At 35.1% G+C, this 576,716-nt stretch overlaps 43 protein-coding genes and 1 long non-coding RNA gene across 74 annotated transcripts; 22 read left to right on the forward strand and 22 right to left on the reverse strand.

Moving 5' to 3' along the window:
* The first annotated feature begins 754 nt into the window (after positions 1–754).
* Positions 755–18,562, forward strand: LOC106136682 (acyl-CoA Delta-9 desaturase). The gene is made up of 8 exons (XM_060947795.1): positions 755–950; positions 13,293–13,421; positions 13,794–13,906; positions 14,026–14,188; positions 15,155–15,328; positions 15,583–15,768; positions 16,172–16,332; positions 17,112–18,562. The coding sequence occupies exons 2-8, from the start codon at positions 13,306–13,308 to the stop codon at positions 17,321–17,323; spliced, it is 1,125 nt and encodes a 374-aa protein (XP_060803778.1). The 5' UTR covers positions 755–950; positions 13,293–13,305; the 3' UTR covers positions 17,324–18,562.
* Positions 18,563–22,182: 3,620 nt separating this feature from the next.
* Positions 22,183–23,588, reverse strand: LOC106141942 (uncharacterized). The gene is made up of 2 exons (XM_060947758.1): positions 23,165–23,588; positions 22,183–22,640 (listed from the first exon to the last, which is right to left on the reverse strand). Exons 1-2 carry the CDS (start codon positions 23,586–23,588, stop codon positions 22,183–22,185), a joined length of 882 nt encoding a protein of 293 aa, XP_060803741.1.
* A 4,171-nt stretch (positions 23,589–27,759) lies between these two features.
* LOC106136681 (protein apnoia) lies at positions 27,760–30,986 on the forward strand. The gene is made up of 3 exons (XM_013337305.2): positions 27,760–27,878; positions 29,736–29,908; positions 30,822–30,986. The coding sequence occupies exons 1-3, from the start codon at positions 27,770–27,772 to the stop codon at positions 30,984–30,986; spliced, it is 447 nt and encodes a 148-aa protein (XP_013192759.1). The 5' UTR covers positions 27,760–27,769.
* Positions 30,987–34,425: 3,439 nt separating this feature from the next.
* On the forward strand, positions 34,426–37,984 carry LOC106136678 (uncharacterized). The gene is made up of 2 exons (XM_013337303.2): positions 34,426–34,753; positions 36,932–37,984. The coding sequence occupies exons 1-2, from the start codon at positions 34,504–34,506 to the stop codon at positions 37,204–37,206; spliced, it is 525 nt and encodes a 174-aa protein (XP_013192757.2). The 5' UTR covers positions 34,426–34,503; the 3' UTR covers positions 37,207–37,984.
* Positions 37,985–42,377: 4,393 nt separating this feature from the next.
* LOC106136675 (glutamyl aminopeptidase) lies at positions 42,378–51,279 on the forward strand. Of its 2 annotated transcripts, XM_060947834.1 has the most exons (16): positions 42,378–42,910; positions 43,083–43,218; positions 43,731–44,007; positions 44,649–44,819; positions 45,003–45,100; positions 45,410–45,544; positions 45,900–46,066; positions 46,274–46,417; positions 46,653–46,738; positions 47,133–47,266; positions 48,105–48,305; positions 48,721–48,797; positions 49,132–49,286; positions 49,683–49,812; positions 50,281–50,503; positions 50,855–51,279. In XM_060947834.1, the coding sequence occupies exons 1-16, from the start codon at positions 42,456–42,458 to the stop codon at positions 50,999–51,001; spliced, it is 2,736 nt and encodes a 911-aa protein (XP_060803817.1). In that variant the 5' UTR covers positions 42,378–42,455; the 3' UTR covers positions 51,002–51,279. The 2 variants fall into 2 exon arrangements, with proteins under 2 accessions (XP_060803817.1, XP_060803818.1); XM_060947835.1 differs by lacking the exon at positions 42,378–42,910 and having other exon boundaries at positions 43,095–43,235.
* Positions 51,280–51,375: 96 nt separating this feature from the next.
* On the reverse strand, positions 51,376–54,790 carry LOC106136674 (uncharacterized). The gene is made up of 6 exons (XM_060947759.1): positions 54,749–54,790; positions 53,510–54,321; positions 53,011–53,110; positions 52,748–52,796; positions 51,736–51,894; positions 51,376–51,510 (listed from the first exon to the last, which is right to left on the reverse strand). Exons 1-6 carry the CDS (start codon positions 54,788–54,790, stop codon positions 51,458–51,460), a joined length of 1,215 nt encoding a protein of 404 aa, XP_060803742.1. The 3' UTR covers positions 51,376–51,457.
* A 1,779-nt stretch (positions 54,791–56,569) lies between these two features.
* LOC106136680 (ATP-dependent RNA helicase A) lies at positions 56,570–57,524 on the reverse strand. The gene is made up of 3 exons (XM_013337304.2): positions 57,445–57,524; positions 57,253–57,328; positions 56,570–57,050 (listed from the first exon to the last, which is right to left on the reverse strand). The coding sequence occupies exons 1-3, from the start codon at positions 57,448–57,450 to the stop codon at positions 56,713–56,715; spliced, it is 420 nt and encodes a 139-aa protein (XP_013192758.2). The 5' UTR covers positions 57,451–57,524; the 3' UTR covers positions 56,570–56,712.
* Positions 57,525–58,741: 1,217 nt separating this feature from the next.
* LOC106141106 (U4/U6.U5 tri-snRNP-associated protein 1) lies at positions 58,742–68,859 on the forward strand. The gene is made up of 16 exons (XM_060947837.1): positions 58,742–59,018; positions 60,877–61,006; positions 61,664–61,818; positions 62,164–62,296; positions 62,552–62,657; positions 63,071–63,205; positions 63,556–63,669; positions 63,861–64,064; positions 64,533–64,661; positions 64,927–65,014; positions 65,405–65,529; positions 65,897–66,058; positions 66,551–66,727; positions 67,222–67,319; positions 67,587–67,815; positions 68,304–68,859. The coding sequence occupies exons 1-16, from the start codon at positions 58,880–58,882 to the stop codon at positions 68,427–68,429; spliced, it is 2,250 nt and encodes a 749-aa protein (XP_060803820.1). The 5' UTR covers positions 58,742–58,879; the 3' UTR covers positions 68,430–68,859.
* Positions 68,860–69,234: 375 nt separating this feature from the next.
* LOC106136672 (WD repeat-containing protein on Y chromosome) lies at positions 69,235–79,876 on the reverse strand. Its single transcript, XM_060947817.1, has 18 exons — positions 79,530–79,876; positions 78,855–79,046; positions 78,415–78,526; positions 77,895–78,052; positions 77,415–77,591; positions 76,900–77,079; positions 75,214–75,447; positions 74,704–74,956; positions 74,132–74,268; positions 73,796–73,884; positions 73,221–73,415; positions 72,575–72,706; positions 71,871–72,031; positions 71,308–71,519; positions 70,977–71,155; positions 70,620–70,761; positions 70,041–70,238; positions 69,235–69,750 (listed from the first exon to the last, which is right to left on the reverse strand). The coding sequence occupies exons 1-18, from the start codon at positions 79,788–79,790 to the stop codon at positions 69,601–69,603; spliced, it is 3,162 nt and encodes a 1,053-aa protein (XP_060803800.1). The 5' UTR covers positions 79,791–79,876; the 3' UTR covers positions 69,235–69,600.
* A 293-nt stretch (positions 79,877–80,169) lies between these two features.
* On the forward strand, positions 80,170–80,950 carry LOC106141107 (small ribosomal subunit protein bS21m). Its single transcript, XM_013342761.2, has 2 exons — positions 80,170–80,439; positions 80,787–80,950. The coding sequence occupies exons 1-2, from the start codon at positions 80,266–80,268 to the stop codon at positions 80,901–80,903; spliced, it is 291 nt and encodes a 96-aa protein (XP_013198215.1). The 5' UTR covers positions 80,170–80,265; the 3' UTR covers positions 80,904–80,950.
* A 901-nt stretch (positions 80,951–81,851) lies between these two features.
* On the reverse strand, positions 81,852–85,775 carry LOC106136676 (out at first protein). The gene is made up of 6 exons (XM_013337300.2): positions 85,444–85,775; positions 85,255–85,368; positions 83,795–83,929; positions 83,361–83,541; positions 83,100–83,242; positions 81,852–82,926 (listed from the first exon to the last, which is right to left on the reverse strand). The coding sequence occupies exons 1-6, from the start codon at positions 85,528–85,530 to the stop codon at positions 82,774–82,776; spliced, it is 813 nt and encodes a 270-aa protein (XP_013192754.1). The 5' UTR covers positions 85,531–85,775; the 3' UTR covers positions 81,852–82,773.
* Positions 85,776–86,904: 1,129 nt separating this feature from the next.
* Positions 86,905–99,203, forward strand: LOC106136671 (WD repeat-containing protein 26). Its single transcript, XM_060947672.1, has 11 exons — positions 86,905–87,566; positions 90,117–90,288; positions 90,772–91,005; positions 91,349–91,549; positions 92,050–92,183; positions 92,447–92,564; positions 93,115–93,243; positions 93,581–93,714; positions 94,208–94,308; positions 94,821–94,936; positions 95,123–99,203. Exons 1-11 carry the CDS (start codon positions 87,409–87,411, stop codon positions 95,285–95,287), a joined length of 1,662 nt encoding a protein of 553 aa, XP_060803655.1. The 5' UTR covers positions 86,905–87,408; the 3' UTR covers positions 95,288–99,203.
* Positions 99,204–99,835: 632 nt separating this feature from the next.
* Positions 99,836–101,868, reverse strand: LOC106139952 (trafficking protein particle complex subunit 4). Its single transcript, XM_013341462.2, has 4 exons — positions 101,501–101,868; positions 101,136–101,227; positions 100,663–100,849; positions 99,836–100,290 (listed from the first exon to the last, which is right to left on the reverse strand). The coding sequence occupies exons 1-4, from the start codon at positions 101,673–101,675 to the stop codon at positions 100,091–100,093; spliced, it is 654 nt and encodes a 217-aa protein (XP_013196916.1). The 5' UTR covers positions 101,676–101,868; the 3' UTR covers positions 99,836–100,090.
* Positions 101,869–106,628: 4,760 nt separating this feature from the next.
* Positions 106,629–131,621, forward strand: LOC106139951 (DNA-binding protein D-ETS-6). Of its 2 annotated transcripts, XR_009657156.1 has the most exons (7): positions 106,629–106,747; positions 110,709–110,851; positions 111,919–112,069; positions 128,612–128,721; positions 128,934–129,080; positions 129,616–129,988; positions 130,421–131,621. XR_009657156.1 is itself a non-coding variant. In XM_013341460.2 (6 exons), the coding sequence occupies exons 1-6, from the start codon at positions 106,675–106,677 to the stop codon at positions 129,796–129,798; spliced, it is 807 nt and encodes a 268-aa protein (XP_013196914.1). In that variant the 5' UTR covers positions 106,629–106,674; the 3' UTR covers positions 129,799–131,621. The 2 variants fall into 2 exon arrangements, 1 of the variants encoding a protein (XP_013196914.1); XM_013341460.2 differs by having other exon boundaries at positions 129,616–131,621.
* Positions 131,622–133,037: 1,416 nt separating this feature from the next.
* On the forward strand, positions 133,038–140,042 carry LOC106139947 (acetylcholine receptor subunit beta-type acr-2). The gene is made up of 7 exons (XM_060947796.1): positions 133,038–133,085; positions 133,587–133,777; positions 134,006–134,132; positions 135,264–135,451; positions 138,255–138,511; positions 138,584–138,791; positions 139,208–140,042. Exons 1-7 carry the CDS (start codon positions 133,061–133,063, stop codon positions 139,349–139,351), a joined length of 1,140 nt encoding a protein of 379 aa, XP_060803779.1. The 5' UTR covers positions 133,038–133,060; the 3' UTR covers positions 139,352–140,042.
* Positions 140,022–144,620, reverse strand: LOC106139950 (solute carrier family 52, riboflavin transporter, member 3). The gene is made up of 2 exons (XM_013341459.2): positions 143,374–144,620; positions 140,022–140,776 (listed from the first exon to the last, which is right to left on the reverse strand). The coding sequence occupies exons 1-2, from the start codon at positions 144,409–144,411 to the stop codon at positions 140,567–140,569; spliced, it is 1,248 nt and encodes a 415-aa protein (XP_013196913.2). The 5' UTR covers positions 144,412–144,620; the 3' UTR covers positions 140,022–140,566.
* Positions 144,621–145,108: 488 nt separating this feature from the next.
* On the reverse strand, positions 145,109–151,755 carry LOC106139953 (solute carrier family 52, riboflavin transporter, member 3-B). 4 transcript variants are annotated; one of them, XM_013341463.2, is made up of 5 exons: positions 151,473–151,754; positions 150,859–150,915; positions 149,408–149,538; positions 146,481–147,573; positions 145,109–145,375 (listed from the first exon to the last, which is right to left on the reverse strand). In XM_013341463.2, the coding sequence occupies exons 3-5, from the start codon at positions 149,416–149,418 to the stop codon at positions 145,163–145,165; spliced, it is 1,317 nt and encodes a 438-aa protein (XP_013196917.2). In that variant the 5' UTR covers positions 149,419–149,538; positions 150,859–150,915; positions 151,473–151,754; the 3' UTR covers positions 145,109–145,162. The 4 variants fall into 4 exon arrangements, with proteins under 4 accessions (XP_013196917.2, XP_060803776.1, XP_013196918.2 ...); XM_060947793.1 differs by lacking the exon at positions 149,408–149,538 and having other exon boundaries at positions 151,473–151,755; XM_013341464.2 differs by lacking the exon at positions 150,859–150,915.
* A 2,209-nt stretch (positions 151,756–153,964) lies between these two features.
* LOC106132386 (reticulon-3-B) lies at positions 153,965–176,552 on the reverse strand. 7 transcript variants are annotated; one of them, XM_013331782.2, is made up of 7 exons: positions 175,401–176,552; positions 166,351–166,386; positions 158,038–158,245; positions 156,851–156,952; positions 156,323–156,429; positions 155,608–155,713; positions 153,965–154,273 (listed from the first exon to the last, which is right to left on the reverse strand). In XM_013331782.2, the coding sequence occupies exons 1-7, from the start codon at positions 176,086–176,088 to the stop codon at positions 154,219–154,221; spliced, it is 1,302 nt and encodes a 433-aa protein (XP_013187236.1). In that variant the 5' UTR covers positions 176,089–176,552; the 3' UTR covers positions 153,965–154,218. The 7 variants fall into 7 exon arrangements, with proteins under 7 accessions (XP_013187236.1, XP_060803643.1, XP_013187230.1 ...); XM_060947660.1 differs by lacking the exon at positions 175,401–176,552 and adding an exon at positions 173,105–173,314; XM_013331776.2 differs by lacking the exon at positions 175,401–176,552 and adding an exon at positions 166,471–166,628.
* Positions 176,553–178,924: 2,372 nt separating this feature from the next.
* On the forward strand, positions 178,925–190,985 carry LOC106132300 (serine palmitoyltransferase 3). The gene is made up of 9 exons (XM_060947856.1): positions 178,925–179,157; positions 179,607–179,807; positions 185,526–185,680; positions 187,195–187,387; positions 188,328–188,555; positions 188,831–189,062; positions 189,402–189,576; positions 190,255–190,425; positions 190,815–190,985. The coding sequence occupies exons 1-9, from the start codon at positions 179,023–179,025 to the stop codon at positions 190,915–190,917; spliced, it is 1,593 nt and encodes a 530-aa protein (XP_060803839.1). The 5' UTR covers positions 178,925–179,022; the 3' UTR covers positions 190,918–190,985.
* Positions 190,986–191,778: 793 nt separating this feature from the next.
* On the forward strand, positions 191,779–204,939 carry LOC106132371 (SID1 transmembrane family member 1). The gene is made up of 19 exons (XM_060947639.1): positions 191,779–191,999; positions 192,401–192,470; positions 192,863–192,959; positions 193,244–193,354; positions 194,081–194,232; positions 194,660–194,767; positions 195,049–195,132; positions 195,551–195,724; positions 196,428–196,578; positions 196,931–196,996; positions 199,225–199,457; positions 200,105–200,272; positions 200,603–200,785; positions 201,080–201,197; positions 201,276–201,398; positions 202,764–202,880; positions 203,506–203,620; positions 204,123–204,242; positions 204,638–204,939. Exons 1-19 carry the CDS (start codon positions 191,914–191,916, stop codon positions 204,897–204,899), a joined length of 2,538 nt encoding a protein of 845 aa, XP_060803622.1. The 5' UTR covers positions 191,779–191,913; the 3' UTR covers positions 204,900–204,939.
* A 111-nt stretch (positions 204,940–205,050) lies between these two features.
* Positions 205,051–208,673, reverse strand: LOC106132372 (uncharacterized). Its single transcript, XM_060947640.1, has one exon. It carries the CDS (start codon positions 208,580–208,582, stop codon positions 208,022–208,024), a length of 561 nt encoding a protein of 186 aa, XP_060803623.1. The 5' UTR covers positions 208,583–208,673; the 3' UTR covers positions 205,051–208,021.
* A 2,874-nt stretch (positions 208,674–211,547) lies between these two features.
* LOC106140438 (chitinase-3-like protein 2) lies at positions 211,548–213,126 on the reverse strand. The gene has a single exon (XM_013342029.2). The coding sequence runs from the start codon at positions 213,012–213,014 to the stop codon at positions 211,581–211,583; it is 1,434 nt and encodes a 477-aa protein (XP_013197483.2). The 5' UTR covers positions 213,015–213,126; the 3' UTR covers positions 211,548–211,580.
* A 285-nt stretch (positions 213,127–213,411) lies between these two features.
* LOC106132287 (blastoderm-specific protein 25D) lies at positions 213,412–225,032 on the forward strand. 2 transcript variants are annotated; one of them, XM_060947651.1, is made up of 7 exons: positions 213,412–215,333; positions 215,969–216,085; positions 216,319–216,623; positions 217,186–217,384; positions 219,119–219,257; positions 220,024–220,403; positions 220,980–225,032. In XM_060947651.1, the coding sequence occupies exons 1-6, from the start codon at positions 213,594–213,596 to the stop codon at positions 220,227–220,229; spliced, it is 2,706 nt and encodes a 901-aa protein (XP_060803634.1). In that variant the 5' UTR covers positions 213,412–213,593; the 3' UTR covers positions 220,230–220,403; positions 220,980–225,032. The 2 variants fall into 2 exon arrangements, with proteins under 2 accessions (XP_060803634.1, XP_060803633.1); XM_060947650.1 differs by having other exon boundaries at positions 213,413–215,333; positions 215,966–216,085.
* A 285-nt stretch (positions 225,033–225,317) lies between these two features.
* On the reverse strand, positions 225,318–233,486 carry LOC106132418 (uncharacterized). 2 transcript variants are annotated; one of them, XM_013331826.2, is made up of 10 exons: positions 233,250–233,486; positions 232,749–232,909; positions 232,361–232,443; positions 230,388–230,620; positions 229,986–230,091; positions 229,438–229,572; positions 229,011–229,129; positions 228,283–228,486; positions 227,560–227,698; positions 225,318–227,247 (listed from the first exon to the last, which is right to left on the reverse strand). In XM_013331826.2, exons 1-10 carry the CDS (start codon positions 233,484–233,486, stop codon positions 227,117–227,119), a joined length of 1,548 nt encoding a protein of 515 aa, XP_013187280.1. In that variant the 3' UTR covers positions 225,318–227,116. The 2 variants fall into 2 exon arrangements, with proteins under 2 accessions (XP_013187280.1, XP_060803929.1); XM_060947946.1 differs by having other exon boundaries at positions 230,388–230,623.
* Positions 233,487–233,896: 410 nt separating this feature from the next.
* LOC106132419 (protein phosphatase 1 regulatory subunit 14B) lies at positions 233,897–245,923 on the forward strand. Of its 5 annotated transcripts, none has more exons than XM_013331827.2 (6): positions 233,897–234,024; positions 240,696–240,875; positions 241,537–241,662; positions 242,601–242,708; positions 243,170–243,211; positions 243,523–245,923. In XM_013331827.2, exons 1-6 carry the CDS (start codon positions 233,917–233,919, stop codon positions 243,562–243,564), a joined length of 606 nt encoding a protein of 201 aa, XP_013187281.1. In that variant the 5' UTR covers positions 233,897–233,916; the 3' UTR covers positions 243,565–245,923. The 5 variants fall into 5 exon arrangements, with proteins under 5 accessions (XP_013187281.1, XP_060803935.1, XP_013187282.1 ...); XM_060947952.1 differs by lacking the exon at positions 233,897–234,024 and adding an exon at positions 234,807–235,136; XM_013331828.2 differs by lacking the exon at positions 233,897–234,024 and adding an exon at positions 234,807–235,127.
* Positions 245,924–246,609: 686 nt separating this feature from the next.
* Positions 246,610–255,459, reverse strand: LOC106132430 (serine/threonine-protein kinase grp). Of its 7 annotated transcripts, none has more exons than XM_060947948.1 (10): positions 255,386–255,449; positions 254,851–254,939; positions 253,777–253,945; positions 251,917–252,122; positions 251,465–251,642; positions 251,062–251,213; positions 249,561–249,755; positions 247,780–247,943; positions 247,277–247,408; positions 246,610–247,023 (listed from the first exon to the last, which is right to left on the reverse strand). In XM_060947948.1, exons 3-10 carry the CDS (start codon positions 253,788–253,790, stop codon positions 246,838–246,840), a joined length of 1,227 nt encoding a protein of 408 aa, XP_060803931.1. In that variant the 5' UTR covers positions 253,791–253,945; positions 254,851–254,939; positions 255,386–255,449; the 3' UTR covers positions 246,610–246,837. The 7 variants fall into 7 exon arrangements, with proteins under 7 accessions (XP_060803931.1, XP_060803932.1, XP_060803934.1 ...); XM_060947949.1 differs by having other exon boundaries at positions 253,777–253,960; XM_060947951.1 differs by lacking the exon at positions 255,386–255,449 and adding an exon at positions 255,164–255,218.
* A 1,230-nt stretch (positions 255,460–256,689) lies between these two features.
* LOC106132292 (myosin-2 essential light chain) lies at positions 256,690–259,641 on the forward strand. 2 transcript variants are annotated; one of them, XM_013331656.2, is made up of 5 exons: positions 256,690–256,845; positions 256,920–256,947; positions 257,403–257,584; positions 258,382–258,528; positions 258,893–259,641. In XM_013331656.2, the coding sequence occupies exons 1-5, from the start codon at positions 256,843–256,845 to the stop codon at positions 258,974–258,976; spliced, it is 444 nt and encodes a 147-aa protein (XP_013187110.1). In that variant the 5' UTR covers positions 256,690–256,842; the 3' UTR covers positions 258,977–259,641. The 2 variants fall into 2 exon arrangements, with proteins under 2 accessions (XP_013187110.1, XP_013187109.1); XM_013331655.2 differs by lacking the exons at positions 256,690–256,845; positions 256,920–256,947 and adding an exon at positions 257,076–257,317.
* Positions 259,642–259,991: 350 nt separating this feature from the next.
* LOC106132392 (protein borderless) lies at positions 259,992–280,347 on the forward strand. Of its 3 annotated transcripts, none has more exons than XM_013331788.2 (11): positions 259,992–260,184; positions 274,794–275,031; positions 275,793–275,895; positions 276,197–276,375; positions 276,945–277,135; positions 277,237–277,455; positions 277,740–277,968; positions 278,312–278,518; positions 278,763–278,875; positions 279,150–279,303; positions 279,669–280,347. In XM_013331788.2, exons 1-11 carry the CDS (start codon positions 260,014–260,016, stop codon positions 279,896–279,898), a joined length of 2,034 nt encoding a protein of 677 aa, XP_013187242.2. In that variant the 5' UTR covers positions 259,992–260,013; the 3' UTR covers positions 279,899–280,347. The 3 variants fall into 3 exon arrangements, with proteins under 3 accessions (XP_013187242.2, XP_060803737.1, XP_060803738.1); XM_060947754.1 differs by lacking the exon at positions 259,992–260,184 and adding an exon at positions 271,953–272,005; XM_060947755.1 differs by lacking the exon at positions 259,992–260,184 and adding an exon at positions 272,525–272,715.
* On the reverse strand, positions 267,513–271,669 carry LOC132902499 (uncharacterized). Its single transcript, XM_060947756.1, has 2 exons — positions 271,286–271,669; positions 267,513–268,333 (listed from the first exon to the last, which is right to left on the reverse strand). Exons 1-2 carry the CDS (start codon positions 271,667–271,669, stop codon positions 267,845–267,847), a joined length of 873 nt encoding a protein of 290 aa, XP_060803739.1. The 3' UTR covers positions 267,513–267,844.
* Positions 280,348–281,372: 1,025 nt separating the features above from the next.
* LOC106132382 (protein YIPF6) lies at positions 281,373–284,769 on the forward strand. Its single transcript, XM_013331768.2, has 6 exons — positions 281,373–281,512; positions 281,744–281,863; positions 282,157–282,235; positions 283,053–283,227; positions 283,480–283,637; positions 283,998–284,769. Exons 1-6 carry the CDS (start codon positions 281,486–281,488, stop codon positions 284,114–284,116), a joined length of 678 nt encoding a protein of 225 aa, XP_013187222.1. The 5' UTR covers positions 281,373–281,485; the 3' UTR covers positions 284,117–284,769.
* LOC106132381 (uncharacterized) lies at positions 284,765–302,154 on the reverse strand. Of its 2 annotated transcripts, none has more exons than XM_013331766.2 (12): positions 301,727–302,154; positions 296,406–296,562; positions 294,389–294,664; positions 293,884–294,001; positions 293,029–293,476; positions 292,695–292,937; positions 292,166–292,360; positions 290,725–290,914; positions 287,199–287,336; positions 286,668–286,854; positions 286,157–286,263; positions 284,765–285,980 (listed from the first exon to the last, which is right to left on the reverse strand). In XM_013331766.2, the coding sequence occupies exons 1-12, from the start codon at positions 301,858–301,860 to the stop codon at positions 285,690–285,692; spliced, it is 2,484 nt and encodes an 827-aa protein (XP_013187220.1). In that variant the 5' UTR covers positions 301,861–302,154; the 3' UTR covers positions 284,765–285,689. The 2 variants fall into 2 exon arrangements, with proteins under 2 accessions (XP_013187220.1, XP_013187221.1); XM_013331767.2 differs by having other exon boundaries at positions 294,389–294,626; positions 301,727–301,868.
* Positions 302,155–308,224: 6,070 nt separating this feature from the next.
* On the reverse strand, positions 308,225–328,642 carry LOC106132375 (ATP-binding cassette sub-family G member 1). Its single transcript, XM_060947945.1, has 11 exons — positions 328,315–328,642; positions 315,563–315,733; positions 314,496–314,632; positions 314,114–314,259; positions 313,561–313,799; positions 313,136–313,386; positions 312,289–312,457; positions 311,891–311,991; positions 310,990–311,145; positions 310,254–310,459; positions 308,225–310,123 (listed from the first exon to the last, which is right to left on the reverse strand). The coding sequence occupies exons 1-11, from the start codon at positions 328,511–328,513 to the stop codon at positions 309,982–309,984; spliced, it is 1,917 nt and encodes a 638-aa protein (XP_060803928.1). The 5' UTR covers positions 328,514–328,642; the 3' UTR covers positions 308,225–309,981.
* A 4,653-nt stretch (positions 328,643–333,295) lies between these two features.
* LOC106132374 (dnaJ homolog subfamily C member 10) lies at positions 333,296–380,362 on the forward strand. Its single transcript, XM_013331759.2, has 26 exons — positions 333,296–333,665; positions 351,656–351,770; positions 352,885–353,104; positions 353,918–354,063; positions 354,697–354,820; positions 359,434–359,548; positions 359,841–360,055; positions 360,364–360,532; positions 361,085–361,185; positions 361,572–361,727; positions 362,059–362,267; positions 366,381–366,537; positions 367,617–367,827; positions 368,223–368,335; positions 368,483–368,578; positions 369,275–369,472; positions 369,895–370,089; positions 370,212–370,332; positions 370,959–371,159; positions 371,526–371,635; positions 371,878–372,043; positions 372,187–372,329; positions 376,221–376,345; positions 376,599–376,733; positions 377,681–377,768; positions 379,419–380,362. Exons 1-26 carry the CDS (start codon positions 333,503–333,505, stop codon positions 379,692–379,694), a joined length of 4,068 nt encoding a protein of 1,355 aa, XP_013187213.1. The 5' UTR covers positions 333,296–333,502; the 3' UTR covers positions 379,695–380,362.
* A 1,623-nt stretch (positions 380,363–381,985) lies between these two features.
* On the reverse strand, positions 381,986–384,549 carry LOC132902513 (PIH1 domain-containing protein 1-like). Its single transcript, XM_060947892.1, has 3 exons — positions 383,987–384,549; positions 382,870–383,010; positions 381,986–382,080 (listed from the first exon to the last, which is right to left on the reverse strand). The coding sequence occupies exons 1-3, from the start codon at positions 384,545–384,547 to the stop codon at positions 382,048–382,050; spliced, it is 735 nt and encodes a 244-aa protein (XP_060803875.1). The 5' UTR covers positions 384,548–384,549; the 3' UTR covers positions 381,986–382,047.
* Positions 384,550–385,483: 934 nt separating this feature from the next.
* LOC132902522 (uncharacterized) lies at positions 385,484–387,646 on the reverse strand. The gene is made up of 3 exons (XR_009657155.1): positions 387,563–387,646; positions 387,042–387,147; positions 385,484–386,143 (listed from the first exon to the last, which is right to left on the reverse strand). It is a non-coding gene; the product is annotated as an uncharacterized LOC132902522 (long non-coding RNA).
* A 3,391-nt stretch (positions 387,647–391,037) lies between these two features.
* Positions 391,038–396,824, reverse strand: LOC106132306 (PIH1 domain-containing protein 1). Its single transcript, XM_013331672.2, has 5 exons — positions 396,392–396,824; positions 395,997–396,078; positions 393,040–393,602; positions 391,922–392,062; positions 391,038–391,132 (listed from the first exon to the last, which is right to left on the reverse strand). The coding sequence occupies exons 1-5, from the start codon at positions 396,458–396,460 to the stop codon at positions 391,100–391,102; spliced, it is 888 nt and encodes a 295-aa protein (XP_013187126.1). The 5' UTR covers positions 396,461–396,824; the 3' UTR covers positions 391,038–391,099.
* Positions 396,825–397,457: 633 nt separating this feature from the next.
* Positions 397,458–403,216, forward strand: LOC106132420 (ell-associated factor Eaf). The gene is made up of 9 exons (XM_013331831.2): positions 397,458–397,692; positions 398,528–398,655; positions 399,047–399,139; positions 399,358–399,496; positions 400,171–400,292; positions 400,621–400,732; positions 401,168–401,372; positions 401,862–401,988; positions 402,489–403,216. Exons 2-9 carry the CDS (start codon positions 398,559–398,561, stop codon positions 402,566–402,568), a joined length of 975 nt encoding a protein of 324 aa, XP_013187285.1. The 5' UTR covers positions 397,458–397,692; positions 398,528–398,558; the 3' UTR covers positions 402,569–403,216.
* Positions 403,217–408,185: 4,969 nt separating this feature from the next.
* LOC106132334 (uncharacterized) lies at positions 408,186–411,229 on the forward strand. 3 transcript variants are annotated; one of them, XM_013331702.2, is made up of 3 exons: positions 408,186–408,370; positions 408,905–409,037; positions 409,613–411,229. In XM_013331702.2, the coding sequence occupies exons 1-3, from the start codon at positions 408,350–408,352 to the stop codon at positions 410,899–410,901; spliced, it is 1,443 nt and encodes a 480-aa protein (XP_013187156.1). In that variant the 5' UTR covers positions 408,186–408,349; the 3' UTR covers positions 410,902–411,229. The 3 variants fall into 3 exon arrangements, with proteins under 3 accessions (XP_013187156.1, XP_013187155.1, XP_060803791.1); XM_013331701.2 differs by lacking the exon at positions 408,186–408,370 and adding an exon at positions 408,501–408,609; XM_060947808.1 differs by lacking the exon at positions 408,186–408,370 and adding an exon at positions 408,501–408,609 and having other exon boundaries at positions 409,634–411,229.
* A 967-nt stretch (positions 411,230–412,196) lies between these two features.
* LOC106132327 (uncharacterized) lies at positions 412,197–416,543 on the forward strand. Its single transcript, XM_013331694.2, has 9 exons — positions 412,197–412,514; positions 412,647–412,793; positions 413,043–413,195; positions 413,503–413,662; positions 414,192–414,427; positions 414,816–414,933; positions 415,084–415,277; positions 415,713–415,842; positions 416,156–416,543. The coding sequence occupies exons 1-9, from the start codon at positions 412,386–412,388 to the stop codon at positions 416,518–416,520; spliced, it is 1,632 nt and encodes a 543-aa protein (XP_013187148.1). The 5' UTR covers positions 412,197–412,385; the 3' UTR covers positions 416,521–416,543.
* Positions 416,544–417,704: 1,161 nt separating this feature from the next.
* On the reverse strand, positions 417,705–420,257 carry LOC106132311 (uncharacterized). Its single transcript, XM_013331676.2, has 2 exons — positions 420,060–420,257; positions 417,705–419,829 (listed from the first exon to the last, which is right to left on the reverse strand). The coding sequence occupies exon 2, from the start codon at positions 419,826–419,828 to the stop codon at positions 417,891–417,893; it is 1,938 nt and encodes a 645-aa protein (XP_013187130.2). The 5' UTR covers position 419,829; positions 420,060–420,257; the 3' UTR covers positions 417,705–417,890.
* Positions 420,258–441,696: 21,439 nt separating this feature from the next.
* LOC106132340 (gremlin-2) lies at positions 441,697–444,127 on the forward strand. Its single transcript, XM_013331709.2, has 2 exons — positions 441,697–441,813; positions 441,921–444,127. Exons 1-2 carry the CDS (start codon positions 441,784–441,786, stop codon positions 442,575–442,577), a joined length of 687 nt encoding a protein of 228 aa, XP_013187163.1. The 5' UTR covers positions 441,697–441,783; the 3' UTR covers positions 442,578–444,127.
* A 746-nt stretch (positions 444,128–444,873) lies between these two features.
* Positions 444,874–461,930, reverse strand: LOC106132333 (neuroendocrine protein 7B2). 2 transcript variants are annotated; one of them, XM_013331700.2, is made up of 6 exons: positions 461,918–461,930; positions 457,385–457,475; positions 456,929–457,149; positions 456,646–456,803; positions 455,841–456,025; positions 444,874–455,571 (listed from the first exon to the last, which is right to left on the reverse strand). In XM_013331700.2, exons 2-6 carry the CDS (start codon positions 457,466–457,468, stop codon positions 455,503–455,505), a joined length of 717 nt encoding a protein of 238 aa, XP_013187154.1. In that variant the 5' UTR covers positions 457,469–457,475; positions 461,918–461,930; the 3' UTR covers positions 444,874–455,502. The 2 variants fall into 2 exon arrangements, with proteins under 2 accessions (XP_013187154.1, XP_060803746.1); XM_060947763.1 differs by lacking the exon at positions 461,918–461,930 and adding an exon at positions 461,762–461,901.
* A 37,226-nt stretch (positions 461,931–499,156) lies between these two features.
* LOC106132286 (uncharacterized) lies at positions 499,157–522,327 on the reverse strand. The gene is made up of 8 exons (XM_060947761.1): positions 522,242–522,327; positions 518,301–518,455; positions 506,331–506,443; positions 504,046–504,141; positions 502,308–502,443; positions 501,248–501,381; positions 499,961–500,177; positions 499,157–499,296 (listed from the first exon to the last, which is right to left on the reverse strand). The coding sequence occupies exons 2-8, from the start codon at positions 518,368–518,370 to the stop codon at positions 499,157–499,159; spliced, it is 906 nt and encodes a 301-aa protein (XP_060803744.1). The 5' UTR covers positions 518,371–518,455; positions 522,242–522,327.
* Positions 522,328–535,680: 13,353 nt separating this feature from the next.
* On the forward strand, positions 535,681–561,144 carry LOC106132285 (uncharacterized). The gene is made up of 8 exons (XM_013331645.2): positions 535,681–535,869; positions 547,678–547,888; positions 554,831–555,042; positions 556,326–556,461; positions 557,156–557,289; positions 559,408–559,641; positions 560,047–560,218; positions 560,571–561,144. The coding sequence occupies exons 2-8, from the start codon at positions 547,822–547,824 to the stop codon at positions 560,714–560,716; spliced, it is 1,101 nt and encodes a 366-aa protein (XP_013187099.1). The 5' UTR covers positions 535,681–535,869; positions 547,678–547,821; the 3' UTR covers positions 560,717–561,144.
* Positions 561,145–576,716: the final 15,572 nt, after the last annotated feature.

A 576,716-nucleotide genomic window follows, 5' to 3' on the forward strand; every position in this document is an offset into this window, starting at 1 on the left:
TCTATTTGCGTTATATTAATCTTAAATACATACCTACAATTCACTTCATTATCCCTATTGGGGTAGGGTACAGAATAAATATCTCTTGACATGAGGGATTCATATTAAATAAAATTTGCAACTAAATCGAACAACAGATCGGTCAAACTAATTCTTAATGAAAGTTGATGATACAAAACCTGATTTTTCAAAAATGACGTACGCGTTCCAGATTTAGTGGTTAGCTCTAAAAGGCAACCACTTTCAAATTAGTTCTCATATTTATATTTTCAATCGCAATGCCAGACTAGTAATCCGAAGATAACATAAAAAGTGTCAAAACTTAGTTGTTTGTAAATGAACACAACAGTCATAGCCGGGGAAGGGGTGTGAGGAGTATATATCTCTTCATATAAAAATTCATGAAGTTTGTAAAATGGAACGTACCTTGTTAATGGGCAAGGCCCAATTTGATTTCGGACGAGATCTTGGATCAGTAAGCAAAACAAGTAGGTACATTTTATGTTGGATTAGTATACTTATGCTATTTTTAGTCAAGATTTCCAGCAAAATAATGATTGATTTAGACAAGTGCTGTACAATCCATATCAAGTAGCATGAAAGTTTATCAAGCTGACATAGAAATGAATTTGACACACATAACATTAGAGTAAGTACTCAAATGTTCAACTTGACTCTGTGCTCATTTGAGGTACAAGTTTTTGGAGCCTAAAGAAGAAATTGTTATCAACGATGAGATGAAGACAGGTGGGGAAAGTGTTACGCGGCTGAAACTATAAGTAAGTCGCGGTGGTGTGCGCGCCACTACGTTGCACACTGCGCGCGCGCGCCGTCTCAGACACTCGCTGCAGCACGATCTTACCGGCGTTATAAATTTTACCGGTGTTCTCACTGTGCGTGTTATCATTAGTGGATTTACCATTCGGGGGTCAGCCGGCATCACCAGCGAGGTAAGACGATTTCAAATAATTTAAATGAATCATAAACAGCCGGTTTCATTGCCCCTGAAGCTGTTGAAGAAAAATTGCAAACGTGGATTTTTTTTATGAAATACTGCGAAGCTTAGAAAACGTAAAGGTACGGTGCCATTAAAATATGCAGTGTAAGAACTTGCACAAGCATTAAAGTAAATAGCTCTTAGTTCTCTTGAGAGCAACGTGAGGAGCGATGTTGACTTGGACTATTTGCTTGCTAATTCGTAAGACAGATACATCACAGAACTCATATTATCCATCTACTACTGTTTAAAAACCATCATGGTAATATCAACATTTTTAGAAGGCCTAGGTGATTGTTAAAAATGTTTTATTAAAATTAATAACCTTTGTATAGTATAAGAATTTAATTTATAAATTATACACTCGTCTCTCTTGAGGCTTATTAGCTTTATCGAAAGCTATTAGCATAAAAGTAACGCCTCTTTCCCGGAGGGCTATGCAGAGACTACTTCTTACGCTTCATCCACATTCATAATTCTATTTATGCAAGATTTGCGGTTTAGGGTACTCTTGACATGACCTTTCGCAAGGATGTCCCTAATTTGATACGTTAGTCTAAGCCTTCCGCCTCCAATTAAGTAATTAAATTACTTACATTAAACTATTTGTCAAAAAGCTAACTCCAAGCTATAGGTAAGTACAGTGGCTCAGAATGCTAGCAAGAGCATACAATGACGCAGGGTTACCTACTGGTTAGATGGAAATAAAATAAACCTGGAGAAATTAAAAGTAATAAATGTCAGCTTTTATGTTGACTTGTAAGTGTCTGTGTATGTTGTAAATTTAGCTTCAGTCGATACTTCTTTATCTTAAGTCGATTCTTCTTCATCCTGGTATTTAACCCGATTACATCTTCATCTTTCTGGTGAGGAACTCTCCTTTGACAATGATTGTAGATTGGGTAAATGAGACTTTACGCGAGCGTTTCCCATCTGATCTCCACAACCATTGCAGAGGTAGCTAACCCTTATTTAATCAAGGCTACACAAGCTAGCACCTCAATGACCAATACACAGGTATATTGTCTTACGGACGTACTTTGACTTCCGGATTGTAAAAGTCAGGACTCAACGCTTAATGCAATATGTTACTGAAGAAATTGGAAATGAAATTATATCTCAAAAACCTGCTGTAGGTAGATAGTACATCAACAATCAATTAATAGTTAAAATTACAACAACAAATCGAACATTATTAAACCTATTATCATAACTATTGTCATAATTATTTTCAATTTTTGTTTTTATGTCGATGCGCACATTCTTTTAGTTTTGGTCCTATTGTTTGTGAAAATGTGGATACCAGGGTTTAATGAACTAGAATAATTAACTTTTGATCTTAAATCCAATGGTAATTAGAGTCATCCGCAGTTTCGCAACTTTGATGATGAATTTTTCTTTTCGAACTTTGATAGGACAACTTTGATGTCGCGAAAAAATAGAAAATGTAACAACTCTGTAAAAAGTTTTGACTATCTACGTATTATTATTACGTATTATATTTTAGTGGTTGAAAGTTAATAAATGAATATGACTGGGAGTGATAAAATTGCCACACCACATTACTCACACTGTTACAGTTCTACCGAAAATTCTGTAATTAGAAATTAGTTTGATTAAAACAGTTATTATAAGTATCTCGTATAAGTTACACGGTTTATTTTAGGCAGGCAGTTAGGATAATTCCCACCACACAAAATCATGTAATAGAAGGATTTCTTATCGAGCAAGCAAGACGGAGAACCTAGATACTAAAACATTTTCAAGGTAAAGATGCAGCAACTATCAATGAAACACGTAACCGCAAACCTGCAATGCTTGGAGCACGAACGGTTTGTACACAGCGACGAGCAACCCACTTTGTGCATGTTGACTTCTTAATATTTTAACTTTCATATGCAAAATTTACAAAAAAATTATTAACAATAAATTAACAAAAGAAGGAATATTCGATTAAATCAGTCGTTGAAATAACAAATTTACCTAAAGAGAAGCACGATGATTCGCTTGTGAAATATTTTTTTAAATAAGATCAGATAAACTAGAGAAATTCGAAAAAATTGTTCTAATTTCTTTGATCGTTCTTCCGACATAGAGCTGACTGAACTATCACTGAGTCTCAATTCGACAATTAAACCATTCCAACCAACCATTTAAACTTAGCTTTGAAGTGTTATCACTAGTAAAATTTTTACCATACAACTCTGAAATGTCGTCGAAAGCAACTGGCTTTATTCATTAAAAATAAAATAATAAATTTTAAAATTTACTCTCCTTTAGATACATAGTTTCAATACAATCGCCGTAAAGTCCCCAACTTTTGGAACGCACTTGTCGCATATGAACTTTACCTATCCAATGAGACTATTGATATTTTTTTATATTGTAAGGTATCAAAATTGAGTTTTTTGTGACACAATGTTTAAATTTTGCTGTATATAAATTTTTTGGTCAAAATCTGGCTCTAAACATTATGTCCTTTACAATTTTTGATAATCAGGCATTTTTTACGTATTCTGTTGTTTAAACCTAATTACATAAATAAATGAAACTGCTCATTTAGATTTATGTAGGATCCAAACAAAAAATATTCTCAGTGGCACATTGCAATGTACAATATATGACATTCGCGTGATTAATTATGTTACTCAGCGGGACTTTGATACTGAATAACTTTCCTCATTAATCGTAGCCGAAATGTAAAGAGAAATCCACCTCTCTTTGAAATGAGATATCCGCTTATCGAATTTTGGGTAGGAAGCTGATTGTAGTTTAGGTGTTGTCTTACATACTATATGGGGTTTTCTGTGGTAATTTGTCCTATAATGTTTTGCTTTAAAGATCCTAGAGTTCCCATGATCTAATTCCTCCAGCGCCTGAAGTAGCCTTTTGAAAATTACTCTTGCAACAAAATTACTTTGACAAAAAAAGAATTCGAAGTAATGAAAAATGGAATTAAGTAGACGATTCGAAAATAAACAACATGTAATGTTATTTGTGTGGATAAGCAAGTATTACCATAAGTGACGAAAGTAGGGTGAAGTCCTTCCGTAGCCGATGCCTTGTCATTAAAACGACGTGCCATCGCACCAGTTGCTAATGATGGCGGTCTCCGGTGCGTGACAAATTGACAATGTTTACCAGTTCCCCTATTTCTGCAAACATATGACACTTGTATTTGCTTAAAACGAATTTGCTATAAAAAACTATGTTTATCAACCTTTGGCACTAATAGACTACCTAAATTAAACTTAACAACTCAGAAGTTAGCCATATTAACATTTACACATTTTAATTGGTAGCTATCTAAAGATTTCCTTGAAATGCGAATAAAACAATAATGATTTCTACACAAATACTCCGCTTACAGCCGAACTTCCTGATGAGTTATCGTGATATTACAGACATATAATTACCTTACCTACGTGTAATATACGTAGGTACACTCTAAACTGCATCCAACAGAGTGCTTACTCGTGGCTAAGACTGGATTTTTGTTGGGATTTAAATATCCTGAGCAATTCTAGGCTTTAATATTTAAATATACTAAAAGTTAAGGTACTGAGTATACTTAAATTTAAAGAAAGTTATAAGCACTGACTTTTGAGTAGGTGGAGTTATATGTTTTATAAAGGAAATGCCATTTTTAAATACGGATCTTCAAAAACCAAAAAAAAATATATCAAATAAATTGCTGACAAGGCACCATGATCATCTCAGTCAATTTGTCTGACATAGGCGTTCCCCAAAGGCACCCTTAAAAAAGATAAATTATCGCCTAGTAGCTACGTTGTTAGGAAAAATTAATAAGTAGATGGAATTACCGCATCTATTTATTCTCAATTCACTATGGATATTGGTATTATTCGGTCAGTTATAAATTAAACATGTTCTTTCTTAACTATATAGTAATTTCATGTTCCATTTAATAGGTATGTAAGATTAAAATTGACAGACCGAGTTCCTTTTACAGGATTTCTACTAATATGAAAAACCTTCTCTTAGGAGAAAATTTTCAAATGTCAACTCGCTCGTCATACATCAGAAACCTTAAAAGAAATCTACATAATACTGGATGCTTGGGGACATAATCACAATAACGTTGCCACATCTCTGTACCAACCTCTTTGCTTGGATGAATTTTACGACCGTGTGGTTTCTAGGACGAGCCAGTTGTAAACTGTTCGAAAACAAAGTTGGATCTACACTTGGGGACTAAACACAATCGGCACTTATTCGAAATGACAGATTTCTTCAGATGGCCATTCAATTTTCCTAGTAAGACTAATTTCACTAATGGAGCAGCATATGGCACAGGTACCTTACTTTATAAATTATTTAGAATTATTTTTAGGTTCTTGATGGAATGCCTTAATGTTTAATTTAATCCATTTTTAAACGTTACGACTCTCAGAAGCTATGGCAAAATGTGTGAATTTTTGTCATTTCTAATTGGTGTTCTCAAGGCTTTGTGTCTTACAATGTCTTTGATCTCTAAATGGGATTATAGTGCTAGAAATGAGATGACTCTCCACTTTTTTAAGACTAGTGTGTGATTATCCATAAATTAGAAAGGTCTTATTATTGTAAAAATTGTAATAAATACAACATTTATGATTTTGTATTTGTATGGTAAATTGTTAAAAAAATAGATAGAAATATAAAAACGACGCTAAAGTTTTTGTTTCTGTTGTAAGATAATATTACATATATCTTTTCCTTGTGACTTGGTTAGAAGTGTCGGCGCAACACATTTTTACAAGCCTTTGATTTAATCGGATGAAACTATCACACCCCTGAGACACTACTAAAAGAAAATAAGATAAATCGCTTGTTTTTAATTTCCGGTCTAAAGAGAATAAAAATATTTTGTGCTGTAGCATGTCTTCTTGAAATACTTGAATATAAAGTTTAAGGCAATGGGCTCACAATCGGTCACTATTTCTCTGAATTCAATTCTATCGGTAATCAAAGCATTCTAAGACTTATATGTGTGTGTTTATTTGAAGAATGCATAAAATACTCTAAAATTATAGCAATCGTTATCCACCTGTTAATAATTAAAAATTATATATTTTTAATTGTAAACATATTCAGATTTTGGTGGAAATAAATATTCAAACAGGCACGCAAAGCCCCTTTATTGTTCTTACAATATCAGTCTGCCTCACAAATACGAGTATTTAGTTTTAGAAATTCCTTAAAGCATGAAAATGTCGTGTGTCATATTTGGCGAGACAAACAATGGTCACTTTTACTTCCTCTGAATGTAAATAATGGGAACGAGGCTGTCTGACCTCGACAGTGAACCGAGAGTAAGATGCGAGAGTACCACTTTCACCGGCACTGGCTGTGCAGCCGTGATATTGAAACTGGTTTACCTACTATACAACCTTCACTCAATGGCGAATCAACGATTTATCGAAATTTTTCTTAATTTGGAAATGTTTCAGCTATTTTATGTGTTGTATTGATGATATTATAATATACATGGAAACTTTGTAATAATAATAAGCATGTTGTGCTGTCAAAATGACAATTAGTTTACAATTTAAAATTGACCATTGCCCATAAGAAGAATCCTAAGTTTATTAGCCTACCCCTTAGTCGCCTTTTACGACATCCATGGGAAAGAGATGGAGTGGTCCTATTCTTTTTGTATTGGTGCCGGGAACCATTCGGCACTATCTTTAAATGGTTGTCGTAAAAGGCGACTAAGGGAAAGGCTAATAAACTTAGGATTCTTCTTATGGGCAATGGGCTAGGAATAACAACCTTTCCCTATTTAAATCTCAATCACATCATTAAGCCATACAGCTGAAAATTATTTTTCATTCTTTGCAAGACTGTGGATCTGTTTACCCTGCAAGGGAAGTAGACGTGATTAAATGTATGTGTATTGGAATATGTACATGGAAAAACAAATATAAGGTGCATAAATTGTAGGAATACATTTATCACTAAGTACGCATTCAACTAGCAGATATGGAGAGATTTATTTTCATGTTTGCAAAACCAAATATCGAAAGAAATATTTAAAAGTATTCTAACGTTTATAATTTTTTTTACTAGTATGTCAAACTTGACCTACATCGCAACTTTAACTTGTTAAAACTGACCGAAATGAATGCGTTAGAATAGAAACTGTTTAATTTTTCTATCAGCGATGCCCTGCGAGCTCTCGGCGGGCAGCTAGAAAACCTTTCACCACGAAGAAAGCGTTAGACAACATGAACAAAAAAAATACATTACTATTGTGATTTTGACACACATATTATTTGAGCGATGTTATTAAATGTAGTAACTGATGTCATTTCATATACTTTGCATTGTTTATTTTGTTCAACAGGTACTTTAAGTTGCTATTTCCTGGCAAACTTACACAAAGCTGTTATCGGTACAAGTCAGATACTGTGGATATTTACAAATTTATTTTTGTAGTTGTACCTACCTGGGTTTATAGTAGAGTTAGAGTATTATTTTTATCCACTAACTAACTGAATAACTCTCTCCCACGTATGCGTGTCCCCAGTTGTCCCCTTCGCCGCCACAATGGCTGGGGCTTAAGCTCTGCTTTCTTACTGTCCTTTGTTTCCACTTTTTCTGGCTCGCATATTATCTTTGCCTTATTATAAATGTTCTCCTTATAATCAAAGATTCATAGCTACTACCTATTCCATTTTCAGTAATTGATTTTGGAATTCGATATTTTGTGGCCATCCGGCATTCGCGCATCGCAAATTTTTTAATGCATTATTTTTTACAGCCTTTCCGTCTTTCTTTTTGTCGCCTCATGCGACATCCATAAAACAGACATCAGTGTTCTTTTTTATTCTTTTAGATAATTTAGTGGCGAATTTGTTGAGTAATATTTTCTTTATTTAATAGTTTATTTAATCTACTCATATAAGTATATCGAAAATTACTATACGTCGGTGGAGACTGCAGCAACATCAACTCTAGAAAGTATTGTCAACTTTCCAATCTATTAGAAGATGCAGTTCGCAATAATTTTATATGCAACCCATGATGACGAGCCATGAGGAGACATATAGTAATGACATGAAAGTTAGTCTTTTACACCTATGTGCTATATCCATCACTATAATAAAGAGTTCTTTGTTAAAAATGACCATACTTTAACTTAATGGCTTGCAAGCAAAGAGTTTCCTATAGCGCTCCTTCTAGCTGGCAACCAATGGTGGATAAGTTTGATAGACGACTAAAAATAACTAGTCTTTCGCCGCAAAAGTATACCTCGAGAATTCTTATAATTTTAATAAAATAACACTTATAATTTATAGAACACCAAAAAATTGCTCTATCAATCCCTTATCCTTTCTTTAATTGACTATGCAGATGTACTCGTATGTTACTGTGACTTGAACCAATCACTTGTCTTAAAGCCGGATAGACTAGCCAATAATTGCATTCGTTTCATATTTGGTTTACGAAAATATGACCATGTCTCCTCTTTTCGTTTTCAGTTTGCTTGGCTGCCTATTCCTCTTCGTCGCAAAGCTAGAATCCTATCCATGTTGTATACTATTCTCAACGAATCTTTCGCTCCAGATTATCTTAAATCGAAGTTCCCACTTTTAAGCGCTACCCACGCTCGAACTCTTCACTCACGCTCTTCTGATAACATTCTTCTGGCCACTCCTGCCCACCGCCTGGGATTCATGTGGAATTCATTCCAAGTGCAAGTCATCAGATTGTGGAATTCTCTTCCTGAATCTATTCGGAAGGCGCCAAATAGATTTGCATTCAGGGAGCAAGTCCATGATCTTCTTTTTGACCAATAGATTTTCTTAAACTTTACACAATTATCCAACTTATGTAGTATATGTATGTGTATTTTATATGTATAGTCATACTTATATTTGTAACTAGCTGACCCGACAGACTTCGTTCTGTCAAAAACATTTTTAATATGACAGTTTTTTGTTCCTATCTATTAGACCTACATTGCTTAGACAACAGTGAAATTTATACATTAGCATTAGCAATAAAGCTCAAATTGACTGTACGTGTTAGTTAGAAAACGATTGTATGGGATAAAGAAAAGGACTGTTTTTAAGGTTTTTCAGGCAATTATTTGGTATTTTTCCGCCGTAAAAACCATCCTTGAGCTTCGACGAATATTAAAAAAAAGAATTGGCCAAATTGGTCCAGGCGTTCTTGAGTTATGCGCTTACCAACACATTTAGCGATTCATTTTTATATTATAGATAGAGATATATTATAATCAAGTGTATTAAGTAACCTATTATTATTTATATTTTTTTTTTCTTTAACAGCTCCACCCGAACATCCTTCTCAGTTTGGTCCAAAGGCAGATATTGCCTTGTGGCATTAAGTACACCTGTTGTACATTTTACTTAAATTTTAAATAAATAAATAAAATTGTGAAAACAACTCGACCGATTTTGATTTCATCAAAATCAAACAAACGGTTCGAAAGTAAAAGTTACAAACATACATAAATACGAAAAATATCTATTCGCCCCAAGTTGATTGGTAGTAAACATATTTAAAACCCCTTTGTTTGATATGAGATTAAAGTATTCAAATTTACTAAATTGTTCACGATATTTTAGTATAATAATTTTCTTGCGTCAACTTGGGGGTGTGGCTGTACACCTACTCATTTTTTAGAAGTCAGGCTTTCCGTCACATTGATTCAATAGCAAATATCTGAATAATTTTATGGCTTCAATCAATCAATCAAAATAAATTTGAAAATTGATTGGCGGACAATAATGTTTTTCTTATAATAATATTTACATATTTCCGTTACTGAGTGACTGATAGGTAGACAACCTGCGGATTTGGGAAATCACTAGCAGGACAAAAGCTAGATAACTATTGGAAGCCACTTTTCAAACTGATATTACAAATTTAAATTTTCACATCGCTTTACACATACACACACCTATTTATATTAGACTTATTAAGGTTATGCAACCTCATCCATAGGATATACGCTGTATGAATCCTCCGAATGAAGGATATTGGTGATTTCATTCCACAAAATATATTTGTAAAAGCATATAATTAAAAGAAACAAATAGTTCCTAAGAAGTGAAAGGATGTAAACCCAACTATGCAGTAGGAGTTTCAATGAATTTTAGCAACAAAAGTCAGGAGTACCTATGACATAATATGATTGTAATAATATTTGTTTGGCACTAGCGACGGCTTCGCGCGGGTAGCATTTATAGATATAAATATTCCTCAGAAAACGCTTTATCCAATATTTCAAACAGGAACAAAAACCGCGTACTCAACTTTCCGAGATTAACACATTCATACAGATAATAGATAATAAAGAAAATACGGGGATTTTACTTTATAATATGTAGTGATACCTACTCCTGACTTTTGTGCCGGTTGCAAATAATTCTTTACTTCATTTCAAAAATCACTTGCGCTTTATTTCAATACATCAACTTTGAGCAACATCCGATTTTGCTATGAGTCTGTATTTATATAAGTACTATAAGTAAAACATATTTACTGAATTGTAAAAGGAAATGTTTTATTTTTATTATTCTTTTTTGTACAAAAAGTAATCAAAACATACAAATCATGCATGTCGTGCATAATTTCTTACGGGGTAAACAGAGCCAACTAAAAAGACTCGAGAGCCATCATAATTAAATGTAACATAATAATTAAATTTACTTAATTGAAAATCAGTCAATAACAGGTTACAAGAAAATCTAAAAGAAGAATCTCAGTTTAAAACCTTTGCCATCAATTTAAAAATAAATCAACCAAATCATGTGTTTTTATATCAAAATCTTGCGTAAATACCTATATCTTCTTAATTAGTTTAGGTATTATGTCATTCAAAATTACCATTCCCAACTTACCTATGTACTAAATGGGTAAAAGTTAGCAAACTTATTTTATTACCCATCCTACATATGATTGCCAATTGACAATGAATCATTAACTCAGAAACTAGGATGTGGGAAAATTAAGAAAAAATATCTATTTATGCACGCATAAGATGCACCTCACATTTGAAGGTTATTATTGATATACCTACTGCATAATTACTTAATGTGAATTATTCATTCATTGTCAGCTTTAATTTTACTCGTCTACTATAAATATACGGTGTTTTTTTTTTTCACCTTGGTATTGGCATATTGATGCCTGTTCTATTAAAAAAATCATAATAGGTAATAATCAAGTAAGTAGGTAGGTAATGAAGATCTCACATTTTATAACACTTCACCTAAATAATACATCCATTCAGCGCACGTTTCGAAAATCCTTTGAAAAAAACTGGCATAACCATAGAACTCGGAATAATACAGACTATAACAAACCCGAAATCAGAACAAACGCCGCACATAACGCCGGCTGCTCTACAGTTAGGTATTTTGTCCAGCTCTACATTCATTTACTTTTAAAAGGATTATACCCTAATGCTCTTACATTTGACCCATAAAGCTTTTCTTCGGAAAATATTTTTTCATTCTAGTTCATCTACTTTGTCACACGACGATCACCTTTGTGTACAAAGGTGATCGTCGTGTGACAAGGTGACGAATTAAAATTACCATACCAAATTATACGCACGATATAAATTTAATTCTTGTTAAACCCTAGTGCATGCACAATTAGAAACCTTATGCACAGGCGACACCACCATTATTATGAGTACGTTTTGAAGTCTATGTATGTAATATGAGCATATTTTCATAACCCAGCTAAGAAAGCAGCAATAGTAATCCGTATTTTTTAATAAATGTACCTTCACTGCTAATTAAGCTTGCTAAAATTAGTTGTTAAATACATAAACCAAATATTGCGGGGCGGTGCTTTGTAGAATTCGTACAAATATAATAAATAAATAAATCGTTTATTATTCTCTCCACTTAATACTAAATGGTACTTCGTACAAATATGGATAGTTGAAGAACTCGTTCATTAAATCCAGTGTTAAGGTGGGTTCTTTTATTTATTTTTTCTCCTTTTAATGTAACATTGGTAGCCAATGAACAAAGCAAGCAAAACTATTGCTAAGTAGTATTATTAATCAGTACACGAAACTTAGCAACAAATAGACAACCGCCGAGGTGCAGAGCGAAATAATTAGCACGCTAATCGACGACTCCGCTGGTTCTGTTTTATTTATCGTAGATTGTTGGCAAATAAGACTTGTTTTTTTAAATAATTTTCTGCGAAACGGAAATAACATATCTATGTTGAAGTAGACAAAGCCTTAGTATGATGGTAATCCCCAAGAAATGTTACGATTTTTCGGCAGACAACTACAGGAAATTATCCTGTGGATACGAAACTATATGTACGAGACTGGGTGTATACGAAACCTCTAATGACAATATCAGTAGTATGAACACCCAATTTCGGGGCATTGCACTTCGGGGCATGGGTCCTAGTTTTCAATATAAACTCGCACCTTAGATACTAAAATTTATGTTTATTTTACATAATGCACATCCATAAACTTAAATCTCAATAGAAATAGGTTTCATTTTCCCTGTAAAATGGTCACTATTTAAAGCGTACCTATATGACTACCCATCTAAAAAATTAGAAATCTTATAAAATAAAGTAAATTGAGATATTATCAACATGCCTTTATGAGCAGACAGGAACTATCCAAAAAGGCTCGACTGGCTGTGCATAGGGCCGTGTTGGTCCCGACATTAATGTACGGGAGTGAAAGTTGGGTATGGCAAAAAAACACGAAAGCAGAATAAATTCAGTAGAAATTGGAGAGCGTTAAGGAGTATGATGGGTGTGAAATTGAGTGACTGGATAAGGAACAGCGTGATAAGGGAATGTTGTAATGTGAAAGAAGAGTGTGGAGGGAAAGGTCGGAGTGGGAAGACCTAGACGAACGTATCTTGATCAAATTAAGGACGTCCTGGTAAAGGGTCAGGTCAAGAGTACCCGAAACGAAGGAAGTATGCAGAGATCGTGGCAAGTGGAAAGAGCTAGTCTCTGCCTACCCCTCCGGGAAAGAGGCGTGATTTTTTTTATGTTATCAACATGCCATGGTAGTCTTTACATCAATGCCAGGTTATACATAAATGTTATGAATTTGTTGATTAGGTTAAAAACAATCTGGGCGGTTGTTGGTGTTCTCTATCTATCTCAATATTTATTCAAAGCCTTTTGTTAAAAGCTCTCGTCTATATCCCTTGCGGGGTGAACAGAAACAATATGAACGCTAACGAGAATCCCAAGTATTATCTAATGAACTTTATATATAAAATATTATAAAAATTGAAGTTCTGTTTTGTTCCAGGTCTCCAGTGACAATGCCGGGCTCGCCATTATCCGACGTGTATCTAAAAAACAAGATGACATCAATGCAAGAAGACGACATTCCGATATTATCACCTAACTACGCAAAGCTGAAGAACAGAACTCACGAGTAAGTATTTCTCTCTTTTATCGGATCTTATTTACAGCACGGATGAATCGTGATCACTTGATAAAATTATGCAAATGCGCCACAAACAGGACCACTGCGTCCGTTTCCCATTGATGCTGAAATATTGCACTTACAGCCAATGCAATACCTAGTATTCTCAAGAAGAGTAATGTTTCACCAAAAAAAAAAAGAAAGCACAGCGAACCCGCACCCCGGCGGGTGCAATCTAGAACGCGAACAAATATGAGAGAAAGGTCAATTATATTTTGAAATCAGATGCGTTTACATAAAATAATCGTATGTTATACCTATCTTGTTTTAAATCGCTACGTGTCTTTAGCCACTAAGATTAGCGCTATTATTTAATTTCAGATGGCAAATAGTGTGGAGAAACGTGTTCGCATTTGTCTACCTGCATGTGGCGGCCACGTATGGATTTTACCTAATGTTTACTGGTCGAGTTAGGATTTGGACAATACTCTTTGGTAAGTTAGTCTTTTAAAAGGATTTGCAGGCAATTTAAACCTTACAATTTATGCTTATTAAAGTTTTACGCAATCCAACCAAGTAAATCAACCAATTTGTATATATCATATATTTCCAGCGATCAGCTTTGCCGTAATATCTGCTATGGGAGTTACAGCGGGCGCGCACCGTCTGTGGGCACACCGAGCATACAAAGCCAAGTGGCCTCTCCGGCTGTTCCTTGCCATACTTCAGACCATGGCCTTCCAAAACCACATCTACGAATGGGTGCGCGACCACAGGTACGAATCGCGGTCACCAGTAAAATCACTCGAGAATGCTGTTTTGATGACACTGTGAACCAACTTGGTGTCATTTGATTTTAAACGGTAGTTTCTGTATATGAGAAACGAAACTTACCTGATTATTTCTGGTTCATGGAAAGTCACATTACTATACATTTGATATTCTTCCAAATAGAATTACTAAAAGTACCATTTCCAGCACTCTCTTTAAATTTAAACATGAAAAATTCAAACGGTCGTTTAATTCGGGTAGCGGGTCGCTAGTTTGTAATATACCTTATTACAAACTAGCGACTCGCCCCGGCTTCGCACGGGTGTAATGCTGATACTAAATACACTACAGAAAATCTGTGACTACCTATTTATTTTATTTTTACATCATTTATTACATTGCAGAATGTCTTTATATATATTTTTCCACTATTTAATGGATGTTATTATTATATTATACATGTAACCTTTCTCTTGAATCACTCTATCTGAAAATAACCGCATCAAAATTCGGTGCGTAGTTTTAAAGATTTAAGCATACAAATGGATATAGGGACAGAGAAAGTGACTTTGTCTTATACTATGTAGTGATGATTAATAGATTTACTTACTAGTCAAACTTCTTTCCGTTGCCTTGTAATATTCTAGAAAAACAAACCAAGTTTGATCTCCGAAAATTTACTTTATTCATACAATTAAATAATTTAGAGGTTTACCTAAGAAAGTCCAACAGGGTAATCTTAAATTAATACATACTTACTTCCTATTTACTTTTATTTTTTGCGTTTAGAAAAATACACCATAGACCGATAATTTTGAAGTCAAGTGAACGTACATAGTATAGTTACATCTATATCCCTTGCGGGGTGAACAGAGCCAACAGTTTTGAAGAGACTGAAAGGCCACGTGCAGCTGTTTTGATTAAGATGGAACTGAGATTCAAATAGTGACAGATTTGTTTTGGTCGTTCAGGGTACACCACAAATTTACGGAAACCGATGCCGACCCACACAACGCTAAGCGAGGCTTCTTCTTCTCCCACATCGGCTGGCTGATGGTACGCAAACACAAGGAAGTGTTTGAGAAGGGCGCCACAGTCGACATGTCCGACCTGGAGAAGGATCCCATCGTCATGTTCCAAAAAAAGTAAGAATTGTTATCTTTACGACCTGATACGAGTTGAAAGGTTTGAGATTCGAATCCTGAACAGGTCCAAGGTCTTTGTTTTTTTTTATTAAACAGTAGCCTACACATTTTGAGACAGCCCCAAAGAAAGAGACGAAACTTGTGTAAATAAAGTATTGTTCGTACGTATAAACTTATAATTTTCCTTTTGTATAATGTTCTCACGTATAATTTTCCTTTTAGACACACAGATTATGGCCAATATTACTTTTCAGAACTTACCTATTTGTGATGCCAATCGTTTGTTTCGTCATCCCCGCGTGGTTACCAGTCTATTTCTGGGGGGAGGACCCCTGGACCTCGTGGTACGCAGCTTCCATCGCGAGGTACACCCTCACTCTCCACTTCACCTGGCTAGTAAACTCAGCCGCACACATTTGGGGCAATAGGCCTTATGACAAGTAAGTTCATTGGAATTTTTGTTGGTGAAAGTTTGTAACTATGTATATGGTGTTACAGTTTAGAAAGTTGTGATTGTATCTGACCAGATTCAGTTGTGCCGTTGCATAGAGTCGGTCATGAGCGAGATTTTTTAAATAATGAATTATTAACATGTTGTTGTTGAATTTAACAAACCTTAGATGACTCATGATGATTCCCGCAAGAAAGCATGAAAGCGTTATCTGCTACCACTAACACGTTTTAATGCCTTACACAAGAAAAATAGTGCCAGCTCCTCTCCTCTTAGCCTGTGTCATAGTCATGTCAAAGTTTAACCAAAGAAAATGTTTCTGATTTTTTTTAATAAATCCTAAATATATAATATATAAATTGTTACTATGTTAGTCGTCATATGTGTTTCAGATACATAGGAGCTACTGACAACAAGACAGTGGCAATCTGTGCTTTCGGTGAAGGTTGGCACAACTACCACCACGTGTTCCCCTGGGACTACAAGGCGGCCGAGCTGGGCAACTACAGTACCAATATGTCCACAGCCCTTATTGACATTGCTGCCAAATACGGTAACTTCATAATTATGATAAGAAACTATTGCAAATACATAAACAAGCTTAATTAATATATTGTAGTTAATTAACTAATGATAAATTGGTTTTAATTAAAATACCTTAAACTGTTAATACGAGTATGTCTACCATAAGAGGTAAATACTTGATTATATATACATATGTATGCAATTATTTTATTTCATAGATTATTTACTATTCTTAACATGAATAAAACAAGTAAGGATGTAATATCAGTTATCAGAAAAAAATATTGGAGTTTCTTGCAGAAATTGTATTAACAAGAGTAAATATGTATATCAATGAGATTCTTGTTCACCCGTGTGCTTTGTGTGTCTTGCTCGCAAGTAAGTTTATGAGCAAAAAATGTTGATGAAACTCCCGGAGCTAGATTCCATAAATCTTATTACAAAAAAGAGGTCACCTTTATTCTTGCAGAACTTAACTTGCATCGATAAAATTTAAAAAAAATACAATTAAATATTTGACGGCCTCTGTGGCGCAGCGGTAATATGCTTGTCTGTGACACCGGATGTCCAGGGTTCGAATCCCGGCCAGGGCATGATAAGTAAAGATCTTTTTCTGATTGGCCTGGGTCTTGGATGTTTATCTATATAAGAATTTATTATAAAATATAGTATCGTTGAGTTAATATCTTGTAACACAAGTCTGGAACTTACTTCGAGGCTTACTCAATCTGTGTAATTTGTCCCGTATATATTTATTTATATTTTATATTTATTTCTCCAAAAAATATAATTTCTCCTTTGTTTCAGGCCTAGCCTACGATTTAAAAACTGTGTCAGCCGATATGATCAGGAAAAGGGTGGCCAGAACTGGGGACGGCAGCCACCCATCAGCTAAAGAAGTTGATTCAGCCCATGAAGATCACCACCACCCAGAAAACCCAGTGTGGGGGTGGGAGGATCAGGATATGACGGAAGAAGACCGACAACTTGCAGAAATCGCTCATAGAAAAACCGAGTAACTTTTACTGACTGATTTAAGTGAATAAGTTAGGCGGCATATTATGAATCTGGTCTATAAAAATGTAATGATACGTAATTACTTAATGACTACAATTATACACGAATATTTATCAAAAATTAACCTTGTATATAATAGAAATTATAAACATGTATACAGGGTGAAATCTATATAAGTCAATAAAAATTATCAAATCTCAGATACTAATTGAATCTAGCCGATCTGAATTCTACATTAATAAACAAACATACATAAACATATGCTTTTTGTCTAAAGCTCTAATTCCACGGAAGTATCAAAAATTCTACCATGGTGGACTTAACGACATACAGCTACCTGATTGGTAAATCGTATCGAAACCGGTTCGGGCTGTGCTTTGATAGAAATAACTTATTCTTTTTTTATAAACTTTTGTTTTAAAACAATCTCAACACCTGTATGAAACAGGCATTCCTGAAAAATACACTGTGTTAAACTATATTATTCCATCAATCCGCCTAGATTAAGCAGGTCCAGAATATCTATCAATACGCCAGGATACAACTTACCTACTACCTAGAAAAAATCCAGGGCAATTCCATCAGTTTTCAATTCTGTTTTCAAATGCTTATAAGAATGGTTTGGGTAGTGTAGGTATGTAAATGTTAATACTTAAATTTATATAAAAATACCCGAGTGAGCAAACAGAACGTTACAAACAAAAAGAACGTTTATACTAGATTCTAGATATGTTTTATAAAGCTGTGAATGAACGAATATTTTTTTATAATTGTACAAAATTAATGTACTTATCTAGTTGGCGAAACAAGGAGTTGCAAAGGAATGGTGTAATCCTTTTCGCTACTAGGTATATTGTATTACATTATAGTTAAGATATTGTTACATATAATTGCCATGTGACTATGAACAAAACCTATGAAAACTGCGGTTGTTTGCAGCATTTTGTAGTTTAACGTATGTATTTTGTTATGTGATATTGGTTCTATGGATATTTACTGGTGACTGTTAGTTTTAAAAATTAACTTATTTAGTTGAGAAAATAAATGTTATTAAGGGCTCATTCATTTTTAAATTATAAGTAAACATGTTAAGTAGAGCAAAAAAATATTAAATTAAAAATATATTTTTTTATTAATCAATTGAAGTGCTAATGGGCCCTAATAATCGTACTTACCTAATTTAATTCGTATTTAGGTAAGGTTAATTTATTTTTATACCATGAAACAAAATATAAAATGTTTTTAAATTTATCATTTCTTATTTTGCACATGCTTGTATTTTTCGTCTAAATAGCCAATAAACGTTGTTTTAATAGAAGTTTTTTAGTAAAAACTACAAGATAAAATCTCTTGATGAAAAGCGTCGGTTGTCTAATCGGTAGGTTAAAATGCGTGTGGCAAAAAAAGGCACAGGGTCGAATCTCACTTCGGCCATGTACCATTAACTATTCTCTAAGACACATTAGTTTGAATACTAACCGATGCTCTTACGGTGAGGGAAAACATCGTGAGGAAACCAGTATACTGACAACTGGATGTGTAACCATGACCAATCTAATACGGGTTAGGTTCCCCTGCAAAGGTTGTGGAGGTCACACGGGAGGCGCTTCGTGTAAAAACCTGACTGAGGCACATCCCGGGCTCCTTTCCCGAGTGGTGAGAATGCAACCCGGAGTAAGGCCAGGAGAAAGAGAAGACGAGATAAATTCTCTAAAATTTTGTGCAACACAATGGGGTTTTCCAGGTATGAACAAAACAATGTTTCATACCTGGAAAACCCCATTTGGGGCATATATGGTATTCCGGGGACACAGACATGCCCCCACCGAGCGTGTCAAGCGAAGTTCAAGGGCACTGCCTAATTTTCTCGAGAGGTTTCACCGTTTTTTTTTTTACTTGTATGTATTTTGTAAGTGCTCTTGTTCTTTAGTCAATCTCCGGTGACATCTAGTAAAAATTACATAGGCACTTTTCTTCTCTGCGTAAAAACACAAATATAATAAATCCAGAGAGGAATATAATTACATTTGTAGAGTCTACACCTTTCCACTTTCCACGTTCCCTGCACACTTCATTCGCTTCATCCATATTCACCCACATTAGCTATTACAGTGATAGATACGAGTTTAGACTTGGAGTGGCTTTATTTAAAAAAAAGAAGAGCAATCCAGTGTTGTGCGCACAGCCTTAACTGTCGTGAGCCTAGTGGAAGAAATTTCTTAAAAATAAGAAGTGCCCTTGTACTAAATTTATCTTTAGTTTAAGTTTTACTTTTAGAAACCTTGGTGCACATAAAAATATAAATTAAATTAATAAAGAATTGAAAAATAATAGAACAATTGAAAGGGACCGCGTAGTAAAAAATATATTTAAATTCCTTTTATGATCTAAGGGTGGACTAAGAATTTCTGCCGATACGGGAATTTTCGGGATTCAACAAAATCAAATCAAACATTGCCACACAGGCGTTTCAATTTTTCAATAAACTTCTAGTTTTCTAATATAAATTAAATTATTATAAATTATTTTACATTTAATAATTTTAATTAGTTTGCAATTGTCCTTAATTTATATAAAAAAAAATATTCTTTATTATTATTATAGGATACTTCATATCGCTTAATAATTGTCAAAACGTTTGGTTTCACAACATTGGTTGACGTCAAATAAATTACTTAAAACTACTTTACTGCCGCTTCCAAGGCGTCAGTGTAGAAGAAGCGGTAACAAACTGCACTGCAGCATTTTCTTCAACAACGGCAACTTTACAAATATCCAAACTTAGAATCGAATGTGGACGAGAGAATACATTGTTCAGATTAATATATTTATACATTACGAGTATAAGATCAAAAATGTACTGGGACGCTACTGTAGGTATGTTTATTTCATTAAAGAGCTTTTGAAGCCTATCAGTCAAATAGGATGCCATTAGTTCAGTTGATTTGTGGTCAAACCCATATTGACGAAGTTTGCGCAAAAGTGTCAGATGATCTACGCAATCAAATGCTTTAGAGAGATCGCAAAAGACTCCAACTGAATCCTGTGAACTCTCCCACGCGCACAACAAGTGCTACTCCCGCATCAGTGGTGGACTTCCCGGCAGTAAACCCATATTGTTGGGTATGGAAAATGTTATTGATTTTAAAATACTGTTGCATTTGATTGAGCATCATCTTCTCAAACACCTTGCTCAAAACTGGCAATATAGAAATAGGTCTATAATTGCCAAGGACTGTTTTCTCCCCTTTTTGAATTAAGGTATTAATTTGCTACATTTAATTAAATTTGGAAAAATACCTTCATCAATACATTCATTTAGTATAACAGCTAGATCAGATGCAATAATGTCTATAATTTGACTTATCATACTAACATACATACCCCAATGGTCTTCAGACTTTTTCTAATTAATTTGTTTGAACGCCTTTAATATATTATCAGAGTTAACATTTTTAAATTTAAAGACAGATTAGTTTGGAATTGTGTTATTATTAAGGAGGGTTTCAGCGCGCAACAACAAGAATCAACGTCAGAAGTAAGCTCCACAGGGATTTTTGTTACCGGATGCTATTTGGTTAATACTGTCTCTATCTTTGATTTTGCCAGATCTATACTAATATTATAAAGCTGAAGAGTTTGTTTTGTTTGTTTGTTTGTTTGTTTGTTTAAACGCGCTAATCTCAGAAACTACTGAACCGATTTGAATAATTCTTTCACTGTTGGATAGTCTATTTATCGAGGAAGGCTATAGGCTACATTTTATCCCGGATTTCCTACGGGAAACGTCAACAATGCAGGTGAAAGTTGAATGAGTCGGCCATCTGCGAGCTTTCCACCCGAACGCTGCGCAAACCAACAAAGATATAGTAAAACAATGTACTAAAGATGTGAAGTACTCATTTTTTGCCTCAAAAAAGTCCGCGAGAGCATATATCTATCTCTTAAGGTTTACTTACAATAACCACTTTTATGTTCATTTTTTAAAATAATTTTTAATTATAAACATAAGTTATTTTGAAACCAATTTTCTTTAATTCAGTATTAATCCTTATCCAAATAAATATGTTTATTACTTTCGGCTTTTCATGTAGACTAAAATTGCCATTTACAGTATATAAATCAGACGAATAGGTTTTGAGATATAGTCGTTATAAGCAATATGCAGCGAAACATTTAATACGGCGAACCAGCGTTCTTTCTAATACACGTGACCGCCTGCTGCAAAAATAAATATGATGCCCAAAATAACTATTCCACGCGGACGAAGTCGCGGGCACAGCTAGTTCTTTAATAATAACGTTCCATGTTTCTTTAATTTTATTTGTTGTATTGTTTATTTTACTATAATGTAAAAAGACTTGGCTTGCCTGCAAACATTTTTAAATAATTTTCAATAATTTTTGACATATTCTACAAAAGTGGGGTCAAAATTGTATTGTTTCTGGGCATATAAGTCATATAATTTTTTCCTACTCTCTCCTCTGTGTACCTAATGTAGCCCATTCACTGAACTGTAACATTACGAATTTTGACTTGTTTCTGCTTGAACCTTTTTGAGTATTCAGCATAAATCATATTAAATAAATTGTTATAATGTCCATCAGGATTATTTTCAGTATATGTTAATGTATTTAATTTTTTTAAATTTTTAATGATTGAATTGAAATTCAAGAAGTAAATAAAAGTAAAAATTTGGTTTATTGGGAAACCTAAATTTCTCAGGGTAGTATAATTTATCCTTTACTTAAAGGCGTGAGACTACATTAATAAATTTTAACAATAAATAGAATAAATAGTAATATCATCAGGCAAGACTAGCACCAAATAGATGAAATGAGCATTAGAGTTAAGTTTCTCATTATCCTCGTCTTTTATGAGGATCGTATTGTATATTTAATTCGACACCATCTTTTAGCCAATTTTTCGAAAATGTGTGCTGAACTTGAGGATATTCTTCTAAAACCTTGACGTCATGGTCATGATCTACCGCTTCAATATGGCCACCACTGTATGCTTCATGGTCACTCAATCCATGATTTTCATGGATGTGATATAACTCTTCTTCATTTTTCCACCCAGCATTTATATATTTGACTTTAGGTCGAGAATGGTCGTTGAAGGCGTTATCTCTGAGAAGCGTGAAGACGGCGCCAGTCAACGCCATGTTGTTCAGCATGATGCTGGCAACGGTGGCAAGCTTCATGGCAGGCAGAACAAACGGCAGGATGGCAGACATTATGAGCCCTGGTATGAGAAGAAGAGGCACAATGTTGTAAAACTGCTTTTTCAATTTCCCTCGGGCTGTAGTGACTTCACCTGGAAAATGCAAAGTGCTTAATTAATACCTATCTGATTTTATTTGATGATTGAAAATATTGTTAATCGAAACAAAAATGTAACTGCTTATTCATAAAGCACAAAATGATGAATGGTTAAAAATACCTTTACAGCTCATTCAAATTGATATGTAATGATCCAAAGTAGGTTAGTTCTCTTGTTAACAGTGTCATCGAGATTGAACAGAAGTCTGAACGTATAATTTAGTGTACACCGTCTACTCCCTAGGTATGAGTTTATATAAATTCCTTATATAAACTCATAACTCATACTAACCTTATTATCCTTATTCTACTTATCCAAATACCGAGAGGTATTTCTCACTGTCAACGCAAAAATATCAATAAAATAATTTTAAACCCCGAAACTTAGGTATTGGTATAAAAAGTAATTGAAGACTTTAGACAATAAAACTAAAAATAAAAACTATAAATGTCGTAAAAAGTTTTTTATATAAAAAAATGCAAGTTATTAATTAAAGTAGGTATAGATTAAGCACTTACTTTTATAGAAATCAACACTAATTTTTCCATCCTGTTTCGATTTTAGTTCCAATTTATAGCCTGGGATTATAGTAAAATTTAATGTCCGATATTGTAGCAATTTTTCAGTTCCTTCACATAACTGAGAAAAAATTTCTTCATTTGAGGTGTTGTTGTATTCTTCCCAGGGAAAATTTTCAGCTTCCGTTGTACTATTCAGTGGATATCCCTGGGAAAATGATTCAATTGCTCTTTTTGCGCGCCAAACGCTAAGAGCGGTCAGGCATTTTGTAGGTCCAAGTGTTTGAGAACACGTTAGCAAGCGGTTTATAGGTTCTTTTATAAAGATGTTTGATTGTATGCTGGGATGTGGTCCGTCGCGTGATTGGGGATGCGCGTGCGCAACACACGCAGCAAGCGTGGCTAACGCAGCCAGCGCACGCATGGCTGGGTGCAGACTGAACGGCCCGCTCCCCCCACGCTGCTACTCGAAAGGCATGCAGACTCGCTGAATGAAAGCGAACTCCGGCAACTTCTACAGATTATTAAAATAACTATATATAGAAACGAAACGGTTTCATAACATTCATAATCGCGAAAATGTGATGTAAAATGAAAGCGATTTTTATATTATTAAAGTTGCCTTGATTTTTGCGATGATGCGGATAGCAACCGATAGAAGAAACCTGGTTTATACAAATTATATGCCGAAGAGCATGTAATATTCTTCAAAACATAAGCCTGCTTTGTACTTAGTTTGAACAGAAATTTCAAGTCGGTTGATTGATGTTAGGTAGCAATTCGTCAATGATGATTTATATGATTTATATGCAATCTTTAGCAGCCCCCAATGTTTAAACATATAGCTTCATGCAATCAGAAACACGATGATGAGAGAGAGAAAGTTTAATGATTTGTGTGATTGGGTCCCTTTTTTACGTTATAAATTATCGGACCGGCAATATTTCGACACTCGCCTAACTCACGTACGTTATGGTCAATTTGTTCGTGATTATAGAAAATCTATTTTTAACTTAAGCCTACATCGAAATTGAATAAAACATCGTAATTAATAACTTTTATATCTTTTCTAGTGAGTATAAAAAGTAAAGTGTGTACTAAAACTAAGAAGGATACGTAACCTTGTATAGGTACTATAAGTAGTAACAACTTACAAATTTATTGAAAACTAGCTCTTGCCCGAAACTCCGTTTGCGTGTTATTGGAAATACGAAGGTTAAGGTTATTAAATTTATTCAAATTCACTAATGTGAATTTCAACGAAATTTGGCATTACAAAAGATATAATTTGGATTTACAATAAATACTTTTTATCCCGAAATTCTCACGGCAACAAAGCCCCAGGGCACATAGTTGACAGCAAATATTTAATAATCCGTACAAATATTATCTATATAGAGAAAAAATATTCGTATTATTGTTTGTAACGAATAAACTCAAAAACAAATGGACCGATATATCATCAGGAAGAAAAACTTTTATTACAGAGTAGTACATTATAGTACATATTACAGAGTAGCTGGTCCTTTTGGCTTCCACATCACATGATCAAGATCTTCCGTAATCCGAATTATTTAGCTGGCCTATATTGGTTCTGCATCAAGTTCGATTTTTATACGCCAACAGAAAATGCTCATCAGGTCGAACAACTTTTGTTAAGACGTCTTTCGCATAACTCGGATGATTTAGCTGGTCTACAATGGTTCTGCATCAGGCGTTCCAGATCTTCGATTTTTATACGCTATCAGAAAATGCACATCAGGCTGAACAACTTTTGATAAGACGTCTTTTCGATATTTCTTATATTTTAGCTGAGTTGTTATGGTTCGTTCGACATCGGAATGTTCTAGATTCCAAAATAAATTATACCCTATATGTTGGCCAGACATAAGAGCTACACAACAAAAAAATTCATCCAAATCTGTTCAGTAGTTCCGGAGGTTAGCGTGTACAAACAAACATACAAACGCCTTTTTTTTCAAATTCATTCTCGGTTACTATTTCTTACATATAAAATCACGTCTAAATCCCTTACGGGGTAGACAGAGCCAACAGTCTTGTAAAGACTGATAGGCCACATTGAGCTATTTGGCTTAATGATAGAATTGAGATTTAAATAGTGACAGATTGCTAGCTCGTCGCCTAAAAGAATAATCCCAAGTTTATAAGTCTATCCCTTAGTCGCCTTTTACAACATCCACGGGAACGAGATGGATTTCTTCATCGTAAGAAATTGTTTTTTTTTTAAATATACACAATGTACAGACAATTTTTTTTTAAATTTTTATTATATGTATTGATGAAGGGTACCTTCACATCTGAAAGAAAGATAAATGCGCGCGCACATACAGTAAGTAAACTTTAAAAGAATAAAATTATAAAACCAATGTCCGCTCCCGGCTTCATCCACGTAATACTTACGAAAAATCCCGGTAATATCCGTCCCCGCGTGCATATCGGGAAATCGTCTCTTAGTTCAACCCTTGACCACATTCGTGTACATGCTAAATTTTATATATACATATCTACTAGGTCGCGTTGTCTGTCAGTCATTCAGTAAAGGAAAAGTTTTATGTATTAAAATAAATATTTCGCATTTCGAAACGAGTAAGGCATAAAGGATAACGGGCTCCAGTCATATGTCAGTCAGAATCAAGTGTAAGATTTGTGGTTTATTTTGGTATAAGTACGTAGGTACATTACATACATTTTCAGAATACACTAGATAAGATTGAGTATTTCAGATTCATTATAAAAGAGTTCATTTTCTAAGGATATGTAATATTTGATATTTTAAAACTTGCCAATGAGATAAAAGTACAAAGCAAGTTCACAATAAAATCGTAAGATCGTGTTGAAATTTGAGATTGAAAAGAAAGTTGAAATTGTGGGTGATACGGTTTTTTCCATCGATCGTGATTTTGTTTCATTGTCCGCAGGAAATGGCCCATATTGCCGAATAAAGAGAGTGATTAGCATACGCACTGTCACGGCCGACGGGCGTCGCGCGTCATGCACCCGGGTTTCTCTGCATTGAACGTGTGGAGATTACTGATAGCATGGCTAATTAAAATAATTGTTACCACTTTATTATGTGTAACATCTAATCATGTGTCTTTTGAAAATATTATTTTTTTCAATTTTCATGAAATCGATTCATAAAAGGTTTAGTTTTTCTTATTTGTCTTTATTTTAAAAGCTAACCTACTAAGCACAGACCAGTTACTCAATTTGAAATACACATCCAAAACGTAATATTGGTAACGAAACAAACGTAGTAATTAAGGCATTTAATAATTTCATCGGATTCCAATCAATCTTTCGAAATAAATAAATATATGAAATATGCACGCAAACATCGTAATTGTATGAAGATTTGAATAAAAGTTGTTGGGACAAATAAATCGTGCTATAAGTGATAAGCAGTCCAACTAATTTTGAAAGCTCAATAGAGTGGGAAAATACTAATGCGCTTCGAGCCTTTAGGTAATTTTTAACCTATGTGGTTAAAATGACGTAAACACCAAAGCCAAAGGCACAGAGGAGCCACAATCCCCAACCCCACTTTTATATAATACTTAAATGCGAAAGTTTGTTTGTCTGTTACCTCTTTACGCGTTTTCTACTGAACCAATCTACTTAAAATATGAATAAGAGTCCGCAGAAAAGCGAAGGGAACCTTTCATCCCGGTAAAAAATAAAGTTCTCATGGGATTTGCAAAAACCTGTAAGTATTCTTCTTTTGTAGATGGCTCATAAATTCGCATGGGGAGAGAAGCTGCGGGTGAAAGTTTATTATTTAATCTCCCTGTCTCTAGTTTTTGTTGATTTATATAGCTTCAGAAGCTGACAATTATTTCAAATCAAAAAGATCAAGTCTATTTTATTTTATTTTATTTTATTTATTATACACATAACGGAATACAACTAAGTACATATAATAAGATAAAAAAAGAAATAATAGAAACAGATCTGGGTCGTATTCCACAGGATGTGCTTATGCAAAAAACAAACGGGGAAAGAGTTCCATGCGTTAAAATACATTATATTACATTTCAATTAAATCAAATCTTACAAGCCTTGCCACAATTACCACAGCAAAAAAAGAAAAAGAAACAAAAACAAACAAAACAAACAGACACAATTGGAAAAATTTCAATTAGAAGGAATTTTTAGAATTTTTCTATGTTCAGTACTATGAAGGGAGGTATTTTTTTTAAGTATGAAAAGTTATTGTGTCTTTCATTTTGGCGTATTTTTCAAAGTTTCTTTGATTTCTAAGCTTGCGGTTATCTTAAGGCAGAATAATAATACATTTCTCTTCAGAAAAATCGCACTTAAACGCATGTATGGTTTAAAAATGTGTTTCTTGTCGCTATAACTAATTAATAACTTCCCTTTTCCTCATAGAGTTTGAGCAACACTGTCCATGGATCGAGGGCGACATTTCTACCACACGGTCACGTTGTCCTGCACTTTCTTTTGTCGCATTGTTTGGTTTCAGTGGCCATTGTCTTCCGCAGGACTCTTTATATCCTGGGATCGATTAAAAAAACCATCAGTCATATTCTGACGGGCAGAGCAATCACCTCGGGTTTAATCAAAATGTGCAACAAAATTACTGTGCTGACCCTTGCCTATATTGTTATATTCATATCAGTGGTGAAATGTGAAGATGATATGCAGCCAACCCTATTGGACTTCTTGAGCAAAGGTAAAATTTTATATCTTACATATTTTATTGCGATAACTTCAATATTATCATTATCAATATCATCTTTTACCTTCTTATTATACCTACCTGTACCTAAGTCTTATAAAAGGTAAAAATATCATGTAATATTCTTGGATAATTCATTCAGAATCAAAGACTCTCTATCTGTAATTCTGTAAACGAAAAACTGCTTATGTTAGGATGGTATATTTATATTCTTCGAAAAATCCGATTATTTATGTCCATTGTTACGAGTACAGAACAGGACACTCTCCCGACAAAATATGGTTCATTCACTATTTTTGCGATTTTTTCTTTTATATTTTTCCACAAGCCTTGGATACTTTAATGGACATTGTCGTATAGTGAAGTAAAAAACAGCATCTCCTGCATTTAATTGCTTGACGTGAATGTTATGAGAGCTTAACCTTGTGTTATGTCATACTCCAGAGCAACTAATGCGGTCATCCCGTGAGTTTGAAGCATTATTATATTTATTATATATTATTTAGTGTAAAGGATGTCAGATCATACATTAAAAAAGTAGTTATACAAATAGAGTACATTTTCAAGATTATTTTTAAGAAAAACAGTGACTGTTACCTTACTACCTTTAAGCCCATACAATACAAACATGACCTCTGTTTCAAAGCTACTAATCCTACTTGTGATACATAAAGTCACACCTCTTTCCTGTAGGGATAGGCAGAGACTACATATTTTCACATGTCACGATCTCTGGATACTTCTTTCACCTTATCTACTTATATTAATAACTCTCTTCATGCATGCTCGTCGCTCGTCAGACTCTTCGATTGACGTTCATCTAGGCCTTCTTACTCCAACGTTTCCATTTACAGTACCCTTATAATACCAATAATGTTTATGTTGATTACAGTATGGTTGAAAACAAAACTTTATTGTGAGTTAACATCCCGTTTAACTCATGATGCGATAAATCAAGGGATAATGTAAGTCTAAAAGGATTTGCGTCGATTTTGCTTACCTTACTCACAATGTGTCACGATAGAGATTTATTTCCCCTTTTTGGAAAACTATCAATTATCTATTATCCCTTCATTGTTAGTGAAAATAGTTTTCAAAGATCATTAGACAATAAAAAAAGCCAAATTACTGCAAATTAATAGATCTAATGGACCTAACAGCACTCTTACATGCTGTTAAAAATAACACAAACCAATATCATTCTGGCGTCTGAACCGGATGAATCTTCCCGGGAAGAACTCGGTTTCATACATACTTACTTATTACATAAATAAATCACGCCTCTTTCCCGGAGGGGTAGATAGAGAATACATCTTTCCACTTGCCACGACCCCTGCACATTTCTTTCGCTTCATCCACATTCATATCTCTCTTCATGCAAGGTCGTCAGTTTTGGATACTCCTGACCAGACCTTTTGCTAGAACGTCTAACGTTACTTATTAGGTTATAGGTTTCATACACCCACACCACAATACAGGCGGAAAAAAGTAAAGTGACTTATAAATTTTTATTTTATTTATTTATTTGTACACCTAAAATGGCCGCCATCGTCGATTCAATATTTTAACCACTCGTCTACAAACTATGTAAATGTAAACCAATGTAGTACATTTATATGACAAACATAAACAAAAATTGCTTGCGTGCCTTAACAGTTTTCAATGCACATTCAAGCTTGAGTAACTTCAGTACATTGATCCGCCTTTTCTTTTTGCTTGCCAGGTTATTTACATTAATCTCACAATCGAAAGCATTCTGTGAGATTAAAATACCCAGTAGTTTATTGATCTGACAGGACTGGATCTTAAACGTTTCTGTTTCCTATATCGCTTGCTTCTTTTACATTTCAGATGCGAGCGTCGGCCGTACGTTTGGACACAATGCCCTCAAGCGACTCTCCTTTATCTTCTTACCTGTGATGTTCACCTTAGGTGTCATCTCCACGCTGCTCATGGCTCTTGCTGTCATCTCCGTCAAGAATCTCGCCATTGGAGTTATCCTTCTCATCGTCGCCATCAGTCAAGTAAGTGGCACTATTTTATCATCTTTACGCTATTGGCGTCTCTTAGAATTAAAGAGTATCTAAAAAACTGGCCAGCGGAGTATATAGATACTTTACCTTTTTATTGTCGCTATTAATTAGATTCTTTCTTGCCTATCTGACATAAAAAAATATATTTGTTCTGTTATAAAATATCTTGTTTTTGTTGGGGCTCGAACTTGCGCGCCAACCACTAGACCATCGAGGACGCTGCGGTGGTGCCGAAATTAAAGTTGACTAACAAACCAAAACTTTTACGTGAGAATTACGCATGTTATGAACTGCAAAACGAGGACATTATCAAACTGATTTTCACTTTTATTTATATGTTATAGGTATAATGCTCGTCGTGCATCGTACAATGATAAATGACTTTGAATTTTAAATTTCATAACTTATTTGCAGGCAAACTCATACCTTGAGCTCATATCAGAGTTAAATGTTTTTCTGAGTTAAACATACATACATACATATGGTCACGTCTATACCCCTTGCAGGGTAGACAGAGCCAATAGTCTTGAAAATACTGAATGGCCACATTCAGCTATTTGGCTTAATGATAGAATTGAGATTCAAATAGTGACAGGTTGCTAGACCATCGCCTAAAAAAGAACCCCAAGTTTGTAAGCCTATCCCTTAGTCGCCTTTTACGACATCCGTGGGAAAGAGATGGAGTGGTCCTATTCTTTTTTGTATTGGTGCCGGGAACCACACGGCACAAAGCAATTGGTAAAAGTTTTAAGTAAATCGGTTCAGTACTTTCGAAGATAAGCGTGATCATACATACTGACAGACAGAAAAAAAAATAACAAAAATTTTTTTGCTTTCTATTAAGTATTCATTCTTAGTGTCCCTCTATCCATTTTATTCTCTATTTTTCTATCTGTTCTTTTAGGCGGTGTCTCGACTGCTGTTCGCGGCGTCTTCTCCTGCGCCTCTAGTGCACCTTCACCCCCGAGCTGAGCTTCTGCCTGCCCCTGTCGCCGCCCCCTGGCCAGCGCCAGCCCCCGTCTTCTCCCCATGGGCCAGATCCGACAATGACGCAACTATATCCGATTAGAACCGGTCAGAAAATCGAACGAAACCCCACCTCAATGCGAAAACTACCTCAGATGTGGTACCACAAATTAAAAGCATTTTTATAGGTTTATGATGACACTTTTATAAGTAATATTTTGCAATTTCACTGCCACTTTACAGACTAGTAAATGAATATGCGCAAAAATAGACAAAATAAAACTAATTATCGTGGAAAGCTTCGTCTGTCTCTCGCGAATCGAAATGGTATATTCGTGAAAGATAGACGACGAATCATATTTATTCTAGTTTAAGTATTTATTGTAATTTAATGTTAAAATAAAAATATTACACAATAAATTTTTGTTTCTTAAAGAAAAAATACCAATAAAAATATTGAATAAAATAATCATCAAGAAATATGCGACACTTCAATAAATATACTACTTCGATTAGTATAAAGAATGGAGTAGGTACGTAGTTATACTTAATAAATATTATTCATTAGGATAAGTATATACTTGATTTGATAACGCACCATAAACATAACATACACGTACGACATAGAACAAAAATACTCGTTGTATATTCATTCGTACACATAATTGTCATCGTGCGTGCAAGACATACCTCCTCTCTACTAAATGCTCGCTTTTATATGAGACTAATGCATTTAGTGTAGTATAGCGTGATTCATCGCAATGTCTGTAACAGTAGATAAGTAGTATTTGATCAGGCATTGAACTCATCATGACCATACAAGTAAGTTGAATATGAAACGCACCTGATGCGATGACAGATATAAATAAACGTAGGCTTTATTCATATCTGTGATCACCATTCATTTTTATGTGCCATTGTGGTTTGCTTGAACTACCAAATTCATTTCAGAAAGACCATAATCAGATAATTTTGTTGAACTAGGTTCAAATGAAACACACTTATTTCAAAAGTATTTTTACGTTTCCAACTGATAATTCTGTAAACGTACCTGTCAATTGTTCTTTAGATATAACACTTAACTAAAGTCCATTGTATGTATATATAACTGCAAAAAAATTGCCAAAGTAAGCGATAGTGAGGCTAATGTTTGTTACATGAGAAGTCCTGACAATGGGTACTCACACTTGTTTTATATCATTTGCACAATAGTTTTCACATAGCATAACTGGTGACATTTTCTCCGTAATAAAACCATTACGGCGGTTATTCTCTGGGAACGGAGGACAATAATTACTTTGTTTTTTGTAACTATACGGTATGGTCGAGAGTGGGCTTATGGAAAATTTCACCAAGAATGAAAGCAGAAACACTATTTATCGAGTGGGTACAGCATTGGGGTAATTTAAAAACAAGTTTTTATGAATTAGAATAAGTTTGTAACGGAATTTGGATAGTTTGCATATGATTAACATAAACTTATTAATTATCGTGATGAAAATTTGAATACTTTGTGAAAAAAAAAATTATTATTAAAAATAAGTAAAAGATATTAGCTCTTCTGAATTGTATCATGGCCCAAATTCCATTCATTCATTCATAAAATCACGTCTATATCCCTTGCTAGGTAGGTAGAGCCAGCAGTCTTGAAAGACTGATAGGCCACGTTCACGTTAGGCTTAGTGATAGAATTGAAATTCAAAACGACCTAGACCATCGCCCATCGTCAAAAAAAATTCCAAGTTTATAAGCTTTTCCCTTAGTCGCGGTCCTATTCTTTTTTATCTTGGTGCCGGGAAACACAGGGCACATCCATTTTCAGACAACTTTAAAAAGGGAAGAGGTTCTCAATTAAATCATATATTGTTAATAAATCTGGTTCCTTGGCAATTTTTAAATCGGTTTTAATGATTATTTTTACAAAGGATACTCATACCTACTCGAATCGTAAGGAGCCATCCATATTGATCAGATCAATATCTGGTGGGTTTGGTGGCATACCTACATGTTTAAGTGTTCAAAATCTTTGGTATTTTAAATAGTTACAATAAATTTAGAATCAATATTGCGTTCTTTAAATAAATTTCCAGTTTTAACAAAAGGTCAAGACTTTTTTTCATTCGGCTTAGAAGCAAATTTTATTAACTACTTTTTATCTTAATATGAATACATATTCATGGGTTGTACATACTTAATGTACTATGATTTTTCGCAAACCTACAAAATTACTCGCCGTGGTCATATTTGATATGCTTTTTAGACTCACTTTCCAATTAACTGTTACAATAGAATACGCGTGAAACAATTATAGACTGGTGTCGATGGACAGAAAAGAAAGCCATTTTGTTCGTATAGTTCTAAGCGTATAAAAAAAAATTACCTGTGTAGTTTTTATAATAAGATACCTACATAATATTATCTTTATTATATAGGTCAGATGGGAGTATGTAGCTTCGTGTAAAAACCCATCCAAGATCATGGTCAAAAGGCGCGCCCAGAGCTCCTCTCTAGAGATGGGAGAATACTCGACCGTAACCGGAATAAATGTCAGGAAGAAGAGGGTTCTCGAGGCTGGTCATTATTTAGATTAAAATGTAAGCATTGTCATTCAACGAGGCTAAGCTGCCAGCCTTCTGCGCACTTTGGCTCAGGACATGGATCTGCCGGGCCTTGCATTTTTGTAAAAAAGTGTTAGTTTTAAATTTAAGTGTATTTGTAGGTTTAAATTTAGCTAGAGTTATTTATGTTTTGTTTTTTTTATAACTTTTATATAGGTTTATATTTTTAATTATTAAATTACATAATTATATGAAGCAATATGAAAATAAACCGATCTTTTTAACGCTCCAAGACCTAAGATTCAACCATAAATAAATTTCAAAATTACATACTAATTTGCTACATTAAATATATGTATGTTGTCATTATTATAAAAAGAGAAATCTTATCGAGTTAAGGCGAATATAGAGACTAATAAAGATGGTGTCTATAACCAGTTTCAGATGACTTTCTACATTATCTGAAACTGATGAAGAACGATTTTATTAGATCGGTACTTGTAATTAAAACTTTTTATAGATGTTTCTCATTATATTTGGCAAAACGACTGGTAAGGCAATGGAAAAACATTGCTTTTATTGTCTTTTATGACACGTTGCTATAACCAACTGTAAATCCTGGCACGACGTTCCGAGAAACGATATCCAAAGAGACAATGCACTAAAAACTGAAGATGTCGAAGACCAGAAAAAGTGAAGACAAACTTCGGAGAGTACAGATCCGGACCCCGAAGCAGTGGAAAGTAAAACGGGAACACTCAAAGATAAAGCAAGAAAGGTACTGTATATCTGTAAATACCTGCCTAAGTAACAAGTATTTTAAAAGTTAACCACAATTGGAGAAATTAAACTACATCACAACCAAGATTTAGTTCAATTTCACCTTATCTTACATAATCGAATTAAAAAATTACGAAAGGTTACAAACTGGTGTTTGGACAAGTTTTGACTTGCGAATCGGTAAGGTCGTTTTGAGCGGCAACAATCCAGTCCAGCTGCCGTGGTCAGGTGCTGGGTGGGGCTTCAAACGCGCATGGTTGCATACTTGAAGAAGCCGGCACGATGAACGCAACGTCTTTGCCTTCCGCGAGCGCGCGAACCGTAATATTTTTTATCTATATCTTCATATTCGTGTCGGTGGTGTGTTCTACTGAAGTGCAAGACAGTTATCCGGCTAATAAGAATGATGAACTGATAAAAAATGTTGAGTTATACGATGGAGTGTATCTTCAGATACCGGAACGAACCAACGACACACAGAAATTATTCAGCATTGAAATGGACACCGGGAGCGGGAGCGCTGTTGTGGAAGGTTAGTTCAAAGTAATTGATAATCAAACAAAAAAAAACTATAACAATGGAATTTACGGTATTAAGAAGTGGTCAAGTTAAATTATGACACCTACCTACTTATAAACATCACTTACCAGATCTAAACATTACACATAAAGTAATCAGTTTCTATGAAGACCCAAGCTTAAAACTCTACACACGAACTCTACAGCTCCTAACTTTACGTACTTTTAGTTAAAATATGTGGCTTTGCTGTTTCGTTACTCCAAGAAGTATCGTCAAACAGATAACTATGTAAATAAGTCTTTCACATTGTACGCCCATGTGACTGTAAGTGACCAATTCTTCTTTACGGTCAGACACCTTGACTAAGTTTAACTACTTGAAATATTGGAAAGAGGATTTTCTGATAAAGGTTTATATCTATAAAAGCTACCCGTGCGTAATCGAGGCGGGGGGCCAGTATTATATAAATAAAATTCCAAACTTATAAATATTAAATATAACAAACGATGAAACATGAGTTGCAAAACTTTTTAGATTTACCCAAAAAATACTTACATGTTCTCGAGTTGTCCTCAGCACAGTGCAGAGTTTTATAACAAAAGACAACATTGCTGTTCAATGAACAATGATTAATTTGAGGTTTCCTGTACTTTAGAATAGAACCACTCCATATCTTTCCCATGAATGACGTAAAAGACGACGTAAGCAACCTGTCACATCATTTGAATTTCAATTTCATCACAAAGCCATTCAGTTTTTTTCAGACTGTTGGCTCTGTCTACCCCGCAAGGGATATAGACGTGACTATTTATATGTCTGAATGTATTTTTAACTGAACAATAATACCTTAAAATATCACATGCCACCGTACACAGTACACTTTAGAAGTCGTTTAAATAGATAATGTGGTATCAGTGTTCGGAAGTTACTGTGAAAATTCCGCAAAGCATGTCCTAATGTAGAACATTACAAGTCTAACACAGAAGTGAATAAAGATAATCACAGTATGTTTATAAAAACGATTTCGCAGCAACCGCCGAACCTGTTAATTTATTAAATTGGTCTCTCTAACAAAACTTATTTTACTTTTATGTAAGAATTCGCATTATATGCAAATTAAGTTTGTTTGTTTTCATACATATAGGTAGTAAGTATGGAAAAGGATATCAGGACACGCGTTTTCACGCCTGAGGAGCCTTGCGCGAAAGGTTGTTTGGAATTCCAAGTATCTTGAGCAAATGGCATTACATGTAAAACATATATGTCGTAACAACTTTACCTAGGTACCTACCTCCCTGTTATGTAGGTTATTTATCCGTTTCCAACTCCGTATAAAAACTATTTGCAGAAAGCTGGAATTTTGTATCAAACTGTTGATCGATATTCCTATGGTGTTTATAGGACCGGTTATACCATTCACTTTCCCGTAATACAGTTGGTTAGTCGGTTTAATAGTCGAGGCCGGCTTGGTAGTGTCTGCTCTGATTATATTTCCGAGTGGCCAATTTCTCCACTTTCACGTGCGTGAAAAAAAAATCTGAGACACTCATTATATTGCGAATACAGGTATAAATAAAACAAATCGCAAACCTTGATGTAACGCTCGCTTGCTTTGTTATTTTCGCCGTTTTTGCCTACTATGCAGTAATTTGTTCTTAGTTTTTATAAGTACATACTTACAAATATAATAATAATAACCATTTAAATATGTGACAGCTATGTAGGTAATGATTCTTATAACACTATACTTGTTATAATGATATCTATGTCCATTACACTTGGTAACCTTAATTAGTAATAACAAAAATATTCAATTTTGTATAAAAAATAAGAAAAGGCTTTCAATATTAATAAAGAAATGTTATATAACAATGTGAATACATACTAGATATAGGTATGATATTAATTACAAAACAACAACACATTAGGAGGTACATAGTATGACTATGTACCACGTGTTGGACATGATACCTACGTGTTTATATAGATTTTGTTCGTGTAAGAAAATGTTAAAATAACTCCTATATAATAGTTAATTACATAAACGCATTACCTATTTAGATATTGAGGGTACGTGTGATATCTCATAGATCTACTTAAAATAGTAAATTATATTATTTTATATGTAACACAATTTGATATATTATTACTTACTAACATTTATTTGTATAGTGTATGATTTTGGTTTCAGGTCGCAAGAAGCAGAAGAAATTAATGGAGCGAATTCTACCGTTATTCATCATGCCGTTTCTGATCCAATCGGCCATAGTTCCAATGTTTCTCAGCATGCTAAAGTTCATGCTGTTCAAGGCCATGATGATCGGAAAGCTGGCCTTAGGCTTCGTTATCCTGAACGCCTTCAGGAACCACAACGTGCCAAAGGGCAGGGACTCTGAAATGGCAGAAGTTGTTTACGGCTACCAGGGAAACGATATATATGAATATGGTGCCTACATGCCCCATTAGCATCAATCGCAACTTAATTTATTTGAATTGAAACCTCATTTACTTATTAATTAAGTTTACTTAGCTGAAATTGTAACAAACTTTGCGAAGGCAGACATACTTAACTAATAAGATCTCGAGTGAAGCATTTTGAATGTATTAAAATAAGCTGTACTACAAGCTATAATAACTGTAATTTTTATCGATATAATAGTTTTATGCTAGATTTATGATTTAATCTATCTCGGGATAACGTAAGATAGATAAAATCATGAGTCTTACCATTGGCCATGCTTTACTATTTGCCAAAGTGCTCAAGCGGATGAGTTTAATTTATTTTTAAAAAAATAGTAAAAAAATAAAAAAAAAAACGTAAATAGAAAAGTTTAAATATTTAAGTGCTATTTAAATTGAAAATTTGCGGTATGTAAATCTATCATGACTCCAAATATAGATACACTTCTTTAATGATTTCACTCCATAGAAACCGAAATTATGTAAAATACCTACGTCATTATTAAATAATATCCTGATTATAATAATATATTACGATTATTCAAATAATAGTGACATAAAAATATTCGATTTATTTTACTTTCCTTGCAAGAAAAGAAAGGCAAATAAAATTAAAAAGAAATAATCTAAGTCATTCTAAGTATTATTTTCAATGCTCAACTTTAAAAATATTATTAGATATAAAAGTAGGTACTCAAGTAAAATTAAGACTAAGCCTTCATGTTAGTATTTATTTTTTTCCCTTTTTGTTAAGTTTTATTTTTTTCTACCAAAATTTTTTTTCAATGTTTACAACAGAAATATTATCATATAAAATGATACTGCTTTTATTGATTTCCAATAAGTTATACAAATAAATACTGTGCTTAGGTACTAAGAAATTTTATTTCATTCCTTTTCGCGAAATTACACATACATTACACACCATAGATATAATATGGGGCTATATTCCGGTTTGTATAATATGTATTAATAATTTAGAATAATGTTTACTTTTAGGCAATGTTAAGGATACATATTCTATTCAGGTTTCCGGTGAAATGGAATAGGACTTCTTATTATATTACTTTCTTTTCATCGCAAGAAGTGCAAAAACTTGGACACATCATATTAAAAAAAAATTATTAAAAATAAAAAATATTCTGAAAATTTCTGAATCATAACACAAAGAAGTTACATCATCACCTCTCCAGGGTGCACCATTTGACCACGATCTTTGGTAAGTCAGGTTCCTACCTACATGAAGCGAGTCCCATTGACGTCAAAATTATAGGTACCTGTTGGATCATGAGCGTTGTGCAACTTTTGCAGACGTCAAAATTATAGGTACCTGTTGGATCATGAGTATTCAGTAAATTTATTATTTAGGTAATGCTATTTTAAAATGATAAGACTAAACGTTTACTTACTTGATTAGGTACAGTGCTTATTAACTACTTATAACAAAATACGCTTCACAGTGCATGAATATGGTCATTTTAATTAAACAAGAGTGACGAAATAAAACTAGGAAAATTAAATAAAACTACAGTATCACCGCGTTTATTAACTTGTATGAAAACGTTGATGAGTGTGCGTGCATAACCAACCAAAGTATGTATGCAGGGGTTGAGGCGCAGCGTCTATCTATTGTATCTCTTTTACAATAGTTTTCTTAGATGGACTCTAATTCACTACCTCTTTCGCATCAGTGAATTCTCTTAGAATGACGGTTGGATGATATCTAAGTATAATAATTTAGTTTGGCTCTGATACTATATGCTTATTGATTTATGCAAAGATAGGCATACCCACAGGACACAGAGAGTTCTGTGGGAATACCTATATGTTGCATTCCAAGTAATCTCTGGCTATTGTTATGCTACTGTTCTTCTAACCAAACTTGTTCCAATTATTGTCAAATTGTCGACGAAATGACAATAGGGACCGATAAATTAGGAATAAGTTACCCAAGAACAGAATATACTCTGAGAACATCACAAGAGCAAGTGACGGAAGCTTTATGGCTTTCGCAAGAAAATATTCAAAATACGTGTGCCATGTGAAACCGTTGGCAACTGTTCGTACTGTAGTGAACTCGAGTAGGTATACGACCTATAACACATATCTAACTACGGTATCTAATGAATTTAATTAAGTAAACAATACAAACGTCCCAGCTGCATTATCCAACCACAGAATAATAAATAGTATTTCAACAACAGACAACACGCCTTTATATTGTTTCTCTCTTACTATAGAAACAAATTATTTAGATATAAATCTCAAGTCTCAATTAAAATTAAAACCATCTGTTTTTAAACTACTTAGTATATAATTTTTAATTTCTATTAATACAATTTTACAAAAACCATAAATAACTCTCTCTAGATCTGTAGACTGATCGAAAATGACCTAGCATTTATCCACCTTTCTAAAGTTCGCCTTTAACATTTATTAATCAACAAAACACTTAAACCACAAACAAAGTTGAAACCTTTACCTATTTTTTCATGACAACTACAAACAAATGTCAAGAAAAAATCATTTGGTGTCCAAGATTTCTCCCACCTTGTGGTCACTGTCGCATGCAGTGGCACTATGTCGTAACATCTAGTACAGCGTAGATTCAGCATGCCTTCAGTCTAAATTCTGACTTCAGACGAATCAACTGTTTACTTCTCTGTGTAGTTCCACGATGTTTTAAATGATAACGTGTTTTAAAGTGAAAGGATAAGTGCAAAGGTCAGTGAAACCGTTTAATTTTCCCATTAGATTTCCACATCACGTCGTTTTAAGGCACTCAGTAAAGTGAAGCTACCGCTGCTTGCTAATCTACTGATCAGTGTTTAAAGTTGAAAACGAAAAATCAATTAGTTGCATATATTCATCTAAACTATTTTAAAATTATAGTCTATTCAAACGGGCCAAACTTCTGGCAAATAATAACATTCATAAAAAAATATCATCTAAATCGGTCAAACGGTTTAGACGTGAAAGTGTGACAAACATAAAGACTTTACATTTATAGTATTTGTACGAGTAGTATGGATGGAAATATGTATTAATACCTACATCGGAACATTGCCAAAGTTAGGTACTACTACATAGTAGTACCTAACTTTGGCTATGTAGTAGTACCTAACTTTGGCAATGTTCCGTAACTACAAAAGTAAACAGGTTTAATCACTACCATTTTTAATCAAACCGTGTGCAATGTGCTTCTTTGAATGCTCGATGGGCCTGCGCGGTGGGAGTCATTCTGGGTAGTCTCATCAAAGTAGACTCTGATCTCTGACCCTTTACAATATCGATTTCACTCGGACTTACTTTGACTATAGATGTGCATATACATATTACATCGGCATATGCCCATATGGCGGAAACCATTTTTGCCACTCCCTTAGCCCTTAATTATTAGGGGTGATTCCCTAGTGCAAATCTTAGACATAGACGCGCGACAACTATCTTACTCGACTAAGTAAATATAAGTGTGTGGCAACAACACGGAAAGATCCCTTCAAGCTTGATAAGGTACCTGAGGGTATTAAGGCCTAGCTAAGATTTTTTTTAATATAATGAAAAATAACCAACATATTCAACGAGGTTTATTATCAATCAGCCATGTACTTAAATGACTACAAAATTTTAACAAAACGTAGCATCACCTGCTTCAAACTATACCTATAATTAATTGGGTAAGGTAAAAAGGAAAATACTTTAAACTGTCCAAAAACAAGTTATAGTATGCCTTTTTTATTTATTGAAACTTTATTGAACAAAATACAAATGTATAGCACAATTAAATACATAAAATCACGCCTCTTTCCCGGAGGGGTAGGCAGAGACTACCTCTTTCCACTTGCCACGATTTTGGCGAACTTAATGTTAGAAACATTATCTACAAGCAACCATTGGGTCTGATAGAGAACTTTATTTAAGGTCTAACTAACTATTTTTAATAAATATTATACTTTTTTTTCAATGTGTGGTGAATCATCCTTTTTCTCTGAACTAGAACTTAAATTTTGCTTTCTTGATATTTATACTATTGTCGATGCTATAGCAGAAGATTTTGTCTTAAATTGTAATGGGGTAGCTGGTCAAAAAAAATAAACCTGACGATACACAATATTATCTCGATAGCGTTACAACAATAACAATTCTTCTTTTTTTAGATGAAAAACCTCAATCGGATTTTCAGTAACAAGCTAGTCCTTTTATTAGGTTTATTATGTATATGTCTTTTAATATCGACTATCACAGTCGCTGCTAGCCGTAACAGTTGTACAAAAGATGAAGAAATCAGTATGGTAAGTTCTACAATTTCTGACTGTAAGAACACTCAGCTACGTACGAAAACAGTTGTTCAACTTATATGACAATGACTTCGAAGTTATGTACATTGGTTTGAATACCAACCGATGCGGTGAGGAAAAACATCGTGAGGAAATCTACACTCACCCAATCTAGGATGTATGGTCAAAGACATACCCCGTGATCCAGTGATAAGGATGCAACCGAGACTAAAGCCAGGAGGAATAATTTGATAAATTTTTTCTAATTACATTTTCTGAATCATTCACCGTTATCAATCTGTCTATTTTTTTTTTTATTATTTTCAATGTAATGTAAAATTTTTACTTATATTTTTTTTAACATTAATTTTTCAGTGTGTAACCAAATATAGGCTTCCACGAAATGTTATTCCCACCAATTACAAACTAGACCTTCGACCTAATCTGGCAAATAAAACATTTGATGGCAAAATTGAGATCTCTATAAAAATAATAGAGTCAACTGATGTTTTAACGTTACACTCAAATAAAATGAAAATAAATTCAATTTCTTTGAAGGATCAATCTCATCAAGATTTTGTACTAAAATCAAATGTAACCAAAGATAACAGAGAATTTTTAAATATTTACCTTAAAACTAAACTGCCGACGAATACTTTTGTATTGAATATATCCTTTTCTGGAAGTCTGGATGGATTGGTTGGATTCTACGCGAGCACGTTAAAAAAATCAAAGTAAGTTTTACGTACATAGGTACAATGCAACAGTGGTAGATATGTAATGGACATACAACTATTGCATTGTGTTTTAATTATACGCGAGTAAAGAATAAACTCAAAAAAAGATATTCCCGCCAAAATTGTCTTAAATTTGTATTGTCACTGCCACAACTAGGAAGTCACTTTACGTCACAATCATCTGTTTGTTTTTTGAGGTTACAAATATTGAGAAGCTCTTTGTTTTGATTGTGTTTGTTTAATGATTTTTTATCGCCTAAGAGTACTAGATTTCATCAAATGCGAATTAATACAGAAATTAAATAAATTTTATTCAGTTAAAATGGCAAATTCTGTAGAAATTATCCCGGAAAGATTGTCTCCTTTAGTTCGGCCGGTTCACTACACCCTCGCTCTGAAGCCTGATCTCCGCACTGGATTATTCAAAGGAAACGTGAAAATAGATGTAGTAGTTAAACATGAAAAGAACTTTCTTAACCTTCATACAAAATTCTTAAACATAGGTGATGTTAAGGTTGTACAAGGTGATGTAGAAATTCCCATAACCAAGATTTCTGAAGTGAAACAAACAGAGCAGCTAGTGATTAATTTTAACAACCTGCTCAGTCCTGGAAATTATCAAGTTGATATTAATTTTGATGGTGATTTAACTCGCAATATTGTTGGTTTTTACTTATCATACTTAAAAGATAACAGGTAAGTGAATACTCTTTAATGCAAGCAATTCACTTTTCTGTTAACAATGTTATTAGAATTGGCACATAATACATCATTGTTTCGATCAACAGCAGTTCTAATTAAATCAGGACAACTGTGATATTCAATTTAATACCTTAAAGTTTTTTTATCAAATAATTTTATATTTTAGGACTATGGTCGCCAGTAAGTTCCAACCAACATATGCACGTCAAGCATTCCCATGCTTTGATGAACCGGATTTCAAAGCTACATTTGATATAACACTGACAAAACCCATATCATATGTGGCACTCTCTAATATGAATGTAAGATCTCTTTTAAGGTAAACTTTGCAATTACATTTCAAATAAAATCAAAGTAACAATTCTGTGTAGTTCTTGGCCCTTCAGAGTAAAACCACTCCATATCTTTCCCATAGATGAGGTAAAAGGCGACTAAACTTGGGATGCTACTTGTAGGCAATGGGCTAACAACTTGGTACAATCTTAATTTTATTATTAAGCCATACAGCTGAACATGGCCTTTTAGTGTTATCAAGACTGTTGTCTCTATCTACCCTGCTAGGGATATAGACATGATTATATGTATGTATGTAATTGAAACATTCATTAACTCTTAATCCTTAGCAGGCATGGTCGTCATCAATGTCTAAAACTATTCTGTTTATATTATCCTGTTTTGTAATCATAAAATCATGATTAAGTATTATTAGACATAGGAAATCATTAACACATACAATAACCATTCAGCATAAAGCAGTTCATATGCTTTGTTTATCTGGCTGCTTAGTGTTAACAAATATTCTTTTTTATTTTAGGAAGTATCCAGGGTAAGAGATGAAGTTTCCAACACAGAGTCAGTAACATTCGCAAGAAGTGTTCCGATGTCAACTTACCTCGCTTGTTTTGTGGTTTGTGATTTTGCCTTCAAAGAAACTGAGGTTGATTCTAACGGGATTGGTAAAAATTTCACACTACGCTCTTTTGCTCAAAAAGGCCAAACAAACAAGATAGACTTTGCCCAAGACATTGGAAAGAGAGTAACAGAATTTTACATTAAATACTATGAAGTGCCATTTCCACTGCCCAAATTAGGTATGTTGTTTTATAATTCTCACAATAATTATTTTGAAATACAGGTACTGGTTGATCGTTGTTAAAAGTAATCCTAAGTATAAGGTAGGTGTATGTTGTTTATCCTAAACTACAATGATTGATACATATAAAATGGATAATGATACTTTTGCATTAATATTTATTATTTTCTAAAATATGTGCCGTGTGGTTCCCGGCACCATTACAAAAAAGAATAGGACCACTCCATCTCTTTCCCATGGATGTCGTAAAAGGCGACTAAGGGATAGGCTTATAAACTTGGGATTCCTCTTTTAGGCGATGGGCCAGCAACCTGTCACTATTTGAATCTCAATTCTATCGTTAAGCCAAATAGCTGAACGTGGCCATTCAGTCTTTTCAAGACTGTTGGCTCTGTCTACCCCGCAAGGGATATAGACGTGACCATATGTATGTATGTATTTTCTAAAACAAACTTCATATTTCAGTTTGTACATTCTAAAGTTCTCAACTCACTTTAAGAACCCTATTTAAAAAGTAATAATACTTATATAAACTGTTATAGGTGACTACAATTTGTAAAAGTACAATAAATGAAAGAATGAAACAATTTTGAGGTGATACTTCATAATTATCCAAATTTTTGTCACTTTTTCTTACAGATATGATAGCGATTCCAGACTACCAATCTGGTGCAACAGAGCATTGGGGTCTAATAACATATAGGGAGACATCTTTTCTCGTAGACGAGGCCACAGCGTCTTCAAAAAATAAAATTAGTGTTGCAAATACGATTGCCCATGAGTTGGCGCATATGTGGTTTGGAAACTTGGGTTGGTATTTTACTTTATTCCTCAAATTCAAATAAATCAGTCACTTTTCAGTGAAATTTACTTAACCCGACAAATCACGTTTAGCCACACCAGCAGTGGAATACAAAACCAATTAAAAAATTATCATAAGCCTTAGATTTAAAATATGGTTCCTTATAGTTTAAGTATATTTTTATTTTTTAGTGACCATGAAATGGTGGGATGAAGTTTGGTTGAATGAAGGATTTGCTTCTTACATGCAAGTGAAATCTCTTAATGCTATCGAACCGTCTTGGACAATGGTATGATGATGTTTTTAGTAATAATTGTTACATAGTTTGGAATGTTTTTATCATTTTTCTTAACTATAACAAAACATTTAGAGACAGACTTATTTACTACATAAGAACTACTGATGTATCGAAAGTCAAAAGTGCCGTGTAGGCCGACCGTAAAAAAAAAACCCTATACATAAAATACGTAACATATGCTATGCGTATGCATTGCTTTAGGTTTTGAACTTGACCAAATGACCATGAGGTAAGTTAAGCATAAACCAAATATTACTAGACTATGCAAGACTGCACGCAAAACTTATTTTTTATTTTCAGCTAGACCAATTTCTAACCAAGACACTTCATTCGGTACTGGTGACAGACGCGAAGCTTTCCAGCCACCCGATCGTGCAGACTGTGGACACGCCTGACCAAATCACCGCCATTTTTGATGCTATATCCTATAACAAGGTAAATTTCATTTACACGTATTTTTATAAAAATCGGAATAATATAGGGACGTGATCAAATGTACATTTGATCACGTCCCTATCCCTTACGGGATAGGCAGAGCCAACAGTCTTGAAAAGACTAAAAGGTCAAAAGCAGTGAAACAATTTGACAATTCACATACATTTGAAATGCAGTCATTAAAAGAGTAGGTATTCGGATATCACAGGACGGTCTATTGATAATGTATGCAGAAACCAGAAAATCAAAGCTCTTAACAAAAAGAAACAAGTGTAGGCCGGAAATAAATGAAGACATTGCCAAAGAAAAAGAAAGAATTCATTCAAAAATTTAACAATTAAATATTCTATTTAAGGGCTCATCAGTGCTACGAATGTTGGAAGGTTTCATCGGCGAAGAGAACTTCCGCCGCGGCGTATCAGACTACTTGAAGAAATTCATGTTTGGAAACACCGTCACGCAAGACTTACTGACCTCTTTGGAACCCTATTTCAAAATGGAAAATCCTGAACTGGACCTAAAGTAAATAATTTAAACTATCCTAGCTTTGGCCCAATACATCTACTTAAACCCCTTGCGATTTTTCCCCCTTGTTATCGGAAAACCTTTTAACATCTACTCTATCGACATTTTATCTACGCACACGGTTATACACTCTTAAAATATAAGTGTAAAAATCACATAACAGCTTCGAAAAAAAAAAGCTTTTACATTTTACATTGTTTTCAGATATATAATGGACACGTGGACTCGCCAAATGGGATACCCTCTTCTTACTGTGTCTAAGGGCAAGGAACCTAACACCTACGTCATCAAACAGTCACGATTTTTACTAAATCCTAATGCTGTGTACCAAAACGATTCAGAGTTTCAGTAAGTATTTCAATTACTTTCCAAATATTTCTTAATGTGACTGAAGCATTTATCTATCATTAAGCCATAATGAACGAGGCCTTTCAAACAGAGACTGTTAGCTTTGTCTGCTTCGTAAGGGATGGAGATGTGATGATTTGTATGCTGAAGCTCTATTTCAAATAATAAATAATAAAGAAATACTCGTATTTTCAGGTGATTTTTTTTGTAAATTAATAGTGGAGATCATTTTCAGTTACCGTTGGTTTGTGCCAATAACTTACAAGACAAACAAGGGTTCAAGTTCAAAAATCATCTGGTTCTCAGACAAAGCCAATGAAGGTAAATTCAATTTATTAATATTACGACCTTCGTAGAACTCACTATTAGAATCGAAGCTTGTGACACATAATAATGCTCAGCGGGGCTAGCATGCCAAGCGCGGCGCCAGCGGTTTTATCGCGCGGTCTGATCGTCGACTGATCTCACTCGACACAATTTATGACATTTGAGTACTGATCAGTTAATTTATTTGATCTTACAAATTTTAAGGCGCAAAGTTAGTTAACTTTACGCCTTAAAATTTGTAGTACTATAAGATAGTTATCTTATCTATTGAACGCACAGGAATTCCAGCATGGCATTCCATGATAGAAATCGATTTTTAGATATTTTCATTAGTGAGAAATGTTAGTTGAAACTTAAGGGATGTTATTGTTTTATGTACCTATTACAGTGTCACTTAAATTGGATACCGAGGAGAATTGGTTGAAAATAAATAACAACCAAGTGGGCTATTATCGCGTGAACTACACAGAGGATATGTGGCAGAATTTGATAAAGCAGTTGAAGGAGAAGACTAACAGACAGGTATGTTACAATATTATCTTACGAGTTAGTCCATACATATTATTTCCATTATTTCGTCGTTCCTTGCAGCGTGATGTTATAAAGCCTAAAGACTTCCTCAATAAATGGTCTATTCAACAGAAAAAGAATTTTTCAGTTCAAATCAGAAGTTATTGAGATTAGCGCGTTCAAACAAACTGTTCAGCTTTACAATATTATTATAGATTTCAAACATCTTTTTCGGTTGATCATGCGAAATGAAGAAAGTTTAGAAAATGAGTATCACCCTATTATCATGCATGCAAAGTGCATTCACTTGTGATATGTAGGTAGATCTTCAATGGACATACATACATACACATAATCACGTCTATATCCCTTGCGGGGGAGACAGAGCTGACAGTCTTAAAAAGACTAGTAGGCCACGTTCGGCTGCTTGGATTAATGATAGAATTGAAATTCAAATAGTGACAGGTTGCTAGCCTGTCGCCTAGAAAAGAATCCCACGTTTATAAGCCTATCCCTTAGTCGCCTTTTACGACATCCACGGGAAAGAGATGGAGTGGTCCTATTCTTTTTCCTATTAGTGCCGGGAACCACACGGCACCATTCAATGGAATATCTTAATTCCACACATCGGTACAGTGTTTTTTTTACTTGTTAAGAAACATTAAGTCATTTATTTATATCACACATGTCAGAATACAACGTAGTACATAAAATAAGATAAAAAGAAATGATAGAATCAGATGTGGGTCCTATCTCACAGGATGTGTGTACACAAAGAACAAACGAGAAAGAGTTCACATTAGTTCCATTAATCTTATCAGGTAACTACAAAAAATATTCTTATTTTCAGCTTACAATATCCGACCGCGCGCATTTATTAAACGAAGTATTCGCCCTGGCCGAAGCGCGGGTCGTTCCTTATAACTTAGCCTTGGACCTAACCACGTATCTATCTGAAGAAAGAGACTACGTCCCCTGGGATACAGCTACCAATATCTTCTCAGATCTCTCCAAGAAACTCCGCAATACAACGGCTTACGACGATCTAATGGTATGTAAATATATTAGGTAACACTACTAAATGTATACTCACTCACACGCTACATTTTCTAATAAATATATACATATGTTTTGACAGGTATGACGTTATTGAAATATCTTTTAATATTATCTTTTATTCATTATCGGTAGTTTCGATACCAAATGATTATTGTAGAATTTAAAGAAAAGTTATGCATTTTTTTACAGTGTAAAACAAAGTACTTACTTCTAATCTTTCTTGAATGATTTAAATCAATTAAAATAAATTATTTGCCTCATAAAATGGGCACTGGATTTTATATACAAAATCTAGTTTCAATCAAAATTTTCGTGACTGAAATGAATCAATTAACAAAATTTATTTGCGTCTAGACATAGGTACTGTCACATAAATGGTACATAAATAAAGTATATTTTCATTGCAGATATATGTCCAGATATTAATAACACCGCTCTATGAATCACAAACCTGGGAAAGGATCTCAGGAAGTGTCATTCAAGGGTGAGTTTATCTTTCTTTGCTAACCATATTGAATGATGGTTACACACGCGTTTAGCTAGCATTTATATCTTAGCTTAAAAGTTTCTGAACGTTGTATTTCTCACTGGGAAACCTTGGGTTTTAAACGTCGCCCGCGTTTTACTCTGCCAATAGTGAACTATCGATAAAGAACGTAAGCGGGACATTGCGTGATTTTCGAACCACTCGTCCACCAAATGCTATAAATACCTACATTAACTTTTACTTACATACAACACTGAGGCATCCTACAGATAGAAGCTAAACTTTACTCACCTCATTATGCCACAATTTTATAAGGATTGAGTTGTTTTAGGTTACTTCGGTCTTTAGTACTGCGCACAGCGACATGGTGTGAACTGCCGGCCGCAGTGTCTCGTGTAAGCTCCCTGCTGCACGAGTGGCTACGACACCCGGATTCTCTTGATGCTCGCATAGAGCCCGATCTGAGAGACTTCGTCTATTACGAAGGTAAGTAAAGGCTTTATTTGAAGTGTTGAGTGTGACACTCTGGCAATCCACTAGACTTAAGAAATAGACTTTCACCTCTAACCAGCCGAAGTAAAGTCATAAAATGAAGCGGTCTCCGATTTTTTTTTCAAATTTGCATTGGTAAAGGTGATACATACTTATAATCTTTGTAAGCTATGTTACTAGCTTTGTTTTTGTAAATAATACCGCCGATTAAAGCAATGTCACAATCGTTTTAAAATTTGTTTTCTAAGTTTAATCCTGAACCTTAGTTGAAACATTTTTTTTATATTAATAGGAGTCATCGTATAGTAATAGAAATAATATTCTGATTTTTATTCTCGTTTTTAACTTTTCTACCCCATAAGGTGCTTACTATATCGTTTCTATGTGTAGGCATGAAGTCGGCTAGCCAATCTGAATGGGACACAATGTGGGAGATCTACCAGCGCGAGGAGGATGCGCAGGAGCAAGCGAAATTACGGGCCGCGCTCGCCGCGCCCAGGAATTCTGATATACTACTGAAGTCAGTATTGAATATTCAAATTTATGTACCTTAAAAACCTGACTCACTGAATCCAGGATCCAAGGTCAAAGACAAATCCCCGGGGTCCGCTCCAGAGAGGTGAAGATGCAAGTAGGACTAAAAAGCCAGGCGGAAGAAGAATGTTACTCGTACCTATAAAGTATATTTAATATATGCTATGTTAATAAATCTCCCTAAGTAATGTTTTTTCTTTTAAAATGATAATACATGATGACACTAGTCATTATTTTCGGATACCCTTCGTGTGTTCCAAATGTCAAATATGACTACAATTTTTTTGCTGGGTTTCCTGTCAGCCTCGACTCTTAAGGCTGAAAATAACTGTTAACTTATATAATATTTCCATGGATGTTATGACTTTCCTTACTAGGCAGTAAGTTAAAATACTAACTTTTAATAAAAAATATCAATTAAGAGTACTTAAATTTAAAACAGTTAAACTTACAGGTACTTAAACCTAAGTTGGGACGAGAAGAACATCCGGAGTCAGGACTATCTGATCGTATTGCAGTACATCGCGAGCAACCCCGCGGGCACCGCACTAGTCTGGAACGAGGTCCGGTCTAATTGGCGTCGGCTCGTCGACAGGTTTACGTTGAACAGTCGGTATCTGGGAGCACTTATACCGGGAATTACTAATAGCTTCAACACGAATGACCGGCTTAAAGAGGTTAGTCAATTAAATAAAGTAAGAAATATTAATTCGATACCCACCGGATGATAAACCTCCCTCACTTCCGTTTTGGGTAGTAAGGCACATCAAAATAAGCAACTTTGTAAAAAACTGATAGTACCTACTCGTTTAATTGATTGATGAGAAGATCATTTATTGGTAATAATCGTGAAGAAGGCTAATCCACCATAGGACAGCCTTACCTGCTAACCAATCTTTTATGGGGAAAGACTAACTAAACAATAGTTTTTAGGGTTAGTATTCACTTGTAAATCTTTAATTTTATGAAATTTTCAGTCCTCTACCGATAAACTTTAGTGTAATTGTAAATGTTTTTACGCTTAACAGATGGAAGATTTCTTCGCGCAGTACCCGCAGGCGGGTGCGGGCGAAACATCTCGTGCGCGTGCGCTGGAAACTGTTCGCTACAACGTGCAATGGCGCGACACGCAGCTACAATCTGTGCAAGATTGGCTGCGGGCAAGAGCCACATGATCGGCTGTTTGAGTTGATATATTAGCGCGATTGTCTGATCTTTGTATTTTGTATAATGATCCCAAATTTTGACGAATGGGTTGCAGATTGACCTAATCTTAATGTGTGTTATTAAAATAATTAACACAGATAAATTTTCTTAACAAATGGTGGTGATTTACTCACTTGTTTGACAATAAGTATTTCCTGTTAATCTGTACAAAAAAATATGTATATTTCTTTTATAAAACAAATAATAAAACCTTAATCGACTCGAAATAAAACTCCTTTGTTGATCATTCGTATGTTATTACTATTTACGACGTAACATTTGAACCTTATCTATTTAACCATAAAATTGTAAAGGTTAGTAATTATCTACCAGTGAGCTTTCCATTTCATCTACCATTTATTGTGATTGACGTGCAAAACTTTTCACAATTTATTATTATTCTGAAGGTTATATCATCATATATTTCAAATTAAGCCTTGCCTAAGACTGCATAATAGCTGTAAGCGGCACGTACTATCTGCAAAATGATAAGAAAGATTTATTGTCTCCTATTCTTAAAGAAAAGCTTGTTCGCATGTCATAAACCGTGAATTAGTAAATGTTTTAAAAATAAATGATACCCGCAGTTCTGCCCACGTATATAAAAAAATCTCGTTAGGAATTTCGGGAAATCCTGTCTTAGTGCAACCCTAGACCACATAAAGAACCTACATACGTATAAAATATAAGTATAATGAGTTACCATAGTAAATGACGGTAGGTCTAGGAAGTGGAACGGGCCCGCTCTTAGTCGATGAGACCGCACCAAACCTACAGAAAGTATTGCCAATTTTTTGCGACTCCGTGGATTGATGCACCAGTACGAGGCGCCTGTAGGTCCTTGCCCGAGCCACACCGTACTCTGAAATGCGATGGTAAAATCTATGGTCTTTGTTTGTATGTACTAGTGATTTTCCGGATATCCGTATCCGTATCCGCGGATATCCGAGGGACAATAAAGATCCGTTTCTGTATCCGTTACTTTTCTCATGAATTTCTTACGGATCTTTTACATTATTAATCTTATTTTGTAATTGTACATAGGGATTAAGTAGAATTAAAAACTATGAAATTCCATAAACCATTAAAATTATAATAGCATCACTTTAATAACTATGAGATGATGAGAAAACTAAAAATTAATTCTAATTGAATGACTATTCTAATTCTTTAATTAGATAGATAGATAGCAGTATTAATTTACTTTAATTATAAATAATACTTTTATTATTTATAATACTTTTATTATTTATAATTAAAGTAAATTAATACTGCTTACTATATAAGGTGTAAATATTAGACGACACAAGTGAACACAAGAAAATTACAGGAACTTGAAAAAATTATTAATCATAATTGAAATTAAGTAATGGTAGTTAAATGATTTTTCAAAGACAGTAACTTGGCAGCTTTGTCCCCCAAAAGTTTGTTAAGATGAGGATCGTAAACACTTCCGTGTGCCGACACTGATTTAGTAAAAAATAAAGATCCGTATCCGCGGATCTTGACACTAAATATCCGTATTCGCGGATATACATTTTTAACCATCCGGCACATCACTAGTATGTACAGAGGGTCCCTGCAGGCAACTAAAAACAAATAAGTCTAAGTTTAATAAAAGGCCAATATTTATATATATAAAGGTCGTTAGCTACGTACGGCTTCGCACACAGCATCTCCGTAGTAACAGAATAAAAAAAGTTGAGTTAGTGTACCTCCCAAGTATTGCAAAAGCGAAAGAAGTTGAGCGGGGCTAAGCACTTCCTGAAACACATCATGAGAACATCTGAACAATTTAATTAAAGAATGGTCGATAGAGATTTCAAATTAATACAAAAATAAGCCAGATAACATAGTTTTTTACATTATGTACGCACAAAGTCCATTAGACCACGGTTACATCTTTTCGATTAAATAAATCTCACTTGTTGTTTTGAAAGTGCGATATAAAAATTGATAATAACAAATGTTTACTTACCGTCTTCAAGCGCATTGCGACTGAACACAGTGTTAGAGTGACTACGGAATAGTATATTCCCATGATGTTCTTTAGTAAGTTTTCAAACTCTTTTACAATGCTGTAGAATGATAAAAAATATTGGTTAAGCTCACAACTATGTATAAATCACGTAAACACACCCTATTATAATAATTGTGGAATAATAATTGGGTGAAGTATTCCACGGTCTCTGCATATATGTTACTTAATTTTTTTTTAAATTTCAACTTTAATCAAGTGAGTGCGTTTGATCTGAATCTCTATAATGGAAAGCAAGATGAGGTCTATGGTGGTTGTGCTCGTAAACTTTCCCCAATATGTATTTAAGTTCGCTTAAAAAAAATATTTGGAGAATCGAGACGTGTGTTGGGTTGGGTGGAGTGGACTATATTATAAGTGGAATCCCTTAAATTGTGCTCAATTCTTTGACAGCCTGCCAAAGAAATAAGTAGTAGAGTACCCTTTTTTACTTACTTACTTTTTTAATAATATTGATGTTTGATGGCTGTATTTGATGCGATAATTTGCGCGCTTGTCTCTTTTCTCGATAATATCGCATTTTTTTCCTTTACCCGCTATGTTTTCGGTATATTTACGTAATAATAGAAACTGGCCTTTTACAAAAATCATTACTCCTGCTGAAGAACAATCGAATGCTAGATGTACAACCACGCAGTAAATAGCAGCTATACATTCGAAAATAATTGTCACTAAATATCCTACAATATGCATCTTGTCTAGCGGAGCCCAGCAAGGAAGAATATGAGGGTATTCAGAAGAACCGCCAGTCAAGTTGAGGTATATGTATTCTATGAACGGCGATAGTATAAAAACTACTGCCGTAGACCTGTATACCCGGGACAATAAACTTGAAGTTTCATCAAATTGTGCCGTGTAATCTTGAACAAAAGTTGTCATATCAAGAGACTCATTGTCAGATTCGTACTCTCCATCAGGTATTTCGAGATGAATATGGTTATTTTCTAGTTTTTTCATTTGAGCCAATAAATGCAGCCATCTTTTTCGGTACATCCGCAAAGAAAATAGTTTTATTATTCCCATCATACAGAAGCTTAAAACACTGAAGCATTCGAATAGTCGTTTGCTGTCTTGTGCTGTCACGAGCGCTACGGTTTGTAGGCAGCAGTAAACCACAAAACTCGCTGTTGCCATGTTCGCCCACCAAGTTACTTTATTGATTTTTGAATTTGTGCTCAGACCTATATTTTTGATGATATCAGCGAGCTGACTTGCCAAACATTTTTCAAAATCTTCTTTCTTCCTTTTAATCTAAAAATTAAATAAATTGCAATAAAATAATACTTTTACGTTAAAACGCCTAATAAGTTCAAATGGTTATTGTTACGATGATACAAAACCATTGTAAGTCGTAATCGGGTCGCTCAGAGTCTGCTCATTGTATACGACTAGTATATATTAAAGACATAGAAGTTATATTTCATCACTCACTACTTTTAGAGCACAACAACGTGGTACAACCTAAATGTGACTTGAGTTTATCTACTTTACTACTTCTGAAGGTGTTGTAAATTATGTGTATTATACAAGGCATATTATATAAGGTGTAGTATAGTCACGTCTATATCCCTTGCGGAATGGACAAAGTTGAAAAGACTGAAAGGCCACGTTCAGCTGTAGATATGGCTTTATGATGAATCCGGGATTTAGACAAATATTCTCACAGAATTTCTTTTACCTGCAAGTTCGTATGAGCGAAATTTCTCCTAGAGTTCCACATAAGATGTTTCAGAAAATTTTTGATACAACAAGAAATATTGAACAACTTTTGCTAAGGGGATTTATAACATGTTTCTTACATGTTATAAATCTTAGTGATCTTAAAAACACTGTACTTAATATTATTTTTATTTCATAGGATTCCTCGGCCCCATTCTCGTATTTATGTGAATATCTTACTGGAATTAGAATTACTTATTTATTAAACAAACATATATTTTTTTTAATGTATAATATCTTTTGCACCTTTCAAAACTTTACAACAGCGTTCACCTTAACTACCTTCTTGAAACGGAATCATAATTACAACTACTAAAAAAGAAATTAACCAATTAAAAAATACCTAATTTTACCTTAATCAACTCATTATTGTCATCTACCGAAAATTAACTTTAATTATTTCATTTAATATCTTTTGTGAACAATTTACCTGGTCTTATTATGACTAGGTAGGTATTCCAAATAATTTTTCCATGTATATTTGCCTTAATTACAATGGAAAATATTCTAATTCATCCAATGCTTTTGGAAGGTAGCATGTCTATTAGTTTATAAAAGGAAAAGGTTTTATTATTATATCCCTATTTCACCATCATCCTAATTTTTAATTATAAGTATTAGAAACTATATTATTTAATTCAGTGGTACGTTCAGTTGTTTTTGAATTTTTATCAAGTTTTTGATTGAATAGTAAAGTATGTAAATACAAACTTTGGCAAGCATTTTTCCTTCTTTCTGCCCGTCTATCTTCATTGAACTGAAATTGAACATTAACTTTGTTCAAACCTCGGTTTGATTGGAGCGATGGGTTCATTAATTTTGTAGACAGCTTCACCTGCCTAGTTAGGTACATTTGTTGCTGCTACTCTGTGATTTTCAGACTAATAATGAAGCGACTAGACGCGTGTGTAGAATTTTATTATTGATTCCATACTGGTCTAGTGGCGGAGATAAAACAGGGTTTGGCAGCTGCTTCTCTTCCCATGCAGATTGCAAAAATCAATCAAAGGCGTTGGTTGGGTTGTAAACTTGGGAGTCTTCTCTTAGGCGATGGACTTGATGAGCTTGTCCCTATCTGCGTCTTAAATAGTTGACTCTGTCTACACCGTAAGACTAAAAGATATATTCAGGGAAAAATATGTAGATATTATTATATAGGTACCTACATTATAAAAGGCTTTTCCTATCATGTTCCCTTCTTTACATATATCTAGTCTTTTAAGCCCTAAGTGTGAAACAAATGCGTTAGTCACCTCCTCTTTCTACTTACATGAAGAGATCGAGTGGCCCGTATCATCATCTGTTATCACGACGATCCTAACTAAGTATAATGTATAACACTCAAACATTTATATTGCATAGTTAATATTTCTCTATTGATCTATGCATGATTAGAAAATGTTAGTTTTCTTATTTATTTTTGAGACTGCTACTCTTAAGCATACAATAATCATGATAGATTCAATTAAATCAATGGGGGTGCGATAATACCGGTTCCACCCTTTCTGTGTTGCATATGCAAACAAAGAATTTTTAAGTAGGTAGGTATCTTCTAGGTAACTTGGTAAGTTAATAAGTTCTTAGCACATTTGACAAGCGCATTGCATCAAAAAATATTCATTCGGTTGATTCCCTGTTATAGGGTTACATAGGGTCATACAGTAGGATCGTGGTCAGGCGGACTCAAGGCCTCGCCTTAAATACACTACCGAGACAGACTACAGCAGAATTTACTAAAATAAAAATAAACTTTAAAGGAACTTGCTTTATTAAACTTTTGATGAACATTTTATGAGTAGAGAAAAAGGTTAAATAAATACATATAACTTAGTGGGTACCTAGATATTTAGCTACCTACCTTTTTAAATTTAATTTTTTCTTTGATTCAAGTCGTGGTCTTTCATTCACATAAGTAGTCTTTGATTACCACGACGACTTCCAGCATTTCGAAGTAACGTCATTGTCCAACCCATTGGACCCCAAGTCCCATCCGGAATTACCTCTCAATCCTCCATTGGAACGGTAATTATTAGAGTTTATTCCATTTGAAGCCCAAGAATTGCTTCCGGATAACCTTCTGTCGCCAGCACTTCTACCCGCGTTGCTACTCGAAAACCCGCCCCAGATTCCTCCATAGCCGTAACCAATTGATCGTCCCAGGCCCGCATCCCACCCTCCTTGGGATCGGGAATGAGCCGCGGTGCCGGTATTGGAAAAGTCTCCACCATTATAAGCGCCACTGGCATGCCAGCCATTGCTGCCTGTAAATGCATAAGTAGATAATTAAGGTATCTCTTGCATATGCAGTGAACAGTAGTTTAAAATCGTTTAACTTGTGTTAATTAAGTTGTATCCAATATCAAAAACTCAAATCAAACTCAGAATGTGTAAAAGCTAATACTGTCAAATTTTGTTTGGCGTAAGAATATATACATATATAATACTACCACATTAGTTACTAACCTTGAGATCGAATGTCTCTACTTGCGAACACGATAGAAACTGGAATCCAGATTGCAACAATAAGCAGCGTAGATCGCTGATGGAAAACAAAAGATAATATTGATATGAGTAATATATTAAGACTAAATATAAAATTCGGAAAAAATCTCATACACAAGCTATTGCTCCTCGGGAATGTTGGTAAATACTCACCATCATTTTGAAGAATGATCTAAATTGAACTCAAGCCCGGGATTTATATAGGTAAGCACGATATGAAGAATACATATACCTAGATACTTATAAATTGCATTGGTTAATTTGGTTTTTATACGTATTTTTTACATGAGCACGAAATATTTACAGCCATAGAAAAATATCACAATTGAAATAACAATAATACAAACGGATACTTACTTATCCTCATGTCACGCTTAGCTCATTATTAGTTAAATGTAAAACCTACCTATTTATAGTTTAAGGACAGTGTCTGCAAGTAATTTACTTTTTGTAGGTGCGTACAATACAGAGATCGTTAATCATATGTAATCTTCCGAGAAATCCTTAAAAATATATAGGCGTGTGGTTTCCGGCAGTTTAGATTATGACCACTCCATCTCTGTCCCATGGATGTCGTAAAAAAGTTTCATACTGGTCCGGTAGGCAAGAAAAAAATAATTTGTACCTAACAACTGCTTCGCCTTCTGTCCAGTTAGTTTACCTAAGTCTTTAATAGTTTTCGACACTGTTGGCTCTATCCCTACAACGCGAATATCATCACGCTTTATGCGCGTAATTTATGAGTGATAAAGAGATGATATGCATAGTTTAATAGAGAAACAGGGATTAAAAGGAGGTTGTCCATCTCAGTTTTACTAAAGTACCTACTTCTTCAGCAGTTCCGATAGCCGAAAACGCTAAAGCACAACCCTAATAATAGATAACCCAAGGGTGTCTCCATCTCCACCGCGGTTCTGGATAGATCCGCTTCAGAGACTTGGCTGTAGTTATAGACGAGGGATGCATCGAAGGACGAATACCGTTACCGACACTTTCCATACCAACTCAATTCAACCAGCGGTTGTGTGGTTGCAGGAGAAGCGGTGTATCATCGGTTTTGCTACAATAACTCTGCGGCAAATAACTCTGGTTTCTATTTCCGGAAGAGTAACGTCTAAAGTGGTAACCCTCAGACTAAGTATCTATTCGTCCGTGTGACAGTCATTGCCCTTTGGCACTTTCTTTCACACTTGGCACCTTATTCGTATAGTTTTGGCCGACCAGCACTACACCGTGCCAATGTTAACTGAAATTGAACTGATTCAATAAATATCCCTATGCTTGGGCAGACAGATGAGGTTTTTCTTATTCTTTGTTGTTTTATAAAGCCTCTAACTAAAATTCATAACGTAGGGCTAAAAAGGATGATAATCTTCACCTAGATTTTTGTAAAAAAAATATTTACTAATGTCATTGTCACGACAAGTAAAAAAAAAACAAATCAACAAAACAAGATGGCGAAATAAACTTGGATCTGAAACGTGAAGATTTTTGTTTTCGCTCAATTTAACAAGAATTATAGTTTTTATCAGTATAACGTATCGTTTCGATAACTCAAACAGTAAACAGCATTACATTTTACTAAAATATGGGGTCAAAGAAACACAAGAAGGAATCTAAAAAGAAGAAGCATCGTAGTCGCTCAAGATCGCCTTTGGAAGGTGAAGAGCGTGAAAGAAAAAAGCATAGGAAACACAAGGACCGCAAAAAGGATCGTTCTCCTGACGGTTAGTATTGGTTTTATCTTTTTTACACCGTGCACTTATCATGGTTCAGATATCCATGTTTTAAAGAATCTTAAGTTACAAAATTATAACGAAACGAGACAGTGTTGATACAAACATGTGATAAACTGAAATCATCATGAGTGCTGGTGATAATTATATTTGACATGATAATGGCAAAGTTTGCTCATTATTTCAGAGTAAGGTGGCATCTGAGTGGACCACATACGCTCAGCACTGAAGTAATAAGGTGGGTATGGTAGAATGCCTCAATAGTAAATGATAGTATATTATATAAATGTACCTACTTTTCAAGTAATCAAATTAAAACCAGTCAGTAAAATGAAATAAATAATGAGGTATCAATTACTTTTATTTCTCATTTTTTGTGTATAGATATTGAAATAAATTTCTTCTTACTGAAAACAATGAAAAATAAGTTTGAAGTGCCGTGTGGTTCCCGGCACTTTCGAATTAAGAATACCCCATAGATTTCCTATGGATATTGTAACACCGACTAGAGAAAAGGCTCATTAGCTTGAGATTCTTCTTGTAGGCAATGGACTTGCAACCGCTGTTACAATTCGATCTCAGTTCCATCATTAGGCCATGTAGCTGAACATGGCCTTTCATTCTTTTCAAGATTGTTAGCTCTGTCTACATTGCAAGGAATAAATACATGATTACAATGTATGAGCAAGTTTTAACTTAAAATAATTACCATGTACAGTCCTTTTTTGTGCCCTAGCCATCTGTTCATACTAACCAAATCCATACCGGGGTCATGTTAATCTGCTATTTACTGGACCTATTAAAAATATCCAAAATTACAAAGATCACCATTGTAAATTTTAGTATTTTATTGTGTATGACATAAAAAACAGTTAATGTTTCTGAATCTGATAATTTTTTTTTTTTTTTATATTGCTGATTCATTTACCTTTCTTTTGTTTTTCCTTTTATAATATTGCAATACATCATCCTCCTTCTGGTTTCCTCCTCTCTAGAGAGTAGCCTAAAGATTGTAATTCCATAAATACTAGTTGTTACCACAAACAGACCATTCAATATACTACATTCATAATTTCAAACTATTTTGATGCCTAACAACTTGCAAATTCTTATACCTATCGTATTTACCAAATTTCATCAAAATCAGACTGCAAATTTAAAAGTTATTGAGTTCAAACATACATACACATCATAAAATGTATTTTTGGTTTTTAGACTTTACATAATTTTCAGAAGATTGACTAGCAGGGAATGAATTTACATAGTATTAAAATTACCTGATAGTTTTGAACATCAATAAACTTTTAAATAGATGATAACATCCTATCCGAAATTTAAGAAAAAAAAAGATATATAATTTCCTGAAATTAGAATTTGAATCTGAAAAAAGCTTTCCTAGTCTACTCTCTAATACCAATGCTCAATTTCAGTTCTGTGGACAGTTTCCACTGTGTACTGTCAGTCAGTAATGAAGGGAAGGGTTTTATATCATAGAAATAGAATGAGTTGAATGTATGTTGTATCATATGGTTCCTGGAACTTTAGAATAGGTCCACTCCATCTATATCTCATGGTTGTTTTAAAAACTAAGGGATAAGCTTATAAACTTGGGATTCTTGGCTAGCAATCTATCACTAATTGAATCTTAAATCCATTATTAAGCCAAACATCTGAATGTCACCTTCCAATCTTTGCACTGTCTCAACCCCCTTAGTAAGAGATAAAAATGTAAATATTATAGCTTAATAAAGGAATCCCAAGTCGCCTTTTACGACATCTATGGGAAAGAGATGGTCAACACATTTTTAAACAATATAAATTTGAACGACATATCTCCCTGTTGTTGCAGTGGAGGAAGTGCCGGTGGACTCGCACTTGTTCTACGAAGATGGCGCTAAACACTCGCGCAGTCGTAGTCCAGCCAGCGAGCGAGATCGCCGCGCTCGCGAACTACGCGTTCGGGATGAACCGGCACACAGGTTAACTTGTTTTAAGTATTTAACATACACAAAATAATGTGGTTAGATGGGACATAGTGTAAAAAATTGACTTAAGCAATCCAGGATTATGGTCAAAAGGCACATCCAGGGTACACACAAGAACTTGCAAATCACAATGTATGGCCCCTATAAAAGCGCGCGCACGCGTCCCGGGTCTTCACCTTTGGACTATCAGCGTTCCCCAAGTAGTTGGTTATCCTCTGGCAGCGTCTAGCTGGATCTCGTGTCTATAGCTAAATCCACGACTCCTTTTAATTTGTAAAAGAAGTCCAAATAAAGAATGCCTTTATTCTATCATTTTTTTTTAATTATCTCTCATTTCTCTTTTCTGCAACGTTTTACTAAAACCAACCACAAATGTTACAGTTATGGAGTCTTGTCCCTAAAAAAGGTTGAGCAACTTTAACACATGTTTTACATTCAGACAACTTATGTCTCCAGCTAAATTACCTTTCTGTATTTCGGTACTATATTATTCCACTGCCACACATGGCTCTTACCAACCTTCTGATAATAAGAGCCGAATCATTGGAGACTGCTCTTGTGTCTGATTTTCTTAAAAGTGTCTCTTTACTTCAATTAAAACTGTAAGAATGAACTAGGTATTTGTATATATAATAAAGTATGAAATTACAGTGAAAAAAGCAAACGCACGCGCGATCGCTCCCCATCGCCCGCTACGAGCGAAAACGCAGGCGGCGCGGCGCAAGAGAGCCTCTCCATAGAGGAGACCAACCGACTGCGAGTCAAACTCGGCCTCAAGCCGCTAGAGGTCGCTGAGAAACCAGCCGGTAAGTTCAACATTATTTTAAGGTAGTGAAACCTAGCCAGCTATTGAGGCACAAACAAAAGGTGAAACACATCACAAAACATGAAAAAATTTCACTCAAGTAATTTTAATTTTAATAATATCCCGCATTGTATTACATCTACAACAGCTACCGATGACCTCATCTTCATACAAACCAAAAAAATGGACAACATGCAAAGATGTGTCGGTACTTTCTATATTGAATTTGCAGCAGTGTACTTTATCTTCTTACTAATTCTTTAGAGAATTTGAATGATTTATGAATTAATCAGAGCAAGCAAATGCTGATATAGGTAAGTAGCTACTGATACCTTTCATATTTCAGACGATGGCAAGTTCAAGGATGATCTTGGCGAGTTCTACCACAAGCCAGCTGCCAATATCTCGGAACAGAAAAAGTCGGAAAAATTACGTGAAAAACTTGAGCAGCGCAAAGAGAAACGTAAAATGGAACAGAAGTGAGTCATTTATAAATCAGTCTCACCCATGTTTATCATGTTTAATAAAGTACTATAATACGCGTCATATTTATTACTGTTTGACCTTGATTTACACCAAATTGCTTAAAAAAATTATTCTGAAATTTTGCCAAAAAAGCGTATGATAATTTCATTCATCCTTTTCACTGATAACAGCGTGATATTCCTAGTTTTTTTTTGTTAATAAATGTTAGTTTTAATGGGAAGGTGGTTAATATATTTTTTCTTTGTCAGATTACAAACTACTCTATTAGCGGACGAGCCAGAAGAGGATGACGCGCTGGCTTGGGTGAAGAAGTCGAGGGAAATCGAGCGGCAGAAGAGAGAGGCTGCTAAGAGAGTGAGTTCATTTTTTATTAGTACAATCAACCGCATATTAAGTTACTCTCCACGGAACTTATAACGCGGTAATAGAGGCGAATTGCAGTGAATTTGGGTAGGTTGGTATGCGTTTACTGTGCATAGATGAGAGTATTATCACAAGATATTAATGTGCTTCCTATCATTATTTAACTACACTTAAAATATGTTAAAAATATAGATATTAAAAAATAGTAAGTTTGGTCATACCCACATTTACACTTAACGTAAACATAATGTTCCTTACGCAATCATTATATCCTCCTGGGGTTTGTCCCTGTTTGCAACATCCACGGGTAAAAGATGGGAAGGTCCTACTCCAAAGAGTCAAAAATATGTTATATTACAGCCTCAATCTTCTATAGTCATATTGATTAATTCATTTTTAACCAGGCGGCGATGTTGGACGAACTGGACGCGGAGTTTGGCGTCTCGGCGTTAGTCGCTGAAGAGGAGAAACAGGATCGCGCGCAAAGTTACGTGTCACAACATCTGCGAGGGCTCCGAGTGGCGCACGATATCAATGCGGTAATTATTGCAATCAAACTAGCTAGTACCCGTGACTCTGACGTAGTCTGTGTGGACAGAACTTTAGAACAAAATATACGCTTATCGGTGTTTGTTTTCGAGGTTTATCTCAACCCTTAAAAATAAGGTTTTGCCGTTTTTGAACAAACATACTTTTTTTAATGGTTTATCTTAATATAACACAAGTACTGAATATTACTGTTGTTGTACTTTACATCTCGCATTACAGCTAAAAGAGGGATATAATACATAAATTAACAAAGAAATCTTCATTTCGTATTCCTCCAAGTTTAATAATAAATTGAACAAAACCTTGTTATGTGATAACAATAGATATTTTTAAATTCCAGCTGGGTGACGAACGTGAAGTGGTCCTGACTTTGGCAGATAAAGACGTGCTTGCTGAAGACAGCGAAGACGTGTTAGTAAACGTCAATATTGTGGACGACGAAAAGTACAAAAAGGTTAGTCAAAAAACAGATATATTGACGAAAAATTTGTGAATTTGAATAGAATATTAGTAAAATGTCTTAATAAATATTGGAGTTTCCAAATAAAGTACAAGATTAAACAATGTATTAGCTCAAATCTAAAAAGTCAATCATAAAATAAAAAAATCATATTCGACATTTCAACTCTTATTTCCTTTGACCAGAACATAGAAGACCGCAAGAAGGCCAAAGCTGGTTACCAAGCGTACGATGATGAAGCGGACCTCGAGGCCGCTGCCCTGGGCTACTCGCGGCCCGTGCTGGCCAAGTATGACGAAGAAATCCAGCCCGGAGACGCCAGCAAGAAGAAAGGCTTCCGTATTGGAGACGAAGACGCGCTTGAGGCTGAGCGTTTCAAGGAAATGCTGGTGAGATGCTCATTGAAATAGCAGTTTTGTCATAGATTGGTTTTGGTCACCACGAAGAAGGGATTAGTTTACGATTCGAAAGAAGGAGTGTTTTGATGTGTGATACTCATTTCCATCAAATTTTCTTCTAGGATTATGAGTGAAATTTCGTCTTAATGTTCTCAGTAGCATTAATGATTTATCACTTATTGAATAGACCAGGTAACCATGATTGATAGAGCCAGATTCAATGTATGAGTTGTGTGAGGCTGCTGTTGCGATCTGTATGAAAATATTTTTAAATAGCTTCAAATAGAAAAGTGGAGTGTTGTAAGTTTATCGTGTATGTCAGTCTGTGTTTCTATCTGTGGCATCATATCACAAAACAAACGGATGAAGCAATTTCAATTAAGTTTTTTTACTACGCTTTTTTTAGTCTTAATAAACCTGTTTAATGTTGATATTAAGAAAAGAAACGTATGTTGTTAGCGCCGCGAGCGAATGCAGGGCGGCATAGAGAAAAGGCTGGAGTCTCTACAAATGCCCGAGCTGAGACTGGCTTCAGACTACATGAACGAGGCAGAAATTCAAGCCAAGTTCAAGAAACCCAAGAGAAAGGTGAGTAGCTTTTGGTTATACATATTTTAATTAATTACAACGTTTCAATTGAGTTGCTAGCTTGCTGCCCAACTAGCGAATACTACTCTATAGGAATAAATGACGCTAATTTTGCTTTGTGAAATTATCTGATTTCGAAACTTATATTTTATTCCTACTGCGGGTGATACTATAATATGTATACTTATTTGCTGTCAGGTCAAAGATCAAAAATAATTGTGATTTTGTTGTGAGATCAATTGGTAAACGTTTTTAATCGTCGCAGGGCAAGTTACGGAAGAAAGCCAAAGAGGAACCTATAGATGTCGACGACTATGACGCGGGCATGGCGCCTCTTGAAACCGACGACACAGGTAATAACTTTGATTTGGTTATACATACATCAACATAATATATCAAAGATGGCGTAAAATGAGCCAGATGCTTTTTGCAATTAATTTGGTGAAATGGATGTGCAAAATGGTTGCTGCACATGATCTTCTTCCTGGCGTTAATCCCGATTACATCTTCACCTGGCTGACAAGGAGCCCGGGGTCAATAATAACCATGATCCCAGATTGTACCCAATGATGATCATCGATAATTGGTAAAACAATTTCCCAAATAGCTATGATATATAAAAATGAATGCTGTTATTAAACGCGCATGTAACATACCTTTATTTTATGTCAGACGTTTCGAATTATTTTACAATGATCCATGGTCACAGAGCGAGTACAATCAGTTTAATGCGGTTGTTTCAGAGGTGAAGCCCGAGCAGCTGGGGCTACCGGTGGACGAGCACGAGACCGAGCCCGACACCGAGCTGCAGGCGGCGCTGGCGCGCGCGCGCCGGCTGCGGCAGGAGGCTGCCACGGCACAGCCCAGGGTAAGCCCGAAAATTATGTTATCAGATAAGTCGAAAAGTTGTTAAAATATTGATAGTTTTATTGTGAGATAAAAAAAATCTTTTTTGAACATAAATTGAAAGAAAATCTTATTTCTTTATTAATGTTATATGTACTATTGAGCTTTGCACACGAAGAAGCCTTTAAAAAAGTAATTTTATACAAAAAACATTGATTTAAGATAAAATGAAAATTTCCCATCTAAGATTAAATTTAATTAGGTATTCATGTAAGATTAATTTTACATGAATACCTAAGTATGAAACCCAGGATCTAGTGAATTATACTACTACGTCAGGCTATCAAATCCGATTGAATATATTTACTCAATCATATATATTTGCGCAGGTGGAAGAAATCTTAGAGCGTGTAAAGGAAGAGCCGACGTTTCCCGAGCAGGAACCAGAGTCGTCCATGGTACTCGACGCTACGGCAGAATTCTGTCGAACACTGGGTGATATCCCCACGTACGGACTCGCTGGGAACCGAGACCACGCCGAGCAGATCATGGTAAGAGTAACATGTACTTTCTTTAGTATTATGTTCGCACCAAAAACGTTCTTCGTTTTGTGGTGCAACACTCAATAGCAAATGGTCGTCCACATTGTTGGTTGAAATTTGTTGGATGCTGGACAATATCCTCATGAAATCGCTTGGAACCGAGATCACGTTAAGCAAATCATGACGAGTGGATCATCAAGAGTAATTTGAGACTTTCTTTCAGTGTAGTGTGAAAGTAGTGATCGTTTTGATATGATCCATACCAAGAAGTAGTAAGTTTTTTAAAAAAAAACAAGTAAAACAACCAATACGTTAAGCCAGGACAAATTCTTGGTTGAAATCTGTCATGCGACACCCTATTAAATAGATTGGATGCAGCGTCACGTCGAGTAGAAGATAAAAATTTAAAAAAAAATCGGCGATATTATTCGTTGACGCAACTGGGACAAACGCTACAAATGTGATATGTCAGAGGTTTTCAACGTTCGTGCTCGTTTCCAGGACTTCGAGCGCGCGGAGGCCGAGCCCGAGCCCGAGGCGGAGGCGGGCGGGCGCGCGGGCGCGTGGAGCCGCGTGCAGCCGGCCGCGGAGCGCGCGCCGCCGCCCGCCGCGCCGCTGGGCGCCGAGCCCGCGCTGGGCGCCGGGGTGGCCGGCGCGCTGCGGCTGGCGCTCAGCAAGGTCGGTGCCCAACACAACCCTAGTATCTACTCCCGAGGAATAGTGCCGATGACAACATATTTTATGGCTATTGATATTCGTCATTTTCGCGCTGATTACAAAAATAATGGAAAAACCACAGGCCTTTTTTCACTTCATCTACATTCATAAGTTTAAATGCAAACTCGTCGGCCTTTATTTCGGTTCGGAAAACCCTTTACTGTAAGGATACTGTTTCACAATTCGTAAAAAATGTGAAAGATAAATGAAATATAAAATAAAAATATTTTTAATAATTATAAACCCAGGTCGCTCCGGGAACCGCTTCAAATGAAGACTATAACTTTTAATTTATAAATAGATATAAATATTTCGTGTTAGTTTTAGTTTGCCTGTGGGCAAACCACGGACAAACTACTTAGCAACTGCTTGCCGAAGTACTTCGCACGCATTGCTAGGCTAAGCAAGTTTACTTGCTCTATGTAGACTTGGCTTTACAAATTTTACAATTTCAGGGCTACCTCGAACGTAGCGGACAGATGCCAGCACCGCGGCCCGCCAACCACCATCTGTTAGCCGCAAGACATTACTCTATTGAAGACAAGACGGCCGGGTTAGTATTAGTACTTTACGACAGTTTAATTTTCAAAGAAAATAATGCCTGAAGTCAAGTTGATTGTCAATCTCATCAGAATAATACCAGATTGCATTCTTGACTGTTGAATTTAGTTCTATAAATGTATTTCATGGAATCTTTGTAGCCCATTATACGAGTTCTCGGTTCTCATCTCAGTTCTCATACTCTCCTTATAAAGTACCCCATTGGGACAATTGCCAAAGAATGCGAACTTTATTCATTATATAACAATGATTTCTACAGTGAGGACGACAAATACGGTCGTCGTGAACGCGGTGGCTACTCGGGCCCCCTTCAAGACTTCCGCGAGAAACCCGGCTTCAGGCCCAACATCAAGTTGGAGTATGTGGACGACGACGGCAGGCCGCTCTGTCCCAAGGAGGCATTCCGCTACCTTTCCCACAAGTTCCATGGTAAAGGACCTGGCAAGAATAAACAAGAGAAACGCATCAAGAAGGTCGTGCAAGAAGGGGTAAGCATTTTAATGTCTTAATCGTGTGAACATGCTGCACCCGGCAATACAAACAAGAATAGGACCACTCCATCTCGTTCCCAGGGATGTCGTTTAAGGTGACTAAGGGATAGGCTAATAGGCTTGGGATTCTTTTAGGCGATGGACTAGCAACCTGTAAAAAACTAAACGTGGCTTATCAGTCCCACAAGTGTCCCCCACAAGGGATATAGACGTGATCATATCATTGTATGAACACTTCTATTCTGGCGTCTTCATGCCTAACATCAAGTAGGAAACTGATCAAGAAGGTCGTGCAGAAGTGGGTTAGCAGAGTTCATTTCTTACGCCCCTGTGTGATTTTGTATGGCCAAAAAAAGTAAAAATCTCATTTTAAAGCCCAATCGTCGGCGTGGAGGTTTGTTTCACAAAAAGCAAAACAAAAATAGTTTTATATATCAAAATTTCTATAATTTGCAATAATAATAGAGATTTTTTTTATTTTTCAGCTGATGAAAAAGATGAGCTCCACAGATACTCCATTGGGTACACTGCAAATGTTGCAAGAAAAACAACGCGAGACAAAATCAGCTTACGTCGTGTTGAGCGGTACTAAGCGCGAAAACAACAACTGAACACCACAACAAGTTAACCCTTTCCCGCGGTAGTAACAACTGATGCCTTTGACAAGAACAATTGAAAAGCGCTAAATCATTGATGGGCATGACAGCAGCAATTTTTGCACGCAACAGTAAAACAATGCATACAAGAAATGATGCACAAATTAGCGTTGCGCGTAGAAACTCATTGAACGCACGACTAACATGTTAGACGTAGCAACAACTAATGCATATTTCGAAACTCGCTATCAACAAAGTTTAAGCGGCTATTGTCTTCTATTGTTTTTAAAACTGTTCAGGTTTTGACCTCCTTATCATACTTTTTCATTTATCATGTTTTTAACAAACATAAAGTCATAATATACTTCACTGATGAATTAATTTAGTGTTTTATGTATATTCTGTTAGTGTCAGATTGCTCTGTAGTTTGCAAATAAAAATGATAATCACATAAAAACGGTTTCCTTTATCAAATACTAGCTGACCCGGCAAACGCTGTTTTGCCAATTATTTTTATATATTATTACGGAACCCTATTTTTTTCCAAAATAAAACATAGTCTATGTTACTCGTGGATAATGTAGCTTTCAAATGGTGAAAGAATTTTTAAAATCGGTCCAGTAGTTTTTGAGCCTATTCATTACAACCAAACAAACAAAGTTTTCCTCTTTATAATATTAGTGTAGATAAGTTTGAAAAATACATAATACGTCTAATATCCTCTTAAAAACGTAAGGGCAAGCTGGATGGCCTAATCATAGAAAAAACGCGAGATACTCCCATTTGAAATATAGTACAACTATGGTGAAGTTTAATTTATTTCTCAATAAATAACGCTCATAAATAAAATTATCTACATAATTCATAGGTAAAGTGAAGTGATAAATTAAAAAAGAAGTTAAAAAGATATAAGCGTTTGAAAATTGATGTCCATTTGCTATACATTGTTGGCCTTAGAAAGTGCAATACATTTGGACTTATTCCGCGTTCAAACACTTAATAGGCAAATCACCCTCAAAAAGTAAGGCCCAACAATGGGTGGACGTAAACGCTTGCTACTAGACCGATATGAAAGGTGTGATTGCTACTATACAGTATTGGATGAATTCGGGCTAAAAAAAGGCGGTTTTTACGAAGACAATGTCCATCAGTAGGCTGAAAATGCGTTTTCAGTTGCATTGCTTCATTACGGGGTGGTGTTGTGTTTAGAACCGCTTTCGAAATGCGTCTTCTTTCCGCGACTCTTGCGCAGGCGCGTGTCCCGCACGAGCTCGGGCGTGGGCGGGCGCTTCACCGGCTGCGTCGACGCCATGCGCAGGTGCGCATACAGGGGGATCTAAACAAAAGTTAACTTATTACTGCCGCTCGCCAAAACGCTAGTGCCAATATTATTTTATGTTCGGGGAAATACCTCGTGGAGACCCTTTTTATGCCATGAATGTTGACATGTTTTCTTGATTTAACCGGCGAGTTAGAGAAAGTGGAAAAGACAAGAATTGATTTTTCAACTTGTTTGTTTGTTTGTTTGTTGAATTGTCTGATCAACGTTCTTGAATCAACCCTGATGTCTTGAAAAACCTTGGTTTTTTGATAATTTTCCCATTCTATTCTCTGGAGGAAACTTACGGTCTGCAACGAGTCATCCAGTTTGATATCGTCTTGTCGCTCCGGCCTCTGCGGCAGCTGGAAGTAGCGGCCCAGCAGTGGCTCAGGCGCGGGCTCTCCAAACGTCTTGTGCTTTAGTTCCGCCTCCGTGATGTCCCGCAATTTGTCCACCTCCACCTGGCCCGGGACGTAGCGGGACACGTAACCGGAGCGCCACACCTATGGAGGACATACGAGCATCACCAAAATTAGTGAGACATTGATTAGTCTATCAATTATCATGGTCAGTTGTACTGACATAACACCTAGCGATTTGAAAATCACGGCCTCATTGGCCTAGAATTTTACGGGTTATAAATCAAAGGTATACTTATAAATTTTGAAACGACACTGATAATGTGATAATACTCAAATTGCTGACCCCGCGCCCGAAGTATAGTGGCGAAAGATTAACTAGGAACACGCAGAAATGAGAGAGATACTAATAATACTCAAATATCAACATAATAGGTTGGAGATAGGCATGGTTAGTTGTGCACTTCATATTTAGTTTTAGTCGTGTAATGTACTTAGTTTTAAAAGTTGTGTAGAAAAATTTACCTTGAACGTAGTAAAACTAGCCACTTTTTTCACGTCGGGTGGGAAGCGCGTGACCTCCAAACTCCATGGTACGAAGCTGCCCAAGGTCTGCAGGTATTCGCCTGACAATTTCCACACTCGCACACTATAGTCCGAACTGCCACTGCAGAATAGTTATTAACTCTTAATTCAAAAAGGGTAACGAAGGACAACCTAAGCGAGCTTTTTTACTAACGATTTTGTACTAACTGAATGGCAATTAAGTCAAAACAACGGTGTGACTTCCGCCTAAATTCAGTGATCATGTTAAGAAGATCCTACTCCAGCTTTGATAATGATTTTTCTACTAACTGAAAATGCTACTATTACTTTACATACCTGAGCAGCAACTTCATACTATCGATGTAGGCGATGGTGGTTACACAACGTAAATGTCCGCGGTAGCTGTTCAATAGCAGCGGAAGCTGGCCACGAGCGCTGCGCTTCGCGCGGCCTTCGATGCGGTCCCGCCAGAGAAACGGGAACATAAAGCGGAGACGCGGCATATTAATGTGCTCCTATACATATTTTATATTTCAGTACTATAAAATGGCATACAGTTATGTATACTCATTATCACGCCACTTGCCGGAGGGAGAAAGAAATTTATTTTGCTTTCAACGCTCGATACAAATGAAAATTGCCACATACCTAACACAATAAAAGTTACCTTTTTCTGTACAAGATAATTAGTCATGAGCCAAGTCTTGATGTATCCCATGGTGGTGCCTCCAAAGAGGAACTCGTTGTCCTGGTCAGTGGCCAGCGACGACACATAGTCCCCGGCGGTGTGCACCCCCTGGAAGGAGCCCTGGTAGCCGCCCGCCGGGTGCTCCGACCAGCCCTGCACCTGCCCGTTCTCCAGCGACACCATGAGAGATGCTGCATTTGTTCAAGAATACTAATGTTAGCAACATTAAGCCTGGCAACACCGATTATCGCCCCTTCTTTGCAGAAAGAGGCGATCTATCATTGAGTAAAGTCCACCTTCCATTCTCCGTTTCAAATCCCATACTAATACTTATTATAAATGCGAAAGTGTGTTTGTCTGTTCCGCTTTCACAGCTAAACCGCTGGACCGATTTTAAATGAAATTCGTCCCACTCTAGTATTTAAGGGGCGCAAGAAGCAACTAATACCTACGGGAGCGGAGTCGCGGGCAACAGAGCTAGTAGACTGATATAATGAAGACGAAGTGCGTCATCACTTGAAATTTAGAAAGAGTTAACCAACCGTCTTTCATAGCGCAGGGCCTCGTCTCCAAGAAGATCATAGCGTGCACGGCGAGTTGCCTCATCTTCTGCGCAAGTTGCGGTAGAGAGATGGTCGACACTCGTCGCGCACGCGCCTTTCTCATTGCACTTGATGAGTCCAAAGTCTCTCGCTGCACACAGCTGACAATTTCAATATTTATTAAAATAGATTCTGAAACTATTCTGACAGTCGTTTGGCCTACGAAGTATTATATTAAAGTAGGTAACTTACTAGCTGATGCTTAAATAGCGTTGCTGGACGACCTCAGTTATGGTATAATATAATATACGGGACAAATTACACTGATTGAGTTAGCCTCGAAGTAAGTTCGAAACTTGTGTTACGAGATACTAACTCAACGATACTATATTTTATAATAAATACTTATATAGATAAACATCCAAGACCCAGGACAATCAGAAAAAGTTCTTTTCTCATCATGCCTTGACCGGGATTCGAACCCGGGACCTCCGGTGTCACAGACAAGCGTACTACCGCTGAGCCACAGAGGCCGTCAAATTATATCATTTCTATATTTCCTTTAGTTAGAGCCTAACTAAAGGAGGGAGCCTTTGTATAAAACCTTTACAGGATCGTGGTCGTACGTGCGCCTCGAGCTTCACAGAGAGCGAGTGATGCTCTTCCGGAACCTTCCACCAAAGTCTGAGTGAACATCGACTGACCTCGGCCTGCGGATGCTGGAGGCGCGCCGCATGCTGCTGCCGAGGCCGGAGGCGCCGCTGGTGGACGCGCGGGATTCTCTCTTGTTGTAGCTCATCTTGATTCGCAACATCGGGTCCGTGCACGAAAACCGCCTGCAAATTTACCACCCATTATCATTCGAAACTTTTGGTTTTGGATAAAATAGTTTTTATATAGTTAAGATGAAGTAGTTTATAGTTAGTATTAGTTACATACTTACATACTCGTATAAACTGATTTCTTTGAAGGTCTATGATGGAAATTAATCTGGACTTATCTACAATTATCAAAGGCATTACAAACAGGTATGTAGGCAGTAGGCACGATGCGCCAGCGTACAACAGAATCTATGCCGGGCTTAGGAAGCTGAAATTTGGCATACATTACCTTGGGAAGTGTAGTGCTAGAAGAGTTTGAAAAGAGGGTTTTCCGTAATTTCCAAGGGAACACGATATAAATGAGCAAAAGCTGATTTCGAGCCTTGTAAGACCTTTGTAAGAGATAGATACAAAGAGAGAAAGCTTAAATGCTGCATTTGTCCAAGAATACTAATGTTAGCAACACTAAGTATAGCCTGGCAACATGTTCAGAACTTGTCTCAAATGAATTTTAAATAAAATAACGTGCCTGAAAGGCTGTCCAGTTTCAAGTTTCCACAGAATCAGCTCGGAGTTGTAGGACGACGTAGCGAGCGTGTATGGCGAATGAGCCGCGGCCGCCAGGACGTCGTCCGTGTGCCGCGTTTCCCAACTCTTGCCGGTGCTGGTGGTTCCTGTGTCTTCGAACTCTATTACGTGCCGGTTCCAACCCACTGCCATTATTCTAGAACATCCCATTAAGGGTATCTAATCTTGAAAGTGTAACTTCTGACATCTAGGCCTAAAAATTTACGTACACGAATTTTTGAGCGCTACAATGAGCTTGCTATCGTGACGCTTCAGGGACCTGGTAAAATTCTGCACTAATGCCTACCAAGGGCCTCGATCATAGAGTTAAATATTTCCGTTGCCTGATTAATGCCCATTTAAAGGTCACGTTGGAAGCTAGGAGGCGCTGCCGCCACGCTTCGCCTTGGAAGCGGCCATTACACCTATTGTCAAATAAGAAAAGCACATAGACTCAGCAATAAGTTTAAGTAGATTTAAGCCCAACAAAAATGCCTATTATATTGATCTAGATATACCTTGAATGCAACATCATACCTTCCTTCAACCCAAAAACAATTAGTTACTTCGCACATATGTTCGATTTCCAAATTTCTAAGAGCAACGCCAGTGTTGAAATTCCACACCTGAATAACAGAACATTGTTAGATAAAAATATAGTTATAATCAAGATCATGCCAGAAAATGTTCGGGATTTTTTTAATTCCGTCATCGAATCTGAAGATTATTTTCTCGAAACTTGCGTATTCATGTAGATACCTAAACTGACAAGTTGACGGAGTATGAAGGCCGCCGCCTTGAGGAAATTACCTCGACTTCCCACTTGAACGCCTGAGTATTTATGACGACGAAGGAGAGACTTAGGAATCAAACCTTGAGCGTGCCGTTCCGTGCCCCGGTCAGCAATAGTTGATACCCGGGGTCGAAGCAGGCGGCCGTGATCTCCACGGGCTGCCGCTCGCCGTGCAGCAACCTGCTGTGGGCTTCCCGCACCATAGCGTTGCGCTTCCCTGCACCATTCCAGTTTTGAGGACTCTTATATTAGTTAATATTAGTGGAATATGAATACAGAATCTCAATGGTCAAGTAGTTGTAAAATCACAGAATCAAAAGGGTAATCAAGCCGTTTCAAGAGAAACAGAGAAATATTGTAAAGAAAATTCCATTATGGCAACTCTGTGTAACGATGATCCAAGCTGGGTTGGTTCCCATGCACAACAGAAACACGGAGGGGAAAGACGAGTCGGTCCTACCTGTGATGTGATTTATTCTGTTTTAATCGCGCGACAAACTATCGCTACGAAAAAAATAACACAAGAAGTTAAGGATTGAGGAATAAATACATGAATAGATACTACTCTAGCCGTAAGAAATTAAAAAAAATATTGCCACATCATCAAGGGTTTATGTTAGTTATAACAATTAAAAAACACATAGGTACTTACCCGTCACAGGATCCCAGTTGATAATAATGCTGTCCATGCCACATGTGATGACGACTTTAAACAGCGGGTTGTACAGGATCTTGGCGACAGCCCGGGAATGCGTGAACCCGTCCGTGTGTTCGGGATTGAGCTGCTCGTCCAGAACTAGGATAGCTATCTTGATGGCCGCCAGGATGAACTCGCGGGTCACCTTGTTGTACACCGAGGAGATCGGCGTGTGCTCGCCCACTTGAGGCGGGACGTCGATGTAAGTCTGTCAAAATTTCATTGCTGAGTTGGATTTCAAGAGTTATCAAAAATATATATCTTAAGATGCGAAGGGGTATATCTTTGGAAGACATGATTATATGTTTATTCTACTTAGTACTTCTCAACGTATCCAAGATCAAAGAGCAGATCCCGTTTAAATTATGTCAATCGAAATTATATGACTGTGTGGTTCGACTTATATTCTGGGTGTTGTTAGACTGATAGCTACTTCCTTAACCTGAAAAAAATCCCGATAATAACCTGTATGCACACTTGTCCCTGAACGTCCCAAACTTTAATGACGCGATCCCTCGAAAGCGAGTATATAGTCTGTCCGTGATTTTGAAGAACCAGGGCTAGAACCGCAGCCCTATGCCCCGAGAAAGTGGCAGCGGCTCTCGCAGTCACGAAGGGATTCCACACGCGAACTATGCAATCGGGCCCGCCCGTCACTAGCACGTGCGCTTCCTCGTCGAACGCGAAGCATTGAATGCCCTGGCAGTTGACAAAGAAAAATAAAGCCAATGCTTTCGAAATTCAACTCACAAAAATGTGTTTCTGAAAAAACCAACGTTTTCAACTATTAGGCTTAGAACTTAGATCGATTACAAGGCCAGTCACCGGCACAATGTTCTGACCAAGTGATATGAGATAAATAGTGCCTATTAAGATAGATATATAGTATGAGGGATCTCGGAGGGGAGGTTTTCTCCTAAAATATGTTAATGAGTTCCAGCCACCATGATGTTCAACAATATGATTCTTCGTTAATGTCAGAAGCAGTGTAATTATTTAAAAACATCTGAAGTCGGGCAGCATTAACGTCAAGTATACCAGCAACATTTTAAGTTTCGCAGATAAATTTTTGTACTTGGTTAAAAATATCTTGTTGCAAGTTTTAATAAAAAAAATCATTCTTTTTGAAAGGCTATTGCTACAAAAAAAAATCATTTTCCCCTATTTATATGCAATATATTATATTATTTTAAAAATGATTAATTATTATTTTAATTATAAATTTCATCGTATTTGAATAGATATGCAAAAATATGAAATTGAAGACAGTAAGTACTTTTCAAATATTAGAATTTTACTCTGACGCGCATGCGCATTGTGCTATCGCGCTCATACTCGAGGCTGAGTAATTCTTGTGTCTAAGGGGTGTTTGGTCATTACAAACTGTCTGACTGATTTAATACAACTTTGTATTATATATAAAAATCAGTCATATAAATTTAAGTTAAGTAACTGTGATTTTTAGTAACCTTTCTCGCCTGGTACCTGCGCAGGTGTCACCGGGCAAGTCTCACAAACATGCAGGTATTAAAAGTGCATGAAAGACTACTGAGAATCGAAAGATCCATTCTTTAGAAAATAAGTTGTGTCTTACGGCTCTGGGATCTTACTCTAATAGTAAGTAATATAGAACTGCTTAAACCTATTAAACTGTTGCTGTCACGTTTATCTTTATAATGAAAAGCGAAACAGCTGCCAAAATACTGGAGCTAGTCTTCTATGGTGCATCACAGTGTCAGTGACTGACCATAAAAGCTAAAGCTTAATTTAGTGAACCCCGATAAGCTAAATAAAAGAGAGTTATGATTTTGGCTAATTTATGTAGCCATTGAATGATGTTACACAACAGAGCTTTCCATTAATAATATTATTAATTCATATAATCACGTCTATATCCCTTGCGGGGTAGACAGACCTAGCAGTCCTAAAAGACTGACAGGTCACGATCAGCTTTTTCGCTTAATGACAGAATTGAGATTCAAATAGTAGCAGGTTGCTAGCCTATCGCCTTTAAGAAGAATCCCAAGTTTATAAGCCTATCCCTTAGTCGCCTTTTACAACATCCGTGGGAAAGAGATAGGGCGGTATTATTTTTTTTTTATATTGGTGCCGGGAACCACACGGTACATAAAAATATGTCAAATATAATACCTTATCGACATGAAACATGTTATGAGTCCTAGAGCCAGCAAGGTCACATATAAGTAGCGAGTCGTAGCAGGTTGCGCAGGAGACCACGCAATGTAGCGAAGAGTAGAATCCGACCTGACGGACCCACTCAGAGTGTATGCGCGGGAGTTCCACCAGACGTAACTCGGGCAGCAACCGCGGCTAAAATGGAATCGATAATTATTATATATTATGAGGAAGACCAACAGCTATTATAGTTATAATAGTTACAATATATAATAGAAAAAACATACATACATAAATATAGTCACGTCTATATCCACCGCGGGGCACACAGAGCCAACAGTCATAAAAAAACTGAAGGTCCACGTTCATACAGCTGTATGGGTTTAGGATGGACTTAACCTCTTCCCAAATTTATAACTAGGTACCCCTACGCCGTATTTTACAGCATCCACGAAAAAAATGCAGTAGTTCTATAACAAAGTGCCGGCAACCACAATGTAATTATTAAAGACACCAATTAGTTATGTCACCTTTCTCTGCAGATCAATATGACGTAGTTGTATCAACGCCCGCCCCGCCTCGTTGCGGAATGGCCCGCGGTCCACCGGCGAGAACAATAACACCCGTAGATTGCCGCCCACGTCTCCGCACACTAAGATGCAGTTCTCCTTTATATCTTGTTGGAAGTAGTAGTACATCGTACAGATCTGTGCGATGAAGAGAGATTTAGTATTTTTTTTATGGACCATCCGTTGAAAAGCAGAATAGAGAGAATCTAACAAATGTATTACCTACTAAGCAGAAAAAGTAGAGATTTCGAGTATCTCTTTATTCTGTGGGTTGGGTAGCTGTCGCGATTTAACTTTCGACGCCGCTGCTCGATACAAGGAGTTTGGCACTCCGGCCGAATCTGACGAGCAGGTTGATTACTTTTTCATATGCTTCTTTTTCCAAAACTATTCCTCGTATAGTTGTTGCAAATGTATACCTATATCCCGGTGTTTACTCGCCATATACTCCCAACTGTAGATGACGATCTTCAGAGTGAAAGTCTTGGCTGTGCAGTCGTAGAAGCGGAGGTCGCGCTCCGTGGAGCTGGTCACTATGATGTTCACGTCGGGCATGCACACCATGTCTGTCACCCACGTGGTGCGCACCTTCAGGTGAGCTGTGGATGTGTGTTATTGTTGGCAAAGACCAGAGTTACAATAAGTATAATTTTAATTCCTAATTAACTTTATAGTGATAACATAATAAAAACTGATTGTGCCGGTGGATTTGTATAATAGGTACACGGCGGATATCGTAAGACGACTAAGGGAATAAGCATCAAGTTGTGCAACAAATCCAAGCTCAATTAAATTTTCATACATCATACCCCAAGAGGAACCGAAGGAAACGAAGAAAAGACTAACTATTTCATAAACCAATACATATAAGACTTATATTGCATTCCGAATAAGTAAATTGTTGCACGACTAATTTTAAAGGAACTTGCGCAAGAAACTTTAGAGAAACGTGAACGCTCACGACTTGATGAGAAGGCAGTTCTCAGCAGCGTCATGTCCAGAGACCACCAGTTGATCATCCCGTCGCGGCTCGCCGTCATGTAGGAGCCCTGCATTGGGTCCGTGCTGCGATCCTGTAAAACATTTCAGATTTATAAAAATTAATCATCCAAAATTTTTAATGGCGTAGGTATCCAATGCACCACTAGAAAATAATATTTTTTTTGGTCTTTACTCGTAAACGTTATAAAATGGGCCCTTTGTCGCGGATAATATCTAGACATTATTTACACCCCTAAGTTACACCCTGAGTAGGTATAGTATATAACTAGCCTATTTATTTTAGTACTGAAATAAAATGGATGAAGTAAAAGAAATAGGGACCGTGGCAAGTGTAAAAATAATAGTCTCTGCCTACCCCTTTCGTATGAAAAAAAATGTTAATGTATGATAATATGATACCTTGTGCACATCCGGACAGAAGCAAATTCTAGATATGGGGTGTCTATGTTGCGAGCGCATGACTGTGGGCAGGCCCAGGATGGGCGGCTGCAGCGACTCCCGCTGGTTCTCCGCGTCGTTGCCGAAGTAGCCCAGTAGTAGGTGCGATACCAGCTCGTCCCAATCGATTTCGCCATTACGGTTAGTATTTATCTTGTGCAAAAATAACTTTGTTAACAACTGAACGAAACAGCATATTAAGGTAGATACTTATAAAATGGCGCCATTTGGTCTTAGAGGAAATACCAAAACTATGAACCAAGCTGGGTTAATACAGAGCACAGACAAACGAAGCTCAGATTTTGGACTGTTTTAGACTGAGTCTGACACACAGACATTGCTACCGGAACAAACGCCTAGTGTGTTGATGAAGCCGCCCAATGTCCGACTAAATTTCGTACGGCAAACACTCCTCGTTCTTTTTCTTCCTCCTGGCTGTAGTCCTGGTAACATTGTCACCACTCTGAAGAGCCCGGGATACGCCTCACCATGGATCTTGGATTGGGTGAGTCAGGTTTTTACACGAAACGACTTCTATCTGATCTTCGCAACCTGGTAAAGATCCTCGTTGTTCAGAAATAAAAATCTACATCTTCCACCCTACGTCGACCGTCTTCCATTCTTAAATCAAAGTACCTTCAAAAATAGGATTTTGAATTGCTCATCATCGTACTCCACATTGAGTAAATTGCGAAGCATATCCCTAAATTCATTGGGGAGTAATTTATTCCTGTAAGCGGCTTGGAAAACTTCTTGGATGTTGAGCATGTCTGCCATGGTGCACCGGTCATGCAATGGGGCATTCCGCCACCGGGCACGCCCAGCCGGTGTACTCATCTCAGACTTAGAAGAAATACTCAGCAACGACCGTGCGTCGCTATCAGGTAAATTCGTCATTATTGCTACAAATTAAGAACTATGTATAACGTAGAAATAATATTTAAATAAGCTAGCAAAGTGAAATATTGGAATAGAATATATGATCAACTTAATTCAATGTGAGATGACAATATGACAATATTTGAAAAAAATCAACAACAACAAAAAATAGGCTTCAATTCAAATCTCATACGGAATAATAAACATTTCATTTCTTTTAAGTAGGTATAATATGTTTATATTTGCTCCGAAAGCCATGCAAATAAGAGCTAAGTATGTTTCTAATTTGCATTTATGATAGTCGGATAAAACACTGGAAGGGTCAGTCAATGGCATCAATACACTCTAAAAAAATTTAAACGTAAGACGGCTGTCAAAGTAAAATTGACTTGACAAGTTAATGACAGTCAAAAAAGTAACCTAACTTTGTGACAGACTAAATTTGTTCACAGTTTTAAAGAAATTTTACTGTATTGTTCTGTGAACATTTAAAATGTTTTTGACACTTAAATTGCTGTCTAATAAACATCCCGCTTTTATAGCGCGTACAGTGTTTGTAAAAAATAACGACGTAGACAATGCCTGCAGACTGGTAAACAGAATACTTGGCAAAGAAGGAATCTTAGAACAATTCAGGCTTACCAGATATTATGAGAAACCTTTCCAGGTGAGTAAACCCAGAAGTATTTTCTTAAGTATATAAAACTTTTATAAGTACAAGCAGTTTATTACATAAATAAGACAAACATACTGATGATACTATTTGAATCTCAATTCTATCATTAAGCCAAATAGCTGAACGTGGCCATTCAGCCTTTTTAAGACTGTTGGCTCTGTCTACCCCGCAAGGGATATAGACGTGACCATATGTATGTATGTATACTGATGTCCATGCTTGTAATATTGTTTCTTGTGTTGCTAAAGTAAAATAATTTAATATGTGTAATAATACAAATATGCAGTTACAGAATAATAGTAATTTCATAATAATAAACAGGATCAATGTATTTACAGACACGACGCCGAATCAACCATGAGAGATGCAAAGCGATTTACAATGAGGACATGGAACGCAAGATAAAATTTGTACTAAGGAAGAATCGCCATGAACCATTCCCAGGCTGTCATTAGTTAATTTATTAAAATAGATCAATAAATGTATCATAGTGTTTTTTAAATTGTTTTTCTATTTGATCCAAAATGAGTTTAAAATATTTTAAACAAATTGTATTGATATTTTTCCCAATAACACAAATGACAAGGCTATTAATTTGCTCTTTAATAAATGGAAAAGGTGACATGATGATCACTTCAAAATGTTTCTGAATAATTAGAGAGAATAAAATCAATTTCTATAAGTTTTCATATAATCAATTTTAGTTCAGTAATTTGACATATTCTTGGAAAACTCTTAAATCCATATCCATACCTACAGCACATTTATGAAATACTGTATACTGGTATAGAAACAAATATATAACTAAATACTACTGTATATACTGAACTAAATACTATTGTTATAAATAAATACCGATACTGTAATAAAAGGTAAAGCAACCGTTTTGCCTAAAAAAGGACAATAAAAATTAAACTTACCAATGTCTGTACTTGAAAGATATTGCCTAAAATTCAGAGATCTATTAAGACTAATAGAAGCCAAAAATTATATTTTTTTACAATTACTGTCTGTATGCTGGTCCTCGAATCACACAAAAACTTGCTCCCATTTGGATGAAATCTTCTCCAGTGTATTTGACTTGTCCAACTTAAAAACTAGTAACTGTTTTATTTTAATAAGGAGAATCACAGAGAACAGAATACAGCATATAAAATTTTCTACCCCCACCCCTATTAGGGGACAAACATTAATTGAGATTGTCAGTGAACTATTATAACATAAATTTCGTTAATTTGATTAAAAAAAATTACAGAAAGGAGTTGGACCATGCCAATAAAGGAGATGGTTAAGGATGGCAGAGGCTTTTTACCGGAAGTAAAATCACACAATACCATGATTTGAAGACAGTATTGTTTTTATAATTGCTATTTTTAAAGGCAGTTAAGATGACACTATCAAGAAACAAACATTAAAATAAATTTCATTTTAATAAGACAAAAATAAATACATAGCAAAATATTTACATGAATAGATAAGTATTGTCATAGCTTACAAAGTAGTGTTAAAGTCTTGTTTTTTTACAAATACATATAGAAAGCATTACAACCACAGAATGCCATTTATCAGCCAGACTAGAAATTATTTTGGCTTAATATACCTAAATACATGATAATACAACAATTGTTTTATTAAATAACAAATAATATGTGAAGAAATATCACTGCACATCTAAAAGAGTTATTTTGTTCTGGTCTCAAATTGGAATATAAAAAAGCTTTGTAGAATCCCAATCATATTCATAATACATATATGAACTTAAGGATTTAGTAAAGATAAATTATCTTTCAAGCTTATAGATGGCAATATGCTATCTTAGTAGGCGCTAGGGCTTTGCATCTGGAATTTGTGGTAATATTTTACCTACCTTTAACATCAAGTTCATTTCTATTAAAATTGTCTTCGTTTTTGTCATTGTGTATTTTTATGCTCCAGGTTTACTAAATTGAATACACTTACACCAGCTTAAAATCTTGTCCATGGTACACAAGCCAGTATATAGCATAGCTGTTAATCAAAAGATACCATTTACATCACACATTTAGTAAAACTGTTTTACTATTTTTTATACATTAACATGATTCAAGTCATCCATGAAAATTAATTGAAAATCAAGTACCGTCTAAATATTTTATGATTTATATCAATCCAATCAAATCATTTCTTACATTTAGCAAAAATAATCATCAACTAATCTGCTCTGGTGGATCATATGTGAGCAGACCAGAATAACACCTGGTCATCATATAACCCCTTTAGTGTGCAGGCCGTATAAGAAAGATTATTTATCGAGCGGGGTCCCGCGTCGGTCCCGCGTCGTCGCCGTCACGTGTGGCTGTAGCAAGCGTCACGTCGCCTCACGTAGTACTGGTGCCTGTGGCAGCGACGACAAGTCTTGATGCCGCAGCGGTAGCTCAGCCCGCCTTGAGGCTTGCCTTTGCAGTATTTCAGCCCGCAAGGGTACCAGTTCACGCATAACTGAAAGATTACTAAGGTCATCCTGAATCTAATGATTTAGTTTGTTGGAAAAATGTTTTTTTTTTAATATGGGAAAATTTGTTGAAATTGAACACACAACAGGTAATCGCAGTAATATAAAAGTATAGTATTAGTATATATAAATAAGTATAGTATAAAAATAAGTACAACACCTCCAAATGACAAATGCATTCCTTAGTGTTATCAGACTCGTTCAGGCAAGGAGGCACGGCAGGTTTGCCATCAGAGGTGTCAGTGATCAACGCATGTTCAGGGAATGGCGTCACTGCAGAGCTGGGAGACGATGGATCCAAACCTGAGTAAAAGATAATATTTATTTTGGAAAATTCATTTAAAACAATTTTTAACAAGATCAAAAATTTGTTACACACTACAGTTAGGGTTAGGCTAATTTAACAACTCGTGGTAATTACCAGGTCTTGGCGCCCACCGAGTGAGGTCTGCCGCGCGTAAGTATACTCTCTCTTTGGCAGGCGCACAGTGTCTAGTGGCGGCGGGAGACAGCAGCCGAGTGGCGCGGCCCGCCCACGCAGTCGCCGTGCTCTGCCGCCAGCCCTTGTCCTCTTCTGCCACACGCACCGTGCCAGGGTTTTTCTGATTAACAGTTATGTTACTAGTTTTCTAATTTATATCTAATAATACGTACCTAATTGATGACATGCATACATATAGGTAATCACGTCTGTCATGCTGGCTACCAATATAGCAGTCTTAAGAAGATTATTCATTATAAGGGTGCAATTAAATACAATATCTAGCAAACTTGTACTATAATAATTGAAATATGAAATTGTTATTTAGGTATAATTGAAGATGTCTTTCAAAAGTGAGAAAACACAAAGAATACCTGTCTCAACTTGGCCATGGCATCAGGGGCAATAAAATCTGCCTGTGCAGCATGAGACAAAAAACAGAGTGTCTGGTATCCTGATTGACCCAACTCCTCTTCACCAGGTATTATGACTTTCATTGCTTCCACTTCCTGTAACAAAAGTAAGAGCAAATAAAGTAGATACAACTGCTTCAATTGAACTACAATATACTTAATTGTTCTACATATACAAGAATTGCATTTTTGCTTGAAAAGCAAAAAAAATAAATTAATGGAAATGGTTTGGGTACATATAATTCATTAGCAATATTTTGATTAATATGGTCTATTTTCAACATGGTTTAAATTATATCCTGTAAATCCAAAATAATAGTTAATTAATAATACTTAATTGAAGCAACAAAAACCTATAAAGAGGCGTTCGCTCCATTTCAAACTTACATTCTGAATGATAACAGACAGACATAAATATCATCCTTAAAGAGAATGCAACAAGAACAAGAGCAAAAGAAGGATAATGCATTTATTTATTTATTCTTTATTGTTACAATTACAATTTGTAAAGTACAATAGGCGGACTTAATGCTAATAGCATTATCTAACAGTCTACCATTGGGTTAAGCGGAGAACCTTTGTGTGGGTGATAATAATAATGTACAATAAACATACTTACCTACTATATGATATATACTAAAATCCTATACATAATATATACCTATATACCACAGTAAACATACATATACATAAATACATATATATATATATATTTGCAGCAGATCACATACAGAGATTACTTTCTCATGACTGAGTCAGAAACAACTGGACCACATGCGACTTAAAACTGGCGCGGCTTAGAGAAGCTTGAATGGAATCGGGAAGTGCATTCCAAAGTCTAACAGCTGTAGCAGCGAAAGAATAAAAACCTGTACGGTGAAAAGGTGTTGCAAGGGTCAACCTGTTAGAGGAACGCAGGATTCTTTCATGAGTGGAACTTAAAAGTTGAAATTCGGATCTAAGATAATCTGGAGCTAGGCGATTATTTTGGCAAAGAATATGAAGATTCCTATGTTGTCGGATGGGCAGCCACTTAAGCTGAGAATGGAATTCAGAGACATGGTCATACTTACGAAGACAGAAAATAAATCTGATACAATTATTGAGAAGACGTTCAAGCTTATTAAGTTGTTCTTCAGTTAGATCCAGACAACACACATCAGCATAATCAATAATGGGTATAACAAGTGCTTGAGCCAACATTACTTTAGTTTTGATAAGAAGAAAATGTTTCAGACGTTGCAGGTAATGTAGAGACCCGTAGACCTTTCGACTGAGCTCAACGACATGTGGGTTCCAGCAAAGGTTTGAATCGATGAGAAGACCGAGGTCTTTGACAGTAGAATTGCATTTATATGATTAAGTATAATGATTAGCCCATATTCACTGATGTGGAAGTATAATATACTATTTATTCTTACATTAGTAAAATCCACCAATTGAGACACGTAAACACCATCAAGTCTCAAGAATTCCAGGGTGACTGTGTCCTCACTCACATTCGCCGTTATGTTCTCCTGCATAACGTCACCTCCCTGCATCACAAATTAACAAAAGTAATAAAACCATTTACAAAAGGAAACTAACTTTGATGTCTTTCAATTAACTACCTGGTTTTTGACGTTGATAAGAAGTTGAAGTCTTGTAGGTTCAATAAAAAAATAAAGAAAAAATATATTTATATGCTTTACTTCCATTTTGCATAAAAACAAATTTAAGTAACTTAAATTTGCACACTATAATATTCATTAACAATAATTTGTTCCATCACTACTCTTAAATCAGATATTTTTATTTCTTTCACAAATAAATCGTATCAGCTTTTCATAGAGTAAGAAATATTGGCAATATTCGTAAGATTAGAATGTATGAAGTATATATTTCAAATATATAAAAATACACTACACATCCAACACAACAAAGTTCATCACGTTTTAAGACATTTGATTTGTTTTGAAAATGAAATGATTTTGACGTTGATGTATATCTCTTAGTGTTACTGACCTTTGCTACAATTTATACCGTTTTTTTTTATTGCTCCCTAAATAATAACCAAATAGACTTATATTATATATATATATTATATATTATATATAAATGACAGTAATAAACTACATAAACATACCAATATATATATATATATATATATATATATTGGTATGTTTATGTAGTTTATTACTGTCATTTATTTAATTGTTCCATGTTTAATTAAATAAGTAGCACCTTTGTACTAGAATTACTGTAATAAATGCTTCTGTATATAATTTTTGTGTACATAAATAAATAATAAAGGAAGGAATAGGTAACAAACTGCATACGAACTTTGACAAAGCCTTGTGGCCTTGTCTTAGTTTTCCTCTCTCTCTAATGGTAAACTACAGAGTAGAGAAAAAGGGTAGGATATATCTTATCATTGTACATTGATAGATTTAATCCTACCCTCTTTCTCTACCTTTCTCTTTCTTAATACTATAAACTTACATAACTATAATTATATAAGTAATACCAAGAAAATATATTTTTTAAATAAGACAAATTTAAACCTAGGAATTAATGGCAATGGAAGATGAGATGTATGATGACCTAATTATAAATTTTAGCCAGTGTCGAGTTTTAGTCTATCCTCGATATAAATATTTATATGTATGCTTTCATTCTTTCATTCGTTCTTTCTTGGAACTTTATGAGACAACATCAAAAGAAGTAGGACATAATTATGCCTTGTCATTATTTGTGAAGAGGGCAGAAAATATTCCGTGGGTTTTCAGGTAGAATTTTACTTATAAAACTACCTCGGGGTTGGTAATACTGGGTTGTTGTGATTGGATTGGAGAAGCGTGAGTGCGTAGGCTACGTTCCTTTCTTAATAATCGATTCCATGCTAATTTTTTTTGCCCAACGAAAATTTGTATGTAACTGTGAAATATTTCATGAATTAAATTTCATCTGAATAAATTTGTTAAATGATATACATGTTCAATTGCTAAGGTATATTACCTTCATGATATTTTGTTTTAGTCATTGTAATAAAAAATTGCCGTAACAAAATTATGATACGTTACGTGAAAAGAATTGTAGATGCAGAGAAGAAAGAAGGGCGAGTGTTGGGAAAGAAAAGATAGACAGCTGTCGTTTCATTTTCAGCTGATTTTTGTGTACGCTAGTGTCGTCGCTAGTGCAATCTGTTTATAGATCAACCATTATAGCGTTTCGTAACGGTACGGTGCTCCTTAATCATAACTTCGGAAGGTATAGAAAACTGCGACAGAACAAGGTGCATTTGGGAAACGATTGGCACATCATACCGAACAAAGGAAGATGGTTCATTGAGCGCGGGTGGTGCGTAGCAGGCTGCCGTGACGTCACGCGGCCGCGACGACGAGGCCGATGCGGCGGGCGCGCTCGTGATCTCAGCGCTCCGGGCTGCACGGACGCGAGAGACACGGGCGGCGCGAGCTGCGCGGAAGGCTCGGGGAGGCAGTCTGGCCTCCAGTGACTCGGGCGACGAGGGCGCCGGGCATCGGCCTCCGCGCAAGCGGACTCGCAGGCTGTCGCCTCCGGCCCGGCCCGCAGCCATGCACCAGCCCTGCTCCAACGGGGCTCCGCCCCTCCACCTCAATGGTGATGCCCCCGCGCGCAACGGAGACCTACAGCCGCTCGGCCTTCGCATGAACCAAACAGATCAGGAGATTGTGCGCCTCATTGGGCAGCATCTGGTCTCCATTGGACTTGAGTAAGTCTATTGTACATATACATATTTATGCATTTTTTTTTAAATTACTCAATTTTAGTGATCATGGGTTTCTGTGGAATATTGTATTGAAGGGCAACAAATGTAGTTTGTCAACCTGTGTTGGTCTTGATTGGACTTGTTGGTGATAGCCAATGCTTATATTCAAGAGCCAACAAAAATGCATGCCCATATTTGTTTATTTATTTTGTGAAACTTTATGCATTTTATGTACTTATTGCCACAAGGCATTATCTGCCAGTCCAACCTTTGGACCAAACTGAGATTGCGGATGATGGTGGATATGATGATGAAGGATCTGTTGGCCTTTGTTTGTTTTGTTTGTTGTTGTTGTGTATGACAGCTCGTTCCTCTTTGATTGGGTAAGTTTGATGTATTCGATTGTGTGATAAGAAGTAAAATTAATACCACTGATAGATTTTTAGTTAAATAAGACACCTGTTGGTTTTCTTTATGTATATTTCCCAAGTATCAAAACCTTGCTTATATGTAGAAGTCTCAAGCCTACAATTTTTGTATAAAATCTCATCCTATACTTACTCTGTGTGTCTGTCTGTTACCAGCATCATTTTGTCTATGAATGAACATGCAACGTGGTATGTATCGACCGCATTCTATTTCTACCAATTTGCACTTGATGGCATTGTTATAAAATTGCATGGCTTTTTTTTTTGTTTTTTCATCCATTTCAATAAACAGGTAGAAGTGAATATAAAAAATTAATTTATATTTAAGTCTACTATATTAGCTGTTGCCTGGGACTTTAAAATGAAATCTATCTAATAAAGTAAAAAAAACAAACTCCCTATTTTATTACTCCTTGGAGGGGTAGAGACAAACACATCTGTCAAAACCGCATTAAAATCACAGCCATAGTTTTTACTTGATGCAAGTACAAACACACAGACAGGCAGACAGAAATGATGAAGATCATGCTAAATTCCTCCTATTTTCTGTCTGTATGTACAGGCTTATTTCTGTACCCGCAAGAATTTCGTGATATCCCCTCATAGTGAGAGACCTAGTGTGTTCTTAAGCTGTATGTTGTCTGTCAGTCAGTCAAACCAAGATTCTATTGATCATGGGTTAGAATAGAATTTGTTTTTAAATTGGAAACATGGTATCACTTATTGATGTCATATCACTTAAATCTTATAACTACTACCGCTTCCAAAGCGCATGTGTAGAAGAAGCGGCGGAACAAACTACCCTACTTCCTAAATCTTTATTGTGGACGAATGCACATTGTCTACATTGAAAAACATGAATGAATGTAAAACTAATGATTTCAATATGAATCTTTCTCAAATATAGAATTCATTAACTAGCTGCAATTTTGATGCAGATGCAAAAGCTGATAGTGAAGTACCTAACAGTTGAATAAAAAGTACAATAGCCTGTATAAGAATCTATAGAAGTGGTCTGCTTAACTATTACATGTTACCTAATAAAATAAAAAAAAACATTATTGCTTCATTTTATTTTGTTAATAAGGACCCTCAGCACTAAAGTATTCTTTATTATTCTATTGTTTTCTAGGTCATCGTGATATCAGTAATAGCACTAGTAAACTAATAATTTACTTAGTCACTTATAAACAAAGTACCTAATTAGCATTTTTAACACTGTACTGATGATACTGCAATTATTGAATACAAATAATAATAATCTATGTTATATTTTATTTACCATTCGGAATTTAATAACCTCAATAAACAGGTCACAGTTATATCTTATTAAATATCATTTTTTTGTATCTTTTTGTTAATAAATGATTGTTTTTGATGTGAATTGTAATAGTGATTCTTATTTGAAAGTCAAAATTTTACATAAAAATCTTCTGCCATAGATCATGACAACTGCCACAGGCTTAGCTGGATCATACTAGATTATTATTTTACGGTTTAATACCACTGAAATGGTGATTTTATTCTGAACTATATAAATATGTAGAATTATTTATTCAGTTTTCTGTGATATAGAGTCAGTGCTCCCATAAGTAGTCACAGTTTATTTATGGAACAGAAAAAACAAATACTATTTCAATTTCTCCGTGCGTAAATAATTATTATTACAAGTCACAATCACAAAGTACCTTTGTTCATTTGTGACCTGACTTCACTGAGTTGATATGAAAACCAAGCACGTCGGATGACTTTGAGTGAACCCAACAGGCCACAGTGACCTTACAGGATACAGCTACACAAATGAAACTTTTTATGAAAGTCTGTACTGTATAAATTAATGCCCTTTATCCTTGCCTTATAGTTTTTAGCAATTTAATGATGTCAATAAAATATATGTATAAGTTATTTACATGTTTTACTTACTTATTGCTACATATTCTGTTTAATTGTTAGAAACGATTGTTCTTGTTTGTGTCTTTTTTATAATGCCATTGACAGTTTACGATGAGATGTACAAGATCGTTTTGTTTGGTAGGTAGAAAAGATCGGAAAGAGTGATTCATTTTAAAATTATGTTCTGCAAAGCATACAGAACTTTGAAATTCAATTTACGCGTTTTCTACAGACGGAGCGCCGCGCTTCTCATGGAGGAGTCGGGGCTGCATTTGGAGCACCCAGCGGCGGCCACGTTCCGGCAGCACGTGTTGGCTGGCGATTGGACGAAGGCCGACCACGATCTGCGGGCGCTACACGATCTGCTCAGAGACTCGCCACATGTCAACGCACAGAGCAGAGCTGTGAGTATTAAACGTTACGTTTATAAAAATGGACCACACAAAAAGTTAAAGATCTATTTGTTGCATTTTCCTATATCCAAAAAACAGAAATCTATGTTAATCACAAATATTGGTCTTGTCTTCCCCCTTTGTTGGGTGCAGTAGCTGGGTTAACCAGCATAAAGAGAAAAAGAGAAGATAAAACATGATTTGTCAATGCTCATGAATAGTTGAACAGAAGTTCCATTTATATTGGCATCATATCAATTTTAAGATAATTGGAATTCTATTAATTAAATTGTTCAATTATCTCATAATTAATCAGAGTAAATATATCTCTCGCTTAAAGTTCCGAAGTATAATAACACGTTAGCCCCTAAGTTTGTGTGATTAACGAGATAATAATTGAACACTACCAGGAATTAATATTTTTGTAGGTACTATTATCTCTTATCTAAATGGGCCGCCAAATAAATGAACGTAATAAGTACTTATCGATTCCAGGAGATGAAGTTCGTGGTGCTAGAGCAGAAATACCTGGAGCACCTGGAAGCCGGGCGCGTGCTGGACGCGCTGCACGTGCTGCGCAACGAGCTGACGCCGCTGCAGCACGACACGCCGCGCGTGCACCGCCTCTCCGCGCTCATGATGTGCGCCGACGCGGACGAGCTGCACGCGCGCGCGCAGTGGCCCGGCGGCGGGCCCTGCTCCAGGGCCAACGTGCTGGCGCGCGTGCAGGTAACCTTGCGCGCAATTATTGCTTAAACGGCAACTTCCAAAGATTACAGTACTTACAATAAAACCATTGCAGTTGCAGACCTGAATCATTTGTCTGGTATATGAGCAATATTCTGTGGACTACTTTGATCATTCCTTGAGTAATCTGTTACGGAAAGATTGCCATTGTAATTATATTATAAGAGATAGTAAAAAAAACAACATGACACGCTTATCGTATATATTTCTCATTCTAACTTTTTGATGAACCTCCGAGTTAGAGAGAATTGGAAGATAAAACATATGGAAATATGTATGATCATAAATATCCCCGCTTGTAACCAATTACTCCTGTGTTATCCAGGCGGTGCTGCCCCCCGCCCTGATGATGTCCCCCGGGCGGCTGCGAGCGCTGCTGTCCCAGGCGGCGCAGCAGCAGACGTCCCGCTGCCGCTTCCACGCCGCGCCGCGGGACCCGCCCGCCGCCAACCCCGACCACATCCCCTTCTCCTTGCTGTCCGACCACCAGTGCAGCGCCGACCAGTTCCCCATACACTCTCTGCAGGTCGGTAATATTGAGGTTTCCTACTGCCTACTACGGGGGAGCCAGTCCGCCTTTAAGCAGGATCCAGGGATGGTCCCGCCTTTGTACTGTACTACTGTTCTATATTAAAATGCCCTCTTTTATTCAAAAATAAAGCAATTACGTACTTAAGTCTATCAGATAAGTACTTCCGTCTGCTCCGACTCTGTCTTTGACGTAAACTTTACTCGGAGAACCTAACTTACCTTAGATTATGAATATTCAGTTCTGTGGGCCTTATTCTGTGCTTCGGTGAGCTCCCAAAATTATTAGGAAATGAGTTGCCATGATATAAAAATGTGTCACAAAAAAATTTCTCATCATAAGAGCATAAATAGCATCATAGCATGGCATTCTTTTAATTTTATTACACATTACCCTAAAACGATTATGCTTTTGTTTATCTTAACTATTCAACCACCAACTCTTCTGCATTTACGCCGCACTGAATTTAAATAAAACAATACATTTCTATAATACAGGTGCTGAACGAGCATTGCGACGAGGTATGGTACTGCAAGTGGTCTCCTGACGGGTCCAAGTTAGCTTCAGGCTCTAAAGACAACACCGTCATGATATGGGATTTTGACCCTGTCGCCAAGCGGCTTTCTTTCAGGTAATATTACTACTTTACTCTCTCTCTACTCACATTACTCACATTTCGATTGCTCCTGCACTTGGTTTACCTTTATGTTATCTGGACTCCAAAAGGTGGTCTAGAATTTTGCCCATGACTGAGAATGATTGGCACATACATATTTTTTTTAAGATTACAGCTGTCACGTTTCGAAATACCAGTTAGTCTCAAACGATAGCACGAACGCGTAAAAGGTTTTCATTTGTTAATGAGGGTTTAATGAATGCCTGGTTTTTGTACAGGAAATCCCTGGAAGGGCACTCGTACGGCGTGTCGTTTCTGTCGTGGAGCCCCGACGGCCGCTACCTCATCGCCGCGGGGCCCGAGGACTGTCCCGACCTCTGGATTTGGAATATGGAGGTAAATTGACTCCTGAGAACCAGTCTTTATCATATTATCATTATTTTAGCGTTATTTACTTTTTGTTTGTTTGCGTCTTCACCTCTTTGAACCAATGGTTACACGTAAAATCAAGAAATATTTATTTATATATTTATGTACATCAAGGAAACATACAACTAGACTAAGGAGAAACTTGGTACAAGGGCCCTACCTACATATTTCTATGGAAAATTTCTTCCAAAAGACCCATATGTCTTGTTTAGTTGCGATATCCGGGAATTTTGAAATATTTTTTTTACTGCTTAATTGCTTCCGCCCGCGTGAAAAGTACCTTATGCCCTTTGCCGTACTTCATACTGCATGTATGAAGAATTTCAAAGAGATCAATTCAAATTAGCGGTGAAGAGTTAACAAACATTCTTTCGCATTTATCACATTAGTTTTCTCTGGATAATGGATTGTTTTATTATTATTTTAGTATTATCAGTAATATTTGTTGTATTTGTTATTTAATATTCATTTTTTCATATCACTTTAATGTCATTAATAAATGAATGTGGTTCCGCAGACGGAGCAGCTGCACCAGAAGATGACGCACTCGCAGGAGGACTCGCTGACGGCGGTGGCGTGGCACGCGCACGGGGACAAGTTCGTGTGCGGCGGCGCCAGGGGACAGTTCTATCACTGCGGCCTCGACGTATGTACACACACACACACACACACACACGTTTCTACAATTTGAATTTATTTAAAAATTTTGATTTTGATTTTATTTCGTGAATGGAACCAACACACAAATACTGAAAGTTTTTTGAAAATTTACGTTTGATTACTAATTAATAATAGAGTAATAATTCCTGGTGTTAGTTAACAATATAAAGTTATTTTTCCTCCTGTTGCTAAAGCCAAAGGACCAAGACAAATTTTGATACACATTATGTTCCTCTCTCACTACTTAATTTTGGGTAAAACATTATTTTACTATTGAGTGATTCACGCTTACGTGCAAATGTGAATAATACGGTCCTGGGCAGGGCGTGGTGATCAACAGCTGGGACGGCGTGCGCGTGAACGCGCTGGCGTGCCGCGCCGACGGGCGCGTGCTGGCGGCCGACACGCACCACCGCGTGCGCGCCTACGACTTCGCCGACCTCTCCGACCGCAACGTGTGCGTACTTCTACATCGCTTGTGCTTAGCTTAACGGCAGAGTTCAGTTTCAAGTAGTGAAAGGTTGCTAGCCCCGTCGTCCAAAAAAAGAATCACAAGAAGTGTATAAGCCTATCCTTTAGTCGCCTTTAACGATATACATGAGAAAGAGATGGAGTAGTCCTTTTTTGTATTGGCGCCGGGAACCACACAAAAACAGTATGTGTATGCACATTGCATGCAAATAATTATATTGCCAAAGATTGAAAAATGTAAATTCTTTTTCAAATTATTTCATTTGATATTGTATATGAAATCCAACAGTATAATGTTGTGTTGGTGCTAATTAACCGATAAAGGCCGTAAAATTTCTTCGTTTAAAGTATCCTATTCTCACGCATGTGTAATTATATCAGTCGCTTTTTTTATGAGTGATTAGCTAGTTTCTGCAAAAATTTGCTCGTCGTAACAGTGTCTTTTTAATTTTTATATAATGATATATACTTTTATTCAGTATTCAAGAAGAGCATGCAGTAATGGCGATGACCCTGAACGCGGCCGACACGCTGCTGCTTCTCAACGTGGCCAACCAGGGCGTGCATTTGTGGGACATTCGTGAGTTATATCATATATTTTTTTAATATTTGTAGCAATACCGGACTCGCGTAAACTTCAAGTGTAACTTTTGATATTTGATATAAAATCTTTAAATAAAAGTGAAAACTGCATCAAATCAATGCATAGAAATAGATGGAGGCGGCGGGCGACTTTTTTACAACAATAAAAAAGTGGTTCTTGGTTTGACCTGAATATATACCTATATATGTATGTCCGCAATTATTTCGCGTTTCGCTGAATCGATTTGATGCGATTTCAGGATGCGATTACACGGAGCTTAAGGTTTTAGAAATATAACCGACTTAAAAAAGAATCAATCAAGAACATCACCTCAGGGGTTAAAATTTACAGTTCCTCCGCAGGGCCAAACTAAGTTGTCAAATTAATTTGCTAGTATATACTAATAAAATAGATGTTATTTTCACAATTTAGAAAATTTAAGTTAGCTTTTTAAAAAGTTGCCAAAATTCAAACATTGCATATCTTAAATGGATGATATTTTTGTGTAGGAGCCCGCGCGCTGGTTCGTCGATTCCGTGGATTGAGTCAGGGCCATTTCACCATCCATGCTACTTTTGGCGGCGCGCACCAAGACTTCGTGGCCTCTGGTAGTGAGGATAACAAGGTGAGCAATCTTTATAAAGTGCACATATTGTTTACAGAGATTTTCTATAGAGTGGAATACGACGCTCTGTTCCTGTTGGTAACCTAATAACAAATGATCATTACCGAAATCGAACACACCAAGGTCGGAAACGGAACGTAATATATTTCGGAGCTCGCTCTCACAAATGTGACCGTGTCATTCCAGGTTTACATCTGGCATATCAGCGGCGAGGAGCCGATCGCCGTGGTGGCGGGCCACACGCGCTGCGTGAACGCGGTGGCGTGGAACCCCGCGCACCACGACGTGCTGGTGTCCGCGTCCGACGACTACTCGCTGCGGCTGTGGGGCCCGCGCGACCACCAGTGCTAGTGTGAAAGAGGTTCTGGTGTGAGTCACGCATGGAGATAAAAAAAAATTACGCGCGGTTTTCGAACGACTTTTAAACGCTCGGTTCTTCTTCGTAAATAGCGCTCGGTAATACGAATCAATTGGTACTCGGAACGGTCGTAGTGGGTTGACAACGATAATCAGTCGATGTTTTATTTTAAACTATTACTTTCGATGTGTTTTCACTACCTAGTCTTTATTATGCTCTCTTTTTCAAAGACGCATAATTGAAAAACAATAGACTATATGGAAATAATTACAACATCAGAATTTTTCCTGAATATCTTATCTTTTAATTTAAAACGTTACATAGTTAGAGGTCCTGTGTTTCGACGTGTCTTCATTTCGCACGATTCTCATATTTACGAGACCCATAAAGTCGCATAGTTGGCGTTAAAGATTAGTGATTATAGTTGTCAACTAGACTACCAATTTTTATTTGTGTGACAAATGTATATCTACATACAGGAGATTTTTTTGAACATTTAAAGGCGATATCTACACGATATACGATACATGAAAATACTATTTCATATTATATGTACACGATATAGTCTCCGTTAAGTGTAATATCTTATTACCTGTATTATTTGGCTTAGGATAAAATCCCGAAGTGTAAAGCGTTGATCGAATCGAGTAGCTATTAAAGTATGGAGTACCTACGAAAAGTCGAGTAGTGTGACATGTTGCGCTAAATATAACAAATGCTGAGAAAAAGACTTATTCTTAACGATTCTCTATAATGTAGTCTATCTGTACTAATGTATAAAGATCTCTTATGAACGAATTTCTGAAAAATAATTATGGGAATGACGCGAGCAGTCAATTTAAAATGCTGCTATATATAAACATGATGCACAGCGGTACTTTGAAGCTGTAACTAAATAAATGCCAATGAATACACATGGTTGTCCTCAAATTTTCCAATATCAATGGGATTGGTTGGATTGTTCGTATGTACTTGAAGTCCTATTGGTGTGCATTAATATTTTAACATAGTAAATTTCGGATTACTACTGAGTCTTGTTCTAAGTAGTTGTACCAATTATCTGCTACCTCTAATCGAGATTTAAATCTCTACTCTCTAATTGTGTATTGAAATTAAAACGTAGAGTTATTAAGTCTATTTAACAACTTTGGAATTAAATTAGAGTGTGAACGTTAATGATTAGCCGATATTGTTGATATTTACGGTGAGACGATCGTTTGGGGCGCTTGCGTCTGACGAAAGCTATAATGCTGTCTAGCATGAAGTATAGGACGCAAAAAATTATCTTACTTTATATTTTCATCGCGTCCACATTTAACACAAACAAATCAGTAAGGTATACCAATAATGCGGATGATGTGTGATTCACAATAAAAGAAACGGATTATCAGTTCACACTCTTCGTAATATTTGCACAATGGCAACGAGGTAGCAAAATAAGATAAAGGCCATATGACGAAATACTAGCCCTGAAGTGATTTACAGGCAGCCAGGACACACATTAAGAGAGTACAGTATTCTGAGACCAACCAGGCCAGTAAAGAAAGTTAAACCAGCGATGTTACCTTAAAACTTGCTGCTTTTTGGCTGCCGACGACTGCATTATAAGGGCTGAATAATCTGTTATTTAAAGTAACTATTTATAAAAACTCGTTTCGTCGATCGATCAATTTTATCGAAAGATATTCGTAGGATCGCTAATTTAATGCGAACTTGTTGGTTGAGGTTTTTGGCGTAGAATTCATGTTTGAGATGTGAATCATCGATCCCTTAATCAAAAATACTATGCCTGCCGCGAGCTCTTATAGGCCAAGTCTTTGTAAACACTATATATATATAAATATGTTTGTGTATATATGTATATATATATAAGTTACTGGGCGACTCATCATTACTTTAGTTATATATAACTAGTGGGTGAAGCACAGCTTAAGGGTTGTCTTATTTGCTGTGCTTCACCCACTTGTTAATAACTAAATTCCGACTATAAGAGCTCATAGTAGGGAAACAGAGTGTGGCGGGCGCCGCAGGGTAGGTTGTAAGGCTGATTGTAGCTGTAGGGATAAGGAATTCTTGTAATAATATCACATTTTTAAACAATGAGTTAAGACTTACCATTCAATATTCGACTGCTCTCAATGTGCAATGTCATATTTGTTTAGATGTTATATGATTTATAGAAATAATTTCAATTTATATCTAAATTATTTAAGTATTCAATCATTAATTGCGGGTAAAATGTTGCATAGGGTTTAATATTAAAAAAAAAAGGATGTGACGGTGAAGAGATTTTAGTAGGTATATTAAACTCTAGTTTTATTGTTGATAGAGATTCTTTTGTCGTTTAATGGTGATACAATTCGAGCTTCAGCATTTATTGAAATACGAGAAACACTGAATTTACTTATAAGATTTATTTTTAAATAAATATTTAAATATTATGACAATAACAGAAATTTTCACGTGCAGGTCTTGTGGAATTATTACTATCCTTGCTTTATTTCTCCTAAACTAATCTTAGTCGATTGGATAACCAAAGAAATTAATTAGTTGTTTATTTAGCATTACAGCACTATAATAGGTTCAATTTAACAAACCATTGCAGTAATTTTTTTATGATAAGTTATCAATTGGTTGTTCTAATATTACATCAGCTTTTGCTATTTTTATACTTCTAACGAACGTTAATTATTTAGTAACTACTGTTTATTTTAGACATATTTCTTGAAAGTAAGTTATTGCTTTAACATTAAATTTTGGACAAGAATTTTGATAGTTCGAATTGGATCACTCTTTAATTTAACAGTACCTAGGAGTGGAAGAGTATATGTTGGGGACGCGGCGCCCGCGCATAATTAGTGTTAAAGTAGCTCCTTAACTTAATTAAGACTTAATATAGCGAGCTCAAGATGTAGCAATGCTCGCAGCTCTATTTTTGTACCAACACTGAATCTCGCACGAGGTTATCCACATGTATTTAAGTACTGTAGTATTCAGCTCAATAAGTGTGTTTGGTGTGGCTTATTCAAACACTCCACTTACAAATTGATAAAATAATTATTGGTCTATCAATATCAAGACTGCGCGACGCTTAGGCACTTTAAAACGCCGTGATAAACTTTTGTTAAATTTTATACATTCGGCCAATTGCACAATCTTATACCATCAAAGCGGCTGCGAGCGCACGACAGTCCCGCAACCTAAAATGCTATCTCGCGAGCAATATATGTATTTGTTTAATATTTTTTTCTCAAATATTTTTATCAACAGAGAATGGCAGATTGTACTATATTAAGGATAAATTACAATGAATTTTTATTCTATTGTTTGGCATATTTTAGATACTTTTTATATTGATTGAACTTCATATTGCTTTACTAAAAATATGGGAAATATGAAGTAGAAATGTCAACTTCCTAATATAAATGGAGTAAATTTCTCAAAAAAGGACTAATATAAACATACGTCTTGTAATATATGCGAGCGAGAAAGCAGTCATACTTCATAATCTGTCCAGAGAGGCCGCACAAACACATTTCGTCGAAAGGGACACTAAGCCCATTTGGTTGCTAGTGCAGCCCGTTTAATCATATTATCACGCCATCAATTAATTATGTGCAGATAAATGATATTTTGGATAATTTTAATTTTTGATCATTTATATTTTTTTTGAAGTACTTACTGGTTAATTTGTAGGCGCACCCCGACTCGCCCGGCGGCCTCCATACCAATGTCTAGCAATAATGTCGTGTGTCTGACGTGTGTGCGTGTAGCAAGTACAAATGAGCATTCGATAATACTAAAGTAATGTACCAATAACTATAGTGTAACGGTGGAGAGGGGATAATAAACCCCGGTTTAAAATTGTTAATAATAAATAATATTATATCAATAAATTTTTTATTGTAACATGAGTTTTGATTCTTTCACCTACCCCAAATAATATTCCTCACTTTAATTTTTTTGACTGCATTATTGATTATTACACTTTCAACTTAAATTTCCTTAAATTTCAGTGTTCAGGCAATGGGTTATGTAAAATTGAAAAGTCACTGTTATCTTTTATACTTATCAATAATTTATGCAATTACAGGGTAGACTTTGAGTATCTTATTTATTATAGCATGCCTGTCACTGAACTAGACACATTGAACATGAAGCTATATATATATAATATATTGTATAGAGCAGAAATAGTTTTAAAACTAATATATTTACCTACTCTATAAATAATGCTTAATACTCATAATAATAGCTATCTCAATCAACTATCAATTTTTATCTGGCTTGTTTTATTAAGAACTAGAGGCCGGCCGCGACTTCGTCCGCATGGAAATCCTATTAATGTTCAAACTCTGGAAATAAAAAGTAGCCTTTGTGTTACTCAGCTACCCACATACCAGATTTCATTGTAATCCGTTCAGTAGTTTTTGCGTGAAAGAGTAACAAACATTTATAATATTAGTAGGATTTAGGTATATAAAACTACATATATAATTAAATTAAATACACATACACATATATAATAAAAATGAAGACTAAATTTTAGTCTTCATTCCTTATGCGGAAGACAGAGCCAACAGTCTTGCAAAGAATGAAAAGCCACATTCAGCTGGCCTAATGATTAAACTTTAAATTCCAATAAAGGTTGCTAGCCCATCAAAAAGACTTATTTATTTTATTTAATTTAATTAATAACAACTTAATAAACTTACATCTATATTTACATAAAATTTATATATTACCAATACTTTATCAATGAAAGGAAAAAGATTCATATTTTTTTACAAAGCAAGCTATAAGTTTGTAGTGCCAGATTTCTCTACCAGCTCCAACAGTGTGTGTAGGGATGTGTCAAAAAGCTCACATCGAATGGGCATCTCCAGGGAATAAAATGGATTCTTCAGTGCATAATCAGAGTACAACTCATATATTCTCTTGAGTACAACTTCTGAACCTTGCATGTTGGGGTCTGTCACCACAATAAACTTTACTCCTAAAATAAAAAAAAAAAAAAACAAAAATACACTGATTGCAGAAAATACCTTCAACAATGTAAGTTCATATATATTATTATTAGAATTAGAAACATAGTTAGGCACATTTTATGAATAATCAAATAAAAAATGTGAAAATCATGAGATCATTTGAAACTGAAATAATTAATAATTATATTATCAAAACTAAAGTGCTTTAAGAAAACTGCAGAGAAACTTGACCTACCTTGTTTTATATAAATAAATACAGTCATGTTTCTCTATCACTCATAACAAGCTATGAGCTACCAAGCAGTGGACTTTTTGTGGCTCAGAAATGGGTATAATAATGATGTATGATAAATAATTTAATATTTAAAACACTGAAATACCTGTTAATGTTTGAAAACAGGATAACTTGAAAGTGTCTGCAGTTAGTGTTTCTATCCCTGAACATTTGGGCACGGGGCTGAGTTGGCTGGCTAGGGCATACAGTGGATAGAACATACTGGCCAGGACTATCTTCTCATTGGTTGTGGCTCGCGCTCGTCCAAACTTCAAACTTAGTGGGTAGTTCACCTAAAATAATTTACAATTAGTGTTTCCCAATAAATATTGAGCAACCAATAAATATTAATATACATATATATTAATAGCTGATGATCAACTTGTTTTGATCATAATATAGTCTCAATCAGGAGTCCCAAAGATTGTTGTAAGCACTGTACTGCATGTCAACTATTAATATCTTTAAGGCTAAATTCAGCAAGATAATTATTTTTTTTTTAAAGTACCTGTTTACTTGAAACTTAAGTATTGGCCTAGTGGAAATTATAGTAGTAGACTGTATTTGTAGATCTTGTACCTTAGCTTCAATGACATCAAAAACATCTCTGCCATCTTCAGTAGTGCGCCCGTTGACTGGAGAACCATTGACAGAAAGCAGTACATGGCCAACTGAAAAAGAAAAATATCTGGTTAGTTATATCAGCAAGACTGGACAACAACAAAAAACTTTTGTACCAAGCATTAGATACACTCTTTCCTATAGTTAAGGATCCATACAATATAGTTGTAACAGGACAAAAATTGGGGTCATCTCTTACGTATAGAGATTGTCGGCGAACTAAGTCGCGGGCAACGGCTATTGTGTATAGGAAGTGTGAATAGATAGCCCAAAGTATGTTCGACATTTGTGTAAAACTACTTTGGATAGTTAATTATACTTACCATTGATTCCATCCCTCTGGCCAAAAGCGACGACAATTTTTTTGTTTTCGTATTGTAACTTTATGTCTAAAGGAAAGCCAAATGTCTTTTCAGTTTCCACGCGCGGAATAACATGATCATAGTTGTATATGAGACCACCAGATTTGCTTACTATGTAAATGCCGTATATTACCATTTTATCACTTGCGTTTTAAGGTCTATAAAAGTACAATTAGACAAAACACCCCTCAACAAAATCAAATTGAAATAATATATAAATCTCTCAATCAGATTCTGATTTCTGTTGATCTCTCTCTTCTCACTCACTTCTCTGATCTCTCCTTTATTATATATCTCGATTAGACGGTCCTGTCATCCATCAAAATCAACTGAAACAAAAAAAAACATTTACCTATCTATTTCAATCAATGAAGAACTATCATATGGAAATTCCGTAATTGTTCAACTTGACTCAGAAATAACAATGATATATCTGACTCTTTCTCACAACATTGGTTTTACGGGAGATAGAACATTTACACTCTTTTATCAGCACCCTCTTCATTGGCTTGATGTACTTTTGTTTCCGCTGACGCCATCGAACTTAATCGCTTTGTTAACATGTGGGAATTTGTCATCGTGATGTTTTTACGTTTTCCCGTGTTTTTCGACTCTGTACGAAGCTGTGTTGTGTGTGAATATAAATCGAAAATAAACTATAAGATGAAGTGTTCTATAGCATATTGTGGCCCATGCAAAGCAAAAATAGGCCGTATCTTACCTTTCACCGGTAAGTGGTTAATATTTCGTTAAATTATTGTCTATCATAAAGTGTATTTATAAAAAATTGTTTTAAAACGTTTAATCTTCTTAGCTTTAGAAACTTGTAATATTATCAATGTTTCATTCACATCAAAAACATAAACACGGGTGCTAGTGTCGAACATCATTGAACATAGCATCCTATCGATAAATTAGGGTCGGTCTCAGTTATGTTAAAATATTTTTCTCGTTTTAGTTCACCAAAAACGAATCTTAGCGAAGGGAATGGCTATAAATGATTGGCATAGAAAATATCCGGCCAGGAAAAAAACATATCCATGTGTGCCGCAGTTCTCCAGGCATACCATCTTGCCTGGCGGAAGATCTTCTCTTTGGTGGCGGTCGAGCCCGAATCATCGCTCTCCTCTTCAAGGGCCACGAAAGAGCAATCAACTTTATAGCAATAATCTTTTAGCAATCGCTTATCATAAAGTTTATAAAATTTTGTCAAAACGAAATCTCGAGAATTCAAAAGACATTTATCATTAACAATTGTTATTATTTATCTTTTAGTTATTGATATCATTTATCTCTTAACTCTTTAAACGTAAATTTCGGAGTCATCCGACTAACAATTAGACAGACATTATAATTATTTTCAGACAGACAATAAACATAATGAATTATTTTTAATTTCAGTATCAAGGCGCACATGAACATATGTGAATACAATATATTTAACTTAATTTAGTAGAATAATTCATCAATATTCCCAGTAAAATCCTATTTTGGGAACGTTGCCGGCAGCGAGTCCAGCAAAATTTCCAGTCCCTGGCAATGTACATCACTACCAGGCACAGTACATCACTAATTACAGCCCTTTGGGGGATTGATTTATTTCCAAAAAAGTAACCTTAAATTTGAACTCGGGTATTTAACTACATCCACACCAAATTTCATAACAAACGGTCTAGCGGTTTAGCTATAATCTGAATCATGGGGCATTAATTATATTCGATTTCCACATATAATTAATATCCTATGATTTTTATCAGAATGACATAGGTGATAGATAAAATTTTGTTGGACCTTAGATTATAGCAAAGATAGGTAGGATTCCCGATGTAGAACCAAATCACACGTGTTAAACTTAATGGTTACAACTGTGATCGGAAATAAACAATCTTAACTCACTCATCCATCGATAAAATATTATCGACTAAATGAAGAAGTGGACATCTCTAGTCCGCCATGTTTGTACCCGGAATTGTTTATTTAGGTAGGCAGGAAAAGTACATGCATAGGGCACTTCCATAAGATAGTTCTTCAGAGTTCAGAGATCTATTTGAGATTAGTGTCAATGTCAGGTGACAGTCAATGTTTTTTTCCTTTGGGTTTTCGCACAGACATTGTTATTTAATCTATGGGTTTTGGCTAGCGTTGAAAATTCCGAAAGAAACAAATTGTTTTATCCGGTGAAAGAAACGTTTTCTTGATTTTTACAGTTTTCTTGGTTTGTTACATTGAAATATATCAGAATAAAACCTTGGGGAAAAAACAGTTTTATTGAGATTTTCGTCGTTTTTTTCGAAAAATAAAAAAAACGATTGGAAAAAAACACGTTTAGTTACCAATTAAAAAAAAAATATATTTTTTTAAAACAATGATGCATATTGTAAGGAAATCAATACTTTTCCTATCGTATTTTTCCGTTTCTTTCATATTTTTCCGTTTTATTAATAAAAAGCATGAAATATTTCATTCTTATTTTTCTTGAAATTTTCGTAAAAAACTTGTATAAATACGAGGGAATTTGAAAAAAAACAGGAAAATTTCCCGCTTTTTTCATCCCTAGTTTTGGTACTTTTATAAATATAAGTAAGTAGTCTGAGTAATATATTGATATTAATAAAATGTTGGTGTGTTCAACATTTTATTAATATCAATATATTACCATGACCGGTAGGCATTGTCTACCTACATTTTCTACTTACCACGATCCTTGAGCAGTAAGTGGAGAGGCTTGTCAACAAGCTTACATCGCACAGCCTCTATCTCGACTCACTGAAAGACAACCTGGCACTTGCATGCTACAACTGAACTGGAACATATGCTGCACAATCACAGCGCGTATGCTAAATCGCGCAAGCAAAGATTTCAACATTGTCAGAGTAGTTCCCCAGGTATTATACTATATAGCCTAACGTAAGATCTTCCGTTTGGTAGCGATCGAGCCTGAATCAGCACGATCACGATATACTCTCTTCATGCAATAAGCTTCTCGGTTTAGGGGTACTCTTGGCCGGACCTTTCACCAGAACGTTTCTGGTTGGTTCAATGCACGTTCGTGTAGGGTTCCCCATTAGAATTTTCAAAGAATCAATAATACATTTTCTTCCAACAAAGGCGAAGATGATGCTTTCCTAAGTACTTCTTGTGCTTATATGTGTATCTGGATTTAATTGAAGAGCATCACAACAAATAAAAATGTCTTCTTAACAAATGTATCAGGTTTATATTCTGCCTTCAGAAGACCGATCATATTTCTAAATACCGGTCTCAGCTAAAATGGCTCTTCATCCGTATAAATCTTCACATTTTATGTCAGCTCCTATAACATTCTTAATAATTAGCTTGCCCCAGACTATGTTAAAAAATACTTCCAACAATTAAGTTCTACTCACGAATAGATACCTATATCCTGTCACTATTTGATTTTCAATTTCATCATTAAGCCATACAGCTCAATGTGGCCTTTTAATCTTGCCGAGACGGTTGGCTCTGTCTACCCCGTAAAAGATAGGACACGATTGTATGTATGTGTTCTTATCCAGACCCAGCAACCCAATGGAACCCAATTATTATTCGGGTAGAAGATTATTATGGGAAAATCTAAACCAATTAACAAACAAAATTGGTGAAATGGTACCTACATATGTGATTGTCTAACAAGTAAGTAAGAGTCACAGCACCCTGCGCTTGTGTCGCATTTAAGCGGAGAGAAGAAAATGCTGCAGTGCAGTTTGTTACCGCTTCTTCTACACTGACGCCTTGGAAGGGGCAATAAACCTAGTTTTAAGTAATTAAATTGACGTCAACCAATGTTGTGACACCAAAAGATTTGACAATTATTAAGCGATATGAATTATCCAACTTATTTCTAATAATGAATAAAAATTTTGAATTTAAATTTCGGTTTAGTTCAGATTAGAGGTTCGGTTTAGAGATGGTCCTATTCTTTTTTTTATTGGTGCCGGGAACCACACGGCTACACGTGATTAAAATAATTATTTTAGTGGTGACCAAAATTGAAAAGAGTATGTTGAGATGGTTTGGACATGTTGAGAGAATGGATGAGGACAGACTAACAAAAGTAATTTATAAGGCATAGCTGACTGTAAATGTGGGACAGGGCCGGCCAAGTCGAACTTTCAAGGACCAAATTTCGAATGTCTTGAAAAAGGGAGTTGTTAGGAGTACCCATAATCGCCGAATATGCATGAAAAAAGTGTAGGGGAGCGATGATTAAAACCGACCGCCACCAAAGGGAAGACCTTCCGCCAGGCTTGGTGTTATGCCTGGGGAACCGCGGCTCCGACGATGTTGTGTAGGAGGTTGTACCTATTTATGCTCCAATCTATGAAATCGCGATTTAGATTCTTCGCTGCTATTGGTTGAGCGCGTCAATTTCTTCGCGATGATTGACAGTAGTTGTTTTGATTGGATGTTGTGACGAGTGGCGTAGAGATGTTGCCACAAGAGTAATAAGTGTGGAAGAAGCGGGAGAGGTCGGTGAGGATGGAAGCAAGTCGAAATCCATAGTCTCTGCCTACCCCAATCGGAAACAGGTGTGGATGGATGCATGGTTGCTTTACAAAAAATAAGCACATGTTTTTTAGGGTTTCGTAACTAAAAGGTAAAACGGGACCCTATTACTAGCCTCTGCAGTCTGTCCGCCTGTTTGTCATTATAATATGTATGTCATAAACCGTGATAGCTAGAAATCGGAAATTTATCAAATTTTGTATTTCCGTTGCCGCTTTATATTTAAAATTAAGAAAAATTAAATATAAAGTGAGGGTACAATAAACGTTTCTTTCTCTTATTACAGAGAACAGTGCCAATGGCTCACTTATGTTATTAGTATGGATGCCTGATAGATGTTCATCTCAAATGGTGCGACCAAACAAATGCAAGTGTTTTGCTACAGGCTATGAGGCAACGAGCGCAGGCGGTAGCGCGCAGCTTCTCGGAAGGCGTTTTCCTCGTCACACCGCCTGCGCCCGCGCTGACGAATCTATACGTCACACAGCCGGTGCGCCGGTGACGCATCTCGCGCAGATAAAAGTTGTGTCGAGATCGCCGCGCAAGCCCTAGTGGTGTCGTCGCCGCCTCAGCATCACCACAGCAAACTGGCGCCCCGCAATGACTGCATGGAGCCCGAACTGGCGACCGCCTCGGCGGAGACCGATCCTGACGACTCCTCCGACGAGTGTGTCCCCACTGGTAATCCATGTGATCCTACTTTACCTTTCAATTCGATCGTATTACTACCTATGTATATAGTGCAATTTTGGACTATTTCCTCACCGATAGTAAGTAACTCCACGGTGTTTAGTGTTTACCTTTTTATAATCATAAACATGAATGGAAAAAGTGCAGCTGAAGTTGAGAATGTGGCTTCAGTGTTAACATCAAAGTAGTGTTTAAGTGTCATATTTATTTATATGCATAATTTAGTGTGTGTTGGAACAAGTGAATTAGTGTAGGTATTTAAATGCGGCGTTATGCGCCGGGCGCCGGTGGCGTCATGGCTTAAAGGTAAAAACAGAAAGGGGAAAGAAATAAATTATTACACAGATTGAGTTAGCCTCGAAGTAAGTTCGAGACTTGTGTTACGAGATACTAACTCAACGATACTATATTTTATGATAAATACTTATATAGATAAACATCCAAGACCCAGGCCAATCAGAAAAAGTTCTTTTCTCATCATGCCCTGCAGCTTCGATATCACAGACAAGCGTAGGTATTACCGCTGCGCCACAGACGCCGTCAAAATTTATGAAAAGATTTATTTTATAAATATTAATTAAAAGGTTTTTTTTCTTATATAATACTAGCGACATAGCCCCGCTTCGCGTTGTAAAATTTATAATTTCAAAATTTATAAAAAGGTAAACACTAAACACCGTGGATAGGTACCTATAAACCTTCCTCAGAAAACTTTTCAACATTTCCACCTGGTCCACCACCATCACAAAATCCGTAGAACACTTTCTTAGTTTAGCGCATAGCATACAAACAGACTGAAGAAATAGGTGGACTTCATTGTGTAGTGATAGTGATGTGATGATGATATAATTTTTTTTGCTTATGGTGCTTAGTAAACGCTGTGCAATTGTTCTATAAAAGTTGTCTAATTTGACTATACCTACATAGGTATGAGGGTCCTATACTCAATATCATTGAAAGCATATTCTACGTGGGCCAAACAAATAAGTACCTACATATTTCAAAATAAGTAGTGTGAAACTGTGGTCGATTGGTATACCTACTAATACTCGATTGTCCAGCGGACAGGACATTTCATCAAAGTAACAGTACCTAATATTTAAGAAATGCTTCTTCGAACACTATAAAGTACCTAGTAACCAACTACTAAACACTCAACTGTATTCTTGCGGAAGACATATATCGTGCATCGAAATAAGATCAAGATTGAAAAAATAAATACTTATAGGTAAATATGTTTGCAGGCTAAGATAAAAAATTAATAAATTTGATACCAACTTGACAGTTTTTCATTGTAGTTAGTGAATTCGTTTACAAAAAAGTATTTTCGCGTTAGAATTTTGATCAATATCAATCATAGGTATATCAAAATAAAATCGAAACAAGTTCACCGTAACTAAATAATTGCGAGTGGCGCTAAATGAAGTTGAACAAATATATTTGTCTGTCACACAGCTAATGTCACTTTGTGGGAATCGTTCTGATGCCTTGCCTACGAAAAGTCTACGACTATGTATAGCCTTCATATTGAATTCTGTGTCAGTACTTACCGCATGTCTCGAAGTTATTAAAATTACAGTGTCGCCGAAGGCAGTGTACCTATTTACCTAATTAGATAGATATATAAATAAAATGTTTATTCGACAGTGCTACAGCCACAAAACAAATATAACAATAACAAATCCTTAAAACTAACGCTGGTGCTGTAGCAAGTCGAAATGGGTATAACTCAGCGATCATTTTGCACTGAAAGTGTACCTACAAAAACGCTGATTTTCAGTTAGAAGACCTCCATTTGAAGTAGATGCGGGTACTTAAAGAGTTTAAGTTAGCTAAGTTCCGATCTTAAAATTTCCTAATTGAAGCGGATTGAAAAAAGAATTTAACTTTAAGTTACTTTTTACTCTTAAAGGTATTAATAATTAGATAGGAATATTTAACTCAGCTGCCATAAGCTTAACTAATAGGCCTATTCGAATGCGTGAATATGGTGCGAAAACCTGTACTTAGAACATATATATTTTACCTCATTTTTTGTTTACGGCACACCCTCTGATTTTCACCCAGGTTAGTGTGGGACTCCCTGGCACATATAGTGCCAGCCTACCCATTTTAACCCCCCCAAAGCGCATCTTGTCATCATGGGATCGCATGGCATTCCATTACGATGCGCCCTACATTTTACATTTTTATTTTTTCATAGTTTTATATAAGTCGGATAAGTATAGGGTCACAATCAGTGTTATATAGGCTACCAGCAACCCGCCCCACCCCCGCACGGCTTGTTTATACATATAAACTTTCCTCCTGAAACACTATCTATTAAAAACTGCATCATATTCCGTTGTGTAATTTTAAAGATCTATGTAAACATATGTACATACAGACAAAGGGACGCGGGAAGCAACTTTGCTATATACTACATATGTAGTAATGTATGCAGGTTTACCATGCGCGAAGCTCGAAATAAGAAGCTAGACCTAGCAATTTACACATTGTTTTAGTAAGTGCTTACTCGTACAGTAAGGTCTTTAGGGGGAAGTCCCGTAACGCCGGACGGCACCTAGCGCCGGACACTCGTACTATTCAAGCGAGTACAAATCAGTTCGTTTCAAAATACAAGTGAAAGGGGTGCTGGGGCATACAGGTACAAGATCACGCGCCGTGCCTCGCCAGCGACGCACGCGGCCGCGGCAGGAGTAACAATTTGCTGTTTTAGGCTCGAAACCACGGCGTCACCTAAATATCAATGTAAGTAATTCTAGTATATTTATGCATTTACATTTGAGTGGTATTCAAAGATAAAATCAGTACTCGATTGTTATCCGTAAAATGGTAGAATATTATTACATCTTTTAAACAATTTAAGTAGGTACCATCTAATGAACGAAAATGTGTGTCCCTTAGCACCGGACACTAAGTCGTCTCTTAGTGCCGGACAGTAAACATATTGATATTTCTTGTAAGAAATTACGTATTTTATTCTAATTATTTAATTTTGTTTTAGAGTATAGAAGAAAGAAGATAGTTAAAATGGAAGAGAAAGAAAAGAAAGGATCCTGGGATCCACAGAGCTTACAAACTGCTATTGATAAGGTTATGTCAAAAGAACTGAGTGTAAGACAAGCTGCAATGCGATACAATATTCCTAAAAGCAGTATACATTAAATAAAGGTCCTAAATCGAGAAGAAGTAACAATGAAATCAAAGTTAGGTAGATTCACTAACACCTTCTCAGCAGAGTATGAAGAAGTCTTGGTGGACCACATTAAAGATTTATCGAATAGATGCATGCCGCTCATGAAAAAGAAGTTTCTTAAATTAGCATACGACTTAGCTGAAGTCATGAAGATTCCTCATCGATTTAATAAAGAAAAAGGCAGAGCTGATAAATAAAAAATAAAAGTCGCAATAAAAAATTACGACTTCATGAAAAGGCATTCTGACATTTCGTTGAGAATACCGGAATCGACAAGCATGATGCGCCCCGTAGGATTTAACAAACCACGAGTGGATCTCTTCTACGACAACCTTGAAAAGCTGATGAAACAGCACAACATTCACACCCTCACGAATTTATAACTGTGATGAAACTGGTGTCAGTTGCGTGCACAAATATTCGTCCGGTACTAGGTACTTTTTAAAATTATGTTTTTTGTTACCAAAGTTTGTTTGATAGTATTAATTATTTTTTAGCAGAGGTTGCATTTTTGTTAAATTAATTTGATTTCTAACTTTGTTATCTAATATAAGTCATAATTTTATAAACATTCCTTAAATATTTTATGTTTTATTTTAAAATAACCTTAGGTGTCCGCCACTGGGGGACTTCCCCCTATATCTACGGGCATTTAAGTACTTATTATGAATGATAAAATGAAAAAGGAGGAAGATCGTGACAAGTCTGAAATATATGTTAAGCAATTATTTAATGTTCATAAATTTATTTCAGACCCAGAGAAATGGCAGCACAGCGACGTGCGCCGCTGGCTGCGCTGGATGTCCTCTACGTTCGGCGTGCGAGCTGCGCGGGCGCATCTCCTGCCTCCCACTGGATGTCAGCTGTTACTTCTTACACATCAACAGTGGCTCGAGGTATTTGATGAGCCTGTCCCGAGCGGATCAAGCTAATGACCTTTGCCCGCATTACAATCAGGATATCTCGGAAATTAGCCTTTGTTACTCCTGAAGACCTAGCTAAACTTTCAATAATAAAATTACGGATTAGAGTAGCGTGACTGAAGCAAAATTAGATTATTCTTAACTAAGATTTTAAACTTTATAGATTTTTTTATCCTCCTTTATTTTTTGTTACATTTCTTCTCATGTGCATTAAGGAGTCTACAAAATAACAAACAAACATTAGCTTGTAAAGCAAGCTTATTAGCATTTCCCTGACTTTAACAATTTGCACGGATGGTATGAGGAGTAGCTAGTACATGCTACGTTTATTCATCGCTACCGCAGACCAGCATGGAAGCTTGCACCAAATTAATGTGCGTGTCCCTATTTTACCAGTTAAAAATTCATATATCTAAAATTCAAATTTTACATTTTTATTCATTATTAAATTTTACATAATTTTTTTAAAATTTAATGTAGACAATGTTTTGTTTTTTAATGTAGACAATGTGCATTCGTCCATGATTTAGATTTAAGAGATCTATATTTGTATATTGACGTCCGATGAAAATGCTAGATTGTAGTTTGAACCGCCGCTTTTTCTATAGGTACATGCGCTTTGGAAGAGGTAGTAGTTATATTTAGATTTAAGTGATGTGACGTCAATAAGTGATACCTTGTATTCAATTTTGAAAATAAATATATTCTATTCTATCACTTAATAATTGTCACTTACTAGTTTTACAACATTGGTTGACGTCAAATAAATTACTTAAAACTTAGTTAACTACCGCTTTCAAAGTGCAGAAGAAGCTGTAACAATTTTATTTAATAACGAAAACTTTACAATTATCCAAACTTAGAATTTATTTAATTGAAATTTAAAATTAAATGGAATGCCAAATTTGAAAAAAAAAATATGTACAGAGAGTTCTGAATTTTTATTTGAACTACAAATTTTTGACCTACAAATCTTTTCAAGTTTCTTGCGCCGAGCTCTAGCCAGATGAGATATTTAATATCGATGATAATTGTGTCAGGTCTGCGAGGGCGAGGAGAAGGCAGCGCGCACATTCAGCACATTCCTGGAGCACGAGCACGCGCGCACGCGCGGTCGCCCGCCGCCGCCCCCCTTGCCCGAGCACCAGAGCGAGGCCCGTCCAGCTACGGCCGCCTCGACCCCTGACTTTAGTAAGATTCGTTATAGTTATATACTTATTTCTCCATGGTACCTAACCTACCAACATATTTCTCATACGTATTTCAACTGTTTCACTCAGTAGTGGAGACCGAAAAAAAAGTTCTCCGTAGCTTAAAGGCCCTTCTTTTTCGTGTCCAATGCCCAAAGTCCAATCAGAACAAGTTCAGCCGTTTTGTTCTGATTACAATAGAATAGAGGTTAGTAGTTAGATATATTATTATTCTGTTAAGTCCATAAAGTAAAAATACTAGTCGTAGCTTCACCCGCGCGAATTTAGCGCCGCCTACAAAAAATACAAGTTGTGGTTGTGGGTTCAGAGGTTACAAACAAACAAACTCACTTTCGCATTTTTAATATTAATATGGATTATAACAAAATCAAATAAAATAACAAAGCCCAGCAGTCAATAAAAAAATTGTAAAACGCGTCTTCAAATTTATCGATTAAGCGCCATCTCGTAACGTAGTAGTAAAACGCAGCATCGTAAACTATGAATGGAGCACGAACTACGATGAATCAGCGTCGTGGTAGCCGCGGGCACACGAACTCAATTCATTCATCTCGCGGTATCACCTTCTGACTCACGGTCACGGTTTCTCGGAAATCGTCTTGATTGCCACATTTCGTTGACTATTTCTCTTTCCAAACCTCGTTTCGGCAAAGCAAACACTTAAAACTATATTTAAATGAGCAATTTCATCGTAAATTATTGGTTCCAAAATTTCATTACAATATTAGATATTTATAGTTCTTTTATCTAAGTTTTCTCAATTATCACTGTGCAGATAAAATTGGTAATATAAATGGGGGTCATAAAATTAAGGCAATGGTGTTCTTTATCTAGGGGTCATCATGAGAATCACTGTTTCCAGGAGGGCGAGAGATCGAAGAAAATTACCCCTAAATTGTCGTTTGGTACAAGAATGAACAGGTCCTCTGTACACGTCACGTACACGTCGTCCGATAAATAGGGTTAGAATTAGAACCGCACTTGGTTCTAGTCTCGGGTGAATCTCACTATTTCCATGGAAATACAAAATGGAAATAGTAAAACTACTTTTTAAAAATTATATGCAAATGTTTCTTTTGCGACAAAAAAACGCAGTTGTGTTGATTCTATTTAAATTTAAATCAACACACATGTGACATTTGACATACTGTGAAATCAGCCGGCAAAGATTTTGCTGATCCAAAAGTTAATTTGACCCGAATATTTTGGATGCCCTGATATCTACTTCTATACCATTCGAAACTGAATTTAATTCGAAAAATTTAACAGTCATCGGTTTTTTTTTTACAATATTTACCATAGATACTTTGCCATAGATGTTAGTAACAAAGTAAGGTAGAGATACTCTGTTAAATATCTTTTCTATAATAATCATATTAAGTAAAAAAAAAATAATAAGAAAAATTACAAATATTAAGAAAAGTTATTCTTCGCACTACGTTGGTACGTTTTTATTTATTTGTGAAATTCCAGAATCCGGATCTGTGCACCTCCGCAACTCGCAGGCACATTGCCATGGAATGTCAAAAATTCTTACAAATATTACGCGCGTTTGTCATTTGGTATAAATAAAGGTCAGCCCAAATTACATAGGTAAATAAACAAATGTTTTATTATGAACAGACACATAGTTAAACTACTTACAGCTATAATAATTTTAAAGCAACAATACTCTATGTTTAAGCTTTTATGATGATCTCATAGATATCTATCGAATGCGTCGAAGAACTTCCTAAATGGCCAAAGGCTGTGTTTTCAGTTTTTGAAAAAAAAAAATATAACAGCTGTACCTAAAAATAAAGGAAGGTTTAAACTTTTATTTATCGGGGTGTATGGGTCAGAAAGATTATTAACTCGGATGACACATTTAAATTTTATCCCATGTGTTTATTGACCAATTATCCAAAGGTTTAATCAAGAAAGTATAGGCAGTGATGAATCAACTAGGAAGAACTGCATGCATGAAAATGATGTAGAAGAAAGACTAGTCATAACTACATAATTATGACTAGTCTTGGTGTTGTGTTTGTATGTAAACAATAGCGAGGACACTACTTCGTAGGTACGGCACGAGCCTGATTATCTAAAACCTAGTAAGTACCTACTTATTAATTTTAATTAACACTTTCATTCCAATAGTTAGTAAACACTGTCACTAGCTTTCATTGCCGCAACTAAAACCGGCATTACGTACCCGCTATCAATAATAATGTGCCCATCGTCAAATCAGGTGCTGGTGAACCTATAATATGTTTATGTCTAGTCTAAACCTAGTTATCCAGTATATAGTTTCCTATATACCAATAGGAATAACGGGTTATAGGCAGATCCCCGACCCCCGACTATATTTTTAATAATGCGAGTCCTAGGTACATGAAAGTATGTGAAAAATAGTTTTTCGAAAATAACGAATATATCTCGATTAACTACATTACTATATATAAACATATAGTAATGTGGTTCATCGAGACAAATTATTTACCGAAAATAAAAAAATACTTAAAATTTAGCCCGCAGTTTCGTATCTGTTGCCCCTAGATGTTCGGAAATTGGTATAAGCAGTCAACCTTAAAATTCATGGCTCATATTACTCTGGCGGGATTTCCACAAGCGTCACAATGTTAGTTTTCCGAACAATGGTCTGAATAATTTATTTTGGAGTAATAATAATTCCTAAATCTTAGGTCTCCTTTGAATTATGTTCATACATACATATAATCACATCTTTATCTAATACGGGAAAGACCGAGCCAACAATCTCGAAAAGACTGATACCTAAGCCCCGTTCAGCTGTTTGGCTTGATGACGGAATTGAGATTCAAAGGTGCCATGTAGTTTCCGGCACTTTAGAATAGAACCACGCCATATCTTTCCCATGGATGTTGCAAAAGGCGACTTAGGAATAGGCTTACAAACTTGGGATTCGTCCTGTAGGCAATGGGCAAGAAACTATTTAAATCTCACTTTTATCATAAAGCCATACCTCTTCTAAACGTCTTCTGATACATTTCAGTCTTTTTAAGTCTGGTGACTCTGCCTACCCATCAAAGATGTGACTATATCTATGTACGAGTATGTATGAGATTCAAACAATGATAGCATAAAAGAGGAATCCCAAAATTTATTAGACTTTAAAATGTTAAGTGGACAGGATACAAGAAACGATTTGGAGATCAAGACAACTCACTTATTCATATTTTCTCCGTATACAAATAAACGGCAACTTTTATCTATTCTATACATATAATAAATCTGTAGAAAGGTCAATTCTGTACATTGAAAATATTGAAAAAATAAATAGCAGGGGGTGTTACTGGATCGATACCAAACACAAAAATGTGATTAAAAAAATTTTTGTCTGTCTGTCTGTATGTTCAGGCATCACGTGAAAACTAACGGTTCGATTTTGATGAAACTTGGTATAATTATACCTTACTATCCTGGGCGTAAAATAGGATACTTTTTATCCCGAAAAAATAAGAAGAAAAAAAAATCTTAATTTTTCAGTTTATCCATAGACGTTGTTCTGTAGAACCGCGAACACACGTTGCGTTACCCGCAGTGGATTTAGCGCCGTAACATGTAGCGCCTAAAGTCGGCTTTGGCTTGAACCGTTTGCTGCACAAGCGGGCCGCTACTAATTACTATGAAAAAAATACTACATAGCTACATTAATTCCCATCAAGCTGAAAATGAGTAGACTTTAAAATGTTAAGTGGACAGGATACAAGAAACGATTTGGAGATCAAGACAACTCACTTATTCATATTTTCTCCGTATACAAATAAACGGCAACTTTTATCTATTCTATACATATAATAAATCTGTAGAAAGGTCAATTCTGTACATTGAAAATATTGAAAAAATAAATAGCAGGGGGTGTTACTGGATCGATACCAAACACAAAAATGTGATTAAAAAAATTTTTGTCTGTCTGTCTGTATGTTCAGGCATCACGTGAAAACTAACGGTTCGATTTTGATGAAACTTGGTATAATTATACCTTACTATCCTGGGCGTAAAATAGGATACTTTTTATCCCGAAAAAATAAGAAGAAAAAAAAATCTTAATTTTTCAGTTTATCCATAGACGTTGTTCTGTAGAACCGCGAACACACGTTGCGTTACCCGCAGTGGATTTAGCGCCGTAACATGTAGCGCCTAAAGTCGGCTTTGGCTTGAACCGTTTGCTGCACAAGCGGGCCGCTACTAATTACTATGAAAAAAATACTACATAGCTACATTAATTCCCATCAAGCTGAAAATGAGTATAATTATTTAAAACACAATCAAAAGCATTATTTCAAAATTCCCCATGATTCCGGTTTAAAGAAAAAAATTTACTCACGGTCAAAGGTAAAAAATGGGTGTATCGCAATTTTCTTTAAAACGGTAAGTTTTTCAAATCGAAAAATTACCTCAGACATAAATTGTAGATCATAAAGTTATCTATAAAAAAGGTATCAATAATTTTTTTCAACAAAGCTACCGTTTCTGTGATATAACGATGCAAAAAGTTGCAAGCGTCATAATATGCATCCGTTTCCTTGCCACCTCTGAGGTAGTGTACTATTCGCGCGTTTTTTTTAACATTTTTATTATTAAACTTGAAAAAGTCTGAAATAGGTTAGAATAAACACGTGTTTTCACTACGCAGTGGCACTCAAGACTAACTTTCGCATTTATTATTTAAAAAAATAGAATAACCCTAAGTGAAGAAAATCATCTCAGGACAATAAAAGAGATTACAATTATCAAATTCAATGCAATAATCAAATTAAAACTAAAACTACTTATAAAAAGAAAGAAAAAAGATGACTACAAACTAAAATTTAATTTATAAATTGTACAGTCCTTGCATAGCATCAACATGCGGGAATGTGCCCAGAAGGCTGGCAGCATTGCCAATTCGAATGGCAAAGCTGATTCTCAGAGCCAGATAATTTCCAGCCCTCCGGTCAAGAGATACCTCAATTAGCTTTTTCGACAATTGTCGGAAAAGCTGATGGGCAGATAGGCCCCCCGGTCCCAGAGTTTCTACCCCAAAAGGTTCAAAAGTATAGATATTACCGATAACTACATACAAACATACATACATAAAATCACGCCTCTTTCCCGGAGGGGTAGGCAGAGACTACCTCTTTCCACTTGCCACGATCCCTGCATACTTCCTTTGCTTTATCTACATTCATAACTCTCTTCATGCAAGCTCGGCGGTTTCGGGTACTTTTGACCTGACCCTTTACCAGGACGTCCTTAATTTGATCAAGATATGTTCGTCTAGGTCTTCCCACCCCGACCTTTCCCTCCACACTCTCCATGTATATCTGCTTAGTCAACCTGTTTTCATTCATCCTCTCCACATGACCGAACCATCTCAACATACCCTTTTCTATTCCTGTAACTACATCTTCTTTCACATCACAACATTCCCTTATCACGCTGTTCCTTATCCGGTCACTCAATTTCACACCCAACATACTCCTTAACGCTCTCATTTCCACTGCATTTATTCTGCTTTCGTGCTTCTTTTGCCATACCCAACTTTCACTCCCATACATTAATGTCGGGACCAACACGCCCCTGTGCACACAAAGACTGCTCATAAAGGCATGCAAAGCTCCATTCACCATGTTCCCCGCGTTCACTCTCCTTTCAATATCACTATCACACACTTGCCATCTGATGTAAACTTTGATCCCGATAACTACATATTTGTGCCTTTTGAGGTTTTTTGCCTCATTTGAAGCAGAACGGCCTTAGATTTAGTAACCTGAAGATGAGACGGCGCAAGTGTGTCGACACAAGTAGCATCCCACACCAAAGGCCGCCCCAATCTCCAGGGTACCAAAGTCATACCATCCGGTCTCTTGGCATCATCCCGAGCCAGACCGTTTGGTTCTAGAACGGCTGGAACATGGATGGTGGCAAGAGCACGGAGGATTATATCATTTAGGGCGGCATGGCGCCCTAAATGGCCGGCACTCCTAGGGCATAAGAGGCCGTGGTGTCCATAGCCGACAACGGAATCCCCGCAAGGACAACTATTATTAAAGACTAACGGTATTTCATGTGTTGAGCATTCTGAGATAAAGCAGCTATACGAGCCTAGCCACGTACACAATTAAACAGAGAGACAGATGTTGTCTCAAGGTTTCACTACAGTATAAATGAAGGGACTGGGTTTCATTATACTTATGTATATTTTATATTTTGAATCAAGTGAAAATTACCGACAGAACAATATTTTTACTTATATTACTGCTACATAGAGTATATACGAGACGTGCTTATGCATAATATGACGCTTGCAACTTTTTGCATCGTAATATCTCAGAAACGGTAGCTTTATTGAAAAAAAATATTGATTCCTTTTTATAGATATCTTTATGATCTACAATCTATGTCTGAGGTAATTTTCCTATAAAACTTACCGTTTTGAAGAAAATCGTGAATATCCCATTTTCTTACCTTTGACCTTGGGTAATTTTTTTCCTTAAACCGGAATCATGGGGAATTTTGAAATAATGCTTTTGATTGTGTTTTAAACAATTATACTCATTTTCAGCTTGATGGGAATTAATGTAGCTTCATTCCTATTTTTTGGTCTAAATTGACCGAACTGACAATAAAATGGAGAAATAAACCATCTACGCGAAGACCGACATCCGCGCGGACGGAGTCGCGGGGGAAAGCTAGTTGTTAATAAACAAGTAGATAAGTTTAAAAAGACTTCCTTTTCTAGAAGATATGTATGTATTTGTCGTTTATCTTCGTTCTTAATTCAACTTCCTAAACACACAACGAAAATCGATAAAGTTTACTACCGATCATCTTAATACATAACATCATTGACAGGTGATTTAACATTGCTAGTTAGATTAGATATTCATTGGAGTACACAGTCGTGAGTACTCGTAATGACTCACATAATTTGGGATATATATAAAGTGGGTTAAGACAACGGAAGTGATTCAATATTTATCGGAATCGGAACTACTTATGCGTCATCATGGTCATAGGTTCCGATTCAGCTGGGCTCTTTGCCAGCATCTTGAAGCTCCAGTCATAGAGTAGATATTCGCAATACCGCAAAAACTAATTTGGAGCGAATGTGAGTAACTCGCGGATTTGGCGCCGCGTTCACAATGCGACATGCGGTAACGGCATGCTACGACAGTGCCATTAACTAATGCTAAGAATACATGAGCTGAGAAACTTCTCCCATGAACACATGCGTTTAGAGAACAATGTTTTAAATAATAATCATTATGTATTGTTTATGTATGAACGGGACAAATTACACAGAAGAGTGACGAAACAAGTTCGAGACTTGTGTAACGAGATTAATAACTTAACGATATAACATTTTATAATAAATAATCATATAGATAAATATCCAAGACTACATCTACAATCAGAAAAAGTTCGTTTCTCATCATAACTTGGCCTGGTTTCGAAACCGGGACCTACTGTGACACAGACAAGGGCAAAACCGTTGCGCCACAGGGGCAGTTAATAGGGTGTACATACATACATATAGTCACGTCTATATCCCACGTTCAGCTGTATCGATATATAATATGTAGATACATATATTATCATATCATTATATATATGTATTTATATACATATTCACTCTACTATAAATGTTTATTCGTTATGCATTAGGAAAATGTTATTACACCACTTGTTTTCTTTTATAAATACTTAGTTACTGAGTCATAGGTACACAAAATGAAGTCACGTAATTTGAAAAATTAAAAGGTCTAGGAATATTTCAATACTTATATTATTCAAAAGTTTTAAATAAACATAACAAAATGCTAGTACAAAATTAGATCGTTTAATATAATTATAGAAATTATGGCACTTTTATTATTTAAGGTGTCCACAGAAGTGACAGGTACCACAGAAAACATATACGTTTTAAATAATCAGTCTTATCATAATTGCTTGTAATAACAAATAAAATTTCTTGTTACTATGCATTATTTGCTATCCTTAGTAAGTAAGCTCAAACAATATACTGTCTTCTTCTACCATCTATACGAGTATGTACCTACGTATTAACCACTTACAATTGAACTTAACAATATTAATAAAGTTTAATAATATCTTGTTTTTACTCTGATAACTATGATTTAGTTCAACTTTAAAAATCATTCGATATAAAAATTCTAACAAAAATAATTACATTTATCCATAAAAAACACTAAAAACAACAAATTTAAACAACAATTCCACAGGAAAGTTGTCCACAGAAAAGATAAATTGAATATAAAATTATCAAAAATCATATATTTTTAGGTTAAAATACAAGACCAAGTTAATACGAAATATACACCTCGTATCGCGTTAAGGCAGAATGTTTTTACAAATTATAACTAAAAACTTACTAAATTACACCAGGAACAGGAAAGATGCAGTGATCTCTCACAAAATTATAAAAAAAAAGATATTTCTTTCACTAAATATGATTTTTAGGACGTAATCACCACAGAACGACGCCGGCAAATGGCAGCCGTGCAGTATTATCATTGCTATAAAAAATAATCATTGGTACGATTTTTTTGAAATTATAGAAGATTTAAAATTTAGGTCCACAGATGGGTCGCTAAATCGTGTAACTGAAAGTTTTTTTGAAATTTCGATGTGTTATTGTGATAATTAATTTAAATACTTAAAATATCAATTACGTTACGACTATTCACTGTTTTTAAATACATTTCCGCTAAAGATCCGCCTTTATAAACCAAGTTGTCTGCCCTTAAATATAGGGACAATACATCTGAACAGTTCACAGGAGGGTACGATAGTATTATTTTAGTTTTTTTAAAATTTAAAATACAAATAAAAAAGTTTTCTTTTTGTGTTTATTATAAAAATGAAGATGAATTGAGATCAAATTATTAAGTATGTTATTCTATAAATTATTTTTCTAAATTAATCTTAAAGAGAACCCGTATTTATGTTTGACCCAACTATCTAATATCGAATTCTCCTCAACGCTCATTGCGTTTTTAAAGTGTGCAAGCAGAATACCAATTACTTAAAAAGTGAAAAAAAATAATTTGGCTCTCTTCGGCAACTTGTTTTTCTTCTGTCTTTACTGACGGTTTCAAGGCCTGATTCTACTTGTTTTAAAAAAGCAGTTTAGTTACCATCTGATACGACACCCAAATGGGTTCTAGTTCTTACTACAAACTAAGCTAGTGGAAACTTGTGACGGCAAGTTCTGTATGACGATACAGAATATAAATCGTGGGAGAGTTCGCTGATCAAACTCATTATAATAATAATAATTTGTTACTTTGTCATTCTGTTGTTACTGAGAATAGATACCTATCTAGTACCTACTTATTTACTGAATTCTTGGCAGATTTGATACTAATACGAGTAGGTAGTGTTAGTGTTTCGTGACGATCGAAATGTATTGAAAATAAAATGGCCAAATATATTGCAACTGTTTGGCAATTTCAGGATATTATAATTTTGATTAAAAATAATATATTAGTCACCGTTGTACCCACATACTAGCACGTATTAAAAAGCTCTTTGATCTTTTATAGTAAGTACCTTTTGTTACTTGGGTATCTTCGATAAAAAACAAGGATAGCATTCTTTTTGTTGCTTTCTCAACTTAACACAAAATTTTAGTTATTGGCCGGACATTTGGGTAGAAAGGCCGGACACCCTACATTATTAATAGGTAAAACGAATTTTATGAAAAATCAAGCAATCAAATAATTTGAATCACGTGGTTTTTTAACGTAGCCTGCACTAGGCCAAGTTCGAAAAAAGCTCGTTTGCGAAATGCGATTCCTAACAATAGTCCGACAGGCCGGATACCGGTGTTTTTTTGGCAAAAACTCTGCTGGAAACAACTCAAGATAGACGACTGCCCGAAGATTTAACTATCCTATTCTCTTGAGTAGGTATATAAACGAACGTCAATCGGATAAGTAACCTTTTGTGAGAAATATGAAGTGAACGTAGAGTGGCAATAAATGAAGCAAGCGGCTCAAATCCCGGCGTCAGTGTTATGACACCTTGATCCCAGTTAAGGGATGGCCCACAGCTTCCCTGTGGCGCTCACCCCTCGCCTCATTGAATTGCTAATGCCTGCGCCCCGGCGTGCCCTGTCTTAAATTGGAAATAAAGAGTAATATAGAAGATGCATGTTTGAGATACGAAGAATTGTTGGAATCATTGCTTATTCCACGATTTTTTAATTTTTCTTTTGGGTGAAAGACTAGCAATCTTCGTCATAAGAATCTGAGTCCCATCTTAATGCTATGCAGCTGAACGTGGCCTGGCTGAACTATTTTGAGACTAGCCCGTAAGGTAAAGAGATATACTTATATATAATATTGGATCATAGTAACACATCCAGTAGCCCGAATGTATAGGTTTCCTTATGCTGTTTTCCTTCACCATAGGAGCATCGGTTACGAACACTTAAACTCAAGTACACAACTCAGAAGAATCATTCATTATTTGTGACGCATTTCAACCTTAACCATTCGACCACAAACGTTAAATTGCTAACTAGATAGAGTATAATAACAAAATTCCGCTTCATCACTAGTGGTCTAGATAAATTTAATTCGTGTTTAATGCGAGTGTGACTAAATGTAAATTTTGGTAGGTAGTTGAAAAAATATCAAACAGCCTTATTGATCGTGGGACGAAATTCCATGAACCGCTAAAAATAACATTTGAGTTGAGTGGTTGTGCGGCGGCGCCGGCGCCGACTGCGTCTGTAGGCGGGCAACAACCAATCGCGAAGATCCAGACTGCCCCAAACGAAGCCACCTCCTTCTACAAAGAAAATAAGAAACACGTTTTTATATTGTCACACAATAAAATCGACAGTAAAATATTTAAAAGAGGGTACACAAAAAATCCTTTCACATCTTTAGGTATTAGATGATAACAAGAAAGAAAATTATACTGCATGTATAGAGTTGTATGAGTTATAGTTCTAACTTTCTAAGCATAGTTACTACACAGCGTAAATGTTGTCCAATAAGTTTACCTTCGATAAGCTGGAGCAGAAATACAGAAGTTTCGATAAGAGTTCAGGGAAAATTGAATGCACAAAATTTCCTAACTATACCTACATACATACATATAATCACGTCTATATCCCTTGCGGGGTAGACAGAGCCGACAGTCTTGTAAAGACTGATAGGCCACGTTCAGCTATTTGGTTTTAAGATAGAATTGAGATTCAAACAGTGACAGGTTGCTAGTCCATCGCCTAAAAAGAATCCCAAGTTTGTAAGCCTATCCCTTAGTCGCCTTTTACGACATCTAGGGGAAAGAGATGGAGTGGTCCTATTCTTTTTTAACTAACTGTCTTTCCCATTAAATACTTATTTTCGAAATCGATACAGACCTTTAGGGATGTACTTATAAGTTATCTGTAAAAGCAAAAGGGCAGAACACAATGGCATGTGTAAAAATCTAAAGAATTAAAAATCTAAATATGTACCTACACGAAACTCACACGGAATCAACAACAGAGAACGTGAACGTTAAACATATTATTGTTTTAAATAAACTAAGATGTAGATTAAATAATGAAGTATAAGTAGTAGTAAAGAATGAAATGATAAGAAACAAAATTAAGGCCCGTATTTTAATTTAATAAACACGACGCGGTCTTAGCTTTACATCGTAGCAGGTTGTACACTTGTAACATAGCAAGGTGGTCCTCGCATGAATGAGCCGGTTCCCTCGCTTTCACATTCACACGGGCCCGCATAGTGAACCACTGAATCATAGGTGGGATTGGAATCCCTGGCATGCGACCCGCGGACACTGATCTCGCGACTTTCAGGATGTTCGTTTTGCAATGAATTGAGAGAATGACGTAATAACGGTAATGACGTACAAATGTAATATTGAGTAGCTTGTACTTAGGTAAGTGTTATGAAATATTTTTGTTGTAATTCACTTGCTTGTCTACTTGTTGCATAATAAAAAAAAATTGGCGATATTATTGTACATATATAATAATAATTTATATATTTTTGTATTAAATATGGATTGTTCCCCATAGCACTCTAAGTTTACCTGTAATTGGTCGAGCAATAAGAATTCATTTATTTATATAACATACGTATGTGCATGTCATATTGTATCGACTGTTGATAAGTTAAATAAATAAATAAATGGGTAGGTAGTTGAAAACTGAATGTACCATAGACCGTATTAGCTTCATGCAGGTTTTTGTTTGTCTCGCAGGCCTTGTATTCTAATTCCAAGTATGGGTTTCTCCTACGTACCCATTTGATAACAAATGTCAGTCTCTATCTCTAACCATGCACTTTCATTGCAACAAGGTTTAATACTGTTTTATTAGTGTTATGTATATAGGTGGTACTTTAGAAATAATATTGGATTATATACATAGTACGTATAAAAGGTTCGTATGCAAGAAAACATTACAGCAAACATGTTTTCATGTGAGGCTTCAATATTTACTTCAACTCTTAAAAATATTTTAGAGGTACGATTCTCCACTAGTATTCTAGCGTGAAGAGACTATAACTTGTATCAATTTGCGACATTACCTAAGTGAGATCATCGTCAATTTATCGAGTTGTACAAAACATATTAGATGAGACGTAGAGCCGTATTAAAATAACTCTATTATACGATTGTTATGTTCTACAAAATAAATTGCTGCCACCCTTGAAATATATTTAGCCAAACAGCAATAAATTTTGAACTTGAAATTTGTTATTTCCATACTGGATTATGAGTTCTCGGTAAGTGTTTGAAGTGTCGGCCACCGGGCGGCTCCGGCCTCAGCTCCTCCTCACGGAGGCCCCGCCTCGGCCCTCCTACGACTTAGACTCGAACGGTGGTGCCCAGGGCAAGCTGAGGCGATAATTTTATAATAGCAAAACATATTATATATAACTAACTAGTCCTTTATAATTTCATACAGAGGAATAGTTTGTATTTTTTCCCGGTAACGAATGAATTCAAAAATCGAATAAAAGATTTCCAATTAAGTTCAGCACAGAAATTAAAAAACATACGATTTTTTTGATTCCTAAGTAAGCGAAATATAAAGTTCAAACGTTGGTCACTGAGAGGCAACGCAACCCTGGAAAATATTGGTCTCTCTAAATTGTAAGCAAAGTAAACAATCTGTCGCCCATAAAAATATCAGAAATTTTTAAACATCCATTCGAAAAATCTTTCATGCGTCAGTGCGTCCGCGCCCCTCAATGTAGATACCTAAATAATTTAAGACTTCTTGGGCGTTACAACAATAATTGAAAGAAGCCATCTGCAATGTCTAGGCCAGAAATTTAGCGGAGCCCCTTTGTAGTACTATATCTAGGCCAGAAAATTTAGCAGAGCCCCTCTGTAGTACTACAATTGGAAAAAGTAAATAATATAGACACATACGCACGTAATACATAAGTATAACGTCTTTATGCCTTACAGAGTACAGACAGAGTCAATGCACAAAATAGGTCACGTCAACTGGATAGTTTAATAACGGAAGTAAGATTCAAAGATACTTTCTTAGTTACTAACCTACAGATTGGTGGGTAACTTTTACGTTGATTATCTTTTACAATCTTAATTAAATTTTAGATAGGTGATTACATTGTCTACTTGTGGCACTTTATTTTATTTCACTACCACGCCGTCAACATAAATTTTTGCACATTGTGTCCCTCTATTAAATTGTAGAGCCTTATTTTTAAAAACTGGTAGGTACTGCTCCAATCAAGTGTAGGTATTTATGTATATTTATTTTATAACAAAGAATTCTCTAAGGTCGCTCGCTACCGCTATCAACTTAAAGCACACACTACTTTTCCAAGAAACTGTGTCTAGCTGAGTGGCGGTCGTCGAGGTACATTAATTTACTTCGCCTTGACAGAGGTTAACTGGGTTTTCCCGCGCCACGAAATATGGCTTCAATCGTGGAGATGCAATTACTGATCTATTTTAGCAAACTCTTTTTGTTTGCCCGACTACTAGATATTTAAAAGAAACACTTTTTAGACCGTAACTGTGACTAATTACTAACTCTACATAAATTGGGAATTCCAGCGTTTTCTGTAAGCGTGTACCACCTGTAGATTTTGTAGGCACAATACAAATCAAGATTTTGTAGCCACAATACTTACAAATTAAGATTTTGTAGCACGTAGGTGTAGGCAGCTTTTCAGGCCAAAAAAATATTGTAGTGATACCTACCCACTGCAGTTTCGTCATTTTAAGGAAGTTCATTATATTAGAACGACATCAGGAAGAAATTTCTCCCACTTGGGAAATTAAACATAAATGCAGTCTATATCCTTTACGGATAAGATAGAGCCAACAGACTTGAAAAGTATGAAAGCCCACGTTCAGCCGTGTGGCTTAATGATGTTATTGAGAATTAAATAGTGACAGGTTGCTAGCCCATTGCCCACAAGAAGAATCTCAAGTTTATAAACCTTTCCCTTAGTCGCCTTTTACGACATTCATGGGAAATATATGGAGTGGTCCTATTCTAAATGACGGGAACCACACAGCACGAAATTAAACCCCATGCTAAATATTACCCGACGGACTACAACGATGTAGGAAAGAAAATATTAGACGGGCACATGTTACCTGCAGTGGATAAGTTCCCAATCGCTATTTATCCGACTGTTTTGCCTATCGTCAATCGCTTACTAGAGACAAATTATTGGGAATGGACGTTAGGTTACGGTTACCATTTACCGTCGGTCGGCCTATGGCTGTTTATTTTCTTAGGTTTATCAAAGTAAACCTTCTAAAAATAAAGTAAAAAGTTACAGTTGAAAATATATGAATGTAATATGTACGTAATGGATGTTAGGTTACCGCAACCGTCGATTGGCCTAAAGCTGTTTATTTTTCTTAGGTATAACACAATAAAATAATATGAAATAATGTCGGAATTTAATATGTGCGTTTGCAATAAAATAGATCTGGCCGTTGACCGGTGGGTTAAGCTCCCAGCGGGCGGCGGCTATCGCGGCTCCCACGGGATCAACGCTAAGGCACCCTCCACTCTTTATTACATTCGTCTAAGTGATATATGATTCATAACCATTATCTGTGAATCACTGAAATTAATAATATCTAGGGCTTAAACTACTCTACTAAATATATATTATATTATCTTTTGAGACAAGAATTTCAGATGTTTAATATTTACAAAATTTGTCCTTACTCCAGTTTACTACTTTTACCATCTTATCAAAATGATTAATGCGTTGGTCATGTCATCATTATTATTTTGTCTCTTATGTCATTTCTATACTTACATATCTACCAAGGAGAGAAGGTCTATTCTTCTATATAAAAAGATTTGTTTTATTAATTTTCTTACTTCAATTTTCAAAATGATTGTTTCGATTTATAAACAAATTGTCCAAAAAATAATCGTTTCGTTTAAATAAATAAGAATGGGCCTATCTAGATTGTATCGTATATCCCCAAAAGTCGGGCGCCGCCCCTCTTCGGTGGCTCATTTCCGGCACACTCTCGGCTTCCGGTGCCGCATCCGCCCGTACATCCGGACTCAGTTGTAAACAATTATTCCAAAAAATAAGATTTTACATGCGCTAAAATACAATCAAACAATAAAAAAAGCAATTTTTTAATTCATTTAGTGAATGCAACTAACAATCTGAATGAATAAAATTTCGTGGGCTTTAAAATAATTTATTTTATAATGAAAATAAATGATTAACATTCAATTTATCCCTTAGGATTTTATTAATAGTATTTACTAAATTTTTATTCAGTGTATTGAGTGGTAAAACATTTTTTGAACTCCCAAATAACAGGTAACAGGACTATTTATATCTAGTGAGATTGAGGTAGTCAGGTGTCCCAGTAGTGTTGTGGTATCATATATATATATACTCGTATATACATACATTCATAGTGGTGGTATATATCATGGTGCGACAGTGGTGCGACCGAGGAACAATGCTGTGGCTGGGGCCACTCGACCATCGGCGGTTGCAACAGTTCTACCATGGTCAGTTTCTTCTTAGTTTTGTATCACAAGTATTTTATATTAGGTGATATAGTTAAGTGTTTCGGTGTAGTGTTGTGATGTTATGGTGTGACAGCCCATTAATTCGCCCCATTCTTTGGTAGAATTATAATAAGAGGCCCAAAATGTAAAATAAATTATATATTAAGTCTATTAGTATGTGGACTTAACCTACATACTAATCACGTCTCATCGTAGACGTTATGTTCCTTTCCATTTCTTCTTCATAACCCACGTCACACACCTACAGAAAAGCCAAAGTTAATAATTACAGGACTCGAAGGCAACGTTTTACTAGAAAGAATAGAATAAAATAAGAGTCCCAAGTTGATCGCTTTTCCTTGCTTGAATTTTATATTCTGTAAAGGAAGCACATACTATGTTGTTTCTTTGCTACCATACCATTATGAAAGAACATTCATCTTTGGCATATACTAAGATTTATTTTTCTGCTTTCTGCAGAATCATACGCGGGCGTGAGTGTGAGTGCGCGAGGCGGCGGTGGACAGGTGCAGCTGTGGCAGTTCCTGCTGGACGAACTGGACAGCGGAGCCCCCGGCATCTGTTGGGAGGTAAGGCACCTTATCCCATATTACAGACATTATCAGAATACCAATAACAATCTTATTTAAATCAATACATTCCAAATTCTGTTTGAATGTGTAATGTAGTATTGAAACCTTTTCTTTGTCTACCCCGTAAGGGATAAAGAAGTGATTAAGTATATGTACGTATGTTATATACCAATATTCTAGACATTTAAAATGTTCGTACTTTCTGGCAGGGTCCGTCCGCAGACGGCGAGTTCCGGCTGACAGACCCGGACGAGGTGGCGCGCCGCTGGGGCCGTCGCAAGCAGAAGCCGAACATGAACTACGACAAGTTGTCGCGCGCACTGCGGTACTATTACGACAAAAATATTATGAGCAAGGTCAGCGTAACAGCGTCATGATGTCGAATATACATATAGTACATATTTAGGTAATTAGGAGGTATCTTTCAGGCTGTTTGGGGAATAAATGATTGCCTGTGCTTCTTTCGGCCGTGCTCGTTTAGAAGGAACAGTCCGAAAAAATCCTCGCTTGATCCTAAACTCCGTAGCAGCAGGGGGGGTACAAATGGGAACACTTGAACTTGAACGGAAAATAGGTCATCATCATCGTATCATACATACATAGATACGAACACGCCTATTTCCCATGTAGAAAGGTACAACTGCATACAATATATTTTTAATAAGCTAAAATTCTGAAGGCGGCTTTGTGTCAGCCGTGCACTTTCTCGAATAATCTCTCCCACATTTTTTATGCTAGAAAACGGGGACCGTGTTACGTTTTTTATTAGCAATTATTTCAAATAACGAGATTTTTATAATGAGGCAATTTAAAAGATTTAGTCATCACAATGTTTTTTTTTGTCAGAAAGATTTCAAGCGAACCCATCAAAAATGTCATATTATTCACCAGGTTCAGGGCAAACGCTACGCATACCGTTTCAGCTGGGCGGGCCTACGTGCGGCGTGCCAGGCTCAGACGGAGGCGCCGCCCTACGCGCCCTACCCCGCCCCGGTGTCGTTCCCCTCCCTCCCGCCGTCGCAGTCATCCTCGCAACTTCAACCTTCAACCAGTGCGCAGCCTGGACACCAATAAACATACAACTACTGAAAAGACATGTCACTTTGGAAAGTTGAACGGCGAACGCCACGCGTCGTCCCCTTTTTGTGAGTGCAATAGAACTAAGAAGAATCGTATAGCATACCGTGCTAAATATATCCTGAGATAGATTGTTTGTTATCACCAACGTGTTTTGTGAGTGAAAAGTAAAATGTGCTTACTCCAGGTATGTTGTCTTGTAACATAATAAATTCTAGCTTTGCGTGGGGAACCTTTGGGGAAAAAGTAGCCTTTGTCACTCCCGAAGAACTATGTTATATCTGTGCCAAAGTTTCGTACAATCAGTCTAGTAGTTTCTGATGTTTTTCGTGACAAACATACAAAACTACAAATCTTATCATTTTACTAATAGTTCTATATGAATGGACCTCTCCATTTCCTTGATGGCCAAACAGGCAGTTACTTAAATAAAAACCACAAGTAACAGTAGTAATAGAAATGTATGTTCATTGAAAAGATTATTTCTGAATATTTTTGAATTACTATTAATGGGTATTTCTATGTTAGCTTGTAACGTTGTTCCTATCTTTAGCGCAACTCTAGATTTGAATTAAACAGCTGACTTGATGATGCAACTGATATAATATTCTTATTTCAGAAAGAGAGATAGAAAAAAGTGAGTGTATTGTATAAACAAAGTACAAATATATTCTAAAAATTAAAACTTGCATAATAATAAAAAATAATAGACAAAGTTACTTAAAGTAACTATGGTTTACATAAACAGAATGTTAATTTTTTGTAGAAATATTTATTCTTTATTTTCCTATAAGGTAAATCAATTAATATTTATTGTGTAATGTAAGTATTATTTTTTAAACGGACAGCGATGCTGTTGTTTTATTACTTTTTTATTTATTTATAGAAAATTATTTTATGCTTTTAACTTGGATTGATAATTTAGTTGTAAAACAACGGGAGTAAAATACGCCATGCGGTCCTAGTTACCAGTGAAGAAATATGTGTAAATTACAATGCAATCGTATGTTAATGTAGGTGAACATTGATATAAATATCTTGAACTTTAATTTGTAGTTTAGTTAAGTATTTTGTTGCCTCTTTTATTAAATCAATATTCTTTTTAGGTTCTTTAGTAGTGTAAGCGAAAGAGAATCAATACCTAAAAAGATTAAGAAAATTACTTAAGAACTACACAAAAACGACGTGTATTTTAAAGAACGTTACTTTATATTAGTAGCCAGCCAAAACAATAACAGTTCAACATTTCCGAGAGGTTATTTCATACGTTTAATAAAAGCATACTTAGAACAAGTTGATAAAATCATACTTTAAAACTCGGTGAATAATTACAAATTGAATATTTTTTGAAAATGCTTCGTAGCGCGGCTACGAACAGGTGCTACTCCCGTACAGGTGACATCAACGATCACATTTGCTACGAAGCTACGACAGTGCCACGAAGCTAATCTGTAGAAATGTTAATATGTAAGGAAAACGGACTTATATTTTGTATGCAAACATTTTTATTTTAACTGTAGATATTTTTGCTTGTTAGATTAATTACCGAACATTTAAATTTGGTAAACAAACAGTAATATTATATTTAACTTGATATATTACTGTTGGGTTATCTATGGCAATAAGTAATGCCTCCGGCAAGTCTTTAATGCTAAAACTCTATGACTGTTTAAATATTTTATAAGCTTAATAGTAATTAAGATAAAATAAGCCGTGACTTTTCCAATAAAACAAATGGCGAAGCGCAAGGGCATTCAACCTATACTTCGTCAAAGCGATTCGTCGCCAATTTATCCCTCATGACTTGGCCTACACATTTGAATAACCATATTATCAGTTATGAAGAAGAATGTCATGACCTGTTCATGACATTCTTCTTCATAACTGATGAATGTGGATGAGTAAAAAAAGTATACAGGAAAAATGGCTAGTGGAAAGATAGGTATGTATTGTCAGTTTCTGCCTTAACAGTAACTAAAAAAATTGTAAAGATTCGTATCAGCACTTTTGTATCATGCGCCATGCATTTCCAGAAGTGGTGCTTTTTTATTAAGTTTAGCGCAGTATTATTTGTTATTGTTTTTAGTGTAACGAGTTTTAATTACAAGTATTGTTTTCGTTATTAAAGATGACCTACTTACTTTTCAATGGTAGTTTTATTATTCCTTTCCTTTAGTATTATTATTTAATAAGTGGAAATAAAATAGATAAGTACACAAATTAAGTCCGAATAGTAATTTTCTTGGTATTGTGCCTAAATACAGGACCTGTTTTCATTAAAACAATAGTTGCCATCTGTGGTTGCCAATTTCCCTTGAATAGGTATATCCTACTACTATTATAAAGGCGAAAGTTTGTATGGATGTTTGTTACTCTTTCACGCAAAAACTACTGAACCGATGAAATTTGGTATGTAGGTTGCTGAAGACCCAGAATAACACATAGGCTACTTTTTATCCCAGAGTTCCCGCGGGATTGATAGGGTTTCCATGCGGACGAAGTCGCGGGCGGCCTCTAGTCGAAATATAAAATGAAGTGGGAACCTTAACATATTTAATACATTTCAAACCGCGATACCTTTTGACTTTAAGTTATCCTAGGTACAGCAGACTCAATACCTATACCTAAAGTGGTATTTGACCTGAGTTTAATTGTTACAGTAACGTCACAGAGCTAGATTGTTTTAGAAATATTTTATTAATTTGTAAATAATTGTTAATCATAATTTTTAACTAAAAGAGAACGAATTACAAAATCGTGACTGCAAAAGAGGGACAAGTTTGTTAACACAATTACATGTATATCATAAACATTTTATGCACCGTGGCCTTGTGGCGCCGGAAATGGCCACAGATAGTGCGCCCACGCTTCAGGAGTAACCAGCAGTCGTAAACAGTTTCAGAACAATCCTTTCCACCACGAAAACCTACAAGCCACATTTTTTATTAGAAGGCTAAAGTCATCATTTCACCAAGCTAGGGGTTGTCACTTCTCATGCCTTTTCCGTTAGGGGTGACTCAAACCAACGCGATAAGATACCAACAACCAAGATTGGTAAGGAAATCTAAGAAACACATGACGACAAGACGGGCATACTCCAACATGTATTCAGTCAGATTGAGCATTTGCCTTAGATAGAGGGTTTTAGGATACCAACTAGGTTTACACAAAATGTTGTCAAGAGCTGGTTGATAGCCATGAGCTACCCGAAGCCCTCCACTCCAGTTTAAGCAAAATGGCGACGCATGCAGCTTTTTTGATGCTCTGCTTAGTCTCATTACATGGTAAATTAACAAATAACGATTTTTAGAATCAATCAGAGTGTTCATTGATTGTGAAAGAATAGTTAAAGTTTATAAATCTTGAACCAATTAAAACATTATTTTATTAGATTGCCTTCATGTGACTTTCTTATGGTTCCAATTTTCAAAAGGAAGTTTCGTGTATTGTATAGGTTTCTACGAAAGTGCGTGACGAACATGCACGTTGCTCTTTATAATAAGACTTCACTAATGTGATAAGCTGTACTATACTCATCACTCATTTTGTATTAATTATTTATGTTGAGTAAATTGTTTGGAATATGTAATACTTCCCAATCTTTATCTCCATAGTCCTACTGGAAATACAACATATAAATAAAACTGGATATTACATATTATTCACACTTCAGTTTAAAAATTTAATATATAGTTGACTGTTTTGGTATACCAATAACCACCACCAGCAGTTCGTTAAAAAAAATGAGTTCAGCGGCTCACGACCTTGGGTTGTTCACGGCGCAGGCTTGCAACATTGCCATGGGCAGTGCAGCAACGTCACGCAGTTGTCGTTGGCGCTAGACACGCTGCTGGCGACGTACGACCGCGAGCGTGCGCCTGCGACGCCGCTTGTGGTGGACGCCGTGTTAGAGGTGCGCCATGCCAGCGTCGATGACCGCACCTCTTCTGTCAGGATGCTCGCCGATCTTAGGATGGTGAGTTTCACTTTGTATTGGTGCAGCAATGAACATTTTCAACATTGCCGTGGGCTGGTGCATGTGCAGTGCTGCAACGTCACGCAGTTGTCGTTGACGGCTAAACTTTTCCTGGGTATGCCTTAAGCGTCATCATTAGGAAAGGAAAGCTATTCCTTCAATACTTATTAGGAAAAGATAGTCGCTATTAGGGGGAAACCGATCAGATACAAGTCATCTTTGTTGCAGTTTTGGCAGGACGAGCGTGTCAAGTGGAATGATTCCGAATGGGGGTGCGACAATGCGCTTGTGGCGGCGGAGCTACTGTGGCTGCCTGACGTGGCTTTGCTGAATGCTGCGGCGAGCGGCTACACAGGTGCTTGTTGTAACATTTTTTACTACACATATATATATTTTCGTCCTTATCCCTGACGAGGTAGACAGAGCCCCACATTTTACTGCATACTGCCACTAATCTCTTCATACAAACTTCTAGTAGGTTCCTAGATGTTGTTTCGAATAGTTATGGGTAACGAATAAACATAGGTAATTTTATGGTATCTACTAAGATAGGTACCATAAATTTCTTTTTAGGAGGTATTTGAAAGAAAAGTTTAAGAAAAATCTTAAGTTATTATAAAGAGATGGCAGGTATTTTGTAACTCGTTGTATACTCGGACCAAGCTAGGATTCAGAAAGTCAGACAAACCTGAGTCGCGTTTGTCAATGAAAATGACGTACCTACTGCCTTTGCTGAGTGCACTTATTATGCAAAAAATATGTCTAGGTAATTTATTCTTACTACACCTAAAATAGGTTGCACGCAGTGCTGCGTAAGACAAAAATATATTAAAAAAAATGTAAAGATGTTCTGCTTTGTCCGTAAAATGAGTTTTTAAGAAACTTTGTAAGTTTCATTTTAACAAAATTTTTTCATCTAAAATCCGTTCCGCCCACTCCAAACAAATACCTGTTAGTTCCCATCCCCGTAGGAATTTCGGGAAATGCTCTCCAAGTGGTGCACTTGCGTGCTAGACTATAACAACCTATACACAAAGTTTCATAAATCTTTATACTCGTACCTTGTACGTGGTTTGACTTGTGCGTTGATATATTAATCAGTTATAGTATCCTCTTCTTATTTTTTGTATTTAGATTTACAAAGATACTAAAGCCAGTGCCGTGTGATTCCCGGCACCAATACAAACAAGAATAGAACCACTCCATCTCTTTCCCATGGATGTCGTAAAAGGCGACTAAGGGATAGCCTAATAAACTAGGGATTCTTTTTTAGGCTATGGGCTAGCAACCTGTCACTATTTGAATCTCAATTCTTTCATTAAGCCAAATAGCTGAACGTGGCCATTCAGTCTTTTCAAGACTGTTGGCTCTGTCTACCCCGCAATGGATATAGACGTGACCATATGTATGTATGTACTACAGCCAGGTGAATCTTGAATCAAATCAACTCTTTACCCTGTTTATCTCCTTTAATATCTACTCGTAGGTGACGCGTCAATGCGTGCACGCCTAAACTCATCAGGCGCCGTGGAGTGGGTGCTGCGCCTCGATGCTAGCGCTCCGCTGGACATGCTACTGGAACGCTGGCCTACGGACGAGCAAACCGTCACCTTTATGTTCTGCTCCAAGGTGCACACGTTGGATGAACTCGACCTCGCTCTCAAGCCATTACCGGTAACTTTCCTTACTTTTTAAACACCTTTTTTCTCATACAATATTTAGGTAAAATTCGAATCAGAGCACAGTTTAAAGTTACACCTTTTAAATGAACAGATATATAGATACTAATAACTAGTTGACGCCCGCAACTCCGTTTGCGTGTTATTGGAAATACGAAGGTTAAGGTTATTAAATTTATTCAAATTTCGGTACATATTACAGAGTAGCTAGTTCCTTTGGCTTCTACATTACATGATCCAGATCTTTGACTTTTATACGCTAACAGAAAATGCTTATCAGGTTGAACAACTTTTGTAAGGACGTCTTTTCCATAATTCAGTTGATTTAGCTGGTATATAATGATTGTGCATACGGTGTTCCAGATCTTCGATTTTTATACGCCAACAGAAAATGCTCCTCAGATTGAACAACTTTTGTTAAGACTTCATCGATATTTCCTATAGTTTAGCTGAGTAATTCAAATCCGTTCAGTAGTTCCGAAGATTAGCGTGTACCAACAAAAATACAAAGAGAGTTTTTTTTTCAAATTCATGCACGGTTACTTTTTCTTACATACATACATACATATGATCACGTCTATATCCCTTGCGGGGTAGACAGAGCCAACAGTCTTGAAAAGACTGAATGGCCACGTTCAGCTATTTGGCTTAATGATAGAACCGAGATTCAAATAGTGACAGGTTGCTAGCCCATCGCCTAAAAGAGGAATCCTAAGTTTATAAGCCTATCCCTTAGTCGCCTTTTACGACATCCATGGGAAAGAGATGGAGTGGTCCTATTCTTTTTTGTAATAGTGCCGGGAACCACACGGCACACTGCTACTGTTTCATATAGGAAGGAATTTATGATTGTTTAGGATATTAAATAAAACACATTCGAGCTTCGCTTGCATGATGACGCAATGCCCAACTGATTTATTGTCTTGTATGCCCGTTACAAACTGTTAGTCTCTCTTGACAATGACATTGACACTAATATGACACAGCTACTGCTGCTACTTTTTCTTCATCGTTATAAATTATTATTTTTTAAATATACTCAATGTTCAGACAAATATTTTTACTGTTTTATTATATGTAGAGGAGAAGGTGGTATTGTGGCCCCCTACTTTGTTTTTGAGGCTTTATAAAAAAAGTAAAGTACCTAAAAACTTGAAACATACTTTATAGGGTTCTTTAATCATTTGTTTATGCATATTTAACTATGGAATAAATAAAACTCGTACCGGATAATCAGAAATAATATTTATTCTTAAGTAATCGAATTTGGTATAATGAGATCAAGTGATGGTTATGTGGCACCCTGGGGGGTCATATTAAATGTATTGCACAATTGAAACCTAACGGCAAAAATCACAAATATAATAGTCGCCTTCTGGACCTGCACAGGCTGTATGAGCCCATAATTCGCAACTCTGACACTGTATCCATTGCTCTCCAGGTCTGTCATTTGAATAGTTGGTTTCGCAGAACACGCAGAGAACATCTGTATTTTCAGGAACTCTATTCAAATGTGAGCTGTCATCACCGGAATCGGTATTTTCTGCTTCACTGTCAGAGCTACTGCTGGATGTAACATCTCTCTGGCGCCGACCTGCTTGGCTAGTACCTCCTCTACCGCGATCACGCTGACACCATCTCCACGAGAACGTCCTCGTCCTCGCCCACGCGCTCGTCCTCGAGTCTCTGCTAAGCGCAAAGATTCAGTCAGTTGATTTTTGTAAGGTGATGATGTGGTAATTACTTTTGCTGTTGTCGTCTTTCTACCACGATGAGAAGTCCAGCGAACATTTTAACAGCTATTTTATATCGCATGAGCTTATTCCTCACCGCATCAACTGCTTTTTCATTTCTTCTGGGTCCCACGTTTTTTGTTTCTTCCTCGAAGATGGAGATAAAACGCTTTGTCTAGGCATCTTAAAGAGAAAACAGAAATAAGAAATTGATAAATTGGACTTACATGTAATGTGACCCCCGGGACCACAATACAACCAATGTGAGGGGGTCGCATTACAAATATTGATATTATCAAAACAAACATACCTAATATATTTATAAAATGCTTAAATTTCATAATTACCTTTGAAATCCCGCAAAAGAATGTTTAATGAATATAACGTGCAAACACAAAAATACAAATTCGATAGTTTTCAATTTTTACGCAATTAAAATCACAGCAGTTAAAAAGTTTTCTCACAAACGTGTTTCGACTGATTCAAATGACGGATGAACGAAGCGAAATCTGACGGATTTGATGGGTGCTAAATATTGCAGTCACAACTAGCATTTAGTTCCACGAAAAATATGCGAGATAGCGTTATTAGAAAGTATTAATATCAATGGGGGCCAAAATACATGCGGGGGCCACAATTGCACCTTTTCCTCTATTGATTATACATTCTTTTATTATATGGCGACTCAGAGAATATTATTACATATAATTCTCCGAGTCGTCTTTAACAACATTTATGGGAAAGAGATGGACTGATGATAGGCGACTAAGGGATAGGCTTATAAACTTGGGATTCTTCTTTTAGGCGATGGCTTCTAAACCTTCATCATTAAGCCAAACAGCAGTGGCCTTCCAGTATTTTCAAGACTGTTGGCCCTGTCTTCCCTACTTCCCTTCAAGGGATATAGGCGTTATTATATGTATGTGGATGGATTAATCATATTCCGAAGTGCTAGCACAGTGAGTGTAAGTAAATCTAAATGTGTAAGTTATTTATTTAATTATATAAACGCAATGCTTACAAATATAATGATATTATCGACTTAATTCTCTGTTATTTGAAAAGTTAACAGCCGTGTACCAAACGGGCGCTTGGGAGTTATTGTCGGTGGCGCGATCTTCCGCCGTGTGGCAGGACGCAGTGGGGGTGCGCCGCCGCGTGCTAACATGGCAGTTGCTGCTGCGGCGACGAGCTGCCGGCGCCGCGCACGCATCTGCCGCAGTGCTTTGTGCCGCCGCCCTAATGCTGCTCACTGCTGGGTTGCTACCACCTAAAGAACGAACAGTGATTGCCATAGCGGCTGCATTGACAGCCGCATTCTCGTACGTATTTTCCTATCTTACAATGTAAATGACCTAAAATTCACATTGGCTAATAATTATTTTTCCGACCAGATTGGTAACTTGGACATTGCGACTACCGCCTTCCTCGTCGTGTCCATTGGTGTTGCGGGCTGCGGCAGCGGTTTGTACGTGCGCTGCTATTGCGTGCGTCGGCGCAGCTATCGTACAACGAGTGTCGGTGCGCACGGCACCGCCGCCTAGGTGGCTTTGCACGTTACTCTCCAAAGTCTCCACGTTGTGTAGACTTACTTCCCACCAGGTAAACATTTTCACAAACTATTTGGACAGATTATTCCTGCTTCTGCTTCTTCCTGCACCTATTGTAAAAGTCAATTAAGGAAAAGGGATTGTTCTGTTAGGCATTTTAGCTATTAAGCCAATTTAGACGCAGCCTTGAAGTCTTTTCGAGAATGTCTAGCGCCTACCCTTAAATGATTTAAACATTATATGTATTGGCAGATAGACGAAATAACCTCTAAACTCTAAACCAAAAACATTTCCGTAGATACTTTCACTTAGGTATCTGAAATTACTTTATGGTAGGTATCTAAGAGAGCTTATTACGACGAATCTTCTGGGTTCTAAGTATACTTATATCAATATGTAGAGAAGCGTAAAATATTAATTTAAATTAAGATAGGTACTTAGATTAATACAATTTGTATATTTGTGCAGGAGAGCGAATCAGTAGCCGGTGGTGGCGGAGCGGGCAGCGGGGCGTGGCGCGCCGCAGCCCTGTTACTGGACCGAACTCTGCTAGTTGTGCTGTTCCTTGTTTTACTAGTCGTGCTAGCTTGCGCACTCGCAATTTTAATCTAGTCAGGTTTAATCTATTTTCGTGAATTATCATCAGAACCACCAAAGGTGTATTGTGAAGACTTAGGGCCAGACTCAATCTATAAGATTTGTACGTACATTGGCTCCCATTAATATCAGTCGGCAAAGCGCAGCGACATAAAATATAAGTTCCGTGCACAACAATTCTTGATCGTTTTCATAGCAGAATTCTCTAGATTCATATGTTCCAGGCCTCACCTAATCATACTACGCTAAATGTACGCTTATTAAAGAAAATTGTACTTACCTACCTATTATTAGAAAATTTTTACAACTCGAATGTTGCATGTTATTAAATTTTATAGTTACTTAGGTAAAAATTAAATATATATATAGAATGAACTTCAATAAATAAAAACTAATTTATTTTAAATACAATACAATCCATCGATTTATTGCAGCCTTTATTGTTTTCCAATGTTGTCTCTACCTCACCATTTACATCCACTAAGAGCAATTAATACAGGTAGGTATGTACTGGAAATACCACCACTGTACATACTATTTTTTTCTCTACTTTTTAATTATTCCGAGATGATGAGGACGGACTTAAACTTGATATGCTCTTGATGAGATGAGGATCGCCAAGCGACAGAAGAAAATCTCCTTAAGTACGTATCTAGTTGATTATGGGAATTAAAAAAGTAAAAAATATTTTCGTCACATTATTTTATTCAGGATTTTATTTGTTGAAGTAAGTTACTTATTTAATTGTATTTGCTTGTAAACCCACCAAGTACATAACTAATAATGTTAGACTTGCTTAGTTCTCACTAGTTTTGTAGGTCAATCTATACCTACCGAATCCGTACATCTTATATTTTTTTAGAATGAGTACCTAAAATAATTAAAAAATTTACTGACACGGGCTTTTGTGCAATTCTGATATCTCTTTAAATGGTAGCGAGTAAATAACAAACATGAAAACAAACACACTCTTTGATTAAATTATTGCTATGTGTATATTAAGCGGTTGAAACTGGATACAAAATAAATAATAGAAAGGTACTTGGAACTATGTGAAGATGTGTGTCGTCGTCTAGTGAAGCATGTAATCATCATAACTATGATAGTGGTGATTGCGATCAGTTTCCATGACACATTTAATTAAGTACCTGTAATAAATCATTCCTAGTCTTATACCATTCCAAATCCTATGACTAAACTTAGTAACATAGAATTAAGCAAATATGTACTTTAATTAGAGGGTGTAGGACAAACTGGGGGTTCAATAAAGGTGTTAGTGTAGTTGACGATGGCGTACATGGTGAGCGAGGCTATCACCGAGCCGAGCTGTCCGAACGCGCCGAGCGAGCGCATCACGGCCACACCGCCTCGCCGCCCGAGAGACAGCGTCCACATGCGCGAGTACGAGATCACGGCGGTTAGCGCTACCCAGGACACCACCTGTTTTAAATATGTATATTATATTCGCCTGTTTAATAAATAACAGATTAAAATCATGTCATCATCAATCATCATACCAATGAATTTGATACCGGGACCTTGGGTCACAAGGGGTCACAGCGCGGCGGTTTTGCCGCGCTGTGCGCAGTGTAGTGATGTTTTTTGTGTATAGCTGTGGTGGTTACTCACGCTACTGCTGCGCCACAGTTGCTGCTTGTTTCGCAGTTTAGCCAGTGAAAAACGTGAACTTGGAATAGTTATGTACCGTGTGGTTCCCGGCACCAAAACAAAAAAGAATAGGACCACTCCATCTCTTTCCCATGGATGTCGTAAAAGGCGACTAAGAGATAGGCTTACATACTTGGGATTATTTTTTAGGCGATGGGCTAGCAACCTGTCATTATTTGAAACTCAATGCTATCTTAAAGCCAAATAGCTGAACGTGGCCTATCAGTATTTACAAGACTGTTGGCTCTGTCTACCCCGCAAGGGATATAGACGTGATTATATGTATGTATGGAATAGTTATTTGTATGTAGGTGATAAAAAACCTTTAATTAAAAAATAAGTAAATACCTACATGCCCATTTTCTGAACTCCTGACAGTATGTAGGTACCGTATTTTATAAATAAAGTTGTGTAGCTTAGTTTTATATTTAAAAGGAGCATCATTGGAAATTTTAATGGCCTGGTAACCAAACGACTTAATTACATCAATTCAACCTTGGAAGCATTATCGTTTTGTCCGCATTACACGGTATAAGAGTCGTCTTGTTTATCAATTACAATAAAACACTAATTTGAAAACATACATACATACATAAAATCACGCCTCTTTCCCGGAGGGGTAGGCAGAGACTACCTCTTTCCACTTGCCACGATCTCTGCATACTTCTTTCGCTTCGTCCACATTCATAACTCTCTTCATACAAGCTCGGCGGTTTCGGGTACTTTTGACCTGACCCTTTACCAGGACGTCCTTAATTTGATCAAGATACGTTCGTCTAGGTCTTCCCACTCCGACCTTTCCCTCCACACTCTCCTTGTATATCTGCTTAGTCAACCTGCTTTCATTCATCCTCTCCACATGACCGAACCATCTTAACATACCCTTTTCTATTCCTGTAACTACATCTTCTTTCACATCACAACATTCCCTTATCACGCTGTTCCTTATCCTGTCACTAAATTTCACACCCATCATACTCCTTAACGCTCTCATTTCCACTGCATTTATTCTGCTTTCATGCTTCTTTTGCCATACCCAACTTTCACTCCCATACATTAATGTCGGGACCAACACGCCCCTGTGCACAGCCAGTCGAGCCTTTTTGGATAGTTTCTGACTGCTCATAAAGGCATGCAAAGCTCCATTCACCATGTTCCCCGCGTTCACTCTCCTTTCAATATCACTATCATACTTGCCATCTGATGTAAACTTTGATCCTAGATATACAAACTCTTTCACTTGCTCCACTTTTTCTCCTCCAATCAAAATATTACATGCTGTCATTTCTTTCTCCATTTCAAAAACCAGTGTTTTAGTTTTACTTACGTTCACTTTCATTCCTTTCTCTTTTAAAGCTTCATGCATACAGTTTACCATCTCCTGTAACTCCTCCGCTGATGACGCCAGTATAACCTGATCGTCGGCATAGAGCAGACATTTGACGAGTAACTCATTCATCCTTAATCCACTTTTAGACTCTTTCAAATCTGTCAAACAGCTATCCATAAATAGGTTGAACAGCCACGGTGACGCAACACATCCTTGCCTAACGCCTTTCTCAATCTTAAACCACTCAGTGTGCGCTCCGTTTATCCTGACACAAGCACTCGAATCCTCATATAAGGATTTCAGTGCTCGTATTAAGAGACTGCTCACCCCATGCATAGAAAGTGCTGACCACAATTCATTCCTCTCAACTCTGTCATAGGCCTTTTCCAGATCTACGAATGTGCAATAGACTTTTTGACTCTTGGCCAAAAACTTTTCGGCTATGCACCGCAAGGAAAAGACCTGATCAGTACATCCCATTCCCTTTCGAAATCCCGCTTGAGCATCCCATATTTTGTCATCAGTTTCATTCCTGACTCTATTAATCAATACCTTAGCATACAATTTGCCGACGACGCTAAGCAGGCTTATACCACGATAATTTTTGCAGTCCAGCTGTGACCCTTTTCCTTTGTAAAGTGGCACGATAACAGCCTTACGCCAATCTTTTGGTACTCGGCCGCTTCTCCAACACAAATTGAAAAGGCAGTACAACTGACTAGCTACTACGCCTTTTCCTGCTTTAAGCATCTCGACCGACACTCTATCACACCCAGCAGCCTTTCCCGCTTTCATACTCTTAAGTGCTTCCACAATTTCGAACATTTCAATTTCGCCTTCCATCTCATTCTCTTTTTCTTCGCTATAGCAGAAATCTTTCTTATTTCCTTCCTTTTTTTCAAATAAACTTTCAAAATAGTCCTTCCATATCTTTAGTACACATTCTTCTCCTTTCACAACGCTACCATCCATTGAAAACGATTAAAATTATATCAATTTATAATTGAAATCTACTTTGTTTGTAATTAATACTACGTACCACCAAAGCTTCCCCGCTAATTTTCTCATGAAGAGGTGGTGTAGGACTCCTCAAGGCTGTCGTGAGGATATATCCGAAGGGCAGTGCAGCGAACACCAGCATTGTCATCAACAGCTTGACAGGTGCCAGCAACCAAATTCCTGCCAGACAAGCCATCGGGTTTGCCATGGTACTCAACGTTACTGCTAGGTGATACACTTTGTTTCCGTATGGCATACATGAGTACGACTGAATTGAAGGCATCACACCATTTGCTAGACCGTTCAAAATAACTACCAATATTGTGACAGGAATCCAACGCGGGTGACGCCAGGAGTCCGACTCAAGCTTTTTCGACTCATCATTTGATTCCTGCTTTGCAACAGTAGAAACTTTTTCTGATGTGAATATCTCAGTTTTGTCTATAAAGACAAAACTTATAACACTGATAATAGCGAGACCACTCAGTACTAACATGAACACCATTGGCTCGAAGCGTGGCGGCGGATAGATCGCCTCGATAGTCGAATTGTCAGCCGAAGGTACACACTCAGGAGCTCCACTCGCGCCTTGTATCAGTGCCAAAATACTGGGTAGGAAACCGCTCAATCCTTCTCCCACTAAATAAGTAGCTAAGTAAATGTCCCTAAAGTGTCTTAGGTACGGATAAAACAACACTGAACTTGTACATCCGACTAATGCTACGAAAAATGTTATTGTGAGGAACGCTACAGAGCGCTCAGTGGTACCGATTACTGCAGTTTTAGAGTAAACAAAAGAATTGATGAAGAGAGCTAAAGTTATCATCACAAGTAGCCCCAAAATGTGGTGGGAATCTGACACGCGTGGAAGCAGCCGACGCAGAGCCGCGTACAGAAACAAGCCAACATTGGCGGCGGCTATCGCCACGGTCATGGAAGAGGGCAGCGCCCAGCCCTCGGGCAGCTCCTGTACCAGCAGCGGCAGTTGCACGTACATGCCGTTCACACCCAGCCAAGTGCTTAGACCCCAGCCCGCCATTAGCACATCCAAAAGTATCATCCTTTTAAATTTATTCATTGCAATTCGTTCAATCAAAAACTGTCACTACACTAAATTACTCGGTACTATGAGTATAATTCACACTGGTAGTATCACTTTACACGTTTTTTCCTTAAAAAAGCTAAACACTTGTTTAAATTATTCCAAATGAATAGCATTATTGTGTAACATTCATGAACTAAGAAAACTGTGGAGGTTTGGTGTTTCGAAAGGAAAAGATATGATTATCTCACGCTCGTAATTATCACTTGATATCAAGTTTGATAGCCTACCCAAATAAATCCAGTTTCACTGAGGTTGACATTCTTGCGTTGGTTTATTCCACTATGTTCGCCTGGATGAAAAAAAAATATTGTTTCATTTCATATACATAAGTATACATACTATGTAACTAGCTTTTGCGCGGGGCTTCGCAGGTGTTTCAAGTCGATCACCTAAAAGAAGAATCTAAAGTATTAAATAATGAAAATAAAAAAATCTCAATTCTATCATTAAGCCAAATAGCTGAACGTGGCCATTCAGACTTTTCAAGACTGTTGGTTCTGTCTACCCCGCAAGGGATATCGACGTGTTTATATGTATGTATGTAAAAAATATTATATAGGTAGGTATTATAATTTTTTATTCAAATCTTCTGAGATATTTAAACTGTAAACTCTGTTACATTTAAAGTGTAGAGCCTGTAATATATTTTGGTGAAAAATAAAACGAGTACTGAAATCAACAATAAATATATTTTGATTTCTAACAACTAATCTAGTATCGCAGTTTACAAGGCCAACGGCCGAGGGCAGACTGGGGCCTGTCTGAAGAGGTTTGTGTAGCTGATGAGCAGGAACATGGTGAGGGACCCGCCCGCGGAGCCGACCTGAGAGGCCACTCCGCAGGCCCGCATGCCGCGCGCCCCTCCACGCCGCCCGCGCTCCAGGGTCCACATGCGGGCGTACGAAAAAAGTGCAGTCACCATCACCCAACACAGGACCTGTTAACGCAATTATTAACATTATTTTTCGTTTGGCGGTTGTCCTGATTTAGTCCTTTATGGAGATGAGGACAACGTTTATACCTCAATAGAAGGCCAAATTCTCAGGTCTGCTTAGGTTAGGTATATGGCTACGTGGCAACCCTACTTGTGCGTAACCTAGTTTTTATTCGGGCACCTACCGTTAGATTACAGTAGCTCAAAAATTCAATCATGAACACATTAAATTAATGCGATGTATCTTTCGATTGTGGTCCAGTTCAGACCTCGGGTTTAAAGGCAAAAAGCAAATGCGAGAATTAGGGCGTCATTTTCTTATTTCAAAATACAACATACTATGGTTTAACAATCGCAATGTATAGGTAAGATGTACTTATAAAATTATGTAAAACTAGGCATGTTAATATTTGCAATAACTACCAAACAATGGGAACACTATCTACCAATTCAAAGACGTAACTAATAAACTAATAGGTAATAAACATCCTACCTACGTATTAAGTTAATGTATAAATTAATTAGTCACGTCGATAAGTATACTTAAAATTTCTTTGATGCTTTGTTAATAAAGTGAACAGTCAGTTATGTTTTTGATATCACCAAAATCGTTCAATTTTATATACTAATATACCTATACAGCTATGAAAGTGGTAGAGTTTGAATATTCAAAAATAATTAATATTATCTCCCACGTAGCCGTTGGTAGCCAATACCCGTACTTGTTCCCTTTCAATTCTGTACCAAAATTAGAAAAATACCTAAAGATATTTGAAACCGTTCTCAATATATAGACATGACGTCAACGTTTTAGTAATGTACCTACTGATTGTTTTTAGACAGTTAGTTGTCGGTTGCAAAAATATCTTTAGCGAGTGCATCAGATAGGTATAACTATTTTATATTTTCATTTAATACACATTTGTGCTAAAATATGCCAAGAATCTTATATGTATATAAAGATTATCCTAAAAATACTATGTTACATAACAAGGGAGAGACTACATCTTTCCATGACCCCTGCATATTTTAATATGGATTATAATAATAAAAGTGGACATGCAAAAATGAGGGAGACAGTATAAATGAAAGGAAACAATATACTAACCACTAAAACTTCCCCACTGGAGTTGTTCAGAAGTGGAGGCGCTGGACTAAGTAACGCTGTAGCGAGAATGTAGAAGAAAGGCAATGCGGTAAAGGCTAGTCCCGCGGCCAACACCCGGGGCTGCGCTGGCGCCAACCACACGCCCGCCAAGCACGCCAGCGGATTAGCCATCGTGCTCAGCGCCGTCGACAAATGGTACGCGCGCACGCCGTAAGGCCTGCACGAGTACGACTGGATGGATGGCAGCACACCGATAGCCACCGCGTTGAGACACGTTGCTAGGGTCAGCAGCGCAACCCAGCGAGGCGCCATCAACGAAAGTGGCCGCACGGCTTCATCATTCTTGCTGCGCGCCAATGTTGACACGCGTTCGGACGCGAACAGACGTTTACTGTCGATGAGCAGGAAACTCAGCACGCTAGTGATCGCTAAACCTCCAAGTACCAACATGTAAGTGGTGGGCCCAAAAAATGGGGCCGGATGGTGCGCTATCATTGTGGTATTATCCGCTGATGGTATGCACACCGGCTCGCCTCCCACGCCCTGAACGAGCGAAAGCACGCTTGGGATGAAGCCGCTCAAGCCTTCACCCACTAAGTACGTAGTCAAGTAAATATCTCTATAATGTCTTAAGTATGGATAAAAGAGCACTGAACTTGTACATCCCACTAGTCCGGAGAAAAATGTCATTGTAAGAAATGCTGCCGAACGTTCGGAGCCGCCGATCACTATCGTATGGTTGTAGGCGAACGCATTGACGAAAATTGAAAGTGCAGCTGTGAACAGCAACGCCAGGATACACAAGGAGTCGGAAAGTTTAGGAAACAGGCGATGAAGCGCGGCATACAGCAGCAGGCCAACATTGGCAGTCTGCACGGCCACCGTCATAGCAGACGGTAACGCCCACTGTTCCGGCAGTTGTTCCACCAGCAGCGGCAATTGCACGAAGAAGCCGTTGATGCCGAGCCACGGGCTCAGTCCCCAGCACACCATCAACACGTCCAAGAGTATCCGTCTCTTTGTGTTCAGCATTTTGTCAGACACACCGTCGCCTTCTCCCAAACAAGGCGATAGCTCGCTAGGGTCGCTTATTCTGCAGCACAAAAAAAAACCGTAAAATAGGTCACATTTAATACCATTATTAATCTTTAATATATAGATATATTAATTAATACCAAACCGTAAAATTTAAGTCAGTTTAAGGATGATGAAATTGATTTCATATACTCATGATGAATGGTTAAAATTAGTATTTCCCCTTATATATATATAATATATAAATATATACGGGACAAATTACACATTATTATATTTAAAAAAAACAGAATTTACCTAAGTATATTTTATTTAAATATAATGCCTGATCAGGTACATCTACCCACAACCTCCGTCCTATTTCCAGCAAGAATTTTCTATATTTTAAAATTGCTTTTGTACTAATGTCTGTGTTCTCAATTTGACATGTATGTATGTGTGTATGATTATCTCGGATTTCACTGGACCGATTTTGATGCCGTTTTGGAAAAGTGGTTTCACTTAATGTTTTGGAAAGGGTTTTATAAATTTAATTATTAAAGCAGCAGTTTGTTACCGCTTCTTCTGCACTGACGCCTTGGAAGCGGCAGTAAACTTAGTTTTTAAGTAATATATTTGACGTCAACCAAGTTGTTAAACCATACGACAATTATTAAGCGATATAATAATATCCTATAATAATGAATAAAAAATTTTGAATTTTGAATTTTTTTTGAATTTTAATCGACTTCTCAAAAGAAGGCGGTTCTCTTTTTTACAAAAGTTATTTCTTCGTTTGAATGAAAGCTCTAAGCAGGATGATATCCTTCAATTTATAAAAAAAAATATTTGATATGTATATCTAAAAATTTCATATTTTTATTTTTAACATTATCTTTATTTACATCGACGATGTAGTACGCCCCATGAGTATACATGTTTATATGTAGCTTCGTTATGAAATAAATTCTCCCATATGTTTCCAAGACTAGATAAGCTATGGCTGACCTTAGCTAAGCCCCAGCCTGGTTTCAAACAAATTCTCGCTCTTTGTCTTGCTATTCTAAACGGTTTTTATGCAATATTGAGTCGGCAGAAAATTTCCAAATGACACAAGAGCTAGTATTATATGTATGTGAAGGTGTAGATATATCCACTGTAGATTATAAGCAATTGTGTGCATTGGTAAGCATCTATCTACCTATGTACAAGGGGTACGACATCTACAACAAACTTTTAAACGAGATGAATTTAGAGTTTATTTGTCTATGTTCCTAAATTTATTAAACATTTTGAATTGGCTATTAAGTATGAACCACAGGTTTGATGACAGAGAACAGAGATGAAAGAGAACAGAGAACCACAGAGTCTGTGGTTCACTGTCAATGCGGATAAATAACATTACTCGTATTGTATGTAGAGAAGCCACAGAAACTGATCCTAACCTAGCTTGATATAGGTACTAGAAACAATACCATTAAGTAGTTGTTTTCTTATAAAATTTAATCATTTTATAAAAAGTATAAATATATAGGTATATCATTAAATTCGCGAATATATAAGTTTTATATAAAAAAGTTAGGTAAACACAGATATCGAAATAAAAAAGAGAAAACAATCTATGTTAGTAACTAAGAGCCTAGATAAAAGTGTTCCAAGGTCGGCTACATCAATCTTAGCAATTTTACTGCATGGCCACAGGGCGGGCGAATGAGAACTGCTATGCATTTACCAGTTCATGAACATGATCTAACATACAAACATATATGCTGGATAACAGATTATGCTTAGTTTCATAGATTTATAGACACGTCTTCCAGTTTTGTCTTTGTGGTGAATCACTATAATAATTTAAATATCCAGCATATTTATATTACAACAAGAACCTAATCAAAGTTCCTGAGTTAACCTACCTGTCAAGCATAGTGTAGTGAAGGTGGCAGCGTAGCGTGCGAGTGCGCAGCCCAGGTCATCAGAAACCTTGCTGCAGCCGGCAGTAGCTGGGGTGACCAACTGTTTGATGATCACCCACAGTCCGAAGTTACTGCATAGTCAAAGCAAAACCAACCCCTCACAACACAGAACATTTAGACATTAAATTATTTGCGTGTAGCAAAGTTTAAGTTTTTTGAATGAGAAACTTCAATATCATAAAAAGAACTTCTTATGAAGCCCAGAGAAAATTTTATAGGGAATGCAATATAATAAGACCAGAATGAACCAGTATAAAAAAATAACTTGCAACTCATTGCATTTTTGTTATTTGAACTATTTGGCTGTTATTGATACTGTAACCAACAAAAAAAAGTTGAGTGTGTACATGCACAATCGCAAAGGTTTTCATAAGGTGATCAAGGTTGTTTCATGCAATTTGTTGAAGTATTTATCTCTGAATTAATATAATGAAGAAATTAATTTTACATTAAATAATGTTTTTAAACAATTCATTGTTAATCAAGTGATGCTGGTTTGTGGTATTGCCCTGTTGCATCAGACTGTCGGTCACATAAGAACAAAATAAAGCAAGCACAAATATATTAGCAAATCAACCTTCAATTAAGACTATTAATATCAATACCAACCAGTGACGTACATAGACATTTTTCACACTGTGGGCAAATTTTGACTGATTATTTATAACTCAACTTGTAACACAAACTTATCATGTATATTATATTGTACTTATATTTTATTTTTAGTGTCACAATGGAAGTTTTTTAAAAGCAAAATTTGTATTTTTTCTTATCTTATGATGAATGAACTCAAAAACTTCTATTCTCAAAAATTTTTATGATATTTTGTATAGAAGTTTAATATAATTTACAAATTAACATGATAATTTAATCTTAATAAAATGCATGTCACTGATAGATCATCAATTAAACTATTATTCATCCCTTGCATGCAAAATATGAAACTCAATAATGCTAGTAAAAAAAATATAGTTTTTCATAAAATGCCTCAATCATATCAGTATTTAATCATGACAAGACAATAAATAGGGAGCAATAGGGAGGATTAAATTGAGTAAGATCTATATTGCAATACAAAAATCACCCAGTTTTATTTATTTGACACAGTTTTTCCGACATCAAACTTATGTTTTTGGGTATGTAGCTGGAAAGTGTATGGGTTATAGAAGCAAAACCATATGATCTTTATTATTGCAATGGGCTTCTCAGAAAAGGGAAGGATAGCTTTGTAAATATAAATATAATAGAAAGATTAAAAAAATATATATTTTTGTTATTTTGTTTATCAGATAAATAAATAGTTACATACAACCAATTACAAATAGATATTTAATAATAACATATACTTAACCTTAAAATTAATATGAATAATAAATAAAAAAATACTCTACCGCTATTATGTGAAAGAAGTAATTCCAACTGATAAGTGGCATGTGCAGAATTATAACCTGAAACCACAAAACTGGTTTCATTGTGGGGTGTAAAATAAAGAGTGGCAAATTTAAAGGAGACGACGCAAACACAATTTTACATACATATAAGCAAGACAAACACCTGCCTATGGACTGACAATGCAATTTACCATAAGTCCATAGTATAATGTGCTTTGGTCCTAATGTGAAAAGATTCCTAAGAAATAGTAATAACATAGACATGCAGTGATGATTGGGATAAGGATGTCCAATAAGGTACATGAAAAGTGAATATTTAAAATAAAAAATAGTCTTGAAGCCTGCAGGTCTGTAAGAGTGAGCAGTGACATTCCATCATAAAGTCTCAGAAGTTTAAAAATATTTTTTTGTTTGAATATTTAAGTTTGTTTCATGATAGCTAAAAGAGATTTTGAAATGAGAAATGAATAAACTAGGTTGGTACCAGCTTATAACATACATTTATCTAACTTTGAGTTTAAACATGCAGAACTTAACAAAACTTAAGAACTTTTAAAAATAAAAAAAGGAAAAATTTGTATTGTGAAAGTGCCTACTAAAATTAAGTGACTTACTTTGTGTCCATTCTTCTAATTTTAATTGATTCGTATCTTCAGACTTTGAGACGTAACAAAAAACAAACTTACATCACCATAATTTAATAATATCATAAAGTGACAACTAAATAATATAGTAATTAAATAGAAAACATTTCAACCCAAATTAAACCACTTTCAGATATCAATACAATGTTTATAAATACAATAAAATTTTAAAACTCCGACTAGTCAAGAACATCAATGATAACGAAATCCACATCGGAAAAGAACGAAAACTAAGAAAGATTATGGCAATTTGACACTGTGTTTGACACTTTCAAGAACTATCTTATGGAATAACCCTATACGTGTACTTTTCCTGCATACCAATATAAACAAACCAGGATACTAACATGGCGGACTAGAGATGTTCACTTGTTCATTTAGTCGATGTCGATTATATAGTGAGTTAAGATTGTTCATTTCCGATCACAGTTGTAACTATATAATTTTAATATGTTTGTGATTTGGTTCTACATCGGGAATTCTATCTTGGCTATAATCTAAGGTCCAACAATATTTAATCTATCACTGATGAAAAGTGATTCTGATTTCACATTCTGATAAAAAGTGTTCGAAAATCAAATATAATTATTCATACATCAATACAATCAAATATAATAATACGCTATTATTCAGATTATGGCCAAACCGCTGGACCGTTTGTGATAACATTTGGTGTGGATATAGTTAAATACCCGAGTTCAAATTAAGGTTACTTTTTATGTAAATAAATCAATCCCCCAAAGGACTGCAATTAGTGATGTACCGTGCTCGGAAACATTTCCAGGGACTAGAAATTTTGCTGGAATCGCTGCCGGCAACGTTCTCAAAATAGGATTTTACTGATAATATTGATTGATTATTCAAAAAAGTCAAATATAATGTATTCACATATGATTTGTGTGCCAAGGCACATTTTGCTTTGGCATAGGCCACAATATGCTAAAGGACACTTCATCTGACAGTTTATTTTCAATTAATATTAGCACAGCTTCACACAAAGTCACAAAACCACGGAAAAATGTAAAAACACTGTTGTGAGAAAGAGTCAGACATATCATTGTTATTTCTGAGTAAAGTTGAACAATTACGGCATTTTGGCTTATGATAGTTCTTCATTGGTTTGATACAACATTGACAATAACTATTTATGACATTGAAGTTGACGTTTGAAAATAAAAACATAAATGCAAGCACGGACCACCCAGTTCGTAGTCCATACAATTTCAGTGTATGGATTGGATACCCATTTTTTATTCAATGCTAGTGAGAATACACTATAACTCGACACGTCCTAACCCATTAGTAAATCCAAAATTTCAAGAAGATTGGTAAAGTTCAGTGTTACTTTCGCATTCATAATTTTAGTTGGGTTGAGTTGACTATGTAGATGTTACCCGCGAGTTAATCGGTCTTAAAACTCCATTAATTTTAACTTTTAAGTTTCACTAACTTAGCTAAATTTCTCGTTTCATGAAAAGCCCCTTCGAAAGCTATAAATGGATTCTGGTAAATCGCGTTTCATATTGAAAGACTATCTCACTCTCATTTCAACTATCGAAAGTAACTGATTCTCGTTTCAAATAATAATAAAAAACGGGTCAAAATTTTACCTAATTATCCAACAAAAACAATTAGTGAGTTAGATCTAAGGCGGCGCGATTTCAAATAAGAATTGACAGCGCGACTGTTCCCGCGCTGAACCGTCTCGCTGGATGCGCGTAGGTAACGAGCGGACGATGTCCAAACATTCTGGGACTCTGTGCACTGTTTTTATTATACATATGATCACGACTTGACATCCTACGAGGTAGACCGAGCCAACAATCTTGGAGATTTATTTAAATAGTGATTAGTATATATAGTCAATTGCCTAAAATAAGCATCCCGCCTAAATTAACCTATCCCTTAGTCGCCTTTCACAGAAAGAGATGGAGTAGTAGTAGAGTAGACGGAAACCACATCAAAAAGCAGTGTTGTGATTATTTGTTGGTTACATATTTTTATAAAATTCAACATGTTCATGATTTACTGTGTCCTTAAATATAAAACGCAAGTTACCGTACACCCACTTAACGTAGATACTTCGTGATCGTAGAAGTGAATCCTGGCTAGTGTTGAATAAAAAGTGACACAAAGACTTCCTTAGAAAGGATTTTCTACTTGTGGACCCACCCATTTTGTAGCCCTTTTCACATGATATTACTATCTTTGTGACCCCAACTTTAAAACTGACCCTCGGTCTTATAAAGGGAACCTAACATAGGGGTAGATTTTATATAATCATAATTTTCTATCTCATCTTTCTCATTTATATTATAAAACATATCTTTATTATATTAAGAATTCAAAAGCCTTAAATCTCAAAACTGACCGAAGAGTGAAATAGTAAACCTTTCGTAACAATTCTACTTTTTCAAAGATAACCCAGAAAACCGAGGATGAGAAATTAAAAATAGAAAAAATATTTCCGACAGGTATTTTAATTTAAAATTTCAAAAAGCAAATACAATCTCCGCATGACTCGTCTCATAAAGCTTTACACGTAAAGTAATTATCTTTATTTAATATTACAATAATAATAAATATAACAAACAGTGATTGAAGTACTCCGGCGCTAATTAAAGAACTGTGTTCGGGCGCGGGCGGGTGTCGCGTGGTGCGCGTCGGTGCCGCGTCGTGCTGAGTCGCTGTCGCGTCGAAGTCGCGTCGCCGCCGCTTACTTATCTTTTTCGCTCTCTGACTTCCTGCCTAGCGGCACCGCTGCCCGCACTCTGTAACACGGATATTAGTTAAAAATTGGTTAAGTGCCGTGTGGTTCCCGGCACCAAAAGAAAAAAGAATAAGGACTACTCTTTTTTTTTTGTTGCCACTACTCCATTTATTTCCCATGAATGTCGTAAAGGCGACTACGCGATAGACTGGTAAACTTGGGATTCTTCTTTTGAGCGACGGGCTAGCAACCTGTCACTATTTGAATCTCACTTTTATCACTAAGCCAAACAGGTGACCTGCCCATTTAGTCTTTTCAAGCTTGTTGTTGAGTGTACATGATTATATGGTAGGTACGGAAAAACCAATTAGTGTATGTAATTTGTTCAAAGGTGAGTTGCGATTGAGTGAAAGTTTACAGTCTGTGTAATATGTATTTAGAAAAGAAATATGTCTAACAATCAAGTGTGTATGCGTATTTTATTTACAACAAATAAACACAGACATATAAGTTGTTCATAATCGTGCTCGGGCCCCGAAACATAGCATCAGAAGATGTAACTGAGAATACGCAAAGTCGAGAGAGAATTCCAGACAGACATTTATACAAAGATTATCATACGTATTAATGATGACTATTTTATAAAAAAACACGAAAAAATTTATGTACAACTTGTTCTTTTGTTTCTTCTTGTCCTACACCTACATTAGTGACAAATAATTCCGTCAACCTCAACAAACTGTACCTTTATGAAGTGAGTTGTACGCACCTGCGGATTACATAACTTTTGGTACATGAAACTTTTTTAATCAATTCTGTATTGCATTTTAATTATTAAACCAGGTAGAAGTAGTACTTATACCCTATTAATGTAACTCTCCTCTTAGTTATTCAAGGGTTGATTGGTAGAGATCCCTAAATCCGCCTTTGTATATTTTGTCTTACAAATTTACTGTATTTTTGTGTTCTTTCGTATGTATGTACAATAAAGATATTACAAACAAACAAACACGTATATAATAAAAACACCGCAAAGTGCCAATGGGACTTGCGCACGACTTCTTTGTCGACTTTGTCTAAACCGATTTCGTAAAATACAGCTAAGAGAAGGCACTTTCATCTAGAACAGTTTATAATTCATGATGGATTGGGTTCCCCCCAAGGTTGCGGATAAAACGTAGTGTTTATTATACTATTTGGTTGCAGAAGTCTGTCGGAAATGGCTTTATGTTAAAACCCGACCAAACCAATTTAGGATGATGGTCAAAACGCCCTAGGTTCCTCTCCAGAACGTTTAGGATGTTACCAAAATTAACGCCAAGAGAAAAAGATGTGTTTTAACGACAAATAATGAATGAGTGTAGTTTGGTGGTAATGTTCTAGAAATGTACTTACTTAGCAGAGATCTCGTTGATCTTGGCACGCGCCAGCTCGAGGTTGGCGTCAACTTGCTGTTTGTTCATCTCGTATGCCTTGGGCAATGTGAATAACGCTATCCAACCTGGAAACGAAAGATACATTTTAAAGTCAATCGAGATACTTTACAACGAGGCATTGTAGGTAACACTTTTGTAATTCACAAACGTTGATAACGGATATGTGTTATCTTCCCTCTCTTCTTTTACCAAAAATATAAGGATAGGTATTTCTTATAGTATATATACTCCGGTATAGTAGTCGTAACAATTTACGAATATCAGATAAGTGATAATATTATAAGCGTTTAAAGGAAAACAGGAAAGTACACTTTGGAAAAGAATATTTTCATGGGTAAATATAATCACAGCCAGGTTCTCTGTCTCTTTCTCATTTTTTCGTGTTTTCTGTCTCCGATGTAATGCTTCTGACCCAAGAGTATGCAGGCATTGTAGCAAAGAAAAGAGGAAATTGACTAACATATAAGGAAGCTATCCTTGGTCCTTGTCCAAACTCTGGCAGACTCGGAGGTTCGGACAGCTCAATTTCAACCATTTGTTTTTAAGTCTATAGAAATTTGAAATTAGGTGGTATATATGTTCCATAAGCGGCCCGGCCGGCACGGGAACTGAAATCAACGGATCTTTTTCTTACGCTGGTAAGTATTCTAGTGGGTTATAAAGAACCGACTTACCAAGGATGATGAGCGTGATGCCGTTGAAGCAAGCCCCGACGTACGTCAAACACCATAACAGCACGCCAAACTTGAGCGAGTCCACCAAATCTTCCACCAGGAAAAGCCTGAGAAAGACCAACACTCAATTCGTAAGTTCACAAATCTAAAACTCTTCATTAAATTACTCACCGAATGTCTCAATTTGGATTCAGATTAATATTTATTTATAATAGAAATAAGATGTTATTTTTTTTATTTCAAACAAGCAATCTTAATTGAAACAATAACAAAGAGTAACAAAACACACATCCACATCTCCATAAACTGTCGCATTGATTAAATTATTAGAATTGGATAGTATGTATACAAAATAAACTAGGTTACACTCAGTTTCGGAGGCTACGTGTGGCGATGTGCTGCGTCAGTAGTTAGCCGTCATAAATTTATTTTTTATAGAAACGTCTGAAGTTGTTCAATTGGGATACGACGACTTGATGGTAACAAACACATGTTTTTAGCACTATGTTTTTGAATGAGAGAGGTTACCTGCGAAGTTCGCTAGCGCCAGCGTTGAGGTGTGCGGTGGCGGCGGCGGCCAGTGACTGCGCGCGCTCGGCGGGCACGCTGATGTCCTTCTCCAATAGCCATCTGTAAGTCATAGCATTACCATTACATCAATAAACTCAGACAAGTATAGTTAATCTTTTTTTTTTCTAAAAGTCTCAAGTTTCATGAGTCCTGTAAATATATATGTGATAAATATATAGGTAGGTATGTGAGTGTCAGCGTATTTTGCATATCAAGGCATGAAACGCTTGCGTTAGTGCAGCCTTCTTCTGTGGATAAAAGTTTTCTACCTTGTACTGTGGGTTTTTGTGTTACACTGGTATAACTTGAAAAGCTGATCGTGGGTACTATGATGATAAAGCGTGAATAAATGATAAACTTTGCCTATCTCTGACGCGAAAAACAAGAGTTTAAGGGATATAAGGGCAACTTTTTTCTTATACCTATAGGATAACCAAATACATCAAATTGCTATTAATATAGAAAATAAATTTAAAATAGTCTTAAAGGAATGATTGTTAGGTAATATAATTTATACGGTTGAGGAGTTTTTTTAATGGTAAATGACATTAATTAATTGGTGCATAAATTGAAAATATTATTTTATTATCAAAGATTGATATTTGCACGCTAAAAATTTGCTAATTAGACTTAAGATCTGTATAATTATAACTATAAAGACCATATTGTAAATCCTATTAACCGCATATAAAATTAAATAGTACCAAATAAGAAGTTAAAATTAATACAACTGTCCATGTTTAAAATAATCAACGGTAGTGAAATAGTCTTAAAAATGATGTTTTGATATGTGTTATTACATTATATACTCGTATAAATTAAAACTTTGCCCTGCTTACACCACTCATAGTCACCTCTCACCTGAATAAACAGGCAAAGTTGACACTACAAGTTGAAATTTCAAAAAAAAGGACCGATGATTATGGAACACTGGTTTTCTAAAAACTGATATTACCGGTTTGTCATTCAGCAGGCAAAGCAGACGATTAATTTTACTCTGTAAGTATGTATATTTTAAGTGCAGTAGTCTGATATAATGCCAAATATTAATAATTAAATAACTATTTTGGTTTTTATATTACATTTGCAGATATAATAACTAAAATACCACCACCACCAACACCACTTAGATTTATAATACTTACTTGAAGGGATGTCCTTCATTAGTCTTTTGTACGGCTTGGAGCACGTTTTTGTATATGCGGAAGGATACCGCTGCTGAAAGGGCTAGGAGCGAAGCGTAGGCCAGCACCGACACCACGGAACAGCAGGCCAGAGCAATGAGGAGGACCAGGCCAGCGCCCAGGGCCGCGCCAGAACGCGCCGCGTTGCGCCAGTAGATCAGGGACTCCACTGTAACGCAAACATAAAACAATTAGGTATTGGTACAAAATCAAACGATTATGGTTTTAGTTTTGACTAATTGTTAACTACAAACTTCGCTTCACACCACAGATGCTTCGCTTACGGTAATCTAAATTAAGAAGCGTTTATCAAAACTATCACACACGGTAAAAACTATTGAAAAGTAGAACACCGTTGCCGTTAAAGTCTGTTTTTTTTATATATTTCAATCAATTTTGCCAAATAGAGCTGGTAAACTTACTTAAGAATCACGTAAGTAGTAAGTAAGGTGTACATAATAATCTTATGGTAATTTTTAGTGAACAAATATTACTATACGATTTGTATGTCACATATGTCGTGCATGTGTTAAATGATGATAACTAACAGGATAATCTAAAAAATATGTAATATATGAATTGGGTAATAAATCTAGGACTAATGTTATAAGTGTCATAAAATATTTCTAAAATTATCTCTTTATCACGCTACGTTTTTTCCGCATAATCAAATAAATTCTACAGTGCTAACTAAGTGATGACGATGCAATGGAACTGTTTATGTAATTAAATAAATTAAATAAGTTCAATCCTAAAACTAAAAACGATGTGTTAAAACGTTGGTATTATGTGTTGATATATATTTTATTTCTACACTTTAAAATTACAATTATAAGAAAAATAGTTAATTTCTTGAAAAAAAAAAAGACAACTAAGACTACATCAACGAAATCTGGGTACATCGAACTTGCAGGATTCTCAGTCTACATAACTTTATGTCAACACAATAGTTTATTAACATATTTTATTCACACAAAAACGTCTCATCAGAACTTGCTTATTTCCCAGTTCCACGTCTGCAGTCTTAGTCAGCTTCGAACCGATGTAGAATACAATCTGTGATTCGAAGCCTACTGCACTCCTATTTGCCGTTAGGCGTGTTGGTCACAGGATGTTCGCGGAATAACCGGTTACGTCGCACGGTATGTCCCTAATGAATAACAAGGACTATACCTGGACCACGGGGCGGAAGGTCTTGGATTTGAGCTGCGTGGCGGGGCGACTGCTTTGGACGCGCCATGGCGGCGGAGTGAGAGAGCGGGACGAGGTGGCCGCGCACGTGGACAGGCTGCCACGCGGGCCCACCTTTCTACACACGTCACCGACTGCTGCTGACACCATCACCTTTTGCCACCGCGAATAAATGCCGTAAACACAAAGCGACATCTGTCTGACTAGTCCGCACTAAATCAATCTGCTTTGTCGGTCATTTATGATGGAAATCTTTGAAAGTTAAAAGCCCTATTTAAAAATATCAGCGCGCGTTGGCTGTTATTTTCATTAAACTTATTGGCAGTTTATTGATAAACTCAAGTGTACCGCCATGTGGTAGATTGATAAGTGATGGATTCCTCCAAGGATGAAATGAATCACTTAATTCAGAAGGCCGAAGCGTAAAGTTCAATGACTTCAATTACGATCAATCGGATGGGATTATATTTGCTAACTATGGACTCTTGAGTGATCACTATGACTCCTCGATAAATAAATGGGCATTGTAAAAATAACCCTGACATCCATTAAACACATGACATGATTAATATTACTGAAAATACTTCTGCATAGCCTACTTCAGGTTTGCTAAGATACCCGTTATTAATTTTACACGGAGAAGTTCTTATGAGACTGCAGGTATAAATCACCACAATCAAAGTTTATTCAAAACATTGAGCTGCGCCTACGCTCCATCAATTTCTGATCGATATAGCGACCACGCGTATCGTTGCCAAAATAACCGCGCAGGCGCCAAAGCGCGCGTAACGGCAAAACGAGTTGAAGCATGTTCTTTATGCTACACTTGCTATACAAATTATTTTAGTAGGTATTCCAATCCTCTAAATATCAAGTACAGAGGATTTTGCCATGAATAGTCGGTGTCAGGGAGGCGAGTTGTCAAAGCATAATTATAATTATTCGAGCAAGTTATCGCCAGTATCATTACTTTTAGACGTAACGTTACGAACTATAGTTCTGGGTGTTTTATTACTACTATTTGGCTTTCGCAATCCCTTAGGATTGACCAGAACCAAGTCAAGATAATATATACACCCCCATCAATAGGCTTTATTGTTATTTAGCTTTGGTTAATGTATGTTTGAGTGGTTTCTGACCGAGTTTTGAGCTGAACGTGAACTAGAGATCAGATTCGGCAGAGTAGACTCTGCCGAAACCACAGGGTTCAGATATTTCACTGTATGTATCAATTTTGAAACTCAAAGTCAAAAATATTTCAGTATAATATTTCGATAACATATCTACTGTCGCCTGCGGACCTTGAGTCGAGAATGCAATCGGGGGTGTTTCTCATGAAGACCAAAAGGCCTCAGATAGCTGTATGGCTTAATACGCAATTGAGATTAGTGACAGGTTGCCCATTGCCCAAAAGAAAATCCCAAGTTGGTTAACAGAAGCAACTGGCACACACTTTGTTTTTTTACACTTTTTACACTATTTTCGTATACTGAACAAATACCTTTCCTTCCATATTTGGTTTATTTAGTCAGAGGCAATAATTTTGTGGTTGGAAAATAATAATTCTTTCCTCTAAGATAATTTATAGTGTCCGACCGAAGCTTCGGCTTCGGCTTCGGCCACCTTCGGCCAAAAAATCCACCTTCGGCGAAACATTCGGCTTCGGCCCAAAATTCGACCGAAGCCGAAGGTTTCGCCGAAGGTCCGAGCGACCGTCGAGATTGAACGAACTGTTACGAAAGTCATGAGGCGGCGGGGAGTCACTGTCAAAATAGCACATTGCTGATTGCATGCATCAAAACAAGTCCGTACGTGTATTTAAACGAGTGTTTTTGTAAGAAATCAAATCATTATTTTTTACCAGTAGGTAAATCACAAACTTTTATCTATACATATAATAAAACAGTAAAAATATTTTGTCTGTACATTTAGTATTTTCGACTGAAATGGATAGAGGGACACTTAGAATGAATAATAGAAAGCAAAAATATTTTTTTTTAATTTCTTGTCTGTCTGTCTGTATGTATGATCACGATTATCTCCGAAAGTACTAAACCGATTTACTTCAAACTTTGTTTTAACTCAGAATAACATTTAAAGTTTGTTTCATCAAAATCGGTTCACAAAAAAAAGTTATCCACATTTGAATGAACTCAAGGCTTCAGTATGCCTGCAAATAAGTTACGAAATTAAAAATTCAAAGTCATTTATCATTATACGACGGCATTATACCTATAACATATAAATATAAGTGAAAGGCGACTAAGGGATGGGCTTACAAACTTGGGATTCTTTTTTAGGCGATGGGCGAGCAACCTATCACTTTTTGAATCTCAATTCTATCATTAAGTCAAATAGCTGAACGTGGCCATTCAGTCTTTTCAAGTCTGTAGGCTCTGTCTACCCCTAAAGGATAAAGACGTGACCATATGTATGTAGTCTACTTTAATTTCGACACCAACGCAACGGCTTCGATGGTCCAGTGGTTAGCCCGTGAGACTGTGAAGTTGGCGGTCCAAGTTCGAATCCCAACAATTATATAATATTTTTTTTTTGTATTGTTTGAGTATTTTATGTAAAAAAACTGAAAAATCAAAATACTACATATAATAAAACGGTAAAAATATTTTTTCTGTACATTTAATATTTTGACTGAAACGGATAGAGAAATTTTTTTTTTTACATTTTTTGTCTGTCTGTATCTGACTGTATGATTAAAATTCAACTCGAAATTTACGCGGACGAAGTCGCGGGCAACAGCTAGTTTATCTCTAAACCAACCACCTCTATGATATATCATCAACTTCTATATGAGACAGTCAATATATAAACCTTCAATATTGAGGTTTTGAAATGATTTTAATATTAATTGTAGCTTGTAGACAATATTGAACAAAATTAATTACTGAGTGCTGAGAGAATATAAACCGTCGGCTTCGGCTTCGGCTTCGGCCGAAGGTTGTGGCGATAGCCGATTAATCGGCTTCGGCTTCGGCTTCGGCCAAAAATAGACCTTCGGTCGGACACTAATAATTTATAATAAACTTGTCTTGTGATAACACACTGCTGTTGCGCAGATATCCAGAGTTGGCATAAGAAATTTCATTTTTACTGTCTACATTAGATATTTGAGTGTGCGTATATTACGTATTTTTGTTTGGCAAACTCTTAACCTTTATGGCTGAAGTACGCCTAAGTTTTCATACAACGTACTTCATCGTTTATATGTTCAAGTTTTTTTACACTAGGTACAAAGATCCTTAGTAATGAGGGGGCGACTACAGAGTTTCTTGTGAAGCCTTTTCGAAATTTTACAATGTGAATTCCGAAAAATAGCACTGCACAGTTGATTCCATCCGTATAATTATATATGTATTTTGAACAAGTGAAAATACATTTACTTGGAATAATGACAAGTTGTAGGCATCATAAAGTTACCTACGTTACCGTCAGAAATTTTTTTTTCAAGGCTGCTTGAGATTCTCTTGTCAAAGTTTACGTCATTTGCAAATTTAATCATGTTTCAGTGTTTTTACAAACCTGAAAATCTAAAATTCGAGAGATAAGTAAACAATCCTAAATGTAATTAATCGTACATGAAACTAGGAACTACCCCGAAATTTTAATTGGCATTTGGAGGAGATTTTTGCCCATAAGATTATGTTTACTTTGACGAGAACGAGAATATATTTTGCGTCGATGTCGGGGTCCATATCTAGTCATCATCAAAATTTGAGTGTCTTTGTTTCAGACCCGGGGATCACTAATTCCTAGTTTATTGGTATTTAAGTATTTATACGTGAAAGATTAAATTGACATTGGTCCAAGAACCGATTTCATAAGTAATATGTGTCGTAACAATAAGCCGCACAAATAAGGTCGTTTAAGATAGTAGAGTAGTCGCAAAAGTATGTTGCAAAAGAGGTCTATCGATTGGAGAGGAAAACTATCAAAGGCTAAGCTTCAGTTACTTTAAATAAGAGTTGAACACGTTCCAGAAGACTCGACAACTCAGGGAACAGAAAATAATAAGGTCAAAATGTTCTATTTACATATAATGTATCACAGAATTCATACCATCACACTCTTTTATAATATAGAGACAAAACCAATCTCTCAGTTTACTTTGCTACCTTAAATTCCCGAAACAAGAGATGATTTGGAAAGGTTTTTTGATCAGCTGCTTGATATTCATGTTTGTTGTTCATTCATGATACCTTTGGAAATTATTAATGCATCAGTAGTTAAATAAAATTAAAAATTAAAGAAAATATGGAGTGGTTCTGTTGTACTCTACGACATGAATGACCTTGATGACGGCAAACCAACATGATGGGGATTTTAAATGTTCTTTAAAAATATGTATAACATTTTCACAAACAACTTTTTATAGTACAACATTATACTGAACACAAGAAAGTGAAAATCTCGCAAATATCAATGAACTCTGCTAAAATAAGTCCACTGAAAATGCGGAGTTGCCTGATTAAATTCCGGGTAGAAACAAAAAAAAATTGTTGAAACACACGACAATAGTTTGACTACTCTGTAGGATTAAAAATAACGCAACGTGGATATGAACTAGTCTGGCAAAACGAAACGCACAGGGCAGACTCTAAAAATTTATTTTATTTGGATAACGCTTACTATGATAGTAGTATCTTTTAAGTTTTAATTGAGACTTATAGTGTCCTAAAGAAACAATGTAACGTACATTGTCTTGAAAAGCGTAAAATGTTATTGTTTATTGTGTTTCAATTGTTAAGCATATATTTATTATTGTGCTTACGTGGCCACTTTTATTTGTTTGCTTTCGATATAGATACCTAGTTATACATACATACAAAATACTCTATCTTATTCTTATTGTCTACTAATCTGAGCCTAACTGAGCTACAAACTTATTTTTATTGTCCATCACAGACAAGTTTATTTCTAGTCGCTATAAATCGTCTCTTTCGATGCTGATTGCAATGTTGGAACAGAAAAGTAAAAGGACAAACAAGACGACAAAATAATGATACCAAATAAATAATACGATGCAACTAGACGTAAGAATAATAAATAAGTAGTTTGTATTCTTAACACTGCCCATAAAACAAGATAAAAGTTTAAATGACAAATATCGTCGAACACGATGAACAAATATCATATGTGAAAAGATAATACTTATGAAATAGCTCTTTGATAAGGATGAAGTCTTCTCTAATAAAGATATTCTGAACAGACAAAATATTCCTATCATTACATAGTACGAAGCGTAGGCAAAAATTTATTGATAAAAGAAGTCTGAATTACCTACTTATAGAAAATTCGATATCATGTCGAACTCAAAAAAAATCTATTTTCGATGAGTGTATCTGAAAATAAGACAATCACACGTAGACAAAGTATAATGGAAAGCAATTAAGGTTCACGAGTAATGATGTGACATTGCATTGCCGTCAATAGAAAATAATGAGTATTATACTGTTTTTCTTATTTAAGAGAATTATAAACAAACAGTGGTGGTGTCTGTTGGTTTTTAATACATATTAGGTGTTAACAGAAAATAAATAATTTTAAATAGGAAACATTGAAGTTTAAGTAGTTACGATACAGAATACAGAAACCAAGTTTATAGTACGGCCTCGAGTGTCCGATTGAATTTCTTACGCGGATAGAAACAAGAGAAGCAGCAGTGGCATTGTATTGCCATTAGAACCTTACAGTTATAGGTACAATGGTTATAATGGTTCGGGCGTTAGCTTACTCAGTGACTACATCTAACTAATTGAATTAGGATCACCGAGTGTTGGGAAGTCAAAATTACTCAAAGGGGAGCCAAAGAATGCGGTTTCAAATTTGAATTACATTCATAGACAAAATTACTATTGATATGGAAAATGATAAAATTATATGAAACATCTCTTGTGAATATTTGTTTTATTCTGCCAGATATACACAAAATTGTCCAAACCCATTTCTGGTTTCCATGTTAGTAGATGATGGGGTCATCTAGGTAACAGGTGACCCAAGTCAAAAACAATGGAGTAATTAGGAATGGTAAATCAATTCGCCAGAGACTTCAATGTCAGATAAAATCGGTCTAATTTCATCTTGGCAAGGGTGATGTTTCGTTTGTGGCAGACAATGAGAGAGGAGCGCATGCGTATGAAGCACAGGTGCTAGGCCTAGGTACCAATCTGAGTAACAATTCAATTAATATCATCACTTCGTTTTCATTATTTATTGAAGGACCTAACTGGACCACAGAAAAATGATTCGGTTGCCATAACTTTGTAAACATTCAAATGATAAGTATAGCAAAGTTAATAGTAAAATTAAAATAGAGTAAAAAGTTGTTTATGAAAATGTGGAAAATGGTTATGAGTCAAAAGATTCTCAACATTAATTATAATTGTCATGACTTCAATTTAGTAAAGTATATTTTGTTAATAATTATTATATAGGTTATTACGAGTTTGCTAGCGAGCAACTATGGTTAATTATCAGCAAATAATATTTGTTAGCTACTCCGGATCAATTGTGCTTTATCAATAACAAAGAGACACAAGAGATACTCTAGATTTATAATTTTATAAACCTACTTATTTTTTTATGAAGGGGCCTGTAAAAGTTAAGTATTGATACCTAAAAGTGATGTGAAAATAAGTTGATGATCTATCTTGTTTAGGTTTATAGGAAGGAAGGTACCTATGTAGGTATATGAAAACTAGATTATTCTAAAGCCACTTGATTGACATTCGCGTGTGGTCATACAAATAGTATATTCATGCATGTCAGGCCTTGACTCAGAATAATAGATAAATTTGTTTTGTTTCCAACTAACGAGTGGAAGTCGTTCAATCAATCACACTTTGTGGCTCGATAGCCGCGGAAAGTGATGGTACAAAGTAACATTCATATCACACATACGGTGTAAACACTGAGGTCAAACAACACTGATGCGCCTCTATAAACAGCGGTCACTGGGTCACAGTGCAGGGCCGCAGGGCCGACGCGCGCTTGCCCGGGCGGCCTGTTTGGCGGCGCGCCGACCTAAGCGTATTTTCTGCCATCCGCCCCTCGACGACCACTCACCTTCAGGATGCAGCCTTTGCGGGTCGAACCAGGCATCTGCAATAGAAGGCTGTGCGTTAGCGGGTTAGTCGCGACAGGATAGGAAAGCGGGTCAAGCGAAGCCGCAGTGTGGGAACTTACTCGGGTTGAGGACGCTGCATAGGGAGGGCCCAGAGGCGGCCATGGTGACAATTTACGTAACACAAAGCGTGCGACGGTAAATACCGGCGTACGGACGCGCACCGCGCCCGACTCTCGCGTCGATACTAGCTGCGCAGCCCCGCACACCGCCCCACACCCCGATATCACGCATGCGCACTGCCTATGCTTCTACCAAAACCTCCAACAACCACTATAGGTTTAGTGGCACTCGCAACATCGCAGCCCTCCAAATTATGCAGCGCCTCTCTGTACCATCACCATGAAACCAACACAACAAATTTCAAGCCCACTACATTTTAGATTAAATAGGTTATTATAAGATATGTTAAGGTTACACATAAAACATTGTCATAAGCCAGAAGATATTATGTATATATCTATCAATTCCATGATTTATACATTCATGATATATCCATGCCCAACCATTAAAAGAAATAAATACAGGTCTAGGTAGGTATCGTATCGTATCGTAATAGATAAGGACACAGTGTGAGTCTGACACTGTTGGACGTTCGTTTTGTCTAAGAACGGTTTGACGGCATAATTTCGTTCTTAGGCGATCGGCCTACAGGCCTTTTTTTCAAGAATCTTCCAACTATTCGTCGAGAGACTCCTACATTTCTATCTACAAATTTATCAAAGATTCGAAAAATTTTTCGTAGACAAACGAATATCGGAGAACAAATCCACAGTCACACAGTGAACTAAATTTTAAATACTGCTCAGCTCATTAATATCGATATAGAATTTAGCGATTTAGTTAATTCAATTTATTTATCTTACAGCTTTGTAATCTATTAATGACAAACATTATTAAAGGTAATTTCTATCTGTGGAGCCGTGACTATTACAGCGACATTTTGATTATAGACTCAACGTACGTTTCTCGACTTAAGTAACTCATTTTAAGTAAAAAACAGAAACGTCGAAATGTTAATACCTATACGTATAAATTTATGCGATTAACTTCTATGCATAATATCAAGATTCCATTGGTAAAGAAAGTGAAATCAGTAAAACCGGCCAGGCGAAGTAAACGCACAATAACACGCGCGCAGAAAAATTCTAGCGACAACTATGTTACGTGTAGGATAGATAAATACTATAATATTAAACGAACAATATTTTAATATATAATTAGAAAACGGCTCCAACGATTTCGTTGAAATTTTAAATGTAGGCGCACACGGGGGTAAAAATTGGGTCCCACGTCCAGGAAAATTCGTCTTTCCCATATTTTACCCAAAAACATTTTCCCATATAAAAGATTCGCTAGAGATCGATAATCGGCACGGCGACCGCTCCACTGACGGCTCAGTTGGCGAGCGATTCTTTAAGTCTATGTATGACTAGGTTCGATCCATGGCAACGGACTGTTTTATTTTTTGCCTTCACCATTTTCTTGATGGATTTTTCTTTTTTGTGTTTTTTTAAACCTACACCGATTTTTGTTTTACCAATTTAAAGTTTATACTATATTTATTTTTAGTACATACTTTTTTTATTTTACTAATTTTTATGGTTATATTGAGGTCCACCGAGCACCGGTACTTGTTCGGTCACCCAGTACATAAATCAATATAAACCCCAAAATCACATATTATACATGTCCATGTTGCCATAGGTCCGTTTCTGTTTGTTTTTCGTTGTTGTAACCATTTCTGCATAGATTCTGATTTTGGGACAGTTCCGACCATGGCGATGATCGATTGACAATAACCAAACCACGATGTTACCGCAGCAAGTCAGCAGGAATTTCATTGACAGCCTAGGCGTGGAGAACATGCGAGTTTAGGTTTTGTTTGAGTTGGTCGTGCACACAATATAGTGATAAGGCATAGAAAATGGGTGTCAGTGCGTTGCATGCAACACTAAAAAGTTCTAATCCTCTCCATATAACTTAAAATGAAGAATATTCGTTTAATTGATATTAATGGATAATTTTTGTTGTTTATTTAAAGATGACGATCAGGCCAACCTATCATCACAATGTATTGTTAATCAGAAATTTTAGTCAGAATTAGCATTGGTTCATGATATACCCAAAATTCGAAGTGACTCCAGTGTATCACAAACAACAAAATAAATATTTAAGACGCAGTTATAAATATGAGCGTTATCTACAGCGCACACTGAGCGTTATCTGCAGAAGCATCCTGAAAGAAATTTTATCGGTATGATTGGGATCAGACAAAAAGAAACGCTGGACTGGAGCAAATATAAATGATATAGGAAAACTGAAATGATCATGGAACGTTCATGGCACTGGTAGTAATGCGTGATGAGCACATTATGACTCATATGCCGTGCCATAACGATGTAATCACGTACAGCGTAGCGCTCCTTCTACAGTAACAAATAAAAACTATAGAGCCACCTACATTGTTTTCAATAAATAACAAATTTGTTAAAAGAATTTGTCTTAATGTATTTCGAATGGAAATCTACTATCGTCGTGACCGAGGCATGAGTGCGAGTGTTATCGCTAACATTATATGTGATGCATTCGTTCCGTAGTGCACCGCTGCGGTGATTTGATTGATAGGATAGGAATGACGGGCCAGACAGACCGAGGCGACACCAAGCCGTGATAAAAATAGCCATCGAGGTCGCTAATGATGACGTCACCACACCTGTAATAAGCATTTCTCGATTTGGAATTATACCATGACTGGTCAATCCACTTTCGGTTTTATCAGAGCTTATGTATTCCAAAATCCAGAATGTATGTTATTTCTGGTAATCAGCTAATAGGTATTTAACTTCTGTAACAGGTAGACCTGCGGGTGCTTGTACTGTGCCTCACATATCATACTGATATTGTGAGGGTATACTGGTAGGTTGTTGTATTTGTAAATTTGAAGTTATTGTAAACTGAGCTAATTGCGATTGTAGGCGTGCTTAATCGACCGTTTTAATTGAATTTGGTACAGATTTAACTTTCTTTATTCATAACTTTCATTTCTAGTAATTTTCTGGATAGTAAAGCGTCGGAAAAATGTACATAGTAAATAAAGAGGCAAGTAATGAAGAAGGAAATAAGCATTTTAAGGTAAATCGTACAACTTTTGAATGTCTTTTACTTACTGGATACTATTATAGACACTTATACTTATACTTGGATTTACACAAATAAAGGATAATCTCTCATGAACTTAATCAGCGTTTCATATTATCATATGTCTTTAACTAATGAAATGGGTTTATTAATAGCTACAATTAAATAAAAACTAAGCGATAAAAAGATAATTAATGCGTAATGGACCCTACACGATTGGGTGTGTAGTTGTGAAACAGGCTAAGGGTTTCCCCCATGTTTCCCCAATGACTCATAACTTAGCTCACATACTTAGCCCTCCGCATTTGTTCCAACTTATGGCGATACAAAGAAATAGGTAAAGGCTAGTATTTTGAATGAATTCTAACCAACATGGGAATCGCTGCAGACGCAAAAGTATAATATCAAAAGTTTTAGTTTTCGACATTCCAAAAGACTGTTAAACAGGTCACGGCGGTAACCTACTTTTGCGAGAACAAACAAATGTGTAGATTTGTAATTGCGAATGACTAACAGTTTGCAAATACAAATGCACGATATTGCTGGAACACTGACTGCTGACAGAAATGAAAAATATTTTATCTCTTATATAGATAATGTCTTCTTTCACCGCTCTGAAGAGGAGCCTGGGGTATGCGTTTGACCATGGATCTAGATTAGGTAAGTAAGGTTTTTCAAAGAAGCGACTCCCATCTGACCTCTGCAATCGTTGCAGATAAAATTAACTTTGAAAATAGTCATTGTTACGTGAACCTTTGCGTTTATGCGCATTAGGTACGTATTTTAACCGGGCACCTTGCCGATTCAACCACCAACGCTGACTATACATAATCTTATTATGTTTTAAAATTATTATACTTGTAATAAAATGACTACCCGGTAGTAAGTCGAAAATTATGATCTAGGTACAGTATGTTACTATGTTGGGTCATACAAAGCCTTGTTCCTTGTAAGCTATATGTCAATGACAGACAAAATACCCTGCATGCAATCCGGCAGCTAATAACCAATTGAAGGCGAGGCATCCGTGTATGCGTCGACGGGAGGCGCACGTATTGATCCCGCCACCCCCTGCCGCACGGAGCCCTAACTTTTAATGCGTCTAGTCTGGACTGAATGGATTAGGTACGTAATGATTCCTCGATCGCCAAAAATAATAGCTATAGTAGATATCACTTCCCGATTAATTTAGATGTTTGATCCTCACGGTGTCTCATTTTATATATTAAACTAATTTTTAATAAATTTAAAATAAGTTTTACGTTTATGTGAAGTTTGGAGAACTAGTATGGGGTTGTTCTAGTTCGTTTTAAAATATTTAACTTCGAAAGTAGCCGAATCCTTGCTATACCCTGGCATTAATTTTTAATAAACTGATTATACAAAGAACAAAATGCGATGGGACAGTGAAACATTAGCAAAATGCTGGGTTAATTTAATTTATAGATTATTTATACCAACAAAGCATTTTCTTTTGTTTCGACACGGCGACACGATATCGATCAAGATATGATTTGATAGAGGATAACGTTGTTGCGCTTGCTGATTTCTAGTAGTAAAGTCAGTGAACAAATCAACTGTTGTAATGTGGTCCTTTCGAACAAAATTAATCTTTTCTTTAGTTAGATTTGAAAGTTCAATCTGTATTATTTCTAGATAGATACCGACACCTCGACCAAGCAACCCTCCACACACACACTCTTTGTGGGTCAACCTTAAACCTATGTAGGTTAAAAATTTTAATACTAGTTTGATGCACATGCAACAAAATCAACTAAGTAGGATTATATACATATAGTTCAAGTTGGCTTTGTGTAATGTTACTGCGCTGTGACTGTGCTTACAATGTAAAGTAGCGGTAAAGATAGCATTGTGTTACAGGTCGAGGACCTGTGAACCAACAGGGCGAAGATGGCCCGGTCCGATGGGCGGACCACAATTATGTTTCATTTTAATCTAAAACTTATCCATAGGATGGCTGACGCGTATGAAGAAAATTACGTATCACGATGTAAAGAAATGTATGCTTATTTAGATATTGATAAGCTAGAACAGATATCTACCTAAATAAAAAACTAAACGAATTAAAATACTTAATGAGTACCCAATAATTGAAATCTTTAGCAAAATTGATGATTAAGTGACAAGCGCGAGCTATCCAACAACATCCCGAACAAAGAAATTGACCCGGGCGTGTGCCAAAGGGATTATAAGTAGGTCAAGAGAGTTCAAAAAGAGGGGAAAATGAAGTCATCACTTTAGACAAGTGCGCAAAAAAATTTTTTACCATGTTTTACAATATTTCAAGAAATGTTTGTAAGGAAATCTTACTTTTTAGTTTTGAACCTATTTGCATCCATAAAGCGTTCTAGTTCTGTGATCAGGTTCAACTCCTTACCTTTCCTGTATTCAACTATTTGAGATGACATTTTAACGTATTATTGCAATCATACAGGTTGGTGAAGATAATATTAAAAAAAACTTATATTTATCCCAAATAATATTATAAATGCAAAAGTAAGTTTGTTTGTTACCTCAAATTTTGCGTATTAAATAGTCTGGAGAAGGACATACATTACTTTTCATCCCTGTAAAAACTAAAATTCCCGTGGCATTTGCGAAAAACCTGTATTATTTTGTAGGTGGGGACTAAAAAATAATCAAATTCGAGTCGAAGATGCAGGAAAAGTATTTGATGTTTCAAAGTTAGATTTGATTTCATATTTTGATAGATTATAAAGTCTTAGCCACACAAAATAAGATAATATCATAATATAATTTTACGATAATATCATAGTAAACTCGGAAAATTCTTCAGTCTTATACATATGTTTAGAACTTTATTTGTTTGTTTCCAAATTATTTATAATTTTTGGTAAAAAATTATAACCAAAAAATTATCAAGTATTTTAGAAATGAATAAAAATACAGATATTTCTTACACTGAAGTCTGAAAACAACGATGTTAAGCAAGCCCCAGAGTCGCGGATGCGATATCACGAATAGTGATTTTGGTATTTGCAGGCGCTCGCGACAATATGAAATGCATCGAACAATTTTTCATTCTAAAAATGTTAGGCGTTTGCAGAATATTGGAATGAGTTTCATTGATGTCACTCCGGTCATAAATCTTTTTAAGATCAAATTTTTTAATCACAAGAGTCTAACATATCCTCCGTTTTGGTAAGTTGGTGTAAACTCCAATTATTAGAAAGTTTCACATAACATCAGAATTCAAATGAAACTCAAAAAATACCGAAGAATAACGCATCAGAATTCAAATGAAAATCAAAAAATACCTAAGAATAACGATCTGACGTAAGTTTCGGGCCAATAATGTCACGGATGTAGTAGTATTATTAGTACCTACCTATTTTCATTACAGATTTTTCTCAATAAGAACATGAAAACGAATTTTCTAAGTGGCAAATTACCTTTCCAATCTTTGCAACATCATGGAAACGATTGATTGATTACAATCAATGACAATTCAAAGGCATAATTTAGAGATTGGATACCGGCTATGAATGTGTAATGTGGATCCTAGGTACTCACTCGTGACAGCGTCATCGCTTCCTGATCCCATGTTTATGTTCTGAATAAAATCCACACAACGAGGCGGCAATATTGGAAACCGTGAGTCACAACAGAGCTTCAATCAACCACATAAGAAAAATTGCCACAGTTTGTAAAAACGTGGAACGCCGAGCCAATAACGACGTGAGCGCAGGGCCGAGGAATCTTTGCTTGTGCCGAGCAACGCGGCGCCGCGGTGTGGTTGCACTGTTTCTAAAATTAGCAATGGTGCCGACGCCGACGACCATTCTGATTCCTGTAGGTCGGACGGAATGCCACCATGATAAGAAATATGAGGAAATGCCTAAAGCTAATAAACTAGTGCTATTTTGTACAGTTGTTGGTAAAGTACATAAATATGGTTAATTGTACATCTTTGCGCTCTCAACGAAACAATGTTTTAGGCCAATTAGCTAGAGGTTCTTCTAAAAATCTAAGATTCAAGATTTAGAAACAGTAATGTTAATATTAAAACGTATATAAGATTACATTGTTTGTTTGGTGAAAACTGAACCATTTCGCACGAGATAACCATTGCATTCTTATCACATGAGATAACGTGACGGGTTTTAGATTACCTACTTAGCCTGTATAAAACGTCATAATAACAAACAGGTTAGGTCATATACAAACCAAGAAAATTTGCACCGATGACTCATCAGGCAGTTTGTTCATGGAAATTCATCGATTGCCTAAGTAGACTAACACAAATAAATATAACATGATTTTATACTGCCGTGATAGGACCACTCCATCTCTTTCCCATGGATGTCGTAAAAGGCGACTAAGGGATAGGTTTACAAACTTGAGATTCTTTTTTTAGGCGATAGGCTAGCAACTTGTCACTATTCGAATCTCAAGTCTATCTTAAAGCCAAATAGCTGAACGTGGCCTATCAGTCCGCTCAGGACTGTTAGCTCTGTCTACCCCGCAAGGGATATAGACGTGATTATATGTATGTATGTATGATTTTATACGTTTGATTTATCCACAGATATCGTTGATTCTTTGAGTTTGAATTTACTTCGCCACCTAAGAACCTATGTAAGAAGAAGCAATGTTATTTTAGGACCATTATTGCCATTTGATTCAGTAATCTGTGGGTTCAGTTAATATTCATATATTATATCTCTTCAAAACGAACACTTTTACGTATTATACTATACATACCTACCAACCTACTTTGGTTCAGAAATAGGTGGCAGTGAATTCAACCGCGTAAGTATTTATGTATGCGGAAAAAATTGTGCATAAGGCAGATTGTAAATCTGCCTTATGGGTTATGGCCTCAGGAACGGTTTGAAATAAGATTCCGTGCCGTGACCGAAAAATCGGGAGATAGAGTTTGTTTTTGTTGAACTGTTTGATAAAAGAATGTTTAACACAATAAAAATAGGAAAAGCGCACAATAAGGTTCGTATTTTCTGTGCTCTGCATTGCATTAATTTAATTGTTCTAGCTCTGTTGTTCTGTTTCCGGGTGAGTCACATATGGATCGTAGTTCTTTCCTTTCTCCCAAATGCAGCTTCGCGACGATGACGTGGGTTTCAGTGGGTGCCGTTACCTTGTCCCGGCGATGCGGTCAACGATCTAGCCGATACCGTTTCGCAACCTTTTGTTCCTAAAGTAAATTTATGATGGAAAGTCGGTGATGCACGCAGGGTAGCTGTTTAATTTGACTTATTATTTGCTTTATTAGATTGCGATTCTTACATTGACGATATATTTATTATTAGACGAGGTTATACCAAATTATTAAAATTCATCGTATGCTTATGTATAGAATTGATTCTTCACGGTCTGCAGCATTTGAATTGCCTTGGAAGTAGCACCAATTTTTGGACTCTTTAAGCACAAAAAACAAAGCAGCCGCTACGCCACATCGACTTGCCGCGCACTTCGTAGATGACGAAATCACCCAGAAAAAAATATGAGCAAGAAATATGGATTGATATCATGATCTTATGACACATAATCGACCATTTAAGAAAGTTTATTATGCTGGAATTATAGATATAATAATTTTAGGATAAGCTTAAAGAGAACTAGAAAAATGCGCAAGTACTTTGTAGGTAACTACAAACTACCTATAACTTTGATTATTCACAATAGCTAAGTAGCAAATCAGATAGTTTCTTCCTTCAAAAAGGTGAGGACGTAACCGGGCATAAATGGCTAATTAGAACGAATTAAGTACCTACATATATATGTTACATCACCTTCGTCATGATAAATTAAATTATTACAAAGGTCATTATGTACTAACGAAACTTACCAAGTCCCATCTGACAGAAGATTACTTCTGCTTCGATGACGTGCGCGACAGGAACGCGGGCGGGCTCGTTCGGAACGGAGGCTGGTTGAGAAGCTGGGTCCATCTTCACAGGTGCGGGAGCAGGAGCAGGTTTTGGAGTCTCTTGGACTTGGACCGCAGGCTTAGGCTCGGGATGAATCTGCACCGGTGGTTCCGGCAGAGGCTTCACAATTGGCGCGGGTGCAGGAGTAGAAACAGGTGCAGGAGTAGGTGGAGGTGCAGAAGTAGGCGCGAGTACAGGAGTAGGATCAAACGCCACAATAGTTGGCTCAGGTGTGGGTTCTTTAGGTTTAGGCAGTGGCGGCTCGGGACGATGCAGTGGCGATTCGCCCGCTGTATCGGCGTCGGATTCACTGTCGGTGAATTTGTCTGCAAGTTGGTCAGCTAGTTTATCCGCCGCAGAAGGAGCGCGAGGCATGTCCACAAATGGATCGTCACGTTCCATGTCAATGAAATTCTGACTAGCAATGCGCGGTTGGTGGAGAGGCGATTCGTTGGCATCCTGCTTGCTCTCGCGGTCTAAATGCTCAAAGTCGTCCGTTGAATCCTGGTCGCGCTTCAGAGTTTGTTCGGGGTGCGATGCACCTGCAGGCACAGGCACAGTGTCTCCGCCCGCGAGGCCACCAAGAAGCGAATCGGCGCTTTCCATAATTGACACGTTTTTAAGAATGAGAGTACGAGAAACAAATTTAGTCCCAACCGGTCCAGGAGATCAATAGGGTGCGGTAACAGCGTAAGTGCAAGTTAGGGTGTGAGGGCGCAGAGGGCGGGTCTTATCGTAACTCTACACTGTATCAGACTGATGTTCGAACCCGTGCCGCTGCACGACGTCACTCAGCACGAGAAACGGTATTACTCATAGTCGACCCTCCGAGTGGCCGCACAATGCAATGCAGTACTGCGGGGGCGCGGTAAGCCTTCCGCCGGTATTTGAAATTTAGAAAACTAATAACTTGTCCAAAGTAAGATATAGGTTGTAATAAGGAAGCAGATCTCTACTAAGAAGATGAGAATGACAAATCTTTTTCAAAACTGTTCGAATGAAATTAAACAGAAACCGTAGAGTGACCGTAAAAATATGACAAAATTATATTGACTTTCTGAAATACGTAGACTGTGCTGTTTTACCGACAACCAGAGTTACCAACTCTCAAAAATATATATCCCTAAACCTAAGTCAAAACCTCCTAAAATTGCCTCAATTATTTGAAAATCCCCCTAAAACTTGTTAAAAAAAAATAATATATAAATAAATGTAGTAATATTAAATTTTATCTATCTTTATTTATTAATTATCTCATACGTTATGAATTATATCAATTGTTTCTAAGAAAAATCGTATTTATAATTTTTTAATCTATACTAATATTATAAAGCTGAAGAGTTTGTTTGTTTGAACGCGTTAATCTCAGGAACTACTGGTTCAAATTGAAAAATTATTTTTGTGTTGAATAGACCATTTATCGAGGAAGGTTTTAGACTATATAACATCACGCTGCTACTATTAGGAGCGAAGAAATTATGGAAAATGTGAAAAAGCGGGGAAAATTATTAATTCTTGAGGGCTTCAATGATGCCCAAAATAACTATTCCACACGGAGGAAGTCGCGGGCACAGCTAGTCAGCTATATTGACATTACATGAACTTAACATTTTTGAAGATGGATTAAATGTAGAGCATGATCCACCATTCCGTTAGGAAGCGATACTAGTCATTAGAGAGTGGTTAAATATTATTACACTAGATATCATTCAGTCCGAAGTCATTCGTTGGTAAAAAAAAATATTTAAATGATTATTATTTGATTGAATAGTTTATAACCCTAAAAAAATCCCATCCCACTTGTTTACCCCTAAATTTTGCGGGAAAACCCCTAAGTTGGAAACTGTGCCGACAACAACCACCAACAAGGGGACGGGTCGTTTCGATGTGACAGGACAGGTGTCAGCTGTGATGACAGGACAGCTGATTTACGTCATATTTTTTTTATTGAAGTAGGTTTCGCTCTCGTTAACCAAGAGACCATGCCAACGAGAATTTTGTTATACGTTCACTGGCCTGTCTGAGAAAAAATAATTTGATTTTTCTATTACGTAAATGGCAAAGTAAAAGCTCTGATGAACTATCCTATGTAAGTGCCCTATGCATGTACTTTTCCTGCATACCTAAATAAACAAACCCGGATACAAAAATGGCAGACTAGAGATGTTCACTTGTTCATTTACTCGATAATATTTTATCGATGGATGAGTGAGATACGATTATTAGCTGCAATATTAGGTGTAAATTTAATAAAAAAATAATAAAACTGATCGCTTGGAATTCAGATAATAATGAGGTGAATAATTGCTGAGGCCTGCGACTACTTATTATAAGATATTATGTGAGTACCTACTATAACGAAATGTGTTTCCATTTGGTGGGCTATATGCCTGCTTATGATACAAAGTACTTAGTATAAAAATACATTTCAGTCAAAATTAAAATAAGTAACAGAAAAAAAAATTCAGAAAAAAGACTTATTCATAGTATGTTTTCTATGAGTTTTTTGACAAAAGTACATGAAGTCAATCACCTATTCCAGTCACTACACAACATGCTATCAACATATCAGTCAAAATAGAAATTGTGAATAATGTCGTAATCGGAATAACCAGTCAACATATAGAGGGTAAAATTTAAATAAATTCATTGGATCTAAAATAAATAGATTGAGACATTATTTACCTTTGCAAATACTGTTGGGATAGCATCATCTCTAAATGTAACTATATTTAAAGTATTATTGAATGCACTCTCTTTAAAGTGCATTAAGCACACATAGATGTCTTTTGTTCCCGGCCGGATATTTTCTATGCCAATCATTTGTAGCCATTCCCTTCACCGAGATTCGTTCCTTGGCAAACTAAAACGAGAAAAAAATGCAATAACATAACTTATTAATATCTCGAATAACGTAACTCGAATAAATAACCTAATTATCGATAAGATTCTATGTTCGATGTTGTTCGACACTAGCACCCGTGTTTATGTTTTCCATGTGAATGAAATATTGAGAATATTACAATTTTCTAAACCACACAACAAAGAAGATTAAAAGTGATAGGTTTTTAAACACATTTAAATAAATACACTTTATGACAATAATTTAACCAAATATTAACCACTTGCCGGTGAAAGGTTAAATTCGGCTTATTTTTGCTTTGGCATAAGCCACAATATGCTATTGAACACTTTATTTTATAGTTTATTAACGATTAATATTAGCACAGCTTGGTAGAAGTCGAAAAACACGGGATTTCCTCGGAAAAACGTAAAAACTCACGTTGACAATTTCACAAAGAGGGTGCTGATAAAAGAGTGTAAACGTTTTTCGTCCGTAAAACCACTGTTGTGAGAAAGAGACAGATATATTATTGTTTATTTCTGAGTCAAGTTGAACAATTACGGCATTTTCATAGGATATTTCTTTATTGCTCTTCCCCTATACCTATTTATTTAGTTTGTGGTCGTTGCATAGCCGGAGTGGAGTATGCACGAATTTCTTATTGGCACATAGTGGTTATATTCTCTTCGGGCACAATGAGTCTTCATGTTGATTCAAGTAGTACCGGGAGTATTAAATGCGTCGATAAAGGAATACCAAAATTAAATGGAAAAACGCAGTTGCACAAAAATGGCTATTCAAATGGTTCACTGTTAGGCCATGGAACCGGTGTAAGTAATTTTTATTACAATAGAAGTACATGGGTATGTAAACAATTAAGGAGCGAATAACATTATGATGGGCATTTTCCGCCTACTACCAAAGAGACGACCTGACACACCTACTTTTGTTATTAGTTTATTGCAGTCCTTGTTACCTGAAAGCACGGAAATCAGCCCATTGATCGACTGACCCACTCCCACTACGTTATGGTGTAGCATTGTCGACGACATTAGCAAAGCTAAAAGTCTATATTTTACTGTTTAGCAACAAACATTATATATATATTATTAATGTTATATTATTAATGTTAACTTCTATTCCAAAATCTGTTACAAAAAAATTTTGTTCCTGTATAGTATTTTTGCTATCTATATTTATTAGAATTAGAAGAAAAATCTTTTTAAAAACATCTTGAAGGACTGTTATTTTTTATTCTTTTACATTTCTCTTATTTCAGAAAATGGTTAACAAGAATGAGGAGTCAAAACCACCACCTCCCATGGACTGGTCAAAGTATGACACATTTCCGGGCACATTTGAGAAGTGTTCACTGATGACTTTGGTACTGACTCACATTGGCCTCTACATTCTTATGTTCCTGGGCTTTATTAACCAGCTGTTATTCAAACCTAAGGTTGCCACTGAAAAAAATAGGGAGGTATGTCCTACCATAATCATAAATGGAAGTATATGTATATATATTTGATGGCCTCTGTGGCTCAGCGGTAGTACGCTTGTCTGTGACACCGGAGGTCCCGGGTTCAAATCCCGGTCAAGGCATGATGAGAAAAGAACTTTTTCTGATTGTCCTGGGTCTTGGATGTTTATCTTTATAAGTATTTATTATAAAATATAGTATCATTGAGTTAGTATCTCGTAACACAAGTTTCGAACTTACTGTGAGGCTAACTCAATCAGTGTAATTTGCCCCGTATATATATATTTATATCTTAGCCGAGTATTCCACTGCTGCACTAAAGTTATCCAAAAACCTGGTTTGGTGGAAAGCTATGTACTTGGTTAGAGCATCATCCTTTTTTTTTCTCCTAAGGTGAAATCCTTTTTATGGAATGCCGCCTGGGTCTTCACCCCGGGAGAGTGTGCGTCTCCTGGCATCTAATGTGCCAGCCTACCCACTGAAACCCCTCTGGTGTGCCCTTTTCGCCATTTTTAGGACATCATGGGATTGCATGGCCTTTCACCATGATGCCCTCTGGCTCCCTGGTGTGACTTGCCAGGGACTCTTACCATTTAGGCGACCAATAAGTTGCTGACTGCCCTTTTTACTTCAGGGTCAAAATTTGCCTCTAATGAGGCAGTAAGCGTGCACGATATCGCCCACGCCTTCTGCCTCGCTGTCCCTAGAGAATCATCCTGGGTAATTTCTAGTCTTATCTAATGTTTTATAGCATTTTTAACGTCTGACAGAAGAAGAGGGGTGTTTATTAGTTTGATGTGTCTGTCATCATAGCTCACAAACAGATGAAGAAATTTTAATTAAGTTCTTTATTTATTAATGGTGATCACGTGGTAATGTTCTTAGAAAGTTGTGGGAGTTGAATTTGAAACTATGGTAAGGGAAGACAGAATGTCGGCGAATATAGTTGAAATTCAGTCATTTCAATTAAAATTTAATAATATTTTAATACTTTTTGTGCCAGTAGTTCTTGTGTTTTGGTAATAGATGTGCATGACAAAACAATACCTTCGTAGTATTGCGATGTCCATCTGTTGACTACAGAACCGTTAAAAACAATTATAAAGTATCCTTTTCATAGCTGCGCATATTTAATTAGCTTAGAGTATTCTCTATTTAGCACCATTGATTAGGCTAATTAGATTTTCATTTGCGCATTTTTCGAGGCAAGGTATTAATTGTAAAATCACGTTAGTAAGTACGTAAGTAGTCTTTTTCTTGTACCTACATTAAAGACTTGTTATATTAATGTTTTGGCGTTTGTCGCAGGTCGCCTTGGGTTACCCCTGGGTCCACATTAATTGCGTAATGTCCTTTTTGGTTATTTATTACCCATAGCTATTTCCATGGTCAACTGATTAATTTTTACCTCTCAAATTCTAACTAAAATATTGTCTAACTAGCTGCATCCCGGGGCTTCGCTCTCGTAGAACTTGTATACTAAATCTAAATCTGTCCAATAGATTTTGTGTGAAAGAGTAACAAACACATACATCCTTACAAACTTTCGTATTTATAATATTAGTAGATATCTTATTTTATGGGCCGGTGGCTGACCTTCAACGCATCTTCCGTCATTATTGACCAGTTTGACGACATAACATCCATTTATTTTATTAGTAGGACGGACCTCAACTAAATAGTAGGTAGTTACTTAGTTGGTTTGTAAACACAATAGAAATAGTATAGGTTTATTGAAATAATGATTAAATTTTTTATTGTCATTGGATATTGTCCTTACATTATACCATTCCACAGAATTATATTATTATGTAAAATATTGTCAATGAGTAATCTTATTCGTACTACATTTTGACGGAGAATCGCCGTCATATCAGATTTTATCTTCCATTATCTCGTCCTCGTACTTTTGTTTCAAATTGGGGAATTGTCTTTAGACATACATAGTGAATATTTGAGTTTGTGTTTGAAATTAGTTATGCTTTGGTTAGTATGGCTCTGTAAGCCTCTTTGTTGAAATTTACTTCTGCACCGACACTAGAAATTATTTCCATCGAATCTATCATTCATTATTGTACCTACAATCATGGACGATATCGAATACAAGACTTCACACGATAGAAGGACAATAATTATAAGCGCGTGGTCGCATGATGTTGCTACTGTGCGAACAGTATCAATCCAAAAACAAATCAGGTTTTTGCCGAATGGAAGTAGGTACCTACTTTGAAGGTGTTATCGTCTATGGTCTAGTGAGCCTATTCTTGTGTTTTAGTTCAAGGTGACTTGTTTGCTACAGATTCCTAATCTGCCCGAAGGTCGAAACCATTACAGTTGGTTTGGTGAATGAAAACAATCGCATTCTTGTTACAAATTACGCTAACGTTTTACAGTAATCGTGTAATAACCGACATATATAAAAGAAGTAACAAGGAGCAATCCTATTTTTCTTGCTTCGCTGCACTGCCCCCATATAGGTACACTACTATTAGCGAGCTTTCAGTATTGCGCGAGCACTGTTTAATAAAGAGGTCGCTAATATTGCACCATTCTCTATTGCCCAACTATTAGTGTACCCCGATTCATCCATAGTCATTCAATCTAGGCTAATGATTTGTTCCTTCATTTAAATTATGGAATGGAGTACGACTCTTGCCAGCGACAAACCGAAAGGATCTATGCGTATTCTTTCATCTATTACACTAGTTTACAGTATATCTGTAGCCAAAATAATTTTAGCTGTTGCTAACTTTATATGGTATGCATATTTCAAATATGTAAATATATTTTTTTTATCAGCTCTAGTTTTTGAGTTTCAGCTATGATGTAAAAACAAAAAAAAAAACATACATGTATTTAATTAGAAATTATTTATTAAAAAATTAAATTATTCATTGGCTTCTACAAAACTTCGTTTCAAAGCTTTTCTCTGATGTGTAGATTTAGAAAAATGGCGTATCAGAGACCAACAATAGTCAGACATCATATCTTCTCCATAGTGAGCTGAGGAAATTTTTGGCACATGTATGAAAAGCAATTCCCTTTTTTATCTAGTGATTTAACAAACTGTTTCATGATTCCCAGCTTAATGTGTAATGGTGGAAGTATAATTTTGTCACGAGCTACTAATTCTGGATTTTATTGTGCTTTCCAGGCATCATATTTGTTCTTAAAGGCCAAACCCTTCTCACCCAATGCTCTCGTTTAGCTCTACTGTCCCAAAGGCAAATAAAACAGGGAAACTTAGTGTAACCACTTTGTTGACCGAGAAGAATGTTCACCATTTTTAAATCAACACAAATTTGCCACTGATAGTCATTGTATTTTATTTTATCCAAGACTAACGAGATGTTACAATATTCTTCCTTTAACTTTGTACTGTGGGCAATAGGTACTCCAGCATATTTATTTCCGTTATGTAACAGAATACACTTTAGACTACGTTTTGAGCTGTCAATGAATAAACGCCAATCGTCTGGTTTGTAATGTTTCAAGCCCATTTTCATCAACAAGTTCGTAATATCTGAACAAAAGGAAATATCTTTTTCGTCGGAAAAATAACACCGTAACTCTTTTTCTCTTTCACGATAAAAAGTTATTTTAGTTCCCGAGGTAAGTAAATTTCTTTCTTTCAGTCTTGATGCCAATAATTCTGAAGCTTATTTAGAAAGATTCAAGTCTCTTACAAGATCATCTAACTCATATTGAGAAAAGCATTTTGGCTCTTTTGATATATCTTCAAAATCAGGATCATTTTGTGATGTACAAGGTGTTCCAATGTCTTGTTTTAAGGGTTGAGATCCATGTTCAGGTACTGAAACGTTAGGTGAATGCGGTACCGGACCCTGAACACAAGTAGTACTTGGGTACTGCCATTTAAACCGTTTACATTCACACTACAAAAGTAACAGTCTTTGTGATGATTTTGTGGTTCTCGCGAAATCGTTGGTGTTCCAAATTTAAAGGCACTTCTTTTACCACTTTTCCATAATCTTAAATATTCCACGCACGATTTACACACACAATTGGGAGTCCAAGACTTGTCATTTTTATCCAAGAGCTTCCCAAAGTACTCAAAATAGGTATTTTCACTAACTCTGATATAACTTATCTACTGTCTTTAAACACATATTGTCCGCATATATAGCAACAATGATTTGGATTATTTAAGCAACGTCATTTTGAACTACTCATGTTGCAAAAACTTTAGATATTATTTACAATACAATAAAAAACGTACTTTATCGGTAAACAAATAAGCACAAATGATAAAATTCATAAAAAAAGTAACTCGAGCTGCACGAAAAATTTTAAGGGTAGATTTGACATAAACGAGTCATAAGTAAACACTATCAACCATCTAAATCACGGCAACTGACAAAAAGTGGAATTTTGTAAACTAGTGTTATAGATACTTCAGGCCTGGGTCCGGTGGTTGAGAACCAACGTCTATAATTAGATAAGCGATAAATATGAATCAGTTATATTTGTTGTAGTATTATCCTCTGTCCAGTATGCCTATATCATTTAACACTCACTGGCAATGATTGTGTAATGGTGTAATGATTCCCTCGTTAAAAAAGATAAAGTTTCAAGGCTGATTAATCCAGAGATAATTACTAAAAAAATACATGCTCATCGCGTATTTACTTAGTTACTAACTATTACTAATTGCATAATTAAAGTGTATGACATTATCATATCAACAACAAGGTCTATAGTTCCTAAACTGACGAATAGTTTTTGTTCTTCTTCAGCATAATTATGTATATTCGCCCACTGCTGTACATACGCCTTTCCAATATCTTTCCACCTAGCTCTATCAAAGGTTTTTCTGGCCCAAATTATCCCGGCATGGTTTTTTAAAGTCGTCGGACCAACGAGCAAAGGATCTGCTAGTAGCCCTCTTTCCAGCTCTTGGTCACCATTCCAGAACAGATTTGCTCCATTGACCGTATCTACGTCGCGTCCATGTGATGGTGTCGCTACGTAATTTTTCCCTTGTCCATGTTCATTTTCAGACCTACTTTAATTGACGCATATTATAAATCTGTAAGAGACTTTCGATTTCCGACTTGTAATTATTTTGTAAATAGCTTTTGCGCGGGGCCTCGTCGCCACCAAAGGTCTATTCTATATCTGTGCCAAATAACATAAATAAATAAACAAAATAAATAAATAAATTTCGTGAAAATTAATTCGGTAGTTTTTTAATTTATTCATTGCAAACATAAAAAAATACAAATAATTTCTCTATTATTAGTGTGGATGAGTCATAACATTAAATAAATACAGTAGAACTCCAATTATCCGAATTAATGGGGACCGGGACCCATTCGGATAATCAAATATTCGGATAATCGGATTTAAAAAAAAAATTGCCATTGGAGAGAATAAAAGCTACGTTTTGATATTGCACTATTTTTTTATTGAATTAAATGAAAGAAACATGAAATTTTCACATGTTTTAAATACATATAAATAAAATGTACTTATGTACAAGTTTAGAAATAAAAATCATTGTTTTTTAAACATCTCCGTCAATGTAAGCTGTTTTGCGGTCTTCAACCGTTTTCGGATTGATTGATTTGATTCGGATAGTCGGAGTTCGGATAATTGGAGTTTTACTGTACGAGTAAAATGAAACCTAGATTTTACTCCCATCGTCGAAAATAACTTTGCAGATTACTGATATTGATAATGTTATTTTTATTGCAGGGTTATGCGCCACTGTACAACCCGTTTGAACAGTTTTACTCGCGGTATGTGTATCGCAGAGTCAGGCATTGTTTCAACAGGCCCATCTGCTCAGCGCCCGCCGACGTCCTCTCGCTCATGGAACGGCAGTCTGACGATTACAACTGGTCTTTTAAGTAAGTTCAATGTAAATATGAATATGGCGCAGCATCGCCACATGTATTGGTTGAACTTGGCACGTGTCTAGATCCTCAATTATATTTACATGCGAAAGAAACTTTATTTTACTGTTATTCTTTATCGGCGATACTTCTAGGCCGATGTTGTAAGTTTTTATGAGGATTGAATTTATAACAGTTTATTATTCTTTTGTAACTTAGGTACACCCTGGCGAAGCCTTGATCTGTAATCGAATTATATGATAGAAAAATATACCTACCTATGTCGAGGGTCCAAAATTCACAGACAGAGACAATGTTAAGAATTTATAGTTCAAAGAAATTCCTTTAAGTATATATATATTCCGTCCGATTGACATTTATCTTTTTTAAATTGCCTTAGTATCCTGAGCTGATTCGAACGGAATTTATAATAGTTAATTTAAGTAGACGTGACGTTCAGACTTTAGATCTGATAACGAATGATAAAATTATCGAACAATTTTACTTTTGAATGACTCACTAAGCTCAATAATATTTTTCATGATGTATTGTGCCTATTATGATAATATTAGTCACTTTTTCTAGGATGAGTGTTAAGTTGAAGAATAAGCATAGGTTTCCTCAGATAGATTTTTTTCCTATGATACCTAAGATTGACGTCAGTAAGTTATGACTTATTGGATACTTATTGGATTTCAGACAAAAGCGTTGTTTACTACAAAAATAGCGTGATATCTTAATGATCGAAAATACGTGCACGAAATAATATACTAATGCCTTGGGCGTCCATAAGGTTATTAATGTTCGGCTGTATTTGACAACTTGTCTTTTTTAAAGAGGTAGGCTCTCGCATCTATACTAATATTATAAAGCTGAAGAGTTTGTTTTGTTTGTTTGTTTGTTTAAACGCGCTAAGCTTATCGAGGAAGGCTATAGGCTACATTTTATCCCAGATTTCCTACGGGAAACGTCAACAATGCAGGTGATAGTTGAATGAGTCGGCCATCTGCGAGCTTTCCACGCGAACGCTGCGCAAACCAACAAAGATATAGTAAAACAATGTACTAAAGATGTGAAGTACTAATTTTTTACCACAAAAAAGTCCGCGAGAGCATATATCTATCTCTTAAGGTTTACTTACAATAACCACTTTTATGTTCATTTTTTAAGATTATTTTTTCATTATAAATATAAGTTATTTTGAAACCAATTTTCTTTAATTCAGTATTAATCCTTATCCAAATAAATATGTTTATTACTTTCGGCTTTTCATGTAGACTAAAATTGCCATTTACAGTATATAAATCAGACGAATAGGTTTTGAGATATAGTCGTTATAAGCAATTTGCAGCGAAACATTTAAAACGGCGAACCAATGTTCTTTCTAATACGCGTGACCGCCTGACCGGAGGATGTTTGCAAAAATAAATATGATGCCCAAAATAACTATTCCACGCGGACGAAGTCGCGGGCACAGCTAGTTCTAAGTATAAAATTACTGATTTAAATTATAATTTATAAAATTGCAGATTTACCGGAAGGGTCTTACGGTGCATCAACTTAGGTTCATACAACTACTTGGGATTGAGTGGCGAGCGGGAGCCAGTGGCCGAGGCAGTGCGGCAATATGGCCTGACGCTCAGTTCGTCCCGGGCCGAGCTCGGGGAGTGCAAACTTCACAAGGAACTTGAGGCCGAGACGGCATCCTTTTTGGGCGTTGAGGTGAGTCTATAAAGATCTAACAAAATAGATAAAATATTACAGTTTATAAATCTAGTTAAGTACTTGGAATTATGTGGAAACGCGATACTGGTACTTTGACTAAAGCGGTAGAGCAATAGTATCACTATCTTTCGGCCTTGTAAAATATATAAAACATACATACATATAATCACATCTGTATCCCTTGTGGAGTAGACAGAGCATACAGTCCTAAAACGACTGAAAGGTCATTATAATAACTATAAATATGTATCTCGTAGTTTATTCCTTTTATAACCACATAGGAGAAAGAGATCCATGTGTTATACAATCATATGTAAGAAGTATAAGCAGAGATGTGGCAAATGGAAAGATGTAGTCTCTGCCTACCCCTTCGAGAATGAGACGTGATTTTTATGTATGTAATACATCTTATTTTAGGACGATGTTTCTGAGTGTTGTGCGTATTAAATTTTATTTTTATGCGCATTTTATTGTGTAAATATGCTTATTCTTTCTTGGCACATGCGGAGACCGCTGCGCTTTGGAGCTGCCTGAATATCACAGCATTTGCTGGCATTTATTTCTTGACATGAAAATCGGACTCCGCCATGGATCCTTGCCACAAAAAAATAGGTTTATACATTTCTATTTATTTATTCAGGGTATGGATTATCTAAATACTAAATGTAATTGCAATCTGCTGTTTCAAAATATTCATGCAAAATCCCGTTTCCCCATTCCTAGAGGAGGAACACTAAATCCTAATTTAGTGTTCCTCCTCTAGGTTGGCATTCGCTGTGCGTTGATCAGTCAGTGAAGTTTTTTTTAGAGATGTAGAAGTGGAATATTTAATTTTGTCCCTGCAATCGGCTGGCAAAAGTAGTATGAACTTTTAAAAAAAACATGTAATTTAGTTGCAGTATCTAGTATATTAAAAGCGTTAAATTTTTTGTTCCAGTCAGCGATAGTATTCGGCATGGGTTTTGCTACGAACACGTTGTCTTTGCCCGGGTTGCTCGGCCCGGATGTCCTGGCGATATCGGACGAGAACAACCACGCTTCAGTCATTCTTGGACTGCGATTGTCTCGAGTTACCGTAAGGGTGTTTCGACACAACGACGTCAGACATCTTGAGAAGATCGCGCGACAGGCTATTGCTGAGAATAAGTGGAAAAAAATTATCATCGTAAGTATACCTACAAAATAAAGGACGAATAGTGGCAATCGATAAAAGCCATTTAGAATTCTACGAAGATCGAAGCCATAGATTAAGCAAAGAAGATTTTTATAACAACAACGGAATAGCGGAACCCAGGCCCCGGCCAACGCCGAGTTGACAGAGAGATTACATAACAAAAACAACAGTACATACAATTATTAATTCTCCCTATTTCCCAAAAAAGATAAGCAAACGTCTAAGGGTTAAATGTGGTAGTAAAATTATTAAAAATAACATTGCAGGTTGTGGAAGGAGTATACAGCATGGAAGGTTCAATAGTGCCGCTGCGCGCTCTAGTGGCTTTGAAAAAGCAACTGGGGCTTTATTTGTACGTAGATGAGGCACACTCCATTGGCGCCCTAGGTCCGCACGGCCGCGGAGTCACGGATTACTGGGGAGTACCGCCTAGTGATGTGGACGTATTAATGGGAACCTTCACGAAGAGCTTCGGCGCCGCCGGGGGATATATTGCTGGTGAGTTAGTTGTCTTTACTCGAAAATTAGTCACTTTGTGGGCACAATCTTTTAGAGTTAGACATAGTGAATTCATAATTTGAAAAATTTGCATACTCATCAAGCATTCCTTAAGCATCATACTGTAAAAATCTGAAGAAGAATATTCAACTCACTCTTAGTGTTCTCGTTTTCTCATACAGAAACATTCCGTTTTTGCAGCGTCGACTGCGTACACGTTTCTTGAAAATACGCTAGTGTGAAGCCGCTCTATAAAGATAATGTTGCCAGTCTATGCTGAATTACTTTTGATCGCAACCGATTTTTAGTGAATCATCTCCACAATAATGCTGTTGGCAGGCCCGGCCCGCCTCATCAACTGCATCCGCGCGGCGGGCCACGCGTCGGCGTACGCGCACAGCATGGCGCCGCCCGTGGCCGCGCAGGTGCTGGCGGCCATGCGGCTCATACGCGGCCCGCGCGGGCAGCGCCGCGTGCGCGCGCTGCGGGACAACACCCGCTACTTCCGGGAGAGGCGAGTACATACGCCTTGATCCCTTACGCGGAAGTTCTCAGGGAAACACAGAGCCTACAGCCTCAAAAAGGCTGAAAGGTCACATTCAGCTGAATGGCTTAATGACAGAACTGAAATTTAAATAGCGACAAGTTGCTAGCCCATCGCCTAAAATAAGAATCCCAAGTTTATTGGCTCTCCCTTGATTGTCTTCTACAATCTGCATGGAAGCCTGCACTAGATGAGTGTGTGTCTATTCCATTAGTTGCCTTTTACGTCGTCCATAGAAAAAATATGGACTGGTTCTATTGCGGTTATTGTAAGTGACGGGAATCACACCGCACTTTATGAAGCTTATCTCGATATTACGAAGAACATTATCACTATCCTCCTAGCGTTTGTTCCGATTGCGTCAACCCTGGCATACCGGAGACGCCTAAAAACACGATTCAGGAATGATTAATTCGAATTTTTACACGTAGCGACTCCCATTTGACCTCTGAAAACCTTGCAGCAGGATGTATTCCCTTTTGTGTCATGGTAAAAGCTGCATTAGATGATGTGCTCATTCCCTTAATCGGATTTGATGATATCCATAGGAAAAAGATGGAGTGGATAAATTCTAAAGTGCCGGGTACCACACGGCACATTCATCTTAATCGTAACGGACTCTTTATAACGTAAATCAAATGATTGTAGATTACGTGAGATGGGAGTAGTAACGTTCGGTCACCCGGACTCGCCTGTGGTGCCGATGATGGTGTACACGTTCAGCAAGATGGCGGCCACAGTAGAACGACTCACCGACAAAGGGCTGGCCGTTGTCGGCGTCGGATTCCCCGCCACGCCGCTCTCCAAAGCTAGGATAAGGTGAGTTTTAAACCGGAAATTATGGAATACCTCTTCTGGATACCAACAATTAATTAAATTCTTTTATTAGGTTGGTGTAATAATGAAAAAATGCAAAATTAATTTTAAGATTCGGTTTTAAAATAAAGAAATATGATTTAAAAAGAATAATTTTTAACTATTTCAAGAAAGGATTATTTAATAAACGTGTTGTGAATTAAGTTGTCCAAAATATTTTTACTGTTGTACTGGCTACTAAGCAAAAATAAAGTAAAATAAGAAAAAAGTAGTGTCCTGAATTTCTCTTTAGTTCTATTTTTATTTTTATCCTTGATGTACATACATATATAAATAACTAAATAAAGATATGAAGAAAGAAAGTAAAAGAAATTATTTCGACAATTCAACAGGTTCTGCTTAAGTGCGGCGCATTCCCGCGAGCAATTGGACGAATGTCTGCGCGCAATAGAGGAGGTTGTCCACGAACTGGGCCTGCGGTACTCCCGCCAATAGCACTGCACTCCACTAGTATTACATATGGTATTCACTATACACATTTAATAAATTATTTTGTTTTATTATTTAGACTTTCATTTACATAATCATATATCATTATCATCGCTAACTTACTTGGTAATACAGTTTTTCCAAATCCTATCACTGGCACAATGCTTTTACAAAGTCATGTTTTAAGTGTCCATCCACCCAGTCTAACGTCCTTTTAAGAAGTGATGTTCAAAAGAAACCTATCATTCTATGACGCCAATAGATTTAAAACTGTTATACCAAAGACATGGACAAAGTGCAAAGAAATGTCGAAAAGCGGACTCTAAGCAAAGGTGCAGTCGGGAACATGCAAAAATTTGAGAGAAACTTATACCATTACGCAGTTATTGCAACCTCTTTGAATACCCATTTTGAACCCATAAAGTTCTGTGACCTGTGATAGACATGCCCTCAAAAGATATTATGTCCATCTTGGTATGATGAGAACATGATCCAGGTCGGTTGGTATTGGTATCGGAACGAAAGTTTAAGTTCGAATTCGTCCAAATAGTCTTAATTTTATTATCCACCCAAACCATAAGTTTCAAATATGGCCTTATTAGAAAAACAACAGTGTGATGGTAGTTATATAGATCACCGTATATTACTAAGAATAAAAAATATTGTTAAGATTTTGATAAATGAAAAAACAACCTACAAAACTAATAATAGAAAAAATCGCTTCCGGCAAACCACGCGATAGTCGATAATGGAAGCTTTTTTCATATCAGTCATTCAGTATTACCAATGAGATAGCAAATATTTTTCATCACCTACATGTGTCGCTTCCCAATATCGATGACACATATCGTTATCGACAAAGATTACAGGAATGATAAGGTTCTACAATAGCCGCTCAAACCGTACCGGTCACCAACGCAAATGTACACACATATATAGAAAATTTAAAAATAATTTCGTGAGTGGTAGATAGGCACAATGCATGATTGAATTCACTGAAGGATGTATCGAGTGTGGTTGTTCTTTTTGGCGGCAGTGGGAGGCAGCTGCGTGTATGCAGAGCAAAACATCACTGTTATACGTATGCGGTGAGTTAAATATTATTGTTATTACTGTAAGCATCGCCTTACACTGTTACTTGTTGAAAGTACCCGTCGTAGGTGTTTTGAATTTGTAGCATAAATAAAAGAGTTATTCCTCGCTTTAGATGCATAAAGTAGAATACAGGAAACAAATGATAGATAATGTAAGCATTTCCTTGAAACCGATTAGGAGTGGACAGCTTAGCAAACAAATCTTGCCCGGACCGTACATTCTTGTTTGCTTGTAATAAATTGTAACAATAGTTGCTAGTCAAGTACTTAGTGTAAGAAGAAAAGCAGTTGGCACATTAACTTTACTGTTTTCAAACAATAAATTTCTTAATGACTTAACAAATTTACTTGATTACAAATTGTACCGGAATGTTTAATCAGTTTCATAATTCCAGATTAGACTTCGAACAAGAACACCGGCTGACTGTAGACCACACGGTCGAGTATATCCTGCAGTTCAGGCCAGTAAGTTACGTCGTATTTTTATTCTTATAAAAGAGGGTAGGTTCTCAATACGAGTGTATGGTTAAGAAATGCGAAACTGGCTTTTAGACTTGTGCATGCATTTTTTACATTCCATTATCATGGTCCAGCGCGCCTATGGCCTTTCTTTTTCCGCGCAATTTTGAATAGCAGTATCGTTTATTGTTTTCCTTGCAAACTGGAATTTATTTTTAAATATGTAAGATGTTCTCGCTTATTAAAATATTATTATTTTCTTAGTGATTTTCCCGATTGCGTCGTTCTCCGGGCCCGGGTTAGCCTATGACCGCATTATCTAGGAGTTGTCCTTATCTTATCCGAATAATGCCGGGAAACACACTTGAGTGTAATTATGTATGGAATGTGAATTTCAGAGTCAATCAGATGCAGAGTTTCCGAGTAGAGTGTGGGTGAGCAGCCTCGCCGGCGACTTGAGCAGACCGGTGCTCATTACTTACCGACAAAGAGCAGGTACAGATCATAAATGTTTTTCAAAGAGAACATATAGACCATTTTACCATAGTACTTACTTATTAGCATGTTCCACGCTAGTTTGTTAATCTTTTTGAATGTTGATGGAAGTATAAAAACGTATGATCCGCTATTCCAGAAATATGTTAAGTTATGCTTGAGTCCTAGTTTATTATGCCCTACGATACCTATCTATTTATATTTAACACAGACCAAGAAAAATTGTTTTGTTATAAAGTTTTTCTACAACAGTAATCGTATTTATATTTTTTAATGAAACATAGGAGCGGGCACATGGCAACTGCCGTACGAGTCGGGGGACACGCTACAACACGAGTTCGAGAGGACGCTGTGTCCCGACGACGCAGCCAGCTACAACCAGTCTAGCTACTGCGGTAATTTGATTGTAGTGTGTTGACAACGTACGTTCGTAGCTCTGACGGCCTCTGTGGCGTAGCGGTAGCGCGCTTGTCTGTGTCACCGGAGGTCGAATCTCGGTCAGGGCATGATGAGAAACGAACTTTCTCTGATTGGTGTGGGTATTGGATGTTTATCTATATAAGTATTTATCATAAAATATAGTATCGTTGAGTACGAGTACGATGGAAGCTCATCGCGATGAGATTGGGCCCTAATGATGCAGTTAGGTATGGCTAACTTCTTTTCCAAATCACACCTCCGAATCATGGTAACAATAAAACCGTTACGTTAAAACTTAGTGTAGGTACGGTTGTACGGTTGATACATATGGTAAAATTATGGTGATATAGACGGCGTGATTACGTCGAGGTCCGAAAAATAATACGCACGTACATTAATCACGCTTTTTCTCGGAGGTGTAGGCAGAGACTACATCTTTCCACTTGCCAAGTTCCCTGCATACTTCTTTCTCTTCATCCACATTTTATAACTCTATTCATGCAAGCTCGTCGGTTTGGGTTACTCTTGACCTGACCCTTACAAACTTAATAAAATCAAGTCTATTTCCTGGAGGAGTAGGCAGAGACTAGGGACTACGTCTATCCACGTCAACACGGAATCTTGATGAGTTTATCCTACTGTGTTATATTAAATTGATACATTAATGCAGATTTTGTATGCTTGCTGTTTCGCATGCGCAGAAGATGCGGAGGTACAGCAAGAGGCGCGCGGCGAGTTCTCGCTGCACGTGGTGTCGGCGTGCGCGCGCGGCGCGGCGCTGCGCCTGCGCGTGTCGGCCGCCCGCGACTGGCGGCTCCACTACGAGAGGGCGCAACATGTTTTTATTACATTGGTAGGTTTGTAACTAATATTATATTATTATATTTGGACTACCGAGTTTTTACGAGTAATAAGTTGTTATATTGTTGTACTTTACCATAAAGCGCTGTTATCATTTTTCTTAGCTTATTGTGGCGGTAGCGTTCATCGTATAGAGGCGGAGGAAGAGGCGTATAGACGTGATTATATGTTTGTATGTTATATACTGAATATGTTGGTTTCCTCTCGATTTTATATGAAACTAACTTTTTAGAAAAAGAAGCCCTAATAAAAGATATAATGACTTCAGCGAAATTAGCACCCGGTACCTACCTTGATACGGCTACCTTCACCACTTTCCACCAACCAATATTGTATCCAATTACTTCTTCCTCCTGCCTTTAGTCCCGAGGTTTGACGTTGACCAACATTATTGAACATTAAATGAAGTCTTTCACCAGACGGCGCCCCGGGTGCATCACTACCGGTTCGCGGACGAGAAGAATGTGCGGCTTGTAATATCGTCTACAGACGACGTGTGTGCCATTATTGCCGTCCAGAACATTACTGTAAGTTTCCAACAATAACATTTATCATAACCATACACTAACTTAAAAATTGTTTATATTTGTTGAGCGTCAAAGTGTAACTTGTTGTTTTATAGAACATGCTTAGGCCAATTTACTAGATTCTTATGAGTTTCAAGTGATTGATAAAGCCTTTTAGAAATTTTATTGGAATTAACTTTGGTATTTTCAAATATATCTCAAAGACATTTATATACTCACTGACACACTTTTGTGAATAAGCTCAGAAATATTGAAATAAAGAAAGTGTTCTTTAATTGCAGTGCCCTATCGGCGACATGTTGAATGACGTGCAGAGTTGGTCACAACGGATGACGGTGCAGCGTTCGGGCGCAGTCCAACTTTCGGTAAGAGAAAACGTTATAATTGTCCTTAACAGGTTACTTATGGTCGTATAAAAAACTTATATTCAGATTAATAAATTACTTCTTTACAAACTTGATGGTTTCAAACATTTGTGAAAAATTAATATAGAGACATTAAATGCTAGATAGCATATGAAGATTCATGCATGTGAAGATTCACATGCGGGTAAAAGAATGATTTTGAATGGTGGGAGTTTTTTATGATGAGATCCTGCGAGAGAATATGCGATTCTGCGACAAGCATTATTGTTGCTCCCGTTCGCATTTGGATGTCGATTGGTTAACCAAATCAAAGGTTTACGTTTAATATTAGAAACTTCGACATCGTGAAGGAGTACCTAACTGTTGTTGTAAAAAATGATAAATTTCCTCGCTCTTATAAAATTAATCTGATTTCCAGCGCGCCAACTACCCACATGGATTTTACATTGTGGCGTTGGTTCAAAATACTGACTCGCCGTGCACTGGTGAGACCGAAGAGTCACAGGATTGGCTGTGGCAGGAGATACTCGGGGATTTCCATGTAGCTCGTAATCCACTTCCCAGGATTAAGGCACTAGACCTAGAGATCAAGGTATGTTTTAAATTGTTCAATCTTCTTCCTCTTGGCATTCGTCCCGTTTGCGTCGTCATAACTCTGGAGAGGAGCCCGGGTATGATTTTCACTATGGATCTCAATCAAAGGATTGGGTGAGTCAAGTTTTTACACGAAGCGACTGTTATTTGATCTCAACAACCTTTGCACGGGAACCCAAACCGTATTGGCTCGATCATGGTTTACATGCATTGCCTGAAACTATAGGTTCCCCTCACTGTAAGAGTATCGATTTGTAAGTATTCAAACTTAAACACAACTTTGTCCCGTAAGTCATTGTTACATTGTTGAGATGGGATCCGAACCATATTTTACATTGAGTGCCTCACACTCAATGTAAAATATCGAAAAAGTATAGCATATCTGCTTATAGTGTACATACAGACTTGACTAAAAGTAAATTACGCCAATCAAATCATCAAACTGTGATGTTGAAAGCAACAAAGTAGTTTGAGGAAACGTTCAAATTCTTCTGCCCATTTCTGCTGTCGGTTAGGGCAATTCTGACTTAACTGATGAATTGTGTATTCAAATATAAACAGGTGACTGATACCCTAAATAAGGGAGTCTTAGGTCTGACTCTTCCCTTCAAAGCAAAGTATGCTCACGATACACGCCAAGTGCTAAATATGTTTACGCAATAATATATTGGATTTCCTTCCAAAATATCGTTTGGTTGCAGCCATCACTGACAATATCGCAGTACGTGCTAGCCACAGCGGTAACTACGGCACTGTTCCTGGGTTTCTACGTGGCGTTCTTCTTGCTGGTGCTGGCGCAGCGCTGGTCGCCCTTCGCCAAGATGGTGCGCCCTCGCGCTGTACTCGCGTCAGGTGAATTTACCATATTAATAAAGACTGCTGATTCTGTCTACCCTGCAAGATAGACGTGATTATATGAATGAATGAATATAATAAAATTAAAACCGACTTCAGAGAACTAATAATAATTGAAAATTAAAATAACAATACGTCTTAGGTACCTAGGCGATTACTGTGTTGCCTAACCTACCTACATCAATTACTTTTTCAAGTTAATTTGGCCTACTTATTGTCGGAATTTAAATTAACCCCCTTTTTCTTAACAATAGCTTTTAATCATTATATATTATTGTCGTGAGTGTTCACACATATTGCTGTAAAAAGATACTCGTATATTGATGTTTATATATGTTTTCTTCTTCAGATATTCAGAACGGGGGTCAGACTGAAGTGGACGGCGGGCCACGGCAACGACAACGGCGTGACTCTAGTGCGTATGAGATATAATTACTACGCTTTTATTAGCTTGGGTTGTATGTATGTATGTATGTATGTATGTATGTATGTAACGGAATCTTTGAGCTTAATTTTCACTGATTTCTAAACGTCTGATCAACTTGAAACTTTGCACACGTATCAAGGACCGATGACAATGCAATATTTTGATAAGAGTTTCTCATTATCCTTATTAAAACTGCCAGGATTAATAAATTCATTTTTAGATCCTTCGTATGAGAGTAAGAGAGACAGAGATAGCACCAGTGCCAGTAATCTCCATACAAGAAACCAAGAAGTTCTGACGTATAATGAGTCAAAAAGAGATGTAATATATTTCCATATAATGTTACTATTAACCTGAGGCTTCTTTATTTCATCGCATTGCTCCATTTAGAATTACCATTAGAAACCATAGTAGAATTAGTAGAATATTTTAAAACAATAAAAAATATATAAGTAATAAAACAAAAGTAATAAATGAAAATTGAACAACTAAATTTACAAAAATACAAGAATAAAGTTACTACCTACAGAACTTTGCGATATTTAATACGTATTTAACATATTAATGCAATTCTTGAATTAACATTAGGTATCTTTTGCCTATTTATAATAGCAACACTGTAATACTCGTTTGGAAAATGAGTGACAGTTTTTATGTCAAATAAGTTTTGCAGTAAGTTTTGATTGAATTCGATTCGAACACCTGTAAACTTTCTTTCTGTTGTTTTTTACCGGTGCCTGTGTATTTACCTATTTGCACTTTGTTTTGTGCTGATAACTTGTCGTTATTTGGAGTTTGGAATCTTCCGTTGAGTCGAGCTTTGTTCTTCCGGATATTCGTGTAATTTTATCATCTGAGATTGGACTCTTGACTGTGTTTACTGTGTTGTGCAGATATTTTGAGATAGGACTCCTGTAAAAAGTACCTTATTATTTGAGATAGGAGTCCCAAGTTTGTGTTTGTTTTTGTGAAAGACAGATTTTACAACAAAAGTGCCACGATGTCTTCAGATAAACTTTGTTGCGTTCCTGGTTGTAAAGGCAGTGGAGGTATGTTTGAAATATTTTTGTTCCTGTATCAATCTGCCTCTTAATCTTATGGTTTGATTCCTGGCAAGGCCACAATCGAAAATTATTACGTTTGCTGGATAGTCAAAAATATTATTAACAGTGATTTATCACTATAAAATTCTTTTCAACTGGGTTTAACAATCATCATACATACATATAATCACGTCTATATCCCTTGCGGGGTAGACAGAGCCAACAGTCTTGTAAAGACTGATAGGCCACGTTCAGCTATTTGGCTTTAAGATAGAATTGAGATTCAAATAGTGACAGGTTGCAAGCCCATCGCCTTAAAAAGAATCATGATGATGAGAATATTATGAGATTTAATCCAATCAGGCCACATATAACTTTAAGAAAGTTAGTTGTGAAAACCTCCGGCGATGGGCGCATGGTTGGGAAAGTCTTTTCTAGTAAGATAGTTATACCAGAAGTGTTAACTTCCAAAAAATAATTGTATAAAAAAACTAAAAAACTACCCGTTTTATTGCAAATCGAACTAAAAAATAGAAAATAAATAATAGTTTAAAAAAAACTAAAAAACTACGCTTTTATTGCTAATCAAACTAAAAAATAGAAAATAAAAATTAATGACAAAGGAATTCAGTAGTAGCAAGTCGAACAATCAGTTATAGTCAGTTGTAGTAGTAATTACCTCGGATTAAAATTATAACAAAATTAAATTTATAAACAAAACAATTTAAATCAGAGTAAAAAGCGTGGGGTGCATTTTACTTCATTTTCATAACTCTCTTGTCATAAATATATGCTAATAGAATGATTTTAATATTTACTACACCAGGCACCCCACGCTTTTTACTCTGATTTAAATTGTTTTGTTTATAAATTTAATTTTGTTATAATTTTAATCCGAGGTAATTACTACTACAACTGACTGTAACTGATTGTTCGACTTGCTACTACTGAATTCCTTTGTCATTAATTTTTATTTTCTATTTTTTAGTTTGATTAGCAATAAAAGCGTAGTTTTTTAGTTTTTTTTAAACTATTATTTTAAAAGAACTTTATTATAGTTACTAAGAAAATTTTACATAGCATAGACATAGCTACATTTTATTATATCAATAAATTGTCCGAATAATATTTTACGTATTTTGATACAAACATAAATGCTGTATTAATTTCTAGCCGCAACATTTGACAGCAGTGATATGAGCGACTCTGATGAAGAACCGACTCCAGTTACGAGAACCACAAATGCGTCCCCCACCACGCCCGCGTCTCCTGCTTCTCCCACGGCAGCTGTCCCCCCCTCCATTACCCCCGCGTCTCCCGGCACCCCTGAATCGCGCGATACCGTTGACGGCCCCGCGTTGAATGGGGCAACGACACAGGAGAATGGAAGAGAAACTCAAGCAGAGGTATTGTTTTCGTCATAAGTCTAGAGCTTCATTTCAACATAATAAATGTTTAATATTAAGTAGACTGGTTAATTAGATAACATATTGCCTGGCGGCAGCGACACGGTGGTGGCGCGATCCGACCGATATCTGCACACCTCCTACACTAAGGCCTCAAACATACATTCGTAACAAAAGCGACTGACACACTTAAAGTAGGCAAGTTATTGTTGGTGCAGAAAAATGCTCGTCGGTCAACTGACTTTAGTCTGGTGAGATTGTTTCGTGGACACGGCTGCGTGGTTGCGGCGAGTTCGTACCTCTATTTTCACACTATTCTGAGGCCACATACTTACATGTAACAATTAAGGCACTCACTTCGTTTTCTCGATCAATGAATTGGAGTAGGACAATGCCCGTTTGTTCGGTCTGCCAGCTCAGCTCCAGCAGCGGCGCTGTCTCGTCGTCGCGTTCCGACGGTTATCTCCACACGCTATACACTTATCCTTATAAATGTAAATAAATATTACCAGAATGAGTTAGCGTCGAAGTAAGTTGAAGACTTGTGTCGCGAAACACTAACTCAACGATCCTATTTTTTATAATTAATACTTATACATATATATCATTATACATTCGGCTATTAAGTAGACTTTTAATTGCTGAAGGAACCAGTTCGTCCGTTCGGCCTGCCAGCTCGGCTGCGACTGGCGGCGCTGGCCCGCCGCCGCGGCCGCGTGGTGGCGGCGCGGTCGGACCGCTACCTCCACACGCTCTACACTGTGGCGGTGTTCTACGCGCTGCCTGTCATACAGTTCGTCACCGCATTTCAAGTCGTCAGTATATTTCAACATTTTTTTTTTACTCCAACTAAGTCATATGGATCTTTATGCTTTTTTTAGGCCAGACTGTTAAAGTTTTTTTCAACTCATTTTGCATGAAAATGTTCCAACATTCTGGATCAGATCAAGAATCGGTACTTTTAACCGACGACCTTGCTTGAAAGAGTTTTGAATGTGGATAAAGCTGAAGAAGTTACCTAGTCTCTGCCTACTCCTCCGGGAAAAAGGCGTGATTCGATGTTTATATTATCTCAAGTACTTTGATATTTGTACAAACTTACAACATAGAAACTTTCGCCAAAACTATAAAGTAAATCTTTGCAGTTCCTTAACGTATCCGGCTCATTGGACACATGTTACTACAACTTCTTATGCGCGCACCCCGCCGGGGACCTCAGCGACTTTAACCACGTCTTTAGTAATACTGGCTATCTTCTACTTGGGGCACTGTTCCTGCTGCAAGTGAGAAGGAGAAGGAACACACGGAAACTGCAGCCCAGGCATGAGGTGAATATGTTGTGATTCGTTAAGAGATCGCGCAGTTAATACGTAATTAGTTCTCAAGCGGCTCCAATAACGTAGCAATATTGCCAACTTACTGCTTGGTACACCGTTCCTGCTGCAATTAAGAAGAAGGTTGACGTCCATAAAACCGAATTTCAGAATAAACGAGGTGGATGTGTTGTGATTCAATATGGATGGCGCTGTTAATAATTTGTTTCTGAGAGTCTTTAACAACGATTCTAGGAACGATGATTGTATTGGGTGGATTAAAGACATGATGTTTAATTTGTTTTCTAGGATTACGGCATCCCGGCCCACTATGGGCTGTTAGAGGCGCTAGGTGTCGGCATGATGGTGGTCGCGTTACTCTCCGCCAGCTACCACGTGTGTCCCAACAGACTCAACTTTCAGTTCGGTAAGTACCTAAGGCTATATTTAGGGTATTAATTATTTGGACATGTGAATTAGCTATAGAATTTGACTTTGGTTTCAGACACGGCATTCATGTACGTGCTGGCAGTACTGAGCATGGTGAAGATCTACCAGTCGCGGCATCCGGACGTCAACGCGCGCGCGCACGCCACCTTCGGAGTGCTCGCCGTGCTCATCGCGCTGGGTACGTGAACTCACGAGCATGAGCACGAACTTACGATTCATCTTCGCTACGTTTCACACGCAGGTTTAATTCATAACGCGGTAGAGCCAATACTGCAACTTGCTAGCCTATCGTCTAAAAGAAGAATCGGAAATTTATTTTCCTTTTTCTTGATTAAACTAGCACAATTTTTTTCCCCCGATACGAGCACGGATGAATATTTCACAGGATAGTCACGGTTAATGTATAAAGAGCCTGTGTTTCTTTTTAATATTTTGAAATTATAATGTCGATATATTTGACTCTGCTTTTGTAATAGATTCATATAGGGATATATTGAAAATTATTGCTAAATCATCGGGCAAAAACTTTAGGTACCTACATTTTAGTTGACTCCTGTTTGAAATTTTTGGAACAGCGCATGTCGGCCTATCGATTAACCTCTCAGCTGCTGTGGCGCATATATGCGCCACTACCCTAATCAGCTGTGGCGCACATGTGCGCCAACTGTCCGAGACAACTTAAAACTCGATTTTAAGCTTAAAATACATATCGTTATGGTTTAAAATTGTTTAATTTACATTCCAAACATACTCAGCAACCACAGACAACAGAAATTAATCTGTTACTTTAAAATAAAAATTGTTGAAAATCAGTTCAAAACAGACCCTGTTTCAAAAGTGCGTGACCTTGAAAGATTTCTTTTGAAAAATATTGGATTTTTTAAAGAAATAATATGATTCAATTGCAAAAAGTGTGTTATTTATTAAAAATAAGATAAATATGAAGTTCATCTTGATCATATAATACCTAAAAACTAATTTTATGTGGTTATAATGTGGAAATAAAGACAACTATAGATCACGCAAGTGTTTTTGTTGAATGTTGTAACTAAAGGTCTAATAAAGTAAAATGAAATGAATTTATTTGCTATAATATGGTGTTATAATATTCAATACATATCTAGCTTTGACTGTACAATAGTATTTTATTAACTTCAAAGAATAGAATAGAATAGAAGAATAGAATAGATTTATTTTCAAAATTGGATACAAGGTATCACTTATTGACGTCACATAACTTAAATCTAATTATAACTACTACCGCTTCCAAAGCGCATGTGTAGAAGAAGCGGCGGAACAAACTACACTGCAAAGCAAATATTACTATATTTTAGCAAATATTAAAACAAGTCGCGCGCTTCATTTTTCGTTCAAATCTGCCGCAGTTCTAGTGTCTCGGTAGTACGGGCGCTTAGCATCTGAGAGGTTAAGGTATGAGAGACCTTTTGGGAAAAGCCTTTGGCCAGTTTTGTGGCCGAGATAATGATGATGCGAAAATCAGTTATCTGCCCGGGGTATTACAAACTGATTCATTTTGTTTCAGTGGTGTGGGGCGTGCTAGGCGGCGGCCCGCTGTTCTGGGGGCTATTTACGGTTCTACATATCTTCGGCTTCTTGTTGCTCTCATTACGTATCTACTATCTGGGACAATTTCGCTTTGGTAAATTAAATAATTTTAATACTAACTATCGCCAGCGTGATAGTTCATAATGCCCATTTCCGTACTCCACAATATATGTATGTATGCAATTTCATGATTATCAGCACAATTTTACTTTGAAGCGGTACTTAACAGATTAACAACTTATTACCGCTACAAGGTTCAACTTCTTCAACAACACCTACAAAAAGAAACGGATTGAACGTCACCTACAAAAAGCGACTAATTTAGCGCATTTTTCGCAAATCCCACGCGGAACTATAGTTTTTACTGGTGTTAAAGGTAAAGGCCCTATGTCCTTCTCCTTTCTTCAATTGTATATACATGGTATTTCAAGAAGATTCATTCAGTAGTTAACTCGTGAAGAGGTAACAAACAAATAAACTCACTTTCGCGTTTATAATATTATGGAATAAGAACCTCTCTTTTTTATTTAACGTGCGTTTAGGCTCTAGGCTAATAGAGTTTGTGCCAAGAGGGTTCAAAGATCCTTTGACCTCCAAATCATGTGATTCCAATGGCAGCTTAGCATAATAAAAGTTTGAAAAAGTTAACATGCCACGACTGAGTAACTTCCCACGGCACAATAGAAATTAAAACAAAACTTTTGATAATTATGTTGCAGAGAAGCAGAGTTTGCAGACGGCAGCGCTACAGTTATCGCGGCCTCCGCTGTATACGCCGCGCCTCGTGGCTCTGCTTGTAGCCAATGCTCTCAACTGGGCCTTCGCACTTTATGGGCAAGCACTTATTTCCCCTACTTCTTACCTTGACTTCATATTATCAAAATTTTAGACATGGCTTCAGTCTGCTTTTATGACGGAAAACTAGGAGAGCTTAGAAAGCAAGGTTAAAATTTAGTGAATTTTCGTGCTGAAAAGTGTAAGTGTGTGTAAGTTTAAAGCCACAAAATAAACTTTTTATAACATCTCTCCACTTTATCTACTGACTGATCTAGATAGAGATGTTTTGTATCTGTTAAATATAGTGCAAGTAATTTGCTTAGCCAAATATGAATACCGTTATTTGCCGGAGAAATAGGCAACTAAATTACTCTATGGCATGGAGTATCCGGGGTGACATCATCTAAGCTCCTTAAAAAGTCCACCACCTCTATACGCAATCTTGGCCTGTATGTATCCAATATTCTTCTACAATCGATAAGGTGTAATAACTATGTCACAATGAATTAGTAAAAAATAGCATCCGGGCGAAGTAGACTAATATCATGGTTGTCCACAGGTTATTCACACAAGACGGGGACTTCGCGGGCCACCTGTTGACTTTGCTGCTAGGGAACACGCTGCTACATCTCATGTATTACTTGGCCATGAAACTCTTCAACGGTGAACGTCCAAGATGGTCAGTTACAAATATTAGTTTTTCAGTGTTTTTAAGTTATAAAGATTTATTTACCTGTTTCTTTATTATATCACACAAACGCCTTCAGTTAAACTTATCACCTTACTTTAATGCACTTTACAGTACAGAAATATGGCGCCCTCAAATTTCTGTACTGCAAGACTGGACATAAACATTTTTGTTGCCAATTAGCATGTAGGCAATATTTGTCTGTACGAAATAAACGTTCTTAGTAAGCATCGAAGAGGACAGCGTTGGGTACATTTTCATCTCAGAGAAAAGTAGGCACTGTTCCTTGGGATTTGCGATACTAACTTAAGTTATAGTAAGAAATAAATTCTTAAAATGGGATATGACTTTTTGTACAGAGTATACGTCACTGTTGGTTTTTGTAGGTACGCGTGGTGCTACGTAGCTGGCGCGTCAGCGGCGTGGGCGCCGGCGCTGTACTTCTTCCTGGCGGGAAGCACCGACTGGTCGGCCACTCCTGCGCAAAGCAGACATCTCAACCACGAGTGCCGCGTCCTCAGATTCTACGACTCCCATGATCTATGGCACTTCCTCTCCGCGATAGCTCTCTATCTAACATTCAACGTGTTCCTCACGTGGGACGATGGACTGACGGCTGTCAAGCGAACCGACATAGCTGTATTTTAACTTAGTTTGTTTACAATAAAAATTTATATTATTTTTTAAATTACTTTCTTATCTACTTCGAAATTTCCTTTTGAAACATTAATGAACTTTATGAAAATAGCTATATACGTCGATAAAAATATTTTGAGAAAAATATTTTTATCGACGTATATATAAAATTTTACTCAATACGAAAGTTCAATTCAAGGGGCATTTAGAATAAAATATTGATTAAAAATAGTCAGGAAGCTCTTTAATATGGCACTACCTTACAGTACCTAAGCGTTAAATTACATTACAACACTACACTTGAAGGCATCGCAGGTCAAGTAGGAGAATATTCTTAGTAATAAGAAACCTCAAAAGACTTGGATCAATTATACAGAGATAAATAAGCAAACTTAACTGTTGCTGATAAATTTCAGAATACTCCCCCACTTGCTAACAATTTGTCAATATAATAATCATTCAGTAAGACCAACACAACCAGCGTACGTGCAAGAAAATTACTGGTATCACCAATTTAAAACGACATATCTAATAAATTATTGTCTATTACATTGATTTTGAGAAAATGTTTGATGTAATTGTTCCGCATTTATGCGGTGTCTAGCTAAAAGCACATTTACATATCTCGAGCTTTATTATAATACCTATATTATAAATATAATAGGAATTTTGTTCTAGCCCTAATTGTTTTAGCATTTCTTTAATCAAACCAAAAAAATTAAATCTTTCTTAAAGCAGTATTGCTAGTGCTTTATTAACCCTAGATCTAAACGGTCATCAATTGTAACAAATGAAAATAATTAGAAGAAGCACCAGTCTACAATAGTATTTACTTAGCACAACTACTGGTAAACCCAATTTGTGTTTATTGGCCTTAAATCTACGACATAAGTATACTTACTAAAAATATGGCAGCAGTTAACCAATCGCACAGCATACCAGATCAATATGGTAATTTTTCAAAACATTTTCCACTAAAACGAAATGATTTGCAGTTTTCATTTTTTGCATAAAGTTTAGAATACTATTCAACAATTGTGTGGTGTGACTTAAAGGATATAATCAAATCTGTGAGATCTCAACAATTGCTTTAACAAAAAACTACCTTGACAAGATTCTGGCACAAGAATATACATTATATATATTAGAGAAGATTAGTTATAAATTAAATAATATCAATACTTAAATTTTTTCATAATAAGGATATGAAATGTTAATTCTGAAGACCACCTGAAGATGATAAAGAGATTTTTTCAAAACATACCCATGTACAATTTTGCATTGCAAAAATATAATAAGTAGGTAATCAAAACTCGTATTTATAAGTGGCAGATTGAAACGTAAAATTTAAAATTTAAATAATTCGTTGTTATCAGAACTGATCCTTCTTATAAAATCTGTACAATAAGTAAAACATCCAATTGTTTTTCTGAGATTGAATGTGCCTTAATTTTTAAGTGTGAGTGAATTTGTTCAAGAAGAGTATTTTGATATAATAAATGAAATACTTTGATAATAATAAGTTGTGCTGTCAGCCTTACCATATCAGTATATGGATGGTTCTACAAAATAATTATTCAGACACAATTTTTTTTGATAACATTGACATAGCTCCTTAAGGTCATTTTGTAATAAAAAATATGTACCTACATATATTAAACAAAGAGAGCAATTTATCAAATTTGAGTATTATAAATAAATGCAAGCAGAATACATACAATATGTACTTAAATCCATTCTTTGTCAGTTGTAAATTTTACATAAGGAATGTTACTGAAACTAGATAACACAATTATGTTGACAGCCAGACACAGCAGCAAGCTAGTTAGGTAATGTTTCTTGTGTATTTAGTAAATTACTTCAGCCATATTGCTTTTACACAATTAACTTTAGCTTAGTCTAGCAATACTTACACAGCTTATACTATTGATTTCAAACAAAGTGTAAATTCATCCATATCACAAACTATAAGTATAATCATATAATCTATACTTCTCTGCATATATATCAACATTAGTCGAGTATCTAATTATTAAGATATGGCAACTTAACAACAACTTATTGTCTAGTGGAATATACTTAAACAATTAAATCTATGCTATGCTATAAAATTTTTAATCTCATTTGATGAAATCAAAAAATAAATGGGTAAAAAAGTGAAAGCTGGCACTTTGAATGTATAAGTGGCACTTATAATAAACTAATAACTACAAACTAAAACAGAATGTTGTAGATGAGACATTAAAATCTAATTGATATGATAGCATAAGTGATAACAGCTTTATTCAAGAATCCCATAGAATGTTGAAGAATATAAATGCTTAGTATGCAAATGCACAGATACCTGACAGATATTACCAGATTCAATCTTATAATGGCACCACTAATAAAATTAAAAGGGCAACACTAATGTAAAAAATGGGCTTGTACGTACATAGTTTATCTTATTAGATTTTTTTTGTATTGCAAGACGATTAAATAATACTAACAGTATTTCATTAAAAGGTTTCTTTTCTTTTAATATAACTTAGCACTGAGTCTGCTACTGATATAAAAATCTCAATTAACTCCATGGGATGCTTGGGTTTCACTAATTCTATCTTATTTCAGATCATGATATTGTTGCTCATGAAGCCCACATTCCACCCTCAAGATGAACATTATCACATTACTTGTACTAGCTATGTGTAGGTTAATAACTAAAGTACATTAGATATTCTAAAATTATAGTAGGACGGTTTATCAATTTGATGTGTGACATGATTGACAACAAGCAACTTCTGCATGTTTGATATGTGAAAGCTACCACATTTTTGCCTTTTGAATGGTTTACCCATCCATTGGGCATTGCACATCATAGAGGGAAAAATTAATGATATTAAAAAACTTGAACCCTATTAATAAAAAATACTATTTGGATAAAAACAATCAGTGTCACAGGATTCAAAAATGTATAGGCCACTTTGCTTATTCAATCAATAGGGTTAAAACCCTTTCCCACTATGAAATGAGATTCAATAAATAATTTTGATTTAATTCAATGCCTGACATAACTTTGAAACAGTGGCAATCTAGTAAATTGTAAGCCAATCAAATGTGCAACCTGTAATGTGGTAGGTTGTGCGCTTGTGTTGTTACGTCTGCAGCCAGTGAAACATGAGGCTGTGCATTGTGGGGTAATCCAGCTCTGCATTAGGTGAGCTCAAGAACTCTTTAAGGCTCAACGGCGACTCGGAACTCAGATGCGCCTCTTTCACTTCGGCAGCAGAATGGGCTGAGTTGTCATCCGAAGCACAATCGGACCCTAGCCACTTATCTTCGTAATTTAGATCACACAAAGTGGGTGGTTCATCACCGTCACTGAATTCTTCTTCCAATATAAGCGTGCGAGACTTGGAACGCAGGGCAGCGCCGTCACTATCGCCACTATCCCGGCCGCCACTGCCGACGCTCTCATGCTGCCGTCGTGCATTTTTAAGCGCACGATATCTTCGTGACCGCTCCCGCTGTAACCGCCGCTTTCGCTCATCAGCACGTTCCAGTTCTTCAGGAGTTTTCTTCAAAGAATTTTTGCCAAAAAAGTATCTCATGAATGACTCGTCACAGTTCCGCTTTGACAAATAACTTGCCATGAGTTTGTAATAATATTGATTATCCATTTCATTGATATGTTTACTTTTTATTGTTTGTGACATGTCATTTATGTAAGATTCCGTTTTATAAAACGAAATATAAATTGCGAAATAAATAAAAATAATCTGAATACCAAACCAACTAGGCCGATGACGTACGTTACATGACGTCATTCCTGTTCTTTTTTTTCGTGTACAATAGGCTAAGATCAAATACCCTGCTGCCTTATCATTTGTATACCAATTTCCAATAATTAATAAGTGTACGTACATATCTGTGATACACATACATTCATTTAGATTAATTTACTTGCAACTTGGTCGTTTGGTTCTTTAGTCGCTCATCACTGGTTACTACTTTTGGTCGCTCAAGTCAGTGCGTAGTACCTACTACCTGGGTAGTACGAAGTCGGCCGCACGCTACTCAAGCCCTTATTTTATGGTGTTTAACTAATGTATTTTTAAAGAAGACTGTTTAGGTAGCTAGTAGGCAAAAGCCAAAGCCGTGGGCATAAGCTAGTGTATTTATTTTTAAAAAAAGAAAGAGAAGTTATAATTAATGTTATTAACTTGTCGCTTTATTGAAATATTTAGATACCTAAAAAAGACGAATTGATGAGAGTCTATGTCAATTTCATGTGGCTTTCATACATACATAAAGTCGCGTCTATATCCCTTGCGGGGTATATGGGGCCAGTCTTGAGAAGACTAAATGGCCACGTGCAGTTAGCCTTTTCCTTAGTCGGCTTTTACGACATTCATGGGTAAGATGATTTGTGGTACTATTTTTTTCTAAAGTGCAGTGAACCACACAACCGTGGCTTAGTTATAGAATTTGATCACGTGGCCAATAATTTTGTGGGTTGACTTACATTATAACATACATACATATAATCACGTCTATATCCCTTGCGGGGTAGACAGAGCCAACAATCTTATCAACTTACATATAATTTCACTTTAATTGTTGCAATAGAAATAATGGGGAACATTTTTTTATCTTATAGCTAGATGCTTTTCAATAGGATATTTGACTGTATTAAAAATATACATTTCTTTTATGTCATCAGTCTTAATATTATTCTTTTGGAGCTATTTGTAATAACGCGAGATAAAAATATTGCATTATTTAAACAAAATCCGTCTCAGAAAATTAGGTTTTTATATGCAGCTGTCACGTGACTAAAAACGAACGTGATTGGCTATTTCTATTATGACGTCAATTATCCATAAACAGACTGTGGATCGTACCGTTCCTTAGTGTTCGCTATTATTTTTCAAGATTTTATAAGTGTTTCATCGCTCAGGATTACTCAGATAACATAGGTATTTAATAATGGAAACCAATTCCGCGAAAGCTGACAGTCGAAACCTACAAAAAGTGGACGCAATACTTAATGGTTGGAAGAAGAAATCTGCATTGTCTCCTTCAAAGACAATCCAGATTTCTATGCTGCCGAACTGAGGAATGTGAAAACATCAATGTAAGTATATCTTGGTAACCACTGATCTTAGATCATGATCTGAAACCACTTCTTGCGAATATTCAAATCCATCGGCATAGAAAAAAACAGTTTCGTAGGAGATTTTAATTGTTGTATTAGTGCATTGAGGCACTGCACAACATTTATAGGAACTCATTTTAATAATTTTCACACATATGACGTGGCACAAGTTAAATAAAACAAGAGAAAATTAAAACTTTTCGAAACACCAACAAGCTTTGTATGATATTTACACGAAATTTACGTCACTGCATGCCATGGCCGCCATATTGCTGAAAGTCGCGTTTTAGCGGCATATTTGAATATTTCATTTTCTTTTTCGATTTTTTAATAAAATAGCTGTAATAAAGGCAGAAAAGTATTTTTGTAGGGCTCCTTATAAACAAATAAATACCCTAAGATAGTTTTTAGAACTTTGTCAAATAGCCTATTCCATACCATCGCCTTCCTCTATAAATAATTATTCCACGTTTAAGTTTCCCCCTGTGTCAATAAAGTCGATACCTATTCTTAGGTGCGTGTTGTTCTGATGAATAATAAAGGTATTAATAGTTTTTACATATTCAAATTTGTTCATTAGTTGTAGGTACGTAAAGTAGTTTACGGATCTAAGGAGTCTAAGGAGTGGTTAGATAGGTGCATCCCGACCTCCTAGAGCCCGGGGTGTGTCTTTACTTTCAAAATAATTACGAGAAAAGTTTTGTGTTTACCTACTCACGATTCCAAATTGCATAAAAATCGGTCCAGCTAGCCACCCGATTAGCTAACGACACCTATGGGAAGAATGACGAGAGTGATAGGCGGGAAATACCAAAATATGACGCTGAAACCTGCCTATGTAAGGGTACGGTAGTAGGGTAGGTTTAAGTCTCTCGGCGTCTTTAAGGACCAGAATTTCAGGGAAATCCGGCAAGACTGACAATTCCAAGGAAAAATCCTTGTGATTCCACACAGGTTAATGTTGTTGGTGACAAAAAATTTCCCTTCCTAAAAATACGTTATGCCTGCCTTCTACTGCACAAGGAACAAAAAATGAGTCAGAATGTTATTAAGAATGTAGGTGTTCAAAACTAGTAATCCAGTTAAACACTCGCAAGTTACACTAAAACTAACGAAAATCGATATGGAATTATCCGAGTATGTATTAACGGCGGCAGCGATGCAACACGCACTCGTTGGAGTGGAAACCCTCATAAACCAAACAGTAAATACCTTAATGTTTTTCCAACTGTAAATGTTAATAAGAGCGCAGTAATGAATGCGCGTGCGGTTCTAAGCGGCTGAGCACCGTGGCGACTCGCGTGGGCCGCCACGGCCAGCTTTGGCCGCGCGCCTCCGCAAGACTACCGCAACACTATCTCAGTGATTAATTATTACTAACGTAATAACCTCAAGAAATGAAATCCTGCACTATGTACAAAATCACTTATGTGACCAGGAAGAAACAGGTACCCTTTCAACATACTTATTGCTTTAAAACTTTATACTTCCTATTACATGAATAAATAATTAATATGCACTAATTCAGTAAAGTATTTTAATTTTTATGGATCAGTTTAGTATACACCTTTCTCTTCTTGGCTCAGGCTGGTATTCTTTAACAACACATCTGTTACTGATTGCAATAATGGAAACTTAACACCCTCTCCATGATCGCCTCCACAAACACCTCCATAATCATCAGCGTTCAGGGAATATATCATGGCACCACGTAAATTGTAATCCTTTATGTAAATTGCTTTTTCAATAATGCTTTGTGGAGTATCATAAGATACCCAATCTAAATCTTTGAATAAATATGGCACCTTTGCTTCTTTATCCAGTTCAACTGTCACATTAATTGAGGAATTAATGAAAGTGCATATATCTGGGTAGCTTACAAATCCTTGAGAGCCAAGGGATCCAAATCCAGATGCTGGGCTCCCTATTTTAGTATTATCTGCATTGACTAATGAGAATGTGTGGCCATATGTAGGCACTCCAACAACGATCTTACTTCTGTCAAGGCCTTTATCTATATACATATGAACTGTAAAATTTATGTTGAGAGATGACAAGAATAACTGTTCAGAAGACCTGGCAAACAATGGGGAATTAAGCCCCGTGAATGGTGTGTATTTGGAGTAGAAATGAAAATCATATGTCATAATGTTAACATAATCAGTATATAGATTTAGTTGGTCAACATCATACGACACATCCAAAATTGTTTGTTGAGCAGGCACAGCCACTGTCAGTAAATAGTTCTGTTTTTCTCTGACATACTCCCGCCTGATTTCTTGAAGAAGCTGAGAAAAATGTTGCCTTTCTCGCTTTGATATATCTAGTTCATTTTTGAATCCTGGAAACTCCCAATCCAAATCAATTCCATCTAATGTATAATTCCTCAAAACCATCTTAATTGATTTTATAAATACTTTTCTTGATGCATGATCAATGACCATTTCAGAAAACCCATTGTTATTTCCAGCACCGCCCACTGACAGCAATATTTTAAGATTTGGGTTTAGCAACTTCAGCTTTTGCAGTTGCATTAAGGCCTTATACTGTGAATCATCAAGGCTAATCTGTTTATCCACCACACGTGCAAATGCCACATTAATGTGTGTACAAAGATGAGGATGTATGTTATTGGGCATTAGTTGATTTGAAGCCTCAGGAGTAGGCGTATTGTAATAACATGATATGACCTTCTCAATTACAGTGTGCTCCTGACCCAATCTATTCAACGTTTTAAATATTGTCGTTATGTACATTATGGGCTTAGACAAGCTTAGGATAGACCTCTCATCGACAAATTTTTCATACATACAAATAATTACAAATAAAATTGATAAAAGCAAAGTGACAAAAATTACCCAGTGGCCAGTCGTCCAACTATTTTTCTTTTGATTATTGTCATTGTTGTTTCCAGAGTAAAATAATATGCGATTTTCATCCTGACAGGATCTATTGCTTTTATTTAATTTACATTTTATAAAAGTCATCATAGCATTAAAAATATTTCAAATTCAATTTTCTGCTATTTGTCTTATGTTGTCTACATGTACTTTTTATGTTTTGTTTACATTTTTTATTTTGCTTTTGAAATGAAAGCTGTCACTGTGTTATGTCACTGTCACAATATTAGCTTTCAGTATATTTTCCCTTTCAAAATTTATTCTCTGTGTGAAATGGGCACTTAAGTCTTATCTTTAATTCAAGTTTAAAAAAATAAAGCAAATGAACATGTTCTGGCAACTTTAGTGACGCAGCGCAGGTAAGACTCGTGAGTTGGAACGTAAATCGTCTCCTCTCTTCACATTATTTTAAAAGCTTTTAGTTCTTCACTCATAGCCATGGCTGTAAAATCATTTAGAAAAAACTTATGACCGTGAATGTGACAGTGACGTATCAGTAAGATGATTTAGCTCAACTCAAAGTCAATTTGTCAGTTTTCTTAACATTTAAAAATGTCATTTTCATACGATGCAATTTTAATGTGATTTGTGAGATTGTAATACGTATTCTTTTATTTAAATAACAATTAAACAATAATAACTATGTAACAAAATGAATTAGTCTAATAAATGCTATTTTCTGTATGTATGGGATCTTTAAGAATGGATAATTCCTATATGAATCCTTACGAAAAACAGCTGTATTCTGTGTTCAAGACCTTCGACGTAGATAACGAAGAAGCTTTAAACAAATCGGCTGTAGTAGAATTGTGTGACGCTTTGCAGTTAGAAGACCGCGGCGCTGCGCTCGTTGACTCTCTGTTCGAGCGTCGGACGGAGCGTGTCACCTTTACACAGTTTCGCAACGGCCTGTTATCTGTCCTTGGAGCTGGAGACTCTTCCACGTTTTCAAAAGATCCCATTGCATCCTCATCTACAGCGACATCTACGACTGTGTCATTGGCAACAGCTTCTCCGCCCCTTGCTCTGCAATCTCAAAGTGACGAAGATTCTTCTGGTCGTGAGGTAGCCCCAAGAATAGTTTTTGGTTCTAAAAAGTACGGCCGTCGATCACGGCCTCAAAAATCACTTGCCATTTCAGACGAGCCACATAGTCCACGTGCTGCATCAGTTTCTCGAATTGATACTGAAGATAAAAGAGTTAGACATTCTCAGCGAATGAGGTTCCGCCGCAGCACATCTGCCATGGATACTCGTGAAAAATATGTTGAAAATTATGGCAGTTCTTCAGATTGCTTTGACCATAACCGTCACATCAATTATGAGCAAGCACTCTCTCTATGCAGAGAGTTACACATGAATAGTATTGATCCCCTTCTCATTGAAAACATATTTGAGGAGTCTCATACTAAGGATGACATTACAGTTGGTGAGTTCTTTAATAGACTCAATTCATCATTATCTTCTTCAATAGAAGTGGCAAGAAATGACACTACCTTAGCAAACCATGGAGACATTAGTGAAATAGGTGATGATGACATAAATGGGATATCTGTAGAAAGTATTATAAGTTGTTGGGAAATTGCTGGTGTGCCACATCCTCAAGGCCTCCTGATGGAGCTTGGCTTCAAGGGCACTTGTGTCCGGCTGCCAGAACTTGAGAATGCTCTTGAGGAAGAACTAAGAGCATGCAGTGATCCTCTGGATGAACAGCTTCACACTCCTACACTTTTTCTCACAGCAGCCAGGGAGCTTGACAGGCTCAGGTTAAGACTAGCCAAACGTCACATGGAGCTCACTACGGCTGAACGCGATAAACTCCGCATTGACGTTGCCGAGGCGAACCGGCGTGCCAATATGCTCGCTCTAGATAACGACGAAAATCACGCACGCATGGAGGCTGAGCTCGCGGCGAGCGTGCGACGTGCAGAGGCGCGACTTGCGGAGGCGGCGCGGCAGGCTGATGCCGAGAGGGCCGTCGAGCGCGAACGGGACAATGCTACACGTGCCCGCTTGGAAGAGGAACTGATGCATCGTGCCGAAAACGAGACGCGACTGCGAGAAGAAGTAAGCGCTCAAGTTTCTCGCATAGCGGAATTGGAAACACGCGCAGCGGCAGCGGAAGTGCGTGCGACTTCGGCCGAGCGTGCGGCGGCGCGGCTGGCGGACGAGCTGAGTGCGGCAACCACGGCGGCCGCGCTGCAGGCGCGCGGGCGTGCGGCCGGTGAGGACGACGAGCTCGCCCGGCAGATGGCCGAGCTTCGCGCTGAGAATCAGCAGCTGCGCGACCGAAACGACGAGCTATGTTGGGAGTTAGAAGCGCGCACCCGCATCAACGCCTCTGCGCTACCGCCTGTTGGTATTGGAGACTTGTCTGTCGAACTGGGCGAGTTAATGCACTGTGCAGAGGTAATTTCTTTTGTAGATAGGAATTTTTACATCCAGAATTTTGTTATAATTGTTTTCAATGTGATATATCAATTCAGTCTCAAATTCAACATCAGATTTAACTTAACCTTAATTAACATTGCATATACTATCTTTTCATATATATTATTACTAGCTTTTGCCGTGGGGAATTTCAGAAAAAGTAACCTATATTTTATTCCAAAATCGGTCCAGCGGTTTAACAGCGAAACAGATAGACAACTTTCGAATTTATAATTTAAGTAAGGGATAAGGGATTCATTCATCTTAATATGCATATCATACCTTAAAAAGTAAAAGCACTTGCATGTATAAAATAAAAAAAATAAGGGTGATTAAAAATACAACAGAAAAACTATATAAGTAGATCAAGTTTTGTAAGGTTGTGTTTATAGCAATTTTTTAACTTAATTATTAGTATACAACCTTTTGCCCACCGACTTCGTCTATGTGGTTCCTTTTTCAAAATCAAAAAGTAGCCTATGTTTTTACCACAGGGTCAACGCTATCTCTTTAATAAAAACGGTTCAGTTGTTTAGGCGTGAAAGCATAACAGACAGACTGGGTTACTTTCGCATTTATAATAATAGGGATTTGATGTTTTGTGCATGCAGCAGGAGTGCGATTCATCGCCAGTCAGTCTGGAGCCCCGTGTGTTGGGCTACGCCGAGGCGGCGCGTCGGCTACGAGACTTGTTGCGTGCTGGGGACACATCGCCGGTATGGCGGGATAAGGTGTGTGCACATATTATAATATGAAGTTTGTATATTCTAATATTTACCACACACTACTGTGACCGTCATATCAACACTAGGATAATGAAAACTTTTCCTTTTCACAACAAATCTTTCATTATTTTAAATGCTAAAAAAACCAATGCTTTTACTGTGTAGGAAAGCATAAAGAAATGTCTTTACTTTTACCTTTTGCCTAATTTATCCAATCAAAAATGCTTCACAATTTTCAGATTCTAGAAATCAGTGACGCGCTGATGCTTATGGAACAAACTAACATTAGCATAGAAGCTAGTGTTCAAACAGATGAACAGATTACAATAAGTGACGAGGGAACTAAATCAAATGATGATCAGGTCACATCACCTGATGAGGAAACAGCATCAAATGATTTAAAAAATGAAGAGGCAACATCGGCTTATGGGCAGACAGAGGCCTGCAATGGACGATGTAGTGTAGCGAATGAATTACGACAGAAACTAGCCCAAGTAGAAGCAACACATATTGTAGAAAAACAAAAGCTCTCTGACCTTGTTAAGTGAGTATGAGAGAACTCTGCAACAAATTTTAATTAACTTTAATTTACATTTTGCTAACCATTTATAAAAACATATTCATTAAGCCAAACAGCTGCACGTGGCCCATTGGTCTTTTTGAGACTGATGGCTCTGTCTACCCTGCAAGGATTACAGACGTGATTTTATGTATGTATGTATGTATTCATTTTAAAAAAGTGCCTGTCTATTCTTCTTTCCTTGGTCTCCTCAAAGCAAGAAAGAATGGAGGAACAAACAAGAATTAGATGATTAGAAATATAATAAATTTGTAAATTCACCTAAAGATTATTATATATTTCCTTATTTAATCAAATTCACAGATGAAAGCAAAATAAACAAAAATGGATTTATAATAATATTTTATTCAAAAATTTATCTTAAAATATTACAATAATGTACATATCTGTAACTATACAACTGCTCATAGTGAATCAGCATCATATTTGAGTATTGTGTGCTTTATTAACAACCGGGATGGACAAACTTGTTGGAGTCAGATACTTTTTCATAAAGTACTTTGATAGTAAAAAGTAATTTTTTTAGGGAACTGGAAATAAGTCTGGAGCAGTTGAAACAGGAATACGACCGTTGCGAGGAGTACTGGAGCGGGAAGCTGGACGAGGAGAGGGAGTTGTTGGCGGAGGAGCAGCGAATGGGCGACGAGCGGTTGGCTGAGCTGGCCAGCAAGATCACGGAGTATGAGAGGCAGTTCGCGCCTAATCATGCACTGCCTACAATACAAGTTGGTATCATTTTATGACTTTATTGTCCTGGTTGTACCCTGACCTTCTGTGGAGAGGAGCCCGGCGTCTTTCACCATGATCCTGGTGAGCTAGGTTTTATCGTGAACTCCCGTTAGACTCCCATAACCTTAGCAGAAAGTTCTTATCAATGAATGTGCCTATTACCTTGGTCGGCTTTAACGACATCCATGAGAAAAAGATACGAGTGAATAGGTGCCGGTAAACTTACGTTACGTTTACTTTATAACTTTTGACAAAGGAGATGGCCCAAAACTGCCCTAAGAACGTATACATAAATGGTATTTTCCTATAATACTGAAATATTAATTTATTAATTATCATGTATTAATTTTTTTCCTAGAACTTGTCAAAATGATTTTCTATAATAAAAGATTCTTAATCTTATTTCACTTCCTTTCATGGCTTCCTTGACAACAACGAGTTAAGTGTTGCCATTCAAAAGTTTTTATTAACTTCCCGTACGATTACTGATTTCGATTTAATCGATATTTATGAACATGTACAGTATATATATACGCTTAGTAAGAAGCGTTATTTTGGGACCACTTCAATATTTTTAGGTATATTTAATAACAATCTATATATTTTTCTTTAAAAATAATTTGTTTGCTGTACATTTGGAATTGATTGTGTTACTTAAATCGATAAAAATATATATTTATTAAAAATCGATTTTATGATCTGGCAACACTGGTCAGACCGACGCGAAGTTACATTTGAATTGAACATCTCTCAGACGTCACTCGTTCGTTCATCCGTTCTTTGTTTCATTGATCTGATATTTATAATTGTTTATTTATTTTGTTTTGAGTAATGATTTTAGTCGGCGGTGGCACTAGTTTCACATAAGGGAGCCCCTTAAACCTAAATCAAATGGGTGTATCATGATAGACGATGCTGCTAGAAATCCATCACTATTTTGATTTCCTGTTTTTAACTATACGCCTCATGGTCTTGCTAAATATGGCCTTAGATTTTGTATAGCCTAAGGGATAAAGACAAGTAAGATTTTTAGGAGTAGCATACATGATAGTCTCACGTGTTTGGGGGATAGACAGACCTGTTGCCATAAAACACAAAGATCACATTTATCAAGTTGGTGGGGCGTATTGTTAAATCAAAAAAATCTATATGTTCAGTTCAGAGTGTATTTGAATACATGCTGTTGTTTGTGTTAGTAGAATTCTCACATACATTACAAATAAATATATATGTATTTCGTTAATATAAAGAATAACCACGCGGGCGAAGCCGCGGGGCAACAACTAGTACCACTTATATACCACAAATAAATACAAATTGCAATGGTACGTTGATTTATTTTCGCACCAGACTAGTTAAGTGATGTGTAATGTGTATGCGACAGTAAAAACTCCTGAATAAAAACTTATAGCAAAAGCATTTTATAAGAAGTTTGTTGATTAATTGAGCCAGTAGATGAGGAAGTTTATTTTTAAGATTATAGACATTTGACAAGTTCCTGAAACTTTTTTCATACAAAATATGAATATACAGTGATTCAAGATTATATAACAATAGTTGTTTTGTGTATACATTCCAGGGCAGTCGTCCATACTTCAATTGGGCCATCTCCTTTCGACCTGTTCATATTTTGATGCCTAAGTCGCATTTTACAATATCCAAATTATCTCTTATTCTACTCTGTTATCGTAACGCTTTTATCTTAACATTTTCTTTAAATTTATTTTCAGGAAGTGGGACTCGAGGCTCAAGTGACAGACTTGGAGGAGGAGTTCGCTGCGTACCGCCGGTCCAAGGAGCAGGAGCTGCGCGAGCGAGACGAGCGCATCGAGCGGCTCGCCGAGCGGATCAGTGAACTAGTCGCTCGAGGTTTGCACTTTTTATCGGATTTCAAAGCTTATGTATTTAGGGGGTTCGACGTATTTGGAAAATACGTTATTGTTTTTACCAGTCCCAGTCCCAAGTAAGTGAAAAGCCATATTCATATGGCTCGGCTTACTAATAAAATTGAAATTCAGTTAGTAACAGATGCCTTAAAAGAGTCCTAAGTTAATTAGCCTTATTATTTACAATCTGCATGGGAAAAGAGAATACACTATGTTTATCTTAGCTACTAAATCAGCAAGGAAGCTTGCACTAGATGAATGTACCTATTCTATTAGTTGCATTTTACGACATTCTTATGAATGAATGGTTATTCATTTGTAGTATGAGATGCCTTCTCCCACCTCGTTTTGATTAGTTTATTGGTGAGCAGCACCGGCTAAAAAAGAAAATATTTGTATAAATTACAAGAGCAGGGGCAGGACGCCCCGGCTTCGTGTAGCATTTATAGATATAAACATTCCTAACAAACCCTCTTAAAAAAAATCAAAATCCGTGCACAACTTTCCGTGATTAGCTTACATATAAAGAAAATAGGAGGATTTTACTTTAAAATAATGTCTCGCACGATGCCCTTTTTATCGTACGAAAACTGTCGCTGTCCCGTTTCACGTCATACTAAAAAGCAAAACAGCGATAGTATAAATACTCTCGGCGGGAATGCGATTCATCACCAGTCGGGCTGAAGACTCGTTTACTGGGCTACGTCTGCCGCGTGGCTTGCGACGAGCGTGATATTCTCGATTCCCAGGATCGCGGGCGTGCGCGTGCGCGGCGCTGTCGCAGCGCTGCGCGGCGCTGGCGGCGGCGGCGCGCTCGGCCGCCCCGCTGCGCGCGCGCGCCGCCGCGGCCGAGGCGGGCGTGCGGCGGCTGCAGGCGCGCCTGGCCGCCGCCGACCTGCTCGTCAAGGACCTCTACGTGGAGAACTGCCAGCTGGCGCATCGGCGGCCGCTGTGACTGCTACACTCTGTGGCCGGTATGTCTCATTCTGCTAGCTGAGCTCCGCCGAGGCGGGCGTGCGGCGGCTGCAGGCGCGCCTGGCCGCCGCCGACCTGCTCGTCAAGGACCTCTACGTGGAGAACTGCCAGCTGGCGCATCGGCGGCCGCTGTGACTGCTACACTCTGTGGCCGGTATGTCTCATTCTGCTAGCTAAAGTGCTCCGCCGAGGCGGGCGTGCGGCGGCTCCAAGCTAAATTGGCGCCCGCAGTTATCTTCTCTGAGGAGAGCTTCTAACTTATACACAATAGACCACTCTACATTCTTTACATTCTACTAGCTGGAGATGGGCTTGGTGAAGGTGGGTGTGAAGAGACTGCATACGAGGCTGGTGGCCGCAGATTAACTTGCCTCATATCTCCATTTAGAGAAATACCACCCAGCACACCTGTAGATCTGTGTGATATGCAATAATTAAAATTTGAAATTAGTTGATCGTTTTGACTACTCTCCTCTCCGAGCAGTATGTATTACCTTAGTTTATATTATAAAACTAGCATAGACTATAATATTTATAGGTCGCAGACGCTCCAGGTGAGGCTGGCGGCAGATATATTCTCTATACACAACTACCAACTGGCGCAAAGAAGACCGAGACGAGAGCGTAATAATCAATACTTCACATTTACAAACCTTTATACTTAGTAGTAGTAGATAAAACATAAATTTTCAAAAAATCCGTACATTAACATGATCTTAATTTATTTCAGGTGCGAAATCCAACCATATTTGTTTGAACCGACCTTCATTAATCTCTTCGTCCAGAACGCCATCACGCGCCCTGACGACACGAATCCACTCCCGTCCAATTACATAATTGTAAAAAAAAATAATGGCTGTAATTTTTTTTAAATACAATCATTTCTAAGCCCATAAAAATCGGGACAATATCATACTGTAGAAGTGATAATACTTGTAAAAGTGTCGTATATCGTGTAACTGATAGTTTTGCATCTCAAAACTCAATGATATTCAGATTTTGATGGCTAAGCCGGTTTCCAAATAAAAATGTATACTGGAAAGACACTGTTGGCCCAGACATTCAAACGAATTAAAAGCAAAACACGTCTTTAGATAGGAACTTCAATGATTTTTCTGTCTAGCTAGATTACCTAGATAGACATAACAATAAATATAAATTATAAGTACAAAACCAGTATCCCGCGACTTGAGAAATAATAAGAATAATTAGGGACGAAATAGGTGAAATCGTATGATTGAATTATATATAATAGGCGAAAAGCGCGTGAGTATAACACGATTGTTTTTAGATATTATGTACAAATGGCTCATATTTTGTACTCGTACTCTTTCGCCATATTATTTTTGTATTTATTTGTTGCAATAACAAACATGTCCTCTATTTTGTAAGGGTTAAATTAAATTTTATCCTTTGTAATAATTCATCATGCATCTTGTAAATGTGCACTTGGTTTTGGATTTTGTAAACTCCATTAATCATATTAGACCCTTTCTTAAGGTCTTTACCCTTAAGAAAGGGTCTAATATGATTATTGGAGTTTTTCACCTTTTTCTAGATGCTTTCACCTATTTGGCTAAAATGGTATGGATGGAAATGCGTTCCCTAATCGCTATCAGAATAAATTGAATCACCTTAAATGCATCTCAATATCACACTTGTACTTTGTCTATTTCTTCCAAAATTTGTAACTAACATTGTAATGTACAGATATTTAATTATCTCGCACGTTTGCATACTATTTAGATAAATGCCTGAATTCTGGAAGTGATTAAACTTTTATACATTCCCTATTTCCATTGCTATTTTTTAAAAGGCAACAACCAATATTTTGGCAAAAAGCGAGAAAACTAAGTTTTGTTATGTATCTTTATAATCAAGTGCCTTGACACCATAATTTTAAGTATACTTTTAACCAGTGTCTTTCAATCGATCATTATCCGATGATCAGGTCAATTCTATTTATAAATATGACATGTATGTAATACATTAAATATAACAACTGGATCGTATTGGCAGATCCACGATAAACGCAAGAAAGTTTAAGACAGTTTACATTTAAATTTATTTATAATGTCAAGTTTTTTCTGTATAAAATAGTCACTATTAGTAACGTAACGAAATTTTTCTAACCTTATTAAGAACAACGATTTATCTTTGTAACTGTAATGAATTGTATTTAATATATGCTGGAATTGAATATTCAGTAAATTTTAATACAAAGACTGTCTAAAAAGTCCTGATTTAACTGCACTTTTTATTGTATACATATAATGGGAAATAATTATATTGGAATTTTTGCGGCCATACAATAAAGTAACTCATTTTTAATTGTTCTTAATTTTTCTATAACATGAGAAAACATTCCGCTTCAAACAAAGGAACTTTTTAACCATAGGTAGCTTAAAGTTGGGATTATTCATTGTGATTCTTGTAAGAAGAAATTAAATTAATAATATTGATGCGGTCATACCTATATTTCTAAAACATGTTGAATTTTGAAATTCAGCATCTTGAATAATTGAAGAAAGCTTTTTCAAGATGTTGAATTAATATCAAATGGGTATTATTTAATCAATTTATAGGTTCTGTACTTTGTACGTACAATGTCTTTGAAGTAAATTATGTATTTAAAAACTGTTATAATTATGACTTTCAAAGAATTGAAATCGAATTATTAAGTAAGCTGATTAAGTATGTGGCCATAGTGAAATGAGATTATAGGATCATTAATAGGAATGAAGATTAATGTTTCACTGTTTAATTTTCTATCGCCACTCTAAACAAAATTATTGTGTTTGTTCTTTATATTATTCAAGTCAAAAAAGCATTTTCTGGTGGCAGCCTAATAGTCAAAGCTTGTTAAAAATGGCAGTCTTTTAAGTAGAAACCAATGAGAAACCTCGGTCTACGTCCGGCAAGGATGATACCATAAAGATGAAGTACACATATTTAACGGCAAGTACAAAAATACTGCAAAAAACCATTACACTCATGAGTACTTGACAGCTTGAGTTTTGATGGCGCTAATAATAAGCTAGTGACAACCTGTCCTTATTTGATTTAATTTATATTCAATATATATCAATATTATAGCGATCAAATGTGTAGCTAGCCAGCTTTATTCACTAAAAGACATACATAAATTCGTAAATTTTATTAGATGTAAGTGTTTAGTGTATCGGTACCTCAAAGTGCCTAGTCTTGCGATGTAAAGACGTCGACTTTATAAAACTAAATTTAATTTATCACTAGTATACTTATATCGTCGTTGTTAGGTGTAAACCCCTGCTTATAGCATATAGGTGTATTTTTGGCGGTTAGCGTCTTCGCGTGTCTCTATGAGTTCTTTTACATTTTTATCGAAATGTTATATAGAGCCTATTATTATATTATATCTATAAGTGTCTTGAAATATAGTAATTCCATTTGGGTTTGAAAATCTATTGACATCAAAAATAAATTATCGATTTCGGTTAAAGAATATAGTTATAATTGACCGTATGTTTTGTGTCTATTAAATTTTACCATTCAAAATGATAATGTAAGATGCTCACTCCAAAGCTGCAATAAGATCGTCAAACGTTTAATTGTGTACGACCTCTAACAACTTTTGGTTATTTCTCTCAAACATTTTTATTAATGAAAATCAAATACATACCTACTTTCTATCTTTAATTATATTATTTACCATTCGAAATGAAGATGACTAAAGAAGACTCTGCAGGTGAAGTAAGGCGTCAGGTATTCAAAAACTTTCATTAAGGAATTGTACTTACTGTCCATGTTTTTCTTGTTGATACATTTAGTACAGATGTCATTTATGAAATTTTGTTAAAAATAGTGTTACTCAAAAGCTCTCGAATACTTTATACCGTGTCATACATAGACTTTTTCCCTATTTGTCTTTTTGTGTGCGATTTTCCCCAGTGAATGAACGTGAGAATTTTTGTTGGTAATTTTTGCAGCTGGTCGGATTTGCATGTAATATGGCGATGGACGGTTTGTTTTTAGTTTGTGTAAGCCAACATTGGTGTCATATTTTCAGACCGTCAAAAGGCATCTGACATGGCTTTAGGGATTCACATAGTGCGGCAGTCATCTCATTACAAAACAGCCCATTGTGAAATTATAATTCGAACATGTGTTTGCTACAATGGAAGCTGTTTAACCACACGCGGCTGCAGCGCTGCCGTCCACCATAAAAAATCACGTACCGCGCGTTCATCAACACACATAATAGGAAACTGTACGATTAATTGAACCTAAACTGCGCCTGAAATTTTATATGTATAATTTAGTATATATTAGGTTAGTCAGCTCTTTATATGTCTAATGGACGAACCGCGTTGCGTCTAAGCATTTCCGACCAGCTGCGATTTTGTTTACACATGGTGTATCTGAACTTAACAGGCTTTCACACAATAATTTAAGAATTATGTTATATTATAAAAAAGTGAATATGTATATAAGTTTCACTTACATGCTATATTTACTACTATTTTACTGTAAAGTGAAATGTAGCCTTTGTTATTGTAAACTTTCATCCGATACGTAGTTTTTGCATAAAAGAGTAGGTAACTTACGTAAATACATTCAACATTTTCGCATTTATAATAGTAGGTATGTTGTTCAGTTCAAATGCCCCCTGTTGTAACAAAAATGGTGGTGGAGAATGCTTTTGGCTCTATAGCCTCGCAATAAAGACTTGTATTGACGGCGCGCCCCTGTGTGTCATGATATGTGATAATATATGATTTATTATTAAAGTGTTGAACTATAATGTGTTTTATGTTTCTGTCTTTCACTTATCTGAATCTGAAGGATTTTTATTTTATTTCTAATTTAAACTTATAGGGTCTTTTCTAACTAGATCCATAAACATAAATGAATTTCATACGAGAAACGATAATTTTATTATGAATTATCACTGAAAATGATCCCAAAAAATCTCCGTAATTCATAGATACGTAATCTATGAATTACGGAGATTTTTTTTATTAGAAAATATAATAGATTTTAATTTTTGAAATTACAAGGTAGGTAGCCGATGCAATGAAACATGGTGCAACAGTAATTAATAACATTTTATTTAGAAACTGAATTATTTTACAAACAAAAATAATGTCTCTGATAATTTTGAACAAACTGTAGACGTACATTTTTAAATTTAATTAATTATTTTTAGTTCGGGAAAGATAAACCTGGAGCCTGGCCTTCTTGTCCATAAAACCAATCAAAATTTATCCACTCCCAACAGTACATATTAGCATCACAGAACATTAATCATAGATTACTTGCTCTGTGTTACATTTTATATTTTACACATAATTTAGTTAGTTACTATAACAAAGTGAAGAATGGTAACCATTATTTACAATATTGACTTATCAACACATCGTCATGACAATTTCTTTTTATTTTGTTTTAGTTAAAGATCTATCAAGGTTATTGTAGGGGATGAGCAATCACTTCTTTAAATTCTACACAAGATTATGATTTAATAAACGGTCAATAACCAGTTGTTTGAATAAGAGTATTTTTTGTGTCGAACGGCGATGACTAAAGAAACTACACAAGAAAATATATATGTAGCTTAGTTTAACGTACATTTATGTAGAATTGATTATATGTAGGTAGATGACTGTTTACTTATCCATTAGTCAACGAAAAAATGGTTGTTTCGAATAATGATTGCCCAGCCTAACATTCATTTCAATTACAAAGATACCTACACAGTACAATTGCTTGCTTCTGAAACTGCAAAGAAGCAATCTGCTTATCCAATTATCGCGAACTTCGTTGTAGTAGGTATATATCTACAATTAAAGTTGATGTTTTATCTAGAAAATTTAGGCTTTAACTAATTAAAGCTTTATTAAACGAGTAAAACTATATTTTTTACATTGCGGAAGATATCTTATTTAGTAAAATATTTCCAAAACTTCATGACAATTTACACAGAAAAAATAATCTAGGTTGGTAGGTCAAAACAAGCGGAACAGAATTATTTTTTTTTCAATCACTTTTCAGTATAGAACAAATGTAAAAGAAACCAATAATTTTACAAAATTTTTAACATACCTACAAAGAAAATTCGCAAAATTTATTTTTTCTTAACATCTTTTAATCATTAAATACAGGTTTATGTGTTTTAAGGACTGATCAAGTATCGCTACACCCGATATTGCCTTGAAGTCCTCATTTTCATTATTGATGCAGTGATAAGATCGTTATAATACCTATGGTGTAAGTATATGGAAGTGCAAGTTTTACTTGATCAGTCTGTTTTAGTTTTGGAGACACCCACATACAGCACTTTTACGTTCGAAATTACGCGCGGTCCCTGTATTACAATACAACCCGTAATCTGAAATGGAATAACGTAGGTATCCGCGCAACGAGCTTTATTGTAACAAATTGTATCAATTTATCACGCGCCCAGTCTCAAATTTACTACGACAATCGTATTAAAGTAGGTGACTTTATATACCTAGATGTTATCATTGTTCCATGTCTTAATAGTATTGCGTGCAACTTTTAATTTGGCGCTCTTGGTCAGTTATTAAATTCAAGTCAATGGAATGGAGCACCAAAATTGCTAAAGCCGACAATCTATTATATAAGGACTGGACATATTTATTCTTCTTATAATTCATGAATATAGCACATTATGTAATATTATATCACTGCCCCAGATATTTTGATTGTACTCGTATCCAATCAATCAAGATATTTTTACACGACTATTGAATCCTTTTCTTTATATAAATTGGAGAAATATAACCAATTTACATTTATTATTTTAAAGAATACTGTTGAGCTGTTTCAATGTTATGCTTCGCTGAATTTGTAACTTCAAACAGACTAGAGGTACATGCCGTTGACGAGGTAGTCCGCGTCGTGTGCGAGCCCCGCTTTCCCGCGCCGCAGCCGACGCCGCACCGCGCGCGCCCGGCACCCCAGCATGCCGCCCATGGCTGCTGTCATAGCCACGCCTACAACAGTGTTGAATGATAAAGTCGTGGCTGAGTGTGAATAGAATAAGACCGCGTCAAATGCAAATAGCATGAATAGGCATTTACCCTATAACGGACCATAGTAGAAACTTGCTAAGTATATTTTAGTTTTTGCAGCCTACCCAGGAAAAAGAAGAAAGTATGAATGATTTTTACAGTTTAGTTTTTGGTTTCTGATAATTTTTCATATTTAATTCAAAATTAAAGTGGGGTTTCTTGTTACATAGAAGATTACTTGAAACGAATACATATGTTCTGCACTGTGGAATATGTAAACAGATTCATTCATACCTAAAACAAGAAGTAAGATGGCGGATGGCGGATGCTCGCTAAGGCCGTCATGCTCGTGCTCGTCGCCCACGAAGTGCTCGTGCACGGTTTCCTCGTGGTGAGTGCTGAATGTATTGCTCTCAGCTGGACGAGCCAAATCCTATAGTCACATATATAAAAAAAAATAAAAGACTTTTTAAGGATAGCCAGTCCGCAGAAGAAAATTTTGACCTGTCGATCACCGCCTATGTTCACATGAGCACTTCTTATATCTTTAGGTTAGTCAGACACTGGGTAGTAATATTGATAGCAAACTTTCGTTAGAAGTTGGCAGCCTAACGAAGAAGCATGTGTTTAAATGTCTTGTGACAATTTCAGATTTAAAGATTTATTTTACAGATTTGTATGTAGGTAGGTATATAGTGATGCATACATACATACATACATATGGTCACGTCTAAATCCCTTGCGGGGTAGACAGAGCCAACAGTCTTAAAAAGGCTGAATGGCCACGTTCAGCTATTTGGCTTAATGATAGAATTGAGATTCAAATAGTGACAGGTTGCTAACCCAACGCCTAAAAAAGAATCCCAAGTTTGTAAGCCTATCCCTTAGTCGCCTTTTACGACATCCATGGAAAAGAGCTGGAGTGGTCCTATTCTTTTTTGTGTTGGTGCCGGGAACCACACGGCACCAACGGGCGCGATATAGTGATGAAGCGGGCTATATTGAAAAAAAAAATACCTTTTTCTTGGTAGTATTATCAATGACAGGTTTTTCCTCGTGCGGGGCGGGCGGTGACACAGGTGCCCGCGGCGGCTGCGTGGGCTCGGGCCGGCGCTCCAGGTCGAAGCCTTTCTTAGCGCTGTCTCGCAGCGTCTGCTGCTGGCTCGAGTACGCCATTGGCAACTCGGGCATCGTCTTCGCCGGCATGTACATTGATATGTCCTGAAATATGTAGATATTAGTGTTTATAATAGTCTCTGGAGGAGTTAGGTTCAGACGAAACAAAAACTACGTGGAAAATCTTAGTCCTTAATTGCCTTGTCTAAAAGTCATGACCGGTTTATCTTAGTAGGATTGTAAATTTAAATCAACTTTGAGACACTACTTGGCATTTTTCACGGTTGCTCTCTCCCTTTGAGGAACAGTCCTCCAGATCCACAGGGATCAGGGTCACAATCCGAGAGTGGGTGTATGAAATTAAAACGGAGCGACTTAGTATACCTACGTTCCGACCTCTCATCCGATCATGATTTGATTACACCGTCATGCATTTTGTTGAAAGTGGAGTTTTCTTTACGTTTTTCCCAGCGAGACACAATTTCGGTCTCAAAATCGCCTTTACCATAACAATAGACCAGATAAGATTTAATGGGATATCAAGATTATAACAGATTCAGTTGCCTGAAAGCGGACGTACGCTACCTGAAGTCATCGTAATTTCTAATCAACTAAAGGTAAATACTAACAGGTTCTGGTCTCTGCGGCACGGGCCAGGCCCGCCGCGGGTCGGGCTCCGACCAATCCGCGGGCCGCGCGTACATTCCGCCGCCGATGCCAATACCAGCGCCCCCCGCCCAATCCATTACTGAAAAACAAATGTTTTCATTAATTGAAATGGGTCCCTCGATACGGATATATCGATTGTTTATGATGTGCAATGTGTGACGAACCTCCATCTCATACCTATTTTAATCTTTGTTCGGGCACAACAGGCTATCCTATCAACCCTAAAGATAGTCTGGAAGTGAAAGATATTGCTTTGTGCTGTTTAATGTATTATTTTATAAACTGGAAACATATACCCTTAAAATTCCAAGGTAGGCCAAAATCTAAATCTAAAATATCTAAATTGCCTGTTTGCAGTACCTACACGTATCTGAAACTTTTCAATACCTGGTTGGGGTGGCTGCGGCCAAGTGCGGCGCTGCCACGGCTGCTCAAACGCCGGGTACTGCGCCATCGACGCAGGGTCTCCCTCCTGAAGCAGGCCGCCTTTGTGGCTGAAGATGTGAGAACTGCGAGCAGGCTCTGTAACCATACATACCGCTTTAAGGTGCCGTACATACCGAAGTAGAAGTGTTTGGTTTGTTATCAAAAATAATAGATCAAAATTTTGAATGTGCTCGCAACTAAGTCCTTAGCTGTTTGTTTAAGAGCCTGGCATCACGAAGTCCTTAACCAAGTTTTGATAGATTTATTGTTGTTTAGCTTAAACGTATTGCTTTAACTTTACCATCTACGGTCGACGGGTAGATTAAGATGGTTCAATTTATACTCTATTCTACTGTTAACTACACGAAAACTTTCAAGAAAAGAATATTTTTATTATCTTTGTCGGAAGCGGTGATTTGTAGCCCTGTTAATGAACCCTGAGCGCGCCATTTTAGTGTTCCTTTTGTCCCACGAAAGTATTTTATTATCTTTTAGTTCTGAGTACGCACCGTTGTACCTGTGTTGGGGCTGCACCTGCGTCAGCCTGTGCGGCCAGCGATCGGCACTCGGGCTCTCCACGCCTTCATTCACGCTCGACTCGCCGCTTTCAACCACCTACGACACATAAGTCAATATGCATAAAATATTGCAAAGTGAAATTGAATTAGATAGCTAAATATTATCTGCCTCAGAATTCGGAATATTACAAAACTATAGAAATGGCAATTATGCATTCACGTAGACAATAACAAGAATGCAGAAATGCATATCACAGGATCAATGGTTGTGGTTGTTTTAACGTTTTCATATTGCATCTCAATTCTGAGATTAATTTGAGAGGTTTCCTGCGCAGAAATCTGCGAGGCTATGCAATACAATGACACATCATTCGATACCTGAATAAGACTTACCTGAACTGGTTTAACGGGAGGTGGTGGCAGCGTGGTTTTGGTCGCTGGTGGTGGTGGTGGTGAAGGCACGATGGGCAATGCCGGCGCAGGAGGCGGAGGGGCCGGACAGCCCAGCTCAGGTGCTTCGTCGCTTCCGTCCGCGCATTGAGGTATCCCGTCGCACGCGTTGTACACCGCAATACATTCCCCACCACGACGACATTCGAATTGGTAGCGGCTGCATCGTCCTATTGCTGCTAAACGGGATGATACATGCTATATTAGGCGGTCAGCTTATTTGGTAGATACATCATTAGCTACTTATATTTTTAGTTAAATATTAAAGTCACCGTTATTAAGGGTCCCAAGTCCCTACCTAATAATAATTTCAACATGATGTAACGTTGTGATTTATTGAATAATTTTAATCATTATCTCATCATCATCATTGTTAAATATTTAGTAGTCTACCTGAAAAGGTTTAGGTATTCCATTTAATTTAGGGATTTATGTAAACTTTACATACTACATTTAAGACTATTCTTTTACAAATAAAACATAAAATACAATTATAAGGGCTTGCATCATTTTGCAACATACCTTTTCCTTACCATTTTCCTTATCAAAGTTAATTAGTTTTACCGGTGAATAAGAATAAAAGTAGTTATCAGCTCTGTAGGTTTGATAAAAATATACCTATTATCAATGGTAAATTGATAACATAAAATATCAGCTATAAATCACCGACATGGTTTGCCCCCGTTTCTCGGAGGCATGGAATATAGGTAAGTAGTTGTTTTAGAAGATATTTTTATTTATGTGTGAGAAATAAAGGACGATTAATTTTAAGTTTTAGATACCTAATCTTGAAAGTAGCTAAGTTGAAAGTATCAGGCAACAGAGACGCGGGAATGCAATTCTAGAAATAAGCAGCTAATCTAGAGGTGCCCACAGTTAAATAATATACCTATTTGTTGCTTTTGTCGAGAACGCGGATTGCGTCAGTAGTGATTTGTTGCACTGTTAATAAATTATTTTCTGGCTCTTTAACTCCGAACCATAATCTTACATTTAGTCACGTCTATATCCCTTGCTGGGTAAAAAGAGCCAACAACCTTGAAAATCTGAAAGGCCACGTTCAGCTGTTTGGCTTTATAATAGAATTGAGATTCAAATAGTGAAAGCTTGCTAGCCCATCACCTAAATGAAGAATCCCAAGTTTATAAACATCCTATATTCACGGGAAAGAGATGGAGTTATCCTATTCTTTTTTATATTTCTGCCGGAAACTACACGGCTCCAATTGAATATACAAACATTGCTAACATCAATTTGTCATTTAATTATACACATATATTAATACCTAAATGCGGAAAAGCGTAAATTATTTTATCGTGACCACGTCTTCATAATGTAAATATTTTTGTAAACACCTTATAACAAGCAACACCAGTTCGTTTTGGCAAGGCTCCCAATGTCTTCTGACGCGGCTAGGCTGGTAACTTTATATCAAGATAACAATTTTTAAGAAAACCATGCGTTCGTTTTATGTGGTGACTCAATGTGTTACAGTTATTGACGTTGTTAGCCTGTGACTAACGAACGCACCCGCCCACGACCACGATTCTAAAAAACGTAAATTTCATTACGTGCAGGTATTTTCTAAGCGTAGAAGCAAATGTTGTTTTTGTTTTCTTAATACATGCTATTCCGTGCCTTTAGATTGTGCGTTACTGAAATACCTACCTATCGTGTTGTTAGCGTATAAAACTGAACATTACCGTCGGAGGAATCAAATTTAACACATACTTGCTAATATGTGGTGTACATGTCGAAGTCCTTCAATTTTTGTTCTCATGTATATGTAGGACTCTATTATTTATTGAATCAAATCGTAATTCTAAACAAATACTCAAATGAAATAATGTTTTTGGTGCGACTGATCAATAAAATCTGACAATCAATGATCAATACAATTTTGGAAGAATATTTACGTGGAAGTTGCTGCGGTGGTTCGGAAGGTGGTACGCGGACCGGAGCCTGGGTCGTTGTCGGCGGCGCAGTGCTTGTTGGACTCCTGTAGGCGAATGATAAAATGTCTTGATGAATAGGTATAAATAAATTGGTTTTATGATCATGCTGACTCATTCGTCGACTAATTTCATAAGCCCTCGAAAGCGATGATGATATCTTTGTAACTAAATGAGATGTTTTTTTTCCAGCCCCTTATGACCTTAATTTTTTCTTCATGGTCATACGCGCAGATGAAACAACGTCAGCCAGAGTCGAGATTTCAACAACATAGAGAATAAGGACTTGACTGAAACACAGCCTAAGCAGTATGAGAGAACTAAGGTGGAAGTAGGTAAGGTAATCAATTACCTGAGGCTAGCGAGCTGTCTCTCGTGATGCTCCTGATCTTGGAGCTCTGCCAGGCGGCGACTCAGTGCCAGCACGCCGCTGCTGAAGTTGCTGTGAGCTGTAAACTTGCAGCGAAAATCTTCCGGCGGCCCACAGTTGAACATATAGCAGCTGCCGGGACTCTGCAAGACAATTAAATTCCGGTTGACTGGAAGTGGTCCCTTCATGGGATTCCGTCATAGCAATTGTTTTATTTCTTTTATAACTATGTACAATTTTGCATAACTGTGTAAATTTCTGGGCAAATAAAGTATTACAAACAAACAAACAAACATTAAATGTTTAAAATGTAATCGCCTCAGACAAAGCCTTACTAGTGGCTGATGATAAATGATAAGGCAACAGTATTCTATAAAAACTAATTTAGTAAATATTTGATGTAAATTAGACCCAGTTGTTACGATCCCGTGAGAGATAAAAGATGAGATGCGGATTATTTATTTTTGGAATGCCACGACCCACCTTTTCCTCGTAAACGAAGACATCACATGTATCGGTCTCACAACATAGTCGTAGACACTCCTCACGAGTCCCCACGTCCAGCTCAGATAAGTATCTAGCTCCCATATCCCGGGACTCTTCTGTGCGGATGATCTTGTCCCGCTGTACGTCGAACCGGGCGCTGCAGGCCGCCGGGTCCAACTCCCGCGCCACGGCCACAGCGCCCACCAGCGCGAACCACCAAGCCCACGCGCGCATCACAACACCAATCCTTCACAACACTACACTAAAACACCAATGTTTACAATATTTACACCAGTCTTTACTGCAACTACTCCCAACTGCATTCATTACAACATTTTGACCGAATTCACAATCAAATATAAAAGGGAGATATTTTAATCATGCGGTATAGTTATCGTTCCGAGAAATGTTTCTCACATTGTCGTCGACTAATTGAAAACATAGGGGTAAAGTCGATAATTGCGCACATGCGCAGGGAGCTTTGCGCCCATAAATTTATCTATATTTACCTTGAAGGTAACAAGGAGATACAAAACATTGATAATGTTATTGACGATATTTGCAGTCGGGATGTGTTTTGATTAGCCTTTCAGCTATATCATCAGAATCATGAATGTGGAGAGTTGCTTGTGCCTAAGCTGAAGCACCGGCTTTCTGCCGGTGTATGAGCGGAGTGTTGTCGCTCAGGCGGCGGCGCGGCGCGGCAGTGTCGGCGCGGTGGCCGGTCGACTGCCCGCTCGCCATGTCGCTGTTCTTCAAGTTCAGGAGCAGCGTGAGTACCGACTAATGTTTTGTTCAGTTCACTGTTGTTAATTAGCTCCTCGCCAGGAATACGGTCTGGAAGGTGCAGAACAAATACAGTTTAGGTATATCTTCCACGTGTCTTCTTGTCGTATCTATCTTTTTGCCTAATAGCAATTGCCGACACGCCCTTCCACTTCATTTCCTGTAATGTGTTCGTACGATATTGCAAATTTCCAAATTAAGTCCGCTCTGGCAATGCTAAAATTATTAAATGAAATATTACAATTTTTCACCTAACGGACATAAAAACAGCATCTATTGGATCAATGGTCATACATAGATACTACCTATTAGAAGTAAAAATATGTTTGTCCAAAAACTTTATCTTTCATTAGGATGTTTTAACAATTTTTGATTAATCAGACACAAGTGTTTTATATCCCAGTTAAATTTACACGTGGTTCTACTACTTTTGGCGAATTTAGGAAATAGTCGCCTTTCAGCATTCATACCTAATCAAAATTTATTATCACATTATTAGAATAGAAGTAATATCTAGGAACAGTATCTTGCTTTTATCTTTGTTGTTACGTAGTGTTTGATTAGTTTCTTAAATGAATCGAAAGAAGTTTATTTTTGTAAACTTCATCACAAATGACGAACTGGTTTTCCTAAAATATCTCTTATGTTAAATATTGAGGCGATTTGTTAATGACTCATTAGTTTAAAGATATAATGAAGGAACTTTCATTGGTATAGGTATCTTATCTTATCACTGTCTACAAGAGTTCGCCTAGCTTGAGGTCTGCCAGCTACCGCAGTTGTTGGCGTTTTATGCCATGTTGTAGTCGCTCCATCTAGGGTGAATCGAAACAACAGTGTTTATCGCTTTTTATGGTTTTTTAATTAGTGACACACAAGTCATTGCTATTATTTTCTTGTGAGATATCTCTGATTACACTGACTACCGGACAAATCAGAATCATCCAAAATGCAAAACATGTGACAGTAGTGGCATCGTATTTACTCGTGTTGTGACCGCGTTTTGGTGCTCGTCGATCAATCAAGATGTTTTCCAAAAACAAAGTTTCTTCTAGTCATGGAGGTAGAGGTCGTGACTTTAAAGGAATAGTGAGTACGGTAATTCTAAGTAACAAATCCCGGCCAGGGCATAATGAGAAAAGAACTTTCTCTGATTGGCCTGGGTCTTGGATGTTTATCTATATAAGTATTTATTATAAAATATAGTATCGTTGAGTTAGTATCTCGTAACACAAGTCTCGAACTTACTTCGAGGCTAACTCAATCAGTGTAATTTATCCCGTATATATAATTTTTAGTACACAGTACTTATCACTTCTATAGTCTAATATATTTCAATTTCTGTGTTAGGGACAAACAAACTATGATAACCATAATTAAGGTAGTGTCATAGTTAAGGCTGCCAAAAATAGTTGTTTCATGATAATCCCATTTAGTTGAAAAGAAAAGCAATCAATTCAAAATAAGAAAACTGTGAACTGAAACCTCCACTTTCATCCAATTTTCCAGGGATTTGTATGCCCTTGAACAACATCAACTATTTAAATACGGCAGCCTTATTGAAAGTGTATAGTGACCTAAGCGTGAATAACACATTTTTCACACTCAGTTTCACACACATTAACGTGTTAATCACTAAAGTTACATTTATGTTACAAGACTAACTATTTATACATTGGAAATTTAAGGAGATAAGAATACAAAACAAAGGAAAGAACCTATACCTACATAAATCAGTAAAAACACCTACATAATGATCTAACTACAGAAGATAGGTTCCATTACGTTGCCATATTCATTTATCTATACCATTCTACCAAGGTGGTTCGGTGGTCTAGCTAGATGTAGGTTCTCATCAATTTAATCAGATACTTCAATTTAATAGCAGAAACAGGCGTTTTCAAATGCTTATACAGTTATATAGCTAAAACACAATGTGGGTCGTTGAGTGCAGCCTATTTGTAGGTATCCACTTTATTACAATATGTGGCCGTGCACTGAATATTTCAATATTGCTTCTGATTTCATTATGTCTCGTCTGCCTCCTGCTTGCCCCCCAAAGCTCTCCCAGTCCCAGCCAAGCTTCCAGACAGGCCCCGGCCGCCGTCAGCGGGAGGGCGCGAACGAACGAGCCAAACGTGAGGAAAGGTGCGGAGTGGAGTGTGGAGGGCTCGCCCGCGCCCGCCCGCCGCACGCTTGCACGCTTGCTTCCCCTCCACTTCAGTTTAGACTCGACTGTACAGTGTGTCGGTTGTATTTGTGCTATTTCAAAAGATTCCTACCATCGTGATATTTGTTGTTCTTTCATAATCAGTGCATGTATTAATTAGTTATCAACACGTGCAGTGTAGTGCAGAGTTTTAATGCGTTGTGGATAAGGTTGGAAGCGGCCTCACAGACAGCGAGCTGTCGCAGCCTCCGCCGGGGGCAGTGACCGCAGCCCCGATCTCGGTACGGTACCCACGCAGATGATGGTACTTGCTTGGTTCGTCTGCTGGCGGAAACCTGCTGACCGCAATCGTGCGTGACCAAACAAGATCCATGCTAACTATTTGTCATATGTTCTGAACATCCTTACTTCCAAGATCTGTTGGACTTCCTGCCGTAGGTTGGTAATCTATAATAGGAACAGTACCTAACCCTCGGATGCATGTTTTTATTTCTAGTTCACGTCTAATTTAACCTACTTCAAAAAAGGAGGAGGTTCTTAATTCGACCATATCTTTTCCCTTCTACCTATGTAAACTTTTTTTATCAAATCGTTTTTAATCGAATCAAAGTTTACTTATCAAATTAAGAATGTCGGGTAAATATCGTAAGTAGGTAACTACCTACCTACTTAATCTAATTAACCTCAGCAATGATATGGTAACATTAGAACCTTAACTAGGTAGGTAAACGTCAATATTTACTTGTGTCATCGTGAAAGAGTAGGTACCTACCTTTCCGCAGTGTATGTTAATTATAGTACCCACCCACCTTCCTAAGTAGGTACCTACTTACCATACCAACAAACCTAAATAGAAAGGCAGTGAACTTAGTCCAAGATTGATTTTATTTCAATGAATCTCTGTATTTGATTTGATAATGATCGGCACGCCACACTCGAGTCTTTAAAAATTGATAATACGATCGACCTATATCGTCAGCTGATTGTTGATAAAGTTAAGCCGATATTGACGCCACAGCGGGCTGGCGCTAATGACAAGACAACGTAAAATTAGATTGTCCGAACAAAAATCTGTTTCCCTGTGGTAAAGTTGGAATTTAGTCCGGACATTAACAGGGCAAATGCCTCGGGCGGCAGTACTAGGCACAGAAATAAAAATAGGTAAAAAAACTTTTTAATTTAAACGGTTTTATGTTAAACATACATTGCAATGTTTAATATAAATGTACTAAAAACCAAAAAATAATAAAATAGATACAGTCATGGGAATTATAAACATATGCATAGAGTAGACTAAAATAAAACCGTGGGGCACGTCAATTGTCTACAAATTATAGACTTAATGTGCGATAGAAGAATCGTTTAATTCGTCGTTAGGCAGATGTAGAGCAAGTAGAGCAGTAAATGGAACAACTAATAATACATACTTTTAAATGAAACTTAACTATTGATCTTTAAGTACCTACTACCTATCGGAGTTAAGTTAATATGAGTATTATAAAATACCCTGTGATAAGACCTAAATATGTATAGTTGAGAACTACTTCATACAACTACTATCAATCCTTTTATCTTATGCAAAAAGAGCCTAATAGACAAATTAGAAAAATTATTGTTAGGTACCCTGCAGTTAACATCTATATTATACCAAACAATAGTGTACAAAGTAAGTTCTTTGGGAAAAGATATTTCAGAAACAGTTAAGTAACAATTTTATCATCAGATTTGTGTTATCGATGATGAATCTACAGATCAGACAAAAATTTTTGTGTGTATGGCTGATGCTCAAGTTCTTTTTCATACAATCTTTGCCTCTATCATATAACTTTATAAATGTAGGCTACTTTTACGTTATAAACTTTATTGGTTTGAGTCAAGCATGTCTCAGAACGCGACTTTAACACTCTAACTCAAGTTTTCTGTATTGTAGGCGCATAAAACAAAGCACCCTCCTAGAGTATATGAAAGGACGTTTTATCGTTACAATAGCTCCTGCTCGCCACTCGTCACCAAGCTATGACTAGAGTCCATTGAAAGTTCAAAGCACCTGTCCGTGGACATTATTTTCGCATTTATTGCTCTACTATTTATTTACACACGAATGTATTGTAGGTATAGGTACCTACAATTCGTTCACACAAAACGTGTACGTACACCATCTTCGCATTATAAACTTCTTTACGACTTAGTGCGAATGCGATGTGATTCATGTGACTGAACTTTGTTTTGAAACACGTCAATCTAAACATTGCTCAGTTAAAGAGGTATTACCTACCAAGTACCTACACACTTGTAATGTCGTGTCAGTTGTTTTGCAGATACATATATGATTTTAAGATAGAGATAACTTCCACAGAAATCTGAATATTTGATTCAGATGTTTATGTTTTCTGTTCGTTATTTAAATCAAAATCGTAACGATTATTACAACTACTAACTATCTATGTGTAAAAGCTGTTGATTAAATAACGTGAGCCCGCTATATGACATCGAGAATTATAATTGATTTCTAATAATTGTGTATGCTTATTATTTAAGTATATGGATCCCTACCTCCTACTAAGGTTTAATGACTTCGCTGCAAGACTTACTAAGGTAACATAACATGTAGGTAATTTGATTGAAGAGATTGCATGGCATTGCAGTAGCGTCGATAAAATTCAACGGTTTATATCAGGAGATACGGTTGTTGCTTACGAGTTGGCTGCAGTTGCGTCCTATCCCTATTAGTCTACCTATACTGCGTATCGTCTAGTATCTACAGACAATATTTTGTGGAAGATGCTTTTTTATTCCATCCATTTTTTAAAATTTTTTAATTTTTTTAATGCCGTGTGGTTCCCGGCACCAATACAAAAAAGAATAGGACCACTCCATCTCTTTCCCATGGATATCGTAAAAGGCGACTAAGGGATAGGCTTACAAACTTGGGATTCTTTTTTTAGGCGATGGGTTAGCAAACTGTCACTATTTGAATCTCAATTCTATCATTAAGCCAAATAGCTGAATGTGGCCATTTAGTCTTTTCAAGACTGTTGGCTCTGTCTACCCCGCAAGGGATTTAGACGTGACCATATGTATATGTATGTATGCATTTTTTAAATAAGCAGCGTATAAAGGCTCTGTCTTATTATGATAATTTTGTCAATATTTCAATGTCATATAAACAACATCAGGATTTAGCAATAAAAGTGAAAACCCAAGCAAATAAAGTTCATATTATCCCAATAGTTTTATCATCAACACTTATTATTCCAAAAACCGTTGCACAAAGTCTAACTACATTAAAGCTACCACCGTACACTCTTCACCTCCTACAAAAAGCAACCATACTTAATACCTGCCGAATAACCCGAAAGTTTTTAACTTCATTTATAATTTCATCTAACTTTTCTATTTAGGTAACCTCTTCTATCTATCTTCTGCTTCTATCACTTGGTCACGACCCGCGTTAGAAGAAAATTTACCCTCACCTGAGGAGAAAAAAATGAGAATAATATTGAATAAAAAAATTAAAAATTGAAAAAAAAAATTTACTTATTCATTAAATATTAAATATCATAGCTACATTTATTACATAAATTTATCATTTAAAAATTCCTCTAATGAATAATAACATTTTAAAATAAAAAAAAATTGTTCTGCGCCTTGAATTGTTTTATATTTTGATCTTTAATACCTACTGTCGGGTAGATTAAATATAGTTTAATATTAATAAAATCATTTCATATTTCCTTCAATCATTCATTATTCAATGAAACATCATTCATTATCGAATGATGTTCCATACATAATTTCAGCACTAACACTATTTGGTCTTATTGTAAGTTGTAGTCGATAATGCTAGGATTATTATCGAATTTAAGAGAATTGTTTGTTTATCACGTGTGTAAATGGCCAACACTGGTGTAGATTTTTCAGGCCACCGTCTAATTATGACAGTCGGGACAATTAACGTTCCTTCCGAAACATGAAAGAGCTCGATATAGTAATTTTTGTGCCACTTACGGTAAGCGCTTCAATCAAACGTTCTTGCTAATTGGGCTATTGGGTTCCTAAGAGAGAGAATTTCATTGTGGAAAATTAAACAGTTTTTTTTCTCCATGTTCATAATACCTAAGTTAATTTTAATGTAATAATGGCTGCAGATTTACTTTGCGGCTTTAAGTTGTTGCGGCTGGCTGACGATAACAGTCACGCTTGGATAAGTACAAAACGAACAAGGGCCAAGTTTCTGTAGGTGTCTTCGAGTTTTATACATAATAATAAATTCATTCTGTGGGGCAATGGGCGCAGTAGTAATTGCTGGACCCAGTGCACGCGGTATCGGGCACATTACAGGTTTACACGAATGAAAGGGCATAAAAGCATAGTATTATTTATAGCGTTGATGGATTACGGTAGTGAGTTGTTATCTGGATATTTTCTAAGCACTAAATACTTTTATATATGTTGTGCCGTCTAATTTTGGTGTTGATTGGATACAGCGGGCGAGCGCGGCCGCGGGCTCCGGTCCGGCGGCGTGCGGCATGGAGTGCGGCGGCGTGGCGGCGGCTGCAGGTGGATTTCCTGCGCACGCGCCGCACCCTGCGCACCCCGCCATGTCTCCAACAGAGCGATCGCCGGCCAAAACTGGACTCCATGTCAATTTCAGTGATAAAGGCGAGGTAAACTGTAATTTATTATTTATTTATGTACACAACATTATAATACAGGAGCATTTAAAACAGTACCTAATTATTTATTTAATTTATTAATGTACCGTGTGGTTCCCGGCACCAATACAAAAAAGATAGGCGACTTTTTCTTTTTTATGCGATGGGCTAGCAACCTATCACTATTTGAATCTCAATTCTATCATTAAGCCAAATAGCTGAACGTGGCCATTCAGTCTTTTCAACCCTGTTGGCTCTATCTACCCCGCAAGGGATATAGACGTGACCATATGTAATTTATTAATAGTAGTTATTTATTTGATCCTGTTTACGTAATTATAATAGTACATTCAATCATATGTATACATAGTCAGTGATACAGGTGAACGTATGCCACATTTTTTTTCTGGTTCTTTTTTCAGTACAGACATTTACCCCGTAAATGATAAAAACGTGATAAGTATATTATTCTAGGATATCCGTCACCGACAAATTCTAGGATATCCGTCACCGACAAACATTGTATCGTTATAAGCGTATACTTTGTTTTCTTTTTGCTGTTCATTCAAAATTATTGCCAGTTTATTTATATATTTATTTAATTAAAGATTGAGAAAAAGTAATTCTTTTTAGATGGTATTCAAGTAGTATTCCTACATATCCTACGTTACAGGTAAAGGAACGAAGAGAGAAGTTCCTGACGGCAAAATACGGCAGTCACCAAATGGCTCTAATACGGAAGCGGCTAGCCGTCGAGATGTGGCTATATGATGAGCTGCAAAAACTCTACGAGATTCCTGTATGTTTTATTTTATTGGCTTTATATCTATACAGGTGAAATACTTAAATGATTTTCAGTTTTTATAATATTACTTCTGACTTCACCAGTATTATTTACGTTTGTGCTGCAAATGATATTATTTTAAGTATATCGATATTATTTGCGATCTCATTTGGGTGACCTTTTAGGGATTGCGCCCCGGGGTCTGGAAACTGTTACCGCTCTAGTTACGACATTTGGTTCTTTGTAACGTTTGTGTAGACGTTTCCTATGAAGTGTTTTTATTTCATCCTTGTTTATTGATGAATTATTTATTAGGTTCGGACGAAAAAATAGATAATGAAGAAGAATGATATAAAAATAGATACCTATTCTTAACAAACCTAGCGGAGTGAGAGAGAAAATGCCGCAAGTTCATTAAGTGACTAGGGGCGGAAGCTATTGCGTTTCAAAAATACATGAATTACCAACAAAAAACATGTGCCGTGTGGTTCCCAGCACCAATAAAAAAAAGAATAGGACCACTCCAGCTCGTTCCCATGGATGTCGTAAAAAGCGACTAAGGGATAGGCTTATAAACTTGGGATTCTTCTTTTAGGCGATTGGCTAGCAACCTGCAGTGGCAGGTGGCAGTTGCAGTGGCATTCAAATCACTATTGGAATCTCAATTCCATCATAAAGCCAAACAGCTGAACGTGGTCTATAAGTCTTTTCAAGACTGTTGGTTCTACCCCGCAAGGGATATAGACGTGATTGTATGTATGTATGTTTGTTGTTTGTATCAACAAAAATATTAATTTAAGCGAAGCTCGACAATTTTAGGGTTGCTATGCAAAGTCAACCCATACCCACTATTTCAAATCAAGATTTAAGCATAGTTTCACTTCAAAATTTAAGTAACGTAGTTACAGTTAGTAAACACCCAGTTAAAGATATAAATATTTCGTATTTTCTAGAAGGAAAGCTCAGGAGGCAGCGCGGGCGCAGCCTCGCAGGAGGTGGAGGTGGACATCGACGAGCTGCTGGACATGGACAGCGACGACTTGCGCCGCAGACACCTCGTGGTAAGACACACCCACATATCATTATCCCTATAATTACTAGATTCACAGATGAGAACTTTCATCTATCATGAATATGTCCTCACTTTTATACATCAAGTTTATCTACAGCTTCGCCCGGGCGAATTTAGCGCCACTTATAAGATAATACAGGTTTCTCGCTAATTCCACGGGGACTATAGTTTTAACTGGGATGAAAAGTTCCCTAGATATCTTCACGAAGACAAAATTTTAAGAAGATCAGTTCAGTAGATTACTTCGATAAAATTATGTTTTGTTAGGTTCAATTAATAAATGCCAGTATTATTATTTGAATGCACAATTTGCTGGAACCACACAATTAACGTTCAAACCAATGGCGATTAATTTGTATTATCGGCATCTGCATAATGAATAAGAGTTGCGTACTAAATATACCTAACATTGGTCTGATTCTGATTGTTCGTTTTCTTTCTTATTTTCAGACATTGTTATCAGATGCCAAAAAACCTCAAAAGGATGTAAATGTAAGTAAATGTAGTAATCATTTCAATTATTTTCAGCAGAGACAGGATAACTACTTAACTAACTAAACTTAAAAATTATAATGCATCACCATAGGGCACCGTTAGACGCTGTTACTTTTTATCTGTACCTACCTTCATATGTTTGGCCGATCAACATTATGGGTAGCTTTTTTTAATTTATTTTGGCAAAACATATTTTGGTCAACCTTTTGCCCCATTCAGCGGCGTTTTGCCTATTCTGATACTCATCATACATTTTAGTCAAAGATAATAAGTGACCGTTGGTGACCAGAAATTATTTTTATTTCCAGAAATTTATCAACGATCTACTAGAGAAGGCGAAAACTCTGTAAGAACAAAGTCACTTTCGTCAACGAACCATAGTAATGGTGCTCGGCGGCCGGCGGACTTAGTAGCGATAAGTTAGCGGGCGCCGTTTGTGATAATGTATGATTGAAGGTTTGGTGAAGCGGCGGTGGCAAATAGTTGTGGAGATCATTTGTACTCGAGCTTGTTTTGTTACGAGTGTGATACGATGGGAGAGATCACTACATGCCATCTCACGACGTAGTAAATTTTGTGTGATGGCCGATGCGTCATGTTCTTAAGGTCAAGTCTACGAAAAGATCTGTCAAATCTCTCAGATTTGTTATAAGGGTACAGTTAATTCTTTGTACTGAGTATCTACCTGCAATCAATTTTTAACTTGAAAAATTTGCGGTTTTATTTCGACTAAAATCGCAAGCGGAAAAATTACCGGTTACCTAGTTAAGATAACTGAAGTGAATCTAACGTCGATAATTTTCACCGCTGTATGTAGTATGATTTGCCAAAGCCTACAGAATATTAGCAACGGATCTGTTATATAATACGTTGCGTTCTTATTCTTTAGCTCGATCCTCCATCGGACGTACATACATATCATTCAGCCTTCATACACAATAAGTTTCATTGCGCGGGACGAAGGCAAAGTACATGATGATGAACACAAATGATTACTCATTCACCATTATGTCTGTAAAAGAAATATTTCATGCAAAGGTTACTAATGATATTACTAATTTCTCTTATCGTCTAGTATTGCATATATTTAAGTGTGTGCTTGCTCGTCCCGCGTAGCGGCACGCCGCGCCGCGACTTTTGCTTGTCCGTGGTCTTCGGTTGTATTATCAAAGTTTGAGATCAAAGATAAGTATGGTATTGTAGCAAATAATCTCTTTCTCATCCAAATAGTAGCTCCTACGACTGCGCAGTTTCCTTTGTATGCCCCACTTTGGTCAGGCTCCTATTTCCTCTTCCACTTAAATTTTTTTAAGAGTGGCTGAGACACCACAGGAGTAATAATACCTTACTAGATGTGCTATGACTGACTGTTTCTACCTCCCTTTATTGGCCTGAACCTGTCCACGTGCATTGTCTTGTCGTAAGAGAAAGAGTTAGATTTACGGTTTAGTGTGTAATGCGTATACAAATAAGATGACTAAATAAATAATTATAGTCGCCATTATAGCTTTGTTAGGTACCATGCCTTTGTGATATAACGAGATCAGTGTGCTGGGTCACGTAAACGCTTCACTGTTAGCTGAATCGTATTTAGTACCACTATTAGCGAGGACAATAGGTAATACCTTCGTGAATATTATAGATAGCAAATCTAGAATTTTAGCTCGATGAACCTTCATACAGATAATATTGTTTAAAAATATTTTTAACTAGAGGCCGCCCGCGACTTCGTCCGCATGGAAACCCTATCAATCCCGCGGGAACTCTGGGATAAAAAGTAGCCTATGTGTTATTCTGGGTCTTCAGCTACCTACATACCAAATTTCATGGTAATCGGTTCAGTAGTTTTTGCGTGAAAGAGTAACAAACATCCATACATCCATACAAACTTTCGCCTTTATAATAGTAGTAGGATATTTATCTACTTAGGTATACCGACATACCTACCGTATGTCGAAAATAGCAGGTTTCTTTTTAGGGTTCATAAAATTACAAATAAAAATTTTAAACTCTTATTTTATTCAAATGTATTTAATTCTTATCAAACCAGAAAAACGTTGCCTCATTATTTAATTTAACAGTCGAAGATATTTTAACTTTAGTAAGATAAAAGCAATGTAATGTAGTGTATTTGAGTGTTTTACAATGTCGCAATATGCCTGCGAATAAACCAAAGCGTAGCAATAACGAAATACAAATTAAAGGTACAATGTCTATAGGTGCCTATTTTATCATTTTAATTACCGCGATGTGTAAGTGAATTCGATTATGTTATTAATCTTGTTTGGATACGGACTGCAATCTAAATGGCAGAATGTGAAACCCTGTAAAAACTACTGAAATAAAATGTTTGAAGAGTTTTTACTGAACATGGAAAAACAAAATAGAAAAGAACGTACGCCAAATACGTTTAAATGTTCTATGTAATTCCTCGGAGCAAGTATTGATTCATGGTTGATCATTGTTCTTTCAGGGTCCTTGACTAATACAAAAATTTTTTAATCGAGCAATTTGCAGTAACTGAATTGCATTGTTTGTTCTTAAATGCTGATGTCTGTATTTTGCCTGACATTGAATTTCACAGTATTGTAATGTAGTGAGTGTATTGTAAGCGACAGTGAAGTCGCGCCGGCGCCGAGGGGCACGGCCGTAGTAGGCGCACTGTCCGTTGTTGAAGGCCTTTTTGTATTAAATCATTTTAATAATAAATATGGCTTTTTTATAACACCTGTCAAGTTGGTTTGTTGTTGGTAAGGTTATCAGCAAGAAACAGTCGTTCCAGTTTCATTGTGATCAAGGGACGCAAAGAATAAAACAGTTTTAGAAGTCGAAAAAGACACCAGTATGCCTCGAAAAGTATAGAGCCAGTGTGACAATTTTTTTGTGGCCCACATGTATATTTAGTAAAATACACACACTTGTGGACCTTTATTCGGATCCGAGAAAGATTTTTGGCTGGCGTAATGTTTTTCGTCTTTCTAGCCGACACCACATTAAATGAAAATCTCGAAATCTACTGGATTTACTGTTTTCCAAATTTCATCATATTTACAACATGTTACTTACTAATTATCCAGTAACATTGCGTTTTGATATTCAGGATTTCTTGCTACCGTTTTGCACATAATACTAATAAAGTTAAAATTAGTTCCTGTATCGTTTAAGCTCTTCCTAGTTGTGCATATCAGTTGGTCCACGATAAAACCTGCTCCCTGGGAGATGTGAAATTCCATTCAATAATATAGCGGTACACGCGCGCAACCATATATAAATTAAAGACTTGTTCAGGTTTATACAAATATAGCTGGATATCAGCCTGCATCAAGAGGAATTGGCATCCTGGTTGATAGGTAAGCAGAGTCCCCAGTCAAGTAAATGTTAGAAAAAACAAGCTGTATTTTTCAATTAAATTTAATGAAAAATTACAATATCAAAACAGAATACCTTACATGCAAAAATCATCGTATTACTAAGATTGTCATAAATAAATCATTGGTCCCATATTACAGAGAGCGGCTGTATGCATATATTTGGACGCCACTTGAGTCTCGCTCGATCCTAGGACTTTTGTAGAATGTTAGACATAAGACTCAACCAGACTTGTAGAATGTCTAGGTCGTTTGTCAATCAGTGTCCATGAGTTGTGGAGGTGGCGCGGCTAACGGCTGCAAAGCTTCTCTTATCACTCGATATCGTCGTTTGAACTCCAAGCCGCAGCCGCGTGAGCGTCGGAACTCTAGCAGTGAACCTCCTTCGGTGGGCACCACCCAGGCACGTATGCGTAACTCGCCGTCGCATTCGATCGCCAGCTGTGGGCAAACGTTGTTCATGTTACAAAGAATTACTAAATATGTATTTTCAACCGTCCATAGAAATATACATTGTGACAAATCAGATTAGTGGCCAAATTTATTTTCACATTTCGTTACGATTGTTGAAAGTTGTTCGGATTTACCGGCACCAGGTTGGAGCCTATTTAAACTATCAAACCACCCGATAGAAAGTCACTATTAAATTAAGTTAGATACTTCAAAACAGTAGCTGTAAAAATAGGATACTCACGAGTTTAGGGTTGAGGTATCTCCACACATATCCCTTGTCACGCAGCGCGTCACACAGCGCGCTGAGCGCCTTAGCCTCGTCGCATTTCATCCACACGCGTGTCATCCGCCGCACAAGCCGCTGCATTATACTCTGTTCAAATAAAAGGTTTCTTTGTCTCAATTCAACACGTCTTTCGAGCAAATTTACAAAGCAAGTAAAAAGAAATGGCAGATATTGAAAAACCTTAACATTTTCAAACCTTTACTTCAATTTCTAGCTATCAATAATTGAATTTAATCAAATTTAACAAATATGGAGTAACTAGACTTACAAACCGTTTGAAAACACACACACATTATCTGCATATGTTGTTACATTTAGTTTTTCGATGAAATTAAGACTTAGAAAGACAGGGTGCTCTAGCCCATCATCTAAACGAAAAATAACTTTTTTCAAGTCCTTCCCTTCATTGATTCCTTCCATTTTACTAATTAAAACCTAATATGACAAGATTAACATACGGGCTGTGTAGCGGTGAGCCCGCTGTCTTGTGATAGCAGCAAGTCGTCAGCGGCGGCGGGCTGCGAGTGCGACAACAGCGCCTCCATGTCGGCGGCGGACGGCGACAACTCGCACACCGAGCTACGAGCAGGTTGCGATCGGCATATTCGGACGTTATCGGGCTCTGGAAAACATAGTGTTATTGTTTTGTTGCAATAATGCTACGACACAAAACGCTATTCATTTATTACTTTTTTCTGCAATCTCACCTGCGTAAATAACTAAAAACTAAAGGTATTGTTACTAAAGGTAGGTATTTATAAATATACAAACAAACTAAGTTTTCCTATGCTTGTCCTCGGACAATCAAATCGTGAAAGCATAACAAATAGGCAAACTTCAGCATTTATAATATTAAGTATACATTCAGTGAAAAAAGAACCAAAAGTGTATTATAAACATAAAAACTTTGATACTACTGATTCTTCACTGAAGTAAATATACATCTAGAATCAAGTCAATTATTAGATTCAGTCTTATAACAATATAATTCAAAGTAATATAACATTCAAATATAAATATGCAGAGATCGTGGCAAGTGGAAAGAGGTTGTCTCTGCCTACCCCTCCGGGAAAGAGGCGTGATTTTATGTACGTATGTATGTATGTATAACATTCAAACCTAATTGACTTTATACAATAACTTTTTGTTACTGTTGTATCAGTGAGGTCATTCAGTATGCAAATACAATATTTTGAGATTGACAGCAACAGTAATTTATTTATTTGTTTTCTAGTGAAATAAAACAGCATCAAAACTTCAGCTTTTTTAGCCTCATATGACAAATTGAATTTGACAGCATCTTTTTTTTAAAGAATAATCAAAATAAATGCAATGTGTAAAGATTACCCAACAGGAAGCATATTTCCTGTTCCTAAAACAAAAATCCAATTACAGACCAATAATTCAGTGTCTTGATCCATTCAATTTAAAATCTTTATTGCAAATCATAAAGTACATCAATTGAATTACAGTTACTGCTTAAAAATAGGTACAATATGATCAACATTTCCCAGCTTCTCTTCTCTGCTCCGAGTTCCAGTTGTAACGCGCGGCACAGTGCTTTGGTAATCTAGCTTTATGAGCTTTCGTAACGTCATGGAGCTAAATCGCCAAAGAGCCGAGCCGCGCGAGGCGACGTGAAGGCAGGCGAGGCGGCGACGAGGCGAGCCCGCGCCGTGCTGAGGCACGAGGCGCCTCTGAGACCGGCCACTCAGAGTCACCTAGTACCTGACACGGAGCGACGGCAGTGGACCGTAGCCAATCGATGTAGTTGACTTATCTTGCATTCACATTGGAATGGACAATACAAGAAGGACAATATCTCGATCTCTGATCCGAATTATTTTGTGGAGACATCTCTCTACAATTTGTTTATTTTTGCTGCATTTGACACAAACACAAAAACTGATAAGAACAGATTGTACAACATGATAAAAAACATTTAGAGACGACAAATCTGCTGTAGGATAAAATACAATATAATAAGTTTACACATTTTCTTTAAAATCTATTACGTCAGTGAGAAAAAATTTATTGATGTCCTAAATAGATTATTTCCTTGTAGTTAACAAAAAAAAATATATAGTATATAGTATAAATAAATATCCAAGTTTAATAGTCATGTCATGACCACAGCCACTGAAATGCAAGGTCTGTTGTTTGTTAGACAACCAGCAGGGTATGCCTTGTAACTCTTGGATACATTAATAATTATCTTCCATAAACAATAAACACTTACCATCGTGCTGCATCCAGGGATGCGCCAATAGCGCGTGCAGTGTGAGTCTTCTCTCAGGCAACGGGTCTAGCGCGCGTTGCATCAGCGCCCGCGCATTGCCACGAAGTTTGCTCCAAATACTGCTCGTGCTCACTTCACCAGCGCTCCAAGACACGAACCGGGCATCTGATGAATCCGCCCGCTGCCACGGCAATTCTGCAAGTTTTGTTGCTTAGTACTGTTCTCATCTACAAGTCCATTTACGAAAATTTACAAGGCACATGTCTTATATTCCCTCTATCCTTGATGTTAGCCACAAATAAGACAGTAAATCCCTCTTTATTACAAAATCATTCCTTCGGGTGAAGTTTTATACACAATTTACAGCTTACCTGGAAGAGATAGCTTTTAGTAATAAGGTCGCCTTGGGCTGCTTTTTATTGTGGTGCAATAAAGAGTTATTGCATTGTAAATTAAGTTCCTGAATAGACCCCATTAACAGCCGCCAAACCAACAGCACAAGTTGAGAACCAAGTCAAATCTTTGCATGGACTTAGTAAGGGACGAATAAAAACATACATACATATAGTCACCTCTATATCCCTTGCGGGGTAGACGGACCCAACAGTCTCGAAAATACTATAAGGCTATGTCCACTCCAAGAGCAATAAAACTGACGTCGCGTATTCAATCAAATGCGTAAAAACCTAGTCAATTCACCTAGTAAGTGGATCCTGAAGCATATGCAGATAAGGTTGCAACTAGGAACACTCAAACAATAGGTATCTTTTTCTTCTATTAATAAAATGCTATAAATAGGATGCATGAAAAAAATGGAAAAGCTTGTAAAGGCAAGTCCTGGACGACCCTAGACCGATGAGCGCAGGGATCATGTCGAATGGAAATATGTCTCTGTCTACTGCTCCAAAAGAGAAAAGTCATATGTGTATGTAAAACATAGGAGATATTCTATGAATACTTTTGACGCTTCTCTTATATTCTTCATAGTGTGACGAAGTTCGCGCCGTGGCTAGTAACTTCGGTACCATAACTTTAGGGATTACAAACGCCTACAGCTAGGATACCAAAGATACAGGCACGCAGCAAGTGCACTGACATATTTTCTATCTCCCTTTTCTTCAAAATGTTCTTGTCTCTGATCCTACAATGGAGGCAAATTATTCAAGCAGCATTCATAGCCAATTTTTAACGAGTCTTCTGGGTCGCGATTCCAGTCATCACAAGTAAATGCTCCATGTGCTCACAGGCTTTGTGATGCCATGTTGTACTTGATACCACAGGTATCAAAAATTAATGGTGTCACAACCGTCAGTTGCAATGTCACATTCAGCAGTACTAACCACTTCTTCCGCTCCTCGTTCATTGCTATCAACGAGTGTAATGTAATCATACAGATAACCCTTGAAAGAGATCTTATAAAGCTATGTATTATTTGTTGTAACCGTTTCTGTGCAATTTCTGTGCAATAAAGATAATATCTTTATCAAACAAACAAACTTACCACCGGCCAACATGGCGAGCAGCACAACGGCCGCGGCCCAGAGGTCTGCGGGCGGCGCCCGGTACGGCCGGCGCGCGGCGCGCAGCACCTCGGGCGCGGCGTACGGCACGGTGCCGCACACGCGCGACAGCAGCCGCTCGCGGGACCCGTGCCTGGGGCCACACTTGAATCATATAACACCTTTAGTTGTTCCATCTTTGATCATAATCAGCTATTGTCCCTATTGATAGAATTTCTTTAATTGGATTTTTTTTAAAATAGCATTTATTTAAGTGGTTTGTATTGTATTGTATAAAGATACAGACAGACACGACAACCACACAAAAAGCATCAGAAAAATAAGGAAATGAATGAGATGTACCTAACTAGTAAGAGAGCAAAAATTAAAATTATTCTAGTTTACCTGAACAATGTAGCCATTCCAAAGTCCGATATTTTGAGGAGGTCGTTGTGGTCAAGTAGCAAGTTTTCCGGCTTGATGTCGCGATGAGCCACGCCTCTTCCGTGCAAGTACTGCAGACCTTCCAGCAGCTGGCCCCAGTAGCGACGGGCCATTGTAGTGTTCATGCCAACGTCAGGCTCTGTTATGAACATTTATGGATTAATATTAGGAAAATGTCTAGAAGTTGTCTTTCCTGACTGTTACGTTTGCTGTTATTCTGTCAGTTTGTTACGCTATCATGACAAAACCGCTGGCCCGATTTTGATGAAATTTCATATGCTTATAATATAAAAATTGGATTAAGCGTTACAACTGAGACCAGGAACATTAAGATCTGCACTAAAACCATCTGAAAAGATGGCCATGACGTTTATAACCCTAAAATATGCTTTCATATGTTAAATATTTCTCACCAATTTTATCAAAAAGTTCGCCGCCCTGCGCGTATTCCAGAAACATATAGTGTTGGTCCCGATGCGTCCGTTCTCCGAGACAGCGCAGTACGTGCGGGTGTCGCAGAGCGCGGTGCAGGGCTGCCTCGCGAGCTGCGTCTGCGCCGCCTTTCAGCACCTTCAGCGCTACTGCGGCACCGCTCCGCGAGTGTACTAGTAGACGCACCCTAGTGACGACAACAACAGACTATATAGCACACTAAAACTTAGCACTAAAAGTATGACATCTCTCTTTAGGGATGATTTAAAGAGGAAGCTCTACCATTTCAAAATATAATATTCAAAGTATGAAATCATCCTTATACACTGATCACCCTGCATCTTCTTCCTATTATTAATTTGGTTTGTATTTCATTATCAGCTAAATATGTACAATTTATTATTTTTTTTGTGAAAATTTTTATTTCTTTTTGAACTAGGCTTTTATCTCAATGATCTTGTAGAGATAATGGTTGCTTTGATTGGGCAACTGCCGAAATAAATAAACAAACCTATCAAATCAAAAACCTCATAAGAAGTCTGATATACATTTGACATAAAACAAAACAATCTGACAAATCTATTTTTCGGCAAGGCGAGTAGGCGGGGCGGGGAAGGCGTGAAAATTTAGTTAAAAACTTTTCTATAGGAAATAAAGTTGTTCACGAGGCGTCGTCGGCGGCGCGACGGTGCCAGTGACCGCGTGAGGTGGTTAAACTTTCAAGGATGCGCCGGTCGCGCTACATCCATTTTTTCCCCCGAATTGCAGCGAGATCTAGTTCCGTGTCTCGTCTATGAAAATGGCGGGCCGTCGTCTTAGGCGTCGCAGAATGGTTTGGCGCCATTGGACGCTGCGCCGTGACGTCTTGGGGAGATCTTAACTCTACTACTCCTACTAACTCTGGCGGCATGGCTATGTTTTCTTTTTGTTAAAATGTTTAATAGCGATCGAAATGATGGGAATAAAACTTTAAAAACTGTCGACCAAAAATAAACAAAATACTAATAAGAAAAAGGTTCACGAGATCATTCTGATCATTAATTACTTGCCAACACTTGACTGTGGCATTAAATACATATAAATATGTAGTTGTATTTAAAATGCATTTAATGCCACAGTCAAGTGTTGGCAAGTAATTAATCTTTATCTTTCTTTATTTTCTCTTCCTAATTAATGATCAGAATGATCTCGTGAACCTTATAATATTTTAAATACAACTATTTAACTATATATACATATATAAATATTTGTTGTATTTAAAATGAAGTCCAAAATAGGTACCTATCTACCTATTGATATACAGAAATATACATTAGGATACATACATTAGGATTTTTATCATATTTTTAATTTTCAGGTTTTGAATTTTATAAACTTAAGTTTCAGCCTTAATTTCGAAAAACCCTAACATTTCATTTCTACCCTTGGTAGGTAGGTATATCTTTCTTTTATTGCTTTAAGTAGCATGTCTTTCTAGTCTTCCCAAGACTATTGGCTATGTTTGATGTGATAGGTTTATGTTTGTAAAAGCTCAATATTCAATACATAGTTAGTTTCTCCCTTAAATATTGTATGTATAAGAACATGCAATTCACATAACAATTCCAGTCAATTAGGAGAGAAGGAATCTTGTCAGAATTAAAATGTAATTTTAAAAAATTAAATTTATATTGTTTGGGGTTACATGCAAATCTATTAATGTCAATTATTTCTCAATATTAATATATTACAAACAAATGTGTGTAAATTTTTCAGCAAGTGATTAATTTAATATTTACATACACACATAAAAAACACATCTTTTCCAAAGGGATAGGGATAAACTAAATTTTTTCACTTGCCATGATCTCTGCATATCTTCTTCGCTTCAACCACATTCATAACTCTCTTCATGCAAGCTCTGCAGGTTCGGATACTCTTGACCAGATTTAATGTTTTGTTATTATAATTGAATTTTGTTTGTCCTCAAGAACTTGGATATCAAATAATACCATTGAACAGATAGTCTATCTGCAATTAGTGATACTGAAATGTATTATTTTTTTATACCATAACTAAAGACCACTATAATATTTTTCCAAAATAACAACATAAATAGGTTCATCATACATTACATACTAATATCATAAATAAGAAAGTTTTTAAGGATGTGTGTTTGTTGCTTTCTCATGCAAAACCTACTGAATAAATTTTGATGAAATTTGGTTCAAGATTTTTGGAATAACATAGAAGCCCCAGCAGTTTTCCAACATAGAAAATATATCTAGTAGATAGAAGGCCTCTGGGATATGGAAACTTAAATGTTCTTGAGGATTTTTCAATAAATATAAATGTTCAAGTAAAAGCTAACTTAAATTTACCACTTACCCTCAAGACTTAAAAAGTAAACAAATTTATATATTAGTACAGATAGTAGGGATTTATTTAATTAAATATATTACTGCTATGATCCTATAGTTTCAAAAGGTCAAGGGCCTGCAGGAGATTTACTAAATAAAAATATTGAAGTTATTGGCAGATGTATTTAATAATTAACTCCACATGTCCTATCCATTCTTTCTTTTTAAATGAAAATAAAAGGGTATTTCTGGATTGTTATATTATACAAAATCACACATGTTTGAAAAATATTATTTCTTTCTTATTATGAATATGATCTTTAAAACTATATCATTACCTACTTAAACCATCATATTAAAAACCAGTATAAAATACTTATTAAGAGAAATAAATAATATTATTTATACAGTGTATATAATGTAGGTAGGTAGGATACCCATTGTTGATGGAATCAATAAAAACTGTAATAAATAAAGAGCAGTCCCTGACCTAAGGACCTAAAGCCTAGTGGAAAATGGTGGTAACTGGGAACATTCAAAGACAACTAATAAAATAATAATAGAATGATAACTTACTCTCCATAAGCACCTTCGCCAAGAACTTGTGCTACCAACCAGCCTTCCACAAACTCGCCGCCTGCCGAGGCCATAGTCATCGGCTATTCCTGAAAAAAAATGCGATATAATCACCTTGTTCATGTCTACTTCCCCGAAGCCGGCAGCACCGGTCGCCGCCCAACAACCACGCCGATAGATCGAGCATTCGCCGATAATGCTGACGTCTAACTTTCTTGATTTAATAAAATCAGAAAATATATAAAAATAAAAGAGTCGTTCTCTGAATGAACACGCATATAAGTACGAAATCGAAAGAATACAAAGCACTTACTAAATTATAACATTTTGAAATGGCGGAAGGCACGTGGAGATTCATGAACAAAGCGAACGCCGATGTCTGTTCAGCCATCATTTTTATTGTCCGATGGAACTTACCCTCAGAAGGTCGACGCATCGGTCGGTTATTATATTGAGTTTATGAAATATTACTATGTATCATAAATATAACAACAAAAGTGAAATGCTAACTAAATTGATTAGAATTTGCACTAACCTTCTCAAAATGCACAGCACCATTTTGCCATTTTCTTCTTCCTTCACAACGTTCCTTTCCGATGTACCTGTCTATGTATTCGATTCTAAAAAGAACGTTCCGTTTCATCATTTCTGTCTGTGACATTAATATCTGTGGTCTGTGACTCTGCGCGATAGAGACCAATGAAGGCGCCTACTCACGTTGCAATTTGTCCCCGACGAAAAGTTACTTCATATTATATGACTCGTACACAGCTAGCCATTTCTGTTGCTAACTTTAAGACTTTTGCCCTCAGATTTGGCTTGTAGTATTAAAAGGGAAATTCCATACCATAGGCATACCAGTTAGGTGCAGCTAGCTCTTATATTCATTTTTATTTTACTCTTTATTTTTAAAATTAGCGACGCGTCGAAGCTTCTTTCGAGTAGCATTTTAGATAATTAGCCTTCCTCAGAAAACCAACATTTAAAAGAAACAGGAACAAAATCCGTCTACAACTTGAGAAAATAGGAGGGACTTTATAATAATATGTAAGAAGTTGTGATAGTGCTGAAGTGGTGATGAAGTGATAGTGACAGAAAATATATTATCATGCTACCTAAATCTAAAAATCAGTCTTCGAAATATGCCACTGGACTTTTCTAGTAAAATAATTTTTCTACGAATGATTGACAAGAAATGATTTTATTATTTATTTTACGTCTCCGTTTTGGAAATTGATAAACTTACCGAAATCACGCGTATTGAAATGTTAAGCAAGTGATTGACAAAGTGCGAAAGTTTTTTAATAGGATAACGTCATCTAAACTTCTGCTGCTGAGATGAATCTAACAAATAAAATAATAATTCCAATTTATACAATAAACTTGTTCGTTGTATTCCTAAAAGGAATGTGAAAATTTGTGAAAATAAAGAATTAAATAAAAATAAAGCTATTTATTAAAGGATACGTACAACGAACGTGACGACAGTACGGAACTCATTGTGTGCGATTCCAAAACGCACTTGGCCGGTTTTTTTGTTTAGTCTCACAATGAGGCGTGTAAAACTCACCCACATTTAATTTATGTTTTTATTTAGGTATCTAGTAGCACCCGAATTGTCAAGACAAATCGAAAGATACCTCATACATTATAATCCACCAAGCCGTTTAGGCTGTAGCAGGAAACATAGAAATTCACATATGTTACCCTTTTTCTGTCGTATTATATTTCTTTATCGGATAAAAATTCCACCACTATCTAGCTGAAGAGTCCATTGGATCGTGCTGTGTTTTTTCATGAAAAACGTTTCAACGGGCACCTTAACCAAACTAGAAATATCGATGACAATTTGATGTCAACGTCAAAATTTCTAATGTATGTCAAAACAACATTACTCTCAAAAAAAGTACCTACCTACTAACTTACCTACCTACTAAATACATACAAAATAAGCAAATTTCATTAACCGTAAATCAGGAAACTTAATTTATAATGGTAAGTCAATATACTTTTTTCCTTCCCATTTCAATATTTGTCCACTTTTAAGCAATATTTTGATTTTGTTTCAGGCTGGATATTCCGAGGACCAGTTGGCAGGTAAATATTTGTAATTCTATTTTAAATTAATGATACACAGTCTCTTTTTTCTGAAAAAATTTGAACTTAAGCCCGCGGCTTTCAGACAGTTGTGAAATCTTATCATATCAGAGCATTTACTGTGCAGTCGCACGCACAAGTCGTCAAGGTGTGTCGCGAAGTGACTCATGTCAATCAACGTGTTTACCGAAAGCGGTGGCTATTGCAAGCGCCCTAGTTTCCTTATTTGGCCCTGTTTTAAAGCTATTCTGGTGGTGGGTCAGCAACATCGGCCTCGCTTCGCGGCGCTCGGTCGCAGTTCACCGCCGATCACCTTTCGATATGTTTGCGTACGAACCACCTACTAAACTTAAACTTACCTGTGTTGAAGGTGTGCATTGTTTCTGTTTATTTAGTATCAACTTATATTATTCCATACTTCTGTTACAACATTGTTGTAATTTTTTATATTTCAGAGTTTCAGGAGGCATTTCAACTATTTGACTCACGCGGAGATGGCAAGATTCATGTGGCCCAAATTGGAGATGCGCTTAGGGCTCTTGGACAGAATCCTACTGAATCTGATGTGAAGAAGTGCACTCTTCACTTAAAACCTGATGAAAGGATATCCTTTGAAGTTTTTCTTCCCATTTACCAAGTAATGTGCCTGTCATTAAATTTTTCATTTTGCTTTGGTGTTATTTGACAGTTCTATAATTAAAGAAAAAACACATCAAATTCAATTTTATTGGTAAAGGTCATCAGGTTAATGAAATATTTTTCTGATTCTTAATTTATATAGCTTAGAAAGCACAATTTTACTTACATACTTATTGACCCAGATTAGATGTACATTACTGACTTTAAAAAAATACTTAGAATGTATTTTTTTATTTGGTCTTGTTGGTAATATTAATAATGCTGGATAATATGTTTCAAGCTATGTATGACAACTTATAATTTAGGTCACTTGACAATCTGAATCGCAATTCCATCTTTAAGCCTCACTGGTAAATATGACCCTTGAGTATTATGGTTTATGGTTGTACTCCTTGAGGCATAATGACAGATGTTTTTGTGTATATAAATTAATAACTCATTTTATAGTGTAGTTTATGTTACCATTTGTTAGCTTAAGATCTTTCATACAACATAAATAAGACTAATACTTCACTTTTAATTTTATTTTGATATTTCAAACAGTTACAAAATATGTTTTAAAAACTTAACATAATCAAATGATTACGTAATGATAAAACCCACAACATTATTCACAGTCTTGTTTTTTCAAAAACGTTCCACTACATATGTGAATTTTTTTTGTGAATTACAAAGTTGAAAGAAAGATGTAACGGAAATTGTGATATAATAATATGGATCTAACAAGACTAAAGAAAATTATTATGAATGATGCTAAATGATACATTTACAGTTTTTTAATGTTTTGTGATGCAGGCAATTTCCAAAGCTAGAAGTGGAGACACAGCAAATGACTTCATAGAGGGGCTGCGTCATTTTGACAAAGATGGGAATGGCTTTATCTCATCTGCAGAGCTGCGCCACTTGTTGTCTACATTGGGGGAGAAACTGAGTGATGATGAGGTCAGTTAAATTATAGCAGATTAGTGTAAACTATGGAGTAGAATTCAAAGCTATCCATAAGTTTCGTATGAAGCAACTTGGATAAATTTTAGCTAATGAAGCCATATAAACAACAATGAACATCAGATGACAGACTCTGTAAAAAAACCATGTCAAATCTTGTCAATAGAATTGAAATTTCTTGGTTGATGGTCCAACCTCTAAAGCCACACTGCTAGGTATGCAACTGAGAACACTCCGATGATAGTAAAATACGAAGTCTATGAATGCAGCAAATAACGTAGACAATTTGTTTTATCATTTGAGTCATTTGAATTGTTTATGAAATCATTCCAATCACTAAAATAGGGTGTTATTTGTTTAGGTGGAGCAGCTGTTGCAAGGGCAGGAGGATTCCCAGGGCAACATTAACTACGAGAACTTTGTTCACCTTATCATGCAGGGCTGAAGGTCACCAAACCCCGCCCCCCCTTTACGCATTTATCTTAATCTGGCATTTGTGTGCCTGACAAATTTTACCTTATGATTCCCATTTAATGTATTCCAAATTTGTAATAAGTACTTATTAAGAATAGCTTAGTGATATTAATATAGACAATACATTGCATTATCCATTACAAATCGTCATTGAATCTCTTTCGCAAATACAGTTTTAGCTATCTGATCTATATTCTGTACTTTGAAATTGTTTACAGTGCCGTGTGGTTCCCGGCACCAATCCAAAAAATAATAGGACCACTCCATCTCTTTCCCATGGATGTCGTAAAAGGCGACTAAGGGATAGGCTTACAAACTTGAGATTCTTTTTTAGGCGATAGGCTAGCAACTTGTCACTATTCGAATCTCAATTCTATCTTAAAGCCAAATAGCTGAACGTGGCCTATCAGTCCGCTCAGGACTGTTGGCTCTGTCTACCCCGTAAGGGATATAGACGTGATTATATGTATGTATGTATGTATGAAATTGTTTACTCAGAAAGTTTCAAAGTAGAGTTTTTTAGAATTAAAGATCTATTCGATAGTATTTGAAATGGATAATACAGATAAAATATACATAAAAGTGGATTTAAGGGGTAATACCTTTTTGAAATAAATTATATTATTAATAATTAAATGAATTTTATTATTTATATTTTAAGGTTTTAGGTAATAAGAAAGAACAACTTATAATATTGCGACACATTTTTTATGTTTTCAATACACAACACCTATCTTTCATGCAGAGTGTTAAAAATAATCTGTTCTACATCCATATCGTTAACACCCGGCGCGCCCGCATTGATTGCGTTCAAGAAGTCACGGAGTCAAACAGGCGCGGGAATCTCGTTAGGACGAAACAGGAAGATTCGGTCCACGTGACGAAACTCCACAGAGTATGGAACGGTCAACTAATCGGCTGATCGGTCAATCCTAGTCGCGACGCAAGTCAGAGTGGTCGCTTTGCGCGTGCGTTCAAATCGAAGTGTCGCGTCGCGGGTTGTGGACGATGACGTCACTGTTGTGGATGTTATCTTCGGTCGTCCTGGCTGGTGCGTCCCTGCTGCCGTTGGACACTGAGAGGCTGCGGGCCAGCGTTGGAGGCTATGCGGTCATGAACTGCCACCTCGACTTCCCATTTGGAAATGAAATACCTTACCATTTGCAGTGGGATAAAGATGTAAGGCAAACGTACTATTGTTTAAAAATGGATGCATAATTAATACCTGTGTTTTAATAGATAGTATTTATGTTACAATGCTTTACCGATGAAATTATTAGCGTAGTGAAACCTGTACTTACATATAGTCTCGTCTATATTCCTTGCTGGGTAGACAGAGCCACCAGTCATGAAAAGCCTGAAAGGCCATGTTTAGCAGCATGGTTTATTTATTGAATTGAGGTGCAAATAGTGGCAGGTTGCTGGCCCATCGCCTTCATGAGGAATATCAAGTTAATAAGCCTTTCTCTTACTCGCCTTGTACGACATACTTACATGGGAAACATATGGAATGGGCCTATTATAAAATGTCGGGAACCACTTGGCACTGTTACTTGTAATACATAAAAAAAATATTTAAATAGGTTTTTCATTATCATAGTATTCTTAACAGCGTCATGCATGCAACGAATCATAGAGGCAGGTTTAACTACTACTACTAAATTGTTTTGATTTTAATGATATATCAAATTCGGTTCAGTTCATTTGTGTATTTTTAAGCACACTGCATGCATATCGTATAAAGGACTGTTCTACAAAAAACACAATTGATTAACTAAACAAATTCTACATAAAAAATTTAAAAAATCACACAAATCAAGATTACCTACCTCTTTTATCGAATTCACATCAAAAATGTGGGTGTTACCTACTTAAAGGATTTATATAAAAAAAAATGAATCGCTTATCAAAAATACTAACTTGAACTCTAAATGGGCTATTGAGCATCAACGTTACGTCCAAACCAAACTTCGGCCAACACATAGAGATTATGCCGCTTACCGCTTCCAAAAAGCTGGGCATTATTACGAAGGTCCGGTGGTACTTCGGCTTTCAACGACTGCTTAGATGATATCCAGCCCAAGTTCGCTCGTGCAAGGAGTAGTTACTTACCTAAGTATTGCAGTCACCTCTGGCATGCCTCAGCCTCGGCCTCGGTGACTTTTAATTCAACTGCATAATTTTAACTGTTAAGTGTACTCATCTAAAGGTTATTCAAAAACGTTAAAAGAAAATTATCGGTTCATATTTCAGAAAGCACGAAAAAAATAAAAGTATCAAAATCTACGATCCTAAATACGTCATATCACCCCGACCGACGAAAAAGCGACGCGTAAGATTCAGAGGTCAACGACACAATTCATTCAGCTGAGCGATCTCGACAAATCTGTACTTTACTTGATCTTGATACTAGAAAAATAATTTATTTTTCTCACATTTATTGACATGTTTAGTTTTAATTTCTTTTTGTAGTATTGGTCTGTTATATATATTAAAGCGTGTGACGTAGTTTTTGGGGGTTTTTTAAATGTGAAAATGATGACGTTTAATTTAAATAAAAATAGGCTCAAACGGCTCAGAAGCATGGGTATAGTCTATGTTTAAAAGGATGCAGTTGTTTTAAATGTCATCCTGTATTATTGCTTATAACAGTGATTTGCCGCTTATTTTTACTTCAAGTTCCTATATTGTTTGCCGGTTGACTGAAAGAGATCCCTTCATGGGATAAGTCCGCCAATGCAAGTGATTTTTGGTTTTTGTGCAATAAAGATATTACATACAAACTAACTTGAAAAATTATTTTGTTGATCGAAGAGGGCTTTATACAATTACGTTCTCACAAACATTATACGTCAAGCCGATAGAAAAGCGACTTTACGACGATGCTCTAAATCGTCGTAAAGTCGCTTTTCTATCGGAACCTTCAACATGCCTCCATCGGCCGACGAGACGGAAATTTTACCCTTTGTCGTTGAAATACCAAATCCTAATCTAAAAGTTCATTTTTGGTTTGAGTAGCTTGGGTGTGGAATTAACTGCCTGCGTCTATATTCCCAGGCAAGTACCTACCGTCCGCGAACATTCAACTTTAGAATAAATGGGTTCTTATCTCTTGGATATGCATGCATGTTACTTCGCCTTCATCGTCACTTGCCATGCCATGCCAGGTGACAAATGCAGACAGACAGACAAAAATAAAAAAAAAAATTCTCTATCCGTTTCAGTCAAAATACTAAATGTACAGAAAAAATATTTTTACCGTTTTATTATATGTAGGTATGTAAATAAATAAATATATACGGGACAAATTACACCGATTGAGTTAGCCTCGAAGTAAGTTCGAGACTTGTGTTACGAGATACTAACTCAACGATACTATATTTTATAATAAATACTTATATAGATAAACATCCAAGACCCAGGCCAATCAGAGAAAGTTCGTTTCTCATCACGCCCTGGCCGGGATTCGAACCCGGGACCTCCGGTGTCACAGACAAGCGTACTACCGCTGCGCCACAGAGGCCGTCAAAAATGTATTTTGATTTTCAGTTCTTTTTAAATAAAATACTCAAACAAAACAAAAAAAAACCTCGTTTTTGTTGGGGGCTCGAACTTGGACCGCCAACTTCACAGTCTCACGCGTCAACCACTGGACCATCGAGACCGTTGGGGTGGTGTCGAAATTAAAGTAGACTACATACATAAATATGGTTACGTCTATATCTCTTGCGGGGTAGACAGAGCCACGTTCAGCTATTTGGCTTAATGATAGGATTGAGATTCAAATAGTGATAGGTTGCTCGCCCATCGCCTAAAAAAGAATTCCAAGTTTGTAAGCCTATCCCTTAGTCGCCTTTTACGACATCCATGGGAAAGAAATGGAGTAGTCCTATTCTTTTCTTTTCTTCTTTTGTATTGGTGCCGGGAACCACACGGTACTAAAATAGACTAACAAACCAAAAATCTTTACGTGAGAATACGCATGTTATGTGCGGCATAACCAGAATATTATCAAACTGATTTTCACTTATATTAATTTATATGTTATAGGTATTATGCTGTCGTACAATGATAAATGACTTGGAATTTTAAATTTCGTAACTTATTTGCAGGCAAACTCATGCCTTGAGTTCATTCAAATGTCGATAACTTTTTTTAGTGAACCGATTTTGATGAAACAAACTTTAAATGTTTTTCTGAGGTAAAACAAAGCAATCGGTGAAAGTTTTATTTAAATCGGTTCAGTACTTTCGGAGATAATTGTGATCATACATGCAGACAGATAGACAGACTATTCAAAAAAATATATTTTTGCTTTCTATTATTTATTCTAAGTGTCCCTCTATCCATTTCAGTCAAAAATACTAAATGTACAGACAAAATATTTTTACTGTTTTAATATATGTATAGATAAGAAGTATAAGCTCTTACTAATATATAGAATCTCTAAGAATAGGTGTTCTAAAATAGTTTAAAATATTTTTCTAGTTTATTATGTTTAAAACAAATATTACTTATTATTACAATTATTTATAATAATTGTACTTAATTTATAATAATTGTAATATATGATTGTAATATTTTGATGGTAGGTGTGTTAGGGCGACAAAGCGGAGCGAGCGAAGTGAGCGGAGTTTTATCTTCTAGGTTAGAGTTGGTTTCAAAAACAATCAAAAAGTTATGCAAGGTTTTTTTTTGTGTACCCAAATATAAGTATCTATAAAGATGACTGATTAAACTCTGTTTTATTTTAAAAAAACAATGCTCATAAAAGTAAATTAGGTAATGGTTTTCCTTAATAGAATTCTCACATTTTTGTGAAGTATAGAATTGTTTGAACATACTTAGATACTATTTTGATGACAGTTATTCGTTCAGTAAAACAGTTTTGCAAAAACCATTAAACAGTATACTAAATTGGATTTTTAAAGGTGCATACCTAATAAGTGTGCAATTCAGTATTTCTGATGGAATTTAGAAATATTTTGTTCGAAAAAGGGAATAGTACCTAAGTACATATCGATTTAAATTCATGCCGAAATAAAGTTGTCTTGTTTCATATTATACAAAAAGCAGTTATAAAAAAGTAAGGAGTGCCGTGTGGTTCCATTCTTTTAGAAAATGACACCTAACTAACACCAGAACGCAGAAGGAGAAAGGTAAGGAACACACAAAATGTTATCGTTGTTGTGATATGTCACAGGAATATTATTAAATCCGTTCAATAACAATCGAGGAATAGATATAATTGATAAATATTGAATAACTGGCTGAAAAATAAAGAGTGACATATATCAATGCACGCACAGCCGAATTTACTTATTGAATTAAGCTGAATTGACGAATAAGTACTTACCATATATTGAGTATAATTCTGTAAGTGGCTGTAAGGATATTTGTAATAGAAACCAATAAACTTTCTCTATATCCTTTCTATCTAATCTTAAACAATAAGTACCCAATCTTATTATTTCTTTATTTGTTTTGGGTAGATTTTGTTTTTGTAAAGTCTAATGCCAGCGAAGTTCGAAACTTGAAATTTTTAATTAAGCAGGTACATGTATATGCTGAACCCTGAACAGTACCTGTTTAATCTGATGTAATCTGAACCAATCCTAATTCCCAATACAAGCCCAACAATGGGAGTACAAAATGCGACCTGTGATTGTGACAATCCAGGTTGGTACAGACAGCTGTACATGTATCATTGTGTGGAATGATTGTATTGATACTGAACAAGGGCACCACACCGCAACTTCACACACGTACTCTGACCTCAGACCTCGACGTTACTATTTGTGAGCCGTTAACATGAACTTAGTAGCTAAGCACTTAGTAGATATTCGATGCTGTAGATCGCATAAATGTCGGAAAATGTTTTCAACATTATCCGGGGATAAATTAAACATACATAAATCACACTTCTTTCTCTAACCTGCAAGACAATTACTGAGATTAGATACCTGAGGCTTGAAAATCTTATCCAGCATCCAGTTTCCTAATGATCTTTATGTTTCTCCCACTGTGTGAGCATTGGTTAGCATTCAAACTGATATACTGACTGTCACTCACTGGAACAGGGGGTACGTTTACGGTGAATACGATGCTCTTTTAAATTAAGTCATAAATGAAAATTAAAAAAAAATTAATTAAATTCATTACGGTACTTATTTTAATGACTTCTCCGTCACGGTTGTACTTCATGGTATAAATTAAAGTGAATTGACTTCCCCTTGTTTGCCTTATCATAACAAGTGAGAATTAATTCGGGCCAGGCAAGAGTTAGCTAATCTGAATAAGAAGCGGAGGGGGGAGGTCACAAACATTCATCACCCACGCGCTGGTTTAACTATTGTAATGGTCGGCAGATGTTACATTGGTAAGACAAGGTACCTATATTCCTAGTTGCGGTTGCGAGTAAATGTAGTGTTTATCAATTACATAGGTACTATCTTATTATTAACACAGTGGGATTTAGATGATCCTTTAACGATTTTGACAATAGATTAAATTTAATAAATCTATTCGGGGAAAATGCTTCATCTTTTGTGTTATCCACATTATAAAAAAAAGGTGTAATAAAATTAAAGCTAAAAATTGAAGTAGGTAAATACCCACCAGTCTAGTAGTTTCAGCTGTGCGTTAAAAGCAATCAGACAAAAGATGTTTTATTATTACTATACTTAAAAACATAATATAATCGTGTACATTTCTGTGTTAAAAGTGTACGTTTAAAAAAATTATGATAAGCAGAACTTACATGTTCAGTAGTATCACGTGGTTCGAAACGGTGCTACGAAAAATCGTAGCGTCGTAGACTTACTTCTTCGTAGAATTACCTACTTCTAAAACTTCTTTCAGACTGCAATTTTTCCGACTCGGTCAATGTGAACTATTTCCAAACACGTAGTAGGCCAGACATCCAGGACAATGACGAAGCGGCAGCGGCACAACAAGCTAGGTAAACTACTTACAGTACAGACTTCATGCAATTAGGATACTTCATTTCATAGCGGAAGAAATCCTTGCCATACTACCGTGAGGGAAAATCGTGAGGTGAACCTGCATCTAGGCAACTGCATGCATGTATGTGTAAGTTACACATACATGATCTAATAAGAATAAGTAGGAACTTATGCAAGGTTGCATAAATCTGATGGTAGTCCCTTCGTTTAAAAACCTGGCTTACCCTTTCTCACGCTGACGATGATCACAAACTATCTTCTTACTACTTAAAGTAGAACACTCTAACCTGGGGCTGACTGAACATTTTTCATCACAACATTATTCATATACATATATCACTATATTTTTTCAATTAAAATAAAACCGGTAAATAATAAAGGTAGATTTTAGTAAATGGAAATGGAAAAGTTCCGTATCATCATCACGAAAATATTCACTTTTTTAGGTACCTGTTTATTAAAATCGACCAAAAATTGCTTAAAAAATTCGTTTGGTGTACCTATTTAATAATTATGTTATTGATATTGAGCAAAAAACAATAATATATAGATTATTGTCTGGAGACCCTCCATAATATTTTCATTCTTTTTTAAGTATTTGTTGTTATTATAGCGGCAACGGAAATACATACCTAAGTTGTGCAAATTTCAGCTTTCTAGCTATCACGGTTTATGTCATAAAGCCTGTTGACAGACAGACAGCGGAGTCTTAGTAATACCTTTTAACTACGGAATCCCCAAAAAAAAAATCGTTCTGTGTTAGTAAACTTGAAAACTACAAAATTTTGTGCAAGTGCTACGATTTCAGGGTTGCTACACACATAATCGGGCCGGCATTAATCGGCACAGCCGGGCGGTAAAATCGAATATGTGTAGATGAATGTTCGGGAAAAAAGCCGCTCGTCTTTGCCGCTCGATTACAAAGGCCGGGCAACAGCCGAATGGAACAATCGGCCAAACCGGGCGGTAAAATCGAATATATGCAGATAATGTTCGGGAATCACAAACCGCTCGGAGCCGCACACAATCACTCGGCTCGGCAACTGCCGACTTATGCCGATCGGCTTTTGGCAACAATTTTTGTTCAGTAGTGCTAAAAATGTGGGACGAAGACGACGTGTTGTTAATTTCCGCAGCTTTTGTCGTTATTGCCGGCTCTTTACTACGAAAACCTCGAAGATTCTGGGTGCGAAGAGGCCTTCAAAATCGTGACAATGAAGATTTTCTTAATAGATTACAAGAAGATGACTGTGATGTGTTAAACTTAGAATACAGAAGCAACGGTGGATTCAAAGATTTTTTTAAAATGTCAAGTAGTGATTTTGAATTACTTCTTCAACTGATTGGACCATCAATTAACAAAAATGATACAAAATGGAGAACTGCTTTAACTGCAAAAGAAAAACTCGGAGTTACTTTAAGATATTATGTATCTGGAGACTCATTTGGAAGTTTAATGCAGACATTCAAAATTTCACAGCAAAGTGTTTCTGAAATAGTACCTGTAGTAAGTCAAGCTTTAATCACAGAGTTGAAGAGCTTTATGCAGGTAAGAAATAATTCAAGGTGATTAATTGTTGGGTTAAAGGAACATATTCGAAATTAGAATCTGCATTTATTTTTTTATTTATTAAAAAAAATGGAAACATTTTTTGGTATTACGAAATCAATCACAAATAAAATTAACAAATAAAGTCAACATAAAATAACTTTAGCATCTAGCTTTTAACTAAAAAATTATCAGTCACGCGAATATTACTCCGTAATAATTTCAGGAATGGAAAGTTGCGTCGCTTAAGAACTATCATCCATCATAAATCAACATAAACACCACATTTTTAGCATGTTGCTTTGAACAAACTAAATGCACGACATTAAGCTAAAGGATCACGTGATTGTTCTTCTGCAATAACTTTAGGAACGGAAAGCTGCGTTTCTTGAGAATTATCAATCAAAGCTGGTTTATTGTTATTTATGGAAATATATCCTTGTTTGTCAGAATCTGGCACAAAGTTATTAGTACCATCATTAGTTGCAGAGCTGGTACTTGTGTCTGGTCGATAGTAATTATATGAGTCGTATACTCCGAGTTCCCCCTCCATTAGAAGGGTATTTATTTTATTTTGCAAAGTAAGTCTTGCGTAAGGACAATAAATTTTTCTCAACTTCACAGCTACTTGGTCACCGAACAAGGAGAATTCATCTTTGTCACTCCGATTTTTGTATACCTCCGTCATAATAGAATATGCACTCGAAATTTTTTCGTTGACATTCCCCACGTTGCGTGAACGCTTTCGGCATTCATCTGAGGTTTCAGTGCAAGCAGTCGTACTATCTAAGCTGTCTTCAGCAGTGTAATCAATCTGAAAAAATAATAATTACTTATAAATAAATAGTTTTCTACATTTCAGATGCCAAATACCGAAGAAAAGTGGAAAAATATAGCAAAGGGTTTTAACGATAAATGGAACTTTCCGAATTGTCTCGGTGCGTTAGATGGGAAACATGTGCGAATTGAAGCACCATTTCACAGTGGCACTGATTACTACAATTTTAAAGAATACTTTAGTATTGTGTTAATGGCACTTGTAGATTCTGATTATAATATCCTGTATGCTAATGTTGGATGCCAAGGTCGAATATCAGACGGCGGAGTTTTTTCAAATACTATATTGGACAATATAGAAACATTGAATGTGCCAGAAGACAGTGAGCTTCCTGGGAGACCGTGCCGGACACCATACGTAATTATAACTGATAATGCATTTCCTTTAACAGAAAGATTTATTAAACCATACACATCTTTAGGGAAAAAGGGATCGAAAATTAGAATTTTCAATTATCGTTTGAGTCGAGCACGTCGGATGGTTGAAAGTACTTTCGGAATTTTAAGTAAAGTGTATGGGTGCTTTCGAAGACCGTTCAAATTACAACCTAGCAAAGTAACAAAGGTTGTGATGGCATTATTACATCTACACAATTTTCTCCGAAGAAATGATGAATCGAGGCATTTATACGAATACTACGCGTTTCAAGGTGATAGAAGAAATGCCACAAATGACGTGGGAATAAACGTAGGAGAGGCTGAAGAAACTAACGCTGAAAATGCAAATATTGAACCAATAATGCTGTACAATTTTTCGCCCGGTGAAATTGTCAGGGATGAATTTGCTGAGTATTTCTGCTCGCATCAAGGAAAAGTTCCTTGGCAAAATAAGTATTAAAATTTATTAATATGTACTAAAATCAGTGTAGCTAGCTAGATTTGTGTTGATAATTAAATAAATATGTTGTAGTATAGATTTTAGTTTTTTATTTACTACTAACTAGCAACCCGGCCCGGCTTCGCACGGGGATTTCTTACAATTATGTTTTGTATGAAAAAACTTTCGAGAATAAACTGTTTGAATATAATGTAAACTGCAATTAATTTCGTTGAATAAAACAAATACAAATGCTAACTTTGTTTTATACTATGTAGTCTAGGTACACTAATCTACACTAATATTATAAAGAGGGAAACTTTCTTTGTTTGTTTGGTTGTAATGAATAGGCTCAAAAACTACTGGACTTATTTTGATGAAATTTGAAAGATAGACTAAACCTTTAGGAGTAACATAGGCAATTTAAAAAAAATCCCAGGAACAAACATTTTAATAACATAGCAATCGACCGGGGCTTCGGTTGCGTTAAATTTCCTTTATTTTAACGTAATGCTGCACTGAAAACTATGTTGGCCGTCGTATTTGTAAGTGGCAACAAAACATATTGATTTTCTGGAGATCCTACTCGAGAAAGAGCAACATATAATTGCCCATGCGAAAAGCACTCCTTTCTGAGGTCGATGCCAACAATCGAAAATGTTTGTCTCTGGGATTTATTTATAGTGAGGGCAAATGAGACCTTTACAGGAAACTGTAACCTTTCAAAGTATATACTTAGGTAAATCCGTCGGTATCATTGGGATCCCTATCGGTAATGTAACTATTGGATTTTTGCATGTTAAGCCGATTTTAATTAGAAGTACCGGTTTAAAAAAATTACATAAATATACACCCTCAATAAAAAATTTATTTAATTCGAAAACGCAATCATTCACTTTTAATTTTTTTAATAGCGCCATCTGTCGTTCCATACTATAAACTGGCAAAATTTCAAATTTTAATAAAAATTTTTGCATGTTAAGCCGATTTTAATTAGAAGTACCGGTTTAAAAAAATTACATAGAAATACACCCTCAATAAAAAAAAATATTTAATTCGAAAACGCAATCATTCAAATTTAATTTTTTTAACAGTGCCATCTGTCGTTCCATACTATAAACTGGCAAAATTTCAAATTTTAATAAAAAAATTTTGCATGTTAAGCCGATTTTAAATAGAAGTACCGGTTTAAAAAAATAACATAAAAATACACCTTTAATAAAAAAAAATATTTAATTCGAAAACGCAATTATTCACATTTTAATTTTTTTAATAGCGCCCTCTGTCGTTCCATACTATAAACGGGCAAAATTTCAAATTTTAATAAAAATTAATCAAAATGTCAATGAATATAAGAAATATTTTCTAAAAATCAATAAAAATAAATAAAATGAAAAAAAAAAAACTTACACACGGGTACCACGGATCGAACCATCGACATCGACATCAACTATATGACCCTTGGCATTTACCACTGAGCTATTGAATGATACTTACAGGTGGCGAAATTTTGAATAGGATTCTTATAAATTTTTCTTTTCAACCTCATTTGGTCTTTTCTTAAAGTCAAATTTAAAAAACCTATTTTTTATTGCATAACATTAATAACATAAGCTACTGTCCAAATTTCGCTTTTATAGCTTCTATGGTTTAGGCTGGGCATTGATTAGTAAAAAATCATCGGTCCGCGCGCAGTTTCACCCGCGTGGACTACAAACAATGCCCAGCAGTGGGATAAAAAGTAGCCTATGTTACTCCTGAAGGTTAAGTCTATCTCTGTGCCAAATTTCATTCAAATCGGTCCAGTAGTTTTTGAGTTTATTCGTTACAAACAAAAAAACAAAAAAACAAATCTTTCCTCTTTATAATATTAGTTTGGACTAGCTTCCCGCCCCGTGTCTTCGCCCGCACTTTATTAGATTTTCAACTAAGTAAATCGGTTTAGCGGCTTTGACGTGAAAAGGTAACAGACAGACAGATACTTTCGCAAGGATAAGGGTTACATGGATGGGATGGATAAGGAGAATGGATATTATCAGTTAATCTAATCTATAACACAGATACACTTAACATAGACAGAAAAGGCCATTTATAATTGTGTAGACAACTTACCATTTGCGAATCCATAGTCTTGCGAGGTTTATTTCTGGATGATAAAAATAATAAAGATTTGTAGGCGAACCATTTCGAAGTAAATGATTCATCGGCCCCAGATCCACTCTTTTTGCTGTCTTGTTCTTTCTTTTTTTCCCTTAAAAAATGACTTTGGAGGTTTTTAATTTTTCTCTCAACTTCAACTTTTTCGACTTCAAACTTTGCTGCAATTTCTACTAAGGCATCATGTCTTTTGATTTTATTTTTATAGAATTCGTCTTTTGAATCCCATAACAACGGGTAAGACCGATAGCACTCGATAAATTGGATTGTTTTTTCCTGCGACCACTCCATTTTACGTGTGTATACTACGACAAGCATGTACAAAATGACCACAAACATTCAGAGACGACGCCGACGCGTGACGCCCGAATGAAAACCGAATTGTGCCGATTGAACCCGAATGAACTACGTATATACCCGATCGGCACAAGCCGAATGAAACCGAATGTTGTAGTAGTAGTTGCGAGTCGGCTTTTTCGTTCCACAAATACCGTTCGGCAGTTGCCGAATCGAATGATGCGTTTACTCGAATGAACTACCCGATCGGCACAAGCCGAATAAAGCCGAACAAGTGCAGTGATTACTTCGGGTCGGCTTTGTTGATCGACAAATGCTGCCGAACCGACAGTGCCGACCCGCCTATGTGTGTAGCAACCCTCACGTAGCTTTGACATCGTAAGTACATACGATATTTTTTAGCAGTATTTGGCTACTTATTATGCTACGGGTGCTACGAGCGAGCTATGTCATTTACAAAATGTTATTTATTTATTTAAACTTCATTGCACAAAATACAAATGTATAGCACAATTGTCGGACTTAATGCTGGAAGCATTATCTAACAGTCAACCTAATTGTGTTACCTAATTGAACTGTTGTAAATTTATGTGGTGTAGGTAACATTATTTGTATAATTTTGCACTGACTGATCTTTCTTTTTATATGAAAGTCATACAATTCGTTACTGATAGGGCATTACCTTTCTGTAAAACTCATTCAAAAGTGGGCAGTAAAGAAAAGGTATACCCCATGGAGGTATAGTTAACCTAAGTACTTAATAAGTATTATACCTTAAGGTACGGTATCTCAACACGGAACCTTTCTGCGTACGTCTGTAAATGGAATAGTTAGTTACTGGCAAGACCCACGAATGTCAGTACATTCTGTCCTTGCATGGGTAAAAATAACGCAATGGCGTGTGCCGCTCAATCAGGGAACCACAGGGAGAGTAATCTGTGCTACAAGTTTCCAGTTGGTACAATTGCGGCATTGTCGTAGTCGTAGATAATAGGGCCTAGACTGGCTATTCTTTATTCGACAAAGGAGATTTTAAATTTGATAATCGTTGAGAATCTTAATTTTTTGCAGTGTCTCTAGTTCGAAAGGTATTCATTTATTTTCTAAATAAGAAGAAAGCTTTCTTGATATATAATCATTTAAATATAATTAGTATTAAAATTAGAAAAGGAATTTTCTTTTCTCCAAGGTTCACCTTATAATTTGAATAAGCCTTTCTAAAATATTTTAGCAGGAAGTGACCATATTTTCACTTTTATACCATACAGAAAAAATAAACAGTCTGCTTGAGAACCTCTCTTTTTTAAAGCCAGTTAATAACTAGCATCTAGAGAAGTCTACACATACCCAATAATCATTCAGTGCGAGACTTAGCTTTTTCGAGCAAAGTACATTTGCATGCATTTATTCATTACGATTACTATCACTTGTAAATTAATATGGCAGTATCATTTGCATTTGGAAACAGCACAAAATTACACGTTAGAAACAAGTTTACACTTTCTCTCTAAACAGCAGGTAGGTGATGCCAATATTATTCTCAATGTTGAAATGGTATAAGTCAGCACCCATCCCAAGCTTGCTTGAAATAATTGTTGTGTTTTTATTAATCCCTTCTAATAAGAAGGCGCTTGAATGCCACCAAGCGGCCTGCTAATTGATAATATCACATCTCTACACATCTCAAGAGCCAGGACAATTGCCGGCTTCCTGTTGCTGTACTGTGAATCGTACACCTACTGACCAACCTAGAATCGCGTGATAAAAAATACAAAAAGAAGCTAATTACGGTATAAATTGAGTAAAAAACTACTTGGTGCGTATCAGTTATAAGTATTTGATAAGTCACGTTTGGGTTGACTGCCAAGCCCTAATTGATATTCATTCTGCATGAAGCATTTGTTTCGCCAAGTCTCGAAACTACATCGGAACACAATTTGGTGCTTAAATGTGACTAAACCAATAAACAAACAACTTCCTATGTTTGTTTGTTGTCGAGAAAAGAGGTTTTATTAAATAAATTGGTGTATGATATGGGTCACACACAAGCAACACAAGATGAGAGAATTTGGACGCTACAAGGCAAAGGTTTCCTGTCTACCAGTCAAATTTGAATGAAGGGCTGTCCTGATTATGCTAAATCGGGGTCGGGGGAAGTTATTTTACGCTTGGGATGTCAAGGACCAAGTGGCGCTAATCGGGATTTGCCGACTGTATAGGTATCATGTGTGCAACGGCGATTTAACCGACTGCCGAACAAGCCGCATTCTAACTGCATCTTCAATTTTTTGTTTAGTTCCGGACTGAACACCTAAGAATTTACTTAATAGGCTAGTCCCTATTAAGTAAAAATAGGTATATTAGTGATATGAATGAGTGCTAAATGTTAACGCGATAGATTTTCTTTTGTGCAGCGCCTAGTTAAATTACATAAAAGTTTTAGGTGCCAAAGTATATAAACTAACATTTGTATCATTTTCAAATCTATCTATACATATAATATATAATATACATATAATAAAACAGTAAAAATATTTTGTCTGTACATTTAGTATTTTTGACTGAAATGGGTAGAGGGACACTTAAAATGAATAATAGAAAGCAAAAATATTTTTTTTTAATTTCTTGTCTGTCTGTATGTATGATCACGATTATCTCCGAAAGTACTGAACCGATTTACTTGAAACTTTCACCAATTGCTTTGTTTTAACTCAGAAGAACATTTAAAGTTTGTTTCATCAAAATCGGTTTACTAAAAAAAAAGTTATCGACATTTGAATGAACTCAAGGCAAACAAGTTACGAAATTTGAAATTTTAAGTCATTATCATTGTACAACAGCATAATACCTACTTATAATATATAAATATAAGAGAAAATGAGTTTGATAATATTTTGGTTTTGCCGCACATAACATGCGTAATTCTCATGTAAAAAGATTTTTTGTCTGTTAGTCTACTTTAGTATAGTGTGGTTCCCGGCACCAATACAAAAAAGAAAAGGACCACTCCATCTCTTTCCCATGGATGTATTTAAAGGCGACTATGGGATAGGCTTACAAACTTGGGATTCTTTTTTAGGCGATGGATAATTTACGCGGACGAAGTCGCGGGTAACAGCTAGTACTTACATAAAATTGGTACCTAATCATATAATTTTTATTTCAGGGTGAGATGATATTCTCATGGTACAGCATCGACGGCGAGGCGTCTGCTCGAGTGGCGGACCGTTGGGGCGGTAGAGTGAGGCGTGTGGGAGATGGGAGACTGGGCTTGGGCAGGGGCTCCATCAACGTCAGTGCAGTCAGAGAAACCGACGCAGGCCTATACCGTTGCCGGGTCGCCTTCCCTAATAGAACTCCTCCAGAGAGGAACAACGGCACTTTCTACTACCTTGATGTCGATGGTGATTATAACCTTTTCAAGATTAAGTGCATATAGGTTCTAGGTTAATTATCTCTTTTTTAAGAGTTACTAAATGTACCTATCTAAGTATGTATTTTTTTTAATTATACATGCCTGACTAAAATTATTCATTTATTGATTTATATGTAGTACATATGTAGTTTTAGACGTATTGAATTCTTGCATACTCTGTTGCCAGTTTATCGGTGAACATCCCAATACTACACTCTACTCATAAGATACTCATTAGGTATTCTTTAGCAAGGCAAAGTGGAATCTGACTACTCCGAGATGGATTTATTATTCACTTCGCCTGCCTATTTGAGACTGTAGAGTGAGGCGTGTGAGAGATGGAAGGCTGGGCTCAGGCCGTAGTTGACGAGCTGACTTTTCTGCAAAAACGTCCTTTAGGTACCGCTGTCGAGTCGCTTTCTCCAATAGAACGCCGTCAGAGAGGAACAATGGCATAAGGAGACATTTAGTTTAGTGTGTACTGTCTCTTGCAAGCTTACTAGGTTGCCGCCCGTAGACACCTCCATAACCTAAAACCAACACTCCATACACTGAATGCACGTACAAAATTATAGGTACTTTGCAAGAGCAAAGTAGAATAGGACTTTATTATTTACCTACATATGTATATGGACGGACCCGGCCTCAAAGCGCATTACCTACAGCGAAACTGGGAACACTTTTGTAATAGCAACAGAGAGAATAAAAATAACTAGAATATTTTCATTAATATTTTGTTAATCTCTCTAGGTGGTAATTTAATCGTGACGCCGCCAATGAATATGACGGTTTTGGAGGGAGAACGAGCAGAGTTCGAATGCCAGCCCAAACTACCAGAGTCAATTGTCGAATGGTATGGAGAAATGTCATTCAAGTTTTCCCATAAAGCTTCTTAAAATAAGTTTAAGTAGTTTTACTATTAAAGAGCGAAAAGGAGATTTTTGTTTGGCCTACCACGAAAGACCGTGTTCGTCGATTCTAAGGCAAACTTCATACATCTATCTTTTAAAGCTCTGCCTCTAACTTGTCATGAGTGTGAGGTTGTTTGACGAGCTCAAAGCGTTTCACTGCTTCTGATGGTACTATTAGGGACTCTTCTAAAAATATAATTCAGTATAGTTGTGTCTGTATAACAACATTTTGCGGTATTTCAGGTATAAAGATGGCATGTTATTAGAACAAATGCCCGAACTAGCAAGTCGATGCGAGTTGGCGATAAATGGGAGCCTGGTTTTGCGGCGGGCCATCAGCACTGACGCGGGCGAGTTCCAGTGCCGTGTCAATGCTCCGGACGAGCAGCAGCAAAGCGCCAGCGCGTATCTCGACGTGCAATGTAAGAATTTTTTATGGTTCATCTTAAGATTTTCGGTCGGCGTACAACGGTCGGTGGTCAAATCGGTAAGATGCTCGGTCAAAACGCGTGTTGTTCATAAATGCACCGGTTTCAATCCATCGCGGCCATGTCCCACTGATTGTTTGCGAAGTTATGTACATTAGTTTGAATACTAACCGATGCTCTTACGGTGAGAGAAACATCGTGAGGAAACCTGTACATTCAGGCAGCTGGGTGTGCAACCATATGATCCAATACGGGTTAGGTTCCTCTGCAAAGCTTGCGAAGGTCAGATGGAAGTCGCTTCGTGTTATCCAATCCAGGATCCGTGGTCAAGGGTTTACTCCGGTCCTCTCCAGAGTGGTGAGGAAGCAACCAGCACTATAGCCAGGAGAAAGACATTCCAGTAAGTGCGAAATTTCGATTTTATATTTCACGTGTCTCTAAGTTTATCTATAATGAGGCCTCGAAGCATAACGTTTCAGGAAGAAAGTAGAAAGAGACAAATCAAGAATACAAAAAAGAAAGGTCCAAGGGTTGAAATATTTAATGAATGTATATTGTTACAGATAAGGCGAAAGTAGTGTACTCGCCATCGGAACGGTTCTTAGCGTTGGGCAAGCCAGCCAGTCTGGATTGCCACTTCAGCGCCAATCCGCCACTCACAAACCTGCGATGGGAGAAAGATGGCTTCCTCTTTGACCCCTACAACGTTCCCGGCGTCTTCTACAGCAGGAACGGTAGTCTGCTCTTTAATAAGGTTAGAACTAAATGATTATTGAATTTTCTCGTTATTAACCTTTTAGTCTTGGAGAAAACCCTGATATTTCATCATCTAACATGATTTGATTTTTCTTATAGGTGGACGAATCACACGAAGGGCTGTACTCATGCACGCCTTACAACGCGTTGGGTTCCGAAGGTGGATCTGGTGCAGTGCGCGTGCACGTGCTCCGACCTCCGTCGCTGGCTGCGCGTCCACAGCCACTTTACGTCGCACGACGAGGCGACCGCGTCACCATGCCGTGCTCGGTGGCAGTGGATCAGCGGCATGACCAACCTACAGTTGTATGGACACGAGTAAGCTACTATAATTTTGTAAGGACACAGCAGTTTTTTCAGTCAGCATTCACGGTCTTGACCTATTTGAGTCCCGGCCCTCTGCCAGTCACTAGAGTTGTGCTGACTGATTAACTGACAATATATTTTTGCATTACGTGATTATTACTTGTACGCAGACGAAGCCGAATGCGTAATCTATAAGTAGGTAGTTAGATACTGCTGTGCTTTTGTTCATACGGAACCCCTTGAAATACTTTATCGTTTTTTCTTCTCTAAAAATGTCTGGTTTTATGTGGTTATAGAATGACGGCAACCCTTTGCCAGAAGGGCGGTACTCCGTTGACGGCGGTAACCTAACGATCAACTCGGTTGATGAAACGGATCGCGGTGTATACGTGTGTGCGGTTAGCAACGCGGCAGCTTCAGTGGCTATGGAGACAGAGCTGATGGTCGAGAATGTGCCTCCTCGCGCACCACACAACCTTACCGCACATCCACATGATACGTCCATCCAGCTATCTTGGGTGCCAGGTACGATTCTACAACAATATTAAATACTACCCTGATAGTTCCTATTTCATAGGTATAGGAAATACACCTTATGTGGTCTTCGGAGCGAAACAGAAATTGTATCTACGTTACATTCTTCTTATCTCCGAAATGGCCCTGGTGGTACACCTGAGGAAGTGTAACCACCAAGTATCGTATACATCTCTATTCCGTTTCTGTTCTACTTTAATAAATACTACTCGTAATCTATGCATTAGTCTTTAAATCAAATCGTAGATTTTAATAAGGAACCTAAATATCTGTCATAAGTAAATTGAAAAATCTAACAATCTAGGCAACCTTTGGCGTTGATTTTGATGTACAGGACACAACGGTCCGGAGGTAGAGTACACAGTGTGGTATCGTGAGCGCCATGCGCACGAGTGGCGGACAATGAAGATCCTCTCGCGCGGCGTCACAGAAGCTACTCTTGTGGGACTTCAGCCTGGGAAGCAGCACGAGCTGAGGGTGCTAGCTAGCGACCAGCTGGGCGATGGTCTCTTCAGCAAACCCATTTTTGTTTGGACTACAGGTACGTGATGCTAAGATTAAAATTTTGGATGATTAAAGTAAAAAAAGAGAGACTTGAAGAGACTTACTAAAGCCAAAACTACAAATGCTACAGTGAAGCGTTTGTGGTAATGGCTTATGTAAGAGTTACTAATACTCATGTGTACTTCGGTATTCACCTTCATGGTTATGAAGATATTCTAGTATGAAGGTATACGAAAGTATTACGAAAAAGTTCAGTACAAGTAATTTATTTACAATTTTAGAACAAGAACACCCTGAAGAAAGCGCTACAATTTTTCCACTGGCATCAGAAGCACCGGATATGCCGGTAGAAGCGGGTGCGGCGGCGTCTGCCCCTCCTGGTGGAGAACTAGAGGTGATCTATAAAACTGTATAAAATCTTTCAGAAACTGAATAGGCCATGGAAACATAAATAACCTTGAAAAAACAGTTACCTACTGCTTACGGGTAATGATATCTACGAAAAAAATCCTTGAAATTAATGCATTAAAACATGACCTCGGATAAAAAAAGGGTCACTTCAAGTGATGTTTTCATTTTTATGACTATTGTTTTGATTTGGTTATATGTTTTTCTTAATGGTATAGGCAGACGAAGTGAACAATGAATTATTAGATATTTGTTACTAGGTGAACGTTCGACTGATTGACGAGGGTGCTTTGATCCGTTGGAGCGGAGCCGAAGCCGGTGTCGCCGGGGGCTGCTCCGTGCGTTGGTACGAGGGCTCCGCCCCTGGTGAACGTCTACTGCAGTCTGTGCAAGCACAACACGACTACCTTCTCGGTTAGCATATTATCCTGGTACCGGGGGGTTTATTCAAAAACGTTGACAAGACATTTATGTCAAAATTATCTTCTTTAGAGATATATCTAAGTATAATATCTCTAAAGAATAATATAATACTCTATCTCTGATGATAACCGACTAAATACCGATGAGAGGGATGATAAGACAAATGCAAGTGTAGCATGCCGATGGAAGGCGAGGTACGATAGATAAGACTAAGTTCGTACTTAAGATCTCATTTTAGATTTTAATTTGTGATTAATTTACCAAAATTTAGGTACTCTATTAACTGTGGTAGTGCTTATTGAATTAAAAGTTTTCAAGGCACACTTGAGCCGTAATGATTTATTTTCTTATTTCAGTAAATAGCGTGGAGGAGGGCGTGCTATACTGGGCACGCGTAGATTGTGGTGGAACACGCGGAGGCGCATCTCTACGAGTTCCTGAGTTTTCACGCATGCGCGGCGTTGCAGGGGGTTGCGCGGCCGCCGCACTCATTTTAGCCGCCGCCGCTGCAGCTATCTATTTTTTTCGTCATCGTTTATTTCCTCGCCGCGCACCACCACCACTGCCAAGCAAACGCGTTCGCTGAGGTCCACCCATCAAAACCGCTCAACAACTGATTGGGTCTCTTATCGTAGCCTTAAGAAACAACGTACACTGTCAATACTTACCTGAAGTCAGTGTTATTGGTATAAGGTCGCAGTGGGATTTGAATCCGAATGCCTCTCACTTACGAGTTGGCCGTCTACTTTACAGGCAGGAAAGGTTATCTGTATATATTAGGTATAAAATTAGAAGTAAGCAGAAGTTGAAATTCATGTAAAGTTTCGATACAATAAAATAAATTAACTGAAATCGAGCTTCATCATATGAACCGAAAATATTTTTTTTTATCTTACTATCTAGGTAGACTTATTTCTTACTTAGGGTATTGTAGTTAGGTAGGAACTTGAATGGCTTGATACCGTAGCATACTTTTTTATTTCATGTGTATACCTATCTATTTATTTATTATCTGTTAAAGAAATTAATAAAAACATAAGCCAGTAAGTACTTATCTTGTTTTATTTATTCGACCTTAGAGACGAGGACTGTCTACAGAAAACTAACATGTTAATTCTAACCTGGCGTTTTAGTCTAAGTTAATGCTGTATTCCTAATGCAAAATGTGCTTTTTTATTTTATTGGTGACATCTTTACGCCACAAGTCACAACAACCAATCACGTGATGCTATCAGTCAATAACAGATAAAAGTCTAAATCGCGCAAGCAAAGATTTCACGAATTGGAGCATATAGGTATACAGCCTCCGTCATCTTTCACAAAGTCGTCGGAGCCGCGGTTCCCCAGGCATGACACCTATCCTGGCGGAAGATCGATCCCAATTCATCGACCCCGTAAAAATTTATTTACCAAAAAAAAAAAACGAAATATTTGTGTTTTTGTATGTTTGTATCGAATCAACTTTAAAACTACATACTGGACTGATTTTTACGACATTTGGGAACTCCGGAATTTCCCACAAAAAAGTGCAAAAGTAAGTTCATATAAAGTTAAAATAAAAAAACCTTCACGAATGAAGTTTGACGTTGATGTGTGCCGTGTGGTTCCCGGCACCAAAAGAAAAAAAGGTCCACTCCATCTCTTTCCCATGAATGTGGTAAAAGGCGACTAGGGAATAGGCTTACCTATAGGTAAACTTGGGATTCTTCTTTTAGGCGATATATGTACTAGCAACCAGTCACTACTTGAATCATAATTATATCATAATGCCAAACAGCTATACGTGACCTATCAGTCTCTTTAAGAAAGTTGGCTCTGTTAATCCCGCAAGGTATATAGACGTAACTATATGTATGTTTACTTGACTTCAAAACTATCGGTCCATGGTCCATCTCCAGACTAATGCTATTCAACGCGAAAGTCTGTCTGCCTGATTTACTTTCTCAATTAAACCTCATTTTTTTGACTGTTAAAACGGAAAAAAAATTACATTGCCATGCGTCAGTTAAAATCAATGTCAGGAATTAATGACAGTGACGGCCGATTGACATTAGATACCTATTCCGATGATGTGTTTTGAGGTTTTTTTCTGTCGCTGCAAATTGAAATAAAAAGGCTACTATTTTAATTAGTTTATTGAAATTAATTTAATTGTTGCCTAAATTTGATTAAAATGACTACTTTTGATGCAAAATATGATGTAAGTATCGGTTCAAATTTTCCTTTTGTTACAAGGCAAGCGTTTTTTCCTCTTTCTTGAAATATTTTTCATTGTTTTGTTTACTTGTGTTTTAGTTATTTATGTGTTTAAAACATATTCGAATGACTCGCCGCAGCAGAATCATCATGACCACAACAACAATAACTTCACAACGAAATCTTACAGGCCCAACTGCCCATCAGTGGTCAAACACATTATGTTTCTTTACAGATGTATCCAGCAGGGGATGTTGGGGTTGTGGAGGGTGAAATGAATATACCAAATCGTGGAGTACCATCCGGAGACTCCATGGAATTTAACACGTTAGATGAGCCTATCAAAGAGACTTTTGTAAGTTAATGATTGTTATAATTAAAAATTGGGAACTAGCTGGTTAAAAGAAGAAAAATACATAAATTTAAAAGCTCCCCATTTATCAATACCTTTTGTAAAAAAATATTTGACAAATGGTTAAACACATGACATAAATATTGTGATTGTAATTAAGATGTAGGTATTCCGCATATAAGTTTATGATTAGACATTTCATCGCTTTCTATTTTTTTATAGTTATGTATAGACATAACTTTTTAATAGGAATAGTGTTAGATAATTTTATTTATATTAGTTATTTTTCATTTTAGATGCGAGACCTCAGAGCAGTGGGCAACAAGTTTTATCATGTCCTCATCCCTAGAGAAAAAACTAGTTTACTCAAAGAATGTGAGTTTTTTTAGTTTATGATACTTAATGTATGTCATTTTTTAAAAAGGCCTTGTGTACCTCATTAGACAAAGACCTGATTTTATGCATGTGTTTATGTAGAATAGATAAAACAATTTTTTTTAATTTAATTTTCTTATTATCCTGTAAGAAATAAAAGTCCGTATTTCTTATCATTAAATACATAAGATGGTTTTAAATAGTTATAATAAGAAATTTGATTTCAATATTTCAATAAATGAATTTTCCAAAAGTAAAATAAAATGAATAATTTATTTAAATGATATTTGCATTTTTCTCCAAGATATCTACTTTGTATGCAGGAGACTTTTTTAAGCATTGCAAAATAATGAAATGCTCTCAAAATTTGGGTCAATTCTTTAGGAATATATTATCGTATTTGAAACTTTTATACACAAACAACATAGCCATCATGATATAGCCATAACTTAAGCATTAATGTACATCACTATTCTATCACATTTATTACAATAAATAGGAGTGTGGGTATAATTTGCCTAAATGCTTTTTTAAAATTAAATTGGTTGTATGACTGCACAAACAGTCTCGAAGTATATAAAACTTAACATTAAAAATTATTCAGAGAAGGGATAGTCAAATGTAATTATTTTAAGGTGTTGTGCACAGTTTTTGATTGTGCGACATGGTTTTGTCATGTGGAGAGGCTGAATGAAAGCAGATTGGATATGCAAAAATATAAGGTGAAGAATGTTGCTGGAAAGGTTGAAGGCAGATTAATATAATAAGGTTTATCATTTTTTTTTGTAAATTGACCTTGCCTGTTCATATATTTCAGGGGATCTCTGGGGCCCTTTGCTATTGTGCACATTGATGGCTACCTTCCTGCAAGGCTCAAAGGATCACCTGGACAACACAAATGATGGAGGTCCTGAGTTTGCAGAAGTATTTGTCCTTGTCTGGATTGGGGCAGCCATAGTCACATTAAATTGTAAATTGCTTGGTGGCAATATGTAAGTAGATCCATACTATAACTTACTAATATTAATATTAGAAACAAGTTAGTAGTCTGATTTTTTGTTACCACTTTCCAGTAAAAACACCAAACCAATCTTCATGAAATTTTGGGAACATATTGTGTGAAGTAATGAGAAGGACATAAAGTCCAGGTATTAAAGTCTGCTAATACCCCAGTTGCATCAATGCCTGAAGTTTGCTGTGTGTGTGGTATTTGGTAAAGATTCCATTATTATTCTTGTTTTCAGCTCATTTTTCCAGTCAGTATGCGTGCTTGGCTACTGCCTGTTCCCGATCGCGCTCGCGCTGATCATCTGCCGCCTCATTCTCTTCTCCACTCAGACCACATTCCTTTTCTTCCTGAGGCTCGTTATATCTATGGGAGGTTTCATGTGGGCTACATTTGGTAAGTCTTTGTTATTGGAAAAAAAGTTATTTTCTACTCATTTATGATTCTGATCCGATTTTAGTTAAAATATGAAATGTATAAAGAAATTATAAAAACAGTAAATCGTAAATCCATTACAATGCCTCTTGTGCAAATCTGCAGAACTACAACGTAGTCAATACAATGTGTAGTTGTATGTCCACTCCTTATAAGTTCTGAAAAATTATTTGATGGCGCTGTCGATAGACTACTGCAGTCCGGTCTATATAAATTGACGGCAATTTCGGGTCCTTTGAGAATTGGGATACCAAACGCGAAGGAATCTTGCTAAAACTTTTATATATATGTAGTTAGGTTTTATATGAGGTAACATTTCAGCGGCGACCAAATTCCTTGGTGACAGTCAACCCGCCGGGAGGAAAGCGCTGGCGGTGTACCCCATATGTCTGTTCTACTTCATCCTGTCGTGGCTAGTCGTGTCGCACAGCAACGTCTAAACGCACCATGTGAAAGTCATATACTTTGTGATACGAACTCTAGTTATAATATGTGAATGAGTGTGTAAATTGGTGTTTAAAGTTGAAGTCATTATATCTTTATAGTACAGTATTGTTTTCCAGGTAATTATAGGCTACACTTAAAATTTATGAGATCCTCGTATGATTTCTCATTGACTATGTTGTGGAGGTGAATACGGAAAATAACCCAGTTTGCGTCATGGTTTTTGTATTGGCGAAATTGCTTATTCATGAAGTCACCTCTCTGTTCCTACATAAAGAAGGCAAGGATGCCGCATGTTAAAGGGTCAGGTAACTATGGGCCTGTGGTGTTCAGTGTATGGCTAGAGCGGCCACTGGGTCACCAACAATCAACTGGCATGCTCGACTCAGGCACACCTTGCAACTTAGAGGGCTATTTAAAGACGGGTTGAGACTGATCCCATAGAGACAAAATTGACAATGCAAATATTTTCATCCCTTTGAAGTAGAAACGTACAATTATTTAGGCTAAACGAATTCGTGACTTGTATTTATTTATTGTTAAGGCACAACATTCCCCGTATAAAATGTATTTTTCAATAAGATATTTTCTTAGGATTAATGACTTTTGTATATAGGTATTTATCATATCAATAAAAAAAAATCTGTTATATAGTATTTTATTTCTTTTACATAAAATTCAGGTAAAACATTCAATATGGATCTAAAAATACGCCATTGATATAATTCGAGATAGGGTTTTTCAGTGCACGTCGGACAATAGAATAGTCACCATCTAGACTAGTTTCTTCATCGATTGTAGAGTATTTTGTCTTTATATTCTACACCGTGAATCTACACTTTACTTGAGTTACGTGTAAGCATAATTATTTTTTATTTCATGTAAGAAATAGTCTATAAACAAAACAGTTAAATATTAAATAGTTATAGCTATAAAGAATTTGATTTCAATATATCAATAAATGAATTTCCCAAAGTAAAATAAAATCAATAATTTAGTTAAATTATAATGTGAATTTTTCTCCAATATACTTTGTAAGCAGGAGACGTTAAGCATTGCAAAAAAATTAAATGCTCCTAAAATTTTGGTCAATTCTTTAAGAATATATTATCGTATATGAAACTTTTATACACAAATAACATAGACATCGTGATATAGCCATAACTTAAACATTAATTGTACATCACTATTCTATCACATTTATTACAATAAATAGGTATGTGGGTATAATTTGCCCAAATGCTTTTTTAAAATTAAATTGGTTGTATGACTGCACAAAAAGGTCTCGAAGTCATTTATAAAACTTAACAAAATATTATTCATAGTATCATAGGGTAGTCAAATGTAATTAATTATATTAAGGTGGTGTGCACAGTGTTTGGTTGTGCGTCATAAAGGTACACTACTCGGTGCTCTTTTCTTTTTAACACCTGAACTTTTTCAGTTACTAAATACGCAAAAGCTTGTTTTTTCGCACATAAAGAGCATATACCTTTAAGTTGGATTTCAAAATGAAATTCTAATTAACTTAAGCTATGATCAACAGAATCATTAAACCAAAGTCCAGTTTTAACTGGATTCTGAGCCACTGGAGGATTTGTCAGGGCTCCGCGGTGGCGTTTGTATCGGGGATGTTCTAGGAGGGAGTTGGTAGGACATCTGCATGTGTAGTGTGTCCCGTGCTTTCCTCGCGCTCTTGTAGGTGAGCGAGTTGGCGCGAGGCTTGCGTCTAGAGAAATGCCTCTCCACCCATTTGAGCATCGCCAACACAGAGTCCGGTGACGACAGCCGCCGCTCGGCTGATGTCTTGGTGATTTGGGACGACGCGATACGGAATGTGGCTGCCATACCTTTCAAAGCCTGTGAAACAAATATTTTTTGTAAGATTTTCGTTCTAGCCTTGATAACATTCTACGATACGACGATTTTTCTAGGCCTCAAGAGTTCTTAGGTACTAACGAAATCAAGTATTTGTGTTTCTACAAAGTAATCTCTTTTTTTAAATATCTAAGTGGATGGATGAAATAGCTACTTACCAACATAGCGTCCTCATCAGTATTATCGTCACCAGCATAAATTACTCTTATTCTTTCGCACCAGTCCAGTCCAAAAGCCGTCCTCAGGATATAAATCGATGCGCGACCTGCCGACAGAAGTATTTTATATTCACGACGCAATACCTTTAGAATGGTAAAATATTTTAGCAATTAATAGATAGGTTAGTATTAAATTTCGCTTCACTGTTTGATTGTTATCAAATTGTACCTATTGCTTGTTCGAAAATGTCCCAAAACACAACCACTTATCGCTCCATACCAATCTTCCGGTTATACGAGCCTAATCTTAAGAGATGCACTGTTCTTGCATTTTCTTAAAACACTGCACTCTTTATCCTCCGTGACAATTCATAGCACAGAACTTTCCTATGGCACTTTCAACTTTCCGGTTATACGAGCAGAATCCTGGGAGTGTAGCGACGCTCTTGGATTTTGTTTTCTTTAATCCTTTCTTAACTTTAGAACTTAGGACTTCAGAAGTTTATCTCACCTTTATCCCACTGTACCGGCGGGCGTGCCTCTATAGCGCAATGCGCAGGCGCGGGCGTGAACCCAGCGGCGGCGATCAGCTTGCGAGCCTGTGCCTCCAGCGCGGGCCGCTTGGCCGGCGGCGTCTCCCGGTAGTGGAACGTAAGTAAAGCGCCCTTGTTCTCCACCCATGCGCCGTCTTTGCACACCTGAGCCACAAATTAAGGTTACAATTTGTGACTTTCTTGTCTAATCTCAAATAATGAATACTAATCAAACAGCAGGGTAATCATCTTTTCCCGTGAAGGTGATGTTTTAACCGGTAAGAACATTACACTCTCTGGTGCACATGAAAGAAAATAAAAACTATTCTGTTTTATAGTTATTTTTTCGTATATCTTTAATGGCTGCAGTTTAGTTTAACTTAATTTACTACTAATTACGACATTCAGCCTGAGGAAAAAAGAACATTCCAAGCAATAAAGTATACATCACTGAAAACCAGACACGTCCGATTAACAATCTTGTTTCCCTGGCTTCAAAGTAAACTTGCCTGTTCTTGTAAGGCCTTGAGCAGTTCTACGACTTTGTCCTGCAGTTCCATCGGCATGGGGTGAACGAACTTGCTGCCGTCGGGGTGAAGGATCTCCAGGCCGTGGTTACCGGCGTAGGTGATGCCCTCGATGCCCACCTAGAAACGTAATTATTCTTTTTAGGTTTTTTAAAGTTAAGGTATTGTAAGCACATTGTAAGAGTTGTAAGATGTGGTTTAGAGTCAGACATTAAGTAGAGGAAAGTAACTAAATGTGGGCTAGTGCTTTAATATGGGCTAGTAACAATTCTCGAAAACCTACAGTCGAATGACACAACAAACACGATCGTCCATCGCATTCATTCGCTTTGACATCGCACTCACTCGCTCTCGTCAATCGCGCGCGAGCTGTCGCCATTGTCAGCTGTTCTTGTGTTGTTGCTGTCGAAAAGTTTTCTGAGGTTCGTATCAATGTGTTGTTTAATCAAAGAATATTAAACAACACATTGATACGAACCTAATTTTATGATTTTCGGTCGATTTATTGCTTGCTATATATGATTTGTAAAGTACAAGATCAAATTTATTTTAGTTAAGAATTTCGAATATGGGCTATTACTATGGTCCTAAATATGGGCTGCTGTGGCTTCGGTCATAACTTTGTCTCCATATAAAAATGGCCTTATTGCAACAAGTAGGAAGAAAATTGAAAAAGAAAATAAAACAAAAGATAAGTAACCCAAGCAAAAGAAGTTTAGGAAATAAGTAAGCCAAGACCAAGGAAGAAAGTGTAAGTGAAGAATATGTCCAATTTGATTCAGATAGTGAACCAGATGCCCCTATAGGAAGAGAGGCTCCTGATACTGCCGATGCAGCGTGTATGTTTTGTCAGGAATTTTTTTCAGAAAACGCAGCAGGAGAACTGTGGGTAAGATGTTTAATGTGTGAGCTCTGGGCACATAATGACTGTGCTGGGCCAGAGTTCGACACTTGGATATGTGATTTTTGTAAGTAAATTATGTGATTTCTTCCATCTACCAAAGTAATTTGATCTCTTATAAGGTAAATATTTATAATTGTTATTTTCGTAGAAGACATATTAAGTTTCTATTAGTAGCCCATATTTAAGTACCTGTTCCATATTTAGAATCTATTTTGATATTTTGTTTAATGCTCAAGATAATAATATATAATAATATTAAGAACATATGATTGTTACTTAGCTCTTTAAAAATGTATGTGTGATTATTTTGACCACAATAAATGGTTATTTTTTTAATAGTTTTTATTTTTGAGGCAAAAACAAAATGGTAGCCCATATTTGGTTACTTTCCTCTACTTATCTACTTAAGTATCCTCGTTTTATAAAATCGAGAAGTACCTATGTACATAAGTGCCATAATAACTTCTATTAATCAAGAAATCAACATACTGTTTCGAGCCTACGTAATGATCGGGATAAAGTGAGTAAGAAGAAGATATAACATACCTACATAACGTATAAAATGCGTCTTTTCTAGAGGGGTAGGCAGATATATTATCCATATAAGAAGAAGAAAAATAAGCTTATTCAATAAATACTTAGGTAAAATATGAAAGTAACGCGTAGTAGGTAGGTACGTAGATATTATAAAATAAATAATATTTAACGCTGTCCAGTAAACGTTCGTATCGGTTGTCCGCTAAATTCATAAACAAATAGACATATCTACGTCACGTTGAGGTCAAGCGGGCAAAATAGTTCATTGTTTGGAATCTACTTAAATTGTGTCAACATCGTAGTCATAAACAAATATCACCCACCCGCCCATGCTCAGTCACAGGATTACGTAATATTGTTCCAAGATACTACCTAGATACTATATTGAACCCGGTTAGGACAAAGCGCAGTGAAGGTATGTAAGTACATGTATTGTACACAACGAGTAGCTATTAGATACAAATATTTTGTTTTACTTGCGATAATATTTGTCAAAGTTCATGGCGCGGCGATATCTAGCCTTGTTCACCGGACTTCAATGAGAGATATCCATGCAAGACCTTGATGTACGGTGGGTCACACATCACAAATTGAGTTTAACGTGAACTCTATTCTAACGACTTCGCCAAACTACACGTTTCACGCTCCATCACACGTGTTCACATCACATGGATGGGTCAATGTAGAGCAAATCTTTAGCTGATAAAGAATCGGCAGTGTTTTTAATTACTCGTAAATAACCTACACTATTACATAAGTAACTACCTACCTACTTTGTTTTTTATTTTGTTTGAAATGTACAATGGGTCCCTCAAATTCTCTTTTTCATATCGTATCCGATTCCATGCTCAGCTGTTGGCAGTTCATGAGTCTTAAAGAAAGTGTAAATGAAATACCATACCATACCACGAAAAACTTTACTTGCGTGTTTTATTGCACTGGTTTTTATGTTATTCTTTACTTCTTAATCGCCTCCGTCAAAATTGAAAAAAAAAAACTGAACAACTGAACTGAACGAAACAGATGTGGCTGCGGCGGAAGAAAACTACGGTATTGAATAGAGGACAGTGTCTGTATATTTCATACACATGAAACATACATAGGTACCATGCTTTGCTTTTTATGGTTTTTTCCTCAGTACCTATGTACCTATATTTCTTTTTAAAATGTTATTTTATGTCTGATTTTTTTCATTATACTATTTCAATGTATACGCATTTCTTTGTATCCGTAATGCATGAGTGTCTGTAACGTCAACACTGACACCACGGGAAGATCAGCGCTAGTTGTTTACAGCCAGTATGATGCTGAGGTAGGTTTATTTTTGTTTTAATTTTTGCATGGTGTTTATAGAATCAATACTTTTGTATTGTACAAGAAAGCATTTGCTTGAGAAACGGTAACTTTCAATACTAGAGTTTACCTTTCTACTTATGATATCCTCATTAATTATTCTGCTGTCTCTACAAAGCCTTTGTCGAGGGTCACACGCTATGTCGGATAAATAATTTATTTTTTACACGTATTGATAAACCCTGGGTCTTCTCAGCGAAACTGTTTGATAGCGGTCTGTACATACACGGCCGTTGACTTTCTTTTTTGTGAATTGTCTCAGAATAATCAGCTCGCGACGTGACGTCAATACGGGGGAGAGGGCACGGCTAGGATGACGAAATTTACTTAGCAATTTCAATCTCATGGAAAGTTTTGGTTTTTATTGAGTAGGTACAGTGGAAACAACCAAAAGTTTTTGCAATAGAATTCCTGATTATTTCTATTTCTATGATTGTCTTCTTATCTGATGGGACAGCTAGAGGAAATACTTGTACCTAAATATAAAGGAATTTCAAGTTCCGTCAAATAAAAAGCTGATGTCTTTATGTTAAAGGTAACTCAATTAAGGGGGTTGATCCGAAGGGCCATATTTTTTTATATTTTATTCGTAGTCAATTCATGATTAAGTGTATGTCATTTGGTGCGGTCCATGGACTGTTGACATGTATCAAACATCATTTACAAGATTGTGTCTCTGAGCAATTATCACGTGGTGATTGTCATGTGACTTACCATGTTTTTGACGTTATCGACGTTTCTTCCCGATATAATCGCAATGTACACATCAGACATGTTGGATAGCCTTTGCAGCGTGTGTTTGGTCTCCAAGGGGAGGGTCGCCAGGTCGGGATGCGGTGCGATGGGTGCCAGGGTACCATCGTAGTCCAGCATGAGCGCCAACTTCTGCGTGTATCCGATGTATCTAGAAAAGTGTTGTTATGAAATATGCTATACGTAATGTTTAAAGTAAATTAGAATCAAAGGTTTCAAGGGTAATGATTCTTCGCATTCTTTATAAACAATCTGATAATAGTCAAGAAATAATAAAAACGAGACGTTAAGAAAAAAATCTGGTAACAAGTGAGGGTGTTAAGCATTTACTACACATGACGACCGAGGAGCATTGGTAGAGGGATCTATCCACTAGCCTATAACTTCAAATTTTAGATGGAAAAAAATTAACTAGCTTCTGTGTTAGTTAAGCTAAGTTTAAAAAGAAAAAAAAAATCGTGATTCTCTAAAAACATACATACATATGGTCCCGTCTATATTCCTTGCGGGGTAGACAGAGCCAACAATCTTGAAAAGACTGAATGGCCAAGTTCAGCTATTTAGCTTAATGATAGAATTGAGATTCAAATAGTGACAGGTTGCTAATCCATCGTCTAAAAAAGAATCCCAAGTTTGTAAGCTTATCCCTTAGTCGCCTTTTATGACATCTATGGGAAGGAGATGGAGTATTCCTATTCTTTTTTGTATTGGTGTGGGGAACCACACGGCACTTCTCTAAAAATATGTGACGAAATTTTAAAATCCAAGGTTCTTTATATTCAACGCAAATGTCCTGCTACCAGCAATGTTTATTCGAACTCAATTACATTTTCCTCATTCATTATCAATGCAAAGGATTAATATTTATCAAGGACTCCAATCTCGTAAGTAACTTTGTTGTGATTTTAGCCTATTTACTGTAGGTATAATTAACTTGAATTATTGTAACAGTATTGATTGAGACTAGTTATCGTTGCGGTGCTATATTGGCGGAATGGCCTCAATTCTACCATTGTCAATAAAACTAAATGATATATCAGCTGTCTATTACATTGGAATAGATTATTACGGATCGTTAACAATTTTTCAGTATTTTCACTACAGTTAAAAAGCATTAAAATATCTAATAATAGTACCTAAGCATATACTTAATATTTTCTCCCACGCATAATAGTTAAAAAATATGCTTCTGGCAACATTTCTTATTAAACTGTCCATAAATAAGTACTTAAAATGAAATCAAAGTGGGTAATAGTACTTACAGTAAAAATATATTCGTATATATCATTGATTAAGTAGCGACTTACTTTAGAGAGGGGAAATGTCATCAGCCTCCTCCTCTGTGGTCTTGAGGAAGGACTTCATTCATTTAGCATTCCAATTCTTTCATTCAGCGACTTACTTAGAGAGGTATTCGTCGAAATCGTCCATGGTAACGGGCTGCATGGAGGTGGCTCCGATGTCATCTGCCTCCTCTTCCAAGGAGTCCATGGCCTTGAGGAAGGATTTCATCCAACTGTCCACATCGTTGAGCTGCTCCCGCCGCCTCAGGTAGTTCATGCGGACCGTCCGCTCGTCTTCGGGCATCATTAGTGCTCTGCAAAATTGAGTGGAACAGAAAATATGAGCAAAAATCGTAGAAAGCACTCGATAATCTTATCTACAACTAGTGAACCCGGTTTGATGTAAATTGGCACAGAGATTTTTATGGCAAAAAGGACTTGAAGGGATTGGAACAGTTAGTATATTTTTATTAGTTGCGGATGAAGTAGCAGAGGACAGGTAGGTACAACTATACGATTACTAATGTAAAGGTACCAAAGGTTTCCTCGATACCTTGCGCATACGTTAGTGTACCTTATTATTGATTTCATTTTAAGTTAACAAAGCAGATTCATTCGCATCACATTGTCACTTTAGTGGTTATATACCTGTGAATAACCTCTGCAGCGTCGTCCAGCTCATAAGGATTGCAAATTAGCGCTTCGTGCATCATTTCTCCGGCGCCGGCGAACGGTGACACGATAAGGACACCCGGCGGCTTGTTGATCTGGCACGCCACAAACTCCTTGGCCACCAGGTTCATGCCGTCGCGTAGAGGGGTGACCAGCGCTACGGCCGCATCACGGTAGAAAGCCGCCAGCTCGTCCTGGCCGACGCATCCGTAGATATATCTGGCAATACAAGACATTACGACTATGAACATCATCAAATCCTATGAAAATTATTACGAGTACTTGTGTATAACGATGCTAAATTACCAACCTTATAGGCGACCAGTTCGGTGTAGTAAATCTCCCATTTATTCTTCCAACTAGTTGATCCATTTCCTCTTTCAAATCCTGGTATTCCTTCACATCTGTCCTCGAAGGTACAGAAATCTGCAGCAACATCACTTTCTCTATATGTTCAGGATGTTTTTCTAGTAATCTCTCAAAAGCTTTCAGTCTATGTACTAATCCTTTGGTATAATCTAGTCTATCGACTCCAAGTATGACTTTTTGGTTGGTAGAGAGCACTGGTTTCGCATTTTGTGCCAACTGCACGAATCTGTCGAACGGGACACCTATGGGCAGGGGGCGAACGCAAATTGTGCGCCCGCCCAATTCGACTAGAAGATTTTTTCTGTCCACACGACATCCCAACTTTCTTTGGCAACAGTCAATGAAATTTAAACAGTAATCTGTTATGTGGAATCCGACCATGTCGCAACCTAAAAATAGAGAGAGATTAGTTTTATTTAAAATTTACATCGACTGTGGTTAAAAATGTCACCTACATATATCTAAGGAAGAAACACATAATACCTTAAAAAGTAAAAAAAGATTATCATATAAATAGTATGATAAACACTGAGATACCAAAATTTGTAACAATATGTGATTATATGTATGTGTAACATACAAAATTAACAACACTTGCGAATCTTATAACCCATTGCTGTAAGCTACAGTTATATACTTGTTTGTAGTAGGTAGATAAAATTTATAAAATATGTAAGTACTAAACAATTTGAAAATATCTTTTTATATCTCAGTCATTTAATCCTGAAGAAACAGCTATTTTTTATTATCTCGAGAAGGAGTCCTGAGAAATAACATGTTAATAAGCAATATTTACCAAGTATTCCTTGTAAAACTTCATCCGACCATGGAAACAGTCTAAAGATATCCCAGGGCGGGAACGGTATATGTAGGAAAAATGCGAGTTTGCATTTTATGTCGTCCTCTTCCACCCGCTGTCAACAAATTAACGATTCATTACAGTTCTATGTGCTAAATCATCATAGTCATAAGTATGTTTAAAGCTGACAATTTCCTTAAATCGTAAATGTTTTATTTGGAAATGATCACAGTAAAAATATGTAAGGCAGCCAATAAAATGTTCGAGTAGATTTGCAAAGGATTATAATTTTTGTATAAGAAAAATATAATGAAGGGCATAAAAGAGAATTAATTTAAGTATAAATTTCTTTCAAAAATTAAAAAAAAAAATCAATTGAACAGTAGTCTGGGAAGCTCAGAAAATTATGTTTCAATTCAAGACATTCAAGAGGACTATATAATTTAATATTTTATTATGAATTGCATAGATATATTTCCGAACTAAAATATCTTTATCCTACCTGTCTGATCCAATTAGCCGCCAACATGAGATGATAGTCGTGGACCCACACGATCGGCGACGCTGACCCATTTTTCTCTTTATGTTCCTTGAGGAGACGCAGAGCATGGACCGTTTTTTCTGCGAACTCTTCATTGATCTTGATGTACGCCTTCCAATGGTCCGCGATGAAGGTGGCTCGGTCGGGCATGGAGTGGAACAGAGGCCAGAATGTTCCGTTGCAGCAACCATTGTAGTAACTGTCGAAGAGATTGGGTTCCGCGTGAATCGGCACGATCTGTAATGGTTTTAGTTTCGTAAAAATTGTTAATTTCGTATTTACGCATCTAACTATGAAATACGACGTATGCTACAGTAGGAGTCCTCTGTTTGTGTTATACTGAAATATCGACGCAACATTGTCATTCGGGCACCTCAGATCAAGTGCCGAATGTTAACGATACCAAAAGCTATATAATTGTTAACGTATTTTAAAGGTTTTGTATAACATAGATGGTCTCATATGTATGCGTAATAAATTTGATTATCTTGTATTATATAATTATTGCGATGTTCTCTGAAAATAGTATCCAGAGATAAATATGTATATTAAAATTTAATGTATCAACAAGTTATTCATACTGAACCACCTATATCAGTGTAGTGGAAAACTTACGGTGATAGAACATGGAAATAGATAAAATATTATGTCTTAAATAAATTCACAATCAGTACCTACTATCATAAAATATTATTGCTGTAAGATTCCATCTATATTATACGCTTTGTCACGATTTACATAATGTACATTAATGGATAGATTATTTTTACATATAGCTATCTATGTATATGTGAAAATACCTTTATCATACATACATACATACATAAAATCACGCCTCTTTCCCGGAGGGGTAGGCAGAGACTACCTCTTTCCACTTGCCACGATCTCTGCATACTTCTTTCGCTTCGTCCACATTCATAACTCTCTTCATACAAGCTCGGCGGTTTCGGGTACTTTTGACCTGACCCTTTACCAGGACGTCCTTAATTTGATCAAGATACGTTCGTCTAGGTCTTCCCACTCCGACCTTTCCCTCCACACTCTCCTTGTATATCTGCTTAGTCAACCTGCTTTCATTCATCCTCTCCACATGACCGAACCATCTTAACATACCCTTTTCTATTCCTGTAACTACATCTTCTTTCACATCACAACATTCCCTTATCACGCTGTTCCTTATCCTGTCACTCAATTTCACACCCATCATACTCCTTAACGCTCTCATTTCCACTGCATTTATTCTGCTTTCATGCTTCTTTTGCCATACCCAACTTTCACTCCCATACATTAATGTCGGGACCAACACGCCCCTGTGCACAGCCAGTCGAGCCTTTTTGGATAGTTTCTGACTGCTCATAAAGGCATGCAAAGCTCCATTCACCATGTTCCCCGCGTTCACTCTCCTTACCTTTATCAACTAGAATAAATATGAATACCCAAAAGCTATTAATATCACCAAACTTCGCTTTATGAAAATGACGTCTTAGTAATTAAATTATGAAGCCTGATGACAATTTTTTTAGTATGTAAACGAGGCTATACGAAGAAATTTATTAGTCTGGATTAATAAGACGGATTTCAGTTTTAGGTTTAATATTGAATTGTTTTATTGCTTATTTTGTTGTTAGTTGGTAAATATTCTAGATCAAGACGAAATTAAATGATACGCCATTTGGCTAATGTGTGGTTAAATGAGAAAATATCTAAACATAAAACTTTACCAATTGAATTATTAGTCATTTGCGATACATATTTATCATATAGATGTGCTGATTCATCTATTTCTTCTTCTCACCTTGAGTTGTCTGGTAGGATTCTCACTATAAAGTATTCACAAGTTAATTATTTACTTGTATTACTATTACTACCAAAGACTACACTATTAACAAGATTATCGAAGTCAATCAAACGAAGCACTTTTAATTTTAGACACCTAATTAAGTTTTTTTTATGAATATATGCGATTTTTGTTTAATACCTTTTTGGAGAGAAGTCCCGCGGTCGGCGTCTTGTCATTAGGGTTGGACTCCGGGATTTTCTCGTTGGGATCATCGAGGTGTATCCCAGGCCATCCAACCCAGATCCCATTACCTCTGATGACCACCGGAGCAACTGCGGTAACCAGGCCTCCCGCGCTGCATAAAAAAATATTTTTTGTGATTTGGCAGCTTTTAGTTTCTACATTTTACCCTATGCGAATATAACTGAATTCGGATTCCGTTGTGATTGATTTTTTAAGGCTAAGATTGTAATCACAATCCTAAGTAAGAGCCGGGGTTTGCCTATCAGGAAAAAAATAAGACGTAAGGGAATTATCCCAACTTAATTCAGATCATGTTACACTACGTTTATACTAGCGAAATAATTTTACCCTACAGAAATACAAGAAAGATATTTTTGGTAACAAATAATTAATAATGTTACGATAAGAAACGCGACCATTCTGTTTCTGTCTTACTTTAAGTTACGTTTTATGTTTTTTTTCTTTGCTTGTACGCCAGTGAAGACCATATAGTCATAAGTCTATTAGTTCAAGGCTATCAAAATATTCGAATTATTTCGTGAATTACTAGAACTAATAATTTAGAAGAAAAAAAATTGTAGCGGGAGCGATGATTCGGCTCGACCGCCACCAAAGGGAAGATCTTCCGCCAGGCTAGGTGTTATGCCTGGGGAACCGCGGCTCCGACGATGTTGTGTCGGAGGTTGTATATATTGCTCCAATCCGTGTAATCTTTGCTTGCGCGACTTAGGTTTTTCGCTGTTTTTGACTGATAGCATCGCGTGATTTTTTTTATGACTTGTGGCGTAGAGATGCCGCCACAAATTATTTTTCTTTCTTTCTAAATTAAATTTGTAAATAGAAAGATACTGCTATTATTTACTCTATATGTGTCTGCATAAGACAACTGCGTGGGGCAAGATGACAAGTAATGTACGATCGCGTTCATATCTGCAGTCATAGTTTTAAAATTCTTACGGGTTAAAATAGCGTGCACTGTGGTTCCACTAGATACACACACACATGCATATTTAATAAGAATAAATATTCCTTCAAATGAATACGGTCTTTAATGACAATGATTACTAAGTAAAAGAGTTTATTATTCTATGACATATAACATAACAAAACAGAAAGAGACGGTAATTAACATTCGCCGAACTGGGCCCGATAATTGTCGATCGAGTTATCGTCGTCTGTCATTATTTGCATAAGATTTGCCTATAGAGGGAAGCCTGCGACTGCCAGACTTATGTCATTTCAATAAGGTTGAAAGTTTGTCTGCATACGACCCTAACATAGGTAGTGGTTCCTTTGAAAGTTATTGGGTAGCAATTTTATTACTTCGTGTGAGCAAGTGAGATCTAAGATATATGAGATAATCTCGCTTGCTCACACTTGCTTGTTCTAGTTACTAGCGTTAATTGGATTCCAAAGTTATTCAAGGATTTTTTTTGTCTATTTTAGTGTTACTGACAATTTTTAATGTTTCAAGGTGCCATTTGAACTAAGTAACTGACTGACTAACTAACTAACTGATATCTAAGAATTACAATACCCACGGGTATTATCTTCAAACACGGAAATCAGCAAGAAATATTAAACAAGAGGGAGCAAAATAAAACATTCAATAATTAAAATTAGTAAATTTTATTGAAACAGTTTACCTATAGTTTTATTTACACATTGATGATTATATAAAGCTATACATATATAGTATATTACACTAATTGTATCATCCACTTATCTCCTATTATTAAGGTTACAGCTTAATTATTCGTTTTCATAAAGAAAAGATATTGAAGCTGTCCTTAAAATACTATCTAAGTAATTAGTACTTTTAATATAAATTGGCAGAACCTTTCACGCACTATATGGACTCGATGCACAGGGCAGTTGTCTTGCACAAATGATATTGTTGGCATATCATCAATCGGATAAATACACCGCACAGTTGGTAACATGGTTTCTTGCAGCACTTGCACATAATGAGCAGCTGTAGCGCGTCCTGCTATCCACACCTGTTCCCCAGGTCCAGCAGCACTCATCCAGCCCCACATATTTACAGATATGTGTCCAGACTCCATATTTGGCACAATATTGTTTTCTTCATATCGAGTTGCATTTCTTCGCCATAAATGAAGCCTGCCGTGTTGTAATGACATAAACGAACTTTTCGTCCGTAAATATCGCTTTTAGCCAGTCAAAATCCAAATACTGCAGAGCAAATTCTAAACGTTTTTGCTTATTTATTTCGGATAAATACGGCTTTCTTGCTGGCTGCCTGTGGTGCAGTCCCTCACGGTGCAAACTCGACGAACAGTAACCACTGATGTGTCGAACTGTTCCGCAAATATTCTGGTCGGTATGAAGCCATTATTTTAGTACTGTTCCACCATGGATCTCCGCTGTGTGGCATGTCGCTGTGTTGATTAGCGGACGACTTTTTTTTTTCACTACCCTCTTCTTGTTGGCGCGATACCCAACGCTTCACCGCTTGTTGTTTATTGTGTTATTTGTGTGAATGTGTGAGTGATAGCAGCGGTGCAAGCTATAAAGTTTTGCGAACTATGACTGCAATTATGAACGCGACCGTACATAAATAATGGATAAGGCTGATAAATCAAGTAGTACGTAAACTTGTTCTTGTCCATAATCATCCTTATGTATTCTGTAGTTGTGCTTTGTATTAAGAATGGGGAAAAAGGAATACCTATCAAAGAGCATTAATATGCTACAAACATAAATTGATCAGACGAATGTAAACATTAAGCAGCTTCTTTAGCTAGATCGGGAGGGATTAAAGTAAGAGATAAATGTGTTGTGATTCGCATTTATATTAATAGTATGGATTACACATTTAATTAGGAAATAAAAAATTTGCCTGCGTACATTTTCAAAAATAAATGTACCTCATTGGTTGTTAGTTCATCAGATTCATAAAATAATCTCCAGCTAGACTAATAAAGACTTTTACAATTTGCGTGGGGAGAAATTGCTGTTGGTAAATTTTATTATGCTTTTCCTGCTGCTATGACCAAAGTATTTGTAGAGTCCATTTCGTTACGTAAATATACTTTACTCAAAAAATACATTTATAAAATTAAAAATTATCTTCTCGCTATTAATAAACTAAATATATTTAAATAAAAGGCGTATCAAGATTGTTTTCATTTATTTCAGTAAGATACATCTAGTTAGTAGGATCTAGTTATAAAACTGAATTTTGAACCGTGAAACATGAAAGTAGTTCATAAATACCGATGTAGGAGGAAATAAGATTTTCCTTTAATCGTTTATTATTCATTGCCGGGTGTTCGACCGACAGGACTTTTGTCTTTGAGTGATTCGTTGACAAATCATGTTATAGAGATCGCAATCCTCTACAATTGTATAATAATGCCCGCAGTGGCCAAGTTTATTTGAATCAGTGGCGTTTACCCGTGGATGAGATGCGGGTTCAAGGAATAATATGCCACTGGTATTGTATCGGTTTGTTGATAAAACAATCAATATTTTTTAACTATCTGGGTATGTTATTATCTGATATTCTACTAAATTCAGATTTTAGCTGATAGAATCTTCACTATTCCTCCATCGGACTACAAGACGTAGACACAAATTTCACTTTTTTGTCGTTGAAATACCAAATAGCCGAACTAAACGCTTCTATAGTTCCTTTTTGGTTCGAGTTGCTAAGAAATGGCACCTAAGGGCATTATAATATTTTCAATTTTTTAATTTAAGTAAACCGTAATTGAAAATGTGTGAATGTTTTAATAAAAAAAACTATTTACTTATCTACTTAGAATTTAACAACCAGTTCCACGGAACAGTTGACACATATGATTAAGTTAATAATACAGTTAATCCGGTTTAATGTTACAAAATACCGGTTTAATATATATATACATGCGACAGGTAGGTAACTATGTCAACAGAGTTTGCAGAAAACGTGCTACACGCACTACATAAATCTTTAAAAATAACCAATAAAGTAGGAATATATAAAGTATATATTCCTACTTTATTATATACCAACGCGCTTGCATGAAAATAATGAGTATGCAGGGATCGTTGGAAGTTGAAAGCTGTAATACGTCGGCGTACCTATTTGATATTCAGATTCGGATATTTTGTAAAAAAATGAAATAAAGAATATTGAGAGAAATTTCTAGTAGGGTAACGTCACTGTGAGGTAGGAATAAATAGTATCGTAAAACGAACTCATTTTTCAATGCTTAATGGCATATTAAATTTTACGATTCTATTTTTATGAATGATAATTTTCACAAAACTAAGTAGATTATTTAGGTTGTAAGTCCTATGACAATCTAAGAGATTATCAGAGAACAAAACAACATATGTATACAAAAACGTAATACGAAGAAGAAATATAAATTTTCATAATTTATATATTAGATCCTAGGTATCTTGAATAAGTTAAAAGTGAAAGAAGTCCTACCTTCACGATAACAGTAATCAATACTCGTCTTCGTTAGAGTTTCCTAATTTTTTTATTAGTAAAAATGGGCTTGTTGACTTACGACCTTTAAAAACAGACGATAACAAAAATAATTCAAGTCCAAGGTGTTCACGTTTCGTGTTTACTATGAATGGCCTACTTACTGCCATTCAGCCGGCAATCGGCAAGGCAAATGACAACAAACTAGAACCATTGATGTAAATATTCAATTTGTTCACAATAATTTTTGTTCTATTGAACAAAACTTAATTAATAATAAACAAAGTACCTAACGGTAATTAAAATTAGTGCACTGTTACAGGAAGCTTCATTTAGGAATCAACTCAGCTGTTAAGCGACGGTAAAATTGACAGTCAATGAAAAAATAACGTGCAGAAACGATGGTCAAGGTCAACTACCGTAATTTAAGTCGAAATAGCCGTGTTTACTCACAAAGATTATCACAATTGTATAGATAAAGCTGACGATTTAGGTACGAAGAAAGTAAAAATACGCAGACAGGCCGGAGGGTTGGGGAGGAAGCGGCTTCCGCACGAGCCGGGATAATTCTAGAAAATACGAAATCGATTTTTCCTAATAAAAGTTATATAAATTCAATGTAAAGATTACTTTCATAAGGACATAATTTATAACTGTTAAGCAGCAATATGTTAATTCCTTAACTAAAATGAACAAATTGCTTTTTTTTTCTCATTGCACTTCGTGTGGGCACTGTTGCTTAAGATGCTCTTGTACAATTTGAATTAGTATCTGAAGTGAACCAAATAATAAGTAAAAAAAAATTAAAATGACATTTTCTTGCAGCACTAACCTGGCTTTTCTCTCTAACTCCCCGGTTTTTTCATTTCTCTTGAGAATAAAAGGTAGCCGGTTCGAAACCACAATCATGCTCCCTTTGCTGTTGCACGCCGAGCGACTGACACACTTTACATTCATTTCACTCATGCTTTTTCGATACGTTCCTATGCACGGCCAATCACAGTGAGGTTATCACGCATGCGCGCATAAAAGGAGGGTTATTCAAATGGTATTCATGAAACTTTTCACTTTTGCAATCATCGCAAGAAGTTTTCCACGTTAATGTTTTTCGCTTGCGTGTTCTAAATAAACGTCATGGGCGGAGATCGAAGGCGAACTGTTCCTTTGTGTGCGGCGGTGGCCTTTATAGACTTGGTGTTTCGAGACGCGGCGCAGAAGAGCGAGATGCTCGTTTGAGTCTGAACGAGCGCTGCTGCCGGAGGTCCAAAGCAGACTCGGGAGGTTATCACTTCGACGACCCTGAACGCAGCAAGGAGACGCCTATCTTGCAAGTCTTTCGATTCTATGCCTATTTTATTAACACCAATTGTTTTAAAAACGCGAGAAATTCTGTGCCCTTAGTGTTATTGCTATTATATTTTTCTGTGACGCGTTCTCTTAAGAAGACTTGTAGTTGTTTGGGAAAGCTTGATTTTTACTTATGCTGGTGGTTAAACATTGAAAATTCTGAGCGAAATTTTATATTATGAGAACAAGCAGACATTTCCTGTCATCGAGTCCGTCATATTTTAAGTTTTTTTTTCATGTGTAGGTATTCCAATAATTATGCTAGTGATTACGAACAAAATGCAGACGAATAGGAACAAATAGCCACAGAACAAAGATTCGCAAGTAGTTCAAGCACTAATAAACTGATAAAATAGTAGGACAACATTTTTCTACAGTATTTAAAAAATATATAGGTTATGCAAAATAATCTTCGCTAATCTAAATGTAATTCTTTCGTGTGAAATACAATTTGTTTGGCTCTAACCTGCTCTAACAGTTTGTGATATCATAACACAGGTGTAAGACACATGTACAGTATTGTACAGTCATGACTAATAATACTAACACAGACATAAGTGAAGTATTTAAGTATATATAAATGCTCCTGACTGTATACCCAAATGAGATACCTATGTTTTTTATTGTTGACATATTACATAATATCTTTTTAAGAATTAGTAAACGACGTCTCTGCCGGATTGCCTATCGTGCTCGGCTAACAGCAGTAGAAGGAACCTAATGGACAAAACCAGGTAATTAAGCATGGCAACAAAATTTTAAATTTGGATTATTGATACGAAAAAGAGGAAGATAATTGTCTTGTACTTCTTTTAAATTCAAGTAGTAGACAAAACTGAGGCAGACATTTTAAAATGCTTCATCGATTAATAACTCAACGAGTGTCGGTGTCAAGGAATAGTTTCCCAGCTTTTCGCAGCGGTGATGGGAAGCATGGCGCGCGCATGCTGTTTGCGTGTTGCGCACGCGCATAGCACGTGTTTACGCCGGTCACGGCCATAAAATAACTAGAATACGGAAGTATCACATGAGATATCGTGCTTATCTTTTAATCCTTAACACATATTTGAGACATGTTTATTTTTAAATTTGTTAATGTTTATTTCGCACAGAACTAACTTCTTAGACTTACTTATTCTAGACATCAGTTTTCATATACTGTCAAAAGTATGAGACGATTTAGGTTTCATCAAGTAACATTACTATATAAACTTAAATAAAAAAAAAAACTATTTTTTTAACTAGTGCAATTTTGTTGGAAGTGGAGGTTAAGACCTGACCATAGTCAGGGAGCGGTCTGAAACCCATCATAAAGTAGGAGGACCATGGCACCATGATTAATCCAGAATAGGCAACCAGATTTTAACGCGCTATTAAAAACACAAAAAAAGACAAAATTGAAATTTTAGTGAACAGCAGGTGTATCTTACAGAAATTTTATTGAGCAAATAAAAAATAATTTTGTTCTATGTATTGTCTCTACGCCAATCATAATGTTATAAATGAAATAGACGATATACATAAGTATATCTTTCCATTGAACTTCTAGTGCTTTTGTTTAAACAAGTATTATGTCATGTAATATACATACATATCTTATCTTGACAAAATTATGGAAAATATGCGCGAAAATTTGACACCACATTTGAGACTGAGGTTAAAATATTTGTAGATAGTATTTAATAATAACGTAATCTAAGTATCTTTTCATAATTTTGTGCTGATAAATACATCTGATGTTCGCCGATTTTCCTCGTAATTTTAAAAGTAATAAAAATAACTAATTCGATAAGTGTATCAACAAATAAATGAAAGATAGTTCTAAAATAAATTTTCGTGACAAATTTGGGGCACAGAGGTCTATAATATAACGTGACATGCTGTTGTTTTCGAGTTATCTAATGATGGATTCATCATACGACCAGGAGTGATTACTTCATACAATACATACGTATAAATGTAAATATAGGTTAAGTATTCCCTTTTCCATCTAACTCCTTCTTTGATTTTTTACTTTCTAACGCGTTTCAGTCTTATTTTTTTTATGTTTTTATTTTATTTCACCTAAAATAATGTACAAGGTGGACTTTATAATACTATGAGGCATTCTCTATTAGGCGAATTTTAGAACCAACTGTTAACACTAACCTATATTATTTATATTCTTTACAAAAGGTATATTTAAAAAACATATTTAATTTATTCCACTTCATGTCTATGTCTATGTGGAGTTTAATTATTTTAATAATCACTTAATTAAATCTATCGATGTTTTTTCTGTGGGTAAGAAGGGTCTATCCACCTAACTATTAAAAATAACTATAATTAATTTGTGAATGGTACCTATCTGCTTATTTAAAATCTTTATCTAAAGCATGAGCAAACAGTGCAGTATTCACATCATGTGTAATTTTCCGTCGGTTCTTTCCGCACCTAGGTATAAATATTGTTAATTGAATTAGTGTAATAAATAACTTGAGTTCATTATTAAGTCTTTGGTTTGTAATTGCCGCTAAACGATATATCGCATTGACGATACTTATTTATATTCCCTCAATTGAAGAGGTCACTCCTTTTATAATAATTATCTACTTAGTACCTATATCAATCGTAAAATAAAGTAACAACCTCTCACTATGTCGATCTCAATTTCACCATTAAGCCATAGAGCTGAATGTGGCCATTCAGTCTCACCGAAACTGTCGGCTCAGTCTACCAAGTAAGGGATAAATATGAAATAAATGTGATAATTAAGAATATTTTATGCATTGTTACTTATAATGTTTATGTTAAATTGGAAGCTACATTGTCTCTTCCCGTGAATGTAGGCGAATTAGTTTGCCGAATATTATATGCATTGCACATACATTTCTGTTCGTTAAAGATGATAGACTACATTTCTACGACGAATTAGGGTTGACCACGCCACGTGCATTTAATTGACTCTTCCTTGGACCCTGCAGAGATATCGCCTGTAACTAAAGTTACTTGTTTAGCCTTGCTGGTTTCTATACTAACGATATTTTCACTTGCCGTCTGTACGCTTTGAAACGCGCGCGCTTTTTACTTAAAGGTATAAACAACTCCGCCTTTGCACTCTAAATTGATCAATCAGAGTTTTTTATTATTGTTAAATCAACAAACTTACTAAACACGATACGTTATGAGTACATATGGTACATGACATTTTTGGTCACGTTTTGCTTTTATATAATTTGGGAGTAGATAATAAATACAACGATAAGACCTACTTGAAAACTGAATTTTCGAATTAATGAGTCTTTATTACTACAAGTAGACAGTTTTAAATAAGTTAAAATAATAAAATCTTAGACTTCGTTTTTTTGCTCTTATATTTTATTATATGTTTTATTATAAGAGGATTTCACACATTTACTTTTAGCCAATAACCATGAAACTACTAGGTATATCATACTCACAAAAATTACATATTTAGTAAAAGCAATAAGTACATAATATAATAAGACATTTCTAGAAGGTAGAGATATAGGTCATGTGTCGCATAGCGTGTACAATACAGACCTACATACACAACGTGACTTTGATAGTCTTTGGACCTTTATTCATATAACAATAACATTTTATATCGGATATGTAATGAACTGAAAATATAATTAGAAAATTAATAAAAATATTATAATAATCAATATGGGCAAATCTATCATAGAGCCAAACAGCTGAACGTGGCCTACCAGACTTTTCATGACGGCTGGCTCTGTCCACCCCGCAGGGGATTAAGTCGTGATTTTATGTAGGTATATTGACAAAATGCATGTTTTATTTAACTGATAAAAACAACTTTTGTTAAAGCCCTTAAGGATGAATACCCCGCTTTTTTTCACATTATCCATTACGTTGTAGCGTATATATAGCCTAAAGCTTTCCTCGATAAATTGTCTATTCAAAACAAAAATATTTTTTTTATTCGAACCAGTAGTTCCTGAGATAAGCGTGTTCAAACAAACAAACTCTCTAGCTTTATAATATAAGTATAGATAATCGTGTAATTTAAATGATGATGAAATGAGAAGAAGAAGAAAAATTATCATGGTATTGAGCTAGGGAATTTTCGCAAATATGTGATGGGTAATAACCCAGTAATCTTGATTACTAAATAACTATAATCATCTACGACTTAATTATTAAAAATATTTGAATTTGAATTTAATTTTGTATAATTGTATTCTTCACCTTTAACTAATTTCCGTCATCGGTTGTCAAATTTATATATTGTGTGTTGTATAAGGTATATTGATAATATTCCACCTTTACCACTTCTTACTTTCCTATTTGATAATTTGTGTGTAATGTATCTATATAGTATAAAAGCCAATTAGATTTTATTCCTAGCTGAGTCTATTATTACCATAGTTACATAAACTAAACGATAAATGATTGACGCATGTTATCATCACGAAGACAAATATGGACCAAGGCATGATAGTGGGCACGAGTGCGTTTATTGCAACCCAGTTAAGTAAGATAGACCTGATTATAATATAGACAAAAACTTATGTCCACAATCCTTTCAATTAGGTCGAGTAAAATAGATTAAGAAGATGTGTGTAGTGGGGGTTCAAACGAGTTTAAATGAGATTGAGCCAGATTACTATCAGAAGATGCGAGGTTATATATTGATCGTCAATGGCAGATCAATATGTAAATATTATAAATAATAAGGGCATAATAACATGATAAATAATTGTTTTACATGGTGAATTGCTCATAAAGGGCTTTATGGACAATAAGATTAAATAATTATTTTATCTATCTGCTTGAATCTCATACTTCTTTCTGTCATTACTGTAAAAACACAAATATTCCAAAAACACCTAGTTACATGTAAGTTAAATATATGAGGTAAGAAAATTTTATGGATGACTGACCTTGGGATTCTATTCGGCCCAGACACTGATATTTAGGTGCAAAGAACGATTTCACTTACTGAGACGAACTTATAAAATTTCAATAAGCGTGCGTAATCAAAATTTTTTTTCGGCATCTACAACATCCTATGTTAATTATTAACGCAGAATTTTAGAATCGAAGCTATTGGTCTAAATAACTAGCTGTTACCTGCGACTTTGTACGCCGTAAATTTCTACAAATTGAACTTTTTATGTTATTTCAATGTCTGGAAAACTTTGCAATTAGTGGGACAAAGGGGCTAACACGCTTTCACCGACGCTCTACGATTTCGTAGCAAGTCGTAGACGATGCTACGAAATTTACTTTCGCCACAGGAAAATAATTAAGAAATGTTTTCTACAAATTGTGCCAATATTCCATTACAATTGTAGATACTTTCGAGCGATGCCTCAATATTATACGGGCTTAATTATAATTAGCTTGTTACCTTGCGGGTTAGTATAATTTATGTTACATTGCGTTGTAATAAATTTTGCACAAAAAGATCTTCATGTCCCACAATAATCGATTGATGTAAACCTCGAGGTTTGTCTGTAGAGTGCTATGCCACGAAGTAACAAACACAAATTCATAGTTATTGCTAATAACTACAGGACCTACCCTCTCTCTCGTAGTATTACTTCATTTATTTTTATTTTTCCTTATAGTAATATTTTCCCATTAGTAATGCTGTGTGGTTCCCAGCACCAATAGAAACAAGAATAGAACTACTCCATCTCTTTCCTATGCAAGTCGTAAAATGTGACCAAGGGATAGGCTTATAAGTAGAACGTGGCTTTTCAGTCTTTTAAAGACTGCTGGCTCTATACCTCGCAAAGAATATAGACGTGATTATATTAATGTTATATTTTTTGGGTCTTTGAAAATCTAGTGCTCGTGTAGACTTTCTCTCTAATTTTCATTTTTTTTCTAAAGAAGTGATGCTAGAGGTAGCTGATCGTAAATATTTTACATGTTATTGTTGTAACCTTGCCATCAGTTGAAGTGCCTGTTGGCTTGCCAACTCAAAAGGGGGGGAAATAAAACTGAATAAGAATTTGTATTTTTTTTATTACAACATTGTAAAAACTTAGCATAACATACATAGCGATCATAATTTTAACATATTTTTAAAATAGTACAATAAAATTACGTCTCGACTAAAAATAAATAGTTGCAGTTTGAGCAATAATTGAGCTCTCTTAATGACTAACGAAGCGATATTAATGCATGATCATAGAAATCTGAATATATAGATATTATATCGATTTCTGTGGGCAAGATAGTTCTCCAGAATGTACCGCCATTTGTAAAGTAAAATCAATTTGTAATAGAAAAATCATCCTTAAAAGTATTTTAAAACTGTATAACCTGTAAACAAGATCTTAATTTAGATTTTTACATAATTGCCTATTTGTCTGGCATTAGCTAACAATTTTGCGTAACTGATTAGTAGTTTCAATTGTCTGTAGTTAACTTTTTCATAATGGGTTTATATTGTAATAATTTAAAATAAATGCTTTTATCATCACATTTTAACATTCCCTTAATAGGCTTTAATTTATTTTTGATACATATACCACTATGGAAATAGTAATTGGAATAAGTACCTTTACAAATGGCAGTGCCTACTTTAACTTCGTACACATTCTTATTTCATAAAAGGCACAAATATTTTGTGTACATTTCCTACTTTACATGTAGGTACAGAACTTATGTAAAACATAATTTTAGTAACTAAAAACCTCTCATATTTTATATATTTAGTCTAAACTATAAAATTGAAATACACAAACAAGCATGTAACGTTATACATCGAATAATAAATTGTCTTCAATTTTTATTTCTAAATAAGTTTCTAGTATATTTGGTATAAGTACGTAGGTACATATATACTTATATAATAATTCATTCCCTAGTCTACGCTCAAACTTAATTTTAGTGCATTCGGCCACATATACATGCACGTCGGAAAAGACTACAGTAGGCATAGTGCTTAGAAAACAATTTAATATTACCCGAAAGCAAAGCCCCCGGCAAAAACGAGTACCTATAATAAATCACAGCAATATTGGCATTTTCAGTATGTGTTTTGTGTTTATAAATAAATTTGTAATCTTTAGTACCTACTTTTTCGAACGACTCCTAATTTCTGAATATGGTCGACGTGTGTTATCGCTGACTATAAAATCGCGAAATTATAACATAATGTCACCGTCAATAAAATTGTTTATCCCTTTCGCTTACGACTATGGCATGTCACTTTTCACTAATCTTAACCTAACCCTGTATGACTTAAGCTTCAAAGTTGTATTAACCGAGAATAGAGTTTATTTCACCGAAGAAATAATAATGTTATGTGGCTATATATGGAATGTGATAGACCACCTCAGGGTCTATATCTTCCATAGTTATAAAAACATCATATTACATACTTTAAAATCGCCGAAAAATCTGTACAATCCCGAAAATTAAAAACACATTAACTTAACAAATTACACCTATTGAGCTAGTCCTAAAGTAAGTTCAAAAACTTGGTTATAGAATACCAGCTCAACGGAAAAAGATAATCATCCTTGTTCCCCCTGGCGTAATTCGTGATTATAATCACAATTCTCTGGGGAGTGTTCGGAATGCACCTTTTGACCATGATCCTGTGACTCCCAGTCTGGCCTCCGCAATAATTTCCGGGGAACCTTACTCTTGAAGATAACCATCGACAGTCTTAAATCGAAGTTATATTTATTTGACTTCTGCAATAAAACTCATTCTCGGCCAATAGACGACGAAAACACATATAAAAAAGTCAGTTTATCGCACAGCCGTCAGTTTCCACTTAAGCAGCAGGAAGGCGGCTATCCTGAGCACGATCACGAACACGGTGAGCGCCAGCACGTCCCACCAGAACATGTGAGGGGACATCGCCACTTCATTCAGGAACACGCTCGGGTTCCTGGAAAATTATGATTTGTTTGGGTATAAACAAAAGAAATATGAATTTTTATTAATCTTTAAATAGAATGTATAGTTAAATGGCGGGAAATTGACTGATATAGTAATATTTATTATTTTTTTAAATGTACCTGTAATGGCAGTACAGGGCGTCCTCGCAGTCCAGCACGGGCCTGTCCAAACCGTAGATGGCTCCTATGAAACCTTCCAGCCCGTATCTAAGATATGAGAAGTAAGATCCCCAGTACAGGTACGGCGGTAGGTCACGTAAGGTCACCCCGAAGCCAGCAAACATCATCATGGGCACGGATAAAGTCGGTCCCAGGAATGTACCGTTCTGTAAGGAAAACAAAGATACATAATATGTATATTTCTTTATTTCATTAACATTAGCGTATTTTCCCTCCCTATACCCTTATGACTTATGGCTTGTGTTTAAAGCGTAACTAGAGCCATCGACAGTCAATAGAGTAATCGAGTTCATGCATTTGCGATAAACGGGAACGTGCGCGAGCGAAGCCGTTGGCAAAATTTAGTGTTCAATCGGTAAGGAATGCTTTGAGCAAAAAGGCACAGGTTCAAATCCCACCTCAGCCATGTATAAATTACTATTTTCGAAGTAATGTACATCAATTTAAAAACTAACCGATGCTCTTACGGTGAAGGAAAACATCGTAATCATGATCGATCCAATAGGTCAGGTTTACTTGCAAAGGTTGCGGCGCGCGGCGGTCAGGTGGAATTCGCTTCGTGTAAGAACCTGACTCAGCCAATCCAGGATTCATTGTAAAAAGGTATACCCCGGGCTCCTCTCCAGAGTGGTGAGGATGCAACCGGGACTAAAGACAGGAGGTAGAAAAGACTCACAACAACATTAAAGGCGGCCCCGATCATGAGACCGAAGCTCTGTGCGACGAGCACCGTGTACAGGGAGATGACGAAGAACATGGAGAAACGCACTATGTCCAGCGGCTGGGCCGACATCGTGTACACGATCACGCTGAATATGGCACACGCGAATATCTGGAAAAAAACATCAGATTATAATAGTTAGTAGTTTTAAACCGGGTTTAAACCATATTACGGCTGGTAACCATTGTTTTGGACCAAGTGAAATCCGGAGTATGAAATCGTGTATAAGACTGCGTCATATAGTGTGCCGGAAGAGAGAGATGTGGAAGAATGTGAGGAAATATTTGCCTCCCTTATTGTGCCCAAGACCTTTCAAGTCAAGAGCGACACGTAGCGATACGATATAACAGATAAGAAGACAGTTCATCATGATCGTAGCTAGGTAAGTATAGATTTATTCTATGCCTCTACATCATCCGTTTTGTTTGGTAAAAACGCCTTACCTAGTCTTTAAGACTTCTTGTTACGAGTAAATACATATTTTTGTAATGAAGTTAGATAGATAAATTTACATTTATACTACATCCGAAGGAGAGTCTTTTTGATGAACTATATTTTACGAAATTTAAACTAAGTACTCGTACTACGACATAAATAAATAAAAAATAATAAATACAATTTACACAGATTGAGTTAGCCTAAATAAGTTCGAAACTTGTGTTACGAGATATTAATTCTCATTATGCACTTGCTGGGATTGAAACCCAGAACAGAAGTGCACTTCCGCTATGTTCCAGAGGCTATCATACTACGACCATACTTGTCCTTGTATCACTTGAAAAAAATCTCCGAAATATTATTATTTACCGAATACCGAGTATTCAGAAACAGGATTTCTTATTTGAAGAACACTCACCGATATGGGTAAATCCACCAAAGTTATAGAGATATAGTAGGAGCCCAGCGAGTACCATCTGTTGAAGTGCTCTTTGGACAGAACTGACATTTCTGAGGGGACTGGAAAAGAAATATTTGCTCACTTTAGATGGTCATAACGAAATATTCAAACAGTTTTAAGATTGTGTGCAATAAACATTAATAAGAATAAAATAAAAGTTGTTTGTCAATACCTACCTACATGGTTCCTGGATGATTGATTTAATTTCCACCAAAGTTGTAAAATACTTCACACAAATCACCTACAATACTGTGTTATAATCAAATCATTTGATTCATAAATGTAAAACTGCTTTGCGTAAGGAAAATCTTATTCGAAATATCAGCTCTTAAAATTAAAAATAAATAAATACGTACATGTGAGTATAGTAAGCATCATTGGAGACATCATATGATGCATCAGTATGGCGAACAACAGGTTGTAATTCTGCAGTACCCTGGAGCCTTCATTTCCAGCTTCAATGAACAGCACTCCCAGCATAATTCCGACCACAATGTTCACCATCACCCGAAGGTGAGTCATCGTCTGTAAGAAGGTTTTTTATGATCATTTTTATTCAGGCAACTGGATGTGTATTATGTAATTGTGATCTAATACGTGTAAGGTTTCTCTTGAAAAAGCGGGCATCATACATTGCTTCGTGCAAAAACCTGGCTTACTCAATCTAGGGTCATGGTGATATGCGGACCTCAATTTCTTTTCCAGAGAAGTGAGGACGCAACCGATACATTAGTAGCGGTTTGCCGTATTATCATACTCCAGGAATTAGCCTGGAGTATGATAATACAGCAAACCGCTAATAAACCTATACCTCACTGGAACAACCACATGGGTTTGATGTTTTAATGTTTGAGCGTCCTACTATTAGGTAAGTATGATCATAGGCCCTGGCTTATACTGGCTATTTTCCTCCGTTTGTTTTATGATAGTAGAAAATGCAGAGACTGCAAGTTCAATGGACAGTTTAAAAACCAGATACTAAATTCCGGGCTTCATCAATTCGCAGATTGATTATAGTTGGACAAAGCCATTTGATTAATCCGTCATTGTAGATCAATCTACACTAATAAAACTCCTAGGAGACCCAATTCTGCATATTAGAAACAATCAGACCATGATTAAGTCATCACTTAATTGCAAGACCTTGTATTTTAATTTATGTCATACTTGAGATTGAGAATTAAGTACTAGTCGTGCACTTACGGAATCGCGTTTGGCTTTCAAGAAACCTCGTCTGATCAGAACAGATCTTTGGTTTGATTGAGAAGTCTCTTCATCATTATTCCCTGGATCCTGGTCCCTAAGGATGCTGAGTGGGTACTGTTTACGTAGACCTTCCATGGTGGGGATCTTGTCTGCTTCTGGGAACCATTCCAGGGCTCTACCATTCTCAGCTTTTGAAGTCAACAGTTGAATTTTATCCTCCCCATATTCTCCACACGCTAATTCAATAACTGAAAATAAAGACGAGGTTTATAAGTTTATTGATCTACTGATTCTATGTGTATCTCGTACATTAAGACCAAAAAGTATTTTTATTTTACGATGGACATGTATAATTTAAATGAATCCCTTAAAATCTAGTTTTTCGGAAGTTTAAAAGGAATTTTTTTGCAACTGAAACTTACTGTAGTCAGCAGGATTGTGATAAATAGGGCAAGGAATGCCAGTTTGGTCTAGGTACGGCACCAAGTTGGCGGTGGTTCCTTGGTAGAGGCACTGCCCGGCCGCCAGGACGTACACCTGGTCAAACTGCTGGAACAAGGATGCGGACGGCTGGTGGACAGTACACACGATTGTTCTGCCCTGGTGCGCCAAGGAACGGCAGAGCTGGACCACTTGGCTACAGGAAGAACTATCCAGACCTCTGAAATATTGGAATTTCACGTTTATATTACGACTGGTATGGTTTATATATTCATCATTATTATAGCGTTTTATCCCAGTTTTTCAGTATGAATACTGTTTTGTTAAATCTGCGTTTTTTTTAAGTACATATAAAAAACCTTGAGGCAAAGTAACACGGGATACGGGATATATATGCACCGTGTATATGATATATCCCGTATCCCCTGTCTTAAATATAAATAGCGAAGGATTTGACAGAGAGTAAGTTCCTAACTAAGACTTTATTTGAACGTGATTGAAATAAAGTCTATAAATAAAATTTTGTTAACTTACGTTGTAGGTTCATCCAAGAACATTATGAGTGGATTGTTTATGAGTTCCAAAGCTATGGAGAGCCTCTTCTTTTGGCCTCCAGACAAACGCGATCCTCTCGTATTTATATGCTCATACAAACCCAAGTTTGTCAGAATTTCTTCAATCTGAAATTTAAAAAAATTGACAATTAGATGATAAACGACGAAAAGACTTTCCAAAAATATGAAAAAGTGATGCTTGTGATTTAAGAGCATAATGATGTGAATAGATAATATCAGAAAGAATAGGTAAATTTATGTTACTAGAATTTGGAATAGCATAATTATAATTCTTACATAGGTTTTATTCTTGTTTATAGATCTGTTTCAAAAGAACTAGCGTTATTGTGGCTGAAACTTACTACTTCGCCCTTGTCGTACTTGTCCATCGTAGTGGGCAGCTTGAGGTCCGCTGCCAAGGCCATGTTCTCCCCGACGGTCAGCAGACCCTGCAGACGGTCGTCCTGCTGGATGTAACATGATATCTTCTTGAAATTTTCTGAAAATTACATAAAGATTTACATTAGCATCAATATTTTAAATTAAATAATGTAAAGATGAATGATCAAATCGGGAATGCCCTGGTAAAAGGGCAGGTCAAGGGTACTCTAAATCGATGATATTTAGGTACCTTGCTGACATGGCATTACATCCGTTATCTGTGATCATTAAGCAAGTGTGTAACGCGATTCATAATCAAACAGATAAAACTAAGACATTATTTGATAAACAACCCGCAAATGATATCCGGGAGCAGACTTCCGTGTAAAATTATCTGTACGCAATTATTGACGATACTAGGCCGATATGGTAGGTATTTCTAATTAAAGTGTAAGATAGAGATGGTTATCTGATGACGCAAGTTCATAATTGCAAAGCTAACTTAGCAATATGCAATAAGTGTATGTTATTAAATTTGTTTATAACAAAAAAATAAAACGTCTTCGAACCTAAACCTCAAGTAGATAAATTTCCAACTATTAAATGGCGAATATCAGCTTTTAAAATACCTACTCGTAGAACGTAGATTGAATTGACTTTTAATATAGAGTATTCATTTTCCGTGCAATTCCCGGCACTTTATAAAAATAATCTCTTTCCCACGGATGTCATTAATGGCGACTAAGATAACTATTATAGACACTTTTATCTAGTGTAGCTATTACCGGGATCCAATATGGGTTAATATATTCTCTTTCAAAGGCTGCGATGGTTAGATACGAAGTGATTCGTGGAAAAACCTGACTTACCCGATGGATATGATCAAACGGCGCACCCACCCTCTTCTCCAGAGAGAGAGAGGCCAAAGGGTAGAATTTTCCATCAATGTCTCATGAGATATTTATTAGTTGATGACTTTCTTTCTTCTTGATGATTAAAATGATGAATAATCAAATAAATAAATATAATAAAGTGGTAGAATACTTACTCATGATTCTGCCTCTACCGTTGATGAAGACTGCTCCTCCCACGCCGCTGATTCTGTACCCTGAGAGGACGTCCAATAACGTAGACTTTCCTGCGCCAGAGGGACCCATGATGGCGACAAGCTGCCGAGGAAGTAGCCTCCCGTGGACTCCATGGAGAATTTGCTTTGATCCTGGAACAAAGACAGTGTTCAATTAAGCACTGTGTATGATAAAATACCTCATTGATAAAAATTACTTAGGTATAATAAGAAAGTATAAACAAATTATGATGTTCAAAAAAGTCTTGAAATTTTTGTTTAATATTTATTCATCCATATTATATTTTTGTGGTTACCGTCTTAGTAATAAAACCAATATATATCTTTCCCAGGAATGTTGTAATAGGCGACAAAGGAATAGGCTAAAAAACATAAAATTCTTTTTGTCGGCGATGGGCTAGCAACCTGTCAGTATTTGAATTTCAATTCCATCATTCAGCCTGTTTAGCTGAACAGTGTGTGAACACTATGGTCTTTGTCTGTGACCGAGGTCTCCCTGCGTTATAGGGTCCCGAACTCTTAAATTTATATACAATTTTTTTTTGTTTATGGAACAGTGGGCAAGATCCGTCCCCACTAGGCAAGCTGACCTATATGAGTTTGTATGGCAGTGGCAGGGTTTCCGCACCTGACCCACGATAACCCCTCGCGCGTCAGAGGATGCGATTAGCATTGCACGGTCGGCCAACAGGCTCTCCAGCAAATAAACATATTGCTTGGTATCACGATCTACATATTTTTAAGACTGCTTAAATTGTTAACTGCCTGTTTTCTATCTGGAAATATACAGTAGCTATTTTCTCTTTAATTTTTCATGAATTTCTTTGAAGAACAATTTTTACGAGCCCATTTCAAAGTGCAGGTTCGAATCTTACTCCGGCCAGGAGCCAATGAATTTTTGTTAATTATTTTAATAAGTTACTGAAGAAAAACATCGTGAGTAAAGCTGCAGATACAGGCAAATGTATAACTGTAACCATGATCCCGTTGATTATAGGGTTAGGTTCGGGTCATGCAAGATTCGGAGGTCAGACAAAAGTCGTTCTTCAGAACAATGAAATATACCTATGTTTGAATAGCATAGCATAATGACCGACTAATAACCTTTTGTTCTAATAAATGAATGACCTTCCACGCGGGCAAAGGGAGAAATACAAGAATTTTCTTCAAATATTATGAGTACAATTACTCAGATAAGGGGACAATAAACAAGCATATGCTTATCAACAAGCAAACTACGCCTTAAGTATTTGACAATTTGTTAATCGGTCGTGTACCTACTCACAAAGTCACATTTTATAGTCATAAGAACGCTACCTGATGACCTTATCATCACTGTGAATGTCTTAAAATTAATACAATATAGGTTAAAAGTTTGCTCAAATATTTCTATGTACTGATACTTGTACTACTTATTTACAATTCTTTGATATTTTGTAGGAGGGATTAAAGAAATAAGAAAAAAAACTCACTATAACGATGATCGCACTGAAGACTCGAACTACTGAGAATGAAGATTCTCTAATAAGTACTATTGTTCAATCGCAGAAAATTAAAGCTTACGTTTGACTCGGGTCTTGAACAATCGCCATTCCACAATTTCATTAAAATCGGTTCAGCGAAGTAAGCGTGAAAGTGCAGTAGATAGGCCGACAAAGTAAGTTTTCTTTGCAGAACGACGGTCCTGTACATTGATATCAACGTACAGTCCAGACAAGTGGGTCTAGAGATTGTTGATGATGAGTTGGTGGTGAGAGATAGTTGGTGGTGGTGCATAATTTCTCGAAATTCCCGCGTAAACGAAATATAACGTAGTCTAGTAAGTATTTCATATAGACTTCGTCTTCTTGACTATAAAATCAGTTACAATCGTAAAATTTGTATAATAGCTTTATGTTGTTGGTATTTTCCTTAATTGTGATTGCATCTTTAATTAGTTTCCAGTGATCAAATCGGACAAAGTCTAATAGTATTGGACTTCGCACAGGTTTGTTAAATAGATTCCTAAATAATAACGATATTTACGTTACATACAAAGGTATGTGATGTTATGGTTATTTATATTCATATAATATGAGTAGTCAATCCCATTCAAATCTGAATAAATGGGCAATTATTTAAATCCCTTACACGTTCTATTAAATAAACAAATACATACAGTATCTACATGTTGCGTTGTTGTTAAGAATATAAGGCTTATCAATATATCTTATAAATCACGTTAACCTACTATTAGGTATCAAGCGACCGTTTAAAGGAATTTTGTATCTTTTGACCTATTGAAGTCAAAATTCGAAAGTAGTATTACGAATAGGTTTACGAAGTATCAGGTGGTGGTCGAAAACGTAACTTTATTCTAGATCAAAATATTAATTTCTTATTCTGCGCTCAATCAATCAGTAACGTAAGAGTTTACGCAATAATAAATCTATGTTAATTCAACATTATTTTAATAATACGATTTCAAGGAAGATTTCACATCGCGTGTATCTCAGGAAGAAGCCCAAACAAAGAGCGCACGCGCACGTGCACGTGGAACACTTGTGTTTTGTGCAAAAGTTGCGGTCGCCGACCTCGTGATGTCACTACAGCTGATAACTCTGAAGTGGGTCATGTCGATCACATAAAAAAGTTACGAATATTTCTAAAACCATGAATTTTAAAGTTGACAAAATATGACCATTACAATTTATTAACTATGCTAATATTGAAATTACCTTATAAAAATAAAGTAAAATTCCTAAACAACAAACTAAAAAATTAAATGGATTTTAAATAATTTTGACCACTTTTAAGATTTGCAATGGAATGGAGATGACGACGCTGTGAAATACATACAAGGCGCATTCTGGGCTTTTCTAAGGAAAGGGGAGGATGTAGTCGGGATTAACTCCGTGAACTTAAACTTAAGTGACATAAAATAAGATCACCCCTATTTTTCGGAGGGGAAGATCAAGACTACTCATTTATCAATACATTAATTAATTGTCATAAAACTGAAAAAGGGCGATTAAGAAAGAGTAACGGATTCTAAAAGAATTAATTTTTGGAATTATTGTCAGTGTGGCTAGAACTTTGAAACTACTCAACGGATATGAACGTCTTCACTGGTGAATTAGGAGCGTCATCGAAATTTCGTCTTATCGAAAATCGTTTGTTTCGTCGAAATTTGATAAGGGAAAAATAAGACATGGTCAATTAAAAATTTACACCAAGCCCTGCTTCAAAAGTTTAAAACAGATTTGAATGCCGTTTACATATAACTTATTTAATTTAGATAAAATTAGAATTTCCACTTTGTGAGGCACGGGAATAGTATACTATATAATTAACTATAAGTCATTTAAGTCTGTTAATGGTTAAAATTACTTATAGTTAATTCTATACTATACTAGTATAGTATAATAGCTTAACAAAGGAGATGTGAATGGGACTGTTGGAGTCGGAAGGCCTAGACAAACGAACTTTGATCAAATCTGAGGCGTTCTAGCAAAAGGTCAAGTCATGAGTACCAGAAACAGGCGAGCTTGCATAGGTCTGTTATAGGTTTGGATACACATATAATCAATTCCGATAATTCTGGTCACCCCGAGTTTTCTGTATATTTTTTCGATCATTGGATTTATCAAACGTTATAGGTACCTATTATTTTAGGAAATTCATTTTACCGGTTATGATGTCATCAGTTGATAAGTAATGTGCTTTAGTCATATAACCATATTAAGTCAAAGTCCAGGATCGGGTGGAATGTAGGTCCGAGTCCACGCCGATATCATGATTATAAATGTTTCGGATTTATAATAAAAAACTAGTAACTTTTTTTGATATGGTCTATTGGGATTATCATTATCCAATTGGCATGAGTCACATTTTTATTAAGTTTGACATAAATAAATAATGTATTATCAAACTATATAATATAAATATAACTAAATATAATTAAACGAAATATTCAAAAATTTATGCAAATTCGTCCGGCCAACTTGGGGCGTTCACCCCGAGAATGTAGAGTGTATCTATCGACAAGTCATCGTCCCAATAATCACATATGCAGCAGGCATCTGGGGCACGGCTACCAAATTCTACTCCGTGCGTCGAGCCCTCAGATCCTTCCAAAGGAGCTTTGCCATCAGGGCAATCCGTGGCTTCCACACCATCTCGGCGGTCGCAGCCCTGGCTATAGCTCAATTCCCCCCACTCCATCTTGTAATAGACGAGTCTCTCGAAATCCACAGGACCAAAAAGACAGGAATATGTCAGGAATTACCAGATGACATAGCACTGTACTCAAAGACCAAAGTAAGAGGCCTTTTACACCCGGCCAAACGAGTCACCATTACCTATGACGAAGCGACAACGCAAGAGGACACCACTGCACTGATTAATCCTGATGCCCCTAATATTTTCACCGACGGCAGTAAAAAGGAAGACGGGCAGGCGGGGGCTTCGTTTGTGGTAATGATGGAAGGACAGCGACCCGTAATCAAGAAATTTAAACTGTGCCGCACCGCCTCAGTATTTATGTGCGAGCTATTCGCCATAGCCGAAGCCCTCAAATGGCTCACAAACACAAATATTAACTTCACCGAAGCTCTTGTCTTCTCCGACTCTCTATCATCCCTCAAGGCTATTCAAGACCGCAGCAACACCGATCCACTAGTAAACCAAATCCACCACCTCATCTCCTTTCTCTCCTCCATCCATATTATAGTTAAATTCGTCTGGTCCAAGGCTCATGTTGGCATAGTGGGAAATGAGATAGCAGATGCTGCGGCTAAGGAGGCCGCTGAGAAGAAAACCGCAACTCTGCTAAATCACTTCCCGCTCTCACACGCCAAGCGACTCCTGCGCCAGCGCACTCTGGACGCTTGGCAGTGCGAATACGAGTCGGCCCCACAAGGGTCTGTAACAAAAACCTTCTTCCCATCTATCTTTGCAATAGCCCAATTCCGACAGTACATCAAACCCTCGTTCTCCGTCACTCAAATCTTATCAGGACATGGATATCATAAGACATATCTACACAAGTATAAAATCACTGAGGACGATCGTTGTCCTTGCGACGACGCGACTCCTCAGGACGTCCACCACCTTCTCAAATCCTGCCCAATATTCCGTAGTCACCGAGAAAAATATATAATGACATGCCTTAATAAAAACTTAGAACCATTTAACATGAACACTGTACACAAATCTGAAGACGCCATAAAATATTTAGTAGAACATATAAACCATATAGTAAATCACTTAAAACGGATCAACGGCACCTAGTAATACAAACAATATAGCTCAAAATTTTTTATAGCGACGACGTGGCATCTGTATCAAATAGCAGATGCCCATCAACGCTACTCTCTCGACACAAACATATAGTATACCCAATCTTACAAATTTGTTCTTAACAAGTAAATTTTAGAATATAAAAAAAAAAAAAAAAAATATAATTAAACGTCATCTAAAAAAAAGAAAAATGTATGAATAACATACTTCCACTTATTTCTCGAAAGAATTTAATTAAGTAACTGAAATCAAATCTTTGTGCGATATTATTTATTAGACAGTACAGTGGCAGTAGTAACAATAACAAATTGATAATTAGGTATAACACAAACTGCCAACAGTTTGATAAGGATTTAGGGCGCAAGGCAAAGTTTCGAAATGCCCTTGGACTCGCCGAGTGCACCGCGATAGCGCAGAAACTGGTGTAATGAGAAATTTATCGAGGTTGCATACAACCGGTTCATATTCTTGAAGGTAGATACTATAAGTATCCGTTATTCATGATCATGAATATCGATGCAATCAGATAAGAATCTGATAATCTGAACAGTGTTGGATGAAAAAGATTATACCCTACCCTGTTTCAATTATTTGAGAATGTGCTTATTAGTCAACAACTTCACACTAATTTAGACGAGTTTTTCGTTGATACATTGTAGAGGTGGTACACCTTTGTTTTAATTTCCTTTTTGAACACAAAGTTTAACGTTACTCATGCTAAGGAACTGAACCTGAAATGCATTCTCATCTATTGTTGTATTGCAGAAGGTGTACGACTTGATGACTAACAAGTTTGTATAAAGTGGCGGTGGTTGGTTTACATTAGTGTAAGTAAATACAACGCACGCGCATTGGTAGTTAATTTAAAACAATTAATGTCATAATCATAGTTGGACGGCTGCCCTTTGGACCACGTGTCGCTTGTTGTACAACGCTTTGCATAATTAGGTTTACGCATTGCCTTAAAGGTATTGACGGTCTTTATCTTAGTAACCATCATCATCATCCTCCTGGCGATTGTTCCGATTGAGTCACCTTTCTGGAGAGAGCACAGGCTTCACCTAAATAACGATACTGGATTAGGAGCGTCAGATTATTACACGAAGCTATCCCGGTGTGACCTCCGCAGTCTTTGCTCATGTACATTGTTCTATGGTATATGAAAATGTTCATCATGCTTATTTAATCGGGTCTAAGTTTGACCAAAAATGTTTCACGAAAAACCTTTAGTGCCGTCGAAAGAGTGATAAAAAGTACTAGATAATAAAAAAATGCGTGTATCAATTTGCATGTACCTAAGTATTTATTATAAGATTTATTAAATATTAATTTAGTAAGGTGCTCCTTATATATCTTAAGCCTTATGTATGTTAAATCTTATAAGGTTTCTGACTAAAGTCCGTACTCCTGGCACTGACGTAACCCTTGACCTGCCTTCAGACCGCAAGTTCTTAGCGTATCTTATCTCCTGTTTCAAGTATAATGTGACAGAACTAGCGTTTTGTCCTGATTTTGCATGGAATATTTATATTGATACGGAATTTTTTAATTCGATAAGAACGAAAAAAAATATATATATGTTTACAAAAATAGTAGAATTAATTATAGGTTCTAATTTAAATTGAATACGCAAAATGAGATAACATAATCTAGATTATAATAAATCTAATTTGGAAAAGAGGACACTTACTGTTGACTAACATATCGAGAATTGCCAAAACCGCTGAGTCTAGACATTTTAAATTTGGCATGTCTTATGATCTAGGGGTGCACTTACACAGGAATTCCCAATATTCCTGTCAAAAAGGAAATAAGCGGGATTTTACGTTACATGCGTGCGGAGCAGCGGGCGTACTCTAATATCACATAATATAAATCAATATTTATTCGTATCACGTTGGGTGAAGTATATCAGTTCATATAGTCACGTCTTGAAGAGTCAGTCAGTCAGTCTTGAAAAGACGTTCAAAGAGGTCATGTTCAGCTGTATAGCCAAATGATGGAATTGAGATGCAAATAGTGACAGGTTGATAGCCGATCGCCAATAAGAAGAATCCCAAGTTTATTAGCCTTTCTTTAAGGAGAGAAATATGGAGTGTTCCTATTCTAAAGTGCCGGAAACCACACGGCCAGAAAATAAATGAAACGTAACTGAAATATGCATTTAAAAAATATCACCATGCACATGTCTATTATCAAAGTTTATAAAAACAAATTTTATTGTCTCAGCTTCCACCGTTAAATTTAATCGTTTATTACCGTAGGTCGCGCAAAATTGACAAGAGACTACTTAAACATATTGTTATTGTACAATACACATGTATGCCACTCGTTGAACATTAAAACAGATGAAAACATTCATCTACCTACATGTGTTTGATGAATGTTATACACCTAGAAGATCGATCCTAAGAATCAGTGTACAATGTCGATGCAATCACGGCCATTGATCATTGATGGCCTCTGTGGCTCAGCGGTAGTACGCTTGTCTGTGACACCGGAGGTCCCGGGTTCGAATCCCGGTCAAGGCATGATGAGAAAAGAACTTTTTCTGATTGTCCTGGGTCTTGGATGTTTATCTATATAAGTATTTATTATAAAATATAGTATCGTTGAGTTAGTATCTCGTAACACAAGTTTCGAACTTACTTCGAGGCTAACTCAATCAGTGTAATTTGTCCCGTATATATTTATTTTATTTAATGTCGTCCGATTAGAATTTAAAGTTTAGAGCTATCCACTAAAATATTTTGGTTTTCGAGCAGAAGATAATAAGATAGGCTGTGATTATCATTCTCCTGACGTTAGTCCCGGTTGCGTTACCTCACCTCTCTGGAGGTCTATACTTCGCCATCGTTGCAAACAATCTAACCCATTTTATTACCAGGTTAGGATACTATGTGACTGTGGTTTCACGCAAAAACGTGTGTATCTGTGGTGACGTACAGACGATGTCTCATCCCTATTCTTGGTAGTACTACATTTCTCAAAATTCGGTTCACAAGAGGACATTTAAAAATTTAATTTTGATAATACCAACCACCTAGTCATTATTCAAACGCCAAGATCCAGTTGTCTCTCTAGTAGTAAGTCTAGACTTACTACGAGTACAAAGAGACAACAAAAGACCAAGGTTCGTTTTTCTGATCACGGAGCTTATAAATATTTAAAAAAAAATACTGTAATAAAATTGGTAACATATGGTGGAAAATTTGTGCTGACACGTTGCTTATAAAGTAATGAAATTCTATTATTATTGCAAAACTAGGCGATAACGGATGCGTCAATTATATCCTCGTTGGTTATCGGAGTTCTAAGTTCACCGGCGTGTTAGCCGGTTCACATAAATATGTATGTTTACCAGCTAATTATACTTAATCACGATATCCTTGATAATCCGCAATGCCAGTAACATTGACTGCAGTGTAACCTTATGAGGTACGTAGGTAGAACTAGTCTGCGGTTTTGGTTTATCTAGGTTGCATCTCCATGATGAGATCTTTTTGTTTAATAGACCCATAATTCATTTAAATAGGGCCATTCAGATTAAGACCTTACTCAATACCTGTTATGATCTTTAAAAAGAGTCGCAAGTAGGAACATCAGATGACACAAATAGAAGAAAGCACTTCAGCGAAATTTCGCTTCGCTGTTCATAATCATCCTGACGTAAAGACTTACGGTTGCAACAAAAAATATGGTCCGCCTGAAAACACGGCATTGGAGTGGGTAACTAGTTAGTATTTTACACGAAGCGACACCCGCCTGCCTTTCCCAACTTCATAGGAGAACCAACCTACCATGGATCGCAGTTACATACACAGTTGCATTGCAGGTTAAAGATATATTTTCTTTTATCTTAGCATCGGCAAGCAAACAAATAACCTACGTATAACTCAGAAAAAGTCGTGATAGAATTCTAAACTCTGCATCTTGTGGGATGCGCATGCTATTTTGAGTCGGTGACCATAACTACCTACTGACACTTAGACATTGTTTTTTAGAATGTAACTTGGTATTCTTTTGTAGGCGATGCGCTAGCAACTTGTCACTATTTGAATCTCAATTCCATCACAGTTGTACGTGGCCTTTCATTCTTTGGTTCTGTATATTCCGCAAGGGCTATAGACGTGATATTATGGCGATACCAGCGGTAAAAAGTGATTAAATATAACGCTGAAAATGTATTAGTTTTTTTACACATTACTTTAAAATAAAAACCTTATTATAGATAACTGTAAGGCCATTTAAGAAATTTTTATTATCGTGATAGTATTCGATAACTTATCTAAAATCCGGTATAAAGGATTTATTATATCATTTAATATGATATAGATTACCCGCGTTCCTAGGAATATGCGTTTTGTAATGTTTTAATTACAAGGTTAAAGGCCCAATAATTCGAATCAATATCCTTGGTCCTTCTGCTGATTTGAATCATGCCATTTTAGTCTGATACCTTTCGACCACAGACACTTCGCAATTAATTTGTATACGCTACTTTTATTAGTTAAGCACCATTTCACTGTTTAATGTGATCACTTGTTATTTCTCAGTAGCCAGTATTGTCTTTCCCTAACACACCAAACAGAAAAAAATAACGCACAGCCAAAACTAACGGACTTCACACACACTAACCCATAAGATTTTTGACTTCGAATCCTTCACACACACTAACCCATAAGATTTTTGACTAAATTCCTCTGAGTGCGAATCGGAGTCTGGGGCAAAATTTAGTTTGAAGAGGCGATAAGAAAAGATGGAGCGTGAGTGAGTGAGTGATGGAGTTTGATATAAAAAGATTTGGCATACGTAGGCTTTTATTAAGTGGTTCATATTAATAATACCTAGTGAAGTCCGTACACTAACCATCTTTCTACTGCCAGACTTCAGTCGTTACCTTTTCCCACTTTCTACGTGGGGTCGGCACAGTATGTTAGTTTTTTCTAATTGCTTCTGTCAATTGCCATCACACTGGTTATTCCCTTACGCCATACTATCCTTTACGCCGTCCATCCATCTCTTTTTCGGTCTCCCCCTATTTCTTAAACCTCTTCATATTTAAGGCTCTTTTAGTACCTCTTTTTTTACTTTCTTATCTTCTCATGATGTGTCCGTACCAACCCAGCTTATTACCATTTATCTTTTCATTTATTGGCGCTACTTTCATACTTCCACATATACATATATTCATTACGTATTTGATCCATTCTTGTCACTCCACACATCCATCGTGACATTCGCATCTCACTTGCATGCAGTTTCCTTTCATCCGTCGCTTTCATTGCCCAATTTAACAGCAAAATGTCTGGATATAATGTGTACACTTAAAACAACAAAATGATTTTAAAGTAGAAAATGATTCTTTCAAGTAAGCTGGCAGGTGCTAAGTAAAAGCTTTATTTAACATCGAAAATACTTATAACCTTAGGTACTAAACCTTTAGGTACCTTTTAGGTATTACTAAACATAAATGTTTTTCTCACTTTGAAGCAAATCATCCATATTCTTTTGTTATTTGTTTAGGCTCTGAAAGTACTTAGGTTCATTTCTATTGGTATTTGGTAACTAAGTATTTACAACATATCCTATAGTTTGTTGGTGTTAATCTTTGCCTAATTTTGTTTATTTTTTGTAAATATGTTTAATGTATAAGTTTTTTATTGTTTATTTTATGCCCGCATTCCTACAATGTTTTATTATATGTATTGATTATTCAATCGAAAGAGCTTTACCTACTGTACATGCAAAAGACTGTAGGGTGCCGCGCATATAACCGAACCAGTTCAATTGATGGTTTCCGGAATTGTTTATTTAAATTGCGTTTAAAGGAAATAAGTGTACGGGATACTAGCTGTCAGACATTTGTCTTTAAACTAATTGTATATGAGTCTTCTTTCTCATGACGTTAATCCTCGTTACATCCTAACCTCTGTGGTAATGATAATGGATTGGGTAAGTCAAGTTTTTACAAAAAGCGACAGGTTTTTACTTTTGCAAGGGAACTTAATCCATATTGGATCATGGTGAAAAGCTGCACTAGGTGAAGTAAAACCAACATTATGAGTAGAACATATAAAAAAATAACATAAATACATATTTCTTTCCTCCACACAAGTTATAGTTTAGGTAGGTTGCTATATTATATGAAATCTCGTGGTAAAAAGTTACTTGGTGGAGCATGGCCGTAGGCGTCATGTTATACAAATCTTTCCTACCCGTTATTTTAACCTTAGAAGAAACATGCACTGGGAAGCGTATCTATCTACATAGTTAGTTTTTGCACAAATATTCTTATAGAATTTATACAGATTCAAATAGGTAGCAAACTCCGGTTAAGTTGTAATCTTGGTTTGGTATCATTGGAATTCCCAAGATAAAAAATATATTTTTATAATTATTCTACTTGTTGTAAATTTGCCTTTTAATTATAATGTATTTTCCCATTCAATCTTATTATTGTAAACTGTTATTAATCTAAATATGTACCTACCAACATACCTATAACTTAAATATTTTCGATAATAAGGATTAGCCTCGTTTTTGTTAGCTTCAAATCTCGATAACCCAGCAAGGTGACTGCGTTCTTTGCACTTTCGTGAGGCAAAATATTTTGTTTGGAATAATTAAATTCTAACTTACACTAGTTTCTTCAACAACATCTTTATAGATGATTAACTTACTCCAGTACCTACCTAATTAAATATTAATGAGTTTTTAACTACATGTCTTGATATTTTCAACGCGATTAGAAATTTATTACTGCTTAATAATCAACATCATTAACGATTTCTGATAGCGAAGATGACTCTAATCACCCTTTGACACGAATACGGAAGATACCGCTTAGTTGCCAACAGATAATTAGGTAAACCAAGCTAACTATTCGATTAGTTACACCATCAATTAATTATAACTGGGATAATGATCTGTTATCTCTTGTGAATGTTTTGTCCCTAGGTATACTAGAAAAATCACGAATTGCAAGTTTCTTTGTAACTCTTCATTTACTTTCGTCAATTCATGATTTCTGTTGCGCTTCTGTCCAGCCAACCGTTGTTTTACCTCTTTTTTATATTAACTTTGGCTGTTCTAGCATATTTTCTTTTTATTTACCCTTTGGTCATTATTATTGAACGAATATTACTGAATATTAAGATTATTTCGATCGATCGTTTCGGTTTGCTGAAGTTAACTTCGTCTGTCAGTTTGTCTCTTAAATTATGTTTATTATTGTAAGTTAAGTTAAGTAATAAATATATAAATAGTAAAGATATATGTTATTTAATTAAATCAGCAAGTAAACTTCACCAAAAAGATCAAGTAACAAGGCCTAGCAGAATAATATGTTGACATCATGTAGACAACATAATAATACTGTAATACTTATTTACAAATTGTAACGTGATGCGAGTGACATTAATAGCTCTTACCTTTATTAAAACCTAGATTGACTGTACACGTGATGTTTGAGAAGGAAATGTCCACAGGTTCTGCATTTGGGGATTTGAGTGTGTTTGTTGTTTGGCCATTTTGTGAGTGCCCTCCTTCAGGGCTTGCGGTGACTTCTTCGCTATTGTTCTTGTAAGCCACAGTATCTTCGCTGACTATTTGGGCACCGGCGAGCATCATGTTGCCGGTAGTTCCTATACGATTATTATACTACACGATTTAAATTTCGCGCGTGCGCGCCTCTTTGTGCCGCGCAGTAGAATGCGTCCGCGCTGCTCGTTTCAACAAACAGTACTAGGTATCGGCTCCTTTGTCCGAAGGCGAATTATTGCATCGCTTTTGTTTCTTGGTGACAATTTGTAAATTACACGCTGGACATTTATCAGAACAATACGCTTTATATCAAACAGCGGCGAGGACATATTACGTATATTTTGAGGTGTTTCATGTTTCTCATAATATCATTTGAACATTAAATGTAATAATGTAAATGAAGCTGTATTTTTCTTAGTGTTATATTTACAACTAAAAATAAGATTTAAGTTAGCCTATTTTTCAATCTAATCATAAAGAACCGGGAAAAGAACGGGCCCATGATTGAGGAAAATAGCTTGCAGTAATATGTACTTAATAAAAGAAAATTTAGGGCGTGCTATCAATCTATCACTCATTGCTTTTTCGCAAGAGTTGCACTGTAGGTATAATAAAAATTGATCAAAATACCGTGTACTTATGAAATAATTACGGTGAAGGCAAATGTTAAAGTACCTAAGGAACTGTTGCAACTAGATTAAAAATTTCATTGAGTTAAGAAAAAAATTAAAGGCAGAATACCTATGCCTATAAACATAAACGTATAATCACATCCATGGGGGTATATACCCTTGAGATTCAAATAATAACAGATTGCTAGCCCATCCCTTAAAATAGGAACCCCAATTATATACGTCTATCACTTAGTCGCCTTTTAAGACATCCATGGGAAAGATATGGAATGGTCCTATTCTTTTTTCTATAGGTGCACACGGCAAAACATATCCTATACCTACTATAATACTGAAACGCGAAAGTTGTAAGGAAGTGTCGATGTGCTTTGTTATAAAGAATACGCAATATCTATTGGACGGATTTTGATTCAATTTAGTAACCTGGAATAACAAGTTGGTTTCATACATTTTACCCCGAAATTTATACGGGAACAAAGCCCCGGGGCGCATCTAGTATCAGGAAAATATTACTTGATAGATCATAGGGAAGAATAGTCAGGAAATTTCAAGTGTGAAAATTATTTGTTAAGATTGTAATATGAAATTAGATGATAGAGAGAAAAATCACAAATGTGTTCGGTAGCTTCAAACCAATCTGCCTATAGTTTGGTTGTAGCAACTGATTGCAATGCAACAAAATTGCTATGTAAGACTTGGAAATAGGAGATAATTTTGAAATCATAATAAAAATTGTCAATTTAATAATACAGATTTCTCTGCCACATCTATTGAGTGAGTGGTAGTAATCTACTAGAAGATAAAACTATTTTTTTTAACAAATTCGGGTACATTACTAATTTACAGAAAAAGAACTAGGTTGATTAGGTACTTCGTGTCGGGCAAATAGCTGATTTTTTTAAATTATCTTTAACAAGTCCTCAAATTAGCAAAAGCCGGCGTGTAACCCATTAAAGACAAAAAGTACCATTTATTTAAAGGGCTTCAGATTTAGTGATATTGTTTTATATGTAATATCCAGTTCTAATCCATCCAGTCACATACTTACCCAATATTTATTCGTAGTTACAATTTAGGTAGACCTTATATCTTAAGAACCAAATATACTTTTTGTAACATAAACAGGAAACGGTGATTTACTCTTAAAGTATTAAAAGTTAACCTAATAACCTAAATGGCCTAAAAAACTTTTACTTATGTATTCCTGCAAACTGCCAATTTTAAATTTATTTAATTCTATCCATAATTTTAACTTATTTTATAATTCATCGTGTTATAATGTTCCAATATTCCTTTCCTCTCAATCTTTTTTATGGTATTGTTAGTTTCGACCCTATCCGCTCGCATATCATAGTGAAGGTAAGCACAGAATTCTTCTTAAGTATGTAGAAAAACCGGCTGCCCAAAAACAAATTAGATAGATAGATAAAACTCTTTATTGCACCATAAGAGAAAACATACAAAACAACACAAAGCAGATAAAGTATATGGTACAAAGGCGGACTTATCGCTAAAGCAATCTCTTCCAGTCAACCTTTGGGTGGAAGGAAACCAAACAGGAGATCGGCGTTGGCGCAGAACAAGATAAATAAATGTTTGAACACAATAAGATACATACTACTAATAAAATATATATATACATACATACAGAATATATATCTATATACATACATACATACATATGATCACGTCTATATCCCTTGCGGGGTAGACAGAGCCAACAGTCTTGAAAAGACTGAATGGCCACGTTCAGCTATTTGGCTTAATGATAGAACCGAGATTCAAATAGTGACAGGTTGCTAGCCCATCGCCTAAAAGAGGAATCCTAAGTTTATAAGCCTATCCCTTAGTCGCCTTTTACGACATCCATGGGAAAGAGATGGAGTGGTCCTATTCTTTTTTGTAATAGTGCCGGGAACCACACGGCACTGCCGGGAACCACACGGCACTGCCGGGAACCACACGGTTATAATACATATAAAACAAATTAAAACAAATTAACCGGATTAAACACCTTTTTCCTGTCTAGACTAAATGCTAATATCACATGCTAAATGTACGTGTTGGGCGACCACTTGCTACAGAAGTATAGGTACAACAAATAGAAATATATTATTGTATCTATATTATAATCTCTCCTTTGCAAGAAGTTTAGCCAAAATAGCCAGTTGATGTCTTTTGTACCGTATGTTAATCATGTGGCAATGCCGCGTGGTTTCTTGCATTTCAGAATAGAACCACTCGATATCATTCCCATTGGTGTCGTAAACTTGAGTGCCTCGTGTAGGCTTTGGGCTAGCAAACTGTAACTATTTGAATCTCAATTTCATCGTAAAGTTGAACGTGGCCTTTCAGTATTTTCAAGACAGTAGGCCCTGTCTACTCACAAGGGATATAGACGTGTGTGACTATATGTTTTTATGTACCTATGTTCGTTCAGTTTCTACTTATCTACTTATTATAAATAATTATTCTAATGGTAAGTATACATATTATCATTAATAATGTATCTTACAGTTTTACTTTATATAAAAACACAACGACTACACATTATAATTATAAATACACACTACACATTATAATTATATTATCCGTACTACATGCATGCGAAAAAGCCGTCTTTTTTCACATGCATAATAGCATATATGCATAATAAGAAACATTAGTAATGACAATATGGTACTTACTATTAGAATAATTAATTATAATAAGTAACAAACAAAAACACAATAATACTTTTTTGCTGTAGCAAAACTAAAAGGAATGCTTCAAAGACTTCGGTTCGATTTGAGTATGGCAAATCCGCTAAAAGACGTAATTCGCTAGGTAAAATCATCCTCCTGGCAATTGTTCGAACTGCGTCCTCCCTATAATGGAGCCCCAGGATACGCCTATTACTAGGTAATAAGTATTCAACTCAAAGGGAGACTCAAAAGGACTCTTGTCTGAGCTCCAACATGGGGTTAGGTTAGGGGGGCATTAGGTGAACTAAGTCACTTACGACTTACTTACTTCTGTGATCATCGACCAAGCCAAGACATATAAGGGAGAGAGATGAAGTGGTCCTTTTCTAAAGTACTAAGTCACAAAATTATTGGCGACTAAATAATATTTCATGAGACTCCATACGCCTGAGTAACTTAAATATCAAAGATACTCTAATTTTTTAACAGGCGTTCGATCTCAAGCAGACTAGCATAGTGAAGTACACTAAAATACTTACGTAATGCTAATGACCCAGTGACTCAACCTGAATAGTCAAAGTTTGGTTTTAATAAAGTTAATTATTTAAGTAAGAAGATACTAATTAATTTAACATAAAATTTCGCCATCGGATTCATTCGACTTGATTTAGTCTACTGTTTACGTTATTCGGGACTAATACCATTGATTGAGTTGTTCTTTAAAGTAAGCTCCAGTTCTATATGTATATCTGCTTTGTGCTGTTTTGTATGATTTACTCTTATGGTGCAATAAAAAGTTTTATCTGCCTATCTTGTGTTACAATAATACTATATGTTTGAAACAAATACTTATAAAGTCAAACCTTCAAGATTCAGGGCAATCAGAAAGAGTTCTATTTTCATTGACTACTTAATCGGGGATCGAACCCGAGACCCTGGGACTCAGATACAAGAACACTAACACTGTGCTACACAGGTCGTCTTGAATCGTTTTATCAAACTGTTAAAACTCGCATATTGTCTTTTTGTATGAATTCAAGAAATCTCTTTCTTGAATCCTTTTAAAATAAAAACGAAACATATAATCAGACAGAGTAGGTAGGTTATAAAAATGGCATATCCAATTTTTTTTTATGTCAGAGTTGCATCCGCGCGTCTTTAGTAGATATCTAATGAGAACTGATGAAGGATGAAAAACATTTCCTTTCAGTTAAATATAATTAAGCAAATATAAGAGCAAGTGATAATTGCATTATTATTTATTAGTAATTCGCCTGTGTATTTAGTATAACGTGCCACATAACGAAGTAGGTCAATACTGATAACACCGAAACAGAGTCATCCCCGTTCAAGACACCTAACGGTGCTGTCTCGATCATAATAAAATTGTATCTACGTGACAGGGAAACTATTTAAATCGCGATTATTCTTTTAATACCAAATTGATGATGGAATCCATTACGGATTGTAGTTTTTAGCCCATATTATGGCGGTAATGACAACTAATATCGATCGATCCACTTGTGTATTATTAAATTACAAGCGTCGTCGTGCTTCCCACAGCGCAGTCCGTATCCGCGTTCGCGCCGTTTCGCACACCACCGCGTGCAACGCAAATAAATAAACAAATAACCGTAATACTTAAATAAATACGCTGCTAAAAAACAAGCTTCTAAACTTAATTTGATTAAACTTTTATTTTAAGTAATAATGTTATAAGATTTTTTAATTTACTTTTGTTTTGAAAAAAGTGAATCAAAATGGAGAAGACATTAGCCAAATTTCACGGTTCGAGACATAAAGAAAGTGGAAAAGAGAAGTATGAGTTCAGAACTGTGCATGTGAACTTGCCGCCCCCGACTCCTGTGGATATAGAGTTTAAAAATATAACACTCAAAGTGAAGGAAGGTCTCAAAAGGAAAAGTAAGTTTTATAGAAAATAAAAAATGCTGAAACTTGTTTAGATGCTTACTTAGAATAGCGCCACGCCATTGACCTCGCGGAATCCCCATTTTATACCTCCCCTTAAAGACATGTTATTTCTACTTTTTATACATATTAACATGACTTGCTATAATTACCCACATAACTGCACATCAGTTCGATTTCTATAGGTACATATTTTTTTACCACGGCAGGCAAATATTTGTAATACCATTTAATTTTTTCACCTATTGAAACTTTGAAGCTTAATAAAGTTTTAAATAAATGAATCAATCATAGGCGAGGTGGCACAGCTATTTTATGAGCCCACCATACATTGAAATAATACATAGGTACTTACTAGTACAAAAATACGAATGTAACGATTAAACTTTCGGCCTAGGCTACGAACCCTTAGCCTATATTAGCATTAGCCTGCAGGTCTTGTCTATCTTTTTGACTTGACAGTTTATTATATACTTAATTTACATACAATACATATAGGTTCCTTCAATATTGTTAATTATAGTTACTTCAATATAGTATAATGCAGCGTTCCGGCAGAGTCGATATTGTGAGTTCGAATTTTGGCTGCCTCCATTCAGATCCTTGAAGGCATTAAAATTTTGGCGGTGAAGGTAAGCCGGTGGCGCTCAAATTTTTGTTTGATACTACATAGAAATCTGAATTCCGGTTTCATTATAATCCTATATGCGAGGTCAGACGGAAGTAGCTTCGTGTAAAAACCAGACTTTACCCAATTCAGAATGAAATGAAGTGAAAAAGTTGAAAATGAAAAGAAAAAGTTTATTTGTTGAACTCCTTTACAGTATCTGATTTTGAATGGGATCTCCATTTATGTATAAATACTTGTGTTCAAAAGAAGGAGAAGTGTACTAATCCATTTTCTTTGGACACAGATCTTTGGATTAGTGGTGGAAACCAATCACCACGTATAATCCCGCCATTATCCCTTACGCGGTAGGCAGATTCAGTTGGCAAAAAAATCAACGGCCACGTTGAGCCGAATGATTACTGATAGGTTCTATGCTGGTTATGAAGTAAAGAAAATTTTAATTGTAGACTAATAGTTCACAATCACGTTAACAGCAACAAGAAGAAGTGACAGAACAAGTTTGTTCAGTAAGTAAGTTGACTGCAGCGTTTTCATCAACGACGTTACCTTCACAAAGTTTAGTCTTGATGTCTCTAATTATTATAAGAAAGATGATTCGGTGCATCAGAATCGTTTACATTAGCTTACAATTTTTATCTAGTGTTCCGATGTACTTAAACCACGACACATAAAAACGGTTTTTGACCCTTGACATAAGGGATTGCAATATCGGTTGATTAGTCAGAAACGCGTATTCGATATTTCTTAAAATATTTGAAGTAACAAACTTCAAACATTGTTTTACATTTGGTGACTCGGTCAATACTTTGACCAATGTTTGTGATCAATTCTAATGCAATAAATAGAGTCAAAAATATTGAAAATTCACAATGTAAGAAGGTATCAGCCATGTAAGAGAGGGATAGAGAGCACCCAAATGAATGCAATCCTTTGGCAAAGGGAAGCGGGATTATAAATTGGAGACAAACATTTAAACCCAAACAGGTTTGTGTAAATTATCCATGCAAATAGAACCTTAAGGTATGTACATATTATGAACAGCTTAGGATAATAACTTCAGGGGATGTACCGAAATGTTTGTATTTGTAAAATCACCTGTTTTTTAATATCTTGATTGATTATAGCCTCTTTTTTATAAATATTGACTAAGCATTAATGAATATTGAATAAATAGAGACTAATAACACAAATTGACATACTCACAAATGGCATAAGTTTCCTTGTTTATATAATAAAATAAACACGTTCTCATATGTACTTCTTACACATCCATTTACAATGGAGAATATGCCTATTTTATATCTTATTCCTTTTTAGTATTTATGAAGTTTAATTTAAATATAAAAGCCCTGACTTGTAAAAAAGTCCTTTGATTTAAAGGTTGATGTTATATGAGTGGATTTGCACCTTAAAATCTATATCCTTATACCTAATATAGTATTTTATACATAAAAGAAAACTGTTAGGACACTTGCTACCTATATTTTTACCCAGTTACAAAATTGGATATCATCGGTTAGTCTCAGTACTGCCTTTATTATTTAAAAAATTTACAGATATTTTTGCCGGCTATTCTTATTAAGTATTTACGCCATTCAGCATAATATTGTATGCTGTATGCTACCATGTACAATTGCTAGCATAAAAACCTTTTATAGAAAACAAGTACTGAAGGTAATTTTAAAACCTTGCTCAAGTTACGTCAAGTTACATTAAATGAAGTTTATTTTTACCGAATCATTTTAAATTTAAAAATACTGGCTAGTACCTATCCTATTTACTTATTTTTTTTACTGATTTTTTTAACAATGTCTTGGAAGCATAGTTATCTGCACCTATAGAAAAGGATTATTAAGCGCAGGTAGTTTAAACGCACGTTCTGATGTTGTAGCGAAAAATTGGATCAATGAAATAACAATAAACCCGACATTGGGCTGAATAAGAAAAAGAAATTTCAAATAACAAATACCCACTCGCGGGCACCGATTCCCACCCTATCGAAAATACTTTCAGCCAAAGTTAGTTCTTACTTTTCTAAACTAATTTATATTAGTGTTTATACACTTATTTCAAAATGTTTTTTTTCTGTCTAACATAATAATGGATGTCATAAAAACGAGTAAGGGAAAGGCTTATAAGCTTTAGATTCTTCGTTGAGGCGATGAGCTAGCAATCATGTTACTTTTGGAATCTGAAATCTATTATTACTTAAGCCAAAAAACTGAACGTGGCCTTTCAGTCTTTTCAAGACTGTTAACTTTGTCTGCCCTACAGAGGATATAGACGTGATTATACGTATGTATGTAAATGGGTTTGTATATTTTTGTTTGTTATATCGCTATGCTTTATTTTCTTACCTTCTTTTTAAATATTAAACGACTCATGATGTCGATCTAAGAAGGACGGATTCCTTTCGTACCAGAAAAAAAATATTGTTGACTATAACTGGAGGAAAAAAATAGTTCTGGATATATAATTCACGTGTCAGAGTCCTACTCGTGACGCAGTAACTCGTGACATTGCCTCATTACTGATATTGACCCATTTGCGACTAGTGACCACTGGCCGATAGGTACATATCGTGTTTCTAACACTGCGACTTCGTAACTCCTGTTTCGAAATCAACACATATTTTAAAACTACATACATATTTCTGACATAGGTACATGCGTCTTTACTAGAGGGTTAATCAGCTATACTGTATCTTGCCACGATTTATGCATACTTCTGTAAACTCTATTTGTACTAGTGTAGTGTATGTAGTAGTGTACAAAAGTAATTCAAATAGATTACAACTCAGCTGTATTTTTTAATAATATCCTTTTTTATACACACATATAATCACAACTTTATCTCTCATGGGGTAGACAGAACCAACAGTCTTACAAAGACTGAAAGGCTACGTTTAGCTGCATTACGTTTAGATGAAATTGAGATTCAAATAGTGACAGGTTGCTACCCATCGCCTAAAAGAATCCCAAGTTTTTTAGCCAATCCCTTAGTCGCCTCTACGACATCTATGGCTATATTTTGATTTATTTATATACTGAATAGGTATATTGTAGAGATCCCTCTGTCAGAGTCTGTTCTATTGCCTAGTTTTTATAGATTACGTGTAGATTTTATTGACTATAGTTAGCTTCTTACTTTATTAATTAACAATTGAGTAACACTATATGTCACACTCGTTTGAAGGATACTATGCTCAATAATTTCTCACTTTTTATCTACAAAATATCCAATTCTCATCTTATAAACGGATCATGTAGGGTGAAAATAAACATTGTTTGATTGTCTCGTAACTGAGCATGAAATATAAAGGTTAAAGGTTAAAAATTCTGTAAACCTCTGAGCATATTTAGCTACTGTGTAAATGTGTAAGTACATTATGCATGCATGTATGATAATCGGTTAATTTTGTAATAATGCCGCTACCTTTTGCTTTCCCAATAAATATATATAGCAAAAGGTGTATATACTTACTCGTACTTAGATGACTATATTACCTGTTAAATCACTGAATCTATTTTGAATGAATCTTCGCACAGACTTAAAAAATGACATGGACAATTGTTTTTGTTGATTGCAGTTTAGCGTAGGCAGACCATCGGGTGAAAGCTCTTCTGTTTTTACATAACCCGTTTCATTATAAGGGGGTTCTTAATTTTAGACTACTAAATAAATTATGGTTATTGGTAACTTAGAACCAAAGCACCTTGGCCCGCTCAGAACAGCAGCCCAAAATATAGCTTTGATAATATTCATGCATGCACTGTAGGTATAGTAGGCTTAACGGGAAACTTGGGCTTGGAGCCAAGAACATGCAAGAATGTATCCTTTCGTAACATAAAAAATATCAATCAATAATAAGTAAAGTACGTGAATATTTATTGCATGAGCAAATTGAGCAAGGTTTCCAATTAGGTAGGTACTTGAACCAAATGAAACAAATGGCTACATTACCTATATCTGTAGGTATAGATATAGGTAATGTAGGCATTTGTTTGTTTTGCGTCGATGTTGTAACTTTGCCCTTTGTTTTTAAAATTTCGTCATACATTTTAACATATTACTTCATATCTTTATCTCTTACTAGCTGACTTCGTACACGTGGAAGAGTCTGTCATGGTTATTCTCCGTTGTATGTATGCTACACAGGGTGTTATGTTTTTTTTTTGTACAAACTTTTATGATAACACCGTATTTTTGACGTACTGTTTTATTCAATTCATAAAACACCCAATGAAATCTTTTCCTGACCTTTTGTTTTTGTTTAATACTTTAATTTCGACCAAATTTGATTTCCATAAAAACGGTTCTAGTGAGTTTATCTTAAAAGTTAGACATATACTGTCGCGAACATTTTTTTAAGATTATTTCAAGAGGAATAATTCTTTCATACACATATTTTTGGTATCTTGAACCGTTTTCGCAGCACACGCAACGGATAATTCAAGGATATTCATCCTATAATAATTTTTCCCGTTTTTTTCACATTTTCCATTATTACTTCGTTTCATAGAGTTGCAGCGTCATGGTTTATAGCCTATATATAGCCTTCCTCGATAAATGATTTATTAAACACAAAAATAATTTTTCAAATCAAACCAGTAGTTCCTGAGATTAGCGCGTTCAAACAAGCAAACAAACAAGTTCTCCAGCTTTTTAATATTTGTATAGATAGGGTAGACAGAGCTAAAATAATATTAGCAGCCACGTTTTGCATCGACAATCCGCGCCGGAAACAAGCAGATGGCATACACTAATTAATTAATAAATTTCTATGTTATTTTCTTCTATTCACGGATATATCTGAAACATTACGTGACGACTAACTGCAATATTTGACCTACAGTGACATTGTTATCTATTCAGATAAATAATTTCAAGGGTAATGCATTTTGATTACAAATGCATTGGTAATCACAAAGAAAATAGTTTCCGTATACTTCGTTTGCGACACAAAGACGGAGTCGCATATCACTACATAGTATAAAACAAAGTCGCTATTTTAGTCTGTTTGTCTGTATGCTTAAATCTTTAAAATTACGCAACGGATTTTGATGCGGTTTTTTGTAACAGGTAGAGTGATTCAAGAGGAAGGTTTTTATGTATAATAACATTTATAATTTTGCACCCGTGCGAAGCTAGTAATTTATAAAAATAACACTAAACAAAACGCTTCATTATTCTGACGGCCCACATATTTTTTCCTTTTGGTTGGCAGATTGAGCATAACTTGAAACCCTTAATACAGTAGATCTTATATATAAAATTATCATGTCACAATGTCCGTTCCCGTACTCCTCCGAAACGGCTTGACCGATTCTCATTAAATTTTGTGGGCATATTGAGTAGGTCTGAGAATCGGCCAACATCTGTTTTTCATACCTCTAAGTGATAAGGGTTGTTCACCCTTAACATTTTTTCTAACTAGAAATTACTTAAAAAATATTTATATGGTAAAACAACGTTTGCCGGGACAACTAGTAATATATATATTATTACCAAGTGGTTTTATTTAAGAATAATTGATTTTAGCCTTTTTTCAAAAATATATACAAATAACATCATTTAATTAAAGACGAAAAGAAAAATATCCTTTTTTTATCAAAGAACAAAAGTTATTAACCATCGGGCTACCGCTTCATTGACCAAGCGTAAATATACATATAGTTTCAGAAGTTACTTTGTTTAATTTTACCATATATTGTTGATTAATTATGTTGCAGTAATTATGTGCAATAAAGGAAATGTAATAATAGGTAACTACTTAAATTCATACTTTGTTATTATATAATTACGTTGTTTTTATTTAATTCCAAGAATCACCGACCAAAAATGACTTCAGTAGTTTTCTTGATTCTTATTCATACAGCTGCCTCTAATATAAAATATATACAATTACGCGACATAGATTGAGCTAACCCCTAACTACTACGCACTTAATTTTATAATAAAATAAATATATACTAGATAATCATCCCAGAGCCAGGCCAATCAGAAAATAATAATAATCATGACCTGACCGGGGATCGAACCCGGGGTCTTTTGATTCAGAGGCGAGATTACAACTGAGTAATAAGCCGTCTATTAATTAAAAATATTCACTTGATTTCTTATTAGCTATATCTATCTTCATACTCCACACTATATGTATGTATGTAAGTAAATTTCCTTAACAGATCTGTAACAAACAAACGAACTCTCTTTCGCATTTTTTGGGTGCCGTGGTAAACCCTTTAAAACTATATATTTCGCCATGTCTCTCAGTCTGCCCACGGTTTTACTCAGAGACTATAGTGGTGACTAAGTGGAAGAAAGCTGTAATTTGGTATGGGTATGTATAGTAATAATCCCAAAAAAGTAGTAGAAATAATCTTTCTTTTTATTTAGGTAAGTTCACATACAAGTAAAGTTTTATACTTTATATTTTTCCACTAACTCATCGTTTAGGACACTATTGAGTAGGTAGGTATATTATGAAACTGAGAAAAATACCTAAGACATTATTAGTCAAAAGTGGGACCGGACAAGTTTTTTAAATGAGTGCTATGACGCACAACCTACTAGGTATTCCTACTACATATCTATTTATTTCAATTAGACTTTGATATACAATTAATTTACTTGGTAACTTCCAGGTCGTTCAGTAATGAAAGTTTAATTGGTGGCATTATAAAATTGTATAAATTATGTTTTGTTAAGGTCAGACTAAGGTCAAGTCTGGCGATCAATATGTATTATTATAGCTGTCATAGTTCTAAATTATAAAGTACTTTAAACCAATCGTTAAAAAAATTACGTACGTGGAAATGAGAACGGGTTTGGTGACAAACATATATGCATATAAAATATATGTTACTGGAAATGAAACAAGTTTGAGAGTGATATATCGAAAATCGATTGTACCTATGTGAGAAACGAAATGGACGGCGCGGCGTATGAAGTTCAAGATTAAGACCTTGCATCCATTTGCAACTTAAATTATTGAATATTATTTGAAAATTATTACTAATCACATTATGTTAATGTTGCGGAAGACGGAAGTTCTACTCAAAATCTCTTTCAAATTAATTCTCGTTCTTTTTCAAAACTAAATAAGTGTAAAACCAAATTTTATGTATTAAAAGAATTCTAAAAAGCAAGACAAATCGTGGTATTATTATATGTAAAAATTAATAATTAAATAAAAAAAACGAAAAATAAATTTAATATGTATAGGTACTTAAGATTTTTTATTTTTCTTATTGAATTAATGTTAAGTTGGTTTTCTTTCGATATCCGTGCTTGAAAGGAAAGACATTGTTCTACTTGAATACCTTTATAATGGTGTTTGCATGTTGCAGGTAAGCTAAGAGATAAACATAACACGTCCATATACCTTGCGGCATAGACAGCCAACAGTCTTGAAATGTCTGAAAGGCCACGTTCAGTTGTATGGCTTACTGATGTAATTAGGATTCAAAGTAACAGCTTGCTAGCCTTATTATTGGCCTGCTAATTATGCTATTAACGTGCTGCGGTATAGATGACCAATACATTTACGATTCACACACGCTATCAAAAGCATACACTACATACTTACGGCAGAAAGGTAAATGTGTACTCGCCACTATTTCCACAAGTTACTTTGTTATGTGTACCTTTATTCATTAGAAACAATTGCACCGCTTATTTACAACAATGCCCTTGCATTGTTGCATTCTCATTGGAAGATAATTGGACACTGCTAATTATTGGCAAGTATCTTAACAAGCGATCATTTATGATTATTAACACTTTTTTTTAATAAATGACACGACTCGAGCGAGCTATAATTCATAAGATAAACATAATGTCGTAATCATAAGATGTAAGAATGTAATTGTAGTAAATTAATAATGTAAGATTATGATAAACATTAAATGATTATATTATTCAAAAGTTGATTAACTTCCCAAAAAATCCCATTCTTTTTGTGGGCGATTGGCTTGCAACCAGTCACTATTTGCAAACAGTTAACGTGGCCATTCAGTCGTTTCAAGACTGTTGGTTATATCTACTCCGCAGGAGATAAAGACGTGATTCTATGTATGTACGAATTATTCAAGTTATAAACAGAGGTTCTATCGCGCCTCTTAAAAAAAAGTAACCAAAGGCATATCAGTTTGCACTGCGCCTGAGTGGTCTATAATATTTGCTATTTGAAATAATTTTAATTTTTTCAGTACATAAACTATGGCATTGGTTATCCAAGAAATTTGTGTTACAAACTTTTTGCATATTTTTTGTATGAGTAGGACCTATTCGAAAAAAAGGTTTATTATGCGTGTTATTTTCCACTTGACATTCATTTTAATTATTCAAATTTTTTAGAAAAAATTACTAAGTACGTCTTTATGAGATAATACGAGAGATACAATCGTAAATGGTATATTATGGTATTTGGTTATTTTAAATGAGACAAAAGGTAGTTAATAATTTATTAATAAAGACCTACACAGTGAGTCATATGACTTAAGCATATGTGATATCCGTCCCATTCATATTTTATATTCTTGTGTGTGTCATATATTTGTACCTACAATGTAGGAATCTAATTATCAAATCCATTTTCAATTTTCTCGGGTTGCATAAGTGATCAATACAATTATTATTATAAAAAGATATTATTATTATTGCCAAAATTGTAGACTTTGTTGCTTTTATAACTTCATAATTATTTTATTTCTTTCTGAATATTTTTTAAGATTCATGTGCATAGAAAATTACAAACATACTACACTATCACAATATATTTAAATGCTCTAAAACACACCTAAACTTATATTTTTCAAAATGAATTTGAACCTTTTAAATTTCTGTTTTAATAAGTTTTGTATACCTATACGAGTTGTATATTTGAAACGCTAACAGTCTCACTGTTGACAAAATACAAGCACTACCTACCATTCTAAGTATAACTATTTAATCATTGCTTGGTTTGTAGTATTGGTTGTAATGTTCAGGGGTCAGATTTGTTGACCTTTTGCATGTATATAAAAAAACACACACAGAACACAAAAACATACTAGTAACTTATGTGATGTTATTGAAATTTTAACATTTAAATAGCGCAGGCAAACAATTGCAAACTGGTTTGTTTAAGAAGTTTTGTTTTAATTTATTTTTAGATAATTAAGTATCCTTCTGCCTCCTCTTTGCTAAGAACGAGTACCTACTTTTCGGTTTTTTTAAACCGTTTTATGTATTCCAAATCTACTCGTATATTATCTTCCTGTTAATGAAAGTGGAATGTGGTATGCATGAAAATATAGGGACTATACTTATAATATGTAGTGATTTAACAATAGCGTCACTTGTATTGTTGCCTGAATATCCTGATTTCGTCACGATATTACTGTTTTACTTTAAAACAGTTACAGCCGCAGTGGGATTAGAGCCCCGGTTATTTGGATGGTTAGGCTTTCGAGCCGGATACATTAACCACTTCCCGTTCCGTCCTACAATTATTTATAATTACCTAATAACATTGTACAACGTATTGCAGTAAACACAGAAAATAATAATTGAAATTGTAATTTCTTTAAAAACGTTATTGAACAGCTCGGTCCCATGAGAGGATTACCTGTGTAATTATATCCATTTATCTTCGTTTTTTGTTGTTTACTCTTGACAGAGTGGTCGTGGTCGTCAGTCAGGAACAGGTTGAGTAAAACATCGCCATTGTTGTTTGAATTTACGTAGTGATTAGGGTTTTCTCGTCGTCCTATATCTATGCTTTCCCAACTCCTGCATAGCCGGTATATATTTGCCACCGTTCATAGCCTGGCAATTATTCAGATATAAATTATTTAGTTTGTTCTATATAATGAGTAACAGACAGAGATAGACGTACATATAATCACGCATTTATCCCTTACGGGATAGATAGAGTCAACAGTCTTGAAGGGTCTGATAATCCACGTCAACTGTATGGCTTAATGATGGAATTGACATTCAAAAATTGACAGATTGCTAGCCATCGCCTACAAGATAAACATCAAGTTTTTAGCCATTCCCTTGATTGAGTTTCATGATGAGAGGTGACTATAAAAATCTCCATACGCATCGCATAATCACGAGTTGCCGGAACAGGGCTGGTAATGTTCAGCTGAATCATTGCAGTCATCGCGTGTTAGCCTCGTGACTGACTAAATACTGTAAATAGTGTTATTAGGGATTTACCTCATTTTACCCACGGCAAACTGTCTGATGGATGCTTTGTTAGGTGACGGATGTGGTTCATTTCATTTATATTATCTAAAAGAAAATTATTCTTATTAGTATAAAAAACCAAAGTGTGTGGCAGCTGTTTACTTCTCTGTCTTTTAGATGTCAATTAAGGGAAAGGCTAATAAACTTGAGCAATCTGTCACTATTCTCTCTCAGAACCTCAATTCCATCATTAAGTCATGCAGAAATACAGTGTTTTCAAGACTGTAGATTCTGTGTACCCCGTAAAGGATAAAGACTAAATGTATGAATGTTATACATAATATGTTACTCGTCTTCTCTTAATTCGGAAAAACAGTAAAAAAAGGGTCGCAGCTAAGTAAATACCTAGTTGTGATGGTGACCCTTGTTTTAGAAACCTAAAAATCTGTCACACATAACATTTGTAACAGACTCCTCTAGACTAACAGACTCTTTCACTATCTAATGAAAACAAATAAACTAACTATATAATAATCTATGAAAGATTTATACATTTATCATCTAGAACAATTCACCAGGAATTGTTCTAGATGACGATGCATCTATAAATATCACTTATCACAGCATATTCACGATTGTATTATTACCGTTGGTTCGGGGTCCGCTGAAGATAAAGGATACATACATACATATAATCACGTCTATATACCTTGCGGCGTAGACAGAGCCAACAGTCTAGATAAAGGATATACCTACTAAACTAACTTTGACAAGATTGGCCTAAGTTTAGTTGCAACCAACTGATTTTAGTTAGGATTAGTTTTGCGACATCCACATGAAGATATGCATTTCCCTGCTGGCGTAAAAAAATTAACTCAATAACTATAAAATCCTCGAGTTAATAAAAGTATAAAGTATTAACTTTAGATACTTTTAGTAGCACAGTTACAGCCTGGGCAAAGAATAAAATTATCATTCCTCTACCTAAATGATTCTGAAGATAGAGATAAACAGTGGCCGTAGGTATAATTACAATTTAATATAATTCTTGCGACAAAGTGCACTGCTTCCTTAGCTATTGTTATAAGCTATAATTTAAACAATTATCTCATTATAATGGTAAACTTTGCTATGTGGTTCACTGTACATATTTTTTCTCTCAGCTAATATTCTGATTGTGTGTTGGTTTTATTCCATTGCTGGATAAATATCTCCCGTTCTGTTCTCCATTGATTTATATCTTAGGCCAAATCAAAAACAGAATAAAAATGATGTACGAAAATGACTTCAGCAGTGCAAGATGTTGGCGCCTAAATATTTTAAAATATTCTAGTCAGCATCAAGCTGGTATTTATTATCTTCCCTTTCGCTCTACTTTTAATAAAAGAGAGTTAAAGCAGAATACTTGCCAACGTTCGTAACCCCCAAAGATAGACCATATAGATTCCTCACTCGTAGGCAGCACGCTCCTACGACCTTGGTCTACGATAGTGCTACGGATCCTTACTACAGAAACAACACAAATAATAAACGGTTTTATGTTAAACATACATTGCAATGTTTAATATAAATGTACTAAAAACCAAAAAATAATAAAATAGATACAGTCGTGGGAATTATAAACATATGCATAGACTAGACTAAAATAAAACCGTGGGGCACGTCAATTGTCTACAAATTATAGACTTAATGTGCGATGGAAGAATCGTTTAATTCGTCGTTAGGCAGTTGGCCCGCAGACGGTGCGCAAATTACTTACTATTTTGCTGGCTAGCGAGGAATCGTTTCACTGCTCGTAGTTTGTCTTTAATCGACAAAACTTATGATAAAAGTACTACTCGCTCAACATTATGAAACCCTAAAACTCGCTTAATCGAGCTTGCTTACTTGTTTCCACATTCTAGCCCTACTTATCACACGTCCATCGTTGTCGGTTGAACAACTGCCTAATTATAGTGTAACATTACAAAACAAACATTTTAATCAACGATTGTAGACAATTGACGTGCCCCACGGTTTTATTTTAGTCTAGTCTATGCATATGTTTATAATTCCCACGACTGTATCTATTTTATTATTTTTTGGTTTTTAGTACATTTATATTAAACATTGCAATGTATGTTTAACATAAAACCGTTTAACTTAAAAAGTTTTTTTACCTATTTTTATTTTCTAGTTTTTAGTTGTAACGAATAAACTCAAAAACTACTGGACCGATTTGAATGAAATTTGGCACAGGGATAGACTTAACCTTCAGGAGTAACATAGGCTACATTTTATCCCACTGCTTAGATTTTAATTTTGAATAGTAAATTGTATTCTACTTGTTGAGACCTTTCATTTGATACCCATTTTGATGGGATTGATAAAACCTAAGTTATCCGCCATTTTGTAGAGGCCGCCATCTTGGATTTCAATTTTTTATAGTATATTGTATTCTGCTTGTTGAGCCCTTTCATTTGATACCCATATTGCTGGGATTAATGAAACCTAAATTATCCGCCATTTTGTAACGGCGGCCATCTTGAATTTATAATGATCACTCACTACATAGTATAAAACAAAGTCGCCCATTTTGTCTGTAGTCCCTTCGTATGCATAAAACTTTAAAACTACGCAACGGATTTTGATGCGGTTTTCACTAATAGAAAGAGTATTTTCTCCGACAGGTTTTTATATATAATTGAAATACATTGAAACTATATTAGCTGAGTTATAGCGATTTATGTCCAAGAAGTCAGAAAAAAAATCTAATTGAAGATTGCATTTGTGCGTGCGCCGCTTATACCGTTGGATACAAGTAAGAACAATGTATAGCAAAAACATTGGTCTTTATTAGTTCTACAAAAAAGTCCGCGATGACATATATCCAGCTTTTTTATTTAAGTCACAAAAACTACTTTTCTGTATTAAAAAAACATTTAATTCGTTGGGTGATGTTTAACTGGTGATATAACCAATAATACATATATCCTTATCAAAATAAGTAAGTTCATCATCACGAGCATTTAATTTAGATTATTTTTGCAGTTTACAGTGTGTTATTTAGACATATAGTTTAGGAGATATCACGATATTAGTATTGCGGCACGGTACGGGCCGGCCGCGGCGGCGGGGGCAGCGTCCCTATAAAGAGTCACAGAAACCAAAAAACATTTTAATATTTTAAACGCGGTTAAGGGAAAGAGAAGTTAGTGTGAATTGAAAATTAGTATCCAATATGTGTTGGTGCGTTGACTGTATTTGTCGAAGTAGCGGGATACACGCAAACGAAGTTGCGCGGGTCAGCTAGTAATGAATAAACATAATTATATTGTCACCAAAATCCAAAGTGTATACAAAATTTCAGATTAATCGGTTGACAGGAAGAGGGTGAAATTTGAATTACTAAATTTGACCCAAGAATAAAACAAACGGGATGAGCTAAATAAAACCGTTTAAAAACTACAATTTGGCTACGATAATTGATAAACTTTAACTTAATTTTTGACTGTCTTTAAAGTTTGATTGTTTATGCAATATTTTATTATTACGAACATACATATTATAACCACGACTTTTTCCCAGCGACCAATCTCGGAAATACTATAAGGCCACTTTCGGTTGTATGGCTTGTTTTATACTTAGTTCACAAATATAAACTCGGACTGACATATAAACTCACAGCCTAAACCGCTAAGTCTAGAGACTTGAAATTTGGCGCGTAGGTCCTTTATATGGTCTAGGGGTGCACTGAGAAAGCAATATCATGATTTTTCTTTTATGCTGGCTGAGCAGCGGGCGTCTTCTACTGTAACTGTACTATTGAAATCATTTTAAATGAGTATTTACTTATACATGCATACATACATAAAATCACGCCTCTTTCCCGGAGGGGTAGGCAGAGACTACCTCTTTCCACTTGCCACGATCTCTGCATACTTCCTTCGCTTCATCCACATTCATTCGGTTTTTCGGTTTCGGGTACTTTTGACCTGACCTTTTACCAGGACGTCCTTAATTTGATCAAGATACGTTCGTCTAGGTCTTCCCACTCTGACCTTTCCCTCCACACTCTCCTTGTATATCTGCTTAGTCAACCTTTACTTATTGCGATTAATATTTCACGTTCATCGTATGGAGTGCCTCTAAATAAAAACTGTTCCATTGTGATTGTTATTCAGTGTTAGCGCAAACAATCAACATTCATCATTCTAAAATTTGAATAACATTCGCTTCGACTGAGTAGATGCTTATCCATGTCAAATTATTCGTGTTCACTATAATTACTGCATCATTTTTTGACAGTGTACTTACAAAAAGCGTCAGTGGTTGAAGAGTTAAGGCAGCCGACTAAAAAAGCGTAATGCACAGGTTTAACCCTACAAAGGCTAAAACTATTTCTTTTAAAAGTTGAAATGATTTGATTGCTAACTGATGCAAAGGAAAAATATTGTGAAACCTGCACTTTTAAGCAAATAGATGTGTAACAATGATCCAAATTGTTAAGCTTCCCCTTTAAAACATAAAGGCTCTTATGCATGCCTACATGCAAGACATTTGATTCTTTGAGGATTGACCAAAATTCTTACAGAACTGGGAAAAATTCTTACCAAGCGTTTTTTTTCAGCAAAGTCTAGAGAGATATATTTCAGGCCTGGGGATAGTGTAATAGATATTTTAACACGCCAGCAAATGGCAGGCAGAATATCTATACATACCTATAATAAAACAGTAAAAATATGTTGTCTGTACATTTAGTACCTATTTTTGACTGAAATGAATAATAGAAAGCAAAATTTTTTTATGTCTGTCTGTCTTTATGCATGATCACGCTTATCTCCTAAAGAACTGACGTTACGAAATTTCAAATTCAAAGTCATTTATCATTATACGACAGCAGTATACCTAAAACATATAAATATAAGTGAAAATCAGTTTGATAATATACATGCGTAATTCTCACGTAAAAAGATTTCTGGTTTGTTAGTCTACTTTATTGGTCACAAATAATTTACCTACTCGATAAGGTCACATATTTAAGTTTATATTAGGTACATATGATTAGTATATTGATTATTATGTTTCTCCTCTTGGATTTCACGGGTCTATACACCCCGGATTTTTCAGAGGCTTGCGTGGGGATATAAATCCAACACGTAGAGGCCCTTTGGAGAAGTCGATGTTATGTTGTTCTCCTGCCAAAACCCGTTCCCGGCCATATCAATAGACGATATGTCCATGAACAGGTATGTATATTGATTATTATTTTTGTAGATTCAACTCGAAATTTACGCGGACGAAGTTGCGTCTAGTATCAAAATAATGGATTATAAATAATTTCATATAAATAGTAGTTGCGATTTAGGTTCACACTGAAGCCGACTTATATTAATTCGTAAAATATGCTAAGTAACAGATTGTTTATACAAAAAAAAAGATAACAATAAGCTTAGTTTGACCTTACCTTAACATTTTGTTTATCTTGCTTCTTAATTCAATTCTGACAATATTTTGTCAATAATAAAAAATGAATATTAATTTTTTTCAATAATTTATTACTTCACCGAACAAATAACACGTCATAGTCTGCTGTATATATTTTCTGTTTGATAACGTAGCAATGTAATCGCTGTAAAAAATAGGCACGGTAATAGGATTTTATAGAATAAAAGTTCTTTATAGGTCTGGATAATTGTAGTTTAAAAATGTTATGCGGACAGCGACAAGCTGGCGGACCCGCGGGCAATACGTAAAGTTAGTACGTATTAAATGTATAATTTGAGTGAGTGAATCACTGGAATTCAAAGTACAATACAGTCAAAAATTATGCGCCGAAATTAGCATATACATGAACTACCTGGGAAGTATACATTTATGAACACAAGATTTTTTTTGGAATATTCCTATTGAAATAATCCTACTACTATTATAAAGGCGAAAGTTTGTATGGATGTTTGTTACTCTTTCACGCAAAAACTACTGAACCGATTACCATGAAATTTGGTATGTAGGTAGCTGAAGACCCAGAATAACACATAGGCTACTTTTTATCCCAGAGTTCCCTCGGGATTGATAGGGTTTCCATGCGGACGAAGTCGCGGGCGGCCTCTAGTTTATTATATTTTTGCAAGGGAAGATGCGGCATATATTTTATAATGTTATTTTTAATTTAATGATTTTTAAGCAGGAAAGTTTTGGTTACGTAACATTCGTAGTCAGGGACTTCTATCTGATTCATCTCATTAAAAATAGAGAGGAGTTTGCGCGATTGTCAGCTAATCTTCAATTGTTTAACGGAGGTCAGAAGAAGAGGAAGAAGGTACGAGTCCAGAAAATGAGTCTTGTCGAGAACATGTGATACTATAAAATGACAGAACGCTCTCGGTGCAAAGAGACCGACGTTAATTATTATATAGGTTATCTAAATTACTAGTTACCATTAGGTATCTATTTAACGACAATAATTGACATCCAATTACTATAGGAGTCAATGAATAAAGCTAAATTGTGGGTAATTTTAAAAAGTCGTTACAAAAAGGTCCTATGGTCGTATCCTTACAAAGTGCGTCATCGCTGATTGGAGCAAAATATTACTCTCAGAGATTATGGTTTATGTTTCCATTTTCCTGGTCAATTTACAAGATAGCAAGGACTTAAGGACCTACTCGTTTTTACATGTAGGTAGTATTATTATTACGTAGACGTTATCAGTATAGTTTATCTTCCGTGGTAAGTATAAGCGAGAACAAAATGTTAAAAGTCTTTTCCACGAACATACCTACTTTGTTAATAAGATCCATGTAAAAACTTCTTTTCCGGATTAGCAGGCAAAGCGTACATCTTATCACGATCTTTGCATACTTCTTTTTGTATCTAACATTCATTTTAGGGGAAGTATCCTTTTCACATGACCATTCCCTAAATCATAACCCAATATGAAAAAATAGGTAATTATCTCATATTCGTCGTGTCTTTAAATTTAAATATTAACATTTGAACTCTACAACTGTTTAGAGTCGTTAGAATTAAAATTAGGAAGAATTGAAAATTTTACCTACCTGTTCTGTGGCCTAGTGTACTCCTATCAAGACTGGTTTCGTTTTAACATGCCTAATTAATTTTGTGTCCAAACACAAATTTGAAAATTATTAAACGTTGGCTTATAGGTACATGACTATTTAAATTGTTACAGATAAAGTAATATTAAAAGGAGTTTCGGGGCTGTTTAGATCTGGGGAGCTGACGGCTATTATGGGACCCTCAGGCGCCGGCAAATCATCACTCGTCAATGCACTCACATTATTTTCGTAAGTTTAACTTGTTGTACGTTCCTACATATATGATGGTTTTAAAAATATCATTCACCCATTGACCTGTTAAAATTTTATTGTTGTTGTTATTATTAACATGGTGTTTCATTATTAAACATTGTGTGTTCATAAAACACCACTTTCATTCTCACATTCTTCTTTATACTTAGCCTTTATGCTATGAATTTTAATTTAGTCTATTTGGCCAATGCAATAACAATATCTATTTTTAAACAAAGTTGAAAAGTATTTTATTAGCGAGTGTACCTAATCTGTACTTATCTCGGAGGGCAAAGTGGTGTGGCACAATGAAAACCATGTCACCACTTTATTACCGGTGGACATATTGTCAACAATTTGCATGAACAGTCGCAAAAATGGAAATTCCGCCATAATCATTTCCTAGAGATATTGGAGCGGGAGCGATGATTCGGCTTGACCGCCACCAAAGGGAAGATCTTCCGCCTGGCTAGGTGTTATGCCTGGGGAACCGCGGCTCCGACGATGTTGTGTCGGAGGTTGTATATATGCTCCAATCCGTGAAATCTTTGCTTTGGCGCAAGCCAGGTTTTTAGGTTTTTCGTTGTTTTTGACTAATAGCGTCGCGTGATTTTATTATTTATTTTTGTGACTTGTGGCGTTGACATGTCGCCACAATATCTTCATCATCTAGACCTCTTCTCAATCTAATCTTGGATGTAGGTTTCTTCTATCTCTTTCTAACTTTTTACCGTCTCATCCAATCATGGCCTACGGTCTTCGCATGTCATCAATCAATCGTTGTGGTGGTCGGAGTTTTCTTCGGGTGTCAATCCTGGGTTGTACCCAGAATATTCCTCGGAACCGTCAACTTTAAAAAAAATGTCTGTTCTGAATTTAAAACACTACTCAGTAAAATTGTACCCCCAAAACATGTTTAATATGTCTTTTCTCCGATTTATAATAAGTAGATCAAGCGTGTGCATCCCAAGTCAGAAGATGAGATGCTTAACAATATAAATAAAAAGTGTGGAAAGTTTAATGTAAAGAATGAACTGCGGGATATTTTTTTAACATATGTATCTATTATTATTATTTTATAAATATTCTATATTGTAATATCTTTTGACAGCACAAATGGAGTTTCCGGAAGGATACGTGGTGGAGGCAGTGTCTGCGAGCTAGGTGGTAGGAGACAGTCGACGCGGTCACTGAAATCATACAAAAAGAAGTCCTGCTATATTCTACAGGATGATAGACTGAACCCGTTGTTCACCGTCGCCGAACTCATGAAATTCGCTGCAGATATGAAGCTTGGGAATGCCTTTACAGACAAACTGAAACTGACTGTGGTAAGCCTTACATTTATCTTAGACGAATTAAGTTCTTCAAGTTAATTCGTCAAATATAAATGTAATAAAAAGATAAAGATAATGGATAATGAGAATTTCAACTACATGATCAAAAAATTAAAATGACAAAGAAATGGTATTCACAACACTTAAATCTAGTCATCGTAAAAAAAACCACATGAATCACTCAAAGTTTACTACTTTCCTCCGGGAATAAACTTTTATTTGTCTACAGATTATCATGAATTTCTCCTAAGTGATAAGCAGACTTCATTTTCTTTATTTTAAAGGCGTCGAGATTGATTACGTAACAAATCAAACCAATCAGATTATAATAAGACAATTATATCCAGTTTCTATGGCAAGAAGTTCTAATCTAACATGTTGTTTTCCATAACAGTATTCAAAGGACAACTTGTTATTTCTTTATCGCGCGATTGGGATTAATTAAAAAATTCCTTGTCTTCAAATGCTAGTTGCAATCTTAAACGCATTCAAGTTATTGCACTAAGTCGTAATCCTCGCATGAACCGACGTTACCCACGCAAATCCATTATATTTACTTAAAAAGCGTAAGAATAAAAATGGTTAAGAAATTTGAATTTTGAATAAATGTTTTTATAATATTTTCCAGATGCCAGTTTCCCAAAATACATACATACATACATAAAATCACGCCTCTTTCCCGGAGGGGTAGGCAGAGACTACCAAAATAGAGGGGGGGAAAGACTTTAAGAAAGAGCCCACTGTAAAGGGTATTTTATGACAAGTACACCAATATATCTGATTTTGAAACTTATTTATTTCTTTTAGATAAATGAAGTATTGGAAACCCTAGGATTGACGGGCACCGAAGAGACACGGTGTGGGAGTCTCTCGGGTGGTCAGAAGAAACGCCTGTCTATAGCTGTGGAGCTCATAGATAACCCTCCTGTAGTATTTCTGGATGAACCTACCACGTAAGTTATATTTAGAAGTAGTAGTCTTAATCCGATTCAGACATTATTGAAATTAGTTTTGTTGTTGTAGTTTAATTTACGACTCAAATATTTAGATGGAACTTTAATTTATATTCCTTTAAAAAAAGCTTTTTATTAATCTAACTGCCGTCATTACTTTAAATCCTGAAAAAGACAAAATATTTTCTTTCCAAACGACTTTTTGAGAATCGTTATTGTTTTTTTTGGAAGGATGTGAAATACTGAATATCGATTGGGTAATTAATTAACAATTTATGTATAAACGTCATTCGATATCTAAGTATAGTTCGATATATACATATGTTTATATGAACTTATATTACTCGTACCAATTCCGGTTAGATTAATACATAGTTTTATATATGCAACTATGTAGAGTATTATGTGGAAAAAATACATATTTTATTTTTGTTATTGATAGAACCTACTTCCTCTTTATTTATCAAATTATTATTCATGTAATCTAACAACTATGTAGGCTTCACTATATGCCCTTTCTGGGTCAGAACAACATAATTAGACCTTTATAAAATGTTGTTGCTACTGTTTTTTTTCTGCGTCTTTAAAAAGAAGCATAGGTTTCATTACTTACCTAATATCTACGTTTTTCAGTGGTCTTGACAGTTTGGCGTCTACACAATGTATAGAACTTCTAAAGCGCTTAGCTAGGAGTGGTCGTACTATTGTATGCACTATACACCAACCTACCGCCACTGTCTACTCAATGTTTGACCAGGTAAATTATAAGTACATACATAATTACATATAATCACGTCTATATCCCTTGCAGGGAGACGCAGCCACACAGGCCACATCCAGTTGTTTTGCTTAATGATAGAATAGAGGTTTAAATTCGAGTAGTGACAGGTTGATCGCCTAAAAGTAAAATCTCAAGTTTATAAGCCTATCCCTTAGTCACCTTTTACAACATCCATGGGAACGAGATGGAGTGGTCCTATTCTATTTCTTTTTGGTGCCGGAAACACACAAAATGGTTAATTAATATATTTCACACAAGTAAGCAAGAATCTGTTTCCTCTTATAAGAATATCCAGTATCTTAAGAGGACCTATCTAGGTGTATTTCCGATAAGTATTCCAAACATTAATCATTTTACGTTGCAATGTTTTTATATAATATTATTTGAAAAAAAATGTTTCTTTTTTATGATGTGACACGTGACTGTATCATGTTTTTACCAGGTTTCCGATTTTTTTAAATAAAGAAACAGACAAAAATTGGGAATTAATGTTTTTGCCTGCACCTACATACAAGTGCATGAGTGATAGTTGTTACCTGCAGGGCTATTTACTTTTATGCTTAATTCAAGCTCTCATAAAGGCAACAAGCCTGGAAAACGGGTTCAATTAAAATACTGCAAATATTTACCGAGTTTTTATGGAAAATTGCACAATAATCCATGGTTTCATTTAATTTATGACATTATACGAGTATTATTGCATAATTTAATTATCGCCGTACACATTGTTTATGTAAAATTTACTACTATTTGCGTAAATAAAACATTAACTTTTAAAATAAATATCTGCTACTGTTGAAAATAAATACGCTAACTAAATGGTTTTCTTAAAAAAACATATCATATTTATATAGAGGAAATGTTACGGGGCGTAGGTATAATACATGATTAATATTTATGACAATGGCGATTTATTCATAATTAGAATGACAGAATTTGTACCGTTATGGTCAGAAAAATTATTAAAAGATAAATCTATTAATATTTAACCTTAAGGTTTAAATAATAAAATAAAATCGTTTTCATTTGTTATGAAAAGTAAAAATAAATATTTAGTCTATTATCAAGCCGTGTGGTTCCCGGCACCATTACAAAAGAATAGGACCACTCCATCTCTTTCCCACGGATGTCGTAAGAGCCGACTAAGGGATAGACTTGGGATTCCTCTTTAATGTAAATCCCTGCCAATCTAAGGTCTGCCGCGCCGATGGATGCATGGCTAGGGGCGAGCCTAGTCTCGAGCGTGCCACTTCCGCCATGGGGTTGGGCGACCCCCAGGTAATGGCTAGCCTTACCCTGGCATGCGGGGCTCTGCTGGGGCGGACAAAATTTTTTCCCTAGCGTCTCGTGGGAATCGCATTATGAACCTTAAAAAGCATATAAATGGCGGCGATGGTGTCCGCACCCCATCACGTCTCGTTCCCGGCGGGAGCGGTATGCGGTCTGCTGAAAGCCGCTTTGCGACGATGAATGTAAGAGGAGGAATGAAGGATAAGATTGAGGAAGTATGCCAGATGATGGATGAAAGACGTTTGGATGTGTTGTGCGTGAATGAAACGAAGCGGAAAGGATGCGACGCGACGCAGCACGGCCCTTACACGGCGTATTGGTCTGGAATTTCCAGTACCAGCCGAGGCTGTCAAGGGGTCGGTCTAATTCTTTCTGCACGAATGGCTGAGTGCGTGAATGAGTATGAGTGTGTCAGCCCTCGTCTTCTATGGATTAGGCTGAAAGTTGGAATCACTCGGATCTTCGTTCTAGGTGTTTATGCACCTTGGGATGTGGGTTCGAGGGGTACAACATCAGCAAAAAACGAAAACGAGGAGTTCTGGAATAGTGTAAGAGAAGTATTGAAAGTTACCAAGCCAAATGAGAAGATTATTATGTTAGGTGATTTTAATGGATGGGTGGGTGTAAAGCGTGATGGATATGAAAAGGTGCTTGGTGCGTTTGGTGACGAAAAGGTGAATGATAATAGAAGAAGTGTATTAGAAATTTGTCTAGAGTGGGATCTTTTTGTGTCGAACTCAATGTTTCAACATAAAGAGATCCACACCTACACAAGAGTGGAAGGTATTTTAAAAAGTATGATAGACTTTGTGATTGTAGATGAAAGATTGAAGAACAAAGTGCTGGATACCCGTGCATATCGCGGTGCTGGCATTGACTCGGACCATTTACTGGTGATATCCCGGATAAGGGGTATCTTCAATCGCTGGCGGCACAGGGTAAGGGAGCAAACCAGCGCTTTGGAAAGAGTAAAAGTAGAAAATTTGCAAGATATGGATGTAGGTAAGAAGTATATTAATAGACTGAAGGATGAATTTGAAGATTTAGATGAAATGAGCGATATTGAAGATGGATGGAAGGAATTTAAAGAAAGAATTGTGAAAGTAGCTGTTGAAGTGTGTGGTGTAAGTAGAAGAAGGAAAGGAAAAAATCACAAAAATGCGTGGATGAGTAAAGATGTGCAAGAACTTGTGCGATTAAAGAAGAAAGCATGGCTGGATTTGTTAGCAGCAAAAGCTAACTTAAGAATGCAAGAGGTTATAGATGAAGATGTGAATGAAGCACGTAAGGAATATAAGAAAATGAAAGATTTGGTTAAGAAAGCTGTGATTAGAAAGAAAGAAGAGTATAAAGAGGATTTTGATAAAAGGCTATCAGAAGACTTTCAGTCAAATCTGAAAGTATTCTGGAAATCCGTAAGGTCAGCCCGAGGAAATACTATAACCAGAGAGCTGACTAGGATCAGATGCCAGGATGGTAGCGTTGTGAAAGGAGAAGAATGTGTACTAAAGATATGGAAGGACTATTTTGAAAGTTTATTTGAAAAAAAGGAAGGAAATAAGAAAGATTTCTGCTATAGCGAAGAAAAAGAGAATGAGATGGAAGGCGAAATTGAAATGTTCGAAATTGTGGAAGCACTTAAGAGTATGAAAGCGGGAAAGGCTGCTGGGTGTGATAGAGTGTCGGTCGAGATGCTTAAAGCAGGAAAAGGCGTAGTAGCTAGTCAGTTGTACTGCCTTTTCAATTTGTGTTGGAGAAGCGGCCGAGTACCAAAAGATTGGTGTAAGGCTGTTATCGTGCCACTTTACAAAGGAAAAGGGTCACAGCTGGACTGCAAAAATTATCGTGGTATAAGCCTGCTTAGCGTCGTCGGCAAATTGTATGCTAAGGTATTGATTAATAGAGTCAGGAATGAAACTGATGACAAAATATGGGATGCTCAAGCGGGATTTCGAAAGGGAATGGGATGTACTGATCAGGTCTTTTCCTTGCGGTGCATAGCCGAAAAGTTTTTGGCCAAGAGTCAAAAAGTCTATTGCACATTCGTAGATCTGGAAAAGGCCTATGACAGAGTTGAGAGGAATGAATTGTGGTCAGCACTATCTATGCATGGGGTGAGCAGTCTCTTAATACGAGCACTGAAATCCTTATATGAGGATTCGAGTGCTTGTGTCAGGATAAACGGAGCGCACACTGAGTGGTTTAAGATTGAGAAAGGCGTTAGGCAAGGATGTGTTGCGTCACCGTGGCTGTTCAACCTATTTATGGATAGCTGTTTGACAGATTTGAAAGAGTCTAAAAGTGGATTAAGGATGAATGAGTTACTCGTCAAATGTCTGCTCTATGCCGACGATCAGGTTATACTGGCGTCATCAGCGGAGGAGTTACAGGAGATGGTAAACTGTATGCATGAAGCTTTAAAAGAGAAAGGAATGAAAGTGAACGTAAGTAAAACTAAAACACTGGTTTTTGAAATGGAGAAAGAAATGACAGCATGTAATATTTTGATTGGAGGAGAAAAAGTGGAGCAAGTGAAAGAGTTTGTATATCTAGGATCAAAGTTTACATCAGATGGCAAGTATGATAGTGATATTGAAAGGAGAGTGAACGCGGGGAACATGGTGAATGGAGCTTTGCATGCCTTTATGAGCAGTCAGAAACTATCCAAAAAGGCTCGACTGGCTGTGCACAGGGGCGTGTTGGTCCCGACATTAATGTATGGGAGTGAAAGTTGGGTATGGCAAAAGAAGCATGAAAGCAGAATAAATGCAGTGGAAATGAGAGCGTTAAGGAGTATGATGGGTGTGAAATTGAGTGACAGGATAAGGAACAGCGTGATAAGGGAATGTTGTGATGTGAAAGAAGATGTAGTTACAGGAATAGAAAAGGGTATGTTAAGATGGTTCGGTCATGTGGAGAGGATGAATGAAAGCAGGTTGACTAAGCAGATATACAAGGAGAGTGTGAAGGGAAAGGTCGGAGTGGGAAGACCTAGACGAACGTATCTTGATCAAATTAAGGACGTCCTGGTAAAGGGTCAGGTCAAAAGTACCCGAAACCGCCGAGCTTGTATGAAGAGAGTTATGAATGTGGACGAAGCGAAAGAAGTATGCAGAGATCGTGGCAAGTGGAAAGAGGTAGTCTCTGCCTACCCCTCCGGGAAAGAGGCGTGATTTTATGTATGTATGTATGTATGTCTATTATCAATTTTTACTAAATAATTACCATCTTCCTCTAGGTACTAAGAAAAACCTAAATAAATTTAATTATATGTTGAAAATGTTTTTCTTTTTTCTCAGGTTTACATGTTGGCGGACGGCATGTGTATATATCAAGGCCCTAGCGGCTTAACAGTGTCATATCTCGCCTCGGTGGGCTTTCAGTGTCCTATGTACCATAATCCCGCCGATTACAGTAAGCGTACTTACCTCATATTTTGTTTTTATAATTCTTATCCTTATTCTTAACCTTTCTATAAGTACCTACAATCGAAATTATAGAAAAATGTGATTGCGGGTCGAGTGATTCAGTTATACAATGTACAATGAATCTGCTAAAAATGCTATTTAAAACCTTCAACTACTTAGTTCAACTATGATTAAGTATAAAAAATAGGTACAATTTTCATGTAATTTGGTATATGGTCCTTACAACTTAGCCTACATCGAAATAATTTAAAAAATGAAATAATCTTATTCTGTTTTAGTTTTAGAAATAGCAAATGGAGAATATGGAAAATTTAACGAGGTATTGGCAGAGAAGTGTGTTCGGCACGAATGTAGTGAAAAACCCGCCATTACGGTCCCGTCAGAAGACGTCCTCGCGCTTGGAAAACTGTCCGTTATTGTAAAACCCCCTCACGAATTTTACAAATTCTCGGTCCTTTTTAGAAGATGTGTCATACAGCAATACAGAGATTGGGTAAGTAAATTAAAATATGACATCTCAATAAATTCTCTCAATAAGACATCCAGCTAAAAGTGGCTTTCGAGATAAGAATATCGACTATGTTTCCCCCTGAAGGAACCACAGAAGCCGAATTTATTCAAAGTTTTATAATTTAACTATGATCTAGCGGTTAGAATTTCATATAAATTACGCATGCCATTTTAAAAAAGCAATCATATGATAGCCACCCTAACTGAACAATATAAATCGAATGCGATCCCAAAAACACCAAATCCTTACAGTTAATCTACGAAGCATTTAATGGTCTTTTCTTTTCACAGACAGTGACCCACCTGAAAGTGTTACTACACATTCTGATAGGCATAACTTTGGGATTGCTCTTCGAGAACGCGGGCAGCGACGGCTCCAAGTCTTTCAGCAACCTTGGCTACTTTCTGGTCTCTATCGTCTATCTTTGCTACACGTCACTCATGCCAGCGGTACTAAGATGTAAGAATTTTCATTACAATCCTTTTATGCTTTCATGCATAAGTTATGTTATCTTCGGCATGTACAACATTCAAACGCTTAAGGTGACTCTGAAAAGTTGCGGAGATCAGACGGGAGTCGCTCCGTGTAAAAATCTCACTTACCTATACAGAGAGGTGAGGATGCAACCGGAGCTAACTTTAGGAGGATGATGAGAACGGAATGTGCCTATATAAAAAGGTATTTTAGAACGGGTCATGAATGTTTTAATCTCACAATTGCTTTCTACTTTTAGATCTACGAAAATAAGATATATATATATATATATATATATATATATATATATATATATATATATATATATATATATATATATATATATATAGAAAGTGTTGATAAGTGACAATGTAACTAATTGGAATAAACAACAGGAAACTACTAATTCACCCTTGGTTAATTAACACAAAACAAAGAATATGTATAATCTTGCGATAATGATTCTAAGTAAATAATTAATTGAACAGGAATTATAAAAAATCTGATTAATTGACCAAAACATTATGTACTTTTCAGTTCCCACCGAACTGCCGGTTTTGAAGAAAGAAAATTTTAACAATTGGTACAACTTGAGAACTTATTATGCAGCTGTTCTGGTAACAGGAATACCGATTCAGGTAATTTCCTTAGTTTCATTCCCCATATTTAAATGATAATATCATCATGGCATTTGTCCCGCGGTCCACGGTTGCGGTATCAAATCAAGCTTAGATAATGTCTGTTACAGCAGTGGAAAGCGCTTATTCATTTCCCTCCTTTTTTAAACTTGGGATTTTTCTTTTAGATGGGCTAGTAACCTGCTACTATCTGAATCTAATCTTAATCCATATTGAAGCCCGTCGAATGTCGTCTTTCAGTCTTTCGAGACTTTAGTCTGTGATGTAGGTAGTAGTAGGTACTAGGTTGCTAAAGTTGTAAAAAAGATAAATTGGTAATATTATACCTTGTTTATATTCGAGAATAGAAATGGCAGGTACTTTTAAGTTTTTGCTTTCATTTTTAGATCTGGTACAGCTTCGTGTACGCAGCCCCGTCGTACTTCCTCAGCGGGCAGCCGCACGAATTTTCTCGTTTTGTGATGTTCGTGCTCGTCCTAGCCACCATTACGCTGCTCGCAGATGCCATTGGAAACGTCATTGGCACTTGTGTAAATCCTATTGTAAGTTCAAAAATTAAACTTAAAAATTGAGAGATTGCTCTATTGAAGTCGGTAAAAAAATAATGCTTTAAAAGTAAGATTTCAATGTGAGATTGACGATCACTTGATATCATCGCTCGGAATAGAGATATGGTATTTTTGTGTAACCATTGGCGGAGATCAGCGAGCCCGTATCCCCTCCTCTGGCCTTGCTTCCTTTTCCTTCAGTTTTAGCTTGAATTGTGATTTGAAGATGTCTGTACTTTAGGATCTAGATTAGGATCACAAACCATAAGTATAATTATAATAGTCAACAGGTCTTGACAATAACATTCTTGTACTTGGTTTACAGAACGGTACCTTTCTTGGTGCCATCACGACATGTTCCATGTTGGCCTTCGCTGGATTTCTAGTGCTGTACTCGCATATGACTTCCACAATGCAAACGGTGTCGTACGTGTCCTTTATGAAGTACGCGTTTGAGGCGCTGGTACTCTCTATGTACTCATACGGCCGCAAGCCATTGCCCTGCCCGGAGTCTAAGGACTACTGTCATATAAGGTAAACTAGCTTTTAGTTTAGGCCTCGCTTCGGTTATTACCCAATAACTTTTTAAATAGCTTATGAATTAAGACTTCTTTTTAATTCTTTTTTTTATTCTTTTTACTGGGTCTAGAAATTATTTAGACATGTAGGTTCTTTATAAGGCCAAGCTATGCACTAAGACAGGATTGTTTCCGATATTCCCACGGGAACAATAATTTGCGGGGCTTTTCATTTCCAATCGCGTACTCTAGTATTTTACGTGTGCCGAATTTTTTTTAATATTTTTTTTCCATATTTTGCTTTCCGTTTTCGGCAAAGTTATGATGACAATGTGACTATTATTATTTAATTAACTAGGTAGATTGTTAATTTTTTTTTTTTGTGTTTCAGATATCCAACGGAAATAATGAAGCAGTTTAGTTTAAATGCAGATAACTACTGGTCAAATATATTAGTATTACTTGGTGAAATTGTTCTTACGCGGATACTTGCTTATATAACGCTCAAGAGAATAGTTAAAAGTTCAAAATACTGAATGCATTTCGTTAGTAGTATGCGCCAAAGTTGACTTGAACCAGAAAAGATAAAAATATAATCCGATAAAATTTATGTACATAGGTATTGTTTGAAATTCGCATAAGAAATTCAGAATATTACATACCTACTGTTTGCCATCCAATGCTTGTAAGTAGGTACTTTACCATTGAGGCAAGTCAAAGTCAAGCAAGCAAAAGTTAACTTTGACGCATAATATATGTAAATTGTACCTTTGTATAATAATGTATAAAGTAACGTTATATTATAAGACATAGAATAAAGTACAGGGAAACCGGGGGACTTATAAATATATCCATAATTTGTATAGAATTGTGATATGGCATCTCGAATCTAATTAAATTTAAGATACCTGCCTAAGATTTAAATACGTTTTAATTTATTTATCTACTTTGGTTATATATAAGCAATGGTGTTGTAATAGTTACGTAAGTACCTAATACAATACAAAGAATAAGTGCACGTTTAATTAGGTATTGACAATGCATAAAGTTTGGGTAGGTATATAGATTTTGAAATAATATTAAGACATAGAAGTGGTAAGTAGGTTCTTACTGGTAGGTATGTACAGCGGAAACTACTGGCATTAGAAAGCTGAAATTTGGCATGTAGAGATGAGCACTAAAAAAGCATTTCATGCATGCTGCGGGAACGGAAATAACAGGACTTTAACATTTAAGCGGACAGAGCCGCGGACGACCTCTATTTATGCTATATTTTTCGATTTCTATGTATTATTCTAATGTTTGGATAAGTAAAAACAGTGATGTTGAATAAAAATAAGTACTAGGTAATAAAGTACGTTAAATAAAATGTAAATTTTGTACTGATATTCCTTGATTCAAATGCAAGAAATTATGACTAAATAAAACAATTAATTAGCAAGTGCGGAGGCAGATAGGTACTTAAATGGAAATCATATTTTTACTATTCCGATAGCTGAGGTAGCAGATATTTTTGTTTCCGACAAACTATGCAATTTCTCAGTTTCCTTTTTGAGTACCTATAGTAAAAAAAAAACTTTTTGTGAATAATAGGAAAACGACAATAAATGCCACTTGTTTCAATAAATTTAGGACATCATTTTTCAACTTGTTAAAAGTAGACCGCACTACACCAAGGTTTGCATGGTCCTATGCAAATCTTGGTGTAGTGCGTGGTTATGGCGTGTAAATGTTGGTAAAGATAGCATGACTGATTCTTGAAATTAACTTTGGGTATGAATAATTCATTTTACAAGTAGCAACATTTTGTTAAATACTTAAATCCCGTCCTTAATTTTATGATACATTTTTTCTACACTTAAGTGCTTATTCTCGCCATGTCCTCACCCTTCTATGTTTTGCCTACTACTCAAGTTTACTTTCATTTGCCTTCAGTACCTTACAATCAAATTAGAACAAATTCATTGCAATGTTGAGAAAAATAAAGTAATGTTTCAAAGTTGCACGATGTTTTTATTGAACCTGATAATACAATCCAAAGTCGGTTGTTGGTACTTACTAGATACAAGTTGTGAAAAGATTAGTAACTACATAGATAAATAAGTACATAATACACCATACCCATTCCCTTAGACCTACCAAAAGATTCTTTTCTAGTCTGAGCTCGAATCCCAACGAAATAATACCCTCTTGTCGTAAAATACTAAGTATAATGAAAAAACTAAAATCATTTTGTTGCCCTTTTCTGTCGATATATCTGTCACTGGAAAATAACAAGAACCGCAAGTTTAGGTACAAATTTCCTGGCAAGTTATTAACTTGCGGTTCTTGGACCTTGAAACTTTCGTAGGATTCTTAATGAGAGATCAATTGTATCTAGATACCTATTATCTTACGTCCTCATTTACAAAGTGACAAAATTTTCTATGAAGTTTATAAACTTGCGGTTCTTGTTATCCGATGATACATCGGTCTGAAATAAAATCGATTCAGTTAAAGAACGATTTTTTCAATATAAACTTTAATTAAGTAGTATAACTTATTTTGCAAGCAAGTTTCGGGTACGCACAAACCTAGTCGTTATACGAATAGGGTTCGCGACGATTGAAGGAGAGTGAATCCGGAAAACATTATGAGTAGTGTGGCAGTCAGAAGTTGTCCGAAAAGGCTCGTTAGGTTACCTACATATACATTATAGTGGTATATTTGTCCCATCACTAATGAACAGGAGTGAAAGTTGGGTGTGACAGGAGAAGTACGAAAGCAGAATAAACGCGGTGGAAATGCTAACAATAGGGAGCCATGTATAGACGGTGTGCCTAAAATTGAGTGACGAGCGAAATAAGTACCTATGAAAGTACTATTGAAATAGGTGGGATTCTGGAATCTGGCGTTAAGAAAAAAGGAATACAAAAATTCTCAATTGATAGATACCTAGTAAGTATGTCGAATAAGTGTCAAATGTAAAACCTCTAATATGTAACATTGTATTGTTTTCTCAGCTTTCAGACGCCGTTTTATTTAAAACATCTATAACTCGTATACTTCCTACTTCCTAAAAAAAACCCTGCGCAGAAGATTTAAATATGAAAAATTGCCACTGCGCACCCACGAAGTGTCAAATTCTAGGATCGATATTTGCCGCCATTTCTTTGGTGCTAACCTACATTGGCCGCATGGTTTTTGATCATAGCCTTTCTCTTTAAAAAGGTTGTCGACTAGACAGACATGCTCGGCTCGACACACTTCACAGTGTAGCCACCATGGTTTAACATGGTATTAATTAACTAGTGGCTTGGCTTGTGGTATCCGGCACTAAAGAATTGGCCCACTCCATATCTTTCCCGTGGATATCGTAAAAGGGACGACTAAGGGATAGGCTTAATAGACTCGGAAATCTTCTTATAGGCGATAGGCTAGCACCCTGTCCATACCTATTTGATTTTCAATTCCATTATTAAGCCATACAGATGATCGTAGCCTTTCAGTCGTTTCAACATGACAGTTGGCTCTGTCTACCCCGCAAGGGTATAGACGTGATAATATGTATGTATGTATGTAGGTACAGTTTTATGTCGGTTTTGTCATCCTAATCTGCGGTTTTTTTCGTGATTACAGTCAACGTAAAGAATGTTTGTTCGATGATTAAATTATTTCAAACATATTGCAAGGATTAAGCAAACGAAAAAGAAAAAGCTCTTTTGATTGAAGTCAATAAAAATTAACCCTAAACAACGTTTAATTATTATTTTTTAATCTGGATACATCTACAGTGGTACAACTTCGTCGGAGACATTTGCAGATTTCTAGTTTACTAATTTTTTGGTTTTATGTTGGCCACACTGGCACCGCACCGTACCGACCGCGGCTGCATCGGCCGCCTACACAAAAAATAAACAAAGTTATCTTTCTAGTTCAATTTTGTATGAACTATCTTTTCATAGCCTCAATAAACCGTGTGTCTGTAACATTAAAGAGACTACATCTTACGAAATCTTTTAATAGTATATTTATGTTGTATTTCGTGTCTTAAAACAGAGTTTATCATGTAGGCTCTTACTTTCATTTTACAGTTTTATCACTAATTTTTTTAATAAGTTAATTGAAGTTGAACTGCTGAATTTTTCAGGTTGAAAGTTATTGTAATCAGTGTTGTATTCGGGGCAGTTAACCTTTCACAAACTGGCTATTATGAGATACTTGGCGTAACAAAACAGGCATCAACTCAAGAAATAAGACAAGCTTATAAAAAATTAGCCATAAAGTTCCACCCAGACAAGAATTCTGTAAGTAAAACCTCTATAAAAGAATAATCTACAGCATAATAATGAAAAATTACTTATTAAGTTTTTCATAAATTTTTGAATGGAATATGTTGGTACTGTCTAGTTACTTAATATATATTAGTATATGAAGGTATTGTTTTGAAAGAGACTATATCTTGTTCGAAAATTTCAATGCCTTAGAGTGTGTTACTTTTAGAGCCATAGAAAACAATCAGACAATCATGGTTGCTTACAAACCCTATATGAAAGGTTAGCTAACACATAAGTTTGGTTAGGTATGAAGAAGTTTGTTCCTTTGAGTTATAATATTAGATTCCCTTAGAATCTGTAGTAGAACAAAAGTCACGTATATGTATATCTTAGTGGGCACACTCATTGAAGTAGCACAATTGCGTTTAGTATGAAGCACATATTTTCTATGGTTCAAAAAGGTTTAAGTGTTTTGTAAATATATTTTTTATATCTGAATGGCAAGAAAGACTTTTACAAGTTTCAGTTGAAATTGGCTGGTCTGGATCTAACTGAAGAACAATTTAATTAGCTTGAACATCTCCTCAATAACTGTATCAGATTTATTTTCTGTCTTCATAAGTATGACCATGTCTCTGAATTCTGTTCTCAGCTAAAATGGCTGCCCACCTGACAATGTAGGAATCTTCATATTTTTTGTTAACTTTATAATATTCTTAATATTCTCCTAGCTCCAGATTATCTCAGATCCGAATTTCAACATTAAAGTTCCACTCATGAAAGAATCCTATGTTCATGTAACAGATTGACCCTTGCAACACCTTTTCATCGTACAGGTTTTTGTTCAAATTCTTTCACTGCTACAGCTGTTAGACTTTTTATGTATAAAATTATCAGTGATTATCACTATAAGTGATAATTTATCACCCACACAAAGGTTCTCTGTGTAACCCAATAGTAAACTGTTAGATAATGCTATTAGCTTTAAGTCCGCCTATTGTACTTTACAAATTGTAATTGTTACAATAAAGAATAAATAAATGAGTACATATAATACATACTTGCCCAGTCTAAAAACATCACTTATTTGCTCCCAACTCAAATTCCAGAATCTTGAAGATCAAAAAAAGTTTATTGAAATCACTGAAGCCTATGAAACTTTGAAAGATGCAGAAAAAAGACAGAAGTATGATTTGTATGGGTCTTACTCTTACACAAGAAAATATGACTACAGGTCACAGGCGGAATATAACAACTTATTCTACAATGGATTGTATCACGAAGACCCTAATGTTGAAACATTATCTGGTCGTAGCTTTTGTAAGTAAAACATATTTTTAAGCTGCACTCAACTTGGAATTGATTATTCAGAAGGAGTATTATAAAAAAACCTAGTAGTACCTAGCGACCCTAATAGTAGTTCCTAGTAAAGCTACTAGTGATACCTAGTAACAGCCCATGCAAAATAGAAAATTTGTCTGGTTTTTTTTAACTCAACTAAATGTAGCTTTGCAAAGATTTATGAAAGTTTTAGTGTTTTAGTGCTATCTATTATACGCCAACCTTTCTTGGAATATAAATAACAAAATAAAAGGAAAGAATAAAAAGTAACACTCTGATATACTGCTTCTTAAGCATTCAAGAAGTCTTTGTTGTCTATTATGATCTTTGCCTGATGTAAAAATATTTTTTCAATACATTTCCACTTGTTTCAGACAATTTCTTGAGTGATGGATTTCATTTTATTAACTTCTATTCACCATTTTGTCCACCTTGTCAAAACTTGGTAGACCATTGGAAAAAGTTAGCAGAACTTTACAAAGGCATTGTAAGTACAAACTTTATTCTTGAGTTCAAAATAATATAAATATTTAATTTTTTTTTTTCATATTTTGAAATTGCCAATAGTGATGAGAAATAATCTATGACCATTGAAGAGAAAAATGTCTGTAAAATTTATTTTTAATTTTCACAGGTAAAAATCGGTGCTGTGAATTGTAAATACCACAATTCTTTTTGCTACAATTCTATGAGGATAGGTAGCTATCCCTCTTTGCTATTTTATCCTAATGTAAGTATGCAGTCTATAGTTTTGAAAGACACGGCACGTGTGTCACGGCAGAGTAGAATAAAATCATACTAAATTCATCCCTAGAGAGGTTTATTAAAATACCTCTATACCCAATGCAAGCCAAACAAAACAGAATAATCATAGGTTTGGTTGTAATTTTCGGTATCTGGGTACCTGGTCCAGATGAGTACCGTTTTATTAAGATATAGTATTTAGGTACTCTATTACTAGACCATACCTTTTGCTCATTTTTGTGTGTGATGAAAAAATAATAAAACCACATCTATTTATTTTCACACTCAAATGATGTTCATGAGAATGATAAAAAAAAACCACCATTACAGGCAAAGTGTAAATGTGAATGCGGGAAAGGCAAGACCAACATACCTTGATCAGATTGGGGATTGACCATTTTAAATAGTCTTCTCAAAGTACATACATATATAGACGTTTTCATCCCTTACGGGGTAGACAGAGCCAACAGTTGAAAATACTGAAAGGCCATATTCAGCTGTATAGTTTAAGAATTAAGACCCAATTAGTGACATGTTTCTTGCCTATATGAAGAATTCCAAGTTCATTATAGTCTTATCCTTGATTGACTTTTACATTATGCATGGGTAGTGAAGCAGCTGGCACGCATCAGGTTTTTCTTTTCTACCAGATCAGCACGGAAGTTATTGTTATTGTTTCCAGGGTAAAACTGGCAATTACTTATACTACCGCGGAGAGCGTACTTTAGAAGCGTTGGATCAGTTTCTGATGTCGCACCTCAGCAACCGCATACATGTCCCAGTCATCACTCAAATAAGGAGCAGTGATACGCCCATGGCGTATGTACTAGGTTCAACAAGAATAGATAGAAATGGACTCACAAGGATAGCTTTTGTTTTGGTGAGTTTTGGCAAAAACAATTTTGTCACCCATTAGGTAATCTTAATATATAAAATAGTGAATGACTTATTAACATATCAACGCACAGCCCAAACCGTTGGGGTAGACTTGAAACGTGTACATTCTTTTTGGTTTAGGGGTGCGCAAAGAAGGATATCCCGAAATTCCCGCGGGAACGGGAATAATCATTTTTCGTTTTACATGGGCGGAGCCGCGGGTGTCCTCTAGTCACACTAAAAATCTATCATTAATGTCACCCCCGAAGGTACCTGACTAAATGGTACCCATTACGCTAGCGGCATTATCTAAAGATTTTAATTGATGCTAGGTACTATCTAGAGCAATAATAAGTAAGTTTTATACAATTTGTATCATTTTTTAAATTTTTCTTATATTGCGGCTCACACTATTTTTACTTACAGAAAGGTCTAGTCACATTAGTTATAGTGGAAGAAGTTGATTTGCGTGAGAAACTAACTAAAGACGAGTATACAACAGTAGTATTTAGGTACAAAGGGAGAAATGTAGAGATTAAGAGCACAGAAGAGAAAGAGGTGCTTCAGGCTATAGTAAATGAGCTACCAAAGACTGAACAAGTAGATCCTGAGAAACTTAGGGTAAGTCATACATAAGTACAATAAATCTGCAGTAGATAGATAATAATCTTAATTGCACAATAAGAATAAAACAAACAAAACATCACAAAAGAGACAAGAAATATATATAAATTTGCTTTCAGGAAATAAGAAATCAGCTTCGCAGTGGTTACCGAAAACCTTGGGTACTATACTTTTCATCTAAAAATCACAATAGACTTTTATTTAATCAAATGAAGCAGGCATTTTCTGACATGAATTTTGGTAAGTTGCATTTGAAATGATTCGCAGTATAACTGGTTTTTATTATGTAGTGGGTTGCAAGCTCAATCAAAATTTTTATTTTCATTAAAAATACGATGGGAAATTCCATGGAAAAAAAATATGGAACAAATTTAAATACATCAATAAACGCAATAATTAAGGTAGCTGGCAAACAAATAAGGTTCAATATGCGAACAAAATACTGAGGTGACGTCCCACTTACCTAAGTAGTGTTTTGTCGCCTTTTCGATTTGGATTCGCGTAAAATAAAATGAAATGTATAGGTATGCATTAGGTACGACGATTTGAAAGGTGTGTTATGTATTGGTCACTTCAAGTTATCAAAACTTTTAATAACTATCCCAACCAATGTTAAAATTAATGCAAAAGTAAGTTTGTTGGCTTATTAACTTCGCACATTGTCTACTGAAACAATCTTGAAAGTCGTAAAGTTTCTAAGACTTGCTTCTATCGTGTAACAAACACTTTTCATAGAAGCCCATCAAAATGGGTTCAGCGAAACGCTAGATAATTGCGGCCTAACATATAGACATACAAACTGGGAACCACCTATTTTTGAAAGCAGTTTAAAAGCTAAGTATTTCATATGATGATGATCTTTCCAGGGGAGGTGGATTGTGACAAATGGAGTCAGTTATGTGCGTCGCTACACGTGTCAGACTTGCCCGCGTGGGGTGTACTAAAACCCGGGGGCGCGTATCAGCGAGCAGAAACACATATAGCAGAATTCTTGAAACATGCCCCGAAAGCAACGAGGTTACATACATTGTCCGCTTCGGACTTTAGTAGGATATTGAGCGGCGCCGGTAAGTTTTATTTATATGGTCAATTTCATAAAACTAGTACTCAGTTGTATAAATGCGTGTGGCACATTGCGGCGTTATTGCGATAACAGACTTCTTTAAGCACGCGCCTAAAGCTATGAGACTTCTTACTTCGGACTTTAATGGGATTTTAATTTTATTTATTTGATTGTTCGGGAAAATGCTTGATGTAGGCTGCTTCGAACGGTTTTAGGTGAAAATCTTTAAAGTTACGAGGCACATAGACCTGTATAGTGAGGTGCATGCCAGACTCACCGAAACTATTCTTCCCGGACCTCTTGCGGCTGATAAGATAGTGTTATAATATTATTGATTTGATTGTTTAATAAATTAACGAATTTTGTTTAGATGCAGCCGTGTGGGTGTTGGCTGTAATACCATACCAGGTCCCTTGGGCGCACATAGCAGAGACCTTCACGAGAGTCAGCTTGCAATTCCTTCACAGTAAAGACATCAATGTAAGGCATTCAAAAAATATTACACATTAATCATTTCTCGTTCGCGTACGCTTATTTCAGTTGGATGGAAAAGGGACCCATTGTACATGACCGCGGTAGGATTTGAACCCGGTGCCCTACGCGTTTATGTTCGGGCAAAATTTCTTAAGACCATACTCTGTTGTAATTCAAGGCTTTAGTAACATACTAACTTGTTCTCATGTTTCAACTTTATTTTTCAATAAAGGGTTTAATATTTACAGTTCGGTATAATGTCGTGTACGGCGACCACTGATAAGTTTTGTCGTCAAGTTGCTTCAAACGAGCCAGTCATTTTGATTCAACGAGGCAAGCATCAACACGAGTATAGCGGCCAAGTTGATGACCGCGAACTGGAAGAGTTCATACAACTTGTAATAGACGATGAAGGTAAGACTGTATTTTTTTAAATAATCGGGAGTATCGGGAGAGTTTAATTAGTATTACATACACTCAGTAATTAATTCCTGTGGTAATTCTTTCGCCGCTGCCAAAGAATGCTTTATTATCTGATGTATCAATGTGGTTTTTAGTGGTAGAGTTGGACGAGCAGAAGGTGTTAGAGATATTGGACCCGCAGAGCAGACAGTATAGCTGGCTGGTGGCATTCCTGCCTCCACATTGCGGGCGCACGTGTGTTTCGCTCACACACCATTGGCGATTGGTCGCACACAAGGTAAATTCTTTTGATACATCAATATTTTCGTCTGTACTAAAAGACTCAGTGAGTTTTAAAATTAAAAAAAACTGACAGCTGATATGGCGCAGTAGTGGTGTTCTTGCTTCTAATTGAAGTTTGTACACTTTGTTATCAAATAAATGCACATGAATCACTTTTCTGGTCGAGACTTACTTCTGTTTGCTCTGGGTCTTTAAAGATTTTGTTAATAAGTATTTATTATTAAATATTATTTTGATTATTACACATCTCGCATTATAACACAAGTCTCAAACTTACTTTGGAACTAGCTTAATCTGTGTGATTTACATACATACATACATACATAAAATCACGCCTCTTTCCCGGAGGGGTAGGCAGAGACTACCTCTTTCCACTTGCCACGATCTCTGCATACTTCTTTCGCTTCGTCCACATTCATAACTCTCTTCATACAAGCTCGGCGGTTTCGGGTACTTTTGACCTGACCCTTTACCAGGACGTCCTTAATTTGATCAAGATACGTTCGTCTAGGTCTTCCCACTCCGACCTTTCCCTCCACACTCTCCTTGTATATCTGCTTAGTCAACCTGCTTTCATTCATCCTCTCCACATGACCGAACCATCTTAACATACCCTTTTCTATTCCTGTAACTACATCTTCTTTCACATCACAACATTCCCTTATCACGCTGTTCCTTATCCTGTCACTCAATTTCACACCCATCATACTCCTTAACGCTCTCATTTCCACTGCATTTATTCTGCTTTCATGCTTCTTTTGCCATACCCAACTTTCACTCCCATACATTAATGTCGGGACCAACACGCCCCTGTGCACAGCCAGTCGAGCCTTTTTGGATAGTTTCTGACTGCTCATAAAGGCATGCAAAGCTCCATTCACCATGTTCCCCGCGTTCACTCTCCTTTCAATATCACTATCATACTTGCCATCTGATGTAAACTTTGATCCTAGATATACAAACTCTTTCACTTGCTCCACTTTTTCTCCTCCAATCAAAATATTACATGCTGTCATTTCTTTCTCCATTTCAAAAACCAGTGTTTTAGTTTTACTTACGTTCACTTTCATTCCTTTCTCTTTTAAAGCTTCATGCATACAGTTTACCATCTCCTGTAACTCCTCCGCTGATGACGCCAGTATAACCTGATCGTCGGCATAGAGCAGACATTTGACGAGTAACTCATTCATCCTTAATCCACTTTTAGACTCTTTCAAATCTGTCAAACAGCTATCCATAAATAGGTTGAACAGCCACGGTGACGCAACACATCCTTGCCTAACGCCTTTCTCAATCTTAAACCACTCAGTGTGCGCTCCGTTTATCCTGACACAAGCACTCGAATCCTCATATAAGGATTTCAGTGCTCGTATTAAGAGACTGCTCACCCCATGCATAGAAAGTGCTGACCACAATTCATTCCTCTCAACTCTGTCATAGGCCTTTTCCAGATCTACGAATGTGCAATAGACTTTTTGACTCTTGGCCAAAAACTTTTCGGCTATGCACCGCAAGGAAAAGACCTGATCAGTACATCCCATTCCCTTTCGAAATCCCGCTTGAGCATCCCATATTTTGTCATCAGTTTCATTCCTGACTCTATTAATCAATACCTTAGCATACAATTTGCCGACGACGCTAAGCAGGCTTATACCACGATAATTTTTGCAGTCCAGCTGTGACCCTTTTCCTTTGTAAAGTGGCACGATAACAGCCTTACACCAATCTTTTGGTACTCGGCCGCTTCTCCAACACAAATTGAAAAGGCAGTACAACTGACTAGCTACTACGCCTTTTCCTGCTTTAAGCATCTCGACCGACACTCTATCACACCCAGCAGCCTTTCCCGCTTTCATACTCTTAAGTGCTTCCACAATTTCGAACATTTCAATTTCGCCTTCCATCTCATTCTCTTTTTCTTCGCTATAGCAGAAATCTTTCTTATTTCCTTCCTTTTTTTCAAATAAACTTTCAAAATAGTCCTTCCATATCTTTAGTACACATTCTTCTCCTTTCACAACGCTACCATCCTGGCATCTGATCCTAGTCAGCTCTCTGGTTATAGTATTTCCTCGGGCTGACCTTACGGATTTCCAGAATACTTTCAGATTTGACTGAAAGTCTTCTGATAGCCTTTTATCAAAATCCTCTTTATACTCTTCTTTCTTTCTAATCACAGCTTTCTTAACCAAATCTTTCATTTTCTTATATTCCTTACGTGCTTCATTCACATCTTCATCTATAACCTCTTGCATTCTTAAGTTAGCTTTTGCTGCTAACAAATCCAGCCATGCTTTCTTCTTTAATCGCACAAGTTCTTGCACATCTTTACTCATCCACGCATTTTTGTGATTTTTTCCTTTCCTTCTTCTACTTACACCACACACTTCAACAGCTACTTTCACAATTCTTTCTTTAAATTCCTTCCATCCATCTTCAATATCGCTCATTTCCTCTAAATCTTCAAATTCATCCTTCAGTCTATTAATATACTTCTTCCCTACATCCATATCTTGCAAATTTTCTACTTTTACTCTTTCCAAAGCGCTGGTTTGCTCCCTTACCCTGTGCCGCCAGCGATTGAAGATACCCCTTATCCGGGATATCACCAGTAAATGGTCCGAGTCAATGCCAGCACCGCGATATGCACGGGTATCCAGCACTTTGTTCTTCAATCTTTCATCTACAATCACAAAGTCTATCATACTTTTTAAAATACCTTCCACTCTTGTGTAGGTGTGGATCTCTTTATGTTGAAACATTGAGTTCGACACAAAAAGATCCCACTCTAGACAAATTTCTAATACACTTCTTCCATTATCATTCACCTTTTCGTCACCAAACGCACCAAGCACCTTTTCATATCCATCACGCTTTACACCCACCCATCCATTAAAATCACCTAACATAATAATCTTCTCATTTGGCTTGGTAACTTTCAATACTTCTCTTACACTATTCCAGAACTCCTCGTTTTCGCTTTTTGCTGATGTTGTACCCCTCGAACCCACATCCCAAGGTGCATAAACACCTAGAACGAAGATCCGAGTGATTCCAACTTTCAGCCTAATCCATAGAAGACGAGGGCTGACACACTCATACTCATTCACGCACTCAGCCATTCGTGCAGAAAGAATTAGACCGACCCCTTGACAGCCTCGGCTGGTACTGGAAATTCCAGACCAATACGCCGTGTAAGGGCCGTGCTGCGTCGCGTCGCATCCTTTCCGCTTCGTTTCATTCACGCACAACACATCCAAACGTCTTTCATCCATCATCTGGCATACTTCCTCAATCTTATCCTTCATTCCTCCTCTTACATTCATCGTCGCAAAGCGGCTTTCAGCAGACCGCATACCGCTCCCGCCGGGAACGAGACGTGATGGGGTGCGGACACCATCGCCGCCATCTAGGTGCTCTTTCAAAAGATTTGCATCCATGCGATTCCCACGAGACGCTAGGGAAAAATTTTGTCCGCCCCAGCAGAGCCCCGCATGCCAGGGTAAGGCTAGCCATTACCTGGGGGTCGCCCAACCCCATGGCGGAAGTGGCACGCTCGAGACTAGGCTCGCCCCTAGCCATGCATCCATCGGCGCGGCAGACCTTAGATTGGCAGGGATTTACATTAAAGAGGAATCCCAAGTCTATCCCTTAGTCGGCTCTTACGACATCCGTGGGAAAGAGATGGAGTGGTCCTATTCTTTTGTAATGGTGCCGGGAACCACACGGCAATCTGTGTGATTTATTCTGTATATATATAGAGCAAATACCTACTAAAGAGACTCGGAAGGGCCAGGTTCAGCTGGATGACATAACATTGGAATAGTCTTTAACGATCTACATTGGAAAAGTACCTGGCACATGCTTTTGACTTCTCTATTTTCAGCTTCGGCCGCTGGAGTTCATTCGGTTGGGCGTCCTTCAATGTAGGGATACAACATCAGGATTTTGCTCCAATATCCGTACGCCAACAGCAAGGTTTTATCCATTAGCATCCGGACAACACTACACGTAAGAATAATATTATAATAAATTAAGTATATATATTTAATTTATTTTATACATTATTACTTTTATTCAGTTTTAAATTTATTTGCGTAAATTTGACATCTGAATGTACATACAACGTTTCAGAACAAAATTAATCAAAATGTTCTTCAACTAACTCAAAATTAATCAATTTAAAAAGTATCATTTCATTCAGACGTTATTTACGTCTCGATTTCGTCTCGAAGTAATTAAATAAAATATTATAATTTTACAGCATAAGCCTACAACATTTATCGCAGGCGCCATATATTTGGGAATGGGCTTTAGGACTCATCGATGATTCAGTTCAAAAGTTAAACTGGCAGACTTTTAACAAGCTCGTCCTTTCAGAGGATTTAAATCTCAACAGGTAAATTAAAATCAAAGTTTATAATAGGAGATATTTTGGTTAAACATTTGGTACTACCCACTGGCCTCAAATCATCAGGCATCATACCGCACGCAAAATTATTTATCCTTGAGGGCTTCAATGATGCCCAAAATAACTATTCCACGCGGACGAAGTCGCGGGCACAGCTAGTACAATATATCATTTAAGAAGTCATGCAGATATAGGAGAGTGAATGGGGGAACATGTTGAATGGAGTGAATCATGTCATTGTCTAGTCATTTCTATGCAGTCAGACGATCTTAAAAAAAATTTCATCTGGCGGTGCATAAGCGGCTTAATGTATGAGAGTGAAAATTGGGTGTGGCAGAAGATTCATGAAAGAAGAGTAAACATGATGGAAAAGTGGAGATGTAGTCTCTGTCACCCCAAGGTTAAAAATGCCGTTCTTTTAATTATGTAACGACTCTTAGAGGTCCATACAAACAGAGCCACGGATCACTTTTAAAGCCAATTCGGGATTGCTGTAAGACAGGAATACAGTTTAATATCTCAAGAATTAATATTTGATATAATATTGTAATTTCATATATATCTCTAGAAACAACTTTGTTCTTTGATGGTATTTTATATGTTTTACTCTTATGGTGCAATAAAAGAGTTTATCTATCTGTCTACTTTCTTGCTGGGGTAATACATTCGCGTACAGGTACATAATAGTGAATTATGTACCTGTATGCGAAGGTGTGAAATACATAAGTATAATCACGTCTATATCCCTTGCGGGGTTGACAGAGCCAACAGTCTTGTAAAGCCTAATTAGGCCACGTTCAGCTGTTTGGCTTTAAGATGGAATTGAGTTAAGTGTGAAATAAGGATTGTTTTGACCCTTATTTTATCAAAAATTACACCGTTTTCATGGTATATACATTTCCGTTACACCTACTGGGCCTATTGTTTAATTGCAGCAATAAGAAACCATGGCTGGTGTACTTCCATTCTCCTCGGTGCTACAGATGTTATGAAATGTACGCCGACTTCGCTATGACCGGAATTGTAAGTATCACTGGCACAATATTATTATTTTTCTTCTACTCTGCCTTCATTCATATTGTTCGAGACTGTTGGCTATTTACGAAAAAGGCAAAAGACGTGGGTATGTATTGATTCATTAACAGATCTGTCTTTATCATACAAAGTCGACAAGTCCCGTTTTTAGTAACGCTTTAATTGAATCAATTAAATTATTTCCTTATTTTATGAAGTTGGTTAAATATTCTGATTGTTGGCATTAGTTTTTAGTAACCGCATTGATATTACTAGAAAGCATATATTTGCTTTATTTATTTAAAATGCTAAGAACAAAAAGAGAAAGATCAGACACAAGATACAATAGATTCGACTTATTATTTTTATTTGCATCACTATGAACGACGGTCTTAAAGTTCAAAATCGTTTTACGGTACCTAGTTTTACCTAGTTAAACAAAAGCTTTTCAAAATTGCATAAGGATTGTTGTGAAACAACACCTGGTCATAAAATTCTATTAGCTATTCGATTTGTTTTTTGTCAAAATCCATTTCCTTAACCTAGATAAGGTTGTTTTTTTGTTAATGAACAGAACATTGTTGTTGTAACATACCAGTATAAAAAAGCAAATTACAGTGAATTTGGGTGCCTTCCCCTTTAATAATATCTTAAAAAATTATTTACTGTAATGGAGCTGTCGATACTAGTAGGTTGCTATGCTGACTGCACTATAAACAGGTACATAATACTTTCAGCAACTTTTATCCAAAAAGAAAAATATTAAATTAAATCGTAGTTTCGAGTATATTCATATATGGAAATTCAGAAATTTGTATATATTCGTGAGTCACTGATGTGAAATGTTTATTTAGAATACCATTAGGTACTGTATTTTCTCGTGGCTTCGAGATAACGAGGAAAGAAGTATGTATATACTATCTGGATGGACATACTCAGTGGCGTAACTATACCATTCGTGGCCCGTGGCAAATTCATCGGATAGGTACGTTTTAAAACTGGGTTATAACCCTTTTTTGCAAAAGCTTTGAATTTTTAATATTTTTTTTACTTGTGTAGGAAACTGAGTAGGTAACAAAAATAAATCAAAGACTAAAACTTTTTTTTACTAAACATGTATGATAAATAAGAAATGTTGGGAGTTGGGATTCTCCTCTGACCGGGGGCCCCTTCCGGCTGGGGGCCCGTGGCATTTTGCCGACTTGCCACCCTGTAGTTACGCCACTGGACATACTTTTTTTCTCGTTATTGTCGAATTATCGACTCGACTATCTGGCAGATAGTCCATTGTATTCTTGGTATTAAGCGTTTGCTTTTTTCTATTTGATTGCAACAAAAATAATATAAAATAGGTGGACTTAATGCCATGAAGCACTCTTTACCAGGCCGCTAATATGGTTGAAAAAATATCGATTAGAAGTAGTTCCAAAGATAACAATTTACATACAAACTAACGGACACTTCCTTTTGATAATTTTAGTATAGATAAGAACAGTGTTGTCAATCTTAACTCAATACCTACATACTATACAATCACGTCTATATCCCATGCTGGGTAAACAGAGCCAACAGTCTTGAAAATACCAAAATGCTACCCTCAATAGAATGACTTTTGGTTGGAGTTGAGATCAACTTTACTCAATGTAATATTAATTGCAGTTCCTAAACAATGCCGTGGACCTCGCTAAAGTGAATTGCGTGACGGACCGCAGCTTGTGCCAACACGAACATATTTCTAGTTATCCTTCTCTTCGTTTGTATTTGCCAAGAAATCGCCACCAAGCCTTTAGCAGTGTATTAACTATTCAACTTAAAGACTACATAGGCCTATTAAAAGAAATAAAACCTCATCTAGTGAAGCATGACGATTCTATTGCGCATATGGATCTAGGCGTTAGGAATCAGGAGTTCCAAGTGAAACACGATGAATTTTAATTTTTATCATAATCAAAATCTCCTTTTTGTTTCCAATTTGCATTATTATGGGAAGATGTTGGCCAACTAGTGAGAAAATAATGTATGTAATACTTTTTATGTAATATGTACTTCTAATACATGTAATAGGAATGTGATATACATTGTTCTTAGTGGTAAGACTCCCAGTGTCGAATTATTTTCCTCAAACAGAAGCATGTACACAATATTAATCTTAGTTTTGTATTCTTTCCTGAAATACAAACTAAATCTTTAACACCCGTTAAACTAACTCATAAAGATATGTGAATTCTATTCTTTCTATTGCGTCTCATACATTTGGGGAAAGTGTATTATAGATCTATTATACTAGAGAATCTGAAATCGAATACTAATAGTCTAATATTTAACATTTAAGTATGCTATTTTTGATCATATGAGCATTTATGAGATAGATGGGACTTCTTGTAGGTACATAATACGTAGTTATTGTTATTTGTGATATTTAATAATTGTTATTTATATATATGGATATAAGATGACGTGCCTATATTAACATAAAATGAATGTTCAACGTATTTGTAACCGGCTTGTGATATCACAATTTTATGTGATGTAAATTTTTTCATCACATTGAATTTTTTTTCATTTTTCATCTCAAGTGGGTGTATTTTATTAATTAAACAATATTAAACCTCTAACAAGTGTTTTAATTTACTTTAACCCAAAAAGTTTGAAAACAAACTCAAAATTATAATATAGCAGTTTACTGATCTGAGGTTAGACAGTAAGCCAAGCCACGGTTCAGTGCTAGGCCGCTAAGATAAAGTTGAAAATAAGCTATGGCCTTCTGCGCACGTGATTTTGATTTTATTAAAAGGTGGCATATTTTCAAGCGTTTCTCTTAGACAGTTTTTGTTTTAAAACACCGAATTACACAGCTCAGTGACAAAAAATAATTTCACCGCGGTGAAGAGGGAGAGGATACCACTAACCCTAATCCCGCACACCTCACCTACCCTAGCTAGCAGGGTATCCCTCCATTCGCTATGTAGTCAGTCGTGCATGACAGTTTAGTGGATTTAATGCTGTCTACCCTCCACGTCACATAAACAAAGTTACGCGCCATTATTGTTGTTAATTAACCCAACGTGTAGACGTAAAAGTAACGACATCGCTACCGACGTCGTAACTATTGGTAACGTAAAGTACCCAATGTCCGATAGACCACCAATGATCGACACATAAGAAGTAAAATAAAAAAGGATATACTAATGTTGTGTATTTGAACGTACACGAAGCATAGGTTATAGACATGGTTTATCCAGCTCTCATTGCAAGTGTCACTTTCTACATTCGGTTATTTTGATAAAAATGGTGGAGCTTTAAATATCGACCGGCAGAAGTTTTTAACGGAAAGCCAGTTTTATTAGCGAAATCACTAAGGAGGTGAGTAAGGTTTATTTCTCATAAGTTTTTTCGGTTTAAAGCTACCATTTGAAAATTTTAGGCTGGGTGCACGATTAATGGACCGTTAAATATTGGGTGTCCATAAATAGAACATGTCGATTACTAGATCTCGATTATTGGAACATGTCGAAAACCGGTTGTCGGTTAATGGATTTCTACAGTCGAATATTAGGCCAAAAATACCATAAATCTATATTGGTATATCTTGTAAATTTTTATATTACATTCATTTCTACTTTAATATATCATGCAAAATACTCTAAAATTTTACTCAAAACTTCAAAATATGATAAAATAATAAAAATAAAACAAATAATGTAAAAATACTAGAGTTCGTGCGTTAAAGTGTCGATGATTGGGGGTTTTACCGTAAGTCTTTTACATTTCAGTGTAATACACTGTATAGGGTAAATCTCCAGAAATTACTGATTTTGGTTAAATTTAATGGATTTTTTAAACCTGCCTGTATCGTTCAGATTGTTAAAAGTTATTAAGTGGTGAAAGATTATAACATTTTCATAAAGTTATTTCAATATAAGTATGTACCAGCAATATATAAGAATATTTATGTTTTTCTACAAATATGTAATACGATGCCAATCTGTTTTCGGATAGTGTAAGGCAGGCCGCTAACACATACCAGAAAGGGCAAAGGTCCTAAAATAGAACCTTGCGGCACCCCAATTTAACGCTGGCTCCTTTCGATTTCATACATACATATCATCACGTCTATATCCCTAGCGGGGTAGATTAAATGTGATACTTATTACAAAAATAGACACACATGTTTCTTTCAGTCTAGTAAAACCTCCAAATCCCTCCAAGTGTAAAAGAAACAAAACTTCAGAAGATAGTAGCAAATATTTTATTATACTAGTTAAAAGAAATCTTTAAAGAATGGCCTTTAGTGTATAACAGGCATTTTCACGTACAAAATCTGTAACAAAATAAAATGTAGGTATTTCAGTCAATAGTGTGATATTATTATAGAAAATTAAGAAGACATATTTGTTGACACATTAACTGGTACATATCACCCTATCTAAATAAATTGTAATCCTACTAATATTATAAATTCTAAAGTTTGTAAGCATATGCTTGTTATTCTTTCACGCAAAACCTCCGGACTTCGATGAAATTTGGTATAATCCGTTTCAATTAAGAAAAGATTTTAATAAAAATAATTTTTAATCAATACATATAAAAAAAAATAAAAGATAAATTTCTGTGCATTGAATATATTTAAATAAAAACAAAATAAGGCAATGAAGAAACAGTAATAGAGTAAGATTGTGAAAAAAATTTGTTATGAGGACATAATCACCATGCGATAAAAAATTACAAAACAAACGACTGTTTTTTTATGCAATACAAGTGAGAGAGGTCATAATTTTGGCCGTCATTTTAGATTAATTTCTTTATTGAAACGGGTTATACACAGACAGAATGCAATATAAAATAACATAATGAGTAAATGGGTAAATTGCTACGAGAGCGAAGCCAAAGGGCGCAGCTTACCATGACCAAACTAATACATATATTCACGTCTATATCCCTTGCGGGAAGACAAAGCCAACAGTCTTGAAAAGACTGATAGGCCACGTTCAACTTTTTGGCTTGATGATAGAATTGAGATTTAAATAGTAACAGGTTGCTAGTTCATCGCCTACAAGAATGAATAATATATATAAAATAATATAATGAAAAAATCAACTGGAAAACTTACATTATTATTCCTATTCAATTGGGCATCTATTATGTCTTGATCAACGCTGCAAGGTAGGAAGAAATCCACAACTTCGAATCGCTTGCTATCCAAAACCAAACGATCTTCACCGATGACTAAACTCAAGTCTTTTAATTCAATCTGTAAAAAAGAACAAGTTATAGCCCATATAGACAGGGGTAACTAAAGAAAAAGGCATGCCACGCTAAACACCGGCACCGGATGCTATGTAATACCTATTATTATTGTTAAACCTGCTATACTTTTGTTTTTTAACTTAATGGGCCTAGTTCGTAAATTTATAAAATTTCGTAACTATCTATATTTTAAATCAAATCAAAATCCCTTGCGGAGTAGACAGAGCCAACAGTCTTGAAAAGCCCACGTTCAGCTGTTTGGCTTAATGATGGAATTCAAATAAGTAGTTGTCTCAGATGTTTCGAAGTAATGACCGGCAAAGGTTATGCATTTGTTTAAGATATCATTGTGTTCTGAATACCTTGTTAACTTTTATTCCGAAGATCCCTTTTTATTAACCGCCTTCAAAAAAAGTGGTTCTCAGTTTGACCTGTATGTAAGTATTTAATGTATCACTTTATCCGCGATTATCTAGCGTTTTCAGGAAAGTGTTTGTTACACTTAGGAGGTTTTAGAAATTTAACCGAAAGGAGGATATCGATTGGAGGCGGTTATTTTTTATTTACAAAAGTTATTGGTAGATAAGCAGGTATATTAATTGTTTGAAAGGCTTTAAGAGAAAAAAAAAGTTGTATTTAGAGAATAATTTTGATACTTGTGTACGTAAGGATTGATACCTACTTGCTTCGATCCTTGCATATTTCTTTTGCTTCGTCCATATTCTTCAGTCTATCCCGAAAGTAATATCACGATAAAAGATACGTAGCTATGTTAACGAGCAGATTTTTTTCATAAATTATAGAATAATACTATAATAAAAGTTTTAAACATATTTAAAATAAAAAGGTCTCCTAACCTGCAGGCGTTTATTTCTGTTTGCCATAATATAAAAAATACATAGGAGGTTGTTCAAATTGATTGTGCGGTGGATTTAATTATTGAGGTACACGGGCACTACCAAAAACAAGAAATAACTTACACAAGGAGGTATTTTAAATTCAGCTAAGAGGTATTCAATTTCCCCTATTGGTGGCACCCTCGTAAGCCTGTAGACTATTTCTTTTTTAGACAGATCTTGGTTTGGAGCCTGAATTTCTTCGATAAGTGGAGGTTTTGTTTTCTCTTCAACACTCTTGATATCTCTTATTTGTATTCTATGAGATTGTAATGTACCAATTGACTTTCTATTCTTCAAAATAGTATACTTTTGCATATCTATTTCCAATTGGTACTTATCTTGCAACCCTTCAAGGACAACAGTTAAGAAAAAAGTTTGAAATAAGTCATCTTTCTCTACTTTCTTAAAAAAATCAGGATTTATGGCGACATCGTAGACAGTTGCTGGTGCTCCTGATTTGTCTTGTTCAATTCTGCCTTCCCCAATGCTCATGGGAACTCTGTAACTAGATGGGTCTTCAGAACTCAAGATTTGCATCAATTCATTATTAGTGATATCCCTGGGGCAGGGAATAGCATCTGTTAAACATATATTCACAAAGAGTTTCTTATTATCTGGTTTTGTAAATGTCTTGACACACATTCCTGAAAATTATACATGTAAAATTAAATCAATATGCTTTAAAATATAACTGCCATGGAAGAAATTTTGGGACCTTGAATTTTGGTAATTTGGGACATGAAATTTGATATAAATACAGACAGTTCTATGATAATGTGATTCAACCCAATATCCTAAAAATAAAGAGTAAAAGTATGGGCAAAACTCTTGAGAATGGTAATGGTAATGCTCTTATTCATGACAGATATCGCTCGCCTAGTAAAAGAGGGGCACAATTCGAAAAATGCGATTTTTGGGAATAGTGTGATAAAGATTTGACTTACGCGGATTTTTTTTTTAATTCTTATTAACTTCACCATTTTTAACGCTAGAGTTTTGAAATTTTGTATACTTTATTGCAGGTAAGTTTACAATAAAATCATAAGCAAAATTTTTTAGCATATTTAAATTTAAGTATAAGCTATATTTTATAGCTTAATTAAAAATAACTTTCTAATTTAGGCCTTTATTATACTTAATGTCTGTATTTATTTAAGGCAAATTTGGAATTACGACTTTTTAATATAACAGTTTAAAACATTTAAAGGTCCTATTTCAAAATAAGACTATACTACTCATAGAATCTAACATTAAATAAGTTTAAATGCGATATTTTTACAAAAAATTATAGTTTCAAAAATTTTACTCTTCCAAAAAAGAACAATAATGCGTCAGAAACTTCTTTATTTCTTATAAAATGAAAAAGAATGTTAAAAAAAGCGAATACCTATTCTTAAAAAGAACCAAAAAGCAATCAAACAATTCTGCATTTGTGTATTTATATTTAGGTGTAACAGAAGATATGCTTGATAAAATAAAAATACGTTGGAGTTGAAGGCTTCCTAATGCCCAGAAGGATTTAAAATATTCAATTATTTTACTATTATTAATTTTTTCACTACATTTTAATCTACATTTTTGAGTACATGGTGGCTTCATTTCCCGAGCAAGAATTTGTTTTTTGGTATTAGTAGATGTGTATGCTTCTCCTAAGTTTCGTTTGATCTTTTGCTGATTCTGCTTCCACTTGGTAGGGTCGGCTTTACGTTTTCTTGTTAATTTCTTAGATGTGGACACTTCAGCTATGGTTTCTGTTGCAGAAGACAAAGATGTGGTGGTTGATAAACGTGGTCTACTTCCTTGGTTATAGGTAGGATCATTGTCGCTAAGATCGACCTCACTTTCTCCAGAATTTATCGGTGAAACATGATAATTTACTGCAGGGGCTCGACGTGCAGGCGTCGTTTCAATATTATTAAAATTGAAGGTGAATCTGATATCTGAATATCAGGTTGTTTGTCTTGAGGTGTTACAGATTTTTCTCTATTTATTGGTGTACCACTACGGGATGATGAACTACTACTACAACTGCTGCTGGAACTAGACGACGAGCTGGAGTAGAAGATACCCTTGATCTCATAGATGTAGATGCAATAGTTAAAGTGGTGTCAGTTACGAGAATATTGGGAGTAGTATCAGAGTTATTGAATTTTTCAAGACTATTAGATATTGTGTCGTCATGTTTTGGCGGACTACATGAAGGAATATTCTGTTTTTCAATAATATCTGAGTTAACATCTGAAAAAAAAAGAGACAGTGATTGCAGCATATCACTCAACTTATAGTTCTATTAGGTTCAGAACTATTTAAAAGTAGCATTCACGTAAAAAATCGCATCTAAATCAGTCTCTTAAAAACAGATAGGTGAATCTATGTTTAACAGTTACATACATAAAATCACGCCTCTTTCCCGGAGGGGTAGGCAGAGACTACCTCTTTCCACTTGCCACGATCTCTGCATACTTCCTTCGCTTCATCCACATTCATAACTCTCTTCATGCAAGCTCGGCGGTTTCGGGTACTTTTGACCTGACCCTTTACCAGGACGTCCTTAATTTGATCAAGATATGTTCGTCTAGGTCTTCCCACTCCGACCTTTCCCTCCACACTCTCCTTGTATATCTGCTTAGTCAACCTGCTTTCATTCATCCTCTCCACATGACCGAACCATCTCAACATACCCTTTTCTATTCCTGTAACTACATCTTCTTCCTTTACATCATAACATTCCCTTATCACCCTGTTCCTTATCCGGTCACTCAATTTCACACCCATCATACTCCTTAACGCTCTCATTTCCACTGCATTTATTCTGCTTTCGTGCTTCTTTTGCCATACCCAACGTTTACTCCCATACATTAATGTCGGGGCCTTTTTGGATAGTTTCTGACTGCTCATAAAGGCATGCAAAGCTCCATTCACCATGTTCCCCGCGTTCACTCTCCTTTCAATATCACTATCACACTTGCCATCTGATGTAAACTTTGATCCTAGATATACAAACTCTTTCACTTGCTCAACTTTTTCTAGATTTTTTAACAGGTAGGTGTATCCAATTCAACCAAATAAGGATAACAAAATTATAAATAAGCAAAATGTATGATAAATAATAATGCCTAATAATTTTAAATCCAACCTTATCTTTTGAACCTGTAGTTTTTTGTATGATTCGAGGCGGTGGAATCGACGAATTTAGCATGTTCAAAATTTTTTGTGAACACGGCGACTTTTCTTAAAATATTCTGAAAATAATCATAGTTCATTTACTGAATAAATTCAAAAATATCTTCAATATTTATTATTTAGTTAATTCAATAATAGTAAATTTAAGAATAGTGATATAAATCATTTTATATTTAAATTGAAAATGAAATTGAAACTAGAAATTATATTAAAGTAGTTGAGTAGGTACCCAACTTTGAAATTAATTAAAGAAAATGTACCATATAAAGACATAAATTTAAATCTGCTCCTAATTAATTCCTACAATTTAGTGGTACATGGCATCATTCAGATATATTAACGAAAAATATTTACTATGTTTGTATAGTAAGGGATTAATTTGAAATAACTCCACAAATCGAAAACTATTTTGGTACTAAACGGATCTTAATTGAAATGAGCCTTTGTAGTACAAACAGTATTTGTAGTACTTACCAGATTATTCATGATAGACGGGCCTACATCGAAATCGGCTTCCACGCGCGGCGTGATGCTTCCACAAATACTGGCGCCTTACTAAATGGGCCTCTTTCGCGGGAAGAAGGACGGGTGGAAATCCTCCGTGTGAAAGAGACACAAATTCAGCGCTCGTTTGATTTGAGCCTTTATTCTTTTTTTATTAAATTGTGATGCTAGAACTGTTTGTTTTGGGCCGATTTATCACAAAAAGTCGAAAACGGAAAATTTTGAATTGTGCCCCTCTATTACTAGGAGAGCGATATGTGTAGTGCGTTTTAGACAATATCAAATATGTTTTAACAAAAATAAATCAAAGACTAAAACTTTTTTTTACTAAACATGTATGATAAATAAGAAATGTTGGGAGTTGGGATTCTCCTCTGACCGGGGGCCCCTTCCGGCTGGGGGCCCGTGGCATTTTGCCGACTTGCCACCCTGTAGTTACGCCACTGGACATACTTTTTTTCTCGTTATTGTCGAATTATCGACTCGACTATCTGGCAGATAGTCCATTGTATTCTTGGTATTAAGCGTTTGCTTTTTTCTATTTGATTGCAACAAAAATAATATAAAATAGGTGGACTTAATGCCATGAAGCACTCTTTACCAGGCCGCTAATATGGTTGAAAAAATATCGATTAGAAGTAGTTCCAAAGATAACAATTTACATACAAACTAACGGACACTTCCTTTTGATAATTTTAGTATAGATAAGAACAGTGTTGTCAATCTTAACTCAATACCTACATACTATACAATCACGTCTATATCCCATGCTGGGTAAACAGAGCCAACAGTCTTGAAAATACCAAAATGCTACCCTCAATAGAATGACTTTTGGTTGGAGTTGAGATCAACTTTACTCAATGTAATATTAATTGCAGTTCCTAAACAATGCCGTGGACCTCGCTAAAGTGAATTGCGTGACGGACCGCAGCTTGTGCCAACACGAACATATTTCTAGTTATCCTTCTCTTCGTTTGTATTTGCCAAGAAATCGCCACCAAGCCTTTAGCAGTGTATTAACTATTCAACTTAAAGACTACATAGGCCTATTAAAAGAAATAAAACCTCATCTAGTGAAGCATGACGATTCTATTGCGCATATGGATCTAGGCGTTAGGAATCAGGAGTTCCAAGTGAAACACGATGAATTTTAATTTTTATCATAATCAAAATCTCCTTTTTGTTTCCAATTTGCATTATTATGGGAAGATGTTGGCCAACTAGTGAGAAAATAATGTATGTAATACTTTTTATGTAATATGTACTTCTAATACATGTAATAGGAATGTGATATACATTGTTCTTAGTGGTAAGACTCCCAGTGTCGAATTATTTTCCTCAAACAGAAGCATGTACACAATATTAATCTTAGTTTTGTATTCTTTCCTGAAATACAAACTAAATCTTTAACACCCGTTAAACTAACTCATAAAGATATGTGAATTCTATTCTTTCTATTGCGTCTCATACATTTGGGGAAAGTGTATTATAGATCTATTATACTAGAGAATCTGAAATCGAATACTAATAGTCTAATATTTAACATTTAAGTATGCTATTTTTGATCATATGAGCATTTATGAGATAGATGGGACTTCTTGTAGGTACATAATACGTAGTTATTGTTATTTGTGATATTTAATAATTGTTATTTATATATATGGATATAAGATGACGTGCCTATATTAACATAAAATGAATGTTCAACGTATTTGTAACCGGCTTGTGATATCACAATTTTATGTGATGTAAATTTTTTCATCACATTGAATTTTTTTTCATTTTTCATCTCAAGTGGGTGTATTTTATTAATTAAACAATATTAAACCTCTAACAAGTGTTTTAATTTACTTTAACCCAAAAAGTTTGAAAACAAACTCAAAATTATAATATAGCAGTTTACTGATCTGAGGTTAGACAGTAAGCCAAGCCACGGTTCAGTGCTAGGCCGCTAAGATAAAGTTGAAAATAAGCTATGGCCTTCTGCGCACGTGATTTTGATTTTATTAAAAGGTGGCATATTTTCAAGCGTTTCTCTTAGACAGTTTTTGTTTTAAAACACCGAATTACACAGCTCAGTGACAAAAAATAATTTCACCGCGGTGAAGAGGGAGAGGATACCACTAACCCTAATCCCGCACACCTCACCTACCCTAGCTAGCAGGGTATCCCTCCATTCGCTATGTAGTCAGTCGTGCATGACAGTTTAGTGGATTTAATGCTGTCTACCCTCCACGTCACATAAACAAAGTTACGCGCCATTATTGTTGTTAATTAACCCAACGTGTAGACGTAAAAGTAACGACATCGCTACCGACGTCGTAACTATTGGTAACGTAAAGTACCCAATGTCCGATAGACCACCAATGATCGACACATAAGAAGTAAAATAAAAAAGGATATACTAATGTTGTGTATTTGAACGTACACGAAGCATAGGTTATAGACATGGTTTATCCAGCTCTCATTGCAAGTGTCACTTTCTACATTCGGTTATTTTGATAAAAATGGTGGAGCTTTAAATATCGACCGGCAGAAGTTTTTAACGGAAAGCCAGTTTTATTAGCGAAATCACTAAGGAGGTGAGTAAGGTTTATTTCTCATAAGTTTTTTCGGTTTAAAGCTACCATTTGAAAATTTTAGGCTGGGTGCACGATTAATGGACCGTTAAATATTGGGTGTCCATAAATAGAACATGTCGATTACTAGATCTCGATTATTGGAACATGTCGAAAACCGGTTGTCGGTTAATGGATTTCTACAGTCGAATATTAGGCCAAAAATACCATAAATCTATATTGGTATATCTTGTAAATTTTTATATTACATTCATTTCTACTTTAATATATCATGCAAAATACTCTAAAATTTTACTCAAAACTTCAAAATATGATAAAATAATAAAAATAAAACAAATAATGTAAAAATACTAGAGTTCGTGCGTTAAAGTGTCGATGATTGGGGGTTTTACCGTAAGTCTTTTACATTTCAGTGTAATACACTGTATAGGGTAAATCTCCAGAAATTACTGATTTTGGTTAAATTTAATGGATTTTTTAAACCTGCCTGTATCGTTCAGATTGTTAAAAGTTATTAAGTGGTGAAAGATTATAACATTTTCATAAAGTTATTTCAATATAAGTATGTACCAGCAATATATAAGAATATTTATGTTTTTCTACAAATATGTAATACGATGCCAATCTGTTTTCGGATAGTGTAAGGCAGGCCGCTAACATATACCAGAAAGGGCAAAGGTCCTAAAATAGAACCTTGCGGCACCCCAATTTAACGCTGGCTCCTTTCGATTTCATACATACATATCATCACGTCTATATCCCTAGCGGGGTAGATTAAATGTGATACTTATTACAAAAATAGACACACATGTTTCTTTCAGTCTAGTAAAACCTCCAAATCCCTCCAAGTGTAAAAGAAACAAAACTTCAGAAGATAGTAGCAAATATTTTATTATACTAGTTAAAAGAAATCTTTAAAGAATGGCCTTTAGTGTATAACAGGCATTTTCACGTACAAAATCTGTAACAAAATAAAATGTAGGTATTTCAGTCAATAGTGTGATATTATTATAGAAAATTAAGAAGACATATTTGTTGACACATTAACTGGTACATATCACCCTATCTAAATAAATTGTAATCCTACTAATATTATAAATTCTAAAGTTTGTAAGCATATGCTTGTTATTCTTTCACGCAAAACCTCCGGACTTCGATGAAATTTGGTATAATCCGTTTCAATTAAGAAAAGATTTTAATAAAAATAATTTTTAATCAATACATATAAAAAAAAATAAAAGATAAATTTCTGTGCATTGAATATATTTAAATAAAAACAAAATAAGGCAATGAAGAAACAGTAGTAGAGTAAGATTGTGAAAAAAATTTGTTATGAGGACATAATCACCATGCGATAAAAAATTACAAAACAAACGACTGTTTTTTTATGCAATACAAGTGAGAGAGGTCATAATTTTGGCCGTCATTTTAGATTAATTTCTTTATTGAAACGGGTTATACACAGACAGAATGCAATATAAAATAACATAATGAGTAAATGGGTAAATTGCTACGAGAGCGAAGCCAAAGGGCGCAGCTTACCATGACCAAACTAATACATATATTCACGTCTATATCCCTTGCGGGAAGACAAAGCCAACAGTCTTGAAAAGACTGATAGGCCACGTTCAACTTTTTGGCTTGATGATAGAATTGAGATTTAAATAGTAACAGGTTGCTAGTTCATCGCCTACAAGAATGAATAATATATATAAAATAATATAATGAAAAAATCAACTGGAAAACTTACATTATTATTCCTATTCAATTGGGCATCTATTATGTCTTGATCAACGCTGCAAGGTAGGAAGAAATCCACAACTTCGAATCGCTTGCTATCCAAAACCAAACGATCTTCACCGATGACTAAACTCAAGTCTTTTAATTCAATCTGTAAAAAAGAACAAGTTATAGCCCATATAGACAGGGGTAACTAAAGAAAAAGGCATGCCACGCTAAACACCGGCACCGGATGCTATGTAATACCTATTATTATTGTTAAACCTGCTATACTTTTGTTTTTTAACTTAATGGGCCTAGTTCGTAAATTTATAAAATTTCGTAACTATCTATATTTTAAATCAAATCAAAATCCCTTGCGGAGTAGACAGAGCCAACAGTCTTGAAAAGCCCACGTTCAGCTGTTTGGCTTAATGATGGAATTCAAATAAGTAGTTGTCTCAGATGTTTCGAAGTAATGACCGGCAAAGGTTATGCATTTGTTTAAGATATCATTGTGTTCTGAATACCTTGTTAACTTTTATTCCGAAGATCCCTTTTTATTAACCGCCTTCAAAAAAAGTGGTTCTCAGTTTGACCTGTATGTAAGTATTTAATGTATCACTTTATCCGCGATTATCTAGCGTTTTCAGGAAAGTGTTTGTTACACTTAGGAGGTTTTAGAAATTTAACCGAAAGGAGGATATCGATTGGAGGCGGTTATTTTTTATTTACAAAAGTTATTGGTAGATAAGCAGGTATATTAATTGTTTGAAAGGCTTTAAGAGAAAAAAAAAGTTGTATTTAGAGAATAATTTTGATACTTGTGTACGTAAGGATTGATACCTACTTGCTTCGATCCTTGCATATTTCTTTTGCTTCGTCCATATTCTTCAGTCTATCCCGAAAGTAATATCACGATAAAAGATACGTAGCTATGTTAACGAGCAGATTTTTTTTCATAAATTATAGAATAATACTATAATAAAAGTTTTAAACATATTTAAAATAAAAAGGTCTCCTAACCTGCAGGCGTTTATTTCTGTTTGCCATAATATAAAAAATACATAGGAGGTTGTTCAAATTGATTGTGCGGTGGATTTAATTATTGAGGTACACGGGCACTACCAAAAACAAGAAATAACTTACACAAGGAGGTATTTTAAATTCAGCTAAGAGGTATTCAATTTCCCCTATTGGTGGCACCCTCGTAAGCCTGTAGACTATTTCTTTTTTAGACAGATCTTGGTTTGGAGCCTGAATTTCTTCGATAAGTGGAGGTTTTGTTTTCTCTTCAACACTCTTGATATCTCTTATTTGTATTCTATGAGATTGTAATGTACCAATTGACTTCCTATTCTTCAAAATAGTATACTTTTGCATATCTATTTCCAATTGGTACTTATCTTGCAACCCTTCAAGGACAACAGTTAAGAAAAAAGTTTGAAATAAGTCATCTTTCTCTACTTTCTTAAAAAAATCAGGATTTATGGCGACATCGTAGACAGTTGCTGGTGCTCCTGATTTGTCTTGTTCAATTCTGCCTTCCCCAATGCTCATGGGAACTCTGTAACTAGATGGGTCTTCAGAACTCAAGATTTGCATCAATTCATTATTAGTGATATCCCTGGGGCAGGGAATAGCATCTGTTAAACATATATTCACAAAGAGTTTCTTATTATCTGGTTTTGTAAATGTCTTGACACACATTCCTGGAAATTATACATGTAAAATTAAATCAATATGCTTTAAAATATAACTGCCATGGAAGAAATTTTGGGACCTTGAATTTTGGTAATTTGGGACATGAAATTTGATATAAATACAGACAGTTCTATGATAATGTGATTCAACCCAATATCCTAAAAATAAAGAGTAAAAGTATGGGCAAAACTCTTGAGAATGGTAATGGTAATGCTCTTATTCATGACAGATATGTGTAGTGCGTTTTAGACAATATCAAATATGTTTTTTCAAGTTTTTAAATAAATTAATGAAAAAGGCACAACAGGTCAAGCACTTAGTATACACGCAAGTATGTAGGTACCTATTATGCATTATCAATAATGAAAGATGAGCTCTTTAAGCAAAGTCAACCATTTACAAAAAGCTTTAAAGAAACTGAACTAAATAAAAGCTTTAAATTAAATTAAAGCTTTTTTAAGCAAAGATAAACTTTGGTTAGCAGCCTCTTGTGGCGCAGCAGCAGTGATGTCTGTGACACATTTTTCTGATCATCCTGGGTCTTGGATGATTATCTTTTTATATTATTTATTAATCAAATATAGTATCGTTGAGTAAGTATCTCGTAACACAAGTCTCAACTTACTTCGAGGCTTATTCAATCTGTGTAACTGTTCCGTATTGGTTTATGTTTATTTGGTTGAAATAGGTTTAGCCCCATAATTTCACTTGATTGTCAATTGAAGCCATTAAGTTATCCTTATGGGAAAATGGAATTTAAAGGTCAGTGGGGCGAAGACAGTCTAGAAAGAAGGACAGTCTAGTACGAATAATTCATAGTTCTGCAAGTATTTACGGATATAATACCACACTTTACAAACTTTTTGTTCGAATTTACTGTCATAGATAGCGCTTTTTTAAAACTTAAAGAAACCAAATAAATTCAAAATTTTGTCCGGTAATTAACGATTACAAATAATAACCTACACCGTGCCGACAAAAAATTGTTCTAAGTGGTTTTGTGTGGATTTTTCTTATAATTTCTATCTCGGTGATCCCATTAATAATCTGTGTCTTCCTACGTAATTATTAAGGGAATAAAAAAATGATTTAACCAAGTTTAGTCTGGTGAAAAAAAAAATTAGCTTCAATAGCAAAAGTGTCGAAGATCTTTATCCTTCAGCCATACGCGATAATGAAAAAATTGCCCTTGAGTATTGAACTGCTGGCATAATATAACTTAAATTGGTTAGAGGATCCTACTCTAAAGAGAAATTGCCGCGTATGACTATTAAGACCATGAAAGTTATTTATTATATTGAATTTATTGAACAATTTGATCGCCGCGAATTTAGACCTCGCGAACACAAAATTTATAGAAAAATTGTGATAGGTATCTCAAAATCACTTAACTGATATTGATGCGCCACAGCCTTAAAAATTCAATTGACATACATTTAAATTTCATCAAAATAAGACCAACTCTTTGAAACATACAAAAATATATACAAAAATTATTTATGCTGAACTTCGCCGACAAGTGCATCTTATTGTGAATTATGCCTACCTAATGGAACTTTTAATTCGAAAAATAGCGGTACATAGGTATTTCTTTGTTAATGTCGGGTGTAGTCGGATGGTTGGTTGGTATTATATGTTTAAAATGACTATTCTAGAAGTTATTCTCAATAAATGGTCTTAGCCAACACAGTAGTAAAGTCCATATATCAGACAAAATTTTGAAATTATCCATTCAATATAATAATAATAAGGTTTAGGATATTTGTAAAAATATATTTTAAAATCCAATGAGTTATTTCATAATTTCATTTAAAACAAATTATCAAAAACTTTAAATATTCAAATTTCGATGATAAATCTTACTACTAATCGCTGGTCTTACCCAAACTGACATTAAGCCAAGGGGTAAAGGGGTTTAAGTTTGATCAATTCATTTCATTCATTTATGATCATTCATTCAAAACAGAACATATTATGGCATAACATTCTTGTACATACATAATGGTTTGTATAACTATTTGAAGCTTTACTTAATCTAGATTAGGAGTCAATTATGCCTCAGTTCTATGAATAAATGATATAACATCTAAGGTCTAAAACAAAGAGATTTGTTTTGAGATTTTCTCAAAAACCTAAATATTTAACATTGCCCTCCAAATACATATTCGATAACATTATGCATGTTTTGGAAAACTGACTCTTTCAAAAAAGTAGGTGAATAGGGAAAATATTTAATACTTTAAATTCTTTTTTAAACGAAGGACTAGCAACCTGTCGCTATTTGAATATCAATTCCATCACTAAGTCATCCAGAACATTTCTTCATTTTTTCAATAATGTTGGCTCTTTCTATCCCGTAAGTGATACAAATATAATATGCATGTATTAAACTACACACAAACCTGGTCTTGGAGTTACAAGCTTTGATGGCACGGTATCAACTGAAGTTAACAATTTATTTATCTCCTCTTCCATAGCTGATTCCTAAAGAGGTAAACAAAATTATTACACCAAAATATGGAGTACAGTGTCCTAACATCAAGCGACACCCTCTTGGCGTAAATATTAAAAAAAAACCTTGTTTTTATAATTAGACTGTTTGTGCTATTTATTCGTCAATTTCAATCCCCGATTAAAAATAAACTATTAAAAAATAAACTAAATTTAGTGACAGTATAAATACCAATATTAGAGTGAGGTTTCACTGGATATTGCCTGATCTCTTGCTTTCTTTAAGCAAAATCATAAGAAGCATAGATACAAAAATTAAAAACAACAAAACAAGTAGGTTGGGTACCTTCACAATTCGCATATATTTCTCCATTATACTTGGATCGACATCCAAAGATATTGAATTTTTCGTCATATTAAGCTTGATATGTTTCTATGGTTACTGAAAGTAAAGAGGCTATAATGTTGATTTATTGAAAATTTTTGATGATTGCGGTCGAACCACAATAATACTCTTAGCGAAGGTAGGTCGAGCGAGTTGTTTCTTTTCTTTATTCAGAACTTTTCTGGTTTTCTTCTGCACTCCGAATAGGTGGTCTTTTCTTTTCTCAAGTTACAGATAATTAATCTTTCTTTACGTTCTCAAGTTAATTTCACGTTTAGTTTTAAGGCAAAGGCTTGAACTCTGCAGAACTACCTATCCTATCTTTATTCGGCTTGAATTATCTACCTACAGTAAAAAAAATTGGTTTTGTTATTACTGTCAAACAGGGTTATCGTTATAAATGAAGTACCAATATTGTTGGCTTCATTTACCCGTAACACTATAATGCTACCAGTAAAATTAACGGTAGGAGGTATCGTTAAGACTGTTACACGTAATTCTTATTTAGCGGTAAATTCTTAAAATGTATCTAATCGAATTCTTTAATGAAGGATTCGCCGTAAACACTTCTAATCGCATCGCGTATCGTACAGTTGCGTTGCGACATAAAAAATTATAAAACAGAACAGATTTTCATTTCATATAACAGGAACGATATTTTTATATCTTATTGGTAACGTTATTTAAAAAAATAATTGGTTAGTTATTCTTAACGGTATTTGGTAACGATATATAACGTAATTTAATATCTTTATAAGATTACATTACCGATATCACTACTATAACGGTATCGGTCATAACTTTTTCAAAATAAACGAGATTTGCCGTTATTTTTAAAGTTAATTAAAAAAAGCGTAGTAAAAGTAAAATAAATAAAAGTTTTAATTTGAATTTGAAAAATTTGGTGTAGTTGCAAGTCCTGTTTGGCACCACATTGGCATTAAAGTACCTACAATTTCAAAAATATTAAAAAGTAAAAGGTCACAAAAGTCAAAAGGCAGACTGTCAAAGTCTCGGTCTGTTCGTAAAAAAGTCTTTACGTCTCCCTCGCCCGTCTTGACTTGAAACGTCATTCGAGACTTGAGAACTTGAGAAGAGAAAGAATTCTTCTACTATAACTAGGTCGAAAAATTGTCTTTTTATAAGAATTAATCATCAGTTCAAATATTTATAATAAATAAGATATATTTTACGATGGTTTGAGTTAAACTCTGTGAAATATTGGACATATTAACTAGGTTTCTATGGTGAAATCGTGAATGGTTAGTAAAAATTTGCTTGTCCTAAAAGTACTTGCCATATTTTACGCTGTATTATTTGCGTTATTAATATTTCCTTCCGCATCTTCGACATTCTGAGTTCTAAATTATTAGATACAACTTACTTGTGACAAAAACTTGCAAATTTTGATTAAATCGTGACGAATACATCTGGAATAGTCAGCTTATCATTTCGTAAACGTACTTACGTTTTGCATACGTAATATACATTATTTGCATTAAAAATTTATGAAGACAGGTATTTGAAATTTTTGTGTTAATTCGCAAGTTTTTATTGTAATTTGCCTTCTGAATATCAAATAACGCCAAATATATGATTATTATGATATTATTTTTTTTTGTTAGAGTAGTTCAATTAGTTCTATTTGAAAACTGAATGTGAAGTAAATTAATAAACTCATCCAAACTTTCAGAACATAGGTAACCTTTACATTGGGTTTTTGTTGGGCAACATAACCTTAACATACCTTTTCCCCAGAGGGTAGGCAGAGACTTTTTCTCACTTGCCACAATGTCTGCTTACTTAATTTGTTTCATTCACATTCATAACTCTTATCCTGCAAGCTCAGCAGTTTTGGGTACACTTGACCTGACCATTTGCCAGAATGTCCTTAATTTTTTCACCATGTTCCTTGTGTTGATTTTAGGCTAGAGAGACACTTAAGAGAGTGAAGTATTTATTTACTATTTCTGTGGGAAATTTCATGGAAAAACCTGTCTTCAGTCCCTTGTGCACTTATAAGCTTACTGAGTGTCCAATGGTGCCTTTGTTGTACTATTTGTTATGATTAATAAATATTTTTTATTTATTTAACAGACAATTGGTATCATATGCATGGCAAGTTAACATGGCTGACAACTTTGGTTGCAACTACGGTGTGAGAGAGTTGAATCTGGGAGCCAGCTTCACAAATAATAAAGCTCCAAAATACCACACAATCAAATGTAAGTGAGCCATCATAATAGATTTAACAAAAGTATTGTACCTATTCAAAATTATAACTGTGTGAATTTATTTACAAATTTGTCATCTCTAAGTATTACATTGCACTCTATAGAGATCTTATTATTTACTTCTTATAATAAAAACTGATGAACAACTTACAAAAAATATATGAGGTACCTACTACTTGTATCTTGAGTCATGAATATTCTGTAATTGGTTTCAATAATTAGCTTTTTACTCAGTTTGGTCTAAACTCCTTTTTTTTAATAAAAAATATAACTACACACTAAGAATACCTGAACAATTATTATGATTACATTTAAAATTTAAATGTTCACAACAATTGAACTGCAGAACTTGTCATATTATTATAATTATTTGATGTTACAGATGACTTCAAACCAGCTTCAGTTGATGTCAATAAAATGGCTACTGTTGACGTTGGAAGTAACAATCAAGTTACAGTCACAGTACCGCATCTGGGTAAGTTATTTGTTTTAATTTTAATAAAGTCTTTTAAGCTAAGGCTTTGTTTCAATTAGGAAAATTCCCATTCTGATATTGTTGCCTTAGTTTCTTTTTCTCTAACAGTGTTTTTTATGAGATGCAGCATTTATATAATATAGGACTTATTCTTTTGTAAATGAAGCTTTTATTTCCCCACATATACCATGCTCACATGTTATATAATAATTACACAGATGGTGCGGGAGTGCCGCAAACAGTTTTCAAGGGAAGTCAGAGACCATACAATAAAGAGTGTGTACTTATAATAGACAAAAATACTGGACAGATGACACTAGAAAAGCTATCCAGTTACATACAAGTGAAAAAGACTAGGTGAGTTTAAAATACTTTTTAATAGATTTTCAATGAGAGGATGTTCTTCTCCATAGAAATATTTAAAGTTTTCTTTAAATCATTTTGAATATGAAAAGATCCAGTATACTGAAAAGATTTGCTTGCCTTTATTGACCGAAAACAAACAGTCATGTGATATTTTTTTGGAATGTTCTGTGACTTGGATCTGTGACTATTTATATTACTTAATAGCTTATTAACTTTAGATGATGTAACTTTATGTAAAAAGCATTAATTGACTAAGTATCTGTTAAAGAAATTTTTTTATCAATCATAGTCATTATTTATGTGCCAAAATATTGATTTCTTTCTGTAGAATCGGCTTCGCGTTCATGTATAAGTTTTTTATTTTTTGACTAATGTTAATTGATAACCTATTAAATTAATAACCATAATGAAACATGTATTTAATGTTATTACAAAGTGTACAAGACGGAGTAATTATAATTATTACAAGTTTAATTAAAATATCATCAACATTTAAATTTACTTTGAAATTCCATTTCAAGTTTTTGTCTTCTTCATCTTATCCGGACGATATTCCCGGTTACATCCTCACCTCTCTGGAGATGACCCCGAGGTGTGACTTTACTTGGAAGTCTTGGTGTCCCATCCCAAACCACCACCATGTATAATATTCTTTGTATTTGTAGGCAAGAGTCTGCAACGAAGCCGCTTCCACTGACGCCGTTGACCGCAGACTTTACAAACACCACTCAGCGGTCCACTTCCCGTACCAGAGTCACTACAAACCGACGAACCAACATAAATGCAGGTTCGTATTTAACTTAAATATGAAAAAGGATACCTACTTAAGCTCAAATTGTACAAATTGTAAAATACTTTTGAAAGCAATGTGGTACACTGCGTGTGAACACTCGAATAAATTAGAATTAGGTACAATAACGGCTTTGTTGACAGAACCTCTATATTGCTTTGAAAGGTTATTTATATAATATATAACAGTTGGTACTTGCAATTCGAAAATGCGAAAAAGAAGAAAGAGGACTTTGTGTCGATAAAAACTTGCCGACAAGAACTTACGGATATAACTTTAATATCTAACTAGCACTATTAGAAGTCAAATATCTTTTTATTTTTAGGGGCGGCTGGAAGTGGACAGATGAACCAAGGTCGCTTCAACGGCAACGTTCAGAAGCCACAGAACATGGTGCGTTCTCCGACAAGAGTCAAAACGTCTCCACCGCAAGCGCCGTAAGTTGAATTATTCATTTAAATTTTATAGTAACTCGTCGCATCTTTCCAAGGTGCTCTTTGAAGAATACTTTGTGATAAAACATCGGGAATAAATTGTGAAAATTGCTTTAAAATTTATTGTGGCAACTTGTAGTAAGTGGCAAGTAGTGAAGAGAAAGAGACCCATCGTTAAACGTGGGTATCCGTAACCATCCGATTCATAAGTGAAAATAAAGTATTAAGAAGTATTGATTCACATTCAAAGTAATAAATGTAACATGCTCAGTAAACAGTATTTGGTACATAGCTGCAGTAGGTTTCGAATTTAAATATATCTCGCTTATGAATTGGATATCGAAAATTCTTTACCTCGCTTCTCAGAAAGGTTTGTGCCATATATGACGTATGGCTAAATAAAAATACCCAGATAAGAAGTTTTGAATTTCGAAACAGATGGTCGAGCGGCGGCAACAGCACGCTAGCGTCTCTGCCAATGATCGGCCTTGACGATCCTGCGCCGGCGCCACAACACAACGGCTACCGTCCCGAGCGAGCGGAGCGCCCCGAGCGGCCGGTGCAACAGGAGCGGCAGCAGCAGGAGCGCCAACTACCGGAGCAGCGGAATAATGTGAACGCTCCTATGCCGGCTCCGGTAACTGTAAGTTGCCGTTTTATTTTTGACTAACCTTTACCAAAGCTGTAGCTTAAGTGTATCCTTTTTTCTATTTATAAAAAATACAGGTATAAAACGCACACGTAACTAACCTTTATTTTGTCTCGGACGTTTCAAATCATATTACAGTGATCCGTGGTCACCGGGCGAACGAATTATAAATAGTAAAATGCAACGTGAAAGTTTAAAACAGTTGTATCCCCTATTTTACACATACTAAATATAGCGCGAGGCTTTCCAGATAAAAAATTGGTTATTTCTAATGGTCCATATATGTTACAAACTTCATCAAAATCGGTTTAGTATTTTTCGAGTTTATTCCTTATAAAAATACAATTGTTTTCTCTTTATTATTAGTGTTGATATAGAATTCCTTTAGTTCTATCTTTCTCACCCTTTATAATTGGCTTACTACGTAACATACCGATTGAAGGTCGACTGTACAATCTTGATAATATTGCTTGATCCGTTCAGGCTCAAGGCGTAACGTCTCAAGACGACAGTTCGTCGTCGTCGTCGAGCGACAGTGACAGCAACAGTGGAAGCGATAGCGATAGTGACGACGACAGCGCTGCGCACGCGCAACCTGCACTTGCTAACGGTAAGTCACATACCGGTTTCATATGAAAATTATCATCATCTAGGCTTAAACCCGGGTGCATACTCGCCTTCCTGTGATCTGGATTGGATAAGCCAGGTTTTTACACACGAAGCGATTCACGTCTGACCTCTGTGACTCTGATACTATGTAACAACTTAGGTCATGGTTTTTGTACAAGATTAAAGTTGTCATAGAAAAAATATGGAGTGGTCCTCGCTCTGGTTGAATACGTGAAAATGTCAGCAACTGTCACTATCTTAATTGCAATTCCATCGCTATTGGTTCTCTCCCCCGTAAAATATTAAGACATTTATTATGTGTTGTCCGCGTTTGTTAATTTACTAAATTAGGTACTCTTTAAAAAAATATTGTTTCCAATAAATTGCCCGTTTACATTTTTTTAAATTGGTATATGCGGACACACTTTGCCTTCAGTTTTAATATACCTATGTATTGATTGATTAAAATTGATCATGTACTAATGATGTGTATGTATCCAGGTGGCGGTAACCCAGCGTTGCCCAGCGACGTGCTGAACGATGATCTCTGCCTCTCCGAGTCTGGAAGCGACTCTGACTGACCTCACGACAAAGTTTTTTATTTATTCGGGTTTGGGTTTCTCCTTTACACTTTCCGCTATTTCAACACGGCTGCTCGAACAAAATGGTCCGTATTCTGTTTACAAAGTCTATATGCCTTCCCGTTTCTCGTAACATTCTTGTTTTCCTCTAAAAGGTGAAGCCGAAGTGACGTTGGTGGTGGAAGTGAGCGTTCATGTTTTCGAGATGTTTTGATGACTGACTTTGTTATGTATATCAGAAATGTTTATATAATGTTTGTAACTGAAATTTGGCTCGTGAATTTCGTACTTATAAACTCATATGCTTTCGCAAAAATCTTATGCGTGTTTCACCCGGCATTTTTGGAATTCTCAGAATAACTGTGTTTGATGATAATATTTGCTGATTTTTAAATTTTATTATTAGCTTATAAACTAGATGTATGTAATTTTATTGCGTTGTCATGATCATGGATAAATCCTGTTTTCAAGATTAAAAAAAATACCTATATTTTACAATGCCATACCTTAACCACAGTAAATTGAAGAATCTAGAACAAATTGTTCTGTGTCATATCGCTTTATTTTTATTTAAATCATTAGCCCAGGGGGCAGCAAGGCCATTCAATTAGTCTAAAAAAATTGTATTCACGACAACATCGTTTACACCTGTAAATGATTTAACTGAAATTACTGTATGCGCCCTTTTCGTTGCGTGAAATGTGGACAGTCCCACAGAACATCAGATTGCCAGAAAAGAGACCGCAATACGCCAGCAATGTGTGCTTTGTGTGATGGACCACATCCAGCCAACTATAAGGGGTGTGAAGTTTATAAAGAAATATTGGCAAGAAAATTAAATTCTATACCAAGTTCCAGAAAAATGCAAACGAAATCAATTAAGGAAAAGGGGGTAGAAACAAATTATGTGATAACAAATACCATTGAAAAAAATAACACCAACGAAACATATGCGGAAAAATTAAAACGACCACCCAAAAATACAGAGATACCTGATACTAACCTGAAATTAGAGCAACTATTAATAGCACAGTCTGAAAAATTTGATTTAATCCTCCAACAGATGAGTTCCCTCATGGTTCTCATAGTTAAACTAGTTGAGAAACTGACAAAATGACCTCATTAAGGTTAGCAACGTGGAACATCAATGGACTTGCTCCTAATGTCCAGGAAGTAGAGTTACTGCTGACTCAACACAAACTAGATATATTGCTTGTCTCAGAATCGCACTGCACTGCCAGAACATCTATGAAATTCCCAAACTATAAATGCTACACAACTAACCATCCCGACGGCACAGCACATGGTGGTACTGCAGTGATTGTTAAGAACAGCCTAAAACATCACCAAATGCCACCTTATAGAACTGATCACATCCAAGCTTCCTCCATAGCTATTGAAGACAAAACTGGTAAAATTATTGTTTCAGCAGTGTATTGCCCGCCGAAACACAAAATCAGCGAAACAAACTTTACTCATTTCTTAAACACTTTAGGTAGCCGTTTCATTGCTGGAGGGGATTGGAACGCAAAGAATACATACTGGGGTTCAAGATTAACCAGTACCAGAGGCAGACAACTAAAACTGAGTGTAGACAAAAATAAGCTCAGTGCGATATCCTCTTTGGAACCTACATACTGGCCCAGTGATGAGAACAAATTGCCAGACCTAGTTGATTTCTTCATCACAAAGGGACTATCAAAACATTATTTCAAATCTGAGCCTTGCTACGATGGCTCATCAGACCATACACCAGTGTTACTCACTTTGAGCGCAAACATCATAGAGTTGAAAAAACCCGAAACATTATGTAATAAATATACAGATTGGGACGCATGCAGACTACACATAGAAGAAAACATAAAACTGAAAATAGCTCTCAAAACGCCTGATGATATTGAAAACGCGACCAAATATATTACTACACTCATACAGGAGGCATGCTGGTTGAGTACTCCGGAGGTAGTAAATAAAAACAAAGACGCCAACTATCCCTTAGAGATAAAGTCGGCGGTGCTAGAAAAGAGGCGAATGCGGCGAATATGGCATCAAAGCAGACTAAAAGAGGACAAAACACGATTTAATAAATCTGGCACAGTACTCAAGCATTTGATCCAAAAATGGCATGACGATACATTCCAAGCAAAACTTGAGGCTCTTACGGCAACGGAAGCTACGGACTACTCACTGTGGAAGATCACTAAGGATTACGAAAGACCACCTATTGCAAAACCTCCGATACGAAGTGGCAATGGCTGGGCAAGGACATCACAGGAAAAAGCAGACACATTTGCTAAGCACCTAGCAGGGGTGTTTACACCTAATCACATGGAGGATACAGAGTTTGAGTCAGGACACAGTGACACGGTCCTTAACCAAGACCTGCAGATGGATAAACCACCGAAACCAGTTACTGCTCGCGAAGTATGGAGCGTTGTGTCGGAGCTGAAAGACCGAAAAGCTCCTGGTTTTGACTTAATTACCAAACAGGTCCTAAAACAACTGCCAAAAAAGGCTATAATCTTTTTAACCTCCGTTTACAATGGTATGCTCAGAGTCCAGTACTTCCCCAGATTGTGGAAAGTGTCACAGATAATCCTTGTTCATAAAGATGGCAAACCTCCCGATAAAGTTACTTCATATAGACCAATAAGCTTGCTTCCTATACTATCAAAAGTTTTCGAGAAACTTCTGCTCAGGAGAATTCTACCTCTACTTGAAAGTAGCAACACAATTCCAAGTCATCAATTTGGCTTCAGACAACAACACTCAACAATTGAGCAGGTCCATAGAGTCTGCGATAAAATCAGAAAAAGCCTGGAAGAAAAAGAGTACTGCTCTGCAGCATTTTTAGATATACAGCAAGCTTTCGACAAAGTGTGGCACAAGGGCTTGCTGTACAAAATAAAAAGTAATCTTCCACACAGCTACTACCTTATATTAAGATCTTATCTTACAGAGCGCATCTTTCAAGTTAAGGAACAAGAAGCAACCTCTGGTTTTTATGAGATACAGGCCGGTGTTCCACAGGGCTCGGTCCTGGGACCAGCACTATATACAATCTTCACTAGTGATTTACCTGAGACAAAGGACACCACAATAGCTACTTTTGCTGACGACACCGCTATTTTAGCAAGTAACAAAGATCCGTCCATGGCGACACAAGTACTTCAAAAAGGCTTAGATGAGACAACAACTTGGTTGCAAAAGTGGCGCATTAAAGCTAGTGCTTCGAAGTCTTCCCATGTCACCTTCACACTACGAAAAGGCAACTGTCCTCAGGTGAAACTGGAAAATATTGTACTCCCACAACACAACAGTGTACGGTATCTGGGACTGCACCTAGACAGACGACTGACATGGAAAGATCATATAAAAAAAAAGAGGGATGCAGTAAACATTCGCTATGGAAGTTTCCACTGGCTGTTGGGGCGAAATAGCAAGCTATCAGTAGACAACAAACTCCTAGTGTATAAAACAATTCTCAAACCAATCTGGACTTATGGACTACAACTTTGGGGTAGTGCTTCTGACTCCAATATCTCATGCCTGCAAAGAGTGCAAAATAAAATACTCAGAAACATCAGTGGCGTGCCCTGGTATGTTACGAACGCAGAAATCCATGAACACCTGGAAATTACTACAATAAAGGAAGAACTCCTAAATGTCGGCCTGAGGTACCGGGAGAGGCTCGTAAAGCACCCAAACATACTTGCACAGCAACTCACAAACCGCAGCTATACAAAGCGATTAAAGAGGAAAGACATCCTATAAATCGGAATGAGTAGATATCCTCACTGGGGGATACACTCTAATGTCAAGAGCCTAAAACACATTTGCTAAAAGTGGATGCACTGATCGCAAATATATACATATATAAAAAAAAAAAAAACCTGTAAATGAGAGTAAATGAAAGTAATTTTTTTAATAAACGTTGCAAAATTACGTATGTCCTGAATTAGAGCCATCAGTGTAGGTACTTATTTTAACGGCAGTTGTGTTTTAATATTTTAATATAGTTAGAAATAATTCTTATGTTCGTATTAAGTTAATCGCGAGCGTATATAGTTTACAGCAATAAGACTGGATCACCTTCCATTATTTTGCGTGATCAATTTTCTTTTATGAGCTCAAAGTACTCCTCCCAATCCTATCTACAAAACGTTTGCTGATCCTTTGTAAATGCTTATTTTGTTCATAATGTATAGCTATTGTTTAATTTTTAATTTGTAATACAGAGAGCCTAATAAGTGGCCTTTTATTATGTTTCGTACATAAGTCATTAAAGATGTATATTTTATGTGTTTGACATATGTAAGTGTTTTTTTATGATTAGAATACTGACATTTGCCTCAAATGCACTACATACTGAAATAGGTTCGAATCGTTCATTTAAGAGTTATGGCACTTATTTTAGTTTGAATATTGGGTGATTGAATGTGGTATTGTTTAATAAATAGTTATAAATATGTGAGTGTTATCTTATACCAATTTTCCATCCATTGAAATAAAGTCGTTTTTAGTTTACCTAGTTTTGATTTGATAATGGTGAAATAAATCAGAATATAATCACTGAATTAGTCATTTTATTAACCACGTAGCATTTTCAATGTTTTTATTAGCTCGGCTACAAAAGGGAGGGAAAACCTTATAAAATTTGATTGTTTATAAAAACCTGTAGTCTATAATCCCGAATGTGGTTTGTAATAATTTTAGTCCCATGAAATAAAATGGAGTAGGTACATTTGCATATAAAAGTAGAATTTCAACAGACAATAAAATATACAATATTTACAAAATCTATAGAGCAGATAAAAGACTCAATAATAAATTTATCATAATCTGTCATATGTAGGTTAACGGTTACCTAACGTTTTTCAGTTTTGTAAATATGTAGTTGGAAATTCTCGAGCAATATCAAATACTTAGTTTTCCAAATCCACGTCGCAAAAATTTCTCGTCCTAGTGATTTTGGGGCTCAGAATATTGTGTACATTACCTATATATGTAAATAAATACTCTGATTTATTATTATATAATTTTGTAATAAAATTAATTGACATTTTAACAACTGCTTTGTTTTTTTGATATGACACCTTTCCTACCTAATACATATTGAAGGTCCAGATTGGCAACAAGAGGCCAACCAGCCAGCCAGACGTCTTTTTGAAACACAATGGAGGAAATAGAAATATTAATAACTTGGATGTCCTTCAAACCTTTTGTATCGTTCTCATCTAGTTTTTACAATGTTTACACAGATGGCAAATATTCGCATTCTTTCGGAGACTAACTCGAGACACCGAATAAACCGCAACCAAATTCTTCTAGTCGATCGAATTAAATAAAAAATTATATAAAAATTTAATATCAAATTTAAGACTTGTTACATAATAAATTTGCATTTAAATAAAATTACATAAAAGTAAAATGCAGTTATTACATTAACCAATTTAATTTTGTAATTTAGACATCTCTCTTTGGTCTTAAGTATAATGTATTGGAGCCTGTAGGCTTTATTTAATATGTATTTGATGTTTTTTTAAAACTTTTATATATTTTATATAGCATTATGCAATTTTTGTTAATAGCTAATATCTATGGAAATCTAAAAATCGTACCTAATGGTTTCCCTCGATTTGTTAGTTGTTAGAGAGTTTTAATATAGGCAATGTAATAATGAAAACCCCATTAAAAGTTTTTGAGGGAATCGCAAACATACAAATTTTACATTAGAGAAAAATACAAACACTACTTTATTTTTGAAGTCGGTTAACGTCGATGAACCTATGTCTTATAAAGGTAAGTGGACCTGCATAAGTTTATTTTATACCACGCCTGTATACTTTGTCGCTTCTTTTTTAGGTAGGCAACTACTTGGATTATATTAGGTACTTTATTCTATGACAATTAAATATTTGCGAATAGGTATATTAAACGACAGCAATATTAAAATGCGCTTATTCCAAAAGTTCATTCGTTGGAAAACCTAAGATTTTAGTTAAAATATAAAAAATATGAGAGGGAGTTTACTTCGAAAGGTTTGAATTTTATTTTGTTTTTTTTTTTATGGCATGTTCAGTAATTTATTGACAGCTTAAGTTTTTTTTGATGCAATTAAGTTCAGATTAACAACTGCTTTTTGTTTAGATTAGATCCCTAATATCCGTACTAATATTATTAATGCGAAAGTAACTCTACTGCTCTACAAGTTCACGCCTAAACCACTGAACCGATTTTGATGGTAAAAGAGGGGATGAACTTTTATAGTGAACGCAGTCACGGGCAACTGCTAGTATTTTTAGTTTACAAAATATTTTGCATTTGATTTTTCAGCATATCGTATTCGGCTTATCGGTAAGCAGCATTTCTGAAGGCTATATATTTGGACAATTGAGTGGGATGATTTCGACAATGTTGTCCAAAGACAGTGATGTGTCCCTTACCCCGGAAGAAGTGTCTTGGATGGGTGCGTATTGAAATGGATCCTGAAATTAGGTCCCATTAAATTTAATGGCGTACCATTGTTCCACATTAACATGGTTGTGCCATGTGGTTTCCGGTACCGATACAGACGTGATTATTTGCATGTATGTCCGTGTCCCTCGTTTGCGCAACCACGACCACTCTGACAAGAGTGTTCGATTAAGAAGATATATGTACCTACTTATATGTATGAAAATTCATACGTAATGATTATTATGCAAAAAAAGTTATGCAATGCGATGATTGTGCTATAAAAATTGATAATACAATATTTTTTTGTAATTAAATACCTATGGATCTAAGATCCATAGGTATTTAAGATCCAGGATCTTAATGAAAAGAAATAAATGAGTGAGTGTGTGATAATATACTTAGGTACCTAAATTACGAACAGGATGGCGCTATAGTACTTAGTTCAGTAGGGCCCGTTTTCTGCTTTCCGAAAAATATCAGTCCTATAGCAAAAAGATTTTTTTTTTTTTTGAGATTGTAGGGTTTTAGCGACACAATATACCTACCTAACTATCTGCTAAAAAAATTATATTGCTTCATTTTCAGCTTCAATTCTATTTATCACAGGTGTAATGGGATCTATGTTGTCTGCGCTGTTGGCCGAACGCTGTGGGAGAAAGATGGCTATCTCTTTATTAAATATGCCACTAATGATCTACTGGATTACTTTGTACTATGCACATGAATTTATCGTGTTCTTGTTGGCGAGAGCTATGGCAGGCTTCTTTTTCGGCGGAGTCATGTCCGTTATATTCTTGTCAGCAGCTGAGTATACCAATCCACATGAACGAGCAAGCTATTTGATGCTAATCACTAGCCTCGGCCCTTCTTTAGGGGGATTTATAGGGAACCTATTATTTACTAAATTTCATTGGAGAGTCGTGGCACTTTTTGGAATAATTCCAACAACCCTTGCCGCCTTGCATCCATTTTTCTGGATAGAAAGTCCATCTTGGCTGGCTTCGAAAGGACGCTTTGAGGAATGTGAACGGAACTTTAGAAAACTGCATGGTCATGGCACCTCAGTTGATAATGAATTAAAATTACTAATTGCAGTTGAAAAAAAGAAACAAATTATAAATATAAATGGCATATCAGAAATAGAGCCCGTAATAAAAAGGCTATTGCGGGCTGCAAGGCAGAAATATTTTTGGAAGGTGGGACTTTTAATATCAATACTTTTAGCAACTAAAGCGGCAGTGGGCAAGGTGTCATTGGGTATTTATATAAATACAATATTAATAGAAACCGTAGGACGTGTCAATGCTCTATTGCTTAGTATAATTGAAGGCAGCCTTATAGCAGGATGTTGCCTCTCTTCTTTTTGCATGCGCCAAATGACTGTAAGAGGATTGTTATTTTTTTCTGGGTATGCTTGTGTCGCAACTATGATGACATTAAGCATATGTATCGCATTTACTTTAAAAGAGGATATTTTGTGGCAATGGGTTAAAGTTGCTCTACTCGCGATATATTTTTTTATAATACACATGGGTATATTTCCTATATGCGAGTCCTTGCCGACAGAAGTGTTTCCTTTGGACATCAAAGATGTTTGCACATTTTTATTCAGCATAGTTGGAGCAGTCATCATGTTCACGTCTATCAAGGTATTGCCTAGCATGATGAACTTAATTGGTTTTCAGGGTATTTTCGCATTAAATGCAGGCATAATTTTATTAACGTTATTGTACCTTTGGCGTTTCTTGCCGGAAACTAAAGGAAGGACATTACAAGAAATTGAACTCTATTTTAAAAACGGCCAATTTTGTAATATAAGCAACATGCTACTTAGTGAAGAGCAAAAATTATCGTCAACCCAACCCTTGCATTAGGGAGAAGGTACTTACTAGTCCAGCAAGAAACATAATAAAACCATTTGTGATAAGTCTAGGTATTGTTCGCCTACACTGCTGGGCTACAGCACAAAATATTCACGTAGATACGTACCCATGGAGATAATGATACCGGATAGACGACCTCGGGCCTTGATTCCTAACAGTGGTCGTGGAGGGTGCATCCGGGAAAGAGTACATGTACAGATCTACGTAGGTACTAAGTACTTGTTGTGCCAGGGATTTTCGAGAAAGTAGTAGTAAAGCAGTACAATTAGCAGAGTTAAACTTGGTACAATCGAATTACTTATTTAAAATTCAGATTAAAGTGACATTACAAATCTATCAGTGTTTTATTATATTGTAGGTACCTAATCATAACTGTTACCTACGTAACGTACTATAATACTGTATTCGGCATAAACTCTTTAGCATTATGATGTAAGTATCCTCCCTGATTTGAATTTATTCATATCGTAATTTCGCATAGAACTGGATGTGGCCTTTCAGTCTTTTTGAGTCTGTTGGCTCTAGGTTCGTGTATGTCAACAAGTGTACAAAGAAACGAATATAGACACATGTCTATATTCGTTTTTTTGTACACTTGTTAGTAAAAAAATAAGAGGATAAGAGAAGAACTTGAAGGGAAGGGGTTGTACCTTCATATAGGGATTGTGTTTGGGAAAAGAGTAACTAACTAAGTACCTATGTTTTTGTTTTAGTCAGTGCTACCAAAACAGAATAAAATAATTTTAACGTGCCCTTTTTGTTTTGCGTCAGAGCGGGACGCTTTCAGAATTTTGTTCATAAGTAAATAAAAAAATATACTATATACTTAATATATAAGTTAATTATGAATAAATTATCTATACATATAATAAAACAGTAAAATATTTTGTCTGTACATTTAGTATTTTTGACTGACTGTGTACTGATATAAAATAAGTATAAAAATTTAGTTTGTTTGCAAAAGCGGGACATTTTTGCTCTCGCTGGGGACAGCGGGACAGGCAGCCTGAAAGCGGGACGTATGGTCACTTTACATATGACCTATGCATACGAATTATAATTGACGTACATAGGTAGCACATACGTAGGTGAGTAGGTACTAATTCTATGATTATTTATTGCATTATTTACTACAGACTAAGTCTCAGATGCCTTCTTCAGTTAAAAGATTTGAGCCACTTTTCCTGGAATATACTTATAAAGAGAGACAGCTGCATAAATAAAAAAAAATGTAATTGACGTTAAATTGACAGTTTTGACACAAGTCTGACAGTAACATTTTGTTTATGAAAAAAGCTTGTTGAGTGAGCTTGAGGATTTTAATAGTAACAAGAATATTTTATAAATTGAACGCTAAAAGATTTATAAACGCATGGGTTTAATTAACAATCTACCTACGTTTACTATACTTAAGTGACACATTGTTATAAAAGTCAGTAGTCTTTTTATGATGAGATTTTAGGCAAGTTCGTACTATGCCTAATTCATCATCAAGCAGCAAGAATTACAACAAAAAGAGCAGTAGTTCCCGTGACAGAAACAAGTCCGTAGCATCGGAATCTGGTGGTTCTAGTCAGTGTGATACACCACCGCTTGTAGAGAAGGTAAGGGTAAATTATTACTCAAGAATTTAAGTCCTTATTGAAAATGGAATAATTAATAGTGCAATCCTTTTTTGTTTTATTTATATATTCTGAGAAAAAAGTTTTTTGATATAAATAAAATATCTGCATCAGGATGGAACTACATCACAAGGAAGATATGCTGGAATCGGTCCAGAGTCAGTTCTATGCATGGCAGAGCAAGTTGGAGCAGAAATAAATACAGAGGCCGCTACTAGTCTGGCGGAAGATGTGAGCTACAAGCTTCGACAAACTATTAGTGTAAGTGTACAAGTTACCTGCTAAAATATAATGTTTTGATATTAATTGCTGAGTTATAAAACATCTTAGTTTTACCACATTTTTCTATCATGGAAGGTAAAGTTTCCCCTATAGTCTTATGTCTTTTATAGGACTCAAAGCTTAAGCTGTTGGCATTAATAGGTTAAATTGTAATTACATGCAGCTAAGATTGTGTAAGATAAATTATTTTATAGATATATTTCATAGGTTTTTTTTTATTATTAACAGGCAATTTCATTGCAAAGTGAAATGTTGAAGAAGTCCCGTTTGGATTGTTGGGATGTAAACTCTGCACTTACATTATCTGATTCAAGCCCAGTTGTAGGAACCACTACCTCACAATACGCTGTTATTGGTGAAGAGAAGATTTGCGTCCAATTAGTAAGTATTCCTATTGTTTTTCAGTGATAAACAAATTCATTTTTTTTTGTAAATTTAATATTATTTGGTGACTCATAGAATTGGAACTGTCCTTAATTGTACCTTATTAACAACTTATACAACCACATGTATAAACACCTAGAATTCATATCAATATTTGTCGCTATGAAACACAAGCCTAATAATGATATCTGCTTGTAAAATACATTAACAGCATTAAACTAAATGTTTTTGGAAAATTATACAGTACCTACCTAAAGTTAAACCTATTTTATATCAAATCTATTTCTTATTACTTTATTTTCAGGAAAACTTAATAAATGTAACAGATATAGCGCTGAAGAGTCAATCCTACACATACTATACACTACCTACATATACGTTGGAATGGATCACTGACGACAAGAGTCTTAGTAATAACAATATCAGCGTTCATCTACAGAATTACTACACTAGAGTGGCTAGAGGTACTATCAAAATAAACTTCCTTTTTTATTAATAAGTGAATCCTAAGAAAAATAGGCTAAGTGTGGTCAAGCTGATGTAATGTAATGAAGAATGAGGAAACAATGTCCTAAAGTTGATGGCAATTTCGGCAGTCAGGCAAATATTTTAGTACATATATGTTCTAATAAACTTTGCTCTTATCTGTAACTACTTCACAAAGATCACTTAACCAACAAATATGTTTTAAGCAAAGATCACTTTAAAAAGAAAGTAACAACATTATCATTTGTAAGAAACTTTGTGAAAGTTTAATAAATATATATATGGGACAGATTACTCAGATTAAGTTAGTTAAAGTGAGTTTGAGGCTTGTGCTATGAGATACTAACTCAATAATACTATATTTTATAATAAATACTTATTTAGATAAACATTCAAGACCCAAGCCAATCAGAGAAAGTTGTTCATGTAATTCTAAAAAGATTGCATTTATTAAAATCTTGGCTCCATTAGGACGTGAATGGATAAATTAAATTTCCTTTTTTTCAGCAATTCTGAATCTCAAAAGAAAACCAAAAGAGGTAGCCGTGGAAGACCTGACCACAAACACAAGAATTGGTCCGATATTCCCCAATCTGTTCAACTTGGCTGTTTTAGTGCTGAATGACGATAATCTGAACGCCCTCAATGTTCCCAATAAGAAGCCATTGCAGGCCAATGTGTTAGATATGGTGGACGCCCTCTGCTCCAACCCTTGCAGCTTAGATACAAATATACAGCAACAGGTATTACATATACTTACAAAAATGTTTTAAAAGAAAGCGTTGGTCGATTTCAGGCACTTTAGAATAGGTCCGCTCCACCACTCCCACGGATGTCGTGTAGTTTTCTCCCACGAAGGTTTCGGACTCCGCCAATAGCCAATCCAGCACCAGGTCAAAAGGCGCAAGTCGAGTTCTCTCCAGAGAGTTGATATCATGACGTCTATACCCCTTGCGGGGTAGACTGAGCCAACAGTTTTAAAAAAAACTGATTGGCCAAGTTTAGCTGTGTGATATTAGCGTGATTTATACCAGGAGGAATAAGAAATGTATTAAAAGCACATCAGAATTATACTTCTATTATTTCTGTTCATAGAAAATAGTTATTCTAATTCTCCAATAAATTGTTAAGTTTCAGAGACTGTTTCCAGTAATGGTGTCAAATATACTCGGAAATGGTTCACTTGCAGAGAAAATGGTTGCTATACTAACAAAAATCACAAGGACTTGGCCATCTTTTATATCAATAGGTAATCTAATTGTATTTTTTAATTTGTAACTTTTGAACAATGCAGTGAAAAAATATTAAAAAGATGTATATAAAGTTTAATAAAACGAAAATTGGTTATATCGAATTTTACTACTTACTTTTAACGTCTAAATTATAAATTTAATTGCAGGAAAAGGCATCCTATTCGACTATTTATCACAAGGTACGAAGGAGCGGCTCACAGCGCCGATGATCAAATGCGTATTGGCTTTGGGACGCCAAGCGCTGGTAGAATGTTTAGGAGACCACTTGGAGCACATAGACCTGTGTATGAACTTGCCGAGGCGGAATCATTTGCAGTGTGATTTGAGAGAAAGTATATTGGTGAGTAAGGGAAAAGAATTTTATTTGGACTTTGAATGGACTGTTCCGGAAATATAAGTGAAAGTAACTTCTGAAATTTAAGTTATCAAATTTTGTTCATGAGTTCATTAATATTAATTATCACTTTTAGTGTCAATTGCTTACTGTTCTTAATTATACATAGTATACGTCAAAAAGGTTAGCGCTGACAACAACGGTGACCATCCATTGATAGTGACACCATCCATAGTATAAAAAATTTGAATGGTGAAACAAAAAATGTTTAACTGGAGATATTACAGCTTGCTGGGGTTTGGCTACCGTCATTCTAATATGGTGCAACTGCAGAAATCTGAATTATTTACCCATTTCTATGGGAGCAACCCATCCTTTACACTAGGGTGTTTTTTTTATCAAACTTTTTTGTTATTTACCTAATTGATCCTTTTTTCATAGGACGCATCAACCTGTCTCCTAAAACCGGAACCAACCACCTACCTCGAAGACTATGTGATGACTGATTATACCCTTTATGAAATGCTGGGCGATTCTATAATGCCACGCCGGAAATTATACCGCGAAACAGGTGCTTGGAAACAATTTTTTTTTGCTTCATAACGTTTGGTCTATTTAAGATCAGGATTGCCTTTTTTTAGTTGTTGCTAGCCACTTACTCACTGAATCTCAACGTTAGCCCATCGCCTAAAAGAAGAATTTCAAGTTAAGAAGCCATTGCCTTGATTGTTCACGGACATTCACTTGTGACACGGGATGCCAACCATTAGTACACGAGCAATCGAATATTTATTACTCTTAAACACGGCTTCAGTTATTAGGCAAATTGAAATAATTTTTGGTAAATAATGTCGACTTTTCGTAATTTTTATTTTCATTTGTAGATAACCGTCAAAGGGAAGATTCTGTTCCCGAAAAGACGCCCGACGAAGAGTACTACGCGCCTCGGCCCTTCATAAGGCGGTCTAAAGTCAGGCTCATACCCGCTATCACCTCAAACAAGATTAGGCCTAACAGAGACGCAGTATTTGAAGCAACTAGATTTAGTAATAAGCCAAAACCTATTAGAATAAAAATAAAAAATTGTAGATTGTTAGACGTCGCCAAGAAAAAAATCGAAATGCCTCATGTACCTTTCACGTGTCGAGCTACAAATGTAGCAGTGGCTAGTGGACTGTTAAATAGATTTAGGTATAGATTAAGGAGTAAAACGAACGCGTTTCCTGTAATTGGAACGTTTGTTTTGTAAGTCCTCGATAGGAATTGAAATAAAGTCTGTAAATTATTATATTTTGTGTACTCATTTCTGTTTTATTTTAATTTTGTTTGCATGCTATCTTAAGCGAACCTTTTATCTATACATTTAATAAAATAGTAATAATATTTTATCTGTACATTAAGTATTTTTGACTGAAATGGATAGAGGGACACTTAGAATGAATAATAGAAAGCAAAATTTTTTTTTAAATTTCTTGTCTGTCTGTCTGTATGATCACGATTATCTCCGAAAGTACTGAATCGATTTGCTTCAAACTTTCACCATTTGCTTTGTTTTAACCCAGAAAAACATTTAAAGTTGTTTCATCAAAATCGGTTCACTAAAAAAAAGTTATCGACATTTGAATGAACTCACGGCATGAGTTGCCTGCAAATGAGTTACGAAATTTAAAATTCAAAGTCATTTTTCATTATACGACAGCATTATATGTACCTATAAAATATAAATATAAGTGAAAGGCGACTAAGGGATAGGCTTACAAACTTAGGATTCTTTTTTAGGCGATGGGCGAGCAACCTATCACTATTTGAATCTCAATTCTAATATTAAGCCAAATAGCAGAACGTGGCTATTCAGTCTTTTTAAGCCTATTGGCTCTGTCTACCCCGCAAGGGATATAGACGTGACCATATGTCCTTATATACCTTTAAGTTCGACACCATCCCGACGGCCTCAATGGTCCAGTAGTTAGCGCGTGAGACTGAAGTTGGCGGTCCAAGTTCGAGTCCCAACAAAAACAAGATATCATTTTTTATTAAATATTTTTTTTTGTGTTGTTTGAGTATTTTATTTAATAAAACTGAAAATTAAAATACTGCATATAATAAAAGGGTAAAAATATTTTGTCTGTACATTTAATATTTTTATTGAAACGGATAGAGATTTTTTTTTACATTTTTTGTCTGTTTGTATCTGACTGTATGATAAAGATTCAACTCGAACTTTACGCGGACAAAGTCGCGGGCAACAGCTAGTTAATAATAATAGATGAGATCAGTATTTAGTATGATACAAAAAACGCGATTAAGAGAGGTGGGAAAAATACAGTCTAATTGATTGAACCTCTTACTTCGAAGTCAGTTGAGTTCAAAGAAAGGCATTAGGGTAAGAATGGGTATTACCGGTCGCTTAAGGAGAAATAATCACAAATCAAATAATAATCAATATTCCTTTATTAATCTTATCGATAACAAAACTTTAGGTAATCTTCTAACTAAATCACATTAATTGAGATCAATAACTGAAACAATTTTGGCATAATTAGTCTTAAAAAAAAAACTACTTTGACTGGTATTCGACACCACGGAGGGTAAAACCAGTCAGTCGGTTGATAATACCGGTCAAGGTTTGTTATGGCATAAGTCACAGATATAACCCTCTGGAGAGTCACAACCAGAGCATTCAGCATGTGCCCAGAGGCCACACAGTACACATCTATACCACAGCTCGTTATTTTGCCCATAATCATCGCAAATGATACATTTATTTTCATAATCATCATCAGCATCAGTGTCTTCATCTTCACGTAAGTCTGTCATTTCTATTTCCGAGTCCGATGTACTATCATTACGCTTGTTTTTGTCTTGAAGCACTCTTCTTTTAGCCTTTTTCACTTCGATCGATTTTCCTTTTCTTTTAATTGTCTTTTTTTCAGGTTTTATTTTAAGTTTTTTCTCTTTTAAAATTTTTCTGTTTTCTTTCTCAATCAATGCTTGTTTGTTAGGAGTTCCTGTCAGGACTGATGCATGCTGCTTGCGAGATAGTATATTTTTTGTCTTTTCCATCGACTTACTTGGCAGTGGCAGAAGATCCCTAACTGTGATAGTATTACCACTTCCTGAGGTAGAAGGAATGGGGTTTGTATAAATATTGCTCGGCTGCTCAAATGCGGAAATTATTGGTGTATTATTTGTTGAGACTGGTTCAATTACATCAATAAGAGATGGTGATTTAGATAAAATGGTCTGAGAATGAGTTGGTGGGTCATGTGTTATTGATTCATCTAATATGATTTGGGCTTCTGGTGTCTTGTTATCCCGGTCTCTTACTTCTTCTGTCGAAACTACAACTTCGTTACTATTTAAAATTTCAGCAGCCACAAAATCTTCGTCTGTAAATACGTCGGGGTTTAAAGGATATATTCCTGTAGCAGCAAAACCTGCTTCAGCTTTTGGAATGGTTGCTATTTTTTGAAAAGCTTTTCTGAACAGTGAAGCGAGATCATTTTGTGTTATCTTTTTTCCCAATTGATTCTTTATAAAAAGATTACATTCTTGTTTATAGGCTGCTTTCAATGGACCATAGACGGAAACATCTAGGGGTTGTATTCTATGCGAGCCATGTGGTGGTAATGATAACATCACTATGTTGTTGCCTTTGCAAAATTCATAAGCTCTCAAAGAAATGTGGCTTGCATGGTTGTCCAGGACCAGCAATATGGGCTCGTTTTCTGAAGGCTTGGTGAATTCTGCAAAATGCTTAAGCCAATCTACAAAGAGATCTTCATTAATCCAGCCATTTTTCGAGCACCGATAGACTGCCCCTCGAGGGCCGTCTGTTTCTAAAGCAGATGAATGTCTCTGTCGTGGATAAATTAGCATTGGTGGGACGTAGACTCCGGTAGCATTTACAGCACACACAGCTGTCACAGTCTTTCCTCTCTCTCCGCTAGTAATAGAACCTACACGTTTCTGTCCTTTCTCTGCCACAATTTTTCCGGGGTCTTGCACTGCGGAAATCCCAGTTTCGTCTACGTTCCATATGTTTCTTGGCAGAAACTTGTATTTATCCATTAGCTCTGTAAGAAGTTTGAAAAACATACCAACTTCGTTTTTGTTAAAAGCAGTTGCTCTATTCAGACTCATACCTTGAGCTTTCCTGATAGATAAGTGATTTCTTTTTATAAATCCTTTGAGCCAATCCTTGCCAGCAAGTTCAAAAGTGTCATTAAAATTATGCTTAATGTTATTTTTTACAGCATATTCGTATGCCATTTTCCTAATTTGAAGCGAAGTGCACCCGTAAAATATTTTACCAAGGAACTTAACCTGCGTAGCCATTTCGTTTTCTTGCTCCCTCGTGAAGACAGTGTTTCGTCCCAGTTGTGGTTTATTACTGTTCTTGTTCTTTATCCTTTCTTGAAGCGTAGAATACGGTACACCACAAGATCGCGCTGCTTCTCGAATAGGTTTTCCATCCGCCACCAGGTTGAACCCTCTGCGTAGTTGATCTTGGCTCCATGACGCCTTTGAAACTGGTTGGCTTCTTCTTTTAGGCATTCTTTAATAATAAACAAACATAAATAACAATATTTTTTACTTATTTTACATGCGGGTAATACCGGTCAGCGCGACCGGCATTGCCCGACTAGAAACATTTCCGTAAATAAAATTCTAGGTTAAAAACTCGTCGAGATTAGTTCAAAAAAGAATATTACTTTGAATGCTTAGCATTTATGCTACAATAATCACCAGTAACAATGTTAGAAATGTGAAACAATAAATACTCACCTCTTATTGTTTTAACCCGAAAAATTACTTCAACTGGGCGCGAAAACAAGTGACGTGCGTTCATTGCAAATGGCGGCTTGGAATGAAGCGGGGGCCGGGGCGTTCGCGCTCGGCTACATCATGCGACGCGCTGTGTATGTGTGCGTGTGCGGAACGTAGTAGTATGGGAGATTTTGCGATGACCGGTAATACCTTCTGACCGGTATTACCCGGTTCTACCCTATGTTGTATATAATTAGTGTTCTGTTCTTATCCAAATTTTAGCTTTTTGTGGAAAAAATTGGTTCGAATTGAGATTTCCTTCTTTTTTAAAGTCGGTTTAAAGACCGTCAAACGTAAAACAAAAAATGCGTTAAAGTTTTGGAAAACTCCACGTGATCCTACACCCACTTGACCGACTGAACTTGTCTGTCCGTTCAGCCTACGCTTTGAAATAAATGCAGAGATAATTCATTTTAATAAGACAAATTGAATATTTATGATTTTGTCTGACGAAAAGTTTTTGTGTAAAAATTTAGCACCTTGTGATTGAAGACGATATTGTTTGGCCGGGCGTGGGACTTGACCCCGAACAAAGAGCTAGGGTTGTTTGTACTTTAAACCCGTTTTGAGATTTAAGATTGAGATTCAAATTTACGAAGGTCAAGTCAAGAGTACTCTAACCCGACGATACTTATGAATGGATGAAGCAAAAGAAGTAGGTACCTATGCAGGCATCGTGGCAAAGATAGATGTAGTCTCTGACTTTCCCCCCCGGGAAAGAGTAGTGGTTTATATTATGTATGTACCTACATTACATACTATTGTGTGTGGCAAAAGAAGTACGAAAGCAGAATAAATGCGGAGGAAATGAGAGTGTTAAGTAGTAAGAGTATGATCGGTGTGAAATTGAGTGACCGGATAAGGAACAGCGTGATAAGGGGATGTGATGTGATGTGAAAGAAGATGTAGTTACAGGAATAGAAAAGGGTATGTTAAGATAGTTTGAGCATGTGGAGTGGATAAATGAAAGCAGGTAGACTAAGCAGATATACAAGGAGAGTGTGGAGGGAAAGGTCGGGAGTGGGAGAACCTAGACGAACGTATCTTGGTCAAGAGTACCCGAAACCGCCGAGCTTGTATGAAGAGAGTTATGAATGTGGATGAAGCGAAGGAAGTATGCAGAGATCGTGGTTGGTGGAAAGATGTAGTCTCTACCTATCTCTCTGGGAAAAGGCTTGATTTTATGTATGTATGTACCTACCAATTAACCTGATATATGTATGTTCTTATTTTATAATACTTACTAATACTTTGTCTTTTACGGGGTTAGACATAACAAATAGTCCCGAAATACTCGGGAGGCTGATTCAACTGTATGGCTAGATGTATTTATCTCAGGACTCGGGTGGGACATATTAACTAAAGTTAGCCATCCTTACCGCCACGGTATTGGATTGGGAAAAGAACAAAATATATTCCATTGTTGACACACAGACTACAATCGTTCGTAAAGCAATGCCCCACAGACCACATACTGCATAATTTATCGAAATGCCGCACACCTTTACTGTACTTGCGTACCTACCTTTATCTACATAGAGATCGATAAATGAACTTCCGATCATTCAAAAAGTTATACCAAAAGAATATTTTCTTTTTTAATTTTTAATTTCATACGTTAAGTTCCACTCGCGTAAAGATTAAAATCTCGTCGCGAAAAAACAAATCTATAGTACCCATCTATTTGGCCAAAAAATTGAACTTTAAATTCAAAGTTACAATTTACAAATGCTATATTCGACTTAAAACTTTGGGAATAACCACCAGTTGTTGAAGACATTTACATTATTTACACCAGTAAGTACTTAGGTACCTATCACTTCTAGGTAGGTATATATTATGTATTCCGATTTCCGATTACGTGTATTGTACTTTAGAAATATTGATACACTTTCATTTTTATAATAGTGGGTATGTACTTATTCAAGTTTTTATTCATTATTATAGGATACTTCATATCGCTTAATAATTGTCAAAACTTTTAGTTTCACAACATTGGTTGACGTCAAATAAATTACTTAAAACTAAGTTAAGTAAAACTTACTGTTAAGTGCAAAAGAAGCGATAACAAACTGTACTGCAGCATTTCAAAAGCATTTTCTTCAACACCGTCATCTTCACAAATATCCAAACTTAGAATAGAATGTGGTCGAGAGAACACATTGTTCAGATTAATATATTTATATGAGATTTTAATAATATATATATATATATAATTTATGGTTTTTTTTGGTATATATTAGTAAAAATAACAGTAATCTACCTACGCGCCTGTTATCAGTGCGAAGGAGGTAGGTAGGTAACTAGCCATTTTTCTGAAGCGATTCAATTTTAGAGCGGTACTTAAGGATCGGACTACAATGGAATTAGTCTCAAAGAGAGCTTGGTTCTGCAAAGATAATATTTTGCGGTCACAGTAATATTGAGAAAGAACCTGAGAATACAAAGGGCATGCCGACCACCAATAATCGATAATGATTGTCTGAACTCAGCCTCAGTTGGTAATACACAAATCACATTGCTTTCTTAAATGTATATTTATGTATTGTTCATATTGCTGGCTGTTGTTAAAATAATTCTTTAATAATTTTTTTTACTTTCATTAATCACCATAATTAATCAAAATGTTGATAAAAGAGGTGTATACGAGTGGAACGCTGCCAGTAGCCTGGGAACGGTGCTTCCATGTGGCGTATTGGAAGATTATTTTTATTTATGATTAATTTTTATGCTATAATGATATTTCTGTTTTAAAATAAATAATAACTGTAGCACCTATTTTACATGTAATTTCTCAGGCCAATAACCAGTTACTTAGTCCAAAATTTAAAGAGAGTTCCTAAGTATCCTGATTGCCATCTAATACCAAAGTACTCATCAAGACGAATCACTTCGACGAAACTCGATATGGTTGTGCCCTTTATTTCGGAGTGTGAGAAAGTAAGTACTATAATATGTAGGTACTAGGTAAGTACTAGCCGCAATTTTTTTTATATCGACTATTGTAAACAATACCGTTATTCACGATACATACAGATTAAGTAATTGATAGGCACATATTTGACCTATATGTAACATGCTCCTGTTTCCGGATATCGTATTCTTTACAACTTATACTTAACTACCTAAGTGTGATCGTGTTTACAATTAAGATTTTTATGTTAAAAATCATAATACCTACATGAAACCACTTCTTAGTACCTCAAAAAATGGTCTATTCAACACAAAAATAATTTTTCATTTAGAACCAGTAGTTCCTGAAATTAGCGCGTTCAAACAAACAAACAAACTCTTGATGCCACCTGTGTTGTCTCTTCAGTCTATTTTCTACTATTTTGTAACTAGCATAATAAAGTGCATTAGTATCGTTTTAGTATGTAGGCATAACTATCGTCGGTAGACAAGGCGCCAAGTCCCACGTGTCTGCAGCGAAGCGCCAGCGCCGGCGCCGCCGGAGGCATTCAAAACGTAATGTAATAGAGCAGTTATTAGACAACAAAACAAGAATATAACTTTTATGGTATTACCTAAGTAGATACTATTTTTTAGAGGGGCAAAACTAGGTCCTTAGTAGAAGATTATATTTCATTTAACTAATAATAAAGTATACTTAACCTAGTCTATTAAAGTTGAAGGAGCCCTACACCAAAATGGTTGCAAATAGTTTAACAGGCTGAGAAGGAATGGGAGGCGGTGGCTGACGATATGGTACACAAACTACTCTTCACTAAATATTCATATTCATAAGAGAAAATGTTTTGGAAGTCGAGAATAGAAATCAGAATATTGGGATTTCTATCAGGATTTATACCTAGTGATATTGTTACTTATTATACTTATACCAAAGAATACCCATATACAATACATTCCATGCTAAAATACTGAGTAGGTTCTGAATGTTGCATTGCTTTGCTATTTGATTTCCCTTTTCGGAAAGAGGCTGGAATTTGCCTATGTACATATGTATGATTTGTTTGGGTTTCCTCTCTCTCGGTAGGTACTATAAGTCCTCTGCAGAATATGCAATAACAAAAGTAATGTACGGTACGTCTCTCACACTCCTAATAAAATACTTGTGAAATACTCTTTATCTTTACCAATTAACAGTACTTATTTCAGGTCTAAAAGCCACCAAATATGTATTTTGTTAACATCGTTTTTTTAGTTCATATACATATTTTACAATTAAAATGCGATTTCAATCATTAAGATAAAATAAACTTTGTTGTGATGAATTAATTTATTAATGCATGGTCATAAATCGTCTTAATTATGTATTCCGACGCATTTAACACTAACATTACAAACCATTACAATTAAAACACGATGTAACTGTGCAATTATAATTGTGATTATTATTAACATCCATCTGCTGCTTATCGATAGGTACGGAACAATACTTATAAATTAGATTTTTAAAGACGCGAATCTTACCCACAAATATTATTAGATTTCTACAATCAAGACTCTTTTAATAAATTCTTTCAAAAAAATTAAGACTGGTGCCACCACCACCACCACGTGGTGGCACCAGTCTTAATTTTTTTGACTTTTACTTTCTTTCAGCTGCAAAAAAAAATTTGAATGTTTCTAACATCCTACATCATGTAAAAGAATTAAACAGAAAACCCTGTATTTAAATATAAAGGGTGGATTTTTATTTTTTGAAAATTAACCCTCGGCGTTTCGAGTCCTTTCTAAGAATATCTATAGCAGATTTTGAAACTAGCAAATATTATATTGTCTTGAAGATACTTATATTTTTTTATAGTCAACAAGCATTTAAAACTTAAGAGCCCTTTCACAAAAATAGTCCGCTCGAGTTTCGGTAAAACAGCGTATTATTATAATTTGATCTATAATATCGACGGCGACGCGAAGGGCGCCGCTTCGTGTCGCCGTCTGCACATCCGGGGTACACGGAGTGATTAAGAGATACCTGATATAGTTCATACCAAGACGAAGGGTTTACAAGGGACAACTAAGTGACTAATAAGGGACTACGCTTAATGATGGAATGGCTGTTCAGCTTGGCTAGCAGGATGGAGTTTGGCTTTTAATTATGGAATTGAGATTCAGATAGTGACAGGTTGTAAGTCAGTGGAACTTAATTAAAACCCAGTTATTTATTGCTAAACATATTTACTTCCAGTATCCTACGTATATGACCATTTTGAAAACATTTTCTAGTCTCCTTTATTCATTCATGAAGTAGATATGTTCATTATTATTTATAAGTAGGATTTATTTAAGTAACTTATTTTAAAACATTATGTCTGACTACTTTATTATGTCGGACAAAGGTCCATGTCCATCATATCCAACATGTCCATCTTAAAAACACATTTAGGTGTCATGAACATTTAGATACATTTATGTGCACGTATTATGTAGGTATACCTATACTTTATTAACAGAAGTTATGCACACTCCAGTGGCGCCTGTTGGGAATCTGGTTCGTTAGATATATTTTGACGACGTAATAAACTCGAGTTTACATCGCCTCTAATGTGGTCTTTGCGAAATTAGTTTTATTAATAGTTTCGAACGTTTCGTCTATATTCCTAGTTCAAACAATTACCGACTTCAAAAAAGGAGGATTCCAATTCTCAATTGGACCGTGTTTTTGATTGGAAAACCTTATTTACATTTTTTTATATTTTAATGCATAATCAGCAGAATGAAATAATGCATATTTTTTTCATGAAATTTATAAATTATATGGATCTGATTTACTACCTGTTTGGTATTTTCTAAAGGTTGACTGGCAGATAATGGTTTCTGTTCACCTGTATTAGCTAAAAGGCTCTATAAAGTTTTTATTTATATTTATTTCTAACTTTTTTGAGCATAGAGCACATAATTATTGTGGTTAGTGTAAAACCCAATATGAAATATTTTTATCTTGTTTATAAAATTCTAATCCCGTGGCAAATTCCAGAAACTGTCACTACCGAAGGTCTATCCTATATGTGTGCCAAATTTCGTGAAAATCAATCCTGTAATTTTGAGTTTTTTCGTTACAAACATACAAATCTTTTCTCTTTATTTATAACTAGCGACCCGCCCCGGCTTCGCACGGATGCAACATTCGGAAAAAATTATACATAAAAACCTTCCTCTTGAATCACTCTACCTGTTACAAAAACCGCATCAAAATCCATTGCGTAATTTTAAAGATTTAAGCATACAGACAAACAGACTAAAATAGCGACTTTGTTTTATACTATGTAGTGATGTGTATGTGTATGTGGACTGGCATATCAACGGACAGCTCACACCGCCAGGTCTCGAGAGCACCGGTCCCTCGACTATGTGGTGTAGGGGTGCACTCAGAGAGAATTTCTCGTAATTTTTACGGGAGCGGAAATTACCGCATCTTCCGTTATTTCGTTATAGTAATTAGTTTCTTAACTCCTAAATCGTTTTCATCATACATCATTGCAACAAACTAAATACTGATTTTGGATCTGATCTATGATACTGATCCTAAACATTTAGATAAGTAGGTACCTATTTAAAAAGGTTGACTGGTAGAGATTGCTTTAGCGATAAGTCCTCCGTTGTACCTCATTACCTGTGTTTTTTTCTGTTTTTCTTTTTCTTATGGTGCAATAAAGAGTATCTATCTATAATTGTTATACTATCTTGAAATATTTCAGTAACCGAATGGGAACCGTCAGTATTAAATGCGCTTTTTTATTTGTTACCTTTGCTTATAAAAGTGCAGTGGACGCATCAGTTTTACAAATAAAATGTAGCGTCAAGTTCTATAAAGTAATTCATATTCACAGCGCACTTTAATTTAACATCACTAGATTTGTTTTCGCGACTGCGCTCACATTTGCTGGCGCCGTTTTCAATCACAGTCTTTACGAGTCTCTAAGTACACAATAAAGATAATACAGAGTTCACACTTCATAACGTAAATAGAAATCGCTTGCCGACGGAATCTATAACAGTTCGTCCGCAAGCAATTATAGAAGAGATAATAAAATGTCTAAAACAAGCGCGCTTGAAATAGTTCGTTCCTATACCTTCGGAATCTCAGTGGTTTTCATCACGAGCAGAATGGTTTTACTGTTGTAGGTTATATATGTGATACATGATACACTAGCGTGTTTGTTTCCATGACCTTACTGGCGTTAGATCAAGTGCAACCTTACCTCTCTAGAGGAGCTCAGCATCCACCTGCTACCATGATCCTGATAAGTTAACGCCAGGTACCGTTACTTTCGTCAACTGTCTGACCTTCACAACCTTGTATAAACCTGGATTGGCTCATGGTTAATTACACATTAGATTATATGAATTTTCAGAATTCCTGACGATGATGAACCAAAATAAGTAAATAAGGTAAGAGTCACTGGCAATAGGACTTTTTTTTTACTCAAAAACCACGTAGGTATTTTCGATACTAGCCTATAATCATTAGGTACTTACAAAAATTCCTTCCGCATTTTCATTATTTTTAGATTTAAGTTTTGAACAATGCCATATCATTTCAATAAATATACCTACTAATTAGTTGAATCAGCTTTATCTTGTGGAACAATAGCTTATAATAGTAACTGATTTCGCCTTGATATTATTTATGTTTTCTTTATTGTTATGTTCCTGTAGCCTAGAATAGACTGTAAGATCACGGGATGTGAAATATTTAAGATACGCAAATTTTTAATTAAACGTTAGTTCGCATTTATCGCAAAAAAGTACTTTAATTGATTTTTTCCATGGAATTTGGAATAATATGACTTAATTTTTTTTATAGTAAATGCATAATTTAAAAAAAAAAAACTATTTTCTCTTTCTGTGCCTGTTCCCTGTATTTGGGATCGGCCCTCTTCGTAATCCGGCGCCAAAATAGTCGGTTTTGTGTTGTATCGGTAACCATGTTTGCCCGTGCCAAATCCTTAGATACACTTGTCCACCACGTGGCCTGTGGTCGTACCTACTTCTCTTTGGGTCAGGTATAACCTTAACTTGTTTTATAAAAAAAAACTATTTTCAATTGAGAAAATTTATATTTACTGGACAGAAACTGCCGCTATTGTGTACAATACAAATTAGAATTTTATCCTTGTACAAACTAACCTTCTCATAATAAACTGTTACCAGGATCAAGAAGTGGGTTCATCGGGTAATAGCACGAAGCTATTCTCATAACTGAGCTTATAGAACTTAGTTGATGCATGAAATGAAAGTATAGTTCTCTTAAAGATTAAATATTTTATCTTAAACGAGAACCATATGGTAACAACTTACATCCTCGAATGAATCACAAAATCTCCAAATGGAATACACCATAGTGATCTCAATTAGAGCATTCCGCGTCTTTACCACCACATGGCAGGCAATAGCAATTAATAAATCATAATGAACATTTAATTAATGCGGCTGGCTACAGTTTCCCCACGTTAGTCATAATAGTAATAATTATGTCACGCGACAATAGAGATGCTGGATTGAACTTGCCGCGCTTGACAACTAGATGACCTTTTTTTATCATTCATTAAATTATACACTAAAAAGTACCTAAACATAGTAGTCTTACCGATTACCACATTACATGGTATAAAGTAGTTTCTTGCCGCGTCTGCCCTATAGCTGTCTACACTCGTATGCCTAAAATCTTTAAAACTACACAAAGGATATTGATGCAAATTTTTTTGAATAGTTAGAGTGATTCAAGAGAAAGGTATACACATACATATAATAACGTCTATAACCCTTGCAGGGTAGACAGAGCCAACAGTCTTTAAAAGACTGAAAGGCCACGTTCAGCTGTTTGGCTTAATGATAGAGTTGAGATTCAAATAGTGACAGGTTGCTAGCCCATCGCCTAAAATAAGAATCCCAAATACATAATAAGTCACCTATTAAGACGTCTTTGGGCAAGAGATGGATGATCGGTCGCATTCTTTTTTCTATTGGTACCGGGAACCACGACACAGTTTGATTTTAGAGGAAGGTATAATTATTATGTATTAATGATACCCGTGCGAAGCCAGGGTGCAGGTCGCTACTTTAAATTATAAAATTCAAGCTGTACCTATACGAGGACGGTGTTTTTAACTGACTCACAATTAGTTCTCCTATATTTATTACTGCCTTGAATACTAATAACCGTCGATACTAAATAATTGTCTCGTAAGAGTTAGTCGTACCTAGCAATAACTCAAGTTTCTAGTTTTGCGTTCAATGTTGCGTGAATAAAGTTATTTATGAATAAAAGAAGTTAAAAATAAAGTGTACCGCATTTGCTTACCAATGTATTTGGCAAAATAAAGGTCAATATTGCAGACTTGGATTAATAGCATTAAATTAACAATGAACGGCGTAAGAGTGTAATATCTGGTGCCGTATTTGATAATAATTCAATCTTTTAGTCTGATAATTACCTCAATTTCTTAGCCTGATAATTGTCGTATGCAATAATCAGGATAAGAAATTGACGATTCCTCGTTTAGGCAATGGGCTACTGACTTAATTTCAATTCCATCATCGAGCCATGCAGGTGAACCTTTCAGTATTTTCGAGACTGTTGGCTCTATCTACCCGGTAAGAGATAAAGACGTGATGTAATCATTAAATAAGTTATTTTTTAATTATTATGTACATCAGTACATTTGCGTTGCGTAAGTATAATAATTTGAAAGTTACATGAAGACTTATGTTGTGATTTTAATTGATGAATGATAAGTACTTTTTTTCAAGTGATACTTGTACTAAATATATTCGAAGAAAAAGTTATTTAATAACTAAGTTATGACTTTTGCAAAGTAGAAGTAGACGTGTTAGGTAATAAAACAATTAAGGTAAAAGACATCAACGCGCCTTTCTTGTGCGTTTTCTTTCATTATTTTCTGTGTCGTGTGGTTTTCAGCACTGTAAAATAGAACCACTTCATATCTTTCTCATTATCATTTGAATATCAATACCACCATGAAGCCATACAGCTGAACGTGGCCTTTCAGTCTTGTCGAGACTGTTGACTCTATTGTTTACCCCGCAAGGGATATAGACGTGATTATGTATGTGTGAGTGTGTAAATACCTAAAATTGGTATACCTACTACAGAATTTTGCAAAGTTGCCCCATAACGAAGTTGTTTTATTGTGAATAAATACAAAAGCTTCGAATGACACACACTTGGCATTAATTTTTTCACACAGATTGAGCTACCAACGCGTCTGAGCTGTCAGTTATTGTTTAAATCAGACAATCAAGCATGTACCGCGACATCAAGATAAACTGATAAGCTGGCCATAGCCTTGACCGTGAGAGTACAGTCGCAATGACATCATACGGTGACGACATCACCACGCGCGGGACAAAAAAGAGAGCATTTTTTGCTTGCAATGTATGTAATGTCCTGCTTTTGTCCGGTAATCGTGTGCAAAAAAAATACTAATATTCGTGTGAAAATGATAGATTAGTGACTCGGAAGGTTAAGTGGTTCTTCAGACTTACTGTTGAACCAATGAGTCAGAGAGTGTTATGTTTTTATGATTTAAGTCAGTGATTCCCAAAGTGGTCTGTATCAGACCCTAGGGGTTTATGACAGTCTGCAAGGGGTCTACGTCAGCGAAATAAAATTTTGGGGTCCATGAAATGAAAATGAGGGTCCATGGTAGTGGATCTCAACACATACACTGATAGTACCAATTTATTTACATCATACAATCTTATAAAATCGAATCATATAGGTACATTATTTATAAAAGTACCTATGAAGTAAAAATTTTATTATACATATATGTTAATATAATTGTGTAAGTTGTAGGATACAGGAAATCAATATCAGGTAAGTAGGGGGTCTACCCAACACGGAAAAACATGCAAGCAGCAAGGGGTCCACGACATAAAAAAGTTTGGGGAACTCTGATTTGGGTAATGAATTCTTACTTAAAAAGGTATGGTACTACGGTATTATGTGTACTCGATTAATATTTGATTTAAAATAGGTATACATTATTTTGTTTCACCGAGTCATCATGGTCTGAGTAGGTATACAACGCTAGAATATAATTTCATACTTGATCTTCATTAATTGTGTAGTAGTAAGTGCTAACAATTATTTGAATTAAGTCATTATTTTTAATTCCGCAATTTATACATTCGCAAGGAACTCAAACGTCATAAATTTAATGTAATTGGTCTCAGGCCCCTGTTAATTTCAATAGTTATTAATCGAGGTGCGACCTACATAAATAAAGGGTATTTATGAGGTCTGTTATAAAGATAAAGAGACTAGATAGGTGGCAATTATACTATGAATGCCTGTTAATAAAATTATATCGGTAAAAAGGAAATATTTTTACAGTTTGCTGTTTAAGACCAACGACATATCATTCGCTTTTTAATGTTAATTTATCATCATTATATTCAGCCTACATTTGTTGGGAATTTAGACAATGTATGCGTGAAATATGTTGTGGTAATAAATACTTCTGACTAACACAAGACAGATCTCGTTAATCGACGGCCAGTTGTAATTACCGATTGATTTAAGATAAGTGCGTGTCTGTATGACTGTCACATGAACGTAACACCTAACGGGCTAGAGATGGAGATAACATAAAATTAATTCATTATTTATGCGAGTTCGGTTCTCAAACTAAAGGTTAGAGTCATAAATATATCTGCTATTATTCAAATCTATTTAATTTCAAGTATATGAACTCAAGTCTGCACTAGTTCTATCTGCAGTCGTAAAGGGAAAATTGTTTTGCTATTTTTTGTCATAAAAATCAATTGTATAGTTTACTAATAATCCATACATATACACTATCTTATATAGAGAACCAACCCTACTATACTCGTACCAAAAACCAAAAAACAATATAAAATAGCTTTGTTCGTGAGGCTTCGCTTCTGAAAGAAATTTATTTGAGATGGATACGATGTAAATAATCCGTACCTTTGCCTAATTTCCGTGAAATTCTTACAATTGTTTGTGTCTTAAGTAAAGTAACCTTATAGATTAATATACATAATCATGGCGCCGTATTTCCGTCTCACATAATTTTAAACAATGATTTTTCGTTTTATCTTAAATCAGAAAGCGCCAGCTCTAAACCGTCTGTCTTACTTCATCTCAATTTAAGACAAATATGAACCTGAAATACTGCACTATACTATCTATCTACCCATCTTATAATCTTTTCTAAATTGCTTCAAACAACAGTGCTTGCCTATCACTATCCTCAGGGTTAGCGTTCAGTGGCACGAAAACTGAACACTCCAAATATTACGATGATGTCATGAAATATGTATTTAGTAATGGTATATATTTCATTGATTTCAATTTGTCATGATCATTCATCATGCCGGCATAAAATTATTTAATTAAAGGTACCTACAGATCGAACAGACGATATGGCGCAACCGTCCAGTTTAGTTGGCATCTAGGAATCGGTGTTATTACATAAGTCTATATACTCGTCCAGTTATCTGAATGTGAAGTTCCTCAGTTTGTTATATTTTTTTGTAAGTAAACATGTAAAACCTTCATAGTGGTGGTTATCAATCACATAAATTATGTTACTCAAAGAAAAAAAGGGAAAAGTAGAGCATGCAGCTATCGTGGCATGTAGAAAGATATAGTCGATGCCTACTCTATAAAAAAGGATAATCAATTGAAAATAATATTGTAACAATGACTCCAACTGTTAAAATGACTTATTTCCTTCTGGATCAAACTTTAACACCATAGTCCCTAATTAGAGTTACGTCAGGTTCAAAGCATTTGTAAATAAGTGCAAATGTGATCGTGATTTCAAAGTACACGATTTATTACAAATAATATTTGTCATAGTCACGCCACGATTAAGTCATAGATCTTAATTAATACCGTAACGAAATCATAACATACGCTTTATCAAATAAATTAGTAGGTCTACTGTCAACAATAACGAATACGCATAATAATATGTCACTATATTAATCACGTGGCATTTCAGTCTTTTCGAGACTTGACACTGTTTACCCCGTAAGGTATGAGAACGTGATCATATGTGCGCACAAGCACCAAAAGCAATTAAGAACTTTATTTTTAGTAGCACAGTTATTTCATTTGTTATCTGAAATTTTTAACTTGTCTATTCATATTATCACATTATTTCAATAATAAATTGCGACTTATTTTTGATGGATATAATAAATATTACGGTTTCTGTTGTTGGGACCTTGTTTTAGTAATTATATTATTGACTTATATATTTATATATATTTCTGTGGAATTTACGCATATTGCGACTCATGAGATGGCAGCAGAATTTTTAAATAAAATTAAAACATACAAAAAAATCCAAACACACTACATTTATCATGAATTCGATATTTATATCTATATCTATTGAGTTAATTATACATTGCGTAATTTATAAAAATATTAATTTGTATGTAGCCGTGTTTGGACTTGACAATGAAACAGGTTTGGGATGATACTATGGCGTCAATAACACTATTACTACATTAGTTGGACAGAATAACTCATAATATAATGTTTATTTTATTTATAGTCTGTTCATTGCAATGGAAATGGAATTGCATGTAAGTCTGTAGAACAATATATTTTATTGGCATATTATACTTATTGATTTATTCTCCTTTTAATACAAATAAAAAATTATCTATCTATCAAAGCTGTGAAAATGAGATGGTGAATTGTTCAGTCGAATGTTTTGCACTTCTTAGGTATTGGCGTGTCGACTTCCTTTAAATGGTAATCAAATTGTCCCACTATAACAATGCCTAGTATTTGCTTGGTACAAGTTGTGTATGAATGCAGGGCGGAGGACAGGTGTGGCAAGGAGAAGGTTATAAGAAGACGGAAGGGATTGTGCGTGAATAGCGCTCAGAAGTGGGAACTTGGGTTAACACAATCCGGCGTGAAAAAGGCATGGCAGGAACACTTGATTAAAATTAAACTAAATTTTCTTTCTTCGCCTAGCTTAAGTTTTTACAGATAGCCATATTGACGACAGGCGGTGTTATTGTGTCTGAGGCAAAAGTCTACATGTCTGGCACAGTGGTAAAGTGCCTACTTCTAAATCCCAAGGTCTCGGAGTCAACTTGATCAATTTGATATAACATTTAAATTTTCCTGGCAGAAGGGCAGGCCAAGAGTACCCGAAACCGACTAGCTTGTGTGAAAATATACTTATGAACTTAAGAATGTGGATTAAAGACTAAAAGACGAAAGAAGTATGCAGGAATCGTGGCAACTGAAAAGATGTAGTTTCTGAATACCCCTTCGGGAAAGAGATTGGATTTTATGTGTCTATATAAGGTTTCCGAAACTCCTTTTGATAAGTCTGTTAATCTGTCCGTGCCTATATTTCAACCTGAAGGTTGATGACGTTATGATAGTTTTGACTTATCAAATTTCATTGGACAGTCATGACGCAAATACCCAAACATGAGCAGTGACGCAGGCTTGAATTGCTTATTGTCCGGGATCCAAAACCGAACTGACTAAATGGGGTTATATTGAATGTTAAACATTGGGTATAAGTAATGACCTTGACAAAAAAAATATTCGAATCTAAATCCCTTCATATCCATGTCACAATTTTTTGTTTCATACATGTTATAATTGACTTAACTAATGTATCATTAGGTATGTCAATACGCATGCAATAAAGTCTTCATAAATCTTTTGGGGTGGAGGTCCCATAATTATAACCAAGCTCATCATCCGTCTCAGGGACGTCGGTGTTATAAAATCTACATAATTATAACTTGTAACAACTCCATGAATTAATTCATTATAACCAATTGTTACGTTCATTACTAACAATTTGCACTGATCGGGAATTACTATAGTTGTCTCTGTGAGTCGTTTAAAGATACTTTTACACATACTCAGTTCTTTCCACAATTACCAATTTAGGCGATTATTCTTTTATATGTATTTGAACACCCTGACTTTAATCTTAGAATGGTGATACTAGTAGGGATTGCCTTACAAAGTAAAGTCTGTCTAGCCTACTGCAAGAATATTATTTTTGGTGGCATAAAATTTAAAATAGATAAAATTGGTATCAGTTTTCTAATAATGAGGTGGTAAATCCTTCTGAAGACATTAATATGTAATTCTATTATCACTTTTATAATTTAGTTTTTACATTATTGACTGCGCAAATCAGGTCTAGATTTATGTGCAAGGTATCACGACATTTCTATTTTAATTTATTAATTGTACCTAATTTAATGTATCGTTTAGAAATAAAAGCGGAACAATGTTGTATGAATACCGCATCAAAATTAAAGTGTGTGGTAGGAAATTTATAATTTTGACGCATATGTTTTTATTGCTTAATATTTAGTGGTTTTATTTACTAACTAAAATTTCACGTTTGTGTATAACGTATATTCAAAGGATTTTCTAAGGTAAGTAATTATTTTTCAAAGTTAAACGAGTTTTATCATTTTATTGGTTTGTGGTGAAAATAAACTGTTTTAAGTTCATTGTGTGGGGGTCGTAAAGCGCACGCGTTTATTTAGCATAGCAAATAATAGACGCAATGTAATGCGCAGATGGAATGTTTCCCACTAAACGTAAACATCTTGCCTGATGTAGTTGATATTATGACATTGGAAAAAGTATGAAATACCCTGTTTCAGTATAAAAACAAAAATACTGGAAAAGTCATAGAATGAGAAGGACTTTTGAAATAAAGAACTTTTTCCGTTATTCAAGAAATGGTACTGGTTTAGCTCCAAATGCGTATGAACTTATAATGATGTAATTTTTTTGTGCCGTGTGGTTCCCGGCACCAATATAAAAAAGGATGGGACCACTCCATCTCTTTCCCATGGATGTCGTAAAAGGCGACTAAGGGATAGGCTTACATATTTGGGATTCTTTTCTAGGGCGATGGGCTAGCAACCTGTCACTATTTGAATCTCAATTCTATCTTAAAGCCAAATAGCTGAACGTGGCCTATCAGTATTTACAAGACTGTTGGCTCTGCCTACCCCGCAAGGGATATAGGCGTGATTATATGTATGTATGTATGTTATAAACTTTGATTTAAATTAATAACACAGTAAATACTTGAATATTTATCGACTTAAAATACCTAGTTGGAACCGCATACATAAAATCTTTGAGGAGCCGGTAAAATATCAAAAGCATTTTGAAATTAAAACCGCTTTGCACGTGACACATACGAACTTTATTTTGTTGCCCAAATAAACCAAAAGTCCCTAATCCGGTTAAATGGTTACACTGCTATTCATGTCAAATTTTTTGAAACGCAAGCAATAAAGGATTTTGTCATAGGAATGTAGCCTGATTTATGCGGTTAACATTAAGGTTCTATACCTACCTGAGATGCATTGTATGGTTTTTGTCGGGCACTAAGCGTCTGGCGCCGAATTCTGTTGTTATCAAATCGATTGAAGATTAAATACCTGATAACATAATGGGTGTACAAAACATGTATAATAGGTTTTGCTGTTTGCTGCCCGATACACAGACAATATGCAGGAAATGCGGGCAGGGTCTGGGTATTTTGTTCTTTATTACTTTACATACATACATATAATCACGTTTATAGCCTTTTGGGGGGAGACAGAGCTAACAGTCTTGATAAAACTGATAAGCCACATTGTTTGGCTCAATGATTGAATTGAGATTTAAATAGCAACAGGTTGCTGGCGCATTGCCTTCAGGAAGAAACCCAAGTTTATAAGCCTATTTCTTAGTCACTTGGCGGTTGATTTTATGGTGAGTGATAATGCTACAATAAAATTGGTAAGATTAGTGAAAATCTATAAGTATTATAAAAAAGAATTATCACTGAGTATATATAACATTAACTGAGTCGGTATAATGTAGCTATATAGCTCACATAATAATGTGAGTTGGTCAATGGATCAGGGTAATTTTGCCATTATAAGTTTAATATAATTAATATCTTTGACTTCTAACCAAAATAATCAACGTCCATACTTTAACATTTAAAAAGGCTAATTTTATTCCAAACTTGCAAAATCTTAGGAAGAAGTCTGAAAAGACGACCTAACTGTAATTTATATCTATTTACCAAACTGCATCGTAAAATTTCCACTTGGGGTAGTGAAATTTAGAAGAAAAGATAAGATTATCATTGTTTATTGATGCCTCCCTAATCAAATGCTTTTGTCATGTGGCCATTGTCCTTGATCTCTCTTTAACTAATCTTTGTTCTAACGGAAAGTTAGGCAGGTTCTTATCTATATTTAATTATTATATGACTGAATCACTACTGTAAATCACATGCTTCTTTTGGGATAGGTATCGCTTTTTCTTAGAAGCATGCCGACATTTTTAATCACGTAACGGCTGAATACTCGTAGAACACAATTTTAAACGAGTATTATACAGGGCGTTAAATAAGATCAATCTCGTGTTATAAATGCGAATATTAGATTTTTGTTCCCTATTCACAGTGCGTTACACTACGGAAACAATTTCCATGAAATTGTGCATACATTTAGTGAGGAGTATGAACCGCGGGCAAAAACTAAATTTCTCTATTTTAGTTCATAATTTTTGAAAAAAGTATTCTTCTTTTACACACTTGATGGAGTGGTCGTGTTCGTCCATCAAGGAACAAGTTGAGTGACATGCTAAAAAATATGCGCCATTTTTGTCGATTCGTAGCCTTTCGGGTATTTGATATGTCCATTTCATAGGGCATGTCATGAGCTCTGGTACTCCTTTGACTTTTCTCTGCACTACTAGATGCTCTCTGATCAGCACTCGTATAATGGAATGCTAGATTAAGTATTATCTAAAAAGCTCTCTTATGGCAATAAGTAAATGACATCTCGTTGGAACTCTATAACTGTCAAAAATTTTAAAACAGATGATTCAAAAAAATTTAATTGATTTAAAAATGAGGGAAAATATCAAATGAAACTTTACCGATTTTGGTTTGGAATTGGTTACTCATCCATACTGCAAGTGCATCGAATAGCAATCAAAGTAATGAGTAGGTACTAAGTTCAGAAAAGAGTTAGGCGCGGTTATTTAAAAGGATTATTTAGATATATACAGCATTTTAAATAACCAGGATGTGTCAGTCTAATCAAGTTACGTAAACATACCTAACTAAAGTGTCAATGAACCGTTGTAACATTTGTGAACACTCCGTATACGTGGGTGTGACAGACGCACCGTCTCGTCGCTTAAGGTCCCTTTATGCGTTTACTATGGTCACATTTTTTGTACTTCCACACCCGTTTGAATGAACATTCCATGAATGAAATTCCTCGGTTCTAAGCGCCTCCGGCGTGAATAATTTAGTATTCAAAGAACTCCTATTCGTCTTCTTCGTATCGATGTTTCAAATTTCCTTTATGAAAACAATGTAAGCGCCGCGCCAAACTCGTGGAGTAGATGAGTCCATCTCCATAAAATAAGGTGCTACTTTTCACACGCAGTCACGTAGATAATTTAGAAGTTTGCCGATTTATTTTGTAGTTGAACGAATAATTCGTATTTAGAAAATTTTATTTTTAGTCGTAAATCCTACTACTATTATAAAGGCGAAAGTTTGTATGGATGTATGGATGTTTGTTACTCTTTCACGCAAAAACTACTGAACCGATTACCATGAAATTTGGTATGTAGGTAGCTGAAGACCCAGAATAACACATAGGCTACTTTTTATCCCAGAGTTCCCGCGGGATTGATAGGGTTTCCATGCGGACGAAGTCGCGGGCGGCCTCTAGTAAATATATATAAGTTGAGGCTGTTTTCCAGAGAATTAGTTAAGTTAGAATTTTTGCATAGTTCTTTTGCTTCATCCACATTTGCCTACATCACCTGAATTTTCATAATTTATTGGATCTGATGAACTTGCCTAATTTAAACCGTATTTTTTAAAATTTTCCCTTTTTTATATATTTCACCATGATGTTTCATCATTCAGATTTATATGGCCTCAGCATCGACCCCTGTCTCGTTTTCATTTACTCAAGCATTTGTAGGACATAATTTTTATGTAGAGCTATTGTTGGAGTTGAAATTTCAAGAGTTCTAGGTACTTATTTTCTATTATTAAACCTTAACCTCATCACTTCTAAATAATTGACTGCAATCACAAAAAATATAGAGTCACGTTGAGTACCGCGAACTTCAGAAGTTGAAGTCGTTTGAAAATTACGATAAAGCAGAGACATTACGGCATTTCTAAAGGTGAATTCTATCTTAAGTTTTTGAGTTTATTCGTTGTAAATATACAAATATTTTCTCTTTGTTACTATTGGACAGAATTATTAACTATATAATAATGTAACATGGATTGTAACAAGTTGTATACGTACAACTTGGAATCCATATTAATCCTTTAAACACGCAATACGTTATTTTAGTTAACTAAGTACACAATTTATGATGTCACCTATTGATAATTATTGTAGACATTTAAATTGTTAATTGTTATCGTGTTCCATAAAATTATAGGTGCAAATATCGATGACGTAATATTATTTGTATATATTTACTAAAGTATTTCTGCAAAAGGTCTTCTAGCTAAGTAATATAAGAATTTCGATAAAGGAACATTCGTAGATACCTACCTATACGAATAAAGATTAAGTAGATTATTTATTTTACTCGACTTTGGTCAGACAAATTTATTTATAGGTTTTTTTCCTCCTAGCGAAAGTTCTTTTTACATCCTTATCTCTCTAGAGAGGAGCCCAGGGTGTGCCTTTGACCATAACCCTGGATTTTAATCAAGTCAGGTGTTTACCCGAAGCTACCTGATACCCATAGTAAATCATTGTTACACATCCGGTTGCCTGAATTTGCCAGTATCCTCACAACGTTTCCCCTCATCACAACAACAAATTTATGTAGATAAATAACACCAAAACCTGCATGAGATAGAGATGAAATAGAAAGGCTATGTAATTCTTGCAACATTCACGAACGCGTCGGCGTCAGACGATTTGCCATACGAATAATTTAACGATACTTTGTTAAAAACGCCATGGAACCTGCGATGGCACCCACACATCGCCTACATTTCGTAGAAGGCTCCGGATGCGCTTTACAACAACGTTTCTATGCCCACTAAATTAAAAATTGAACAGAATTAACTCATAGTAAACAGTCTCCAAAGAATCGCTAAATTGATATTCCCGACGTACGAGTATATGTCGGGCGTTCAAATGTTTTGCTAGATATGTTTGTATGACTCATCGCGGTCAAAATAAATCATTTGGCATCACTTCGCCTCCAAATATTATATGGAGAACTGCGTAAAAATAGACCTATATATTTATTTTCCCTTATATAAGGTAAGAGCAAATAATAGGTATATAATTAGACAAGTTTTAATTTCTGTGTAATTATTATTCTGCGACATGCTATTGGCCATTGTGGGAAGCACAAATGGGCGGAAACGTGGAGTTTTGAGATGAGGTGGGGTGCCATCTGCCGGCGCCTCACGATCCGATATAATGCTGGCGCCAACCCGTAGGTGAGAAAATCTCTTCTTTATTGAGAGAATCGGGCGACTTCTGTGCCTATAAATAAGGTGCATCATTGAGGTCATAACAAAAAGATACCTGATATGGTATATATAAATTTTATTATTAAGAACAGAAGCTTAAAGTTATTATTAAAATTGGCGTTGGTTCAGTTCATCCTGTGAAGACTCTGTTTGCAGTAGGTACCACAACTAGAAATTATGAGTATAAACAATTTTAATATATTTACTATACTATATTTTAATTTAGAAATTGAAATAAAGACAACAATAACTGGTTCTATTTGTTATATTTTGAATATTATAATTGTAGTAGAAATATTTGTTTTTTAGAAATAAAAAAAATAATCTAATACTTACTCATGATACAAGTGGCGCTGAATTTATTTTCACAAGCATAACGCTTTTGTTAATTTTATTATAATTGTAAGCACTGGATATTCCGAATAAACAAATATTCATGCTACATAATACAAACATACTTACATACATTACATAATCACGTCTATATCCCTTGCGGGGTAGACAGAGCCAACAGTCTTGAAAAGAGTGATAGGCCATGTTCAGCTGTTTGGCTGAATTATATAGAATTGAGATTCAAATAGTGACAGGTTGCTAGCTCATTGCCTAAAAGAAGAATCCCAAGTTAATTAGTCTGTGCCTTAGACGCCTTTTACGACAGCCATGGGACGTGATGGAGTGGTTCAAATCTTTTTTAATTGGTGCCGGGGAACCAAACGGCATATGCTTCATAATATAGGTACTTATGAAAGGGGAAAAACCTAAAGTTATTTAATAAGAAATAACAATAAATTAAGAAAATGTGAAAATGTGAAAGAGAAACACATAAAGGTTGTATAAGGAGCCTGTTAAATTGTGCTGACAAAAATATCTTGGCTATAAGAGGCGCTTCTGAAACAAGGAGGTGTGGTGGAGAGTACAACCGAAAAACCGTTTAAATGAGAGAGAGCTAGGCTGAGACATTATATACAAATTGTCCCTTCTGTGAACAACAGTTGCTAGTAAAGCCTCTATGACGGAGGCGCGGTGCGTGAGTCATCTGGTTCATTGAGTGCTTGGTCCATTGAGGCGCTTGCTCTTGCGTTCATTACCGCTCTGCCGGCCGGCCCTGCGCACACGCACGCGCAGCGCTCCTCATACCACGCCAACGCACGTCCTACGAAATGCTGCCTTTTATATGCTCCAGAGTCAACGTGAGTTAATCCCACGACATCCGTTTAGCACTACCTTCTATATAACCAATTATAACGCGCTGAGAAAATGTATTTAAATGTATGTATATAATATTTTCTTATTACAGATGGACTACTTCACCAAGCCATCATTTTGGTTTGCGGCTGCTGCAATTTTAGCCGCCTGTGATATCTGCGCTGGCGCCAGTAACAGACGACCGTTTAAGCCGAGCGATTCAATTTTAGATATAATCAACACAAAGGAGGTTGAAAAGTTAATTGCAGAACGTCGACGTGTTGAACAAGCCTCGGCAGCCACTACATACGTGACAAATAACCATGCTGATGGCACTTCTGAGACCTTAGTCATCTCCGCTCCTGATCTAGAAGAAAGCACCGAAATACCATCGGGAACAGATTTCCGAAATATTCTTAAATCATCCAAAAACGCTCTTGTCGTAACTAAGAAGGAATACCTTAAAGAAGATTGGTGTAAAACGGAGCACTTAGTTCAAAGGATACGCGAACCAGGTTGCTTACCGACGACAGTGATTAACAATTTTTGTTACGGACAGTGTAATTCATTTTTCATTCCCCGGGCACCACGGCGGCGAGACAGTGAGGAACGACCACCGCCGGCCTTCAAGTCTTGTTCAGTCTGTAAGCCCAAAAAGATGACATGGGTGACAGTGAAGCTGCGGTGCCCTGGTCAGAATCCGCCTTACAGACTTAAACGTATACAGAAAATAAAACAGTGCAAGTGTTTACCCGTAGGAGTAAATTGATAGTGAATTGGAATGGGACCCTCTTTATCAGAGGCGGTGCAACCATTGTGGCTTGCAGCCGAAGAGTGAAGCGTCATGGGAGCATCCTTTGAGGCAACAGGTCGAGTTTGCAGGTCGAAAGTGTTGATTTCGCGAGTGAGATATGTTGCCGATATTGTTCCAGATTGAATTGTGGACGGATTGATTGACTAAACAGATCCATCGTGCTCGTATACGTCAATAGACATGACGTAATGTGATGCATGCACTTCACGTTCACAGGCAAAAGCTTTAATTGTGTTGTGTTAGTATGGCGATCTTAAAGTAGTGGTCGGCTTTATTCGAAAAGATGTACTGTTGAACAGATTTCGTATCTAATGTAATTCTTCTTAGAGTATGGTCTTATACGATTACAGAATGTGTGATATTAGAATATCAAGTGACGGACATTTGTAAAACATAAATCATAAAAATGCATTAAGAGCATAATGAACATTATTATCTACATTCATAATAAAAAAGAAACTTGTGAGATTCTCGTAGATTTTTTTTATTTATTTTTTTAGCGTAAACTAGACTAATCAAAATACGCTTATTATATATGTAGTGTAGGTACAAAATAATGTTGCAATTTTGTCGGGTTATGTTTAAAATAAATTTGATATTATGGACTTTACGTAGGCAGTCAGCTTTAATGGTAGAACGGAAATATAACTGTGATCTCTGTTTGCTACCACTCAAGATATGCATTTGTTTACATAATAAAAACATTTGTATGATGTTATTTAAGTTTAGACAGAGGCGGTAGTGCTCATGCACAGAGGTGATCAGTATTTATTGTTTAGGTATATTATTGTTTTACTATATTTTCGATTTTAATATCTTTTAAAGTTAAAATAAACTTCCCAGTAATCATTTTAGTTCACTTTAGAGAAAAGAGTAAAAGTATAATTGGAAATAAAATAGGAAAGACTGTAATATGAATTATCCGGTAAATGTAAATATTTTAAGTTCTATACTGAACTGACTTAACTTTTTCATACTTAGCACTACTTAGCAGTAGGTACTTAGCAAAATATATTGTTATATAATTATATTTGAAATTTTCAGAATTAAGGTTAGTCCTTAATAGACATATGGACTTATACTTATATCTATATAAAAAAAGTTGTGTGAAAACTTACCGCTGTCAAAATTCTATTCTTCCTATATATTAAGTCATGTGATTTTAGTACTTATAATTGGTGTACGTTAGCGTCATGTTGTTTGTTGATAAATGCAGATTTTTTTTTAATTTCTTACACATAGGTATCTACTGTATCTATATGAAACGGAGACTCTCTTAAAACTAAAGGTATCTTAAATCAAAACGTCTAACAACATCTGTTGATATCAGACCCTTTCGATATCCGGCTACGTGAAGTTGGGTGAAGAAAAACAAGGTAACTTTTCATCACCGTTTTTAAATTTCAGTTTAATATATACATACATATGAGAAATAAAAAATCACGTTCGCTATATAAGAATGCATTTGAAAAGTGTGTAATAGAGGATAATCTTAATCAGTCAAATTTGCAGACTTTTAAGGATTTACGTATTTCAGTATTGTTTCAAATAAATCATAATAATTATTTCTATAACTTTGTTTTAATTTCATCGTATCTAATATTAACTACTAATCTAATATTACTCCCGAAGGTCTAATGTATATCTGTGCCAAATTTCGTGAAAATCATTCCAGTAGTTTTTAGGTTTATTCGTTACAAACATACAAATCTTTTCTCTTTATTTATTGTTTAGATGTTGATTTAGAAAATTTCTTAAATCATTTATAGTTCCATTAATAGAGGTAACCCTGTGACGAATACTGTACATTTATTTGAACGTGTAGGTTTCCTCAGGATATTTTCTCTTTCCATTACCAATAAAATTAGTGTAATATTTGATAAAATTATCATTGTCCATTGGAGCAGTAGGATTTGAACTTGTTTATTACGCATTTTTACCTTACCCGACCATTTGTGCACTTGAAAAACTCTCGAAATTACTTCGGCACTTATTTTTATGAGTTTGTAGCAATATTATTTTGTTTTTCTCTCATCTTCCTCTTCTATGTTTCGGAGCCTGGGGTTCTGTTACAATATATTTATATCTTTCTTCATTTAGTTAAATCTTGGATATGTGCAGTTTCAAGTCCATGGGCTTTTTTACTTATTTACTAGGTAATTATTACATTTATTTTGTTCGATTAATTCGAGAAATGCAAGAAGAACTATACAGAATTCAAGTGGGTACAACAAAATAATAAAACAACATCGACATTGAATAAATTTATTAAACTTAAGGTTTTAAATACATCAAATATAAATAAATATTTGCTATTGCAGCCTCATTATAATCCCCTTCATTCTTATTAGGTACACAAATCTTTAATATTTGACAAAAATAACAACTTTTTCTTATCAAAAGTGTCCATTAATGTGTGTAATTTTTTAAATCCTCAAAATTGGAGAACGCAATTAAAAACTGCACCTAAATCCTTTATTTAAGTTTTAAATATTTGAATTTTTTTTAGCGGTTTAATTGATATATTGCGCATGTGATAGTTAACTTGTTAACATCCTGTTAATAATAATTTCGATTACATTTATTCATTTTTAACTCTTTGCTGTTTGTTGTTATGTCTTTAGCAAAAATATCTTGCCTTTATGGATAATGTGCTTTATTAAATTTAATTTTTGTAATGCAGTTTCTGGTTTACGTGATTGTCATTGTTCTTTTTTAACTGACCCTGTTCCAAAGTAAGTATATTGTACGAGACGACTAAGTAAATGTCCATATTTCTTTTTACTTATATAATATCCAAGGAAAAAAAATGTCGCTAGACTTTATCTGACTTACATTGACTATAATATTTACAGCTACTCATTTTTATGTTTTTGCGTTTCTTTATTTATTTATAATATGATTGTTAAATTTTCTAAAAATGCCAATACCTACTCTAATATCTACTTAACTACGTTTAACGTAGTAAATGCCTGACTCTGGAGATATTTTTATAATTACATAATTATGTATAGTAATTTACATAATTATGACTAGATAATAATCATAGTTTAAAATGCACGTCTTATCCATATATATTAGAAAAATCACTCAAGGGCTCTCCTTGCATCACGTATTACCACAGGGGTAATTATACCTTTATTACAATTTTCGGGTCTTATATCTACGGGTCCTTACACTAAATAAAATTTCTAATACATAAGCATACTTTTTATTACGACACTGAGCTTCAAAACTACGTAAACTCTATCACTATTTCACAATACTGTAGTTGGAATTGTGGTAAGCATAGTTTTGAAAGTCAGCGTACAAAGTGAGAAGTAAAAGCAAGAATTTTCTACAAAAAAATCTAGGGGAGTTTGACGCCATGTAATCTCTTAATAAACGTGATTCTTGTATATGATTCGTGTAATAATAATTATAGAGACTTCTCAGGAACGCTTTAAATAAAACGTACATATTTGCTCATCCTTTTGCTTTTTTTCACATTTGAAAAGCGGCTATTGATCTGCAATAAAAACATTACAAATGTGGAATTTACAGAGATCATTCACGACAATGATCTGCAGTAACAACTTGTCAAATGTGGAACTTACTGCGGTCATTGGATTTGAGACATTTGATCTGCAATAACAACATGTCAAATGTGGAACTTACTGCGATCATTGGATTTGAGACATTTGATCAGCAATAACAACATGTCAAATGTGGAACTTACTGCGATCATTGGATTTGAGACATTTGATCTGCAATAACAACATGTCAAATGTGGAACTTACTGCGATCATTGGATTTGAGACATTTGATCTGCAATAACAACATGTCAAATGTGGAACTTACTGCGATCATTGGATTTGAGACATTTGATCTGCAATAACAACATGTCAAATGTGGAACTTACTGCGATCATTGGATTTGAGACATTTGATCTGCAATAACAACATGTCAAATGTGGAACTTACTGCGATCATTGGATTTGAGACATTTGATCTGCAATAACAACATGTCAAATGTGGAACTTACTGCGATCATTGGATTTGAGACATTTGATCTGCAATAACAACATGTCAAATGTGGAACTTACTGCGATCATTGGATTTGAGACATTTGATCAGCAATAACAACATGTCAAATGTGGAACTTACTGCGATCATTGGATTTGAGACATTTGATCTGCAATAACAACATGTCAAATGTGGAACTTACTGCGATCATTGGATTTGAGACATTTGATCTGCAATAACAACATGTCAAATGTGGAACTTACTGCGATCATTGGATTTGAGACATTTGATCTGCAATAACAACATGTCAAATGTGGAACTTACTGCGATCATTGGATTTGAGACATTTGATCAGCAATAACAACATGTCAAATGTGGAACTTACTGCGATCATTGGATTTGAGACATTTGATCTGCAATAACAACATGTCAAATGTGGAACTTACTGCGATCATTGGATTTGAGACAATTGATCTGCAATAACAACATGTCTAAGATAAATCTTATAATGATAATAACATGTTTGAAGAAGGACTTACTGAATTTTTTGCAACTTGTTATTTCGGCACTTTCTTAGTCATAAGGTACTTTATCATTTCACTTGTTTCATTACGTATTAACGGTCTCTACAATAACAAGCTAATATAAAGTGATAATACTTATCGTATAATCATCTTGAGTTAGATGGATGTAAGTAGTAGATAAATGCTTTTTAACCCCTGTATAATATTTTAAATGTTTGACCTCTTATAATCATTATATGGTTAGATAATATATTTTTGTAAAGAGTAAAACGAAAACTAATTTTTATAATGGTTGTTTGACAGTTAAGGCGTAATATAATGAAAGCATATAAATAGGTATATTTAAGTCATAAAATAAATAAAATGGTGTACGTACTCATGCTTTTACTACGCACTATTATAAAATTTTTTATTATTTATGCAAAGAAACTTAACTTATCTAGGTATTTTTAATTCTAAACAAATGGAAACAACTATTACCTAAACTCTGGATTGGCAGGATGCTCCGACCAACCAGGTTGATTTTTCGTTAATTAAATGTTCCCAGATTTAAACATTTTGGTTTACATATAATATATACAGTAATTATAAGTCTAGTTAATTACACTGCAAAACTGCCCTAATAACTATTATACTTAATTAGTAAAGCATACGCTGAAAACTGTCCGTTTAAAATTTACATTACTCGTTTTCAACTTTATAGTAAATATAACTTACAATTGCTAGTAAACTATTTGCTAAATAAGACGAGGGATGAAGACAATTATTACAAAAAGTATAGCTCTTATTTTAACCTCAAAATATTTAAAAATGTGCATTTAAATAACATACGAATCAAAGCATTATTAATTATACTAGGTTTTTAAACAGGGGACTCTTATTAAATTAATAAAGGTGTAAACGATTCTGTATCCCCGTACACCGCTGTCGTCCGACTATCATTTTATGCGTTCGTTTTCATGCGAAACCTCTACAAAATTATGAATAGGATTACTTAATAGGATTAGGCAAGTAAAACATATAATAACTGGATATACAAAAGCACACTTTACATAAGTAACATGTGATATTACCATAAACTATACAGTTATAATGAATAAATCTACGCACACACAATACAATTTAAATATAACCATAAAAGGATAACCGAATTGTAAAATAAAAATAATTATTATCATGTCAAATATAAGTAATGAAAGTAACGAAATATGTTATGAAAAAATAACGTCAAAGATTTTTGAATATTTTTTTTTATTTATTTCAGCTATACCTTTAGGCTCAAAGGGCGTATCCACCGAAAGCACAGCTTTTTATGAGAGCCAAAAACATTTTCATATGTGTCTATTTGTGTAGTCTCAGTTGATTATACTGATACGAGTCTAACGCTTAAAGTTGTTCATTCATTACATTGCATCATTTTTTATTTTCGTGGAGCTTATTTTTTAAACAGATTGATTTAAGAAATTGTGAAAAGTACTTTAAAATTGAATACAAACGCTTCGCAAAATACTCAAAGTATTCATATACTCTTAATTTAGGATATTTCTTATATAAAATTATATAATTTTTAATATTGAGACATTAATGTAAAATCAACGAGGAAACCTTATTGAGTAAATGATGTTGTCTAACATATTGTTATGTGCAAAAAATGGGTTAAAGGTGAAGAATAATAAATAATTGTGTGATTATATGAGTGCTCCATAAGAGACATACTTTTGGTCATTCAACCCTCGCAAATAAAAAATCTTTGGTCTGCTGTCTGTGGCACGCCGTTGTGGCTTGTATGTACAAGATTTTTAAACTATTATTATCTTATTATAGTATGTTTTATGTCTTTCAGACCTTAAATACTAACATATGATTACAGCCAACAATAACTTACATTTCATTATTTATAATATTAATAAATTACCTTATTAATCCCATTTTATTCTACAAACTTTTTTTTTTCATTTTAGATCTTTTTCCAGCAAACAATAATACTTTTTTAACATTAATAAAATATTTAGCATTGATTTAAATGTGATGAAAGATATCCATCTTATTGCAGACTTGCAGTCATGCGGAGATAAAATGAAGATGATGATCAAAATGACGAAATTTTTAAATAACGGTTGAGACATTAATGACTTAAAATAAATATTAAAATACACCAAAAATACCTGTCGTTCAATTAATAAGAAAGAAAGTTTAAAAAGGGAATTTTGCACAGATTTGCTTAAACCACGTGCATACGGCCGCAAAACAGCGACTGTATAGAAATAAAGCGCATTGAACCGCTGTAAATTACACGATATCGAAAAGTTAAAAACAAAATTTATGCTTATTCTGATATAAGATGAATAGGTAAAGTAATCTTAGAAATATGTTGTTTATTATTAAGAGGTGTTTTGGTTAGGGAAAATAGTACTTAACGAGTAAAATTACATGTATTTAAGGTATGTTGTTATTTAATATACCAATTTTTTATCTTATATAATTTGAGAGTATTGTTTGTAGATTCAGCTAAACCAAGGTGCCTCTCTCTTCCTATACGCATCTGGATGACGATTACCCAAAACACATAGAAACAATTTACCACGTGTCCATTTACTAACATGATATCGTCTCTTCAATTAAGACCTTCATACGATAATGGGACATTTTACAGTATTGGTAAGTAGTTTTAAGTATATGAAAAGGTGACTTTAAAATACTCAACTGATTTATAATTTCAAAAGGCGTAAGATTAGGTAAAGTGAGATATTTTTAGTGACATGTATTTTGTGTGACACCACACAGTTATGCGATTTAATTTTCTCATCAGGTTTTGAATTAAGTTCGGGGAATTTGTGGATGATTATGAGTTTCTACAAATAATTGTTTAAAAAAAAACTGATATTATCCGATTTGCGCCTTTGATTAAGTCAAAATATGTGAGTGTTAGATCGTAGATGCGGGCCATCTTATTGGTTTCACTGAACCTAAACTACTAAGAATAAACTTATTCTATTTTTATTATTTATGCTATCTATTACGGTCACAGTGTAATCTGACGAGGTTTGTAACGGTACTATTATTATCTCCAATATTATTATCTAAACTTATAATTCATATTTTCTAGTATATTTATTGTATCTGTTAGAATTTGATTGTCTGAACTTTTAATATGTTCTATTAGTTATATAAGTACGACTAGAAAGAATTTGAGAGATATTCGTAGAAAGGTAAAACATAATTAAATGCGCAAAGTAAAACTTTGTATGAGATAAATTTTTTTTAGAGAATATGCTGATATTGGTGTTTTCGTCCTTTTTTATAAGTACCTTAAGTGTGGTTTTTAAGCAATTTTTATCTACGAGTATTATTGTAAGCTTCATGATGGTGATTCTTTTTACTGGGAAATAAGATTTCTATTAGTGTCAACGTGTTTATTACTTTTATTTCTAATTTTATCTTTAATGGCAGTTTTCGTAACATATTCATTTTGGCCAATGAGGGATTCAGAATTTTCCATTATAGAGGTACTACTTTCTTGGGAATCTGTACAGCAAGCAATAAGGTGAACTTTGAAATTGCTCTTATAGAAAAATGGGTAAGTTACAATTCAATTCACAACAAAGTAGCCACATCTTTGATCATATTCAGGTCTTAAGAAATTCCCTCATTGATAGTACGGACATTGAGTTAAAATCGCATACGGCCCAAGATGTGTCAATGGTATCCGTAGTTTTCGGGTTTTGCTGATTTATGTTAATGTTGCCACGGATTAAGCAGTATGTTCATTTGTCTGCCCAAATAAATAGTATAGGTTTTATGTGTAAGCAAAGAATTTAGATGGATGTCAAAACATGCTATAATAAAAATATATTTACGTCTTAAACTTTATGTACACACTATTCTCTTTTGGGATTTGGTTTATTTACGACAATGTACATCGTTTATTCTTTTTACCAATGGTGCAATTCCGAGAACAACTACCTACAGCTACCGCCTACTATTAATTAAAAATAGTATCATTGTTAACACAATGATACTATTTTTAATTAATCATTGTTAACACAATGATACTATTTTTAATTAATACTAACGTATATCTAAGCATATTTCTAACATATTTGGGCTTAGTTTTATGTGAATAATTCGTAGGAATATTTTATAATGTATCATTAACCTCAATTTTTAAGTCCTTTTTTATGAATTTAAGTCAGTTTTTTGACTAACATTTTGAAGTTTGAGTGGAGTATTCTACATATCTTTTTATCAACAGTGTACGGAAGCCTTTACAAACACTTCGTAAATTAACGGTTTGTTATTAGTTACATAAAACATTCTCAGAAGTAATAGTTATACGTGGATTGCTGCATGATAGTCCTTCACGGAATTGTACGTAATTTATTTATATGAGATAAAATCTTATAAATATAACCTTTTTTTCCTTTTTCTTTTTTTATAGAAATTTAAATACTAAAGCTATTTACACACTACTGTTATTTATGGCCCATATCTAAAAAGAGCATAACCTACACCAGTGGTGTAGGTTTATGACTGAAAAATTTAAATATTGTTATAGATAAATAAGACTTATATTTTAACGTACATGTTAATCGTTAGGAAACTCCTAGTTATATTAATTATAATTTCTAATCCCTTCACCATCAAAATATGTAGACCCTTTGTTAATATCTAGTATTTGGTACGTAATACACCATGAACATTATGTACATACATTATCTTTTAATATAACCTAAAACGTATCCTTTCTGTGTCAGGAACGAGTATTTTTATTTATCTACTGTTAGTGGCGATTTTTCTTATTTTTCATGTCAATGTACAGAATAGTGAGTAATCACCGCCTTAAAATGTCTACATATATTTTGATTGATTAATAATCATACCATTAAAGTTGTTTCATACCTACAAAGAGGTTGTGCATTCTGTTGCTGTCGTAAATCAATTATACGTAGACATTTTAAGACGGTTTGCTTAAAAATACAGTTCATATTTTATAACAGTAAAACTACCCTTAATATTAATTAGAAAAGATTCAGTTGCATTTTCGAATTCACCGGATTTGATAAGGAACTAGGTGACTCTGATCTCAACGGTTTTCTACGTTGGCTATGGTTAAGGATGAGCTATGAAATAAAATGTCTATAGATCATTCAGATATTTTTTAAGTAGGTATTTAGAGATTTGTCCAAAACACCCAAAATATTTTTTTGGTATATTTTTGTATTTCCTTTTTTGAACAACTGTACGTGGAACATTTCAAACTTTGGATTTTTGTTTCAATCTAAAGAGATGAGAATATAATGATGATATGAGCGAATGCCTGATCTATGGACATTACTTTTATTCTTTCAAAATAAATGATTCAAGTAATATCTATTTTAGGGATATGAGTCTATTAATTTTTATCTGTTTATTTTTGTGTTTTATTACAAAAATAGAATATAAATATAATCTGTTCTCTGACTAGATATTTACACACTACAAATGACTAGAGTGACTCTCTGCTGCTAGGACAAAATTTTCCTTCTACTATCTTACACATTTTTTAATAATAGCTTATTTACTAATTAAGTAACAAGACCGGCTTAACCCTCCATGCTAATTTACAAATCTTCATTTTACTATTGGTTAATGTGGACAACATTTTCTAAATACAAAACACATCTTTTTAGATAGGTGAAATACTGTGGTTTCTATTTTAGTAACTACTTAAGTAATTTAGGAAACTTGTCCAATTTAACCAACAGAATACCTATACATTCTTTTTATTGGCAATTTGCTCTTACAATTTCATTTATACTATTCTAAACTTACAGTTGAATTTAGAATATAATTTTATTAAAACTTTCAAACAAATAAATGTTAAAGTTATTCATCTAAATTAACCAAAATCAACAATCATTAATATACTTTTGGAAATAAATTAATGAAATATGTAATGTGATGCAATGACGAATATGAATGGTGATCAGCAAATATAAATAAAGTGGTCAGTAACATTTGCTTTTGATTTATGTTTCCTAAACTCTCTAGTTAATCCATGGAAGTAATAAGTATTGTGCTTGTTAAGCATTATTAAAGTTCTTGTAATATAGTACTGTTCCTTGTACTGTATCTACTTTCATGAATTACTCAGACGTTTGAAAATTATTAACATGCCATTCGGAAGCAGCATAATTTATCCGAAGCAGTATTTTATATTTAGCTGAAAATGAATTTAATTGACAACTAAAAGAAAATAAATTAGTATCACATAGGTATGTCTAAATTATGTTTCTGATTACATTTTTTTTATTTTTTTTATTGCTGAATTTCGATGATTTAAAAGTATGAGGTGATGGGATATAATACGAAATGATATAACATATTAACACACACATTCGTAACTATGCGTTAGTAATAAAATATATATATATATACTACAACGTTAATAAAGAAAAATTTACTTGTAATAAAGAAATTTAACGGACCAAAATGTTTTTTTTTTTAACTTCTAATAAGGAAGACTTTAATTGGGGTTATACCTTAATATATATAATCATATAATTATTATAATCTTTATTACTGTTTACCGATAATTACTTACTGGTACCCTCCCATTGAAATATTTTTCAGACATTTTCAGACCAATGTAGATTATTTTTTTAAGTGTTTAACTATTTCCATATCTGAATCGGCATTAGAGTATATAGCAGGTAGCGGCGCATTTTTTTTTACAAGAACTACGTTAGAGCAGAGTTCTAGAGGAAAAAATTGCTTGTTTTTACTTGAATGCAGGTAGACTTTAGTCGAATATCGAGTTATTTAGTGATTAATTTGTAAATGTATCTTTCTGTGCCACTCCATAAAAACCCCTTCTTAAGTTAGTGTACCTAATTTCATTAAATATAAACTATACTATAAGGATATTTTAACACCTTTGACATTTTATGTTCAGTTTATTACAATTAATTATATACTAAGTACACGTAGTTCATTTAATTAAAATTATTAAGATAAAGTAATTTAAATTAATTGAAAATTGATTTTACATGCGAACCCAACGTTACATGAATATAGACAAATATTTATAAGCTAAATAAAGTTATCATCAGTCAGATTTTCAGTACATATTAAAATTGGTATGTCCATATTATATAATTTTCTCTTGTTTATTTTAGATTAATCTACATGCATCTAAAATAAACAAGATAAAGCCCTTTTTGAACCATTAAGAAACTACATATTTTTTTGGTTGATTTTGTCTTTATTGATGTGATTTTGCCTACTATTCAGCAGAAGAAATTATGTTTTGTTAACCAGGTTATCGTCCTAAGACGATAAATATATATAAGTAGTATCGCTAAATATTCGGCCAGTAGAACTTAGCTGTAGTAAATGTCTTAAAACTAAGCTAGTACATAAGTAAACCTAAAAAACTTAATGTTCGAAAATTTATATTAAGCAATATTTACATCTAACAAAATTCACAGCGTCGACGTTTTGTTAAGATAATGGAAAATAATTACATTAAGCTAATAATATTTTTATTTATATTTTACAGCTAATCTTTATATATTTTTGGATCTGCGACAAGTTTTTTCACCTTAAACATATATTTATTTCACACTAATATAGAATATTCATAATTTGAAGAATGGATATGCTCCTTGACTTAAACTTGTATTACAGGGTTGGTTAATAATTAAGATATTTTTTGCATTTAAATAATATCTTCGTAGAGATATAACATACATGTTGTTTATGCCTGAATTGGACATGTTTGTAAAAGTGATGATTTGTACCAGAGGATTCAGATTAAAGTTTTTCAAAATATGTAGTTAATTTCAAATATTTTATTGGCGCAACGTGAAGACTTCTTAACTTTTTTTGTACATAATAGAAATAGATTTATTACGTCAAACACACAGGGACATTTTTTAGATGCATGTAATTAATTATTGTATGTTACCGCTGATGTCCGAAAAAGCAAAAATCATAATTGTAAAGCCCATTTGTGCACCTAAATCTACATTCTCTACTTACGTTCTTATCGGAAACGTTCTGGCGAAAGGTCAAGTCAAGAATACCTACCCTTAACAGACGAGCTGTATGAAAAGATTGATGATTAAAAATAAATTCTATCAGGACTCGTGACTCGACTCATTTTGACCAGAATTTGCCACAACTGGATATTAACAATTCTATCAAAAATACACTTGAAATATGAAACTAACGAGGCTGCAATAGAAGTGTTTTTATACTTAGATAAAACCACCAAGACTTACGAAAGTATAGGTCGCTTTGAGCGAAATTTTCTTAGGCAATGTTAAATAGACACTAATTATTTTAATAAGGACTTATCTATTTAGTAATTTAGTACGAGTTTACTTCAAAACCCTTTTTGGCTGCTATGGGTAGGCGTTCCCCCATCAGATATGGATTCTGAAATAAACAAAAATACAAATTATTGTATTTCAAGAAAGAATCTGCTCTTTTGCTCAATAGCGTTAGTCACTAGCCACTATGTTGCGATTTAGCTTCTTTGAAATTCATTGAAAATTTCCTTAAAAGATGCCTGTGTTATATGTCTATAAAATTCTTTTAAAATCGTAGTATATCGTCGTGCGTAGTGCGTTCGCGTCGTGCGTAGATATTTCAATCTACCTTGTTTTAAAACATCAAAAAATTTGTTTACACTATTAATTACTCACATCGGGCTTATATTTTTTAGCAACCAGATTTTTGTGATGTTCAGGAAAACCCATGTCTAGTTCAGAGGAAGATTCCGGCGGGCAGCTGAACATATGTTCCGCGTCACACATACATTGCTGGGCCATTTGGTACTCGCGGCTAAAAGCGGCCGTATTTTCAAATTCCGTGATGCAGCCTTGATCTTCTAAAATAAATAAATTTATTGACATTAAAAGGTGTATTCAAATATTATTTACATACATCCATATAATCACGTCTATATCCCTTTCGGGGTAGTCAGAGCCAACAGTCATCAAAAGACTGAAGGCCACGTTCAGCTGTTTGGCTAAATGATGGAATTGAGATTCAAATAGTGACAGGTTGCTAGCCCATCGCCTAAAGAGAAATCCCAAGTATATAAGCCAATCCCTTAGACATCTTTTACGACATCCATAGGAGTGAGATGGAGTGGTCCTATTCCTTTTTCTATTTGTGCTGGGAGACATGTATTTAAATAAAAATATTTGAATGTACGAGTAAACAGTTAGCTATTGCAAAAGAAGTGGGAGAAAGCAACAGTGCAGTAGGAAAGAAGTCAAATCGGCCTCTTAACCATTGTTGGTTTAAACCAACGAGGCCGATTCTGAAATTATTAGCTAGTATAAAATGTTATCACCCCTCTTTAAACCTATTGAATAGTTATACTATGTTTAAACCTTTTTGGTGAACGCTGTTGGTGGCACAAATTATAATAAGTTTCTATTTTGTCATTGTTTGTTGATCTAAATAAAGAATATTTGACTTATTGTAGTATCTATAATTTACCTGTATAACCAACAGGACACGGGTTAGGTGGATTACAGTATGCAGGTAAGACAGCATCGGTCTTGACCATTTGTCGGTTGGGCACCAACCCTGAGGGTTGGAGGCGTTGCTTGCCTTCTCCTGCGCCGCCTGTTACGTACTGATGCCCCCAGAGGGAACTACAATGGTAAGAGAACCTTATAATAAAAAACCAGCATGTGAAAAAAACAAAAATAATACAAAAGTTGATAATCAAAAGAATGACGTATTTTTCCTCTCTAGATTTTAATTTTCGAATATATACCTGTGCTGCAGATATTCTTGGTCACGCAGACTGGGGCTGGGATTCCCATCAATCAGCGAGTCATAGTCAATCTGTTCGTTCTCCAGTTCCTTGTTGGCTCGGGCTATCATCGCCAGGTGGCGGTCACTGGGAAAGTCCAAGTAACCCGAAGCTGCATCATTGAAATCTTTACCCATACGCTCAACCACTTCGCGGAGAAGGACCTCCGTTAGCATATGGTCCTGAAAATATCTGATTTTTAAAATGATTTCTTTGTATAGGCGATAGGCTGTCACTATTTGATTCTCATTTATTTCATTAAGCCATCCAGCTGAACGCGATCTATCAGGCTTTTCAAGACTGTTGGCTCTGTCTACTCCATTAGGGATATAGACGTGTTTATATGTATGTATGTTTAAAATATTTTTCATTTGAATACGCTTTAATTTAATGAGACTTCTATATATATTGAGGTACCTTTTCCCCAATAGAACCAGGGGGGATAAACCCCATGGTTCCGACGATGCTTAGCGCCAAAACCAGAAACTCGTGGCGGTCCATAACGAAACTGTGGAAGAATAACTTCATATTATATTTTAAGGTTTTATAGCGTAGCTTGCCGATTAATAATGAAAATGAAAAAGATAATTTAATAAAATTTTATACTACATAAATACTTAATTATATAATGAAAATAAAATGAGTGTGATTTTATTATATATGAAAAATATAAAAAAGGTATGTAGTTATGTATTTCAAATAGGTAGGCCCTGCTCTACTTCTATATAGAATCTAGACTTTAGATCGTATAGATGACATGAACAAGAAAGTACCTAAGTAGATCTTATTTTGAAAAATAGTCTAAAGGAAGTTAAACGTTGTTTATATGTACGTAAAATGTTCGAGTAATAATATTTGCAAGTTGAATCACACTAATCGAAAGACTTCTACCATTCAGTAAAACGTTTAAGTACCTTCATATTAATGATTTATTTAATTTGTTAATTATAGTTGTACACGCGAAGATGTGAATAATGATATCATAGTCATCAGTGGCTTGGTGTATAGTCAGCCGCATATCATGTTATCCTGCATGGAACTGTATGTTACGGTTGTAAAGGCAAATTTCTTGGGAATTTGGTAAAGTTGGCTGTAGTCCTATATAAAACTGTGTTATATTTTGTTCTTGTGACACTTGGTGTGAAATGGATATATTGATAATTATGTTGTAAATTTGCAGAATTGTTATAGTTTTTGTAATCGACGGTTACGACCCTACCTACTTTCAGATATTTTTAAAGCCTTAGAAATTAAAAAGAGCTATTTAACTACGGTTACGGTAAAGCTCGAAAGCAGCCTATCTCGAAAACTTTTCTTAATAAACATAACAAGTAATCCTAAACGCCTGGGCATGTTATCCATAGCAACGAGTCCCAAATTTTTTATTCTAATTTCTCGATTAACAAATGACGCGGAGCAATCAAACGATACATGACATAACATCATTGTTAATGTTTTTGTAAATAATATAAAAAAAAACGTGTTCCATTGTGCAGCCAGCGTGGGAGGGCGATTAAGATGATATCAAAACGGTTTGCTGTTCGGCGTCTTTGATCGCGTAACGTTAAATTAAAGGTGCGTCATTAATTCTCATAACAATTAATAATTTTATTTGAAATCTGACAGACGGACTGTCATATCTGAAGTAGAATCTCAAAAAATAGAGATGACAGTCTGGCAGTACAGCTAGGAGCTGTAAAATTAATTTGTAATGAATAGTAATATCAAAGATTTTGTGTCTGTGGATACAATTATAAGTGTAGACACAAGGAACCGGTAATTTGAAAGGGATTGTATGATTTGATGGACACTTTCATCGTTGATAAATAATTTCAGGGTATTGATTGATAGGTTCGGATTGGGCTATGTGGGGAAAGGTACAGAAATAGATATCATTATGAAGAAAATTTCTCAATTAATTGAAAAATATTTGTCAGTATTTGGAAAAATCCACAAGAAAGTACCTACCTACAGAGTTCAATTTCACAAAGTGTGAGATAAAATACCGGTTGTTGAAACAAGTAGTTTGCGTTGAGTATATAAATGCAACAAAATATCCTAGACTCAGACTTACTTAAACTGGCAACGATAAAAGCGATTACTAATGTTCATTCAAGCTTTCTATGATCATAGACCAACGCGGAGTATAATGATCAGAAATAATGTTGATATTTTTGTTAATAAATTCTACTTTAATGCATAATTCAAAAATGTTTTTATATTTGATGTTATTTTCGTATTGATATTTCCACGCTCGCAGCTTATCACGATTTAATACAAAAGTAATAGTCAGTACATATCGTAAAGATTCTTGCAAGACCTAGTTCCATGATATAGTTTTTTTCAGTATTGATTAAGATTTAAAATAACTTACAATAAGTAGTATCTAACTTCTTAAAATATGCATCACCCTAGTTCTTTTCCATATATTTCCTTCCATAATAAATAATATAGTATATGATATCAGGAAATTCAAGAATTAATTTTAATGGATAGGTGTAACCATCCATTTTGAATAAAGTCTATGACTTTATGTTGTGAATGAGGTGCGTGTGCGGTGCAGGGTGACAGGTGCGCGGGCGCCGACGTGGGTGGACGTTACGCTATTCTTGTTATATACGTTTGCTGGATTTAAAGGCTTTATCAAGTTTTGAAAATGCGTCTTAGCTTAGTCTTAGCGATTTCTTCTATTAAAACAGTGCTAAACTGAAACAAAAATTCCGGCCAATTCTAGTTTTAATTAATTTTCATCGGCGTAGGTAGTTACAGTAAAAAAAATCTGTCTAATGAATAAACTATTCTCCCATAAACTCCATAGTCGGTTTCTTATATTTTTCACGCAGAAATTCTGAAAGAAATTCTAAACACACACTATATTTTTGTGTCATTTACTTTCCTCAAATGTGATAAACAAACATAATATTAAACTTTATATCAACAAAAAAATACTAAATGTCTCATAAAATTTTATGAACTGTTCGAATATGGCAAATTGAGCTCAACAAGTAATAAAAACAGTACATAAAAACCAAATGAACTCAACACTATTACTTATTTGAGAGTAAACAGTCTGCAAATATGGTCAAAATATTCCATAAAATATGTTTATAGGGCTTTCAGTAATAAAAACATATAGTTCCTTGTGAACTGCACAGACCGTTTGGTTGTCGGGCCTTTATTTTTCAAAAGCATAAGCTTAATTTTAATAAATTCAAAGTGTGTAGGTAATATTACTCTTTAGCAGCGTACAATTTAAATAATTATACTAATGAAAAACAAAGTTATTTCAGACTTTTAGAATCACCACATGACAAGTACTGTTTTAGACATTATTGCCAAGACTTTTTTATAAAAATATCTTTGAATTGTAATTTCATCATTCCAATATTGGCTCTGTCTAGGCCGTAAGACGTGATATATGGATCGGGTATCTGCTGTATATAGGAACATTTCACCAAAAGCAGGTTCCGCCTATTATTTTATAATTTTTAATATTTATTTAATCAATAATTAAAATTATCAGTAGGTACCTACGTCAACAGGCAGAACCCGACACTATTTGATTTTATAAACCTAGCATCTTGTTATATAAATTTTCGTTTTCGGCAAAACGTGCTTTCGCTGAACATATGTAGATTTTCTGTAAATTATGTGGTACACTCATTGAATTACGAGTATGTGCCGTTGAGTTGCTGCTCCGGACACCCGGCTTATTGAAATCAACGTCGATATGATGGACGCTACGGCGCAGGCCTCGGTGCAGCCAAAAATAGATGCATCCTAGGCAACGCGGGCTGAACCTAGATTTATTGATTACTGGTACGCCATTTTGATAGCTATGATTTACGACATGGCGAATCAGTCCACTGGCTGTTAAGTTTTTAAAAAAATCTAATTCAGAGATTATTTGTTTTTAGCATTAGAAATTTATTTTTACTTTCTGTTATTAGGCGAAATGACATTAAATTTTTGTTTCACTTCTGGTTAAAATATCCCGTATTGTTCCATAATTTAATTAAATGAAACACTGAACATAAATGTATGTTTTCTTTTTTCAAAAATGATAAAAGTTATTTGTATGAGATCAGTTTTGTATTGTATCATTTTTGCCAAGATAATTTTCATTAGGTAAGAGGTATTAATATCTATACGGACTCTTCAACCTGTTGCGTTGTCAACGTGGCAAACAGAACACGATCTTCAATATGGCGCTGGCCAATTCAGAATTTCGTCTCAAATAAAATCAAGAAAATTTGTCTTTTTAATATTTTTGGGTGAAATATTTTTCGCATATAAAACAGAAAAACAAAATGAGATAAAAGTTTATCGCAAATAATCAGTACCTTAAATAGTCGACATAGATAAGAGTGTTTGCAAATATTTTGGAGGCATTTTGAGATAAAAACTTAGTTGATTTGAAGTACGACGAGTGAGTAGGAGTAGAATATTTATTATTAGATTTTTGTTAAATCACATGATAAAGCTTACGTAGCTGGTACCAGCTATTCTACAAATATGGAAATGGACACGTGGCAAAGATAAAGATATATGTTTGTAGGTGGGTTTATAAATAACTACATAATCTGCTCGGATCCAAAATTTAGGTGTAAGTTACGGTATCGCACAAATAAAATGGTTATAGATGACGTGTTAATTTTTGTTGAATAATATGTATACAATACATATAAATAAATAATTGAAGGTATAAATTAAAAATCTGAAAGAATATATAGATATTTATAAATGAAAATTATATGAAGTGAACGAAGCTGTAATTAACAACAAATAACTTACGTGCAGTTTGACCAAACTGGCGATTATAATAATGAGCGCCACTGCTAGGTACATGCACTTGTTTTTTGTCGACTTCTTATGAATTAGTATGGAAATGTGGTGTTTAATAATGATAACACTGTGTGGGGTCACGAGAAATTTTGAAAGGGTACTCACCAATTTGTTAGCAGCGGGGGAATGAGCCGGGCAGACAGAGTTTCAGATCGATGAGGCTACGCATGCGTCGTAGAACCATTTACGCAGGTAGTTTCAACTTTAACATTTTCATGAATTCACCTTTATAGTCATAATAATTTAATTCTATTTCAATTGCAGTCAATTTGACTGGGTATCTCATCAAATACTTAATAGAAAAATAATTTCAGTATTGAAATAAACCCAGCTTTTCACGTAATGATTTTTCCGATTAATTATTCATTAAATGGTTAAGTATTTTTATTTCCAGAATACCCTAGTGCGTAGAAAAATTAGGTAATGAATATCTTATGACATGATTGATGACAGGCAGTTCCTGTTCTTATTTTATGTACCTATACTTCTCATGTTTGGTATAAGTAATTGAGTCTAATAGGTAAATAATTTTTCGAATTTTTATAAGTTCTCCGTTTTATGGTTACATAAACATATAAATGAAATAAATAATACAAAGATTAGGTAGATATCAAAACCGTTTAATAATTTTTGTAATATCTAGCTTTGGAAGAATTTAATTAGATTGTTGTTTATTTTTTATTCAAGAATGCCATCTAAACATGCAGCACGATACAATTAAAAGCTTACGACGCCAAGTTGTGTAAGTTATTACAATACTTGGTAAAGCAACGCACTTATATAAAAGTACTTATGTAGTACGCTAGGTGGCAGCACTACATCAAAAGTTCTCGGGAAAATCATAGCGTAGTTTGATATGAACATACATACATACATACATATAATCACGTCTATATCCCTTGCGGGGTAGACAGAGCCAACAGTCCTGAGCGGACTGATAGGCCACGTTCAGCTATTTGGCTTTAAGATAGAATTGAGATTCGAATAGTGACAAGTTGCAAGACCTATCGCCTAAAAAAAGAATCTCAAGTTTGTAAGCCTATCCCTTAGTCGCCTTTAACGACATCCATGGGAAAGAGATGGAGTGGTCCTATTCTTTTTTGTATTGGTATATTAAATTCCAATTATTCATTTAAAATTTACTCGTAGCAATATATAGCCTATCCATACTAGTATAATACAGAGAAAGGATATGTATGTATTTTTGTTCGTAATTAATAAACGGTTTTGATGATATTTTGCAAAGAGACAGATAAAACCATAAAAAGCAACATTTCTGAAAATTACCACATATAGTTAATCACGTTACATAAAATAGAGCGAGAATTTGGCCGATTCCAGGCAAGGCTTGTAGTCACAGAGAAGGTGACTCTCTGTAGTTTTAGTGGTTAATTCAAACTACATATAGCCATTCGGCTTTCAGTGGGAAGAAAACGGATCTTTTATTTATTTAATAATTTATGTACACAGAAAATACCAAGAGTGATAAACACAAGAAACAAAATTACATAGGTTCACAACTTTTTTTTATATAACTCAACAATACTATATTTTATAATAAATACTTTTATAGATAAACATCCAAGACCCAGGTCAATCAGAGAACGCTCGTTTCCAATCTTTTGAACCCTTCTCTTGAACCCGGAGGCTCCGGTGTCGCAGACAAGCGTACTACCGCTGCGCCACAGAGGCCGTCAAACATATATACCTCTCTTTCTTCACAGGAAATGTCCTAGATGATGTTACTATTTTCTGAAGATTAGTTTTATCCCAAATAAAGCTAGGGGAAGGAGCTTCCAGAGTTCATGCATACCTATACACACCATACTTTATTTTACATGTATCCATATTCATATTCCCCATCGCTTCCGCTCGAAAATTTTAAACTAATTTTGTAACTAAGCTTATAAGAGCCACCCTGGTTCATTTTGTTCGTAAACAAAACCCACTCTACACAAGTAGAGTTATTTATCCGAGACCGTGCGTAGAATTAAATCGATAGAGAAAAGGGTCTGTTTATACAGTTAAGTTACAGCCACATTATTTCATGCCTGGCTGAACCACAAAATATACAGAATATAGATGGACGTTTCTTTACCAGCCACCCCTGGTGTTTTTTTGTGTGATCCCAAAAATTTATAATATTTTCCTCAGCATTTTTTATTTCATTTGACACTCTTTCCCTGACCCACAGATTTAATAAAAACTACAAAAAACCCGGCAACACATTTAAATTCCCTTTTAAAAGTAAGAAATAATAAAAGACACCCAATCTTAAAGTAATTGTATGTTTTAAGTAAGTAGGTACTTAATACCGTGTGGCTCCCGGCACCAATACAAAAAAGAATAGGACCACTCAATCTCTTTCCCATGGATGTCGTAAAAGGCGACTAAGAGATAGGCTTACAAACTTGGGATTCTTTTTTAGGCGATGGGCTAGCAACCTGTTACTAAATTCTATCGGTTAGCCAAATAGCTGAACGTGGCCATTCAGTCTTTTCAAGACTGTTGGCTCTGTCTACCCCGCAAGGGATATAGACGTGACCATATGTATGTATGTATGTAGGTACTTAATAAATGGCAGACAAGCCAACAGTTTTCAAAAGACTAAAAGGCCGTGTTCAGGTATTAAGTGATAATTTTTATGAAATACGTCACGTTGGGGACCGCTCCTATCCTAATAATTTAATTACAAATAATGCTAATTTAACCTAGTTAAGCATTATCGCACGGTTCCACAACGGATAACGGACAGAAAACACAGAATTTTAAACAACTTTTTAGGTAGAGTCCTATCCATATAGACTATTAAAGACCATGGCTTAGGTATTGCAAGACACAATTTTTTTAAGTTCTGAATGCGTGGGCTACGTAGTAGACCGCATCGAATGAGTAGAAGACAAAATTCTCGTAACTGAGACACCGCCGAGCTAAAACCTTGATGGCTTGCAATAGGATGCGATAGTTCTGGGTTATAAAACTGGTTGAATTAACATACGAGTCGGGTAAAAAAGGCAATAATACAGCCTTAGAATTATTATTTTACGACAAATAGAGCTATGGGTGTCTTTTCCAACTCTGTTCAACAAATCATTATTTCTTCTTTTTATCATATCGCGATAACATTCTTAGCTGTCAGTTTCAAAGCTCTGCGCTATTTTATTTCCAGCAAAGTTTAATTAGGGAATTGGCTTGTGAATAATGTTGCTAATAAAATTCACCCACCGTTTTAATTTAGCCCAAAAAAAACCAAAATATTTGTAGTATGAAAAGTTGTGTTTAATTAAATTACAGATTTTTTCATTTCTGTACGTCAGTGTTAACGCGAGCACTATTATTCCACGTGGTTTTGCTCTTGTGAGAATACCCAGAAAAAATGCTAATGCTAAACCCAATGTTATTAAAATATGCCGCTACTAAACGTTTTTTAAAATGTATTCTTTAAAAATGTCATCCATAAATACAGTTCTTCATTTCATTCCTTTTTCAATTATCTTAATTACTCTAATTATAAATTAATCAAAAGTAAATTTTTACAAAACACTTATTCTTATTAATTTTTTTTCCAAATGCAGTCAGCCACAAATTTCACCCCGACTCGTAGCTGGCTCAAAGGTACCCATCACACTAGATTCCTCTTTGGATGACTAAGAATATCCTTTGAGCCAGGTACCATCCGAAGCGGATTCGCTGTGGTTTTTATTCAAATTCACTAATTTAAATTTAAAAGGCAAAGAAACATTGTTTAAATTGCAAAGACCACAAAGTAATCAAATAAGTTCCAAGTTAGCTATTTTGTGGGTCACGGAGTTATCCTGTAACTCTTTGAAGTAGTCGGAATAGATGCCCAGGTAGCTAGTGCTTTTACAAGCAATTTTCATTTTCTAGAAGCTTTAATCAAGAAAGTGCTTAACTTGGTCGTTTTTCGAGTAGTAGGACATCGTCTTATAAAATAGATTATGTTATCAAATACTAGCTGACCCGCGCAACTTCGTTTGCGTGTATCCCGCTACTTCGACAAATACAGTCAACGCACCAACACATATTGGATACTAATTTTCAATTCACAATAACTTCTCTTTCCCTTAACCGCGTTTAAAATATAAAAATGTTTTTTGGTTTCTGTGACTCTTCTTTGATCGCCCCCCCTATCAGTTTTTGGAAAAAATATTTAAGTAATGTACAGATTTTTTTTTGTCTTATATGTATACATCAAAGTCGTAGTACCTACTTTTTAATATTATTTATTTTTTATGTACCGTTTTTTTATTTTTTTTGTTTTTTTTTATGTACCTACTTTTGTTATATACATACATCTAACTATTATTTTCTTGTTTACTTTTTAAATTATTTACATTCTACATTTTATTACTTTTACTTATTTTTTATTTACATTTATTTTTAGAAGATTAACTTTGTCTACATTTTTTGAAATATAATATAAGGTATACATACATTTTCATTTTAACGATGAGAAAGGTTTCCCATATATTTAAAATTAAAGACTATCTACAATTAAAAACTACCGCGGCCGGCCCGTACCGTGCCGCAATACTAATATCGTGATATCTCCTAAACTATATGTCTAAATAACACACTGTAAACTGCAAAAATAATCTAAATTAAATGCTCGTGATGATGAACTTACTTATTTTGATAAGGATATATGTATTATTGGTTATATCACCAGTTAAACATCACCCAACGAATTAAATGTTTTTTTAATACAGAAAAGTAGTTTTTGTGACTTAAATAAAAAAGCTGGATATATGTCATCGCGGACTTTTTTGTTGAACTAATAAAGATCAATGTTTTTGCTATACATTGTTCTTACTTGTATCCAACGGTATAAGCGGCGCACGCACAAATGCAATCTTCAATTAGATTTTTTTTCTGACTTCTTGGACATAAATCGCTATAACTCAGCTAATATAGTTTCAATGTATTTCAATTATATATAAAAACCTGTCGGAGAAAATACTCTTTCTATTAGTGAAAACCGCATCAAAATCCGTTGCGTAGTTTTAAAGTTTTATGCATACGAAGGGACTACAGACAAAATGGGCGACTTTGTTTTATACTATGTAGTGATTCTAATGAGAATGTTCTGTTCTTAGTATTTTATTGAAGTAAATGCACCTGGTCGAGTTTATTTAACAGATATTTACTAATTACCTAGCGCAGTTATGCTTTTCTATTTGGTGTAACACATGAATGCTACACAAGATGTAGTCTCTACATACCCCTCCAGATAAGAGGCGTGATTTTATGTATGTATGTATGTATCTTAGTCGTTAGCTTTTCCCACTTTCTACGTGGGGTCGGCACAGTATGTTAGTTTTTTCCAATTACTTCTGTCAATTGCCATCTCACTGATCACTCCCTTTCTACTCATACTATCATTAACGCCGTCCATCCATCTCTTTTTCGGTCTTCCCCTATTTCTTAAGCCTTCCACTTTCATATTTAAGGATCTTTTAGTAACATGACCTTCCTTTCTTCTCATGATGTGTCCGTACCAAACCATCTGATTACCATTGGTTTTTTTCATTTATTGGCGCTACTTTCATACTTCCTCTTGTTTACTTATTACGTATTTAATCCATTCTTGTCATTCCACACATCCATGTATGAGAAGACTAATTCGGTAATTATTTGTATCAGCCAAAGCTTAAAGCTATAAAATTCCCCATGGGGCCAAACCACCTTCGAGTTTAAAATGTTTCATTCTACAACGGTTTCAACATAATGGCCGAGCCGCGCTTAATTTAATTTCGCCCTTTAAATAGATTGCAGCAATTTTAAAGGTCTTAATAGTAATACTCATCATCCAAGGGACATTTATTTAAAACGTTGACAGTAATTATTCCAACGGATTTGGAAGGCTTCATTGATCTTTCTAACGGCTGAATTCATATAAATAAGTTATACTCTAAAAAGGATTTTTAACTAGTGTAACCGTAAGTTGAAATGAGAAGACTGTTTTGTTGTATGGCAGCGAAGCATGGCCAATGCAAGAGCGACAAAATCAGGAACTGTGCCACAGGATAAAAATGCTTCGTTGGATGAGCTGAGTATCGCGGTTGATGTGTGCCTCGCCCGCATGAGGATCTCACTTCCGTATGCGCAACAGCTTCCGTCTATTTGGAAAACAAAATAACTGGCCATGTAACCTGCGCCAAGCGCAGGTAGAATGAACAGGCATCATGATCATAAAAGTAAAGATTCTGTAGGCTGGATAAAATGGAAAGAAAAATGTCAAAGATGAGAGAGAGAATGTCAAATGGGAGAAAAGGAAGCCTTTGGGTCCGAAGCTGATGCAAAGCGGTTTCCTTGACGTACTTATTATTGAAAATATTTGTTATTTTTAGACAAATTGTATTTCTGAAATTTTTCTATAACTTTTTCATGAAGCATGTTGCTAAAAACCGGGATTTTTTTAAAATATCTAAATATGAATTATGACTTTAATGAAGTTGACTCCTCAAATGTTGTAAAACAATTTAATCTTGTCTTAGCTTAACAACATAATGAACACAGCCTCTTGCTGAAACTTCCAGAGCCCTTATTACTTAATTTCCTTCCATTGTTTTACTAAAATTCATAAGAGTTAATTAGGACTGTGCTTGTATACAATATTTATCGTTGTATTTTCATATTTTATTTGAAAAAAATAATTATTATGGTGACAATTATATTCATTCATTTATTCATAAAATCACGTCTATATCCCTTGCGGGGTACACAGAGCCAGCAGTCCTGAAAGACTGGCGGGGTACGTTCAGCTGTTAGGCTTAATGATAGGATTGATTGATTGTAGTATAATACTTTTGCTTAAAAAGTTTGGTTGTTATGATCTGGATCATAAGACCACGACTATCAATTTTTTAATAGTCGTGGTCTAACCTGAAAGATATTATAATAATCGCATATTTAGATGTTCTCACGGTAAGAAAAAATAGCGTGAGAATTTTTACATTCTGGAAACTGTATAACTAACAATGACCATGGTTTAGTTCCCCTGTAAGGTTGCGGAGTCTGGACGTAATGGTTTCGTGTAATAAACATGACTAACCACTTTGTCCTAGGCTCTTCTTCAAGGCGCTCAGGCACAACCGGCACTTTTTTCAGGAAGATAATGAAACTGAAGTTACATGGGTCAAAATTATATATTTTCAAGATTTATAATTCCATTCTTTTCTCTTTCAATATAAACTGCTCCAAATGAATGTGACAACTTGTTACCTGAAAAGCCATATTCTTTGGTGTTAAATTGACTGTATCTCAGTTGTGAATAGGGTTACCATGCAGTCGGAGAATTCGACATTTAATATTCAAATAGTTAGTGAAGAAAAAAAAGAAAGAACGAAAATATTTTTACTCATCTGTATTTATGTATATAATTACTGAATTTATTATCTATAGATGCGTAAACTTTTAAGCCACAAAAAGATTACAAAAAATCTAAACAAGTGGAACTAGAAAATTTTTAATATGACATACAAATAACAATGTTGTTATTACTAAAAAAGGTTATAACGGTTTCAACTGGAGGCGGAAGATTATTTAACTTGTTTTTAGTGAAAACAGCCACGAAAATAGCCATACAGTTTTGTAAAACCAATAACACGTTAGCAATTTTCTTACGACCTTGCAAAAATTTTAGTTATTAATGCAACAGGTAAATGCTACCGGTTATTTTGCAAACTGTTTTTCTATGCTGTACAGAAGCAAAGCAAATAATTTTTATAGCAGATTGCTCACTAAGTGTAAAGACTAGATTACAAACAGCCTTTATAACGTAGGAGCAAACACTTATATATTAATAATTTAAGTATCTGTGCCATTTTTTATTACCTAAGAAAAACATCCAAGATCCACAGCGTGAAACTTGTTCCATGTTTTATCGCCTTCAGAAGCAAAAGTTATCAAAGTGTAATATCGAGATAATATAAAGGCGATGGCGTATCTTAAAACAAAAGATGAAGATGATGAGAAAGAAAGTGCACTTCATCGAAGGTGAGGTGACTTGATTGTATTAGAATTGATTACTCGCTAGCTCGATTCATCATCATCATCCATTCCGCCGTAGTACGTCTACTGCTAAACATGGCCTATGATCCCCAAATGACTTCCACCTCGCTCTGTCGGAGGCGACATGCATCCAAGCTCGATCACCTATTTACCTAGCTCGATTAGCAACAAGGTACTGTACCACACGATATTAATCTAACACTTTAATCCTATTTATGATAAATATGCCTCTAAATTTATTTATAGTTATTAGCAGTCGGATTTAAAATAAAATACTTTATGCCCTAGATTTTTTTGCAAAACTTATATGCATACCTTAGGAGAAAATATTTTACTTCAAGCACTAAACATATTTATTTGTACGCTATATTATTATCGAGTAGGTGATAGAAAATTTTCTTTTTGTAATTTGTGCACCACTCTATCTCGTTCCCATGGATGTCGTAAAAGGCGACTAAGGGATAGGCTAATAAACTTGGGATTCTTCTTTTAGGCGATGGGCTAGCAACCTGTCACTATTTGAATCTCAATTCCATCCTAAAGCCAAACAGCTGAACGTGGCCTATCAGTCTTTTCAAGACTGTTGGCTCTGTCTACCCCGCAAGGGATATAGACGTGATTATGTTTATGTGTGTGTGTGTATGTAATTTGTATATGAAGGCTAGATACTTTTTATCCATCCAGTTCTGTGTTAGGCCAGGACTTTTCAAATATTGAACTGGTAACCCTGTTTGTGAATGCAAATCGAGTTGTAAACTTGGTTTGCCGTGTTTCGCGGGGTGACATTGCGCGCCTTTGTTCGGGATAGCGGATTTACCCCCTTTATTTATTAGCTGACTTTAAAAAAAGAAGTTCCCTTTTCTGCTCCGTCCGATTACAGGTTTGTATATTTGTTATGCAAAAGCAAAAGATTCATTTGTTATTTTGCTATATTAATAAATATAGCCATAGTTTATATATCATGGTATGAAATCTAAAGTATTTTTGCTATGTCCTAAAAAATACAAATTTTTATTTTATTTTTTTCTAAAAAATACGTACGTATTACGTAGATATTTCAAAAATGTATGGCCTTATATCTCTCATTAGGAAAAATCAACCGCAATATGAGGGTTAAAGAACGTTGACAAGGAATATCTTATATATAAAATTTTCGTGTCACAATGTTCGTTCCCGTACTCCTCCGAAACATGACCGATTTTCATTAAATTTTGCGAGCATATTAAGTAGGTCTGAGAATCGGCCAACATCTATATTTCATACGCCTTAGTGATAAGGATTGTCCACCCTTAACTTTTTTTTTAACTAGAAATTACTTAAAAAATATTTATATGGCAAAACACCGTTTGCCGGGACAGCTAGTATCTTATATTTCTTATCTTTAAATGGTAAACCTCAGAGATGAAAAATTCGTAAATAGGGGTTATTTACGAATTTTTCTAAGCGATTAAGTTATCTTCTATCTTTAAGTTAAGGGCCTATATCATTTTATATATTCTTATAATTACACTACAATGACTTATTTTATTATTATTTAATAACCACGGTTGCTAAAGGAGCACTGAAACCTTTGTAATTACCGACCATTTCATGTCAATGCCATTGGGTTTAACCACTGTTTTAAATGTTTCGCCTTATAATTTCGTGTTCTTGTAATGGCTGGGTTGATGGTCGAGACCCAGATTTAAATTTACTAAAATATTATTAAGCGCGTTAATATTTAATGATGCACATGTCATTTCTCCTGACATTCTCTCTAGTCGTATTAGTTACTTCCCTAAAATAGAAAGGTTTTCACTCCGAAATTTTTACGAGATACGAAGATTTAACGAGAAAAAAGTTTGTAGAAATTAAATAAATATTTAATAATTTTATTTAAAGTAATTGTCTGTATAGTACAACTAAGTTATTTTCGGCGGAGAATGCAAGCAGGAGAGAAAGATTTGAGTTATTTTTTTATTATAATTTTATTTATCCAAGTGACCATTGACTCATTTTTGTTAGTAACAATACACTTATCCTAAGTTAGTAAGTAATAATATTTTTATTTTGCCATGATGTCACGAAAGGTTATATTCTAGTGGACTTAAATTGAGAATGTCGATGTGTAGTCTCTACTTACTCCTCCGGCAAAATGCCTGATTTTATGTTTGTATGTATATATGAGCAACTTTATCCTCTACAAGTAAATTATTTTTTTAGTAGGACCAGAGGTAAACAAACCAATTCCACGTGAGCTTAATCAGAGGCACCACTTCAAAGTGATGTGTGTAGTGCAATTAGAGCTTATAGGTAAGTTCCTTTGATGGATTAGCTAGCTTGAAATTGCCTAACAGTAAACAGTGTACTTACCTATATCAGAAAATCAGATTAGTTGGAGTTGGTCGTGCTGTTCTGATATCTTATCTTATGATGCTCGTGATGTAAGATTTCCTTTGATTGAGATTGACAAAGAGACAAATTAAATGATTCTCAATCACATCGTCACTACATACATTATAATCCCCTAATTTCTTTGTCTGTGACTTGCACTTATCTTTGAAAGATGTGGATGGATGATTCATGTCTCTATGTATATTGTCTGACTTTCTATATTACGCTACACTGGTTGTTGTTTTTTCACAAAACATTGTCTATCTTATATAAACAAGTATTAATTTGCTCCGTGTTTTTATGTAATAAAGTAGAGTAAATAAAAGTTGGCTATATAAATCTTTTCATAAAGCCGACTTCATAAGTGTTCTGAAGTAATTTAATCCTGTCTTCATTGCCAGCTTAACAATATAATAAACAGTCCCCCACGAAACTTCCTACGCATAATACTTAATACTCTTTCCCGAATTTTAATAAATTATAAGAAAATTGTATGAAGCGTAATCCCGTACACGTAAGTACCTACTAAGGAAATATTTACGTAAATTTTATCGTGTAAGGTAAGGTGCGTGGGTAACAAATTATTATGACATCAACCATCTTTGAATATCTCCTTATTTATTAATGCAATGCAAATATACTTCCAGTTAAGTTGCTTTTTATCAGAAGAAAAAACGAGAAAATTGTGATGAGAAAGTTATCAGTAGACTACATAATGCAACTTTTTGCAAATACTTTTTCATGAAATGACATTCCATCAGAAACCAACTTAGGATATCTTTTGCGTTATAAGTTACTTACCTAATTATGCAATTTTTATTATTCAATGAATTGAATATGGAATTTGCTTCATTGTATTAACAAAAAATTCAGACAACACATCAGATAAACTTACGTCGTAACATTAATATTGTCTTCAAATATAGAAGATTAAGTTCTCCATGATTTGCGAACCGTAAGCAAATTGCGAATTTTCCTTTTCGATACCTCAATCACAAGGTACCTAATTTACTCGGAAGAGAGACATTTATTATCTACACATGAGCATTAAAGACTTTAGGAATTTGATCCAACGTCTTTGTTATCAATGCATAACAGTCATTTTACCGACAAGTGGGATAATGTAAAGTAATAAAGGTACATACATTTTAATTCTCTTTGCCGAAGAGATAGGTGCAAATTCACAGTCACATACTACATTTTTTCACTTGCTACATTCTCTGAACATATTATTCATCCATTGCTTCATCAACTTTCTTCATCTTCATCATTTTAATTATTTTCTTGCAAGCTTGACGCTTTAGTGTCGTGTGGATCACGGCACCAATGCAAAAAGGAATAAGACCACTCCAATTCTTTCCCATGGATGTCGTAAAAGGCGACTAAGGGATAAGCGTACAAAGTTGGGATTCATTTTTAGGCGATGGGTTAGCAACCTGTCACTATTTGAATCTTAATTCTATCATTAAGCCAAATAGCTGAACGTGGCCACTCAGTCTTTTCAAGACTGTTAGCTCTGTCTATCCCGCAAGGGATATAGACGTGACCATATGTACGTATGTTGTCGCTTTAGTCTTAGGTTACTTAGTTCCAAACTCAAATTTTTATTTAACCGAAAATTGAAGGCGTTGGTAGAATTTTAACTCAATCGGACATTAGGAATTAGGACAAATGGTGACCCTGCAAAGAACTTGTATCAGTACTCCATCACCACTAGTATAATTTACCTTACTGATATATTAATAATGTAACATAATATGTATGTAGACGAGGAAGACTCTAATCCTGGTAACATATAAAGTTTAACTCCTAATATCCTCTTCTAAGATAAATTTCCTTCAAAACTTTTCTCGTAAATCAGCATAGTGGAAATGTAGTAATTAGGCGGATTCAAAAATAATTTCTTGTACATACTTATATTTTAATTTTAGATATTCATTTATTTAATAAAACCAGACACCCGTCTGCTTAAAAAGACATGTCCTCAGGCAACTTGATTAAATGCAGTTGGACGCATGGAATTAAAGATAAAAGCATATGCATATATACCCCCAGAGATACAACGCGGGAGTATATCACTATTCAATTAAAAAATAGTTACGAGTATCAAAATTGCTTCATAATTGCCGAGTAATCGCGTAACAAACATACAAAAAATCACTAGCTGAATTGCTAATCTTCTTTATTTAAGTTAATAGAAAATTTAAAACTTTACATTTACAGTACGGGAGAGAGCTCAAGTCGAAGCACCTAATCTTACACATGCATTGAGAACCACTTCGGAAGCTCCTTTGTGGATGGTGCCAAATCGAGACTTCAAAGGAAAAATAAATATTTCACTTGTTTAACGGAAAAAGCCGCTTATCAGATGTACCAAGTTGATAGGTATTAAAGTATGTAGTATAAAGTGTATTTTTAATGCTTTTAGTGTCGGCTTACACAATTTTTTAAGGGGGATACGATTCCCGCATAACCACTATCCGGTATTAGATATCTGGTCAGATAGAATACTTGTAGAATAGAATAGAATAGATTTATTTTCAAAATTGGATACAAGATATCGGACGTCAATATACAAATATAGATCTCTTAAATCTTAATCATGGACGAATGCACATTGTCTACATTAAAAAACATGAATGAATGTAGAACTAGTTATTTCAATATGAATATTTCGCCAAATAAATAAAGATAAAGCAAAAATAAAATATGTACACACTGTTCAAATTATGTCAGATCGTAATAACATATGAGCGACTGTCGTCTGACCTACGTGACCCTTTTGAATAGAGAATGGATGAGCTCTTTAATAAAAATGACACACACTCATCAAGTTTTCAGCATAACAAGAAAATAACGTTAATCAATTTAATTAAATATAGACCAATCGTACAAATTGAGCTAGCCCCTGAGTAAGTTCGAATTAAAATCGGCGCCAATAAATTTGCTTTACTATCCTACTCGTAATATTATTTACGTCCAAACAAATTAGGTTATAAAAAGAAAAGCCTACGAAAATAAATCTAAGATTTTCAAGTTGCGATAACAAGTCTTTTATCTGATACGTCGTCTGAGATTCCAATCATTTAATACAATCTCCGTCTGTATGCGACCATTATGTGCACGTTATTTGGGAATGTCATGTTATATTATTTTCACTGGATTTGCTGATGAATATTTCAATAAAGCGACGTGACATTCTTGATAGTTTTTGAGAAAGATTTGGTTTATGTATTTATGGAAAAAGGGGTAGTATATGCATCCATGTTGGAGGTCAGTTTATATCTGTCATATGTGTGTGCCATAATGTAATTATTATGTATGGGTGAGATGTTTAAATTTGTATTAATAATTTGGAATATTGTGCTCATCGAGCACGTATAATGTACATAGAATCCAAACATACCTGTTTATTTTTGAACTTCAACTATGTATTAACTTCAACTTCAGAAATTTTCACTTAAAAATTATCTGTTAAAGTAATTAAAAGTAAGTAATTTTAATTACCACTGGCCGCTGATAGCTAATTATAGACGGCTTTGAGTCTTCGGCTAAAAGTACAAAGTCGGAAGAAGCAAATTATGGGCGATTCTAATGACAGTGAGGGGTCTGCTTCGGCTCCTTAGCCTAATACCCTTAATTGGATTGTTCTTGTCAAATATCAATTTTCGTGTCCTTTTTGTCCTGTGTATTTTTACGAGTTAGAGTTTTATTCTCGCTAACAAAATTTACTTTGTAATTCAAAAAGGTTTTAATTTAATTGTTGAAACACACGTACTACTTGTAGGTATATCTTTTTATGATGTTTGAAATGTAAAATTTTTAGTCGCCCATTTAGGATGACTTAAATACATACATACATAAAATCACGCCTCTTTCCCGGAGGCTCATTTATTGATTATTATTTACATAAATACATATATAAATCACGTCTATATCCATTGCGGGTTTACGTTACATATTATTTATCATTTACAATACAATTTTATTAAGTTGCAAATGCTGAGTAGATCAGACGAAAGCTGCTTAGTAATCATCATTCTTGAAATTTATCATACACGCATAGTTACGAGCTAATGAAGGGCATAGGGTCTACGGGAAATGCATTGTTCCCATGAGACATAAGCAACCATTATAAGCGAGCTCTAAAGGTCACTATCGCTAATCCGAGTGAAAGAGTAGGTAGTTTACTTATAAGACTGTAAGGTAAATTGATGGCAACAAGAAAGCCTCACTTATGTCCCCACACCACGTAGCACTTAAACAAACATCTTTACCCATCCATAGCCAGAGTAAAGGCGGCTTGTACATAAGGGCTCACTCTACTCTCAATTTTAAAGGTAGGAGCTTACTTATACGAAGCTATTTTCATAAATTTAAGTTAAATAGAAAACAATATTACAGAATTTAAAAGACGTTATTATATGTATTTAAATAGAAAAATATAATGTTTAAATTAACCATTTAATTTTAGGTAATTTTTTGACAATACGTAAAAGATGTAGTGTTATTAATATAACGAACAATAAAAATACTTCGACTTTATATAGATAGACTTTATATAGATAGATAGAGTTTTAGAGTTGATTCGAAGATTTCATAAGGCTTATATAATAAATAAAAGTGATATCTAAAGCGTATTTAGTCTCATTTAACACTTTACAAAACATAACATAAAATCACGTCTACATCCCCTGCGGGGTAGCCTGAAAGGCCACGTTCAGCTATTTGGCTTAATTATGGAATTGTGATTGAAATAGTGACAGGTTGCTATTCCATCTCCCAATTGTATAAGCCTATCCCTTGGTTGCATTTTACGACATCCGTGGGAAAGAGATACGTGGTCCTATTCTTTTTTCTCTATTTATATAACATATTACTTGTGGAAAAATTACAAAACTTTACTACCTATGTAAATGTAAATAAGATCGAGATATAGTTAGTAGTCATAAAATGCCATAAATAATACGAGTTTATAGTGACGCAGATTGTAACATTTAATGTCTTACTAACGTTTATTGTCCAAATACGTTTCGGATGCAATATTTCATTACTTGACTTGCCATTCCAAGTATACTTTTATTAGACACTTTTGTTTGTTTTCATGAAAAATTTCTACAGAATGCAGGACAATAAAAGAAAAATTTTTATATGAAGTTATTATGTTTGATCTATCGAAAAGTAAGATACGTCGTGGTAGTGCGCGATGACCTTTAACAATGTATCCACGTAATTTGTGTAACACTTAGCGGCACGCGATTTTCCACGCAATAAATTTTCAAAACAGTAATTATGTGTAAGCAGTCCCTTGGGTTCTTCACTCTAAATTATGTTATTTTATCGTACTTCTGTCAACAAAGCGAACGGTACCCTATAACGAAGAGGCAGGAAAGAAAGAGAAAGGAGATTGAGATTATGGAAAAGTCATTTTTCAAGTCATTAAATATTTTGAAAAGTCTTTTATATTTTTTACAGTCTTGTTTTTCCGGAGAGCTAAGAAAGGCTCCCTTGGGAATTTTCCGTTAACTTTTATGTATCCGCATTTCACATCCCTGATACGCATACCAAAATGATAAGAAATCTATTTAGTTTAGTTTTTCCTAATACCTTACCTTTCACATAAATAGATTATGGTCATTAGATTTCCGGGAAACTGTAGATACTCGTTTACTCGATTTAGGCCTATTTCGTTCTCATATATTTTTGTCTGTCCTGTCTTTGTCTATCTTGTCCCTGTTTAGTAGAAATTTGTTGCTTTTATTTCAGTAGAGTATATGCGATATGGTTGAAGGAAGTAAAAGACAAAAGCACAATTGGATCATTATAATACAGTTGAGAAGGCGAACAGAGACGTGTCAGAAGTGGTGATCAGTTGAAAGGCTGAGAAAGCAATCAGGATAGAACTACGATAAGTGATAGAGAAATATTGACATAAACTTACATTTTCTAATAATGAGAATTAGGAAAAAAAAATTTTGTTTCATCAAAGTTCAAAAGCCCAAGCATTGGATTTGAATGGGATTTTGAACTTTTGAAAAACAGTATTAGTAATTTATTTATATTGAATGTCAATGTTACACATTACATTAGATTTGATTAAGGACTGCTCAAGGGAAGCCTTAAAATTAGGTATTTCAATATTTATGTATGGCCTTCTTTCTAAGATGGCAACATAAGTGTAAACATTACCCTATAGTTTTGTTTGTCGGACGACAGCTAAAAAGAATACCTACTTACAGCAACAGTGTACACTTCTTCCATTAATGAAAAAGCGCTTACAAAGCGAAAGGCACTCTTTCAATAAAACTGCATGTTGTAGTTGCGTAGGAAAATAGGTAACATGTTGGAACCGCGGTGACCGCCGCCGTAGCCGTGAAAATAATTATAATTTTTTTGAATTTTATGTGTAAATTTCTGATTCATTAATTAATAAAGATTATTATTTACTCAACTTGTGACTTTTTACCAGCGCAGAAAAATTTGAGAGACGACACTACTTGACGTGGGACAAGGCAAAGCAGCATTTGTTATGATGGATACTCGGTTATACCATTTTTTATTTCAAGAGGGAGTGAGGTGATAAACGTAATGTTAGCTTAAATAATGCCTAAACAAAAATAATTAAATAGTGATACCCCTATGCAGAATTGGCGATTGCTCTGTTTACCATTACGCAAAATTTATGCTATGCTTTCATACAGGAACCTAGCAAAATTAAAACTTTTTGTCTCACTTCACATGTGAATTTCGAAAAATCAACATTACCAACACTTGTAAATAAAAAAGGCAACATTACAAAAAGTTTCATTTCTTACTAATTGCGGTCTTTCAGCATCAAAAGTGGTTAATTATAATTTTTTTAGTTTATGGGACACATATCCATTTCATCAAAAATAATATTTTTCGCGAGATTTTTATTACAAAGAACAAAACATAAAAATGGATTGGTTTTCAAATGTCAAGAATATGAGAATGACTGCGACACCACATGTAAAGCGACTGCTTTTGTAGGGATGACTATGAGAGCTCTCACAGTAACTACGCACTACAGTTTTGTTGCAAAGTTAAATAGCAAATGCGTTCGTCAAATACCATCTCTTATGTTTACTACTTGCGTAAATACAGGGATGTGGAATAAACCAAGTTTTAAAATAAAATAATTTCCAGTTGTAAGTTGTAGAAATGGGTTCATAGACAAATAAATAAACGCGGAGAGTAACCGACATGATGATGACTAAACAACTATATTCCTAATATTGTTGATATTCAAACAAATATTCTCAATTTAGGAAAATAGACTTATTTAATGTTATCTATATTCTTAGTAGGTAAATTAGTACTAGAAATTGCTATAGTTCTTTTGTGTTGGTTTTGTAGTTAAGTTTGTTTAGTGAGCTGGTACAGAAAGAGCTGATTTCCATAACAAAGTCCGTCTGATATAGCCAACAAAGGCTAGCAGTCTATTAATACGCTTATTTTGTTTGCTTATTACAGATAGTTATATCAAAAATATATTATGCTTTTTTTAATATCAGTTATATAAGAGTATCACAAGTGCTCACAGAATTGATTAATTCATTAAGTCAGCCTTTTGTAATTAACTATTAATAGTACCTACAACAAAATATTTATATATATATGCTATGTGCTTTATGATAGGACCACTCCATCTCTTTCACATGGATGTCATAAAAGACGACTGAGGGCTAGGCTAACAAACATAGGATTCTACTTGTAGGCGATGGGGTAGCAACCTATCAATATTTGAATATCAATTTAATCTTGTGTGGTCTATCATTCTTTGCAAGACTGTTGGTTCTGTCTTCCCCGTAAGGGATAAAGACGTTAATATATATACAGTGCGTACCACAAAATGTTTACCAATATATTTAATATTTTGAACCTGAAAATAAAGTTGAGGGAAAGATATTGCAGCGTTGCATATTCAGATTAATTTGTTATTTAAAAAACTTTTATTGAATATGAAAGTTTTGTTCATCTTGAATTTATAAATCATTTTTTAGCAAAATATAACCATTAATTTACCTTCACGGCCATAAAAAGTTTTCTGTTTCCAACTCGATCTTCCTGGAACTGCTCACAAAAACAAGTAACAAAATTAAGTCTTCGCAACAATGACACTAAAGGGTCGCATGGCTACAGAAAGAAAGATATTATGTTGAAACTTTGACAATATCAGTTAGCTGAGTGTACAGAGGAAGGCAGGAGATCAGTGAAATTGGTTCGACTTCGACAGTTACAGATTTAAAGGGAAGCATTTTATTACCGCACAAGTAAATCACCTCGGAATTATTTGGGCGTACGACTAAACTGAGTCTTTTTTGTTTCAGTAGAGACATAAACTCTTAAATTACTTAAGATGATCAGATACCATTATCCTGGAATTTGTCTTGTATGTGCTCTAACAAGAATGTAGATTTTTTTTTAAATAGTATACTATTTTGTAGGAGTGGAAAATATAAGACTGCTGTTAAACATTCCAATTGCTTGTATCAGTTTTTGAATACTAATTTGGCAAAAAAAAATGTGAATTTTCTTCATATGCAATAATTAAGGTAATATTACTTCACAAATAAAAGGTTTCCTGGGTTTCTCTGTTTAAAAGGTAGTCTGTGACACAATTTTATCTCATCTTTTCTTAACATGAAGAAAATATAATTGTAGTGGAAACAAAGAATGCTGTGTGTAAAATCAAGACCATACAGATACAAATAGAAGTAAAAGGTACTATGAACGTGGAACGATTCGATAGATTAATTTAAAATCCATGGGGTTAGACAAGGGTCGGCTGGGGTGATTTTAACTTACATTACCCTTTCGTTGCAACTGTTAAGGGTAATTTTGTTTCGAACTTTGTGTAAAGATAAACAATTTAACATTTAATTTTTGTTATTTTACGATCAAATAATTTTATTATAGAAAGTCAATTGTCGTTTGGATGAAAACAATGCTTTTGAAATGTGTTGTAAACTTGTTGCATTAGTAAGTATTAAAATGAAACACATAGCACCGTCTCACTTTTGGCAGAGTCCCAACAAATCTGGTCTCGAAACAAGATCCCGGGTAAATATCCCAACATTCCCAGCGGCTCCATACATTTATAGCGGTGGGTGATAAACATCGCGTTTTTACTTACTTACTGAGAGTCGTCGAATCGTTACTTACAGAGATTTATAGCTGGTTTTCGAGAATCTGAAAGGGAATAATTAATTAAATCAAGTTTATAAATAACATTTGTTTTATATTGGTGATTGGTGTAAAAGTGACAAGTATAATCACTCTTTCGGTGGGGTAGGCGTAGGGGCTAGATATTTCCATTTGTTATGATTCCTGCATTCTTTTAATCCACATTCACAGCTCACTTTATGCAAGCTCGTCAATTTAGCACTCTTGAATTCACCTTTCTTTAGATTATAGAAATATATACGTATCATATCACACAGAATGAGTAAACCTTAAAATTAGTTCGAGACTTGTGTTATAAGATACTAACTCAATGATACTGTATTTCATAATCAGAAAGACAGAGATTTGTCCGAGGGTCGAACCTGGGAACTTTTGGTTCAGAGGCCGTCAATTCTTCTGATTATCAACTGTCAGGCTTGAAGACTCCACGAATTCACTCCGTAAGCTCACCAAATTTGCTGACTCTGATAACGTATAAATAAAAATATGCATTTAGCTTCTGTTTCAAAATTATTGTCATCAGTCAACTTTAAGAAAATCGCAAACACATCGATTACAAAACTATTTCAATTTTAACTAGCGGCAGTAGTAATCAAATTGAAACCCACATACATGTGGATTCCTATTTTGTGGCTATCAGTCTAAAGGACATTAGTAAAAGACGCACTCCACGGATGGTGAATAGTTGGGCGGAGGGACTACTAACGAGCCAATTTATTAAGGTTAGGGCGAACTTATAGCACTCCACTCAAGCAGCAAGGATCTTACCCGTAAGATGAGATAAATCTCAATAGTTTCAGGTAAACTATTTGGGAGAAAAGTTTATTTTAAACTATTGAGAAACAACATTTTAAAATATTTCGATCAATTATACGCATTGATCTTGTGTAAAAGAAATTAATAATTATTTATTATTGCTATATTCTATATAATATGACAATAAATTGAAAACTTTAACAGCTTCCCCACTGCGCCCCAGAGGTCTTAAATAAACTTTTAATAAACGACACAAATAATACTTAAAATTTTTTGGTCCCTTTTAAATTATTTTTTTGTCGAAAATGTGCGCTACATAAAATTTTGATCATTATTAATAATACACTTCGTTCGAGACAATGTCGAGACAAGACTTTGCAAAAGACGATATGCGAGCTAAAGGACTGAAATCCGAGGATGACGAAAACCGGACCAAGTGAAGAGAGAAATGTCGGAAGGCGGACCTCGGGCTGCGAAACACTTTTGTCGAGGGTGCAAGTGGGAACACGCAGCAGAGAGAGAGAGAGAGAGAATTCACTGGGGAAAGTCTACGCCTACGCCAATTACTACGCTTGTAGCCCTTTTATGCCTGTAGAACTTCTACGCTTGTAGCATTTCTACGCCTGTAGCACTTTACGCTTGTAGCTCAGTTATACTTGGTTAGCTTTTGTGGCACATTAGGTGTATAAAATTGTGATTAATGCATTTAGTATATAAGGTAATTATATAAGATAGCCAGTTTTGGTTGTAAATTTAATAAAACATCTAAGTACGTATATATTTTTAATTTTGATAAGACATGTTTCTTCTATTTCATGTACAAAAGGAATTTATATCGTTCCTTTTCGTTACATTCTGTTTCTCTCCAAATTCGCTATTTTGGGCACGTATTGTGTTTCTATTACGGTGAGAGAATATATGGCATCACCTCGAAGCTGTATAAGTGTAGGTAGACCAGATATCATAATCATATTACCATGAGTATTATATCTATTTCAACCTAGTAATAATTAATTAGTACTTCTTAGACGACAGCCTATATATAGCATATCTGTCAATTTGTTTAGGGAAAATAAGTAGAAGAGCCTTAAAATAGAAATCGTGTATATAAAGAGGAATGTGATTGATAATAAGAATAATGAAAACGGTGATATTAAACTTATTGAAATTTATTTTGGATATTAAGCGCTTTAGTTTTACCATTTCAAGAAAATTTTCATTCAATTTTAGTTATGAAGATTATTTGTCTACTCGCAGAAATGAGGTACATTTTTCAGATTTTTTTATTGCTTTGACTAGATTTTTTTGGTTCAGCTGCAATGACAAAGGCTGCCTTGTGATGCATCATGTTTATAAATTGAAAACGTACGTGACTATCTACACAAACTTGGTCAAATCAATAAATTCAGACCCCTTTGTAAACGTACATATTTCGTAGAATTCTATTAGGTATGTATGATAAAAGGAAGAAATAATTGAATGTACTTAACATTATGGTTTATTTTTAGAGTGTATAAATAGAACTCAGCATTTATTAATATTAATTTCTATTTAATAAGGGAAATTCCATTGCAGAGTCGTTCCATTGTGATTTTTGTCAATGCCGCCCAAAATTCCATGCCTATATCGACAGTTCAATGGAACTTGGACCCATTAGTTGTTATTGATGATGTCATTCAGCAGCCGTAAGTATTTGTTGGTGAAGAGAATTTAGGTTATAAACATAATGTAAAGTATATAAAATAAAGATTTGTCATTTCGTTGCGGATTGTAGCAGTCATTGCTTGTTTAATGCTCATCTTCTGAGATATACAGAGAAATAACCACATGACGTGACAGTCACTGGTAAATAGAAGACTTAACGATGAAATATAATTTAGAAATAGTAACAGGTTAGCAGCCCAAAATACTCTATCCCATTTTTTAATAGAGCTTTCGTTCATCCAGATGAGTAAAAGATTTTAAATTGCAAATATTTATGTTCAAACTGTATAAGAATAAAAGTAATAATTTGAATAATATAATGGATATAAAAAGACCAGAAGTACAAAAGCAGAATGCATAATGATCTTAACCAAGTCGCATAGAATACTGTTGGTAGATTAGCTGGATTTATATATTTTTTTTTTTATGAGTAGCATCATTTAATTAGGGTGTTATTACATATAATTAAAATGTGTGTTCATATTGTATATTAACTAATACAATATCATGTGTGAATGTACGTTTGACCTATCTGACCTCCACAACCTTTGCAAGTAAACCTAATGCGCATGGGATTGATACTCGTAATGGTTACAAATTCAGTTGCCTAAATGTGCAAGTTTCCTCTCGATGTTTTTCTTACCGTAAGAGATCGGTTGTATTCGAACTTATGTACATAACTTCGAAAATAGTCATTGGTACATAGCCGAGTTGAGATTCGACTTATTGATTCGACCACCGACGTACTTATTATGATAAGCGTATGCGCTTTTATCTCATTTTGATGAAAAACTCTTAGCGAAACGATAGCATCAAAATTTATTTTGATTATTAGCTTAAACAACAGGCCAACATAAAGTAGTTAGTATAACTATGTTGCGTACTATTAGATTTTCATATCGTAGCCCATGCGAGCTTTTCAATGCACGGTGAATCTCTCTTAAAATATCATACTTCGAGGTGAGTTTTAAATTACAACAAGGCTATTCACCTGAAGGTTTACATGGACGAATTCATTGCAAGCGACAAGTGAAAATACAAAGGGTTATCTCGTAATTACTTCTTTTCAGGTTGTATTTTCTTTTTACGTCACATCAGAAACAAAGTATGCAGTAATGAATGATGCAAAAAAGCAAGGACATGTAGAAAATATACAGCACTGAAATAACGCATGCCGCTTCATATTTGATACTAATGAAAATAATTAGATTAATCTACGGTTGTAGTGTCATATCTTCGAAAAGTTAGTCGAGTTTACAAATGATAAAAGGTTACCTACTGGGACCAATAAGAGGGCAATAGTAAATTCCTTTATAACGCATTTCTTACTCAAATCGATTGATTGAGATGACAATAATAAATCCATACGAAATAATACTAAAGCAACTATGTTAAATTTAGATGATCGGGAAACTAATTGGATGCACTGTGCGAACGATCGCACTTGTTTGCCACAGTTTCCAGTCTTGGTTTATTCTGGTCCCTTTTCAGATTTATTATCCTATACATATACATCGCTTGAATTTACAGACTGATCTGACTGTCCTCGATAAAAAATGAAGTTTGGCAATTTTTTGCCATGATGTAGACTACAAGCAGATCCTAAAACAAAAAAAATTTCGAAATGTTTGCAAACTGGAAGATAAACGGAGTTCTATTATGACTTGGCAAGGCATTTCGAGAAACTGTCTTGAAAAAAAAAATTACGCTGCGGGGCTGCTCGCACTATAAATATCGGAATAAGATCAATTTCCATGATATGAGTAGACCTGTAAAAATATATTGTGTTGTTTACACAATATATTTAGTTATTATTATGTTATTATATTAACTTATTTAGTTATGGAACTTTTAAGCCGTGCTTTTTATATTGCCATTTTAGCCTGTGTGATAAAAAGTACTAAAATGTTGTATTAATATTCTGCAAGTCGATTAATTGCGGCCGGAATGAAGTAGGTACCCTACAGCAACGTCCAGAATAGTGAGGTCCTTACGTTGGTAAATAATTTTGTTTTGGAATAGATTATTGAATTTTCACCCTGGGACATATGTGTTTAGAAACAGAACCTTTAATTTAGTTAATACCATACATACATATTATATTATATAAGCACGTTTATCCCTTACTGAGTAGACAGAGCCAACCGTCTCGTAAAGACTGAGTGACGGAATTGAGATTCAAATAGTGACGGGTTGCTAACCTAAGCTTTATTTAGCTTTAGACTTTGATTTGTCAATCGTTGATCTAAAAACTGGACCAAATAGATTAGAATTCTGCATAAAAAGCCAACGATGCAATTAATATCAGAAAATTGGTACTAATACCTACGCAAAATGAGTGCAGAGCTCTTTTTAACGACTATCCCTTATTAAGGGAAATCAGATTTGGTACCGAACCGTTACACCTTATCTCTGAACAACTAAATAATTTTGTGCGCTTGGGAGTTATTCACGACGGTAGTAAACGTCGTTTACGAGTATGGTGAATTCTTACACGAGTTTAGTGGGGCTAGATGTGGTTGACACTGCAGTTTAAAGCTCCATTTAAATCTATACTAAAATTATAAATGGGAGGATGTCTTTATCTGTCTACTCTTTACACTTTATTTACTTGACTAATCTTGATAAAATTTGGCAGGCACATAGGATTACTGATAAGAAGATTAAGAAAAAAAGATACTTACCCGACGAAATTTGAAAAAATAAACTTCAAGCGAGCGGAATTAATATAAGGATGTAAAGTTTACATCCCTACATTAATTTCGTTGTATTAATTAATGTACGTTACTTTAATTTTTCAAATGTTTTGACAATAATGAATAAAATTTATTTATTTTTTAAAATTACGTTCATATAAACAAAATTTGTTAATTTAGCACATAAACTATTTTCTTTTAATTTCAGCTTTAACTGTTAAAAAAGTTTAGGACACAAAAAAGAATAGATTTATGATAGGAGAGCAAGAAAGCAGTTGCCAAAAAATAGTAAATTTTGCCACATCTAGCCCTTTATGTGAAACTATGTTACGTATACTTATGCTTCGTACATGTACAACTCAATTTCGCCGGCTGTTCCATTATATTACAATCCAGGAAACTCACCCTCTCTTTATTGTTCGAAGGTATCTATGTTGGTATATTATGTCCAATTAATTTAGATTTGGTCACCTTTATTATGGTATATTCTTGATTTATTACAACTTTTTTCTGAGGTTGAGCTTTTTATTATAACATACATACATAACATTATCATGGCTATATCCTTTCAGTCATAAACAAAAGACTGAAGTGAGATTCAAATAGTGACAGGTTGCTAGCGAATCGTCTACAAAAAGAATTCAAAGCACTTTAGCTTCCCCTTAATTTATTGTAGGTAATTAGGTGATTTCAAGTCACAAAAATGTGGAACTTCATCATCTAGGTGATATCACCTGGGAAAGAAGAAAAAGAAAAACAGAAAAAAAGCACAGGTAATGAAGTACAAAGGCGGACTTATCGCTAACGCAATCTCTTCCAGTCAACCTTAATAATGATAATATATTGATATTTTTTGATTAATGTTTATACATACATACATACATATAGTCACGTCTATATCTTGCGGGGTAGACATAGCCAACAGTCTTGGAAAGAGTAATAGGCCACGTTTAGCTTTTTGGCTTGATGATAGAATTGAGATTCAAATAGTGACAGGTTACTAGTCCATCGCCTAAAAGAAGAATCCCAAGTTTAAAAACTTGGGATTCTTCTTTTAGGCGATGCCTATGCCTTAATCGCCTTTTAGGACATCTATGGGAAAGAGAAGGAGTGGTCCTGTTCTTTTTTTATTGGTGCCGGGAACCACACGGCACATGAACACATTTAATGTTTATGACTATAGTATTCCACTAAAACTCTATTGACTGCATCGACATACCATCTGTTGATATATTTATTTTTGACAAACTTATTTAGACGTGGTCTACCAGGTTGCAACCTCACATTACAGGAGTTTGAGCTCCCATGATCAGAATGTAGAAGTACATAAAATACCTTTTACTAGTGTTGAGAGGTGCTCGGGTACGCCTTTGACCATAGATTCTAGATTGGGTGAGTCAGGTTTTTAAACGAAGCGACTACCATCTGACCTCCGTAACTTTGCAGTGGAATCTAAACCCGAATTGGAATATGGTTACACATCCAGTTGCTTAAATATGCTGGATTTCACACGATGTTTTTCCTCACCGTAATCGAATCGGTTAGTTTTCAAACTAATGTATACTTCGAAAATAGTCATTGGTACATGGCTGAGGTGGGATTTGAACCTGCGCCTTTTATCCACATCACGCATTTACCGTCCATCACGCATTTACCTTATACGATTCGACTACCAATGTGTGTTTTTCTCTGTATATAAATAAAAAGACAAGATAATTAACAAATCAACTTAGGGCGACAAAGAAATCATTGAAAAAAATGTGAAAGGCAGGCAAACAGATATAATGATGCACGCTTGCGCTTAGAAAAACTTTTGTTTAGAATTTCCCCAGCTGCAAAGCCCTGGACAAGAGCTAGATATTCAATATTTTTCGTTTGTTTCTATTTGTGAAATTATGGGATTTCTTATAGAAACTTCGACGTCCACCGAGCACCACTCGCTCACCCAGGTACTAATCTATTATTACTTCGGATGCTCCAGTGTTATTTGGAGCGTGGATATGCAAATTGGGTTCTTCCTGGTCCACCCACGCATTATATACTTTGACCTTCCTTTTATTGAGGGTCACAAAAAATAAACTTCGGATTTTCGCTGTGTCGGTGTCGGTCATATAAAATGTTACATGTTTTGGTAGAGAGCAGTAAGTTAATTACTGTGATAGGCAACTTTAGAAGGCTAATAAAGCGTAGCCCGACACGCACTTGGCCAGTCTTTTCTTATTAAATTCTATGAGTGTTTTAAAACTTTAACACTGTCACGAATATATCATTCGTCGAATATTTTAAAAGCACATTTTCCACATAACTATGTAGTAGATAGAATTTTCAAATAATAATATGCTGCACAAGCATTGCATAACTAAGTATAAATGTGTGTCACCTTTTTCTCTATTTTTCATGACTTCAAAGTTTATCAAACCTTTATTCTACCATTATTTAGTATCTGAGTTAAAGTGCCGACGGACACACGCACACAGCAAAACAAAAAGAGATCCTTGGTAACTAAGAAACCTAAAAAACGGGGAATATGATAATGTGTTTAAAAATTTAAATAATGTTATATGTTTGAAATAGTTTGCCCTTCTACAGACTTCTTATTTAAAATACGTGATATTTTAAGAAAATTAATTCAGTTCATAATCCGGGCAGGGGTAACAAAAAAAATGATTTTTCGCATTTATAATATCGGTAAGGATTGGGATTTTCGCATCCTAATTAACTTTATTTTAAATTGTTTATCTAGATTTTGGCTATTACTTTACACAATCTTAACTCTCTGAAGACTTATATTCTTACAAAAGATTGGCTCCTCCCTTCCTTAGATCTAATCCATATTAAAATGGGTTTGTATATAAAAATAAAAAGTAAAGCGTAAAGGTTAGACAGAACATTCATCCACCTTATGTTTTAATTTACTTGTACAAAATGACCTACATATATTAAATCTGTTTCACGATTGACTGTTAGATATATATTTCTAAGTATTAAGTGCCTTCCGTGCTTAACATTTGTATTTTGCAATAAGTTTAAATAAATAAACAAATCTGGCTTCTGTAAAATCGTTGTTCTGTGTAACAGGCTTCGTAGGAAATGAAGAGGGGTGACAGGACGGAAAGACTTCGCCTCAGTTCCGACCTACAAACACGGTTCAAAGACGAGACGCAGCCAGCTAAATATGTCACATTCACACATTTGCACTACTTTCATCAGTTACACTGATAAAATATAATAATAAGAGTATTAATCGGCAAAAATTGAAAAAAGAAAACAAAGTGTTATGATATTTTATTATTTTCGTTAATTTAATTGATAACATGTAGTAATATAAACAAATATACCGTATCGTACCATAATGCATTGTAATAGTTACAAAACCAATAACTACGACTTGAAAACAAAATCAAATAAATATTTGTTTTGAGATTTCATCTCGAAATAAAAAAAATAATAAATGAAATTATTTCAATTGTGTATCCGTCATAGCTCAAAATGAAAAATGATGAAAGCTATTACGTTTAATGTAATAAATTATCTTGAGTGAGAGAGAGACAGATAGCAAAAAGGATTTCGTTTACGATTTGAGCATGTATCTTAACTGAATTAGGTTTTAAACTTCTTAAATCATTAATTACTTTTCCGAGGGCTGAAGACATCGCGTGATATCAAATAATTATCTAATTAATTTCCAAGACTACCTCTGGCTTATCTCAAGAAAACCGATTATTCTTGATTTTCGTTGTAATTTAGCGTGTTATTATAATTATACTCATAATAACTCATAAATATACACATATAAAATCGTCGTTTGATAATTATTTATGCGGTGAAAACTACTATCCTTTATTTCCATTACACCTTTATTAGAAAAGTGTAATACGGCACGTCCAGACTGCCTGAAACCGCCGAACTTGCATGAAGAGAGTTATGAATGAGGATGAAGCGAAAGAAGTATGCAGGTATCGTGGAAAGAGGAAAGATGTGGTGTCTCTGCCTACCCCTCCAGGAAAAAGGCGCGGTTTATGTTAGTATCGGATGTTGGCCAATAAAAGCAAAGATTTGCTAGTAGTAGACCAATTAAACTGACATACACGGTTCAACTGAACCAGTTTTCAGCTCAATTGAATCAGATTTCGGCTCAACTAGGCTTTTATAGCGTCAATATCACGAGGAATTTCAAATCACGCTTTTGCCTTTTGAAAAATTTTCAGCATTAATGTTGGTGTGGAAGGATGGTTTTGTTATTGTATGTTTTTATGTATTATATTCTTAAGTGTACTCAACTTGGGGGGCATGCAAATCGTGTACCGTTTCACCACTTCAGGTATTAAGCTGTTTCAGTATAATTTTCATATTACTTTATCTAGATAGGTACTAAAATCCAACTTACTAGATCATCATCCGAAATCGTAAGCTTGTGGATCTTCTCACAAATTTAACCTTCTAAGAACCTTACGAAACTGAGAGATAAAACATTATATATAATAAATGAGAAGGTCTATTGATTAAGTGGCTAAGTTCATTACTAGTTAGAAGTTTTATGTCAGCAATTATGAGTTCTGTAGGGTGTTCACTGATTGGCTGTTGGGTTGTTATACCAACGCTCTATTTGTGCTGGATAGTTAAAAGGTATAAATTACAATATATTGTTTCCATAGCTGAAGGTCAAACGATAGCCTTATGACGGAAAATCGATATTATCGTCACTTTAAACAGTATTGTTTTGGATTATCTATACATATTATAAATCCGTTATACTGTCTGTTGTACTGTGAGAATCCCAATAGAGAATAAACTACTTCATCACTTTCCCAAGAAAGTAGTAAAAAGCAACTAAGGAAATAGGCTCATTCATCTAGTGCAGCGTTTACCATGATCCAATGCAGTCGAGTCGCTTCCCGTAAAATCTTGACATACCCAATTCTGGACCATGTTCAAAAGGCGTATCTAGCGTGTCCATCCGTAGAGGTGAGTATGTGACCGGGATTAATTCAGAAGGAAGAAGAAGAGTGTAAATTCTATATACTGTTGGTGACAACAAGCGCGACAAGTTAATAAGTTCCAGATCACGTCCGCATAAGTGCACACAAAGAAATTGTCACACAATAAGGGTCAGTTCACACGGAAACGACAGGAGACGCGACGCCGCACACATATTTAATAGTGCAACTCAAAATTTTGGTTTATCTACTACACTAATGGAACGTGACGCGTATCTTTTCCTGTGGTGGACAAAGACAAAGTTTTATCATGGAAATCAGAATAATGATTCACAAAGAAACGCCATATTTTGCTTGAAACTATAGAAATAATTTAATTAGTTTTAAAGCTGTCAAATAAGATAAAAACTTTATGGTGACTGATGGTGTTGATTACCACGAGTTTCGACAATTCGATTCAATTTTTCTGAATTCTATGGCCACTCTATTAGAATACTGCGCCTATCTTATCTCTGTGTGTACCGAATTTAACTAAAATCAACACTCACAATTAAAACGTACCTAAACGGTTTGATTTTGGACCTTAAAGGCGAAAGTCAAACACTTTCTAAGGTCAGCTTTAGGATTTAAGTTCAAGCATCACAAGTAAAGCCATGAGCAGCAGTTAGTATTTATACAAAATTAACGACGGCGCTCATCATTGTAGGAGCACTGGCTCTTTATGCTTGTAAGCCATTAGCGAGGCGCTCCGGAAGTGCCCTCGTTAAAATTGTAAAAGCTTATAGAAAGTAGAATTTTTTTTATAATCCTTTTTTGTTTCTTAATGTAAATTATCCCTACTTAATTGCATAGTTTCACCGTTACTCAAATAATCGATATGTCTACTATTTAACTGTCAATTTGAGTAGACAAAACATAATCCAGTCCTGGTTAAGAAGTTCATAAAGACAAATCCAGTTGTTGTTGCCACTTCCAAATTCATAACCGCATCATCACTATAGGAATTGTTTCTATTATAATGTAATTATAATCAGCTGTTAATTTTTATTTCTATTTGACGATATATGAAAAGAACATGATTTACAAAAAGCGGAAATTTAAGTATTCACGCAAAGAGCACATAAGTATCTATATTCTTAATTAATTTTCATTTAGTAAACCATTAGGTTCAGCCATTTCCTCAAATAATAAAATAACTTAACACCTATTAAGAGCCCTTATAAAAGTATGCATTCGTGTTACTTGATTATAAGTTTTTGGGGTTGATAACGGTCATCAAGTAAAATTGAACAGTTCTGGATCCTATAGTGGCATTACCGCAACAAAACTCGAACAATGTTTAGATAATGAAGTCGGATAATTTGTGTTAGGATTAAAAGGAGGATGAAGTAATTAACATTTTAATCTCAAAACTCCTAAGAGAAGAGGTTCATGATAAGATAATCTTATTAAATTGACTTCTTGATCAGTTAACACCGCTGTCAACAGAGAAAACAACCAAGTCTTGACTGTCTGAAATAAAGCTAAAGAGAAAATTTGTTGCAGCACGGATTGCATTTACTCGTATTGCTGTTTTCTTCTTAGACTAAGGTTTTTTTTTGGGATCGGTAAGCGCTACTTATAACTAGCTTAATTGGGAAATCGTCACGGTGTTTTATTTGTTGTTTCCGCGTGCAAATCACGCATTCAACTGAATATTTTAAAGCTCAGTTGCATGTAAGTATATTTTCATTTTGTTTTTGTCACGCACGTCCTTTGAGACATAGGTCAATATCAAACGTAATCCAGTTTCGCGCAATGGCTTTAGCGCGTGATGTACTGCATGGTGGCCTAAAGATAACAAGATTTACCAAAAAGGCGAGGAATAAAAACAAAGGGCTCAATTTTGCCAATCCCTCGGTGTGATCTACGCTGTTTATTCTCTGTAGCAAATGCCGAAACAAAGGTCAGTATCAGTTCTATATATCTTGGCAAAGGGCGCGTAAAGGTTTATGTAAGTATCTTTTAAGGGTAAGTAACTTAGAGCAATGCAACTTTTATCGCTTTTTTATTTAGGCGGCAAAGGATGATACGATCTAGTGAGCTCAAACAAGTGATTGTTTGTGTTCACTAGAATCGAAATAAAAGTGATTACTTCAACCTATGATAAACAAAGATCATTTATTATCTAAAGGGCGGAGCTCTGTGACACAATTTCTTAATTTAGCTTATTATATAGTTTCCATACGATATCAATAGAATAAAGCATTTTTGATTTGATTTAATTGTTTATTTCGTATATGTTCTTCTTGAGCTAGGCTTCTAGGCTTGCAAACTTGGGATTCTTTTTCAGGCGATGGGCTAGCAACCTGTCACTATTTGAATCTCTATTCTATCATTAAGCCAAATGGCTGAACGTGGCCATTCAGTCTTTTCGGGACTGTTGGCTCTGTCTACCCCGCAAGGGATATAGACGTGACCATATGTATGTATGTATGTATGTATGTTCTTCTTATAAGTTTTTCTATATGGTATGTACCGTTCGATACCTACTTGACTGACTGGTTTATATTGTACATATTCTCTTAAATCCAATGATTGTTTTGTAATTTGTTTTTCTTATTTTTATTTGCAATAAAGGGTTTACAAACAAGCAAACAAACGTGACGTCATTTGCAATAATTGAGGTATTTGAACGAACTTGATTGACGGCAGTTAACAGGCTCGTACAACAATATTATGTATGTCTAGTTTACTTTAAAATTTCAACGTGTGTAAAGTTCGTTTTTTAAATGTTTTCAGAAAGTATAAAGGTACTGTCGAAAGTTTTGCTTGTTTTGCTGGCTAGCTAATAAAATGAATAAATTGTGAAGGAGATGGAGTGATCCTACTCTAAAGCGTCCGGAACCACACCGTCAATGTTAAACTTAATAAATAAAAATTAATTAAGAAATCAGGCTCTTTGTGCACCGTGATAAGGTCTCTAGCTAATTTGTTACAGTTGATTTACTATTAACATACTTAGGTACACACATATTTCTCTCTTTGAATTTGTGTCTGTAAGTTAAAAAGTTTATAAAAACATTAGGTACCATCCAATTATTGTTTACTTTAATTACTTACCCAATAAACATACAAAAACTGAGAAGGTTTTAGGTTTCTATAAAATAAAACTCGTTTTGTGTAAATGAACGTGTAATACATTGATATTATAAAGAGATAAAATTCCACATTTTGTAAATATATGACATTTCCATATATTATATTCAGCACGATAGCTGCGTACATCATTAACACATATTATAAACACTCAATAAAACAAACGACTTACATTTGGCTTACATCACAAACTAAATTCTATGATAATAATAAATGTAACCGAGATCTTTTTTGTTATTTTTAGGTTATTATCATAAAGATAGATACATATTTAAAAATATATTCATTTCACAAAGTAAGTTTAAATTGCATATGCAGTGCATTAAAATGCCACATAAATGCCTATAATTCACTTATAGTCTATTTAAAGTTCCTAAAAAATTATAAAGTCGTTCATTATTTGTGAACACTAAGTCTGTATAGACGTCAGGGGTCAGGAGTGGGTGAGTTGAATATACATATGTTCATTATTAGACAGTTACATATACAATGATCCATGATATCATAAATTAACATAAAATTATAAAAAGAATTAAGGGATACAATGTAAACTCTTCATCATATCTCATTAGCACCACTAAAAAACTGCTACTTTTAAAAAGTCCAGTAATATATTATATTGTGATCAAACACAACGAGTAAACCTTATGTTTATTTTTTAATATATATATAAGTAAGAACTAAGAAGGGACTGAATGGTTAAATATTTTTTTAATTTTGATCGAGGTGGAATATTTTTTCGGCCATTATATTAATGAAAATAAATATAGGTATTTAAAAAATAGATGACTTATACTAGTTTTACTTTTGTATAAATTTATAAAGCTTGAAGACATACATCAAACAAAAATCTACTACATTTTTTATTTATATATTTAATTAACTACATAAATGACAATATAAAATCTAACTTACATATAATTAGACTTAAGGTTAATATAAAGAGTGTATAGCAATAAGGAAGACATCGATAGCCTGCATAATTTTCTTCGAGAATAATGTTTTTATATTTTTTTTTAAATACGGATACATCTACTTACTACTTTATGACATATTTCCAGATAGTCTAATAATTTATAAACATAAAATATGCACAATATTGACGAGGAAATGTAATTTAAATATTTAGTTTTATAAACATGTCAAACTAAAAAGAATAACTTCCACATTATTCAAAATGTATTTTTTTATTATGGCATATTTGACTAGACGTAAAAAAAATGGAATAATATTTTCCACCACATGTTTTCTTCAAACTCATGACAATCAATATAATTTTGGGATATTATGTTTTACATTTGTAATATAATAAAATATACTATTTAGTAATCCTCCATAAAAATAAAATGTTAAAAAGAGTATGTATATTTTGCTATATAATAATAGTAGGCCGGTAACCACTACGAAGCCTCTGGTTATCCCTAGTTTGTTGCGTATTAAATGGGTTCACATTGAATATAATTAATTTTAAAGAATACCTTTAGAAAGTCTATAAACATTTGCAGAAAATTCATTTTTGGAGCAAATAATAATAAATTTAATTTACATTAAGTTTTCTTACCAACATTCAAGCCATTTAATACAACATCTATAAAACATTAATTAATATTCACTAAGATGATATGTTTTGTTCACTAATTGATTTATTCCATGATTATAAGGTTCATAGATTTTTAAAACAATAACATCATATATCATCATTTATATTCCCGATTGGAGCTGTATGCTTCAATAATGAGATTCGCTAGCAAAATCATGTTAATGATTTTTGACATGTTGCAAAGAGATTTGTTGATGTTTTTACAGTTTATCTTATCTTGAAAATTACAAGGTAGATTAAAGTGAATCAAAGGGAGAGATTCAAACATTATAAAATAAATTAATAGGTAATTTGATCATTTTCTAATATAATGTAGGTTTAAATATTTTTCTAAATTGTATTAATTTCACAGTCAACTTTAATATAACCTACTGTTTTACTCATTATATAAGAATATAAGAAATAATCCGAAATGTAAATTGAAAAGAAGCGACAAAATACCTTCATTTTCATTAACATAAAACTCTTCATAAATCTCTTTAAACTATTGTTTTTGTGGTTAATGGAATTTAATTGTAGCATATTTTTAATATCCATGAGTCAATTGCCACTTCTCTTTAGAATTGACACCATTAAACAAATAATATTAATCATATTCCATATAGGAAACATATTAGTTAACTAGCTATGCCCGCGACTTCGTCCGCGTGTAATAGTTATTTTTGGGCATCATTGAAGCCCTCAAGGATGAATAATTTTCCTAGTTTTTTCACATTTTCCATTATTTCTTCGCTCCTAATAGTTGCGCGTGATGTTATATAGCCTAAGGCCTTCCTCGATAAATGGTCTATTCAACACAAAAAGAATTTTTCAATTTGAACCTGATGACCGATGAACCTGAGATTAGCGCGTTTAAACAAACAAACAAACTTTTCAGCTTTATAATATTAGAATAGATTGTAAATGTAGTATATTAAACTATGATAAAAACAAATCTAATGGTGATTATTATTTCCTTCTTATTCAATTTTTAAAACAAGTGATATTTATGTTTTTTTTAACAATTTTGTTCAATAGTTAGTAAACTTGCGTCTCTTATATATTTTTTCCAATTTCTAATCTTCAAAGTGCCTTTGGTTACAATAGTCCTACGATATATTTTGGACAGGTGTTCCTAGCGTTCGGGTAAAATCATACACACAGTTATAAAGAGAAAATACATGATGCAAGAGCCTGTAGGAAAACAAAATACTTAAAACCCTCATTATTAAAACGCCACCTTTATATTGCTTCAGTTTTATGTTTTTGCATTTTTTTCCAAAACTTAAAAGTTAATAATTTTAGAATTGTTGTGATCTATTTGCATCATGTACTAAGTTTTGTTAGTATTCCACTGGTTATATTAATAAAGTCATGCATAGATTTTATAGTACAGATAAAAAGAAAATATATATAAAATTAAAGATGTTAAATGAATAAATATATGTATATCGAAGATGTTAAAATTTTTATAAAAAGAAAATATTTCTTTTTCCTTAATTTATAATCTGAGCAAAGCCCCCTTTTCTCTATTACTCACATGTTTCAATCAATAAACTCGTATAATATTTTATGTAAGGGTAACGTTTTGAATATATGATTTTTATTAATTCTAAATGCCAAATATACCCAGGGAATACAATTTGCTGTGTGTTGGGATAGGGGTGACAATATCAGGTATGTATAAAACCCTAACATTCTAATTCAGTCTCATAATTGCGCATACATAAGTTAAAGATTTAAAGAAGTACATTTTCAAAATAAGCCTTGTGAAGCTCATAGTAGAACAAAATAAAAATAAAATATAAAAAATAATTGTTATGGAAAACATACAACAGTTTCTTTGTCAAAAATAACTAAGTATAGATTATTCGTTTTTGAGACTATTTTTTACATTTTAAATTCCAAATTTATAGAACAAATGAAAGTACGAGTTTACCTTATTTCATATTTTACTTTGTCCTAAAACTGAAAAATAATATAATCAGTCCTTCAAAGAATTTTGTTTAGAAAATCTTAGAAGTTAAGTTTCGAAGTCCCGTTTTTAAATTGTTTCCTTTTAACTGGATTAACGAACCCTTAAGTAACATACGCCTCCAAAGTACGATGGAGATTGTGTTGCTTAAAGGTAAGCGTCTTTGATTGGAGTTTGAAACTGCACGGCAGGCAGCCGCATGAATTTGTCACGAACGGTAATGTTCCTTTAGTAAGCGGCAGATACGTATATCATTTTGATGTGGGGTACGGGGATAAAAATTTGTTGCACGAGCGATAATATTGCTTCTGCAAGTGGTGTGTAAGTGAATTGCGGTAATGATTCTGTGGAAAGTGGCAGACGAGTATTTTGCTTCAATTTTGACAACTATCTAAATTAAACGCAAATTAACCGCTTTGGTAACATTGAATTTGCGTAACGATAGCGCCCGCATGATGATATCAGTAACAATAAAATATCAAATTTTAGACAAGTGATATGTTAGTTGTGGTTTGCATGGCTGGTGCACAGTGTAACTTGTATATTTTTTGTTATGATGTGATATATATATACTCAATAATTTTTTTGAGTATTTAACATGAAAAGTATTATGTATAATGGAGGAATTTACTTTTATAGACCTGCCGCACTTTGCAAAGTCCAATTTTATCTTATCTTATCCAGAAATTAAATTTTTCCTTTATGACAATTAGCTGCTGTTACAGTTAAGTTTCGTGTCAATAAAATTAGAAACTACTAATGAAAGTAGCGATTCAACAAAATATTTGAAATCGAGATTAAATTGAAATATTATTTTAATTCATTACAATTTGACATATACACATGAAATTCATGGTTTGTCCACAACCAATTATATGTATATTTTTTGCTGTTTCGCTAATTATATATTTAAAATCATTGATGTTTTTTAATTTATTTTTTTTCTTAATAAAATCTAAAATGGCACATCAACGACGTTAGAATAATGATGATATTGTGAGTACATCGATGTGATACATTCATTTCTGGGCTAATAATTTTCACGGGTAGCTGGGTCGGCGCGGGCTCGTGCCGGATTACGTTGGCTGAAAAAATACATCTTGATTTATAAACTTAACCAAAAATTCCTAAATAGATATTTACATTTCACTTATTGAATAAATTAATGTATATAAAGAAATCAACAAAGACAAATGTGGGAAGAAAAATTTCAATATGCAGTGCAGCATATTTAAAAAGAAATTGCCTTCGAGACTGGTGAATGGGGTTAATTAATTACTGCTAATAATTAAGCTTTTCTTATTGAAAAGGTATGTCTCAATAATATTTCACTGCATTTATTGACAAAATCATAAAAAAATGTTATGTAGATTAATGAATACATGATACTAACGTATCATAGCTATTAACAAAATTAACGTTAATATATAGGAACACGAAAACATGCTTACAACCCGAATTTTCCAAGAACGAAATCCAACACGTATTGTTTTGTATACCCACTATTGCTTGTTTCATATAATTGTATAATCAATACATGTATACAGATAACATTATTCGACAAAATATGTTGCACGTATGCATGGTACCTACCTCAAATACAAAAAGAAAACATAGAATAAACCTAAATTGAATTATAATTTTATATAAAATATAATTAAATTACATTTATACAATTTATACTTTATACAAATTTATGTTTTGCAAGTTGCTTATGTTGTGTTTTATGCTTAAGGGTTTTATACTTACCCGACACAGTGCTGTTCTGTACATCAGCGAAGCCTTCAAATTCGCTAGCGTAACTTGGTATCGTGCTAAGGCAGGTGATCTCAACTGTCTGGTTTGGATACAGATCCATCGTGTCCAGGGGGAAATTGAGCTCAGAGACGGTGGCGGAGAGCGGCATGCCATGGTGGTGACGATGAACTTTCATGGTCCCGTGTGGAACCGTCAGCCTTTCGTCAACCTGTACAAATATTGTCTACTATTATTTTATTAGCACCGCCTCGAAAAAGTAGGGTGTATTATACAGGACCAAAGAGATAACAGATAGATAACAGAAAGCAAAGGAGAAGGTATTCGGTTCCGATAGTTCGGCTATAACCGTTAGATTGGTAGAGCTATGGGTGGTGGTGGACATGACTGGACTTTTGCCCAGACTTAATTCCCGTAATAACAAAAGGATTTCGGTAACATAAGCCATGTATATCACTTCTGGATGTTTACTTCTGTGACAATTATTGTCAAAATTGTTCTAGTAGTTTATTTTGCAAACAAAACATAGAAATCTTCTCATTCCACAAATTAAAAATGACAGATGGAATCGACTTTTGAACTCGTTCGAGTACGGAGGCCTAAAAATATCTTTACAAAAAGGGGATTTCGTTTTTATCAGCCAAATTGGAATGGCTAAATTTGGCACAATTTATAATATTCTTTCGCAAAACATTGTATGTTTTTTTTACCATTCTGAATTGAAAGACATATTTCTGGTAGGTTATATTCCTTGGATTAATTCTTATTTCATATAAGTATGCGTCGATAAGTTGCGAAACTAGAAACCCGAAAAGACGGCAAAATTATTATAACTTTGAAATATACCAATAAACGATCAAAGTCATTTTTATTATTGAACCCGAAAGTTATATGCTTACAAAGCAATAACTAAGTTAAAGTGTTATTTCATTGAAATCGAGGAAACGCGTCCATAAACTTGTATCATAAAAAATAAGCTGAGGTTTATACGTACTTCTTTCCTTTGTGTGTTTTATTTTTATTACGGTTAATGTTTAGGATTCAAAACAGTAACATAATATTTTATTTAGGTCCTTTTATAGTTTTTCTTAATAAATAAGTTATTAAACTACTTATAATTTTTTATCATCCATTGCTTGATGATAAGAAAATATAAGTAGTATATACATATCATCCATTGCAAGAAACTCCTTGAATCTTTAAGCAGTTTCAACATCGCAAGAGCATCGGTAAGTAACTTGATCTAAGAAATACATATATAGGCCATCACTACACACGTACCTTATTGTTATTAATGAACCAAGTAAGATGCGGGGCGGGGTACGCAGGACCACTCTGGCATGTTGCTTTTAAATGCTCACTTGCTGGTAACTTTTTATGTTTTATCTTAATTTTTGGACGGTACTTTTGGCGTACTGAAACAAAGTATAAAATATTTTAAAGCAAAATAATACACTATTCAATGAGTTACAGGAGTTCGGTAAGTACTTAAATATAATTATATCACTTGACTTTACACACAAATTTTCGGGTTTATAAAAATTCTATTAAAAAACTAAAGCGAGGCATTAACCATTATTATCTGCAATGAATTTTTTATGATTAGTTATATAAAGCGAGGCTAAAATATAAAAAATCAAGCAAAGAATAGAAAGAGTGAGGTATTTTCTACATAACCCGGTATCAAATGTTAGAGTTCCTGTTATAAATAGAAATAAAGAGGCCATTTCTTAATCACCGGTAAGTACCTATTTATTTCCTAATAAAATTCCTATTTAAACACTAAAGTCAAAAATATTTCTGTGACTTTATTATAAGTGGTTGTATCGAACGCAATATTAGATGGGAAAAGTTTAAAAATGTAATATCTTAGCGAAATAGTTGCACGGCTTTACAAAGAATCTGAGCAACAAGCAGCGGTGAAATATTGCAGAGAATTATAGTATCTCGTTATAGGGGAATTTCTAAATTTTAAATGTCCGCCTCCAGACCACATTACCATGCACAATTAGTGTTGTCGAACTATCGATAGTTTTACAATAGATAATTTAGTTCTAAAAAGGCCGTTTGTTAGAAATCTAGATACTATCGATAGTACAGATCAATTACGTAATACTGCAAAGCAATACTAAAGATGATATCGATCTTGTCGTCGGAAAGCTTCGATACTTTCGATGCTATCGTACATTGTTAAGTATAAAAAATGCAACAAAACTGAAGATAATTATCGATACTATAGTTTTTTCTGAAACTTTCGACAAAAATCTATCGAAACATTGATCTATCTATCGATAGAGGTCTATTGAGCGGCGTCACTAATGAAATATATTATTTTACTAACCAATGACGTTCACCTCGTGGAATTTTGATATTTTAGAATATAAAGGAGTTTCCAGGGCTATTTCGCAAGCGTAAGGACCGGAAGCAGCGAAGTCCATTCTTTCCAAGGTAATCGAAGTAGGTTGTAAGTGTCTGAGCTAAAAAGAGAAAGAATATTTTATTTATTAACAATAAATTAAAACAACCAAAAAATAAATTAAATTTCTAACAAACAGAAATGTCAAAGTAAGACTTTATGAAATATTAACATTTCATAAAATTTTATTACATTTTCTTAAGTAAAAACATATAGAATTTTCGATGTTCTATGATATTTAAATAACTGACATGGTTTTATATATATTTTACTAGCTTTATGGTATGGTATGGGTTTGAGCAGGATTAGAAATTTCATAAACATTAACAAAAGTTTTAGAATTCATAATTAACTACTTCTTACACATCTAATCGGGGTTTCAAACAAATCGTATAATCTTTATTGAAATATGGCTGAACCGGAAAAAATTCTCTCTTAGTTTTCCTCAGAATTTATGCACATTTATTTCAATTACTTAGTTTTATAGTGTACGTTCATTATGGTTAGTGTTCATCTGTTTCACATACAGCACAAGAAGAATCCCAAGTTTATGAGCATTTCCTTTAGTCGATTTTGACGACATCCATGGAAAGACATGGAGTGGTCCGGTCTCAAGTGCCGAGAACCACACGGCGATTATAAAATGTTCAAACGATACATGATGATGATATGATGTTAAAATTACATAATCATGTAACACGAAAGTTTCAACCAAATTCATTATTACACGTGTACCTAACTAGATTTATAATTGTTGACATGAAAACATAATATTGCCCGAAACGTAGTTAATTCCCTTGTGTTATGCAATCCATTGAATGTGTAATTATAAAATAATTTAGTGTTGCTGTGGTTGAGCGCGCAATGTCTAGAGAAAATTAAGATTTGTATATGTACTTAAATTGTTTTAAGTTATAAATTTGATCATACTTATTGATAGTACATACTTTGATAAGCTTTTTAAAACATAACCTTTTTGTCAGAGGTTTCGTTCAGTGGAAATTTCCACATATAAAAGTCTTCTACCTCTATTTCAAAACTACCTGTGCCCGCAACATCGCTTGCGTGTGGATTGATATAAGATTTTTTTTATATATAAGTTTTTTGGTTCTAAAAAATCCTTGCTCTATCAGTTAAAAGCAGAAGTGTTAGTAGATTGAAACTGAAAATACATAAATACATACTTATAATCACGTCTATATCCCTTGCGGGGTAAACAGAGCCAACAGTCTTGAAAAAACTGATAGTCCGCGTTCAGCTGTTTGGCTTTATGATGGAATTGAGATTCAAATAGTGACAGGTTGCTAACCCATCGCCTAAAAGAAGAATCCCAAGTTTATAAGCCTATCACTTAGTCGCCTTTTACGACATCCATGGGAACGAGATGGAGTGGTCCTAATCTATTTTTTATTGGTGCCGGGAACCACACGGCACGGCACCAAACTGAAAATATTTGCCAAATTCGAGCAGTTTTTGTTTACCAAATACATGAAAAACAAAAACATTTTGTTTATTCGTAATATTTTTAGGTATGGATATGGAAGTATGCAAATAGTTATATTAAATCACTATTTTACTTGTCCACTGTAATTATCAACCTTACTTTACCTTAAAACCAGATCGGCTTTAATCCCATATGGTATAAAAATAGGTAGGTACTTACATTTATGTCCGCTCCGGTGACGTTATAAAGTTCATAGGGCGGGTCTCGGCCTCGGACAAACTTCATGATTCTCTGCCCGTGTTTGTAGAACACCACCTGTAGATAACCAAACCTTATATACCTGTATATATACATATAATCACGTCTTTGACCCTTACGGGGTAAACAGAGCCAACAGTCTCTAAAAGATTGAAAGGCCACGTTCAGCTGTATGACTTAATGATAGAATTGATTTATTTAGGTTTGTTATAGTTTTACCCTTGATTGACTTTTACAAATCGCAAGGGAAGAGAAGCAGCTGGCACACCGTACGTTCCTTCTTATCGCCTAAGATTGTACCGATTCCCTTAGTTGTATACCTGTATACAATTAAAAGGAAACCGCGCTTTTGTATACCTAAACTCACGCATAGGCTGAAGCTTAATAGAGAGATTGGGCCTTGATTGTTTAGGGGTAGAAAATAATGGATATTGATCGATTAAAGAACCATTGTTAATACAAACAGAAAAAATTGTTTCCATTTTTTACCAAAGGCCTTCTATTATTAGGTAAGTACCTACTACATTTATGTGTAGCAAATATGTTTCGCATCAAAGCAAACAAAATTATTTAAACCCTTAATATCCCTTGTAGAGTAGAGCGATTCAAATAGAGAGAAGTTGCTAGCCAATCGCCTATAAGAATAATCCCAAGTTAATTAGCTTTTCTCTTAGTCGTATTTTATGATACCCGCGGATCTATAAGGAAACCATATAAAGTATATTTATTTAAAACAGAAAAAAGAAAAGTGACATTATAATAGCCAATCGCTTCCGGTAGGATTACTAGCTCCACTTCACACTACTTAATGTTGGGTACTTAATTAATACGCATGGCTTGCCAGCTTTAATCTAAAGGGGCTTACGGGAGCCAGCTGCCACGCTTAAACAATGTTTGCAAGGGACCGAGCACCCTTTACTAGAATTTAATTGTCGGTCAGAGTATCAAGATAGAGTTTAAAACTAAATCCAAGTCTTTGTGTAAAATAATTATATTATTACTACTTAAGTTACTACTTATCATATCTCAGGTTTGAAATGAGTTTGACTGTGCGATTTTGCATGCGATGGGTGTTTTGTGAATTCAGATTTTTGTATATTACTTACGTTTAGATTTTTATGACACCTGCTTATACAGACTTTTATGTCATTTATCATCGTTTATAAAGTAGGCTCATTATCAGCTTTAAGGGGTCGCCCACTCATTATAGTATTTCTGAATACTGACATATTCAGAAATACTATAATGAGTGGGCTGAGTTATGAAAAATATTTTAAATATAAGTAGAGTTCATGTATATTGCACTAATGTTAACTGAGGTGAAACATCTATGAATACACTCGTCCTTTAATACAATCATGCTATTGTTTTGACACTATTCACATATAGAAATCGCAAAAGGTTTAATAAAATATCCTATTACCTTTTTAAATATTTGATATCTTTGATATTTATTGCTTTAACGAAATATGAAAAACCAGTAAGAAAGTATTAAATTACTTTCTTATTAATTTAAAATTCACTTTATACGACAGCTCCGGGCGAGACATCTCTTATATAATCTGACATTTACTGAGAGATTGATATCGCATTATTTTCATCATTGAAATTGGCTTACAGTTATTTTAAAGAAGGTATTTATTCGTTCTGAATTAATTTTAGTTCGAGAAATAAAAGCTTCCCATTTCGAAGCTGTAAATTTCAAGGTATTAGTCGCATAAATGAATTTACTAAGTTAACTGTTTAAGTCTTTCGTTTATTTACTGGTTAGAAATTTATTACATTCACCTTTTTTACAAGGTTCATGATTATCTCATATATGGTCGGTTATCAAATAAAGGCAATCATATCGTTGCGTTACAAGACTCATTGCGTGCTGAAATTAGATAAAAGTCAGATTCCCAGATATGCTGGAGATTCTAGAGTGCTGTGAATTATTTTTTAACTGGAGAACGCCCGTGGAGGTCACATGATATGTAACGTTTTAGATCCAAGAGGAATTCCAAGAAATACTCGCTTAGTTCACAATAAGGATCGTACATAGGCATGTACGATCCTTTACGAAGAAAAGGCTTTCTTATCTCTAGAGAGAGCGGTTTGTGCTGTGCGTTGATAAGTCATGCAGTCCAGTCCAGTCAGTCAGTGTCCTCTTTTGGTGTAGGCAGTCTACTTATAATGTTAAAACCATGGACCCCTTAAAGCTGATAATAAACAATTTTTATTTATTTCATGTATAATATACTCGCCTTGTATAAGGCTTCTGGGTCAACATTGTGGTCGCAGCGCAACGTGGCACTATTGTGGTGCACCACGAAACGAGGACCTCGAAGCTCCACCCAAACCTCCGACATACTTTGAACTGCAACAAATAAGTCAATAATTTTAATCAAATAACAACAAGACATAAAATCTTACAGAAATGAGATGCAATATGAAAACCTTACAATGCATGTGCCTATTCCCTTAGTGGCCTTTAATGATCATCCATTGGATGGAAATGTAGTGATTTATTTTAAAATGCCGCAAACCACACGGGAATTCGCATAAAACTATTACGCTCAATGTTGCTCATTCACTTTTATTGCAAGAATATACATAATTCAAAGTGCCGTAGGCGGAATGTAATGGCACACCCAGTATTATACAATTATACATACGTTACGTTGAAATTGAAGCTATAACTTTTCTTAATTAAGTAATATGTACGTAAGAATTGTTGTAAATCTACTAGGTATTATCACAATCAACAGCTGAGTAATTAAGGTAAACGAACATGTAAGGAAGACTTCTTCGGTAATTTATTACCAGGATGAATGTGATTATTTGACAACTAACGCGGGTTGCTGGTAATAATTTTCAGTCATTATTCGTAAATTTGAATTATATATTTTTTTAAATTCCAGTTTTATCGTGTACTGTCTATTTTCTTATTAAATTCCTTTTTAATGTCTGAAGTAGTAACTTCATCCGATCTTTCTTGTGTGTTGTTCATTTGACTTCTATAAACCAGTTGTTTTCGATATCCTAAATCATGATAGTTTTTTATTCTATTTTATAACGCACAATAGGTTTGTGTGTTTTTTTATATTGATGTTTGGTGTTCTTTTCGTATGAAAATAGATTTTATCTGAAATCCTGAGTAGGTGTTATTTTACAGTGTATGTTGAGAGAATAAATTATTTTAAATAAGCATTTAAACACTACCTCGAATAATTTAATTTAAGAATTATACAAATAACAACTCCCTGTTTATTTATTCTGAAAGGAGCAAATAATACATTCTAGTATATTAACTCTGTTTTATTAAAATTTACTCCTATTTTTTGCGTAACTTTGTCCTACATTTTTTGTAAGGTAATTCGTCTTACGTATAATGATATAAAACACGCAAACGGTTTTGTGTATTTGTTTGTTAAGCTTTCATAGCTCAACAGCTGGACAAATATTAGTTACTTTGACAAATGAAAGATGGCAAACGTGGACATTTCTATCATAAAATTTATTAGATTAATAAAATAGAAGCTTAAAATAGATATAAGATTATGAAAAATAGAATCTATAAAACTTTTGATATTTTATCATTCTTTTTATTGAATTAGAATAATTCTTTATGGAAATGAGCTAGACATTTAATTGCGAAACTTGGCATTTGAATTTGCGACACTGTCTTACCAAATAAGGGATAAAGACTTGCTATGTGTAAAGTTGATATACGAAAATAGAAAACGATATTAAAGCACATGTGAAAACCACATAAACTTAATTTAAAGCAGTAAAATAAAGCTGTATTTTTCGTACCAGAAATTTAAAGTTCAAAATGAAAAGTTCTCGGAATGAGCAATATGTTACCGTTACTGCGAGTTGAATAAACTACTGCCTTCCTACTCTGTATAAACCGATTGAATGTAAATTGAGTTTCGACGTTTAGGTACTCTTCCAGATAGATCCGAGTCGTCTTAAGGAAGCGGACATTGCATTCCGAGGGGACAATCCTATTGCTTTTCATTCTTTTGAATTTTATTCGCGAGTTTTCGATTGACTTTTGAAAGACCCTTATTTATGTTTTGATATAATTTATTATAAATACCTATCTTATGTTAAACATGTTTGTCGTTCAATTACATATAAAACCAGATAACGCTAAAGTATTCGTCAATAATTTTCGTATCTGTGGAAATTTCGGTAAATCCCCTCTTAGTACAACCTTAAACGTTATGTATTAAAAGTATGTGTTAAAAAGTTACTACAGTTCTAATGCATATTGCAGAAAAAGTATTGGCTGATTCTAATACCTTTTAATAGACCAAGAGATATTAGGAGGCGTTTAAGTACCATGTAACCGAAGTTTTTCGGTTTAGATTGTACCCACATACCGCCCACGTAAAACAGGGAAATATGAACCACCCACTTTTGCCTCTAGGGTTAGCCCCTTGTCGTTGTAATATGGAAATTAACATATGGAATACAATATTTGATTTGATGTGAATTTCACAAAGAGATATACGAATTTTATTTTAACTTATTATAATAACACATTCACTTTGATGTTTTAAATTTCAGAAACGGCTTTTAACATAATTTGAAATAATATCTCTTCTTAAATGGCTTAAAATTGTTACCTTTTGGTATGTAGAAACAATAAATGAAACATATTTTTTTTTGAATTGCTATCTTTACATTTTTTAAGAATTGTTTTCTTTTTTTCTCTCCTAAACTATAGTTGTATTTTTTCCTATATTATTATTTGTGTTTACCATTACCTACAATTTTAAAAGCAAAATAAATCAGTCGAAAATTCCACCCCGAATCAAACTCGGCTCAAAGGGTTTTTTTTATCATTGAGTATTATTGGTGTTAATTTTCTCATAAAATAACGTAAAATTGAAAAAAAAATTCATAGTAATGGCATGTCATTTTTATACTCAGAAATAATGCCTGAGAAGTTTTGTAATTGCAATATGAGACAAAGTTACATGAAATCGTAAATACTACAAAGGTGTATCTAAAGCCAAACAGCTGAACGTGGGCTATTAGTCTTTACAAGACTGTTGGCTCTGTCTACCCCAAGGGATGCAAGGGATATAGACGTGATTATATGTATGTATGTATGTATGTGTATCTAAATAAGGTGTAAATAAAGGAAAATAATTGCCTGCGTAGCCAGCCATGTGTAGTTTGATAAATGTACAGAATATCATAAACAAGACAGGTCTTTATGATAAATGATAGTACTAGTTGAAGATGTTCGTAGTTAGAATCAAAGTTATGATGTAGGATCTCAAATCTTCGATATATTTAGCAAGCCCCGATTCAGATTGCTAAATATCTGATGTCTACATTTACGTTTTTATTAAGAAATTATAGATGGATGGATGTGACACCGGAGGTCCCGGGTTCAATTCCCGGACAGGGTTTTTTATTGGCATGGGTCTTGGATGTTTATACATAAGTATTTATTATAAATTTATAGTATCGTTGAGTTATCATCTTGTAACACAAGTCTCGAACTTACAGGCTAACCTTTTCTCTGTAATTTGTTCCTTATACATATATGTATTTATTTATTTGTCCTCCTGGCGTTAGTCCCGGTTACATTCACACTTCTCTGGAGAGGATTCGAGCCCGGGGCACGTTCTCCAACCATGATGCTGGAGGTCCCCTCTATTGCAACTAGCCCTAATTGGACTTATCCATTGTGTTGGCTATAGCTGAGATCCTAAGTTATTAATAAAAATCACTTAGGCTCTTTTTCCTCTGGTAAGGGACAAAAAACGCGATAATATGTACGTACATACTTATAGTACTTGACAGAGAGGATAGAATGTCTGCTTAGTGCAATATGGTGTCAGACTATTTTAATAAAGTTACAAGTCTTGTCGAGGACATACTGCTAGTGCAACCATCGGGTCGTTTGTCTCTGCACTGACATGCAACGAGTATAGTGGCTACTTTTATTAAATTCCGCGTCTCTGCAATAACCTGTTACTTTTTAATTACAGCCTTGTTTGAATTTAGTACCTATGTTTTTGAAAATCATCCCTGCTTCCCTACTTATATTTTATCTGTCTATTACGCTTTCAAGCTTAAACCACTAAACCGATTTTGATGCAAATTTTGTACAGAGATAGAGTTACGCTAGGATTCATTTATAGAAAAAAAAAAACCAGACGGAGTCACGGGAAAAAGTTGTAATGTAATAATTTTGTGTATCGACACTGATTGACACGAGCTCCAATAAAACTATCAACAATGAAATTAATCCAAACTTCAAACTCAATTATAATCATATTATAAAGTTCATTTGAAATAGTTATTTGGTACTGTTTGAATGAAACCCATTATCAATAATTAGCGTATCCAAAATGTTTTTTAATACTTTATTCCCATATACTTTGTTACCAAAAAAATCGTGATTGTAGCACAATTTCACGTCTCGTAAATCCACGCGAAGTATTCTAATAACACGAAAAATGAGGAGAAGCGACATAAGGATAATTTGGACTCAGCCTCTGGGATCAACAGAAAAGACGGGTTCAATATTTGCTTCATAAATATTAATTTATGGATTTTTGAACACGGAATCTCGTATTAAGAAAGAGACGGCGGCGTTACAAAGAAAATCTATTTCGCTCGGGGAAATCTAATGAATTTATTGTTTATTGAATCTTTTCCTTATCCTTAAAAACGTGATGATAAGGTATGTACGTTTGTGTTACTTGAAATATTTTTTAATTTTGGCTATGGTTTAATTTAAATTTATTTCTAAGACTACTTATTTAAGTCGTTTTCTACGGACAGCTAGTGAGATAAGTGACAAAATAATATGTGAAATAGGTACTTTAACAACAATGGAAACTCCTTATCAGTCTTTTAGAAACTATTGGTATTGGCCCTATCTACCCCGTAAGGTATAAATATGTGATTATATGTATGTATGTTTAATAGAAAAAAGAAACATAAATTAACAATTGTTCTCTGTAAAACATTACGTACCTATTAATTAAAACCAAAGTAGAAACTCGTAGCAAATACTCGTAGCTCGCTACAATGTTTCGTAGCATCATCGTAGCACTACAGGGGTTCAGTTTTAATGAATTGAGATTATCGGCTAAGGATATCGCGGACAACAGCTTGTGATAAATAAAGTAGATTTTAGATAATTCGACACATATCTCTTTGCATTACTCTTTGCATAACAAATATTAACTTGTATCCGCTATTCGTCTTTTTAAATCATATGCGCACGGCTATGATAAATGTATCCAAAATTCTGGACCTATTTCGTTTAGGAAACATGGGCTTGCACTTAATTGCTTCAAAATTGAAGTTTAATTGTGGCAAAATTTCCATTAGGTTCCGACATGGTGCGGTGATAAGACTGGGGCGTTAGGTAGCCGTGTTATTTACGTGTTAGAGGGTTACTGCCGACGTACACGCGATGCCTTGTATCTAAATTTGGATTTATTGCTTGAGAAATTTCGAAGTAACGAGGAATTCCATTAAATTCTCTTAACTAAAATACAAAAAAATACACGTACATACACCGTACATCACGTCTTTATCCCTTTGTAGCAGTAGATCAGTCAGTCAGCATAATTTGGTTTGACTTTGCTAACAAACCAATAAACTGCTAATATACGAGTATGTATCTTATGCTCATTACAACTAATATAGAAGGTATTTCTTTTTATGAATAATAAGAATAATAGAAATTGTTATTTCTGGGTAGATAGAGCCAACAGTCTTGAAAATGACAGACCATGTTCAGCTAAATGGCTTGAAATTGAGATAGTGACTGTATGCCTACAAGAAGAACCTTTAGTTTCTAAGTCTTTCCCTTGATCAGTTTTTTCTTCGCTACCAGACAAGCATTGAAATTGTTCTTCTTGTAGCAAGAATCTCTCGACAGTTTTCAATTTCTAGTGCTATGATTGCATTGTCACATATTGCTTTTACATTAAAAAGTATTCTTTAATTCGACAATAATACGATCATTATTCATACACAAATTAATGAGCGTGTTGGTTAGATATTAATGTTAATGTAACGAATATTTGCATATTCGGCTGCTGTGCAAGTTGGTAGCGTGATTTGCGATGAAGCGGGGTTGTAACGAGCCAACGATTGCGCTCTCATGCCCAAGAGTTCTTCAAACGAAGGAATTATGTTGAAAATCTAATGTTTTGATCCTAATGAGATGTTAAAATGGCAAAGTAAATAGAGAGGTTGACAGGAAAAGTCCTAGACTAATGTACCTTGACCAAATCAGGAAAGTTTTCAGCGAAAGATCAGGTCAAGAGTACCATTGTATGCTGTGTGCAGGTGTTGCATGTAAACCCAAAAAATGATGATGTGTTGGCTGTTCCAAGGCGATTTAGCTGAGCCTAGACTCGGCATGGAAGTGCATCATTCTGAGATATATGAATATTGAAACCATTGATACAAAAGAAGAAGTTTATAGTGTAGATTAGTATGGATAACAATTTCATGAGGAGGACAATCGGGTGTGATGACTTTCGTGCGTGAGAAACACAGATTCGTCTTTGTTATCGTACAATCAGGTGATTTAAGTCTTCATTGTCTTGTCGAAACAAAAATCAACTTCAGCAAGTACAGACTATAATCAATATAACAAACAATGTCAGCTTGTCACGCTTTCACGTCACGGTCAGTTCAGTCGAGGCAAAAAATATTTCATATTCTATTCGATTTATACGATGAAAATACCATTTAACAATATTGTACTCGAGTCTATAATACCAAAGTATGCCCACAGCATTATCCGGGTGAACCGAAAAATTACGATCCGAATTCGGGGATTATGAGTAATCTTCTCATAGTGCATCCCTAGTCAAAACCTACAAAACCAAATTTAAAATTGTTAGATACAGCAGATTGAGTTGGGTATTAAAACAGTTAATTAGTTAATATCGAATCAGTTAGTATAGAGTTAAAATTAACTTTAGACGAATTAGTTCATGGATTTTCTTTTCTTTGAGTTTACATGTTCATCCCGTTATGTTTTCATATGGCTGTCCGGTCAATATGCCTTTAACAAAAACTATTTTAGTAAACAACTCATTTTGTTTCTAGTAGTAACAACTAAATATACATTACATACATTAAATATGAGATATGTATTATCCAAATATTTATTATTCAATGATTGGTCTATTTTTTCTAAAATAATATCGTGTTATTAAAAGAGATTTGTAAAAAAAATATATTAGCTAATGAAACGTGTTGTGTAAAAAAACATCAAAACCTGCGAAAGGCGAGCCGTGTTTGATGACCAGATTAAAATAATTTTTTACAGTCAACTTTAAAACAAGTCGCAACGTTCAAAGAAACCTAACCCAAGGCAAAAATATATTTCAAAAAGAGAATCAAAGTGGTTCTGGAAATCTAATTACTGTTAGACAAGCCTTTTACAAAAGGTACCGAGGAAAGTCTCAGGAAAAAGGAAAAAAACACAGACGGAACGAATTTAAAGTTTGAGAAAGTGCTTTTTCTAGTGTTCCGACGTAGGTAAATAAATGGGAAGGACAGAATCAATACTCAGTCAGTAGAAAACAAAAACAATCAATCAGTAGAAAAGTAATGGGCACCAATAACTATCTGACGAATTAAGAATTTTTTTTAAATAGTGTGACAATCTATTTACGGCTGATACTGGCCACTAAGAAAAAAAGAGTTAGAATAATATACATACGTCTATATCCCTTGCGGGGTAGACAGAGCCAACAGTCTTAAAAAGCCTATATAGACCACGTTCAGCTAGCTATTTGGCTTTAAGATAGAATTGAAATTCAAACAGTGACAGGTTGCTAGCCTATCGCCTAAAAGAAGAATCCCAAGTTTATAAGCCTATCCCTTAGTCGCGTTTTACGACATTCATGGGAAAGAGATGGAGTGTCCTATTCTTTTTTCTGTTGGTGCCGGTAACCTCACAGCACGTTATTAGAATAAAATGAAAAATAACTAGAAATTATTTTAGCACGTAAAGAAACTATTTAAGAAAAAGTGTCTCAATGTTTTTTAAAAATTATAAACAAAATGTTAGTATTTTGTTTATAATTTTTATTTCCATCTACGTATATATTTTAATATAATTAATAAAATAACAATGTTTTATAGGTATATTTAGCGTTCATCTTATTGTGAAACTAGTGGTCTCTTTACAATGGTAGTGGCTATCTTTTATTAGTAAAAATCTAAGCTATAAAGGAAACTTCTAAAGAAAAGACGCAACTACTTTAGACGTTTGGTCTTTAAAGACTGTTTGGTCTGTGGAAATGGCATGTTTTTCGTTTCATCCGAACTTCGCTTTACATCCAAGTTTGAGTCAATATTAGATTGTTAAATTTAACGTGTTATGTATGTAGTAGTTTTATAGGTGATAGGCTAGCAACTTGTAACTATTTGAATATAAATTCTATCTTAAGCCAAACAGCTTAAAAATATTCACCCTGGGCTTATAAGCTATAAATATGCATATTATATGTCATGAAATAGACGTCCCCATAGCCTCGTAAATAAATTGTATTTGTATATCTCCGAAATGGCTCCTTAGTGAGTTCTTATAGTAAATCCCTTTGAAGTATTCAGAACTTGATAATAAACCGTTTAGTTGTTTTAAGATGAAGACAAGCAGAGACATCGAAAACCTAATTACTTCTATTAAGATTAAAATTGTACAAATCGTTTGCAGTATTTTATGCTGTTGTAGAATATATGAATTAATATCTCAACATCATATACTAAATAATATGTAAGAATTAAAATGGACTGAGGATCCATAAAAAAAGGAAAATATCATTCCGATAACTACAGTAATCGGTTGCTAAGAAATCATCAGTAAACTCAATGTGACCTTTAAAGAGAATAAAACGTTACTTGGGTATGATAAGACTATTCCATCTCTTCTTGTGCATAAGAGACGACGTATACGTAGGTTTATAAGTTACTAGGTACTAAAAACCTTAATACATTAATATTGAAAGAAGGAAAATCCAAGGTAGGTTGGAATCTGTAACGTACTTGTTGGTAACAAAGGGCATTGTGGGGGAATGTCATGCGATCCCATGAAGGGCGCACCGGAGCGATTTTATTGGGAAGGCTGGCACCTTAGATCTTGTATAAAAACACATTTGGTACATTATGTGCCAAGAGACCCACTCCCCGTGGGTCTAGAGGGACCAGCCCATAAACACCCTTTTACCTTCGTAAACATAAGAAAAGGAACCGCATGTTAAAATTTTAACAAAATCTTTAGATTGAATTATCTAAATAAATCATTTAAAAAGCAGTCCTAAAAAGTGAACACAAAAGCAAGCTTATCCCAAAGTGAGATCTCTTTCAGCCAACCTTAAAATTCAGTGTTAGTTTTCTTGCGTACTTGATATTAAACATTTTGTGATGTTAGTATGAGAACTAAAATAACTAATTGTTTTAAAAGGTTGTCTAATTTTATACGAAATGTAATTTGCACTAAAAGTAACAATAAGTTATATTCAAAAACTTACTGATGTATCTATTACAAATAAAGGAATTGGGGAAATATTTTTTTAATTAATAAAACAAGTAATTTATTTTATTATAAATTATAAGAAAAATCAACTTAAAAATAATATCCCTGAGAATAAATATTTGCACCTTTTGACTATCAATATCTATATAAAAGAGAAAAGTGATTGACAAAGCACAAACCTCTGGGAGAAATGTTAAATTAGGCATTTTGATTACATTAGTGGGTTAGTGTAATCTTAAGAAAAGATATTCAAAAATTCCAGCAGGAAAGGAAATTAACAAGATTTTCGTTTTGGCGTGCGAAGCAGCAGTCGTCTAGTATACAAAAAATATAAACCACTGAGATCATATTTTCCAAAAAAAGAGACAAATATTTCATTGAAATGGAACGTTTCAGGGTTTTCCTATTACGGAAAAGCGCGCGGATGCTGTGAATGGCTAGCTCTGGGAATAAATTGAGCGTAATTTTATCACCGGTCCCTTTTCGGTGAAGTTTGCTACTGGAACTAAATCGATAATGAATCTCTCGACAAAACTTTGAAATAATTGAACCAAGTGCTAGCACTTGTCGGATTTATTCAAGTACACAGAACTATATCTATATTTATCTCTATGTGTATATATTTTGTTAAGTTAGGCAAGGCTGTCATTTTTTTTTAAATGAAGGAAATTACAAAAAGAGTAAATAAAACTTCTAAATAAAGCCTGAATCCTGAAACCAGCACTCATTTTATAGTTTTAAAGATACAAATTAAAATACACAAAAAATACATTGCGGTTCGTCAAAAGAAAGTTATTTTTTTCTACACATTAGATTTTATCGTTTCGTAGGTTGTATTGTGGCTATAGTTTCAATCGTATAATTCTCGCAAGCTTAGGTAGCTCATCCTCACCATAAATAATGTAGGTGAATATTTATAGGGAACGGGGAGCTACAAAAATGATAGTGATTACGGTTTGAGAGGCCCCACTTCGCGCATAAAACATTCTCAGGTAAATATTTGAATATTTTAAGGACTTTCCGTTATTTACTCAAAACGTATTTAACTGCTTTTCTTTTTATTTCATATAATATAAAAAATTGTCTGTGTTTGTTCAAAATAAACTAAATTTTTTGAAGACAAAGAGGACAATGCCTTGTGGTAGGTATACGTATTAAGTTCACCTAGATGTACAATTATTATTGTTGCAATAAAGTTTAAATAGATAACAAAGTGTACCTAGTTATCCCAGAATTGAAACGTATGACAATTTTGAAATGGGTCGAATACACATTACATAACATGCAAAACCAGAAAGTCACTAATGGTGGAAACGCACGAATAAATTTTGTTAGAAGCCTCTTCGAGCGAGTTCGTCCCCGTACGTGAGTGAGAAGTTTGTCGATCACGAAACGTGCGCACGTTCGTAATGTTGTTCTGTTTGTTCAACTCATTTCTAATAATGAGTAAGTACTTCGGCTTACATGTTATGAAGTTACTGTGAAATCGTTAATTCTTGTGATGCAGGGGCAATTTATATGTAAAAAAGAGGAACGCGACTGATCACCTGACATATCTACGCGCAGCCTTAAGCTGTGTCTTAGTATCGAAATTCCTTCTGGAACGAATATTAACTGGATTTTTCATATTAAGCCGCGGATGTACTCTAGTTTCAAATCATTAGTACTTACTTAGTTCTTCGGCTTAAATGTTATGAAGTGCTAGGGATATCTAGCTACATATATATAGCTATTTAACTTGTTCTCCTAGGAGAGCAGACGATCGTAAAAACTAAATTTTTTACAACTTGTAAAGTACCACTTGTTGCTTTTATAAGCTTTAAAGCTCATAGCTAAGATGAAAGAGGGACATTAAAGACAAACTATTTAACTGGCATCTAAGTGATTAGATCGCAAATTTGCGCATCTGACGGATTCCTGGCTTTATTTTATTTATTTATCTGAATAGATTAGGGAATGCTTAGATGATTTGGTCATGTTAAGAGAATTAAAGAAAACTAGATAACTAATCAGATACCTATAGAAGAACTGTGTAAATGAAAAGGACGGAAGGCGAGGGCCAAGACGAGCGTATCTTGATCTACTTTAGCTAGTATAAAGTTGTAGAGAGTAAGTTTCACACGATTTGGATTTCGGATTAAAATTACTGGAGCAGTGTCGCGGTAAATCAAAGTGTCTCAAAAAACTTCTGAAAAGCATTTGTTACTGTTCGACTTTACATTATTGAAACGGATACATCAATACATATAATAAATCAGTAAAAATATTTTGTCTGTACATTTAGATTTTGACTTAAATGGATAGAGGGATGAATAAAAGAAAGCAAAAAAATTTTTTTTTAATTTGTGTCTGTCTGTCTGTCTGTCTGTATATATGATTACGCTTATCTCCGAAAGTACTGAACCGATTTACTTAAAACTCTCACCAATTGCTTTGTTTTAACTCAGAAAAACATTTAAAGTTTGTTTCATCAAAATCGGTTTACTAAAAAAAAGTTATCGTCATTTGAATGAACTCAAAGCAAGAGTTTGCCTGCAAATAAGTTACGAAATTGTTTATATGTAATTACAAATTTACATAGTTTGTAAGATATAATAATATGTTATCCTGAAATTTGATGTAACTAGATATTATTATTAAAATATAATTGTACCTAGTTGGTAGAAAATTATATGACATTACTTACCTTCAATTATTCCACACGTATATAAGAGAAGTAGTCTGAAATCTAAAACACCTCGCCACTCCATTTTCATCAGTTCACAGTGAGTTCACTCGAAACTGTCAAATACTATCACCAATATACTAAAGTAACACATTTTCTGTCTCCACGTTGGAAATCTGAAACAAGTGAGAAAATACATATGAATGACGCAAATTCTATTACAACTATTTATATAATTTTAAGCATTTACCCATATTTAATTGTGTTGTATTTTTAATTTGAATTTCCTTAAATTATATTTCCTACATTAATAGTTGTGGCAAATAATATGTTCTGAATATACGACTCAATTTATTCATTGGGAATATTTTTATTCAGGAATGGGACACGTGAAAGTTTAAAAAAAATAACTTGAAGTTGAGGTTAAGTAAGTGAAGTTCGTGTCATGTAGAAAGATGCAATTTTTGCCAACACTGAGCAAGATACGTGTTTTTATTAATGTATGTATAAATATATATATGACAATAAGCAAAAAAAAAAACAAGGAATCAAACATGTAATATTTACTTCAAGCCAAACAGTTGAGCGTGGCCTATCAGTCTTTTACAGACTGTTGGCTCTGTCTACCCCGCAAGGGATATAGACGTGATTATATGTATGTATGAAAAAAAAAGAAAGTTACAAAATTCCGTATTATGTTCTCATTTCAATCGTAAGCTAACTGACAGACAATTACTTAAGAGGTTTGATTTTGACTCGAACAAAATGAGATTTTATTTTAGTCTGTTAAGTGTATTTCGGGAGTTCTTTTTGGAATTAACAGAGAAATTTTAATGGACATATTTATTTAAAAATGATTAAAAAATAATTATCGTAATGCGTTGTATAATAGTCTTACTTAAAATACACATTTAATGTCAAATGCATATTTAATTCAAAACGAGAAAAGAAAATAGTTTTTGTGTACATTATTAAGTTTGGTGGTGGTTAGGTAAAACTTTTGGGATATAAAAATATATTTCTTTTAATGACATAATTTTTATTGGAGACTAAAAATAATACATGAATAAATTTCAATAACGTCTTTCTCTTGCAGGGTAGATAGAGCCAATAATTTTGAAAACACTAGAGTTCACGTACACGTTTAGTTGTATGGCATAATCATAGCACGAACTTGAGATTCAGATGAATGTATAACAGTGACAGATTGCTATTTTTTGTCTTAAAGAAGAATTCCAACTTTATTAGCCTCCTATTAGACCTCTATTCTTAGACATCGAGATTTCAGAAAATTAATAGTTTTAAATAAAAAAAGTCATTAAAAAAAAGTTAAATTTACTAATTTGGCATTCATTAACAAAACTGCTAACAGTTTACAGTCTATCCTATCCCTTAATTCCCTGACATCTGAGATGCAATGAAACAGGTATCGCTAGGTAATTTTGTAACTACGCTAAAGGACCAACAGAATTAAGGGCGCATCAGGTGGTCGAATCTCTCAGCTTAAGCTTACTCAACTTGATTGATAAGGTTGTTTAATAATTAACTACATAAGTTACACAAGAGTCATAGAGAAAATAAATAGTTTTTTATCTTAATACTAGAGAACACCCGCGGCTCAGTTTACGTAGAACAAAAATTGCCGTTCCCGTGTAATATTCGGATGATCGGGTATCTCTTGCTTATTGCACCCCTTGACCACATAAGGAACATGCCAAATTTCATATTTCTAGACCCAGCGGTTTGGGCAGTGCGTTGTCTGATATTCGATCAGCATCGGAAGTACTTAGAGATTTACAATCTGTGATAAGATATGATTTTTGTAATTAGTCTCCTAATTATTAAAGACGTTTGTAATCTACTTCTAATAGGTAATTACAAAGATGGTAAATTTCATGCTTTGTATTATTTTATTACAAGTTTTTCTGATTGAGACATATTGAGGCTTAATAATATTTTTTATAGCCTGCCGTTATTTATATCAATAAATTAATTAAGTTATTTGGTACAGCTCATACAATAAAATATTACAGATTTGCCTTGGTATAGAATATTACCTACCTGTATGTATTTATTTCGTAATTGAATGACTGTAAAATGATGTGTGGTTGCCGGCACCAATATGAAAAATAATAGGACCACTCCATCTCGTTCCCATGGATGTCAGTCTTTTCAAGACTGTCGGCTCTGTCTAGCCCACAAGGGATATAGACGTGACTATATGTTTGTAAAATGATTATCATTGGTCAAATCTGGCATGGTGTAACAGTAGGCCAAATACAAAATAATAATAATACAACTTTTGATGCGAGGAGTGTGTCTACGGTCCAAAGGTTGCATACGGCCCACTTTTATGTGGCCACCTCACCTTAGTGAACGTATCGAGATCTAATAGATAATTTTGGAAATTCCAGGGTTTTCGAGGGCAGAGTCGCGGGCAAATGCAAGTTTATATTATTAATAACCATTTTTCAAAAACCTATATCAACTTATAAAATTAGTTGGTACTTTTTAATTGCTAAAACATTCCAATGGGATCGAATCCACGGGGAGCAGCTAGTTAGACATAATGCGGGAAGGTTCTACAATGTCAACCACGTATTGGCAAGCATAACTTAGAAAAACCAATTACGATTAGGAGGTCCGGGTACGACGTCAAACAACAAAAATAGGTACATTAGATGCACGCCGTTTGCAACCGGTCTAGACGAAAATCTTTGATGGGAAGCCTATCTCCGGCATGATTTTACTTAGACATGTATATTATATTTTTTTTATTGAATACGAAAATGCGCATCTTATATATCATAAAAAAGCATTTAAGTGATCTCTATTTAAATATCTTAAAATTACAAGAAAAATTAAAATCTTACTAAACCTACTTTTCTTTTAAAAACGCGAAGCTCAAGACCGAGCGGGATGGCGACGCACTGTGGATGCCCTCTGTCCCAGCTATACCTTATAGGACCTTAAGTCAAGTAAGTCAAACCTACTTTTCTTACAGTTATAAGAAACCCTATTACTTTAGTGTTCTTTTTCCCTTAATTTTTAACTAAATAACCATTTAATAGGCACAAAATGTTTAATGTTAGGAAATCTAACATCACACCTGAGGAAGGAGAGATTCTCCATAATCCCTAAAATGTGTGGTCGAAGTTCTAAAAAGACATAAAAATTTAGTCTTGTAACTTCTTAAGTACCCCTTGTCGCAAAATAGTTTTATCTCCGAAAATGATCGCGTGTGAAAGCCTTATATTTTCCAGGTCTCAATAAAATGTGGGATTAGTTTTAATTTTGAGCCTCCTAAACAATATGTATATAGATTCAACCGTAAGAATACCATAATGGAATACTTTAGTTTTGAAACGAAATATCCCGCTTATTTTCTATGTCGTGGTAATTTCAAGAAATCCACTCGTAATACGATACATCTCAAGACCAACAAAAAACCTACACCAACGTTTAAATATCTAGACCGAATGGTTTGGACTGTGCGTTTATATGTCTGTCAGTGTCATCATAAATATATATTTACATAAATGTCTTTTTTCTTTTAATGTTGGCACTGAGATCAAAGTATCCATGTCAATACAGATAAATCCGAAAGTAGTGTATGTTTTGTAGAAATTGTAACCATGGTCAAAATGCCTACGTGTATATTTAATTGTGATTATAAGTACCTACCTAAATAATTTTAAATTATGTTATATTTTGTAAAATCCATGCATAATATAGAAGAAACTCAAAGTTTTACCGTAGGGTAATATTTGCAAAATCAGAGATTTTACTATCGCAGAAATAAAATATCAAGCCTATAAAGATTTTATATGTTTACGCTAAGTTTATGCACGTAAAAATAATCCAATATACAATGGTTTTATTAAAAATTCCCAGGTATAAAGGAACAATAAAAGTGTAAATTATTGCACAGGATCACATTAAGTTGAAGTTACATTAACGACCTGTTGAAAATGAATGTTGCTTGTTGCGTCTCACTCTAACACCACAGATAGGGTATTTCGCATCTCGCGTCTGTGTGAAATCGTTTGGCGAGAGGCGACCGCGCGCGCCCGCACTTCGATGCTCACTGTCGCACCCTCGATCTATAAGCGCGTAGCACAGATTATTTAACCTCAATAGACTACAAACATCAACGAATTTATACTGCACATGGATCTTCTATTAATCCAGTTCTGGGTGAGAGAAAAATTTGAATATTAAACATGATATTCGATCAATTATTATTTTCCCATGGCCAGCAGAGCCCATGGATTTTCACCTGCTGTTGTCCATATATATATTTCTATGCTCATCAATATTTTTTTGTCCGTATTATAGAAGATTACAATAATTTTGATTAGTACCTACCTGGAAGTTAAAAACTAAATAATATCCAAATTAGTTTTTAGAATATTCTGGAATAAAAATAAAATTTCAAAAACAACACTCGGTTATTTAATATTTTATCATATTGAATGAATGATGATGATGAGAAAAAAAACATTCCAAGTTTTTATTTTTTTCAATATTTATGGGAACGAGATGGAGTGGTCCAATTCTTTTTTTATTGTTGCCTCTATTTTTATAACGATTTTTGTTGTTTAAATTGGTTAAAATCTTCATCATAATTGCCTAACTTTATTGTTATAGTCTACGAATATTGTTATCTTTACAAAAAAGTGCGCGCCTTCAGCGTACGGTACTGGAATAAGTGCCCTCCTAAATGGCCACGGACACCTGCCCACATGGATTCGCCCAAGTTTTATCTCGTTTCACTGTAAATCATTATTTATTCATATAGTTCGGAGAATGATGTATTGTTATTGTAAGATAATCTTGTACACATTTTACCTGCTGAAAAGTCACGGATAAAAAATACAATAGTATTTAACACTAGGGAAAGAGACGTAATCAAAGGTTTTGAGGCGGGAGAAATGAATCGGACTCAACCCACACCAAAGTGAAGATCCTCCACCAGGCTAGGTGATAAGCTAAGAGGTTTCTGTTAATGCTCCAATTCATGAAATGTTTGATATCGCGATTTCTTTAGACTCGTCGCGGTGATTAGCTTATGGCGTGTGACGTTAGTGATGCCGCTACAATATAATTTACTTTCTAGCTGTTGCCCCCGTTTCCAATTATCCACACCAATAAAGGACTTAAAGTTTAATCTATGTACATATATTATCCTGTTCCTGTGCCAAACAAAGTAGAAATTCTAGCTTTATATAATCAAATACGTTTAAGTAAGACGCATTTAATTCTGTTCAAAAGTTTTGAAGCAGTGCTTGAAGTAAATTTTCAATTGGCCATAACTTCTTTTTCCCTTAACTGATTTGGTCGAAACAAAGTTTTTACAAGGCTCCTTTTTATATGTTATTAACCATCTTTTAAATCCGTTGAGTAATTTCTAAGTTATAACGTACCAGATAGACAAACAGAAAAATTAAGAGTTCTACTTACTGTTATATATAAAGATCTTAATATTATAAATCTTTGTTCTGTGATGCGTCCACTAGTTAATTCGGTTCATTCAGTTGTCCCATAATACATACCTTACAAGCGACGAGAATGGAATCAAACGTTCAAGGCTTCCGAATATCTCCCTTGCTCCCGGAAGATTGGACAATGTACCCACTAAGCAAAAAAATTATTCATTGCTCGGTAAAAAGTCCCTTACCAATAATAAAAAAAAATCAAAATTTTGCCTCTTGGGTTACTGTACTTCTTTAAAAGTGGAATAAAACATTATATTTTTACCGTTAAATTTGACTTACGAGTATTACCAGATCTTTTTCCCATGGGTATTTCCAAAATCAAAAAGTTTTTGTTATTCGTTAATTTCAAATCTATTTCTTTTTGTTATAATTTAGATTAAAATTGATAAACATACAATTTTGGATTTATTATTTTTAATGAAAAAACATTTGTTATAGTTATTTTTATATGCCATAATGAGTATTGAGACAAACAAACAAACAAATCTATAATCTGAAAGTGTATGGAATTATGGTATAGGTTGGTATGATATTGATTTAAAAAGTTTTGCGAAAATAGCAAGTTTGCCTTAGTGAAGTTGGGATTCCACCAATTTATTTTTACGCAGTTTACATTCGCTAGTTTACAGTTACTCTAAAGGAAATATACCAGTCATGGGGCTTAGTCTGTTTCACTGGCTCTATTTGTAAACAAGGAAGCAGTGTTTGAATTCCATCAGCAAGTGTCAACAGAGCTGATTCATAGAATTATGAAGGCTGTTAAAGGAAACCAGATTAATTTAAAGTCATCACAGTATCTGAGTGAAGGAAAAAGTGTTGCAAGAAAATGGAGTGAAGTCTGTTGATAAAACATGATCAAAGGTTAAATATTCTCAATAGCTTAGAACAAGAACCAAAGAATAAAGTACCCGAGTAAGGAAAAAAAGAAGAAACAAGATGGAATAATCTAGGCAGAATTTTTTTATAAGTAGCTTGTATCATTTTTTTCTGTGTTAAAATAACACATACTCAATTAAGACATCAGGAAAAAGTAACCTAAGAAAACATCATCCAAATAGATGAAAGATACCACTTACAAATGCTTGGCATAAAATCTTAGCGCTCAGTAAACTAGGGCAAAACAGGGGCGTGCATATTTTTAAAAATGACTTTGCAGTATGAGTGGTTTGCTTCTGCTATCGTATAAAATTTAAAAGTGAATTTGAGGGACGTCCCACGTAAAACGTCTTATACAATTAAATATTTTAACTAACAAATAGCTCAGGTAAATCTTATTTTGTTCAGTGTAAAGCTATATCATTGGAATTTAGATTTTGGTGAATGGGTTTCTAATAAATTAAATCGTAAAGATAGTTTAATAGATCAAATTTTGTTTGTTTTCTATGCATGATTTATGATGCATTAATGTTAAGTTTTGCAGAATTCGCCAAAAATTTATAAAAACAGAATAATTTTTAATTGAACTTTCATATTTAAATCGGCAATTATTTCTCTTTAAACAAATCACAGGTTAAACATATCTACTGTCACTATGAATAAGTTTATTCACCCAAAACTGTCAGAACCAGCAACATTGGCGATTTGACGAACCACGCAGAACTAACTTCGTTGGTGATATGTAATGGAGTGTACTCTCCGCTCCGTAAGTAAAAATTATGTGATTTTGCTTGCCAACTACTTTACTGCCAGCAAAGTGAACTGAACTTAAATGAGTATTAAATACTTAATGAACTACGCAGTATTGAGGGAGATTTTCTATTAGTTACGTATTTGCGAACTTAAGTTATTAATTTTTTTAAAATTTTCATTCTCATTTCTTCTCTTATGACTTCAGGATACTTTGTGTGCACACGACTGTACTTGAAGATATTAATTATAGTGTTAACCGCAGCGAAATTTACAATTAGAAGTTAAGGCGCTGAAACAACAAGAGAAGATCAGCATCAAATCCAACAATTGTTTGTTAAGTGTTTATAATTGATTTTATAAAAATAAATTTTGGATTGAATCTTCAGCCAGTATTAAATAAAACAGAACTCTGAGAGTAATGGTCCGTACTTCGCCCACTTAATTGACGTCCACAGCACCCTAGAGACAAATAAATGTAACAGATTAAGCTATTGATTTTCTCTCGCTCTCGACCATAGCGATTAATGAGGATAATTTCATCTGAACCACAAACAGAAATATGAACTTAACTAACTGTTCAGAATAAACTGACAGTAGAATAAAAAAATTACAATGTTGAATATTTCACTGTCTTCCACCTAGATTCAAATTTAATTTTATGTTCTTGAGTGACCTTTGAAATAAGTCGTCTTGTTCATTTTTCTGGCATTTTCTCTGAATATTCTGATTGAGGTGTAGTTAAGTCCTTAATCCGTTTCTGACCACGGTTCGCGATCGTTGAATGATATAAAATATTATTGGGAAAATCTTTGTTTCCTTTTTACAACATACTTAATCCACTACGATATTTTCTTTACAGTCAATTCGATCCCATTACTTACCCTTTTTCCTTAACGATAAATTTGGAGGCGATGTATGATCGTAAAACGTCTATCACCAACTCGTTTAGGGAAATGTCTTCCGAATCGTTTTTAAAACGTTATGTACTGTGTTCTTTGAATATTTAACTAGCGGGAGACGAATTTTATTTTTTTATGAAATGAACTTGAATAAAAGTGAACTTAATTTTCTATAAAGATTGCGTTCACATAAATTGTCGCCAAACACATAATTTTATGCAATATGTATGATAATTCATATTCGTCAGAAGTATTTCAAAATGAAGTAGGTACCACAGGTTCAAGAATATACTACGCGTGCATCGGTATTATTTATACACGTATAAAGTCAATACTTCTTAAGCGCAAATTTACCAAGAAGAAGCGGCGAAATAAACTATACTGCAGCATTTTCAACAATTATAAATGTATACAAATAAATGTCAACAGGGCACAGCGTAGGGTTGTTAACAACATGACAATTAACTAACGTTGTATTTCTCATGCTGTTGAAAATAAGCTAGATTATCGTTGATAATTTTGAAAATAGATTTTTGTTCATTAATGTGAAATGAGTTGGAATTTGCAACAATGTGCAATTCATTAGCGACCTCGCTGACGAGTCCCGATCATTCAGCCAGATAGCGCACAAAAGCCACCTGTTACCTAACAGCATTGTAAATTAAAATGTGAATATCTATAATTATCAATTTTTGGTCTTATGTGTGTAGTTTTATGTATCTCGGTCTCAAATTGACATGTGATTATAATAGTTATTATCTGTGTGCTATTTTGTTATTACGATGCCTGAAAGAGAATGCTATCCTATTGTTTTTTACTTCCGTTATAATTTCCTTATAACCATAAGTACCTTGAGTTTTTTATATCGTAAGAGGCGTAGAATATAAAACATCATTCAAGCTAGATGGGGCTTCCTGTCACCTGACTTACCCACTGATCGTAGTAAAGATAACAAGGAAGACGACGAATCGTTGAACACAGAGTAACTATATTAATATCTAATAATTAAGTATTCAGCATATTGAAGGTAAAGCTATAAGAACTCGATCTGGCTGGACGTGAACGAATTAATAATATAAATTAATAAAAATTTTGTGAAATTGGTTAGCGCCCGTACTGGGCGTTCTCATATTGGTAAATTTTGTCAACTTAATTTGTTCTGTAAGAGCTTACTTGGACCAGATTTGATTGATTCTGTTTTTCAATTTGACTTCGAGCAAATGAAATTTGGGACCGTTGTCTGACTTCAATCTAGAAAATCTCAAAGCTTTACCAAAAACAGCATATCGGAATTGATTCGAGTATTGGGAAAAGTATTGGCACAACTGTGTACACAATGTTTTAAGTACTTTCTTTCTATTGCCTTTCACGTTATGTGAAACAGTTATCAATAAGGTATTTTTACATATAATAATGTGTTTATCCTTTACAAGGCTCACAGTTTCGAAAAAGGTAAAAGCTCGCATTGAGCTAGATGGCTTAAAACTGAGTAGAGATTTAGATAGTGACAGTTGGCCCATAGAGTAATAAATAAGTTAAGTCTCATGTAATAAATTAAAGCACAAGTTAAGTATTTGATTTATAGTATAAACGTTTATTTTTTAACTGCTTCCTGACTCTAGCGCATAAAATCCAACCGATAAGGCAACTAAATGAGATGAGACAATTTTATCACCGAAGCAGCGACGGGAATAATAAAGGTATGAATGCCAGACTCCTACTCTCATTATGTCAATTATTGTGACTGATCGTAGAGAACTCCGTCCATTATTATAGGTAATGGATTAACCAAGTTAATGGATTAGGTGGTATGAATAAAGGTATATATTTATATTGGCTTGGTAACATTTTCGATCATAAAATTTGAAGGTTTTTTTGTACAAAGAGAAAAGTTAATATACCTTCTTTGATATGGGTGAGTGCCATCCACAATATATATACAAATATTTAAGTATTTTATATTTTTCTTATAAATGATTTCACACGTTAGAGGAAGTCTGAATAAATTATTTACAGTGTGCGACGTCTAAATATGATACAATATCGTAAAGTGCTAAATCCAGTAGTTTCAATGTGTGGATTGAAGCATATATAGAACCTTCAACTCGACATCTTTAGAGGTGCGATTCTCCAGGCAAACACCCTGGTTCGTGGAAGAACTTACCATTAGTGAGGGTGGAATTTTATGCTTAATCTCCTCCCTGCTTGACATTATTGTAAATAATATAAAACAGAGTTACTACTATTCACTCTTCAAAATTATTATTAACAGAAAATATCACATTATTATTAATACAAATATCATAGTAGTTGTCTTTCTAGGTTACGAGTTACAATCCTTTTATAATTTTTTGTATCTATTTTTTATTTTTTATAAATACAAAAATTTATAAAAGGTACAGGTAAAAGGTAGATAGGACTTTTAAATAAACATTACTTATGCTCATGTGTATGAAGTAGTTTATGTCCATCATAAAAACAAAGCCTTAATGAAGGAAAAAATTAATAATAAATCTGTGTAAGTCTGGCAGCCGACCCTAAAAGCATACTAAATAACACCACGTTAATTTACTTATTACCAAATCATATGCTAATAAAAACGAAACTTCAGACTCAATAATGAGAGATGAAAGACATAAACAAGAATTATTTTAATACCATAACAATTGACAACTCATTTGTTGATTAAAAGTCGTATGTGTGAGAATTATTTTCGAACAACATTTCATTTCCAATGCTGGCTCTGAACATTTTCAATTGTTGATATATTATTCCGATTTGCGGAAACACAGAAATACATCGGTTGCTAGAACACTGAGTGGAATGAAATAGTTTCAAGAACAAAGAACGTACATAATATTTTTAAACTCGAAATGTTTTGAGATGTGTTTCTTAGCTGTGCATATTTTTTGAACGTGCTAGTTTAGAGCCGGAGGCTACACCATTATGTGTTTTCTTTTTGTATAAAGACGTGGGCCACTGACATCTAGTAGGTATATATATTTTTATATAAATACATGCATATGATTTGGTGCAAAAATATGCGTTTTTTGTATCCATACAGATTAACAAGTATTCGCATCAATAAGATATACAAATAATACCAAGAAACTAATGTTACTAAATTGCATTCATTTAGATGGCTTGATGTGATTGAGATATAATAAGTGACAGGTTGCAAGCCTATCGCCTAAAAAGAAACCTAAGATTTAATCTTTACCCTCCTTACAGGTATTCTCAAAACGTACTAGACCTATTTTCACACACTCGTTGAAACTTGGGATAAAGGTCGATCGTAACAAATTAACATGGGAGAGGTTTGGGCAAAGTTGTACCTAGAAACGGACTAGCTTAAACGAAGAATTCTGAGCTAAAATTAAAAAAATTGATTAAATCGATATTTGTACCGCAAATTTCACGGTCAAAGCAGCAGCACTTTTGTGAAGCCGTTATTATTTTTTTAATCTGCACACGACGGGCGTGTAATCCATCACCGTCTCGGGCAGGTCTCGTTAACATAATGAATTAGTGCCTCTTGACAGACGACCGTCTTTACAACCTCCTGAGCTTCAAATTTGATGTCAAGTCACTTCCACGTCACTGCCCACCCCTGGTCTTCCGCTTCACTTATCCGTAAACTAATACGTTACATTTATTAGGGCATTGCGTAAATAATAGGTATCGTTCCATTTTTTCGCAACCGAATTTCTGTTGTATGAAGCGAGAAACTTGATTTGCATAATGATCCATTGTTAACGTAGGTAAATGAATTGTATGTAGTAGGTGAAGATCGGATGGACTCTGGACTATGGTTTATTGTGAATTCATGTTTTTAAGACTAGTATTCACCATTCATTTGTCATACAGTATTCATTAATATTACAAGTTTTCATTTAATGTCACAAGTCTTGATGTTTGTCTGTAATCCAATTTTCCAAGTTAAATTATATACACTTCTCAGTCATGGATTGAGAGTTTGAACTCCTTTTATCTGTATTAACAAATAATTTAATAGTAACCTCGGTTTAATGATGAGCTGGAAATTGGCTGTAAGAACTCAGAAACTGAACAACAAAGATCCATCGATTTAGGCTCGTTCGTTTCGTAGTGCTACATGGTAACCGCGGTACGATGATGGAGCTAGGAGACGGCGATAGGAACTCATAGGAATATACAATCATAATGTAAAGAGCCGATAAATACTACGAGCCCTTATCAGTACGGCCATATTTCAAAAATGCATTGCAGGGGTGATGATAAATAAATGCAAAAATGTAATTGTTTAAACTTTTTTATAAGAAATTAAATGCAATAACATGCAGTCATTTTATTTTCTTGAGTATTTTAAAACAAAATCACTCTGTTATTTCTGTCTATCACGTATCCGTCTCAGGTATTTGAAACGACCCCTTTTCCATGTCCAATATCTGACATTCACTGTCCATTAACAATTCACTATTGAAGTAGTGTATAAGCAACATATCCCATTAAATCTAAATAGCTTTTAGTACGGCTCTTTATGGCATCGGCAGTCGTTATGGGACGTCACTGAACATAACAAGTCAATAGGTAACCCTTAAGGGTTAACCTTCTCGGTAGAGTATAGATTAGGAACAAAGATAAAAGTATAATGATGTGAATCACACTCCAGTACAAACAAATATTTAGTTTATGGCAATGTTTGTAATCTAGCAGTCATAGCCTGGGTTCCAGGCTTCTTTTTAGGGAAAACGTAGCCAGGGCTAGCGTCAGATATACGCCAATAGGAATTTAGAATATCTAGAATTATTCAGTCACTTTATTATGTAGTAAGCTCTCAATAACTTATATAAATATATATTTACAATTCGATTAATGATTTATTTTTAACATCAAAGTAGACCCCTGGCAGATAAGCATAGGCTGAGTTTGTAACTGGGGCATTAAAATATATCAAAATTAATCATTATGTACAACTTTTAAACAACTGGTACTACGTTGGTGTACGTTTTATTTTACCTTAAACAGTTTCCTTTTTATATCAGGCCAATGTACTTTATGTTGGAAAAGAGTCTTTTTATGGACAGTTCTTTAGTGAAATACGCCAAAATCGTGGGTGTCGACCCGACGTTTAATAGTAATGGCAATGTCTTTAATGTGTTTATCCCAGAGTAGGAAAGATATCTATAGGGCAGGTAGGCTAGGAAGGTAGGTAAAGATCTACTTTCATTATCACTTACCAAGTTACATAGTCTTATTTCTTTTTACGTTACTTAACAGGTGTTTTAGTAATATTTAGCTACATTATTATAAATACGACTATAATATACCTGAATGTCGCATTTCTGCATAGTAGCCATATGAGGGGAGGACACTATTGAGGAAAATATTCGAATTGAAAACCTTATCTGTTTAAGAAGTCGGTTAAAAAACGGTAGTGAGATGACTTTCAATATCTACATATTATTAAGAAGCCAACAATAGCTCGATGGTAGATAACAGCTCAAAAGGTGTGAGCGTTTGAAGCGCTTAAGCATGATCACCCCATTCAGGGTGACCACATGTGGCACAAAATGTTTTCGCACTCCTCTCCCCCGTGTTTTGGAAGGCAAGTAAAGCCTCTGGTCCCATCCTTCATGACAAGATGGCGGTCGCAAAGCCAAGTCAGATACTATAAGTCGGGCGGCCTGAAAAATCTGACAACAGTTTTATGACCGCTAACGCACACGACAAACAACATAGACAGATACTCGTAGATAGATAAATAAAACTCTTTATTGCACCATAACAGTATATACAACATACATATTATTATAAGCTTATTTATAGAAACGCTTTCAAATATTTATTTTTATCCTTATATTTTAATTTATAAAAATACAATCGTATTCGTTATAACAATTATGCAGAATAACAAGATTTAGTTAGCTTGATATCAGAAACAAGCTGAAGTTAGAGAAGCTGCAATGAACAATATAAAGCCTTGTTTACATCGCGACAAAGAAACATTATTCGAATCATTAGTTGTTATAAAAAGTACTTTTGAATCGGAATAATGGTAGGGCAGATATTTTATGAAAATCATTGTATATATTTAAATTTCAGTGCTATCTTAAAAGTACTCGACAAAAAAGCCTTATTCACACTTTCAAATTCTGTAACGGCTTAAAAAGATTATGTTCCTCTGCAAAAGAAAAACTGACTTACCAAGATCATGGTTTTAAACGGACCTTGGGCTCTTCTCCAGAAAGGCAAATATGAATAATTAACTTCCAATAAGCACACACTTTTTTAATATTTCAGTAAAATGTCTATGTTAATTTCGTTGCAATATTCTATTCAAGACGTGGTTAAACAAAGCGTACGTGTCCTCTTGCAATCTCGTTTAATTAGTAGCTTGAATATCCCAGTGGAGTGTGCAGTATCTAGGGAGGTTCAAGTCAATGCAATTGTCTTCTGGTTAGGCACTGGCGAGGTGAGAATGTAGCTCGTGAATTTACTAATTGAATTCAAGTTGTTACTAAGTTACAAATCCGATTAAAGCTAACGCTAATATTCGGGCGGGCGGGAAGTATGTTCTTATCGGTCGTTAGCTATATTATAGGTTCCTATGAGGTTATGTAACAATTTCGAAAAATCATCTCTTAGTGTACCGTGTAACGTGCGTTGTTATATCATTCATTTACTCCGTGTCCTCAGTGTTATACTGTATAAATGTATTTTGTGTATAAAATGTTTAAATTACGAAATAATTGAATAAATAATATAATTTCATATTATATAATACAAAGAATATAAGAAGAAGAATCCTACTTTCTACTGAAGATCTTGATCGAATCTCTGGGCCTTTAACATCGTTTCACGCACGTTCATCAACTTTTACAACTGTAGTTAAGCTGAAATAAGGACGTTTGGAGGCATCGGGTATAGAAAAAGAATTCTTATGCTGATCCAACAACGGAAAAATTCACATTTCCAAAAGCCCAATTAAAATTCACAAAGGACAACATTTCAGTTCCGGCTTATCTATTTTTTTTTTATACACACACGTCACGTATACCAATCGTTTGATGTTCAACAGAATAAGTACACAAACTGGCAGTAAATTTATTTTTATTTTTCACCTTAATTAATACACAAAGAATTTTGTAATCTAGGTTCTAATACAATGTATACGTTTATTTATTTATCACTAATCAAATACCGATAAGTGTAATAAGCAAATTTTATGCGTACGCGGTTACACGGCTCTGATAATAAAAAGAAATGCTTCGCACACATTTTCGCCTCCCCAAGAGATTTGAAGGCGGGTTCGCGTTACACATCCACCCCTCCTTCATATCAGCAGCGAATTGATAACATCAGTCAGCAATATTCAGGGCCAATATATACGTTTCTTGAATTTATTAGCAATAGTGTTTTGATGAACAATATATATTCTTGTATTTTACAGCTTCTTAAAATGCGTTCGATCGGTAAGGGGGGTATCACTGAACGAGTAACTTGGAGATACGCATTCTCTAGCGATACTCACAGAACAATTTGTGTATCAAAACAATCAATGTCAATTTATAAATTTTTTGTTACTAAGTTTACTTAACTACGCAAGTTTAGAAAAAATATTTGAGCGTGATATCGCTTAAAAAAGGTACTATTAATAACATTGTTTTTTAATGAAAAAAAAAACTTGATTGTTTGTGATTTTAATTCTTAAATATTACATGTAGTTATATAATATTTCAATGTTTATTTATTTTCTTCACAGATTAATCCTGGGTTAACGAACGACGAAGCCTACCTCGTTTAGAGTTGTTTCCTCTACAGAGATGTGAGAATGCAATATTTTTCTTCGTGAAGTATTTACCTACAGAAAATAAATGCTTTTTCCAGAGTGGAATATTTCTTGACGTTGACTTCATGTGACCTTTCTAGGTGTGCAGTATGTATGAATGAAAATAAAGCGAGTTTAATTGCTTACATTAAGAACAAATTTGCACATTAACGCACATTTATTGTGTTGTTCGCCAGTCACAAAGACTTATCCAACCGCTGCAAACGACATGACGTTGTATTCCTTCTACTTCCACACCTTAGTTCTATGGCTGTGTTAAAATAAGGTCAATGTGTGTTAATTAAAATAATTATTATTGTTGATATACTAAATTATATGATAATAGTATAATTTTATAATTTTTTGGAAATCGTTTCAATGGTTTAACTATGAAGTAAATAAACTGACTTTCACATTATATGTATTTGGTAGGAATTTGAACAGAACTAATTTGTAGCCCTACTCGAGTACAATCACGTCTTGCGGAAACTTGCAAGTTTTCTGAGGAAGATTAAATTTTTTTTTTATTCTGTAATGTTATGATTACAAGTATAATAAAACTCCTTCGATTAAATGTAAAATTACATGTTTTGATAGAAATTGATAGACAGCACCACTATTTCACTATACTAGAAAACAAAATCACTATGTATACATGAAGGTAGGACTCATTCAAGGATTTGAATAAAATCTTAAACCCGAAGCCGAAGTGTCACGATGGCTCCGTCTAAAATGTTATTTTGCAGCTCTCAAAAATGATAAGGTAAAGGGTCCTCGCCTCACACAGGAAGGAAACTTCGCTTCTGTTACACCTACTCAAGAGTACATCGCACATTTTATCATATAGGCACTCCCTTCTTGGGTAAAGTGAGTTTCGGTATAATAAAATGCAAAAGTTTCCATTTTTATGAAATATATAAGATTTCATACACTGTTTTATTTTGTAGTCAAAATAATGATAAGGATTCCTTGCTGATTTAAAACAACATGTATTCGTAATACTATATCTTCGTTTTCTAATTGGTTTTTAGCCATTTTTTTAAGTATTTTTTCAAAACCATCTCAAAGGTGAAACACATGCTGATGTGATGTGATGCAGAATTATATATTAACAAATCTATTTTACGAATTATTTTGGTGGAAATCAGAAAGTTTAATGAGAAAAATAGATATTTTTCTTCCAAATCTACACTCAAAACAAACTTTTTGTATGGAACATTTTTACGAAAACATAATTGATTCTACAAAAGTTGAAAAGTGGTTCGCCACATTGAACAAACAGCCATAAAAAGCTTAGCAAATTTGCGTCATTCTACAGTCGAATCATTTAAAACGGATAATTCCTTTTGTGGAAATTCAATCCAAGCTGCGATTATTTTCCTGATCAATGAATCGTTCTTAAACAAACAGTTAAGGGTTTTGGCAGTGGAGTGGCAGGTTCTTTTAATAATTGTCCCGCGGGTAACAAGGAGTTTAGTCGCACTTGTAGAATGGAGCACGGGGCGAGCGGTCGATGCGGCGCGCGGGCGGGGTGCGGCAGTACATCGGCGGCTGCTGGCGCGACGCCCGTCCTTCCTTCGTGGTGCGCTTTTGACCAGCACGCGGTATGTAGCAAAAAACATCGACGCTACAGGTGCCCGTACTGATCGCCCGCCGCATGATAAATGACACCGAGCTCCCAACGGGTTAAGAGGCAGGAAATAGGCCGTAGTCGCGAATAAGCAAACATTTTTCGCGCGCTCGTCGCCTGTTGCGTAAGTTTTTTTTTTCTATTAGACTAATATAGTTTTTTTATTAAGAAATATTGAAGACAATTTTTAGATAAAATGTTTCTGTCTTGTGAGCAATACAGTGGTGGAACATAAATAGTAACTTCAATTATGTACTCGTTTTATGACAAAGTTGTAAGAAAACTTTGGATTTGACGTTGATAAGGATCAAAATCGAATATCGGTGTAGTGCGCATGACCTGCGCAAGAGGAGCTCGACGTATCTATAGCTAGGTACACAGTTTTGAATTTGACTAACACCTGTACAAGTAATATAGGCATCTAGGAGTATTTTCTCTGACCTAGATTCATTTCGCGAAGCGCCTTGCAAGGAAGTCGTCCATCAAAGATAGGTGCAGGAAACTTGAGCGCACGGCGCAGGTTACAAACGTACATTATGTACTATCTCAAGCTATGAATAGGTGTTAAATTGTTTTCGCTTGAACTATAAAGTTGTATAACTTTGTGAGCTTTCTGACCGCAACTTTGCAACTCGTATAATTCGATTTGTTTTAACTTTGTCCTAAACTAATACTACGAGGAGTTCTGATTATGTTTCATCTGCATTTGTGTTATAGTTAGTTTGAATATTGGTTTAGAAACTTAGTTGGTATAATTAGATAATATTTTCGTGCCATTTATTATTATGGTTACATCAATTTAAATAAAATATCAATACAAACATAATTTTTTTTATAATAATGCTTTAGTTAACTTTTATTTGAGATATTTTCTCTAGGCAATGGAAGAAACAATTGTTTAAATACATGTCTTCTTATATTAAAATCTTTATTTTTTGGGACTGAAAGCGTCCCAAAATACACAGGAAGTTATAGCTTAATCTATGCTTAGTTTTAAAAATGGCTTCAACTTTAATTTTCTTTTACTAGCTGCCTTTACTAGCTCTGCTACCCAATGTACATAGGCAGGCAGGGACTACATCTTTCCACTTTCTACGGTTCACTTCATCCACATTCATAACTCTCGCATGCATGTCGATTTTGGGTACTTTTGACCTGACCTTTCACCAGGAAGTCCCCGATGATCAAAATTATTAATTTAAACACGAAACATCCTAAAAATTATAATTGTAATAATGAATGAACTTCATATTATGTATATGACTTTAACGTATCCTTTGAACTATGTAGAGGATATGTGATCTAAGATGGTGATCGACCTAGATTTTTCATATTGTTTGCGAGTCATTTATTTTAGTTATTCTTAAAAATTAGCCATTGAATATTTTATGCATTTTTCGCTAAATAAGTATTTATCTGGTTGACGATACAAAATCTTATAATTCTTTTAGCTGTTGGTCTCTAACGTAGGTCAATTTCATGCGCTATTTTGTGCTACGATGCTACGACTTTAAGCTACTTGCTACGATAGTTCTACGATACTTTGTAGCGCTTGCGTATATACATATCACGTACCTATTTATTCCTTACTAAGTAGATAGAGCCAATCGTCTCGAAAACACTCTTAGTCTTCTTTTACTTAGGGCTTGATGATAATATAGAAAAATTTCTTGCGTACTGTGGAAATAACAAAAATCAACGAAAATTTAAAAGACAATGACTGATTTATACTTTTTTAATATCCAGTCCTGCGGCGAATAAGAAAATGTAAAAAGATTTTTATAAAAATATTTAAGCCAATAAATATTTCATAAGGTATCATAAGCCGGGCAGCGGAATAACCAAAACAATGGGCTCCTTTTAATTAGGATTTTTTCCTCAAACAGAAATAATGTTCGGTTTGCAGGAAATCACGCCATTTGTAAAGTCAACAATAAATTATCGATTTTTAAATTAAATTAAAAAATAGTAGGAAGAAAATGTATTTGTGCCGTTCTACGATTAGTCTTATGCAGTAGTTCGGGACACTAAACCGAGTAACTAAAATAAGAGCCATTTCGAAGTCCAGCCAACTGTACACAGGAAACCACTTCCACGTCCAGACATCTCCTATCAAAAATAAAAACGAAATAGAATGTGAATAAATTTTAATTGATAAATACTTAACAAATAAACCTTTAATAAACGTAAGTATGAAATGTGTGTCTACAAATCTATCATATTTCAAAAATACATATATATTTCGGGAGTCAGAGCAACAGTAGTAGCATTAGAATTGGAAAGAAAATTTTTACCGTTTGTTTGTAGATTTCGATGAATTTTTTTTTCTTCTCCTGTGCAGCTGTGTATTGAATTTTGGTGACTAAAAACCTGGTTATTAACCATTAAACATACTCCAAATATGTATTTGCGGGCAAGGGCTTTATTATAAAACCGCCAAAATTAACACTAAACTAAACGCCGTGCGGTTATCGGCACTTTAGAATATTTCAAATAGAAATTCTTCTTTAAGGCGATGAGCTAAAAACATCTCACTGTCTTTCTTTTTAAATCTCAATTCCAACCTTAAGCCATATAGCTGAAAGTAAACGACAGTTTTTTGAAGACCGCCGGCTACTGTATGTTTCAACACAAAATTGATGAATACACTCACATTACATACTCAGAACAGCGGCCTATAACTTTTCTCATTTATGAATAAAACGAACTGAAGGTATGCTCGCATCATCATGTTTTGATAGACTTTTAATTTCACACATTGTACCGGACTTTTTATTTGCCTTATTAAAAAATAAGCGTTACAAAACCTTTTACCAAAACCACGGTATCGCCTGAATAAATTACTATTTTCTATGAAAATTGTTTTATAAAACTTTAATTGTAAAGAAACAACTGTTTCACACACATTTACTATGTCTTATGTAATAAAAAAATGAAAAGTTTAAAAATCAATCCAAAGAGGGATAAATTCTGCACAATTAACATTTTAGTCTCATTACTGGCGTCTGATGTCGTCTCTTTAAGAAACCCGGGAAAGTAACCGAGTGTCTGAGCACTACCATTTAATTGTCATCATCTCGCCGACCGGGCACGTTAGCTCGATTCATTAAAGGAGCTCTACACATGCGCAGTAGTATATTACACTTCATTTATTTTGTCCAATTTTTTAACGAACGTTTACTAATTCGGGACTTTTTGGTGAAAGATCAGCAATATCTTGATCGACGAATTTGTGTAAGAAAATTAATTAATGAATACATTCATATGTAGCAGAAGTATGCAGGAATCGCAGTAAGCGTTAAATTGTAGTCTCTACCTACCCATCCGGGTAGAAGTGGAATCCTCTTTATTCCAGTTTGATCCATTACCAATGGCTCCATTATGACTACAATCCAGGAATTGGAAAATCTGACCTCCTTGACCTTATTAACAAGGAAACCAAACTTAAATTATGGTCACATAGGTAAGCTGCCTGAATGTGTAGGTCTACTCAAAATTCGAGAAATCTACTCAGAACTGATTTGATTGATGAGCTCTGACGTACAATTAGAAATTGATTACCAGTCTGTTCGTAATATAATATTTTCGGGTATATTTTGAGGTAAACGTTTTTGCGAGTACTCAGGAGGTACTTAATACCTCCTGAGTATCTTAAATCAAAATTTCCATTTCTTATCGAAACCCACGCAAGGTCTCTTATTTTACTTGCTACATCTGTTCACCGCCGTGAATTTATGTCAATCTCATTCCAGTTGCAAGCCATTAAATTATGAAATTCCCTTCCTAAATCAATTTCTACTGCATGACATTCGTAATTATTATCAATTAAGTTATGTACGTACGTGTCTGGAAATAAGCAACCTTTTTATGTTTCTAACTGGCAACAAATAAAAACTTAAATAAAATAGAACGAAAATAAAAAAAGTTACTATCGTAAGACCAGTTGAAAAGCAATTGTTAACATAAAGACTCGATTGTATTAAATGTATAATGTAATTGTTTTAACGAAAATATAAAGTTCTAATTAGTACAGTAAGAGTGGAGTTTTAGTTGCATTTGTTGTTATATATGTATTTCCCGTAACATATTATTATTTCAAAGTGCATGAACATTACGTGTATTTTTTATAAAATATGAATTACCTACTTAATACTTATATGTATGTTATGAAGATTATTTTCAATGAATAACTTAACTATTTTTTATCCCAAGTTAACTATCCCAAGTTGCCAAATTACAATCTTAGTTTGGTCTAAAGGTCTAGAGAATGCCATACGGCTTTAAGCCCCCCTTTTATACAAATTATTTAGATCCAATAAAGTTCAAAAAAATAATAGATTCAAAACAAAATATGCGCGGAACAAAACTGTTGCTTTTGTATGTTTACCTTTTCCCTCAGACCAAGTTGGATGTTTCTGGGTTACCTGTTACAAATATACCGGTATACTCAAGCGTACCGAAATAGATTGGAGCGGAAAGGCCGTCAACACATGTCAAACAATGTTGAGACTTTATGTGGAATTTAATGCTTATTCAGGAAGGTAGTTACATCATGTTCCTGACGTTTGTCATCCTAAGGTAAGTATGGCCAAGATTAAGTAAATTACTTTCGTCTGATCTCCGTTGACATGGGAAACTTAGTCAAGTTATATTATCGGCTATGCTTATATGAACTTGTATAATAAAAATACATGTTCTCGTGTATTCCTTAAAATGAAATGAAAAATAATGGACAAATAACTACTAAACTTTAATTGTTCATTTTCTTAAACAAATCATTCTTTGTAATTTTCAGAATGAAGTTCCCAATTGTGAATAATTCTTAAAGACAAACTATAAATCAATGTATAAAACCACTGACGGCCAACGCACAGTCCTAACTTCGGGGTCTAGAGACATAAAATTTTTCATTAAGAAATGATTTTCCGATATTCCTGCGGGAACGAAAATTAACGGGATTTTCCATTATCAGCAATACAAAAGAAAATAAAAAGAAATATCACTTCATAAGAGCTCTGCTTACACGCCAAACGAAAACAATATACACTATGTTTCTCCGTAATTGCTTTCACAGCGAACACATTTTCTTCAGTTAATTCAATAAACTACTGAGTTTTCTAAGAAATGCTCGCATGGGACAATTTCAATTTCCGTAATTTAGGTGTCAGATACGTACTAATGAATCAACCGGGACTTCGTTTTACGTACTTGGGTTTCAACAATTACTTGCCCCCAATGTCTGACTAAATTATCTCCAAATAAGACTATAATATATTAGGACAAAATACGATATTTTTCCCTTAATTGTAATTATGTAACTCGGACCTCCATATTAAAGGGCAAAAAAACCAAGGTTATAATTTTATTTTCTTTCGAGTATTTCAACTATTGGCTCTGGCTACCTCATAATGGACAAATACGTGATAAGTCTGGGCTGGTCAAACTAAGCCAAAAGTCAAAATAATCTATCTTAAAAGCTCTAGTTAAAATTTATTTATTTAGCACTTACATCAAAACAACGATTCATGTTTAAGAATAGGTACCTTTGTCTGCAAACTTCATACGCTTGAATTACTTTTGTTGCGTGTATAATCTCATATTCACAGTAAAACTACGCCAGCTTTTAAGTTAGACCTCCAGCTGTATCTCGTTTAGCGAATTTCATTAAATATTTTGACAGTGAAGCTTATTATTAATACAAACATTTTGGTTGTTCAAATTGTTTCTTTGACTTCGTTTGGTCTTCAAACTATATTAAAATGAATAAAATAAGTCCTGACCTGTAACGATAAAAGAAAGAGGTTTATTTAACCTGTGTTTCATCAATTTTGTAAACAGATCTTACAGAATCTTAATACTATTAACAGGTGCCTTTCAGTGGCGTTCGCGTACATCGATTATTGCTTTTGTCTAAATCGTAAAGAATAAAAATGTCGTTTAGTTACCTTTAAACTTTATCAAATCAAACCATTAAATTGAGTGCGTCTCAGGTACACCTAAGTACTCATATAAGCAATCATACAAAATTATTTTGAGTAATTAGAACTCAGTAATCAGTTACCAAACAATTACCCGTAAAATTTATTAATATTATCTTAGTACTTCAAAACATATTATACATAATGAAAAAGTTTATTTAGGTATTTTTTAATGCTCGCAAGGATCTTCGACTGGTCCTTGAAATTATTGGAGAACGATTAACAAGACTGTAGAGCTTCATAATTAATTTTCCCAGTAAAACTTAGCAGCTTTAAACTTGAGGGGACGCTTCTTTCCCGGACCAATGTTAGGTAGACTAGGTACATCTTTTCATTTACTATAATCTCAGTATACTTATTTTGCTATATTCACATTAACATGCTCATTAACTAAGAGTACATGTGACTTGTGTGTTTAAAGGATCCGTCTGTTCCCTCACAAACAAGAAACAATAAAAACTTTACTGGTCTATAAACCTCTTTGCATGTGTCTCCTGTCTTACTTATGCCTTAATAATTCAAAGAGTGCTTAAAAGAGTAATTCTCTAAAAGTAAAAAGTCACTTCTTTAAAAACTAAAAAGCAAAGATAATAAGTACCTACTTTTCCTTAAATATTTATCAAGCAAGAAGCAGAATCTTAAACTATTATACTTAAATATGTAAATTGTGAGGTACTTTCTTCGTCTATGCATAGAAATGCAAAATTTCACTGCAACTTAAGCAGTTCTACCTCCACCACATTCCATTATAGTGCAAATTTTGCTAAAATCTGATTTATTTCGGATCCTATGCAATAAAGATTTTAGTGTTTTTTTTTCAGTCTTCATATCTTTATTTTCGGTCTGTGTGTGTCTGTATAGTCTCGTTAAGTTAGTATCTCATAACACAAGTTTCAAACTTACTGTGTGTCTAGTGTAATTTGTCTCGTGTATAAATATTTATTTGCTTTAACTTTACTTCATTTAGACACTAAGGCGTAGGTACAGGTCATATGATTTGATACCAGCTCGATAAGAAAACAACTTCATGTATATATTCTGAGATAGAAAACTTAATTCACAATTGTATTATAACTTTACGGACGACAAAGCGAACAAAATATTTGTACAATAATCTCTAATACATACATACTAGTCAAAAATAAAAATATGCTATCTTGATCGGACTGTGAAACAAAAGGAAACTATTCCAAAGCAATAGAGAGTAGTCAAACGTGGAGTCTATACAAAATTCTTTTCATGAATAAATAATATGAGGTTGACTAAGCAATAAAAAAGTTTTTAAGAAAAGTAGTTTAGTATATTTGTACCTTTATTATTTCGATATGTTTTTAAAATTGATTAATGATTAAACTGATTACTTATTATAGAATAATTTATTTAGAAACTTTTGATTTTCTTAATTTTGTCGCGGTTTCAGTTGCACCTTCAGCTTCGAAATTAAATCTGTAGTTTTGTGTCGAAAGCTCGAGCGATATCTAGTGGTCGCAAAATTATACTTTTATTTGATGGCTTTAATTTTATTTACGATAAATCACTCCTATCAACATGTCATTTTGTTGTATTTCGTTCGATTGGTCCGTTCATCCGGAACACAAACTTGTCATAAAAAGTTTACAGTGATTAACGCCTCTTTCTCGAAGAATTAAGCAAATACCATATTTCCTCTTGCATACCTGCATATTTCTTTTGTTTCATCCACATCCATCATGTCATCACCAAAATATATGTTTGGTTTATCATGTTCCAATAATTTCTACACTTTCCTTAATACTCCCATCCAATTCCATTTAAAACATTACCATTCTCTTACCTAAACTAGTTAAACAGTAATATAAGCGGTGAAAGGGTGAGTCATTTCAGTGTTTTGTTCGACGACATGCGTCGAGTGCATTGTGCAGCTTGCGTTCGTGTTCTATTGTTTTCATATTTACGTCATTTACTTGAACAGTTTCAATTAAATGATGTCTCTTGGTGACCATTTTCAATTCATCAAGATCGTGTTATATACAAGGTATTGTTAATAACGTAAAACAATGCTATGTTTAAAATAATTGTTTGAAGTCACAACTAATATTATAAATACGAAAAAAATTATCTTCACGCGCGAACTGAACCAATTTTGTTGAAATTTTGTAATTTTCAAATTAATAGAATGAGATGATAGCTTGCGATTGTCTGGGGACGAGACGAGTCACGAATAAAGAATGTGGTCTGAGACGACGAAATAGTACTAATTAATAATAAAAAAAAAAATTAAAAAGATGTTTAAAATAGACCCCCTATTTTTACAGTACTATAATTCTGTGTAGTTCACTAGCTGCGCCTCGGACATTCACTCCTGTGGAAATTTCATTATAAGAAGTTTATATTCTACCCCGTATGAAATTTTATCAAAATCCGTGCAGTATTTTTTGCGTAAAATAGTAACAAACAGACATATACTTATAAAAGCACGTTTCTCTTTCTAAAATAAATAAACATGTTTAAATAACGTTTTAAATTTATGTCTATAAAAATCTATAGTAAGATAGCTTCATCTATAAATTTATAAAGTAGGTAAGATGATAATTATAACATCAGATAATAAATTATGATGACGTTAATTATTTCACTTGTGTCCCTAAACATTTGATCTAACAGGACCTTATCAAGTATTTTTACTCTTACGTCCCTTTTTTCTAAATTTCGCTAATCCAAATAAAGGTGGCCATATAGAAGGCTGTCGCTACTGGGGAAGAAAACCATATTTTCCTATTAGGGCCTCAAAGACCAACATTACCGACTTAATCTGAGTCGCTATGTCATCGCCTACTGTCACGTACGATCATAAAAACATCGTGTTCTTACATTTTCGGGTGATTTGTTATAGGCTTTTGCTGGGTTATTTGTTAGAAGTTACAATAATCTGATAAAAGATCAGTATTTTTATTTTTCATTATTAATTTGATCCTATTCCTCTCTGTGCATCACGCTTTTCAGGCACCAATGACGTTTTAACGAAAACCCCTTATATTTCTATAAAGGGAAGTGATGAGGAGATTGAATTTCATATCTATGCGGTTCGCATAATAAAGGAGTTGGCGAATCGGAAGGTAGTATGAATAGGGACGTCGACCACATATGGGCGGACCCTCGCCATCGTCAGAATAGTTCCATTGAAACATTTGATTTGGTGAAATGGTAGTCATGTAATGACGGTGGCATCATTATTGAAGAATATATATTTGAGACCTGTACTGATATAAAACACACAATATCACCTACTGGCCATAGAAAAACAATGTAAAACTTTTTCTGATGGCCTCTGTGGCGCAGCGGTGGTTTGACAACGCTTGACTGTGACACTGGAGGTCTCGGGCCGGCCCGGGTCTTGGATATCCATATAAGTATTTATTATAAAATTAGTTAGTACTAGAGGCCGCCCGCGACTTCGTCCGCATGGAAACCCTATCAATCCCGCGGGAACTCTGGGATAAAAAGTAGCCTATGTGTTATTCTGGGTCTTCAGCTACCTACATACCAAATTTCATGGTAATCGGTTCAGTAGTTTTTGCGTGAAAGAGTAACAAACATCCATACATCCATACAAACTTTCGCCTTTATAATAGTAGTAGGATTTCGTAACACAAGTTTCGAACTTACTTCGAGGCTTACTCCATCTGTGTAATTAGTCCCGTATATATTTATATTATATATTTTTTTTTATTTTATCACAAGCATCTGTGCAGTCCATTTAATGCAATACTAGCATAATAAACATATTGTGCCTCTTTAAATTTTTTATCAGGTAATTTGAAAGCTCTTAAAAACAAAGTAGGCGATAGTATTTTAAGTAGTATTCTGAATAAACACTTTAACTCCATTCTTTTTGTTCTTTTCAAGTTTCAAGCAAATTTAATAAGTAAAGGACTTAAGGGAAAAAATGTAAATTGACGAAGTTTGTCCACAAAAGGACCGGGCTAACGAGCGACAGCGGCCACCCCGAGCGACGATCAATAGCTCCGCCCATCTAGTATAATTTAGCCTAATATTTGCTGATGTGAAGGGCTTCATGACTCAAAACAAGGACCAAGGAGAAAAAAAATTCCGAAGTTACAAGCTATATTGAATTTGTTAAAAAAAATTGAAGCGGCGTAAATGTTTGCCACCTCTTTATTACCTTCCTACTTTAGTTACAAACAAATTCTTTGTATTTCGTGACAGCATTCTATTTTTTAAATCAGCGCGTGATTCAATTTTCCTTTTAATGAATTGATCTTATGTTGAATTTCGCCTCCAGCTGTGTGCCAAAGGCTTAATTAATATTTTACTCGCCTATCATCACAGTATAATTTCAAAGCCCGGGACTCCTGGTAAAGAAGCGCTGAAGATAGTCGGCTAGACTAGCCCTATAAGAACCTTCTTCATATTTTTAATGCACTTAACACTAAATGTCGGTACTTTTGCTCTTAGTAATTTTTTGTATGACATCCTCAGACAGAATTTTAACATACATAATCAGTAACTTTTGCTTTTACAGTATTTATTATATTTTTTACAATGTTTCAATACATAAGGTCGCCTCACAATACATTACCTGCCGTATAAGGACAAATGAGATGCAATTTATTTCCTACTCGCAATAAAGGCAAGCTAGAAAATAATTACGCGGTAGACTTAAGTATTTGCTTAGCTCAAGTTAATTAGTTAGTGGAGCAGCTGTGACGGAGAGTTAAAGATAGCTATAGTGAACATATATTATACATTATTTACTTGGTTCTTTTTAGAGATTGAACGTAGGTTCTATTTAAACATACATTAACGTGACGATATAAGCGTTTCAAGATTCTTCAAAGATCTATTTCTACGACATCTTTTCCTCTTACAAAATATTTTCATTAGGTAAGTTTATTTTATTCTGTCAAAAATAAATGCCTCTTCGGAGATTTAAATAAAACTGGGAGATATTCCAAGTGTCATGAGATTGTGACAAACATACGTCTTAAAGATCTGCTTACTTCACAAAAGTCATGTCTCGTAAAAGCTTTTCCGGATTTTCTCATCACATCTTATAAAGATGCCGTGTTACGCGATGTCTAGTAAAAAGAGTTGCGAACTGTTATACCTGCAAGCCCATAAAAAGCTTCAAAGTATTTTTTTACGGATAATACTGATAACGTCGTGAACATATGGTGTCTGTATTATTCGATCAGTTATTATTATTGATAACCTATTTCTAATTCCCGTTATCTGTGCATGTTTCAGTTTGTGTTGTTATTAATTATTTTCTATATAATAACATGCACAAGACCGTAAATATAAATGTAAACATACCTATTTTTTGCCCACAAACCAGCTCGCTGTATTTTTTACTTAAAGAAACAGTACAAATCACTGCGGTTGTTTTCATTTTGAAAAACTAAATATCTGAAAACTTCCTCAATACTAGCCTACAAATATGCTAAAACGTACTACATAGGTATTTACAAACAGGTTTCGTTTCGCATTTACGTCTAATACGATTGTAACATTGATAGATGACATATCGAAGTTTTATTGAATAAAAATGTTGGGACGACAGGCTATAAGCAAACCCTTTATTATCATGTTGGGACTGATGTAGGCCGATACGACCCTCCCTTCACATTGCAGCATTTGATGGATATCTTACAAAAGTAATGAGGGGGAACTGAAAAAAGGTTTCCTTAAACACCGCCGATATCATTTCGATACATTTCTACAGTCAATCAATACATAAGTCATGCATTTAGTTACCATAGTTGTAGGTATAACCTAGTTGTATATCGTGATTTTCTTCTATACTGTTGAATTATCTTGAAAGAATAAATAAAATATTTTTTGCCGATAATTAAAAAAAAACGAATTTAATAATTTTTTTACTTATTATTATTTCCTCAAAATCTTTAATATTATTGAATCTTATTTTTAAACGATGTTTTCTTCTTTTCCAGGTATGTTAACGGGGATGTGACAATAAATTTATGGAAAATTTAGTAAAAAACGAAAATGTCTAAATTGAAAAATATATTGTGATATAAAGTGCTAAAGCAAAGTGTAAATAATTTACATTATGGTGTAGAAAAATATTTTTGGAGATGCTGAAAACAAGAACATCGTCGTTGGGAGTTTTTATCTCTTTTCTACTCTACGCTTTCAAACAAGGTAAGCAATCACAGCTAATGATGATCCAAAATAAAAAAACCTGGTCCGTGATTTGTGCTCTGAACTCCCAAAATAAATTTGTAGTAAAATAACCTCAAAAATTTGAGAGCCAAAGCAGAAATTACCATTCTTTTATAGGAATTTCAAATATAAGATAATATGACTTTTCCCCATACATAAAATAGATTTAAAATCTATAATTATATAACGTTAATACTGTACTCAACTTTATATGGCAGATTTTGGTGCTCCGGTTAACGCACATTGATCCGGTTATTTTGGCCACTAAAAAATTCAATGATTCGTCTGAATTTACTACGTGAATTTTAATTATTCAACGCTGCACACTGCTCACATTACATACAAATTGCAGGCATTTATTTTTTGCTTTCAATCAGAAGAGTTGTATATTTGATCAACGCATAGTTTTTGCTGAAAATGCTTTTCACCAATTTTACGGTTAGGTATGATTATTATGGAATCTCATTATTCACACCGTCAACGTGGTCACAAAGGAAAATATTATTTGTTTGAAGTATTACCTATGATCTAAATTTTTACTTGCACGTGGAGTGAAAATTCGGTACAAATACCTATTATTACCTTTTATTAAAAGTTCCATGAATCTATGAACTATGGCAATAAATCTTTTATTTATTATTGAGATCTGAAATTGTTTAAAATGGCATTTTGGAATGTATTTTTTAAAAACAGACGCGTTACTAGGCAGTGCTGACCGCAAACGCAAAAAAGGTAACAACCAACTTCTTTTTTAAATGGTGTTAAAATGAAATCTCACTTATCGTATGGTTATCGCAATCCCACTAGTCCAGTAACCGCAAACAGGATTTCTTTTCTTTTTCAGGATAATATTATCAAGGTTTCCTAAGCATTTATAATAAAATTCCATAATATTTGTCCAAAAAATTTTACTTTAGCAGTTAGCAAAAATATGTCGACCATAATTACTTAGTGGTTCGTTGCAACAATTATCACAAAACCGCATTCAATTAATTAATTGTGTGTTTTGCGTATTTATCATTTGCATAGTGGTAAAGGCACTTGTTCGACACCAAAAACGAAGTTATTTCTTACTATTTTTTAATATATTGGACTAATTATAGATAGATCGCTACAAATTTATAATTTTGAATGCATATATGTAGGTATTCATTGCATCACAATAAAATGTTTTTATAATTTTGTAAAATAGATTCATAAAAATGTGTAGGTAAAATCAAGAGAAAGGATAAAATTGAAAAAGATTTTCCCGAAAATAAATAGAACGTTCTAAAAACTCAATTTTATACTGTATCAACCAATTTTTACCGGTCTGGGAAGGTCTAATTCAATCCATTTCATTCCAAACCAAAATATATTTTTATTTTCCGTCTATTTTTATCTTCTTCAATCAAGCAATTTACTTTAATTGGAAACAAGCAAATTGGGAACGAAATCTCCTTGGAATAAATAATAACAAGATGCATTCTATTCGAAAACCGATTTCTAAAATATGTTTATGGAAATATTTTCTTCTTTATTCTACACTAACCCTTTCCCACGAGTTCGACTGCCTTTAATCTTCATAAAATATAACTTATTATATTTTATTCCAATGTCTAAGCTATTAGAGATTTTGCGTGAAAGAGTAACAAACGAACCCACATCCACACAACCTTACAAACTGACGCATTTACAATATTAGTATGATTTTTATATAAGTATGTGGTTTAGGGTTATGTCTAAAATTTTAATGAAATCCTATTTTTGCAAACTTTAACATACTAAGTTATTAAAGTCCTGAATCAACTCTACGTTATGTACTTTCCTTATAGTAGAAAGGCGCTAATGATATTAAAATAATATTGACACATATTGAATCAATTAATTGTAAGACTGACAGGCAGTTTTTGGTTCCATAAAAGCGTGGTCATGCCGTGCATTTCGTTGATAAAGCACTTACTATTGCACCTGCATCGGTATGAATTGAAAGCACTTCTCAACTATTTAGATCAATGTATTAGTCTACACAGACCTAGGTTGCCAAATAACATTATTCGCTTCTGACCTGATTCCTGTTTTGGTTATGTGGTTTAATAATTTAGTAGGTTGTCTTCCACCATTCATTTTTAGCTTAGTGTACTCTGTAATGTAATATTTTTAGTAGCTAACATATATTATTTGCTCCCAATAGCAGGGAGTTATGATAATTTTGAACAGACAATGATTGTTTGTAGTCCCGAGGTCAGAGCCAGCTTCCTCGATTTGATTTACTAAGAGATCTGAGGGCTCTAGAGCGAGGGACGACCGCCCGATGCGTCATTGTACGAGTGGCGTGCTCCGGAACCAAGTTGGACACCGGATACTTGTCTAGTTATATGGGCATAACACTATTTATTTAAATATATAAAAAGGGAAACAATACAATATGGAAATTACATAATTATTCTGAATAATACTATACTAATACAATTCCATCGTAATTAATTTCTATTTACATATTTTTCCTTACAACAACAATAGCAACACTTTAACCAAAAAGCAGTGTCTGTAAAATGTTTTTTAAGGATGCAATGAATTTGTTATAATTTCCTTCACTTTCAGTAGAACATGTTGGTTTTACATTTTATTCGTTTAAATACGCGGTAAAAGGTTTCAACCAAAACAGAATTAACAATATTTTATCAAAAAATAAAACATTAAATTTTATTGAAATATTTGGTGTTTATTTGGAAGCTCAATTGAGGAGAGACTTTTAATTTTCTATTTTATATTTTAATCTTCTATTCATAACATTGGTTTTGGAGTAACTGCCTTTTAAATTGATACTGTTAAATACAAGATCTACAACTGCTTAGTTTAGACGATTTATTTTCTGTTTACGAATATCACTCTTTCTCTTTTTTAATACTTACATACATACATACATACATACATACATACATACATATAATCACGTCTATATCCCTTGCGGGGTAGACAGAGCCAATAGTCTTAAAAAGAATGATAGGCCACGTTCAGCTGTTTGGCTTAATGATAGAATTGAGATTCAAATATTGGCAGGTTGCTAGCCTGTCGCCTAAAAGAAGAATCCCAAGTTTATAAGCCAATCCCTTAGTCGCCTTTTACGACATCCATGGGAAAGAGATGGAGTGGTCCTATTCTTTTTCTAATGGTGCCGGGAACCACATGGCAATACTTAAATTTATCATTATTATAAGTAATAATTTTTTTTTAATATTCAGATAACCTTAACCTTGCGAATGATAGACAAAGGCATTGACAACTGATACTTGCTACACGTGCAAAAGGAAAACAAACAATCTTCATTTCTTTTCACACAAAAAATATATGATTAAAACATGTTTATTCTTTCAGGTCGGCAAACAAGTTCAGACACGTTTGTATCCTATATTTCACAAAGGGTTTATTTACATGCAGTGTACAATGTACACATCTACAACCAAAGTCCAAAATGTTACTTGTAAAATTATCCTCGTACCTTCTTTATTTTTCAGTCATTACTTCAAAAAAAACCAATTTTTTACTCTGTTTGGACATGATCTTAGTCACTGGATCTTAGTCATAGGTTAACTCCAGGCTCTTCTTGAGGACGCAAGTGATACAAAAAAACGCTTAGATTTTAGAACAAAAACGGCTTTGTCTTTGAAGCCGGGACTATTTTTTGTTATTACATACATACATACATACATAAAATCACGCCTCTTTCCCGGAGGGGTAGGCAGAGACTACCTCTTTCCACTTGCCACGATCTCTGCATACTTCTTTCGCTTCGTCCACATTCATAACTCTCTTCATACAAGCTCGGCGGTTTCGGGTACTTTGACCTGACCCTTTACCAGGACGTCCTTAATTTGATCAAGATACGTTCGTCTAGGTCTTCCCACTCCGACCTTTCCCTCCACACTCTCCTTGTATATCTGCTTAGTCAACCTGCTTTCATTCATCCTCTCCACATGACCGAACCATCTTAACATACCCTTTTCTATTCCTGTAACTACATCTTCTTTCACATCACAACATTCCCTTATCACGCTGTTCCTTATCCTGTCACTCAATTTCACACCCATCATACTCCTTAACGCTCTCATTTCCACTGCATTTATTCTGCTTTCATGCTTCTTTTGCCATACCCAACTTTCACTCCCATACATTAATGTCGGGACCAACACGCCCCTGTGCACAGCCAGTCGAGCCTTTTTGGATAGTTTCTGACTGCTCATAAAGGCATGCAAAGCTCCATTCACCATGTTCCCCGCGTTCACTCTCCTTTCAATATCACTATCATACTTGCCATCTGATGTAAACTTTGATCCTAGATATACAAACTCTTTCACTTGCTCCACTTTTTCTCCTCCAATCAAAATATTACATGCTGTCATTTCTTTCTCCATTTCAAAAACCAGTGTTTTAGTTTTACTTACGTTCACTTTCATTCCTTTCTCTTTTAAAGCTTCATGCATACAGTTTACCATCTCCTGTAACTCCTCCGCTGATGACGCCAGTATAACCTGATCGTCGGCATAGAGCAGACATTTGACGAGTAACTCATTCATCCTTAATCCACTTTTAGACTCTTTCAAATCTGTCAAACAGCTATCCATAAATAGGTTGAACAGCCACGGTGACGCAACACATCCTTGCCTAACGCCTTTCTCAATCTTAAACCACTCAGTGTGCGCTCCGTTTATCCTGACACAAGCACTCGAATCCTCATATAAGGATTTCAGTGCTCGTATTAAGAGACTGCTCACCCCATGCATAGAAAGTGCTGACCACAATTCATTCCTCTCAACTCTGTCATAGGCCTTTTCCAGATCTACGAATGTGCAATAGACTTTTTGACTCTTGGCCAAAAACTTTTCGGCTATGCACCGCAAGGAAAAGACCTGATCAGTACATCCCATTCCCTTTCGAAATCCCGCTTGAGCATCCCATATTTTGTCATCAGTTTCATTCCTGACTCTATTAATCAATACCTTAGCATACAATTTGCCGACGACGCTAAGCAGGCTTATACCACGATAATTTTTGCAGTCCAGCTGTGACCCTTTTCCTTTGTAAAGTGGCACGATAACAGCCTTACACCAATCTTTTGGTACTCGGCCGCTTCTCCAACACAAATTGAAAAGGCAGTACAACTGACTAGCTACTACGCCTTTTCCTGCTTTAAGCATCTCGACCGACACTCTATCACACCCAGCAGCCTTTCCCGCTTTCATACTCTTAAGTGCTTCCACAATTTCGAACATTTCAATTTCGCCTTCCATCTCATTTTTGTTATTATTTATTATAATTTATATAATTTCACAAATGGTTCATGAGCCATACGTCCCGCTTGAATATTAAAGTATCACGGCGCGAATGCATTTCTAAGCTACGAGTAAATGTGAAAGGTTAAGCGAAACTAGTGCTATAAATTAAAACAACATTGTATTGTTGTCGTTGAAAATGAGTTTGTTTATTATGTCAAAATGGAAAATGTTTCCAACTACTGTAAAACACTAAAATAAAATTATAACTTAAATATAGACACAAATAATAATTTCTTATTATTCAAAATTTGTTTTGCTACTTAGGGCTAAGTGATAAGTACTTCACTATTAGCCTAGTAATTAAAAATGTGCACCAAAATAAATCAGTGTAATCCTTTTACCAACAATGTTACTGGTAAATAAAATATTCCGGTATGTGTGCTATAAACTGTGTACTCCGACGAATGTACGACGAAATTGAAACCCTAAATGGAATGCGACCCTATTAAATTCGGAGTTTCGGCCGGCCGGCGCGGACATGCTGACATGACAAGTGTCACATTCAAATGAGTTCACCTCTCTGATTCATTTTGATACTTTCACTCATTTTAAAAATAGTAGATCCTACATATATCTCTTATGGAGTAGACAAAGCCAAGAGACCCGTAAAAACTGAATGATCACGTTTATCTGGATGAAATAATAAAAAAAAATCAGGAACTTGGTCACGGGACTGGATACAAAACTCTTTATCGTCTTGGTTTGGCTAGAGACAGCAATTGAGTACATACCTTACATGCTGTAAAATGATTGAAGAGTTATAAAAATCGTTATAAAATTATTAAGATTTCTTTGCAGTTAGTAAAGATAATTATAGCTAAACGTTTATGATCACAATCACATCAGAAACATGTGATCGTTTACACACAAATATCAGCCTTTATCATATAAGACATAGATATATAGTGTTGACTGATTGGCTTAATAATGAAATTGAGATAGGACAGGTTGCTAGATTACAATCACTATCAGGTATACGTGGAAATGAATATACCTCTAAACATACAATCGTTTACGCCCTTTGATATACGATCTGAATGACATATTTAATAGGCGCAGACGGAAATTACCCTGCGACCTACATAACTTGCTCCATCGAAGAATTTATAATACAAATGCCTGTCAGTTAAATAGTATAATTATTATGCTATACAATATCTTCATATATATTATAAGAACAGATATGTACCTTTTCTAATTAATATATTATTTTGCGACTAATAACGAGGTTTAGGAAATTACAGAAATACGTCATGGAATACGTAATTACGTTCTACGAAAAGTCTATGCGAAAGTGTTTTTTTTTTGTAATTGAACAATGTTTGCAACTGTCACTTATTTTGGGTCTTCATCTAGTTCATTATGTTGAATGTATTTAAGAATAAATTTTTACGATTGTTAACTGTTGTGTATGCCTTGTGGTCATAAATACATAAATTAATTATCATTTCATGTTAAGACATTTCATATCTGCCTAGTTTTCTTCCTATTTTTTAAACTTCTTTCCTGCTCCTAAAATACTCAAGCGGACGCATTAATCTCCAAAGCAATTCGTATTCAAAATCATTAAAGAACGCTGATAATACAGCCCATTCTTTAATTCCAGGTTATGGTCAAGCAACAGATCTGGATGTACGGTTAGCAGCGCCCAGCTGGGTGGCCCGCGGTGGGTCGGCCACCCTCCAGTGTCTTCACCAGGTGCCTCCTCACCTGCTCTATAAAGTGGAGTTCCTCAGGTCACAATCCAAGCTGCTGCAGTACGTTCGAGAAAGGGTACCGCCCTTTACGAACTACACTTTTGATGGAGGAAAGCTAAATGTAAGTTGTAACTGCTTTTTAATTGTGGCTTTGTCTTGATTATTGTAAAACCTGTTGTGACTTCTGTCTACTATTATACATTGCTTTACCGATGGGAATCAAACCATTTCAACTTGGGTGTTAATTATAAGAGTTAAATAATTTAACCAAACAAATAAATAACCCATTTGCAAACACGTATTCAATAAGTATCTGATATATTTTAATTTTGTTTTTTAAAAATTCAAGCAAAGCTACTAAAACACAAATGAATGGCCGTTATCAAATAAATAGCCCTCACATGACCATACAGCTCATTAAAAATACAGTAAATATCAAAGTTTTCATATAGTACAACCTATTATTACCTAGCAGTGAATTATTCTCCATTGAATAGGTAATTTCAGAATAGGCCATTACATATTCTAATGGGTACTGGGCTCAATAAATCTTAACTTGAAATTAAAAAATAGAATAATCTGTTTAATTTTGTATGACTGATATATTTTTAAAACATACCAACCGACTTAATATTTTGTTATTTTTTATTTAATATCAAATCGTGACGCTGTACAGGACCACCTCCTAAGTATTAAAAAAAAAACAATTTTTTATACAATGGGCCAAATGATCGGATGAAAAAGAAAAATTAGAAACCGTCTATCTACTTTTTGAAATCGGTTGACAACTAGTTCTTATAAAATATCAAATTTACAGGTTATTTCTTCTAGAATGTACCTAGAATCTTTACTATCTGATAGAAAATAAAGGTGCATATGGGTGTAAAAAATCTGTTTAGCTGGATCTAATGTATGGGAAAAATTGTTTTTCTCATATTATTTTCATTTAAAATAATTTTCCCATATAATTATATATGGGAAAATGCTTTGATAAAATCAGGGTACTAGTGGTCAGAGCGATCGGTGTTAACGTCGGAGGACCCGGGTTCGATCCCAGCCACCCAAAAGATACTTTTATTATTTTGATCAGGCTATGTACTTCTCAAAATTGCTATATATGGGTTATTAATGGTGCTTTTAATCACCTTTACTTTCAATATTTTCACACTTACCTAAAACATAAGTTAGAACTAACATTTTTGATTAAATTTTCGTAAGAGTTTGGCCGACAGAGGACTATGTCAAGTAATTTTTTACCTGACTATTCCCCTTTAAACAACGGCACTCTAAACGTCTAGACAGTCTTCATACCAGACAATTATGATGAGAAATGAAATTCAATTACGACCAAACATCGTGTCATGAAAGTAGCTAAAGGGTACGTTTTATTTTTCTTGCCCCCAGATGTCTCTAGCGACAGAGAACTCAATAACTATAGACAATATGGACCCGTCCGCTTCAGGCTTGTACTGGTGCGAGGTTTCCCTGGAGACGCCCATCTTCACAGCTGCATCCCCCCCACACCAGCTGACAGTTGTATGTGAGTGAAATATGATTATTATTGCGAGGAACACACCCACTGAATACTAAATGTTCGTATTAGAATGAATAAGTCATGTAAGATATATTGCAAATAAGCCGCGTGTAAGTGAATTTATTAGGGAAAGTGCCGGATAATTTGTCTTTTATAATTGCAGTGTAAGCGAAATTTATTAAGTAAATAGTTGAGCAGATTTCATTATAAATGTTATAAAATAAAATATAATAAAAGTTAATTTATTTTATACTTAATACAAAATAAAATATAATAAAACTTAATTAATTAAAATTGTAAAACTAAAATCGTTTCTTCCATATATTATTTATTTGATTAGTAACCATTGTTATTCTTAAAAAAATAAAGAAACAACTTTATTTATATTATTGAAATTGGAACACTGCGGATTGATAGCATAAGCACTTGTCACTTAAATGGATGATGACTCGACTTTGCGCGGTGATATAGTCTTCTGAAATTCAGCTTTCCCAGCATCCGAATATGTCCACTACCGCTTCAGATGTAAGTGCAATATAACAATAATGATAAAACCCGGAATATGCTTATATATTATTTTATTCAGATTTCTATGCAAAAGCAAACTCGCAAAAATGCACAATATGTTATGGTGGTTGCAAAAAGTTTTATCATAAAACTCATGTATCTACATAATATTAAATAATGCTTCTTCCATCAGATTCTCAAAAACACCCCCCGGTCATAACCTTCGGGAAGCCAGACGTGGTGGTGGGCGGTCTACTTCGAGCCAACTGTACCAGTGCACCAGCGGCTCCCGCTCCTCGCCTCACCTGGTATATAAACAACGAGAAGGTAAGTATTCCTCATTTTCATTCATTCAAAAAGCCTTGTAATCCGTGCTGTGTGATTCCTGGCATGTTAGATTAGAACCACCTCCATCTCTTCTCGTGGATGTCGTAAAAGGCGACTACGGCAATAGGTACATTCATTGAATACAACTCTTACCATGATTTAATATGCGAACACATGTTTCATTATAGTAAAATGACGCTAAAGCACAGAAACTGTATAAATCTAGTTTAATAATTTGTTTTTACAGTAAAAATCTTTGCAAGAACTTCAAATAATACATGAAAGCAAAAGTTCGACTGTATGAAAACTTGATTTGTTATTGGTGTACTGTACGTACACGTACCCATACATACATATCTAGTGTTTACTTCTACGTTGTCTGTCACTTGTCAATTACCGAGTAGATAACTCAGAAAAAAAATAGTTTAGTTAAGTTGCATTTATTATTGGACTTCTATTTTTGTTTATCTATACATACATACATACATACATAAACTCACGCCTCTTTCCCGGAGGGGTAGGCAGAGACTACCTTTTTCCACTTGCCACGATCCCTGCATACTTCCTTTGCTTCATCCACATTCATAACTCTTTTCATGCAAGCTCGGCGGTTTCGGTTTATCTATACATATAATAAATCAGTAAAAATATTTTGTCTGTACATTTAGTATTTTTGACTTAAATGGATAGAGGGACACTTAGAATGAATAATAGAAAGCAAAAATATATTTTTTTAATTTCTTGTCTGTCTGTCTGTATGTATGATCACGATTATGTTTACGAGTTTGCCTGCAAATAAGTTACGAAACTTAAAATTCAAAGTCATTTATCATTGTACGACAGCATAATACCTATAACATACATATATATATAAGTGAAAGGCGACTAAGGGCGGCTTACAAACTTGGGATTCTTTTTTAGGCGATTGGCGAGCAACCTATCACTATTTGAATCTCAATTCTATCATTAAGCCAAATAGCTGAACGTGGCCATTCAGTCTTTTCAAGCCTGTTGGCTCTGTCTACCCCGCAAGGGATATAGACGTGACCATATGTATGTAGTCTAGTTTAATTTCGACACCACCGCAACGGCTTCGATGGTTAGCGCGTGAGACTGTGAAGTTGGCGGTCCAAGTTCGAGTCCCAACAAAAACAAGATATTATTTTTTTATTAAAAATATTTGTTAAGTGTTGTTTGAGTATTTTATTTAAAAAAATTAAAAATCTAATTACTGCATATAATACAACGGTGAAAATATTTTGTTTGTACATTTAATATTTTGAAACTTACTGAAACGGATAGAGAATTTTGTTTTTACATTTTTTGTCTGTCTGTCTGTATCTGACTGTATGATTAAGATTCAACTCGAACTTTACGCGGACGAAGTCGCGGGCAACAGCTAGTACAATATAAATATTATCATTTGTATCTATGGATACTTACTTGACACTTGTATCATGAAGGCAACATTTAAAATAAATGGTTAACTTAATTCCTAAATGTTTTCATTCGATAACCAATTTGTCGGTACATTAAACAACGCCCGTTGCTCAAATCTCCTTAACTGGATTTCCTGTTATTTCCACATTTAGTAAACAGTCCAATTTATTTTTATGTTTCATTTAATTCACTGAGTGAAACATGATCAGGCAATTTAGGCTTTATGTTGTGTTCCCGCTGTAAATGTGTTGTGTGGTCCCTGACACTTTAAAATTATTAGGTTAGGTTATCCTATTAACAGGGTCACTGTGGTCAAATGTGATTCGCTTCCTGTAATCAAACTTGAATAACCCATTACTGATCAAGCGGACCAGGGGCTCGATCCCAAAGAGGACATTCAAAATTAAAAAACAAAAAATATTTGTTTTTTTAAAGTACAACGAAGACACAATTGGAGTCTCCTTTGATATTTGATATGACAAACCTTCACAAAAAAGTTAATCTTTTTAAGGCGGCTAACCAAGGGCGTGTCTGGAATCGCACTTGGCTGTCGAATCTTGTGTAATAGATCCTTCATACAGACACAATAGATTCTTCATACAGGACACGAAGCCATCGTCTGAGGTCAGACGCCACATTTTCTTACCAAAACCATATTATACTCTGCATTCATTTCAGGTCGGCGACGATGCTGTCAGATATTTTTCTTATCGAGTATCAAGCTCAACTCGGACCAAAGGAGGCGGAGGCTACAGGCACAGGAAACATCAACATCGATACATAGCACCGGAGTTCAACTATACAGCCAAGTACTGGGCCTTAGTCAGTGAGACTACCACGCCGCCTCCAGTGAACCACAGCAAGCATAGCAAATGCACTCTGAAGGAAGCTCAGAGTGAAGAAATGTCCAAGGTATGGAACACTTTAATAAATCACACTAGTATCTGCCCGCACTTCCTTTCCGTGTAAGTCTGATTGAAATTTCATGCGTTCAGTACATTTTGGGTGACAGAGTGATACATACTTACATACTAAATTTCGTATTTATAATATTATCTTGAAATAATTGTTGATAATAGTGATATAAAAAGCAGAAGAATGAACCACTTTAAAAAAACATATTATAGGTAATTTTTATTTTGGTCGGTATAAAACAAAATGAGTAAGTCGGGTGTAGATAAACCTGACAAACAAAGAAAAAGAATAGATAAACGTGACACCCTGTGGAATGTCACGTTTATCAGTGTATTAATGGATAATAAAGCAGTTATAACTATTTCATGAAATACTAGAAACAAAATAAAATATCTTTGACAGTTACAAGAAAGGCGAAGAACGCCACCCGTCAACCCTATATCTCTTTGGGTATCAATAGCTGAGTTGAGGACCCCGGCCCATGGCAGACTGCAGCTCACCTGCACTGCCACCATACCAGATGAAGTGGGACCAGGAGAGAGATTCGCTGATATTAAGAAACAAACCGTTGCAGGTAATAGCTATGAAAATAAATATTCCTTTGACGAAATTATGATAAAAAAGACGAAGAATTGCAGAACTGGGTCACAAAGTATTCCGATGACAATTATACAAATTTATACAAGTATCTCTTTAAATCAAAACGGAAGGAAGGAACAGAATTTAGTTTCCAGTGAAATTTTGTCAGCTTTTCAAATAACAGTAGGGCATTAATTATGTTTTAAAGTTAACAAGTTAGTATTAAAACTTCATTAAAATTAACGCTTTCTTGTTTAAACTTTGATTTCACTTAAAGAGAGCCGTAGATGCGCTACCAACTTGGAGCTGGAAAGTAAATATAAACTGAATTGTTAATACTTTTGCAGTTGCGTTAAACGAACTCACTTTGAAGAAACCTTACTCCGAGACGAGTCAGGCCAATGCGACGTCTACCTGTCTTCAAAATTACTCCCCCCTGTGGCTCCTTACTTATGGATTCATCCTTCGTGAGTTTTCGCTTCAATTACATTGAATATATTAAAAACTTTCATCGTTCCCTTTGTAAACGGTTTAGCTACCAGATGTTGACACTTTTACTCATACATTATTTTAGATGTGAGGTAAATATAAATATGGTAAAATTAAATGAAAATATTATGCTTTGTCGTCTCACTTTCAAGGTAAAACGGTTGTCCTTTTTACGTTTGCAAAATTTTATGACTTGTTCTATATATTTAAAATATATTTAATAGTGTTTTAAGTCTGCATTCTATACCTGTATTTAATTAAAACTGTGTTCAAGTTGTTGTGAAAATAGGCCAACTGCTAAAGTAAAGATTTTTTCAACTCCTTACTGCTAATTAAAAATCGAGTACGCTGTTTCACGTTCTTGAGCTTGAATAGTGTCAATTATATTATATTCATAGTCCAATCATTATACTTAACAAGAAAATCCAAATATTGCCAACTAAAGTATTATAACCAAGTTTAAAACATTTTAGAACAAAAATATTTCTTCACTTAATATTTAGGTACTGTGATAAATTCAGAAATGCTATAAATGGCTTCAACCTAAAATAAATCTCCATGACGTTTTTTTTTTTGTAACTAATTACGAGTATGTTTTTACTCTGCATGTATTTTTGATAAAACACAAACTGACTGAAACAAAAATATACTTTTCATATTATTTTAATAGACTTAACTTAGTCTTATGAAAATGAAGATTTAAAAAAGGGTAAAATAAGGGGTCAATATTTATGAAAAACGCGCCAGTAAATCTGTATTTAATTTTTATCCTTAACATAACTGAATAATTTACCTGCAAAAATTGATGATTAATAAAATTTACCTACTATAAGTTGTTTTGTAATGAACGAACCTTGAATTATTAATATAAAAAGTTTGTAAAACACCATTGAGACCCATTTCACTGGTATCAAAAACTTAGCTTGATACTTTGTAGCAAAATGTTCTATTGTACATTTTTCTTTTTATTTCTCCATAAAATGAAAAGTTGAACATAGTCCCCCGCTGCCAAACATACATTTGTAGAGGCAGCATCAACATTTCGGTCGCCAAAAGTGTAAAGTAAATGGTTCAATAAGTTTATATTATAAAGATGAGGTTCCATTTCCTATGCGAACGCTTTACTCATTAGTTAGTGGGATTTTTCTTATTACATTTGTAATATGTTAAATAATTTTGTCGAAAATACAAGCTAATTTTAACGAATGTTACAATAAATCATCAGTTGTAACATTCGTATTACCATGATCTTTAATTAAGAATCTATATGCATAGAATTATGTTCGTGTGAATTGTAGATCTTAGTTGTTGAGAGCACTACTGTGCTCATATTATAAAGCAGAATATTAATATTTCATGACAAGTGGTATCCAAATAAGAACATAATATTTTGGGAATTCGATTATTACCTACCTATGTATTTTAGCAGAATATTTTCGATACAATTAGTGTTACGCTGTAAAGCAGATGTATTTATATTTAAATTAATTGCCAGAAGGGAATTGACGGAAAGAGAACAAACCAACACAAACAATATTAAAAAGGCATTCATCAGTAGCGAGCCTCAGGCTCTCTAAAGCCTTACAATTGAAGGTATAATGTTCCCGACATATAAAAGATCAACGTGAGATTGTGAGTAAAATTATGCTAATATAACAATCTATTTTTAGATAAAATATTTTGCGAATTTATTCTGCTTTTATTATTGAATAACTGTATTCTTAAAACAGCCATTCATTACGCAATTGTACCATCACTAAACAAATTTTAAAATTGTTCATCATGAGTACTAAGAATTATAATCTTAGAATTCGATATAATAAATTAATCCAATTTTTAAAGTTATACCGGTCTATGACTTTATTATTACTGAATAAAATAAATAAATTAGAATTGTTTAAATGAAATATTTGCATAAAATCTCTTTCCGTAAAAGTCAATTCTCTATCTTGGCGTTGAAAGTCTTCCTGCAGCTCTTTACACTGACTATTGTAGAAAGTTTATTTGTTAAGCTAACATGTGATAAGTTATAAATAAATGTATAGTATTGAAGTGAAGTAAAATTTCAATTATTGTAATCAACGTGCTACTTTAATGAAAATATATGTATATTTATTGTAACATAGATAGATATATAGTGTAATCAAACCGACAATAGCTTAAATAAAACAAATTAATAGAAGCTTAATTATTTTTATTGCCATAGATTGATTACTAGTGCTAGAGTATCTTCTTGACGAAAAGGGTCAAATTACTTTCATATTAACTGTGAAATATTTATGTAAGACATATAAAACTTATTTATGTTTATCATTTTTAAATATTATTGTAAATCAAAATTATAAAAAAATACTATGGTTGCACGGTGTCAGTGATGAAATTAAATAAGCTTGAAACATATTTTTTTTTATTTCCTTTATTAAAATAAAATCTCACATAGGTTATCACTCCGATTTTTATAACTTGTATCCAGAAGTACAGACTGGTAATTGCATTCATGACTAGTAATTTAAAAAATTAACAAAAACGTCGTGATAATCTTTACGACGTAACAATCAAATTAAATCACTTGGTGAGTAACGTTCTTGGAAACAAGATTTTTAAATAAAAATATATTTCGGTTTGGCGCAAAGAATTAAACTTATTAGTGACACGCGACTGTTGTCTATCTGACGAGAGTCCCGTCGTGTAAAAACCTAACTTATCCAATCCAGGATCATGGTCAATAGCGCCTCCTCCAGTAAAGTGGAGATGAAACCAAGACTAACGTAGGAGGGAAAAGAGCTACCGTCTATTGTGAAAGGCGTCAATAATTTTGTGTTGAGATTGCGTGTTGTAATAATGATTTTTCTATTAAGACCTGGAATTGGAAGACCAAAACTTCGGAAGCGTATCGCGTATTGATCCGAAAAGCTATGAATAATTCAAACGCTATTCACTCGAGTTGTTATTAGTTATTATTCGATGTGGTCCCACCAATAATAATTTCGTCTTACTCATTGTATCTATAAATTATATTACGAAGAAGGAAAATAAACATATCTTAGGTATCCTTGATTGATTGTATATAAGAACAGCTAAACATGGTCCTTTGAGCCTCTTACTTGGTAGTGCGTACACCGTTAGGGTTAAAACGTGCGCTATGTACGTGTGTATTACATTCAGAGTATGCCCTTCTTCCTCCTGACTTTAGTCCCGGTTGCATCCTCACCACTCTAGAGAGGAGCCCAGGGTATGCCTTTGATCATAGATCCTGAATTGGGCAAATTACATTTTTAAACAAAACGACATCCACCTGACCTCTGCAACCTTCGCAGGTAAACCTAACCCATATTGGATCGATTATGGTTACACATCCTGTTGTGCCTGTTGCCTGAATGTGCAGGTTTCCTCACGATGTTTTCATTCACCGTAAGAGCATCGGTTAGAAATCAAACTTATGGGCGTAACTTCGAAAATAGTCATTGGATAATACATGGCCAAAGTGTAATTTGAACCTGTGCCTTTCTGCGCATCACGCATTTTACCCGGGAACTTTACAAATCGACCACCGACGCTCTTCAAAGTTATGTCCACTGACTCGTGTTTGCAACATCGTGTTATCTCTATAATTCAAAAAAAAATTTATCGAACAGCCGTGGTAGGATTAACCTACTTACAAATATAAATCACACTTTTTTATCAGGCTGACTTAACCGTTCAGATACTAACGCGCTCTTACTAAGTAGGTATATTTAACTTCTTCCTCGTTTCAAAAATCAAGACAGCAACAGGCTCGTAATTTTATTACAGCTCAACCAAATTTCCTTTAAATCAATTTATCAAAGAATAACTTGTTACATTATTACAATGTGTTATTTCTGGAAAACTCGTCTTCTGTTGCATAACAGTTACTGCGGATTGCCCACCTGTCTGTAAAGTTAGATCTTGCGACTCACAAGCAAGTATTTTTCAATTTCTTGTAAATATAAATACATTTTTCCCCCTAGCAATTAAAATGTTAAATGATATTAATTTGCTTATGTCAATCAAGAGAAAGGCGCTTGAACTCAAAATACTTGTTTATAGCGACAGGTGCCTGCCCTAGTGTTACCTGTGACACTATTATTTTCTTTGAATCTCAATTCCATCATGACGCTTTCCAGCAAAACACGGCTCTCCATTTGAGCCTTGTGAATAAGCTCTGTCTATATTGTAAGGACAAAAAATTTAATATTTGCATGGTTTTGATGACTCTATTCACAATATGTAAAAAGTAAAATATGTAATAACACTCGAAAATCGCTCAAATTGTGACCGTAAACACCTACTTTTATTATGATATCATCCACCTGGCTGAGTTCTGGTTGCATCCTCACCTGTCTGAAAAGGAGCGAGACCACGATACTAGATTGGGTAATTCAGGATTACACACGAAACGACTCCCGTCTAGAGTTGTCTTTCGTCGCGTAGACCAGTCATCGATAGAACAATACTATCGACAGTATTAAAGCTTGATGACGTCTATTTATTCGATAAATAGCTATCGATAGACCTATACTATACAAGTATACAAACTACGGCCTTTTTTAATCAAAACTATAGTTCGGCAACACTTCTTATATCCGATTACTTTAATTACACCTTTTATTTTATTTCAACAGAGAGAAAATACACAAAGGAAAAACAAACGCACTGAATTATACACATTATTACATTTAGAAACTTTGAGTTTTCAGAGTGAAACTTTAAGCAACTCGGAATAAAGTTTGTGGATTATTTCAGAAATGATATAAATTTACAACAAATTGGGATGTAAAACATACTAACTTACCAATTTACTGCTTTTATCTCTTCTGGGAAGTTTAGACCTCTGTTTACATAATATACTAAAAGTGTTTCTGACGGGTTGACAGAGACAAAAGAATAAAATACCTCAATAAAAACTTGCGAGCCGATGGCCACAAGCAAATCCACAAGGCAAGTATTAGCGTTTTCCTTGATTGACTTTTACAATCTGCGCAAGAAGAGAAGCAGCTGGCACACACTATGTTTTTTCGTCGCCACCAGACCAGGATGAAGCTTGCGTTTGAATTGCCTTTTACGACACACATGAGTGCTTCCACTAATTCACTTTAGAATTGGTCGACTCCATCTCATTCCCAAATGACAAGATGACTAAGAAATAGGTTCACGAGGTAGGGATTCTTCTTTAGGCTAAGGCAATTGACTAGCAACCTGTCACTATTTTAATCTTAATTCCATCATTTTTGCCATGCAGCTGAACGTGGCTTTTCAGTTTTTTCAATACTGTTTCTATCCCAGACGTGATATATAAATAAATAAATATAAATATATACGGGACAAATTACACTGATTGAGTTAGTCTCGAAGTAAGTTCGAGACTTGTGTTACGAGATACTAACTCAACAATACTATACATATTTTATCAAATCCAAAGACCAATCAGAAAAAGTTCATTTCCCATCATGCCCTGGCCGGGATTCGAACCCGGGACCTCCGGTGTCACAGACAAGCGTACTACCGCTGTGGCACAGAGGCCGTCAAATATACATATACATGAGTGGTTTCATCAACAAAGAATGTTTACAAATTGTGATCTAAGAAAATAACATGACTTTTCTAAATTCTACGAAAAAGAAAGATTAAAAGTTAATAGGTAGGTATTAATTTGTCTCTCAGAAGTCTAAATCGAGTCGAGGTTTAGTGCTCCAAAACTGCAACTAGACAGAGAGGATTTCCACGTACATGTCCTTTAATCCTGGCGCTTCCTATTTATACAACTTTTCAGCGGCTCTCTACAATCTATCCATTAGAAAATGGGTTTTATTTTTATATCCAATTCATTACCAACGGTTCTAAGCATACCTACTTAGTTAAGTCGTAAAGCCATGTCAGATGCCTTTAGGCCGTCTGAAAATCTGACATCAGTTTGACACACGAACAAAGGAAGTCACGCTTTAGTGATGTAAAAATAATAATATAAAGTAATTTAATTCTAGCTGTTACTATCAATCGTAAAATAAGATCAGTTTTTACTCCGAGTCTTCAATTTACTACCTTATTTCAAAATTTGATTAAAATCGATTCAATAGTCTGATCGTGAAAGCGTAATAGACAGTTAATCTTTTACTTTTATAATTTTATGAATGGAAGTATATTGAATTTAAAGGTATCTAAAACTAGAAAGTATCGTTTTAGTAATGATGTTTTAAAGGAGCAATATTAGTAACATTTGTGCGGTGTAGGTACTCAATGCTTCTCTTCCCGCGCATATTGTGTAATACAAATCATTTCAAAATTCTTTCCTAAGCCAAAGAGCCGATAACCTGTCACTAACTGAATCTCAATTCCATGGCAACTGAAAGTGGTATTCTCGTCTTACATACTTATGGTGCAAAGCCATCTCAATCTACCTCGTACAATCTTAGATCTACATTTATACATTTCTTATCAGATTTTTTTTATTCTGGAAAATAAAAACTTTCTGGTTTTAATAAAACTCGTCAAATCGAAATCCGCAAATTTGCACCTACAATAGCAGCAGATGGCCAGACTGAATTGTCAGCTCGTGTGCATTTGGTTGTTTGGTAGTTTGTTTGTGAGTTTAATGGCGGAGTTGTTTTTGCAAATATGTGACTTTCCTTCCCATATTCACAAATTATATTTAGATTGATTGTAAATGAGAGGTGTTGTCTTTTTCAAAATTATTGTGTTTTTCAAATAATAGTGTACAAGAGGTGGTTCCGTTAAAAATTTATTCTTTCCAAATAAAGACTACCTTATTATAGACTATTTAATTATCATTATGCGGACTAAAATCGACAGCGTTTTCTTAAAGTACCTAAGATAAATGGTTAATTACTAACGCAAAACAACAACAGACAACGTTTCCATAGAAATTCCCAAGGTAGCTATCCGTACAAACTTTTAAAAATCTTTTTATACCATCTGAGCTGACACTTCATGAGATAGTCAAAACCTGAATAAATCCAACTTTGCGTTTTATGTGAGATGGTGAAACCACTTTTCGCGTAAGTGATAATGAAAAGTATAAAATCTTAACAAATACACTCGGGACTCAATACAAAGTTAACCTTCATTTAAATTTCTAGTCAGGTAAATTTTTTTCAAAAGTTCTTTCATCAGTTGAACTTGAATGTACCCGTAATGGATACTTGTGAACGAATGACGAAGTAAATGCTCCGTAGATAAGGCTCAATGGCGCCGTAAAATGCATCGTGTTGACGATAACTAGATAAGTATTTTTATAAGAAAATACTAAATAAGCTTCACCAAAAGTTAAAGTTTTGAATAAAGTTTCACGAGCCCCCGAGGTATATAAAATATAGACTACATTTTATATTCCTCGGGGGCTCGATCGAGATTTTTTTTGGACAAACTAAAAATACATATTACCTTATGAAGCTAAAGATATCTTTAGGATTGAAACAGAATGTATAAGTATAAATATGCAAGTACAGTTGGCCATATAGAAAAGTATACCTACGGCTTCAGTCCTTATTTATGTGGCCCACAGTACATATATTTGTATTAGTATATTACCATTTTTACCAATTCACTATCTATAGTTTAATGTTCTCTTCCAATAGCTCTTGTTCGTATATCCCATTTTACATACGGCCACTTTATTTGCTCATTATTCCATCTGGATTCTTTTACTACCTACATTATGTTTCACTCGACTTTTATTTATATTGAAAGATGATTAGATTTTAACGTACGACGATGATGATATACATTTATTGTATTATGATATTGATTGAATTTTCCAGAGAAATAATTTAGAGTGTGGAGGGAAAGGTCGAAGTGGGAAGACCTAGGCGAACGTATCTTGATCAAATTAAGGACGACCTGGTAAAGGGTCAGGTCAAGAGTACCCGAAACCGCCAAGCTTGCATGAAGAGAGTTATGAATGTGGATGAAGCGAAGGAAGTATGCAGAGATCGTGGTAAGTGGAAAGATGTAGCCTACCCGTCCGGAAAAAAGAGGCGTGATTTTATGTATGTATGTAACTAGCTAGCGAGTTTGACTTTATTCGTAAAAATTATATACATATATTTGTACTCACATTCAAGAATGCATTTGTTAAAGTTGTGCCGTTTGTCGTGCGTAAACGGCGGCCTGCAAGCGGCGTCTTCAATACAAAATCAATTTTCCTCACTCCCGCTGAAAGGATATTGTCACATCATTAATCATTAGCAGGCATATCGCAACTTGTGAAAGATTAATGAATTAGGATTTTGTTGACTTTTAATAATATTTTGTAACATAAATTCACACTAATGTCAGTCATTCTTTCCAAAAATTTATGAATAAAATTTGATAACTTTTGAATCGGTAGATATATCGATTTGGTAAGTATAAAGATATGCTTTCATATGTAATTGTACAGAATCATTGAACCAGTGAAAAATATTTTCGTCATAAAAACCGTTCAAGTGAGAGTATCACTCACACGCATGGTGAATTTTATTGCCTTCATTTTTTATTACTTTCAAACAGTTCATATTAAATTTAAAAAAAAAAACATTTTTATTGACATTTAACTCATTGTGTTTTGCAAATACCTACATAAAAATCTTTGCTGATGGTCTAAGCAGAAACTATATCTTTCTTATTTGCCACGATCTCTGAGCAGCATATATTTTTGGTCACTTCCATCATTAAATCCCGTAAGTTTATCATCTTGACCTGATCTTTCACTGGCACTTTAATCAAGTACATTTTATTTTGCAAATATTTTAGAATAAATTAAAACACACCACTATATTGTATGCCACCGTGAAAAGTTTGAACATTCGAGCTTTTAAACACTAATACATTTATATACACTAATATATTATTAAAAGGATTATTATTAAATACATTGAAACATTAAGTTCAGATAGATATTTTTAAAAATAAAATGTATAAATGTTTACTAATAATGCAACATTTAGCAGAGATAATCTGTGAATCATGACAACGAATTAAATGCATGGACTCAACGTAAACACAATAATCGGAACGCCCGTGAAATCATGTTGATCGGTAATACAATTACTGCAAGAGCTGAAACAACAAACCAAATTGAATTGCGTCCAGTCCTCCCAATTAGGTTTGTATTGTACATTGTATTGAAGCGAAACGTGAAAGTAATAATTCATTTTTCCTGGCATTTGCTCGTCGTCCTTCCTGGAAAAGTTCACTTATAAACATGACCCAGGAATCGGTCAGTCGTGACATCCCTCTGAACTGCATTGAAATTTAGTATTTTTATCATGTGATATCACATCAGTGTTCGAACTGAACAAAGATTAAAGAGCTATACAGATTGTACCGAAAAAAGTTTAAGAAAAAAAATTTAGTACCTTTACATGCCGACAATACATAAGATGACGAGATATGAAGATAATTATTGTGTTTTTTTTTAATTTCTAACATAGAACATTAGAGGCAAAAGCATGCATTCATTGTAGATTCCGCGGTCACGTGGTATAATCCCAAGAGGCGGCCTGCTCAAAGCGAATGCGAGCTGTGTCACAGAGACGTGTTCTCAAACTGTTGCCCTTTACACTTCAGCTGACTACTCTTAAGGTACGTTGAATGAAAAGCGAGGCGAGTTTGATTGAAAAAACTAGATAAGGAAAAATAAAACCAGTACCTCACTCACGCAATTTTTCAAGGCAAATATTTCTATATGGCTGCTTTTAAGGTATTTCTGAAATGTTTTGTACTCGTATGTTTTCTCGTGTTTATAAATGTGATCATAAGTATCTGACACTTAACTCTTAGAAAACCTAAGAAGCCAATCAGTTTATTTTAAAATTGAATAAACGTTATAACAATTAGTTTTCAAGTTCATCGAGTATAAATATCGGTTAAATAGTAACCAACTTACATGTTAAATGATAAAAAATATTCTTTAAACTTTATAGATCTACGTTCAATATCCCATGCGTCTCTCTTTCAGGAACCAAAGCACTGTTTTTGATGAAACTTTTGCGCGTACAATTTCTCAGTAATTATCCTTTTATTGATTGTTTTTCTTTAAAAATCTTAAATAGTAACAGTTCACTTTGTCAAACATGAATCATCTTAAATAGATCTTTATCCAAATATGAAAACATAAATCAAAGGCCATCCAATATCCAGTCTGGGAAAGCTGAAATTGTTATGCAAAGGCACGGCAGGGCTGCATACTCGACCGACATACTGAATGTCATGTTGAACTGGTGCACTGGAATTTTTATTACACTATGCACCATTTGTGTTTGATTCCACTCCCATTTTATTTGATTTGATTCTTGTGCTGATAGCTTAAATAAGATGATACATGAATGGAGAGCTTTTGTTGAGAATTTGAAGTAAGTTTTTTGCAGAACGTAAGTACTTTCGATTGAGACATCTAGGATTTTTTGTAATCTAAATGCTTGGTTTATCAGATAAATGCCAACCTCTTTCTTTGAATAATTTTATATCTTAACTTAGTAAGCACAGCGTATGAACTGAATTATTTATAAACATGGTAGTAACAAATGAAAGATATGTCGGTAAAAAATAGAGGTAATTGCCTCTAGTTTTTACCGACATATGTAATGGAGCCATGGAATTGAAGCATAGCTTATTAAATTCTAATCCCTTGTACTGTAACTCTCTGTAGATGTGAATGATAACTGTCCGATCTTATATAGACCCAGTTGCTTCGTCAGTTACTAAGTTTTAGGGACTGTTCATCCGTGATTCTCTAGAACCCGAGGCAGCCATCATTATACGTACAGTAAAAATCTTAGGCACTCAATTGTTAGCGACAAAATAAACAGAATAAACCAACAGTATATCTCACAATAGGCAAGTGTTCCGAGCTTCCGTCCTATGTAAACGATGGCTTACAACGCGACTTATTCAGTGCGATCCCGCGGGACCTCCCAGTTTGGAATGACTACGCGGCTCGCGGCCGTTTGATCACAGCATTCATAATTGGATTTTAAATTATACATCTTTTGTATTATTATGACATGTATTTGTAGATATCATAATGATCACCACTATTTACTTAATAATAGGTGCCACTATTAATGCAGTTTTGCGTACTCATACTTATGCGTTGAATGGATTGAATGGTTTATACAGACTGTACCCATGGAATAATTCTCTTTTTATTTTTATGTACTGAACAAATCCTTACTGATATTTTATTCTAATGGGTAGTGAAGAGTCATTCAAACCTATTTTTCAGTTACGGGAAAGACAGACCCAACAATCTCTAAAAGACTGGTATCGGCTCAGCCGTATGACTCAATGATAAAATTGAGAATTAAATAGTGGCAGGCTGCTCGCCCATCGCCAAAAAAAGAACTAATGTTAAAGTTTATAAGTAATTCATTCAAAAATATATATATAATATATAGTATACGTAGCTAAAATTTACCATACTGATCATTTCAGAAGGGCTGGTCATTCACGTTAATGATAAACAAAAGACGATATTCAGGGCTATATCGCACGCTCTTAATTATCGACCTCATATATGTATATTGATATTTTAACTAAAACCTTATTTTAGTGTATATTTAATTCACGTATTTTTGTTTGCTCGCCTTATTTGTTCTCTTCTCAATCCTTAAACCACTTAACTGATTGTCTTGAAACCTTACTTCTGGATAATTATAATTTGAAAACGATTTCAATAAATAATCCTGCGGATAAAATAAATTCATTGAACACGTTTATCTTATAACTCCATAAACGTGTTAATCTTATAACACCTTATTTTTAGATGGGGGGTTAGAATATGCGCGTTAAAAGTGCTCGAAGTTTCTCAGCTCAAAAGTTTGATTGCAATAGAATGCACAAAGCCTCTGGCAATAAAGAATAGACGGTATCCAGCCTTCCGGTCTGCGGGTCTAGACAGAAATCTAGGAAATTGCGCGAGTTCAATTACACGGAAAAGTTTTAACACAAAAGAGCAAGAAACAATTGGCTAAGTTTTTCTAACCCACTATTAATTTATTGAAGAAATTATAACTGTATACAAAAATAAGATTCTACTGGACGGATATTAATAAAATTTGGCACATGTATAGATGGAAATTAGTACGAGAGCGATGATCCGGGCATAAATCTAGTTTTAGAATTTTTCCAAAAATTATGTATTAATGAAAAAAAAAAATATTTCAAATTAACACTAAAAGTCATAGTTAAGAAAGAGGTTTAGCTAATTCTTGAATCCTCTTAAAAAGTTACACGAAAAGCGTAAAAGGCAATCGAGAGAAAGACTAATAATCTTTAGATTTTTTATGGCAATGTTACTATTAGAATCTCAATTCAGTCTTTTCAATACTGTTGGCTTTGTCTAATCTGTCACCCGAAAGGGATGAACACGTTCATATGTAACTATGAGATACCCTAAACAATCAAGTGAGTATTCTGCGGTTATAAATATCACTTATCTCGTTCCTAAATCAACGCGATGTAACAAATTAATTCATGACAGAGGCTGGGTGGAAGGGCCCAAACTTTCAGAGTGAAGGGTTGATTTATCGGCGTTATCTGGCCAATAGAACTGAGAAGCAGGTCCAAGCAACTTCCGTTTTATTCAATTTGAAACTGTGATAAGATTGTGTTATTGTTTTGAATAGTATGGAATATTATTTATGCAAGGAGAATCAACAATGCGTTTTTAATATTCTAAAAAGTGACAATAGTTTTTCTTTATTGTTACGATAGTCTCAGTGGAATAATTTTTGTAATTCGGTAGTCTGTTAGGCTTATACAAGATTCTTAGTAAGCAATGATTGGTACCATAATTTTCTTCAGATATAACGCGCAGGTCATCTCTATAAAAACTAAATGTACCAATTGGGTGTAGAAAGAGTGTCAGTAAGAGTAACCTGCCTACTAATTATTAAATTATAAAACTGTACTTGATGTCAAAGTGAATTGTGGAATAATAATGTGGGAATGGAGAAAGAAACTTAATTGTTTTGTGTGTACGCTGATATACGCCGATCGATGGCTAATGCCGGCAATGAATTTTTAACCATTTTCTGCCCTTCGTCATATATATATTTTTTTTTCAGTCCATTTTTATTGGTGTATTTAGGAAAATAAATGTTATAGTATTACGGAATCCAAACAATACCTAAAAAAAAAAAAAAAATTTGTTTATTTAAGTTGAAGTAAAATGTACACTGATTTAATAATTCCCAAACTAGACGAATCTGTATTCTGGGAATTATTTTGAGTTAACACAATAGTTAACTAAGGATAGAGTTTTATTAATATGTATAATTGAAGATAAACTTAAAACTATTGCAATAACGCTCTAGACCGCCTTGTGGTAACAATTTATGTACAACGATGTGAACATCGTATATATTAATAAGAAAAGATAAAATTATATAAAATGAAAACATACGCGTGTTAACTCGAACCAATTATAAGTATTGATAGTTAAATTGTTAGTCTTTTTTTCGTGAACTTAGTACTTAATAATGATTGTGCTCTATCTTTCTTTGCAAACCGTTTTTTGTATAACTATGTTAGTGCGTATTAAGGCAAATTTTCTTATTACCTTATATGTGTACTTATTATGTATTGGATTGCAGAATCAAAATGAGACGACGTTAAGCTTTTTGAGTTAAATAATATGTTGTTAAGTCAATGAAAAAAAAATATAATAAATCGTTTTAGGTAAAATATTTAGAAATGGAAATTAAAAATTCTATCCAAGTATCACTTAGTTCCGGCCCACGGAAAATAGCCCTCACAACAATTAAATTCAAACCCTTCAGTAACAATAAAAATAAACGTTCGCTTTTAAGACTCCTTTTGAAATAAAAACACGCTTGTTGACTCTAAATTACTTTGTTTACTTCCCATAACTCAGTGAGCAGTGTTGTTTTCATAGACATTCACAAACAATAGTGGGGAAAACAACCACACTAATACACACAATGTCACGTATTTATCCCTTACGTGGTAGACAGTGAGTATATGTAAAGAGTCTGGAAAGGACATAGGGTATTTTTCATCTCGGTAAAAACTAAAGTTCCCGTGAGTTTTGCGAAAAACCTGTATGTTTTATTGGAAGTGCTAAATTCGTCGGTTAGGTAGCGCTAAAATCGCGCAGGCGAAACTGCGGCTAAAAGTTAGTATTCAAAAACGAAAAAAATGTTCAGGGATCGTAGCAAGTGAAAAGATGTACTTAGTCTTTGCCTTAGCCTCCGTGAAAAAGGCGTGATTTTATGTACGCATAATCAACAATTGTTTAATAAGAATCAAAAGTAATGAAAATACGGAAGAGTTTTATCAGCCAAACATTGGCTTTAATAGGATCTGTTCGGGATCGATTTATGTAATGAGAACTAAGGATCTGCGGAAACACCACATTGGGCTTTAGTGCTTTTGGCGGTAATATGCAAGGGAGGATATTGGGGTTAAGCCCGTGAGGCGAGGTCAGACAGCCGGGCCCAGCTTTCATTAAAAAGAATGATGCAAATTTTTAGGCACCTCACTGAATAACGTTTTTGAATATTTTTATATACCTACATAAAAATTCGAAATAGAACCGTTTTAGAAACCAGAATTATTCATAAAAATAGTGTGAATAGTGAAAAGGTGCTGTTATATTTAGGTACCTAAATAATTTATTCATATAACTCTCCAGAAAGTAGGCCTTTGTAGGCTCTTTAAAAAAATCCGTTATTTACTTAAATCTACTCTTAGCTTATCTACTCTTAACATAACTAGGAACCTACATGACAAATTTAAAATTTTCAGAACTAGATGTTTGAACTTTGCGTTGGTTTGTGAGTCAGTGTCCTTTTATACATTTTGAACGTACTTTCGAGAGGTCAGTTAGTGGTCTTATCGTCGCCCACAACTTGTCATGAAAGAAAACCCATGTCAGGAAGCCTTCACACTACTACATAAAATTTTTAGAGATAATACGTAGAAAAATATTGAATTACTTAGCAAATGTACATGGATGAATGACATTGGAGGAGGAAGACCTAGACAAACGTAGATACCTTGATCAAATCGGGGACGTTCTGGCCAAAGATTAGGTCAAAAGTACCCGAAACCAACGAGCTCGCATGTAGAGAATTATGAAAACGATCTGGATGAAGCACAAAAAGGATGCAGGGATCGTGGCAAGTGAAAAAATGTAGTCTTTGCCTGCCACTCGCATATACGTGTATGAAAACAGAAAGGTGTCAATTTCACTACAGCTTTTTATAATTGTTGTTGTTTGTAAGACACAAATAATTACAAAGACTTTTTAAATTCCTATAAGAGCAAAACCCGAGGCCCAGACTAGCTTTAAATAAAACGAAATCGACGTTATACCGATAATGTAATTTGGAAGTTACACGGTTACCAAATGACAGTGATGTATCGCTGAACTGGTCCACAATCCCGCCTACAATAATAATATTGTAATCGGTAACAAACATGATTTCGTCAGTAGCTTGGATTTACATTTAAATATCTGACATACATATACCATATTTATATCTTGCGGGGTAGGCAGAACAGATAGTCTCGACAAAAAAGTGAAAGACCAGCTTCAGCTCGATGGCTTAGTTATGGAAGAGAAATTCTTATATATTTATTATTTTCTAATAGAAGAGCGTGTTTTTTACGTGATTCATGGGAAAAAAATGGTGTGGCCCTTCCTAATTACCATGAACTATACAAAACATTTTACAATGTCTTTAAATCCCAACAAGTACATAAGATAAGAGTCTAGTCTACACTAAACTATTTTTAATACCTCTACTATCGTTAGTCACCTGCCCTTTCAGTTAAGATGAGAATTTAATATGAAGTTTCTAAAAATAGTGTTGTGAACTAGTCCTATCTTACTCAAATCCCCATCCCAGCTCAGCTTTCCCGCTCTAATTTAATTACGGTACGCTGATGACCTCATCATCGCCCTTTCCTGCTCTGACCTTTGTTTTATTTAAACCCTGAAAGGTTGTCTGTTCACCCAT

This window comes from Amyelois transitella, chromosome 14, assembly GCF_032362555.1.
Source record: "Amyelois transitella isolate CPQ chromosome 14, ilAmyTran1.1, whole genome shotgun sequence".
Taxonomy (NCBI): Eukaryota; Metazoa; Arthropoda; class Insecta; order Lepidoptera; family Pyralidae; genus Amyelois; species Amyelois transitella.

Coding starts and splice junctions, on each gene's coding strand:
- LOC106136682 (XM_060947795.1), top strand. CDS start 13,306: ATGCCGGGCTCGCCATTATCCGACGTGTATCTAAAAAACAAGATGACA. Junction 15,329..15,582: donor ATCGTCATGTTCCAAAAAAA/GTAAGAATTGTT, acceptor ATTACTTTTCAG/AACTTACCTATTTGTGATGC. Junction 15,769..16,171: donor GGCAATAGGCCTTATGACAA/GTAAGTTCATTG, acceptor TATGTGTTTCAG/ATACATAGGAGCTACTGACA.
- LOC106141942 (XM_060947758.1), bottom strand. CDS start 23,588: ATGCGTGCGCTGGCTGCGTTAGCCACGCTTGCTGCGTGTGTTGCGCAC. Junction 22,641..23,164: donor TAGTGTTGATTTCTATAAAA/GTAAGTGCTTAA, acceptor TGCATTTTCCAG/GTGAAGTCACTACAGCCCGA.
- LOC106136681 (XM_013337305.2), top strand. CDS start 27,770: ATGTGCAACAAAATTACTGTGCTGACCCTTGCCTATATTGTTATATTC. Junction 27,879..29,735: donor ATTGGACTTCTTGAGCAAAG/GTAAAATTTTAT, acceptor TTTACATTTCAG/ATGCGAGCGTCGGCCGTACG. Junction 29,909..30,821: donor TCATCGTCGCCATCAGTCAA/GTAAGTGGCACT, acceptor CTGTTCTTTTAG/GCGGTGTCTCGACTGCTGTT.
- LOC106136678 (XM_013337303.2), top strand. CDS start 34,504: ATGAACGCAACGTCTTTGCCTTCCGCGAGCGCGCGAACCGTAATATTT. Junction 34,754..36,931: donor CGGGAGCGCTGTTGTGGAAG/GTTAGTTCAAAG, acceptor TTTTGGTTTCAG/GTCGCAAGAAGCAGAAGAAA.
- LOC106136675 (XM_060947834.1), top strand. CDS start 42,456: ATGATTTTTTATCGCCTAAGAGTACTAGATTTCATCAAATGCGAATTA. Junction 46,739..47,132: donor CTCAGACAAAGCCAATGAAG/GTAAATTCAATT, acceptor TACCTATTACAG/TGTCACTTAAATTGGATACC. Junction 48,798..49,131: donor TCAGGAAGTGTCATTCAAGG/GTGAGTTTATCT, acceptor GAGTTGTTTTAG/GTTACTTCGGTCTTTAGTAC.
- LOC106136674 (XM_060947759.1), bottom strand. CDS start 54,790: ATGTGGAACTCTAGGAGAAATTTCGCTCATACGAACTTGCAG. Junction 51,895..52,747: donor GCTTTTGCAATACTTGGGAG/GTACACTAACTC, acceptor ATCGCATTTCAG/AGTACGGTGTGGCTCGGGCA. Junction 51,511..51,735: donor ACCTACCGTCATTTACTATG/GTAACTCATTAT, acceptor ATCATTTTGCAG/ATAGTACGTGCCGCTTACAG.
- LOC106136680 (XM_013337304.2), bottom strand. Junction 57,051..57,252: donor TAGAGACATTCGATCTCAAG/GTTAGTAACTAA, acceptor ATGCATTTACAG/GCAGCAATGGCTGGCATGCC.
- LOC106141106 (XM_060947837.1), top strand. CDS start 58,880: ATGGGGTCAAAGAAACACAAGAAGGAATCTAAAAAGAAGAAGCATCGT. Junction 59,019..60,876: donor AAAGGATCGTTCTCCTGACG/GTTAGTATTGGT, acceptor CTGTTGTTGCAG/TGGAGGAAGTGCCGGTGGAC. Junction 63,206..63,555: donor TGGCGCACGATATCAATGCG/GTAATTATTGCA, acceptor TTTAAATTCCAG/CTGGGTGACGAACGTGAAGT.
- LOC106136672 (XM_060947817.1), bottom strand. CDS start 79,790: ATGACGAATTTACCTGATAGCGACGCACGGTCGTTGCTGAGTATTTCT. Junction 73,885..74,131: donor CACGGAACGGCACGCTCAAG/GTTTGATTCCTA, acceptor TCTGTTATTCAG/GTGTGGAATTTCAACACTGG. Junction 72,707..73,220: donor GAAACTGGACAGCCTTTCAG/GCACGTTATTTT, acceptor GTAAATTTGCAG/GCGGTTTTCGTGCACGGACC.
- LOC106141107 (XM_013342761.2), top strand. CDS start 80,266: ATGTTTTTGACACTTAAATTGCTGTCTAATAAACATCCCGCTTTTATA. Junction 80,440..80,786: donor ATTATGAGAAACCTTTCCAG/GTGAGTAAACCC, acceptor ATGTATTTACAG/ACACGACGCCGAATCAACCA.
- LOC106136676 (XM_013337300.2), bottom strand. CDS start 85,530: ATGGAAGTAAAGCATATAAATATATTTTTTCTTTATTTTTTTATTGAA. Junction 83,243..83,360: donor TCGGTGGGCGCCAAGACCTG/GTAATTACCACG, acceptor TCTTTTACTCAG/GTTTGGATCCATCGTCTCCC. Junction 82,927..83,099: donor AATGCATTTGTCATTTGGAG/GTGTTGTACTTA, acceptor GTAATCTTTCAG/TTATGCGTGAACTGGTACCC.
- LOC106136671 (XM_060947672.1), top strand. CDS start 87,409: ATGCACCAGCCCTGCTCCAACGGGGCTCCGCCCCTCCACCTCAATGGT. Junction 87,567..90,116: donor CTGGTCTCCATTGGACTTGA/GTAAGTCTATTG, acceptor CGTTTTCTACAG/ACGGAGCGCCGCGCTTCTCA. Junction 91,006..91,348: donor ACGTGCTGGCGCGCGTGCAG/GTAACCTTGCGC, acceptor TGTGTTATCCAG/GCGGTGCTGCCCCCCGCCCT.
- LOC106139952 (XM_013341462.2), bottom strand. CDS start 101,675: ATGGTAATATACGGCATTTACATAGTAAGCAAATCTGGTGGTCTCATA. Junction 100,850..101,135: donor TTGATGTCATTGAAGCTAAG/GTACAAGATCTA, acceptor AAATTATTTTAG/GTGAACTACCCACTAAGTTT. Junction 100,291..100,662: donor CTGTTTTCAAACATTAACAG/GTATTTCAGTGT, acceptor TTTTTATTTTAG/GAGTAAAGTTTATTGTGGTG.
- LOC106139951 (XM_013341460.2), top strand. CDS start 106,675: ATGGAGCCCGAACTGGCGACCGCCTCGGCGGAGACCGATCCTGACGAC. Junction 110,852..111,918: donor CACATCAACAGTGGCTCGAG/GTATTTGATGAG, acceptor TAATTGTGTCAG/GTCTGCGAGGGCGAGGAGAA. Junction 128,722..128,933: donor CCCCCGGCATCTGTTGGGAG/GTAAGGCACCTT, acceptor ACTTTCTGGCAG/GGTCCGTCCGCAGACGGCGA.
- LOC106139947 (XM_060947796.1), top strand. CDS start 133,061: ATGCTCTGCTTAGTCTCATTACATG. Junction 134,133..135,263: donor TGCGGCGAGCGGCTACACAG/GTGCTTGTTGTA, acceptor ATCTACTCGTAG/GTGACGCGTCAATGCGTGCA. Junction 138,792..139,207: donor GTAGACTTACTTCCCACCAG/GTAAACATTTTC, acceptor ATATTTGTGCAG/GAGAGCGAATCAGTAGCCGG.
- LOC106139950 (XM_013341459.2), bottom strand. CDS start 144,411: ATGAATAAATTTAAAAGGATGATACTTTTGGATGTGCTAATGGCGGGC. Junction 140,777..143,373: donor TTAGCGGGGAAGCTTTGGTG/GTACGTAGTATT, acceptor TATTTAAAACAG/GTGGTGTCCTGGGTAGCGCT.
- LOC106139953 (XM_013341465.2), bottom strand. Junction 145,376..146,480: donor CCAGTGGGGAAGTTTTAGTG/GTTAGTATATTG, acceptor TTGCGTTAACAG/GTCCTGTGTTGGGTGATGGT.
- LOC106132386 (XM_013331782.2), bottom strand. CDS start 176,088: ATGGAAAGCGCCGATTCGCTTCTTGGTGGCCTCGCGGGCGGAGACACT. Junction 156,953..158,037: donor AATGAAGGACATCCCTTCAA/GTAAGTATTATA, acceptor TATGACTTACAG/ATGGCTATTGGAGAAGGACA. Junction 154,274..155,607: donor ATCAACGAGATCTCTGCTAA/GTAAGTACATTT, acceptor TCCGTGTTACAG/AGTGCGGGCAGCGGTGCCGC.
- LOC106132300 (XM_060947856.1), top strand. CDS start 179,023: ATGAGTCTTCATGTTGATTCAAGTAGTACCGGGAGTATTAAATGCGTC. Junction 185,681..187,194: donor GATTACAACTGGTCTTTTAA/GTAAGTTCAATG, acceptor ATAAAATTGCAG/ATTTACCGGAAGGGTCTTAC. Junction 190,426..190,814: donor CTCTCCAAAGCTAGGATAAG/GTGAGTTTTAAA, acceptor ACAATTCAACAG/GTTCTGCTTAAGTGCGGCGC.
- LOC106132371 (XM_060947639.1), top strand. CDS start 191,914: ATGTATCGAGTGTGGTTGTTCTTTTTGGCGGCAGTGGGAGGCAGCTGC. Junction 201,198..201,275: donor CAGACTCAACTTTCAGTTCG/GTAAGTACCTAA, acceptor CTTTGGTTTCAG/ACACGGCATTCATGTACGTG. Junction 203,621..204,122: donor TGGGCCTTCGCACTTTATGG/GCAAGCACTTAT, acceptor GGTTGTCCACAG/GTTATTCACACAAGACGGGG.
- LOC106132372 (XM_060947640.1), bottom strand. CDS start 208,582: ATGTCACAAACAATAAAAAGTAAACATATCAATGAAATGGATAATCAA.
- LOC106140438 (XM_013342029.2), bottom strand. CDS start 213,014: ATGATGACTTTTATAAAATGTAAATTAAATAAAAGCAATAGATCCTGT.
- LOC106132287 (XM_060947650.1), top strand. CDS start 213,594: ATGCTATTTTCTGTATGTATGGGATCTTTAAGAATGGATAATTCCTAT. Junction 215,334..215,965: donor AGTTAATGCACTGTGCAGAG/GTAATTTCTTTT, acceptor TTGTGCATGCAG/CAGGAGTGCGATTCATCGCC. Junction 217,385..219,118: donor ATGCACTGCCTACAATACAA/GTTGGTATCATT, acceptor ATTTATTTTCAG/GAAGTGGGACTCGAGGCTCA.
- LOC106132418 (XM_060947946.1), bottom strand. CDS start 233,486: ATGCGCGCGTGGGCTTGGTGGTTCGCGCTGGTGGGCGCTGTGGCCGTG. Junction 232,444..232,748: donor AGACAGCTCGCTAGCCTCAG/GTAATTGATTAC, acceptor ATTCGCCTACAG/GAGTCCAACAAGCACTGCGC. Junction 228,487..229,010: donor TGCCGCAGAGACCAGAACCT/GTTAGTATTTAC, acceptor TACATATTTCAG/GACATATCAATGTACATGCC.
- LOC106132419 (XM_013331827.2), top strand. CDS start 233,917: ATGAGCGGAGTGTTGTCGCTCAGGCGGCGGCGCGGCGCGGCAGTGTCG. Junction 241,663..242,600: donor AAAAACTCTACGAGATTCCT/GTATGTTTTATT, acceptor CGTATTTTCTAG/AAGGAAAGCTCAGGAGGCAG. Junction 242,709..243,169: donor TGCGCCGCAGACACCTCGTG/GTAAGACACACC, acceptor TCTTATTTTCAG/ACATTGTTATCAGATGCCAA.
- LOC106132430 (XM_013331841.2), bottom strand. CDS start 254,930: ATGACTATGGCCTCGGCAGGCGGCGAGTTTGTGGAAGGCTGGTTGGTA. Junction 252,123..254,850: donor GGCGAAGGTGCTTATGGAGA/GTAAGTTATCAT, acceptor TGTCGTCACTAG/GGTGCGTCTACTAGTACACT. Junction 251,643..251,916: donor CGAACTTTTTGATAAAATTG/GTGAGAAATATT, acceptor TGTTCATAACAG/AGCCTGACGTTGGCATGAAC.
- LOC106132292 (XM_013331655.2), top strand. CDS start 257,269: ATGTTTGCGTACGAACCACCTACTAAACTTAAACTTACCTGTGTTGAA. Junction 257,318..257,402: donor TAAACTTACCTGTGTTGAAG/GTGTGCATTGTT, acceptor TTTATATTTCAG/AGTTTCAGGAGGCATTTCAA. Junction 258,529..258,892: donor AGAAACTGAGTGATGATGAG/GTCAGTTAAATT, acceptor TTATTTGTTTAG/GTGGAGCAGCTGTTGCAAGG.
- LOC106132392 (XM_013331788.2), top strand. CDS start 260,014: ATGACGTCACTGTTGTGGATGTTATCTTCGGTCGTCCTGGCTGGTGCG. Junction 260,185..274,793: donor ATTTGCAGTGGGATAAAGAT/GTAAGGCAAACG, acceptor TTTTTATTTCAG/GGTGAGATGATATTCTCATG. Junction 277,969..278,311: donor CCAGCTATCTTGGGTGCCAG/GTACGATTCTAC, acceptor TTTGATGTACAG/GACACAACGGTCCGGAGGTA.
- LOC132902499 (XM_060947756.1), bottom strand. CDS start 271,669: ATGTTTGTGGTCATTTTGTACATGCTTGTCGTAGTATACACACGTAAA. Junction 268,334..271,285: donor AGACTATGGATTCGCAAATG/GTAAGTTGTCTA, acceptor TTATTTTTTCAG/ATTGATTACACTGCTGAAGA.
- LOC106132382 (XM_013331768.2), top strand. CDS start 281,486: ATGACTACTTTTGATGCAAAATATGAT. Junction 281,864..282,156: donor AGCCTATCAAAGAGACTTTT/GTAAGTTAATGA, acceptor TTTTCATTTTAG/ATGCGAGACCTCAGAGCAGT. Junction 282,236..283,052: donor AACTAGTTTACTCAAAGAAT/GTGAGTTTTTTT, acceptor CATATATTTCAG/GGGATCTCTGGGGCCCTTTG.
- LOC106132381 (XM_013331766.2), bottom strand. CDS start 301,860: ATGAGTGAAATGAATGTAAAGTGTGTCAGTCGCTCGGCGTGCAACAGC. Junction 293,477..293,883: donor AGTTTTACAAGGAATACTTG/GTAAATATTGCT, acceptor CTCTATTTTTAG/GTTGCGACATGGTCGGATTC. Junction 290,915..292,165: donor TTCGACGAATACCTCTCTAA/GTAAGTCGCTGA, acceptor ACACTTTTCTAG/ATACATCGGATACACGCAGA.
- LOC106132375 (XM_060947945.1), bottom strand. CDS start 328,513: ATGATGCTCGCCGGTGCCCAAATAGTCAGCGAAGATACTGTGGCTTAC. Junction 313,387..313,560: donor TCACAATCCTGCTGACTACA/GTAAGTTTCAGT, acceptor CTTTATTTTCAG/TTATTGAATTAGCGTGTGGA. Junction 310,124..310,253: donor GCCCTGTACTGCCATTACAG/GTACATTTAAAA, acceptor ATAATTTTCCAG/GAACCCGAGCGTGTTCCTGA.
- LOC106132374 (XM_013331759.2), top strand. CDS start 333,503: ATGGAGAAGACATTAGCCAAATTTCACGGTTCGAGACATAAAGAAAGT. Junction 333,666..351,655: donor GGAAGGTCTCAAAAGGAAAA/GTAAGTTTTATA, acceptor AAATTGTTACAG/ATAAAGTAATATTAAAAGGA. Junction 376,346..376,598: donor GCATCCGGACAACACTACAC/GTAAGAATAATA, acceptor ATAATTTTACAG/CATAAGCCTACAACATTTAT.
- LOC132902513 (XM_060947892.1), bottom strand. CDS start 384,547: ATGTGTGTCAAGACATTTACAAAACCAGATAATAAGAAACTCTTTGTG. Junction 383,011..383,986: donor AATTTAAAATACCTCCTTGT/GTAAGTTATTTC, acceptor TCTTTTTTACAG/ATTGAATTAAAAGACTTGAG. Junction 382,081..382,869: donor AATTGAATAGGAATAATAAT/GTAAGTTTTCCA, acceptor ATTTTGTTACAG/ATTTTGTACGTGAAAATGCC.
- LOC106132306 (XM_013331672.2), bottom strand. CDS start 396,460: ATGACGAAAAATTCAATATCTTTGGATGTCGATCCAAGTATAATGGAG. Junction 396,079..396,391: donor AATATATGCGAATTGTGAAG/GTACCCAACCTA, acceptor TTACCTCTTTAG/GAATCAGCTATGGAAGAGGA. Junction 392,063..393,039: donor AATTTAAAATACCTCCTTGT/GTAAGTTATTTC, acceptor TCTTTTTTACAG/ATTGAATTAAAAGACTTGAG.
- LOC106132420 (XM_013331831.2), top strand. CDS start 398,559: ATGGCTGACAACTTTGGTTGCAACTACGGTGTGAGAGAGTTGAATCTG. Junction 400,293..400,620: donor ACGAACCAACATAAATGCAG/GTTCGTATTTAA, acceptor TTTTATTTTTAG/GGGCGGCTGGAAGTGGACAG. Junction 401,373..401,861: donor CTATGCCGGCTCCGGTAACT/GTAAGTTGCCGT, acceptor TGATCCGTTCAG/GCTCAAGGCGTAACGTCTCA.
- LOC106132334 (XM_013331701.2), top strand. CDS start 408,586: ATGAGAGGGAGTTTACTTCGAAAG. Junction 408,610..408,904: donor GAGGGAGTTTACTTCGAAAG/GTTTGAATTTTA, acceptor TTGATTTTTCAG/CATATCGTATTCGGCTTATC. Junction 409,038..409,612: donor GGAAGAAGTGTCTTGGATGG/GTGCGTATTGAA, acceptor CTTCATTTTCAG/CTTCAATTCTATTTATCACA.
- LOC106132327 (XM_013331694.2), top strand. CDS start 412,386: ATGCCTAATTCATCATCAAGCAGCAAGAATTACAACAAAAAGAGCAGT. Junction 413,196..413,502: donor AGAAGATTTGCGTCCAATTA/GTAAGTATTCCT, acceptor CTTTATTTTCAG/GAAAACTTAATAAATGTAAC. Junction 415,278..415,712: donor ATTTGAGAGAAAGTATATTG/GTGAGTAAGGGA, acceptor CTTTTTTCATAG/GACGCATCAACCTGTCTCCT.
- LOC106132311 (XM_013331676.2), bottom strand. CDS start 419,828: ATGCCTAAAAGAAGAAGCCAACCAGTTTCAAAGGCGTCATGGAGCCAA.
- LOC106132340 (XM_013331709.2), top strand. CDS start 441,784: ATGCTGCCTTTTATATGCTCCAGAGTCAAC. Junction 441,814..441,920: donor TTATATGCTCCAGAGTCAAC/GTGAGTTAATCC, acceptor TTCTTATTACAG/ATGGACTACTTCACCAAGCC.
- LOC106132333 (XM_013331700.2), bottom strand. CDS start 457,468: ATGGACCGCCACGAGTTTCTGGTTTTGGCGCTAAGCATCGTCGGAACC. Junction 456,804..456,928: donor CAAGAATATCTGCAGCACAG/GTATATATTCGA, acceptor TTACCATTGTAG/TTCCCTCTGGGGGCATCAGT. Junction 456,026..456,645: donor GTGTCCTGTTGGTTATACAG/GTAAATTATAGA, acceptor TATTTATTTTAG/AAGATCAAGGCTGCATCACG.
- LOC106132286 (XM_060947761.1), bottom strand. CDS start 518,370: ATGAAAATGGAGTGGCGAGGTGTTTTAGATTTCAGACTACTTCTCTTA. Junction 504,142..506,330: donor ACCCAGAAGCCTTATACAAG/GCGAGTATATTA, acceptor GGTTATCTACAG/GTGGTGTTCTACAAACACGG. Junction 499,297..499,960: donor ACAGAACAGCACTGTGTCGG/GTAAGTATAAAA, acceptor GTATTTTTTCAG/CCAACGTAATCCGGCACGAG.
- LOC106132285 (XM_013331645.2), top strand. CDS start 547,822: ATGCTGAAAACAAGAACATCGTCGTTGGGAGTTTTTATCTCTTTTCTA. Junction 557,290..559,407: donor GGTATATAAACAACGAGAAG/GTAAGTATTCCT, acceptor CATTCATTTCAG/GTCGGCGACGATGCTGTCAG. Junction 560,219..560,570: donor TAAGAAACAAACCGTTGCAG/GTAATAGCTATG, acceptor ATACTTTTGCAG/TTGCGTTAAACGAACTCACT.